At 43.1% G+C, this 576,716-nt stretch overlaps 8 protein-coding genes, 1 long non-coding RNA gene and 1 other non-coding gene across 43 annotated transcripts; 4 read left to right on the forward strand and 6 right to left on the reverse strand.

The window, feature by feature from the left end:
• The first annotated feature begins 11,128 nt into the window (after nucleotides 1-11,128).
• SCOC (short coiled-coil protein) lies at nucleotides 11,129-22,824 on the forward strand. Of its 4 annotated transcripts, none has more exons than XM_053254930.1 (4): nucleotides 11,129-11,281; nucleotides 16,026-16,097; nucleotides 16,183-16,266; nucleotides 20,119-22,824. In XM_053254930.1, exons 2-4 carry the CDS (start codon nucleotides 16,076-16,078, stop codon nucleotides 20,259-20,261), a joined length of 249 nt encoding a protein of 82 aa, XP_053110905.1. In that variant the 5' UTR covers nucleotides 11,129-11,281; nucleotides 16,026-16,075; the 3' UTR covers nucleotides 20,262-22,824. The 4 variants fall into 4 exon arrangements, with proteins under 4 accessions (XP_053110905.1, XP_053110904.1, XP_053110906.1 ...); XM_053254929.1 differs by lacking the exon at nucleotides 11,129-11,281 and adding an exon at nucleotides 14,611-14,757; XM_053254931.1 differs by lacking the exon at nucleotides 11,129-11,281 and adding an exon at nucleotides 14,864-15,061.
• Nucleotides 22,825-26,795: 3,971 nt separating this feature from the next.
• CLGN (calmegin) lies at nucleotides 26,796-81,227 on the reverse strand. 18 transcript variants are annotated; one of them, XM_053254907.1, is made up of 16 exons: nucleotides 81,040-81,151; nucleotides 79,123-79,204; nucleotides 75,936-76,091; nucleotides 73,069-73,142; nucleotides 64,287-64,345; nucleotides 61,745-61,886; nucleotides 61,430-61,544; nucleotides 60,256-60,448; nucleotides 58,081-58,270; nucleotides 57,551-57,664; nucleotides 54,303-54,459; nucleotides 45,176-45,391; nucleotides 43,943-44,062; nucleotides 43,612-43,741; nucleotides 37,376-37,482; nucleotides 26,796-27,654 (listed from the first exon to the last, which is right to left on the reverse strand). In XM_053254907.1, exons 3-16 carry the CDS (start codon nucleotides 76,080-76,082, stop codon nucleotides 27,574-27,576), a joined length of 1,845 nt encoding a protein of 614 aa, XP_053110882.1. In that variant the 5' UTR covers nucleotides 76,083-76,091; nucleotides 79,123-79,204; nucleotides 81,040-81,151; the 3' UTR covers nucleotides 26,796-27,573. The 18 variants fall into 18 exon arrangements, with proteins under 18 accessions (XP_053110882.1, XP_053110881.1, XP_053110879.1 ...); XM_053254906.1 differs by having other exon boundaries at nucleotides 79,123-79,201; nucleotides 81,009-81,129; XM_053254904.1 differs by having other exon boundaries at nucleotides 79,123-79,201; nucleotides 81,040-81,121.
• LOC128326962 (uncharacterized) lies at nucleotides 27,661-37,368 on the reverse strand. The gene is made up of 2 exons (XM_053254923.1): nucleotides 28,572-37,368; nucleotides 27,661-28,533 (listed from the first exon to the last, which is right to left on the reverse strand). Exon 1 carries the CDS (start codon nucleotides 32,129-32,131, stop codon nucleotides 31,115-31,117), a length of 1,017 nt encoding a protein of 338 aa, XP_053110898.1. The 5' UTR covers nucleotides 32,132-37,368; the 3' UTR covers nucleotides 27,661-28,533; nucleotides 28,572-31,114.
• Nucleotides 81,228-91,408: 10,181 nt separating the features above from the next.
• On the reverse strand, nucleotides 91,409-189,890 carry MGAT4D (MGAT4 family member D). 3 transcript variants are annotated; one of them, XM_053254921.1, is made up of 15 exons: nucleotides 188,084-189,890; nucleotides 143,415-143,576; nucleotides 140,715-140,855; nucleotides 136,312-136,445; nucleotides 119,535-119,581; nucleotides 118,554-118,667; nucleotides 117,648-117,723; nucleotides 114,680-114,794; nucleotides 111,626-111,756; nucleotides 108,519-108,626; nucleotides 105,761-105,954; nucleotides 105,241-105,319; nucleotides 102,482-102,560; nucleotides 93,549-93,661; nucleotides 91,409-91,818 (listed from the first exon to the last, which is right to left on the reverse strand). In XM_053254921.1, exons 2-15 carry the CDS (start codon nucleotides 143,560-143,562, stop codon nucleotides 91,798-91,800), a joined length of 1,500 nt encoding a protein of 499 aa, XP_053110896.1. In that variant the 5' UTR covers nucleotides 143,563-143,576; nucleotides 188,084-189,890; the 3' UTR covers nucleotides 91,409-91,797. The 3 variants fall into 3 exon arrangements, with proteins under 3 accessions (XP_053110896.1, XP_053110895.1, XP_053110897.1); XM_053254920.1 differs by lacking the exon at nucleotides 188,084-189,890 and adding an exon at nucleotides 162,778-163,483; XM_053254922.1 differs by lacking the exon at nucleotides 188,084-189,890 and adding an exon at nucleotides 154,630-154,695.
• On the forward strand, nucleotides 94,396-102,611 carry LOC128326965 (uncharacterized). Of its 2 annotated transcripts, XR_008308365.1 has the most exons (4): nucleotides 94,396-95,415; nucleotides 95,699-95,845; nucleotides 95,947-96,036; nucleotides 102,211-102,611. It is a non-coding gene; the product is annotated as an uncharacterized LOC128326965 (long non-coding RNA). The 2 variants fall into 2 exon arrangements; XR_008308364.1 differs by lacking the exon at nucleotides 94,396-95,415 and having other exon boundaries at nucleotides 95,491-95,845.
• ELMOD2 (ELMO domain containing 2) lies at nucleotides 189,451-211,573 on the forward strand. 4 transcript variants are annotated; one of them, XM_053254924.1, is made up of 9 exons: nucleotides 189,451-189,745; nucleotides 191,298-191,445; nucleotides 192,040-192,068; nucleotides 196,384-196,481; nucleotides 199,027-199,156; nucleotides 201,209-201,342; nucleotides 201,526-201,594; nucleotides 205,249-205,382; nucleotides 207,419-211,573. In XM_053254924.1, the coding sequence occupies exons 1-9, from the start codon at nucleotides 189,701-189,703 to the stop codon at nucleotides 207,568-207,570; spliced, it is 939 nt and encodes a 312-aa protein (XP_053110899.1). In that variant the 5' UTR covers nucleotides 189,451-189,700; the 3' UTR covers nucleotides 207,571-211,573. The 4 variants fall into 4 exon arrangements, with proteins under 4 accessions (XP_053110899.1, XP_053110903.1, XP_053110902.1 ...); XM_053254928.1 differs by lacking the exon at nucleotides 189,451-189,745 and adding an exon at nucleotides 189,768-189,899; XM_053254927.1 differs by lacking the exon at nucleotides 189,451-189,745 and adding an exon at nucleotides 189,810-189,953.
• Nucleotides 211,574-213,120: 1,547 nt separating this feature from the next.
• On the reverse strand, nucleotides 213,121-291,531 carry TBC1D9 (TBC1 domain family member 9). 5 transcript variants are annotated; one of them, XM_053256835.1, is made up of 21 exons: nucleotides 290,086-291,531; nucleotides 271,344-271,454; nucleotides 259,513-259,631; nucleotides 257,893-258,121; nucleotides 255,371-255,632; nucleotides 253,101-253,308; nucleotides 250,019-250,225; nucleotides 242,182-242,352; nucleotides 240,331-240,481; nucleotides 239,009-239,223; nucleotides 236,848-236,965; nucleotides 234,844-235,129; nucleotides 232,911-233,040; nucleotides 231,317-231,415; nucleotides 231,156-231,224; nucleotides 222,605-222,845; nucleotides 220,670-220,735; nucleotides 218,751-218,837; nucleotides 217,398-217,472; nucleotides 217,185-217,285; nucleotides 213,121-216,083 (listed from the first exon to the last, which is right to left on the reverse strand). In XM_053256835.1, exons 1-21 carry the CDS (start codon nucleotides 290,210-290,212, stop codon nucleotides 215,382-215,384), a joined length of 3,774 nt encoding a protein of 1,257 aa, XP_053112810.1. In that variant the 5' UTR covers nucleotides 290,213-291,531; the 3' UTR covers nucleotides 213,121-215,381. The 5 variants fall into 5 exon arrangements, with proteins under 5 accessions (XP_053112810.1, XP_053112811.1, XP_053112814.1 ...); XM_053256837.1 differs by having other exon boundaries at nucleotides 215,433-215,673; XM_053256838.1 differs by having other exon boundaries at nucleotides 215,495-215,668.
• A 24,224-nt stretch (nucleotides 291,532-315,755) lies between these two features.
• Nucleotides 315,756-475,355, reverse strand: RNF150 (ring finger protein 150). Of its 3 annotated transcripts, XR_008308274.1 has the most exons (10): nucleotides 474,313-475,355; nucleotides 380,402-380,652; nucleotides 373,506-373,529; nucleotides 372,821-372,892; nucleotides 372,275-372,357; nucleotides 365,261-365,357; nucleotides 361,190-361,400; nucleotides 339,091-339,902; nucleotides 321,904-322,011; nucleotides 315,756-316,500 (listed from the first exon to the last, which is right to left on the reverse strand). XR_008308274.1 is itself a non-coding variant. In XM_053254342.1 (8 exons), the coding sequence occupies exons 1-8, from the start codon at nucleotides 474,764-474,766 to the stop codon at nucleotides 339,784-339,786; spliced, it is 1,311 nt and encodes a 436-aa protein (XP_053110317.1). In that variant the 5' UTR covers nucleotides 474,767-475,355; the 3' UTR covers nucleotides 331,844-339,783. The 3 variants fall into 3 exon arrangements, 2 of the variants coding, with proteins under 2 accessions (XP_053110317.1, XP_053110319.1); XM_053254342.1 differs by lacking the exons at nucleotides 315,756-316,500; nucleotides 321,904-322,011 and having other exon boundaries at nucleotides 331,844-339,902; XM_053254344.1 differs by lacking the exons at nucleotides 315,756-316,500; nucleotides 321,904-322,011; nucleotides 373,506-373,529 and having other exon boundaries at nucleotides 331,844-339,902; nucleotides 474,313-475,354.
• LOC128328582 (U6 spliceosomal RNA) lies at nucleotides 357,303-357,406 on the reverse strand. Its single transcript, XR_008309312.1, has one exon. It is a non-coding gene; the product is annotated as a U6 spliceosomal RNA (small nuclear RNA).
• Nucleotides 475,356-518,915: 43,560 nt separating the features above from the next.
• Nucleotides 518,916-546,237, forward strand: ZNF330 (zinc finger protein 330). Of its 2 annotated transcripts, none has more exons than XM_053258247.1 (10): nucleotides 518,916-519,264; nucleotides 528,202-528,322; nucleotides 534,267-534,286; nucleotides 534,374-534,444; nucleotides 535,819-535,898; nucleotides 537,709-537,835; nucleotides 539,135-539,239; nucleotides 540,514-540,560; nucleotides 544,320-544,437; nucleotides 544,731-546,237. In XM_053258247.1, exons 2-10 carry the CDS (start codon nucleotides 528,203-528,205, stop codon nucleotides 545,009-545,011), a joined length of 969 nt encoding a protein of 322 aa, XP_053114222.1. In that variant the 5' UTR covers nucleotides 518,916-519,264; nucleotide 528,202; the 3' UTR covers nucleotides 545,012-546,237. The 2 variants fall into 2 exon arrangements, with proteins under 2 accessions (XP_053114222.1, XP_053114221.1); XM_053258246.1 differs by having other exon boundaries at nucleotides 518,921-519,202.
• Nucleotides 546,238-576,716: the final 30,479 nt, after the last annotated feature.

The raw sequence follows: 576,716 nt of genomic DNA on the forward strand, positions 1-576,716 counted from the left end.
CTTAGGTTGTCATGTCATAATTGTCATGCAGGACAGCCAGTGTAAAAAATATTATAAAATAATTGCATTGAGTCCCCTACTCTATAAACACTTGTACTCATGACTAAATGTATGTCTGCTAGACATCTCAATGAAATTTCTTTACAAATCAGTGGGCTCAGGAAGCGCTAGAAAATTTCCTATGTCACAGAATAAAATTCTACACATTCCTAAGCACATTTTGGACAGGGCTTCTAATCCTCAGATTCTATTTCTGATTGCTCCATATTCCCTGAGCTATGGTCTGTGTAAGTCGGACTCTTTCATTATCCCCTCATGCAGAAAATACAGAAGCTGACTGAAACAATGGCAATTACTCAGTCATATCTGCATAAGCTGTTGTAACTATTTAACTTTGTAATATAACAGTTTCCGGGACGCAGCTCAGGGTCCAAAAGATCATTCTGTGAACAAGAAGTATGGCGTGGTGAGAACAAGAAGTGTGTCACTATTGATGGGGATGAGATGTGCCGTGTTTAGTGGAGGGATCAGGTTGCCTCTCTTGGGTGGGTGGACTCATGAAAGATTTACGAAGAGGAAAATAGAATGTGCAGCTTTCTGTTTCATGTGCTTCTGACATACAAAACTTGTTGAAACAAAATGGAAGGATCCTTGGAAGAGGAGGACGACAGCTTTACTAATGTTTCCTTGACTGATGACTCAGGTAACAAGACAGAAATGGTTTGCTTTGAAAATATAAGATCTATGGGCTAAAAGTACAATCAGCATTACAAGACGTCATTCTGTCGTCTGAATGTGCCTGAAAATACAGATCTCTTATTCTTCATTAGTAGTTAGGGTGTTTTTCTTGTTTCTTTTTTTAACAAAACCACTTGGAGAAAACTTTGCTGACAGGTTGGTTGTGAACATTTGGGATGCAGTGTAGGCATATGTGATGAGGCATGTTTGAATGTTTCATGGAGAGTGCACCAAAAATAATTTAATACAATAGTGGTGTTTTTTTTAAAGGGCAGGGACGGGGGTGAACTGAAAACTATACTCTCTGTTGTCTGTGAATACATAATAGCATTTTATTTGACACACAGTGTCACAAATTAATTATTAACCAGCATTAATGGGCCCAGGTAAATTACAAAAATCAGTGGCTGACATCCACTGTGTGCAGGCAGCAGTGCAAGTTCAAATCCAAACTACTCCTGTGCTGCCGCTTGAATGTGGGGAGGGTGATTTTCACTGACCTCCCCTTCTTTTGCTTCACCAAAATATGTCCCCGAGGGTCATGCAATGTTAGTCTGGATATTAACCACAGGATTTAATTTATTTATTTCACTTTGTGTCTTGACCTTTCCAAAATGCAACCCAAAGACTTTGAAAGAAGATGGGAACTGAAAGGCTAGAGTCTTGTTTGCTTTAGAACTGAGATCATGGGGCCAAATGCTTGGGATAGTCTACCATTCCACTACCCTTCTTGCTTGTGGTTATGAAATAGACTGAACAGTTTCTCAAAGGGCATCTCTGAAGAAAAAGAGAAGACAGGAAATGCAGAGCTCTTTCAACAGGGAAATGCTCCAATCTAAATAGCAGTGCATCATAGGAGCATCCTTAACAAAAACAAACTATACACTCTTGCCCAGGAAAACGCACTATGCATAAGGGCAGGGAAACAGATGCCTCTTTGTGCTTGCACCATTGCCGAAAAACAATTATATTTATTGGTTTTGAATACAGATAGTGGAAAACTGCCAAAAGTAGATGAACATATTAGAAACAGAAGTTCCAAAAGCACCAGCCTGAGGAAGAGACACTGTACTACTATGAGCCTCTTGAGTGAGGAGCAACACTGAGCAGAACTTCTGTCAATGCCACTGTGCTTTAATTCCCTATATTCAAGCTCTTAAAAAATCTTTGCAAGTACCAATGATACCTTGGACCTACACACTAGGAAGAGTATTGGTATTCTATGGGAAATGCCATAGTTCAGCAGAACTGCATAAATTAATTTCTATTGAAAGTAGTGACAGCCAGTTTTCGGAAAAACTTAATTAGAACTTGGAATATGTGTAAAGATAGATAATTAGTTCTGTGCTGTGAAAACATGCTGTTTCTGTATGTAGAAGATAAAACACATTTTGATACTATGAATACCTGATCTGGCAAAAAGACTCAGAGAAGGTTCAAAAGTGAATTAATAGGAACATTAAATGGATTAGCACTGGTTCTCAGTTACATTTAAGTCAGCTTTGACTTCAGAGTCATTGGGGTCCTGTTCTAAAAAATAAGTTCTCTTTGTAAACTGCATTATGAAAATCCATACAGCACAAATAAATTATCTAATCATATAATGTCTTAACAAACAATAACAAACAATAGAACATTACTGCGTGAAATGTTTATCTCCAGCAACAGAATGTTTAATTTTCTTTAAGCTACACTGAGTATTAGTTTCTTGATTAATTGCTTTACAAAATACTACAGGCAATTTATAGCACATGTGATTAATGTTGTGTTATATGGATTCTCTCTCTCTCTCTCTTTCAGAAGTTATATACTATTAAAGGCACAGGTGCAGGGACTCTAAGAAAAGTGCCAACCTTAGGCGATCTATCTATCTATAGTCTAAGGTTGCCACTTCTTTTACTTGTCCTGCACCTGTGCCTTTAACAGTAATTAATGTTTCTGGATGCTGAGTAAGCTCTTACTCACAACCTCTTTTCAAAATGCTTTTTAATGCTGTCTGGAAACACTTTTGTATGCCAGGAACCTATACTCAAGACAATTTTAAAAAACAAACTAGAGCATATGGAAGAAATTTATGCACATCCCAATACTTTCGGATGATGTTTTCAGGAATAGTATCTGAAGATGTTACAGGAGGATAGATTTAGATTGAACATTAGGAGAAACTGCTTAACAGTAAGAGCAATTCAACAATGGAACCAATTACTGGGGGTGTAGTGAGTTATCTCTTCCTGAAAGTCTTCATCCGGAGGCTGGCCAGCCATTTGTTGGAGATGGTCTTACTCTGGATTCCCTGCATCAAGCAGGATATTGTATTAGATGGCCTACAGACCCCAACTCTTTGGTTCTATGATCAAGATTATTACGGACTAATTGGCCTGTGGTCTAAATCGGCATTTAACTTGCCATTCCTGTGTGTCTTTTTAAGACACTGGAATAAGGTGGCAGTTTCATTTATTCATTTATTTATTTATCTATCATATTTTTATACCGCCTGATATGTACGTCTCTAGGTGGTGTAAAAGAAAATCAGCACAAATTAAAATACATGAAACAATTAAAACAGTAGCATAAAACAGAAATAAAAACAGCAGCAAAAAACAATTATAAAAATTAATTCTAATTAAATGTCTGTGAGAACAGGTGAGTCTTGAGGGTCTTCCTGAAAACAAATGGAGAAGGAGATGCTCTTTTTTCAGTAGGAAGCATATTCCAAAGCCCTGGGGCAGCCACAGTGAAAGTCCGGTTCTGGGTTGCCACCAAACGAGCTGGTGGCAACCGTAACCGGATCTCTCCAGAAGATCGTAACAGGAGGCAGGGTTCATGACAAAGGAGACACTCTCTTAAATACCCTGGACCCAAGTCATTAAGGGCTTTATAGGTAATAAACAGCACTTTTTATTTCACCCAGAAATGTATCAGCAGCCCATGCAGTTCCCTTAAAACTGGTGTTATGTGGTCCCTTCGAGTTGTCCCAGAGACCAATCTGGCTAATGCATCCTGTACCAATTGTAGTTTCTGGATTATGTACAAAGGCAGCCGCATATAGACTGTATTAAAGTAGTCAAGCCTGGAGGTTACCAGCATATGTACCACTGTTTTAAGATCATTTACCTCCACAAATGGACGTAGCTGATGTATCAGCCGAAGCTGATAAAAAGCGCTGCTGTCTCAACCTGGGAAACCAAGGAGAGCTTTGGGTCCAGGAGCACTCCCAAGCTATGTACCTGGTCTTTCAGGGGGAGTGTAACCCCATCCAAAACAGGCAGATCTAAATCATCTCTTGGGTCCCTATGCCCCACAGTCAGTACCTCCTTCTTATTTGGATTCAATTTCAGTTTGTTATCCCTTATCCAGGCCATTACTGCCTCCAAGCAGGCATTTAGAGATGATATGCCATTTCCTGATGAGGTTGATGAGGTTGACATGGAGAAATAGATCTGGGCATCATCAACATATTGATAACACCCAGCACCACATCTCCTGATGATCTCTCCCAGCAGTTTCATGTAGATGTTAAAAAGCACTGGAGACAGTATGGAGCCTTGTGGAACTCCACACTTTAGTTCTCCAAGACACCATCTGGAATCTACCAGAGAAGTAGGAACAGAACCACGGTAGCACCGTGCCACTCAATCCCACCTCCTTCAGGCGGTCCAGAAAGATACCATGGTCGATGGTATCAAAAACCAGAGAGAGATCCAAAAGGATCAGCAGAGTCACACTCCCTCTGTTGATAGCCAGTTGGAGATCACCCATCAGGGAGACCATGGAATTCTCAACCACATAGCCCACATGGAAGCCAGTTTGAAATGGGTCTAGATAATCTGCATTATCCAAAACTGCCTGGAGCTGAGAGGCCACCACTCGCTCAATCACATTGCCCAACCATGGAAGATTGGAAACAGGTCTGTAATTAGCAAACTCTGAGGGATCCAATGTGGGTTTCTTCAAAAGTAGTCTAATAATAGCCTCCTTAAAACAAGGAGGCATCCTGCCCTCCCTCAGAGAAGCATTTATAATTTTTACCAGACCTTCTCTGATAATATAATTATCAGATAATGATAAGCCAAGCTTATCAAGAACAGGTTGTAGGATGCACAGTCTGAAGAAGTTTGACTTCCTGTGCCCTGCTCTGCAAAGGAAAACAAAATTTTAGAGGAGGAATGAGTGCTGGTCTTAGCAGCTTTCCATCTCCACAAACCTAACTGAAAGGCAGCCAGGATTTGCAGGTAAAAGCACTGCTTAATCTAATGATGACACTTTCCAGAGCACAACTCTGGTATAGTGCAGACATACACACATATCGTACCTCTTAGTTTGATGGCCTCTCTGCCTAAAGATATTAAATTGTGCAGAAGGTTGTCAGTAGAAGTGGTCAAACTTGTGACAACTGGTGAATGATCAATGGAGACACACAACCCTTTGGAAACAAAACAGTTGGACTTGTGGCATTCTCTTGTCTTAAGTATAAAAGTTCATCTTTTAAGAGACTTACATTCTTCACCTAAGACTCAATCAGCTCCACCTTCCACCAAAGAAATAAAAGCAACAAAGAAGAAGGAGAGCTCTTTGACCCTTCCAGACAATGGTTTATTCCATTACAAACACGGGGTTATGGGGGATTTTGCACACTGTCCAGATCACATTCCATGCATCCTGTGTGAAATTTGTCTTACTTCCATGAAACTCCAGCTTCTTCCTTTGCTCAGTTATTCTGACTTGATAATATGACCAGAACCACTTACATGATGAGGAAAGTTGTAGATAGACTATAGTGCAACTTGTCTGGTTTTGAGAAGCAGTGGTTTTCTGTGTGAGTGGCGATGTATCAGAGAGTTGGCACCCAAGGTCACGTCTCCCATTCCTGAGTACACATTTGCCACTTTACTTCTGTGTATTGCCATTTGCCTTTTAAAAAATGAGGCCAGTATAATTGCTATTATGATCTTCTGCTCCCCTCTGTTTTTATTTATTTCCTCTTTATTCAGATTTAAATCTAACTGCATGTTCATGGGAATTCCTCCCAAGAAGGAGGGAGAGGAGAATTACCAGTTTAGAAGGCATTGATTTGGATCACTAATCCGATGTGGGTTTTTTTGTGTTTTTTTTAAAGCATTGTTTCATCCCAATAGCAGAGATTTAAATGACAAAAGTCAGACTTCAAAACCTTAAGCTGATATGGTCTCTCTGAGATGACCTAGAGACTATGCTGGCTGCCACATTCAGGACCAACTGCAGTTTCCAGACTACATACAAAGGCAGCCCCACATAGAGTGCATTGCAGTAGGTGACATCTGCTGGAGGTGACCAGCAGATGTACTACTGTTCTGAGGTCATTTATCTCAAGAAATGGATGCAGCTGGCGTATCACTCAAAGCTGATAGAAGGTACTTCTGGCCACTGCCTCAACCTGATTATATAACTTATCCTTCCCACTCCATAAACTAAAAGAGTGCAAGAGAAGCAATGTAACAATTTTTTTAAAAGAAGGAAATAGGTCAACAATACAATATATGCATATTTACTTATGAGAAGAAAGTCTCGTTATATTCAGTGGGACTTACTCCCAGTAAAGTGTGTATAGAATTGCAGACAAGTCAGAAGTTTCCTCAAAGGAGAAGGTTCTATGGGAGGACACTCTTTCAGAAAGTGATTACTGTAATTAATGATCAGCAACAATTTCCAGAGAGCAGGAGACACTTAAAACTGCATCAGAGTTTTTTCTTTTTCTTTTGTTCATTTCTTCCTTTCCAAGCTTCATGGGGAAATGGTGCAGAAAGTTTGATGAATTGGACGTGTTCCCACACTCCAAAGGAGCAAATGCTTTAAGTGTGATGACAGGTGCTTTGTGATCAGGAGCTTTGGGCACCCAAGCCTGCCAATCCGGAAGTGCTCACCATCATACTTACAGTGTTTGGCTCTTCAGACAAACATGGTGTGACCAGCGCAAAAGGGAGAGTGAGAGGAATTATTGACAAGCTGGGCGAATGGGACATCCATTCCTGCTTTGGATGGTGTGTGTAAGTACACTGTTGTTGTTTTTTAAATAACATTCGAAGAAGCCGACTAGTGTGATATACCCTTGGAACAAAATCACATGGATAGGATGGGATTAACAAAATAAATCATACCTGTGGGCTGCTTCTAATGTTATATTTCCCTACTTGTGGTTGTAAAGTAAGTGGCTGACATCAGAGCAAGGATGTGCTGGTGCAGTCAGAGGAGCAGACTATCAGCACTTCCAGACTAACTGCACTGGTGCACCGGGAAAGGAGCCATTTTTTTACAAGATCCCCTCCCCAGGAAGCCCTCTGTGCCATCCAAAAATATGTCCCTACGGGCTGTGCAAAAATTGCCCGTCCCCCAGTACACTGCTGCAGTTACTTGGGATGTGCTGTTAGCCTGCTCCTCTTGCTGCGCGGGTGCTTCCTTGCTCTGGACGTCAGTTCCTATATTTCATTTGGCTGTGCAAACCAATCGTCAAGAGGTTCAAAGGAGATTTCATCTTGTCTGGTCAAATGAACCCCCTGGGTTCATTGAATTGTGGTCCTTATGGAATCCACCTCAGGAAAGAACAGGAATAGGGGAAAAGCAAAGAAAAATGTTTTCCTCATATTCTTGGCTATCTATTACCACCAGCAGCAACATGCTGTTAGAGTTGTGTTTTTCCTGAGCATAGAATTCAGTCAACTGGAAATAGGGGGATGAGCGTGCTCTGACAATATTGTAGAAGCAATGCTACGCCAGAGGCCTAGAACGACCTCTTGGTTGCTAGGTTGGCTTTGCAACTAAGAGAGCAGCATAGGGGGAGATGCAGCTCTCCTTCATTCTAGCAACATTTCTCTAGCCAATCGGAGAGTGTCACTGACAAGTTCCAAAGTCACAGCTACTGTACTGGAGGCCTGTTTGCCGGGATTAAAAAGGATTATATGGGTTTAAAAGGGCCTTTTCTGAAGGCAAACAGCTTGCAGCAGCTCTAATTATATTATCTGTATGACAGAGAGGGTGAGGATCAACTATAAATCCTTTCCTATCCTAAGTTACTTGTTCATTTTTATATATTGTTGGGTGTGGAGTAGAAAATCAAGGTTACTTTTCATGGGCCCAGCTTTTGAGAAGCATCCTATGCAATGCTTTTTTTGTAATATAGTGAACAATATCTTTCTACTAGATAAATACTTAACAGTTTGCCAATAGTATTGTGATCAGTGTTCTCTCTAATTTTTTTCATCTATGTGCAGAATGAGTTTTGTTCTGGGCAGCAATATCAAGGCGGTGCACGCGCACATGCATTCAGAGTGGGGCCTTCCTGATTCAACCTGAGCAGGATCTAAAATGAACTGAGCAGACACTAGAAAATATGTGAGCGTGCGCACACCTTAGAGGGAACAGTGATTGTGGTGCCTTTAGCTACCTTCCCTCATTCAGCGTGAGCCACCCAGCATTACCTGGGGCTGGTGATTGCTTCAAGTCAATATTTCGCTTTACTGAATAGAAGAGGGCAGGTCCTTGCCCTAAAGAGTTTAAATATAAAGTCTGGCACAGGGGAGACACAGAGGAGACAACAAAAGGAAGGAAAGCAAATGGAAGCAGGGTGAAAAAAAGGGAGGATATGAAGAAAGGAAAATATATTATTTCAGTTACATTTTTTTAGACTGAGCTATATAGGGCAGAGTTTCCCAACCTTGGATGCCCAGATGTTGTTGGACTGCTGTGAATGAGGGGAGTGTAATCCAGTAACATCTGGGACTCAAGGATGGGATCTTCAGATGGGAGCAGGAGCAAGCAAGGGTGGAGGAGAGCAAGGCAGGGAGTTTGCTCTCCCATGGAACAGATGGCATTGCTGGGGAGCAGCAAATCTGTCCCCCCGACAACAGGGTGGAGGGTAGGTTTGCCAACTCTCCCTCATATGCAGGATGTCCCTCATTTCAGGGATGAGATGTTGGTCCCTATAGTGACAGCATTTGTCCCTCATTTATTCAGGTGCATATAATTCAATTACATATGCGTCAATGACACTCAGGCTCTTGATTACCACTGCATACACCTCCTGCCTGCCCCTCCCAGCCAGCCCCCCAGACTTGTGTCCCTCATTCTGGCAATGAAATGTTGGCAACCCTAGCGGAGGGCATTGCTGGCTGGCTGCCATGTCAGTGTGCACACAAAAGTAATGGGGATGTATAAACTAATAGACAGACAAAAAACTATGGAGGGAGGGAGTAAAGGTTCATCTGAAACCCTGAAGGGTAAAGAATGAGTCTGGGTCCTAAATTTTTGGGTTCGCTCTAGGATCCAAAGAAAATATCTCCAGGTCTGTTCTAGAAAAATGAGAGGAAGAAAACTGCTGGCAAGCATAGCAGCAGCAAGACCCTAAATGAGATGAGATGCAAATCTTACAAGTGGAGAAAGTTGCAGCTCTTACATCTTATATTAGATTGTCTAAGGACTAGTGCACACAGAATAGGCTCCATTTGGATGTTGATTTAAATTTTCAGCTGCAGGAGTCTGCAATACTAGACAAATTCATCTGAAAGCAAGTTCCTTTAAAGCAGATACAACCCTGCATCCAAGGAATGGCAGGGAATCAAAAAGCTACTCAGATGTGCCCAAGAGATTTGGGACTTTTAATATTTGAAGAGCAGACCATCATGCCATGTTCCAAACTCATCTTAATTTAAAATGTAAATCATCATGGCATTTTTCACACAGCAGGCTTTATCATGAGTTTACTGTGAGGCTTTACTGGGAAGTCATTCGAAGTTGCCCAAAAAACCCGACCCAAAAAGTGGATTTTTAAAATCCTCAGTATAAATCAGGCTACATTCTAACACGCAATGAAAAACCCGAATCGTGTGTGAAGTACTCCCCAATAGCTCACAGGGACTTCAGCGTAAATCTGGCTGATATATGAATGCACACCCTCCATTCCAGAGAAGATGCGAGCTAAAAGTCCTGTGTGAAAAACACCCATGTGGCATAGGGGACTGCTGTTTGAAAACACAATTGTTAAGCTCTCCTGAGCATGTAGAACCAATTTGGTGTGCATTTTTATTTATTTCTTTTAAACTAGTCAGCATATATAGGATGGGGGTGTAAAGCATCATGTTACTACAGAATCGTGGTAACAAATATGTTTGCATACTAGATGGAAAGGAAATTATTTACCAGATAATACATTTGTGCCTATCCTATCTGGCCAGTAGAGGTCTCCCTCATGCTATCCTTTTTTCATCTTTCCTCAGTATACAGTTAAAAACAAAAAACTCTCTCCACCTATGCAGCCAACAAAACATGCAGTGCCTATGGTAAAACAATGTGCCCCCCTTTTAAAGAATAGGGATTTCCTCCATTTTTCATGAATCAGTAATCATGAATATCTGACACGTATTTTGTTTGTGCGTCGGGAATGAAATATTTGCTATGTTGTGGTTTGGGAAGCACATGGTTGAGTGTTGACAAACAGCTGTATTGCTATAAATGGGCAGAGACAGTTATGTTCTGTGACTATAATATGCCATAAATGAAATTTCAGTGTTTAGCCTTATGCTTTAGCATAGCAGGAGGATTTGTTGTGCCTTACAGTGCAGTAAGTCAAAGGCAGGAGGAGGGTTCATCTTCCCAATAAATAAATTTAAAAAATGGACCTACGCCTTTATACATTATTCCATACACACATACATACAAAACAAGAAAATGCTGCCATGACATCCAGTTTAGCTACCTTAAGTGGAGCAGTGGGGAAATGCTTGACTAACAAGCAGAAGGTTGCCAGTTCGACTCCCCACTGAAACACCTATACTGGGCAGCAGTGATATAGGAAAATGCTGAAAGGCATCATCTCATACTGCGCGGGAGGTGGCAATGGTAAACCCCTCCTGTATTCTACCAAAGACAACCACAGGGCTCTGTGGGCGCCAGGAGTCGACACCAATTCGACGGCACACTTTGCCTTTACATCCTTTTGTAATAAAACACCTTTACATACAGTTTGTCAGCCAGAGTGCTCCAAACCAAGTGAAGTGGGGAGGGGAGGAAAGGGCTTGTGCTGCCCCTTCTTCCTCTGAATTCTGGTGCATTGCTTGCCTCCCTTGTATTGTAGCCTTCTGCCATGGGCGGAACTACGATGAGGCAAGGGGAGACAGTTGTCTGGGGGCCCCACTGCCTCGAGAGCCCCCCCGAGACATGTCACATGACTCCCCTTTGCCCACCCACCCAGCCCCAAGGCCCCTCACTCAGCCAGTCCCCCTTGCCCTGTTCACCTTCTCTCCTGCTTACCCTCCTGGCCGGCAATCTAAGCAGCCTGCAAGCTGCTAGAGCTCCTTCTCTCCCTGCCTCTCAGCTGATTGGTGGGTGGGTGAGGCTTCCAGAGAAGTGCAGTGCAGGCCTCAATGCAGGCCTCCCTGAAGCCTGAACTTGAGTGCAGGCCGGCAGGCAGCAAGGAAGGAAGGAAGGAGGCAGGCAGAGTGGGCAGCGCTGGCTGCCTTTACCCACCACATCTCTGAAGACCCTCTGCCCAGGCCAGCCATTGTCAGTAATAGAGGTAAAATGTGGATTTCTTTTTGTGGTTACCTTCCCACCTGGACATATAGGGATCTGCTTGCTTGCTGTGGGGCTTTGATATGGGGCGGGGTGGGTGGGTGGAGAGACTGAGAAGTCTCTGAATATTTAATTTGAAACACATTGAGGAATCTGCCTCTTCTTGGTAAAATTTTAAGATAGGTGAGACATGCCAGGGCTCAAGGAGCTCCTGAAGTTACATCCTCAGTCCTAAAAGTCATTCTCCCTGCTCCGCAGTGTGGAAGTAGGGCTGGTTGTGGTCTCTCACTGTTCTGAGATAAAAACCACTCACTGCAGGTGCTCAGAAGCAGGGTCATCCCTAGTGGGGTGTGGGGGCAAACCAGCATGTGCAGGGCCTCCTTAACATTTCGTATCATTACAGAGATAGAGAGATAGAGAGAGAGAGAGAGAGATATCTCCTGGGTGTGCCTTCGAATGTGTGTCCCGGCAGCCCAGCTGATTGGCTGGGCGGTGAGGCACCTGATTGGCTCAGGCTGGTGCACCCAGCGGCAGCAGCGAGGCCCGGCCCGCGGAGGCAAGGCGGCAGGCCCGGCCGCAGCACTTGGCCTGGTAGCCAGGGCCCGCGCCCACCTGGAGACGAGGACAGAAGGCGGGGGTGGGGGGAAAGAGAGGCCGCCTATCTCTCTGGCCGGCAGCAATGGGCCCGGTGGGCCGTGGAGGCGGCACTTGGAGTGGTGGCAGGCTAGTACTGACTGATGACATACAGTGTAAATAGTGTGAGTGAGGTTTTTGGACATGTCCAACCAGCTTGGCATTTCTAAAGAAAAATAAAATAAAAGCACAACACATGCTTCACAGTTCTCATTCATACTGCTACAGTTCTCATACCCCTGCTAACTGGGCAAAGAGGCACCTTTTACTGTGGTGATTCTCTTTATTTAGCAGGGGGAGAGTAACCGGCCCTATCCCCACCCAGCACAATAGCTCCAGTGACTGTTGCTGGTGTGTGTCTTATGTTTCTTTTTAGAATGTGAGCCCTTTGGGGACAGGGAGCCATCTTATTTGTTATTTCTCTTTGTAAACCGCCCTGAGCCATTTTTGGAAGGGCGGTATAGAAATAGAATAATAATAATAATTATTATTATTATTATTATTCAGACCTTCTGGGTTGCAAACAGCTTGAACATAAGTGCATTTATGAATGAATAAATTAATATAATATTGTTTGTTCCAGAAGTTTTTGTAATTTTCTGCCATGAAACAAGCCACTTATAGGACTTTTTAGATAGTTTTTTTTAAAAGCTGGCAAATTTTCCATTCCCCTCTCCTTTTTCTCTCTCCTGAGGAATGGTGCTAATTCTTGCTCTTTTTTCTATTTCTCCCTACCTATCTTCCTTGCTTCAGTGGGACTTACTGGTCTCCTATAGGGAGCAAAATATGCTGGTAGCACAAATTAGTTTGGTTTGCTTTACATCCCTGAGCATGTGCAATCCTATATGCACTTACCAGGGAAGGATTTCAAACAGTTGAATGCCATGGAGTTTATTTTTAAGTAGACATGCTTTCCTTGCTAGTAAGTCCTTTAGATTTCAACGAAATGTACTTCCAGCTAAATGTGGTTAGATTTGCTGCCTGAGGCTGCAGTTCTCCACACACTTACCTGGGACTTTTACACACAGCAGCTTTACTGCAAGTTTACTGGGAGGCTTTACTGCAAAACTGAAGTTGTCCCAAAGAACCAACACAAAACAGTGTTGTTGTTTTTTACTCTAGATATAAATCAGGCTACACTCTAACAAGCAGTAAAAAACCTGAATTGCATGTGAACTGCTCCCCAATAACTCACAGGGCCTTCAGGGTAAATCTGGCCAACATATGAATGCAGCACCTCCATTCCAGAGGAGATTGTGTTAAAGGGTTTTAAAAGCCTCGTGTGAAAAACCTCCTGGAATCAAACTTTACTGAATTTGTTGAGAATTCTGAGAAAACATACACAGGCTCACACTGCATGGTTGAGTCTCCTTTGCTAATCTGCAGCGAGGGGCCCATTTTAATAATTGGTGTTTCTAGTGTGTTCTAGGCATGAAAAGTAGCACACATACATAGTATTCAGTGTTTATCATTATATATTGTGAAGTATGCATGTGTGTATTCAGTGAAATGTATTTCCAGGCAGCATACTTATTTTGAAATATCAGACTTATAACCTTGGGGGCCTGGGGTGTGCGGAGGCCCTGGACTTTGAGGGGGGGGGGCATTTAAAAATCTCATCTCTGGGCCCAATCCAACCTTGCTACGCCCCTGCCTTCTGCATTCTTTCCCTCCCGGCCTTCTGTTTCTTGCAGCGCCCGTATTTCACTGCAAGTCGTGCCACTGAACTAGGGTTGCCAACATTTCATTGCCAGAATGAAAGACACAAGTTCCAGAATGAGGGACACAAGTTTGGGGGGCTGGTTGGCGGGGGAGGTGGGAGGTGTATGCAGTGGTAATCAAGAGTCTGAGTATCATTGATGTATATGTAACTGAATTATATGCTATTGAATAAATGACAGGCAAATGCTGTCCCTATAGGGACCAACATTTCATCCCTGAAATGAGGAATATCCCTGTGTAATGAGGGACAGTTGGCAACCCTACACTGAACGCAAATGAGTCTTAGGCCCAAGTAACTGTATGTATAGAATTGCAGCCTTGGTCACACAACACTTTTCTGTTCAGTTTCGGAGCATAGCACTTCAAGTTTTCCTAATGGCTCCTTTTCCATGTATGATGCAAAATACTAAGTCATGTTATAATCTTAATTCTATTTCTTCAGATTGCTAAAGAGCGTCAGAATTAAGGCTGCAATTTTTTTAACCAGTTCCAGGGCTTTTAACAGCAGTTTGCTCTGCAAATACAACTAGATGATAATGCTTGTCCCGTGTCATAAGAAGCTTCACATGCTGATTTCTGCAAATCAAGCTGCTGTTAATGGTCCCACAAGCCGGGCCTTTTGCTTTCCCCCCACCTCCTTCTGCCCTAGTGAGAACAGAGCCACTTTCGAAGAAGCACCTTTCTTCCAAACTTCCTAGGCTAGCTGGATTAAGATCTGCTTTACAGTCTGCCTTGCATTAGCCTACACCTCTTGGGGGAAACAGGAACGCCTGGGATTGCAATACCATGTTTACTAACCCTTCCCCGGCCGCTGCAGCGGAAGCAAACCGGCAAAGAGCCCTAACCCCGCAGCCCACAGCCAGTAGAACGACGTCGGCTGATGTTTCCCTTCGTTCAGTGGTTACTTCCCGAAAAGCAGCCGGCCTTCCTTCGCCTTGATTGGTGGCTCTTTCACTCGCCCCTCCTAAGTCCGCCCTTCTTTCCACTCCCTACCAGTTGTTTTCACGGTGCAAGGCGCGTGCGCTCCCGGTGGGGTGAGGAGGAAGCTGCGCAGGCGTAGTGGCTGCCTTTGAACTAGGCTGGGGTCGGGGACGGGGTCCGAGGGTCACCTGTGGAGGTGGGGAGGTGAGTACGCGCGTGCCATAGTGGGGCGGGGAACGGGGAGGCGGAGAGGGTTGGGCGCGCGCTTCCTTTGCCCGTGGATCACCGCAGGAGACGAGAAGATGCCTGCTGGGAGGGGAGGCTGGGTGGCCGGTGTGTGCCGGGAAGGCTTCTTCTTCCTATTCTCTTCATTTGCAGCATGCAAAATCTTACCTTGCTTTGGCAGGGAAAGCTCTTTAGGGATGGGCCCTCCGTCTTTCCAGTAGCAATGGTAGCCACATATTTGGCTAGTAAGGCTTTGTGGGTGGAATAAAAAGGAACATTGCAGGTATGCCGCCTTGCATATTAGGCACCCAACACTCCTATGATCTGTTTCTTGTAGGGTCTTTGTGGACAGTTGTGTTCAAAGAAGGCTTTCTCACTCTGTGTTCCTCTCCATCTGTCAGTTCATAGGGAATGTGTCCCTTCGTGGAAATGCATTAACGTCATGAATAACTTGGAAGAAATGGACTGTGAATTTGAAATATTACATTTAATAATTATAGCGTTGGAATTCTAGGGTGCTGTGCAATGAAGTTAAAACACAATTTAAAACTGGACAAAGCAAATGTATGTTTCATACAGCTAGCCATTTCTTTCTGGGATTAACTGCTGTTGAGTTTAATATTTGTGTACTTCTTCATTTAACAGATGTATATCCTGCCATGCTTGCACAGCTTTTTGGGAGGGGCTAGCAACCATAAAACAATTTAGTTCAATAAATGTATTTAATTCAAATAATAAAATAATACAAGTATTTCAAATACTTAGTAGTAGTACTAGTGAACTGATTTAGAAAAATGTAAACTAATTAATTGAAATTAAGAATATAGTTTGTTCTTAACATGTTCAAAGCTTATAACTGCTTCAAAGATGTTGCCAAAATGCTGAAAGAAGTCGGTGTTAAGTGGGCATCTATGCCCTGTGCAGAAAGTGGCCAGCTAAGATTTGGTGGTGGTTGGGAAAAAGGGTTGGGGGTTATGCAAACTGTGTATCCCTAATTCGTTGTTGTTATGAATACAGTCCCCCCCCCCCTGGAAAATGGCAACATACTCACCGTTCCTTAAAATAGCAGACAGTTAGATCCTCAAAAACAAGACCATCCATCTGCCTTGAGCATTTTAAATGCTTGTTTTGTGTTCTTGTATATTGCTGTTTAGATGATAAACATTATCCATGTAAATAGTTAAGCTAGAAAAATTGGTTTCATATACATTCATATCATTGATACTATTGTTTTCCTTTTTGAGCAGAATACATCTCTGAAGAACAGGATTCAAGAGTGGATAGGATTCACTCAGCGATGATGAATGCGGATATGGATGGTAGAGGGCATTTTTACTACATTTACATTTTCACTCTTAAACATTGTAATATTTAGCTATTCTAAAGTTTTTTGTGTTTTAACAGCTGTTGAGGCTGAAAATCAAGTGGAGTTGGAAGAAAAAACACGACTTATTAATCAGGTTTTGGAACTGCAGCATACACTTGAAGGTTGGTTTCTTCAATCTGGAAGAGTCACTTCTCAACCTGCAGAACAATTTTTTAAGAATAGATTATTTTTACAGATAAGAGAGCAGCCTTAAAACTGCATGATTGCAAATTCTGTTTAATGTGATGGGATGTACATGGGATGTACACACAGGCAAGAGGATTCAGCATTGTTGCTGTAGGTTACAGTCCAGAAAGTGTACTATAATTCCCATGGATGCCATTCAGCCGCGTACATTGCTAGTGACAGATATTGATCATTGTACTAAATCTTGCACTCGGTCACATACCAGAGAGAAACGTTTATAGGCAAGAGGGGTGCCTGTGCTGTTGTGAGACTTTCCATAGTTTGCTGCTGCAGCTGCAAAAGCAGTCTGCTCTTTGCCTATTAGTTGCAATGCTACTTCTCTTCTTCCCAATGGAAGCAGCATCACAACTGTGATTGCACAATGCTTAGTAGGTATGGAGCAGACTGCCTCCACAGCAGTGCTGGCATGCTTTGGAGAGCCTCACAGCTGCACAGGCATGTCTCACTGGTCAGTGTCTCTCAGCGTGGTGTGAGACTAAGGCTAGCCTTGGACATCTTGGCATTCTGGGCAAAATATTGATTAGCACTCTGTATCCTTCACATTTCTGCAGCTCATTATTATTTATTTATATACTAGACATACCTGGTTTTGTGGTTTACTGGCCAAAATTCTATGTGCTTCTGCAAAATTCTATTGCTTCTGCAGTCTATTTTGTTTGTTTCCCCACTTTCAGCGCTGAGGATCAAAAGTCTTCTGATTTAGACAACAGGCTGAGGCTAGCTTATTTTAATACTAAATATTTGTAGTACTAGCAGTAGCTTGAATGATCTAGACTGGTGTTTCTCAACCATCAGTCCATGGGCCGGTGCCAGTCTATGAGGAGTTGAGTGCTGGTTCATGAGAATTAAATCCCCCCACCGCAAAACCAATTTCGAGCTGGTGGGGGCTGCCGTCGCCACCAGAAGCTCTGTGGAGCTCATTTCTAGGCAAGCAGCCTTCGCTGCTGGGACAACATCCATTTCGCTTCCTTGAAATGCATGTAATCCCTGCAGCAAGGGCTGTCTGCCTAGAAATGCGCTTCAGAGAGCTCTCCCGGGCTCTGTGGATTCTGTGCCCTGCCCCCTTGCATGTGACCAATGCCATCATCAATTTCTTAGCCAAGTCTGGGAAGCTGAACTGCAAACTTGGTGTGCCAAAGAAATGCCTTGAGCTTGTAGGAATCTCTTTCTTACTTTCTTTCTCTCTCCTCCCCCCCCCCCCCCCGAGTTTAATTCAAGAAGACAACTAACTAAAGCTGCAGCCACGTTTGTCAGGCAGCAAGCATACTTGCAGAAAGCAGCTTCTACTTGAGGGCAGTCCTACATATATTATTTCATACTAGGGATTCCGTCAACTGAAGGCAGCCTTAAGAATGCAAAAGGGGGGGGGGGGAATTATGAAGCACCCCACCTTGGAGACAGAAACTCTTGAGAGGTTGAGCTGTTTCATACACACACACACACGCACACACACTTACACAAAGTCAGGGGTGCAACTTTAGCCTGGTGCACAGAGATTTGAAACTGGTGCTGATCCCAGGGTTTGAGAAATTCCTTGGCAAAGAAAGAGGCAGAGAGAGGAGCTGCCTTTAAATAGCAACGCTTCTGATCCCACCTGGGCTCTCCCTGAGTATTGCTGCTGAGCTGAAGCCAGCCCTCCACAAGACTCCTGCTGGGGAAGAAGCAGTGCAGCAGTCCCAAGGAGGCGAGGAAGGCCAGGGTGGAGGTGGTTGTTGCTGGATGTCTTCCTTCCTCCTCCGCGTGGTCACAAATGTGGCCCACTAATTCAAACACTGCTCGCTCCTTGTGTGAGACTGCAAGGCGGGAGGGGAAGGGGAGGGAGGACTCTAGCCACAACCTAGGCTGGAGCCGTTGGACAACACCTCTTGGTTAACTTTTCTTGCCCTGGTATGTGTCTTGCACTGCAGATTTTTGCTGTCTTGGACTACAGATTTAACCCAACCCCCCCTTCAGCTGTGTGAAGAAGACCCAGCCCTGAGCTTGCAAAGCTAATTGCATTGGCATGGGTAACACCAAAGATACCAGGACTGCTTTTAAGTATGAAAAAGAAAATGTTTGCCCTCCCATGCAGTTACTGTCCTTCATTAATGGGTACAATGAAAGACATCAGGGCTCACACACCAGCCTGGAAACCCCACAATATCAGTTGCACCCAGGCTTGTAATAAGATTTATAGTTTTAATACTTAATGTTTGCTTTTAATGATTTAATGTTTAAAATCATTAAATGGTTTTAATGTTAATGATTTTATTGCTTATGATAAGATTTTAATTGTCAACCGCCCAGAGATGCAAGTTTTGGGCGGTATAGAAATCTGTTAAATAAACTTACAAACCTAAACTTGAAACCACTTTGCTAAGTGCTGGTCCGGGATACTGCGCATGAAGAATGTACCGGTCCTTGACTCCAAAAAGGTTGAGAAACACTGATCTAGACAACAGAATAGAAACATGCTCACCGAAACTTTAGACTTCCCAAATCTTGTTGACTGGTCAGAAGTGTGATTCAGGTGCTGTTTAAGGATCAGCAGTTTATCATGTTTGTACCATACCTTTCTTTCAAGGATGGTTTATAGGAAATTCATGTTTTATTCTTGCAACAGTCTGTAGGCTAGACTGAGAAAAAAATTGCCCAAAGGCTGAACAGGGACCTAAACCTAAGTTTCCAGGATCCACACACAACATGCTGCTACTACATCACTTTAGCTGTCATTCCTCTTCATTTGTGTACTAAGTATATTATCAGGAGAAAATATAATTTTCTCCTTAACTTTAACATTGCCTGTGAAGCTGCAAACGTATCGTATCTCATACCTACTCTGAGTCCTGAATTTGAGATGGGAAGATACTTGAAATGAATTATAGTAGTATGTAGGCCTGTGCAAATTCAGATTTGAGAATTAGGATTTTTCCCCCTGAAATTGCCCCAAATCAGTAAAATCCAAATCCGATGTGTGTCATGTTTTTTTAAAAAAAATTGGATTGGTAGTTGAAATTAATTCAGAAATATCAAAATTAATTTTGGAAATACTTCAGAATATTGGAATTAGCGAAATGGAATAGGTTTTTTCCTCAGAGGTGAATACAGAAATTGAAAAAAAAAAAAGTAAAAATCACTGGTTGGTCCTAGAGCCTCCTTCCTCAGATTTGCGGCAAGTTCCAAGGCTCTAGGACCAGCTCGTGATTTTTAAAATTTCCCCATTGACCACTATGGCGGAAATCCAAATTTAAGTCAGAATTTGAATTTGATATTGCCAGAGCCCATCGAATCTGAATCCAATATTGTCAAATTTGGATTGGGTCGAATCTCAATTTTCTGAACATGAACAGGCCTAGAAGTATGTGGTATGCATTTAAGTAAATATGCCAGATGAGAGTTGGTCTTGTGGTAGGAAGCATGACTTGTCCCCCTAGCTAAGCAGGGTCTGCCCTGGTTGCATATGAAAGGGAGACTAGAAGTGTGAGCAATGTAAGATATTCCCCTTAGGGGGTGGAGCATCTAGGCTCCCAAGTTCCTTCCTTGGCATCTCCAGGATGGGACTGAGAGGGATTCCTGCTTTGGAGAAGCCACTGCCAGTCTGTGTAGACAATACTGAGCTAGATGGACCTATGGTCTGACTCAGTATATGGACAAACAGATGTACAATATATGTGTTTTCATTTATTTTTATCTTTTTGCTAAATATTTCTAGAATTTTTTTTCTAGAAAAGACAGTACAGTGACTTGTGTAAAACTCAATTGCTAAAGGCTTCTGTTTGTCCTTACAGATCTGTCTGCAAGAGTAGATGCTGTTAAAGAAGAAAACCTGAAACTGAAATCAGAAAATCAAGTTCTTGGACAATATATAGAAAATCTCATGTCTGCTTCTAGTGTTTTTCAGACTACTGACACAAAAAGCAAAAGAAAGTAAGGCATTGATAACCAAAGTATAACATTGTATTGCTGCTGCTTTTTTGTTCTGTTCTAAATTGCATAGGCTACATGACTTAATACTCCAGTTTGTAGCATCATTGAATATTTGAAGATTTTAAAGGCAGTTGTAGACAAATGTTTTTCTGAACAACTGGATAGTGCCTGTCTGTAGTGTAAGCTTTCAGTAATGTGCAAAAGGTGGTGTAGAAGAAATATTATACAGCTGAAGACAAGTGATTTTTGAAATGGAATTCCTGTTTTGTGTTACTCAAAAGTCATACACTGCCAAGTACTTTAAATATCTCAGTTTTTACCGTGGTACTGTTCACTAGTACAGTGGTACTATAGCAAAACAATAAGTGTTGTGCAGAGTGGTGTGAATTTATTTGGAATGGGTTATTTGCATGACTTTTCCCATGACTCTAAAAAGCTTAAAACACCCATTTCCTCCTTCTCTCACCCTACACATTTCCCAGTGCTGTCCCATATTCTTTCAGATTCAGGCAAATAGCTTTGCTTTTTTGTTTATACTTTAAAGCAAGTTAAGGATTTAGTAATATAACATGATTGCTTGCAGGACTGTAAGGGGACAGGGGAATCACTGCCAAAACCTGACAAACTGATTTTGGCTTTTAAATAACCTGCTTCAAAATATATTTTAACAACTTTAAGGAAGCAATGCTCTGATCTTTACAATGCTACACTTCTTGAGTGTCCTCACCAGTTTACCTAATACTTAGTTGCATTTTCCAGTTGTGATGGTCATTAATCGTGCAAGCTTAACAAAAGTAACCTTGTGAAAAAGTAGTTAGATATCCTAAAGAATTTTCACTGAAACAGGTATTTTCTTCTTGTATGGTTTCCATCAATAGCCTTTAGCTGGCACAGATGCCAGTTAGGATAAAGTTAGGATAATCAAAGCACGAGGCATGCCATTGTAAAGTAATACTAACAGTTGCTAGTGGTGGCAGATCTCACCTCATTTAACATTGTTATCTCCATTTTTTAAGCCTTTCTTTGTTGTGTTTAATTGCTCAACAAGGCTTGTGGGGTATGCTAACATAAAGGGGCTCATAAGGGAATTAGTTACCTGCATGTATGCAGCCTTGTGTCTGTGAATAAATTATGTGATGTAGACAAACTTGCTCAAGCTTCATAGTGAATGCAGTACTACATGTGAGTGGAGGCTCTAGTTTGGTTTGGACTTCTGGCAGCTGTTTCCTTAGTACTGGTTTAAGGGATGCAAGTTGGTTTCTGACTATAGCAACAAGTCTCTTGTCTCCTTGTGAGCAGACTGGTAAACTTGTTCTCAGGATTACATGCCCAATAGAAGTCTGTGGGGTCAGCATAATGCAGTATTATGTATTTTCTTCAGTGTTATGAAGCACAAGCCAGTGGTGTCCTCTCATTCCAACTATCAGTATTATAAGCAATGAAACCTGCCTACATATTGTATCTTGAAGGTAAGGAAAACAACCATTTGAGGCACTAGAAGCTGGCTGAAACATTCCTATTGCTGAAAATATTTTTTTTTTAAAATAAAGCCTCTGGCATCATAGGATTCGATGTACTATCACAAAACATTCTTAAAATGAGTGAATGAACTTATTTTATCCAGAGAAAATGCATGAAAATGCATTTAAGCAGGCAAGCGGGATGAGCAATCTTTAGGGAAATGGCTTTCCACATTAATTTGTTTAAGAACCCTTCTACATCTGACATGGAAATCTGCTTGGCAGAAGATTGTGGGGCATCTTTTGAGACGCATACATACTGACGTAGGGGACAGCCAGTCCTACTGTGCCTCCCAGCTTCTGTTGTTTGGCACTATACGGAAACGATGGCAGAGATATGTACACTGACTTTCAGGGAAGTACACATAATCTGAAAATCGATGCTCTGGAATTCTACCACTTGGAGAACTCTGCAGGTGGTGGTACATGCCTGATACCAGTTAGCCTGTCAGGGACTGTGCCAATACTGCTAGTGATGGTGAATTCTGGAAATGGGCTGGGTTAGAAATAAGCTCCTCCAGTGCAGGCACCTCCAAGGCCAGACCTCTTCTAACTGCTATAATGGCTTTGTGATAGCCTGGCTATGTTCCTCCATAAAACATATCAGAGGTTGGTGGGGGGGGGGGGGAGGGATCCAGTAGCATAACCAAGTAGCTATATAGGGACTTGATACTACAGCTTTGAAGAACTCTTGGGGAAAACTAAGGTTTGCGTTTTTACCCCTCCAGTTTTCGAAAGGTGTGTTGCTTGTCTGCTATCCTTGCTAGCCCAACTGGTAGATAGAGTAGTAATAGTCTAAGCAAACAAGTGCTGGGCAAAATCTACCCTCTTCTCGTTCCCACAATTCCAGCTTGACAATAAAACATGCAACTAGCTATGTGGAAAGGTAGCTAGAATGGGTAGATTGTTAAATGTAATATTGAACGTTGGTATCCTAGGTATAGCTATTACTGTAAAGATCCTTGAATCCCACTATGTGGCCTTTCTGTTCAATTAAGAGTTGTGCTGTATTTCAGAAATTAAACTAATAAAAGCTTTCAGATTTCATGTGGACTTCTTTGGTAATTCATAACTATAAGAACTAGGGCACAACAGAACTTAATGTCAACAACTTACATAATGTTCAGTGTTATACATGTATCCACAGGGTTTCTGTTCTCCGCTACAACTGTAGATAGTGGAACTGTAGTAACTGAATCACCTGAGGCAATGGGATTGGCGGGGTTGGGTTCCGGGAGCCTCCAAAAACTCTGGAAAATGGTGAAAAACCGCCCCCAAAACTGGGGAGGGGAAGTGCCATACCATGTTCTCCAGGTTTCCAGCAATGCCCCTCAAAAGTCCCAAATCTGGGTTTTTTCCATGAAAAAAATGGTTCTCCTCAAAATGGTGGCCCTGGAGGTCATTTCTAGTCACCCCAAACCCATGGATATGTGGAATTAACCCTTTGCAAATGGTGTTTTCCCACATATGCCAAGGTTGTCAATTACCTGACCATGGATATATGAAACTGCAGATGCTGGATCTGTGAATGGTTCACCTCTATCTGCTTAACATCCTGCCCCATGGCTGCTGCAAACTCCTAAGTTGCTGTCAAAATGCTATTGTGCAAGTAGTTTTCCCTACTGCAGTGAAGCAAAGATCTTTGCCCCACCAGCATGACTGGCTACCACAAACTTATTTGCTGAACCTGATGTAAATACTGCAGTTGGAAGAGATCACTTTAAAGAATGACTTTGCCATACATTAAAGGGGCATGCCAGTGTTCCTTTAGAAGATAACAAAGCTACGGTTCTGCTATTATAAGCCTCAAATTATATTGCTTATAAATATTACAGCTGTTGAGCTAATAACCTGAAATTTGGTGTGATCTACAAATGAATTTCAAGGAGATCTAATTTTTAAAAATGCTACAGCAGGTTAAAAAGTGCTGAAAATAGATATTTTGGTTTTCCCTGCTCAAACTTTAAAACAGTATAGCATACAACTGAGGTATTCTGACAGGCTTGTGTATGAAGAACTTACTACTAATTACAAAGCTCTATTTATCCCACTGATAGGCCCAGAAGCCTTGCAAAGGATTAGGCCTGACAAGGCCTTTTGTAGATGGAACATTTCAGACAGCTTGCTGAATTCTACAGGAAGAACCACACAAGCTCTTTAGGGACACTAGAACTCTTTGGGGATGGTGAGAGTTGTAGTCCAACAACATCTGGCAATCTTAAGTTTGAAAAGCCCTGTGGTAATGCTCAGATGCTTTATAAGGCAGTACAGCACTAGACACTGTAGGGCATCTTTTACTGCTTTAAATTCAACATTATATGCTACAACTGCTTTAGAAGTATACAATAAAACAGCTTACAGTTTGCAAGTATGCCTCCTGTACCACAAACTCCAGACTCTGTCAGTTTACCAGAGAATGGTCAGTTTGTTTGAACTCTACCTTAACCCATAAATAATTTGGGTTCTCTTTCTTAAACTTCTTAGTGTTGTTAATGTATTGCACCATCTCAGGAAGGAAACAGCATGGTATGGTCAGAATGCTGGACTAGGACTGTGGAGACCTGAGTTCAAATCCCCATTCAGCCATGAGACTTGCTGGGTGACTCTGGGCCAGTCACTTCTCTCTCAGCCTGACCTACTTCACAGGGTTGTTGTGAGGAGAAACCGAAATATGTAGTACACCGCTCTGGGCTCCTTGGAGGAAGAGCGAGATATAAAACGTTAAATAAATAAATAAGAAATTCAGTGGTAATAATCTGCATCCAATTTTCAGATCTCTTTTTAATAGCAATCATGAAAAGCTGTGCATTGCACATGGAACTAGAGCAAGCAAGCAAGCTGTTTCTTACATAGGCTTCATATCTGCAATTTCAATTCTGCTAACACTATTCATTGCCATATTTCTGTGTGGCAAAAATGTGTCATTCACTCACATGCAAACTAGTAACATGGTCAATTATTTCCTGTGTTCTGTTGCATTCTAGATGAAACAAGAGCCAAGATGAAAATGAGTCTCTGTATATATGAGTAGATTTCATTCTCATGCCCTCAGCTCTTGCCTGTGGGCTTCCCAGAAGCATCTGGTGGGCCACTGTGTGAAAGAGGATGCTGGACTAGATGAGCTTTGGGCCTGACCAAGCAGAGCTGTTCTTATGAGTGACTCCACTACCTTCTATGGGAAAGTAATGAGTCAGCTAAGTTGGGTGATGCACAAACAATGCAGAATACCCTACATCTTTATCAGACATAAAATATGATGCAGTTCATACTTGAACAATCAACAGTATTACATTGGGGAGGAGATTATAGTATTAGCAATCCAATGATAAACATTCTTTTCACAAACCATGGAAATTTAATGGTTTTTAAAAAAAACCTGCTGGTTTACAGCCAATTAAGGCCATCTCATTTTGGCTCAAACTCAACAAAGCTGGAAAATTGGAACCTAAGGCTGATGCCTTAACAGGCGTGCCATGTGATCAGGAATGCTGGGAAATGTCAAATTGTCCTTTCTTACAACCTGTCCTCCATGCACCCACATTGTTCCTTGGTCTTTTAAGGCCCAAATCATAAAGGGGAGGATAGAGTGTCTGACACTAGCAAAGACGCCCCATGTGGTCCTGGGTCCTGTACTGCCTTATGAAGCACCTGAGCCTTACTGTATTGCTAGAGGAATTCTCCTGTTAGTAGACCCATGCCTATTTGTTTTACATCATAAGCTTTCACTAGGCCTTCAACAGTTGAAAGGAGGCCCTCTTCTTGCACCCTTCATCATTCTTATCCTGCATCAGCAGCACAAAGGTGCTATAGACACCCCAGTAAGGGTGATAGCACCATTCCAAGCTCAAGGTGAAGACTTTGTGGCATCTTTTCACCAATGGCTTCTTTCTCTACAAGAGACCATAGACTATTGAAGATGCTGAAGTGTAGACTATTTCAATAGACTATTGAAGGCTAGTGTTTTTTTTTTTAAGAGTCCACGGTCTCATAAACTAAGGGGTCTCAACAGGAATCCATGGCATAGACTATAGATAGTGCTAGAGCAGGGCTACTCAACTTTGGCCCTTCTGCAGATGTTGGCCTACAATTCCCATAATCCCTGGTTATTGGCCACTGGCTGGGGATTATGGGAGTTGTAGTTCAAAAACAGTAGGAGAACCTAAGTGGAAAAGACCTGTGCTAGAGTCACTAGCATATTCTATAATCCATAGTGCCTTCTGATTCAGTTTTTAAAGGTTCACCTGAAGCAGAGTACCAGAGAATGCAGTGGTGGGTGAAGGGGGTCACACAATGCCCCAGGAACTAATGCTTGCTCTAACACCCGAAGGGATTGACCACATCACCTAAGGCTTTACGTTCCCCTGCTGAATGACATAACAGTTGAAGTTTGCATCTGGGACTGCAACATAATGGGACTTGCTCTAGCAATACAGTAAAGCTCAGATGCTTCATAAGGCACTACAGGACCAGGACAACAGAGGGTATTTATGCTGGTCTAGGCACTCCATCCTTCCCACCTTGATTTGGGCCTTAAAGACCAAGAAAAAGTATGGAGGACAGTCTGTAAGCAAGCACAATTTGTGACATGGCACATCTGTTAAGGCATCAGCCTTGGGTTCCAATTTCCTGATTTTGTGGTGCTTGAGCCAGATTGAGACAGCCTTAAACCTGGTTGTAAACAGGTTAAAAATCAAAATTAAAAATAACTGGCATAATCTAGCCAATTTCCATTCCTGTTGGCTAGCAGAATTCCATATACAATGAATGTTTATATACCACTTTTCAACAAAAGTTCCTAAAGCAGTTTATGTGGAATTATCTGATAGTTGCTATACAGGATCATCTTTTCTAAAGAGAATTCACTTTTTTCTGACAATTTCTATAAGCAAATAACTGCATGTATGTTTAGAGACAAATCTAGAGATATCATCTGATATGGAGTACCGTGCCTTGATTCCAGATGCTAAGGATATTGTGTTTTAATATCACAGGAATAAATGAGATTAAATTAAAACAGATTATATTAAATATTTTTATTCAGGAGGCAATATACACTTAGCAAATATTTTGTAAACGGGTTATGCCACTCTGGCTTGAAACATGAAACTATAAAAATGTGAAAAAGGCTCCTGTACACAGTTTTACTGGAATGTAGTTAACATTTTTGCATTTAAATGTAAAACATGCAGTTTATAATTAATGACAATGTGGTTCTCTGTAAAACAAAAGAGCAACTGCAACAAATGTCAAACTAACACGTGATAAATGAACTGCAGGTTGACATTACTGTAAAAAAAAAAGTTGATGTACTCAAATGGCCAAATCACAGTTATTGCATGCAGCTCAGCACAGAAAGTTGGCATCATCTGCTCTAAGAGGCATCCTCTAGTGGATGTTACAACTACTGTTTATTCCTTTTAATCTAAAGTGTAAAAACAGTGCATTTGTGCTAACGCTGCAAAAAATATATTCCCATATTTGAGCTTTTTAAAAGGTAGTATGTGAAGCCAAAATAATTTCCAACAATATTATCTAAGTAACTTCAAAGAATATTTACAATAAATCAGTCATATCACCTTTTATTCCATGAACAAACAAGTAACTTCACAGTTTTTTCTCAAATTAGGAAAAAACTTACAAGATTAAGAGGGACTGGGCTGGAAAATGGAAGTGGGCGGCTAAATAATTGAGTTCAGTCTTTATTTTAGTTTAAGACTCAACAACCTGCATGCTGGTAGACAAACCAAAATGCCCATGTTCTGTAGTCAGGAACTGTCAATACTAGCTGGAAATAAGTTAGTCCTTTCGTACTCTTCTTTTGCGCACTGATTTTGTTGGCCCGTCACCGGAACCTGTGCTTTCATCTGCTTCTTTCATCTGAGGAAAAAGGTTTACTCAAAGCAGGTTTTCAAAACACAATATGATTATGTTCTTCACTGAAATTGTGTCTAAATGTTCAGTTTTTTCTCCCCTTCTTTAGCCTTGATGCTTTTGTCATGTTAACTTGAAACCCATTACTTTGTATTTATGAGTAAGGTTTCGTGTCAAAAATTACAGACTTGTATTAATGGGCTCCCGCTATCAGTTAGGTAAGGATATTCCCTGATTTGGGGAGACGTCTTCTACTTAAGTAGAACTGTGATATTGAACAGACTGTATCGACTGCATTGAACATTAACTTTGTACTCTAATGCTGAAATCTGGTCAAGTACTCTAATAAAGATATTGATTGATTGATTTATATTAATCCTAACCTTCCATTTTTGAATGAAGATTATCCATCCATCTGAATACAAATGAATGAGAGAATAAAGAGGCAGTTGAAAGCTGGCATGCTCTAGTCTCAACCCAACAGTTTTCAAACTCTCTACATGGAACACTTTCCACACTGGCCTGGTTCAAACATCACACAAAACCATGTATTAAATACGATGATTGCAAGCCTTCGGCTAGTGTGCTCCCTGTTTTCCTTCCATGTGAAGAGAGAGTACTTTTTAAAACTTCTGTAAGAAGCCAGGGTGCATCATTAAAATCAAATTGAAAAGTCTCAGGTTGTTATAAAAACAGGTTGCTCACCTGCAACTGATGATCTGGTAGTGATCCGTTGATATCCATTAGCAATAGCAATAGCACTTACATTTATATACCGCTCTATAGCCGGAGCTCTCTAAGCGGTTTACAATGATTTAGCATATTGCCCCCAACATTCTGGGTACTCATTTTACTGACCTTGGAAGGATGGAAGGCTGAGTCAACCTTGTGGGTTGGATGGAAGGATGGAAGGCTGAGTCAACCTGTGCAGAAGCCTCTCAGTGTCGAGTTGTACAGCTCCTTTTCAGCACCTGCGCCCCACCCCACGAGGTTATTTAAGGTGGGAGGAAGTGCAGGCACCTCAGTTCCTTAGAGACCGCCAAAGCAGTTGAATAAACAGGTAAGTTCTACTATAGCGAGGTAAGTACTACTGTGGAGGGGAGGTTCGGGAGGGTCTAATGGATATCAACGGATCACTACCAGATCATCAGATACAGGTTAGCAACCTGTTTATCTGGGTCATGATCCACTGAATCCATTAGAATGGGTGTTTAGTTAGCTCCATAAGGAGGAGGGAGCAGTAGAGTTATTGCAAAACCCTTTTGAGGACACCTCTCCCAAAATTCACCTCCACAGCAGACTGCAAGTCTATAGCGAAGTGCCTTACAAATGGTTGTTCAGAAGACCATGTAGCGGCCTTGCAGATGTCTTGAAACGATATGCCAGACAGGTGAGCAGCCGAAGCACCATAAGCTCTCGTGGAATGCACCCTGATGGTTTTTGGCAGCTGAACTTCTTGTAAAGAGTATGCCAGCAGGATGGCTTCGACAATCCAGTGTGAAAGCCTCTGCCTAGACAATGCCTGTCCTATCTTCACTCCCTTATAGGCGGCGAATAGTCTTTTTGAGGAGCGGAAGGGTTTAGTCTTTGAAAGGTAATAGAGAAGCGCTCTGCATACATCCAAGGAGTGCAGGTGCAGGCTTTTCCAATGGCGTAGTCGGTGACTTAAAGAAGGTAGGAAGCACCATGTCTTGATTGATGTGGAAGTCCGTCACAATTTTAGGCAAAAGGGTGATATCCGGCTGGAGGAGAACTTTATCTGGGTAGAACTGGGCATAAGGGACATCCATTCGAAGGGCCGTGAGTTCACTGACCCTGCGAGCAGTGGTGATAGCCATTAAAAAAGCTGTTTTCAGAGATGCCAGCTTCACCATTGCGGAATGCATGGGTTCGAATAGCGGTTCAGTTAGTGCAGAGAGGACCAGCGAGAAGCTCCACTGTTCCAGAGGTTTTTGGATGGGAGGATACAAATTGATGAGGCCTTTCAGGAAGCTCTTGCATTAGCGATGGGAGAATACTGTTTTTCCATCCCATCCTGGGTGGCAAGAAGAAAGTGCAGCCAGGAAGACCTTTATCAAGACATTTGATAGCTTTCCCGATTTTAGAGTGGTCAAATGAAGCAGGACCTCACGGACGGAGACCTCCTTAGGGAGAGAAGCAAGAAGCTAGAGGCCATGGCAAGAAGCATAGATAGCAAACCTCTTCCATTTGTTAGCATAGTTTTTTCTTGTAGATGGCTTATGCTGATTTAGCATGATTCGCTTCAGCAGTCGATCTTCCACGGTGTCAGTTGTACAGTGAGCACTTCCGGATGTAGAAGGCGGCTGTCTTCCTGAATCAGGAGGTCGGGACGGTTCGGGAGTCTATGATAAGTCGCAGCTAGTTTGAGTAGATGTGGAAACCATGCTTGGTGGGGCCACCAAGGTGTGACCAGGATGCACTTCACATGGCCTGCTAGTAGACGCGCCACAACTCTGCTCACAAGAGGCAAAGGGGGGGGGGGACATGCAAGTCCACAGTTCCGACCACTCCATCTGGAAAGCATCTCCCAAAGACTGTGGTTCATGGCCTGCCCTCGAGCAGAACAGCCTGCACTTTGTGTTCTGTGCTGTAGCAAATAAGTCGACCTCCGGGTGACCTCAGAGCAGGAATATTTTGTGCAGGTATGTATCGTTCAGTTCCCACTCGTGTCGGGTTCCCATCGAGAATGAACGACTGAGGCCATCCGCCAGAATGTTGTCTGTGCCCTTGATGTGGATGGCTATTGAGTGATGCTGTTCTTGATACACTAATGCCAAATCTGAATGCCCAGCGCACACAGTGACCTGGAGACTGTCCCGCCCTGCCTGTTCAGGTAGGCGATGGCAGTAGTGTTGTCTAAGTGGAGTTGTACTACCCTCCCTCTTAGCATCGGTAGGAAGGCTTTCATGGCTTGGTAAGCTGCCAGTAACTCTAAGAAGTTTATGTGGAACTGGCGTTGGGAGCGGGTCCAGAGGCCCTGTGCCAATGTGGGATTGCAATGGCCAACCCAACCCTGGAGCGAAGCATCCGTCGTGACCCACACTGACGGGGCCTGTGCTTGAAAGGGCACCCCTCTGAGTAAGTTGGGACTTCCCGTCCACCAAGAGAGGGATTGTAGGATTGGTAGAGGTAGATGTAGTCGTTTTGTTGGGCTGTCTCTGTTTATGCAAGAGGAATGCAGGAACCATAGCTCAAGCTTTCGCATTTTCAACTGGGTGTATCGTACAGTTGACTTGCAGGAGGCCATCAGGCCTAGCAGGTGTTTCTGACGCGCTGTTTGCAATGGATTGTGTTGAAACTCCCAAACCATTAGTGCTATGGTCTGGTAACGTTCCTCTGGCAAGAATGCTCTCCCTGCATCTGCATCTAGTACTGCCCCAATGTAAGATATGGTGCATACTGGAGTCAGGTGAGACTTCTTTCAGTTGATTTGTATTCCTAGGTCTCAGAGAAGGTCCAGCATGTACTGAATCTGTAGAAGCAACTCTTTTTTGTCTCTGGATGTCAGCAGCCAGTCGTCCAAGCAGGGGAAGAGCTTCAGGCCTTTTGTCCTTAAGTGAGCCACTGCGACCGCCATGCATTTTGTAAATACACTTGGGGCAGTGCAGAGACCGAACGGGAGGACTTGATATTGATATATTGATGTTCCTATGGTGAACCTCAGGTACTTTTGGTGGGACAGTCGAATCCCTATATGAAGGTAGGCATCCTTTAAGTCTAACATTACAAGCCACCACTCTCGATGTAGCAGCGGTAGGATGTCCTGCAATGTCGTCAGCTGATACCTTTTCACTTGAACGAACTTGTTGAGATGTCTGAGGTCCATGATTGGTCGTATCCCACCATCTCTTTTCGGGATCTGGAAATAACGGAAGTAAAACCCCTCCCGCCGATTTGCCCATCGCACCGGGACTATCGCCTTCTTGCGCAGGAGTTCCTTCACTTCTAGTAGCAAGGCAGGTGGCGACCTCATAAAGATAAGGCCCCTGAATAGCGGGCATGTCTTGAACTCTATCGCGTAGCCTGATGCGACAATCTTTAGGACCCAGCGGTCTGATGTTATGTGGCACCATGCTTGTGCATGACTTGCTAATCTGATGTTGTTGGCTAGTTGTACCGACTGGTTGATGGTATAGGTCGGGTGGTCGACCTCCTGGATGTTTTGGGAGGGAGAACAAAGGTGATGCAGTGATAGATGTGGATGGTGTGATGGGCTGTCCTGTATCTCAGGGTCACTGTTTGGTGCCCTCACTTGTTTCCCACGTTGTGTAGGGGTATACCTACCTTTTTGTTGCCCAGGGCGTTTAATGAAAGGTTGATAACTCTTACGGAAGTCCCGGCGTTCCTGTGGTCTGTAGGACGTATGGGGACAGTAGTAAGATCTTTGCTTGTTAGAGTACGAAGTTGAAGTTGAAGAAGTGAATGTTTTGGCTGTGAATTTTGATTTCTTCATTTTTTCCATAGTTGCGTCCGCTTCCTCTGAGAAAAGGCCTTTCCCAAAAGGAAGAACTTCTATCTTATTTTTCACATCCTGTTGCAGGGCTGCTCATCGCAGCCAAGCATGACAATGGAGAATAATTGCAGTGGTGATAGATCTAGATTCTGATTCTGTTAAGTGTTTAGCCATGCTCAATTGCTGACACGTGAGATCCCCTGCTTTTTGTCAAGTTTTACAAAAGCGAACTTTAAGTTCTTCTGGAGACAATGAGTCAATGTCCTTCTCGAGATTCTCCCAAATGCAGTAGCTGTATTTGGCCATGCAGGCCAAGTAATTAGCCACCTTGATGGAGAGGCAAGAGGTGGAGTATAATTTTCTCCCCATAACATCTAACTTTCTGCCCTCCTTATCCGCCAGAGTGGTATGCCGGTGACCTGATCTGGATGTGGTCGCACAGTCAATGACCAGTGAGTTTGGGACAGGGTGCTTGAATAAGTAGGTGTTATCCTGTTCCTGAATTCTGTAAAGATCTTCTAACCTCTTAGACATTGGCATGGACGTGTGTGGGACCTGCCAAGTGCACTGAGCGGCATTTGAGATGATGGGCAGCAGAGACAGAGCTACCGGTTGTGCTGACTGGGACCTGGCCATGAAACTCTAGACTGGATCATCAATGGTCTTGACTTGTGAGAATAAATCTAATCCCAAAGCGGTTGCCATTTGCTTCACATGAGCGGTACGCTTTTAATTCCTCCGTTGGTGATACGTGGGCGGGTGTGGCCATATCCGGCGAGGGGTCAGCCTCTACCGTTTCCGTGTCGGACTCAAAGTCGGAGGAGCCATGGTGGCTGTCATCTGACGGAAGTTTGGAAGGAGAGTGGTGTGAAGGCCCACCACCTGGTGACTCTATTGGCCGGGGGGTGGGTAGGCAAGGGCAGGTCCTCTATTTGGACCGCTATGATAGTGACATGCTGAGTAGTTTGTGTCGCTTTCGTAGACATATTCGTCATGGTTTGGGTTGAGGCATTGGAGAGCACCGGTTTCGGGGAAAGAGGGGCTCTCCCTAAAGAGAGTGGACGGAGTGGTAGAGTGGTGGTAACTGGAGGCACAGTGGTCGAAGACGTGGCTCATTGCCAAACTCGATCCTCATTGTAGTTATAGGCCAGTCCTGGTGAAGACGCACCAGGAAATGCTATCTCTTTAGATGGGGATGTTTTGTGACTGAAACCACATGTGTGCCACAGCGTTGAGGTGGAGAGTTGTGCAGCGTTCAGTAATTGTGGATTGGATTGGGGGGGCTCATCCTCTGAGCGCGGAAAGCCCTGGAATGTAGAAGGAGCGTTAGCTGCCGAGTCCAACATTGTAAGAAGAGAATGTGTTGTCCCCGGATCCAAAGCCGTCCCCTCCATATCCGAAAAGTCGGCCTCTTCAACTGCAAATGTCAGGGGAGCTCGGAATTGAGGTGTAACAGCTGTAATGTTCATTGGCGTATTCAACGAATCGAATAGAATTTCTTTATTACGGCCATAGGCCAGCAAGAAAAAACAGAATTAATAATTGGTGATACATCAGAGCTAAACAAACTGCTGTCAGAGGCTAAAAAGCAAAACTTAGCAATGTTATAAGGGGTCTGATACCTTCAGTCTGCTAGGAACAATGTTACATTAAAGTCATCAGAGTGACCCAAACATTCCAGTAAAAAGGGGCAAAGTTAAATTGTGTTACATATCGGGATAAAATCTGCAGTATAAAAGCATGTATGATTGATTCAATTTCTTCCATGTCACAAGGACACAGATGGTATATAATGGGGATTTTACTATATCAGTCCTTAATACATCGTATTCAACATCGAAGGCTGTGCTCCATGTCCCGATGTCGAAGGGGATCGTATCGGGGTTGGTGGCGGTTGTAAATCTCGCAAAGATGGTATCGGCAGTGTCGGCATCAGAGTGGAAGGCATCCCTTCTGGAAGTTGAATTGAGGTTGGTGCCTTCATCGACATCGATACCGACATGATGGCAGGGCTTGATGCCGAGGTCTCTCTCAGTGTTGATCCCGGCTTCAGTGTTGACAGCCCAACTTGTGCTGCTGCCGATGTCGAGGGTTCAGTCTGTTGAGCCGCTGTTGGTGCCGATGGAGTGGTCGACGTCGAGGGTTTCGATATCGACACAAAGACCACTTCCTGAGCTGATTTTGGCGATGGAGTCGAGCTCGATGTTGATAGCTTCCATGTTTTCGCAGTGGGCTCAGCTGCAGCCGCCATTTTATCCCTCGAACTCTTTGAGGACTTCGGGTCTTTATGGTGGGCAACGGGGTTTTAGACTGGGCGGAAGCCAGGGCCCCCGAGCCATGCGCCTGAGGAGATTTTCTTCCCTCAGCAGAAGGTGCAGCCAAAACATCATCATAGATCGCGGCCCTCAAACGAAATTCTGTTTCTCCTCGTTTGTTTAGAAAATGATTGGCAAATCTTACATGAGAAGGTAACATGAGCTTCAACCAAACAGAGCAAACACAAATTATGCGCATCTTGTGAGGGCAATTTTGCTTTGCATTTCTCACAGCATTTGAAGGTCTTTTTACCCTTTTGGGTATTCATAGTTACTCACGAAGACGTAGTCGTTATCAGTCTGAAGTCAAAGCCAGTAGCCGTTCAATCAGTTCGTCAAACAAATACTTTTTTGAGTAGACAGCAATCGTTAAGCAGTCCAGGTTCTAAAGCCAGAAGTCAGTCCGATCAGGTGGTATTTTTATTTATTTTTATTTATTTAATTTATATACCGCCCTTCCAAAATGGCTCAGGGCAATTTACAGTTAAAACAAACCACTAAAAACAGTAAAGAGCTAAAACAAATTAAAAACAATATAACAATTTTAAAACATTTAAAAACAACAATTAAACCATTACAGTAATTAAAACCCCCGAAATCAGGTTTTAAATTTTAAAATAAACCAGATTTTAAAACCCCCAAAATTTAGGATACTGAGTAAGCTTGGGTGAAGAGATGGGTTTTCATGTGTTTTTTGAAAATTACCAGAGATGGGGAAGATCGTATCTCAGCAGGGAGCGCATTCCACAATCTCGGGGCAGCGACCAAGAAGGCCCGTCTCTGTGTAGCCACCAAACGAGTTGGTGGTAACTGGAGACGGATCTCCTCAGATGACCTCAATGGGCGGTGGGGCTTGTAATGAAGAAGACGCTCTCTTAGATACCCAGGGCCTAAACCAAAGCCGTTTAGGGCTATGTAAGTTATAACTAGCACTTTGTATTTCATCCGGAAACCTATTGGCAGCCAGTGTAACTCCATCAGTAAAGGAGTAACATGGTCTCTCCAAGATGACCCAGAGACCAACCTGGCAGCCGCATCCTGAACCAACTGAAGTTTCCGGACTACATACAAAGGCAGCCCCATGTAGAGCACATTACAAAAGTCCAGTCTGGAGATTACCAACAGATGTACCACAGTTTTGAGATCATTGATCTTGAGAAATGGGCGCAGCTGGCGTATCAGCCGGAGCTGATAGAAAGCACCCCTGGCCACCGCCTCAACCTGAGGAACCAGGGAGAGGTGTGAATCCAGAAGTACTCCCAGACCATGAATATTCTGCGGTATAACAGAATCGTCACACAGAGAATCCTTTCCAAAAGCCAGTCCAAGGTCAGAGCCGGAGAATACAAGAATATTAGTAGAACTTTTGAAGAGATTAAAGAACCAGAATGAAGGAGCCGTAGAAACCGAGTGAACCGATCTCCACGGCGGTCGCAAAGGAACTGAGGTGCCTACACTTCCTCCCGCCTTAAATAACCATGTGGTCACGTGAGGCGGGGCACAGGCGCCGAAAAGGAGTTGTACAACTCGACACCGAGAGGCTTCCGCACAGGCACAGAACCCATTCTAATAGATTCAACGGATCACGACCCAGATCCATAGTTTGTGATCAAGCCAGGATATGAAAGAGAATGAAATTGAATTCAATCTCATTTCATACCCTTGTTTGTTTGCAAATCATACTTAGTACAAGCTGGGATTTGCCAGGTTTGGACATCACAAGAATTCTCTGTATATTCTAAAACAACAGAAATAGAGATCTTCCTTCCCCCACATGCAAGGGGAAGTGGGGAGCCTCACTGTTTAATCATTGTCTGCCAAGGAGCTGGTGCACGTCTGCCACAGAATGCCTACACACTGCAGAGATTTGAGAGCACACATGCCGTTCCTTCTGAGGTTGGCTAGGGATGTTGTGCTTCACTGTTGCCTCACATGGACTAATAACTAGGGATGCTCATAGGGATTCAATGAGGTAAAATTATTATACACCAAAGTATCCAAACACTTGAAGAATAGTGACCACACATTAACTCCACTTCTACAAGGGCTAGAGCTTAGCTTTGTGTGTGTGCGCGCGCTTTAAAAAAAATTAAAGCTGGGGATCCACGTTAGGGTTAGGATAGGGAGACATCGAATCCCCAATATTTCCGATGGTAGAAATATACAAAATTAAAAACAAAACAAAATCATTAAAAAGCAATCAAGTGCCCCACTGCCTTCAAATTTGGGTGGTAGGTGGCATCCATGGGGACCGACTCACTACCCAAATCTGGTGCCCCTAGAACCTTTATAAGTGGTCCAAATTGAATCAAATCAAATCGGATTGGGTGATTCAGGGTGGACAGATTCAGATTCAAGACAAATCAGGGGTGAATCAGTTTGTGCACAAATCAAATTGAAAATAAAATAGATTCGTGCACATCCCTACTAAGAACAAGCCCTAATACATATCCCACCTCTCCTTGCAGTTTATTTAAAGGGAAAACTGGCCAAATGTCTCATGGAAGTTTGTCTAGCATTTGAAATTGGCCCCAATGCATCCAAGGAATAATAGAGTTCCCTAACAAACAGTTTGAAACCTAACACAATGTTATATATAGCTGAACCAGCTATAACAAGTAAAAGGACAACAGAATGGTGGCCTCTGAGGAAGAGCAATAGCAAACAGCTTTCATCAAAATTGCTAGAACCTTACAATTACACATTCCAAGAACAAAATTTAGGCTGGTCTAATATAAAGGCAAGTATCTAGCTTCAAGCACAGTAGTGACAGGTACTAATCTCACATCAACAGAAATTTAATACCGGAAGCACCAAGATACACTTTTTAAATTAGTAGTGTGGGAAAGTTGTCATGATGCCCCTTGTTCTACAAGACTGGAACATATACATTTCAACTGGATCAGTTTTATGGACATCTGATTCTAGGAAACCTTACCTCATCTTCTGAGCCAGATTTATTTGATTTATTGCCCTCTTCTTCCTGACTTCCGTCAGCAGTTTCATTTCCTTCTTCATAATCTTCATCTTCACGTTCACCACCTTCTAAGACACAAGCCAGTCATCAGTAGGTTTGGCTAAATAAAGGCTACACCAAGCTGTAGGTGAGCAAGCAACAAATCCAGGATTACTTGTTGAGAGTGGCAGTGGGAGTCTGTGAAGGAGCCAGCTAATGGCGCAGCGGGGAAACGACTTGACTACCAAGCCAGAGATTGCCAGTTTGAATCCCCACTGTTAAGTTTCCCTGACTATGGGAAACACCTATATTGGGCAGCAGCAATATAGGACAATGCTGAAAGGCATCATCTCAAACTGCGTGGGAGGAGGCAATGGTAAACCCCTCCTGTATTCTACCAAAGACAACCAGAGGGCTCTGTGGTCTCCAGGAGTCGAAATCGACTCAACAGCACACTTTACCTTTACTGAATGTGGACAGAGAGAGATCCGGGAAGTTACAGGCCGGTTAGCTTAACGTCTGGTTCCAGACGTTAAATTGATGGAAAGCATCCTCAAGGATAAAATTATAAAGCACATAGAAGAACAGGCCCTGCTGGGAGTGAACCAGCATGGCTTCCGCAAAGGTAAATCTTGCCTCACAATACTTTTGGAGTTCTTTGAGAGTGTCAACAAGTGTGTGGACCAAGGTGATCCTGTTGACATAGTATACCTGGACTTCCAAAAAGCTTTTGACAAAGTTCCTCATCAAAGACTCCTGAGGAAACTTAACAGTAATGGGATAAGGGGACAAGTACATGTGTGGATTGCTAACTGGTTGAAAGACAGGAAACAGAGGATAGGTATAAATAGAGAGTTTTCACAATGGAGGGAAGTAAGAAGTGGGGTCCCCCAGGGATGTGTACTGGGACTGGTGCTCTTTAATTGATTCATAAATGATCTAGAAGTAGGGGTAAGAAGCGAGGTGGCCAAATTTGCAGATGATGCCAAACTCTTTTGGGTAGTGAAATCCAAAACGGATTGTGAGGAGCTCCTAAAGGATCTGTCCAAACTGGGGGAGTGGGCAACAAAGTGGCAAATGCGGTTCAATGTTGGCAAGTGTAAAGTGATGCACATTGGGACAAAGAACCCCAAATTCAAGTATATGCTGATGGGATCAGAGCTGTCTGTGACTGACGAGAAGAGGGATCTTGGGGTTGTGGTGGACAGCTCATTGAAAGTGTCAACTCAATTTGTGGCAGCTATGAAAAAGGCCAATTCCATCCTAAGGATCATTAGGAAGGGGACTGAAAATAAAACGGCTATTATAAGGCCCTTATACAAACTATGGTGCGGCCACACCTGGAGTAATGCGTACAATTCTGGTCACCACATCGAAAAAAGGACATTGTAGAACTGGAAAAGGTGCAGAAGAGGGCAGCCAAGATGATCAGGGGCCTAGAGCACCTTTCTTATGAGGCAAGGCTACAACACCTGGGGCTATTTAGTTTAGAAGAAAGACTACAGGGAGACATGATAGAGGTCTATAAAATCATGCATGGAGTGGAGAAAGTGGATAGAAATTCTTCTCCCTCTCTCATAACGTAAGAACCAGGGGTTATCCCATGAAATTGATTGCCGGGAAATCTAGGACCAACAATTGGAACGACAGGTTGCTTACCTGTAACTTGGGTTCTTTCTAGTGGTCATCTGTGCTCTTACACAAATGGGCTTTGCGCCTGCACAGAGACCTTGTCGGATTTTCCCAAGCTAGATACCAGACTTTTGGCAGTAACCCCGACCCCTCGGTATATAGGTGGCTGCGCGGGCTTCCCTCTCCAGTCTTCTGAGTCTGCAATTCTGAAAGAGACTAGCAGAAAAGACATAAGAAGGGAGGATGGATGTAAGAGCACAGATGACCACTAGAAGAACCCAAGTTATAGGTAAGCAACCTGTTGTTCTTCGACGTGGTCTCTGTGCTTTACACAAATGGGCGCATAGCAAGCTGCACCCGTGCCGTGTTCACCTGTAGGCGGGATCAGGGAAAGATGGATTGTAACACTGCCCTGCCGAATGCTGTCTTTTCTGGCTTGGATGTCTAGGGCGTAGTGTTGAATGAACGAGTGCTTCGAAGCCCACGTAGGCGCTTGACAGATGACCTCCAAAGGGATGGACCTGTCGAAAGCCATAGAAGCTGCAAACGCCCTCATCGAGTGCGCTCGTATCGAGGATGGAGGAGGTTTCTTTGAAATCTGGTATGCAAGGGAGATGGTGCGAACCACCCACCTAGAGATAGTTCGGGATGGAGGAGTGGATGCAAATTCTATGGCGTATCCTATTCTGATAATGGTTAGAACACAAGAGTCTGGTGATGCTCTCCCAGGCGGAAATGTAAGGGGAGAGTCTGGTTCCCCATAGTGGGGGAGGGAGCGTGTCATTGTTGCTTGGATGTGGATTGCAAAGCTCTAGGGTGCTTGGTATTGTTTCGAGGTGACGATCTGGGATCGCTTTCGGTATGGCTGGAATCTGGGAGAACGAAACGATTTGTCCTGGAACTGTTGAGCTCTGGAAAGCTATTGTTGATGCTGTTGCCATTTTTGAGATCTATAGGGTCAAGAGGAGGATTGCTGAAACCCCATAGAACACGCTGTATTGCAGAGTTTTTGAACTTTCTGAAGAGTATCATCCGTTTTCTCTCCAAATACGGAAGAACCACAGAATGGAAGGTCTTCTATTCTGGACCTGGCATCAGGGGTGAAACCTGAAGAGCGGAGCCAGGCATGCCATCGAATAGCAACAGAAGTTGCCATCACCTTGGCAGCGCCTTCAGTGGCGTGGCGGATAGCATGGAGCTCCTGTTTAGAAACCTGTGTGGCCTCACAGAAGAACACCCGTGCCCGGCCTTGTTGCTCTTCTGGCAGGTGATCAAGAAAGGGGGGCAATACGGTCGCACAGAAAAGATTGGTACCCGGCATAGTAGGCTTGATAATTAGTAATTCTTGTTAAAAGGGAGGAAATGGAATGTAGATGCCTTCCAAAGGTGTCTAGTTTCTTGCCCTCTTTGTCAGGGGGAGAAGAGGAAGTATATCCGTGGAACTTGGATAAGGCGGATTCCACCACTATGGAGTTAGTGGAAGGGTGCTGTTTAAGGAAGGAGTCATCCTGATCCGCCAAGGCATGGATCTTGTAGAAGGTGTCAAGTTTCTTAGAGGTCTGAGGGAGGGAAGATGGTTTTTGCCAGGATGCCTTGGCAACCTTCAGAATCAAAGGGTTCAGGAGAAGAGATACTGATGCTCAGGCATCCTCCTCAATTAGTTGAAAAAGAGGATCTGAGTCTGCTTTATCCTCTTGGGAAAATTGAACCCCCAAGGAAGATTCCATTCTAGAGATGAAATCTGCATATATTTTGAATTCTTCTGAAGGCAAGCTGGGTCTGGGTTCCAGAATAAGCGTTGGTGGGGACGAACCCAATGAGATGCGATCTGAAATCGAGGAGTTTGGACCCTCATCATCTGAAGAGGAGTCAGAAGAGTCTCTAGAAATCGGAAAAGGGGGGGTGTGCAACTTGGGTCTGGCAGAAGCAGGTCTTGCATTCGGGGTAACGATGGCAGTTGCCATCTGAATAGGGTAATTTCTAGGCGGAACCCAGGGAGGTAGAAGAGACGTGGTACGAGGTGGTACCGGAGGTGGAAATGTGGATGATCCTGAGCGAGGTTTTGGTATCAACGACATCAATGCCAAAAGAAGGGGAGAAGTGGGTCTGTACTGCACCACTTTGACAGCACTCGCTGTCTGATGCTGGTAGGACATCTCGGTCAACGTAGTAATAGTCCAACTCTTGCTTCAACTGTCTCGCGTAGCGCTCATCCAGAGCCGCTTTGAGTTCCCGACTGGTCCACTGTCTGGGTTGTTCTTGTGGAATCTGCTCTGAATCAGATTCCTGTTCGGATTCGTAGACGGGATCGTGAGGGATTGTGAGAGGCATATTGCACATCGGTATCGAGAATAGTCTTGGTTTGAAGGGTACGAGACCGTCACTCGGTATCGTGAGCCGGTCTTCGTCTCTTTTTTTGGAGGGGCTTCCTCACAAACTCGACGGTCCTTCTTTCTCTTTGGCAGTTGGGCTGACTGTGGTTCAATGAACGCTGCCCTTGAAATCGCCACTGCCACAGAGGTTGTTGGTACCAACGTCAAAGCCTGAGCGCCAGGATGGACAGGCAAATTCGCCTCAGGTGTGGATACCACGATCCCTAGAGGGGAGGAAATGGGCTATAAGCCCTGGGCTGGAGGAGAGCCATTCGTTGACGATTTTATAGTCGGTTTCGATTTTGTGGAGCCCAAAAATTTTAAGGCCTGTTCCCAGAGCCAAGATCGAAGGCGAGAAGCCCAACTTTTCCGTGCCTGTTTAGTAAACGCCACACAATGGGCACAGGAATCAACTTTGTGGGATTCCCCCAAACAAAATAAGCAAAGTTTGTGGCCGTCGGTAGATGGAATCTTTGCCTTGCAGCGACCACACTGCTTAAAGTTTGTAGTCTTGGCTATAGGCCGAAATCAAGAGAAAGTTGTATAGTGCCAGGCCCGGGGGCCACGGTGCAAAGGAAAGGGGAGGGGTACCGGGGGAAAAGAAAAACGCTAATGGAGGGAGATACTGAAATAAAAGTAGGATAAAAACAGTTTGGGAAAGCTGAGACCTTCTCTAGCTATTCCTAACTATGTCGATTTGTCCGCCGACAAAGAAAGACTGGAGAGGGAAGCCAGCGCAGCCACCTATATACCGAGGGGGCTGGGTTACCGCCAAAAGTCTGGTATCTAGCTTGGGAAGCTCCGACAAGGTCTCTACGCAGGCGCAAAGCCCATTCGTGTAAAGCACATAGACCACGTCAAAGAAGTACTTTTTCACACAATGCATAATCAACTTGTGAATTCTCTGCCACAAGATGTGGTGACAGCCAACAACCTGGCTGGCTTCAAGAGGGGTTTGGATAACTTTATGGAGGAGAGGTCTATCAACAGCTACTAGTCATAGGCCACCTGCAGCCTCAAAGGCAGAATGCCTCTGAATACCAGTTGCGGGGAGTAACAGCAGGAGAGAGGGCATGCCCTCAACTCCTGCCTGTGGCTTCCAGCGGCATCTGGTGGGCCACTGTGCGAAACAGGATGCTGGACTAGATGGGCCTTGGGCCTGATCCAGCAGGGCTGTTCTTATGTTCTTGTTAAATACCAGTTGCAGTGGAGCAACAGCAGGAGAGAGGGAAGCCCTCACCCTCTGCCTGTGGGCTTCTCTGAGGCATGTGGTGGGCCACCGTGTGAAATGGGATGCAGGACTAGGTAGGCCTTGAGCCTGATGCAGCAGGGCTGTTCTTGTGTTCTCCCGAGTTTATGTGGTGCCCCCTCTACTTAACCTCCTTGGCTTGTGCTTGTCAACATTCTCATTTAAACCATGACTTCATCAGCAGAGAGTGCTTTAGTTTTAAGGTATCTAGTCTATGATTGAAATCCTCAGCTTTGCTTTTAGTATAAACATTCAAATCTAACAATAACTCGGAGGGAAGCCAATGGCAACTTCGACACATCTGAACAATACAACTGGAAGAAAACAAGACTACCAAAATTTTCTGTTGTACAGCTCATTCCCCCACTCCCAGATGTTGCTTTGAAGAAGTCCCCAGAGCTTGACTATACACCAGTGTTCTCTCTTAACATGGATTCCCAGATGTTGCTGACAACTCACAGCATCCCCAGCTGCAATAGCCTTTGCTTGAGGATTATGGGAGTTGTAGTCAACAACATCTGGGAATTCCTGTTAAGAGAGAACACTGCTGTACACAATGGAAAGAAAACCACAAATCACTCAAATGTTTGCTAATAATGAGCCAAATTATTAGAAGTACATAAGCAAGCATATGAAAGTCATATCCTCCACAAGATCTGTGTCTGCTGCTCTGGAGATCAGGTTGAAGCCACATTTTCCAACCTTCCAAGGAGCTTGGAAAATGAGTGGAAGTTAAGAAAAGTGCTCTCATTTATCATAAAAATGACTACAGAAGTTCTCCATATCCACAGTTCACGGATATTTGTAAGAAAGTGGAGCCCCAACAAGCAGCAAGTGTGAAGAGAATGCAATGTGTAATTCTAGAATATTTAATATTGCTTTTTCCAGCTTATACTGTATATTATAAACATATTAATCTATCCATAGCTAATTAGAGTGCTAAATGTGTAGTCAAAATCCCTTACCAGCTTCACCAGCATTTTCATTTGGTTTTTCTAGTTCTTCATCCTTTCCTTCTGTCTGTTGTTCTAGTTCTCCTTTTGTAATTGGCTTGACCACATCTGTTTTTTTGTAGTCCACATCTTCATCCATTTTCTAAAATTATAAGGACAACTGTTCAAGAAGCTAAACACAATTTTTAAGACAAATAAGGCATGCTTCCCCCCTTCCCTCCAACTGATTTTTAGACTGAAGAAATTTGTAGATAGCATGATTTGAAAAAAATCTGAAAATAAATCAAGCAAAAGTATTCACTCTACATATAAAATGAGGATATCAGAGGAATCCCTCATGTACCTTGGATGGCCAGCAGAACAATATGCCCAGTCCTACAGGTAGTGCTAAAGTCAAGATGTAAAGAACCCAAAGCCAGGGACGTTCTTCTGCAGCAGTCACCAACTGACTAAACATACCAGGCTAAACAGGATTGGAGGGCGAGGCGGGGGGAGGGAGAAGAAGACAACAAACATTTATCCAGCTTACCAAGTTTTGCTACAAAGTATTCTATTTTAACATGCAGTCTTTTCTGGATATTGTACTAAATGTAGTAGTTTGTATTAACACCTGTAGTGTGCCTTTGAATGACAATAAGGCGCACACACACACACACACACACACACACACACACCCCACAACATGAATTTGAGCAAACATCTCAATTTTAAGGATTCTCTAAATAGTCTGACTTGCCACACACTAAAGAGGCCCCCAACTATACCAGGGGTGCACAACTAGAGCAGTGGTTGGACTACAAGTTCCATCATTCCTAACCACAGTGGCCAAAAGTCAGGGGCGATGGGAATCATAGTCAACAGCTAGAAGGCTCAAGTTGTGCAGCCCTGATCTACACAAACCCTTTTAATAATCAAACTAAAACAACTACCATTACAAAGCGTTAGCTGATTAGGTGCCCTGCTCCTGGAGTATATGGACAAGGAGAGGAAGAGAGGTTTTTGGACACAGAGAGCTTTCTAGAAGGATCCATCAGTATGAATAAATTACAGAAAGTGCAGAGACTAGGAAGTATAATAGCAGCAATCTGTTTCAAAAGATTATTGAAAAGACCAGAGGGAGTTATGAAGTATTTTGCATTCAGAATTAAAGAGAAACTAGCTTAACCCACGCAGAGCATCTGCACGCTACTACTTTATTGCCCTGCTCACCTCAGATCTCTTCACCCTCACCTTAACCACACTCCTGCTCCTCCTCCTCCTCCATCCCATTGTTTCCACCCCCTCACCCCTCTTGGTCACTCCTCCATCTCTTTACCCCTCACCTCTCTTGGTTGCAGCTGCAGCGTTGCTGGTACCTGTTAGCCAAGCTGCAGCCCCCTATCCCCAGAGACCTTCCCACCCTCACCCAAGCCCCGCTCCTGCTCCTCCTCATAGGAACAGCAGGGCAGCTTACACAGAGAAATAATAAATATATAAGTACTTAATATAAAATATATATTGAAATAAGTGCTCTTATTTCAAGCTTGGGGACTTCTTGAAACTGCATGTGTTCATGCAAAATACGGGAAATTCTTACCTCATTAGCACTTGCAACCAATTTTTTAAAGCCCCAGCCACCTGCTGCCCATCGATCAGCCACTTCCTTTTCTGAGCAGATAATAAAGTTATCAAAGTAGATATCAGATGTCATAGACCAAAGCTCTAAACCAATAGCACCAACAGGAGTCATCTGAAAAGGATGAGTATCTTCAAAATAATCAGGATTAGGAATTTTTTGAGGACTCCATATCCCCTGTAATAGAAGAAAATTAAAAATATACTGCATGAAATACATTAGGATTAAATATGCCAGCAAGACAAGTTGAATTAGTTATCCTTCATAAGGAGGAAACTATTTTATGTATCACTTCTCTCGCAACCCCCCCTCCAAAAAAAAAACACCCCCCAAAAAAACCACCCTGGAAGATTTTTCAAGTGATATAAGGCACCATCCTGGCTTCCACTCCTACTGGTGATTTCAGCCACTGCCCTATAGTCTGACTGGGTTATAGACTGAATAAGAAGCTTTTAAACTCTCCATCTCCACTTTAAAAAAAAAAAAGAATGTCACAGAATTAGTACACACACCTCCCCAGCAAAAGTAGTAAGAGGAAACAAATGAAAGTTAACACAATTAGTACTTTTGCAAAAGGAACAAGTTCTATTCACTCAGATGTCAGTTTTTTGGGGGGTTTCCTACATTTTATAGCCTGCTCTTCTTCCAAGGAGCCCAGAGCGGCGTACTACATACAAGTTTCTCCTCACAACAACCCTGTGAAGTAGATTAGGCTGAGAGAAAAGTGACTGGCCCAGAGTCACCCAGCAAGTCTCATGGCTGAATGGGGATTTGAACTCGGGTCTCCCTGGTCCTAGAGTTCAGCACTCTAACCACTATACCACGCTTTTGTCAATCCCTCTGCTGCCCCTTCCTCCAAATACTCAGGGACAATTTTTTTAGAGAGCACAGGGGGCTGCAGAGAGAAAGGGTAGAAACCAGTTAAAATCTTTTCCCCCTACCACCATCCCTGCATACACACACACACACACACACACACACACACACACACGAACAGAAAAACAGGTTGCTTACCTGTAACAGATGATCTGGAGGTAATCCGTTGTATTCATAAGGAATGGAGTTCTGTGCCTGCGCAGGGACCTCATGGATCGATTAGCTAGCTCCTCGTGCTGGCCCTAACTGCCAAGCACGTGACCGTGCTTCTATTTTTCCTAGGCAGTTAGGGCATGCTTCAGTCCGTTTCTGGTGGACCGGCAGTTGCCTTCCATGACAAGCATAAATATATCTCATTACCCAGCCTTTCCATTCTTGCGGGGAGGTCGGGCGGGTTTTATGAATACAACGGTTTACCTCCAGATCATCTGTTACAGGTAAGCAACCTTTTATCTGGAATGTAATCCGTTGCATTCATAAGGAATGGGAGACTAGCCAGCTGAGAATCAACCCAGGCGGTGGGTCCATAATTTCTCTAATAATCAAGGTAGGATATGTTTCAGAACTCCACGTCCTAACTCCCCTTCCCTTGTCTGTCTCAAGTCAAGAGCATAGTGTTTAATGAATGGTTGGTCCGACGACCAAGTCGCCGCCTTTCATATCTCTGCCACTGAAATGCCCGCTAAGTTAGCAGCTGAAGAAGCGTATGCCCTTGTAGCATGAGCAGTTATGATCTCTGGCAGGGTTCTCCCCTGCCCTGTATATGCCAATCTGATCATCTGGACAATCCAGTGTGATAGCCTTTGTCTTGTAACTGGTTAGCCCTTAGGCCTTCCTCTGTACATCACAAAAAAATTGTTTGTGGAGTGCACCTGCCTTGTAGCTTGTAAGTAATACACCAGTGCGTGCTGCACATCCAGTACGTGTATAGTTCTTTCCAGCTGTGTCTCAGGATTAAAAAAAGAATGTAGGCAGAACTATATTTGCGTTAATATGAAAATTGGTTGAAATATGTCGGAACCATGGGTCTAACCACATCACAACCTTGTTTGGGAATATCTGTGTGCAGGGTTGATCCACCCTGAGGGCCGCTAGTTCACTAACCCTTCTCGCTGTGGTGATCGCCACCAAGAATACAGTTTTCAATGTTTGTAGACGTAGTGAAGCCTCCGCCATCGGCTCAAATGGTTGCTTCACTAAGGCCTGTAGCACCAATGTCAAATCCCACTGTTGAAGCGGCCGCCACAGCGGCAGTAATAAGTTATTTAGACCTTTTAGATACTTCTTACACTCCAGATGGAAAAACAGCATTGTGTCCCCCCATCCCCTGTGTTCTGATGAGACTGCTGCCCAATGAACTTTCAATGACGTGTTTGCTAGGCAAGCCATTTTGAGTGTTGTCAGGTAAAGCAATATCTGCCTGACTGTGGCCCTCCTAGGGAAGAAACCATGTCTAGCATATAGCTTGAAATGTTGCCACTTGCTAGTATAATTCAGTCTCGTGGACTTCTTCCTATTATTTACCAGGATTCTCTTTAATAATTTATTCGCCATGCAGTTAACTTCAAGTTTCGAGCTGTGGATGCTGAATTGCCCCTTGGCCTTGTGTTAGTAAGTCTGGTCGGCTTGGCAGTTTGCGATAAGTCCCCCTCGACAGGCGCAATAGCACTGGGAACTACTGTTGTCGGGGCCACCATAGTGTGATCAAGATGCCCCTCATGGTATCCCTGAGTAATTGGGATACCACAAGTTATCAGTGGTTGTGGAGGAAACAGATAATATAGTCCCCTTGTCCATTTGTGCTGAAAAGCATCCCCCAGGGAGTGCCTGCCTACTCCTGCACGTGAGCAGTATGTCCGACACTTTGCGTTTGCAGCAGTTGCAAAGAGGTCTATTACTGGCCAACCCCATCTGCTGAATATATTTTTCAGATAGACCATATTGAGTTCCCACTCGTGGTGTTGGTTGTGCAACAATGTTCGACTGAGGCCATCCGCCTGCACATTGTCCTCCCCTTTTATATGCAACGCCATTGGGATTATTGACTGAGCGATACACCACGTCCAAATTCTTTGACTCAACTGACAGAGAGAGCGTGACACAGTCCCCCCTTGTTTGTTCAAATACGCTATTGTTGTGGTGTTGTCCAGATAGACCTGCACTATCTTTCTGTGTAACAGTGGCTGGAACGCCTTCAGCACCAGAAAACAGCATAGAGCTCGACATAGTTTATGTGGCTCTTCCGCTGCTGCGCAGACCATTGCCCTTGTACTTAATGGTGCTGGCAATGTGCACCCCATCCCCAAAGGGAGGCGTCCATTGTCAGCCCGAGCATGGATGTGAGAGGTTAGTATGGAACACCTGCCAGTAGATTGGCAGACATAGTCTACCAGTCCAAGGATTTTAGCACAGGCTTCGGGACCGTATTTTCTGTCTAGATTCGGCCAAAAGTTGCTGAGGTACCACCCTTGAAGCGGCCTCATATGAAGATGGGTATTGCGCACCGTCGTATTTCACGATGCCTTAAATTCTAGTAGGCGCTGAATCAACTCTGCCAGTTGCCGCGGTAAGCGTTGAAACAGAAGAACCAGTTTCTTGATATGCCGATACCTGCTCTCTGGCAGATAAGCCCTTTTCTTCTGCATATCCAGCTCTGCCCTTTTATAACTCACACGCCTCTGTAGTTCTAATTTTGACTTTTTTGGAATCACTGTGATGCCCAAGTCTTCCAGGAGCTGTAGTACATATCGGACTTGCGAACGTAACTCTTCTTTCGTGTCATTCACCAGCAGCCAGTCGTCCAGCTAGGGATAAATAGCCACCCCTTCCGTCCTTAAGAATGCTATTACCGCAGCCATCACCTTTGTGAATACACGTGACGCTGTGGAGAGTCCGAACGCTAGTACTACATATTGGTACGCTGTATCTCCAACTGTGAATCTCAAGTATTTGCAGTGGCTCTCGCGAATTACAACATGAAAATACGCGTCTTTTAGATCTAGAGTTGCCGCCCACTCTTCCTGCACTAGGAGGTGTAGGATTGCTTGTAAGGTTATCATTCTGAACTTCCTGTTGTCCACATAACAATTCAAGTCCCTCAAGTCCATTATCGCACGTATGCCACCATCTTTCTTGGGGATCTGGAAATATCGGGAATAAAATCCCCACATCCTGTCCACCCACTCCACTTACACGATTGCCTGCTTTTCGAACAAACACTTGAACTTCGTCCAAAAGCACCTGGGTCGGTCTGGTGTACTTTATGCCCTGAAAGGGTGGCAAAGCTTTGAACTCTATTGCATAGCCAGACCTTATAATCGTCAGGACCCAGTGATCTGATGTTATGTTGTGCCATGCTTGAGCATGGCTTGCCAACCTGATGTTGACGTTGGCAATCACAAGGCTTGGCAATCACAAGGCTTGGCAATCACAAGGCTTGGCAATCACAAGGCTTGGCAATCACAAGGCTTGGCAATCACAAGGCTTGGCAATCACAAGGCTTGGCAATCACAAGGCTTGGCAATCACAAGGCTTGGCAATCACAAGGCTTGGCAATCACAAGGCTTGGCAATCACAAGGCTTGGCAATCACAAGGCTTGGCAATCACAAGGCTTGGCAATCACAAGGCTTGGGCCTTGGGTGCTGAATCTTGCGTTGTCGTGCATGGTGGAAGCGGATTGATCTGACCATCAAAGAGACTGTTTACTCTGCTCCTTATTGCTTTTGGCCCCTTTGTCGCTGGCCATAGGCTTTATTATGTTGATATGGTTTATACTGCCTCTTATATTCTCTTCTTTTGTTTTTTTGTTTTGGTATTGTTTTGTTTTGCTATTGTTTATTGCCACATGAGCGATTGCGTGGCCCTTGGCCACTTGCTGCGATAGTCATAAAGGTCTTTGCTGTAAACTTAGATTGCTTCCAGGATTGCATTGTTGCATCCGTGGTCTCGGCAAAGAGTCCTTCTCCATCAAATGGCAAGTGCTCCACCCTATCCCGCATATCCTGCTGCAGGCCCGTGAAGCAGAGCCAGGCATGGCGGCGTAAAGTGATAGCAGTGGTCATCGCACGAGACTCCGTCTCTGCGGCATGTTTAAAGGTGCTCAGTAGATGTCTAGTCATCACCGACTCCTTTTCGTACGTTCTCCTGAAGTTCTCTTGGAACTCTTGCAGCGACATGGTATCAGAGTCCTGAAAAAGCACATCCCAAAGGTGGTGCCCATTACTGGCTAAACACACAGAATAGTTAGCACTCTTAATTGCCAAACTGGATGTTGCACAGACTTTACGCCCCAACACATCCAGTTTTCTGCCCTCGTCACTAGGAGTCGAATGGCGCTGACCTCCCTTCGAAGAAGCACATTCAACAACCAACGAATTTGGTTCCGGAAGTTTCATCAGGTATGTGTAGATGCCCTCTAACTTCCGGGAAGTAGCGGTTGATGTCTGCAAAACCACCCATGCCGTCTGTGCAGCCTTTGTAATTGCCGGTAGCATTGGAAGTGACACAGGATGTGCTATCCTGGCCCGAGCCATCATATTGTAAACTGGATCTTTCAAATCCAACTCTGGCTGTTTCAACTCCAAACCTAAGGCTTCAGCCATTTCACGTATCTGTATATGATAGGCCTTCAACTCCTCCGTCTGGGACACCGATGTAACCGGGGGCACATCTGTATGAAGCTTAGGTTCCATTGGTTCTGTTGGGACTGTAGAGTCATCATCCGTCTCAGTTGCAGCAGATGAATCTGCATCTCCTGAATCAAGTGGTAAAGGTAAGTCCGGAATAGACTGCACTCGTATCCTTGGTGGTGGAGGTTGAGAACGTGCAGGCACCACCGCATCGTGTGGTTGCTCTTGCTGAACTGAGTCAGTGATGGTTACCGAAGTCTGGCATGCCATAGAAATAGTTCTCACTGCCTTGGCTGCATCCTGGCTAACGGGGATTTTGTAGTCTGCTTCCCTGTTGTGCTTTCCAAATCTTGTACTCAGCATAGTCTACAGGGTAAACCACTGATGGGGCATGTTGAAAACCGCAGGTATGAGCCATCTGGTTAGCAGCAGAAGACTCCCCAAGCATTGGCGACCTCCACTGTAACGTTGAGTGCTGGACAAATAACGGCAAAGGCCTTGTTAATGTAGCCCAATCTGCAGTTTGGGGACCCAATAAGCCAATAGGGCTTGTGGCTGCAGACACAAGATGTAGTGGTCTCGGTACCGGAATCCTTGGTACCGGTGACATTGAGGGAGTTTTCGGTACCGGCTGTAGCGAATGCCCCATCACCTGTTCCATCTCGACTCCTGAGAAACCATGGAATGTCAAACCTGACGGTGTGGTATCAGTCGAATCCATAATCGCCAACAAATCTGTCCTCATCTTAGGATCAAGCGATACTTGGTCTTGTGCAGCTTCCTCTCCAAGATCTAAAAAGTCGTCCGTCCAGAACTCCCCCCGTGAGGTCAGCACAGGAGACATACGTGGAGTATGGGCGGGTGTAAGCTGCATAGCGCCACAATGCCAAGTCCCAGTCCCTGGCTTTGATCGATCTCCGGGTCATACTCCGTTGATGTTGACATCGACAACGGCACCGTGAGGGCTGTAGTACGCTCAACTATCGGCATCAGATGCTCGACCTCGGCCGTCCTCGATACTGACATCGATGCCGATGCTGTGATGGGATGGTCCCCCTCCAACTCCGACACCCACGGGGAAGGTGTAATCTTCAATGTGGAGTCCCATTCTGAATCAGATTGCAAAGCAGTTAGAGATGGGGTCCCACTACGAATTCTAGTCTTTTTCTTCCGCTTTCTGGGTGGAGAGTTGTCTCTTTCTCCCTCAGAAGATGAGACATGCTTGTGCTTCTTGTGGTGGCGCCGCTTTCCCCCCCACTTCCTCTGGCTGTTTAAAGTCTTGCACAATGGCAGCTTTCGACTGCTGAACAGCAGAGTCCACCAGAGGTGCTACAGGCTTCGAAACCACCACACTCGATGTTGTGCCCCATAACGAGGGTCCCAACGTTGAGGGTCCCAACGTCGAGGTACCCAATGTTGAGGGTCTCAGCGTCGGAGGGCAAAGCACATCATCATAAAGGGCCGCTCTCAAGCGTAACGCCCGATTCTTCAGCGTTTGTTTCGAGAACAAAGAACAAACTTTACAAGTTGTCGTATTATGTTGTTCCCCTAAACACAGCAAGCAAGCATCGTGAGTGTCAAAGGTAATTTTGCACGACACTCAGAGCAACATTTAAAAGTAGTCTTTGGCTTAACAGCGTCAGCCATCACCCCGAGGGGCGGGAAACAATTGTTTTTATGCTTAGTTCAAAGGGTCTTCAGAGACGAGTCCATTTTCCAGTCAAGAGTCCAAGCCCAATCTTTCTTTGTCATCCGGTCCAAGTCGTTTTTCCAAGTTAAAAGAAGTAAATCCAAGGAGCTATATAATCCGAGGTGTAGACGCAACGGCGGTCTAACAGAAACTGACTGAAGCGTGCCCTAACTGCCTAGGTTAAACGGAAGCACGTGCTTGGCAGTTAGGGCCAGCGCAAGGCACTAGCTAATCGATCCGTGAGGTCCCTGCACAGGCGCAGAACCCCATTCCTTACGAATACAACGGATTACACTCCAGATCTTTTGTTTGTGAAGGTAGTAGTTTGGGATACTACCGAGGTGCACTGTTTCTGGTCAAGTACCATAATAAAGATCAATCAACCTACCTACCAACCACTGTATATGGATTCTGTTTCATGCACATAAAATACTAGAGACAAATTGTCAGCATTAAGGGTTTGACTTCAAGTTGCAATACCCAATCGGTTTAAGAAATAAGGTGGCTGAGTGTATTCCTGGATAGAGAAGGAACTCTGTGTGCATGCGCAATTAGATGCTCATACATCATTCTTTGCTCCAAACCACATCATCAATTCAATTTCTATACCGCCATTCCAAAAATGGCTCAGGGCGGAATCCACATCTGGGATTCCCTGAGGTTTTCACTTTTTAAAATGCTCTGCAGGGGAGCCCTAAAACCCATCAAATCAGGCTAATGTGTATAAAATGAAACACAAATCCACTTGTGCAAATAAGTCTTATTTATATACATACAAAGTGCATATATTTTTCAATTTTTAATCAGTCATCTGCTATTTTTCTACTGCAAAGGGACTATTCTTATACAAATGAGAAGCTCTGGTGCTACTCGGATAGGACCCTATAAAATAAGAAGCCAGTCTGGAGAAGCAAAGTAGCATCTAGTATATAACTTAATCTTTGAGCTTCTTTTGATGGCAGGACTGACAAGTTACTCATTCTTAGGAGAGAAGTAACATTTCCTTGCCTGTTCTCAACCCTCCTTACACAGCTAGATATAGCAATGCATGTGTTGCTATATCTACCTACAAGTTAATCCCTGCTAACTTGGCAAAGAGGCACCTTTTAATGTGGTGATTCTCTTTATTTAGCAGGGGGAGAGTAACTGGCCCTATCCACCCCCAGCACAGTACCTCCAGTGACTGTTGCTGGTGTCTATCTTATACTTCTTTTAAGATTGTGAGCCCTTTGGAGACAGGAATCCATCTTATTTATTATTTCTCTGTGTAAACCGCCCCAAGCCATTTCTGGAAGGGCGGTATAGAAATCGAATAAATAAATAAATAAATGCAACAATGGAAGACTGTGAGATGAAAGACTTTGAGAAGAGCTCTCTAAACTCTGTACGGTGCCATTAAGGAGATGGTGGTGTATGTAATATATAAAGTGGCCTATCTGTACCTATATCAAGATATTCTGTTAAAAATGTTATACTCTGGAATTTTATCAACATGAAAAGGCTGGTTTAATGACAAAAGCAGTGATACATCTATAAAAATTGGTATTTTAACTAGAAATGTTTCATTCAAATATTTAAATTAGCCTTCAGATTTTTTGTCTCTCCTGAACAAGATCATCATATACATTACAAGAGGTACAAGATAACACGTATATTTCTTCGCATTCCTTACCTATTTCAGAGACAGCTAACCTCAATCCATACATGTACCTCACTTCTCCACCTCCCAATATTCTAACTTAGACAGTATACCCTACAATGAAATCAAACCACTTTAATGACCTGATTTCCCTCACTTCCACCTACAAAACAAGTTTGATTTGGCAGGGCAATAACTAGTCTGTTGAAACAGCCCAGTTCCAAAGTATCTGGAACTCAATCTGCTGCTATTACCTGATAATTAGGGTTCTCTATCATTGGTGGTTTCCATTTTCCTTTATAGTTTGGATTGCTCATCATAGGGCGGACCCATGTTCCACAGCCAGGTGCAGTCTCACACTTTGGGTTAGGAACTTGTGGAGCTTCCCATTCACCATCCATATCCTCATACCTGTAAAAATGATTGAACAGAGGTTTTAAGTGTCCTCTTGTAAATGGTGTGTGCACATGCACATGTGCAAACATATGTGCACATGCACACGCACACTTTCAGTTTTAGTTCACTTTTCATTCATCTCTCGCACCATACTGTGCTTCCATAAAGCTGTACTCCCACTAGTTTAACCATCTTCTAGATTTCAAGATAAAATATTTCAAGATTTCTAACTTGCTTTTAAATCAAGACTCAAAGGCAGCTTATTAAAAATATGTTGCCATATATATATATGTTATAGAATTTTAAATATACAGTAATACACAGACACGCACAGTTGAAACAAGCTACTTTTTTTTTTTTTTTTTGCAATAAGCAAGTATAGACCAGCAAAATAATTTCCTCCCTATGGGTTCAGAAAAACTGAAGCATAACTCCATTTAGGAAATTTTCACATTAAGAAAGAAGTCACTTCCTAACTGTCAAGAACTTCAACTTTTATCACTAGCATGCATTGTTATTGAATGTGATATTCAACAAAATACTTCAAACAAACATTAGGCACACCTGGGTTACATTCCTAACCTCCAAAATCACTTTGTTTCAGTACAATTCACAGCACATGTAGTAACTTCTATAATTATCTATTTACAGTAGGAATGTGCATGGAACCGCAGAGCTGCGGTCCGGCACTGGTGTGGGGGGCTCTTTAAGGGTGGGGGAGGGTGTACTTACCCCCCCTCCCCACCGCATTTCCCCCACCGGCGCATTCGTTTTGAAAAGCTTTTGGGGCGGCAGGATACCTCCCTGCCGCCCCTTCCCCCCAGTCGTTGGCAAAAGGCTTCAAAAAGCCTTTTGCACATGCGCACGTCACGTCTGTGTCACGCGCGCGTCGCAGAGATGTGATGTGCGCACGCGCAAAAGGCTTTTTAAAGCCTTTTGCCGACAACTGGGGGAAGGGGCAGCAGAGAGGTATCCTGCTGCCCCAAAAGCTTTTCAAAACGAACGCGCCGGTGGGGGAAAGGCAGTGTGGGGGGGTAAGTACACCTTCCCCCATCCTTAAAGAGCCTCTCACACCAGTGCCGGACCACCCTCATGTCTGGACCGGTCTGGAGGCCTTCAGAAGGCTCACCCCTAATTTATAGGACTTAGACCCGGCAGTTATAACAGGCCAGCACCAGAGCGGACAATATCACCTGCTATGGGGGGGAAGAAGAAAGAAGATCAAGTTTTACATTCGTGCTTTCAAGATATAGGTCTCAAAGATGGCAACTTGAATTAGCTAATACTGGAGGCACACAACTCAGTCAAGTCCTCTTAACACAGTGGTTCTCAGCTGGTGGTACATCTACCACCAGTGGGACACAGAAGCAGTCTAGGTGAGATGCAGGGTTTTCATAATAATTATTAAAGCCTCTTTCGGGTGTTATAAAATAGAGGCTGTATTCAAGTGCAACCTCTGAAGAAGAGGCAGAAGTCCCACCCAGTTGTCAATTACTCTCCCTCAAATTTACAGCCTTTGTCTGAAGCAGCAAAGGCTGTAAGTGTGTTGGCGGACAATTGTGGAAGTGGGAAGCTCCTGTGCCCGAACCTCCTGCTCATGGAAGTGCCCACACACTTACAGCCTTTGCAGCTTCAAAGGCTGTAAATGAGAGATGCTCACCTGGCAGGAGAATGATTGGCAGTCGGGTGGAATTCCACCTCTTTTTCAGAGGCTGTACCCAAGTAGGGTTGCCATAGTCAACGTTCCCAAATCCAGGTGGCCTAATTTGCATATTATGCCAATTATGTGGTGGCTAATTTGCATTTTATTTATTTAGACAGATTTGTATACTTTCTCCTCCTCCTCTGCCCTCCTAAATGATCAGATCCACAGTAAAATCTGGGCAGTGCATTCTAAATCCATGTAAATCAGGGTGGAATTCAGCAGCCGGGTGGAGCAACCAAAATCCGGATGCTACCCCAGGGGACATAGCAACCCTATACCCAAGTATAGCCTCTGTTTTTTATAACATCTGAAAGAGACTTAAGAATTCACTCTCCGTCAATCATCATGTCCACCTGTCATTATAGTCTGCCCTATAATAAGAATAAACCAGCAAGAACTAGAAATATTTGGTTTTACCTCTCCAGAAACCAGGGTGGATTTGATTTAAATCAAATCGATTTAGATCACGATTTAAATCACTAGTCAGTAAGACTAGATTTAAGTCATGGTTTTTTTACATAAAGACTCATTCTTGTTGGTATAATCTTAATATTTACAACTAGATGAAGGTTTCATTTTTGGTCCTCTTCTAGATAGAAAAATTGCCCAAAATAATCTTACAGAAACCTCTGGAAGAGCATGACATTGTGCAGGCATCCCCAAACTGCGGCCCTCCAGATGTTGCTGAACTACAACTTCCAGTATACCCAGCCACAAAAAATTGTGTCTAGGGATTGCTGGGAGTTGTAGTTCAGCAACATCTGGAGGGCCGCAGTTCAGGGATGCCTGACATTGTGAATGGATGGAATTCATTTACCAAAAAGTTTAAAAATTGCATATATATAGCCTCATCCTACATAATTAAAAACTAATCCTTATTTCATGATGAATAACCTTTGGACTATAATGTATCTTAAATAGAAAACTATCTTCAGATAGACTTTTCCCTCAAAAAGCATTTTAAATCAAAACCAGCCGATAATTTTATTTTATTATTTAATCGTTGATTTTTAACCACCCTGCCAGAAACTACTAATGGATTATTTTTGTGTTTGTGTGTATTAAAGCCAAAGCAATAAAGCTTATTCCCAACAATGCTACAGGAATTGTTAGTGTCCTTACAACCTTAAATTGTAAATGATAAATATAACAGAATGTCTGTAAATATAAATGTCCATCTTGGGAAAAGTGGGCTTTTTTGTTTGCTCATAATAGGATCCTGGGTTTTTGGTAAAGTAATTGGTGGGATGAAGATATGCAAGGTTGAGGACCACTGTAACACACACTGGCTACAATTAAAACCACTCACAAAACAAGTTAATAAAAATCATAAACATGGACTCTAGTTTGCTACAGAATTCCGTTTGCCTAATGCACTGCCACAACAAAAGACATTCTTACCAATCATCTGGTTTTTCTGCATTGGGATCTGGAATATATTCTGGTTCATCATCAAGCCAACCTTCAGGCTTAACAGCATCAGGATCTTCTATTTTGGGAGGGTCATCTTCATTCCTTTAATTACAGACCAATGTTACTAGGAGATGGACAATATAAGAGCAGGATAGTATAAAGCATAATAAAGTTCTGCTCAACAACAGAAATAAGAGGGCATACTTTTCAGAAAAAGCCTCTTTTGCACTTTTGAAAAATCAAGAATAAAAGATAGTCATAAAAAGGCAGTTAACTATTGCATATTTGTAAAATATTTAAAGATTCCCATTTCTCTTTCCCCTACCCCCATTTTGCCATATTACTTCCATTCAGAACTATACTAGCATCCCAGAGCCAAATCTTTTCAGCTTGAAGCACTCTTCAAAAGGTCAATTCCATAGAGTGAAAATGCAAACCAAAGAAAGTCTGCTTACTATATAACTGGTAGAGGGAGAGGAGGAGTAGGATGGAAGAGAAACAGCGGAGGTTTTCTTTACCAGTCATCTGGCTTGACAGCATTGGGATCAGGAATTTTAGGTCTTTCATCCCAGTCCTCAGGCTTCTTATCATCGGGATCTTCTATTTCTTTTGGAGGATTCACCGGCGGAACCACATCTTCCAGGAGACTTCCTTTACTTACAACTGCTTGGTCAATTAACATTTCAAATGTGTCATCTGGTTTCAGCACTAAGACACAATAAATATATATTTTTTAATTAAAGGAAATATGATAGAAACGGCAAGAGAGAAATTTTTTCTTGCTTTTTGCATTTACATAGTCATCCACCAAGAACAAGCTTAACTTGGAGATTAGATCTTCTTATGATGCTTTGTACAATGCTACTAACCTGAATTTTAATACCATTCCAAACCAATAGGATTGATTATAGCCCAAACATTTATTTGGAAGCAAAGACCAATTGGAAGTGCATTCACATAGCTTTCACGGGCATGAATTATTCTACAAATGCAATTATCTTGTCCAATGCTTTACATTGCACTATTACATGGCACATAGGCTTGTAACTGGAGCATTTTCTGGTTTTGCATCTGTCAGCCAACCAAGAGAAATTTTTTTGGCCAGATTAATAAGACCATGGTTAGTAGGCAACCCTAAACCTTTGCAACTCTGATTACTACTGGTGTGTATGCCTCTTTCCCAAACCTCCATATCTCTATTCCTGATCAGGAAGTCGTGCAGTTATAGGTAGGGATGTGCACGGATGGGATAGTTATAGGTAGGGATGTGTTGGTCCAGAGGCCATTCTAAAGGCCTCTGGACCGGTCCAGATACAGGGCTAGTTTGGTGCTGGTGGGGGGTAGACCTTTAAGGGTGGGGGAGGGTGTACTTACCCCTCCCGCCACTTTCTCCCTGTCAGCGTGTCTGTTTTTTCAAGCATTTGGGGCAGCAGAGTACCTCCCTGCCGCCCCTTCCCGTTTGACAAAAAGCCTCATAAAGCTTGACTGCATGTGCGCACATCATGTCTGCACATCGTGTGCGTATGTCGCGCGCACACGTCTGACGTACGCGACGTGCACATGCACAGTCAGGCTTTATGAAGCTTTTTGCCGAGGAACGGGGGAAGGGGTGGCAGGGAGGTACCCTGCCGCCCCACATGCTTGGAAAAAACAGGTGCACCAGCAGGGGAAAAGCAGTGGGAGGAGTAAGTACACCCTCCCCCACCCTTAAAGAGCCCTGATACCCAGTGCCGGACCACGGAGGTGCGGTTCCGTGCACACCTCTAGTTAAAGGCCATGCAAGCTTAATTATGGAAGAAGGTAGAAGCTCTTTGGAGAGAACTGCAGGACTGGAGAACAAAGAACGGTCATGCCTTGGTTTTTATTTATCTATCAGATTTGTAGATCACCCCAAACTTCTGTCTCTGGGCACTTTTCAATTAAAGGAAGCAATACAGAAAAGATGAAGGTTGCCTCTTGCAAAGGCATTTTTGATACGCTGAAATATTTTACTTGAGTCAAATAAGCACAAGTATGTCTCCTGGCTTGAGAAGCACAGACTGCAGAAAGAAGGGGAGATCTACAAAAATTGTCCCTTCCTCATTGTGCACAAGCAACATTAGTCTGGATGTCAGCCATTATTTTCTATCCTGCACATCTTTTAGTTAAATCACACCAGCATATAATGTTCACCCCACCAAATTTTATTTTCACAACCAATATGTGGAGGTAAGTTAGACTGAGATAGCGAGTAGTTAAAAGGTGAGCTTCACAGCTGAGTGGAAATTTGAACCTAAATCTCCTTGCCCCTAGTTTATATTCTATATTCATTACTTGAATACAATTCTGCATGTGCAGAGGCCAGAACCAAGCCGGCAGCTTGGTAAAGGAGGAGGGAGTGCACTTGTTGAGACTGTACCAGGGAGGGCGAGCAGTAGTGCCAGCAGCCATGCCAGCTGGGGAAGCAACTTTTTACCTCTTCCACTGTCCCCACCCGGCCACTCCTCACTGTGCCGAACCAGTTCACCAGAACCGGGCCTGGTTCGATCACAGACTGAATTGACCCCAGATCCGTGTCTGTGATAGAATTTCTGAACTGGCCCTGGTTTGAGGCAAATTAGTTTGGCACAAACCGTTCATGCACATCCCTAATTTCCATCCCTATCTGTCCACAGATCTTATTTTTTGAAATAGTACATTAAACATTTGAGTACCAAGAGTATATAGATGAGTCTTCCTGTCAGAATAGATTTTTTTAAGGTCTACATCAGGACGCTTGGCATGTTTTTCCTCATAGTCTCCTGTTTTAGGATGTTTATGTCTGAAGATAAAGTGTAGTTTGTAATCTTCTCCACATTTATCTGGTCCAAACATAATTGTGTATGATGTTTTGTCATAGAAGTATTCCTGTAGGATGAAAGTGAGCACATCATTCTATAGTAAAATAAATAAATCACACTCATTCAGTACTGGTTGCAGCCCAATTATCTCCCTACTTTGTGGCAACTTGCAGCAAAGAATGCACAGTATGGTAAAGAATACATAACATGACCAAACATTATAATGTCTAAAATGCAATATCGTGACATTTTACATACACTAAATTAATACTGAAGTCTCCAAATTACAGTATATTATTATATTATATTATATTATATTATATTATATATTACAGTTTTACTTCTATAGTCCTGTTTTATCTAGAGTTTGACATTTTAGTGTTAAGTTACCATTTGAGAGAGCAGAGAAGCTAAAGAACTGCCTCAGGATCCAATACATGGCATACATGTGCACATAACGAAGTTCCAACACCATTATGAAAATCACCATGCATTGGGACCTGGAAGGTGGGCAGGGAGGAAGGCCACAAAGTACAAGTCAGAACAGAAGAAGAGGTGGAAAGGATTAGGGGTCCTCCAAAATGCCCATCTTCCAAAGCTAATTTTCCAAAAAACCAGGAAAGGGCTAAGCATTATTTTTATTTATTATTTTTATTTATTTTATTTTATTTATTTGATTTATATACCGCCCTTCCGAAATGGCTCCGGGCGGTTTACAATTAAAACAGAAAACATTAAAAACAATTCAAACAGAAAGATGAAACATTAGTTTCATCAACTACGTATATTAATATCAGACTTTTCATATTATATAAAAAGTGACAGGAGATGTTGCCCTGCTTGTTCTCTACATTTAATGACAAGATCTCAGTCCCCATTTTCTATATTTGCACAGTGCCCAGAAAGAGACTGCCATTCACAATATCCATAAACATATACTGAGAAAAGAAAAGATTGTTCCATCTGCAGATGCCTGAAAAGCTCATCATTACATATTAAAGTGAACACTATATAACATTACTGGCAAATGGATACTTCCTGTTTTTACCTGAAGTTCCACTGGAACCCCAATACTACATACCAGATTCAAGTCTTCACTTTTGGAAAGAAGTTTAACATATGCACCACCACAATCAATGCCATCTTGAAAATTCACTTCATACCTGCACAACAGAAACACAAGAATACTCTTCTTGAGACAAGTACTATGTACTTTCCCAAACAATAATTTGTTTACTCAGAAGTTTTTCAAAAGCTAAAGAACACATTCCTATGGAGATTTTACACATGGCATAATCCCAGTACAAACATCAATTTTAAAAGTCATTTCAAGTATAATATTTAAGAATGAAAATATACTTACTGAATTATCATTGGCTTACTATCAAAAACAAATGGCTGTGTTAACATAGCTGATATTGCATGATGCTTTGCTACAGATTTCAGTACTAATCCTCTGTCACCAGGCACTGTGTTTTCCTTTAATGGTTCTATTTCCCATCTTCCTAAAATAGAAAATATAGCAAGACAAATGCAAGCAACGAAAATGGTAACAATGGAGTAAAAGCATCTCCTATACTTGCTTTGTCTACATTCTTCTTTCCAAACATACAAAACACTCAGCTCTCGAATTTCAGATTCTCCATCAAAAGACCAAAACCAAAAAAACCACCTGGGGGACACATATACAAACTGCCTTGAGTCACAGTTCACAGCAACGATATATGAACTAAACTTAGGAACATAGGAAGCTACCTTATTCCGAGCCAGACCATCTAGCTAAGTACTGTCCACACTGACTGGAAGTGGCTCTCTGAAGTTTCAGGAAGTCATTCCAAGCCTACCTGGAGACACCAAGGAGTGCACTTGGAACCTTCTATGTGCAAGCAGATACTCTACCAGTGAGAGGCCCCATCTCTTAAGGGGGATACCTTGTAACAGACAGCGGACACATGTAGTGACCCATCCAAATGGAAACCAAAGTGAATCCTGCTTAGCAAAGAAGCAAATTCTGAAAGTCTGACCCTCCACGCCTATATTAAGGTTAGGTCTCTATCATTACTACTCCTTCACACACTACAGCCAGATGCCTAGTAATAAGCGGGGGGTGGGGGGCCCTCTCGCCCTCTCCCATGAGGTGATGACAACTATAGGGCAGAGAAGGTGCAGGTACCCTGCCCTGCCCTCCACTGCAGGCATCACTTACCTGCCCAGCTACTGCCACCCAAGCCTCATCTCTGCTTTGTTCCCCATCCTCCAGGCCCACCCCTCCTGTTCCTGGCCCCACCTACCAGATCAGAAGCCACTGCTGATGCTGTGCTCTTTCCCCACCTTCCAGGCATACAGTTTTGCTAGCCCATCTCTCGCTGTCGCACACTTTCCCCAGCAACAAAGGCTTGTCAGCTTTTTACAAGCTTGATGCAAAGAGGAAGGGTGTGGCAGCAGTGAGACACAGGGGCCAGCCAAAAGCAGAGGCAGCACACTATTGCTACTGCAAGAAATGGCACACACCAGTCCCAGTACAAAGGCACAGTATGTGCTGCTTCTTCCTTACTGCACACGTCCAGATACAGCAAGCAAGTGGCATGCACTCTGCCCTCGTGCTGGTACATGCCTCCTCATATCAGACAGTGTGCACTGCCTCCACTTTTGCTAGTCCCTGTGTCTCACTGCCACTGTGCCTTGGTGTTGGAAGAGAGAGCACAGACAGCCCATGCTGCTATAATAAGAAGCAGTGCCCATCAACACCAGAACAAGGGCAGGGTGAATGCTTCTTGTTCCTTGCTATATTTGCATGCAACAAGGAAAAAACAACATATGTGCCACTCTGTTCCAGGACCAGCATGTGCCACTCCTTGATATAGCAGTGTGGGCTGCCTTGACTTTCAGCAGCTTCTGTGTCTCACTGCCACCATGCTCTCTATTTTAGCACCAAGTCTGTTTGCTTCCAATGCTGGGAAAAGCACACCGTAGCAAGAGATGGGCTAGCACACTCCCAGAAGGTGAGGAGGAAGAGTGGTGGCATCAACTACCACCTAACCTGCGCTGAATCAGCAATGGACTCACCCAGACGGCAGGGCCAATGAAAGGGAACAAAGTGGTTGTGCTGCAGCTCACCTCGAGTCACCTCCAGTAATAAGGTTCTTAGTAGCAGGAAACAAAAACATTTTCTGAAACTATGAATGTAATTCACTGAATAGTACATAAATTTAACCATGTGCTAGTCTCCATGCACATGAATCAGTTCAAAGGAACTCCAGGGAAAGCAACTGAAGAAAAGCAAGTATTTTAGAAATTCCAATTTATTTTCCCAGTCACTAGCATACAGGCCCCCATACTGCTGACTGATTGTCTCAGGTAGGAGAATCACACATCTTCCTACTTCTGTAGTCCTATAAGATTTTAATTAAACTTAAATCTGAGAAGGCGCTATAGATGCATCTCCTTTCATGTGTTTTTTGCTTTTCAATTCAAGCCCATATGAAGATGCTATGTTAATGCTGCTCAAGGAAAATCAAAATTAATTCTACCAAAGCTCAAGACTTAAGACAGATACATGCTTGCTAATAATGCTTGGAGCAATTTGAGTCACACAATTGGTCATAAGATAAAATGTCATTTTTAAGAACAGAGGCCAACAGTATCATGAAATTAAATATCATGAACATCTGACTTGTATATGCCTTCCATTTCAAAATCTAATAATAAAGTCCCAGAGGATTTTGAGGGAAATTGGGAGAAATCAGTGACCTAGGTTATGGTAGCAACAATAATAGAGGGACAGGAGCATATATTTTACTAACAATATCAAATACTACACACTGATATTTCTGAAGGCAGAAATGAGATACACAAGATAGTTTAGAAATATACTCTTACATCAATACATGAAGTTTATGCCTTACCATCATATTTAGCAATATCTTCGTCTGTATCCTCTTTTTTAGTTTGAGAGAGAACCCACCTGTTAAGGTAAGAATGCAGAAGAGGTGTACTTAGTCATTAATTTTAATATTTCAGTTAGATTGCATGTCATATATTGAGTAGGACTGACACTATATTAAAGAGATATTTGGCTTGGTCTAAATATGTGGCAGAACAGTCTATAGCATTCTAGAGTTCAGGAGGGGCTGCCATTTCTCCCCTATGTAACAGATCCATGCAAGCAAATAAAACTTGTCAGAGCCTGGGCTGGGCTAGAAGCTTCCTTTCTGATGTGCTAAAATGGGGATGTCTCCTAAATCTCATATAGCATTTTTAGTACTATTCATCCATTAAGCAGCTCACTATTCAGTAATGTTGCAATTTTTTCATCCTACGTGAATTAGTTTAAAAGCCCTGTTTATAGATTCACATTTCCCCAGCAGTGCAAACACTCTCCCACTGACTGAGGTGATTATGACATCAATGCTATACAGCCTCCCTGCAGCCTTCTGATATGTGTGGGGAAACTGACGGAGTTGTGTGGAATTGTTTTGTGCCAATTACTGAAAATGACTGGGAAAGGATTTGTAAAAGGAAATTCAGGAAATATGCCATTTGTAGATTCCTGCCCAAACACACATTTGTTTTCTGTCAATGAAGATTACACTGGAGTGGAGATGAGGAGAATGAAGATCACAGCCTTCTTATTAAAGCTGGTCCTATAAGATCCCCCCTCCCCAAAATATTACATGGCATGCCAGAATAGGGGAAAATATTTTATTTTTCTGCCCTTTAAAAAAAACAAAAACCCAGGGATTGGCTTTGTAAAGAAAGGGGTGGTGGAGATGGTGAACAGTGCTGTTTTTGTCTTGCACCCTGGTAACAGCCGAGAAGAATGTATGTCAGAGATGGTGAAATCTGCCCCCACAGAATGAAAAATCTCTTGGAAATAGAGGGCAGCCATTATTATGTTTGAATAATAACCTTGGTTGGGAAAGGTAACTGAGCAAATGGTTGCTTCTCAACTCCAGGCAGTTTTGGATGATGCAGATTATCGAGAACCATTCTAAACTGGCTCTCGGGTAGGCTATGGGGTTGAGAATGCCTTGGTTGGTCTGATGGATGATCTCCAATTGGCAGACAGAGCGAATGTGACGTTACTGATCCTTTTGGATCTCTCGGCGGCTTTCAATACCATTCTGCTGGGTCACTTGAAGGAGGTGGGATTGGGTGGCACTGTTCTACAGTGGTTCCATCCCTACCTCTCTGGCAGATTCCAGATGGTGTCACTTGGAGACTGTTATTCTTCAAAGTGTGAAGTTCCACAAGGCTCCATAAACTGTCTCCAATGCTTTTTAACATCTACATAAAACAGCTGGGACAGATTATCAGGAGATTTGGTCTGGGATGCTATCAATATGCTAATGACACCCAGATCTATTTCTCCATACCAACTTCATCAGGAAATGGCATGATCCCCCTAAGTGCCTGCCTGGAGGTGATAATGGGCTGGATTAAAAACAACAGTCAGAAGTTGAATCCAAACAAGATGGAGCTACTGTCTGTAGGGGGTTGGGATCCGATAAGATGGCTTATATCTGCCTGTTCTGGATGGGGTTACATTCCCCCTAAAAGATCAGGTCCATAGTTAGGGAGTGCTCCTGGATCCCAAACTCTCCCTGGTTTCTCAGGTTGAGACTGTAGCCAGGAGTGCTTTTTATCAGCTTTGGCTGCTATGCCAGATACGTCCATTTCTGGAGACAAATGGCCTTAAAACAGTGGTCCATGTGCTGGTGACCTCTAGGCTTGACTACTGTAATGCACTCTATGTGGGCTGCTTCTGTACACAGTTTGGTAACTACAATTGGTACAGAATGCGGCAGCCAGATTGGTCTCTGGGTCTGCCCAAAGGGACTATATAACACCGATTCTAAGAGAACTGCACTGGTTGTCGATATGTTTCCAAGCGAAAAACAAAGTGTTAGTTATTACCTATAAAGCCCTCAACGGCTTGTGTCCAGGGTACTTAAGAGAGCGCCTTCTCTGTCGTGCACCTTGTCGCCTATTAAGATCTGGAGAGGTCTGATTACAGTTTCCGCTGACCTGTTTGGTGGCAACTAGTGACCAGGCCTTCTCTGTGGCTGCCCCGGGGCTTTGGAATACACTCCCTGAAGAAGTAAGAGCATCTCTTTCTCTGTTTGTTTTTAGGAGGATCCTGAAGACAAACCTGTTTTCCCAAGCTTTTAACTGAAACTGAAATTTTAATGTGTTTTTATTTATTGAGAATTTTATCTGTGTTATGAATTTTATATTATGTCTTAACTTGTACACCACCTGGAGATTCCTATATCTCTGGCAATCTTTAAAAAGCACTTGAAAACTCACCTCTTCATTCAAGCTTTTAAAGTTTTAATCTGTTTTTTTATTTTTAGCTTGTCTAAATTGTTTTAAAATCTTTGTCTGTATTTTAACTTTATGTTGTTAACCACCCAGAGATGAAAGTTTGGGGCGGCGTACAAATTTGATAAACAAATAAAATAAAAATAAATATCAGGCTGTATAGACATTTAATAAATAACTCATGTCTCTGAGGTAGTTAGGAAAACAGGCTCAATTGCATAGGCCTTGGCTGTGATAGTGGCCTCTTCCTTCATTCCTTCTATCTGACAGTGGCTATTATACATCAGAACTGCTAGGCCTCAGTGCTCCTATTTGCCTTTTACTACCTTCCAATCTCGTATCTCATAAGAAGGGGCTGCTAAGTTCCTTGTAAGGGCCAGAGGGCCTAGGACTTCTAGACATGACAGGCAGACATCCAACTGGTACAACTTTACCTACCACTGAAGATGGTAAAATGAAACAAAACGAAGAGGCTCCTGTCACACAGAAGAAGCAACATTAATACTGCTAAGTATTTGAGGCCTATGTAATAAAACAGGACGCATTTACCTCAGAGACATGAGTTACATTATTCAAATGTAAGAATGATTGCCCTTTAGTTTCAAGATATCTATACATCTTTCTTGGTGAGGGGCAGATCTCACCAGCTCTGACAGCAATTCTTCATAGCTGTTACTAGGACAAAAAGCAGAACACAGGCACTGTTCACCCCCCTCTCCAGTTGCTTCTCCCACACCCACCCAATTTTAAGGTGAGGAGAGAATTTCCCCTTATATGGCATGCCATACAAGAGGACAATTTTGGGAAAGGAGATTTTTTTTTTAGTTATACAACTAGCTCTAATAACCACCTTGTGGTCTTCACTCCCCTCATCTCCACTCCTATGAAGCTACTCACATACACCCCATCTCCACACAGCTGCTCCCTTTTTTAATAAATAAAAGTACAATATTAGAGATAATAAACATTTTATAACTTATCTGTACTAACACTGAAATGGTCCTGACATACTAACTACACAGATTTCTCACTGAACACCTTTTCTCACTGCACCTACCCAAGCTTTCCATTGCTTTTCTGCACAATTCCCACTCCTCTGGTGTGATTTTTGTTGTACTTTTGCACAACACACTACTTGTACCTTCTGATTTTTCAAAATCACAGTTGGACAGAATACTGCAGGAAACTTCACTCTCCATACACGGAATGACCAGATCTCAATGAATGACAGCAACAATGATGTCACAACAAAGCCAACATGGCTGCTGCCTGTTTTGGGGTGTGTGGCCCAATAGGAATTTCAACCTTTGATTTCAACTGCATATGAGCAGATTTCAGCCAAAACAAAAAAAAGGTGTTTTGAAATCACTTTTTAATGAGAAGTGAACTAATTTTTTCTTAATAAGACATAGGAACATAGCAAGCTGCCATATATTGAGTCAGATCATTGGTCTGTCTAGCTCAGTATCGTCTTCACAGACTGGCAGCGGCTTCTCCGGGGTTGCAGGCAGGAATCTATCTCAGCCCTATCTTGGAGAAGCCAGGGAGGAAACTTGAAAACGTTCTGCTCTTCCCAGAGCAGCTCCATCCCCTGAGGGAATACCTTACAGTGCTCACACTTCTGGTCTCCCATTCATATGCAACCAGGGTGGACCCTGATTAGCTAAGGGGGCAAATCATGCTTGCTACCACAATAGCAGCTCTCCTCTCCTCATACCCATTCCACTTGCAAAGAGCTTCTTATGTGGGGAAACATTCAAAAAAGAACATTGGTACTCACCATGAAGGTTTCTTCTTGCCGGTGTTACAGAGGTCACTCATTGTGGGTAATCCCGCCCACTTGCTCCAGAAGGCAATAAATATTCTCTTGAAGAGACCCTTAACTAGCCCACAAAAGGCAGTCCCTTCCAATCCATTGAAAAGCCTGAGTCTACACACACCATCAAAACAGAAGTAGGACCACACAGCAAATGCAAGTAAATAGAAACAATTGACAACATAGACAACCCTATGTACATGAATGCATAATAAACATACAGAGGAAAACCACCAGAGAGGGTGAAGAAATGATGAGTCTACCCCCTGCCCCCCAGTCCAAAATAGGTGGTACGTTTGGGCCGCAAAAAACCCTGAGTGGGCATGAGTGACCTCTGTAACACCAGCAAGAAACCTTCATGGTGAGTACCAATGTTCCTTTCTCTGCTGGTGTAGGAGGTTACTCACTGCGGGTAATACCACAACTCACACCCATGGGAGGGAACAAGCCTAGACCAAAAACTTACCGCCCTGAGAGGACTTTATGCAGAACTCACCTACCAAATGCCACCCTGGAGGAGGTGTGCCCATCCAATTTATGATGACGTGAGAAGGTAGACAGAACTTTCCATGTAGCTGCCCTGCAAATCTCCTTAAGAGAAGTAGCTTTAGTAGAATGAGTTGCAATCCCCACTGGGGGAGTTGTATGTTGTATCTCATATGCCAATGTGGTACATGATCTAATCCAGTGGCCTACTGTAGCCGGCAAGTCCAGCTGCCCCATTCTCCGGCCCTGGAAACAAAGGAACAAAAGGTCCATCTAGCTAATGCCCTTGGTCCGATCAATATACACCCACAGGGCCCTGCAGACATCTAGCTTAAGCCACTCCTTCTCCAACCTGTGTTGTGGCTTTGGACAAAAAGATGGTAAATAAAGATCCTGAGATCTGTGAAAAACTGAGTTAACTTTTGGAATAAACCAAGGGTCTGGAATCAAACGTACTACATCCTTTGGGGGGGGGGAATACATAACTCATCCTTCACTGACAGTGCACGAAGCGCAGAGATCCATTTGGCTGAAGTAATCACCACCAGAAATGCCACCTTCCACAATAGTGTTCGTAATGAAGTCTTGCATAAAGGTTTGAATGGAATCTGATGCAATTCATGTAAGAAGTCCAACAGGTCCAAAAGAGTACAACTCATCACCTGTAAAGCTCACCTGGCCATTCAACGCAGAAAACTTCTCCAAGTAGTCTAATAGATCCTATTCATCGAGGATCTAAGAGATACCAGGATGGTATCCACCACTGCTGAGGAGAATTCCTTGGAAGTTAACAAGTCCCTTTCAGCTTCTAAGCAGTCAATCTTAGCCAGGCCATGTCCAGATGGAAGACTGGACCCTATGACAAGAGGTCTATCCGAACTGGCAGATGCATGGGGCCCTCCACCATCATGTTCACTACCTCCAAAAACCACAGCCTTTGTGGCCAAAATTGAGCTATGAGAATCATCGAGGCTCAATAGTGACAAAGACAACACAGGCACCTCACTAGTAGCGGAAAAGGAGAAAGCACATAGCAGCAACGGAGGCCACCACATTGACAATGTGTCCACTGCTTCTGCTCCCCGAGTCAGGAATCGTGACACAAACCTGGGCAACTTTGTGTTCTCTGGTGATGCGAACATATCTATCAAAGGATGTTGCAGCTGCTGGGTCACCCAATCGAACACCTGTGGGTGTAGCCTCCACTCTGATGGGTCGAAATCTCTGTGGCAGCCAGTCTGCCTGAACATTTGACACTTCACTGACATGAAGGGCTAGGATCGAGCTGAGGTTGGCCTCCACCCAAAGAATTATCGAGGTTGCTAGAAGAAGGGATTTTGATCTTGTTCCCTTTTGTCTTGATGTGAGCCTTTGTGGAAGTGTTGTCTGTTCAAGTGAGTACATCAGGACTGGCGAAAACATACCAACGGGGACTGGCGAAGGTACTAGGAGGTTCATTAGGGAGTTCGCCCTCTTCAGAGGATGATGAATCCCTGGAAGTAACGGGCCAGGATTGAGAGGCTTCAATGGACACTGAGGGTCATCCAATTCCTCCCACGAAGAATCAGCAGAGTGAAGTGGGTTACATTAACCCTTGGACTTTGCCTTCTTCCCCTTAGACTTCTTCCTCTTTACAGGGGCCTCTTCCAAAGAAGAGAGAGAGGCATGCCTATGGCATTTGCAGTGCCTATGCTGCCCAAGGGCTTCCTGGCTAGCCTCAAATGATTTCTTAATAACAATAGCCACCCATTCATGCCAGGCATAGCCCCCGCTCCCCACCGCCAGTCTGGGTGGTGCATACCAGGTTCAGGTTAGTTGTCTCCCTCAGGGGCGATCCCCCCCCCCCAAATGTCCTCTGTGTTGCCACTAATGGCAGCATCCTCGGTCTCCTCTAGAACCTCTCCCCTTTGCTCTCTGCCAGCAAGAGAGCACGCAGCTCTGTGTCCCTTGAGCCTTTGACTGGCTCCTGCTGCATCTGGAAAGAGGCGTCGGAGTGCTGGCCTGAAGGCAAGCACCAACCCGGAGGCAATGGGGAAGCGAAGAGCACTGGCCTCTAGATACCAATCTCCATTGCACTCCCGCTGCCCAGCAGCTGGCAGGCACACTTCTTTCGTCTTGGAGAAGAACGGCTCCTAATCTTGTGCTTGCTGGCCAGCGATCCATGAGCCTTGTGCTCCTTTCCTTGATCTGAGTGTTCCCTCCAGCTCCTTGGCTGCTGCCGAGGAGAGCAGCTGGGACCCAGTGGCGCCAGCAGAGCTCCCCCTAGAGAGGAAGCCTCCCACTCTAAAAGCGGGAAAAGCCTGGCTTTGGCATGCTGGGCCCAAAAGGCCAGACCCAGTAGCTTCTTGAGTTCCCACGACATGGGCAGAGAAAGAGGAACATTTTTAAAATGTAGAAGTGAAATAGGCACACAACGAGGAGGTAACGACAAGGAATAAAAAATTAATAAAGGTCTTTAAACACACACACACACCCCAGGAGAAGATGCTACCACTTAAGTGGAGATTAGAATCCAGAAACAAAAGATCAGGAAAGTAGAACAACAGGACACAAGAGCAAAAAGCAGAAGGGTAAAGTAGCCTAAGCAGGATAGAGAGCTAAAGCTATCTGACCAACTGGAGCAAAGACAGAAAACAAGACTGGAAGGGACCACCCCTTGTGGGCTCGTTAAGGGTCTCTTCAAAAGCATATTTCCTGCCTTCTGGAATCAGTGGGCAGGATAACCCACAATTAAGGACCTCCTACACCAGCAGAGAACTGTCCTTTTATACCTGCAGTTTCCTGTCCTTCAATCAGTTACTGATCCACACATGAACCTATCCCCTTATCCCATGACTGCTAAATTTTCTCAAGTGTCTTTGATGAGGAACTTTGTCAAAAGCTTTTTGAAAGGCCCAGTATACTGTGTCAACTGAATCACCTTTATCCACACGCCTGCCGACACTCTCAAAGAACTCTAAAAGGTTGGTGAGGCAAGATTTCCCTTTGCAGAAGCCATGCTGGTTCTCCTTCAGCAGGGCCTGTTCTTCTATATGCTTAATAATTTCATTTTTGAGAATGCCATCAATCTGACCAGCAGACATTAAGTTAGCCAGCCTGTGACTGCATGGATCCCCATGGAACCCGGTTTGAAAAACACTGTTTAGCAAACATGGATCCTTGTCTGCTAAACACCCAAAATATTCTACAGATGTTTTATGTAATTCAAGAAACACTAATAGGTTAAAAGTAACTATATGGTAAATATTACAAGACTCTCAAACACCATTTTACAAGGTATTTGAGCATTTTCACACTTCCACCAAATGTGCATATAACATTTCCCTTATGTCAAGGCAAAATAGGCATGTTATATAAAAAGGAAATGTATGTTGTGGATTTTTCATCGAGTTATGTTGCCATTTAAAGAACAGTTCTCTCTTAAATCTGAAGCTGCAAGGGGTAAAGAGTTTTGGATCCAGGAGCACTTCCAAGCTATGTACCTGATCTTTCAGGGAGAGTGTAAACCCATCAAGAACAGGCAGATCTAAACCATCTCGCCAACTCAACCCCACACAATCAGTACCTCCATCTTTATTCCCCCCCTTAAATTTATATACCGCTTTTCATTAAAAACAATCCCCATTGTTTTCTCAGGCTTTTTAATTAAGATTAATTTTAAACTGTTTTAACTGTTTTCATCCTGTAAAATTATTTTAATTGTTTCACTTGGTGAATTATTTTTATTCTATGAAAGCATTTTGTGTTTCTTTTTATATTGTAATTTGGATTATGTACACTGCCTAGAGATGTATATATCAGGCAGTATATAAATATGATAGATAGATAAATAAATTCAAACAAAGAATGATGATCCTCTAAATAAAGTGTCCATACTTCATCCATCACAAGGATAACAATTTAAGTCCTTCTCCCATTTCCACCACTCTTCAAAATGTCATATTTGTCAAAACATAAACAAGAAAAATACAACCAGCTATAAGCAGCTGGGCTCAGTGGTTCTGGCTGTCTGTTAGTCAAACATTCATAGATTTGATGCTCCCCAATAGCATTACACTTACCCAGACAACATTCCATCATCAAAGGTTTCCGCAAAATACACTTCTCCAGAAGGCTTTGGCGTCTTGTACAAAACCTAACAAATATTTACAAAATTACCATTTCTCTTGAAATGACATACTGAAACTTGTAGTCAAGAGTACTGTTTCAAAAGGAAAGGGAACTGCAAGGTTCTTCTGTTGCACAGCTGCAGAAAAAGTTTGACTAAAGCTTTAATCTGCAATGTGAATGTGAGAAGTTAATAGACATGATCTTCTTTAGGCCACTATTCTTGAGTGTTGTGCTTTTATTGAAAGTGGTATAATCCTTTTTTCTAGTCTACCCACCTTTTAAAAAAGTTATTGTAGATTCTGCACATAACAGATTGAAATTTTCCGTTAACATACTTGTTTCAAAATTCAAAAATGGAACCTAGCTTTTAAGTATCTAGGTCCAAACTGATTATGTTAAGGAGGCTGAACTATAGAAGAGAATATAAAACAAAAATTTATGGGCAAAATATACTTTGCCTTTGTATGAGTTTGCAGACACACACCCATAATTAGATATTAATTACCTTACAGCTTAGAATGGTCATTTTAAGTAGCCAATTGAAAACCCTTTAGTAGCCTGAAACACCAACAACTTTTGGGATGGAAAAAGCCAGGATCTGATCAGCAGTTTTTACAATGGTTGCTGCCAAAACATCCGAGGCTGGCTCAAAACACACACACTTTGAGAACAATTCTTTTTCTCCAGTCCCAACACAAAAGACAACATTCAGACTGGTCAGTCTTGCTAAGTACCACTGAAGTCAATGAGACAAGTCAGTTAAGTTAAGCCCCATTAATTTCAATGAAAGTTAGCCATCTATTATATTAATTCTCATAGATGTGCCTCTGTGGGGATGCGTCCCGGCAACCCAGAGGATTGGCTGGGCGTTGGAGGTGCCGGATTGGCTGGGCAGTGGTTGGCCGATTAGGGAAGTGGCCGCTTGGGGAGGAAAGGAAAGCAGGAAGCAGAGAGGAGAACTGAACGGACTGGGGCAGAAGGGAGGGGGGAAACTGAGGGGAGAGAAAGCAGCGGAGCCTGGCTGGGCAGAGACAAACGGCTGGTTGCTTCAGAAGATGCTCTCTAGAGGGAGGGCTGTGCAGGAAGTAGCCGGCTGAACGCTTGGCCGCCCAACACCAGGGACTGGAGGAAGGAGGAGGCGGCCACGGCCAGCAGGGAAAACACAAGCAGGCTAAAAAGCGGAGGCAGGGGTGCACGAATGAGAGAGAAAGAGAGGAAAATGGAGTACGGAGCAAGCTGGGGCAGAAGGCTTGGGGGGAGGGGAGTAGGGCAGAAGGTGGAGGGGAGTGTACTGCCGCACAGATACTCTGTGCAGGATCAGCTAGTTATTAACATAGTTTGGATGTTTCCTACACATTCTGTAAACCACCAGTGCAGTTTCCCACTACATCTGGGCAAACAACATTTGTCCTCACATGAAAAGGTAAACAGAAAGTGCACATTCCCATGCATCACCTCAAACTATTAGTGGCAACCATTACTTTGCTTTGTTTCTCAAACCAGGAAAATAAAAGAACTCTGACTTCTCTTATTTCAGAGAGTAGGCACAACCAAAGCTTCCAGTTGTCTTGTTTTATATCCTTGTATTTGTGACAAATGAATTTTGGTTGCAAACAATACTACACAAGCACCAGTAGCATTGTTTGAATTGATGCTTTAGAGGGAACACTGGTGCACTACTAGTAAACAATAATGTCAGTGTTTTAAGTCCTATTTATTTGAAGTTTCTGAATGGCAAATCAAGCCAATGATTAAAACTAATACCATACTATTAATTCCTAAAGCTCATTATATTTTGAAAACAAGCTGCTATAGTACCTTCAAAATGAATTGATTTCTATTGCATGAGTTTTCATAAGTCATAAAATGCACGAAGCAAACAGGATTGTGCTTGCCGATGTGTTCCTCAAAGTTTAAATTTATGTAAACAATACATCTGACATACACCTGCTTTTGGAAATAACTTGTTTTTTAAAAAAAAAAAATAACAGAAGTGTGTACACACAAATATATGTAGTATTTGAATAACTCTGGAGATTGTACTAAGGAGAAGACAATTTCTCGTTATATATATTTCAGATGGCCCCTTCAATTTTGGATTCTGTGTTTAATCTAATTTTTAAATCTTACAACCAGGACTTATTTGTGAATATAAGAACCAGAAAGACAATGGCAATATTCATCTTGTAAGGTATAGGAAATCTGAGGAAAGCTGGATATTTTTCTGTTGAATTGCAGCACCAGGCACACAATGATGCAAGCCAATGACTATGTCACATCAAATTGATAAACGGTAGCTGAAAGCAGGTAGAATTACCTGTTCCAGCAAACTGTGCTGAAGCAATAGAAGAAATGTCACAAAGTAGATGTGGCTTCTTGAACAAAAATGAGTATGTATGCATTCCACATAAACATGCTGGCATGACAGGCTTCCATTTCAACTTTCCCAATCCCATTGAGTGGTTTATGCTTCTCTTAAAAAAGCAGACAGCAAAAGTGAAATGGATACTCTCTTCTTTAGGCTTCAATCAAGACTACTTTATGGTCAAAGAGGTTTTTTTAAAAAAAATAATTTGCTTATCATAGGAGTTTGCATACACACAGGACAGAAACAGACCCTTCATGTCACTAAATTCTGTAGATTTTATCCACAACCTCCTAAACAATGAATGGCTTAAGAGATCCTAAGAACTAGGAAGGAGCAGACTGGTAGTGTAATATGATTTCTGGAAGTCAGATTAAACCGAATTAGTTACACACGTTCTTGGTTCAAGCTCTAATCAATATTTCAAATGCAGCATATAAACTGAAGCCTCACTTCCAGGGATGATCTGCCTTGGTCAACATTAGTATCTTCTGAATTCTTGTCAAAATCTTCCACTTCGACTTCTGAATCTTCAGATTCAGCACTCACTGAACTTAACAGCATGACACTAAAGCACAGCCAGTCCCACTGGAATCGCATCCTGGTTACCTGTAAAGTAAGATCACAAACATATTCTCACCTTATTACTAGTCAGATATTCACAAATCCCACTATCACTAAATGGAAAACAGGACGAAGACAAAATATATAATTTTTAAAAGTTGGCTTTGTAAGAATCAAAAATAATTCAAAGGAAACCAGGAATCCATTAGATCAGGGCTGTTCGACTTTGTCCCGCCTGCAGACGTTGGCCTACAACTCCCGCCATCCCTACTGGCCACTGAGGCTGGGGATTCAAGGAGCTCTAGTCCAAAGGCTGCTGGAGGGCCACTACTGAATAGCCCTGCATTAGATGCTACGCTGCACTCATGTTTCTAAAGACCTAAAAGTAACATACTAAAGGTCGAGTGTGCCGTTGAGTTGGTGTCGACTCCTGGGAGTTATTTGCACATGGCTTCATGCTGCGGGATAAAGGTTGAGCAAAGCCACTTCGAATCACACTCCCAGAATTGAGGGAAGCAGCCCTTCCCCTCTGCTCTCGGGTTTTATTTTGATGTAAGTTCACATGTTTTCCTTCTAGCCAATGGGGGGGGGAGAGCTCCCTGCAGAGATAGATCTGCATTTGTAAAGAGTATCCTTATGTTAATTATTTTATGTCAGTGCTTCTTCCTGACACTGACGCATTTTCAGGAAAAGTAGCTTAAAACCAACATTTTAAAAATCCGGAAATACGAGATAAGCTAGAATTCACAAGACAAAGCCTGATTTGTGTATGGATTGCGTCCAAGGATCTTGAAGGGTCTTTGGGATAAGTCTGGCTGGTGTGTAAACACACACACCCGAAGGAGATTTGAGGTAGAAGCCCTGTCTGTAAGGCCTCCTGGTGACCACAGAGCCCTGTGGTTATCTTTGGTAGAATACAGGAGGGGTTTACCATTGCCATCTCCCATGCAGAATGAGATGATGCCTTTTGGCATCTTCTGTATGCAGTACTATGTGGTGTTCCACATATCTTTTCAGAAACTTTTTTTGCTATATAAAATGTGGCTGCCGAGACTGCAGTTAGAACAGAAAGACTGGCATGGGAATAAGAGGGGCTTCTTAACCCTCTCCCTGGTGCTGTTTTCTTGCTAAAAATAGCCTGCCCTGTCAATTTGCTTTTACCTCTGCTGAGGAAAGGCATAGGTACATGTATTTTTTCCTCAATTTGGGCAAAAAGATGTTTTAATAAGAAAAAGAAGCACTAAACATAGTGTACTTGTAAAAACAACTTTACCCCTTTTGTTTGTCAAATCTGTATTTCTTCAGTTCAATAACATGATTGCTGTCCCCTCGCAAAATATCCACCTACTTCTGTGTCTTTTGCTATAATAACTGCATATTCTAATATTTTCCATAGCTAAGAAACCATTACTTTTTATTTAAAGCATTATTATCCTTTTATGAAGTGCAAATTTGATGTTATAGCACAAAAAAAGAGAGTTACTTCTGAAGTTTCACATGCTGAAGCATTGAGTACTGTTACTGAGATAGCTGTTTGGGTGTTCCCAAGAGCACTCTTACACCTGGTTTGAAGCTACAGACTTGGCATTTCCATTTTTGCCTCCCTACACTCAAGGGATCATGAGTTCACTATTCGGTTCACATGAGCTAACTAATGGGGCAAGTAACATGGCAAGTAACATGGGAAAGGTGGCTCTAGGTCAAGTTTAACATGCAACTGTAAGAGGACTATCCCACTGCTCGCCTCCCTGATTTCAAATCAGGTGAGGAAGCTGGAGTACACACAAGTTGACTAAGTGCTGTTCTTCTAAAGAACTAGCCAAACTCTCCCCCCTATGTTGGCACATTGGAGAAGTTCAAGCTTATCACCTTCACAGGAAGGGCAGGTAAGAGGTAACAGGCTCATCTCCTCCTCTAAGAGAAGTGTTAATGGCCAGTTCAGGGTGCGGGAAGCTAGTTTTGATAAAATATTCCTAGGCACTCCCAAGGTTCTTCATGACCACATGAGTTAAGCACCCATTTCAGTTCGCCCCACAGGTTTCTCAACCTATTCACCTCTTGTGCTGGCAGAGCACACCCAGCAAAGACTGAAGCAAACACAAAGTCATCTTTTGTCTATCACCATTGTCACTCTTCTAACAAGTCGGTTTTGACTACTGGCAGCCACAGAGCCCTGTGGTTGTCTTTGGTAGAATACAGGAGGGGTTTACCATTGCCATCTCCCACACAGTATGAGATGATGCCTTTCAGCATCTTCCTATATTGCTGATGCCTGATATAGGTGTTTCCCATAGTCTGAGAAACACACCAGCGGGGATTCGAACCAACAGCCTCCTGCTCTCTAGGCAGGTTGCTTTCCCACTGTGCCATTAGCCCCTCAGTAGAAGGTGATAAGTTCAGGCTCTGCTCTTGGCTGTCTGTTCTATTATTATGCATATATCCACATTAACAACAACAAAAATGGTCTGGAATTAGCATATTAATCAGGATATGCAAAACTGAAGCATTGGCAGTACAGATAAAGCTCCCACAGTATTCTGTGTCTTATTCCCTAGTAAGTATAGGAACATAGTCTGGGAAACATACCAGCGGGGATTCAAACCAGCAACCTCTGGCTTGATAATCCAGTCATTTCCCCACTGTGTCATTAGCCACCTATGTTTCCCAGATTATGGGAAACACCTATATCGGGCAGCTAAAAAGCATCTTCTCATACTGCGCAGGAGATGGCAATGGTAAACACCTCCTGTATTCCACCAAAGACAACCACAGGTCTCTGTGGTCACCAGGAGTCGACACCGACTCGACAGTACACTTTACCTTTACTGAGGGGCTACCTGCTGCTTTATTCCAAGCCACTTCTGAATGAACCAGCCATATGGCTAATGCCACTTCCTTAACAAACTAGGTCACATTGTATAGTTTTAGGATACACCCAGCCATTTTCTTTCAGCAGAGGAAAGTCCCCCAAATTGCTGCAAACAAGGTACAGGAACCCTTATCAATGCATGTATTATATGTTTTTATGCAGAGCAACACACACAGAACAGAAAGCTAGACATTAGTAAAATCTTACTTTAAGATAGTATTGTATTCTAACATTTGCCAAGAGAGCTATTTCTGCCAAAAGATCAGCATCAGTTACTTGCCAGCATCTGCTGCAACAAATTAGGAAAACCATTAAAAAGATTTGGGCACAAATATAACAAATAAATAAGTGGGCAAGTCAAATCAAGAACAGTATATCTCTTAAAGGACTGAGCATTTGTGTAGAATATTATTGCACTGCTTAACTACTTAGAAGTGAAATGTGTGAGAAGATAACAAATTTCCATCTAGCAGAACAGAACAACCCCAAGCACACTACCCAGCTATTATTCCCAACTGCTGTAAAGAGTGGCACTAACATAGGTTGAATTTAGGAAAAACCTGACCATTTCATTTGGGTAGAAATCACCCTGGACAGTAGAGAACTGGAGAAATGGGGTAAAAATATTTTAAATAAATAAATATCAGACTCTAAACACAACAATAGCAAGAGTAGCCATGAGTTAGCTGCAGTCATATTTTGGTGTCATTACAGAAGGCAGAGAGGAAGACTGACAGATCTGGTTCATGAGGTATAATCCACTGGGAAGTTATCCTACTCAAGTTCAACTGTAATCAATGGGAGCTGTGTTAAAGGCTCCTGTTCATGTTCAGAGGCTCTTGAACATTTATCAGCATACTTGGGAATATGGAATATAACATACTTGGGATCCGTCCTTTTCTCTCTCTCTCTCTCTCTCTCTCACACACACACACACACACACACACAAAACCCCCTCTACTTCTTTGCAGCCACTAAAATGTGTCATGCCAGCCCTGAACAATACCAACATACAAACCCAATCTTTAGGGATCCCTGATGCTTCTGACAGGAATTACCACATTTGTGCAGCCTCAACCTATAGCTTCACTAAAAGGACACTCAGTGCACCTATGATTTTATTTATTGTATCTTTATCCAATCTGACATTACTTTCTACCCACCCCATTTTATCCCAAGAACCCTATGACATTAGGCTGAGAGAGGCTGGCACAAGGTCACCTACTGAACTTCATGGCTTAATGGCGATCTGCACCTGGGTTTTCCCTGGTAGAGATAGTACCACTACATCACATGGACTCTAAACCCACATCGCACGCCAAGAGGCGATGCAGCTTGATTGATGAAGTGCAGTCAAGTCGGTGTCGACTCTTAGCGACCACACAGATAAGAGTCTCCCCAGGATGGTCTGTCCGGGATGATGCAGCTTACAGGAAACCTATTAAACATCGCCGGCGGTTTTTAAAAGGGAGTCTCACCCCACCCACACCCGCAACGTGAACCTGCCTCCAGCAGCTTTTGTTTAGGATCCATCCGGCCCCATGGCTGCTGCTCGATGATGCCAAACAAACGGGCAGAAATGAGCCGATTAGCTACAATTAGCCGCAACTTCGCCCGCTTCAGGCAACTAATTATCGAGCCCTCTGCTCGCCCTGACTCCGCAGCAGCCGTCGCCGCCTGGAGGGCGTCCCTCTCCTCGGATACGAAGACTTAATTGGTGTTGATCTCTACGCCTCTCCCCTCACCCCGAAGGAAGGACGGCTCCCCACGGAGGTAGCAGTGCCCCCGGGAAAGGCGGGGGAGGGACTGCATGCACCGCCCTAGGGCTGGACGGCCGACTGGGATGCGCCGCGGCCGAGGCGCAGGATGTTTGTTCCCCCGCCCTCGGCGCGGGGCTGGGGAGACCCGGCGCGCGCCACAGTCTGCCGCCAACGGCGGAGTAACGGTTGCGCCCGAAAGCGGGAAGGGGGGGGTGAGAGAGCAGCTGCTTCCGCGCGAGCTAAGGGGCTTGAGGGGTAGAAGTCCTCACACCACCCTTTCTCGTACCACCGCCAACGCCCGCCGAACATCTCCACAGCCAAGGCGCCCCCCACCTCCGACTCCCTGGGAGGCCGCAGCCGTTACCCGTCCACAAACCGCGGTCCAGTCAGCGTCTCCTCCAGCTACGGCTCTCCGGAGCGCATCACCTCTGCCACCTACCACGCATGCCCGAAGCGTCCGGCGCCGAGAAGCAGGTGCCTTGCCATGCAGCAGCAGCCAATCGCCACGCGGCGTGTGTGGCCATAGACCCAATCACAGAGCAGAGTTTTATTCCCTGAAGCTAAGCCGGCCCGGGATCGGTCCGCCGCTTCTAGAGAATCCAGCACGTGTGACCTCGTCCAATCAGACTCAGCTCTTGTTCACGCTCGCGCAAAATATTTGAGCCGTGCGTTGAGACGAAACTGCGATTCAGTATGTAAGAGCGACGGTCATTTTAGCACGATTTGATTCATTGAGTGCTGTCAAGTCGGTGTCGACTTTTAGCGACCCCATAGATTCTCTCCAGGATGAGAAACCTGGAGCATGTTTTAGCATGTTTAAATACATGCTGGTCAGAAAATATGGCTTGCTGGTCCAGTCAACGCTCAGCAGCTTTGTTTATTCCTTTGTAGGATATATTTTTGTAAACCACCCAGGGGCTTGCGATTGGGCGGTATATACATATATGTTAAATAAATAAATACAGTAATTAAATAAAAATATTATCATAGTAACTCAACTCAAGTTGTAAGATCTTGGGGATGATATCGTATTGGAGGGACTGGTCCTCAGAAGAGTTGGATTGTTGTTGGGGCCCAACTGTTAACTATTAGACCAGCTCATTATCATGGTGCAGAAATGTGATATACAACTAATTACTTTGTCATGCTTTGAATTCCATTTTTAGAATGCTTTTAACAATTCCAGTTACGAACGCCTAAGGACCAATGCTCATATTCAGGTTGCTGTTTAGAAACCCTTGCAGTGCTATTTCCTTCCATACAGTCGAAGTAGCACCATTTCATTCTGAATTAAAATGGGCCTCTTTCCAAACAGATACCTTACTTTCACCTAGCCCCAGAAGTATAATGGAAGTTCAGTGAGATTATCCTTTTTTACTTTTAGTTATATATCCTTTATGACCCAAAAGGGAGGGGAAGGCCAGCTGGTGGCCTGGCCATTTTTGTATCTATGTCACTGAGGGCTCAAGCGAGTGTTTTAGCTTCGATAGATAATATATCCTTTATAATATCTCTCTTGGCCTATAAAACTATTAAAACATTATGGTCATTTATGCAGAATCAACAGAGAACAGGCTGAAATAAACTTGAAATGATATAGGAATATGTTATCACTTTGATATCTCATGTCAGAAACAATCGTTGCCAAAATTCTGAGGTAAATTTACTCTGATAATTCTGTAAAGCATGCTTATGACAAAACAATAGGGTTATTTTAGGTCATATTGAATCTGCATGTATTATCTCTATATATCATTCTCTTAGACGTACCTGTCGCTAATCCCATGCGTGGCAGCTCTTGCGAGAGTTCGTGAGCAAGCTGCCGGGAGGGGGAGAGGAAAGCAGCGAAGAAGATCAGGACAACGGGTGGGCAGGGAGAGAAAGTAGCTGGGAGGTGGAGAAAAAGCAGCACCTGGGGAACGGGAGAGGAAAGCGGTGGAGAAGATAAAGCCAACGGGTGGGTGGGAGAGAAAGAGGCCGGGGGATGGAGAAGAAGCAGTGCCCCGGGGAGGGGGGGCAGAAAGTGGTGGAGAAAATAATGGATAAGGCCAGCGGGTGGGGAGCAGAGAAAAAGTGGCAGCCGGGGGAGGAGAAAATGCGGCCAGGGGCTTTTGAACAAGGGAGAACTAGAGGCACAGATGCTCTGTGCCTGGGCCAGCTAGTTTATTAAATATTGGACAATCCTTTGAAAATTGGACAATCCACTGGAAATTATCTGTAATGATTCAATTAATGACAAAAAGAGAGAGAAATTTCCTATTTGAAGATTAACCAAATAATGGTCATTCATTTTGTGTTAAATCGGTTTAATGTTTTGACAAATCAAAACTAAAAACAATTACATAAAATCAGCCCTGTTGGATCAGGCCCAAGGCCTATCTAGTCCAACATCCTGTTTCCCCAGTAGCCCATCAGATGCCACTGGGAAGCCCACTGTGAAGAGATGAAGGCATGCCCTGCTGTTACTCCTGTGCAACTGGTATTCAGAAACATCCTTCCTTTGGGCCTTGAGGTAGCCTCTAGTCATCAAGACTAGTAGCCATTGACAGACCTGCCTTCCATTAATTTATCTAAGCTGCTTTTAAAACCATCCAGGGTGATGACCGTCATCATCACATTCCGTGGCAGAGAATTTCACAGTTGTACACATTTTGAAATCGTTATGTTTTGTGCAGGGGCTTAGCTAGGGGAGAGGGGGCCCGCGTTTGCCCCTGTGGCCCCTTGGAGTGAGAGAGATAATGAAGAAAATAGGGAGGGGTGGAGCTGCAGGGGCCCTCAGGAGCTGGGGGCCCAGGTTCTTTGAACCCATCCGCTCAGTTATAGCTACACCCCTGTGCTGGTGGTTTGCCCCTAATCTTGTAATAGAACAGATGTTAATGAGAAACTGAGGCCAAGTGATAAAGTTGTGCCATCGAGTCGGTGTCGATTCCTGGCAACCACAGAGCTCTGTGGTTTTCTTTGGTAGAATACAGGAGGGGTTTACCATTGCCTCCTTCAGTATGAGATGATGCCTTTCAGCATCTTCCTGTATCACTGCTGCAAGTGGAGCCTTGCCTTATTACAGATGTGTAACAGATATAAACAACTGTATCAGTTTTATCAGTCTGGTGCTGATAAAAGAGGAACAATTATCCCCCAAATAGACTGAGATGAAATATTTCACAAGTGACCATTGTGATGATTGTCAGCAACCAGGAGATGAGAAAAAGTTGAAAACACTTCTGGGCTACTTGTCATTGATTTTCCCATTTGAGAGTAGCCAAGAACTAAAAAAAGAAAACATGATGAATGAAAGAACTGGTTGAGTACATGTTATACTGAAACAGACCATTGGTTCAGCTACATCTGCACTGTCTAACCTGAGTGGCAGCAGCTCTTTCCTAGTATTCCTGAAGATGTCACATATTTAACCAGGAACTTCCTTACATGCAAAGTATGTACTCTACTACAGACCTAGTGCTGCTCTCTAAAGGATCTCAGAAACATGATCATGCTAGTGAAACTAGAGCATCAGTTCTCCAAAATATTGTTGAAAAGCAGGTTAACAGTTATACAATTGGATTAAAAGATCATGCAATACCACTTTCCAGTCAATGAGGAAGTGGTTCACAATGACACATTTTTGCTTTTCAAGTGACCATCAGCCACAACCCTAATTTGGTTGTGATTTGACAGATATATTTCCTTTTGAATAGTGTAAAGTGTGCTGTCAAGTCGATTTCGACTCCTGGCGCCCACAGAGCCCTGTGGTTGTCTTTGGTAGAATACAGAAGGGGTATATCATTGCCTCCTCCCACGCAGTATGATATGATGCCTTTCAGCATCTTCCTGTATCGCTGCTGCTCGGTATAGGTGTTTTCCCATAGTTTGGGAAACATACCAGTGGGAATTCAAATCAGTAACCTTCTGCTTGTTAGTCAAGCATACAAATTACTTTGAGAAGCTGATAAATCTTTGCTGGCATATACCACTTGGAGAGAAACAGATAATATGCAAACAGGACCAGTGGAATGTTTTTGTGTTAATTGATGGTGGGTGACTGTTGCTTAAGCTGCCATGGAGCTGAAATGCTGCATTTGAAGATATTGTGATGTGATATATGCTAGTTTTGTTTCAAGACAAAAATGTTCAGAAGGTTTCTGTCATTTTTGATTGTTATATGATCCACCAACAAAAGATATTGCCATGCAATATCCAAAGAAAGTTCATTTTCAATGCACATATGACACATAATGCTAAATGATTTCTTGCATAATCCAAACAATAAGGAGCAAATTATTAACATGAGTCGCATTAAGTTATCAGAAGCTGCTTGCTGTATCATTCATCCTGCAGAAGAAGCAGACTATCATCTAACTATTCAGAATCTGCTACAGAATGTAAGGTAATGTGTGCCATGGAGTCAATTTCGACTCCTGGTGCCCACAGAGACCTGTGGTTTTCTTTGGTAGAATACAGGAGGGGTTTATCATTGCCTCCTCCTGCGCACTATGAGATGATGCCTTTCAGCATCTTCCTGTATTGCTGCTGCCTGATATACTGTAGTACCAGCGGGGATTTGAACCAGCAACCTTCTGCTTGTTAGTCAAGCATTTCCCCGCTGTGCCACTTAAGGTGGCTGCTACAGAATGTACCACTGTTTTAATTGAAGGATCTTAGTATGCTTATACGTCAGTAGGGAATTGTACTTAAGAACCAAACCTACACTAAAGAGATTTTTAGCTAAAAGACAAAAGACAAGAAATGTTGGGAAATAGAAAGACAGGTAATTTATGCAACCATACATTTGTCCCTGCATTTAGGGCTGCAAAACAACTTGCTTCTGTTGTATTGACTTTAAAATTATTGAGAATAAAGTGAGTATTGTTAACTGTTATGCTTAATGAGACATATCATTAAGCCCCTGGTGGTGCAGTGGTAAAACTGCTGCCCTGTAACCAGAAGGTTACAAGTTCGATCCTGACCAGGGGCTCAAGGTTGACTCAGCCTTCCATCCTTCCGAGGTCGGTAAAATGAGTACCCAGAATGTTGGGGGCAATATGCTAAATCATTGTAAACCGCTTAGAGAGCTTCGGCTATAGAGCGGTATATAAATGTAAGTGCTATTGCTATTGCTACATCAAAATAAGAGTTGGAGAGCTGGATGAACTTCAAATCTGCAGTTCTAGAGGGGTGAGAATTTTGTTGCTCAGCTGATACAGGAGAAGCTAAAAACTGCAACATCATTTGCATCTAGAAAAGCTCCCACTGGTTCTTCAGTATCAGTTTGATAGTGCCTTTGTGGTTAATACACTGAAAAAGATACATATCACCACCAGATAAATGATGCTGGAGGCTTGCAGGGAAAACTAGTAATGATACATAACACCTGAGAATCTTCTGATAGAGATTAATTGCAAAAGCAAAACAGTGTGTGAAATTCATTACTTCAGAAAATGTTTCTTCTGTAACTTGACTTTGAAAAAAAGATATTCAATTGATATTCAAAGGTATCCTGACTACTGATGCATGTGCATAAATAGCACCTCTGAGCATGCAGTGGCACCTCTGAACATCTGAGTAGCTCAACTAGTTCCCTTATACATACATTTTTGTACAATGAAGCCAACAGGCAGTTTTCCCAGTGCACTCTCCTGCACTCTCCAAGCCCTCAGTCACAGCAGAAATATGTTGCTGGCCTACTGCTGTGTCTGGGTAGGCGGAGGCTTTTGCCCCTGGACTTTGGGGCCAAAGTCCAGGGCCTTCACACCCCCTGGTGGCCCCCAAATGCTCTTTAGTCTGTCCTAGGTGGTGTGGTTTGTGTCCTCAAGAACCTACGTGTTAAAAAAACCCGATGCTTAGCTTGCAGGAGTGGGGCCTCCAAAAGCCTTTAGGTCCAGGCTCCAAAATTACCTAGGTGCACCTATGATGGTAGGTGTGTCTGGATAGGGTATTGTAGTCTCCTCCCTGTTCCTATGTGGTAACGTACATCATCCTGATCATTGTGGTATAACAAGAATTTCCCCCCCCTTTTTTTGCAATTTGTTTGTGACTAAGCTGCTTTTTGAGCCTAATTGTCTGGTCTAGAAGATTGATTGATGGATTGATTTTAAATGTTTGTAAAACGTATTTTCTAGACCAATCAGGCTCAAAAAACAGCTTAGCCTCAAACAAACTGCGGGGAAAGAAACAATAATCCTTGTTATACCAAAATGGTCAGGGTGATCTCCAAATTGGTGCAGGCAGGGCCTACATAATAATCTAAAAGGTGATGGCACAAAATTAAAGGAGTTATTACAGTTAAAAATATATTGTATTGCATTTTGGTATTATATTTCCATATTAATTCTTGCATTGTAAGATCTAGAATGTAATGTTTTAAGAACTGGTATTCTAATATGAATTCATGCTGTCATATTCACAGCAGCCCTCAATGCATCCTTCCTCTTTCTTTTCCATAATAAAATGTTAAATTGGGCGGGCTTGGTTATGATAAATGGGTTTCACTATTAGTTTTGCTTAAAATATTATCTGATGTGGTCAGAGATTTGACAAAAGAACCTTAAGTCCCATTGAAACTTTAGCCCTCAGAATACGACAGTTGTCAGTGTTTTGGAGGAATGACAAAGAAACAAAAGCAGTCAAGTGGGGTTTGCCTTTTAATTTTTAGAGGCAGAGAAATCTGTGGGTTGAATGAAACTGAAGCATATTTTGATGCAGATGCTCTCTCTGGGGGGGCCTGTATTATCTGCTTGTAGGGGTCTCCATTATTTGCCTCCATTATGCTCTGTTTTTGTATTTGTAATAAAATAATTTTACTATGGCACTGTAAGTCTCCAGGGATCCCTTTTCTGAAGGAAACTGAATCCTATAGCACTTCCCTGGTACTTCTCACTGTTCAGAAGAATGGAGTGTCTAACAGTATATGCTCCAAATTAGCTTGGAGAGAATGGAATTTTCCCAAGTGGTCAAGTGTATTTAATTTCTCTTTAGCTAGTGCACCTTTCAATTCAAATAGCTAACAGTCAACCCCACCCATATGGCACTACAGAGTAACCATGGAAGAAGTTGCTATGGAGCACTGCTTTCTTGCCACTGTGCAAAGGGAAGGGAATATATCTGTGTAGTTTTTTCATAAGAAGCTTGTTCTCCCCAAATACAAACCACAGACAGCTAGTTTCATGCTCTTCTGTACTTTGCATGTGACATTGGTTAATTGCTAATTGCCTTTAACTGCCTATAGAATTCTGGTTTTAGATTCCCCTCATTTAAAAAAGAACAGCTTTCAGCAATCAAGAGATTTTTTATATATTCTTTGCACATCTAAGCAAGGTTGGTATCTGCAGCTTCATACCGATAAAGAGAGGGAGGAAGGATTTGCAGGGAACTATGCATTCCATTAAAGACCTATCTCTAACAATACTTGGAATGAACCTTACAAGTTGTATGCAAATATCAGGCAATTCACTGTTAACTGTGGATTTCTCAAGATGAATTTGGCACATCAAGCAAAAGGGCAGCAGAACCAGTTTTTGCCAATTCTTGGAGTACTATCATCCAACATACAATCAAGATGTAACTAAAACCTAACCTAGCAACTTTAATGTCTTAGTACCAGTTTGGCACAGAAACACTAATTACTATGTAATTAGGATAAGGAGCAAGTGTGGTGTAGTGGTTAGAGTGCTGGACTAGGACTGGGGAGACCCGAGTTCAAATCCCCATTCAGCCATGATACTAGCTGGGTGACTCTGGGCCAGTCACTTCTCTCTCAGCCTAACCTACTTCACAGGGTTGTTGTGAGGAGAAACTCAAGTATGTAGTACTCTGGGCTCCTTGGACAAGGAGCAGGATATAAATGTAATAATAATAATAATAATAATAATAATATGTAGCTCTAATAGCTCTAGTTGGAATACTAGAAGTATATCACCTTTTTAAAAACAGTTGCCTGTTATCTTCAATGTTATTCTATCCCTCTGTGTCTTATCAATAAAAATAATCAACTGTTCTAGACTGGTATGATGCTTCCCATGTCTAACTGTTCTGGAACATTACTGAGTTTAAGAGGAGTGTGTATAGAGAGGGGTGGAAGGGCTCTGAGTTCTGAAAGGTCCTAGAGACACTGCCTATACCATCCTCAAACACCTTTGCATGGATACCTTCTCCTTTGGGGAAAACTAGAAGGCTAAAGAAGGCTGGTGGCATTATCAGAATGCAGACAATCCTGTTGTAAAAGGTGATACCATGATTGCAGAATGATTTCCCCCGGAATACTTGCCTGGCATCAATTTTATTATCTTTTCAGAGCCAAGGGTAAAGATAGTGTTACATATTTTTCATGGATGATCCTCCTGCCTTCAGTTTCTGTCTGATTTTATTGCTGCGCTTACTGTTGTTTTGATTTGATGAATTTTGTTAATATTTAATTCTTTTAATGTTGAGTAGTTTGTTTTAAACATTCTTTTTGTAGGCTGCCTTAAATACCTTGTTGAAAGAGAGTCCAATAAATGAGAAAAGAAGATGATCCAATTATCTTCCTCACACAGTGAGCTGTTCTGAGATAAGAACTACATACTCACTTGTGGGTATTTAATAAAAATAAGTATCACTTGGGAAATTAATTCTGAACAACACCTTTAAGCATAAATTACTCTCACTGCAGAATTTACAGGTACATGGTTTTACAGATTTCAACTTTTACTCTTATTGTTCATCAGTATGTTTGATTGCAGCTTTCTTTGACATATGATTCAGCACAGACACAACAAGCAAGAGTGAATTACCCGTATCATTTTGCATCCAATAAGAATATTCTCAAGTTCTAGTGAAGCTTAATTTGGAACAAAAATAAAAGGGTTTTTTAAATTAGTAGTACTTTAAAGCTCACATTGCAATGGAAAGATAAGGATGCACTGATGTGGTTTAGTGGCTGGAGTATTGAATTTGGATTAATGGAATTTAGGTTCAAATCCCAATCTGGGCCAAATTACACATGACATAGGGAGATCCATAATCAGATGTTTCTGAAGTGTTTATTTTGAAGGGAAGTGGGATCATTCCGAATTGGTTCATAGCAGCAGCACTGGGCACAAAGTGTTTAAACCTTTCCCACTATATGCCATTTTCCCAATTAAACTCCCCTCCCAAAGTTGCTGTTTGTTACACTGTGGAGAAATATAGCTACAAATATATTGTTTCCCCCTGGGCCTTTTCCAGGTGGCAGGTTTAATTGTGGGATTATGTGACTAATAGTCACATAGAAGCTGCAGTCTGAAGCTGAAATAACAACTCTGGGGGCATTCATATTGGGCTGCTTTGATGCAACATCCCTCCATTCATTTTGAATTTTTCCCATGTACTGTTCATACCGCTTGCCCCCGGGTCTTTCTCGGGTCCCTTGTGACCAATGGCTTTCTAGAGAAGGCAGGATGCTGGACCTCCTTCCTCCCACCCCCTACTGTTCATGTGTGGTGAATTAAAAACATGTATTTTTAAAAAAATAAAGTTTATTTTTAAGGGTCTTCAAGACCACCAAATTGCACCACCACCGAATGGTAATGGCAACACAGAAATCCCCCCTCTCCCCGCCCATAAAAAGCCTCCGTAAAAAATGGCACTCTTCTCCTAGGTCTTTTGAGTCTGAAATTTCCAACACACACACTTGATATTCTGCAAGATTACCCAGCTGGCAACCACCCTCCACCCACTCCCACCTCACCCACCCTCCTGGCAGGAGAGCAGTTGCAGAGGAAGCAGGGAGAGCAAGCCAAGCCAGCCGGGCGGAGAAGCACAGAGGCGAACTGGCAGATCCTTTTTTCTTATTTAAAAAAATGTTTTATCCTCCTGCCCACCACCACAACCAGTGTTGAATTGCGGAAGACCACCAACTCAGCAAAGACAGTGGTCTTGCTGAGGGTTCCACAAGATCACCCAGCAATTTAAAAAATTGCCAAAAAAAACCCCAACAAAACCCGAGTTGCCACTCCATCACTATGGCCCCTCCATATATCTCAGAAGAAACATTGGGGTACTTCAAAGTATCCCTAAAGCTGCCATAGAAAGTGGAACTTTTAACCACGGAGATAATTCGGGCTAAGCTCCAATGTGCAGGGAGAACCCCAAATTGTGTATAGATGCCTTGCAGGGACTTCCAGCTAAATCCCCCTGATGTGTCAACGCACACTCACCACTCCCGGGGTACTTTGAAGTAAATTTGCCATCAGGGAATGGCCCTGGTGAGGCAAACAGCAGCTGCAGGGGTATAATTTAAATAGGAAATACAATATGAAGAAAATGGTTGAACACTTCCTTCCTCAGCACTACTGTGTCAATCCTATTTGGAGGAGCCCTGCACTTCTCCCTCATGGCTGCTTTTAAATAAAAACTTCCGAAGATCCAGTTATGAATCCCCTACAACACACGTAGTTCGTCCCTCAGCCATGAAGCTCAGAGGCAGGGCCTTGGACTGCTCTCTCTCTCTAGCGTATTTATTTATTTATTACATTTTATATCCCACTTTTTCTCCAAGGAGCCCAGAGCCCAGTACTACATAAGTTTCTCCTCACAACAACCCTGTAAAGTAGGTTAGGCTGAGAGAGAAGTGACTGGCCCAGAGTCACCCAGCAAGTATCATGGCTGAATGATACTTATCTCACACCTTTTTTCATAAAGGGTTGAAGACAAAAGAAAGAACTCCAGGTATACCACCTGGGTTACTTAAAGAAAGTGTGTATTCAAATAAGTAATAATGACATCCTCCAATTGTATTGAGACTAAAAGTACTGAACGTGTCTGGATTCTCTCCTATAGTTTTACTATTTTTTAATATTTTAAAAGATGTATTGCTAATCTATTGTACTAGTTAACAATTGACATTTATTTTTTCCATTATTAAAAGTGTTTTTATTTACAAAGGGCTTGTTGGCAATATATTATAACTATTTAAAATATTTCAATTTTAATAAAATTAATATTCTGTGTACAGAATATACAGAGAGTAGTCCCCTCTCCTATTACACAGTATTAGGAAGGAGATTAGATTTCATAGTCGACCATGATGTTGCTGCCACTAGATGGCCTTGTTTGCATGCAGCTTTGAAACTTGCATATTCTTCAGAAAGTCTCTTGTCTGATACTTTTTTCACAATGGCTTTATAAGTATCTGCATAAAAAAGGAGAGAGGTTATTTGTCAACATTAATGAATTTGAGGCAAGTTATTCTGTTTGAGTCTTCATATTGACAGTTTCCTCCCAATCTTTCAGTAAAACGTTTTGGAGATCGTCTTAAAGAATATTTGTAGAACTAGCTGAACCGGCGCACAGCATCTGTGCCGCTAGTCTCTCCTCGCCGCTTCCCCCCTCCCTTCCACCCCAGTCCGCTCTTGTCATTTTTGCCCTCTGGCTGCCTCCTCTGCCAGGGCCTGCTGCCTCCTCCTCACCTGCCATCCGCCTCCTCCACCGCTCTCCCCCCTCCCAGCCCTCATGCCTGCCACAACAGCCCCAGTTGCTGGGCCAGCCTCCGCCTGGCCATTTTCTGGAGCCTGCTGCCACTGCCACCCACCCAGCCGGGCTCCTCTCGGCGGTGCGGCTCAGCCTCCCACCGCCTCCTCTCCTCTCACCACCCTTGCTGGCTGCCCCCAGCCACCGGAGCAGCACCCCCTCATCCTCGGCCTCCCCCTCCGGGCTCCTCTAACTCCCAACCGACGTTTCTCTTAGTCCCAAACTCTCGCAGTGTGTCGCGAGAGTTCCGCCGCCAAATCTTGGGCACGCATGCCGGCTAAGAGAATTAAATATACAGATACTATAATGGACTAATCAGTATTAAGAAGAAATATGTGAAGATGTTAATATCTGAAGTTTCTCAATAATATTAATTAATATCATTAAATTAATATTAGTTAATATTAAATCATTAATACAATTAGTTAGCTACTAATTAATTAATATAGCCAATGGCTTTTAAAGTGTTGCATTCTGCTCTGCTTAATGGTGAATGGAATTAGTGGAAAGGAAAAAGCACAATCTCCTTCCTCTTATCTCCTCTCTCTAAATGTGTCTAGAATAGGGATGTGCTCAAAAGTGCTTTGGCGCCGGCGAGGGTGGTTCTTTAAGGGAGGGTGAGGGTGCACTCACTCCTCCTGCCGCATTTCCCCCACCGGCGCTCCGTTATTTTCAATCCCCTCGGGGCGGCTCTCATTCTTCCCTGCCGCCCCGCTGCCCTCATCAGCTGGAAGTGGCTGGAAGTAACGATCGTGCATGCACCCATCACGTGTGCATATGCGCACAGTAGATAGACGCACGCATGCATGCGACAAGCACACACACAATCAGTACTTCTGGCCAATGAGAGCAATGGGGCAGCAGGGAGGAACGCTGCTTCCCCAAGGGGACTGAAAATAATGGAGCGCCAGCAGGGGAAATGCGGCGGGAGGGGTGAGTGCACCTTCCTCCAACTTTAAAGAACCACCCCCACTGGTGCCAAAATGGCCCCTGGAGCTGAAACATTTCAGAGGCCTTTATAATGGCCTCTGAAACGTTTTGGGCTCAAGCCTAGTCTAGAAGCAAGTCTAGAATGCTACAGATGGAAAGAGCAGAACTCCACCCACCAAAACTGACTCAAAGGCTATTTTTCTATATTTTTCTTTGATTTTGATTTTGTAAGCCGTGAAAAGAGGACTGAGGAGAGGATTGATGGCCCCTGCCATATACTCAGCTGTTGCAAGCAAGCTCATTCTGACAGGTAGGGGAGGGCAACAACTCCTATAGAATTTTCAGCTTTCCTGAGGTTTCCGGCTGATGAAGCTGCAATATCCGTAAGTGTGGCTGAACAGAGGACACAAAGAAGAAAAATGCATTTCTCTTTTGACAATTCTCCTATCCATACATACTTACTTCACTCAGTAGCACCCACATTGGAGAACTGGAGCGGATAGATAAACGAAGAGCTTTTATTTTTCCTAACAATGGGCCGATGGCGCCATCTGCAATTCCATTTTCAAATGCACCTATATGTAAATGAAAATATTATATGCTGGTATTATACACAATTACATTATTTTCCCAATATGATAAACAAGCAGATTATATTACTTCAAGGAAAGACAGAATTAAATAATTGTATAGAAACTGAAAATCACATTGCTTTGATACTAATGAAAGTATTCCATATGAGAATTAACATTCATTTCTTTAGCAAAAGCCATTATATACTGAAGCAGACCATGAAGGCAGTATAGTTTTTCATGTTAGTATTTTATATATTTTAAATCAGATTTGTTTCATATTTTTAGCTTGGTATTTTTAATTGTTCATTTTTATTGTATGTTTTTAACTTTTGTGAACCGCCTTGGGATTGTTTTTAATGAAAGGCGGTATATAAATTTAATAAATAAATAAATAATCCTAAAGAGAAATTATGTCACAGAAAAAGAGAATCAATTAAATACGTCTTGGAATAATGTTTTAAAATCTATATATTTAATTCTCCTGGGTGTGCCTTGGAATGTGCACCCCAGCTGATTGGCTGAGCGGCAGAGGCGCCTGATTGACTGAGGTGCACCCAGGAGGGTTGGTTGTCGCGGCAGCAGCAGGCCCGGCCACGGAGTCCAGAGGTGGCGGGCCCAGCCCGGCTGCGGAGGCAAACAGCAGCAGCAGGCCCGGCCATGGAGGCAAGGCCCGGGGGAGGGGGGAAGAGAGTGGGGGGGGCAGAAGTGGTGGTGGGGAAGAGAGGTGGCTGGGCCCAGCACGGGCCAGCCGTGGTCAGGAAGCAGAGACTGGGGCAGAAGGTGCGGGGGAAGAGGTAACCGCCAGCCCCAAAGAGCGCATAGATGCTCTGTGCGGGGTCAGCTAGTATTTACATAATTCAAATAGGCATCATATACAATTCAAGTGGAAAATACTGGTGCACCTTACAGAGATAAGAGCGTAATATAAACTGTGTGTAATGTAAACCTGTAATATAATGTAATGTGTAATGTAAACTTCTCTTTTCAATTAATAATGCTAGATAATAGTCTGAAATATGAGGATAGTTTTTTGTCTGCCCAGGCAAATGAGCCTTACAGCTGAAACCAGGCAGTCTTCAATGAAGCCACATACTTTATTTTCCAGGTGATATGGTGATGCTACTTACCATCACTACAGCCAAACTAACACAGGCTGACACTCAGAGCAAGGAAGGGCCAGTGCAGCAAGAGAGCAGCCCAACAGAACTTCTAAACTAACTGTACTAAGGAAGCAGCAATTTTTGATGCCCTACCCTTCCCCAATAAGCCCTCTGTGCCACCCCAAAATATGTCCCTGAGGGTTGCACAGCCCTTGGGGGCATATTTTTGGGTAGCATAAAGACCGTCCTGCGTGGTAAAATAGTTCAGGGAGATTCTAAAGCTCTGTGTGATGCTTTAGCCCCGCCCCGAATGTTCGTGCATCCGTTAGGAGGGGCAATTACAGCTAGTGATGTGCATCAACCGGTTCAGCGTTCTATTCCTAGAATGCTGAATCGGTTTGGAAACTGTTGTTCAAACCAGTTCAAACGTGGGGGCTCCTTTAAGGCACAGCGAGGGTGTCCTTACCTCCCCCACCGCGCTTCCCCCTCTGGCCTGCTTCAAAAACTGCTGGTGCGGGGTGGCTGTATACCCTCTTGCCATCCCAGGCAGTGTAATACCAGAAGTGGCTCGCATGCGTTAGTTACAGCATCGCTATCCTTGGTTCCTGGATGACCGCCGAGCTTGAGCGACCATCGTAAGAGGAACTGGATAAGGTAAGTGAGAAAACAGTTAAGTTAAAATACATAGAGGGTGAGTGCCAAGAGCATGTCCTCTAAGGAGCGGGGAGGATGGGTGGAATGTGTGATTACCCAGGATCACTCAAGGATCATCTGTTACAGGTAAGCAACCTGTTTATCCTTGACGTGATCCCAGTGTATTCACACAACTGGGTGATTAGCAAGCTCTCCATTGGAGGTGGGTGCCTTTGGACTTACCTTCATATCATTCAAGAAAGAACTTGCTTGAGAACACTCCTGCCAAATTTTGCATCTTTAGAAGACTGAAGGTCCAGCGCATAATGCTTAACAAAGGGGTGCTCTGAGGACCACGTGGCAGCCCTCCTGATCTCGTCCATCAGATCTCCAGATAGGCTTGACACTGAAGAGGCTACTGCCCTGGTGGAATGGGCTTTAATGTCTACAGGTGGGTCCTTGTCTTGGCACTTGTAAGCTACTATTGCTTGTACAATCCAACAGGACAGACGTTGGTGTGTAATTTTTACTCCCATGTTTCCAACCCTTTAGGATACGAAAAGACCTTGGATCCTTATGGAAGGAGTGAGACCTCTCAAGATAAAAGGCCATTCAAGCGTAGATTGGGGGTCACGGAAAAAGGTGAGTGGGATAATATCTTGATTTATATGAGTTTATTTTAGGAAGAAATTTCAGGTCTGTACACATAGCCACCTTGTCCTTGTGGAAACGTGCGTGTGGCGGGTCAGATCTCAAAACGCAAAGTTCGCTTACTCTATGTGCAGATGTAACCGCTATTAGAAAGGCCATCTTGAGGGACAAATAGTGGAGAGGGACCATTGCCATAGGTTCAGAGGGGCCACGCATAAGGCCAGTCAATACTAGGGATAAATTCCATTGGGTGATGGGAGTCCACAGGAGGATAAAGGTTTTTAAGTCCTTTGAGGAACTCATTGGGGGCGGAAAGAACATTGTGTAAGAATCCAAATCTATGTGACAGCTGGATATTGCCGCTAGATGGACTTTCAGAGATGAATTGGAGAACCCCATGATCTTAAGGCTGGATAGGTACTTCAAGATTTGTACAATGGATGCCCTCGAAGGGGAAAAAGAGTGAACAGCTGCATACAATGAAAAGTGTTGCCACTTGGTTGCGCAAGTCTTACTGGTAGAGGGTTGCCTCTCATGAAAAAGGATATGATCTAGCAGTAGTTCGCTAGGATCGGGGGCATGATCCACCAGGCAGTCAGTTTTAGCATCTTGACATCCAGGTGAAGCACCTGTGCTCTGTGCATGGAAAACAAGTCTGGAACTAGAGGCAGAGGTCCTTTCCTACTGCTAGAGAGACGTAGTACTGTAGGATACCATGCTTGTCGTGGCCAGTCTGGAGTAAGCAAAATGTAATCTGTCCTCTGGAGCATAATCCTGTTCAGTACCTGTGATACGAGTGGAATGGGCGGCTAGATGTAGTACAGGGTCTCATTCCATGGAAGAAGAAATGCGTCCCCTAGTGTCCTGGTGCCTATACCGGCCCTTGAACAAAAGAGGGGGCATTTCGCATTCTCTTCGGATGCAAAGAGATCCACTTGTAGAAACCCCCAAGTACGGAAGATGGGTAGTAGGTGTTTCTTGGAAATGCTTCACTTGTGGGCAGCCAAATGAAAGACTGTGTGACTTAATGTGTCCGCTTCCACATTTTCCACCTCCTTGATATGGATGGTGATGGGGTGGATGTCAGGAATGCACCAGTCCCATAGTTTCAAAGCCTATGTGCTACCCTGGTTGTTCACATAGACTTATCGCCATTGTGTTATCCAGCACAAGTTGTATCACCTTGCCTTGCAGCATTGGTTGGAATGCTTTCAGTCCTAGAAAACAGGCAAGCAGTTACAATACATTTATGTGTTAATCTTTTGGGGTTATTGTCCACGTCCCATTAACACGGTGAGTGAGGCAGCGAGTACCCCAGCCATTGTTGGAGGCATCTGATGTTAGAACAATCTGGTTGGAAAGGGATTCCCTGTTCCAGGTTCGTGTATGGGGACCACCACAAAAGGGAGTTGAACACCTTCTGCGGAATTTGCAGGATTTGGGTCATTGATCTTCGTAGCACGTCGAAATTCCTCAGGAACCAAAGTTGCATGGGGTGTATACGAAGTTTTGCATGAGCGACGGCACAGTTACAGGAGCCCCTCAGGCATAGCAGAACCTGTATCTGATGTGCGGTGTGGAACGGTTAATTCACATGATGACCCAATCGGAGTATCTGTTCGTCCGGCAAAAATACTCTGTTTTCGTCGAGGATAGCCCTGATAAATTGGGTGGACCTCAAGGGGGTCATGTTGGACTTTTTGTGGTTGATATTTATGCCCAGTTCTGATAGGAACTGTATGAGTGTCTGCAGGTCTCTGTCCAATTTGTCCTTTGGGTTGTCAGAAGCCAATCGTCCAAGTATGGGTACTCTTCCATCCCAAGGTGTCGGAGATGCACAATGGCCACTGCCATGACCTTTGTAAAAACCCTTGGGGCTGTGGAAAACCCAAAGGGTATGACCTTGTACTGATAGACATAAAAACATAAGAACATCCCTGCTGGATCAAGCCTGAGGCCTATCTAGTCCAATATCCTGTTTCACACAGTGGCCCACATACCACAGGGAAGAGTTATGTGCATGCCCTTTCTACTGCTGTTGCTGCCCTAGTACTGGTATTGAGAGGCATCATGCCTCTGAGGCTGGAGGTGGCCCATAGCCACCAGACTAGTAGCCATTGATAGACTTGTCCACCATGAATCTGTCTAAGCCCCTTTTAAAGCCAGCCAAGCTGATGGCCATAATTCCATAGATTAATTATGTGCTGTGTGAAAAAGTAGTTCTTCTTGTCCTCCTGAAATTTTCCAACCTTCAGTTTCATTGGATGACCCCTGGTTCCAGTGTGGTGTGTGTGAGAGAAAAATCTCTCTGCCCACCTTCTCCACACCATGCATAATTTTATACATCTTGATCATGCCTCCCCTTAGTCACCTCTTTTCCAAGGTAAAGAGCCCCAGATGCTGTAGCCTAGCCTCATAAGGAAGGTGCTCCAGGCCCCTGATCATCTTGGTTGCCCTCTTCTGCACCTTTTCTATTTCTACAATATCCTTCTTAAGGAATGGTTACCAAAGCTGTATGCAGTACTCCAGATGCAGCCGCACCATAGATGTTTATAAGGGCATTATAATATTAGCATTTTTATTTTCAATCTCCTTCTTAATGACTCCTAGCATGGAATCAGCCTTTTTCACAGCTGCCACACACTGAGTTGATACTTTCAATGAGCTGTCCACCACGACTCCAAGATCTCTTTCCTGGTCAGTCACCAACAGCTCAGATCCCATCAGTGTATATGTGAAGTTGGGGTTTTTTGCCCAAATATGCATCACTTTACACTTGCTTACATTGCACCACATTTGCCATTTTGTCACCCACTCCCCCAGTTTGGAGAGATCTTTTTGCAACTCTTCACAATCTGTTTTGGATTTCACTACCCTAACTAGTTTAGTGTCATCTGCAAATCTGGACAATTTGCTGCTTACTCCAACTTCTAGATCATTTATGAACAAGTTAAAGAGCACTGGTCCCAGTACCAATCCCTGGGGGACCCCACTTCCTACCTACCTACATTGTGAAAACTGTCCCATTTATTTCTACCCTCTGTTTCCTGTCCTTCAACCAGTTACCAATTCATACATGAACCTGTCCCCTTATCCTATGACCGCTAAGTTTGCTCAAGAGCCTTTGGTGGGGAACCTTGTCAAAAGCTGTTTGGAAGTCCAAGTATACTATGTCAACTGGATCACCTTTATTCACATGTCTGTTGACACTCTCAAAGAACTCCAAAAGGTTAGTGAGACAAGACTTGCCCTTGCAGAAGCCATGCTGGTTCCTAGACCTCAGTCTAGGCTGGGCCTGATACCCCCGTCTTTCTTTGGCACTTGGAAAAACCTGGAATAGAACCCGCCCAGGAGACAAGCTTGTGGGATGGGCTCAATTGCATCCACCTCCAAGAGTCTAGCGACTTTTTCTGAAAGAGCAGGGGTCAGGGCCGTAAACTTGATCCCCGTGAAGTGGGGGTAGGTGTGAAACTGAATCATATATCCCAATCGAATGATGGAGAAGACCATCATTTGTCCATCGGGAATCGGGGATAGGAAGACCAGTAGCATCAAAGATTCTGTTTAGAAGTCTCACCTTGTTTAGGGTGTGAGGTGGAGGACTTTGCTCTAGGGTGATATGGTTGAGTAGAAGGTCTTGCTGGTTTCTTGAAATCCTTCTTGTCTACAGCCTTGTACTATGGTTTGTACCTATTATAGGTATTCTGTTTATGGGCATAGTTGGGTTGTGTGGTAAGCACCACAAAGGATTTGGCATTCAGCTAGGACTTCTTCAGCTTTCCAAACGTTTCATCGGTTTTGTTGCTGAAGAGGTCCTCGCCCTCGAAGGGGAGATCTGTCTTTTTCCTTGTCTCGTACTGGAGGGTAGATGATGGTAGCCATGCGTGGTGATGGTGGGCAACCGCTCCAGCCCTGTTTTTTTAAATTAACAATCCATTAGGTGATGGGCTGTGCTGATTTGTTGCCTCAATATATCTGCAGACTTGGTTTAGAGTTCTTTAGCCTTTGCTGGCCTCTGGCTTAGTCTCCTCTAACTCCTCCAATAGGGAGTGCTGATAGAGGGACGTGCATGCCATGTAGTTGGCTATGCGCATAAATAGGGTAGAGACTGAATATAAACGTTTGCCTAGAGTGTCTAGCTTGTGCCCTTCCTTATCCATTGGGGCAGCATATTTCCTATTGGAGTGTGTAGAAGCTGTAGTCCACCACCAAGGAATTTGGGTGTTGGATGTTTGAACAGATATTCACATCCCTCCTCCTGTACCTTGTACATATTCTCTAATTGCCTGAATGTCGGAGCTGTGGAGGATGGCTTCTTTCACACTCGTTTTGAAGCCTGCAGTAAAACTGATAGCATGGGCAGTCAGAAGGTTGTGAAGTCTAGCTGCTTGCAGAAACTTATACACTGGATCTTGTATATCTTCTGTGACTTGTTTCAATTCTAGGCCAAGCACCTTGGTCATATCCATGATGAGAATGTGGTAGTTCCTGTGTTCCTCCTTAGGCGAGTCTGACCACTTCTTCAGGACCTCATCATCTGGGGATAGTTCCGAAGGGGTTCTGGTGGCTTGGAATTCTGCGTCAGAATCAGTGTGAGGATTCTCTGGTTCAGAGGAATGGGGACTCTGAGGTGCAGACTCCACAAGGCTAACTTCGTCTGGGTCTCATTGAGGAGTGGGTGGTGGTGGTTCTTGTGGTTGGGCTGGAACAGCCAATGGTGCTACTGGAAGAGCAGGTATGGTAGGCTTGGGCAGAGAGGTATAAATATCCATCTGGGTAGCCATGGTAGATTGGCTGGTCGACAAGGTAGACGTAGCTGAAGTCATGGTGTGCGTGGCTCATCGAGGGTGAAAAACTGTTTGTAGATGAAGAAAGACATTTTCATCCTTGACTGGTTCGTGGAAGTGCTTCCTGTGTAAAGTTGGAGTGTAGTGGTCATCCTGGAGGAAAACAAAGAAAGAGGAGAGAGAGGCAGGAAAATACGTAGGATATGGGCGCCTCTGATAGTCATAGTCTCCTCCACCTTGAAGACATCACTGGGGTTGTAGAGGACTGTAGATTGTGGAGTGCACACTCCAGGATTTTTCAGTTTTCCAATGTATCAGCTTGTGTCATTCCTCCCCCAAGAGCCTCCTTTGAAGAGCAGGGGATATGGACAGCGTAGTTGGGACCTCAATAATGTCATCATTATCAGCAAGGTCCACAATCCTTTGAGAAGACGATGAAGCAGAGTACAGTCCCCGTGACAGAGCAACACCCATCTCTGATGGAAGGGCTACGAAGTTGCAGGGGGGTATTTCTGAAGTTACTTGTAGAGAGCTGGTGTTTTCAGAGAGCCAAGAATTAAAATATCCAAGCAGCTTTGCTGACTTTGTGTAGTAGGTACGATATTCAGCTTGGGAATGGTAAATATTGAAAGAGATGATATCTTCATGCTTCCCTACATTGAGGATGTCGATATAAGTACTGGCAGTGGGTTAGGTTTGGCGGAGGCAACCTTTGATGTCGACATTGACTGCACTCTCGAGAGGCCTCCCTCCGATGTTGAAGACAACTTCAACACTGAAGATTTCGATGTAGAATGCTTCGAAGCCAAGTCCCCCTTCTTACGCTTCAGGTCACTTGACATTGGGTCGATAGAAGGATGTTTTTTGTCCTCTTTAGGCTTTCCCTGTTTGGCTTATTCCGAAGTTGAAGGGTGTGCCTTTGATGACGCACAGTGAGAATCCAACATCGAAGGTTTTGGCGTCGAAGAGGAGCTGGTATCAGGAATAGGAATCTTGTGTTTGAGCATTGGCACTGATCTGATCTCCTTAGGAGGCTTCACGGTCGGTGTTGAAGGTCCTGACGCTGATTTCGACGTCGAGGCAGAAACAGGGGTCAATATTGGACTCTCTGGTTTTAGCGCTAAATTATACAAAGCGTCCTTCAATCTCAATTCCCTGGTTTTTTGTGTCTGTTTAAAAAACTTTAAGCAAATATTACAGAGTTTTGTCCTGTGCTTCTTCTCTCCTAGGCAGAGAAGAAATAAAGTGTGTTTATCTGAGGAGAGGAGATAACACTTCCCGGTCTTACACTTCCCACACTTCTTAAAAGTTTTTGGCTTGCTCATGAACCAAAGATAACTCAAAATCCAATAATAATTTCTCTCACACACTTTCGTAGGGATTTGAGGTGGCAAACCATCAAACCCCAAGCAGAAGAACCTTCCAATGTGTCCTGTCTCAGTGGCGGATAGAAAGGAACTGAGGATAGCAATGCTGTAACCGCCCCTCCGAACGGATGCACGCACATGCTGGGCGGGGCTAAAGCATCATGTGGAGCTTTAGAATCTTCCCAAATGATCCTACTGTGTAGGCATAATCCCAGTTGTGTGAATACACTGGGATCATGTCAAGGATTTGTATATATCTTAGACTTTTGTTGTTGTTTTTACCTATTTGTAAATATCCATTCTGAGTTTTTAGATTCTTTAAATTCTGTGCATATTTTCCAGCAGATTGAAGGTTTATATCCTGTAATAAAAAGAAAAGGAAGAAAATTACAACTAATTTTTACAAGAGAAAGCTGTGTCTTACCTTATTGATTTTCCTTTGGTAAATCTACCTGGCCAGCTCTCTTACAATGTGAGAGTATCTCTCTCTGGACAACAGGAGGCAGATTAGCAAAACCATGACAGATCATGACTGGGGAGTGCCGCTTCCTATTATCTCCAGTTGATCACATATAGTATTAGACTAGAATCAGATTCACTTTGTACTAGCTGCCACAATTTTCAATCGGTCTGAGGCTGGGTCTACAGCAGAATGATGTGTTAGAACTTATACAACTAAAACTAGATCCCATGCTAACAGAGCAAAGAGGCACTTTTTAGAGAGATTATTCTCTTACATTTAACAGGGGAAGAGCAATTAATTATCCCTATCCAGCCCTAATGCAGCACTTTTCCAGTGGCTGTTGCTGGTGTCTGTTCTGTTTATTTTTAGATTGTAAGCTTTTTCGGGACAGGGAACCATCTATGTCTATGCATTCACACTTAGCGTGAAACTGGAGGTTGGCGAACCTGCCGTTTCAAGTTTAAACTGTAAATCACATCACAGACATTTGTCCTACCACTGTCCGGCAACCTCCGGTTCCAAGAGAGAGGAGCCGCTTCCTGCTGCTCGGCCGCCGAGGCCAATCCCAGCAAGCTCCATGGGGCAAAGCATCAGCACATCAGCAGAACAGCCACAATTGGCCACAATCTTGAAGGGGGTGTGCCAAGCACGATTGTGCATTTTGGGAGCAGTCTGCTTGTTCTCAGCATGGAATTGGCATTTAAATCCCTTTAAATGCCATGCCATGCCATTACTTCTTCTGACAATGATGGCATCGCTGCCTTTCTAAGAGCTCTGCACCAAAATAGTCCCACACAAGCACAATTTGGAGGGACACTATTTCTGTTAGGAAAGGGAATGGGAAATGATGACTTCCCAGGAGAGAATATGTATATGAGGGAGGGCAAATGATCCTGGGGGGTCTGTCCCACCATGACTTAGGATGCTCTTGCAAGGGATCACCCCAGCAAAGCAGTGCATGTGGACTAAGCCACACTCCTGTTCCCCTGGCAGCTTGCTGCCAGTGGGCTATTCCTCTCATGAGAGAGCCAGTCTACTGGGGAGGACCATGGGGTTGTAAACCCTAGGTTTTCCATTGGACTGCGTGCTCACAAGTTGAGCTAACCCAACAAAGGGGCCCCCGCTTGTGGTAAAAGATAGAACATTTTCACTGCAACCCCATTCGCCCCGAGAAGCCTTGCATGCACCCCAAAGAGATTTTGACGTTCCATGTGTCAGAGCCTGGCTACGTTTGCAGATGGAGGGAACACAGGGTGTGGGGATGGATCTTTATTCCCATTCAAAATTCCTGGGTCTGGTCCGGCATTGTGTCGTATGCATATCTGCAGGTGCGATGATTCACGGGAGAGAGGAGCCCTGATTTCCAGCAATCCCAGGAGAGCCAGGTTGCCATTTCAGGGCACAAGCAAAGGTTCACATGTCCACATGGGCTGGCAGGGGGCACACTTTGACAGATACTTGGTGGCAGTTGCTAAGACAGGGAGAGCACTTGCCGGGGTTCCCATCCCCATGGCTTTCCTCCACAGAGCAACCTGGCTCAATATAGAGCCCCAATGGCCAGACACTCTAGTGAGAGAGTATTCCATGGGAGAAAGCGTTGTTTTATCGTCGTGCATTATTGACGACTCTGCCCAGCAACCCTGTCCCACAGACGGTTCTTTTCATGAATTGTGAGGTAGTGTACCCATGGCCTCAAGTGAGAGAGCTGTCCATGGAAGAAGGGGTTGTTTTGTCATCACACATTATTAGATATTGTCGCTGACACTCTTGCCCTGTCCCTACAGACGGTTATAAGTTCTGAGGGGGTGTCCCCATGGCCTGGCATTCTATTGAATGAGCATCCTCCACCCCAGGTTGGCATTCATCATTATAACATATGAAGAACCTTCTCAGTGATGACAATGATGCTGATCCTGCTGCCCAGCCCTTCTCATGAGTAAGCCTAGGGACCAAACAAGTGCCCCCAAGAGGAAGGGGCTGGGTCCCCCTTCCCCAATCTTTTTGTGGGAGAAAAAAGAAATTGGCTGCTCAAGAATCTCTGGTTGAGGTTGCCTTTAAAGCCCGACCCCGGGGACACACACACACATCCCAGCCATATGTTCCAGTCCTGGCTCTGTGATGGGGTGCCCTGCTTATGTTGCCACCTGCAGTGTTTGTGCTCCCGGCAAACCTTACTGCAAACCAAAGGTTCAAACTAGAGTTTGGCGAGGCAAACCACAGGTCGCATTCGGCTTGAAACCATGGTTGCATTAATTTGGACATAATGGAGTTCCAACCTCTGCCCTGTTTAACTCCAGTTTCATGTTATGTCTGAATTCGGCCTATGTAAATCACTTTGTGGACTCTTGGGTTTAAAAGCAGTATATAAATATATACATAATAAAAGATTTTCAAATTACTGTGTATCAACCAAGAATGTGCTGAGAAGGAGTAGAATTCCGCTTTGCAATTCATCATAATTCCTCCCTTGTAATTATTTTCTTTCCCCCTTCAACACACACATACACACAGAACATGTTTCTAATTTTTTTAAAAAAAATGAAATATTTCATATTACTGTGAGAGCGGAAATACTTACATTCTGAAGTAAAACCTCCACAGTAGTATTAAATAGTTTATCTCCAGGATGCTCCATATTTCCACTTCTAAATAAGTACCTGTAAAACACATTATTTCAATACATGTACATGCATGACTAAATTTGTACCTAATATTTACAATGCTTTTTATTATATGCTTTTTATTATAGGTCTATAATTCATTGTTCTCTAAACACATTTTAGGGATAGAAGTGATATAAACAGATTGAGGACAAAACAGGGTGTTATATGGCAGATCCACATAACAATTTCTGGCCTTTAAAAAATTTTAAATGAAAAGCAGCTGTGGGAAACAGCAAATCTGATCAAAGGAGCAACGAAGGGGTGAGGTGCTTATCTTCCAACTGAAGTCACCATCCCAAACTGCCTTTTCCACCCATGGGGGAAATTGAGCAGCTGGGGAAGACAATTGTGATTGGAATAATCTTATCTAAATTAAAATAAAAATTATTTCTAAATTAAGAGAAAGGCTTAGTTTTCCCATCATTTAATGCCTACCTTTCTATTTCCAATGGATGCCAAAAGGAAAATAGGATATAATCTCCAGCCACAGGAGAAATAGCCCAGAAACATTCTTCTCCTTTATAAGCCTTTTCTAAAGTAAAATGCTGGAATACTTTTAGGCTTGTAGTCACTTCTGCAGGAGGGTTGGTATGTGCTTTGAATAATGAGTTTTTTTCAAAATCTTTATCCTGTCAAGAAGTACAACATTATGTCATTCAGATGTAAAGAAACTATAATAGCAACTAATTGCCAAAATGAATGCTATAGAGAAATTGACCTCTTAATGAGTTGTCGCTGTAATACTAAATAGGTCCTCGAACACTCTGTAAATCAAAACAGTGGTAATCACTAATGAGAAAAGATACCGCTCAAGTTCAGGTGATCTGTCCATGCAGATTACTGGGGCACCAGTTGAGTGGCAAAATGCTGCCCTCCTGCCACTGCAACATTCAGAAATCTCGAGAATGAGGGGGGAAGTGGGAGATGTAGTGGACTGGCACTTCCTCTGGGTAGTTATTTTACTAACAGGCAAACAAGCAAGCAATCAAGCATCCCCCTGCCTTTGCTCTTGTTCTGCGACTTTAAGCAAAGCCTCTTGCTAGCTCCCTTATCTTTTTCTTACTCTCTCACTTTTCTTGAGGGCAAAAGAGGGTGGGGGGGATGTTATTGGTTCCAAATAAAACAAGGCATTTTAACTGAAATTATGAATTGGACAACTTCAAACGTATCCCGTTTGTCATTTATGCAGAAATATTTGTCCACTGGAAAATTAGTGAGCTCTCGGTATGGCCAAATACATTGTGGCATTTCTGGGTGGTATGGAATGTGTGTGTGCAGGTGCTACCTGCAGACAGACATGCAAGACTCCAACCCCTCCCGCTTCAGTTGATTTTCTTAGCCTAGTCCTGCATGGAGTGAGAAGGAGAGGACTGAGATTGCAAGGAGGGAGAAGTGGAGGCAATACTGAGAGGAAAATGGATGGAGCTACTGAGGGGTAGGGATGTGCACAAGCCAGTTTGGCGCCTCCTCTGGGAAGCACTGAACTGTTTGATTAGGCGGGGAGCGGCTTCCTTAAAAAGCAGGTAAGGAGCTCCTTACCTACTTGTCCCCACCCCAACGCTTTTCCACTGGTGGCGCCTGCTCTCCAACCAGCTGTGCAGGGCTGCAGCGCTGTTCCCTGCAGCCACTCTGCAGCATTGGCAAACACATGGCCAGCATGTATGTGTGCCGGCCATTTCTGTGATCATCAACACCATGCTGACCACGCAGATGGCCGGTACGTGTGCATGCCGACACCGTGCGTAGGCTGCAGGAAACAGCGCTGCAGCCTCACGTGGCCAGTTGGAGAGCACGCACTGCCAGCAGAAAAGCAGTAGGGCGTGGACAAGCAGGTAAGGAGCTCCTTACCTGCTTTTTTAAGGGAACTGCTCCTTGCCCCGCCGGCGAGTGCACGAACAGGTTGTGCACATCCCTACTGAGGGGAAGAAGAGCCATGGCAACTTTAGAGAGAGAGAGGGCATTGCTACTTTCCACACTGACACCACAATTAACCATGCCAGGCCTCTCAGAGGCCAATTGTGCAGGCGCGGTGGCATCCAAAATGGCCACCACGCCATTTGAAACTGGCCGAATGGGCCAGAGGCAGTGATAACGGAGGCTGACGGAGGGAGGGGGAACCTCTGTGGACCCCCCGCCTCCTCAAGGAACTCCCTCGAAGGGGGTAAGTGACTTAACTTTTTTAAAACCAAAAAAACTCACGAACCCCGCCCCCGGACTGAACTGGGTGTGGGGGTCGAGCAGGTGCCAGACCAAACTGGCCCAGTCAGGTTCAAACTCGAACCGAACTGGGCCAGCCAGTTCCGTGCACATCCCTAGCAGGAGGGGACAGAAATTCCGTTTCACAGGTGGGACATAGAAAGCTGCCATATACCAAGTCAGATGATCGGTCCATTTATCTCAGTATTGTCTACACCAGAGCAGCTCAACTCCAGCCCTCCAGCCGTTTTTGGACCACAACTCCCATAATTCCCAGCCACAGTGGCCAACAGCCAGGGTGATGGGAGCTGTAGGCTAACATCTGCAGGAGGACCAGTTGAGGAGCCCTGGTCTACACAGACTGACAGTAGCTTCTCCACGGTTGCAGGCAGGAATTTCTCTCAGCCCTATCTTGGAATGGCCAGGGAGGGAACTTGGAACCTTCTGCATGCACGCATGCAAATGTTCTTCCCAGAGTGGCTCCATCCACTAAGCAGAATATCTTAGAGTGCTCACATGTAGTATCCCATTCAAATACAAACCAGGGCAGACCCTGCTTAGCAAAGGGGACAAGTCATTTTTGCTACCACTAGACTAGCTGCAAGTGAAACACTGCTCAAAATTTTTTGTATCCATCCCAGGATATAGAAACCAGGAGGGATCATCTATTACTAGGCAAGAGAAAAAGGCGAGGAATAAAGTAAGGAGACAAGAAAAGATGGAGACAAAGATCAGACTAGCAGTATCACTAGGGAACTGCAACTTTTGCTGGCAGAGTAGTGGACTAGGCTTGGCATCTGCTGACCAAATCTTTACATTGACTCTCTGGTGTGTACTAACAGTTGCTGACCAGGGCTCCATTACTTATTTTCTCTTCTCTTTGAACTGAGTGCCAGTCCTACGAGAACTCTAACAAATTTATTTGCTTTCAGTATTCACCTGTACAATTTCAATTCATGGATTGAGAGGAAGAAGCAAATCAAAAGGGAAATCTTACTTTCAAATTCTGTATTTTTCCAGCCAAAGAGGAATGAATTCCTACATGCTGAAAGAGAGATGGCTTATAACGGATGCGCAAATAGGCCTTTTGCTTTTCACAGTGTTGCTGGAAAGGAAACCATTTTGTATTATAATGAGCAGAGATAGCCACAATCAGCTGCATTCAAGTTTCATTAAATATTTATAACATTGTATTGTAAACTAAAGTCAGTCACATGTGAACATACTATTTATGGGATGGTCTGGAAGATATGGGGCCAATTCACACATAACGCCAAACTTCAGGTAGGTGTACTTGAGGTTAAGTGCTGAAAGCTGAAAATGGAGCTGCATACGATCCAATAAGTAAGGTTTCATTGCTTCTGCCTACTGCCTAGAGTCATCCCTCCCTCTTCCTACTCCTCCCAGGCTCAGTCCCACTTGTGGTGCAGCTTGCATGGCCAAATTGCGGGCATGGCATCAGTGTGTCACTCACACAGCAACCATTGGCTATAATGTGAGCAAGGCATGCTCATTGTGCTCAGACTCACTTGTACCTTCTCATCATCAGGCGGCTACCTCTGGAAGGGCAAAGGCAAACTAACCTTTTCCTTTTCTCCCAACCATTACACAGCTCCAAGGCTGAAACTGTTTCCCCCCATGTATGAAGCAAGAAGCTGGCCCATGTATGAAGCCTGGCCAACTATCCTTCAAAATACTGGTTAAAAAGTAGAACCCAGAAAAATATGAAGAAAGCTTCAAATACCCTCATTCTGGCTGGGGGCAGGGGGATTCAATCTCCTGCACTGCGTAATTTCCAACCAGCTCTCCCTCAGTCCCACAACCCCCCACTCCCTCAGAACCCACCCACTTTAAAGGTGCCTCTTTGTCCAGTTAGCAGGGAATATCAAGCAAGCAAGCAGATGAGACCTTTTCACCCTCCCCTGTGTCCTTAAACCCATTTCTGGTTCTGTGACTATAAATGAGGATAATCTAGGAATGCAGCATGCTGCAGTGAAAGGAAGGGTGAGGTGATCAGTCACTGGGCAGCAGAAGGCAGAGCATTCACTCTGAGAAACAGCCAGCAAGAGACGCAGGCTGTGACGGAGGCCTAGAGCTGATGCATTTCAGAGCTGCTCTGAGCCTCCCTCTCTGTGGTTGCAGGAAGAGCTTCAGCATTAATCCAGGTTACAGTGTGCCACATTCAAATGACACAATGTGGCTAGTGAACCTGCAGTTTCATCAGCCTAACCAAATTGAAGCCGGTGGATCAAACTGAGAATTCAATACACTAATGAAACCACAGTTGAGAAGAAATCTCACATTCAAACAGACAGAAATGCTGATCTCGGATACATTTAACTGTGGTTTGGTGTTATGTCCAAATCGGGCCACTATCTGACTCACTGCTTGATCATGAGGCAGCCCCACATATTCACATGGGGCCTGGCAGGCGTGGAAGGAGGCCAGTGGTGGCCCAGGCTCAACCTGCCACCATGGCCCCCTTAGCCCCACCCCCTGCATCAGCGTCTGACATCAAATGCAGGGAGCAGTTAGCCACACACCTAGCATTTGACATTAAATGTGGGGTGTGAGGTGTGGCCCCTGTGTGGCAGTGGCCTGGATCTTTTGAACCTGTTTGCTTAATGGTGGTTCCACCTCTAGGGCCTGAAATGTCGAAACTGCCCAAAGTGCACTGTTTAAATGCTCATGGATGGACAGAACAATGAATGCTCTTCATGTACAAGAAAATCATGTAGTTAGGCAGCCAGTCTGACAGTCTGAACTTGCTCCATATTGCATTGCACTTATGGCACTGAAACCTCTGACACTGATTGGCTGAGCTGGTGTGACAATACAGTGTAGTCAGCCAGATGTGGACTCCAGCCAAGGAGCCTATTCCTGCCACTCTTGGGCCCCTTACTAGGCAGATGGGAAGGCTACCAGCCTGTTCAACAGCAGCAGACAGCCTCGTCCACAGCAGTGTTCTAATATGGCCTGGCTGTTGGAATTGGTCTCCATAGGAAGGGTGGGGCAAGCAGAGAGAGGAAGGCTGCGGATCATGGAAGGGCCTGCCATCATGGTTATGGCATTTCCTTATGCAGATAGACTGTCACTGTAACTGTGAGCAGCAAGGTTGAGGGAGGGAGCGACATGCTGGGACAGGACTTCCAACCCACTACTCCACTGTAACCGTGTAGGCCCTGATTTCTTTAAAAATGTCTGAAAAGGGCTCTAGAATGAACTGGCTAAGTACAAATCAAGCAACTCTAATCCTTGCTAAGTGAGTGAAGATGCATCTTTCAAAGTGCGATGATCTTCTGTTAAGCAGGGGAGAGCAGATGTCCCTGTTCAAACCCAGCACAGCATCTGTCCAGTGACTGTTGCTGGTGTTTCTTGTGTTTCTTTTTAGACAGTGGGCACTTTGGGGAGCCATATTATTATTATTATTATTATTCTATGTAAAGTGCTTTGAGAACATTTCATTGAAAAGCAGTATAACAATAGTATTTACTATTACTATTATTATGAGGTCAAAAGTTCAGAATTCAGATAGTCTTGCAAAGGCCTGACAGTCTTGCAGAGATGTATCTATCATATTTTAGTAATATGAATTGTATAGCACCTTGTACAATATATACTGCAGTTTCTCTCATGAAAGTTATAGAACATTTGAACCCAGAAATGATGGATGGCAAATTCCAGTTGTGTAAATGTAACCTTGGTGTGTGGTCCTCAGGAACATATTCCTGGCAACAAAAAGGTCTTTTGCAAGGAGAGGAGCTAAAACTGCCTTCCCATCCTTCTCCCTGCATGCTGTGCTGTGCTATGAGGCAAACCACACTCGCAGCTAGTTTTTAGGCTCTTTGCAAGGGCGGTGCTCTTGCTCAACCCTCATAAGGTTGTGTGTTGTGTCATCTGATATAAACAGGTATCATGTTCTTAATTGCCCCTGAGTCTACTTCCACTTTAGTTCCCACAGTGTTGACCCTGGTCGAAAAAAGAGGGGATTACATAAGTATCCTACAAAAACGCTTTCTTTTTTCTACCAAAAGTAATCATTTTTAAATGGATTTACTTTCCCCAAAATGCTACTTACTAGCTGTTAATAAATGTAATACTTACTGCGTCTTTTTCTGGATTGCAAACTTTAACCCAAAGTAAGTGATCTAGAAGCCAGTCAATCGGCTTATCTTTGTAGAACATTAAAAAAAATTCTACTATCAATGGTATGTCTCTGCATCGGAATAATTTTCCTGAAAATAATTTTTATTACAGGGGATAAGTCACAACTTTACTTACAGCACAGAGTAAATCACAACACAATTATCAGTTTTACTTAATGAAAACTATATACCTTGCCTAAACTAGGAACAAAAGCCATGATCCTTTACTAGCACTACTAGTGAAGCATGTGCATGAATCCTTCTGCAGTACTTCCCATAGAAGCTGGGGTCAATTTTAGCAGAACAATTTAGATGATAGTGCAGCTGCACTCCGGTGCTTTATTACTTCTGACCTCATTTCCTGTTTCATTATTTGGCATTTCCTCTTCTGCTGCATTATGCATTATGATGCCGAAGGCCTGGCACAGCAGAAGAAGTGCTCTTCGTTTCAGTGGCATCAATAGAAGCTTCCCTCCTAGAGTTAAAATTAGCTTTGTGGGTACAATTTTCATTGGGACTGTAGTGCAGAAAGATTTCCTTCCCTGAATACTGTAGTCCCAATCCTGATAATGCCATGTTGTTCCAGAGGTCCCCCTAACCCTCAAGAAAAGTTTTGCAGGGGTTCCAGGCTGCAGTGGGAAGGAGGCAGCAGGAAAACTGTGCTGTTCAAGCAGAACTTCATTTGCTGTCCTTTGGATCCTGCCCTATATGTTTTCCAGTCATTGTGCTATCGTATTGTTCAGACATACTAACACTGTTTAAAGCAGAACTTCAAATCTGGGATCAGTTTTGTTGAGCATGGTCACAATCCAACACATACTTAGATGCACTTAAGCCCAGTGGACTGAGACCTTTATGGGCTATGCTAGACTAACATTAACAGGCAACGGACCTAATTCAGTTTCTGAATGGCTTTAGCATTGATAAGAGAATAAAGTTTACAGAATTGAAAGTAAGAAACATTAGCAAGCTAATTTCTATTGACCACTTCTAATATTTAATAGATGCAATGCACTCTTGAAAATATGTTGTCATACGTTGACTGACTGACTGATTGATAAAGTTAAGAATATCAGCCACCAAATATAAAATATTTTTAAATGCAACATAGAATGGCCATCCCACTGCATCCCATGATTGATTGATTATTTATTTAGCATATTTATTGACCACCTGACTTCCATAGACTTGAGGCAGTTTACATAAATTAAAACAACAATGAAAACAAGAGGGGGGAAGAGGGAAAACACACACATTAAAAACTAAAAGCCAGGCAAAATAAATAAGTTTTCAAAAGCTTCTTAAAGGACAGAAGGGAGGTGGCATTATGAATCTCAGGAGGCAGAGGGTTCCATAAGGAGTGAGCTGCAATAGAGAAGGCCTTCCCATGAGCCTGGGCCCCACGTACCTCCCCTGGGCCTGGAACTCTGAGAAGGCCCACCTGAGACAACCTCACAGGGCAGGTCAAAGTTGGATGGGAGAGGCGGTCCTGAAGGTACACAGGTGCCAATCTCTGAAGGGTTTTATAGGTGATAACCAGCACTCTGAATGCACATTATTAAAACACTATACACATTTTAAAGTTGAACTTTCTATTCTATGTAAGGAGCCATTTTATTTTTTAAAATATTCACTCTTTGGTTTAAACTATTTTCCAACCAACTATTGCAAGTTGTTTAAGGATTTTATGTCTTTTGTATATAATAGTTCCACTCTATTACACCTACTTTCTTTCATATATTGTACATATTCTGCATCACATTCTAGAGTACACAGTTGCTCCAGCACAGATACTTTACTTACTTACTACATCTGGTTATCTCCCCCACTTCCCACTAGCACTAAATGTCAAGAAACCAGGACTTGCATGGCCAGGGGCCCAGTGACCTGAATGCACAGACAGACAGACAGACAGACAGACAGATAGACAGATAGATAGATAGATAGATAGATAGATAGATAGATAGATAGATAGATAGATAGATAGATAGATAGTATCAATGTTGAAAAGCCTTTGGAGGGAAATCTAAGCTCTTGCCCCTGAAGTTGAAGTCTCCATCTCATGTCATGAACCCTATGATCAGGATATTTCCAAGAAAACTGGGATGGAAATCTTAATATTTCTATACATAAATGTAATCTATCTCTAAATGTATACTAGAAGGAATGCATTAAGATACTTCAGATTCAGGCGCGGCTCGTGAACTCTCCTCCGGTGGGGGGCAGCGGGTGGCGGGCGGCTTCTTTAAGGTAAACAGAGCCGGTGCTCCGTGCTGCCCAGCAGCCCCCGCGGCGGGGAATCGCCTTTGCCACTCACCTGGCCGCTGGCGGGGGCTCGCCTCAGCGGGAGCCAGGTGAGTGGCGGAGGCGATTCCCCGCCGCAGGGGCTGCTGGGTGGCACAGAGCACCGGCTCTGTTTACCTTAAAGAAGCCGTCCGCCCCCCGCCCCCCGAGGCGCGTTCACGAGCTGCACCTGTTCAGATTATGCTGTTTTAAAGAGATGGCGGAATAATAACTGAGGACTGACAGCAAAGCAATCAGCACTGGGAACTGTACCATTCATAGACAGAGGGGTTGTTGACATGAGCAGCCCTACCTAGGGCCACTCATGCGGCGTGCTGGGATGAAGCCCAGTTCTGGCGCTGCTCCTCTGGGTAGCCCAGGATTTTTACCTGGGCTTTTACTGAGGTAAGAGGGGTGGGGGGGTGCACCACACACACAGCATAGTGTACTGTGGGCTTTATGGAAGCCAGGCATCCTCCTCTTGCTGCACAGCTCACTGAAGTGGTGATTGTGTGGCTGCATGGTGTGGTAAGAAGAAAACTAACAGCCGATCATATGGGGAAGGTAAGAACGTGATTGCATTCCCCACCCGACCATGATTATGGTCATTTGAACGATCTTAGAATGTGGCATATACTTTGTCAAACAATGAATTAAAATACATTTATGTAAGCAGTGTAATCTTCTCTCTTGCTTGAACTTGTAGAATCAATACTGCTGCTATTCTTACCAATAAACCCAAGTTGAGAAAATTCAAGAATCATCCATTCCTTTGATTCCTGCTGTACGGCAAAGTTTTTTATATCCTGTACGTATGAAGGCTTGGCTATAATGTCATCTTCTAGCTGGAAAAAAAGTCTTTTTCAGTACATCTATAGCTCACAAAACCCTTAAGAGGCACAAAAGACAGCAAGAAGAAATATAAAATGATAATAGGGCACCAAAATAAAGCCCCTTTTGTTTTCCATAAACAAATTAACAGAAATGAACTCATAGAAGGGACATTAATTATAGTGGGAAATTGACAGAATTACATGAAACCTGGACAGAGAAGCTTAAATAGATGCAATCAAAGGAATATTGTCCATGAGGAGATTCAAATGACATAAAAACCAAAGATTTAAGCATTACTATTTTTCCTCCTTAAGAAGTAGACGCATGCAACTATTATACAGTTCTCTCATTGAAATTGTTTTTATTACCTTTATCAACTTGACTTGACTTGCCCAACACCTCTTGGATGAATGTGAAATTAAAAAATTCATTTCCCTTTCCTCTGCTACCATGTATTGGGGTTTTATTTTTATTTTTTTAAATGCAAGTTAATTGTGTCAAATAAGAACACCATCTTGTGAGGCAGTGTGAGTGCCAAGATAGCTAGTGAAGTGAAACAGGACTCCCAATAAATGTTCCTGACATTTTGGCATGAGTTCTGAATCAAGATGCTAAAAGCTGCTGTAGCTTTTTTTTTTTTTTTTAATGTTTTCATTCCAGCACCCCTGAGTATTGATAAAAAGCAATTTCTAACAACTACTGAAACAGAGCTTCTCAAAGATGCTTTCAGCAATGCATAATTATCTCAGGATGAAACAAGCCTAAATGGACAGAGAGAATAATTACAATTCACCCCAGGTGAAGAGGGATTTGACTGCTTGTTCATATGGCTCCCATATAACACCATTATCTGTTCCCTAGTATGACTAAAAGTCTCTCAAGGGAATGCCATGGACTGAAGAAAACTTGAATGGCTACACTGAAAATATTGACACAACTTTCTCTACACCTCCCTCAGCCTTTTATTAACAAAGACATTGCTCTGTTAAAAAAGAAGAAAGATTTGTAGCTGTCCATAGAAAAGAACAAGAGGCAGACAATAGGGTTAATTTCCTTAAACTGCCATAGACAACTACAAGGAAAGAAGAGCCAGTGTGGTGTAGTGGTTAGAGTGCTGGTCTAGGACCGGGGAGACCCGAGTTCAAATCCCCATTCAGCCATGATACTTGCTGGTTGACTCTGGGCCAGTCACTTCTCTCTCAGCCTAACCTACTTCACAGGGTTGTTGTGAAAGAGAAACTTAAGTATGTAGTACACCGCTTTGGGCTCCTTGGAGGTAGAGCAGGATATAAAATGTAAAAAATAAATTAAATAAAGCAGAAACTAGTTGGCCCGTTTCTGTGCGACCTGTGTAAGGAGGGATTCTCATAGGTGTGAGCTGTCATTTGGCACATGTCACAGATCAAAAGAATGTGTAGCATACAAATTGCACTCCCCTGCCACTTCTTTCCCCAAGACAAACCATACGAAGTGAACTTGTTATATGGGCATCTGTTTACTCACTAATGCAGTCTAGAACAGATGTGTTAACTTATCTTTCATTTTTGCCTGGGCTTTAACAAGTCAGGGATTTGACTGCATATTTATCCGGAACTCCATACTCTCTTGCTCACACACCATTCCTGTCTGTTCATGCCCATTTTTGTCACCATCTTGATTTCATTTGACAGCTGTTGCTTTATTATAGTCCCTATTCATATTTTAGTGTGAAACTTCCTCAACCTTTTAGAGGGAAATGCAACTTTTTTGTTTGCCTGTTGCTAACATTTTGGCTTTTCCTACTGCTTTTTGCTTTAGTCAGGGCCTCTTTTCATGAATCTATTGGCAGATGACAGCCACAGTGATTAGCTAGCCAATGCTGTGTTGCCACATGCTGAGCTAGCATGTGTGAATGCTGATACCATGAGCAGAAGTCAGTAAGGACTGGTATTTGCTTTCCCTCAAAATCATAGCTTTTTGGGTTTGTATGAATTCTAACATCAAGCAATGGGAGTTGAATTTTATAGCAAAGTAATAAATTACAAAGTGATAATTCTCCGGTATACTTTCATAATACAGTCTGGGTAATTTTTTGTCCTGGTTGAAAATCCACTCATATTGCAGTCATCACGTACACTACTTGCATAACTTGAGCAATGTGGTTGGAATTTCCACATGACTGCATGCTACTATGCTGCTCCAGTCATCTTTGCAAATCAGAAACTATGTACAAGGAAATATGATATGGCTACTCCTAGCCCAGCTACCTTCCTTGGACGGCAATGCTACCAACACGGTAACCACATCTTATATCCTTCCCATATGTATTTCCATGGTTCAAATGTTACCAGGACAGTGTGGGATATGACATGGAACCAGCAATTACACTGCTCAGACAGTGCAAGAACCGGCCCTAAATATGTCCCATTATAAGCATGGAACACACATCAAAGGAAATATGTTTAGGATGGAGTTGTAAGAGCCATGATTAGCTTAAGATCTGTGGTCCATTAAACATGCTACTCCATCAAGTATCACATTCCAATGAAAGGTGCATGGCCAAAGACAGATATGTCTATTGGGTTAAAGAGTGATCAGCTTCCTCATTAACTATCTATCTTGCAGTACAATCAGTGGGACACACTTAATTCCACAGTGTGTTTAAGACTAGGGTCTGTCAACAACAAAATAAAACCATTCTGACAAATCAAATAATAGATAATTCTGAGATGTGTATATGAAAGAATACAGAGGTTTAGGCCTACCGATTACAGAAACACAAGACAAGATGTTAGAACAAGTGAGAGAAATTGATATTCTGATTCTAGAGGTAAAAATCAGCACAGTTTGATGAATGTACCTATGTACATAGCAAGTGAACATACCTGTAAATAAAATGTTCCTTTTGGTTTGGCATACAGCATTAAGAAGCTATAATCCAGATTCTGTTTTGTTCTCCACCTAAATACAAGCAGCAAGTTCTGTTTTTTAAAAAGAGTTTATGTTTATACTTTTTATGCTTGTTCTCTAGACAAACCCACTCTTATCTGAACTCATTTCAATAAGGTTTTCAGCTGGGGTTCAAGAAAGAGACCACCTTGATGGCCCTGATGGATTATCTTCATCAGGAGAGAGCAGGTGGGGAACATGTTGATTCTTCTAGATTCAACAGCAGGTTTTAATATTGTCAGCCATGATATCCCTCTGGACTGACTACATGAGAGACACTGATGCAGGTCACGATAAACCATGTTTAGTGCTATGTGAATGAGCCTACGGTTGTCCATGGGCTTCCTTGTATATGAGGAAAGTGAAACCTTCCACTTTAAGAACAAACTGCAGCTCCTGTTACGCACCAACTCGAGAAACAGAGCTGGGCTCCTAGAGAACGTGGCTTGAGAGGGAATCCCTTAATGCACTGTGCTGCTTACGCGCGGTGTATTTTGAGATTCCTGGAGGTCGGGGCTCATTTTCCTGGACTCCAGAGGTCTGCACTGCTCTGAGCAGAGTGGATTGTGTAGGCTTGCAAGCCGCGCTCCTCACTCACAGAACAACCAATCAGCTGGTCGTTAGCTTCCCCACTGCCTCCCCCTGCCCCCCCTCCCCAGAAACAGCTGTGTGCACAATCTTAAGGTTTTGCTGTGGCATTAATTTCTCATTTTATTGTAATGGACGTAACTTTGAGGGCATATTTAGTAAGTGAAATACATATTTTAAATTAAACAAACATTGTAAATTTAAAATGTTTAGTAAAGCGCAATCTGAGAAACTTCTCACATCAGCTGTCCTACCTTACTCTGTTCGCAGAGTCACCAAATGTTTCCCTGAGATTGGAGAACTTGGGATAATAAGAAGCAGGGGGAGAAATGACTTCCAGAACTCCAGAGAGTATATCATTTGGAAAACTAGAGAAAGAAAAACCAAACACAGTATTATTTTAAAGCAAATTTTTGTAAAAAGGCACAGATTGCACACAGGATCAAGAGCTTATTTATACAGAACCTATGTAAAAGTTGTTTTAAAGGTTCCCAACTAACACAGTTCAAACCATTATACTGCAGAAGCAGAAACTTTGTTTCCTCCCCGTAAGAGATCTCTCTCTCTATACACAGTAGAAATATATGTAGATATAGATATTAAAAAGCTTGGTTGCTCTTAACCTGTTTTTCACAAAAGGTGTGTGTGTGTGTGTGTGTGTGTGTGTGTGTAGTGCAACCTAGACCTTAACTGCATTTCATAAGAACAACCTGAACAAAGGCTCAGTCATACTTGAATTCATTCTTTCAAAATCCACTTTTTCCATACTGATTAGCAACAGAAAGAAATGGCTTGCTTTATTACATTAAAGCAGGAGGTTATCAAGAACAAAACAAAAAATTCCCAGTCCCTAAAAGAAGTTAGAACTATTGCTCCAACTAATCAAACAAAAGCATTTAGAAATGTCTAGATATCAGCAAAGATTGCTACTTACTTTAAGGCATTAAGGTAATTAAATGCAGTACTATATGTACACATGCGTTTTTTGGGAAGTAGTCTCAAGTTCAAACTAAGTTACAGATATTCAAAGATTATAAATACAAATTAGAGCCACAAGGAAGTAGGATTTAGCTAAACTTACCAAGACAATTTTCCAGCCTGATTATATATTAATATATAGTTTATTATTATTTAATCCATGTTCATTGATCAGTAAACATTTACTTGCATAACATTTTTAAATTGAATGGTTTGTTTTTAAGTAGTCATACATTATCGCATTATGAGAGACTTACTTGCTTCTAATGCTTTCTGCAATGCTGTTAACATAATCTGTGTCCACCTAAAAAGAGTAATGAAAAAATCAACACTTTTGCTATTTTCTGTATTTGAAAACTGCTGGATGCAAGTTTAGGAATCTGTATGTTAATTCATTTTCTTTGTTTCCTCCCCAACAATTAACACAGCAAAAGTAACTTATTGCCTGTGGGCTTCACAGGGGCATCTGGTGGGCTACTATATGAAACAGGTTGCTGGACCAGATGGGCCTTGGGCCTGATCCAGCAGGATTGTTCCTCTGTTGTTGTTATTATATGAATGTCAAAAATTATATAGAAAGCAACTGCTTCACTTATTTTACATCACAATTATGGATTAATCAGTATACATTTTCCACATACTGCTGCAAGTGGGGTTATCTTTTTAATGAAAGGCGGTATATAAATGCAAAATAAATAAATAAATAAAGTGTAAAAAGTACTGCTTTTGACAAATCTGTCTATAGTTCCTGACAGTAATAAATTACATCCTCCTGATTTGTTTTCTGTAATATGAGGGCATCCAAGTTAATCATAAAAAGTCTCAAACTTTATTTCCCCTCTGACTTACTGGTGAGAAAATTCACCCAAGCAAAGTTTCCTAGCTTCAAGGCATCCATTAAAGAATTTACAACAATTTATTCCCAGTGTTGCAAACTGCTGGTATTTATGTGAACAATTACAACCATGGACTTAGGGCACATTCCCACGATATAGTCACGCAGGGGACATTGATGGCATCACATTCCACTACCAATTTTAAAGCTTGTTGTGATAACATCCCATATCTCTGTTACCATTACACAGTTATGTCAACAGGCATACGCTGATAGTCCGTAATTAAAATGGCAGACCAGTAGTAGTGATAATGTATGACTGCACTCAGCACAAAGCCTGAACTCTCACCTGAATCTTTAGATATTTTAGAGCAGGGTTTCCAACCTTTTTAAACAAGTGGTGTTGATAATGTATGACTGCAGTCAGCACCAGGGCCTGAAATCTTGCCGAAGTTGTAGACCTTTAGAGTAATTGCACAATATGCCCAGAGTAACTTGTGCTGTATATACAGCCATATAACTACTGATGTTTTGGAAATACTATCCTCTAGCTTTGTGATCAAAGATATGACAGAGTATGTCCTGCCTCATAAAATACCAGTTAGTCAGGCTTTGTCTGTGCTCCCAAAAGTGGAATTACTTTATTATGCGAGAAACCTCTGTTTTTCTCCAGCATCCCACCCACTGCACCATATGGTTAAGACCACTGAGCTGAGTTATCTGGAGGCTAAAGAGGTATCACAATTGACCACAGATGCTCCTATAGTTTCTGCTATAATATGACAGGCAGTCAGAGTTCCAGCATCTGACATTGCTTTTCTTTTTTTTAAAGGAACAACTGTACCTCATTAGTTCATTACACTATATCCCCATTGTTATAAAATGAATTAATTCCACAAGTTTCAATAAACTAAAATATTATATAACCTAAGTCTGTAATTTGCCTCAGAGACATTGGTCCTAGAGTCTGAAATGGGAAAAATAAGCCAAATCATTCACAGAGCCTGAGATTTGGCAGAAATGTTGTTCAATGTGTTTGTTTTCAGAAAATAAGGGTTGTCACTTCAAAACTCCAACATGGTGGCTACAAATAAATGTGGTGTGGCAATCATAAAAGGTAAAAAAAAAAAATCTTCTGAACCATTTAAATAGTTATACACATCTGAGATTTGGCAAAAATATTGTCAGATATTTTTGTTTTCAGAGAGTAAGGATGGTCCTTAAGTCTGCCTTGAAATGCCAGTAAACACTACAAAAGAGCACTATACTGTATCTGTGGCAAAATGTATTTCAATTAGCTCTCATGTTACTGATATTTTCTTCTTGTTGTTTTCTATCTTTTTGGTTTACACTCTGTCTGTGCTCTGGAGCTAGTTTTTCCCAACACTAGACTTCAGATTTAGAATTAGAAGACTCATATTCATGTTGGTGACATGATCTCTGCTGGAAGAACAAATGGGAAAACTACTCAGATGTGGTAGACTACCTTTCTTCCACGCATTCACTTGGTGTGATACCATATCATTATTTCGTGGCAAAGGCAAGAAGTCTGTGTGGCATGCATGGAAGGTAACTGATGATGTGTCTAGTCTTTTGGGTTTTTAGGATTCTAGGGTTTCAGTATTTGGGGATTCAGGGATTTGGGGATTTAAAGATTTTAATCACCATTTTAATGTCAGTTTTATGTATGTAATACATATGAAATCCAATGCAATCCAGTGCTGGTCAAGGACTGTAATAAAGACTGGTTTGATTTGATTTGTGTCAAGTGTGTTTACAAAGTGAGTCAGTGCCTGGTAGTGATTGAATACCAAGATTGCCCCATCTTGGAGAGGTTTGTGGAGATCATGTATGGCAGAAGTAGTACAGCTGTGCACATGAATGATATAAGACTCGAACTTTCTGCAAGGAAACAAAAATCCTATTTTGCTATTTCGCTGACCCAGAATGCCCTCTTACTGCACTCAAAGTGGGCTGGGTACCAGGCAGGAATAGTGTGGGGCCAAGCAACTGCTTACAAACCAAACATAGAAAGTCCTGCTGAATGAGGATGGACAAAAGAGCAAGGTGCATGGAAAATCCTTTGGACAACACTTCAACCTGTCACAGAATGCTGCAAGGAGCTTATGAAATGTGTCTCCACAGCTGACTGCAAAGGAAGGTGTAAATATTTCAAAAGTTTTTGTTTCAAAATGTTTCAAAAGCTGCACTGGACTGTGTAGTTGTACATGCTTGGATCAGAAAGCTATGCAATAATGTCTTATTTCATTAATCCATAGATTTGTTTTTACTATTTCAGTACTGTTATAATAGTCACCTTAACTGGTACAGCAGGAAAATGCCTGACTAACAAGCAGAAGGTAGCCAGTTCGAATCCCCACTGGTACTATATCGGGCAGCAACAATATAGGAAGATGCTGAAAGGCATCATCTCATGCTGTGTGGGAGGAGGCAATGGTAAACCCCTCCTGTATTCTACCAAAGAGAACCACAGCGCTCTGTGGGCGCCAGGAGTCAAAGTCGACTTGATGGCACGCTTTACCTTTACTGTTATAATAGTTTAGCTCATAAGACCCAGTTAAACTGAACTTTATACTGTATAATGTGAACAATGTGTTACATATGATTCAGATATATTCGTTCAATTTCATGAGCAATGTGTTGTGTTGCTTGCAAATACCAATGCTGAATTCGATCAAATAAAATATATTCCATACAGTTTGAATGATACTTTTTCAGTTTAATATTGATCTAGGATTACAATGCATTTTTATAGTGTGTGTGTGTGTGTGTGTGTGTGTGTGTGTGTGTGTGTGTGTGTGTACCTCATTATCTGCAGGGGTTCAGTTCCTGCAGATTACCGCAGGTAACGAAACTGCGGATAATAAGGCATTGAGTCTATGGGATGTGGGGGTTAGTTTCTAGACTCTTAAATGTGGTCGAAATGTTTTTTTAAAGGGGAAACAGGCCAAATCAAGTGCCCTACCATGCTCCTCAGATTTCCTGGCATCCAACAATGCCCCCCAAAAGTCCTAAATGGTCCCCAAAAGTTGCAGATTTTTTCCAATTTATTTTTATAAATGAATGAATGAATGAATGAATGAAAATACACACACACACACACACATATTGATAAAATAGATAAAATCTATCTATCTATCTATGGCTTAGATAGCCCATGGCAAACGGTGCATGGCAAGCCCCGCCCACACACAGTGCCTTACCAATCGGAGGTAACAGAGTAGGAGCACCGTGGTGATTGGGCAGTGGGAATTCCATATGCAGATAGGGAAGAGGACCCTGTAATAGTTAAGGCTGGCACTGTGAGAATTAGATGAGGATACAAGATCTGTTAACTCAGGAAAAGAGAGGGAGGGAGGGAGGGAGGGAGGGAGGGAAGGGCAAGTGGAGGAGAAAGAAGGGAGGGGAAAAGAGAAAGAAGGAAGGGCGAAGGATGGGCCTGGGCCTGTCAGCGGGCTGAGGGAAATGAGTGGCCATGGCAGCAGTGGTGGCAGCAAGGAGGGGCCTAGTCAACGAACACTGCTGCTCGAGCTATAGAGTCCATTGGCAGAGGAAGGGAGGGAGGCAAGCTGGCTAGGGATGGGCCCAAACCTGTCAGCATCCTGAGGGGAACGAGCAGCCATGGCGGCGGCAGCAAGCAAGGGCTCGGTCAACTGCTGCTGTGGCTGCTGCTCCTGTGGGGAGGAGCAGGAGTGGGGCTCATATGAGAGCAGGGAGATCTCTGGGGTTACGGGGCTGTGGCTTGGCCAATTGGCGCCGACAACGCTACTATCGTGACCAAGAGGAGTGAAGGGGGTGGAGCAATGGGATGGAGGAGCAACCGTGAGGGGATGAGGGGGATGGAAGCAATGAGATGAAGGACGAGGACCAGGAGTGCAGCTCAGGTGAGGGTGGAGAGAACTCTGAGGTGAGGGGGCTGTGGTGGGAGGAGAGGGGAGCAATCAAGTGGATTGAAATGGAGAGGCGAGCTGGTCTTGTGGTAGCAAGCATGACGTCCCCATAGCTAAGCAGGGTCTGCCCTGGTTGCATATAAATGGGAGACTTGATGTGTGAGCACTGCAAGATATCCCCCTCAGGGGATGAAGCCGATCTGGGAAGAGCAGAAGCAGGAGCGTAGCAAGGTTGGAGTGGGCCCAGAGACAAGATTTTAAAATGCTCCCCCCTCACTGAAGCTCAGCTCATGAAGTAAAGAAATCTTAAATGAGGCTTAATAGTGTGGACAATGCAAGTCATTGAATGGTACTAGAGAAAGACATGCTGTTCTGATAGCTCCAGGTCTTAACACTCACATCAATTTCAGAGGATGAATACAACTGAAGGAAGCCCAGGCGGGTGCATGGCTGGGGGAGTCATTCATGTGACTTGCCTCTGGGGGGCCCCCCAAGGCAGTGGGCCCCCAGACAACTGTCTCCCCTTGCCCTATTATATTTATGCCCTTGAGCAGAAGGTTTCAAGTTCCCTCCCTGGCTTCTCCAAGATAGGGCTGAGAGAAATTCCTGCCTGCATCCTTGGAGAAGCCACTGCCAGTCTGTGAAGACAGTACTGAGCTAGATAGACCAATGGTCTGACTCAGTATATGGCAGTTTCCTATGTTCCCTATGTTCCTAAGTACTAGCATGAAGATGCTCTGTGTGGGTTAAGCTAGTTATATAATATATATGGTATATATAGATATATAGTAAGCATGATATTTGATTTCTACATGCAAACCCTTTTCCTCATTAATATTTATGATTTAGTCAACATGTATGCCTGTTTTAATATTTGTCCATGTCAGAAATGCAGTAATATTGCACAAATTCATTTTTATCAGTGCCATTTTTCAAGACTACATGCCACACTTTTTGAAATATTTATGATTTATACAACATGCCAATTTCCACACATCTATGCAAATGTGAACAATACAGGCTACTACCTGCCCCACTACATGCAAGTACAGCCTACCATGTAACAGGAAAAGGAACATCTTGTCCCTTATAAGTTTATTTTTTAAAAGCTGCCCCACGCTGGCCCAGTTACTTTAACAATTCTCTTTAACGTAGTTCAGGAGTTCCCAGCCTTAAGTCCCCAGAAGTTGTTGGACTACAATTCCTGTCATCCCTAATCACAATGGCCTTTGTGCAACCCTCAGGAACATATTTTAGTGACACACAGTGGGCATCAGAGGTAAGAGGAGATCAGCAAAGACCATCCTTTCCCCTGCTCACGCAAGAGCACAGAGATAGTTTGGAACTTAGCACTGCTGTACTCATGAACACTGCTAGTCTGGATGTTGGTCATTTTGCTTCTTTAGTTTCTGATTTGCAGTAGAACATTGTGTGGTGGAACTGAAAGAGAAAGTAGCTTCTTTTTCTGAAAGCTATTTTTGTTGTGCATTACAAGAATGCCTGTGAAGAATATGAGGCTGTTCTCATGTGCACCCTAACCCAGGCTAGGGAAGCCCAACCTGGGTTAGGCTCTGCATGAGACCTGCCGAGACTGGGTCCGATCTCAGCGGGGCAATGCCACCTAGCTCAGCTTCTGAACCCAGCTTTTAGCCAGGGTTAAAGGCTTGAGCGGCTCGCCCTTAACCCAAACTCCGGGATCGTGTGTTTGCTGGGGCTGTTTTCAGCTCCAGTGGACACAGAGACGGGTGCCTAGAGCACCAGTCTCCTGGGGGAATCCCCCCATGAACCATGCTTGTCACGTGGTACACTGTGAGATATCCAGAGGTGGGGTATGTCATTGGGAGGGACATGTCTGGATACTAGGATGCGATCTGTGCTCCAGCGTCGATAGTCTGGGAGCCTGCACTCTCAGCAATATCCCAGCAATCATCCAACATCCCCTCCTAGCAACATTTCAGCAATCAGGGAAGGTGAGTTCGACCAGCCTTCCCATCCCCACCCCCCCTGGTCATGTAAATAGCCCCTATATGTGCATAATTTGGCAACATACATCATCTACAAGTGGAGGAAAATAAATTAACTACTGCTTATATCATCAGAATAACTTTACAGCTATTATGAGACTGCCCCATATTTACACAGGCATGGGAGTACCTGTGTATTATGGATGCAGAGGTAAAACAGTATTCCATCATTTCACTTGACTCCTCCACACAACCTTCTGTGGCTTCTCAAAGCTTTCTGCACTATTTGTGCTAGAAGAGACATTGTTACACTCCGAAATGCCTTGTCAACAACTGTATCAGGTGTTTTTTTAATTGAATCCATGGGGAAATGGCCAAATTATTATTTTATTATTTATTTTATTTTATTTATTTGATTTCTATACCGCCCTTCCAAAAATGGCTCAGGGAGGGTTACACAGAGAAATAATAAATAAGATAAGATGGAACCCTGTCCCCAAAGAGCTCACAGTCTAAAAAGAAACATAAGATAGACACCAACAACAGTCACTGGAGGTACTATGCTGGGGGTGGATAGGGCCAGTTACTCCCCACCTGCTAAACAAAGAGAATCAGGATGTTAAAAGGTGCCTCTTTGCCAAGTTAGCAGGAGTAAAAGCTGAAAAAGCAGACATGAAACCTCAAGACCATAGTTGGGTCTTTTCCCCACTATCTTTATAATGGGAATCTTTGGATCCAATTTGGGAACCACAGATTGACTTGATTGCTGCAGAAAATGTCTCTTTAGATGGTCTCTCCCCACCACCCCGCATATGACACATTTTCATGGGTTAGCTGTGTGGAGGCTGGAAAACCAGCAGTGTTCTGGACAGCTCCTAGTAACAGACAAGAAGGTCTGGAGGAATTCACTAATTTACAAGCCCAAGTTTAATCACCTCTGTCCCAGTTCTTACCTCCCTATATGTTACATTTTATCCAGAACAGGTGGTGTATCTAGCAACTTGGTAAAGAAGCTTTTGTGCCGTGCTTTCCAGAGATCTTTATTCTAATCTGTAAATAATAAACTTATTCTTGTTTTTCGTTTTATACCTCACTTTTTGTTTCATTTTATATCCTGAACATACATGCCTATTCTGCGCTTGCGAGGCTAAGCAAACAAAGGTGTGGAGTACTGAGAGCAGGGTAACAAGAATTTATATGGTGACAGCGAGGGAAAGTAAAATTTGGATAAATTCCCAGAAACTGGAGACTAAATTGTCACAGAACAATAAAAACAAATCACCTTCTGAGAATTGGGAGGGGCATCAGGGTGGGAGCCTGACAGAGTGGTGGGCAAGAGGTCGGTGGGATTAGAATTCAATAGGATTAATTGGAGTATTTAATGAGATAAAGGTGAACAAGTGAAATCCTGAGGTAAAAATTGTTTGATAGAAGTAAGACACCAGCTGGAAAGCAAGATAACAACAATATAAACACTTTTGTGAGGAGAAAAGTCATAGATATGGCTACTAGATATATATCTATGAACAAAGCAGCTCTGATCAAGGAATGCGAAGAGCTAGGTTTGGAGTATGGTGGTGCAAGTGTGGAAGAGTTGAAAGTGCTCTTAATAACATATCTTAAATGGCTGTTTTGTATTTAATGGTAAATCAAACTGCTGTTATTCTTTTGTTGTTTCTTGTTCTCTTGCTGTATTTTGGGTCTTTTGACTGTAATTAATACTACTACTACTACTACTACTACTACTACTGCCACAAGTCAAGAAAAGGTTGTGGTGGAACCAAGCATATTCAGATCACCAAGTGATAAACACTTGGAATATTTAAAAGAAAAAGCAGCTATGGAACAAGAAAAGCTGGGAGCTGAATTAAGATATAAGGAGGCTCAGAGAGAATTTGAGGAGAAAGATAGAATGGCACAGAGACAGTTTGAGGAAAGGCGGCTTCTATTGGAGGAAGCAAGGCTTCAGCATTGCACAGAAGTGGCTCAATTTAAGGCACATCAGAATTTAAAAATTATTTGTTTGTTTGTTTGTTTGTTTGTTTCATTTATGCACCGCCCCAAACCTTCGTCTCTGGGCGGTTAACAATAATATAAAACAAGTTAAAATATATACAAAAACTTAAAACAATTTAACAAATTAAAAATCAACCATGAATTAAAATCTTAAAATTTTAAAGAACAGAAAAGGCTTGGGTGAAGAGGTGGGTTTTCAAATGCTTTCTAAAAATTGTCAGAGATGGGGAGGATTGTATCTCAGCAGGGAGTGCATTCCACAGTCTCGGGGCAGCAACCGAGAAAGCCCATCCCTGTGTGGCCACCTGCCGAGCTAGCGACAACTGGAGACGGACCTCTCCGGACGACCTCAATGGGTGGTGGGGCTCATAATGAGGAAGACGTTCTCTTAGATACCCAGGGCCTAAGCCATTTAGGGCTTTATAAGTTGTGACAAGCACTTTGTATTTTGCCCGGAAACCTATTGGCAGCCAGTGTAACTCTATCAACAAAGGAGTGCTGTGGTCTCTCCGAGATGACCCAGAGACCAACCTGGCCACCGCGTTCTGTACCAACTGAAGCTTCCAGACTACATACAAAGGCAGCCCCACATAGAGCGCATTGCAGAAGTCAAGTCTGGAGGTTACCAACATATGTACCACTGTTTTGAGGTCATTCATCTCAAGAAACGGACGCAGCTGGCGTATCAGCCAAAGCTGATAGAAAGCACCCCTGGCCACTGCCTCAATCTTAGAAACCAGGGAGAGGTGTGGATCCAGAAGTACTCCCAGACTGCGAACCTGTTCCTTTTGGGAAAGTGTGACCCCATCTAGAACAGGCAGATCAAAATCATCTCTAGAATTCTGACCCCGCACAATAAGTACCTCCATCTTATCTGGATTCAGTTTCAGTTTATTCTCCCTCATCCAGCCCATTACTGCTTCCAGGCAAGCATTTAGGGAAGTTATGTCCTCTCCTGAAGAAGTTGACATGGAGAAGTAGATTTGGGTGTCATCAGCATACTGATAACACCCCGCTCCAAATCCCCTGGTGATCTCTCCCAGCGGTTTCATGTAGATGTTAAAGAGCACTGGAGAAAGTATGGAGCCTTGAGGACACCATACTTAAGCTCAGATTTTGAAGAGCAACTATCTCCAATTGACACCATCTGGAATCTGAGAGGTAGGAGCGGAACCACTGTAAAACAGTGCCCCCCACCCCCAGCACCCTCAGACGTTCCAGAAGGATACTAGGGTCTATAGTATCGAAAGCTGCCAAGAGATCCAAAAGGACCAACAGAGTCACACTTCCTCTGTCAATTGCCAATTGGAGTTCATCCATCAGGCCGACCGAGGCAGTCTCCACCCCATAGCCCACCCGAAAACCAGTTTGAAATGAGTCTAGATAATCTAAAATAATGCCAAAAAGATTTTGTCATGTGTTCTTCAGGGGAAGATCCCTATATATTTCTCTCAGTTGAGGAAGAGATCATGAAATATATACCCAGTCTTGCCAGGGAAGACCTGGCAGAGATCTGTAATGGTTTACCTGAGGAAATGGCAGATTCTTACAAAACCTTTAAACTAACAGTGTATAAGAGTTTCCCTATGGACCAGAATTTTTCAGAAAGAGGTTCAGAACTTTACAACTTAAACCTGGAAAACCCTACATTGAGTTTGCTTCACAATTATTACAGTATATGAGGAAATGGGTTGAACAGGCAAAAGCTCATTCAGTTCAGAAGGTTATAGAGCTGGTGGGTTTAGAGCAGTTCTATTATCAGTTACTACGGGAAATCAAAATTAAAGTGAAAGACTTGGCCCCAAAATTATTATGAAAGCAGCAGAGATTGCTGATCAACTGGTTTTAAATAGAGAAGAGTCCCTTTGTTGGACTAAACCTGAGGTAAATAAAAGACCCAATTATCCAACATACACAAGAAACCAGTGAATAAAAGCAATGAATCTCCTACATGGGTGTGGGGGGGGCGAGTTCAAAAACCATATTATAAAACAACAGAAAGTGAGGTGTTCTGTTATAGCTGTGGGAGGAGAAAACATATCAAGGCTGAATGTCGCTATAGAAACCAGCCACAAGAGAAGAAAGCCGAACCCCATTTGAAAAATCCCCCGAGGAAGGGGATTCAGCTGAGGCAGAAGCCCACAAATGTGGATTCCTGATCACTAATTGTGATGAGATGAATGATTTCATCAGAGAGTCAATATTAGTCAGGCAACAGCAAATTCTTGCAATTCTCGATACAGGCGCCACAATTTCATCAATTCGATCTGATTTAGAAAATTTAAAAAGAATACCTTCCAGACAGATCTCTATTAGTAAAGAGCTTGGGTAGCAAGAAGCTAGTTTCTATGCCCATGACCCAGGTGTCAGACTGGAAAGGTGAAAGGGGGTTGTTTAAAGTTGGAGTCATGGATGATCAGTTTGCACCTTTTATACTTGGAAGAGATATCATGGGACCAGAGATTCAGTTATGCTCTCTGAGTCAAAATGATAAGGTCCAAAATAAAATGGCTAAGGAGACAGAGGAACTCTCTACCACTGCAGTTCACTCTGTGAACCAAATTGATGAAATATATAACATGGTTATGGAGCCAGAGGAACTCCCTGCCACTGTAATTCACTTTGTGAATGTTTTAGAAACAGAAAAGATGAGCAGGAGGAAGATATATTGGAGAGCGAAGAACAAGAACAAGAGTATAACACCACTCTCAGTGAGACAGAAACCCCAAGAGCATTAGCCATTCCAGACATTTGTGACACCATGGAATTTAAAAATGAGCTAAAAGTTGATGAAACCTTAAAAAGAATTAAAGAGCTGGCAAGAGTGGAAAATACTTCAGAAGAATCAGAACTCTCAAGAGAAGATTACTTCTGGGTCAATGAGTTCTTATACAGAAGGTGCTGGCCACAAAATAGGGAGATTAAGTTGGGAAGCAGTAAAACAGCTAATCATTCCATTGAAATATAGGCAAGAGATACTGAGTATTGCACATGATCTACCCTGTGCTGGTCACTTGGGCATCAAATAGATCAAAACCATAAACAAAAAGAAAGAATGACCGTGTAACAAATCTATTATATATTAAACATGCAAATATAATAATACATAAGTATAGAGAGGCAACAAACTCTGAGAGAGTCAAATGAAACTCCCCATAATAATGGTGAGAGTAGATGAAAATATGTGAATCCACTGACTGTTAATAACAAGTAAGGAGTTCTTCCAAACAGAATATATTGATGAATTGTGCCAAAAGTACTGGTAAGTTGTTCCAGCTATCATCCCAAAGATAGTTCATACTTCTTCCCAACACTTGGGTCCTGAGCCAGCTCCCTATGTAAAACGTAGCTCCTTAAGTGAATGATCTTTATCCTGAAGGTATTGAACCTGGATGTTCTCTATCCAGAAGATGTCCAAAAGGTATTGTTCATTTGCTCAACAGGTGTCCTAGGCTATATAAACACTGAGCAAAAGCAATCAGTGGTTCAATATGTGCTTAAAATACAAAAGTTCATGGCAGAGATTATGAAGTTAGTGCAACAGAACTTGTCCAATGCACAACAACAGAAATTCTGGTATGATCGCAATGCCAGACAAAAAGAATTTCAGATTGGCAAAGAAGTTCTGGTGTTCTTACCCCTAAAGACAGACAAGTTAAAGGCTTCCTGGGAATGACCTTATATTGTTCAGGATAGGTGTCATGGCTCAGATCTCTGACTCAAAAGAGTCAGAGGAGGAATGGGAGGATTCGGTTGGGAGTGCAGCATCAGAGGTACAGCAACAGGATTTGGCAGGGAGAACAGACTCTGGAGCTGTGGAATCGGAACAGCTGCCAGATATGAGAGCTGAGGAGGCTGATCAGGAGGAGGCAGGGATTTCACCTGTCTTGAGAAGACGTCTCAAGAGGAAGGCTCAGTGGGAGACACACAGGCGCAGGATATCACAGGAGAGGAAGTAGATGTGCTGACTCAGGAAAGCCTGATTGGCTGCCGGTTATCTTGAGCCCTATATTAAGCAGACTGTTAGTTGCACAGATTGCTGTCAGCAACTTTCACTTACCGCAGACCGTGTTCCTATTTAGAATTCCTAAACCTTTCAGTTCCAGTTTGCCCTTGGTCTGTTCTTTCCTGCTCTATTGTTTCCTGTTCCATTAATTCCTTGTTCTGGTGTCCTTTGTTCTATTCATTCCTTGCTCTGTTGTTTTCTTTTCAGTTATTACTCAGTTATCATAGAGTGGGGTACCTAGTTCAGTTCAGGGGACTTTCTTCATTTACTACCATTTTTCTTTGTGAGTCTTTCATTTTCCTTCATGCAGCTTCACTGCTACTTTCTGTTTAACTCACAGGGGGAGAGCTGAAGGGGTTGTAAATCCTGTTGGGTTAGCCGAGCTAACAGATTTACAACAATAGGTTGGAGGAGTATACCTATGCAGTCAAGTTTAAAAATTCCAACCAAAAGGCCAAAGTAGTGCATGTTAACATGCTGAAGCCATACCTGAGAAGGGATAATATAGTAGTGATAGTAACAATGGAAGTACCAATGCTGAGGGAAGCAGACAGTGATTTCCAGTGGTTGATGGTGGAAGAAGAGGGAAGTATCGATCAAATCCAGCAGGCAGAAGAGCTACAACCTGCGGACAAGGAGAAGCTGCTAGATGTGGTGCTGGAATTCCAAGACACCTTCAGCAACAGACCTGGATGGACGGACCTCTTCAAACACCGAATAGCCACCGGAAGTACAACACCCATCAGGTTGCAACCGTGTAAAGTAAACAGGAAAATTGTGGGAGTCATTCGGGGGGAGGTAAAAGAAATACTAAACTTGGGGGTAATCAAACCATCTTTAAGTCCATGGGCATCACCTGTTGTGCTGGTCAACAAGCATGACAATACTGTTAGGTTTTGTGTAGACTATCATCGTCTGAATAAGATCACACAGCCAGATGCATATCCGATGCCCAGAGTGGAAACTTTGATGGAGACACTGGGAGCTGCAAACATCATCACAATGCTGGACTTACGTGAGGGGTTTTGGCAAATGGAGATGGAGATGGAGAAGGACTCTATTCCAAAAACTGCCTTTGCCACTCCTGATGAATTTTTGGTAATGCCATTCGGTCTGAGGAACTCTCCAGTGTCCTTTCAGAGACTAATTAATTTTTTTATTACAAGGAATGTCTGAATTTGAATGTTCGTACATTGAGGACGTGGGGACATTTAGTAAATCAATAGGGGAACATGTTAAACATTTAAAAACTGTACTACAAGAGATAAAATACATTGGGCTTACTGTAAAGGCAAAAAAGTGCCGAATTGGAATGTCACAGGTAACATTCCTAGGTTATAAGGTTGGTGGTGGAAATATAACACCAATCTTGGATAAAGTGTTAGTTATAAGGAATTGGAAAGTGCCAGAGATGAAGAAGCAGATGAGATCTTTTTTGGGCATGGCTAATTACTATAGATGGTTCGTTCCAGACTTTGGTGCCATAGCCACTCCATTGACTGAGCTCATCAAGAAACAACATCCAAATAAGGTAAAGTGATCTGCAGAGTGTCAGCATGCATTTGATAGTTTAAAGGAAGCCACGTGCTGTGATCCCATCTTAAAGGCTCCGGACTATCAAAAACAGTTTTATGTTGCCACAGATGCTTCTATCACTGGCATTAGGGCAGTCCTGATACAGGAACATAATGAAACCAAGTATCCTGTAATCTATTTAAGCAGAAAGTTAATACCACGGGAACGAAACCTATCAGCAATACAAGAAGAATGCTTGGCAATCGTATGGGCAGTGGAGAAATTCAAACCATATGTATGGGGGCAAGAGTTTACAGTAATAACTGACCACAAGGAGTTAAAATGGTTGCAAACCATGACTAATAGCAACACCAAATTTCAACGTTGGTCATGGATCTTGCAGGAGTTTAGTTTTGTGGAGGAACACATTCCAGGGAAACAAATGTAATTGCCGATGCCTTGTCAAGTGAAAAATTTAATGTAAAGTTTTCAAAATTGGGCAAAGAAAATGTAGTAATGTAAAGTTGTAAAGAATCAAACACCACTTATATGTAACCTCCATAATTGTTGTCAGCTTAAACAGGTCATTCTGATAGGGAATGACACTGCAAAGGAAGAATGGGGGGGGGGGGGCGGTTAATGTGATAAGACGTATTTAGGAGCTGGTGAGTGAATGCGTGAGTGTGTGTGGGTTACCCTAGTAACCAGGCACAGAAAATTCAGAGGGGGGGGGATTTAAGAAAGGCAGTGGAGACAGAGAGGGGACAGAGAGTTTTGGATTTTGTTGTGTGGGAGTAGGAGGTGTTTTAAGCTGGGGGTTGAGAGTTTGAGGTATGTGTTCTGAACAAGAGGGATTGTTCAGGCAGGGTTGTGTGGAACTTGAAGGGTGAATGTGTGGAGGCTGCAGAACCAGCAGTGTTCTTGGCAGCTCCTAGTAACAGACAAGAAGTTCTGGAGGAATTCACTAAGTTTATAAACCCAAGTTTAATTACCTCTGTCTCAGTTATCTCACCTACTTATATGTTACATTTTATCCAGAATAGCTGATGTACCTAGTAACTTGGTAAAGAAGCTTGTGTGCTCTGCTATCCAGAGATCTTTATTATAATCTGTTATTTGTTCTTGTTTTTCATTTTATACCTCATGTTTTGTTTCATTTTATATCCTGAACATATACGCCTATCCTGCGCTCGTAAGGCTACGCAGCCAAAGGTGAAATGAATTCCCAGAACCTGGAGACTAAACTGTCAGAACAATAAAAACAAACTAGCAGACCTGGCGCAGAATGTCTGCGCCCTCTTCCCCCAGGCGTCTCTGATGCCCGCCTGGCCTGCTCCCATCCCCCGGTTTCTGGCCAGCTTTCAAGCCGGCCCAGCCCCTCCCCTTCTGCCACCGCCTCCTCACCCTAGCAGCCGGGCCCACTGCTGCTTCCTCGCTGCTGCTGCCTCCACACCCCGGCCGGGCCCACCGCCACCTCCACGCTGCGGAAAATAAACTAAAAAAAATGGAGGTGGCAATGTTCATTGATTGAACAAAGGCCTTAGGGTTGGGTTTTGTTTTTTTAAAAAAAATTAAATTTAAAAATTAAAATTAAAATTTTAAATTTTGGTTTTTTAAAATTTAAATTTTTTTAAACAAACATGGGAATTCAATTTTAAAAAACAACCTTGGTTTGCAGGATAATTATGGGTGTAGCAGCTCCAACTGACAGTGGCTTCTCCAAGGTTGCGGGCAGGAATCCCTCTCAGCCCTAAAGAGCAAGGAGATTTGATGCCCCATCAAGTTCACATCACAAGGGCATAGGAACATAGGAAGCTGCCATATACTGAGTCAGATCACTGGTCCATCTAGCTCAGTATTGTCTGCACAGACTGGCAGTGGCTTCTCTGAGGTTACAGGCAGGAATGTCTCTTAGCCCTATCCTGGAGATGCCAGGGAGGGAACTTGGAACTTTCTGCTCTTCCCAGAGCGGCTCCATCCCCTAAGAGGATCTTGCAGTGCTCACACATGTAGTCTCCCATTCATATGCAACCAGGGCAGACTTTGCTAAGCTAAGGGGACAAGTCATGCTTGCTACCACAAGACCATATTTGCATGTAACATGAAACCTCTGGTTTTGGGAACTGTATGTCTGAATGCAGGCAACCGGAGTTTGAGAATATGGACCCACGGTTTCCCTCTCCCAAGACTCCAACCTGGACCTTCAGTTCTGAGTGGAGTTTCGCCGCCTTGAACTTCAGTTGTGTTGTGCCAGCAGTACATCTGAACACTGGCACCACAGTTTTCCCAAATGCTTTTGGCTGCCAGGGCTGACCTTCTTTAATGAAGCCCCAGCAGCCAGTTCCCCCTCCTCTCTGCATTCAGCATGACTGCAGAGAGGGTGCTTTCCAGTACATCCAAATGAGGACAAGAGAGCGAGGGAGGGGTGTGCGGAACAGTGGCTCCGTTCGACCCGTGGTTCCGCTTTACATCCAAAAGGTGGCCACTGAATCTTCTTGCTTTTTAGAGCTCAGTTGGAGCTGCCACACCCATAATTATCCTGTAAACCAAAGGGTTTTTGTTGTTGCTCCAGTTCAATTATTAAACAGGATCCCTTAGCAGAATTCAAGTTGGTGGCCGAAGTTTACCTTTCATGGAGAACATGATGGGATTTTCTTGGGCTGACAGATAGATAGATAAATCCTTTCATGAGCTCCTATTAGTAGTACATAGCAGACCTTAGTAAATTTACAAGCACAAATTCCTACCTTTTTGTTAATACACATGAATTATTTCATACTAACATACCTCTGCTACAAAGATAACTATCACACAGTTGTTCTTCTGTTCTGCAGACATGTCATAGAAAAGGGAATTCAGTGTATTCATCAAATAATTTTGTTTTTCTCTCCGGACTGTTGGAATACCCATAACCAGGGACACTGTATACAAAGAAATGATAAGCATTTTGTCAGAGAAATTTTCATCAGTGCAAAATGTATGATTTCATAATCATGACAGAAAAACATTATTTTATATGAAATAAGTTTAATGATGATTATGCAATCGCAATATTCTTAACATGATATTACCACTGCTCCTAGGCACAGAAATTAAGTGAGTTTAAATCAATTATTCAGAAGCAGGAGAAACAGTCTATATTACATATAGGTCATAATTCAACCCCATTTTACACATCTTAAGGCTAATGAAATGTTTCAGTGTGCCTAAATCTGTGCTGCATTGTGGTGATAGTTTTCTAATCAGAATCCTTACTAGTTCTGATTTCCCCCCCTCTCTCATTAGATGCCCCCTTTACATTAACATTTAGGTCCTTTTATTTTGAACTGCCCTTCACTGGGAATAAATTAATCCCTAGATTATTAAGATGTGCCATGTACTTCCTTCTTCTCTCCACTCATATTTCCTCCTGACAATACATTAGCAACAAGGAGCACATTTAACTACATCTGCTAATGTCACTAGGAGGGAGTCTCCTGCTCTCCTCTGCTCATACCAATATTTTAATAAGTTCCACAGTATTCTTTTTCAGTACACAGAACTACTTAGGTAGAATTTTAAAATAGCTTTGTACTAAGTTGCTAGACACAGGCTTCAGACAAAGAATATTTTGTATGAGGGCCTTTTTGGTTGTGGCCCCTCGGCTTTGGAACACTCCCCAAAGAGCCTTTCTGTGCTCCCTCCCTGACTATTAAAAAAAAACAATTGAAAACACATCTTTTAAATTAGGCTTTTTAATGTTCCATCTCTGTTTATATAGGGGAGTGTCTTTAGTTTTTATAATTTCCAGTATTTAGCTTCTTAAATAATATTTAATTTGGAATTTAATGTAATTTTTTAGGTTTTAGCCTGGTTTTAAATTGTATAACTGAAATTAGGTTAATTTTATGAGTCTTATTTTACATTGAGGCGAGTCTCACGATCGGTGAGATCCGCCTTCAGAGGGTTTGCAGGGAGAGTGGGCTTAGCCTGAGAGTGGGCTTAGCCCGCTCTCCCCACAGACGATCCCCAGACAGCCCAAGGTGGCCAGATCGGCCACCCACACGACTGCCAGCTCCGTCATGGAGCCGGCGGGGGCCGCGGGGATTGGAGGCTGTGCGGCCCCCGGAAGTTCCCGGATGCCCGGTGTGAGCGCGTGGGGCATCCTGGAGAGACCCCCAGGGTCGGGAGGCTTGTTTCAGCCTCCTGCCGGGGGTCACCTTGTGTGTTGCTGCAGTGTGGAGCCGTGCCACATCAATACACAATCAAAAAGACGGGGTTAGCGGAGTGCTCGCTCCGCTAACCTCGGCTAAGGGGAGGGGGAATTAGGAGAGTTTGCTGACGGGAGCCGCGCAGCTCCCAGACGATCAGCAAAAAGCGGGCTAGGTTTCCTTAGCCCGCTTTTTGCTGATGGTGAGACTATCCTAATTGTATCTTTTTATTAATTTTGTGAACTGCTCTGAGTAGTAGTGTACTGATGAGGTGGGGTATGTATGTATGTATAAATAAAATAAAATAAGATTTTAGGTGAGGTGTAGTGAAGAGAGTTCTGCATTTGGAAAGAACAGGGTTCAGATCCCTGCCTCGTTCACTAGATGGCCTGGGACAAATCACTGTCTTTCAGCCTCACCAATCTCAAGGGTGATGAGAGAATAACCAGAGGTTCCTGGGAAGCGCATGCTCCGGGTATGAGCCACAGGTTGCAGTCATCTCATTATGTCTGAAGCCACCTATGTTGGGTTGCCAATGTCGGGTTCTCTCTGCCACCCTACGTTCTCCAACCAACTTCAAATCTTAGTTACAAATATCAGGCAGCAGAGGGAACCTGACACTAGAAACTCAACATTGGTGGTCTCCGGTGTCATGAAATGGCTCAACTGGCAGCTTGCCCCAGGAGCATACAATCTCTGGGAATCTCCAATTCCCACGCTATTATGTCTGAAGCTGCCCATAGTTTACTTTTTCTTCAGGGTTTTCATAAAGATAATTCTCAGGTTACAATTCTTTCTGAGGGGCATTCCCAACTCCCCCTTGGAGTTTTGCCCTGGCAAAAGGATACAAATGAAATATCCTCCACCATAATGATGAATACATAACCTCAGAACAGCTAGAAAGGCTACTGTTCTGAGCAAATAATAAATTGCAAGCTGTATATAGTAGTAGTAGTAGTAATAGTAGTAATAAACAATATCAACCTATGTACTAGGCACACAATTTCATAATACTTTTTTGCAGGAATATTTCTAAGAAGAAAAAACCAAAACTACACAAAATGTCAATAATTTTGTTTGCCTTTGTAATTAGATTTTTGTAATTAGATTTTAAACAACAAAAAGATCAAATGTTAGTAATCAGTGTCACATTTTGAAACCAAAAACATTATTTTATTAGTTCACTCCCAGGATTCCTCATTAAGACACTAAGAGCCCTCACAGAAGCAAGGACTTCTCAGTTGACTTCATTGTCAGGGGCAGGGGCATGTGTACATCTCCATACGTGTGTGTGTGTGTGTGTGTGTGTGTGTGTGTGCGCGCACGCATGCGCGTGCATGCACATGAGCATGCAGCAGTGACCCAGCATGGAAGTCAAGGTAATCCCCAGAGGTCCAGAGCAGCAGAATAGCAAAGGACAGGTACAAGGGTAGGTTCAGGTTTGAGGGGGCCCTTAGCAAAGTACCCTCCAGAGGGCTTCCTCCTACATGGCTGGCTCCTCCTAAGGTCCTTTGGATGGCCCTACCTCACAGTGCAGCAGAGATGTTGTCTCCCCGCTTTCAAACTGCTTCAAACTGAAAAGGAGCAGCAGAATTTCAGCAGGTAGCAGCCCCTTGGCAGCGATCATGGCACTGCGTCAGTCAGGGGCAATGTAAGTAGGGGGGTGGGGAACAGAGGCTACTGCAAAAATGTGGTTGGTGCAACTCTTTTTTAGCAATGCCCTGTCATGACCTCAGGTCAGGAAGCCCGCCAGCTGGGGGATTACACAGGCAGTTTGGATAATGAATCACAGTGGGAAGCTGTGTTGGATCTACTCCCTCCATAGGACCAGAGGAGACACCCTTGCCTTCCTCCTTGGACCTGGAGGATCCATTTGAGGACCTGTCTGCCTGGGTGAAAGTTCCCCAGCCTCACTGGAGTCAGCACCTATGGAACAGAGCATTGACCTTTTAAGCTCTGACAGCTTTTGTGGGAGTGCAGGAGAACCTAAAGACAAGAGATGGAGAGCAGAGCTATATGAAGGTTCAGCTGAGAGCAGGTTTATGCAGAAGCAACATCCCCCTTTCCCCTGGTGGTGGATGACCTGCCCACAGCCCTCGGAATTCTCCAAGTCCTGATTCTGCCCTGGGAGCCTTGGGAGGAGAGCTGGTCTTGTGGTAGCAAGCATGACTTCCCCTTAGCTAAGAAGGGTCTGCCCTGGTTACATATGAATGGGGGACTAGAAGTGTGAACACTGCAAGATATTACCCCTCAGGGGATGGAGCCACTCTGGGAAGAGCAGAAGGTTTCAAGTTCCCTCCCTGGCATCTCTAAGACAGGGCTGAGAGGGATTCCTACCTGCAACCTTGGAGAAGCCACTGCCAGTCTGTGCAGACAATACTGAGCTAGATAGACCAATGGTCTGACTCAGTATATGGCAGCTTCCTATGCTCCTATGTCCTGTTTCTCTGTCACTTTCCTGCACAGAACTGGTCTCCTTCCACTGTTGACCTTGGACTCCTGGAACCCAGAAAACGCCTTCCTGGAACAAGATATGTCCTGGATTATACATCCAGGGCATTGCAGGAAAACAAATGGCAGCTGCCAGCCAAATTGCCCCTGGAGCCCAATCCTTCCCAGGTTGGCAAGGGCAGGTTTAGTGGATGGGCTGGCTGGGGTGCTGGGACCCCAAAAGCTGGCCTAAGATGCTGTGTGCTGACACCAAGCCTGCAGATGAAGCTTTGGACTAAAGTCACTCCATGCTATCCAGAGATCCATATGCACTCAGTCATGACACAGATCCCATGTGCTTGCAGGGCTCTGTATTCAGTTTGGCGAAGGGAACTGATGAACAACACAATGGAGTAAGTGTAGGCATAAGTTACTTCCAGTTAATTCAATGGGGAAAGCTGTTCCAGGAAGAAGTGTCTCTAGGATCCTATTAGAGTTCTAATGCCTGGGCCAGAATCGGGGGGCTGTGTGTTAATTTAAAAAACAAAAAACATTAAATGTTATTCTCACCCCCAGTCCTTCCTTGCCCAATTACAACATTTGGGTTAATACCATCTTCATGCTCCTGGAGATGAGGCAGATAGTAGTGGATATTTGTTAGATGTACCGGAAGTCTGTTGGTGAGACTCAACATTTTCCACTTTGCAAAGTCTTAAAAAGAAAGAGAGAAATAAATTAATGCTACAGATCTAATACTGCAGATCTAAACACTTATACTAGAGTACAAGTGCTTATAATGCCAGCATAACATTCCTACAGTTCTAATATAACACCAAATTTGGTAATGTGGTAGCAAATGCAGGGTCCAACTGCATTCATTTGATGGTTCAGCACTAAGCCAGAAGATCCGAAGATGGAGGAGAGCTAGTCTTGTGGTGGCAAGCATGAATTGTCCCCTTTGCTAAGCAGGGTCCACCCTGGTTTACATTTGAATGGGAGACTATATGTGAGCACTGCAAGATATTCCCCATAGGGGATGGGGCCACTCTAGGAAGAGCATCTGCATGCTTGCATGCAGAAGGTCCCAAGTTCTCTCCCTGGCATCTTCAAGATAGGGCTGAGCGAGATCCAAGCTTACAACTTTTGGGGGGCATGGTTTGTTTCCTCAAGTAAACAAAAATTTGAGGGGTTTGTGAGGGTTTGGGGGTGGGGGTTTTTTTGGCTATTTTTTATACACCAGTCATATTATGAAACCAATTATTTAGCAATGTGATAAATGTCTCAAGTTATTTCATGAACAATGTTTTTAAAAAGTTATATCATGAGTTATTTTTCAGCCACTAAAGAATATAATTAATTAAAGACATTTCACACAATAACCAGCAATCTTCTCCCAAGTTCCTTTTTGATTATCCAAAGCCCCTTCTGGTATTATAGCCTGGCTGAGGAAAAAAGCACTCAGAGACAGAAGCTGTAGTAGGGATGTAAATTACAGGCAAAGAGAAGATTTCACACTTCTCACCCTTGGGTCCCTTTTACTGAAAAAATCAGACATACAACACACACCCATCTTTCTATGTGATTTTTGGAAGTTGTGTGTTTAAACATATGAAATTGTCACTGTCGTAGTTTGCCTCTCAGCAGTAATATATGCAAGGCTCAATCCTGTGCATCATCAAGGATGCATATTTGCTCCCCAAGCCACCACTTTCATAGCAGCCACTGGTGCTAATGTTGGAATCTATCCAGTACTCATAGTGCTGAATACATTTTTTCAATTAGAAGACACAAGATTTCAGCCTGCAAGACTAGGTTAAGTTTTTGTTCTAACAGACCTGATATAACAAAAATATGGCTGTACTTTCATCAACAATAAAATGAAAATTAATATTCAGAACAGCATATATCAATTCATGGAGGACAGGTCTATCAATGGCTACTAGTCTGAGGGCTATAGGCCACCTCTAGCCTCAGAGGCAAGATGCCTCTAAACACCAGTTGCAGGGGAGTAGCACTAGTAGAGAGGGCATGCCTTCAGCTCTTGCCTTTGGGCTTCCAAGAGGCATCTGGTCGGCCACTGTGCGAAACAAGATGCTGGACTAGATAGGCCTGATCCAGCAGGGCTTTTCTTATGTTCTTGTATATATTTCCTACCACAGGGGGAGAACCTTGTATCTGCTTTCACTGATCCTGTATTTCTTGTGGTATGCACTACACTACACATAGGACAAATTAGATAAAGGTATAGATCAGCTGGAGAGACTATTTGAAGTAAGAAATAACTGATGTTACATTTCTCTTACATTACTGAATAAATCAACATTATTGAATATCAGTGTTGCATTTGTAGGGAATGATCAAAGTGTGTGTATTGCAGTGATAGTCAAATGTTGCATAGGAAGGAATCTCCTTTTCAGGAACAATTTTGAAAATCTATGAAAACTATGAAAGTGTCCAGGAGTTTGATCTAAGGGTACTTGCATGCAAAAAGTTATTGCATACCATCTGTACTGTCATTTGATGGAGATATGCATTCACATCTATCTTTAAGGAAAGATAGCTATTTGCAGCTAATAGCTATTTGCAGCTGTGTTTTCCAACTAGCTACGTAGCATTCTGCATTGCCCAGTCAACATCTCTGTAAAGTAATGTTGTGCTGTCAAGTCGGTGTCGACTCCTGGAGACCACAGAGCCATGTGGTTTTCTTTTGGTAGAATACAGGAGGGGTTTACCATTGCCATCTCCCGTGCAGTATGAGATGCTGCCTTTCAGCATCTTCCTATATTGCTTCTGCCTATGGGAAACACGTATGTGTTTCCCATAGGTGCTGCTGTCTGATATAGGTGTTTCTAGACTATGTTTCCCATAGTTTGGGAAACATACCAGTGGGGATTCGAACCTCTTGCAACCTCTTGCTCCCTAGGCAAGTTACTTCCCCACTGCACCATTAGGTGGCCCCTTTTTCACTCTAACAGTAGCTTAGTGGCAGAGTATCTGCTTTGCAATTAGAAGGACCCAAGTTCAATCCCTGGTAACTCTAGGTAGAGCTGGGAAATATCCTGAAACCCTAGAGTGTTATTGTCAATCAGAGTAGACAAAACTGATCTAGATGGACCAATGATCTTATACTGGTAATGCAGCTACCTATGTACCTACTACCCAGATTATAATACACAACAACAAATTAATTAGTTCTCCTTACTTTTGAGAAAACAAACATTTCTTTTTTGAGAGTTGCAAATTTGAAGGGAGAAAAAATTGAACACACACCTGTAACATTTGTTGAAGAGTTAGTCCGCTCATTAACAACTCGTTTGATTTCATTCAGGACAGTGTTCAGCTCACGGGATCTTTTTTTGTTTTCTTTTTCAGCATACAAGAGTCTTTGGTGAAGTTCCAGTAACTGTCTTTGGTACATATCTAAACTACTTCCTGCAATTGTAAACGTAAATTATTCTTTTGAGAGGAATTAACTGCAGCATAGAGTTCAGATGGTAAAATGGAACAGCAAAATGGAACAGCAAATCCTCTTAAAATTCTATATTTATATTAAAAAAAATAATATTCTGGATAATGTGTATGATAAATCCTTTAGAATACAGAAGGGTTAATATGCTTCAGACTGAACATTCATTAGAAGAAGGAAATGTAGTATATATACACCCATTTTATAGTCCCATATGCATTTATGGTTTTGTGGATCAATACATTCATTCTTCTAAGTAAACTACAAACATAAGCTAATAACTCAGCTTGATAAACTTTAGTTCAAAAGAGGGGGGAAAGATGACAGACCATAAGTTCCTCACCAACACACAGTTAAATCCAGCTACAGATTGATGACCCTATTTTCATTTATGTTTCCCTAAGGTGCCCTATGAGGAACCAGTTAAACACTCTGCTCTTGCACAGCGAATAACTGAACATCATGTAGCTGAATCTCATGCAGGTTTTGACTTAAGGAAACTCCCATAATTACCAGTGAAACCCTTTCTCGTTTACATTAGTAAAATAGGGTTCAGTATTCAGGATCTGATTTTCAATTGTGCTTGAAGAACAGTATAACTGCACATGTACAAGCAGCCTGTCTTCTAGAGGTGGCTCTTAAATATTGTAAAGCACTTATCAAATCAATGTATAATTAATGTGCTGTATAAGTGTTTAGTGATAGAAGCAGTCTCTGCTCTGTCCATGTCCCCATGGTTACCTGATCCATCCAGACAGTACAAAGTAGTAGGAAGGCATTGCCTGCTGGACACCCAGCACCCAACATGGCTTATTCAGCCCCAATGATGCTATACCCCCTGGCCAGTGCATCATTTTCTCTGGCCTATAGTGATAATAATAACTCTATTTCTTTTTCCAATTCCCTATCCAACCACTGCTAGCTCCCCTGAGTCAACCTAGGATCCATTCCCCAGATGGATAAGGAGCACAGATTATGCTTTCCACCAGTCTGCAATTATCAGATGAGAAGAGAGCACAGGAAAACTGGTAGCAGGCAGGGGGCATTTAGCCCGTGATGACTGAGTCATACATTGTGTTTTAATGAAATTATTTCACTGTATGGAAACTTGCATAACTTAACCATCAGATATCTATACGACAAGTTACTCAGCTCTGACTGATCTGTTTCTGTGTAGGAACACAATCACCTATGTAAATGTCTACTTGCAAATGTTCCACTTCCATAGTCTTGTTCACAAATGTAATTAAGACAGTCAAGCTAGTTACTTTAGCCAAAGCTCAGTACGGAAGAACCATGCCTCTGATTGTTTCCTCATCCAAAGAGAACCTAGAGGTATGCAAAGAGTACAGAAATGGACCTTGATTTGATTATCAAATTTATGTGCTGTGCACAAATCACACTTGGTGAGACCTTTGGACAACAACATCATTAAATGAAGCTATTGCTGCTCTGGGAATATTATTGTTATGTTAATTGTTCCTGTGAACTACCTGGAGGAAAAAAATATCCATGATTTACATATATATTTTGTTTTAAAAGCAATTCTCTGTTGGAGGAGTGTGGTTTTAAGAAAGAACAAAACCAGCCATATTTTGGAAAAACTGTGTTTCATTTTTGGATAATCTTTCTGCACAGTTATATTAAAAAACCCTTTGTGGTTTTAAAAAGCCCAGTTTAGATAACCCTCCCTAGACAAGACATCAGAAGTCAATACGAGATTGTTCAAGAAATCATTCTAAACATTTTGTTCAGTTGCACAAGCCTCAATGACATATTCTAGCAGTGAACAAGGCTTTTGCAGGGGAGATAAACAAAACACCACTTCCCGAACCCCCTCCCCTCACACTGGGCTGCAGTGCAAGCAATGCTGCAACATTAAGAGTCCTGGTTCCCTGGCAGACTACAGAGAATGTGGGCCAATGTTAAGTAAATTTGGCTTGATCCAAAGATACGTTCTTCATTTGGTCATGAGATGGATGTTTCATGCCTCCTACTAGAAAATTAGGAGAGCACTTTGCACTAGAAAAGAAATAAGATCTGAAAGCATGCTTCTGTTTGTACCAGAGGTTGCTAAAGAGATTGTGCAGCCTGTTCCACAAACTGATGCATAAGAAGCACTATAGAAGAACCTGCCTATTATTTCACTGCTGTAATAAGAACAATTTTACAGGTACATTCAGAATAGCACTGGTGACCATTTTCACAGCTCTTTGAATCCAACTCGTCGTTATTACATAGGGTGAGGAGAAAGCATCATATCCTTATGATCTATGCTATTTGTTGGAACAAAGTCTCACGGCCCAACTTAAACATGATAGTGGCAGTCCCATTTCTTTTCATGTGGCTCTGCTCCAATAATGTATACAGTGGAGCCTGCAGGATGTCTATAGTGGCAGCTGCGGGATGTCTCGTTTTATGGGGGGGGAATTGGCTGCATCGATAAGGAGTGCCAAACTCTGCCCTGTATGTAGATTACTTCTTCACAGTCTGTCCCCACTCTCACACACATTCACCAAGGACTTATAGCCCCAGTATTAATTAATTAATTAATTAATTATTGTTGAATTTAGATACCGCCTTTCATTAAAAACAATCTCAAGGCAGTTTAAAAAAATTAAAAAACATACAATAAAATGACAATAAAAATATTAAGCTAAAAATATAAAAACAAACCAAATTAAAAACCTATAAAATACAAGCATAAAAAACTATACACAGGTAAAAACACACAGAAGCAGCAATAAAAACAATCATGTAAAAGCCTGGATAAAAAGCCAAGATTTAACAAGCTTTCTAAAAACTGTGATGGAGTCTGAGGAGCAAATGGCCACTGGGAGAGCATTCCAGAGCTCAGCAAAAGAAAAATGGCATTAGGAGAGCAGATTATGAGAAAGTAAGCTGTAGGTTTAGCACTCATACCTGTGTCTCTTTTGCTATTAAATTGGATTCCCAGCCTCTACCTTATTAGGCTGGGTTCACACAATCACAAGGATCCTGGTTGCTCCTTAACTGGAGTGGTTTGACCAGGATTGCCCTAAAATTCTGGGTTCTCACAATCAGTTCCACAGGGCACACTAAACCTGATTAATCCTAAACCACCCTGAGCCATTTTTGGAAGGGCAATACAGAAATCGAATTGTTGTTGTTGTTGTTTTAAACAGGATCGTTGTGATTGTGTGAACACAGCCATAGTTGGGGCGGACCTTCTTTAAAAAGACAGGTCTATCTCAGGACTCAGTATAAAGCAGCTTTGTGTACACTTTGTGTGTGCTTGTGACTGAGATGTCTAAGGTATTTTTGGGATAAGTTGACTAGCACTTCAAAATATTTGTATTGTTATTTCCAAGACAACTATATCTTGTTTTTTTCCCTGGTCAAAATAAGAATCTAAGAATGAGAGAGAGAAATGGCCAAAAGCCCATTTAACCCCTTTGCTCACTACGCCAGCGTGGTGTAGTGGTTAGAGTGCTGGACTAGGACCGGGGAGACCTGAGTTCAAATCCCCATTCAGCCATAAAACTAGCTAGGTGACTCTGGGCCAGTCACTTCTCTCTCGACCTAACCTACATCACAGGGTTGTTGTGAAAGAGAAACTCAAGTATGTAGTCTGGACTCTCTGGGCTCCTTGGAGGAAGAGTGGGATATAAATGTAAAATAATAATAATAATAATAATATCACCACATTTAAATAGTGCTATGAAGAATAAAGCTTTTCCTGAAGAAGAAAAGTTATGATTTATTTATTTAAAATATTTATACCCCGCCCTTCCAGTAAACTACTGCTCGGTGTGGCTCACAACATTTATAAAATAGTTACAATGTAAAATCATTGTTGCAAATTAAAGCCTTTGTCTCAGAGCTAGCTCACATGAGGGAAAGAAGATGCTGAATCATCCCTGGAGAGCTGCCTGGCTAGGCTTCTCCTAAAACTAATCTATATTTCCAGTAGAATTAAAACGCTGCCACTACCACCCCTCTTATTGAATTCAGCATACATGCGGGGAGAGAATCACCAAGGAAGTCTAAAACAGATATTTTAAATTTCAGAAGAGGAAATGTCTCCAAAATAAGGAGTATGGTGAAAAGAAAGCTGAAAGGGAAAATCAGGAGAGTCACTTCACTCCAGAGTGCATGGAGTTTACTCAAAACCACAATACTAGAAGCCCAGTTAGATTGTATACCCAAAAGGAGGAAAGGTACCACTAAGTCGAGGAGGATGCCAGCATGGCTAACAGGTACCGTCAAGGAGGCCATAAAAGGGAAGAAGACTTCCTTCTGAAATTGGAAGGCCTGTCCAAATGAAGAGAACAGAAAGGAACACAAACTCTGGCAAAAGAAATGCAAGGTGACAATAAGGGAGGCAAAAAGAGAGTTCGAGGAACACTTAGCCAAAAGTATCAAGGGGAATAACAAAAACTTCTTTAAATACATCAGAAGCAGGAAACATACCAGGGAGGCAGTTGGACCATCAGACAATAAGGGAGTGAAAGGGATTATTAAGGAGGATATGAAGGTTGCAGAGAAGCTAAATGAGTTCTTTGCGTCCGTCTTAACAGCAGAGGATACTGAGCATATACCTGTTCCTGAACCAGGCTTTTTAGGGATGGAGGCTAAAGAACTAAGTAAGATAGAAGTGACAAGGGATGCTGTTCTAAACTGTCTGGAAAAACTGAAAGCTAACAAATCACCAGGGCTGGATGGCATCCATCCAAGAGTCCTCAAAGAACTCAAATGTGAAATTGCCAACCTCCTTGCTAAAATATATAACTTATCCCTGCAATCATGCTCTGTACCAGAGGACTGGAGAGTAGCAAATGTAACACCGATTTTCAAAAAGGGATCCAGGGGCGATCTGGGAAATTACAGTCTGGTTAGCTTAACGTCTACTCCAGGCAAATTGATGAAAAGCATCCTCAAGGATAAAATTGTAAAGCACATAGAAGAACAGGCCCTGCTGGGAGTAAACCAGCATGGCTTCCACAAGGGTAAATCTTGCCTCCCGAACTTTTGGGAGTTGTTTGAGAGTGTCAACAAGTGTGTGGATCAAGGTGATTCAGTTGACATAGTATACCTGGACTTCCAAAAAGCTTTTGACAAAGTTCCTCATCAAAGACTCCTGAGGAAACTTAGCGGTCACAGGATAAGGGGACAAGTACATGTGTGGATTGCTAACTGGTTGAAAGACAGGAAACAGAGGGTAGGTATAAATGGAGAGTTTTCACAATGGTGGGAAGAAAGAAGTGGGGTCCCCCAGGGATCTGTACTAGGACTGGTGCTTTTTAATTTATTCATAAATGATCTAGAAGCAGGGGTAAGTAGCGAGGTGGCCAAATTTTCAAATGATACCAAACTCTTTTGGGTAGTGAAATCCAAAATGGATTGTGAGGAGCTCCAAAAAGATCTCTCCAAACTGAGTGAGTGGGCGACAAAGTGGCAAATGTGGTTCAATGTTGGCAAGTGTAAGGTTATGCACATTGGGACGAAACCCCCCAACTTCAAGTATACGCTGATGGGATCTGAGCTGTCGGTGACTGACCAGGACAGGGATCTTGGGGTCATGGTGGACAGCTCATTGAAAGTGTCAACTCAATGTGCGGCAGATGTGAAAAAGGTCAATTCCATGGTAGGGATCATTAGGAAGGGGACTGAAAATAAAATGGCTAATATTGTAATGCCCTTATACAAAACTATGGTGCGACCACACTTGGAGTATTGCGTACAATTCTGGTCACCACATCAGGGGCGTAGCAAGGTTGGAGAGGGCCCAGAGACAAGATTTTAAAATGGGCCCCTCGCTGATATACACACACACAAACACACTTCACAATATATAGTGCATTCACACTCACATCCCCATTATGAATACAGTGAATATCCAGTTCACATTGAATCTAGTTTTTTTACGCTCTGCTCCTGCTGATCTCCAAGAGACTCAACATAATTCATAGGGGGTGCAACATGGGCGGGTGGGGAGTCATGTGATGTGCCTCTGGGGGACCCCTCGAGGCAGTGGGGCCCCCTCGAGGCAGTGGGGCCCCAAGACGACTGCCTCCCCTTGCCTAATGGTAGTTACGCCCCTGCACCACATCTAAAAAAGGACATTGTAGAACTGGAAAAGGTGCAGAAGAGGACAGCCAAGATGATCAGGGGCCTGGAGCACCTTTCTTATGAGGCAAGGCTACAACACCTGGGGCTTTTTAGTTTAGAAAAAAAGATGACTGTGGGGAGACATGATAGAGGTCTATAAAATCATGCATGGTGTGGAGAAAGTGGATAGGGAGAAATTCTTCTCTCTCTCCCATAACACTAGAACCAGGGGTCATCCCATGAAATTGATTGCCGGGAAATCTAGGACCAACAAACAGTACTTTTGTTGTTGTTGTGTACTTTTTCACACAACGCATAATGGCTTTAAGAACCTGGATGGCTTTAAGAAGGGATGGCTTTAAGAAGGGTTTGGATAACTTCATGGAGGAGAGGTCTATCCATGGCTACTAGTCGGAGGGCTCTGGGCCACCACCAGCTTCAAAGGCAGGATGCCTCCGAGTACCAGTTGCAGGGGAGTGACAGCAGGAGAGAGGGCATGCCCTCAACTCCTTCCTGTAGGCTTCCAGCGGCATCTAGTGGGCCACTGTGTGAAACCGGATGCTAGACTAGATGGGCCTTTGGCCTGATCCAGCAGCGCTGTTTTTATGTTCTCCCTGGGTTCGGGATGGAATCCCAGGGAAAACTCTTGTAATTTTGCTATTGGACAAGTACAAACATCTTCCACATGTACACCTACACATGGTGAGAAAACTGATAGCTGCTGAGCTCCTGAGGATGCGTTTGCACCAGAGACATCCCCCCCTGTCAGTTAAAAACCCACAATTAGAGGCTTGACAAAAGATTTTTTTAAAAAAAAAGAAAAAGAAAACTTTTATTCAAAAGGCTACAAAACGGTTGTCTCAAGCTTCAGCAACCACTTTCTAGGTCCCACCCACCTGGTGTACCCTGGAGTTCGCCAGCCTGTCAGTTGAGACAAGAGTTCACTCCCTGTTAACTCTTTAGAGGGAGGGGAGGCTGATCACTACACAGACTAATAAAATTAACCAAATTAAGTTAAAAATCCAAGCTAAAACTACAATCAGGATTACAGTTTTTAAAGTTTCAAATTAAGTTATTTAAAAAGCTAAAAACTAAGAATTATAAAAACTAAAGAACTTACCAGATATAAGTAACAGATGAAACATTAAAAAGTCTCTTTTAAAATATGTGGTTTTAGTTGTTGTTTTTAAAACACTGAAAGAGGGAGCATGGCAAAGCTCTTCAGGGAGGGTGTTCCAAAGCTGAGGGGCCACAACCGAAAAGACCCTGTCTCTAGTCCTTGCCAACCGGATCTCTGTTAGTGGCGGGGCCATGAGGAGGACCTGAGATGATGAGTGGATGGCCTAAGCAGGTTCATATGGGCAAATGCAGTCAAACAGGTACCCTGGCCTCAAGTCATGTAGAGCTTTAAAGGGCAAGACCAGCTCCTTGAATCTATCCCAGAAGTAAATCCAACCCGGAACTCATGAACCAATGAAGCTGCCGCAGGATGGGTGTGATACTCATGAAGCTACTTGTGCCCAGGAGCATCCTCACAGTAGCATTCTGGACCAGCTGAAGCTTCCAAACCATCTTGAAGGGCAGCCCCAGGTAGTCTATTGCACTGCAGTAGTCCAATCTGGATTTTACCAAAGCATGAGTGACTGAGGTCAGGTCTCACTTCTCCAAGTAGGGTCGCAGCTAGCGTACCAGCTACAAGACCCTCACTCCCTCACACTATGGGACCCTCACACTTACCCAAAGACATTTCCCCCATTGTGTGATTCCATGCTGCTCTGGAAATATATGTATAAAGAAACCATGTGGGCTGAGCCAATGAAATGGTTCCTTTTAACACAATCATCACCCAGCCACAAATCCCACAACTGGCATCACCCACATGAATCCTTAATCCACACTGTCCCCAAATGGTATGGGACTGAACCTAGGGTAGTGGTTCCCACATGACCATGGATGAATCAGTCCTTACATAAGGTTCCACCAATTAGGTCAGTTTGGACAATATTCCATCCACTAGCCCAGCTCCATGGGATAAAGATGAGAGTGTGAATGACCTTCTCACACTCCCCTGCACAGGGGTGCCACTGCCATTCATTAAGTATGTGAGGGGCAGTTCATCCAATGCACTCCTCAATATGTGGCCCTAATACTAGATTAAATGAGTATTTGTTTTGGATGTAGAGGAGTGGCCATTGACCCTCCCCCTTACAGTTAGGGAAGGATGCCCCTGTCCTGGGAGGAGAGAAGTGCAAACACACTCGTTATCCACACATGACCTCATCCCATAGAGTTGGGCCAGTAGATGAAGAATCATCCAAAATGTCCATATTCAGCATGAACACAGGTCAGATCGTGAAGAAAATTTTATGATGATGTTAAATAATAACTATCTAAATTACTGTTCAGCTTTCATCATTTTATAGTAGGTGTTTGCAGTAAACAGGAATAGTTAATTGGGTATATCCATGCACACAGTTACTAAATACAGGTTATTCCGAAGACATTTGGAAACACAAACAAGACTAGTTGCTCTAGTTGAAAAACAAAAGTCATGAGAGAGGGAAGATTTTGCATTTACACATGGGGATCTTGTTACAAACGGAAGAACACTACTATATTTAGGAGCCCCTGGTGACGCAGTGGTAAAACTGCCGCCCTGTAACCAGAAGGTTACAAGTTCAATCCTGACCAAGGGCTCAAGGTTGACTCAGCCTTCCATCCTTCCGAGGTCAGTAAAATGAGTACCCAGAATGTTGGGGGCAATGTGCTAAAATCATTGTAAACCGCTTAGAGAACTCCGGCTATAGAGCGGTATATAAATGTAAGTGCTATTGCTATTGCTATTGCTATATTTATACCCCACCCACCCCCCCAAAATGTTTTGTAGACATTACTGTTAGTCCACATTTTAGGCTGAGGCAAAGGCTAAAGTATACAATCCTTGAGCTGGGAGCCTCTCAACATTGAATGTCTTTGGAATGGTTTATTTACTTACTTATGCTTTTACACTTCACCACCTGACCTCAGTTGTTTTTAGAGCAAGCCTTGACAAATGTTCCTTTGCTGTAGTAGCCAGCCCCCCCAAATAGGAGCCAACATCCTTCCACTCCACTGGGGTGGGACAGACTCCCTGCCTTGTTTGCTCACTCCATCTTCTGACTGCCTCCACCTGGCTCAGGCAGGCAACGGAACACACAAGCAGGAGGCAGACAGAGCAACCTGCCCATGCCTTCCTTGCTCACTCCTCCTCCTGATGGCATCCCTCCCTCACCAGGTTCAAGCACCACACTTACATTTCCAGGTGTTCTGGTGAGCTGGTAGCTGAGAATTGTCAAGCCCTGTTTTAGAAGACAAGCTGAAATTGTAACTAAGGGTGCAAGCAAGGAAAAAAAGTAAAAGCTGCCTGAACCCAGCTTTTACTTTCCCCCCCTTACTTGCACCCTTATCTACAATTTCAGCTTGTCTTCTAAAACAGGGCTAAAATAAATGACACTTAAAATAAATGACACTTAAATGATTAACTCTTTGTGCTATGTCCCATGGATTTCAATAGCATTAGGTGTATATAATTTTCTTTGGATTGCACCAGAATCCTCATTTGGAGACAAGTGACATTTTGCAAACTGTCATCTAGAATTTTTCTCAACGTGTGCAGTAGTCTAATGTTTTGGAGGCCGAAAAGGAAGTTCTGACTTGGCAGCTTCTTTGTGGCTGTTTTAGTGCTAACTTTGAAATGGGAGAAAGGTCATCATAGCAAGCTTCAAAGGAGCAAGCTTGCTATCTTTCACACCTTTTCCATACAAACCATCAAAGCATGTTGTAGCTATATTTTAGCTTTTGCACAACTTTCTCACAAATCCCTTTGCATAATATTCCATCTACATGTAATAAAAAGGGGGTAACCCACCTAGGTGTCAGGGAAGTAGTAATTCTCTTGTCTACCTCTCTCTTAAAATGGTTTTTTAAAAATAGCTGGGAGTGCACTGAACCATAAGAAGGATGGAGCACATTACTGTCAAAAATTAAGACAATGAGCATTTCTTCTGCCAGGCATTTCAGAATTTGAGCAGATTTAGTGCATTACAAGATATCAGAATGCAGCTTATGGCTATTTTATTCTTGTTAATATTTTATTGCATTTTATCTTATGTGTCCTACAATTCTAGATTAACTGTAAGCTTCTTCAAGTGTTTTGGCCAGAAGAAAAATTATAAATTCTATAAATAAATGAATAAATCACAAATCGATCTAAGCCCAACCCTGACGTAGGTTTTACGTGTGCAGTCTAGACGTGTAAAAAAGAACACAATAGTACTTGCAGATAAATACTCTATACCTACTTACAAGATCCTATCAGACTAATTCATTACTGTCATAAAAAATTGTCCTGGAACTGAGAATGTTTCAGCTCTGTAGCATTCACTTGTTTGCATTTCTAGGAACTATGAGTATTCTTTTGGAGTGGTGACTTAGAAACAATAGACACATATCAACATTGAATAAAAAGAAACAATTAAAACACATCAGTAAAGAAGCTGTTTGTTCGGCTTTCTTATTTACTCTGAAAGTTAATTTAAAGTAACAGAAAATATCATTCATGCACAAAGTAAATACAATGTAATAACCTTACTTCACTCATTTTCTAACCTGATTAATTGTGTACATCATGTCCAGTTTTTATCAAGCCAACATAGGAAGTTCTTAATTATCAATATTTTCCCCTGCAAATATTTTCCTCCTACTTGTGTGCTCAGGCCCCAGCACAAGCCCATATGCTACCCTGATTCTCAGGCTTGATATAAACATGATGCCAGGAATAAATAAAAATCATAAAAATACAGAGTCCCAAATCCCAGAATCACATCTGAATGATGTAGAATTGTCTGCATGTGCAAGAGCACACCAGAGATTCCTAGCCTAGGCATGTACCTTGCTGACATGCTTAAGGCTTTATGTGCAGAAGCGAGCAACTTGAGATGTAACATTAGATGCATAAGACTCGACAGGGATTTTAATGCATGCCTGGTGCCACATTTCAATCAGCCCCCACGCAACCCAACCAATAGGAGGCAGACTTCCAAACAATAGAATCCAAGCTAAGGATTGGCTCACAAGTTACCCTCCAAATGAGAGGGCAAGTGTAGGCTTCTTCTGCCTCTTTTGGAGAAAGGAACAAACTCTCATATATCAACAGTCTCTACAGGTAGATTCAGTTAAAGGAGATTGCCTGGCCCTGATATATCAGAAAGGAAAAGGTGTATTGAGTTGCGTCCAGATTTAAAAGTCAGAAATGACTTTAGTCATTTGTCATGATTAAGCACCACTGAAATCAATGAGACAAGTTAGTCACTCAACTCCTATTAACTTTAATGGACAGCATCCATACAAAAGCTACCCTTGTGTTAAAACATTTCACTCATGCAACAATTTTGCTGATCCCCCTGAAAATATCCCCCTGAGGGCTGAAGGACCCTCAGGGACATACAACAGGGGCAATAGCAAAAATCATTGCACAAGTGAAACATTCTAACATGAGGGCAGTATTAGTCCAGATGTTGCCCACTAGGACTTAAGTCATGACTAACTTTGTCTGGATTCTACCCACTGTCTTCCTCAAAAGCAGGTACAGATTCTAACTTTGTATAAAGATGAAATACATCACTTACTTGGACAGCTGCTACTTTTACCTGAGAGGCAACAGTTGTCTAATTAAGCTAGCTGAAGCTTTAAATACATCTAGGGATTCAGTTCATACAATGGACTTCTCCAATACACTATCTTTTACTTTCAGGATCCTCTCAAAACATCCTGACAGGGTCAGAAGTAACTGGAATAAAGCAGAATCTTCTCCCAAAATCTTAGCCTAATTTAACAGTCTTAGTGACACAGCCATTCTAATAGCCAGCGTGGTGTAGTGGTTAGAGTGCTGGACTAGGACCGGGGAGACCCGAGTTCAAATCCCCATTCAGCCATGAAATTAGCTGGGCGACTCTGGGCCAGTCACTTCTCTCTCAGGCTAATCTACTTCACAGGGTTGTTGTGAAAGAGAAACTCCAGTATGTAGTACACCGCTTTGGGGTCCTTGGGGGAAGAGCGGGATATAATAATAATAATAAATTCTAACTTTAACTTTTAATTTCAAATAAATTTATAAACTCCATATCTGAACAAAATAGGCAACTTAATCCCCAAAAGCAGGCCTAATACTCAATCGTGCTCTGTTTAAAAATATGTGTTTGTATCCATTTTGGGAATTATTTACAAAATTATTTAGTCCTTTTCTGACTAAATAGTAATGATACCATATTAGAAGAGAGCCTTTCTAGATAATTAGTTCTTCAACATGTGATTTCATTTTGTTTTTTCTCCCAAATCACCCTAATCAGTTTCACATAAGACTCTTAAGATTAGTTTAAGATTATGTTTGTGGGAGATCTACTTTCCTGAGGAGAAAAGCAATAATAAAGCAAGTACTGTGTTTGTTAATGCCTCATTCAGCACTTCTCAATTATTACATGTTTATCTGGGAGACTGATGTATTAGTTAGCTTCCTCACTGGCCCACTGCCATTCTTACTGGAAGTTGATGAACCCTCTGCTCTACCACTGATTGGCAACACCAGCAGAGAGAAGACCACCACACTTCTAAGCATGTATATAAGCAATAAACTAGTATGCCTCCATCTTCTCATCCCGATTTGCTTCAGTGCCTCAGAACAGATTGAAATACTACAAAACGCTACTTGATAGCTGCATACAGGTGGGAGTTCTGTTTCTTAAGAACTTAGAAAGACAAGCAGTAACAAATAAACCAAAGTTTTAAAAAAGTAGAACAAAGAACACACCATCTGTTTCCTATTTGTTTTAAGTCCTTATGTCAACATGACCCACAATGTCACACCTAATTTGACATTTCAGCTAGTGCTCTAAAATAATACAACTATGATTGCTTTTGTATTCATATTTTTCCTTCTTCTCCCTTTCATCTGATATTGCCACTGCCTGCCAGATGCCTACTTTTCAGCCAACTTCATGCTAAGTATGTGTGACAGAGACAGGGAGTTATTATTTCTTATAGATTTTATCTAAACTATGTCCTCCTTCACCCTCTATGCTTTTTGTTCCTTATATGTGAATCATTCTGCCCTTTTTTTAAAAAAGCAGCCCTACAATAAATCTAATATGGACTTTCAGATAAAAAGAACAATCACTCACTTCAATACAATTTGCCAGGAGTTCAGAGGAAACCTGCTTAAGATCAGCACTACCAATTCTTCTTAGGGTCTACCACAGAAAGTGAACCAAACTAGACATTATATGCAAGTTGTGTGTAACTTTCTTCTGTTTTTTAAAATCCAAAATCAGCCTTGAAGGCTTCAAGTTCATGCAAAGGAACAGCAGGTGAAGGGCCTGCTGGGTCTTCCAACTGTTTTGCACAGTTGCTGTGGGAGGGGGAGCAGTTTGGGGGTGGATTTTGAGCAAGAAAGTGACCAGAAGAGGAAGGGTTAACCAGCCCCTTCTCCCTCTCTTGCTGTTCCCCTGTAAAGACCTGCAGCCTCCTGATGCTGCTTTTAATTTTTTTTAAGAGTGGTAGGAAACATTTCATGTTTCAGAAAAGCAAGTCAAGTGATAATTGTACTATTATTGGCAAATTATTGGGATCTTAGAACATTTTAAAATGATAATCTACCTGTTTTGACATATTGATTGTGAAGAAAATAATAGGCAAAGTGATCATTTTCCAATTCTAAACATTTCCATTATTATGGATACACTATTATTATTATTATTATTATTATTATTAATTCAATTTCTATACCGCCCTTCCAAAAATGGCTCAGGACGGTTTACACAGAGAAATAATAAATAAATAAGATGGCTCCCTGTCCCCAAAGGGCTCACATTCTAAAAACAAAAACACAAGATAGACACCAGCAACAGTCACTAGAGGTACTGTGCTGGGGGTGGATAGGGCCAGTTATGTATGTTATATACAATGTAGTGTTTTTTAAAAAAAACACCAATGAGATGTTAATATTGCATATGGTAGGACACAGGTCAGGAAGAAGAAGAGTTATCTTGTAATAATTATATAGAGAGTTAAAAGTATGATTACTAAGCTAGATAAAAGGAAATAACAGTCTACATATATGGAAACAGAAGACACAGTGTGCAAATACCAAACTAAAGGCAGTTTGTATAACACAGAAAACAAACAGGAAAGTTCGACATGAGTGTGATAAATAAAATTAGATAAAGTTTCAACAGTATGCTGAAATGCAGACTCCTCAGGTACTATTTTAACTTTAAAAAGAAAAAAGAAAAATCCATGACACTTTAATTTTTCAGGAACAACTTTTATCTTCTAAAAAGTTAGAGCAAGAATAACAGCAAAATTAAAGGATAAACAAGACTTACAAGTGTTGTGTGTGTGTGCGTGTGCGTGCAATCCTACTGTATTTTCCAAGTTTTTTGATACTAGAAATCAGGAGCTGTCTTAAATTCAGAGTCCAGTTCCTTTTGAGTAAATGCAGGTATAATCTGTATTTAAGCTCCACTTTTTAAGGAGTCATCTTAAATTCAGCATTTTGTTGCCAGAACCTGAGGGGTATACTCATGTGAAATAGGGGCTGTAACCCAGAATTTGGCTTTTAAAAAGCCAAATTTGGCAACTTCTGAGTAAACCGGAGCAGTCCTGGGCACTGTGTGTATAATACAGTGATATAGCAAGACACTCATACTCATATATACACGCATAGGTCCTGCAACAGAACACGGCAGTGCATCCAGCCTGGTGCAGGTGCAGATCTAAAGGCCTTTGGAGCTCCCCACCCCCAATGCAAATTAAGCACCATGATGCGCAGCCAGGCAAAGACACCATGCAGGACTAAAGAGTATTTTAAGTGGACATGAGAGACACATTGTGGAAATATTCCAAATTGTGCACTATATCCACTGGTCAACCTGCACCATCAGATGCCATAAGTTGCATTTTAAATGCAAAGTAATTAGTAAAGGAAGCTAACTGCAACATCAGAAAGACTGTCACACCGCCCATACATCAATGGAATGACAGGATTCCCAACATGGAACTGAAATATTTGTCACCCCTTCACAACAGTGCAATTTCTAGCTAAGGGAAAGGAAGTTATTCTGAAAGCTGACAGAGACAGAGCTCTATCTGGACAGATGGTTTTGACTGCAGAGAGTCATGATGTGTCTATGAAAGACATTGTGGAGCATCCACTTGGACCAGTTCCTTGGTCACTAATAACATGTGATGGTTATTAATTAAGACAATGAAGTCATCTTTAGCTGCTGAGCTGGAGAGGGTAGCATAACCTGCTGAAATTATTCCACACTTTTTTGTTTGTTTACTTGATGGCATTAGCATCATACAAAAACAAAGAGTGGTGATGTAACATTCTATGAACTGTGTGTAGCAGACAATGAATTCAGACAACCTCTAATAGAGGGTCATCAAAGGACTGATTTTGTGTTTGATGTATAGCAGAAATTCTCAGTCCAGATGGCTAGAGATGGGAGATGGCAGAGGTACATATTATTTAGTGGATGACTGGGAAACTGGCACCTGATTCAATTCTTGAACCATTGTCCTGCAGGTGCAACTAGTCTTGTTCATGTGATCATGAAGAATGATTTGACATGCACGGCAATGGCACGTAGAGCAATGTGACAACCAAGCTGATGAGGAAGAGGATGACTTTAAAACAGTCCTTGAGGGAGATGATAATGACTTTTATGATTATCTAAAAAAACTTGACTTGAAAACTTTTCTATTACCTACAAATGTCTGCAGAAATATGATATATGAGTGTCCTCTATTGATTTATGCTTTCAAAATACTAATAAGATAATAAGTACACAAGCTGAACCCGCACAGAGCATCTATGAGCTAGTACTAGTGCACTCAGCCTTCCCACCCCCTCACTTGGCCTTCCCCAGCCCAGAGACTTGAAGGGGCGATGGAAGGCCCCCTCACTCTGCCTCCCCGCCCCCGCTCGGCCTCACACTGGAGACTTCGCTCAGCCTTCTGCCCTCCTGGCATGGCCTTCCCTCGACCCCCTGACTCGGCCTTCCCTCCCCCTCCGACTCGGCCTTCCCTTCCCCCACCCCCGCTCGGCTTTTCCCCTTGCCCCTCCTCGGCTCGGCCTTCCCTCGCCCCAATGCTTGCACTCGACCTTTCCTCACCACCCCCGCTCATCTCTCAAAAGCCCCAGGCCCGCATTCTATTGGTTGCAGCTACAGCAGAGGAAGGGCTTGCCACATATGACCTTAGTGTATTATATATCTATATATTTAATCCTCCTGGGTGTGCCTTTAGAATATGTGTCCCGGCGCCCAGTTGATTGACTGGGCAGTGGAGGCGCCTGATAGGCTGAGGCACACCCAGGAGGATTGGTGGCCATGGTGACAAGGCGGTGGTGGACCCGGCTGCGGAGGCAAGGCGGTGGCGGGATCAGTCACAGAGGTGGTGGGCCCTGCTGGCGGCGGCACTTACAGGCCCATGGTGGTGGTGGAGTGAAGAGGCCGAGGCACAGCTGCAGGACCCGGCAGCTGCGAGGCGGCAGAGAGGCTTCGCCACGCCAGATGGACTCAGCAGTCTGCTGGGGTGAGAGGCGGGCAGCGGAGCTGGGCCGCAGAGCAGGCCCAGGAAGGGGGGGGGGAGAAAGGAGGGGGGCAGAAGTGGTGGTGGGGAGGAGTGGTGGCTGGGCCCGGCACGGGCCGGCCATGGTCAGGAAGTGGAGACTGGGGCAGAAGGTGGGGGCGAAGAGGTAACCGCCGGCCCCAGAGAGCGCACAGATGCTCTGTGTGGGGTCGGCTAGTATAGAAGATTGCCTTGGGAAAGCTTACTTTTTCATTTTTAGCTGTCAGTCTGTTCTTCAGATGGAAAATGTTGGATTAGTAAAGTTGTTTGGCCATCATATGGTCACTGTTGTTTATTAAGCAATTTAAAACTATTTTTTAACAGAATACACTGGTTGGTGGGGGAGTGTGTATGTGAAAGCTACTCACTATTAAAGGCCATCATGGCTAATAATGCAATCCCCCAAACACTACCCTGTTTATTCACTCAAATTGTACTGATCAACCATTCTGGCCCATTGACCAGTGTTCTTCATTGTGCTGCCAGCAGCCCATGCAGACCCTACTGGCGGCCCCTGACTTGCCTCTCCACCCTCACCCCCTACCGATGGGGCATGTTCCCTCTCTGCAACTTCTGCAGCACCTTCTGTGAGTGGCAGCAGCCCACAAGAACAATGGTGGTGGGGAAGACAAGGAAAGTGCCTGGTGAGCACCTTCAGCGCACCCCTCCCCACTCACTGCTGGGTTGTACATCGCTGGAAGGGCCACTGGGCCAAGCACAGGCCTGCAGCAGATAGCAGGGGGCATGCGCCAGTGGACCCCACTACAAAGTGAGCGAAGATCACTGCCATAGAGAATATATAAGTGCACCATAAATGAGGATATAGATACATTTAATCCACACTCTGGACTTCTTCCATGCTGTATAATATTGTGGCTGTTATTGACCACAAAATTATCCTTTAATTTCCGAACGTAATTGGACTTGTTGCAAGAATATTTTTTTCCTTTTCAACCACATCTGCAATAAAATAAAGCAGTGATACACTGGACTTCATTTATCTGCATGTAAGTCAGTTGACTGGAATGCAAAGTAGTTATACTTACTTTCAATTAAATGAGCTTTGAGTATACTGCAAATCAATTGGCCTTTCAATCCTAAGTACGCCAAAGGCATAGCAGCACGAGGGTTTGAATGCATTGAAATAAGTTATCAAAACCCAAGCAATCACAGCAACTATGCTTGTCTCAGTTCTGCTCTCAACTAGACCACGTGATCTCTGCTGACTGGGCAAAGACAGAACTTTTAAGGTAGTGGCTTTCTTATATTCAGCAGGGGGAGAGCAACTGTTCCTATATTCAGCCTAACATCGTGTCCCTCTTAGTGGCTCTCGCTGGCATCTTCCCTGTATTTTCTTTTTGACTGTAAACCCCTTGGAAACACCTTGTCATTCCTTTTGCTATATGGACCACTTTGTGAGCTTTTTTGTTGTCGAAAAGCAGCATATAAATATTCTAAATAACAAAAAACAACATGGCAAGGAATTATTTCCTTGTTCCAAGTGGCAAAGTCCACATACAGTGTTGCACAGCAATCAAAATGATCAGTACCCCTGTTTTAGACTACTATTTTACATACTTAAAACCCTTAAGAGTTCAAGTATGCAAAATATTAATCAGAAGCGGGGGCACTGATCGTTTTGATTGTAACCACCAGAGCAAAGCAGCATGAGTGACTAATTTCGTGTGTGAGGACATGCTCCTGCTCGGAAGTCGGTAGGTCTCAAGTTGCAGACGATTCCGGTTTGAGGTGTAAGGAAACCACACTGAACACATGGAACTTTTGTGCATTTTCCCTGTTTGAGAAGTCGCACGAGTTCCTTCGACAATAGAGATGGGGGCTGGGAGGAATGCCTGCTTCTTCTTTCTTTTCCCCAGTACGTCCTTTCTTTAGCTATCCCTGCCTCTCCCGATACGTTTCGCCCTGCGGCTTTGTTCCCCCTCTCCATGAAGGGAAGGTGCCACCAGCCGCTTTGTCAAGAGATGCAAACGACAAGGCAGCGCCTCGAGCCCAGAGAGCAGCAGCCCCCGACCAATCAGGGCCGACGGGGGACTTGGGTTGTTGTTGGTGAGAAGGGCACGCGAGCGGCTCTCAGTTGTGTGACCTCGGGAGGAGCCGCTGCCTCTGCAGGTGGCGGTTCGCGGGAGTGAGAAGCCGGCCTTACACAGGGACAGTTGCTCTGGGGCTTGTGGTTCCAATGGGAGCTTTCCGGAGCAGCGGAACCACTTCTCCTCTGCGGAGGTTAAGCAAAACAACGCCTATAGAGAAAAAGGCAGCGTTTGAGCTGCTGCAGGTCTCCCCCACCGCCTTTCCATTCCTCCCCGCTGCGGGGAAAAGTTTGCGCCCAGCCGCCCTCCTCGTCTACCCAAGCGCGCGTGAGGAGTGGACTGTTCTCCGCCCGCTTCTCACCTCCTTTGCCGTTCCACGCTGCGTACCAGGTGAAGGAGAAGGTTGCGCTGAGGCACACAAACGTCAGTGCGGAACCCAGCCGGAGCCGCATCTCTCAGCGCCCCGGCAGGGCTGCCCAGCTCCTCAGGTGCCCACCCCGGCGGCGCCTCAAAGCGCTGAGCGGGCGGCTTTCCGCCTTCTTGGCTCTCTTTCCTTTCGTGGTGGCGTCGGGACAAGGGAGCCCAGCCGCTCCTCTCCACGCTCTTCCTTGACGCACGGGGCCGGGCAACGCTTTTCCTCACGCCCCGCGGGGAAGGTGGATGAGCTGGAGAGAGGCGGCTGGCCAGCCCTCCTCGCCAAGCTTGCAGGTGTACGGAGATCAAATTCCGCGCTTATCTCCAGCAATGCACAAGCCGACGCCAGTAGTCCGAGCTGCTCCAACCAGACGTCGCCTCTCCGGCTCTTTCTCGCGCCAGCAGCGCCTTCTTGAACTTCTGCAGAAGCCGCCGACCATCTCACCACCAGACCAAGGACCTGCTTCTGAGTGACGACGCCTCCCCAGTGGGAACGAGTGGAGCAGCCGTCTCCTGTGCGGCCAGGACGTGGGGGACCAATCGGGAAGGAGTCTTCCTCCTGGAGATCAACTTCATCACCCCGCTCCTATCTTTGGGGGGACTTTTTCATAACGTGGGCAGCTATCAACAGGGGTGTGGCTCTGCCCACGTGGATTCTAAACAAAGATGTTAAAAAGCAAACAAACGTACGTTTCTTCGTAGACGCACTTAGCAGAACGTCTGGACGTTCGTGTTCTAATATATGTATCTTCTGCTGCAGTCCATGCAAAACGTCTTACGTCATCGTCAAGCTTACAGTAGCTGTGGCTCTTGCGCTTATCTGGTCCTAGTCATGAAACATGTCCAATTCCTTTTGTTGAATGGCAAGTCTTCGCACAAGTACATGAATATAAGTAGAAAAGTAATAGGGTACACTTCCTATTTATTTACTTTATCAGAGGTACTGTGCCTCTTTCTTTTCAAACGTAACCCTGTTACTTGAATTTGGACGGAGGTGATTATGTCTTCAGCATTTTCGATATTACTTTATTAGTTGAGCAAGTCTTTATTAATGCATAAAGTTTGCTTTGCTTCTGTACAATGGTCTCAAGGAAGTGAAATGCAACTCTACATAGATATGGCATTTAGAAAAATTCCCACATTCAAAACTACCAAGTTCCAATATTATGTTGTTGTTGTTGTTGTTGTTGATTCGATTTCTATACCACCCTTCCAAAAATGGCTTTTTTACACAGAAAAATAATAAATAAAATGGATCCCTGTCCCCAAAAGGCTAGCAATCTAAAAAGAAACATAAGATAGACCCCAGCAACAGTCACTGGAGGTACTGTGCTGGGGGTGGATAGGGCCAGTTACTCTCCCCCTACTAAATAAAGAGAATCACCATGTTAAAAGGTGCCTCTTTGCCAAGTCAGCAGGGGTTAGCATAAGTGAAGAGACTACAGTTCAAAGCCAAGTTCATAAGCAAAACTCCATTTGGAATTTTAAAACTCTATTTCCCTTACAAAATTCAATAAACTTGTGCTTAAGCGCCAATTTATTTGTAAAATATTAATCTGGGGGCATTATATTACATATTAATTTTTCTGATTTTTTGCAAAAAATATATATTGTGGCATTTGCACTTGCAATTTCCAATTCATTTTTAACATTCATTTCAGTTCTAGCTAAGCATATTTTATTTCGAGTTTTGCTAAATACCAACATTAATTGCACTACTGAACCCTTTCAAAAGTTGTGGGTCAATATGCCGTCAATCTCAGGCAGTGGCAAGACTCCAGGGAAATGTACAGAACAGGAAAACTTACAGAGCAGAATGCATAATGTTGGCATTAATGTTATAATCGAGACAACATGCTTGATAGATCTTAGAGACTGTGATAGGATATAGAGGAGGAAGTTGTACCCTAAGGATTCTGGACTTGGGCCAGTGCTATCTTCTGTTACATTTACTTTGTATCAACGGCAGTTTTAAGCTGTACATTAACCTCCTTTACTTGGATTGGTGTGACCTTCATGTATTTAGTATTTTACAAGGACAGGTTTACTGCCACTCCTAATCGTCATTATAAATCATAGATGATTATTATTTGTTTATGGTACCCCTGAGTGCACTAGAGTGTGTAATGAGTATGCTCTTCCTTAACAGGAACATTAAAGACAGCCCTTTCCTATAGTTTACTGTGTGATTTCTGAAATAAGAAAACTGTGGGTAAAGAGAGAATGAGAATATCTACTTAAAGGAATTCTAATCTTCAGTTATTTGATTTTGTTACTGGCATACATTTTGAAACTCATGTGTTTATTATTAATACAACTCTATCATTGCAATCAAAATAGCATTAAGCTGTGTGTTATATACACTGGAACAAAATTGGGATTTTCCCCAACATAAGATTACAGCAGTACACTATCATTATATGTGTATAACTGGGGGGGGGGGATAAAAGGGGTGGGTGGACCAATTTTTAAAAATCCCTTAAATATGACTTCAACATAATATTAATATAATCTGCCAAGGAAAGGAAAAGGGGTGTGTGGTGGGGAGACACCTTCTTCTAAGGATATTTTTTTCCTAAGCATGAACAATTTGAAATTTGACCAAATTGCTGAAAATTCCTCATCTTTGCCTTTCTATCAGGAAAAAACCAGTTCAAATGCTGACATGGAACATGTATCAGTTATTCACAATTGAAATTCAGAAGTAAATTTGTCCTTCCAGTGCTGTATTAGAATCCTTTTTGGCAACCCCACATCCACAAAGAATTCACCGTTCTTGATGTAATAATAGATTCCATATACTGGGGATGTACCCTAAGAAAACATTGACATTATTCACAAGTAATTATTGCTGCAAAATCATGTTAACCATCTTATGAATTTCAAGTCCAAATGGAACAATAACTGGACAGGACCAAACCATATGCATACGTGCTTCATACAAATTACACTTCCAATATCTAGAAGTCTGCAACCAACCCTTATTAAACATTATCTGAGGTGTCCAATAAGCACAAAACAAAGGTTTCTGCTGTACTGGCTTCATTTTTTGGATCAAAGAGGCACATTTCACTGACTTCAACGCTACCACTGTTGGTTTACTAGAATAGGGGTTTAACAGAATAGGGTATTCAAGATCATTATTCCAAATATCTTGGATATAATCAATATTGATCTTATCAATGTCTTTATGCTTCTGATAAAGAATGGTTACAGGTTTAGGTGCATCTGATAGATGTTCCAGGTCTGATAATAGAGGTGAAGTTTCAGAAGCTGTGATCGCATCAGGACCAAAAAGCCATAATAATAGATATTTCAGCTGAATAACTGCCAGCTAGTATTTAGAGATAAATCAAACTCAGCTCTCACGATTTCAAAATATTTAAAAACAGTTTCAGAAGAAATCAACTAATCTAATGTAATGATATTATGAGAGGCCCAGTTGCCCCCCCCCCCCCAAGATTTATGAACAATCTTTAAACAGGGATTCTCCCCTAGCATGAGCTTTTCATGCAAAAAGGTATCAAAACCGAGTCTACAGGCCAACATTCTCCATATATACCTTATGGCTTTAAACACAGGTAATGACATGACCCATGAACAAATTATGAATCCAGCACCTGCCAAGATTTCAGTGGAGTCAGATAATAACTTTTGAGCTGTGCCCAAGGCATAGCCAATACCTTAGACACATTGTTCCACCCTAGGACTGAAGACAGAATAAATACTCAACTAGCTTAACCTGCGCAGAGCATCTGCATGCTAGTATTTGATTGCTCCCCTCACCCCCGACCACAGCCCCCTCACCTCAGAGTTCTCTCCACCCTCACCTGAGCTGTTCACCTCATTGCTTCACTCCCCTCAACCCTCTTGGTTGTGACTGCAGCATTGTCGGTGCCGATTGGCCAAACCGCAGTCCTCTAACCCCAGAGAACTCCTCACCCTCACCTGAGCCCCACTCCTGCTCCTCCCTGCAGGAGCAGCAGCAGCAGTTGACTGGGCCCTTCCTCACTGCCACCGCCATGGTTACTCATTCCTTTCAGGACAATGACGTGCTTGTGCCCGTGCCTTGCCTGCCTGCCTGCCTCCCTCTGCCAATGGTAATGGTAGCTCTGAGCAGCAGCGACAGTTGACCAGGCTCTTCCTTGCTGCCGCCGATGCTGCCATGGCGACTCATACCCCTCAGGCCACTGACATGCCCAGGCCTGTCCTTCGTCCTTCATCTTTCATCCTTCCCTTCTCTCTCTCTCTCTCCTCCACTCGCTCTTCCCCTCTGTCTTTCTTCCCCTACCTTATTTTTCTCTCTCTCTCTCCCTTCCTGAGTTAACAGATCTTGTTCATCTTGTTTCCTCATGTAATTCATACAGTGCCAGCCTCCTTCTCCTGAAGGAGCTCTTCCCTCCCTCACAACCCCAATCTTCACAAACTCCTGCCCACAATCCTTTTATAGATATAGCTTCTTCTTTCCTCTACAATCTTCCCACCAGTAACAGCTGCATTCCAACTGACCTTAACCATCACAGGCTCCTCTTCCTTATCTGCACATGGAATTCCCACTGCCCAATCATCATGGTGCTCCTGCTCTGTTACCTCTGATTGGTAAAGCATTGTGTGGGCAGGGCTTAGAGGGCTTACTACACACCATTTGCCATGGACCACCTAAGCCTTTTCTAGTAAGGATGTGCCCGAAACATTTCAGAGGCCATTATAGAAGCCTCCAAAATGTTTCGACCACCAGGGCTGTTTTGGATTTCAGGTGGGGGAGGGTGCACTTACCTCTCCCGCTGCATTTCCCCTGCCAGCACTCCATTGTATCAAAGCCCCTCGGGGCAGCAGCGTACCTCCTGGCAGACGGGTGCATGCGCGCCTGATACTTCCGGCTGAGGACGGCAACGGGGCAGTAGGGAGGTACGCTGCCTCCCCTGCTGCCTCCGGAATGCTGAGGAGTGGTTACGGGCACATCCCTATTTTCCATATATAGATGATGAGCTTGAAAATGTGGAAAGTTAAACCCATCTTCTTCAATGGGTAGTTGGACTTTACAAAGTGAATATCTAGGCGAGTGTCCTTACCATGAGAAGTCATTAACTAATTTATACACTCGCTTAAATATGATGAAGGTACAAGAATCAGAAGACCTCTTAAAATATATATGAGCCTTGGCATTAGTTTCATCTTAATCACATTTATTTTGCCCCAAATACTCAATGGAATTTTATTTGATTGTTAAATGTTTATACCGCCTTTCATTGAAATAATCTCAAGGAGGTTTACAAAACATTTAACAATAAAAAACCATAAAAACTACACAATAAGAATTAAAATGGAATATAAAAATATGAATATAATTACAAGTTTTTAAAACATGTACAATTTAACCATAAGATACAAAGAAGCAGGAAACAAAACACTCATTTAAAAGCCTGGGTAAAAAGCCAAAATTTTACTTGCTTTCTAAAAACTATGATGGAGACTGGGGAGCGGAGGCCCACCAGGAGAGCATTCCAATGTCTGGGGTCAATTACTGAGAAGGCCCTGTCCCTCATATATGGCAGGTGAGCCTCCCTCATTGTCGGCACATGGAGCAGGGCCCCTCTGATGACCTCATCAAGCTGGCAGACCACTGATCTAAGTCATTTTTTATTTGAACCAAAAATTTGGAAAAATTTAAATTAATGAATAGAGAAAGCTTCCTAGGGATTAATACGCCTATGCCTAAATACACAGGAGATTACTATGCCTAAATACACAGGAGAATCTGGACACCACCTAAAACATCAAACCTAACAACCAGCGAAATCTGTAGCATTTATGAGCATCAAATCCAATTTACTCAGTTTATGGAGTAACCCAATAAATTACCAAACCTTTAAACTAAAGAAATAAGATTAGACGCTGAGACCTCTGGCTATTAATAAAGCATAAGATATCATCTGCATATAAAATCAATGTGCTCAGCACCACCTCATGTAATACCCTTTGAGGCGAGTCTCATGATCAGTGAGACCTGCCTTAAGAGGGTTTGCGGGGAGAGTGGACTTAGTCCGCTCTCCCTGCAGATGATCCTCAGACAGCCGTGGGTGGCCGGATCAGCTGCCTACCCAACTTCCGGCTCCGCCACGGAACCAGCAGGGGCTGCGGGGATCAGGGCGCTGTGCGGCCCCCAGAAGTTCCAGGATGCCCCGCGTGAGCACGCAGGGCATCCTGGAGAGATTCCCGAGTGGGGGTGGCTGCTTACAGCCTCCCGGTCAGGGGTCTCCTCATGTGTTGCCGCAGCGCGGCAATACACGATCAAAACACTGAAGTTAATGGAGCGCTTACTCTGTTACCCTCAGCTTAGGGGAGGGGGAATTAGGAGGATTTGCTGCCGGGAGCCGCACAGCTCCCATGGCAGCACACGACCCTCCAAAAGCAGGCTAGGGTCCCTTACCTGTTTTTGGTGGATCGTGAGAATCTCCTCTCAGAATCTCTAATAGCACAAGCCAGAAGTGGAACATTGTATTGCAATATATTATCCAATTGCATGTTTTTTTTTTTATTTTTTAAACTTTTTTTCCCAAGTTTAGGTTGCAGGGGAGGACAGCTAGACCTGTGGCAGTAAGCATGAATTTGCTAATTTTGCTAACCCTTTGCTAAGCAAGGTCTGCCTTGGTTTGCATTTGGATGTGAGATAACATGTGATGTGAGCACTGTAAGATATTCCCTTTATGGAATGGGGCAATAGCTCAGTGGAAATGCATCTAGGCCCCAAGTTCCCAGTCAGTGTAAACAATACTGAACTAGATGGACCAAGGGTCTAACTCAGTATAAGGCAGCTTCCTATATTCCTAAGGGGGGAAATGTGATTAATATTTGATAACATAAACAGTATTGCAACATATTGTATAAATGCTATGTCTCTTTTTTTCAGTTGAACAAATGCCAGGCAACTTTTGTGTAGATAAAATATTTACTGATCCAACACAAATCAAGTTGAAATTAGAGACTGGAGCTGCTCACCTGAGAATGAAGAAATGTTTACAGTGTGCATTAGTTGCCAAGGATCACAAGAGGGCAAGATGCAAAAAGGTGTCATTATTTCTTATACAGAATATACTGTCAAAGGTCAGGCTCAGGGATTGATCAGTACAAACTGAGTTCTCTTAAAACACTGACACCAGCTCATAATTGAGTAGCTTTGGATAATTAGTAGAGTTTACATGAATAGTATTCTATGTACTAGTTTTAATGCTGAGTGCAAGGCAAGTGACCTATGCCCACTCGGAAGTAAGCGTTATCAAACAAAGTAAATAGACATCGAACCAGGCTGCACATTTCATATGTGACTGTAACAAATGCAAGGAAAACATGGCCACACAAATGTAAAATGGGAAATATTATATTTCAAGAAATAAAATTAGCAGTCTGATCCCACACAATGCTGTGTGCATTTAAGTCAACTTAAATCTATAGATTCAGTTCCATCTAACTGCATAGGATCAAGCTTCAAGGGAGCTTGGTGAGATGGCAATTGAACAGACGAAAAGAAGTACATGTGAACCACAAAAACATTCAACATGCAACAAAAAAGGCACCTTTTAACATGCTGATTTTATTTAGCAGGGGGAGAGTAACTGGCCCTATCCACCCCAGCACAGTACTTCCAGTGACTGTTGCTGGTGTCTATCTTATATTTCTTTTTAGATTGTGAGCCCTTTAGGGACAGGGATCCATCTTATTTATTTATTATTTCTCTGTGTAAACCGGCCTGAGCCATTTTTGGAAGGGTGGTATAGAAATCGAATAAACAAACAAACATTAAAGAAGAAACCTTTCATTGTCATGTGTTTGGTGTGTACAGTCTTCATTACAATTTTTATAGCTTTTAAATGTTGTTATATTCCCACTCTCTTCCCACCAAAAACACATCTTTGTGTCTTGCACCCACTTCCTGTCCTTCAGCTGCATTGCCTCTGGCCCCCACATTAGCTCTTATTCTATTCAGCTTCCTCATCCTCAACCAGCAATTATATCCAGTCCCCTATATCAGTAGCAATAGCAATAGCACTTACATTTATATACCGCTCTATAGCCGGAGCTCTCTAAGCAGTTTACAATGATTTAGCATATTGCCCCCAACATTCTGGGTACTCATTTTACCGACCTCGGAAGGATGGAAGGCTGAGTCAACCTTGAGCCCCTGGTCAGGATTGAACTTGTAACCTTCTGGTTACAGGGCGGCAGTTTTACCACTGCGCCACCAGGGGCTCTTACCACTGTGCCACCAGGGGCTCAGTAGACCCTGAGTGGTGTTTTCCCTAGCCAAACTGAACTTTCATCTGCCTGACAGCACTGTTCTTCAACATTCTGGACTGACTCCTTCACCATCAACTGTAGCTGGAAAAACATAATCACCAGAGGAACTCAAACATGACTGCAGGGAAAGGATTAGGCAACTGACAATTTTAGCCTACGGGTATATACAGTTATAGTCAATCTCTTTATTCTTCATGCTTTCAACACTGTAAGTGGTTAAAAGGATTACAGTTGGTTACAGAGGAATAAGCTAAAGGACACAGCAAAGCACACTTGTTTATATTCAAAATGAGAATAGTAAGAAATGTGGAAACTAGTCTTCAACTTACATTACAGGTAGAAAACCTGCTGTGTTCAGCTAATAATGTTGAACAGAATTCAGGTATGGGCTAGGACCACAAATATTGACTTGGTTCACTGATGCTGACACCAGGGCCATATTGGCCTTCAGACAATGTTGTTGTGGGCTGCTGTGGTGTGGTGGGGCAGCCAATGTCAAGCAGGGGTGTATCTATGGTGGGGCAGGAAGGGCACATGCCCCAGGCACCACTTGAAGGGGGGCGCCACTTTTTAAATTTTGATTTTTTGAAAAAATGGTGGCCAAAAACAAAATGGCCACTGTGCATGCTCAAATGTCCTCTGCGAGGCCCTAGGCCATGCCAGGACTCACAGAGGCCATTTGAGCATGCGTGGCAGCCTCCAAAATGGCCACCATGCTGATCTTTGCTAGCCCAAACAGGCCTGAAAATCAGCCCAGGACGGGCTGCAGCAGTGAATTAAGAGGCCAGCGGGGGGAGTGGGTACCTTTGCAGACCCCCCATGGCCTTTAGGAAGCCCCCCAAAGGGGCTACAGGATTAAAAAAAATTAATTTAATATAATATAAGTCAATGTACACATATTCAGTTTGGCACTATGTACAGAGAATCAGAGTTTGTGAATACTGAGCTGAACGGTGAGTTTGTCTTTTAATCAGTGTGAAATCCTTAGTATTAAGGCCCACTGGAGTTTCTTGATCTCTTTCTCTCATTTTAACTGCCTTTCTGAAATACTATAATATATTCCAAGCAGTGACACAGTTTACTCTGCATATCCTTTAATTATTTTCAGAGTATCTGGGAAAAGTCAAATTCTCCATTTATTTTTAAAACTTATGTAATAGTTATGCTACAATGCAAAGTAGAGAATTAGATAGGCATTTCTGTTTAGTTTTCCAAGTACACCTCCACATAGTATTTGGCTATTTCATGAGCCCAAGCATACTGAAATTTGTAGTTTTCCAGCATTTTTTGGTCTGGCTACATCGACTGCTAAATATTTTTTGAAATATTAAAAGATTAACAAGCTTGACTTGTATTTTTGAGCTGCTATTATGGTAAAGTTATCTGAAAGATGGGTGTCAGATGTTTGGACAGGGGGTGCAATTTCAGTGCTTGCCCTAGGTGCTATTTCCCCTAGACACGCCTTTCACCTAGACACCGACACAAAGGAGATTTCAGAGGAGAAGGAGCCCACCCAGCCTAGATTCCTGTGTCTGATAACCACTCCTCAGTTCCTTTAGATCTGTCACCAACTGGAGCAGGTTGCCCCTCAGAAGAGCATTGGAGCACTGCAGACACAGTGTCCCCCACTGAGGGTCCTGCCACCTCAGAAACCTCCCCCAATGGGTCTACTCAGGAGGAGGGAGCAGTCATCTCAGTATTGCCTCTGGAGCAGGGATACAGAAAGGGGTGGGGCTCTCACTGGCTAAATAAGCCCTCAGTTGGCACCAGCCTTTTGTGGTTCCACCTTTTGTCATTCAGAGCTTGTACTTCCAGCCCAGCTGCCTGGCTCTCTTGCCTGACTTGGGTTTAGACAGTTGTGCTGCTGGCCCCAACATCTTTGCTTACCTCTAATGAAATGCACTTATCCTCACTGTTGCATCACTAGATGCAACAGTGTATTATAGCATTGTATTATATATCAGTGAAAAAGAAGGGTGCCAGCAGTATGGTTGCCAAAGGGTGATCTTGGCCAGCACTGCAAGCAAGGTAACCCCCCAGAAGGGTATGGGAGAGGTTTACCTTTGTGATGGTGAATGATAGTGGCAGCAGCTCAGAACATTTCTTGGTGGCTGCAGTGGCCTTTCTTCACCTGCTCTTTTATAAAAAAAAAATATCCAAGGCAGCATATTAAGTAGACACATTATACAAAGTGATTTATTTTACAGAAAATAGGACGTCAGAAGTTTATTTTTTGCAGAGTGCCTTTAAATTAATTTCACAGGAGATGGCATTTAAATTTAAAGCACAGTCTGGTGAACATATACCGGTGCTTGAAAATGGACAACAAAAATAGCAGGAAGGAATCATTAAAATTAATTAATTTTATCTGTGTTCTAGCCAACTGGGTTAATAATGTTGCGACTTAAAACCCTTTGCAATATTAATTTGAAATTGCTTTTGGAGGCACAGGGCCTGGATACAGAAGGCATGCTGTCCCTTGGGCTATAGAAGGCTAGGTGTAGAGTTCTTTGTTTGTGCAAATGGTGGCTTTGTATCGTATTGTTGGAATCACACTTGTTGGCTGGTTCTTTTTGAATCCCAGTGAAACATACACAGGGCTGGCTTCAGGCTCCAGGAGGCCCTTGGGGGAAATGCCCACCATGAGCCCCCTCCTTCCTGAGTGGCTTCCAAAAGTGTCATCTCTGCCAGCCCAGCACCAGACAAAGACTATGGCCTCGGACTCAAAGATATCCGCATGTAGCCAGGACTGGCTCATCCACTAGGCAGACCTAGGCGGTCACCTAGGGTACCAGTTTTTGGGGTGGTGCATACTGCAGAAATATTCTGAAAAGTAGGAGAATATCGCACCGCCAATTATTCTTTCTCTCCCTCTTGTATTGCACCCCTGAAGTACTGCACAGTGGTGAATAATTTAATATATTATACTCCACCCTGCTCCCCAAAGGGCCTGCACATCCTGCACCCCATAATACACAGTCTTCTTTGCTCATTGCACCTCGGCCCCCCAATAAACATCTAGTCACATAAGCTGCACTCCCTCTCTTGAATATGAATTGCCTTCACATGCATTTCCAACAAGAAATGGTTTCAGACTGGATTTCCAAATTAGCAGCAGCATTTTCCCCCCATCTCTAAAGTGTTAGAGCTTTGCCTCCATGACAAACTGGCAACTCTCTCCCACTGCATCCTCAACCCAGCACCAGTTAGTCATTCACTGGTTACTCATGTGGGCTTGTCATTCGACCCCACAAATGAGTAGTTCAAGACAGGGCTCCAATCTTCTTGGCTGAGGGGGGTGCCCAAATCAAACTTTGCCTAGGGTGCCAAAAACCCTTGGGCTGGCCCTAGATTTAGCACCGGACCCTTGATAGCTGCCCAACCCCTGACCCAGCCCCTGCACACACAGGCAGATACCTGTTTAAATTGTCCTGAGTCACACAGGCTTATTGAAGCACAGTAGCATATAATATTAACAAGCAAAGCACAGAAAGAAACATTCTCACTTTAATCTTATTATGCTCCTCTGTTTCCATGCAGCAATTTCTCCACTCTTTTCACTGGCATGGACAGCAAGGGGTGAGGTGGCCACTGGTGTAGATGGTGTAGTAGAGATCAAAGCAAGTTGCTGTTTGCTGTCCCCCCCACCCCCGTCTGAGTGTGTCCATGCTGACATGAATTCCCTCAACCAGGCTCATTTCTTATAGGAAACTAACAAAGTCTAGTGGAACGTTCTGGGCCATTGGTCAGTGAAAACTTCTCTGTCTCACATCAGGTTTTTGCAAGCAGCTTGTGTACATCTTGCAACTAGCATTTAGGGGCAGGAGCATTTCCAGATGGGGCTTTTAGCTCGCTTCTCTTCCGGAATGGTGGGTGTGCATTTACATATTGGTCACATTTACCCTGAAGTCCCTGTGAGCTATCAGGGAGCATGCACACATGATTCAGGTTTGTTTGTTTTTGTTGCACATTGGCGTGGAGCCCAATTTATGTCCAGGGTTTTAAAAAATCCACTTTTTGTGTTGGGTTTTTTGGGGGGACAAATTCAAACTCACAGTAAAGCCTCGAGGTAAAGCCACGGTAAAACCTGCTGTCTGGAAATGTGTGAAACCTGCTGTCTGGAAATGTGACTCAGGCAACAGGCTAAGGTGTGTGTGTGTTGCTGGGCATTTAGTTAAAGTCAGAAAGCTTCTATGAGAGTACAGGAAACACATATTTTTTAGTTTCCGTATATATTGCATTACTACTATTTATAGATCTGTGCATGCATACTTATTGTCTTATATGACAAGGATAAATCATGCATGCAAGTCATGATTCAAACACATGAGAGAAGATGTAAGCAAAGATAAGACATGAAAAAGTATAACAGATTGAAGGAGCACTGAAGACACTCCTCACCTGAGATGCCATTTACTCTACCTGAATTGTGTGTGATTCTTTCTCAAAGTAGTATAATTTGGTGGGGAGATAAACTTCTGGGAATATAAATTTATGGTCAGCCCGACCTGTTGGAGCTAGGACCTTGGCAGCATCAGGTCTCCACTGCAATGTCTCATAGTGACCACTGGGTTTGGGTCATGGATAAAAGTGCTGGTCTCTTCCACTCTTTTTTGTTCTTCTAGTGTTCGTCTCCATTTTGTCTCTCCAGAGATGGTTGTTTGTTTGGTCTCTCTCTTCAGCCATGAGCTACTGCTGAAATTCAGCTGCAGGCTTTTTCACATTCATTTGTAGCCTTTTCTTTAAACAACTCCTTGTAGTTCTTCAATACTAAAGAACTGTCTCAAGATCTCTTGCTTTGCTGCTTTCTCACCAAACTGGTTTTGCTTTGCTATTTGGGGACTGAACTGCCATTCTTCCCCTACACAACCGCTATTTATTAATCCACTTTTAAAATCCCTCTTTGTTTGATATAACAGGTTTCAAAAATGTAGCACTCTTATCATCCAGGCACCATGCCACACAGGCTGTTTTAACATTTTCCTGCCCTCAGATCATCTGACTTAGTCTTCAGACCAAACTTTAGCTACTTTTTCTGGATTTGGGGGAGCCTGTTCCTACCCCTTGAACGAAGGTGCCTGCCTACTACCATATGCAGTAGTGGCTGCTGACACTTGCATCCAGCTTAGTAGCTGCAGATGAAGGAGTCTCCAGATCAGGGGTGTAGCTATAAGGGAGTGGAGGGCCCCCCAGCTCCCTCCTCCTGAGGGCCTGCCAGATCCACCCCTCCCTATTTTCTTCATTATCTCCCTCACTCCGAGGGGCCACCAGGGAGATGGGTGAACACAGCCCCCCTCTCCCCTAGCTACACCCCTGCTCCATATGTATAAGTTCACACCAAACTACACAACAAGAACAGAGGTCCTTCTGCCCGGCCTCCCAGACCAAAGCACAGGTTTTTCCTGCATTTGTTTCTTTAAAACATTGTTTACTCTCCAGGTCAATACTAACTTAGCAAAGAGACACCTTTTTAAAGCAGTGGTTCTCTTTATAGCAGGGGGAGAGCAACTAGCCCTATCCAGCCCCAGCACAGCATCCCTCCAGTGGCTGTTGCTGGTGTCCATCTTGTGTTTCTTTTTAGATTGCCTGCCATATGGGGACAGGGATCCATCTTTATTTATTTTTCTTTATGTAAACCGCTTTGGAAACTTTTGTTGAAAAGCAGTATATACAGTAAATAATGTTGTTGTCGACATTACTCTGGCTTTCAACCTACAGTTCCTAAATTGGCTTCTAACATCACTAGAAAACCTCTACATACAATGAGGCAGTTCACATGAGCAGCCCTACCGAGGCTTGCGAAGCCCTACTGGGATAGGGCTGCTCATGTGAAGTGCCCGGATCGTGACCAATCCTGGTACTGCCCCACTGTGTAGCCCAGAAATTTTCCCTGGGCTATTACCCATGTTAAAGGGTGCAAGGTTGTTTTTGTTTGATAATGGTTGTGCTTGTGGAGAAAGTGATTGTATACTCCTGGAAATATTTATGCAGAAATCTATTTTGGTTTTGAGTAAAATGGACCTTGAGACAGCTTCCTGAAAAATATGAGCTGCAGCACATCTGTGAGGACTCAAAGATAAAGGCACTTTGTGCTATGAATTATACTTGCATATTCATCTGCAAGGCTGATGAATTGGATCTCCCACAAAGACCCAAACCCTATTTCCTGTATAGACCATAGATGGTGTTTTGGAACTGCTAGGGCAAAATGTAGTTTTCAATGTACATTTTTATCAAAAAATCTAAGACTGAAATTGCATTTTATATAAACCAGATCACTCCTCTAAACCGTTTTGCATGAATATTCCTATTTCCATGTAAATTAATTTGTAAAACCAAATTATGTTTTTAAGTTGTTGTAGAAAGTGGTATACTAGGAGTTGAGAACTTGGAACTAAAAGCTAGAGCTTCTTCTAAATAGGACTTAAAAGGGAATTTGTAGATGGAAATGTGGATCAAATCTGATATTTCTTCTAAGTATGTGCCTTTGAACATCATTGGCCAGAATAGCCAGCTGAAAAATGCTGAGTTCGATGGATTTAAGTTACATGAGATATTATCTAAAAAAGAAAGGCTACCAAACATGCTTGATTACTTTGTAGGCCAATGGTAGAGGAATATCCATGTCCTTGTTTTCAAAAGATATCAGAATGTGACCAAGCCAGTTTAATACTGTTCTACTGGTTGCCACCAACTGTTACATTCAGATTCTACACAGTTAAAAACAAGGTGAAAGTTTTTAATAATAGCTTTAGATATTATCCCTAATTCACAAATAAAAGCATCCTACGTACAATGTAAACATGGATATTACAGCCATGAACACCCTCCCAGTGAAACAAAGTATGCCACATCTAAATAAGAAGAGTTCACATTTATTTCTGACAGCACGTTGGTGATGTTGGTCAAATTCAGATAAAGAAATTACAAAAACATACTTGGAAATTGGTAGCCTATAATCTAAAATTAGTGCAAAGATGCAATAATCTTAAATCATCATGGGAGAAAAATGTGTGTGTGTGTGTGTGTGTGTGTGTGCGCGCGCCTATGAATGTAAACAGAGTGAAGAAACAAGTGGCAAAGAGGAAGAAAAGAAACAATGCAGGGATTCTGTCTAGACCAATCATGATGCAAACATGTATAATTAGAGTGGGAGTTTCTGGCTGTTAAGGAGTATGTGGTAAAGACTATGCCTTTTCTTTACACAAATGTTGAGAATAGGTCATGCAACTCCCAACACCCCTCCCCCCAATAAAACCTCATTCAGTAAGGGCCCTACATGTGTTAGGGACTTGGATCTTAAGGAGATGAGCAATGCAATGCTGATCTTATGTTCTTTAATCCATAGGGTGTTTTTTTAAAAAATTTGAAGGAAACTTTTCTAAGCAATTATACATAGGACTGCACTCTTACTTGGAAATAAATACCACAGATTACTAGGCTTTACTCCCAAGTAAATGTGACCAGGGATGCTTGTCTTGAAAAAGGACTGAGATGTCATATAGCAGCCACATATTATTGGTCAGTGTTCTTCACTGTAGGGCCTGAGGGTCAGTGGCAGCCCTCATCAACCCTAAGTGACTAATTGTTTATTGGGCCTGTGCGAAGCTTCAGCCAAGGTTGAATACTCTTCACAATCCTCCTCGCACCATGAGGAGGTGACCATTCTTGCTGTTCAAAGCTGCGGAGAAATACTTGTGTGAAGGGGGAAACACCAGCCATCATGGTTATGGTACTTCTTCCTTAACACAAACTGCACTGTAACCATGAGTGGTCAGCAGGAAGTGAATGATAGTGCTGGGGCGGGACTTCCTACTTGCGTTCAGTGCTGTAAGGGTGAGCGCAGCTAGAAGAAATAAGATCTGAAGAGGGCTCTACTGTCTCTCCAAGTTGTGCAAATGTCATCTGAAATTCTGGGCTAGCCTGTAGAAGTCAAAGAGAAGAAAAGACTTACCCTGTGAAGGTTCCCCTTTCCCTTGCCACAAATGTTTGTTTGAAGGGGAAGGGGCAGGCATTTGGGATGCCAGCTGCCCAGCCTTTCATCTTGGGGGATTCCCTCAGGCAACAAAGAGGGTGGAGAACCAGGAAAGGTGCTTACAATTTAAAAATAAACCCATGCCTGTTTATCAACACACATAGTTTGTATACCTAAAGCAGCATTTGAGGTATTAAATAGGATCCCAGAGGGAATGGTCACTTAATGTCTCCCTCATAAGAACTTTTCGCCTTCCAAGAAGGGATTCTTGTTGTTACTCTAAATGTTGCACTGGGCATAACATGCTTTCTGGAGGACATAAATATATTTAAAAGCATGATCTTCCGAAGCATGCTTACTATGAAGTAAGACCCACCACTGTGCTCAATAGGCTTTGATTGATCTCAGGGAAGGGTATCTAGGATTGCAACCTTTGAAATGCATTTGTAGAGGTTTGCAGCCTTGCATCCTTGGTTCGATTTGGAAATTGATACTATGATACCCTCATTTGTTTTCTGCTATTCCTATGGCTGCAGCCCTGCAACTTGCAACAGTAACATCATACCTTTGTTAGAACAAATTACAAAGTCACAGTCTGGCTGATCAATCCAATCCATTTCCCCCCTTCATATTAATTAGTTGCTTCTGTTTGCATTTTACTTTTAAAAATGTGACAAAGTTAAAGGAAGTGCTTCCGCTCATAATGTTGTCCAGTTTTTCAGTCAACAAATGCCACTCACACCTTTTTGATTTTTGTCAGTGACCCAGAGCCTGGGTTTATAATAAATCCTTGGGGTATTTGAAAGTGTAGTTTGAGAACCATTATCCTGTCTTATAAATAAAGTTTTGATTGGCTTTCAGCATGTTCTCACAGTTCTTTTGCAGTGAAGACATGCACAAACCTTGCATGATCTTGCCCACTTGTTGAGCCACCCATGAGCGCTGGAAGTCAGTGTCAGTCAGGGCTACTGCTTGGTTCTCCTGGGCAGCAGCAATTACATATGTTTGCTACCTGCTGCCCTGAGCAGGAAGGCGTTGGAGAAAAAGTCCTCTTTAAAAACAATAGATAGCTCCATACGCATAGGCGTAACTATAGGGGGGCGGGGGGGCATGTGCCCCAGGCGCCACTTGGCAGGGGGCGCCAAAAAGTGCCCCCGCTGATTTGATGAAATTTTTTTATTTTATTTATTATTATTATTAATATTGCAAAGCAGTCCCCCTCCCCCAGTCCCGGCAGCCCCCCCCCCATTGGCATTGCTCATCCAGCACTGGGCGCCGCGGCGTCTTCGTAGTCCAAGTCTCTGACTCTCACTCCCCGGCGCACCCCGCCACCCCGCCACCAGTCGCGCATGCGTCGAGAGGAGGACACACACCAGAGCAAACTTCCTGAACAACTCCCTCTTCTGAACAACTTCCTGAACACCTGAACCAGTTCCCCTTTTTGCTCATTCAAGTCCTTCCTCCCCTATAATCTAACCACATTTTAATTGAAAAGGTTCAGGGAGGGGGAGATGGGGGGATGTGGAACCTTGGGTTCCACATCCCCCCATCTCTCCCTTCCTGGACTTTTTCACTATGTAATGCAAGCTAATTTAATTATATGTCATCATCAAAATGGATTAGCTGTTTCAGCCCATCAGGAAAGTCTAAACCTCCACCGATTTAATTAACCAGACTGAAAATCAGATGAACAGAGAATATTTTAATGAAAGGTGGTATATAAATTTAACAATAAGTAAAACTATCATTAGGAGCAATTAGTGATTACTTAAACATTGGTGCTGCCAAGCAATTTGTAAATAAAACTTGAAGCCCTTTGAAAATAAGCTGGAATTAATTGTAGGTTGGGCAGGGGGTGAAAGTATATACTTCTAAACATTTATTGTTAAATTTATATACCACCTTTCATTAAAAACAACCCCAAAGTGGTTTGGTTTTAGTCATGGATTTTAATTTTAATTGCTCTTTTTGTCAATGTGATGAAGATTAGTTAAATCTGAGTGGCCTTAGGCAACCAATGTTGCATCTGAAATGCCATTTCATTTTTTATTGTCATAAATACTCTCCAACCCATTTAAATAGCAAAGGTGTATATTATCGCTTTATTCAATTGTAGGGAATCTCAAAAAAGCAGGATTTGCAACTAAGGCAGTGCATATCTTCTCTAAAATGGCCCTTTTATAGTTTTTCTAACTTTGAAATCGTAACATAAAACAAAGCATAAATGCATAAATGCTTCCCCCTCCATTTGAAACCTTTTCTGGTGTAAATAGCGTGCAGTTTTGGAAAAGGGGAGTCTTTCTTTAACAGCGGGAGAATAAGGAGTCTTTAGCACTATCACCCTAGTCCCTCGAATTACTTTGGAGTCCTTGGTTTTCGTTTTGTTAAAATACAGTCACTCACAAGGGAAAGTCAGGAACAGAAGCAGGGCGTGAGGGAGGGGCATCATAATCATAATCATCATCATTGCATCATAATTCTGATGTTTGAGATACAAGCCAACTTCACAGGGTTGTTGTGAGGAAAAACCTAAGTATGTAGTGCATTTTGAAATTTTTGGTAATTTTTGTAATTTTTTAAATAAAAGTTTTCTGAAACATGTGTGTCAGTCAGATGTATGTTGGGGGGGCAGCGGGGGGGGCGCAATTTCAGTGCTTGCCCCGGGCGCCGTTTTCCCTAGTTACGCCTCTGTCCATACGCACTGCCAAAAAATGGGGGGAGGCCCCATGCTATGTTTAATTCTTGAACACGGGCTCTTTCAGAGCTGGTTATGCCCCTGTTAATAGCTTCCTTGGCCCACATTGGACATGTAGCAACAATATAATGTCTGTTTTCTACTGATTTGATAGACGTTCTGTGACTTCTATCTGTGACCCACGTGCAGACCACACAGTTACTTGCCTGCCTAGTGCAAAGGTAGCATCTAGGTAGGCTATTAGGCAGTGTTGGGGCGGAGTCAGCTGTTGTGGTGCACGTTGGCACCAATGATGTTGGGAAATGCAGTCGGGAGGTCCTGGAAGCCAAATTTAGGCTGCTAGGTAGCATACTGAAGTCCAGGACTCCCAGGGTAGCGTTCTCTGAAGTGCTACCTGTTCCACACACAGGGACAGCAAGACAGGTGGAGCTGAGGGGCCTCAATGCATGGATGCAGGGGCGGACCAGGTTAAGGGACCAAGCACTCCCTTAACCTGGCTGCCGGGCTCATGTGTCTCCTCGGGCTCCATGGAGCCTGAAAAGAAACAGAGAAGGGGGTGGCTAGAGTACCCATTTGATGGGGGATCCCATCAATGCACAGCGCTCATGACACAGTGCACTGTGGGATCCCTGGAGGCCGGGATGCATTGTCCTGGCCTCTGGAGCTCCGTGCTGCATGCATGGCACAGCATGGATCATCAGCATGGTCCACACTCCCAGCAGGCTTCTTGTGATTGTCTGGCAGGAAGGTGAGTTGCAGCAACCTCCCCTCCCCCCCATCACTTGAATGGCCCCGCAATTTTACACTGAGAAAGAAATGAAGTCATTTTCAGTTGCTGAGGTGGAGAAGGTAGCAAAACCTACTGAAATTATTCCACAAATTTCTGCTTGTTTACTTGATGGCATGAGCATCATAAAAAGAGCAATGTGTGACCATGAAACATTCTGCAATGCAGTTGTAGCAGACAATGTATTCAGACAAATTCTAATAGAAAGTCATCAAAGCAAGAGGATTGAAATAAAATAGACTGTATCAGTAAAGAAAGCAGAAGTAGATTAAAGAAGTGGCAAGATGCACCACAGTATGACATAGTAGGAGGCCACGAGATAAAGCAGTGGCAAAGGTTCTCATCATATATATCTAATAACACAAATCTTATAGCCAAAGCCTTGCCTTTCTGTGTAAAGAATGGAAGCAGAAAGAATACAGGGAGAACCTCCACAGTAAAATTTTATTGATTGCATATGAGGACTTGTGCTACAAGATTATGCAAAGTGATGCTGAACTTTGATCAAATTATGAGGAAGCAGACAGAAGACTGTTGCTTCATGCTCGACATGTGGTCAAGGAAGTCTAAAAGACAATAATTATTGTTTGCGAAGACACGGATGTGATGGTTCTAAGTATTGCTCAGTGCCACATGATACCTGCATCTGTTTTAGAAGCATGGATTACAGTTGTCAAGATACACTGACATTAGACAGATTGCTTGTGCTATAAGACATGGTGTATGTAATGGACTTCCAGGATTACATGCTTTTCACTGGCTGTGACACAGTCAGTGCCTTTGCTGGGTGTGATAAACTTTCAACACTTAGTTGCACAGCTGTGTCCAAAGTTTCAGGTGACATGTACCATCAGAACTCTTAACGTCCTGAACATTTCACATATTGTTTGTGTGACTCTATGAAAAGAGCAGACATGAATGAGTTATGCTTCATAATCTTCTGTGCAAAAAAGGGTGTAGCATTATCATATCAACTGTCATCTTATTGGGACTCCTAGCAACAGCATATTTGCCATGCTAATTAACAAAACTCTTATTTGGAAAATCTGTCTGCCAGGACCCGAGTCCTGGGACTGACCCAACCTGGGACTGAGAGATTAGTGTTTAAATATATAGATGTTAAAATAAAAAATATGTTTGTGACCCTTTTGATTTGTTTGAAATCCTTTATTTATTTGTTTGTTTATTTATGATGCGGCCACCACCAAATTAAATCCTGATTTGGGTTTTCCAACACTAACTTCAGTATTGCACCCGAGTGGCAATGTGGGGAGAAGTAAACAGACACATCTTAAACAGTTTTAAAGTTCAAAACCAAATAAAATACTTTTATTATTGTACAATAGCTTCAGTAGTTTCTTATTCACTACAATGCATAATGGTTTCTGAGATAAAGTAACAACCTTAGAACTAACAAGGCTGTACTCCACCTCTTATATTTCAAACTTGTATTCAAACTCAGTGTCATGGCCCAGACCTCTGACTCAGAAGAGTCAGAGGAGGAATGGGAGGACTCGGTTGGGAGTGCAGGCTCAGAGGAACAGCAACAGGATTTGGCAGGGAGAACAGACTCTGGGGCTGTGGAATCAGAACAGCTGCCAGACATGAGGGTTGAGGAGGCTGATCAGGAGGAGGAGGGGATTTTGCCTATCTTGAGAAGACGTCTCAAGAGGAAGGCTCAGTGGGAGACATGCAGGATATCACAGGAGAGGAAGTAGAAGTGCTGACTCAGGAAAGCCTGATTGGCTGCCAGTTATTTTGAGCCCTATATTAAGCAGTTGCACAGACTGTTGTCAGCAACTTTCGCTTACCGCAGACCGTGTTCCTATTTAGAATTCCTCAACCTTTCGAGTTCCAGTTTGCTCTTGTTCTGTTCTATTCCTTGCTCCGTTGTCCCTTGTTCTATTCATTCCTTGCTTTGTTGTTTTCCTTTTAGTTATTACTCAGTTATCGTAGAGGGGGGTACCTAGTTTAGTTCAGGGGACTTTATTTGTTTACTACTATTTTTCTTTGTGAGTCTTTTGTTTTCCTTCATGCAGCTTCGCTGCTACTTTCTGTTTAAGTCACGGGGGAGAGCTGAAGGGGTTGTAAATCCTGTTGAGCTAGCCGAGCTAACAGATGTACAACACTCAGGCACTTATATAAGATTGAGCTGATCCAGACATAACTCAGAACCGAGGGTCCAATAGACTCTCCGTTCCGCTCCCCCCGCCCCACATGCTTACCTGTCTGAATTCAGGCATAAGTGCTGGCCTCCTCCCTGCAGTCTGTAAGACTGCAGAGAAGAGGGGGAAGTGGCTGCTGGGCTTCCTCATTTGTTTGATGGTCAGCTGAGGCAGCAAATCAGAATGGAGAGAGGGAGGACCTTCTTTCTCTCAGCTCGGTCCCAGGGAAGGCTGCCTCTATTACTGAATTTGAAAGTAATTTTTTTTAAAAAAATTATTTATTACATTTATAAACCACCCCATCCAAAGGCTCTGGGCAGTGTAAAACAAATTTTAAAAGACATAAAAACACACACCATTTAAAACACAGTGCTAAGAACAATATGAAACCAATTAAAAAACAATTTGAAAACCATTTAAAACTAATTAAAATGCTTTACAAACAATTTACAAACCTTGAGGCCAGGCCAAACAAGTAAGTTTTTAGGGCTCTCTTAAAGGCCGACAGAGAGCCTAAACTGCAGATATCTGCCAGGAGCGCATTCCATAGGCCAGAAGTAGCTACAGAAAAGGCCCGTTTCTGAGTTGCTACCAGATGTACCGGTGGCAACTGGAGATGGACCTCTCCAGATGACCTCAACGAGTGATGGGGATCATACCGAAGAAGGCGCTCTCTAAGGTAGCCTGGAGCCAAGCTGTTCAGAGCTTTAAAAGTAACAACCAGCACTTTGTATTTTGCCTGGAAACATATCGGCAGCCAATGCAACTGTTTTAAGACAGGCATAATATGGTAATGGAGGCAGCGGCAAACCAGAGGCCAGTGCAGTGAACCTCACATAAAACCATGTTGCCAGATAGCCTGATTTTGGGGTAGCCCAGAGAGTACCCCTCTATCTATATTACTTTGGAGTGCTATACATCCTGAGATTGAGGGATCATAATTCTTCACCTGCCTGGCTTTGGCAGGACCCTCAGCTGGTCGCTCAGCATGAGCAAAGCGTGGGGCAGTGTGCCCCAAAGTCAGAATAGCAAAGACTGAATGGGACACCCCAGCCCCTCTCTTTCACAACAATAAGAAAAACAAATATTTACATACTGCTTTTCAACAGAAGCCTCCAAAGCAGTTTACATAGAGAAATAATAAATAAATAAGATGGAACCCTGTCCCCAAAGGACTCACAGTCTAAAATAAAATGTAAGATAGAAACCAGCAACAGTCACTGGAGGTACTGTGCTGGGGGTGGATACGGCCAATTACTCTCCCCCAGCTAAATAAAGAGAATCACCACTTTAAAAAGGTGCCTCTTTGCCCAGTTAGCAGGGGTTTCAGAGAGAAGGCAGTAGCTAGCGAGCAGAGCCCATTTCAAAAGGAGCATCAATCAGGGAAGGAATCCTCCCTTCCACAAGAGATAATGGTGAAAACCGCCTCTGGGCACGTTTTGAGGTATACCAACCTCTAGCCAAAGCACATGGTTTTGGTTTGGATCACTATTTATTATTTATTTATTCATTCATTCAATTTATAAACTGCCCTTCCAAAATGGCTCAGGGTGGTTTACAACAGAATAAAAACAATTAAAATCAAAACTATACAAACAGAATAAAACCAATTAAGCATTCAAACAGTTAAAAACCCTGGAAAACCAGGACAAACATTTAAAACAGTTGACAACAGTTTATCCTAACAGATTCTCATATTGGCAAGTTGTAGCCCTTCACTCCTCGCTTCTCTGCCTGTTCTTTTCAAAGAGACTTCGGCCAACGTGCAATGAATGCACGAACTCAACTGGGAAAGATAGGTAAACTAACCTCCTGCCACTCTCTAAGCCTCCTCGCCCCCACTTTCTTTTTTCAGCCTCCCCGCTTTCAAGCACTTTCCATGGCAAGTCTTAAGCCAGGCTCTGGTCAAGTTCCTTAGCCAAGCCAATCAATCCATCAAGCTAACTTCACTTCAAGCTAAATTGCTGCTAGCCCTACTCTTGCCTAGATTATCAGCTAAGATTTATTGCCTTGCCTAACTGAACTATTGCATTCCATACCCCCTTATACCCATAATAAAATTTTTGAACTATATTTTTGCTTCCTCTTCTTTTCCAAGACACCAAACTTGCTCAAATCTGATACTGGGACCAAACTGCTCCCTCTAACCAAGCTAATTTGAAGCCAAAAGCACATTCAGAGCATCTAGCCAGTATTCCGGGGCAGTTCTGGTAACAACCGAGGGTTCAAATTGGAGTTTGGTGAGTGATCCCTTGGTTTGAGTTAGGGTCTGAACTGCAATTTCCTGCATTTGGATGTTGAGGTTTGGGGACCTCTGGCTGCTCTGCCTCCAGTTCATTATGTCCGAATCCAGCCATTGTGTCAGTTCCTGGGTCCGCCTTTTAGCCAATCAAACAGACTCAGTGGGAATTCCTTAGAGGAATTTTATTGCTACTGCAGTTTAGCAAGGTATACAATGGGCTATTGCTCTGCATTGAATACAAATAAGTTACAGGTGCATCTTACATTTATACAGACAATCTGAATGATGCTGACACCCTAGACATAGTATACTTGGCAATAAAATGGTGGACTAAGTATCTAGTACGCATGCGAATGATTCATTGTTCATCTGGTGATTACTCCTTATTTGGTTACATCCTGTCCTCTTAACTGTCAGCAAAGAACAGCAAGAATCCTGTGAGAACCAAGTTCCTTAGATACAATTTAGTGGAGAGAGTTAACGACGTTGATCATGAGAGGCTGTGATGTCCCTGAGCTGGGCTGGGGTTACTTTAAGTTAGAATGTGGTATTCTGGGCAAACATGGAGTTTCTTTGGTTTTCTAAACACATCAGTGTCAGTACATCAACGAAGGCTTTACTTCAACAAGGCTTTACTTTCAAGTTACTGAGGTGATTGTTTAGAAATAACAAGCTTCTTTAGACTTTCAACACCTTTACTGGGATACAACCCTCCTGGCTATATATTCTGTGTAATAAACCATACACACCCAGTATTTATATTTATTAGTCAAGCTTGCTCTACAGAGGAAATGCCAGGTGCGTAATACCTACCCAACAACCTGCCAATTCCACCCTCAGTCTTGCTTTAGAGACCCTAAACAGAGATCCTTAACTGTCCCTATCTGAACGTCAGTTAACTCCAACGGAATTGTACAGCCACCTGCTCACTCCATTCCAAAGCCCCTCCCTTAGGAATTATTTCCAGAGGAGGTTCCTAAGTTTAATTCCTCTTGATTGACAGTGGTTACTAGCCAATCACCACACTACCTGATTCAGTTTTCAAAAATTCCCAGTCCAGATGGTTATGGATGGAAGATGGCAGAGCTACTTACTAATCAGTGGATGACTGGGAAACTGGCACCTGACTCATTCCTTGAGCTGTTGTCCTGCAGGTGCAACCAGTCTTACGTTGTGCTCACGTGTATTTGTATGGAGAATGGTTTGAAATGTACATCAATCTGTCAGGTAGAGCAATGTGACAACCAAGCTGATAAAGAAGAGGATGACTCTGAAACAGTCCTTGAGGCAGAGGATGACTTTTATAATTAGCTAAAAGTGGAACACACTTCCTGCTGAGATGAGAACTGCTCCATCCTGTTGGCCTTTAGGAAACAACTAAATACACATCTCTTCAGCCAAGCTTTTTAGCTATTTGGTAGTATTGATATTTCTATATGTTTTGTTAACATTTTCTTAGTTTGTTATATTGCTGTAAACTGCCTAGAGACTTCAGGTGTGGGTGGTATACAAATATGTTAAATAAATACATAAAAATAAGAGAACTTGACTTCAAAAGTTGACTTGAAAAACAATCTCCTACAGAAATATTATGATTCTTGAGTGTTTTCTGTAGACTAATGCTTTCAAAATAAAGTAAGTATTGCCATGGGAAAACTTACTACAGTACAGTATTTCAATTTTAGCTGTCAAGTCTGCTACTTCAGATAGAAAATGTTAGATTAGTAAAGTTGTATTATTTATGTATGTGGCTCAGGACAGTATACATTAAAATAAAAAACACAATTAAAATCAATAAACTTTTAAACCAGATTAAATATCATTAAAATCAAAGTTAAAATGAGATATCATTAGATACCAGCTGTTTGGCCCCTATACCATCTCTGTTGTTTTTTAAAATGCATTTAATAATAAGGTTTTTGGGGGGATGGGGTGGGATAAAAACTACTCTTTATCAAAGGCCATATCATGGCTAATAATTTTACTAGGATCATAAGCAATTTAAAATAAAAACATTACTCTGTTTATTAACCCAGATTGTATTTCTCAACCCTTCTGGCCCATATCCTCTCTCCACCTGTTGTAGGCGATTCCTGACAAGGTGGCAGTTGAAGTGATAATACTACACCCTTTTTTGCATGTAGTTTGTAGTACGACTCATTTATAAGACAATGAATACTCATATACCGCTTTTCAACAAGAGTCATGCGAAATGTTCAAAGCGTTAAAAGAGTTCTGATTAGTACATCTGCTTTTTCTCCAATTTGTGCAAATTTCATCGGAAATTCCGGACTAGGTAGCGCTACAAAGAAGTGCAGAAATGCAGAGCCGGCTTTTATGACGGCCAAGGGGAGCGGTCACCATCACCAAGCAACCCCCTCAGGCCTTTTACAGCCCCGCCTCTCTAGTTTAGGAGACAGCAGCAGCAGCAGCAGCCGCCGCCGCCGCCGCCACCACTCCAGTCTCTGCCAGACAGTTCCTGCTGCCAGAAGCGGTGCTCTACTAGCAGCAGGACAGCTGCGGCTAGACTGATCGCCACGAGCTCATAAGCCGGCGCGCGCGGCTGTTGCCTTGGTGATGGCGGCAGCCCTCCGCCCTTTCGACGCCGGGGCTCGTGCTGTGGCGGCCCCGCCCACCTATTGCTGTCGTTGAACGGACGACCCGGAGGACACACACGCCCCTCGGCTCTCGCGCCAGTTGAGCGACCCGCCATGGAGACTCTTCCCGATGCTTCAACTCGCATCATTTCTGAGGAGGTGGGGAAAAGAAGGAGGAGGGGGAAGCTAAAACGATTCTCCGCGAGGATGGTGGTTACTCTGCTGTCTCCTAGGCCACACCACTCACTTCCGGGTCTGTGGGGAGGCAACTTCCTGCTGTGGTGGGAGGAGGGATCTGCTGGGGAGGTGAAAGGTGACTGTTCCCGGCCCTGCTGTGCATCCGCGGGGATGATGTGACCAGCGTTTGGTACTGTCTAAATTGGGGGCGGGAGCGGGCGGAGAGGTTGTACGCGGGGGGCGGGGAAGCATCCATATTGGCAGCGTGTGGTGGGAAGAGAACCCGAGGCAATGGGCTAGGGAGCGGATAGTGCCCACCACCGAGTCGCTCCCTTGCCAGCGAGCTGCCCAGTAATACTGGCCCAGTATTAGCTTCCGGCATTAGCTGCGGGATCTGGTTGCATACACCAGTGCATGACTCTGATGCATCTTGCAGCGCTCTGTTAAAGCTGACCGTAGTTATTCCCCGAAACATTTGCATTTATTGTGTACTATGAACAAGCATTTCAGATTTCTAGTGCTGCTTTCTGCGGCCAGCAAAATCTGGCACCTCGGTGATGGTGTGTGTCTGAAGTGTTGCAAGGAATAAGAAAGTAGGAGGGCATTCTAACCATGAGTTAACTGGCACATGAAAACTTGATTTTCCTTTTTTAAATTGCTGCCGCTGCTCTTTTTGAGCGTTCTCTAGCTGTTGCCACAGAATGATTAAGTAGTAGTGGGAACTCGGCCCTTTTAGAACAATATTGTAATTCCACCCAAAGTTAAATAGTATTGTAAAGTGTGCTGTTGAGTCGGTGTTGACTCCTGGCAACCACAGAGCCCTGTGGTTGTCTTTGGTAGAATATAGTAGGAGTTTACCATTGCCATCTCCTGCGCAGTATTGGATGATGCCTTTCAGCAGCATCTCCCTATAGTGCTGTTGCCCAATATTTATTTATTTTTATTTATTGTTAAATTTGTATACCTAATTTCATTAAAACAATCCCAAGGTGGTTCACACAAAAATTAAAAACAAGACTATAAAAATGGCACAATTGAAATATTAAGCTAAAATATAAAACAAATCTTATGCTTGTATTTTAAATCTTTTCGGAACTGTACAAAATACAAAGAAGCAGCAGTAGAGACAATCCTATTAAAGCCTGGGTAAAAAGATTTAACACGCTTTCTAAAACAGGTGTTTTTTATACAGGTGTTTCCCATACAGTTTTCCCCACTGCACCATTAGGTGGTTTTAAATAGTATTAAATCCGGTTAATTTCTTGGTGGGGGATTAATCATCTGTTGAAATCTCTACTGCTTGAGATTGAAAATTGATTGTACCCTTAGACTTAGAGTATGTGGTGGATTTTGCTATTGGCTTAAAACTATGGCTAATACTGAGACTTAAGATCTGCAGTCCAAATCCACACTTAACTGGGAGTAAGTTCTGCTGATCTAAGTGAGACATGCTTATGAGTAAGCATTGGAGGGGGGTGAGCTCTTGTGTGTAAATCAGCTCTTCTGATTTAGGGTTTGTTTGTTTTTTAAACAGAAAATGATTGTACACTTATGGAAATACTTGTATAGTCATGTTTTTCGATTTTGGCTGAAATGGATATTGAGACAGCTCACTGGCAAATGTGAACTGCAGCGAATTTGTGAAGGCTCAAGGAGAAATGCATCAAGGACACTAAAAATTGGTAAATATGAAAACGTATATATATATATGACTGAGAAATCTTACAGCTGCATAAAGATTTCCTAGGCCGTAAATGAGTTCTGATTTCCATATTTTTTATTGTTGTTCCCCTGTTCCTCCTTGCCTGCTGCTCTTTCAGGCCTTCTACCTCTTCTATTTCTCCTTTTCTGGTTTTTTGCCCCACTCTAGAATCTGAGAGGTTCTTCTTCCCGCCCACCTCCTGGCCTTGGGCATCTTAGTCAATTGCTCCCACGATTGAATTGCTTATCACATTACAATATAGATGTGGTCTGATTGATTTTGAAATTTTACAAGGTTGGATTTCTTGCATCTTTTAACTTCTGTGAAACAGAAGCTTGCTTATGAATGAGAAATGTTCTTATGCTGGTAATTGGGTGATGCTATGTCACCCCTGGAATGTAATATTCTGAATCTAAATCTGATACAAACAAGTATTTTCTTACCTGTATATTTATGGAAGTGTCTTAGAGACATTTACCAGTGTCTCTGTGTTTTTGATGGTTAACATTGTTAACGGATTCCATGAGGCAGACTGGTGTCACAAGCAAATTCACACATTTTTGTCTTATTTCAGAGCGCTCACTGGAATTGTCAAAGAATAAGGTAAGCTATCTTATGGTGCCAAAGAGAAACCCAAAGGCAAGGATACCTAGTGGGTTTTTTGCCATGTTCATGGTAGCTGCTGTGTGAGAAACACAGCTTCTAAAGCCTGCAGAGCTAACTTTGTTTCTTTGGATTCTGTCCCAAAAAGTTTCTTCTTTTCACAAGGTCATTGTGTTATTGTTTGTATCATGATTTTTATTTTATTTATTTTATTGTTAAATTTATATACCGCCTTTCATTAAAGCAATCCCAAGGCGGTTTTTACAGCAAAATTTTTTTAACACAAGATGGTAAAAAAGACACAATTAAAATATTAAGTGGGGGGAAAAATATTAAACAAATCTGATTTAAAAATTTAAAACAAAAAGCATAAAAGCAATAAAGATTATAAAGAGCAGCAGCAGAGAATCAAATAAATGCCTGGGCAAAAAGCCAAGATTTTACATTTTTTCTGAAAGCTGTGATGGAAACTGAGGAGCGAATAGCCACCGGGAGAGCATTCCAGAGTCTGGGGGCAGCAACAGAGAAGGCCCTGTCCCGTGTACACGACAACTGAGCCTCCCTCATTGTTGGCACCTGGAGCAGAGCCCCCTCAGACGACCTTGTCAAGCGGGCAGCAACCCTTGGGAGCAGGCGGTCCCTCAGGTATCCCGGGCCCAAACCGTTTAGGGCTTTAAAGATCAAAACCAGCACCTTGAATTGGACCCGGAAACAAACTGGTAACCAGTGCAGCTCTTTCAAAATGGGTGTGATGTGCTCCCACTGGGCAGCTACAGATAAAACCCCAACTGCCTCATTTTGCACTAGCTGCAGTTTCCAGATGTTCTTTAAGGGCAGCCCCACGTAGAGCGCGTTACAGTAATCCAGCCTTGACGTGACTAAGGCATGGGTAACTGTGGCCAGATCTGCCTTCTCGAGAAAGGGACGCAGCTGGCGCACTAGCCGAAGCCATGCAAAAGCACCCCTGGCCACCGCCTCCACCTGAGCTTCCAAAAGCAGAGCCGGGTCCAGTAATACCCCCAAGCTGCGTACTTGTTCCTTCAAGGGGAGTGCAACCCCATCCAGAACTGGTAAAATCTCCTCATCCCGATTGGCTTTCCTACTGATCAACATTACCTCCGTCTTGTCTGGATTCAATTTCAGTTTATTAGCCCACATCCAACCCATCACGGCCTCCAGCCCCCGATTCAGGAAATCCACCGCCTCCCTAGGATCAGGTGACAAGGAGAGATAGATCTGAGTGTCATCCGCATATTGCTGACAACTCAGTCCAAGTCCCCAGATGACCTCTCCCTGTGGTTTCATGTAGATGTTAAACAGCATGGGGGACAAGACCGAAACCTGTGGGACCCCACAGGCCAATGGCCACGGAGCCGAGCAGTAGTCCCCCAGCACCACCTTCTGGACTCTCCCTCCAAGAAAGGACTGGAACCACTGCAACACAGTACCTCCGATTCCCATACTCAAGAGGCGGCCCTCTCTTCAGATCTTCAGAACTGAGCTTTGTTCACCTCCTTGCTGAACTGCAACTTGAACTGAACTTTTTTTTTTAAAAAAATGTGCCTAATTAGATTTCACAGACCAATCTTAAATCACCAGCAGAACACTTTCAAGAAATGCCTTTAAGTTGAGGCATGCCAGAAAACTCTTAGTTGCAGTCTTGGAAGTGATTTGCTAACCAAGACTAGTCAATAATTAGAACAAGCCAGATACAAACTAGATCAAGTGCTTGTTTTGTTTTGAAGAAAGTTAACTTGGTTTTCTTCCTCCCCCTTGCCTCCCCTTATAATTCTGTACGACTACTGTATATTTGGGCTGCTGTTACTGAGAATGTGTTTCTGCACTTGTTTGAATGCTCAGTATAACTGATATTGTAGGTGTTTAAATAATCTGTCCCATACTGTGGCTAAAAAAAAAAGTTACTTTGCTATTTTGCTCAGTTATGGATTAAGTCTATGAAGATTACAAAACAAAGTGTGGTGGCTGAATTATTTGATTAGGCAAAAGCACTTCAATTTTTTAGGACAAAATGGGCTGACCATATCTGTAGTGTCTGCATTTTCCTATTTAGACTCCCTGGGATTCATGGATATGTGTATCATCTATAAAGTAAGGTGGCATACTCAGGATCTCTTAACAGTTAAGGTATAACTGATTATGTGATCCTGACCAAAGCTCCTTGATCAGGATCACTGTAACCAGGAATCCTAAGTGTTGTTGACTACAATTCCCAGCTGTAATGGCTTTTGGCTAGGGATGTTGGGAGTTGTAGTCAGCAACATCTGAGGTTCCCTGAAACAGGGAACACTGATTGTGGCTATTGACTCTTGCTTAAGAACTGAAGTGCCTTGCTAGATTAGGTTAGTGTCTACTTAGACCACCTTTCTTTGCAGGAATCTCAGCATCAGCAGGCACTACTTCATGCATAGGGAGTTGGGGAGTAAGCTGCAGGCAGAACACAGTTAGCTTTCCTGTGCTGCTTTAGGGTGAACACCTTTTGGGTTCCAAAATGTGAGGTGTACATTTCCTCCACCTTCATGTGAATGCATCGAGCAAAACAAGAACAGAACAAAACAAAATAACTGGCAGACAGAGCAAAATCGATGAAGGTTGGTTAACAAATTCTCCAAGTTAAGCGGAACTCGAAGCCAAGCTTAGTTTTATTTGGACTGAAAACTCTTCACCATTCCTTACAGAATTACACAGTATTATACAGTGTCTGTTTTGTATAATTCAAGGATTTGAAAAATCTTACAGGGTGTTTATTAAATTACCCCTGACCATTATTTCACAGATTTTCCAGACTAGTCATATACTTGCAAATAGAACTTCTTGAGTAAAGCAGCTTAAGCAAGGTTTGAATGTTATCACAGAGCCTTATTTAACCCATATTGCCTGAAAATATCCAAATTTTGTTTGCTAGACATTGTTACAGCAGACGCTTGAATATTGCAGGGGTAATTTTCCACAAAAGTACTATGGAAGTTAAAACCTCAATATTCAAAGTTTAAACCTAACCTGGAAAATGGGGTTAGGTTCTTAAAAATTCCTGAGAAGTGGCGTGGGCTGCTCATACTTTTAATTTCATGGTGGCTGCTGTGAGAGAAGGACAAGTCTAAAGTCTGCAGAGCTAGCTGTATGGTTCTTTAATTTCTTTAATTAAATGAAGGCAGCAGCACAGAAAAGCTAACTGTGTTCTACTTGAAGCTTACTTGCCAACTCCCAATACATGAAGTACCACATTTGGTACTAGTGGTTGAGAAAACTTAATCTCTTGACATTCTCTGAAGTTGCTAGTAGTGGCTGCTACCAATAGATAGTGGTTCACATGTTGTCACAGTGGTGTAGTGTTGCAAAAAATGGGCAGGGGTGAAAAGCTCTTTGTTTTGTACATGGAAGTAATATGCTGTTCTTGCTATTTCAACAGTTTGTTACATAACTGAATATCGGACTTCAGTTGATTTTATTACCATTCTTCCGGTCTTCTGTTACAAGGTGTATCCTCCATCCTTTGTGGGTGACAATCCCAGCAGTTTTTCTGGGTGAATACCCACGTGAGGATCAAGCTCTGTAGTACGAAACTATTCTTGACTTTTTGTAACAGAATCCCCCAAATTATTTTAGCTATCTAAAATAATGTGTGGCCATTGGGGTGAGCATGGCTATAGGGTGTGTCTGTCAGGGTGGTTGTGGCTATGGGGGCTGTTAGGTAGAGCATGTGCTCTTCTGAATATGTGACTATACCACTGCATATTGTGCAGCATTATGTGGGTATTTTCGATTGGCTGATGCTGCTGTGGGTGTCCAAGGAAGTGCTGGCAGTCTTTTACAAGTGTTCAAATACTAAGGTGTGTGCTGGCACTTTGGGATTACAACTTACATTGTTTCCAATGTAAGTTGTGCTCTCGAAGTGTGGACATGCCATGTTAAGTATATGCACTTTAGCGCAAGACTGCCAGTGCTTCTTTAGATGACCACAGTAACATGAGCCAATGAGAAACATATGCATTACATTTCACGACACTTGAACCACTAATTATTGGTAGCAGCCACTGCTAGAAGCTTTAGAGAATGTCAACATATCATTAAGTTCTCTTCACTGCTAGTACCAAATGGGTAAAATATGAATATTAATTAAGGCATAATTTGGCAATTATTGCCTAATATTCATTAGGCAATATTAAATTAATATTTTTAATTTAACCAATTAAAAGAAATTGTGTGCATCCTGTGGGCCTGTATATTGAGCTTGGTTGAACTTATCAAACGGAATCTTGGTTTGATACTTCTTTTTTTAATACAAAAAATTATACAGGTTTTACAAAAGGCAGTGTATGTTACTGAAGATGAAGTGGAGATATGTGTAAAACAGATAATGAAGGAAAAGAAGATTAATGTACAAAAGGATGCAGGGTATGTTTGCTGTTCTAAAGATATTCATGATTGTAACACTGTCTAAAACTTTGTAGAACATTTTTGTCCATATATTTGTTTGGTAATCCACCATCGTAAATGAATAAAAATTAATATGTGCTTAACAGTGTAAGCACACATTTGGCTTAACAATGTAATTTTAAACATCTATTAATAGAATGTGATCAGTCCAGCTTTATTGAAACTGGCAGTCGGTTTGCTATTGATATGAGAGAATGTGGACTGAATCCTGTTTTGTTTTAGATGAATGGTGATTAATGTGTAGCATTGTAATATATCTGAAGAAGAGAGTACTGCTTTTTAAGATATATTAAAAGGCTTGTCAAGATTTGATAGAGTATTTTCTGCTTTTCATGTTTTTAATGAATCCTGTGAATCTACTTATCTTATGAATCTACCTATCAGTGTTTCAGTTCTCCTGAGCTCAAGATTAATAATCAAACCCAGAGTGGCAATTCTTGTACTTCTGGGGATTAGTCTGTACGGTGGTCAAGGGACCAGTACAGTTCAAACCTGATTATCCAAATGACCTGGAGAAGAGGTCATAGAGAAACAGTAGAGCATCCAGAACATTAGGAAATCAGAAGTTTAGATAAACCCCAGTGCCCTTAACAAAGGGTAACATGAGGAATCAGTGGAAATTTATGATGTTCTTCTGGACCATTAAAACTCTCTCTGCTTTAAAAAAAATAAAATAAATGGGAGCAAAATGAGGGGAAACCCTGGCTCCTTTGTTTCCATTTTAGATCTAAAGACAATTTTCATCTGTAACTTTTCATGGCGGCCTTCGATACTATTGATCATAGTATCTGTCTGGATTGTCTGAGGCAGTTGTGGGTGGGAGGCACTACTTTGCAGTGGTTCCACTCCTACCTCTTGGGGAGATTCCAGATGGTGTCCCTTGGAGACTGTTGCTCTTCAAAATCTGGACTTTTATATGGTGTCCCCCAGGGCTCCATACTTGTCTCCTGTGTTCTTTAACATCTGCATTAAACTGCTGAGATAGATCATCAGGAGACTTGGTGAAGGTTGTTATCAATATGCTGATGACACCCAGATCTATTTCTCCATGCCAACATCATCAGGAGAAGACATAACTTCCCTAAATGCCTATCTGGAGGCAGTGATGGGCTGGATGTAGGATAACAAACTGAGAATTAATCCAGTTAAGATGGAAGTACTTATCATGCAGGGTTGGAACTTGGGAGACTGTTTTGATCACCTGCTCTGGATGGGGTCACACTTCCCCAGAAGGAACAGGTATGCATGCAGTCTGTGATGCTTCTAGATCCATACCTCTCCCTGGTGTCTCAGGTTGAAGCGGTGGCCAGAGGTGCTTTTTATCAGCTCTGATACAACAGCTGCATCCGTTTATTGAGATAAATGACCTCAGAACACTGGTACATATGCTGGTAACCTCCAGACTTGAATATTGCAATGCGGTCTATTAGGGGCTGCCTTTGAACATCATCTGGAAAGTGCAGTTGGTGCAGAATGTGGCAGCCAGGTTGGTCTCTGGGTTATCTCAGAGAAACCATATTATTCCTATACTAAAAGAGCTTCACTGGCTACTGATAAGTTTCCAGGCAAAATACAAGGTGCTGGTATCTAAAGACTTATTTTTTCACCCAAGCTTTTTAACTTCACTGTGGTTTTAAATTGTTGTAAGGTTTTTATTTGTAATCTGTTTTATGTTATAAACCGCCAAGAGACAGAAGTTTGGGGCAGTCTAAATATTTGGAAGGAAATAAATAAATAATGACCAAAGCATGTCTTGGCCTTTGGAACTATACCTTAGTTCAAGACCCTCTACCCATAGCACACGGTATTCTCTCCCTTTTACTGTTTATGTTCCAATTGGGCAAACATAGTTTGCTTCCAAGCCAGAATTTGAATCCATGACTTGAAGTGAATTTCCAGTTCTTGTTTGGAGGGAAACTATGATTCAGGCAAATGATAATCTTCCATTACATTCAAAATGGGCAAAATGTGATTTGCCCAAACAAGAAAATAAGGGAGGAAGAGGAGCATGTGATGGAAGGAGGGAGTGTACAAACCCAAGGATTAGCTGTTGTGTGCAAATTGAGCTATAAATATTCTTCATTATGAGGACAACTAATATGCATATTTTAGACTTGAATAATAAAAAAAAAGATGTGAGCATAACATTTTATTTGTTACTCTAGTGGTGATTGATTTAAGTTTCTCAACATTCTGGAGTATTTTCCAAAACTCTTCGTTGATAAGGTTGCAACTAAAGTAGGCAGCTATATTTGGAGGCAAAAAACCTACAGGAAATTGTACAATTGGCCCTGAATGTGCAGCTTAATCCATTCTACTAAAACCCATTGATACAGTGGATATAGAATAGGCCATACTAAACAATTTTTGTCCTGGTTCTTAGAGAGGCATACTAGCTAGTCTGGGAGGTAAAAGTTGTATAATTGTACTTCACAAACATTACTAGGAGAATTTTATGGCAAAGTAAATCTTTATAATTCTCGATGTGTCACATATATTGCAGGTTTGCCTTGAAATTACAGATATGTTTGCTACAGATATCGGGTTATAAGATATTTTATTTGGCAGTAGAAGATCTGAGAAAATGTCCATATAACTCTGATAATAAAGAACATGAGGAGCAACTAATTGAGGTGAGCGTGATTTCTGGCAGTTTTACTCAAAAGCTCTGTATAGTGTATTTAACAAATTCAAATTTGTGACTTTGAAAAGCAGTTTGTGTTAATTATGATCATTAGTCCTTGCGAAACACCGGGGAGGACTTTTAAAAGGATTTGAAGCCATGGGAAGCCCCAGCGGCATTTTGGAAGGCACGTATCAAGCTGTATAGAGAGTACTGGGAAATGTTGTCCCAGTCAATTGAGGGCTGCCAGTACAGGTAGTCCTCAACTTAAGACATTCTAAGTTAAGACAAGCATCACTTCAGACGTTTGTAAATTGCTACTGTGCCTCAATTTTGCAACACTGATAGCAGGAGAGGAGGTTCCGCTAAGCAGCTGCTTGTGCATGGGCTAGAAAAGGAGAAGGCAACAATGGCAACTCAGGCTCACATTGACATCAAGATGAGTAATCCTGGTGGTAACTGCTGCTGTGTGTGACTGCAGAAGGATTCACTGATTTGCTTGTCCAAGAGTCTCCCCCTGCTGCCACCACTGTTGCTTCTTGGCTCTTTCTCCTCTAACATCGGCTGTTGTGCTGTGACAGTTAGAGGGAGAGAGTCTGGCCGATTCCCAGCTCACCCCCCCCCCTTAACTGTTGTTCAGGGGGAGATGAAGGTGAGCTACCTTGCTGCCTCCCTTCCTTGGAAAAGTGAGAGATTGCTGGGAAGCAAGGATAAGCACTTTTTGATTCTCCACTGCTAGTTTCTCTGCTGCATGTCCATACATTTGACACTGACACACCACCAACCTTGACAGCAACAGGGGGGAAATGGGGTATCCAGCCTTAGTTCAGGAACCAAACCTCCTTCTATAACATTGATTCCTTTGGGGAAAATAAGTTCTGAGTTAAGATGTTTCAATTTAAGGCACAGTTTGCAGGAAACAATTGTGTCGTGAATCTGAGAACTTCCTGTAGAGCTCTATGGGGTAAGTTCTGGGAAGGTCTACTCATCCCAGCACTCCCCATGTGGCTTGTTGCACACCTTCCAAGGCACCACTGGGGCTTCTCATGGTGTTGAATCCCATTAAAGACCTTCCTCAGTTCTGTGCATCGTGATCTGCCACTTCCCTGTGGGGCCAAGGGTGATGTGCAAATTATGCAGCTTGAAAGCTGAATCCTGTATTGCCCAGGCTAATGAAATGAGATTGCCTCTTCATCATCTCTTGCAAACAGTAGAGGTTTATAAAATTGTGAATGATATGGAGAGAGTGAGTAAAGAGACAAATCATTAGCATTGGATCCAGAACAGGCAAAAGGATGTACTGTACACAACATAATTAATTCATGGAATATTGCTACAGGATGTGATGATAGCTAGCTTAGATGGCTTTTAAAACAGTCATGGAGAATAAATTATAAGCAGCTATTATTCAGGGTAGTTAAAAATTAGAACCTCCATATTCAGAAGAGGCAGATTTCTTAATTGTTGGGCCTTGACTGCTATGCCGTGCCCCTGAGATCCCAAAGGCATCTGGCTGGCCACTGCTGGAGATAAAATGCTGGATTAGAAATACTTTGGTTTGAACAAGCACTTGTTTATTGTGGCATAAAAATACCCAGCAGTACACAGCCTGAGTATGAACTTGGCAGAGTTTCATAAGTTGATTGGAAGCTTACATTCCTCAGTCCAAGCTCCATGTACAATCTGGAACTCTCATGGAGCTCCTGGGTGGGCTGCCTGTTCACCTCAATGTACAGATGTGTCTACTCTTTCCACTACAATAAGTTGGGAATTGATGGTGGACATGAGAACTCCATAGCCAGAACAAATGGTCTGATTAGAATAATAGATCTTAATTCATTCAGTTGGACTCAAACAAAAAGAAACACTTTATTTGTTAGTACATTTCTATGAGGCTTTCAAAATGTTTATATAAATATGGTGATATACTGTGCCCCCCACCCCGCCCTAAGTATGACAGTGTGATTGTATCCTTTCCTGGGTTTTTTTGACTGATACTTACTAGTATACAGATTAAGTTGAGGAAATGCTTATTTCTGTTAATGGAAGCATATTTATACAGCTTTGGAATCTGTTGATGCCCCATGAAAAACTGAAGGCTAGAGTCACGAAGCAGTGGTGTGACATTGGTTTCCAAGGTGATGACCCCAAAACAGACTTCAGAGGAATGGGCATGCTGGGATTAGTTAATCTTCTGTAAGTCAAAATACTTTTCCCATTATTTTTTAAAGCATGTTTTTAACAGTGGGTGTGCTTCTGATGTGAGTGGTAAGGAGTACAACAGTTTCAAGATAAATGTTCTGAAATATCGGCATGTTTTAATCACAGCTTGTATATGCAACATCTTATAAATGGAAGTAATTTACTTTATCTTTTCAGATACTTTAGTAAAAATTATACCCGTGAAGCTCGTAAAATCCTTGCTCGTTCAAACCATCCAAAACATGGGTAAGCTACTTTATCAGAATAGTTACTATGGTTGACTTTTAAAGCTGAAGAAAGATCTGTCCATAGACAACTTTTCCGTTTCTAATAAATTATCTCAAAGTACAGTTATCTGGTACAATTATTTTTGAAGACAAAAAAGTGATGTTTTGAGAATGTCAGTATATCCCTGGATCATCAAATATAGAATTGCTTCTTTGCATGTAAGCCTTGTTTGGTTTTTGTGGCATTTTTATACTGCCTTTATGCCTTGACCAAGGCCCCCAAAGCAGTTTACAATATTACAAATTAAAAGCAAGTTACACAAGATTTACAAAGTAGTGTTGTTTCAGGCCATTGATGATCTTTTCATGAACGGAAGGACAAGAATTCCCTGGCCTGGGTGCCTCCTTTCTTGCCTTCCTCTCAGGGCACAGAGAGTACCCCTGAAAAGGTGGGGGATGGGATGCTTATGTTTTGTCTTTTTCTTTTGTCTTTCTTTTTCTTTCTTTTGAGTCGGGCACTCTAGGGACCAGACTATGTATGCTTGGGCTGCGTGCAGCCTGAGAAGACACATGACCCTGGACTTGGGGTAAAGGTTGCACTTGCACCCTTTAACCCAGGTAAAAAACCCTACCTCTCTGGCCTACAACTAGATTGACCTGTGAGTGCACTGGAGTCCCACATGATAGGAATGCTATCTCTTTGCCCTCCCCATCCTGCTCCAGGGGCTGGGTGTCTATGTGTTTATGATATTAATATACTACCTTTCAGTAGAAAACCTCTCCAAATGTTTTACATGAATACGTTAAAAATAAGAATTCCAACTAATAACTAAGAGACTGTATGCACAGTAGTGCTAGTGCAATAGCACCCATGCAAAGTATTTTCCCTGCCACCACCTCTTCTGCAGCCCCTTGAAATATTCATCAACGGCATGATATGTGGCTCAGTGGATTGTAGGGTAGGTGGGCTGGGCGGGGCGGGGGGTGGCGGATCCCTGGAAACCAGATGGAGGCCCCTCCTGCAAGCGAGGATAAGTTTGTATCCCACTCCATCTCAGTAAATAATAGGTAAAGGTAAAGTGTGCGAGTTGACACTCCTGGCGACCACAGAGCCCTGTGGTTGTCTTTAGTAGATTACGGGAGGGGTTTACCATTGCCATCTCCAGCATAGTATGAGTTGATGTATTTCAACATCTTCCTAAACAGTTGCTGCCTGATATAGGTGTTTCCCATAGGAAACATGCCAGTGGGGAGTCAAACTGGCAACCTCTGGCTTGGTAGTCAAGCCATTTCCCTGCTGCGCCATCAGGCAGGTTCAGTAAATAATACCCTTGAATAATAGGGCAACTCAAGTTTGTATCTATTGAGAATAATACACATCTGAAAGGTGGCACTGCTTAATCCTGATGTTTCACTTTGAACAGATTTAAACTAAAGATTTGCACAAATTGAACTATAGTTTAATGTTTTCATGAAACTCTTTGCATATGTTAGGATGTGTCCAGACATCACAGCTGACATGCAGATTATGGAAGCACCAGTGCCTCAAGCAAAGCATTAGTGCTTTGCAGGTGCTGCTGCTATGTTCTGCACCAACATAGTACCCATACTCATGGGGAGAGCAATTTTTGCCAGTCTCTCCTGTCTCCAGAAGTGCTCTGTGCAACCTGGAAGTAAGTCCCTGAGGGCTGCTAAATCCTCTGGGACCTACTTCTGGACTACAGGAAGCACCTTGGTGGCAGGGGAGATTAGTGAACCCTCTCTCCGCCATGCGAACAACAGAGCTTCGCTAGTCTACAGGACAGCAGTACCCGTGCTTCATGAGAAGCACTGGTCCTTCCTTAGATTGTGTGTCAGCCAACAGCAATGAGTCTGCTGTTAAAATATACTCACTGTGTTTTTATTGAGACATAGAATAGTATCTTAAAGATTGTAAGGGTGGTGCGGAATCATTCTTCCTGTTTGTAGCAACAGCCATATGCACAAACTTGGCTCTCTGTGACATAAAAAGCCACTTCCCCTTCCTTTCCGCAGCAGTTTTTCAAATGCATAAATGTGTTTAGGAATGACTTGCCAGCTTCTGCATCCATGTCATTAGAATTTCAAGTGTGGAGGAAGCTGGGCTCACCCTAGTGACTCCTGTTCTTGTAATACCTCTGCTGCAAGCACTTCTGTTTCTCCTCTTTGAATAAAACACACTCACTCACCCAGTTTCTTTCATTTGATGAGGAATAGAAGCAAAGAGAACTGGAGATTGTTGTTCAAAGTGAAGACACCTGCCATTTTATTGCTACATCGCCCCATCTGGAAATCTTCAGAATGACTGAGATTGCACTGTCCAAAATAATTTAGTGTCTTTCATGGAATTGGCAGGATCACTGCTTGATCCTGGATCCAGATCATTTAAGAATAAGTAAATAACATCAGTTCTAACACTGTTATCAAACTTTAAGAGAAGCTTTCCCTATCTGCTAATCTTATTTATCATTTGGTAAGGGATTGTCAAAGCTGTTCAAAAGCTCAGAAATACAAAGAGGCTGTGCACACGAACAGCTCTACCTAGGCTAGGGTGCAGCGCCGGGATTAAGGCCAATCCCGGTGCTACATCCCCTGTAAGCTTGGGTTTTTACCTGGGTTAAAGGGTGCAAGTGCAACCTTTACCCCAAGTCCAGGGTCATGTGTCTTCTCGGGCTGCACGCAGCCCAAGCATACATAGTCTGGTCCCTAGAGTGGCCGACTCACAGGGAATCCCTAAATGCACTGTGCTGCTCACGCGGTGCATCAAGGGATTTGTGGAGGCCAGGACTCATTTTCCCAGCCTCCAGAGATCCACACTGCTGGGAGCACCATGGATCGTGTGGGTATGCAAGCAGTGCCTCCCATACTCCCATGTGTGTTTAACATAATTGATTCTGAAAAGCTGACATTGCAGGACTTCTCTTTGTAGAAGCCACACTGATTCTTTCTTGAAAATACTTATTTACCACCAGCAATCATATGTATGCTTACATAGGGCTAACACATATAGTAAACACTGAATAGACATATATAGTAGGGATGTGCTTGAACCATGATTCATTCACTGATTCGAAGCACAACCCAGGCACTTTTAAAAGTGAGGTGCATGGTGGTCATGTGCATGCTGCCAGTGCGCGAGAGCATCTGGGGCGAGTGCCACCACAGCAGGAAGCTGCTGTGAGTGGTGGAGGTATGGACCTGCTTGCCTCCCTTTTAAAGGTCCCTGGGATGTGCTTTGAATCAGTGAACAAATCACAGTTCATGTACATCCCTAATACATTAGATCAGGCTATATATTAACATATATAGTTATATATAGCTTTATCAAGTCAGACCACTGGGCCATCAAGTACTACTACCACTAGTAGTATTAATACATTTTACTTCAACTGGCAGCTACTTTTCAAGGTAGCAAGCAAAAGTATCTTGCTCCTGGTTCTGAGCTCCACCTGTTGATGTCCTTCTAACCTGAAATGCCACAGGCTGTCAGCAGGTGGGAAACAGGAATTTAAAAACTTTGTAATATTGTGTTAAATATATTTTCTCAAGACTGCTAAAAACACTAGTAAGCTGGCTAGTTCAGTGCAACAATTTTAGATATTAGCACTTAAACTGCAGAAGATAAATTACTGATAGAAATGTATATATATTGCAGGTATTCCTATGCAATAGTTGGAATCAATTTGACAGAGATGGCTTACAGTTTATTAAAGAATGGTGCTTTAAAATCTCACATCTACAACCTGGTTTCTGGAATGCCACTCCTGGAACACTTTCATCAGTTTTATTGTGAGTATTTGCAAGTGTCCTAGACAGAGAAGGCCAATTTCCATATATCTGGGGACTGCTCTTCCTGATCAGTTTTTACTACTATATATTTCAGACAGTTTTTACTACAGTATATTTTAGTTCAGTGGTTGCTGATATTTTGAAAAACATAGTGGAGTATGCTTGCCGGAAAGCATGTCGAAACATTCTGTGCTTGTGGATACTACTCCATCCTAAAAGCTTAGAATGGGCTTTAACATGCTTTCAGGAAACGAGCATACTCATTGTAGTTGATCTTCTGTGAACTGTTCTTCACTTTCTTATCCTCTTGAAGAAGCAACACGTGTAATCAAGCCATTCATCACCTGTTAGTCTCTGTAAGAAGGGATCAGGCTTGTTCCCCCACTCCCACCCCCAGTATAAGTAGTTGGGAAACTTCTTCCAGGATTCCTCACTTCCATTGTGGAGAAAACCCAACTCTGGATTATAATCCTATGCCCTCAGTATAAACCCTCTTCAGCAGCAGCAGTGTGCTTACTCTGGCAGAGGATACTCTTCCTTGAGTGGACAAGTAGGCAGATTTTACCCATCAGCTTTTGAGAAGATGGAGGAGGAGAGTTACCTTGGTGTTGGAAGCAAGAAGATAAAAACTAGCAAAAGCAGGCTCCCTGGCTGCTGCGGCCTCTCCTAGGTATTAGAAGGAAGCCTGCTCCCTTCTGGAAGTTTAATATGGGGATGGGAAGATTGGGGCAGGGGGCTGGTAATTTATTACAGATGTTCCCTCATGAAGAGTGCACTGGTTCTGAACAATTATGAACAAACGTGTGGGAACTGGAACAAAACACTGTTCAGTACTTCCTGTTACTTTTTATAGTGTCACCTGCAGGTTAGCATGCTTTTGTATATGTCCTTTTATTGTTCATTTTATTTAGCGCATTTTTATGCCTCCCCATATAAATCTCAGGGCAGTTTACAACTTAAACAGCAGCTAAACCTTAAACATATAAAACCAATTAAAATTACCATAAATTGAACTTTTAAACCCTAAAACATTATAAACTAAAAGCTGCTTGAAACAGGTGTATCTTCAAAAGTCGTTTAAAAACAGCCAGAGATGGGGAGATTTTAACTTCATTTGGGAGTGTGTTCCAGAGCCTCAGGGCAACTCTAGAGAAAGCCCGGTTTTGGGTCACCATCGAGCAAGCTGGTGGCAGTCACAACCAGATCTCCCCAAATGATCTTAATAAGTGGCGGGGTTTGTGAAGAAGGCGCTCTCTTAAATACGCTGGGCCCAAGCTGTTCAGGGTTTTAAAGGTAATAACCAGCACTTTGTATTTTGCCTGGAAGCTAATTGGCAGCCAGTGTAGTTCTTTTAAAATAGGAGTAATGTGGTCTCTAAGGATGGCCATGGAGACCAACCTGGCTGCTGCGTTCTGCATCAGTTGCAGTTTCTGAACTACGTACAAAGACAGCCCAATGTAGAGCATATTGCAGTAGTCAAGCCTGGGATGTTACCAGCATATGCACCACTGTTTTAAGGTCGTTTGTCTGGAGAAATGGATGTAGTTGGCATATCAGCTAAAGCTGTTAAAAATAAACAAAAAAATAAATAATAAAAGCACTCCTGGCCATTGCCTCAACCTGAGATATCAGGGAGAGGTTTGGGTCCAGATGTACTCCCACGCTCCATACCTGATCTTTCAGGGGAAGTGTATCCCCACCCAGAACAGGCAAATCTAAACCACTTCCTAAGTTTCAGCCTCCCACAACAAGTGCATGCAGATATGTAAACACTTTGTAATTAAAAATATGTACGTATGGAGATAGGACTAGATTTGAAATTGAGGAAATTTTCAGAACTAATTTGTGATATGGCATGAAGATCTGCTCTTCAAACACAAAAAGTAAAAAAAATACTGTTGTGTGGCAACAATAGCTCTTCCTAGCCCAGATATTTAGAGGCAAATTTAAAGCAAAACCTGCCTTGCTTTCTATGGGTAAAGTGTTCTCTCAATAAATGCACATTTAATTTTTTTTATTTATTTTGGTCCTCACAGGTTATTTGGCTTACGAGTTTGACAAATTTTGGTTTGAAGAAGAACCAGAAAGTATTATGTTCTTCAACCAGTACCGAGAGAAATTTCATGAAAAAGTCAAAGGAAGTCTTCTGGATTACAATGTGGTCCTTGCCTTAAAAAATGAAAAATAGGAATGTGTACTTTTTTGGGTTCTGCACATAAAAATTATGCACTTGACTGGAATTCTCATATTTAACCAAAAACTCAATTTAATGATCAAAGTTTTATACATATAATCTTTTTATAAATGGTCAATTGAGAGAGCTTGGACAATCAACACTTATTTAGGATTGTACACTATTTGCTAAAGGTAAGAATTACCAAGATCTTTAATGGATCACAGGACCTTATGACTTCCCAACACTGTGCAGGAAATGAAATAAGTACTTGGGCTGCATCATATTCTCTAGCAATAGCTTCATTTCCAAATTTAACTAGTGATTAGTTTACAGTGAGATGTTGCAATACCTTTTAGATAAATAGTCCTGTTTTTAGACTTGTAGGTTTGGTTCTGTTTCCTTATTTTGTTCTTTTCCAAAATGAGGCACACAATCTTTCACTTTTTAACTTGGAAGAACACATGCGCACAAACAAGGTTAAATTATTTTGGTGTATAAACTTGGATTTAGCTAAGAGTATTGTATAATACTTTTGGTTCAGTTGATATTTTCATGAAAGTAGTAGCTAGAAATGGCCAGATGAAATAAATTTTCTTCTTAGCTAAGTATATTTCCCTGTACTGGAGTATATATTTAAGGCTATGCCTCTGACTTCACATATCGATCACTTGTCTGGTTTTTGTTTTGTCAAATGTATAACTGGCAAAGGAGCTGGAGAAAATTGGAGCTCAAGATGATAAACAACTGGCCAGCTGAATGAATTATTCCTTTCATACACTTCTGTGTATTGTGGAAGGCAGCGCAGATGGCGTCTTCTCAGACAATCCAGGCAATAGGATTTTATACCTATTGAAAATCTACTAAGTCTTGTTTAAAATGTTTCTGGATATGCTTCTTTTGCAGCTTGTATATATTTGTTGGGGATGAGTAAGTTCAAAGCTTTGTCTTTAAAGTGCCTTCTGCTTGTACAATTGAGCCTCATCCCAGAGACTTTGGATCTGTGGCTGTCTCTGCACAGTTCTTAGCATGTAATGGCTTGGCAGCTGTTGTAAGCACTGATACTGCAGCTGAGGAAAATCCATGCTTTATCTTGCAAACTGGTAATTGACTAGATAGTTTATATTATCAGTGAGAAATAAAAATTAAGAGATATTGTAGGAAACTGATTCCTAATTATCATTTGGCAATACTTTAACACTACGGGCAATATCTATGCTGCAAGTATTAACACAACCTGTGACTTCTTACATTTATTGGCCACATGGCATAGCAAAACAAAAAATGAGGAACAATTCTTATTTATTAAACAGAAGTTTAGTGTCTTCACAAAATATACTGTCCCATTGGGTAAGACTGCTAGAAAAAGCGTGGGGGGAGATTTGTTTTCCGTATCTACATCTACTTCTATAGATATTCAATATTTTTGTGCAATAAAATATTCCTACAACACAAATTTTGGTTTATTTTTTGTGCAAAATGAGTTGTGGCTGAGAGCTTTTTGTACAGGGTTAGCCCTGTCTTCTATGACTGGGAAAATAGAGAATTAATAGATGCTGCCTATATGGGCACATGACCCCTGGGAAAGTGCAAGCATGCCATGCAAACCTCTCCAAGTCCAGTTCCCATGCCTTTTGCCCAACATACTCTGCTCATTTGTGACTGGCATTTGAAGTTGAATGGAGAATGTCAGACAGAAGGCTTAGAAACTGGATTTTGGTGAGTTTGCATAACATACCTGCCAGGAGAGGGTGCTCCTAGTTCCTGACATTTTCCATCAGACTTACTGATGGTCATGTAAACCCACCCTCTAGGAGCACAGGAGCTGTTGGTTCATGGTATTATGTATAACCAAATCATTGTTTTCATGCTACAAATGGTAACCTTTCCAACTGCTACAAATGGTAACCTTTCCATTTTTGCAGTGTGGGAGAATGGTGATCATATGTTCAATTCCATTTAACTGTATCCTTTTGAAATAGCTTAACTGAAAATTGCATCAGAAATACTGGAAATGGAAGGTGGCATGGTAAATATAGCAGAGAAAAAATTAGGACAAGTCCCCATGAGAATTTGTCACATACTAGTTCATTGCCTTAGTACTAAACCAGAATTGTAGGAAGCTCTATTTTCTCTTTAAACCTGCACACTTTACCATGTGCACAGCAGCATTCCTATTGTCTCAATGATTTCCCAGTCTGCCTTTTGGACTTGCAGGAAATTGCACTGTTTGGTTGGCTTCTGGGAATTAGATATTCTGAATCAACCCATCTGACCCCTGACAAGCATAACTTGGGTGTCAGCTGGGTCACACAGTCTAGAAAAGTAAAGATCATGGAGTTATCTTTTTCTGACCTGTAGTCAGAAACATAAGGAATACTGCCATCAGATTAGAAATCCCATCAATTTAATGCTAGTGATGGATGGATCCACACCACTCAGAAAATATTTCACAAGAACTAGATTTTTAGATCTTGGTTCTCCTAAAATTCTGGATTGTGTGCTAGAACATGGTGAATTACAAAATGGCCAGTTCAATGTCTAGAACTGCACATATTTTGGCTAGCCTTCATAAGTAACCAAAATATAGTCACCATGAATCTCCTCCTGCCAATTAGGGTTAGGGGCAGGGTATTGTCTCTAACATCCTGGTGACTTTCTTCATTGTTGCAAGTGAATTCAAAGGATGTCTGCTTCAAAGCTCAAAAGAAATGGTGGCAGCGGCGGGAGGGGGGGGTGTCATTGGCATGTTTATGGTAGTGACTGTGGAGCAAATTTGTGTTCCCAAATCTGTTCTTGTGCTTCTGGCAACTTTAGGACCAGATCATAGGATAACTCATTTTTTTAAAAAAACTAGACTAGATTGTGGTAATTTTTAAAGCACAAGATGATTTGGTGCTGCTGGTATTGGTAACGCATCAAGTTTGTCAGTGTTAAGAGTCTTTGAATGGTGCTAACAATCATCCTTGAGAATCCTACAGTCTGACATGTTAGCTGTGTTGTAAATATTTTGAAATCCTTAATGCCAATTGGCAGAACATGTATCTTCACTATTCTACCTCCCCTGTTTAGTTTTTGGTTTGTTTATAAAGCAGCATTGCTTAAAATACAGAGAGCAATGTGGATGTATGTTCAGGTATAATCATTAAAATGGAATGCATTCTACCTTTCTTCCATGCAGTGTGTTCAACAGGCAAATGGCTTGTATATATACTTGCCCATTTTATTTCAAGAATTCATTCCAGATTTGTATTTGAATAACTTAATGGACTAATTTTGTACTGTGAAAAACTGGGGGGAAATGGTGTTAAACATTTTTAAAGTAAACAGGGTTCTTCATTAAATATTGCATTGTGACAATCCCAGGAAAATATACCAGTAGACCTCCATTTTTTAATTTAAAAAGCTTGCTTGAAGAGGTAAAGCTTGGCTTGCATGTGAGTGGCCATTTGTTCCTCCAAACAATAATGATGTCTCTGTAGTGGGTGTCTCTAAGAGTTTACAATAGAATTGACAAGCAAAAGTACAAAAACTATGTATAAACTATAGGTGCTATTTTATTACTGATGCCCGGTCTAGAGTATCTGTTACTGAGCTTATTCCCATGGAGACACTGAAGGATCGTTCAAATAAAGTATTTGAAATGCTAGAGACCATAGGAAGCTAATTGCATTGTCTTTTAAAGCAAGCTTACCTAGCTTTCCAAGAATCAAATTTCAATGTTGTCAATTACAATTGTGCTAGTAACATTTTGAACCACTGTTATTTCTAGTGCTTATCCACTTGTATTAGTTACTTCCGTGAAGCATTTATGTCTTTCAGTTGATACTTAATGTTGTGCCCCTTTCTTTCCACTGTAAGCAGTATTTGTGGAGTCACTTAAATCTTTTTGTGAGAGACCACTGCCCAGTATTAGAGGTGTGTGTGTATCACTTTATGGAAGCAATAATATGTAAATCTTGTTTGGGAGTGGCATGAGAATGTTGACAAATAAAGATCAAGTTGATCAGAAACTGTCCTTTTGATGAGGTGTCACATCACTTAGTTTAAGTTTGCTGTCATCCTTTTTCATGAAGACAAAGGGCAGATTCCTCCACTTGAGAGTGGAAGGGTGGTCTAAGGGGTGAGGCTTCAAATCCAGAAGTTTTGAGTACAGTGTGCCATGAAACAATCCAATTTTATCATTTTTTAGACTTTTCAAAAAATCAAAAATTCATTAAAGATTGAAGGATTAACCAATTTCGGGGGGGGGGGCAGTCCTGCCATCCTGCCCTACATGTATGTCCAATTTCAGAATTCTATGCCCAGCCATTCCAGAAATATAAAGGGTGGGGGTGGGGGGAAGGGTTCTGTTACCCTTTTTTATGAAGGTGAAGGGCAAAGTCCTCCACAGGGGTGGGTGGGATGATAGTCCAAGCTTCAAATCCAGCAGATTTTGTAAAGTTGTGCCATCAAACAAGCCATATTTTGCCATTTTGATTTCTTTTCAAAGATTTTTTAAATCTAAGGATGGGCCAATTTGCTTCAAATTCACTACGTGTCCCTGCCCTACCTGTGTGCCCAATTTCAAAGCTCTAGACCCAGCTATGTTTTTCTTGTTTCCATTTTCCCTGTTGACCTCCGTTTAAAAATCCAATTTTGAGGTGTTTCAAAATGGCTCTTTTCATCATTTCATTTCATGTCATTCACCAGCATTCCAACATCAGGAACCTGATACTGGATCAGAATTTGCCTGAGGTTTTTTGTTTTTTTTAATTTAACGGATTTTAACAATGTCAGATCAATTCTGACATTGCATAGACCTACTATAAGGCAGCTTGATACGTTCTTTCCTGGTCCTAAATGTAGTGATCAGTCCCAAAGCCAAGAGGTAAAATAGGTTTAGCATGGACCTGCAGCCATGCTAAGCATATCTTGAGGTAGCTTTTTATAAGCCAGAGTAACTAATGGTTCACCTAAACTGGAAAGAAAAATTATGCTTTACTAGTAAAACAGATTGAAATTTGCAAGCCTATTAACTTATGTCATTATGACTAGTCTTTTCCTAGCTCTGAGGTCTCATGACCCATGCTGACCAATGGAAGAGTTTTTCTGTGTTTTCTAGGGCATTAATCCATTTTTTCTGGGGGGGGGGGGTTAGATTTTTTTAGATCCTGGGCAATGTCTGGAACTTACCTACAAGAACAGCACGTTTCTGTCTTTTGTGGTTTGGTTTAGGTATTCAGATATTATTATTATTATTATTTTATTACATTTATATCCCACTCTTCCTCCAAGGAGCCCAGAGCAGTGCACTACATACTTGAGTTTCTCTTTCACAACAACCCTGTGAAGTAGGTTGGGCTGAGAGATGCATGACTAGACCAGAGTCACCCAGGTAGTTTCATGGCTGAATGGGGATTTGAAATCGGGTCTCCCTGGTCCTAGTCCAGCACTCTAACCACTACACCATGCTGGCTATGTGTAACTATGATGAGATTCAAGTGTTGAGTCTCAGCATGACATTCTCAGCATGAAAAGGCTTCAGATTCCACTCCCTGTAACAGACTGAAGCATGCACAGAAATTCTATAGCTGTGGTTTATTCTCAATTCCACAAAGATACCTCATTCTGTGATAAGTTTTAAAATTCAGTTGCAGAAATAGTTTTTTCACTGGCAAGTGTGACTTAAAAAAATTAAAAAACCGAGAATGTGTGTCCTGTAGACAGTCATACTAAAGTTATACCATGAAAGATGGCCATAATTTTGTATCTGATAGTAATTTAATGTACTTTAAAAAAAGCTTTGTTCACATTTACCCTACTGTGGTTAAAATCACAGTTTAAATAAGAATTAAACTCTGAACAGAACTGACAGTTTAAACAATTAAAATAGTTTTGCTTAAAAAATTGGAAAAAGTTCATGAAAGTAATATACAAGTATATAAAAAACAAATGGAAATACATCTTTGAAGGCAACAAATAAAGTTCAAGCATGTAAGACTGATGAGCTCGTCATCTGAATTAAAAATCAGTGAACACATTTTGAAAATACTGGATATGATCCAGACCCCTCAATGACAGTACCCATATGTAGAGGTTTCCCATAAGATCAGTAGAGCCCATTCTTCCTCCTCCACTAGCAAACATACAGGAAGTGGGGGGGGGAAAGGATTCTGTTGAGTTCATAGAATCGTTTTTTCACTTCTACCCTGCCTGCCTGCCTGTGGGGAAAGCAGGACAATACTGTGCTTGTAGGAATCCCCAGTTCATTGATAGTGTCTCCAGATTGGGACTGGATCATACCTCTTGAAAGATTCTGAAAAAGAAGCAAGGGTTCAAAGTGCGGGTGCTCCATTTGTCATTCAACATATCATTCAGTAAATTATTACATTGTACATCGAATAAAGTGACAGTGTTTTCATTCATTAAGACTTTCAGACATTCAGTTACATTTTCTTGCAGCCCCTCCCCCCAGATTACATTCCTGCTAATATTGTTTAAATGAAGATTTATGCAATTCAGCTATGAATTCTTAATCTACAATACACTAGATTCATGGTAATGCTTAAAATGTTCATAACACTGAATTACCTATAGCATTTTTTTCTTTTTTAAAAAAACCCTCTCTCTTTAAAAAGGGTTGCTATGAATTGTTTAGGTCAGGATGTTGACAATTGTCAAGGCAGGTCTCTGGCAGTATACCTGAACAATGCAATTTAAAAAGTATTAGGAATTGTTAGCCTCTCTTTTAAAAAATAATACAAAGAGACCTTCACCAGTGATGCTGCACAAAACCTACTTTTGAATCCTAAACAAGTTGACAGCATCCCTTTCCCTCAACCCTTCGTCTTCAAGCTGGCAATCACTTACAGGGGCCCCAGTGTACTCCGGTGCGCTCTGCCTAGAGCAGCTTTGACTTCCCCATTCAGTTCAAGGAAGGGAACAGCCCTTTGTGAACCAAAAGTATTATTTTATTTGACTGCCGCTATCCACCTCTTCTGGTAAACTGAGAATAGGGATGTGCATGGAACCAGTTCAAAGGCCCTTTTACAGACCTCCAAACTGGTTCAAAGGTCCGGCGGTTCTGCAAGCTCAAAGGTGGAGGGGAGATAGCTTTAAGGACTGGGAAGGGTGCGCTTACCCTCTGCAGCATTTCCCCTGTTGGCGCTACATGCAAAATAGGTCCCACAGGGCAGCAGCGTACCTCCTTGCTGCCCCGGAGCATTGTGGACTGGAAGTGGCCGGACTTCTGGTCTGTGACACTGGGGTGGCAAGGAGGTATGCTGCCGCCCCGCGGGACTGATTTTTCACACAGCACAAGCGGGGGAAGCACGGCTGGGGTGGGGAAGAGCACCCTCCTCAGTCCTTAAAGCTACCCCCCTTGAACTGGCAGTCGCTGGTTCCGTGCACATCTCTGAGAAGACTATATTTGAAGGAGCTCCATGCACACACTGCAGCATACATGCTTGTAGCGTTTTGAGTTCTGCCCTTCCGCCCCACTTAGTCTCAAGATTTCAGGCCTGTTTTCAAAACATACACAAATGCTTTTAGAGTTAGAACTAAACTAAATTGTCACCATTATCCATGGATAGCAAGGCTAATAATACACACACCACTGACAAGGATTCCAACCCCTCATATGTTGGATTCGACAAGCATTTTGGTAGTTTCCCACAGAGAAAAAAATGACTATAATTCAAGATAAGTATAGATTTAGACCCTGACATGTTCACATTAGCTAGAACTACTATGTTTTGAAAACACCAGGACCTGTGCCAGGCAGTAATAAATATGTCATAAAAACCTAAAAGATTTTTTTAAAAAACCCTCCCTATCTAGCCCACTTAGCCAGATATAGCAGAGATTTCATAGTCACTTGCTGATGTGATGGGTTTGCCCATCATCCGCACATTCTTAGCATTAGTAATCCTTGCCATCATGCATACTGGCTTGTCAAAATACCGCACGAGGGCTGGTTCAGTCAAGAGGGAAGCCAAAAACTGCTCAAAGGTGATGGCCCAGTCTCTATCAATGCTTGTGCTCCTAGGCAGAGAAGTGGGGTTGCTGCTTCGCACCAAAACGGTGTCCTCTCCTATGTCTTCGCAGTGTAGCTTTTCCTCTTCGTGAGAGCCTGCACTTAGGACAGAATAGGAAGACATGGAGCTGTCATCTTTAGTATCATCATCAGAGATAAGCATGGCAGAACCAGCTCCATTATCCCGAGGAGAAGAATCTTCCAATTTAATGTCCTCCATCTGTGTACCATCACAGATATTCTCTTCATGGTCACCAAGGAAGCCATCTTGGAAAGCATCACGTGGTTCAAGGTGATACTGCTGGCTCCCCTTCTTCTGAAGAAGGGCATTCTGAATGACTTTACTGCTATGCTCAGCCTCTTTTATAGGCTGGATGCTAAATAACTTACCAACCTCACCGATCTCCAGCAGCAAACTTGTCACAGCAGCAGTAGCATGGTACAGATCCTGCTCATTGGGGTCTTCACTGAACATATTATACATTGTCTTGCACAATTCAATAAACTGCCCCTAGACACGACAGAGAAACACACTATTCTGAAATATTTATTCTACTTTATAACCCAGTTTTATATCTCCCACCCTATCAAGTGATCAGGTTCACATCTGCATAATTTTGATCGTGAAAAAGCACCTGGTGCTCCCAGACTAACAAATGGGCTTTGAGAGAAAGGTAATGTTAATGTAAAGGAGAAAAGTTCAATTGTTCATTCTATGGAAACGTTAATATGATTCTAAATCCCAATCTGGGAAATAAAGTGCCTCAAGGGAATGTGTATTCCTGGACAGGTATACATATTAACAGTCGACAACCTACTCTAGTACTTGAGGGGAAAAAAAAATTTAAAAAATAAAATAGTAGGCTTTGAAGTGGGCTGAGTGGTAGATGCCAGTAAAAACAGATTGCAATAAGGCCAGGTATACAAAAATTCCATGGCTAACATCCAGACTAGTGACGCACCGGTGTTTCTGAAGAATTCAACTAACTCAGCTCCACTGTTTTTGCCAGGCGGGAGGGTGGGGTATTTTAACAACCTGAAAGTACTCTGGTAACTCAAGTACTGTACTAACATGTTAAGGCTCAGTTCAGACATAACAACAAACTAGAAATTATTTCTAATGTTGGTTTGCTGGTTCAGACAAAATTGCATACTATAGTTTGTTCAGAAGCAATATGTGCAGGAGGGCATTGGAGTGTTCAATGGGAGGAGAAAGCAGGCGAGTGAGTACAAACTCTAGCATGGTTTGGTATTAGCATCTAAACTGAGCCATATTCTTCATTACATTTGGATATCTGGACCTGGAAATTTATTTTTCAAAATATTGTGAACAAAATAAAGGCATGCATCATGCATTTATTTTTTTCTTGACCTACAACTTCTGAACGGGGATTCTAGAATTCTTGCTTTCCCACCAATCCAGATCATTGTGAGAATGCACCCATGGTTTTGCATATACAGGACCTAGTCCAGAGGGCACTGTTTTTCTTCATGCAGATTACCCTTGCTGGATCAGGATGCATGAGTTTCACCACAAGTACTTAGTGAACGTTTGTTTTGCATTTTATAAGAGCATCCAAACTTTTCTTTACGTGCAAATAACAACATTTACCTGATTGAGCTTGGGCAAATCCTTTGCATTCTTTGCTTTGGATTTGTTTTCTTGGCTCCACAGTCTAAGGTAATTTCTATTTTCTTGAGAATTCTTCTTACCTATATCAATAAATGACCAGAAAACAGGAGAGAGATATTGGTCTAACTTTGCTTGCTTTCTGGAAAGAATACTTTTCTCCCAGTAAGCTAGGAAACCAGACAAATTGTGTACCTTTTTCACTTTTCACGCTCACATTAACAAAGCCCTCATCTGCTCCTTGTTTGTTCCTGCTGTCCACTCCGACAACTAATAATATTAGGAAAACAAAATTAAAGTTATCCGAGAAAATCTGCACTTTCACAATTCAAGCACATGACTAAACACAAGCCTTGGAAAATGAAAATCAGTCAGATTCTTGAGGACAGACACCTCTGGGAGCCACCAAGCATAGAAAATCAAAGAGCCAAATGAGGACTGGCCATATTCCACAGAGAATTCTGACAGAAGATCCTAGGAGAAGATGCTGGGAATACTGAAGTAAAGAATACTGAAGTGCATTAGCTGCAGGAGGGTTGCCAGCTATAGAGAAGACCCCCGTCTCTATTTGTCACTGTGCCAAAATGTTGCTGGTCTGGATAGGCAAATAAGACCGACACTGGATTTTAACACATCTCTGGTTGTGAGAAGTGAAGAAGCCGACACTTTCTAGTGTCAATCAGGCTTGCTATGGGGTAATTTTGACGCATCAAAATTAGTATTTTGATGCATCAGCAGTTAGTATTCATTCCATGCCCCCTTGTCCTAGTTTCCAGTCCTGTAAAGCTGGGAAAGCAAGAGGTCCCACAGTACTTAGGGACAGACAGGTTTCACTATAATAAGGGAAAGGGAAACTTGCTTTTAATTTTAAAAAAATGTATAAAGGACATTTGGATGAAGCGAAGGACCACCTTTGTTTGGTCATATATGTCTGCTTGACAATTTTTATTTAACTGGGAGGTTTACTTTATTCAAATGTACATTGGATGTAGTGCAGGGGAGATGCGCAGGGACAGAGCGCCGGTACTTCTTGGCTCCTCTGGTTGTTGGGATGGGCATGGACACGGAGGCTGTCATGGAGAGCGCCTGCACTTCTGAACTGGCAACTACTTCACTGATGTACATGGAGTCACTATATGGTCAATTGACTGCTGTGAAGATAATCACAATCTAGATTCCCTAATGATCTGTGCGCCTCATCCCTCTCTCTGCCCAAGAAGCAATACTCAGTAATGGTCGAAACAACAACTTTTTAGCTTTACCACAGACTAAACTTTAGAAATGAAAAAAAATTACTTGCTAGGCCATAGCATTTGCTCGTGGCATTTATAAATTTGCATACTGAATTTGTCCCATAGGATTCTAAACATCAAAGAGGATTTCTATTAAAAGCATAGTCTCCTGTATATTAAAAGTGAAAATAGTGACTATGTTTTATTTTGGGGCACAGAACCACCCTATTTTATATTTGATGGGAAAGTTGCCATTTGTAATTAGTTCTTCAACTGTGAAAGAGCAAGATAATAAATTTGAGGTAAAATCATGTACCGTGTGTACACTCTGGTGTGATGTCTTCAAAGAAATATTGAGTTGCTTCAAAAGCAGAATCTGGCTCTTCTTGGTCAGATGACGGGTCTGTGCAAAGAAGAATCCAGAATCAGCATAGTCTGGATAGGCTGGTCAACCCAATTGGATATATTAGAAATATAGTATAACTCATTATTAAACATGCACACCTATATATGTTTGTGTATGTATATATGTGTGTGTATGTACACACACACACACACTTATAAACACAAGGTTATTGATTTTTAAGGCAACCATAAACTATTAATGAATAGGCTAATGAAACAGCATGTGCTACAGGCAAATTCTTCTATATGTGTCTGCTATAGGAGTCTTGGACCTTCTTTTGAAGCACATTGCCATGGCAAGATATGATCTATGCAGCCTGGACTACCATGCCATGTCAATAAAATAAATTATAATAATGACAATGACAATGACAATAACAACAACAACATACTGCTTTTATAGTGCAAAGATCTACAAATTGAAACTGAAAGGATGTGGAAGAAAAAGACCAAAATAATCCCAGTGGTAATTGGCGCCCTAGGTGCAATTCCAAAACAACTTGAAGAGCACCTCAACACCATAGGGGCCACAGAAATCACCACCAGCCAATTACAAAAAACAACTTTACTGGGAACAGCCTATATTCTGCGACGATATCTATAACAGCAACATTGACAATAAAATTCTGGCATCCCAGGTCCTTGGGAAGGACTCGATGTCTGGATAAAACAAACCAGTCAATAACACCTGTCTGACTGTGTAAACAATAATAATAATATACTGCTTTTCAACAAAAAGTTCTCAAAACGGTTCATCTATTTGATTTCTATACTACCCTTCCAAAAATGGCTCAGGGTGGTTTACACAGAGAATTAATAAATAAATAAGATGGATCTCTATTCCCAAAGGGCTTACAATCTAAAAGAAACATAAGATAGACACAAGCAACAGTCACTGGAGGTACTGTGCTGGGGGATAACTATAACAACATGGTTCCCTTTCCCCCAAAGTGCTCATGATCTAAAAAGAAACATAAGGGAATATCTGCAACAGCCATTTGAGGAACACTATAGCCTCATTCAGAAGTTATTAAAACAAGTTGCGCTCGTGCTTACAGTGGCAAAAGTGGGAAGAAGTCCTGCCCTGCTGCTGTCACTCCCTCCCAACAGCTGAGCGCCCATGGTTATGCTGCTCTTTGTCTGGGAAGCACCATGACTGTAATGGCAGGTGTTTTCGTGAGCAACAATCTGAATCCCCTCAAGTTCTTACTCATGAAAGCGCTGGCCCTCACAGTTACGGCGCTTTCCCCTTCACACAAACAGCTCCATAACCATGAATGCCCAGCTAGAGGGCATAAGTGACAGCTCCTGGGTTAGACTCCTTTCCCGCTTTTGCAGCTGTGAGGATGAGTAACATCTGAAGAGGGTTTGTGCTGGGGTTAAATAGGAATAATTGGTCTCCCTAAGCTAAATGTAAAGGTGCTACCACTTGCCCAGGTAGCAGGGGCTGGGGTCAGTTAGGTGAACAAAAGCTAAATAACGGTCCCTGCTGACATAAACAAATCCCCAGAGTACTCACTGGTCTGCATGTCAAGGCAAACACATTTTGCCTTCCCCAAATTGCCCAAAGTTTAATCACCCATATGTGACTAATAAAGAATAACAATAACAATTCTTTAAATATTGAGGACCCATAGTAACTAGGTGCTGTAAAGATTTCTTTGGTTATATGCGTTTGCCCCATCTAGCACTGCTGCACACCTTTCTCGGAATTCATTAACTGGGAACAGAAACCCCGCTATTGGTGACGGGGCAAGGCTAGAGCAAATAACCTACAAAGAGTTGTAGCAGAATTTTTAAAGAATCTGGAATGGCTCTATGCTTACTCACCAGGCAAAACATGCATTTTATACAGCAATTTCAGTTTCTCAGTGAGATCTCCATGGCATGCTGCACCTAAAAAGGGGTTGCATTAACTATGTCAGAATTACTAATTATATTTAAATGTGTGCAACACACAATCTTCCAAACATTTGAAAATTAACCTTCAAATATCAAAAGGTACTACCTTTAATTTATATTGAACTTCCATAAACATGCAGAGTAAAGTGGAAAATCTATCTCATCTTTAGTTGTCATATGTAGAAAAGTAATAGTGAAAGAAGTAATCTACCTTATATATCTTCAAAAATACAATTTCTACTGCATGTCCAAATTAATTAACTCATATTCCAAACTAACTAGCTCAGGAGGCCCAAACAATTAGATGTGGGGTAAGTTTTTACCTTTGAGAATTTTAAAATTGCACTGTTATGCAAATAGTAATGTTTAATCCCTCCCCACCAATTAACACGCACAGTATTATATATTTGAATGATTGCAATCTATTGTTTGTTTGTTTTTAGCCACTTTAGCTTTGATATGAAATTGTAAATTACCTACCTGGAAACTTTCTTAAATAATAAAATAAACAAATTTACTATGCTTTTCTAGTATCCAGAAAAATATTAGTATCTAACTTCTAGATACTTCTTTCTAGTATCTTTCCCAGTATCTAACATTTTGCTCTCACTCAGGTTATCTGTTTGATCCACTATAAGTTTTTTTTTTAAAGGATAATTGACAATAAAGAATCTGCATGTGGGTTTTCTTCCTAATGATAAAGTAAATATCTTCTGCTTACTGTAAAATAATTAGATAAGAGACCTAATTATCTTTTTATATAGATATGATGAATTATTAAAGGCTTTAAGAAGGAAACACTTGGTAAAACTGTATATTTTTATTCCAATCTCAGTCCTTTTGCAAAGCCTCAAGACTTATACTATAAACCCTAGGATAAAATTCACATATCTCCATGTGAGGCACAGAAGGACCATTTTCAGTCACGACCAAGCATTTTGCAAAATGCTTGGGTGAAGGCTGATGAGGGAGAGTGAAGTGGTGGTTGGTGGGTAAGACCTCAGTTTAGTATCTAAGCAGATTCCCTTGATACAAAGCAGTACTTATGAATAGTGATGTATTGCACCAAATGTTTTGAAAATGCAACTAGTGGTGTGTTTACATTGCCATTGATTATGCAGCAGCCTCACAATCCTATTTGTAGAGTTGTTTTCCCTATTTCAAAGCAATGTCGCCTATGTTCAAAACTCTGACCACATGAGAATATCACATGAATTAGATAAAAGTGGGCTTTTGTTAGAGATGCCCCCAGGAAAACCATTTTAGCAGCAAACTTTACTGACACACAAAGTGTCCTTTTTAATCTGTTAACAAGAAGATATTCAGGAACTACAATGCAGAGCTCAATTCAAAGGATACTTGGTTTCGGGGATGAAGAATATTATCAACTTCAACTGTTCCTTAATAGTAGAAATAAGTAATTTCCACTCAATAGAAAACACTTTTTAATGATGAAAACACATCATTGTATTATGCAGTTATTATACAACAAATTTCAATTTGTTACCTTAACTGCAGAATCCAAATCCAAATGACTATCTTTGATTGACAAATACCCACACTAGTCTTCCTCTTCTAGTAAATTCAAAAAGATATAGCCAGTTTGGGGGCAGAATGTTAATCTCCCATCAACCAACCACTGTTGGTTGACACTCATGACTGAAAATGAGTGTCACAGATCTCATCACATCAAAGTTATTAGAAAATGCATGGTTTACAGCCTCTTTAAAATGCAACAGGCTCATAGAAAACTGCATGCCAAACTACTTATTTCACAGTTAATGGAGAAGGCAGAGACAGACAGCTTTCATTAAGCAGTTTTGTGCAGATCATAATGTAGGCTTTGCCATACATTCTCCTTACTTAGTCCAGAGACAAATTCCCGAAAGTTGATTAATGAATCTCCATTTTCATCCAGCAATCTGAATAAGCGTGCAGCCAGAACATCGGAGTGAGTCCCACAGGCCCAGGGAAAGAGGAGAGCAAACATCCCCTTGAACTGCTCAAAGTCAATACGGTACTGTTCTAAATAAGGTAAGCTCGGGTCATGGCGGTCAATGGCATTGCTGGTGCCTCCCCAATAGCAGCTAGTGAGATGCTCTGCCTAAAGAAAAGGGAAAAGAAAAAGATGCTGTTAATATTACCATCTTCATAACTGCTTGAGTCGCAGCATCCACCATTTGCTGCTTTTAAACTAATACCAATATGATAATACATTCTGCCTTGACTAGTACTGGCATTACTACATAAAGAGTTCTTAAAATCACCATAGCATTACTGGTACCAGGATGACCTGTTCATTTAGTGCCACCAATGCACTAACTTCTATACAGAATGCAAAAGTAGCACTCTTTCTACACAGACACATGGCAATTTACATTTTCCAGACATAGTATGTGATGAATCTCTGAGGATGGCAATCTTTAGTCTCATCAGATTTCAACTGAGAGAATCAAGGTGCATGTTACTATGGAAACATGGGCTCACCCTCCCCCACACCACCACCAATTAATGATTAGGGGAAAGAACGTCAATCAAAGAGACAGAAGAGCCCAGGTGAGCCAGCGTGTTGTAGTGATAGGAGTGCAGGACTAGGACTGAGGATACCAGAGTTCAAATCCCCACTCAGCCATGAGACTTGCTGGGTGACTCTGGGCCAGTCACTTCTCTCTCAGCCTAACTTACTTCCACAGGGTTGTTGTGAGGAGAAACTTAAGTATGTAGTGCATCGCTCTGGGCTCCTTGGAGGAAGAGCGGGATATGTAATTGTTGTAGAAGTAGTAGTAGTAATAATAATAATAATTTATTTTTTGTTCTTTATTATTATTGTTATTGTTTATTATTAACAATAATAATAAAGAGCAAAGGCTAGCAGACCAGAGAAGATTCATAACAAGAAATAAAGTATTCACACAAGTTGAGCTGGAAGAACTGCAAAGAGCAACATAGGCTCAAGATATGGAAGAAGAATTATCACCAACTGAAGAAGTTGCTCAGGCGCAGGTGGAGATGGTGTTGGAAATTGAGAATGCCGCTGTTGCTGAACTGTTTCAAAATCAAAACCAGGCAACCTCCCCTTTGCCTTCACCTCAAAAACCCGAATGCCATTTAAGCAACAAGAACTAAAGCAAAAAATAACTGAGCACATGAACCAAACAACCACCAGGGTTCGACTTCCAGCTCTAAAAACAGTTGCCAAAAAACAACTTGCTCAGGCATTAAAAGATGTCAATGCTGCACTTGCAGAAACAACAACCAATAATTTGCAAGAAACAAACCAACTAATGTACAGTACAGCAACAACAACAACACAAAAGCTCGGATATAAGATCAGTGGACCTGTAAAAAAAAGAGAGTAGTACATCACCGAAATGGAAGATTAGATTAGAAAATAAAATCACCTGGCTTAGATCAGATGCTAGTAAATTGAAAGATATGAAAGTCAAGAAGCTGACGAATGAAAACACCAAACAGTATCTGATCCAAAAATACCACCTAGATTCAAGGAAAATTAGAGAAGTCCTGGAAATAATAAAGCAGCAAATAACAGCAGTGTCAAAAAGAAGATTAGCAGATACGAAGCCAGAATTACACAACACAGGCAGAATCTCCAATTCCAGTCAAATCAGAGACGTTTCTACCAAAGCATAGAAGGAGAAACTACAAGAAACCTAGAAAAACCAAACAAAGAAGAAACAGTGCAATTCTGGGGGAAATTATGGGACAACCCAATAGATTATAATTAAAAAACAGGCTGGGTGAAAGAGGTTGAAAAATGTAACCAACAAATGCAAGATCTAATAATAACACCAGAATTAATAAGTGAAAGAGCAAAGAAAATTAAAAATTGGACTGCACTAGGCGACGATGAACTGCATGGCTTTTGACTTAGGCACCTAACAAGCCTTCATAAACAACTATCAAAAGAGTTCAATCACATTTTGCAAGGAGGTGATATTGAACAATGGCTAACAACTGGGAAAACTCATCTCATAATGAAAGACCCAGCAAAAGGTGCAGTTCCAAGTAATTATAGACTAATAACTTGCCTGCCAACCATGTTCAAATTATTAACTGGAATAATAGCAGATGAAGTGATGCAACACTTATTAACTAACAAACAGCTTCCAGTTGAACAGAAAGGAAATTGCCCGAACACCAGATGCACAAAAGACCAGCTGCTGATTGACAAAATGATTTTAGAAAATTGCAGGAGAAGAAAAACAAATCTAAGTGTTGCATGGATTGACTACAAGAAGGCCTTCGACTCATTGCCTCATACGTGGATACTAAAATGTTTAGAAACAACTGGTGTCAGCAAAAACATTCAGATATTTATTTTAAAAAGCAATGAGCATGTGGAGTACACAGTTAACAATCAATGGCGAGACACTTGGACAGGTTAGCATTAGAAGAGGTATTTTCCAAGGGGACTCACTATCCCCTCTGTTGTTTTTAATCACCATGACTCCACTTTCACAAATACTAAACAAAACTGGCCTCGGATACCAAACATCTAAAACATCAAGTAAAATAAACCATCTGTTGTACATGGACGATCTGAAGTTGTACGGAAAGTCCCAGTCAGAAATTGAATCACTGCTAAACACTGTCCGTATATTCAGTCGCGATATAGCAATGGAGTTTGGACTAGACAAGTGTGCTGCATTAATAATGAACAGAGGGAAAATAAGAAAAACAGAAGGAATAGAACTGCCCAATGGAAGCAAGATCAAGAACCTGGAAGAGAAAGAACATTACAAATACTTGGGCATTCTCCAGGTGGATAACATTGCACATGCTGAAGTTAAAAGAAAAATTGGTAGTGAATACATCAGGAGAGTGAGAAAAATCCTAAAGTCCAAACTCAATGGCGGAAACACCATACAAGCCATAAACACCTGGGCTATACCTATTATCAGATACACTGCAGGAATAATAGACTGGACCCAGGCAGAGCTAGAGACGCTAGATCGTAAGACCAGGAAAATCATGACCATCAATCATGCTCTGCACCCCTGCAGTGATGTAGATAGGCTATACCTCCCTCGCAGCTCAGATGGAAGAGGAATGCTGCAAGTCCATCAAACAGTACAGGGGGAGAAAAGAGGCCTTGAAGAATATATAAAGGACAGTGAAGAAGATGCACTTCAAATGGTCAATAATGAGAAACTATTCAACACCAATGAAAGAAAGCAGGCCTACAAGAAAGAACAAGTCAAGAACCGAGTAGGAAAATGGGAAAAGAAGCCACTGCATAGTCAATATTTGCACAATATAACTGGAAAATCAAACATCACCAAGACCTGGCAATGGCTTAAGAATGGCAGCTTGAAGAAAGAAACACAGGGTTTAATACTGGCTGCACAAGAACAGGCACTAAGAACAAATGCAATAAGAGCAAAAGTCAAAAAATCCACAACAAACAGCAAGTGCCGCCTTTGTAAAGAAGCAGATGAAACCGTGGACCACCTAATCAGCTGCTGTAAAAAGATCGCACAGACTGACTACAAACAAAGTCATGACAAAGTAGCAGGGATGATACACTGGAACATCTGCAAAAAATACAAGCTACCTGTAGCCAAAAATTGGTGGGAACATAAAATGGAAAAAGTTGAAGAAAATGAAGATGTAAAAATATTATGGGACTTCCGACTACAAACAGACAAACATCTGCCACACAATACACCAGATAGAACTGTAGTCGAGAAGAAAGAAAAACAAGTCAAAATAATCGACATAGCAATACCAGGGGATAGCAGAATAGAAGAAAAAGAAATAGAAAAAAATCACCAAATACAAAGATCTACAAATTGAAATTGAAATGCTGTGGCAGAAAAAGACCAAAATAATCCCAGTGGTAATTGGCGCCCTGGGTGCAGTTCCAAAAGACCTTGAAGAGCACCTCAACACCATAGGGGCCACAGAAATCACCATCAGCCAATTACAAAAAGCAGCTTTACTGGGAACAGCCTATATTCTGCAACGATATCTATAACAACTGACAATAAAATTCTGGCATCCCAGGTCCTTGGGAAGGACTCGATGTCTGGATAAAACAAACCAGTCAATAACACCTGTCTGTGTGAACAAGATAATAATATATTCTGCGACGATATCTATAACAACAGCAACAACATTGACAATAAAATTCTGGCATCCCAGGTCCTTGGGAAGGACTCGATGTCTGGATAAAACAAACCAGTCAATAACACCTGTCTGACTGTGTAAACAAGAAATAATAATTTCAAGCCCTGCATATATGCGGAAACATTTAACAATCTAAGTGGGCAAAATGATTTTCCAGTTTTTGCAGGAAAAAGCTTAGTAGGAAATTTATTATTAACTATCCTCCTTATCATCATAGAAATAACCACCTACATGGCAATCAAATGGTTACTTTAAAGCAGGGGTGCACAAGTCAAATACTCTGGTGGACCAGAACCAACCATGTCTTGGTATGTCTGGCCTGAGAGATTTTCAGCACTTTAAAATTAATTATTAAAAATATGGATGAAAGCAATTACAGTGGTCCCTCGACTTACGAAGATAATCCGATCCGAACGCACGTTCGTAGGTCGGAATTTTCGTAAGTCGAAAAGCGCATCCACGGAGGTCCGGAACACTCGTAAGTCGAGGAAACCGCATCTAAAAATTCGTAGGTCGAGGAAGCTGCATCTAAACCGGCAACGACTTCCGGTATTTTTTGTCGTTCGTATGTCGAAACATTCGGATGTCGAGTGCTTCGTAAGTCGAGGGACCACTGTATTAGTTTTCCACAGCATGAGAAGGTAAGAGGAGGCTCCTAGCAACCTTTCCTCTTCCCTGTACCCCATGCACTTTCAATGCTTGCAAAGGTCGATTTAGAAAGGGGGCTGACCCCCACAAAGTCCATGGGGCAAGGTGGCATTTTGCACAGCACCTCAGGCACCACAATACTTGGGTCAACCCCTGGGGCCAGCAAAAAGTCCCCACGGGCCAGATCTAGCCCCTGGGCCTTATGTTGTGCAGGCCCACTTTAAAGTCTGGTGGCTTTAAAAGGGCATTGGGTACACTTATAGAGAGGATAGATCTATAAATGGCTATTACAGCTGGCCCTCATTACTTGCGGTCCTGGCACTTGTGATTTCGCGTAGCCACGGTCGGGTCATAGGCACTCAATTTCTTTAGTTGCAGGGCAAAAATAGGGTTATTTTTGCCTATCCGAGGTCCTTGAGTGGCTGGAAATGTCTTTTGTCATCATTTCCTGCCACCATTTTGTAGTGCTTAGCCACTGTGTGGCTCTTTTCTGCAAAAACAAAAACCCAACCCTCAAAAAGGCACAAAAATTGGAGGATTTGGAAGTTTTGGGTAGGGATGATGTTTTGATATTCTGACATCAAAACGTTTTAACTCAAAACTGTCTGTTTCGAGCTTGAAACAAAACACTCTTTAAATAAAGGGCCTGTTTTGAACTTGGAACAAAATAATGCTGTTTTCACATTTTAAGCACCATTTTGGAGGCCTGTTTTTCCCTTGCTGGTTGATTTTTTGGCACTGGCTTCCAAATGGCCTGCAATCTCCTTGCTACTTGGTTGGCCTATCATACAAATCAAGTGTTGTCATGGGCAACTGTGCCCCCATTGGCATTGTGGTTTGTTTTGTTTGTGAGATACTGTTGTGGGGAGAAATGGACAGTGGCAGCTCTGTGTGTTAGTGTAATATTTCTTGGTGATTGCTGTGATGAGCTCTATGTCTGGCCTTGAGACTAACTTGTGCTTCACTCATCACTTTGGTCTGCTCTGCAATCTGCATTGCAAGGTGTTGTACTCAGTCAAAATGTGGCTGAAGTTGCTCTACTTGAGCTTATGGCAATGCTTGCTGCTAAGTAAGGGTGCTGCTGTGGCAGCTGTTGCAATGCTAAGAAGCAAGGAGTCATAATTGTGAGTGAAAGAACAACTTGTGCCAATGATGTTACTGCAGTGCAGGCACTATGGCTGGCAGGAGATTCTAGGTCTGTGATTCTCTTCTGGCCATTTTTGGACTGTATTTAAAATGTGTATTCTGTGTTGGGAGGGACAGATTCCTTACACTGTGTGCTTCTGCAATGTTTTTCAAGGCAGGATTACAAAATGCTTTGCAATGCAGAACTTGTGTGTGCATTCTGTGAGTGCAGCTTGTTCTGGTCATAGGGAACAATGGAGAAACTTGAAACACTCCACAGTTCCCCATGGGTAGCTCCTAGGGACATCAAACCGGGTTGTGTGGTAGGGCATGATGGGTGCTACCTACCACCCAACGCACCAAAGAAATAGGAAAGCGGGCAATTTTAAACAAATTTTTAACCTTATGGCGATTTGGGGGAAAGGTTAAAATCTGTTAAAAATTGCCCACTTATCCATTTCTTTGGTGGGTTGGTTCGTAGGTAGCACCCATCATGCCCTACCACACAACCCACTGGTATCCCTAGAAGCTACCCATGGGGAAGAATTGAGTGTTTCAAGTTTCCTCATTGTTCCCTATGGAAACACTCAAAACATTTCAAGTTTTATTTCGTTGAGACAACGGGTTCAACAAAAGGTTTTGGCTATTTGCGTTTTGTTTCTAGCTCGAAACAAAATGCATAATGCATTTAGTGCATATCCCTAGTTTTGGGGCACTGCTGGATAGGGATGTGCATGGAACTGGCACCTGCCGGTTTGAAGGTGGGGGGCATATCTTTAAGGATGGGGGGAGAATGCTCTTACCCCTCCCATCATGTTTTCCCTGCCAGGGCTGTCTTTTAAAATGGTCCGGCGAGGCGGCAGCGTACCTCCTTGCTTCCCCAGTGCCGCCTCAGAACGGAAGTGGCTGGAAGTGCCTGGTACGTGTGCATGAGCACTGGGCACTACCAGTCTGAGGAGACACTGGGGCAGCAAGGAGGTACACTGCTGCCCCGTGGGACCCTTTTAAAAGACAGCGCTGGCAGGGGAAACGTGGCGGGAGAAGGTAAGAGCACCCTTCCCCATCCTTAAAGATATCCCTACCCCCACCTTTGAACAGCTGAAGAGCAAAGTACTGTCCTCATTTTGGCTTCCTCCTGATTTTTCTTGTGATTTTCAGCACACTTGACTGTGCTTAGGAACCAAACTCCCACCCCCAATCCCCATAGTGTTCAGGTTTCTTTATCTTCAGTTTCATTATCTTCAGAAATTGGGGGGAACGGAAGCCCGGTGAATAACGAGGGCCACCTGTATTCATGATAGCTATTTATAGCCTCCATGTTTATAGGCAATATGCCTCTACGAACATAGGAAGCTGCCACATACTGAGTCAGACCATTGGTCCATCTAGCTCAGTATTGTCTTCATAGACTGGCAGCGGCTTCTCCAAGGTTGCAGGCAGGAATCTCTCTCAGCCCTATCTGGGAGAAGCAAGGGAGGGAACTTGAAACCTTCTGCTCTTCCCAGAGCGGCTTCATCCCCTGAGGGGAATATCTTGCAGTGCTCACACATCAAGTCTCCCATTCATATGCAACCAGGGCAGACCCTGCTTAGCTATGGGGACAAGTCATGCTTGCTACCACAAGACTAGCTCTCCTCTCTGCCTCTAAATAACAATTGTAGAACTTGAGCAGGAGATGATAATTGACTTCAAGCCCTGCTCCCCCCATGTTGGCTATCTGGTTGACCACAATGAAAAACAAGATGTTGGATCTGATGGACCATTGGTCCACTTTAACAGAGCCCTTATCATCTTTTTATTTTACTCACTCTAATTTGGCATCTTGAAATATCACATTCACAATGTCCAACATGTACCGTAACATTATGTGGGTGCAAAGCAAGAGCTGAACTTTCACTGAGAGGATGCTGCCAAGCTCAGCCAAAGGCTTCCAGCACAACCAATTGCAGGCATAAGGGGAGGGAGCAATTTCTGCTGCTCTCTCCTCCCTCTAAAAGTGCATTTGAGCTTCCAAATATGTATCCCTGAAGGATGTACAGCCCCTAGAGACACATTTCTGGAATCCAAGAGTACTTGTGGAGGGAGGGAAGAGCAGCAAAAATTGTTCCCTCTCCCCAATGTGTGCTTGGCAACAGGGCAAGCCTTTGTTGAGCTTTGTAGCAGCCTTTCTGCAAGGGTCCAGCTCTTGTTCCACCCTTGTAATGCTGTGGAAAATGTCAGCCAATATATTTAGTATCAAAGTTGGGGTGAAATTATTGTGTTGGCTTTATAAAGATTCTCTCTGCCCAATCAAACACAATGTTCAATTTGACAATCTTCTCCAAATGAACGTTTTAACAACAAGCTAAAATTCAATTGAAACTTGTAGGAAGAAAAATATATGAGCATACAGATTTCAACCTACCTAGCAAGATCACTGTACAATGTATAAAAATGTTAAATAAATAAAATAAAATAAAAGTTTTAAACTAAATCGCTATTTCAAATTTACCTTGAAAAGGGCATAGAGTTCCTCCAGCTCATCTATCGTAAAAGAGGTCTCAGTCACTATTGTACGTACCTTCAAAATTTAAAAGTAGAAAGAGTTTGGGTACAAGGAAAAAATTTGCTCTTCAAAGTGTAATTGATTGTAGAAGTATTGTAAGAGCCTACCACGTTGCGTTTAGTAGTGTCTTCAAGGGTTTGGATTACCTTCAATCTCTGTTTAAATCTCATTTGTTCAATCAAATCTGCTCGTATGCTTCCAAATTTCTAAAGGAAAAAGTCAACATTCAGTTTTGCTATATAACATAAGATACAGCTGCATTTATGTCACCTATGTTTACTAAGCAGATTTTTATACTAGACAACACCGGTTACAAAGTCTAAAGCCACTGCTTATTACAAGGCATCTACCTCTTATACTCGATAGAATAAATTTGTTCTGATATCCCCAGTGTGAGAGGCATACAGGGTGGTATAAACAATGCAGATTTGGGGTGCAGTACTGAGCAAATCAGATGCATCATAAACCGAGTGAAATTGGCGAAAGTTGAGGGCTTAAATTGCATGCTTAAGTCTGGTTATGTTCAATGGAATTTAGACATATATAACATTGTTGTATTACATCCTGCTAAAAATAAAAAAGATAACTATACATACAGACAACCTAAGGACTAGTTAGACAGTATAACTGTTCATGCAAGTGGGCATTCTGGAGTGGACAACTTGGCCTCCATGAGTAAAAGACATAATAATGTATTTGCTGAGCTACTGAAGTTATTAGCCACTTAATGGAGCAGCAGGAAATGACCTGACTAGCAAGCCAGAGGTTGCCGGTTCGAATCCATGCTGGTATGTTTTCCAGGCTATGGGAAACACCTATATCGGACAGCAACGATATAGGACAATGCTGAAAGGCATCATCTCATACTACGCAGGAGGAGGCAATGGTAAAACCCCTCCTGTATCCTACGAAAGACAACCACAGGGCTCTATGGTCGCCAGGAGATGACACAGACTTGACGGCACACTTTACTGTAGTAATTAAAAGCAGACATTCTTAGAGTTTCAGAGACTACCAGTGTGCTCCCACAACAACAGAAGTTACATGTGAGCCAAGAATTACAATCACTCCTCCACACAGTGCATTACTCATGGCTAACTCACACATGCCTGAAGTGTACATGTCTTAAGCTAGCTTCTGAATGAGAAGAACACAAATGCACTAATGGGAGTCGTCGTTACTACAGCTTCCAGCATGTCTTTTTTCATGGATAAAAAGTGAAGCAAGAAAAATAGAATATATGAAATGTGTCACATCATTTCATATTGCTAAATATATCCCACATATTGCTTAAATATGTTTATACGCAACCTTCTAGAAAGTTCTGTTTTATAGGTTGGTTAATATGTAGGATTTACATCCAGTAGAGCACAGAAATAAATGCAGCCTCACACACCCCACCCACACTACTACAAGTAGGTTGCCATGCAACTTTGTACTTGTACATGTATATCCAAACATTCATATGCCCCACTTGTATGATCCATCCACTCCTTTTTTGTTGTAGACACCCCCTATATAACATATGATGCTCCACAGTTGAGGAAGATCTTATATGAACCCCAAAATTTATTCCCTTCCTCCCATTATGTGCACAGTCTACATACCCAGGGCCTATGCGAACAGACCCTTCAGTAATTTCTTGTTGCTTTTCTTTCCTCAAGCATCAACTCTTAGTTGCTGACACCTTTGTTAAAATACCTCATAAGAAGTTCTGATGAGTCTGAATATATCCACTTCAGAGTAAGGCCCTAGATCATCACTGAGTAGTGAGTGAAGGTGAGGAATTGGTGGCAAAGTGCTGTCCTTATTTGTCACACTATCCAAATACCTACAATGAGAAGAGAAAGCAAACAAAGCACCTTCAGACATACCTCAACATGTCAAATTAATCCATGGCTAGCACTACAAAAGCACTGGATGCTCAATTTCTTCTCAAGTCTTCAATTTAGAGAGGTCATTCATACCATCAAAAACTGTGCTCTACCCAAGTTTCGGAACTGTGTGTGCTTCCAGTTTTTGGTTGTGTGGAAGCAAGGTTAGAGGGAAACCTGGGTGTCAGTGATTGTGTGGAAGCAAGGAAGGAGGAAAAGCTACCCAGACTTTCCTCCTACCTTCCACACAACTACTTCTACTCAGGTCTCCCTCTAACCTTTCTTCCACACAACCAAAAATTGGGAGCACACACAGCTCCCAAACCCAGGCAGAACACAGTTTTTGATTGTGTGAATGACCTCTAAGTGTTTATTAGAAAAGTATTAAGGACTCTTCCTAAGAGCTGAAAACACTTCCTACAAAATCTCCCAGTTATTCTTGCAACTCTGTAAGGTAGAGTAAGACTATTATCCTCATACTAAATATGGGAGTGGAGGCTGGGAGATAATAGCCTGCTTAAGTCCCAAAACTGGCAGAACTTGTGGACAGACTTAAGGGTGTGGTGCACAGTCCAAAAATCAGTAATTCGAACACAGAAGTCACATACAGAACCCTTTCTCATGATGAGTGAGAAGGGCTTGAGGGCAGGCCGCAGGGAAGGCTGAACTCACCTGCCCTGCAGACGACCGCTCCTGTGTCACTGGGCATGCTCAGCGCAGGCCCAGATGATCCTCCACTGCCCCAGGTGCTGCGGAGAGCCAGGACGTGTCATCCCAACCCCTGGAAATCCCATAAAGCACAGCACGAGTGCATGGTGCATTGTGGGGATCCCCGCAGCAAAGGGCGGGTGCCTGTCACTGCTGCAGTGCCGGCTAAAAGCAGTTGGCGCTGCACACGGATCCAGGAAATGCTCGCTCCTTTAACCTCGTTTAAGAGGCTGGCTCCACGAGCAGGTTAGCCACCGGAGCACCGCTGGGATTGGGTGTGATCCCGGTGGTTCTCATGCACAGCCAAGCCCAGGCTCAGCCACCTTTGCCCAATCTTAGCTGCATGTAGGAGCAGCCTCAATGTTTTCTAAAATTATAAAACTGTAGGGTTTGCAGGTACTCGAGAAGTTATTCAGCTCAGCTCTTACAGAATTCACAACATGCTGATGATCAGCTCAGACCTCAGTGTCTCCCACCACGTGCAATTACATTCCTTCCCTGAACAGGGCACATCCTGTGATTAAACACTGAAAAAGATACACGTAGTACAGCCTACAAGGAGAGGCAGAGCAATTGCTCAGTTGAACTGGGCATGCTTCACATGCATGAGCTCCCTGGGCAATTCCTAGCATATCCAGGCAAAAGCCCTCACTTAATAATGCTGCGAAGTAGCTCTCTTTGGATGCTTCAGTGATTCATTGCCATTCAAAGCTGACATTACTTTGCTAGAGGAAGCCTTGGTCTGCCTCAATAGAAGGCATAATGAAATCAGACAGAAGTACCACAGGCAGGGTGGGGTGGGGGGGGGAGGCTAAAGCAAACCTGTTCCAATGCTAGCAGGGGGCCAATTAAGTAAGACAGAATAAGAGGAGTCAAAGTCCTTTATTTAATGACCATGCTTTCCTTTTATTATATGGAAAGGCATTTGGTAATGCAACAGTACTAATTAAAAGAGGAAAAAGTGGTGTTTTGCAAACATATTAATATGCAAGTTGGGTGTTTATCATTGAATGAAGTTTCAAAATATCAAAGCAAGGAGAGGCAAAGCTTACTTTCCAAGCACTGTCATAGCTTCACCATCGTCTTTACAATTCAGCAGCTTGTCCACATTTGCATCTAGCACAGCCAAGGCCAACTGGAATATCACCTTGATGCCTTCATAGAAGAAACAGTCCACAACAACGACCGCACTTTCAAAGGGCATTACACTGAGGAACAGCGTGAGGAACCAGGAAAGAGAGATAGTGGAGATAACCCCCAAGTCCTGCATACAGTCATAGAGTTGTGGAATGTAATCCCGAGCCAACTCTTCAAACACTCCCTGATCCACCAAAGCACCTGCAAGACGTAATTAAGATTTGACCTATGTGAATTAGAGTTGGTGGTATATACATGCCCATCAAGAAGAACAGAGTGAAAGCATTTTCCAAACGTTTATATTACTGTACAGTTTCTATCACTCTGAAAGGATGGGTATTTCATTCATTAATCTGCAATATGTAAAACCAACACATCACTGTAAAAATAAAATAAAAAACCTGCTTTAACCACTATGAGGCTTTTCTCACAACCAGCCTAACCCAGCCCAGGACAGCCCAGCCTGGGTTAGGCTGGTCAAGAGAAGCGGCGGGATCCTTGTGGATCCCTCCACTCCCCATCTGCCTAACCCTCTAAACCAGTGTTTCTCAACCACTGGTCCGTGGACCGGTGCCGATCCATGAGCTGTTGGGTACTGGTCTGTGAGGGTACCGGTCCCTCACATGTAGAGGGGCAGGGCCTGGGATCCATGGAGCCTGGGCAAGTTCTCCAGAGCTCATTTCTAGGCAGGCAGCCCTTGTTGCAGGATAATGTTAACTTAGCTTCCTCAGATGAACATTATTCAGCAACGAGGGCTGCCTGGAAATGAGCTCTGGAAAGCTCCAAGTGGTGGCTCCTACCGGCCCAAAACTGTTTTTAGGGGCCTGGGGATGGGAGATCCCTATACTAACTGCTGGTCCAGGGCTCTAAACAGACCCAGCTGATAGCCGATGTCAAGGGTGCGCTTGCACCCTTAACCCGGCTGCCAGGTATCACATTGAGCTCCTGTTGGACAGGGGAATCCCCCAATGCAACGCATGCTGGAGGCTGGAACAAGTTCCAACCCTGGATTCCTCCACCGTGCTCCATACTTCATGGCTGCCCATGTGGGCTGCCCATGTGGGAGTATGGAGCACGTTCCCACCACCTCCCCCTTGATCGTCTGTGGGGAAGGTATGGTTTACCCTGTCTTCCCCAACCCTGCTCGCCTGAGCACCCTGCGATTGTGAGAATCACCTCATTATTTTCTTTCTTTCCTTTATTTTTTTCTTTTCTGCTCTTCCTCCAAGAAGCCAGAGCAGTGTACATGTATCCTCACAACAACCCTGTGAGGTAGGTTAGGCTTATAGATAAGTGATTGGTCCAGAGTTGTCCAGTGAGTTTCATGGCTGAATGGGGATTTGAACTTGGGTCTCCCAGTCCTAGTCCAACATTCCAACCACTACACCATGCATATAAATGTAAACAAATAATTTTCTTCTTTGACATGAAGATGGTCAAAAGCTCTACCCCACTTCTTTTGGGTTGTATTGCCCTAGGATAATTATGTTCACATCATAATCTAGCATCTTTAGTTAACTGTGCAGTCTACCAAAGACTGTTTACACCAGGGATTCTCAATGCTAGATTCCCAGATATTATTGGACTTCAACCCGCATAATGCCCAGCCAAAGGCCACTGGTGCTGAAGATTATGAGAGTTGAAGTCCAATAACATCTGGGGACCCAAATTTGAGAATCCCTGGCTTACACTATTTTACAGACTGGAAAGAGATGCAGAAATGCTACATTTGGCTTGGATGTGAAGCAAGTAATAAAACACAGTGCCAAAAATACCAGTCACAAGTCTCAACTACTCAGCTGTCATTCAGCATCAATCAGTTCAAGCATCTTCCACAAACAGATCAAACCTCAATTTCTTGCAGCTTAAAAACTAGGTCTGAAATTCCCAGTGAAGAGACTCTTTGTCATCTAACATACCAACAACTCTTGTGTTGTAGTAATCTGGCAGCATACGCTCACACAAAGCCACCAGCAGCCAGAAGGCTTCCTCTTCCTTTGCATATAAAAGCAGCACTGACGTCACAATATTCATGGCCTAGAGGGGAAAATTAAGGTAAAGGAATGGCATATACTTGCTTTTTAAACTTTCTTGATAACAGATTTAATAAAGCAATAGCCTAGTTTTTGCCCTAGATTTAGAAAGCAGCTGTAGATCTCTATGCAGAGAAATATTTTGCTTAAGAAGTGGAATGATGCAGTTTGTCCAACCTCAACATGTTATCACAAACCCTGACCCTCCTCACATGGTTCTACTAATGCAAACTGTGTGGGTAGCTGTTTAAGGGAAACAAAAAACAGAACTGTACTTTTGTAAGTGGTACTTTTGGAAAGCTAAAAGCTTTCATTTCCATTTCCAAGCAGTCATAGCCTCAATAATTATTGCAATATATGAATTAAGCTGGGAGGGGTGGGGGATCCTGGAATAATTGTGTATGATACTACTATATTCACAGCCTTTGGGGAGATTGTTTGAACTTAGCTGATGTTTCATTTTCTTTTGTCTTCCTTGCTGGCCCTAGGAGCTGACGAAAGGCACAGCCTTGTTTCACTCTTGTCAGTTGCAAGTGACCATCAGACCAGACCACACACAAAAAAGTCTGTCACTGTGCCCAGAAGAGTGAACACAATGCAGGTTCCTGTCCTTATTTCACAAAGACTTTGATATACAATTGCTGGTCTCTTAATTTGGTTTGAGGACAGCCAGTCTGAAAATGTAATCTTCCTGGAAATAGTTCTGGGGAAAAGGTTTTACAAAGCAGCTGAAAATGCTGAACCTACAATATGTAACCTTAACTAAGAGTCCTATGGCCACTTAAAGACTAACACATGTATTATAGCACAACCCCTTTCTGCACAACCCAGTTCCTCCATCCGATGCACCTGAAGCTTAGAAGCCGACTCTCATCGTTTTTGTTGCAATAGTCTAATTGCTGCACCTCTGGAAGTCACTGATATGTAGTATGCAACAGGCTCTTGGCAATTTTCATGCACATCATCCAGCCATTAAAATGGGAGAGAAAACAGCAGCATGATACTCACGTTTGCATTTGAATTGGGATTTTCAGGACTCTTTTGGGTTCCATTTGGCCCCAACTTGACCGGTTTTTCCTTGGTGAATCACACTGAGAGGGAATTAGGACTGGGACCTTGTACTGGCAGGGGCCAAAGCTTAAAGGCACCCTTCTGGTCTTGGCAATGCCAAGACTGGTGGGTTCATATGATACGCCCAGTCTCAGTCTCTCCTATCCTACTTATGGCACAGAACCTGACATCTGTCCCTCACTTCAAAACTAAATTACAGGGGTCTGGTTCCCTGTAGCAACTAGGTAGGAAATGTCAAGACTGGTGGGTTTGTGCAACCCAATCTCAACTTATCACAGAGACCAGAAATAGGATTCATGTGTGTTTCTGGGCTGTGGCCATTCACTTGAATCCAAGGTGCTGCATTATGGATGAACATACTGAAAGGCACATATTTCTGCACTTCACCATCCTCTGCAAAGGATCCAGGAGCACACCTCTTGCATTACATGAGATAGCCTCTTGGACCAGCCCAGGTACTTATAGCACTTGCATGTTCAACACCAGTGAGGTTCCTAGCAAGGCTCTGATAAACATATGACGACACTGCATCTTAGCTCACCAACATGCATCAACTGTATACAAAAGCAGTTATAGTGATTATTTTGAACATTTGGCCTCAATAACAACCATTCAATTCAACAATTAAATCCAAAGAAGAGTTAAGCAATTTCTTAAAATGACAGACGGAACAGTGTTTTTTCACTGGTGGCACCATGCCTGTGGAATCCCCTCCCTGGTGAGATCCAACAGGTAGCATCCTGGGCGATATTTAAAAGAAATCTGAAGACTCTGCCCTTCCAAGAAGCCATCAGCCTCTGGCTGAGCTGTTTTAAATCTTTTGTCTAGCTTATAATAGAGCTGATTTAACCAATGTCATTAATGATGCTTGTTTTTATCTTTTTGTAAAAAAAATTCTAAGTTGCCTTGTGGAATACTGCACTTGAAAGCTGGGGAATGCATATATAAGATAGGTAGATAGGTAGATAAAAATTACCTGACAGTATCCAATGTTGGGGTTTCTAAATGCATAAGCAGTTAGTACTCTCCTCAGGGCAGCAATACCCATCTCATTCTGGAATGCAGGATGCTCTGGGAGAGAACGGTGTAAATCCCTCTCAATCTCTTCTGTAGCAAGGTTATATTTCCCCATGGATTTCTCCACCAAGTCTTCATAATAGCCAGCATGGGTGGCCATTTCATTAATAGCTCCTACCAATGGGAGAGAACACACAGGCAGAAGACTAAGTCGGTTTCAGACACAAAGCAGGAATCCAAAGAACTGCACAACTAGTGTTGCATGTGTCAGGGGACTCTGGACTTGGTGTGTGTGTATATGTGTGTCTGTCTGTTTGAAAATAGCAGCCCCTTGTGCCACTTTGCAAACCACTTTTGAAGCTAGGGGTCTTTCATAAGCAGTTTAATGTTCTGCTGTTCAAATAAAGTCAAAAGTCACAGTAAGTATCCTTGGACCTAAGACAATATCTACAAGAAGCAGGTTATGTTCTCCCAAGACCTTTTATCCTCAAGTCAATTGTCATCAGACTTCTGATTTACCACAGTGACTTAACACACCTGCCAACTCTTCTTGGACAAGGTTTACTGGGTCAGAGATAAGGCCATGGTGAAGCAGATTGTGCAAACACAGCCAAGCAGAGCCACACTAACTGGTTCAAATGTAACAGCAAGGCAAAGTTTTTACTTCCGCTGTTGCAACTACTTGTAAATAATCCTGAAGCAACCTGCATTCACTCAATAGTTCTTCCACCCAAAGTAAATTCAATGAAAGTTTAATCTAAGCCATAAATTTCAAAGCTGGCTTCAGGATTCTGAGCTCCCTTGAGCAAGAAGGTGTCCTCAGTTGGCTCCTTAACCTGGAAGAGGATGTGTACTAAGCAAATTCTCACATGGCACTTCTGATCTTGGGTGCTCCATGCAAAGTGAGAATGATAATGCAGTTGGGCCCCGTGAGCCCTGGCAAACACCTGATTTTTTCCATCCTAGAACAAAACCTGAAACTCAGTCCAAAGTTTAAGAAACTTTGCTTAGATTTGGGTTTCAAGCCAGGGGAAGGATGGGAAGATTCATGTCAACTATGCTAGCCTTCATGCTATGCTTTGGGGAACTCACACTTAAGTTATGGGTGGTTTAGTGAGGTATTTCACTAATTCAGTCTCCATTTCTATGCAGCGAACATGCTCATCAACATTTTGACCTCCTGGTTTATGCCAGTGATATAATGAAATCCACAAGAAAAAAGCAACAAATTGGGACCTTTTGACTCAACATTAGATAACAAAATTATCTATTGATACGCACCTGACAGGAGCAGCCAGAGTTCCCCTCTCATGCTTTCAGGAATACCTTTTAGCACAAGGTCTCTTGTTTTCTCTGTACGGTACATACAGATACCTTGGCCATATTCAGCAAAATGGATCTTCCAAGCCTGTTCTTTCAAAAACTCTTTTGCCTTAAGAATAATGGATGGGACAATATAAAATACATAGTAACAAAATCCAGTATGCCCCTGACATCACCAAAGGAGAAACTAATTCAAAACACAGTTGTATTTTTTTTAAATATTGGCCTTTTGACCATTATTTCAATAAGGCTACATCACTATGCTCATTCCAGTATCACAGCTGGTGTTCACACTAGCCCTGTGCAGATGTTATAACTGCATGGAAGGCCAACACATGGAGGGAAACCAGTAGGGTATCAACTAACCATGCCACTTCCAGCACACTAGCTGGCCATGCCCACTGGGACTATGCATCTTCAAGGGCAGCAGTGAAGAGAGAGAGAGTTCCTCCACAAAACCCTGGGGATTCAGGGTTCCACAATGAGTGGAGGAACTCTCTCTGCATTGAGTGCTGTTCCTTGCATATAAGGTTTGGGGATGTGGCCAACAATTGATTAAGTGCCTTAGAGTCGGTGTTGACTCTTAGCGACCATAAAGATAGATTCTATCCAGGATCATCTGTCTTCAACTTGGCCTTTAAGGTCTCTCAGTGGTGCATTCATTGCTGTCGTAATCGAGTCCATCCACCTTGCTGCTGGTCGTCCTCTTCTTCTCTTGCCTTCAACTTTCCCTAGCATTATGGACTTCTCAAGGGATCTGGATCTTCACATAATGTGTCTGAAGTATGATAGTTTGAGCCTGGTTCTTTGTGCCTCGAGTGAAAATTCTGGATTGATTTGTTCTATGATCCATTTGTTTGTTTTCCTGGCTGTCCATGGTATCCTCAAAAGTCTTCTCCAGCACCAAAGTTCAAAAGCATCAATGATTTTTCTATCTTGCTTCTTCAAAGTCCAGCTTTCGCATGCACAGTGTGTCACGGGAAAAACCATTGTCCTAATGATTCTAATCTTTGTAGGTGTAGACACGTCACGTACAAAGATTAGAATCGTTAGGACAATGGTTTTTCCCATGACCCTTTGAAGAATTTTCACTCAAGGCACAAATGACCAGGCTCAAACAATCATACTTCGGACACTTTATGTGAAGATCTAGCTCCCTTGAGAAGTTTTATTTGCCCCTTTCAAACATAACATCTGAATATGGCTACTATAACTTTCTAATGTGTCCTAGAAGTATATGACTATGTGTACATATGGAAAAATTTCCAGTAATTCCACAGTAATCTATGGCTGATTTCTCTAAAAAGTTATAGATGGCAATCTCTTTCAACAGGCAACCTTCCCCACACACCTGTGGCCACATGATGACTTCAACAGTGTTGCAGAGGTGCCAATAAGCTACAACAGTCTCTGCCCTTAATTTGTTGAAAATAGTTACTATAAGGGGAGTGTATGTAAACACATAAATTGGAGGAGAACCAAGGAGACAGCTGATCAGCTGCATAATGCAGTTTTAAATTCCCCAACAGCCGAGAAAAAAATTTCTTAACACTCTTTGTAATAAGCTTTATATATGCTATTATTTCATGCCACACCCTTTGACACAAACTGCACAGGAGTCTTGTCACAAAGCTTGATTTAATTAGGGCAAGATATTTCCCCCAATACCGACTGTGCAGTCAACCAGCAAAAAGGGAAAATTAAGCAACTACATTCTGAATCTAATTTATAATTCATTTCTTTTCAAAATGATGAGTGTAGTGAGCACTTTTGTAATCTATCTGAGAGCAAAAAACCAGCACGACCTACTAATTTAGGGTTGAATTCCTCAGGTGAACGCCGCCGATACATGGTCATTAGTGCCTGTGTTACAGTTGGGATGCTGTTACCATTCAGGTTGAACTGCCGTTCTCCATCTGCTTCAGAACTAAGGCTTCTTTGAGGGCTTGATGAAATGATACTGCTTGCCCTTGAATATACCTGTTGGGGGGGAATATCCACACCATTGACAAGAGCATTCAGGTGTGGGTGGGGAAAAGTGTGGAATCAGCACTCTCATTTTGAGGGGGCCTGTGCTAAGCCCCCTAACCCAGGGGTTCTCAAACTTGATGCTGTTGGACTACAACTCCTATTATTCCCAGCCACAATTATGCTTGGGAATGATGGGAGTTGTAGTCCAACAATATCTGAAGAACCCAATTTGAGAACCCCTGGCCTTTAAGATGCCCCTCCAATGTGAGAGATGAGTCATAGGATGGGGCTTGTGGATTTAATTAAGGATCTCCCATACTTTCCCCTCCATAATTGGAGCACTTGTGTGGAACAGATGGTTTGAAGCGTGCTAGCAGATAGGATATTTGTTATCTCACTGATCTCACAAGGGCTTTTAACAGCGGTGTAGCAGGAAGAAGTTTGGCCTGAGTTGCTTCTCCTGTCACACTGCTCACTCGACGCCCGCCTCCTCTGCCAGCTTTAGTGCTGAGCTTGAGTAATTCAAGCTTCTAAGGGTAAGTGAGGAAAGGGCAGCCAGACTGCAGCACTGCGGGGGTGGGGGGGGGGGAATACACTTTTGCCAGATGTATTCAGCCATGCAGTCTCAAAAGGGAGGAGAGCAACCCCCACACCCCCACCCTGCCCAACCACTTTAAGTCAGGCCTTTGCAACCCTTCAAACCCCTATCATCCAAATTAGGTATCTGTTCAGTGAGTGCTTACAAAGGCGAATGTCCTGCAGAAAAATCTTTAAAAAACAGATAAGCAGCAGTGCGTTTCAAGACTGAGGTTCTGGCAACAGAAATAAGCTTCAAGCAACAATTCTTCTATTGAAGGAACATCTTCTCCTAAAGTAATTTCTAAACATTCTTCTTCAGCCTACTGCACCACAATATCCCCATTTCATTATCAGGATGGAAGTGGAAGCGTTCCAGTGAATAATAGAATACATTTTTTTGAAATTCAAAAATTATGCACCCAGGAGCATTCTAAGAAGCTAATATGGCAGGGCAATACAATTATATTAGTCCTGCTGGGTATTCTGCTCCACTGTGTAATGACAGCAGTTTGCAGAAGAACATTTTTCTTTGGGTTGTTTTTTTTTTTAAAACAACAACAACAACACAGGAATGTTGTATTCATGGAAATGCAACTGATAAAAGTCCTTGCCAAAGCAGATGTGCAGCAACTTTCATATCGGAGGTGCTCTGATAGTAAAGGAATGTATTACTGCAATGGGCCACTTTTACTCCTTTCATAACTATAGCTTCTTGTCAGTAGTCTGTGGCAGCTAAATAGGTGAAGCACCAGGCAGGTTCTGGCCCTGGGTCAATGTGAAGCTGGCCATCTTAATTAAAAAATATGGGGGTCATAGTGGCCCAGGTCATACAGTCTAACAAATCGTGTTGAATCAGGAAGATAAGCTGAGTGAGTGCTGAGCCTGCATGCCCCCTGCTTCCCCTTTCCCCCTCAGCCTGGGGGCAGAGAAATCCTGGCTTGTAAAACTGCAGCTCCACATGCCGTCCAAACCCAGGAGCTGTGATTGAAATGTGTCTTATAAATCAGAATATGAAATTAGGATTTGATCCTTTTCATATCCTAGTTTGTAAAGTCAGTCAAACCACAGTGCCCATTTTTGCACAAGGAACAGGATAGCATGTCAAGAGAAAAGACAAGAGACCTATTCAGACATTATGTTGAACACTCATACAGTAAGGTTCATCGGACACAAGTACAGTTACTCATGTTATATTGAACACAGGTGCAACAGTACACTTCCTATCTGTACCATGCATTTGAGGAACCTGTACCCAGGTTCACTTTTCTAATGAATGCAGGTACAGTCATTCACAAGTGTACAGACATGTGCACAATCATAGAAATGTCTGAATAGGGCTTAGGCCACTATTCAGGCCTAAACGTTCTGACAAACGTCTGACTAGGGCTTAGGCCACAATAACTTAAGATCTGTGGGCTGATTACATAGGAAGCTGCTGTATACCGAGTCAGACCACTGGTCCATCTAGCTCAGTATTGTCTACACAGACTGGCAGCAGCTTCTCCAAAGTGGCAGGCAAAAGTCTCTCTCAGGGTTATCTTGGAGATGCCAAGAAGGGAACTTGGCCCCTTCTGCATGCAAGCATGCAGACACTCTTCCCAGAGCAGCCCCATCTCCTAAGGGGAATATCTTACAGTGCTCACATGTGGTCTCCCATCCAAATGCAAGCCAGGGAGGACCCTGCTTAGCAAAGGGGACAATTCATAGTTGCTACCACAAGTCCAGCTCTCTCCCACTGTGGCATTCTCTATTTGTGGTTGCATAGGTAAACTCCAAATGCCCATGGTTTGCTGCTCTTTCCCACATTTTTGTGGGAACATCTAACCCACCCAAGATAATCAAAAACAGATGTGTGGATAAGACAATGCTTGTATCACAATAGTCCTATTCACACCATTACGTTCAACGCACACCCCATTTGTTTTTAACATAATATTCACACATATTAAAAGCACACACTTTCTATCTGTGATCTGCATTTGAGGAGGGGCCTATACCCAGGTTCACTTTTAAAGTGAACACATGTACATGTACATGGTTTTTGTGTGAATTACTGCACATGTATACATACATCTTTATGCCACACAATGGAATGTCTGAATAGGGCTTATTATTTGTTCCCCATGGATGCAGGGGTGTGTAATGGACTTGGCATGAATTTCTTCAGCCTTGTGAGGCCCCAGACAGCCAAAAACTGTGTGGTCCATTTGTTCCCGAGACTTGCTCACTGTGTAAATTGCTGGGGAAAGGAAGTCTTGCATGCTGTGCAGTCAAACATGAACACAAGTGGAGTTGGAGGTGGGAAACAAAGAAAGAGAGAGAGCAACTGAGGAAAAGGAAGAGGACAGAGTGCAGAGAGAACAGGGGCTCTCAACCAAGAGGACAGAGAGACTTATGAAAAGAACACCATGGGGTAGTAAGTGGGAAAAGAAGAAGATGCTGAGAAATGAGAAAGTAGATAGATCTGTGGATACAGAAACCAAAAGAGAGGATAATAAACTTAGGGTACAGAGAGATCTGTAGGATATGAAAAGAGAGGAAAAACTAGGGTAACAAGAACTGGGGTACATAAAGAAAAAGAGATAAAATGTGAAATAGGGCTGCAGACATGTGTACAGAGAAACAGGAAAAGGAGAAGACAGATGGAAGGATGTGGTAATGAGGCCCGGGTGAGGCAAGAGAGGGCACCATGTGTGTACTATGTGGTGTGCAGACTGCTATGGAATTTTTAAAAAGGCATAAGCAAAGAAAGGGGTTCTGAGAGACAAGTGGTGATACAGAGAGAGTAAAGAGAACTAAGGGGGGATGAAAAAGAAGGTTAACAGGGAATGTGTTAAAAAGAAAACACTAAGTTAAAATGGTATCAAAAATTATTTTCTCTGATTATTTTTCTCAAGGTGGCAATGCAGCCACCTTGAGTTGGTAAAAGATATGAAAGTGATCATTCAAGTGATTAGAGATGTATCCCGGGTAAAGACCAATTCAATTGTTCAGGAAAGAAAAAGACAACTTCATCACATATTGAAGCTCTTCTTACAACTGGTGAGAAGAGCTTCCGACAGGTCTGTGGGGAGAGCAGGCTTAGCCAGCTCTCCCCACAGAATAGCAGCCTCCAAGCCCTGGGCAGCCAGATCGGCCACCCACACGACTGCTGGCTCCATCACGGAGGCTGTGGGGATCAGGGGCTGTGCGGCCCCCCAAAATTCCAGGATGCCCCACACGAGTGTGCAGGGCATCCTGGGGAGACCCCCGGGATCGGAAGGCTTGTTTCTGCCTCTTGGCGGGGATTTCCTTATGTCTTGCTGTGGTGCAGAGCTGTACCACGGTGGGACACGACCAGAAATCTCGGGTTAGTGGAGTGCTAACTAGTGTTAAGGGAAGGGCTTATTTGCCAGAGAAGCATGGGACTTGCCTGCGAGCCCAGTGGTTCTCATGATGGGTGAAAAGTGGGCTGGGCTCCTTTAGACTGGTTTTCCTCCATCGTGAGAATAGCCTCATTTTGTTTCTGTTGACTACCCGCTTTCCAGGGAGGATGGGGCAGCTTTATAGTATGCTTAGGGAGTAAGTAAAGGCAAGTGTAGAATTAATTAGTTCCAAGAGGAATTCATATTAAAAACAGAAGTGACTAATGTTGAGAGTACGGGGCTAGAATTACACTCATTTTAAAAGAAACACATGAACATCCCCTGTGTATTCCAGGGTAGTGGCTGTGTGGCTTACTGGAAGCCAAGACAAGCATGCACATGGAGGAGAAGGGTAAGACACCTGCATGCTCATCCATAAATTGGTCATAAAACATTAGAAGTTTCTGTACATTTGGTTTCACAGTCTTTTTCTGCTCTTGAAAATGCTGGTGAAGAGACTTGATGCAAAATTAGTAGCCAGCATCCTAACTAAATTTACTAGAGGAAGTCTTACTGAAATTTAGTAGTCCTTTAAAGTAACTTCTGAGTAACTTAGGACGTCAGCCACTGTTTTTGTTGAACAAGGACATTTTATTTCAATTGCTATTCCATGGTGCAGAACACCTTCTGGCTGTTCTCCAGCTTTTGTAGTAGCTTCAAGATCTCAAACAAGGTTATTGGTAGCAGATAATGAACAAATGCTTCTGCCTCTTCTCATTTTAACCACATCAGTGCTAAATGGTTGAAACAGCAGGCTTCTTGCTTGGATTAAGAGGGCCCATATAAGGGAACAGGATTAAAGGAGGATCGGAAAGTGGGGGACTTCCAAGTTCCGATCCAATTTGTTTCCACACTAGAAGCTTTTCTAAGAGATTAATTTTAACCAAATACTGCAGTGGGTGTAACAGTCTGCACCCCTTGTGACTTACTAGGTCAAATGCAGCCCAAACAATTATTGTGGGCTGCCAGTTTCATCCCCATTGGCAGTTCCAGGCAGAAGTTTATTGAGCCCCTTATGTGCTGCCAAAAATGGCTGGTGAGCTACATCTGGTTTGGTGGGTCACACATTGTGCCAATTTGTTTGAGCTGAACATGGCCCCACTGAGCCAAAAGCAGACACAGAGGGACCATTAGCAGCTAGCTGACCTTTGGAAGACTGTGAAAGTATTTATATTTTCCATCTTTTGATAAAATCAGTCATGCTCAAAAACAGCACAAGTCAAAAGACAAATAATTCATTTAAGCAAGTCATTTGATTCAGGGGTTTGCTTTGTACTCAGTTTTTAAATGGCCCCCTCCAAAAAAATTTCAAACATTTCTACCTAAAATGCCTAATTGTATTTGGCAAGAAGACAGGGTCTTAAAATATTTGCTTTCTGTAGATAGCTAAGCAAATCAGAATCCATTTGTAAAACAGACAATGACTTTTATAATTAATTATTATAATGTTATGTGCACTCGATCATGCTACTTTCTGCTGGGCTTTATTGCCTTGTATTTCATTTGCAAGTTGGCAAACATTCAACAGTCAATAGCTGGCATTTTGCTGACTCCAGCATCAGGCAGCTTTCCAGACAAGAAGGTGATGTCTTCCAAGACTGGGTAAAATTCTACCCCCACCCGTCACATTTAACCTTAAAAGCAGAGCTCCTTTTAACGGAAGCTTGGATACTGCAACTATGGTTCTGGGACACGGAAATGCAGCTGGTGATGAAAGATACCTTGATTTCCATCATATCTAAGGCTGGACAAAGAGATATTACTTCAGATCATTATGTGCATAAGCTTCAGACTCAGATTTTCTGTCCTCCCTTTGCATGCAGTGATTATTGGCTTGAGACAAGCCATCATTTGATATTTTGTCTGAACTGCCAAGCTATGGTTTGCACTTGTTTGTAAACCAGAATTTAAAATCACCGGATGTGAGGAGACAAAGGAGAGGGATGAAGCTCCTTGAAGGGCAATTCTTACACTACCAAGCCACCATTTATTATTAGGATATCTGAACCAAGCCAAAAAACCACTAGCTCCCTCACAATTTGTACAACATCTCATCCACTCAGTGAGGTGAAAGTGCAGAGGAGACAAGTTCCTCTTTCAGAAGGTGTTTACTTCTGCTGCACTCTTTCTTCTGGACTACAGAACATACCGAAGGCCTTTTTATCTTTTATTTGCCTTTTAATCTTTTATTTGCCTTTTATTTTCTCTGAGACAAAAAGACAATGCCCTGGATCAGATGTAACAGCCAGAATGTGGTTTCCAATTATGTCCAAATCCAGAAAGCTCTAGTTTGCACCAAGGGAAGGAAGAGGCACATATGCACGATGTCGACTCATAATGGCCAAATATGATCTGGCCATTAAGTGTGAACTAGGCCAATGTCATCAGTTAAGCAATCTGTTTTGCTAGGTGTTAAGACATGCCCATACATGTTTCCATATAGCTAATTTGGCCCTTCAGCACCAAACCAGAAGTGCAGGAACAACTCCAACCAAACCTCATATTAATTGAACCCAGGGCTCAGGCCTGAAACCTATTTGAAAACTAAGAACACATGAAATAGCAGGAAAGTGCAGATGGACCTTGTTATCCACGGGGGTTCTGTTCCTGCCAATTTCCACAGATAATCAAACCATGGAAAACGAGGCATTGCGTCAATGGCAATTGAGGGGTTAGGTTCCTGCAGGGCAAAAAACCGGCATACACGGTGGAAATAAGAGAAAGTGCCATATCGTGCTCTCCAGATGTCCAACAATGCCCCCACCCCTCTAATTTTTGAGATTTTCTGTGAAAAAACACGGTTTTTAAAAAATCTTCCAAGGAAGAGCCAGAAAATGGCTCTGCTAAGCAAAATGGTGGCCAGAATTGACCTTGGAGGTAATTTCCGGCCACCTAGGAACTGCAGATTTTAACTCTTTGTTTAACTGCGTACAGGTTGGGTGCTCATGGCCTGACTGTGGATATACGAATCCACAAGTGCTGGGGCCGTGGATGACGAGGTCCACCTGTACCTTTTATTATGCACAAAGTGCTTTTCCTTCATGAGTGAGGGAACCACAACTATTACCCAGTCACCTGATACTTGAAACAAGACTTCTAGGTCAAAGCATAAATCATCAGTCCTGGCACTCTTCCTTCTAGATATGAGTGCTGTCTGACATGTTTTTAAAAGCCAATATAAAACATTCAGGGGGCACATGATACAGAACTCCACATCTCTCTACATCATACATCAAGCCTGCTCAACTTAGCCTCCCCACCAGCGGTTTTTGGACTACAACTTCCATAATCGCCAGCCACAGTGGTAAATAAGCAGGTATTATGGGAGTTGTAGGCCAACATCTACAGGAGGACCAAAGTTGAGCAGCCCTGCTCTACATGCCTGAAGCCTTCCACAACCAGATAAACTTTGACATGGGAGTACTTAAAAACCAAAAACAAACAAAATCCCCCATATGCATTCCAAGGTGGTACAAAGAGCACTTATGCGCCTTTCAAAAGATTTAACTCAACAATTCATTAAGGACAAGAAAGTTCATAACAGCTCATGTCAACAGATCCTGGAGACCACCGGTTTTACAAATATAAGTCTCTGCAGAACATGTCTTACCTGGGATCAGCAACACATAATTAAACAATCAGGTTAAACTGAAAATATTTTTACTGAAGGAAAGATTTGGTTTCCTACCTACCTCATCATCTGAGCTGTTGTAACTTCCAGAAATCTCTTTGTCAAAATACATTTTGGAAGTAGTTTGCTGGAGGAAGTCAGAAATTCTCTGCACAAGGAAATCTCTGTCTTTTAAATTGGCAAACAGAAATGTCATTCGGTTTTTAGTGCTGATGGATAATGGACTGGGTAATACACTAGAGCTGTCTGCCTTTTCTACAATAGTGACCTGAGGGGGAATAGCGGGGGGAAGGGGGGAATAAAATACATGCAATTTATAATATTTATTCAATATTTGACAACAGCACAGTCTATAAAATGCTAAATTTACAGTATATTTGCTAATGATTACCTACAATACTCTCACAGCAATAAAGGTGAATAGTGATGTACTTATGGTATATTCATTTCAACATAGCACTGTAGAATCATGGGGTAGAGCCATAGCTCAGTAGCAGCAGTGGCGGATTACTGGAGAGGCAGAGGAAGCATCTGCCTATGGTGGCAAGATCTGAGTAGCAGCAAATTCTGCCGCTCCTCAAATTTTGCCACCCCTCTCTGGGGACGGCGGCAGCAGCAAGGAGAAAACCCCCATCACCATGGTGTTTTGTTTTTTTTTAAAAAAACACCACTGCGCAGCGGAGGTAGTAGCTGCAAAGAAGGGGGGCAGGAGAGGAGGGTCCCCCTTAACAAATCCTTTACTTTTTACCCAGAGAGGGAGGGCGGGATGGGGCACAGTGCTGGTGGTGGAGGCTGCAGGGAGGGGGGGCGAGGAGCGAGGCGTTCCCCTTTTACTGGGATGGGAGGTGGCGAGCTCCTCCCAGCTGCCCTCTCTCCTCCCAACTGACTGCATGGGCCTCCCAAGTCCCACCTCTCTGCTTCCTCCATGTGGAGGAAGGCTGGAAATGGGCTGCTCAGCAGAGAGGTGAGAGGCCTGTGCAGTCAACTGGGTGATATAGTTCAGGAAATTTTATTACCAAACACTTCACTTCAGATAAAACTGATCAGAACAAAATCAGTCTACAAACTGGTAACTAAATTCTCAAAGCAGGGAGGTAGATTAGCCCATACGGTAGAAGTCCATTGCCCAAAATGGCCAGTTTAGTAATTGGCTCTTTTACAATTAACTGTGTAGAAATGTCTGGGTTACTTATTTCATATACAGTGAATTAGTTAAAAATGAAATAAAGGATGAAAGACCCCTTCTCAAAAGCATGAAGAAAATCTCTTAAGAGCTTTAAACCACTGCTTTCAGACAGTTTATCAGAAGTAATAAAAATTGCATTAGGCACTTTATGTTGGATAATAGAGTTTCAATTTACAGAGGCTTTAGTTTCAGTTTACAGAGGTGTTTTTTAATTTAACGATCTATGGTCAAGCATTAGTATGGGGTTTTAATGTTTCATTAGTTGAAAGGGATAATTTGTTTTTCATTTAACAAATCCTGTTAAGTTGCATACAAAGATCACAAGCTGTGTCTCAGTTCCTTAAATGATATTTCTTCATTCTGTCCAATAAGCTGCTTCTCCCCCACCCTCACTACTATAAATCTGTCAGAAATGCAGGGCAGGGGGCACATTAACAATGCATGTTCCAATTAAACAGGAAAAGCATTAACATTTTCTTTGGTTGCACTCAAGGCTTAACTGGATGTCACATGCCAGGATGACGGCTGCAATTTTTCACCTGCTTCTTTCTTAGTGCAAGATGATGCACACTGACCCTGACCTACACGGTAGCGAAGACTGTTGTGTCACAAAGTGTTATATACTCTGGAACAGGAACCATTTCTTACATCTCTATAGCCACAATGTGCTTAGTGACATGTCAGCACACATGGATATGTAAATCTCTAGGCGGATATGTAAATCTCTAGGATCTACTTCTTAGATCCTAATTACTCTTTATTTATTTTTTCAATTTCGATTTCTAACTGCCTCCTGAAGTGGTCGTTCCACCTGACAGGATGAGGGAGGGGCAAGACAAGAAGCTCTACTCCACTGGCCTGCCCAACTGGGATCCAATGCAATTGGGCTCCTCCTCTCCCAAGACTGGCTGACATTCAGTTTAACCTTCCATAGATGGACTAGTTTCTTCCACTGCATGAGGAGCTATTTCCAGTGATCTCCCCTTCCCCTTTGGAGCTGTGGGTGCCTTTGAAACTATCTCCCTGAGAGCTGTGAGACCCGCACAACTGCAAAGACACACAAAATCTCCAGAGGAGGAGATCACTGAAAATGCAATGGAAAAAAACTAGCACAGCTATGGAAAGTTAGTCTGGATGTCAGCCACGGTCACTCTACATGACTGCTGCATCAGATGTAGAGGTAAGACAAGAGGATCCTCCATACTAGCCTGCTTAGGACCGACTGCAATTTGGCTCCTCCTCTCCCAGAACTGCCTCTTGAAGTGACCATTCCAACTGGTCATTATATAACTTTACAGAAGACACTGGCTGACATGTCCCGCAATTAGGGGTGGTTCAGACTGCCCACTGCGGAGCTCTAAAACAATGCTCACAGTGCTATGCAAAAGGTCTGCTCTAGTACAATTTATGCTTGTGCAATCGCAGGTTCCACACTACCTGCATTAGGAATAATGCAAGTGTTGTGTGACCAATGATTGTGCAAGGGTGAGTTGTTCTAGAACAGCTCTCTTGTGCAGCACCATGGGTGTGTGTGTGTACACGCACACATGTGTGTTAGAGCCCTGAAGCAGCGCATGGTGTTCTCAACCGCCTGTGCGAAGCCACATGGCATGTTAGCCACTATCTGGATTTCTCTTCCCCTACAGTTCCTTTTCCCCACGTGTTACTGCATCTATTCGAATAGAAACCATTATGGCAAGGACACATCTGTTCTACTCTTTGTACAGCAGTTAGGAGTATTTTAAATGCCTAATTAATAATAATACTAGAATTAATAAATCAGAGTAAAAATGCAGGCATCCTCATGATTGAAAAAAAAAAGCTTTCTACAAGTCATACTATTATCATGAAAATTAAAAAATGGAGTTCATTGTTGAGATACAGCCTAGAAGCTAAGAAGAAGAAAAAAGTGAACATATATAGTATTAAATAAAACTTGTCAATACTTTACACACACCTCTCGAAGAGGGATAATGAGGCTGCACAGATTTTCTTCTTTGCTAGTGAAACAGATGTAATTTGTAGACACAAACATCTGACCCAAGATGTGCATTTTGTTAAATGGAGTCCACAAGGTGCAATCAGTATGTCCATCGAGTTTTTCATCCTTAGGGAGCCGGAACAAAGCCCGATACCGTTCACTTTTTGCTCTGGCATCAAGATCCCTGAAGAGAGTAATTCAGAATTTCATTCTACATATCCACATTCACTGCATATTATCTTCCCGCAGATCCATAACTATCCACTGCAAATTTATTTTCTTTTGCACAGAAGTTCAGAAACACGAATAAGATTCGAGCAAGAAGTATTTATGCATGTAGGCATCATTTATATTAAAATGCCTTACAATCTTTAGACTTGCATCTTCATAAGAACTCTGATCATGGTTATTCCTCTTTTATGGAAGGAAGTATTATGGTTGTGAGATAGCAGTCTCTCAAAGTAGGTTTATCAGTGACAGACTGGATCAGAACCCAAATTTATGCCTCAAACTACAATGATAGCATCATGTAGGTTCTTGATATATATGTGTAGCTGGATTGTCTATTGTGTTATGTTGTACTATGCGCAACACACACACACACACACACACACACACACTCTCTCTCTCTCTCTCTCTACCTGCTATCTGCAGTCTTGTCAACAGGGGGCATTTTCTAGCAAGCATTAAAGTAACACTTGCAAACAAATTAAGGAACACCTAATTCCACATCAACCTGCCCATGCACTAATATTTTCAAAGGCTCTCCTCCAGATGCCCCTGCCATCTTAGGTGAGGCAGGCAACAACTGCAGAGAGGGCCCTTCTGGCACCACATTTGTAGAGCTCCCTTGCCAGAAAGGTTTGCCTGGCCCCTATGCTAGTTTGTTTTTGTTCTTTTGTGCCAGGCAAAGACCTTTTAAAAACTTTCTCAGCCTTTTAAAATGTTTCAGTTGTGCTTCCGTTTTAAGATTGCCAAGATGTTTTTATACGTACGTGTGTGTGTGTGTGTGTGTGTGTGTGTGTGTGTGTGTGTGTGTTAGCAGGAAAATAAATTAGAAGGTAAATTTTCCACAATATTTTAAAGTTCAGCAATGTATCAACAGTTGTCATCACAGTTAATACAGGCAACAGGAGAGGCTACATAACTCAAGGGTCTATCCTGCACAGATTATCTATGCATCCAGTTACCTAGAGCCCTTCATTTCTACTTCAATCAGCTTCAGTTGTAACATTCATGCTCAGAATTAAGTTTACTAAAATCAGAGTGACTTGCTTATAAGAGTCAAATTGGTGTGCTTTTATTTGTGTAGGACCATAATTGCACTCAGTGCGTTATACAATAACAAAAGCAAGACAGATCCCAATGCCTAGGACCTTATGTGGAGAGACAATTCCCTTTAGACCTATGATCAATGTTCACTTTGGATTAAATTTCATTTTCTGACAAGTGCCAGCCACACACATGTTGCCCTGTACCTTCCACACCTAACCAGCTAGTAGGGATGAGCCGAAATGTGACTCGGCATCCAAATCGCAGGAACATACCTTTAAAAATGAGGGCTTACACAGCCCCTTTAATGCAGAGGAGAGCAAGTCCATACTGGCTCCTCCGATTGCCATAATCCTGGCGCTTCCCCCAGCTATGCCCAAGTGCCAGTGGGGCATCTCCCAGCTGCCCCTGCACAACACCAACACACACATGGCCTCCACGCACCCTAACCCTACTTGTATCCACTCTGGCTACATGCTATGCAAAAGCACTAGGATTTGCGGGCTGGGTGGGTGGTGTTCCCTTATGTGTTAGGGAAGACATATCGGTATATCTGAATAGTCTTGTGAGTGTTTAGGGGGATTCAGGCTGGCACAGGTGGCTAACCTGCCTGTAAATGGTTGTTGATGGCAGTAAAAACTCTGCTGGGAGTAATCAGGGGTGGAGAAGCTGTAACAACCAGGTTCTTGCATTCTACGTTCTGGAACCTGATGCTTCCACTGAGGGGCACTGAAGGACATTCTACCTTCACTGCTTCATCCTTGTGTTTACAGCAGAGCAGAAATTCCTCTCCCTTCTTGATCGCACTACCATGGCTCCCAGTGGTTTTGACTAGCAAACCATCTTATCTGCCATCTCGCCGCAAAAGCAAATTACATCTACAGATTCATTTCAGTTGAGAATAACACTATGAAGTCAATCAAGTATTGAAATAAAGAGATACACATAAATAATGTGTTGACTTTGAAACCTACCGTTTTAGTGCAGATACTTTTTTAGGAGACTTCTTCTTAAGCCTGGGTAGTGATCTGTCTTGCTCAAATCCTTCATTGTCTAAGAGCTGCCTCATGGCTATGTTGGCAAGTTGTTCCATTAGTTTAAATGTTTCGTTGATATTGAGGAAAACTGAAAAGAAATGCTGACTCGACCTTGTGCTAACTTTGATCACATCAGGTAAGAGCAGAGTAGCATTCTTCTCAAGCTGGGTGATGTCAACCCATCGGATCAGGAGCTTGGCTGAGCAAAAGAAACAAAGTTTCAGCAGAAACAAGATCACTCAATACTTTCAAATCCAAAAAAATCACTGATGGGGGGAAAAGAGACTTAGAATAACAAGACATCAGCCATATAGTTATACCATTATCTTATTTTAGCAGTTTAGTATAATGCTTAACTTTTGGTTCAGTGGGCACTGTAGGGTTTATTTCATCACACAGTGCATAATTATGGAATTTGTTACCATGAAGTATGCTGATGGTCACTAGTTTAGGGGCTTTAAAAAAGGATCAAAGTCATAAGCCCTTTACAGTTACGAATTAGTGTGTGTACAGGAAAGAAGGCTCCACTACCCAACTGTACACATGTTCCTTCATAAGTGTGCAATGTGCCAATTCATGTGAAAGTGTATGTGCATAGGCAGCTTGCAGATGTACCAATAAAAGGATGAACAGTAAGGAAGAGGAATCTGCTGCCATGATGCCTCCCCCATCTTATACATGTATTCACTGAAGATACAGAAGATAGCCATGAGAGTTAACTAGAACATCTAGGTACACAGAAGTAAAATACTTCCGAATACCAACTACTGGGGATGAACAATAGCTGACCATCACCTTCAAGTTTGTGAACTTCCTGGAGACATTTGGCTTGACAACAGAACGTTCTAGATCCGATTATGTTCTTATGCCAGTCTCTTCCCCCACATCTGAACCCATATAACAAAAATTAAATTTTGTTCCTGTTAGACTAAAATGCAATTAACAGAAAAGCAAGTATGAAGCATATGTCAAATATGTACTAAGGCACTGTGTGGTTGGTTGCTTCCTATACTATAAGGAAAGATGCTGAGAGCTGGTTAAGCAACAAAGTGCAATCAATCATATATTTATGCAATTAATAGCTGTACACATCATAGAGCACAAAAATAAAGAATCTAATGACCACACAAATGAAGAATGTCCTGTGCATATCTATATGCATGAGTCAGTGGGGTGGAAACTGCAGTTTATCTACAGAATTATTAAACAAATAAACATTAGCTCTTCTGTTCATATGTGATAGTTTTATCCTGCTTTTGCTAGTTGACTAATAAAGCATTTGGTTTCCAAGTTATCAGATGACTGCTTCTTAAACTTGAGCAGTACTGACTCATTCAAGAGCAAGGGTTATGTGCAGCTTCTTCAATCAGTGACATTCCTTTGACACTGCCCAATTTAAGTAGCATATGTTAATCATTCAAAAACAAAACAAAAGATGGCATATCTTGCTATTGCAGCACCAAAGTTAGCATGATTGTACACAGAGCTGGCATGGGTCACATCTGAAATTAATAGGCATCTCTCACTGGAGGAACAAAATATATTTTACTGGGATCTTGCCTGTACTACATCAAATCCACAGGTGATACTTGTAGGAAGACCTTATGTCAGACTCCCAGGGGACGAGGTGGGCTCCTAGCCCTTCTTGAACTCCAGAATTACTGGAGCAACCCCAAAAAGGTCAGCCTCAGGAACAGCCAGGGGAGGAGGAGGTTAGCTTGTCACCTGAGTCATCCTCCTCCTGGCTTGCTGCATTCAGCCAGTTCCCTCTCCTGGAGAACTCCTGGCTCCTATACTCAGAAACAGCCCCTCATCATCAGCTGCCTTGTCTTTCAATACCCCAGTGCAGAGCTGACAGGGCTTAAAGCCTACTTCCAGCTCCAGCCCCTTTCTGACCTTGCTTCCTGTTTCCTGCCATACCCAACCTAGCTGTCTCCCTGGGGGTGTTTCCTGCAGCTCTCCCTGCCTTGCCCTCTCAACCCCACTAGGATCCGAGCAGCTTGGGCCCTTCTCATCCCTACTGCCCCCTAAAGGGAAGGGAAGCCTCAGAGGAGAGATGCCACGCCCTTCTCCAGACACCACGGGGCCACCCAAGTGACTAGGTAACATGACATCCCAACATCTTATATCAATCAAATCAGATTTTTATCCCACCACTCCTCCAAGTAGCTCAGGAAAGGATACATTATTCTTCCTGTCCCTTGATCCTCACAGTAACTTTGTTAGGTAAATTATGCTGAGACACAATCAGTGACCAGTAAGCTTTGTGGCCGAGTGGGAATATGAACAAAGGTCTTTCCAGTCTAAGACCAACCCTCTAACCACTATCCTGGCTCGCAAGAGAGGTACCTGGAAAGGGTGCTTTTTGTGCACTTTTATATTACCAACTCTAGAACCCGTTCTTCTTCTTTTGCACTGTGATGAAATGGTTAATCAATACAAAAGGCACTGATACATACCTTCCCGCCCCATGAGAAATGAATAAAAACAAAGGTGGTTAATGCTGAGATACATCCAGCCCTGACGTGGAACCTTCCCTTTCCAATAGCTGCAAGAGTAGTAATTCACCAGTTTTTCTTCCTCTGGCAACCCAAACAGCTTGTGGAACTTCACTATTGCTTCCTTAAATTTTTCAGTGTCGTCATCCTCTCTGATACCATTGATTTTGTTATATTCTGCGATGATACCCTGAAGCAGACCACACAAGACTATTTAGCAACCCACAAAAATATAAAACACACATATTTCTTAGTATGGAGAAGAAGGTATACTTCACTGACATGGGGCTAAAAATCAGATCAGCAGAATAAGAGAGCAGCAAACAAAGTGGTAGGACGACATTTGTCTGGGAAAGGTTTACTTTTCCATCTCTTCCTTCCCTGGAGCTTATCAACAACCTTGATGAGGAGATCATGCCCCCTGATGACCTTTCCAGCTTCTGGCTGCTTTGGTAGCTGTTTGCAGAGCAGGGGCTACTTCCTGAAGGCCTAAAACCATGGGTAGAGGGTCTCTCTGATGGGGACAACACTAAAGAACAAGTGTCATTAACATCAGGTTTGGATCCTGGTGAGACGGGCATCTTTTCTGGGTTTGCAGGGTAGGCTCTTGGAATCTTGGGTGTGTTTAAAGAGTTGAAATAGACAATGACAAGAAAATGGCCAGGGGTACTGAGGGTTTTGTCATTTGCTGCACCCACTCTTTGGAACTCCATGCCTTGGGTGAACCACACTTTGTCGTGGTTGCATCAGGCCTTTGGTCTGAATATCAAATTTTGCTGGTTGGTAGGTTAATTTCCTCCACCCCCCTTTCCTTTTGTTACAGCTCAGGTTTTTTGGTTTTGGGGTGGGTTTTTTTTTTTTTTGTAATGTTATCTTCTGCTTGCATCTTATTATATTTTTGCAATTGTGCTTTGAATTTTATGTCATTTGCCTTGAGAATTTTGAGTTCTGAAGCACAAAGGTGGGGAATAATACAGAGTGAATATGTGGATTCTGTTGCCTTAAAGTACTACAGGATAAACATTAAATTATTCTAAATTTGCCAAAACAGTGTTCAGAAGAGCACTGCAAGACAAAACCTAAATGGCTAAATCTAACTGACCTAGAAGGTCACAGAAGATTTTGAGATTGGGAAACTGATATGAACTAGTTGCAGAAGAACCACACAATTAGTCCCTTTTCCCAATAAGTTTTTGGACTGAGTCTTTCTCTAACAGTAGCACTTTAGGCTATATGGCAAACAAAGTTTCGATGGAAATTTAAGAACAAGTTTGTAATATGGCCCAGGTTTGCTGTTAAGATAAATATTCAGAAATCCCAATGGGCTAATGAAAAGCCTGTGGCCATGCCTAAAGCAACTCTTTGAATTTCACCCTATACAAACAATCTGATTATACCAATTTAGCTTGTTTATCCTGGCATTGGCCTTCAGTCTAGACAAACCCACATTGTCACTGGAAACAGTGCTCTCCTAAAAGCAGATGTAAAGAAAATGAGCGGATCAGGTACAAGGAGACATTACATAATAGTTCCTCATATGATCACAAGAATAATTATCTGTGATGAAAAAACATTCACTACCTGTATTTTTCCTCTGACAAATGTGTTTATGTCATTCTCATTTTCAAAGATTGAAAGAGTTTGTAGCAAATTCTGTTCAAGCCATTCCCAGTGCTCAGTTATTTCTTTCCTTGAACAACCTATGACAAGAAAAATTGTTGGATGATGTTTGTAACTTGTTTAGTCACGAAGCACAAAAATATTTAACAACATTGTTCATTGATCAGTTTGGTAAATATGCATGAAAGGTGATCACAAAGAAAGCTGGCTGACATTCAGATAAACAAAACATGAGTACTAGATGAGAAATGTGGGTGCTCCTTAACCTTCAACCAACACTGGCAATTGCACAGTGGGGAGAATTCTGACTTAGCGCTCTGTCATCCAAAAAATATCCCTGAGGGCTGCATGACCCTCAGGGACATATTTGCAGGTGGCATAGAGAAGTGCCACTTTAGGAGAAGTAGAGGTCATCAAAATCGCCCACCCCAATGAGCAACAATGTTGCTTTAGTAGGGAACTCAGCAGTAGCAACGGAGCTTCTCACCTAGCATCCACACTTGCTTAGTCTGGATGCCAACCACTGTATTTGGAAAGTAGTTTTTATCCAACTAAACACCATGTGACCTATTAGGTGATTAGACCACCAAGCTATATTATTTTATTTTATTTTATGTATTTATATACCACCCAAACCTTAAGTCTCTGGGTGGTTTACAATAAAACAATACAAATTACAACAAATAAAAAAGGTTAAAACATCACAATAATTTAAAACTTAACTATTAAAACTAATAGTTTGTTAAAACTATTAAAATTAATAAAACAGTATCTAATTAAAAGCCTGGATGAACAAATGCATCTTGTCTGCCTTTAAAAAACTGTCAGAGATGAGGAGGCTCTTGTTGCAACAGGGAGTGCATTTCCCAGCCTTGGGGGAGCAGCGGAGAAGGCCCGTACTTAAGTAGCCACCAGACAAGCTGGTGGCAACTGCAGACGAACCTTTCCTGATGATCTCAATGGGTGGTGGGGCTCATGGCGAAGAAGATGTTATCTTAAATACCCAGGGCTTAAGCTGCTTAGGGCTTTATAAGTTATAATTAGCACCTTGTATTTTGCCCAGAAACTTATCAGCAGCCAGTGTAGCTCTTTCAAGACAGGAGTTATATGGTCTCTCCAGGATGACCCAGAGACCAACCTGGCTGCCACATTCTGGACCAACTGCAGTTTCCGGACTACGTACAAAGGCAGCCCCACATAGAGCTCATTGCAGTAGTCAAGTCTGGAGGTTACCAGCAGATGTACCGCTGTCCTGAGGACGATGGTACAACTGAGGTACTTTCTTATATGCCTAGATATAAGAAAGTACTAGACTGACAGTTGCTTTTTTGGTATACTGGATTTGCTGATCATTTTTAAACTCTCAGCTGTCACTTGCTAGAGTGGCAACAATGACAGCTGATCATAGCTGAAAATGTAAAAAGCCTATTGCTGCAGTAATTTGGCAGCTATTCTCTGCCATTCTGTCACCCCATGCAAAGGCTCTTTCAAATTCAGGTTGGGAAAAATGGTTATTTTTAAAAGTTTGTGAACATTTTAAAAAATGCCCTGCAACTGTTTCCTGCACTAGGATAGGAGAAATAAGAACATATATTATCATCTCTATAATTCAGATATTGTGTCAGAAGAAGCTGAGGCCAGGAGATAGAGGCTTTAGTCATTCAGTGTTATCTTCACACTACAGATTAAAGAGTGGACTGAAGCAAACGTAAAGTGACTAACGAAAACTCTGCTCCAACATTTGTATGCAGATAGACTGGCAAAAACACATTGCAACATAGATCTATGAAGGTTCCACATAATACTTGTAAAAGGAGGCATGCTTAATCTAGTATTTTTTAAATAGGTGGTTAATTGTAATAAATATGTAATAAATAAATAGATAAATAAATAATTGCTCAGGAGCCAATTTTAATGAAAGTTGAGGCTACTCATGCAAAATCATTTATTAGAAAAGGAAAGATGGATGGGAACAATTTTCTATTAATTGCTCTTTCCAAACCACTAGGACCCAACCCAGGCAAAGTCAAGTTTATGTATGTCCCATTAATTTCAATGAGAGAGTTAAATATGTGCTTAACTTCCTTCTGTTGTAATCAATAGATCTGTAAAGTGCTTAACTTCAGGTGGATTGTACCCATAAGCTAAACTGTATCTTTGAATTAATAAAATATCACAAGCTATATTCCATAAATCACTGAATAGCTTGTTACTAGGAGAGTCAGGAAGGAGTAGGTATATGCAATGTGCAAATCAATTATTTCAATTATTTAATTATAACACTAACACAGTAGAGAAATTATTTCCAGGGAATTGCAAGCATAAGCTTCTCCGACACAGTTCTGCTGATGAGGAATGAAATCGTTTTATGCTAGTTCCAGGGAGGCCTTGCATTTCTGCTCTGTGCTTCGAACACAAATCATTTCTGAGAGCCTACATAATTTAAACAATGGCAGCAAGGCTCATATGTGATTATCATACTGAGCTTTGCTTGAGATTACAGCATGAAAATGCATTGTTATAACTCCAGATGTGGCTTTAAAGAGTAAATGATCCTTCCTGTAGCTTTTACATACCTACAGAGAGCCATAAAACACCACATAGGTAATACTCTTAAATCAAAAATCACTAGGGTGGGGGGAAGATGCCTTTCCTTTTTCTGAGCAATAAACAAGCACAGTCACCATACCATCACTATGGGAACATTCAGACATATTCCCAAACCATATTCTATAAAGCTTTCTTAAGACTAATAATACACGGTATTGTGTTCACCTACAAACCATGGAGTGTGAGAGCCTACCAAATCAGTATCTGGAACCATGGTTTGAAGTTGGTTTGGAAACCACAATTTATGCTAACTCTGGTTTCACAGTAAGGCTATTCACACGATGGAGGAAAACCAGGCTAAGGGAGCCCAGCCTGGTTTTGCTTCATCGTGAGAACCACCGGGCTCCCAGCCTGCCAAAGTAGCCCTCCCCTTAAATGAGGTTAGCAGAGCAAGCGCTCTGCTAACCCCGCTTTTTGATCGCGAGTTGCCATGGTGCAGCTCTGCAGTGACTCATGAGGAAACCCCCAACCAGGAGGCTACAACAAGCCTCCTGGCCTCAGGGGTCTCCCCAGAATGCCCCATGTACTTGTGCGGGGCATTCTAGGACTTGGCTCCCGAGCCCCATAGCTCTAGCCGACTCTGACAGAGATGGTCATTGTGTGGGTGGCTGATCCGGCCACCCAGGGCTCAATTACTGCTCGTGTGTGAGGAGAGTGGGCTTGACCCGCTCTCCTCACCAAACCCCGCCCGGCTCTACACACCAATTGTGTGTAGAGTGTCAGTTACGTCTCTGCATTCAGCCAAGACCTGACCAGATAGAGACAAAAGCTTGAACTTGAGATTTTGAGAATTTCAGCATTTTCAGATAGAAAAATCTGCTTGAAGCCCTCGTGTTGATAAAGATAACCTCAGAAACAGGAACATTATGTCTGGAATCTAAAAGGGGCTTCCACTGACCTCGAAACCATGCTTCAGTGACTTGGCACGACTCCACATCTCCCTCCCATAGTCACTACTTGTTACTCAGAAGGGAACTATGGGCTCCTTTAGACCAGTTCGCCAGTCTTTCTCTTGCTTAGCATTTTCAAACTCTCAGCTGTCACCTGCGCAAGAGTGGCAACAATGACAGCTGATCATAGCAGAAAATGTAAAAAGCCAATACTTTATGGCTGCAGTAATCTGGCAGCCATTCTGTGCCATTCTGTCACCCCATGCAAAGGCTCTTTCAAATCCAGGTCTTCTAGTTTGGGGAAAAGGATTATTTTTTAAAGTTTGTGGTGAACATTTTTAAAAATGCCCTGCAACTGTTTCCTGCATTAGGATAGGAGAAATAAACACATATTATTCTCTCCATAATTCAGATATGGGGGCAGAAGAAGCTGAGGCCATCAGAGAGAGGATTTAGTCATTCAGTATTTAGTCAATGTTAGTCATACAGATGATTTCGTCAATCATCATACTGAGCATTGCTTTAGATTATGGTATGAAAATGCACTGTTGTCACTCTGGACGTGGCTTTAAAGATGGAATGATCTTTCCTGTAGCCCTCTGCCACCACTGTAGCCAACTCTGATTTGAAAGCAGCATGATGCCGAGAAAGCAGATATATTCTCACATTTCTAAAATACAGTTTGATTAGCTTCTGAAACTGGATTGCCCTTTACAATGCAGAAAACTCTCACTAGCCATTTGTATAGCCTCAAAGTCCATTTGTATAGTCACAACACAACATAGCTAGTGAATATCAGTTTGACAAAGGAAGATAAATAGTAAGCCCTTTCTCACAATAGCATGAGAAGGCTTGAGGGCGGGCAGCGGGGAAGGCGGTACTTCTGCTACTACGATGAATATTTGCATACTGCTCTTCAACCAAAGTTCTCAAAGCAGTTTACATTGAAAAACACATAATCCATAAATGAGATGGTCCCCTGTCCCCAAAGGGCTCACAATCTAAAAAGAAGCATAAGGCAAATACCACCCACAGCCACTGGAGAGACGCTGTGTGGGGGTTGCATAGGGCCAGTTGCTCTCCCCCCTGCCAAATATAAGAGCAACATCACTTTAAAAGGTGTGTCTTTGCTCAGTTAAGTTTGCCTTCCCCGCAGACAATCCGGGTGGGGCATCTGGACATACCCGAGCGCCCAGACAGTCTACAGCTGCCACAGGCAGGGCGGAGGTGTCGGGACATGTCATCCCGGCCCCTGGAAATTCCACAATGCACCACACAAGTGGATCTCCTCAGCGATGGGCAGTGCTTCAGTGCCAGCTGAAAGCAGCCGGCGCTCACACTATCAGCTGAACAGGGTTAAGGGAGCACTCATTCCCTTAACTTTGTTTAAGTGCCCAGCTTCTTAGCCAGTCGGCTCCCAGCAGTGCTCACTGGCTGCCAAGCCTGGGCTTGGCTGCCCTAGTCTGGGCTTGGCTGCTTGTGAGAACAGCTTCATTACGAGCTTAGTCTGGCTTCAGAGTCACAAGGACTTCAGGACAGTCCGACACATTAAAACAGAAGGGACAATTTCACACCATTTCCAAGACAATTGCAACAAGTGTGGCTTGAATCTGTGAAACTGCTTCAGAGATCTGCTGTCAAGACATATTATCACATCATGTCAAGCGTGATGAAAGATGGCACACAGTGAGCATTTCAAAATGACACAAGATTTTGAGCAGCTAGCTTTTGAGTTCTTAAGAACCCTTTGTCAGAATAGGTTAGGGGTCTGAAACCTGAGGCTCCTGAGCCACATGCAGCTCTTTGAATTTATATATATATACACCACTTTGGTAATGTGACTTCACAGCAAACAAGAAGTAATCTTGACTTATCCATAACATCAGACATTTGTACTTTATTTACTTCATTATACTTTTAAATTTATGAATGGTCTGAAATGGATTATCTCAAACAAACAAACACACACACACACACACACACCAGGCCAAATTCTATTTGGCATTTAGAGTTGTCTACTGGACACATATAGTCAACTGAAGAAATATGCATTTGGGCAATTCCAAGGGTAACGGAATCAGGCATGTAACCACTTTTTCAATGAACTGTAAGCCATAAGCAAAATTTCAAATTAATAGTATATATACACACTGGCAAGAGAACATCTCCTACTATAAAGACATATTTTTACAAAATCCTTATATATAAGTGTTTGAAATGTGCAAAATATGTCAGTAACAGAATCAGGAACAGTGTCCAAACACTGATTCCATTACCAACGTACGTCATACTAACTATCTATCTATCTATCTAAACAAACATGTTTGTATACCAACCACTACTGAAGTCTCTAGGTAGTTAACAATAAAACGAACCAAGAAATTTTAAAACAATTAAAACATGTAAGAACTTCAAATTAAAATAGCTGCCCATTAAAAATTATCTGATAGCTAAAAGGCTTGACTGAAGACACTTTCAGCCTTAATTTTTTTTTTGTAAAAAATATGGCCTTATAGTAGGATATGATGGAGGAGCTGACCTGGTATGTATCAGAGGCTTGGTTGGGGGAGGCTGGTGGTCCAGTCTGGTCCAGCTTCTCCCTCCAGGGTACTCTGTTAAGGTGCAGGTGAGTGGCTGTGGATGGGGATGTGGAGCAACTGTTGTCTATAAGAACAACATCTCCTTTACCAGGATCCCTGTCGAGGTATCTGGTCACACGGAGTACGTGTACTTAAGTCTGGGGACCAGGGATAGACTGGGATTTCTGTTGGTGAACCGATCACCCAACAGAGTCCCTAATTGAGTTCATGGACTTCGGGGTTGGTGTTGAAGTCCCCCAGACTTATGGGGAGAGGGACTTCAATGTTCACTTTGGGACTGATTTGTCCAAGGGCAGCTCAGGAGTTCCTAACAGCCATGACAGCTATGGGCCTATCACAAGCAGTCTCAAGTCTGATGCATGAAGGAGGCCACACACTCAATTTGGCCTTTTACTCTGATCAGGGTGGTGTTCCGTTGTGGGACTTCTGTGATTTCCCCATTGTCATGGATGTACCACCATCTGGTTAAGGTTGTACTCACAATCATGTCCCACCTCTGCAGGGGTGAGGGGCCTACTAGCATGGTCTGCCCAAGAAGGTTATTGGATCCAATAGGATTCTAAGAAGCCTTGGAGGGATTTAGTGTTGGCTCTGTCAGTGATCCTGTCGATACCCTGGTGGAAAACTGGAACAGTCAACTCACCAGGGCAGTAGATATGATCGCTCCTAAGCGTCCTCTCCAACCCGCTTCGAAATTGGCCCCTTGGTATATGGAAGATCTATGAGAGCTGAAGTGGCAAGGTAGACAACTGGAGCATAAGTGGAGAAAAACTTGACTTGAATCCGACAGATTAAGTCATTGAGCACATTTGATTACCTATGCTCTGACAATGTGTAGGGCAAAGAAGCGATTATTTTCTGCCTGTATTGCATCCGCAAGCTCACATCTGGTGGAATTGTTCAAGGCTGTGAGAGGGTTAATACATGTCCCTCCTTCCCTGAATCAGAATTTGGAACTATCAATTATCTGCTGTGACACTTTTAATGAGTTTTACGTGGACAAAATATCTAGGATTCGGGCCAGCTTAAGACTTGGATCCCACAATGACTGCAGTATCTGATGCGGAGGTGTCCAGCAGCTCCTCTTATGTGGTTAGGCTGGATCAGTTTCAGTTTGTGACTCCTGAGGAAGCAGACAAGCTTCTTAGAGCAGTATGGCCTACTACCTGTTCTCTTGACCCTTGTCCAATATGACTTATATTATCTAGAAGGGAGAGATTTTTTTTATAAGGCCTAGCAGAGATGATAAATGCTTCCCTGAGGGAGCAAAGGTTGACTTCTTGTCTTAAGGAGACAAACATCAGACCTCTTATTAAGAAGCCTGCATTGGATACCTTGGAGCTGAGCAACTAAAGACCTGTCTCTAGCCTTCCATGGCTGTGCAAGATAATTGAGAGGGTGGTGAACTCCCAGCTCCAGGCAGTCTTGAAACTGATAATTTTCAAATAACCAGAAACTGATTATTTAGACTCATTTCAAACTGGTTTTCGGGCGGGCTATGAGGTGGAGACTGCCTTGGTCGATCTCCATCCCCTGTGTGGTCTCCAATTAGGGACTGACAGAGGGAGTGGGACTCTGTTGGTCCTTCTGGTTCTCTTGGCGGCTTTTAATACTATCGATTGTAGTATCCTTCTGGAGCATCTGTGAGGTTTCAAAGTGGGAGGCACTGCTTTGCAGTGGTTCTGCTCCTACCTCTTGGGCAGATCCCCTTGGAGACTGTTGCTCTTCAAAATGTCAACTATTGTATGGCTTCCCTCAGGGCTCCATACTGCCTCCAATGCTTTTTAACATCTACATGAAACCGAAGGGAGAGATCATCTGGAGATTTGGTGAAGGATGTTACCAGTATGCTGATGACACACAAATCTATTTCTCCATGTCAACATCATCAGGAGAAGGCATAACCTCCCTAAATGCCTGCCTGGAGGTGGTAATGGGATGGATGAGGGATAACAAACTGAGACTGAATCCAGAGAAGATGGAGGCACTTATTGTGTGAGGTCAGAACTCGGGAGATGATTTTGATTTTCCTGTTCTGGACGGGGTCACAGTTCCCCAGAAGGAACAGGTACTCTGCATGGGAGTACTCTCCCTGGTGTTCCAGGTTGAAGTGGTAGCCAGAGGTGCTTTCTATCAGCTTCAGCTCATATGCCAGCTGTGTCCATTTCTTCAGATGAACAACCTCAGAACAGTGGTACATATGCTGGTAACCTCAAAATTTGATTACTGCAATACGCTCTATGTAAAGCTGCATGTAGTCCGTAAACTTCAAGTTGGTCGAGAATTCGGCAGCCAGGTTGGTCTCTGGGTCATCCTGGAGAGACCACATCACTACTGTCTTGAAAGAGCTACACTGGCTACCAATAAATTTCCAAGCAAAATACAAGGTGCTGGTTATAACCTATAAAGCCCTAAACAGCTTAGGCCTTGGGTATTTAAGAGAACATCTTCTTCCACACGATCCTAATCGCCCATTGAGATCATCTGGAGAGGACCATCTGCAGTTGCCACCATCTCGACTTGTGGCTACACAGGGATGGGCCTTCTCTGTTGCCGCCCTGTGACTCTAGAATGCACTCCCTGTTGAGATAAGAGCCTCCGTATCTGTCAACTTTTTAAAAGTCCCTGAAGACTTCTCTTTTCACCCAAGCTATTAAACTGTATTTTAAGGTTTTTATTTTTGTGTTTTAACTTCTTTTAAGTTGTTGTAAAGTGCTCAGAGATAAAAGTTTGGGACTGTATACAAATTTGATAAATAAATAAGTGTTTTCTTGCATATATAGCATTAACTTGAAAATCTGCTTACAGCTAGTCATTTAAAGAAGCCACTTAAATGGCACAGCGGGGAAATAACTTGCCTAGGGAGTAAGAGGTTGTTGATTTGAATCTCCACTGGTATGTTTCCCAGACTATGGGGAACATGCATATTGGGCAGCAGAGATAAAGGAAGATGCTGAAAGGCATCATCTCATACTGTGTGGGAGATGGCAATGGTAAACCCCTCCTGTATTCTACCAAAGACAACCACAGGGCTCTGTGGTCACCAGGAGTCGACATCAACTCGATGGCACAACTTTATGTTTACTTTAGTCATTTAAAAACTGGTAACCTGATTCTGTTATCCTTGGAATTGTCCAATTGCTTGATGACTTTGTTATTATCATGAAGGTATTTACAAACGCTTATAATGACGATCAGTTATTTTGTCCTGTTCTTTTTAATTTTTATGATTCACTTTATAAAATTGCACTGCCACTTGTTTTAATTTTATTGTGGCTTGTCTTTGATTGTTTTTATGGTTGGGACTTTAATCTTTGTGGTAAGTCACTCTGACTTTTTATAGTGGAAAGGTGAGGCAGATATTTTTATTTCAATACATTGAGTACATAAATGGACACATGATCACAGCAAACAGAAATATAAAATACAGCAAAGTTCAAAGAATTTTGCAGAAGGTATCTATCTACTAGTGGAATAAAAAACAAATTATTTTCAGTTGTAGGAGCACATGTTCCTTTAGAATTCTAAATTAAATACTGAAAAACACTTTTATATATTGAAAGCCCGGGGGTGGGAAGAGGCAGGACCTGATGCTGACATCCAGACTAATGAACTGCTCACATAGCAAAGGAAGCATGTATGCAACATCCTGCATTCCAGACTAAATCAGCATGGGCATGTGCAGGAGGTAGTGGGAGGAATTTTCACTGATCTCCCCTTCCCTCTGCAGTGCTCTGTGCCACCTAAAAATATATCCCTGAGGGCCTGCAGTCCTCAGAGACATATTTTTGCATGGCACAGAGCACTGCAGAGGAAAGAGTAGGTCAGTGAAAATTGTCCATCCCCCCCCGCAAGTGCCCGCATTGTTTTAGTTTGGACCGCAGCATGCTGCATGTGTGTGTTGTCAGTCTGCTAATGAAGCAAAAGAGCAAAGGCTTCCTGCTAACTGAGCAAAGAGGCATCTTTTAAAGGGGTTCCATCATGTATTTTTCTACATAAAACTGCTTCAGAACCTTTTTGTTGAAATGCAGTATATAAATAATATTTATTCATTCAATTTCTACACTGCCCTTCCAAAAATGGCTCAGGGAGGTTTACAGAGAGGAACAAATAAATAAGATGGATCCCTGTCCCCGAAGGGCTCACAATCTAAAAAGAAACATAAGATAGACACCAGCAACAGTCACTGGAAGTACTGTGCTGGGGCTGGAGAGAGCCAGTTACACTCCTCCTGCTAAATAAAGTGAATCACCAGGTTAAAAAGGTGCCTCTTTGCAAAGTTAGCAGGGTTACTGTAGTCGAGAAGAAAGAAAAACAAGTCAAAATAATTGACATAGCAATACCAAGTGACAGCAGAATAGAAGACAAAGAAACAGAAAAAACAACAAAATACAAAGATCTACAAATCAAAATTGAAAAGCTATGGCAGAAAAAGACCAAAATAATCCCAGTAGTAATTGGCACCCTAGGTGCAATTCCAAAACAACTTGAAGAGCACCTCAACACCATAGGGGCCACAGAAAACACCATCAGCCAACTAAAAAAAAACAACTTTACTGGGAACAGCCTACATTTTGTGGTGATACCTACTACAACAACAAGATTGATAACAAAATTCTGGCATTCCAGATCTGTGGGAAGGACTCGATGTCTGGATAAAACAAACCAGTCAATAACACCTGTTTGACTGTGCAAACAAGAAAATAAAATAATAATAATAATAATAAACCAGGCATCCAGCAATAACCAGGCATTCACAAATCCACTTGTCAGCTCACCAGTGGCGAGTGCCCCCAGCCCTCTAGTGAGCTGGACACTCAGCACCACACAGATCTCCTCACCAGAGGTCTCATTTTGACTGCCATTTGAAAGGTCAGAAACAGCAAAAGGACAAGGAAGCAAAAGGACAAGACAGACAAGCCAGTAGCCACTGGAGAGACACTGTGTTGGACTGGATAGGGACAGTTGCTCTCTTGGTGCTCTATTTCATGCAGACCAATCTGCCACTGATGGACTGTATCCTACGAAAATGAATCCTGACTAAAGACCACTGAAATCAATGGGATTCAGTTAGTTGTGACTAACCTGCCATTGATTTCAGTGGCGCTTCACCAGCATTCACTTTCTCTGGAGACAACCCAAAACACCTGGGGCTTTTTAGCTTAGAAAAAAAGACGACTGTGGGGAGACATGATAGAGGTCTATAAAATCATGCATGGTGTGGAGAAAGTGGAGAGAGAGAAATTCTTCTCCCTCTCCCATAACACTAGAACCAGGGGTCATCCCATGAAATTGATTGCCAGAAAATCTAAGACCAACAAACGGAAGTACTTTTTCACACAATGCGTGATCCACTTGTGGAATTCTCTGCCACGAGATGTGGTGGACTAGATGGGCCTTGGGCCTGATCCAGCAGGGCTGTTCTCATGTTCTCACTGGGTTACAATAGTCTACAATACCATACAGTGATATTACAACACTACAGTGTCATATTGTAAAGAAACGTTTGATGGGACTAAATTACCTTCAGATTCTCTCCAGTCTGATAATTATATAAAACAGGAGAATGACTTTTAAAAAATTAAACTCATAAACTGCCTGCTCTGCTCCAATCTACTGCAATACACAATACTCATGTGAGTCAGATGGACCACTTTATCTTCCATTATCAGATTTTGTATACTGTACTTACCACAGGCAATAGTCCAGTATATCATGGAGTCTGGAGCTTGGTATAGGATTCGATATGGTGCTACCCTTGCACTTGAGTCTAGAACAACATCAAGAGTACCCACAAGGAGACCTGGGGAACAAGAAATCCAGTTCCTGAATAGTGCTGATATCTTGTGGCAGACATAAAACATGCAGCAGAACATAACAATTTTTAAAAGCACCTTGAAATATAAACAAGATACATTTTACATATGAGAGCCAGTATGTACAGTTACTAGCTATTTGTCCTTGGATATGGGTGTTTAGAAACTAAAGTGCTATCCTGAATAAGAGACAGATATCAATTCAGCTTACAAAATATGCCAGTATCAGTTTCGAACAACAAGCTAAAAGGAATGCAAGGCAAGTTATTTAAAGCCCACAATATTTTTCTGAAGAGAACATTGTACATTGTGAAATCTAAGCTGGTGCTGAGAAAATCATTTCCCTGTCCTTCGCAAAGCTCTGTGCCCATGGATGGTGCTATACATACATGCATGCAATTTTAGTTACAGGAGCTGCATCCGAAGTGTCTGCATGGGGAAAAGAGCCTTCCACTCATGGAAGGATTGTTTTTCTCCTTGCACCATACTGCATAGGAAAACTAACTGCATAGGAAAAACTAAATCTAAACATCTCCCAGAGGGATAGCTGGCTTACTCTAATGCAGTAAAAACAATGAAGAGTCTTGTAGGATCTTAAAGACAAACACATTTATTTCAGCACACACTTTCATGGACTAGATGCATCTGGCTGAAGAGAACATGTATCTGAAGAAGTGGACTCTAGACCACGAAAGCATATACCAGAATAAATTTGTTGGGTATTGATGGTATTACAAAATTCTTTGTTAAGAGTTAACACATTCTGCTCTTGTGCAAACAAAAGCTTTAAGAACGACAGCATTTATGATAGCATTGCACAAACTCTTCCACTAATACTTGCAAAAACGTTTCTTAACAGCACTAAAACATCAATCTAAGTTTTTAAACTAAACATAGAGCCCATTCTCACGATGAGAGGGCTTGAGGGTGGCTGCGGGGAAGGCAGCAGAAGCTTGCCTTCCTTGTAGATGAGCAACGAGGAGTTGCTGAGTGTGTGGGTTGCGTGCCCAGACGGTCTGCGGCTGCCACAGACAATGCGGAGGTGTTTGGATCAGGACATGTCATCCTGGCCCCCAGAAATCCCACAATGCACCACACAAGTGTGCGGTGCATTGTGGAGATCCTCCCAGCAATGGGCAACCCCAGCAATGGGCAATCAATCTTTCAGCACCAACTGAAAGCAGCCGGCACTGACAGATGATCAGCTCAACGGGGTTAAGAGGCAGGCTTCCTAGGCAGGCTTGATGCCAAGGCGCTGCCAGGAGTCACTGGGCTTCTGGCAGTTCCCACGGGCAGCCATGCCCATGAGAAAAATCTCATAGGCTTCTTCTCAACCTGTTTCATACCTGGGACAATACCATCCCTCTCTCCATGAACTCATATAGATTCATTCATAAGACATTAAGATATTTTTTTAAAAAAAAAAACAACCATCAGAGTGTAATTTAAAAACAAACAAACAAACCATTGCAGTGAGAGACCAAGACTCCCAGTCTCCATAGAGTTCAAAACTGTCAATCAATATTTGGAGTCCAAAGTTTCAACCAATGGCTAACATTCAGACTAAGTTACTCCTGAACAGTCCTACTGAAATTAAGCAATCCTTAAACTACTCCCTGAGTAGTCCTACTCAATACATTTGTCTGGATGTCAACCAGTATTCCAAATGTCTCCACACTGTTAAAATTAGACTTTTAGTAGGCACTCTGTTGAAATTTCTCTCCTCTGGAAATATATATGTGTTCAAACTTTAGTCAAAGTAAGCAAGCTCTCAGTTTCCTCCCTCCATGCATACCCATTAGGTCTCTTCCACTTGTTTTAGTCTCGGTCAATAGGAGAGAGGCATAGTCTGCATGCCATTAACATATTGAACTACACTCTGCTCATATACAAGCTTTGAGTAATAAATAATTGAACACAATTTGAGACTTTGACCTTGGTTGTGATGTCCCTTCTTCGGCCTTTGTGTGCATGAAGAAAATGCTTCACTGAGCATTTCCCCAACTTTTCCTTGGCAAGTTTCAAATGTGTCGAAGATGTAGCTCTCTGAAATTTCCTATTTGACAAATATTCCCCCTAAGTTCACTTATTGCCAACACCATCAGACACAGCCTTCCTATGGCTGGGCCAAAGCACAAGAGGAGGAACATTTCACAATAGCATCTTTGTGTCTCCAACATAATCTTTTTGTAATCTTTAATGGTCAACCCCTTCAATGAGGTGGGGTGGAGAAAGAAGAGATTTTATATCTGGAGATGGTTCCCCAGCCATACCCTCCCTATATACCACCTGGCTTGGCCAGTAACACTCTGTCCTAGGGGAGGAAATAAAAGTCACATGTGGCCTTTCCATCAGGCAATGAGGTCATCCCTTGGAATGCTAGTTAGTTATTCCTGATTCAGTACATAGTTACTTCATGCCAACAGGTACATTTCCTTGTTTTCCTTCAACTCCCTCTCTTTTAATCTTTACTCCTCTTCGACTTAATCTTTGCTGGTTGTCCTGCATTCCCCTGTCTGTTGTCTCCACATCTAGCTAATTTTATGTGCTTCTCTGTTCCAGTCCTCCACTACCCACCCCAGCACTTTCTCTGAGCAATATGTGAATATTTGACAGGAGAAACTTCCTAAATGTTTAATTCATTGTCAGTGCACTTTTAATGTTTGCGATTAAAAAATTGTTCCTTACATATATTGCATGCAGCACTTTCAAAATGTGAGCAAGTGCCCTATGGAGGAAACACTTTCTGATCTCAGACATCAGATGTGAACATGTGATGATAGGTCAGTCTACATTTTCTAATTCCAACTAGAAAGCTCTAATTTATACTAATAGTACAAGAGCAGTGCTTAAGTAACAGACTTAAGGTTCCGTCCGCAATTTTAGCAAGTGATTGCATGAATAGAATCATTTTCCTCTATTCCCATGGCCCCATAATAAACCAAAAGAGGAAACTAAGAAACTTCACAATTAGATGGAAATTATTGACCTGTAACAATGCCTATGTTACATGGAAGCTTTTAAATTACAAAACCAAACAAGTTGTTTTATAACAGCATTCTTTAAAGTGATTTTCTTTAAAGAGTTTTGCAAATGTTCTTCATTTTGAGAAAATTTCCTATGGTTCCCAAAGATGCATTGTTCCCTCATTATTATTTTTTTACAGTTTAGATTTTAAATAAGGTAATCTACTAAACCAAAACTCTTTTGATACTCAGTGGCAGAATCCTACCACAGTCTGTGCTTCCTGCAAACTTCCTTGTGTGTGTCATCTTTGGATTCCAGCCTGCACAGACTTGCTGATAACAATTCTTAGGATGTCAAGAAAACAAACAGGAAAGAAACTCATATGCTTAACTGTGGATCTCCCAATCTTGGGCTATAACTCATATCGTCCCCAGCCTTTGACCATTATGGCTGGGGATGATGGGGCTATAATCCAGCAATATCTGGGGACTGAGAACCCCTGCTGTAAGAGAACAAAAGCTTGCCAGAGTTGCAGTGTGTCTCAATACTTAGATGATCATATGTTGAATAATAAATTAGCAGAGGGAGAAACACAAAGCACTAATCTGCTATTAAGGAGTCAGAGTTCAAGCCACAATCACCCATCAAAAGCTAATGTTTGGTGCAGACAGTGGTTTAATTTCCCATATTTTTCTTTCTTTATCTCCAAATGTAGTTTATTTTCAATAAAAGCTCCCAGCTCAACAGTGATTGCGCTGAGGAAATGCTCACTTGAAGTAAAAATTGTTCTCCAAACAGAGACTGCACATAGCACATAATATACACAGTAATAACTACACAGGACATCAGCTATAATTCAAAAAGATAATATTTGTTCACCAAGTATTCAATCCTGCGCACACTTACCTGGGAATAAGTTCCACTGAACACTACTACTACAACTATTTATATACCACTTTCAACCAAAGTTTCCAAAGCAGTTTACTTAGAGAAATAATATATAAATAAATAAGATGGATCCCTGTCCCCAAAGGGCTCACAATTTAAAAACACAATGGGACTAGGCTTTAACTATCCCTCCTCTGTGTATAAGAAAATTTTGGAAATGGCGTAACTCACTGGCAGGCAAATTTCAGGTAGTCATGTTGTAGACCAACAAAGCACCAGCTCTGCATTCCAAAGTAGTGCAGCACACATGCACACACAAGGAGTGGGGACAATTTTCATCAACCTTCTCTTCTCCCAGAAGTGCTCTGTGCAGCCCAGAGGTAGGTCCCTGGGAATCACACGGCCCTCAGGGACAGCTTCTGGGAGAAGGAAAGATTGGCAAAAAAACCCTACACACAACAGTGGAACTGAATAAATCCACAGCCCAGCACCAGTGCTTCTCAGTTCGCGTGCCAGCCAGTATCTCCAACAGTGCTTTGAAACCCTGCCCCCTTGCTTATATCTGAAACCACAACACCCCACCCCCACTCCGCTTACAGTGTTTGGGGAAGATCTCTTCATGAGTATAGCAGACGCTCTGAGAATGAGGGGATTTCAGAATGTGTCCGCTTGGGGGTGGAGCTCCAAGCTCACTCTCTGGGGCAGAGGTGCACCTAGGTAATTTTGGTGCCTGGACCTAAAGGCCTTTGGAGGCCACACACCCACCGCAAATTAAGCATCATCATGGTTGGCCAGCAACCACACCACCTGGGACAGACTAAAGAGGATTTGGGGTGGCCCAGGGGCTGTGGAGGCCCTGGACTTTGGCCCCAAAGTCCAGGGGAAGAGCACCTCTGCTCAGGGGGTGTTAAAATGTAAGTCTCTGTCACACACACACACACACACACACACACACACACACACCCCTCACGAACCTGTATTGCTGCTGCAGTTGGAGCTAACTGGGGCGACAGGCACTGAGTTCTCACACAAAGGCACCCTATGAGTGTGTGTGTGTGGTGGGGGGAGCATATGAATAGGGCTTTTATTACTTTTTTTAATCCTGCCCTTCTTCCAAGAAATTCAGGGCAATGTACATGCTTCTCCTTGCTCCAATTTTATCCCTACAACACCCCTGTAAAGCAGGTTAGTCTGTGAGTGTGTGTGGTGGGGGAGGAGGCCCCAAATCATCCAGTGAGTTCGTCATTCAAATTTTGAATCTAGGCCGCCCAAGTCCTAACCGGACACTCCAACCAATACAACATACTGACTCTACACACATAAAATCCTGAGATATTCTTTTTAGCATTCTGCATCGTGTGGTCTGCCAGTGAGCCAAAAGCACCCAGTGCACTTATTTAGTGTCCTGAGAATATCTGATTTCCTTGTAAAAAGAAAATTTCGAGCTCTTGTGGTTGCAATCTGATCTTGGTACATAATGGTGGGGGTGGGGGTGGGGATCAGATGTAATTTGCCATACTTGACAAGCTGCCCACCCTGACTTAGAGGAACGTGCTCCACTTCACTAACAACAGAACTCCAGGGGAAGGCAAAGCAGCACAGTGGGGAACTTGGCTTTCTGCCCAGAATTCTAAAGTCCTAGTGGAGAAGATTTTTTAAAAATGCATCTGAATCAGCAGCAATGGAGGGAGAGGGAGCTGGTTAGGATGAAAGCAGATGATTGCATCAGTGCTTGAGCACTCTTCATCAGGCAGAAAGAGCTCAGCAGACCCCATGGGTGGGCTTTTAGCAAAGCAGCAGCATGCCAAGGGCACTCCAAAGCTTAGCAGTGTGGGTACCACCAGCCTGGAAGCAAAACAGGAAGTACCTCACAGGAGAGACACCTGTTATCCTGAGGGTTTAAAGTTCCCAGCCCTAGGTTTTGCATGATGGCTGCTTTTGCCATTTGAATATTTGGACTAGCAGTAATCAGCATAAGAACTGGCATCTAACTTGTGAGCATTTGGCATATAGGTGGATCTTGCTATTCGTGGTACCGCTATTCACGGTTCGGCGTATCCGCAGTCTGAAAATATGAACCGGACCTCGGCATACGCAGGTACAGAAAGGGTTAATACCTGCATATCCATGGTTCCTAGGTGGCTAGAAATGACTTCCAAGGTCATTTTCAACCACCATTTTATTTAGAGGAACCATTTTGTGGCTCTTCCGTTAAAAAAAGTAAACGTAGTTTGTTTGTTTTTTAGGAAAAACCCCAAAATCTGGAGGTTTGGGTGATATCGTTGGACAGTTGTAGACCTGCAGAGCATGACACTTTTATTGCACCTATTTCTAAAGAGTATGACACTTTTTTGCTCCTATGTCCGACATTTCTTGCTGTTTCGTGCCCTTTTTTTACTTTGCAAGAACCTAACCCCCCAATCCTCAGACTCAATGCCTTATTATCCGCGGTTTCATGATCCACTGAAACCCGCAGATCATGACGTACACCTGTACTGGCATTTAACTATGCCAGTCTCCTGTGAAAAGTTATTAAAATTCAGGAAAGAGCCAATGTTTGGAAAAGGTGATGTAGTAATCAGGTTCAACAGCAATTACAGATGGCTATTAGAAAACCGCCCAGTACTCTTTACCTGTTGATTATGATCTTTGCACCCATAGGGTTGGGTTATATGTATATAAGGAGGAATGTCCTTATACAAGGTTTTTTTTAGGTGGAAGTTATGAATGCATGGAACAAAGGAAGCGAATTAGTCACTTATTGGACTCTAGGACCTTATGCAGTTTTGGAGATTTGGAAACTGGTTAGGGCATCTTGATATTATGTTTATTTATACATTCTTAAGGAGTCTTAAGGTTTTTTTCATGTTCATGCCTGTAAGCAGGAAAGCCAACACCTAGGTAACCAATGAAGTTGCTTCCCCAAAGTTGCAGTCTTGCTTTCAGAACCAGATGACATTTTCAGGATGTTTCCCTGATCTAGAAATCAAAACAACACTTAAATTCCTGATCTTGTTACTGCCACTTGCATATGCATACCTCTTTCAGTTCTATAGGTGACCTTGGATGCATTCAATCAATGATTTAGAGTAAACAGTGGCTCTGTCACTGAAAACTGCAGTTTCTCATGCACTAACATTTGCCCTGCCACAAGAGCCAAGGAGAAAGCCAGGCAAAACCTATCCCTGTAAGTCACAAATTCAGATATGAATTTCTTCCTGGAATCATGCAAAACAGGACAGGAAACTTGATTCAACATCATGGGTTATTTTGGGAGCACACTCATAGCTGCAGGGTTGCATACATCCTGCATATTTTATATGTACATAATTAACTATATTTGCAGAAATACTCTGATGTCTGGTCATGGCTGGTAAACATGTTTTCATTTATTTATTAGTGATGTCTGTAAACATATTTTGATTTCCATTTTTGGTATATATTTTGTTTTCAGAAATTAGTTCCTGTCACATCGTTAAGTTCACCAAATAACTATTCCAGCTAGCTAAAATTATTTATGTATTTATTTATTATTTTTATTTATTCAATTTATGTAACACCTGACTCCAAAGGCTCTAGGCAGTTCACAAAAAGAAACACAACAAAAACAAAATAAGAAACTGTCAAAATACTTTGAAACAATTTAAAACATTCAAAGATTACTACAAGTCTGGCTAAAAAAAATGTGTCTTAAGGGCTTGTAAAGATGTAATCTCATAAACATATTCCACAGCCCAGAAGAGACCACAGAGAAAGCCAGCTCCTGAGTCACTGCCAGATGAGCCAGCAGCATACAGAGACAGACCAGCATTTTGGGCCAACTGAAGTTTCTAAACTACATACAAAGCCAGCCCCACATAGAGTGCATTGCAGCAGTCAAGCCTAGAGGTTACCAGAGTACCACAGTTCTGAGATCATTATCTTCAAGGAGCGGATGAAGCTGTCATATCAACCAAAAGTTGATAGAAGGCACTCCTGGCCATAGCCTCAACCTGAGGAACCAGAGTGAGGCCAGGGTCCAGAAACACTCCCAAGCTATGTACCTGAGTAGTGGGGAGCAGTGTTCTCTCTAATTTTTCTCATCTGTGTGCAGAATGAGATTTATTCTGAGCGGGAGAATCAAGGCAGTGTATGCACACATACATTCAGAATGGGGCCTTCCGGATTCAACCTGAGTGGGATCTAAAATTAACTGAGCGGACATCAAAAAACTTGTGAGCACAGGCATGTGCACACGCCTTAGAGGGAACACTGATGGGGGGGGTGGGGAGAGTGTAAGCCCATCCAGAACAGGAAGATCTATCACATCCTTCAAAGTATACCATGAGTACCTCCATGAGTGTGTGTACTTACCATATGGATTCAGTTCCAATTTATTATCCCTCATCCAATCTATTAATGCCTGTAGGCAGGCTTTGGGGGGGGGGGTGTTATGCCATTTCCTGATGATGGAATGGAGAAATAGATTTGGGTGTTGTCCAGCGGGGGCCCCCACTGGCCTTACCGGCTTCAACGCTCCCTCGGCACTGGCAGTCAAGGCCAGGGAGGTGCCAGGCAAGGCGGGCAGCCAGGCAAAGCAGCCCAATGAGCGGCCAGCTGAGACGCTGCAAGACCAAGGAGCTGGGCTAGAGGGGACGGGGGAAGGGTGGGGGCAATTGAGGGAGGAGGCAGCAGCAGACAGAGGCACAGCTGAGGGGGATGATGAGATCAGCCTGATATGGCAGGGCGGAGGTCCAATTAGCGGGGGCGTGGGATGCATCATGAGGGATTTAAGGTAGGCTCAGCCAGTGATGAGGGGTAGTTGGAGGGCTCCCCTCAAAAACTATGAGGCCCTGCCTGAAGGCGGTGAGAGGGAGAAGCAAAACAATAGAAATGGCCATGGAGAGACCAGTGTTGTGACAAGAGTCATCAGCATATTGATAACACCCTGCTCCAAACCTCCTGATAATCTCACCCAGCGGTTTCATGTAGATGTTAAAAAGCATCGGAGATAAAATGGACCCTGAGGGACACCATACAAAAGCTCTCATTTCAGAGAGCAACTATCTCTTGAGCAACGCCATCTGGAGAGATAGGAGCTACTGCTAAGCAGTACCACCTATTCCCAAATCCCGCAAACGATCCAGGAGGATACTATGGACGATCCGCATACAAAGCGACCGAAAATGACCAAGGATCCATGGGACCTTTGAAGTGACAACAGCTCTTCAAGAATAAACAGGGTGGATTTGATTTAAATCAAACTGATTTAAATCACTAGCAGGGTGGATAAAAATAAAAAAAATCCGATTTAAATCAAAAAAATCCGATTTAAATAAAAAAAATCCGATTTTTTAAATTTAAATCAGATTTTTTGATTTAAATTGATTTTTTTGATTTTTATCCACCCTGCCAGTGATTTAAATCAAATCCACCCTGAGAAAAAATAAATACATACAGTTAGACAGCACCAGGTACATGGCCTTACAGAGTTTCATAGGTGAAAACAGATGTATATTTTGCCCCCAAGGAGCTTGGAATCTAAAACAAGATGGATGTTGAAATTCTGCACCATAATCCTGTCATTACATTTTCAGGTTTCTCACTGTTATTTTTTTTTTAACACATGAAAGCTGAAAACCACAGGATTCTAAAGTCCAAACTAGATGTTACTATAAATTTATAGCTGTATCCAAAATGGAGACTATGTGTCTAGTTCCCCAGTCCCTCTTCATAACATTACAACAATTTGCATTTCTCTTCCCTGCTTCATATTATTGGCTTTCAATTTAGAGATGGCAATGTCATGAGATGATGGAAGTTCTGCTAGGAATTAGGTAGGGGTGTGTGTGAATGTGAGTGTGAGATTAGATACACAGAGGTGTGGGGTTTCTGGAACTATGCTGCTTTTGCAAGTGAACCATGCTGAACACCATGCTGACCATGCAAATGGTGCCCGCACATGTGTGGATGCCATGTGTGTGCTGGCACCAGGCAGGTGTACTTGGGCTGAGTGCCACCCCAGCAGGAAGCTGCATGGTGCAGCAGAGAGCAGATAAGGACCTGCTCTCCTCTTTCTTAAAACTCCCGCTCCCTGATCCCAACTAGGGCTCAAACCGCTGCTCAAACTGCGGTTCAAGCACATTCCTAGAGCAGACCAGAGGAGTGAATGAAGCACAAATTGGTCTCAAGGCTCAGCTCTTCACAACAATCTCCAAGAAATATTACACACACACACCCCCAGAAAGCCACAATACTATTGCCCAAACAAAACAAACCACAACTCAAGGAAGGCAGGCACCCAAGTTCTGTCTTTATCAATCTGAGATCCAGCAATAGCTGGAGATAGCACAGCATATTCAGAGCTGAGAAAAGAAAAGTCACAAAATCAAACCTTCCTTGCTCGTCTCCTGATATATCCTCTTCAAGACAGGCACACTATAAGGGCCCTCCTCTGCCTCCCAGTCTCTTTGAATATATTTTGAAACTCCCTCCTTTTGTGTTCCCCCTCCCCCCGCCAATGGCGTCACAGTTACCCATGACAAAACTTGATTTCTAGGATAACAAACCAGCCAAGAAGCAAGGAGATCACAAGCCAGTGACAGGAAACCAATCAGCAAGGGGAAAACAGGCCTCCAAAATGATGCTCGAAAGGCCAAAACTTCGTCAAAGCAGGGTTGTTTTGTTCCGAGCTCCAAACAGGCCCTTTAATTAGAGCATGTTTTGTTTCGAGCTTGAGACACAAAACAACCCATTTCAAGTTGAGACATTTCACTGTCAAAACATTTTGCACATCCCCAGCATTAGCATAACAAAGGCACTCTTAGTATCAACTACCATCCTCTCTAATAAAAGGCTTGGTGTCCGTCCATGGACAACCAAGCGTGTCCGTGCCTCCCTCGGCTGTTCTGGGCATGCGCGGAGTGCATGCCCAGAACAGGCCAAGGGAGACACGACCACCAGCACCCGGCGGCCATGTTGGGCGGCCAGAAGCGGCCGCCCCGAAGAAGCCGGTGAAGTCCTGCAAAGCTGGGAAAGAGGCGGCGGGGAAAACTGGCCGAGGCGGCTGCAGAGCTGCCGCCTCAGCCATTGCACGCGGCACGGCCGAGGCCTGGCAGCGCCGCCAAGGACGGGCGGCTGGAAGACTTTGGGCCCTTGCCCGGCCCCAAAATTGCCCTTGCCCCAAATGTTTCCCGCCGCGGCCGCAGCCGCCAACCACTCTCCCGCCCTCCCAGCTGCCCAATTTCTCCTTCCCCGCTCCCCCCCCAAATGATTAAGGGCCAAAATGGCCCATGAGAATGCCTCCGCGGCCGCCGCCAACCGCCCTCCCAGCTGCCCGAGCCCTCATTACCCGATCCAGCCCGCAACAGTCGGGCGAAGTAAAAGCATATTTTACGAAGAAGAGAGGAGCTCGTGAACAGAGCTCCTCTCTGTGCTAAGCCTCTTCCCAAACCGGTGCTTTGGGCGCAAATGACGCCTATTGCGTCCTTTGTGTCCATAGCAGCAGTTTGGGCAGTGGCTTAGCACAGAGAGGAGCTCTGTTCACGAGCTCCTCTCTTCTTCGCAAAATATGCTTTTACTTTGCCCGACTGTCGCAGGCTGTATCGGGTAAGGAGGGCTCGGGCAAGAGGGAGGGGGGACAAGGGCAAGGGGCAAGGACAAGGGACAAGTTGCTCGGGCAAGGGGCAGGGGGGGGCAAAGGCGAGAGGGAGTGGGGCAGGGGGGAGAAACTCTCCCCTACTAGCGCCCGTTATTTCAACGGGCCTGAAAACACTAGTTCTTAATATTTACATAATGTTTGTCTTAAGTATTCAAAGCATTGCGCATTGAATATCTCAGTAGCATTTATAACATCCGTGTAAAAGATGCCAGTGTTATTTTCCCCACATTATTGATAGGCAGGGGTTGAAACAGAGAATCATAGTTTGCCTAAGGCTTCTCAGCAAATTAACAATTTGCTAGATTTAGCTAGATTTAGCCTTGGAGCGATCAAGTTCACAACTGGTTTGCTAAGCAACACCAGAAAATGCTTTGTCTACAAGAAACAGATTAACAGGTTACAGTAACATAATTCTGGTTCCTTCCTGTATTATGGCTCATAATTTCCCCTCATTTCACAAGACAGCCCACATGGTTAATGAACTCACTCATACATTTTTTATTATGGGATGAATATGACTTGGCTGATAACAAGTCTACAGTTACATCAGAGCCCAGAGCCTTTGTTCTTTATTTGCAGGAAATCTATCCATTAAAGGACTGAAGCCTTTTTGAGGTCTAAATTTCAAAATCTGTGCATTTAAAAGGCTCAGGAAGTAAGTGGAAAGCCCCACCCACATAGTGCTTTACCAATTAGTGGTAACAGAGCAGAAGCACCATGTTGACTGGGCAGTGGGGATTCCATATGCAGATAGGGAGGAGGAGCCTGTGATGGTTAAGGTCAGAAGATGTGCTTGACTGTAGAGGAGAGAAAAGTCGCTCTCTATACATAAAAGGATAGTGGGCATGGGTCTGCGAAGAGAGAGGTCATGAGGCAGGAAAGAGCCCCTGCAGGAGAAGGAGGCTGCCACTGTGTGAATTAGATGAGGAAACAAGAGACAGGGAGAGAAAGGAAGGGAGGAAAGGCAGAGGGGAAGAACGAGTGGAGAGAAAAAGAAGGGAGGAAAAGAGAGAAAGAAGGAAGGGCGAGGGAAGGGCCCAGGCCTGTCAGCGGCCTGCAGGGAATGAGTGACCATGGTGGCAGCAGCAGGGAGAAAGGGCCCAGTCAACCACCGCTCCATGGAATTACCAAGGCCATTGGCGGAGGGAGGCAGGCCGGCAGGTGAGGGATGTGCCTCGGCCTGTCAGCAGCCCGAGGGAAATGAGTGGCCATGGTGGCAGTGAGGAAGGGCCAGGTCACCCACTGCTGTTGTTCCTGTGGGGAGAGGCAGGAGTGGGGCTCAGGTGAGGGTGGGGAGGTCTCTGGGGTTAGGGAGCTACAGCTTGGCCAATCAGCACTGGCAACATCGCAGCCATGACCAAGAGGGGTGAAGGGGATGGAAGCAACGGGATGGAGGAGGAGGAGCAAGAGTGCGGCTCAGGTGAGGGTCGAGAGATCTCTGAGGTGAGGGGGGCTGTGGCGTGCGGGGAGCAATCAAGTAGTAGCGCACAGATGCTCTGCGCAGGTTAAGCTAGTAAATATTATACACAAATTATAATATATTATCCTGGTCAGAGACAATAATAAAGATACTACTTCATCCCTAATATAGAATAGGAATAGATATCTCCCCTCAATCCTGCTTTTCCTCCCCCCGCCTCGCCAAGCCTGCCCAATTCTCTCTCTCTCTCTAGCCAAACCTGCCTCTCTCAAGCCAAGCCTGCCACATTCTTTCCCCATCTCATTTCTCTCTTTCCCTCTTATAAAAGCCTGTGTGGTGAAAGATCAAAGTGTAATCTTATCAAAAATTAAGAGAAAAACTTCTCTAGTTTTTTCCCCCTTAGAAGTGCTCCATGTTAAGTGTGATGATTTGGCAGAGGTGTAAAGGAAGAACAATGCATTTTATTGTTATGTATTTTGTACAGATTGTATTGTATTAATTTTATTAGAATTTTAATTCAATTTATTTTATTTTAATTTAAATTCATCTTGGCCTGCCAGAACTTCAAAAGTTAAATTTTGATTAGATTCATTTTAATTAATTTCACTTTGATATAATTAATTGATTGATATTAAGTGTTACTTTAATAATCAGCACTCTTAAAATTGACCTCGGCCCCCATGAGCCAAGTCACGGTCAGTTTTGGACCACCAAGTCATTTGAGTTGTGCATGCCTGGACTAAACAAAGAATGAGAGAGAAGCCTCATCAACCCCACAAGGCTAACCTCTGCTCCCAAAGTAATTACAAGGCTGTGTCATCAGCAATGTTCACTCCAGTTTTTCAGTGGAATCTCCCACCACGCCTTCAGCCAAAAGTTCTCCACAAAAATTCCTGCCATTTTTAGTCAAGACAAATTTCAAGGAACAAACCTATAACTGAGTTTTGCATACAGCCACTTGAAGAATTTGGGTCTACAACTTTCACAATGTTTGCCTAATTTGCTCAAGAAGAGATCCACAATATCATGATGAACAGGTAAGGGTCAGGCCAAAAAAAAAAAAAAAAAAGAGAGGGAAAAAAAGCAGAATATTTATGAGGCTTGATATCCCACACTTTTAATCCCAACAGATTCCTCATGACCAAACAAATAATGTAAAATGTATACCAACATGCATAATTGTATTTTAAAGGTTTTGTTTACAGGCAAAATTGCTTATGCTGCCTTTAATTTGGTCCATTTGTTACAGAATATAACACACACACCCAGTTCCCTCATTTAACCTATCAGGTATTGTGGCTGATGAAAGCACATCTGCTCCATATGCTCTAAAGAAAAGCACTTTAAAAAAAATTTAAATAGCCCTTATGATCTATCAAGACCCATCTGGAACATTAGTTGCATCACTCAATTTGTGCCAGTGAGGTAAATTGTTTCCATCAAGTGGTGAAAAAAGATAACTCCCACCTCTGCCCTCAGTTTCTCTGAGCAACTTTACTCCTTCAAAACCTATAGCCATCTGCTTGCCACCTATATAAATGCATTACACATCCCTGCCAACATGTCCCTATTTTCCCATTCACCTGAATGGGAAAATAGGGATATATTGGCAGGTATGATGGTCTTTGGCACCATTACCCAGACTGCTACATGCCCAGGCTGCAATGAACAGCTCCACACCGGTGTGCTCCAGCTGCTACCATAAACGCTCTATTTACCAAACAATTCATCTTATAGAATTGGCTCCTATGAACACACACAGAATGTCTTTCTAACCCTTAGGCTTCTAAACAAAAACCTCCATGAAAAACACACTTTTATGCAGGCAATCTGCTGACTGTACTCGAAAGCAGTTGCAGGATCATAAGCAGAACCAATAAGGCCAAGTATGGATTTGAAACTGAGAACTCAAGTCAAGGCTCCAATGCTAAATTACAGTGATTACAGTGAATCTATTTGAAAGCCAATCAGTATTATCTTATGATTCTGAGAAGGGTGCAGCACATGAAAGAAATCCACAGATTTCTGTGTAGATCACATTTACAGCAGCTGTTCACCAGCTGGGCAGGCACTTATAACATCCAAGTCTTAAAAGCCAATCCTTGCTCATGGAGAAAAGATCCCCTTTAACTTGAGATACAATATCAGAAGTGGTGTGGGTGACCCTATGGTCCTGTTACCCCATGGCATGGGGTGGGACTGAGGACTAAAGGATTTGGTGTATGTAAGCTCTCTCTGATACGCTCTATATCTTTGCAGATGCAATATCATAATGTCACTGCATCTGTGTATGTACATTGTGTATCTCAAGATACACCAGTGTAGGGAGACTTCCATAGTATCTTAAAAGTCTCAGTTAGTGTATTTGGAGTATATGACTGCACCCCGAATTGGGACCTTTAACATGTAAAGCATGTGCCTTTCCACTTGGTTGGCAAATAGATAGGATTGGTTCCTCCCAATCTAATTAAGTGCTTTCACTTGAAGGAATTTACATCTATGGTGCAGCCACCTAATGATGCAGCGGGGAAATGACTTGACAGAGGTTGCAGGTTCGAATCCCCGCTGGTATGTTTCCCAGACTATGGGAAACACCTATATCGGGCAGCAGCGATATAGGAAGATGGTGGAAGGCATGATCTCAGACTCAGACTTTGGAATTCCAAGCTTGAATCATTGCTCAGTAATACATTTTCTAGGAGGCTAAGAGAAGAGTGATTGCTAGTAGTTGAAATACTTCCTTTTGTACAAGTTATGTTTGGATTGGCTTCAGCTTCTTAGATCAAGACAGATTGACATTGACCCATATTAGTTAGACCCAGGTTTATAGCAACCAAATCTTAGGATGAGGCCAAAGGATTTTCCTAATAAGTAATTCCATTGTGTAATTCATTCAAGTATATGCAGATTAAACAGCAATCCAATTCACAAAGAGGTTGAGGGGAGAAGAAAGCAGAAGCTGCAAAAGGATTTATGACTCATGTATGTGCTTTCTATTTTGACAACTACCCATAAGTATAATTGACAATTATACTCTGACCATTTTAAAAAAGCATTTGAAAACCCACTTCTTCACCCAAGCTTTTTCAGCTTTTTAAAGTGTTTAGGTTTTTAATCTGTGTTTGATTTTAAATTGTTTTAAGTTTTTGTGTATGTCTTTAACTTGATTTTATGTTATTGTTAACTGTCCAGAGACGGAGGTTTGAGACAGTATACAAATCTGATAGATAGATAGATAGATAGATAGATAGATATAGCACAATAACGAGTATTATGGGGTGGAGTGGGAGATCAGTTTTTGTAAAAGAAATATAAGATACAAAACACTGGTGACTAAAAGAGGATGCTATTGCAAAAGCTTGATGTGACCCTTGAATAATCGTAAATATATCATTGTAAGCTGCTTTGATGGCCCACAATAGTTAGAAAAGTGGCCTATACATAGTAATGTAGTAAATCAGGGATCTCCAGAAGATATTAGAATACAACTCCCATCATCCCCAGTCACAATGGAGAATGGCCAAAATCCATTGTAGCTGGCAAGTATCTAAGTTGTAGTTCAGCAACATCTGGGGACCCAAGTTTGAGGAGTCCTGTATGAAATGTATAAAAGAACTTTGCACTAGAAAACATACACACATAATAATCTCTTTAAAAAGTTGGAATTAACACCACTCTAATGCCAACAATATTAATATTCCTTCAGATCTTTTGGGGTCAATTCAAACATTACATTTTTGCAGATACTATCAGGCCAGTTTCTAATATTGCAGAATCACTAAAAGATCACACATGCCATATAAGACACAGCCGTGCACATATTTAAACAAAAGAAATCATATTTCCGTGCCTGAATTGAAATCTTGCCTGATTTCCTCACTATTTTCTGAATGTTCAACTCTAGCAGCAAAAGCTATAAACGGCTAATAATAATTGGAGACATGATCACCACCACAGTCAAACATTCTAGGGAAGAGCAACTCATTGGAAGGACCTCCTTCTTGGAATGGTAAAAACAGGATTAAAAACAGATTCAATTTTCAGCTGGCTTTTGGACTGGACAGATGCCTCTAACCTAGATAGGTAGAAATGTGGTAGAAGTGCTCCACCAACACACCTACATGAAAATGTAGTTAAGGAAGTTGTTCTCACTGCACACACTCATTTTACTGGTATAGCCCACATGAATGTTCCCCAAATTTAGGTCTGCGGAATCAGATGCTTCAGCATTGATTTTGTCTCAGTATCAGACAGAAGCAGTGTGTTTCATTTACTTTGGAGACCTGTATTCCTGCTCAGCCCAGAACTCACTTTGTGTCTTAAGGCAGGTCACCATATCATTCCCAATACAGTGACTCTAAAATAGGATGATGGATGATCAACCTTCACGGAATCCTTTTGAGAATAAATGATGAAAGGACTGCAAAGAGCCCAGTGCTATGCATGGTTACTTGGAAATTAGTCCCACTGAGACTAACAAAGCTTACTTCCAAGGATTGCAACCTAAAAGTTCTGTAACTTAAAGCAATAATGCTGAAATAGTGCTTTTTCAGAATTGTCACAGAACTTCATTTTCAGTTCCTAATGGAACACCCTGCCTCCTGAGATTCATAATGCCACCTCCCTTCTGTCCTTTAAGAAGCTTTTGAAAACTTATTTATTTTGCCAGGCTTTTAGTTTATAATGTGTGTGGGGGGAGCTGTCTTCCCCTTTTTTCTCTTGTTTTCATTGTTGTTTTAATTTATGTGAACTGCCTAGAGTCTATGGAAGTCAGGCGGCCAATAAATTTGCTAAATAAATAAATAAATTTTCAGAGATTTTCCTACAAAATGCAAGGATGTGGGAGATAAGACGAAGAGAGCTGGTCTTGTGGTAGCAAGCATGACTTGTCCCCTTAGCTATACAGGGTCTGCCCTGGTTGCATATGAATGGGAAACTAGAAGTGTGAGCACTGTAAGATATTCCCTTCAGGGGATGGAGCCACTCTGGGAAGAGCATCTAGGTTCCAGGTTCCCTCCCTGGCTTCTCCAAGATAGGACAATATATATATATATATATTTAATAGGACAAGATTTTTTTATTGAACCAACAAACTACCAAAACATACAGTACGTTACCAAAGCACAATTATATACAAAGTGGTTGTTTGTACAGCTGAGAGAGATTCCTGCCTGCAACACTGGAGAAGCTGCTGCCAGTCTGTGAAGACAATACTGAGCTAGATAGACCAATAGATCTGACTCAGTATATGGCAGCTTCCTATGTAGGTAACAGTCAGCAGGCAGGCAAGCCTTCTGCCAGCCTCAAAACAGAATGGTCATAACATGGTCATATACATAACACAGCCCAAGCAAAATGGTAAAAAGCACAGAATGAAGGAAAACTAATACCCACGATTTACTGTCTAATTTGCCAAACTAGCAAACAATGCACCAAATTATTTCTAAATGAAATGCCAAGGTGGCAACTGCAGCTTCTGAAGGGAGATATGAGATGCTCCGATGTAAACAAACAAAGACACACACACACATACACAGACCTAGATAAAAAATGGACAGATGCAGTGCACCCCGTTTACTCGGAGGTAAGATACAGGGTTCAGTGAGTCTTTCTCCTCCCTTGAGTGTTTTAGGATTGCAGCGTTAAAATAGCTATGCGCCTTGCCCGACAGAAGGGACTTTCTCCCTTTCTCATATTCACTTACCAGCAAGACCTCCGCTGCCTCCGTCTCCTCCATGCCCCTTTCGTCTCTGCAGGATGAAGTAAGGATTGGCCCTCTCCGTGATCCACAGGGCGTTCGCCAGCAGCACCTCCTCCGGGTTCACCCACATGCTCCCGGTCTAGACAAAGGCAGCCTCACGGTGTTGCCTTCGGAGGTTTATGTTAAATCATGCAGAGCGTAGAGGATGCTCCCAAGATCCGATGCCTGCTAAACGCCTTGCCCAGGCAACGTAAAAGCCGCCAATGCCTCGGCCAGAGCTAGAAACATTGGAGGGGGAAAGGGGAAGAAAGAGGAGCAGCAGCATCACCAGGACTTTCCAGCCTGACGGCAATGAAAGAATGCTGGCTCAAGTCTAGAAAAGCAGCCAAACGCGAAGGCACGATCGGTGAGAGATGCGGAGATGAGCTGAGCCGTGACCTCAGAGAGCAGCATCAGCAGCACCATCGGCGGCTGGGCCCGCCCAGCCTCGCCACCGGCAGCGCCGTCTTCCAGCCGCCGTACTGCATCCAAGCTCCAGGAAGGAGCCGATTAGAGAACGACGCGCCCCCACCCGAAAATCCAAGGTTAAGCGCTACTTTCCTAATTCAGAGCCCGGAAGGACCACTTCGATCTCTTATAGGGGTGGAAGCCCGTCTCTCCTATATTTCTTCCCCTGCTTCCTCGCAATATATCCTACGAAGCCCGTACTCAAAGGTCACACAGACAAACGGGACGCGATCGGCAGAGCCGGTTATGTGCAAGATCCACCTAGCTTCCGAACTGCACTGATCCTTTGGAAACGGCGCGCTTGCCAAGCGCAGCAGAACTAATTAGGGCAACGCACACCCTCTGGAGTGGTGCTGCTGCCTGCTGCCAAGAGCAAGCCAGAGCACTAAGGATCTTTCAAAATCATGCCCCTACCTGCCCTACTATGTCTTCTCCTCGCACAGTGTAAAACACATGTAAACGAATAAGCCTTGCCGATCTCAAACATCGCAGCTCGCGCGCGTGCGCGCACATGTCTACAGCTTGCCCAGGGAGCAAAATGTTCCCATATTCAAGATCGCTATAAAATCCTTCACACGTAGGCGCGCCCCCCCAGCACCAAGGTCTGGCCAGCGTCGGCAGAACGCCTATCTGCAACTCGCTCGGAGCACGCACAAAGAAAACCAATCGAAACCGCCAGCTCTCCCAGCAACTACAGACAGCCTTTTGTCCATTCCTGCCCAGTGAAGGGTGGCGTGGCTATTGCTGTTCCTGTAACAAAAATCATAGCTAGTGCCCCCCTCCCCACACACCCCGACACCCTCGCGTAGTCGTGCGCTATAGGCAGGCGCGCGCGCGCACGTAACCCTATCGCCTGCTAAACTGCTGGCTCGCCAGGTTCTAAGATGGGCGGGGTTAATGCCGGAGCAACCAGCGCAACGCTCTACTGTTGATCTTTCTTACTTCCTCCAATCCCAGGAGCTTGTCACGTGCTCCGCTGCCTTTGCTCCTGAGCAAGTGTTCGTAGGCTCCGCCCTTCTCCGCATTGGAACCGACCCGAGAGCCTCCTGCGAAGCGCTGGCAGTTGCTGTGAGAGAGAACAATTCAGTCTCCCCTGATAAACTTCAAAAGGCACCATTCTTCAGCCAAAAGATTCCAAAGAGAGGCACCAGAACGAAGTTGCTTAATCGGTCTCTATCAGTAAATCCTGTTCAATTTGTACTCAACTGGAATTGTTCACTCCTTTTCTGTTTTAATTGTGACATTAGCATATCATAGCTAGGAGGAGGACAGTATACATTTGAGCATAGAAATATCACAAACTATTTCTGTCTTCCGCATTTTATGGGGGTTTGGCCTCACAGCTTATCATGGTTTGTCTGTACACGAATATGTCAATTAACACTTCAAACATCAGAGAAAGTAGGCTAGTCCATGAAAGTTTATATCACAAAAACCCCTTTTTGTTAAAGAGTGAATGCCTCTACAACATGTGGCAGTCTAATTATGGAATATACTCTATTCCCTTTATTTTGTGTTATTTATTTATTTATTAAATCTTCTTATATACCACCTCTTCCAAAGACTCTAGGCAGTGAACAATAACTAATAATAATAATAATAATAATAATAATAATAATAATAACTAGTTAATCCCGCACAGAGCGTCTGTGTGGCAGTAAACTTCCCCCACCTTCTGCCCCAGTCCCCTCCCCCCAAGCCTTCTGCCCCAGCTTGCTCCCTCCTCCATTTCCCCACCCTCTTTTTCTCTCTCTCTCTCATTCATGCTCTCCCCCACCCCCACACACACCACTTTTTAGCCTGCTTGTGTTTTCCCTGATGGCCATTGCCACCTCCTCCTTTCTCCAGTCCCTGGTGCATCGGGCGGCCAAGCGTTCAGCTGGCTCCTTCCTGGACGGCCCTCCCTCCAGCGAGCATCTTCCAAATCGGCCAGCCATTTGTCTCTGCCCAGCCAGGCTCCACGGCTTTCTCTCCCCACAGCTTCCCCCCTCCCTTCTGCCCCAGTCCGTTCATTTCTCCTCTCTGCTTCCTGCTTTCCTTCCTTTCCTCCTCAAGCGGCCACTTCCCTACGTGGCCAACCGCTGCCCTGCCAATCTACTGGGTTGCCAGGACGCATCCCCACAGAGGCACGTCTACGAGAATTAATATAATAGATAAAAGGGCAAATGCCTGGTGAAACAGGTGGGCCTTAAGAAGGGCCTTAAAAGCAACCAGGGAGAGGGCTGAACAAATCAGGGGGGAGGAGTGTTCCAGAGAAGAGGTGCGGCCACAGAGAAGGCCCTCCTATGGGCGCAGGCACCATGCACTACACCAGGGTCTGGAACACTAAGGAGGGCCAGCTGAGAAGACCTCATAGGTCGAGATACAACTGGCTGAGAGAAGCGATCCCAAAGATATGCAGGTGCTAAGCCCATATACAGGTGCTAAGGATGGCCAGCAGCAAGGTGGATGGACTCGATTACGACAGCAATGAATGCACCACTGAGAGACCTTAAAGGCCAAGTTGAAGACAGATGATCCTGGAGAGAATCTACCTACGTGGTCGCTAAGAGTCAACACTGACTTGACGGCACTTAATCAATCAATCATCAAGCCTTAAGTGTTTTGTAGGTGAACCAGCACCCAGAAGTGAACAGGCAACCAGTGCAGCAACTGTAAAAGAGGTGTGACACTATCAAATCTACGGCCACCCATGAGGAGGCGGGCCACTGCATTCTGGACTAGTTGACACTTCTGAATTGTTTTCAAAGGCAACTCTACGTAGAACGCATTATAGTAATCTAAACAAGAGGTAACAGAGGCATGAGTTACTGTTACCAGGGCCTGCCAGTCGAGAAAAGGCCGTAACTGGTAAACCAGCCAAAGCTGGGCAAAGGCACCCTTGACCATGGCCTCCACCTGCTGTTCAAGCAGGAGCTGCGAATCCAGAAGAACCCCCAAATCACGAACCATCACTCTCTCAAGGGAAGCACAACCGCGTCAAGAGATAAACTCACACACGGCAATTGGCCAGATCGCACACTGAACAAGAGCAACTTGGTCTTGGAGGGATTGAGCCTGAGCTTGTTTTGGCCCATCACATCATTGTGAAGTAATTGACAGTTGCAATGTTCTTTATAGTTTATATATATACTGTATTGTGCTCTACAGCAGTAGTGTTAGGAGTTGGCAGCATTGGGGAATTGCCAAGGGCCCACTCCTGATCCTTGAGACTACTTTTGTGCCTATAGCATTCATGCAGTGGTGGTGGAGCAGCTTCCATTGTCTTCTCCTTCCCCTCCTGTCTGCCAAGGTAAGCTCCACCATGAACTTGGGAGGGGTCCCGAAGGACAGTTTGCCAAAACCACCCTGAATCCTGGAACTGGCCTTTGTATTCTACTTAATAGGGTGGCACGCCCAGGGGTATAAATCTCCTGCTAAGCATTTGAGGAGTCCCCCCCCACTTTTCTAAACTCCCCCTGCCAAATCAAATAACCCAGGGTTTCTTAACCTTGGGCCCCCAGATGTTATTGGACTATAACTCCCATCATCCCCAGACATGGCCTTTGTGGCTGAGGATGATGGGAGTTGTAGCCCAACAACATCTGGGGGCCCAAGGTTAAGAAACCCTGAAATAACCCATATATTCCATTTTTCTCCCTGTCCCTCAAAAAAAGTATTTCCTCTCTTCCCAGAAATGTAAGTGGGCATTGCTCCTCAAGTTCTGCACATCTGCTGTCACTTGCATTACTTGGTATTTTGACCATAAAAACACACACAAAAACACTCTTTTTTAATTCTGTCCACTTACTTGGGGAAATAGGTATATGTGTATAAATAATATTTGCCCACTTTGGTAACCACTTCATTCATCTGACATAGGAACGTAGGACATAGGAAGCTGCCATATACTGAGTCAGACCATTGGTCCATCTAGCTCAGTATTGTCGTCACAGACTGGCAGTGGCTCCAGCTCACAAAAGCTTATCCCATAATAGCTCATCTAGGTATTCAGTAACTGTGTGTAGTGTAAACGATTATGGTGTCAACTGAAGACCCACCCAACGAACTATGTAGCTCTGGCCCCTGTGCCAACTAGAAGAACATTTGTCTGAGACAAATGCCAGAATTCATAACAATGGGAAGCAACAACATTGCTACAGTGTTTATTGTGTACACACTGTACATCCTGGGTACAGTGTTTATTTCTGCAGACAAATCCTCATTGATGCGGACTGTGCACACAGTTACTGAATGCTTGAAAAGAGCTAATGAATGCTAATTCTTTAAAAAGCATCTCAGGGCAAGCTGTTTTACAGAAGCTTGCAGTGTTGCTTATGGCAGCTTACACTGTGCACTTAAATAAGATGTACTTGTACTATGTGGACTGTGGAATGTATTTGTATGAATGTTTCAGGTAGGCTTTCGTACAGACCCCCAAACTACAAAAAAATCTCCACAGACTCCAGAACCACACTTATTGTACATTTTATGGGCTACAGTCCATTTCATTAGATGCTGAAATATATGCTACAGTAAAGCTACGATCCTGTGAGCAGTTACTTCAGAGTAAGCCCCACTGAACATATTGTCTTACTTCTGAGTTAATGTGCATAGATTCCACTGTAAGACTGTTGGCTTTTAAGGTGCCACAAGCCTTGTTGTGTTTGCTGCAAGAGACTAACACAACAATTTCTCTGTAACTTGTTTCCCTGGCCCAAAATGCTCCTATGCTAGTTTCTACATATTAAACTGCCATTAAAGGCATAGGAGCAGTACAGTCAGGTTTTTCAGAACCATTGGCCACTCCATTTACAGGTTCCTAATGGCTTTTTCTTTTTTAAAAAATTCTTGACAAGCAGCACAGCTCTTTCCTCCCGCCTCTTCAACTTGTCCTGTGAACTTGTTCCAGTGTAGTACATAGCCTTTAGTTTTATGCGACAATATTCCACTATGTTGTTTATTACAACATTTTTTGTTTTTAAAAGAACCAAAACTTACGACAATCAGAGTACAAGAGCTTATCGAGATAGAAGACCATGTCTTTAATAGTCATCCTGCGTTAGTTTCAAGATTAGCTTTGGAAAGAGGAAGGTTGTGGAGATTAATGTATTCCCAAAGAAGCAACTGCCTTGTTTCTGTATTTAAAAGGTTTTTTGCTTCCACAGATAAATGAGGAAGGACATCAAATAGGCAACAAACCAATAGCTTAGTCAGATTGCCTCTTTGCTGGTCTTTTGCTGGAAGAGAGCTGGTTTTGTGGTAAAGGTAAAGTGTGCCGTCAAGTCGGTTTCGAGTCCTGGCGACCACAGAGCCCTGTGGTTGTCTATGGTAGAATACAGGAGGGGTTTACCATTGCCTCCTCCCTCACAGTATGAGATAATGCCTTTCAGTATCTTCCTATATCGGTACTGCCCGATATAGGTGTCTCCCATAGTCTGGAAAACATACCAGAGGGGATTTGAACCGGCAACCTAGCAAGCGCGAATCGTCTCCTTTGCTAAGCGGCGTTCAGCCTGATGAATGGGAGACTACATGTGAACACTTAAGGAATGGCGCCACTCTGGAGAGCATCTGCATGCTTGTATGCAGAAGGTTCAATCCAAGTTCCCTCCCTGGCATCTCCAGATAGGGCTGAGAGAGACTCCTGCCTGTAAACTTGGAGAAGCCACTGGCAGTCTGTGTAGAAGACAATACTGAGCTAGATGAATCAATGGTCTGACTCTGCATATGGCAGCTTCCTATGTTCCTGGTGAGGTGAAGTCAAATAGCTTTATAAATAACTATTCAAGATGTCCTCTCTGGATTGTGCTATTGTTTCAGTGCTATTCATAGGTTGAAGTATTCACTACTTGTGAAGAAACAATACTGACATTATAAGGCAATAAAGCAGATGTTTCAGATATGAATTTCTATATGAATGTCATAGTATTTCTAAATTCTAACTGCTAAATATATCAGGTTATGGAAATAGGGTTAATGACAGCATTTTAAAATCACACCATTGATTATATCAAGCTGTCTAATTTCAATTGCAAAGTCTTTTGAACTTATTCCTTTGACACTGAATGACTAATCTCTCAGATGGTTAGTATTTACACTTTCAAGCCAGAAAGATTAAAGAGACTGAACAGTCATTTGAAATTGTTTAATACCGTGCATCGGTACTGAATCTGGGTTTTGGCTATCATCAGTTCCTTCTGATGCACAGATATTATGTGTAGGACACAATACATTTTGTCATAAATGGCTCGATCCTAGCTGTGTTTACATGAAGTTCAGTGGGACTTATTCCCAAGTAACTATGCATGGGATTGTGAACTTTCAAACTCATCCTCTGTGTGCTTACTCAGAAGTAAGCTCCACTGAGTTCACTAGGGCTTGCTCCAATGCAGGGGTGTAGCTATAATTGAGCGGATGGGTTCAAAGAATCCGGGGCCCCCAGCTCCACTCCTTTCTATTTTCTTCATTAACTCCCTCACTCTGAGAGGCTGCTGGGGATGTTTGACATCGAACACGGTCAGTTGGGTGGTTCTATACCGAAACACCCTCGAACCGAACCAGCCCCTGTTCGGCCCGATCATGGACCGAACAACCCCTAGTCTGGGGCTTCGGTTTAATTTAAAAAAAAAAAAAAAACTTTTTTTTTTAACCTCATAAATTCACTGCCTCCTGGTCCAAGGGCTGTTCCACAGCCGAAGAGTGTGTGTGTGTCCAGAGGTCCCCCCTCCCTCCACCAGCCTCCAGTTCCAGCCTGGTTCAGGGGGGGGGAAACCCCAAATTAACATATACACTGATGGAGGTCTGAGCTGTTGGTGACCGACCAGGAGAGAGATCTTGGGATCATGGTGAACAGCTCCTTGAAAGTGTGGACTCAATGTGCGGCAGCTGTGAAAGGGGGATAATTAGCAAGCGGATTGAAAATAAAAACACTAATATTATAATGCCCTTATACAAATCTATGTCACAGCCACATTTCAAGTACTCCATGTAGTTCTGTTCACCATATCTTAAGAAGGACATTGTAAAACTGGAAAAGGTGCAGAAGAGGGCAACCAGGGCCCTGGAACATCTTGCTTACGAGGCAAGGCTACAGCACCTGGGGCTTTTTAGTTTGGAAAAGAGGTGACTACGGGGATACATGACACAGAGGTGTATAAAATTATGCATAGAGCAGGGAGAGTGGACAGAGAAAATGTTTTCTCCTTTTCTCCCTCACTAGAACCAGGGGCCATCCCATGAAACTGAAGGCCAGGAAATTTAGGTCCAACAAAAGGAAGTACTTTCCCACACAGTGCATAATTCATCTATGGAATTCTCTGCCGTGGGATGTAGTGGTGGCCACTAGCTTGGATGGCTTTAAAGGGGGCTTAGACAGATTCATGGAGGACAAGACTTGGCTACTAGTCTGGTAGCTATAGGCTACCTCCAGCCTCAGAGGCAGGATGCCTCTAAATACCAGTTGCAGGGGAGGAACTGCAGGAGAGAGGGCATGCCCTTACTTCATCTTGCCTGTGGGCTCCCCAGAGGCATCTGGTGGGCCACTGTGTGAAACAGGATGCTGAACTAGATAGGCCTTGGGCCTGATCCAGCAGGGCTGTTCTTATGTTCTTATGGCCCCGGAGGGAGAAAGCCCACTGGCTAGATGGCAGTATGGTTTTTGCTCTTCCCCGCATGCCTCTCTGAAAAAGTGGGCAGGGGAGGGACCCATCTTCAGTTGTTTGTCCCAGAGTAGAGGTGTGCATCGAACTGCACCTCCATGGTCCAGCACTGGGGAGGGGGGCTCTTTAAGGGTGGGGGAGGGTGTACTTACCCTTCCCACCACTTTCCCCCCACCAGCGTGCCTGTTTTGTAAAGCATTTGGGGCAGCAGGGTACCTCCCTGCCGCCCCTTCCCCCGTTCCTCGGCAAAAGGCTTCAGAAAGCCTAACAACAGCACATGTGCATGTTGCGTGTGGGCGTCACATCTGCGCATCGTGTGCATGCATACGTCAGACATGCACAATGTATGCACACATGTGATGGCAGACGTGACACATGCATGACATGCGCATGCACAGTCAGGCTTCTGAAGCCTTTTGCTGAGGAACAGGGGAAGGGGCGGCAAGGAGGTACCCTGCCGTCCCAAATGCTTTACAAAACAGGCGTGCCGGTGGGGGAAAAGCGGCGGAAGGAGTAAGTACATCCTCCCCCACCCTTAAAGGTCCACCCCCGGCACCGAATCGCCGAACCATCCCCGTGTCTGGACTGGTCCAGAGGCCTTTAGAATAGCCTCCAGACTGGTCCATGCACATCCCTATCCCAGAGCCTACTCCAGCCTTTCTATGCCCTTGACTGGCAACTGAGGATAATAGGAAAGAGGGACATGAAGCAGCTCTGCAAACTACCGTATTTTACGGACTATAAGACGCTACGGACTATAAGACGCACCTTAATTTTAATCCAGTTTTTCAGAGTTTTAACATATTAAACTGTTAAAACATATAAGACGCACCTGAATTTTGGCGGATATTTTTCGAGGAAAAAAGTGAGTCTTATAGTCCATAAAATACGGTATATCCTAGATTTAGGCTTCAGCCCAACATTTCATTTTCTGAAACACTGAGTCAAAGTGGCAGATAATGCATTGAAACGGGCCAGAAGAACTGATGCTAGGGAAGCCAATATAATTTGCCCCAGTTGTCTCTATTTGCTTACACCTGTCTATGATAAATTACAATCCCTCTTTAGTGCCTATTTTTGCCTTAAATAATCTTTCTAGTGTGCACATGTGCCCTAGCTTCCCTTCTATCTCTCCTCTAATTATTGTCTACTAGGTAGTAGGTGTTGCTGATTACATGGGAGCTAAAATTATACCTAGAATCAGATCTACTGTGCTTTTAAATCAACCCCTTGAACAGGGGTCTCAAACTGCGGCCCTCCTCCAGCTATTGCTGGTCTGCAACTCCCATCATCTCCATTCACAGTGGCCAGTAGCCTGGGATGATGGGAGTTGCCGGCCAAAAACAGTGGGAGGGCTGCAGTGTAACATCCCTGCCCTAGGGGGCCAAAAGAGGGGCAGTAAAGCTACAGCGAAAATTTTGGGTAAGTACCCCAGGAAAGCTGCCTATGAAAGTACCCTGGAAAAGCTTCCTCTGTTCTCAAAGCAAACTGACTCAGATCATTCCTTTTTTGCACTTTTTACTCTGAACTTTCTTCCTAGAAGCTACAGTGTGAAATGAAAACTGTGGTCTGCTTCTCACAGACTGTGGAACGTCCAGTCCATGTTATAACAGAAGGTGGTACTTGTTATGTACGGTCACCCCTCACCAACCGCTAGGGTTCCATTCCATCAAAATCTTGCCGTTGCCAAATTCACTGTTGTGGAAGCATTAAAGTCTATGGGGAACGGGGTTAGGGGAACGGGGTTAGGGGTTAGGGGAACCACGACTGCAAAAAGACCTACAAATAAAGAGAACACACACACACACCAATTACTAAAAAACCACAAAATATCCTGCAATATCGCCAAGCGTCACCAAGAACAATGAGCAGATCGAACCTCTGGTAATGTTTTGAACTCCCCCAAATCACTCAAAGGCAATTTAAATTGGCAAGGGACAGCAAGGTCAGCAAGGGTCACCAAGAGCAGATAGAACCCCTGAACACCCGCACAAATCACTAAAAAACCTCGACAACCGCAGATACTTGGGTCGCGGTTGGCAAGACCTGTCACAATTTCACATACGTATACTCAGAACCGCAGTTGGTAAAACTGTGGTTGGCAAGGGATGACTGTATATTAAAAATGTAAAAAATGAAGTTTGAAAGGGTAGGGAATGGAGTGCAGGTGATTTATTGATACGTTTAATAAATGAGACCTTTGCTTGCTGTGCTTGTGAGTGTTTCAGGTTTTGTTTGTTATAGCAAATAGTGCTATGGAGAAAAGCTTCCCTTTAGACCTTGATCAGAATCTTCATTTTGGGCTTAAGATGCCAGTTTTGGAAAGCATGCTATTACCTTTCCCAATCCCATCTAATCAACTAGATAATGCTTGCCTTTCTGACAAACCATGGAATTATTCCCTTTGTCTTCATATTGCTGTAAAGATTGAGCAATGGCTGAGCTATCTGCCTGAGTTCTGTGTAATTCACAGACATGACAGTAATCTTGTCAGCTAAGAATTTCCCTATCTTCCTCTGAAGTAGCAGATGGCCAGATAAACCAGATTCCTGTTTGATGGGCAATGGAATATGGGCAATGGAATACCTCAGGGGACACACACACACCCCGCCCTGCCCGCCCCAGTCCTCTTCTTGGGAGAAGGGACTGAGAGGCCTCAGTGACAACAGATTATTTCCCTATTCCCTTCCCTCCTGGTTACAGCCATGCTTCTAGGCTTGAAATTCTGAATCCTTCTCTTTGTAACCAAGATAAATACTTCCTGGTCTACTAACCAGGAATTAGATAAGGAAGCACTAATGCTTTTTATACATTTTCTTTTTATCCTGACCTTTATCCGCATTTATTTATTTATTTATTTATTTATTTATTTATTTATTTATTTATTTATTTATTTATATTTTATCCCAACCTTTATTTGCATTCATTTATTTATTTATTTATTTATTTATTTATTTATTACATTTATAAACCACACCATCTAGAGGCTCTGGGAGGTGTACAACAACTTTTAAAAAGACATAAAAACACAGTTCAAAACACAGTACTAAAAACAATATAAAAACAATTAAAACCATTTAAAACCAATTAAAATACTTTTTAAAAACAACAACACTTTACAAGCCTTGGAAGGCCAAGCCAAACAAATAAGTTTTTAGGGCTCTCTTAAAGGCCGACAGCGAGCCTAATGTGGATATCTGCCGGGAGTGCATTCCATAGACCAGGAGCAGCTACAGAAAAGGCACAGTTCCGAGATGCCACCAGACATATTGGTGGTAACTGGAAATGGACCTCTCCAGATGACCTCAAAGAGCGATGTGGATCATACCCTGTTCCTTTATTTTTGTGCAATAAAATAAACTTTTTTACTTTTAAACTATAACTAGCTTAACCCACACAAAGCATCTGCACACTAGTACTTGATTGCTCCCCTCACCCCCTGCCACAGCCTTCCTCACCTCAGAGATCTCTCCACCCTCACCTGAGCCACATTCCTGCTCCTCCTCCATCCCATTGCTTCCACCCCCCTCACCCCTCTTGGTCACTCCTCCATCCCTCTACTCCATCCCTCTCACTCCTCTTGGTCGTGGCTGCAGTATTGCTGGCGCCTATTGGCCAAGCTGCAGCCCCCTATCCCAAGAGACCTCCCGAGTCCTCACCAGAGCCCCGCTCCTGCTCCTCCCCACAGGAGCAGCAGCAGTAGTGATTTACCGGGCCCTTCTTTGCTGCTGCCACCACCACCATGGCAGCTTGTTCCCTTCAAGACGCTGACAGGCCCGGGTCTGTCCCTTGCCTGCCTGCCTCCCTCCGTCAATGGCCTCGGTAGCCCGAAACAGCAGTAGTGGTTGACTGGGCCCTTCCTTGCTGCTGCCATAGCCGCTCCTTCCCCTCAGGCCACTGACAGGCTCAGACCTGTCCCTCGCCCTTCCTTCTTTCTCTCTCCCTTTCTACCCTGTTTCCCCAAAAGTAAGACCTACCCTGAAAGTAAGACCTAGCAGTAATTAATATAAGACACTGTCTTATTTTCGGGGAAACACGGTATCTCTCTCTCTCTTCACCTCTCTCTCTCTCTCTCTTCACCTCTCTCTCTCTCTCTCTCTCTCTCTCCCTGCCTCTCCCTTCTAGCGTTAACATCTTGTTCATCTGGTTTCCTCATCTAATTCACACAAAGGCAGTCTCCTCCTGCTGAAGGGGGAGTACTGCGTACAATTCTGGTCACCACATCTTAAAAAGGACATTGTTGAACTGGAAAAGGTGCAGAAGAGGGCAACCAAGATGATCAGGGGCCTAGAGCACCTTTCTTATGAGGCAAGACTACAACACCTGGGGCTTTTTAGCTTAGAAAAAAGACGTCTGCGGGGAGACCTGATAGAGGTCTATAAAATCATGCATGGTTTGAAGAATTTGGAGAGAGATAAATTCTTTTCCCTCTCACACAACACTAGAACCAGGGGTCACTCCATGAAATTGATTGCCAGGAGGTCTAGGACCAACGAACGGAAGTACTTTTTCACACAATGCATGATCCACTCGTGGAACTCTCTGCCACAGGACGTGGTGACAGCCAACAACCTGGATGGCTTTAAGAGGGTTTTGGATAACTTCATGGAGGAGAGGTCCATCAATGGCTACTAGTTGGAGGGCTGTGGGCCACCTCCAGTCTCAAAAGGCAGGATGGCTCTGAGAACCAGTTGCAGGGGAGTAATGGCAGGAGAGAGGGCACGCCCTCAACTCCTGCCTGTGGCTTCCAGCAGCATCTGGTGGGCCACTGTGAGAAACAGGATGCTGGACTAGATGGGCCTTGGGCCTGATCCAGCAGGGCTGTTCTTATGTTCTTATGTATAGCATGTTCTAGCAGGCACTATGGTGCTGCTTCTAGCGGCAAGGCTTTTCCAGATAGAAGGTTGGTTTGATTGTATTCTTATTATACAATTTCATTATGTACTTTGCACAATTGGTGTTTCATTATTATGTTTATTGATGTACAGACTTTTGGTACTTCTGACGAAGATGTTTTCGAAATGGACTATCACCTAGGGAGTCTGTTAAGTTTCAAGATTCCTGTGCAAGTTTCAAGGTTCCTGTGCAAAGTTTCAAGTTTCAAGGTTCCTGTGCAGAGTGTATTACCTCTGACTTATGAGGATTATAAGTTTCTAGGTTCCTGCGTAAAGCTTCAAGTTTCAAGGTTCTTGTGCAGAGTGTATCACCACTTACTTAAAATTTCTAGTTTCAAGGTTCCTGAGCAAAGTTCCTGAGCAAAGTTTCAAGGTTCCTGTGCAGAGTGTATTACCTCTTATTTATGAAGACTGACTTTCAGCAAACTGGCACCACCAGCATAATATTAGCTATTTCACACAGTTAGCATTCCAGCCACTGTTAAGAATTACATTTCTATGTCTGTGGAGTTTGTATCAGCCCACATGGTTGTATTTTTCTGCTGCTGTTATATAGATGCCTGTGGGAGTTTGTGATTACACGTGGAGTATTGCTTCACCCTGCATTGTGTCTCTGCATTTTTTGCCTTGTCTATTCCTCATGGGTTTTGTTTACATTCCTCCTCCTCCCTATCTGCATATGGAATCTCCACTGCCCAATCACCACTGTGTTTCTGCTTGGGAACTCCCAGGAGAGCTGCCATGCAGGAGATTAGCCATGGATATGCCTTAAAGAATGATATATACATAGTGAGTAGACAGTGCAGTGGAGGTGTTTAAAAGGATGTAATAAATAGCTTAAAGTGATCTGGAAAAATATCTACCCTAAGTTATTATTTTATTTATTTTTGTTTGTTTAGCACATTTTTATACCACTCCATATGCAAATCTCTGGGCAGCTTCCAATCTAAGTTACTCATTACTGTTTTAGAGCACCCACTATTCTCACAATCATAGTGGCTCTTCCCCCACCCACCCCAGCACTTAATGATGGCAAAGGATGAAAATAGAGCCTAGAGGAATAGAAACATTGTTGTCCACACTGCAGTTAGCTGGCCAGCCACCTAGGCTATGCTGAAGGCTGAAGCCAGGGTGCTCTTCAAGCACCCCAGAGTCACACCACTTGCCATATTATTTCTGATTTTTTTCTAAATGAGTGCACAGCAGTATGAAGCCTTTTCAAGATTTCCAAGTAGAGAAATCTACCCACAACCAATAAAATATTCCAATTGCTTTCCACAATTAGTTTCCAATAGCTGAGTCAGTCCTTTACATGGCAACCAATTAAAAGTTTTCCTTGGTTGTCTGACAGGAAGGAAAATGGAAAGAAAACACAGGAACAAGACTAGAGGGAAAGACACTCAAGGAGAAGTTAAGGCACACCCCAAAGTCTTTAATTCCTTTCTGATCAAATACTGCTAGGAGCTGTAATATGGATAAGTTTATTATTCAAGCTGAAATACTTGGTCCAGCATCAAAACCAAGCTTAAACTCCTCTTTTCTTATGAAATAAAAAATATTCCAGTCATTTAATTCCTGGTGTTCTTAATGAATTTTCTGTTAATCTCACTTTTACATAGCCCATTATGTAAGTTAATGCTTTCTTTTCATGGAGGAGGAATGAAGGTTTCTACCTTTCCCTCCCACCTCACATCCTCTGCAGGCTGTTGGGGCGGGGGGGGGGGGAAGGGGAGATAATTTGGCCAGCACTATGAACTGAGGGGGGAAAGGCCCACCTAGAAATGTGGCTGCCCCACTCAGCAAGGAAAGCTGGCTACAGGACTGTATCCAGGATCTTTGTGTGTCTTTTGCTGTGCCTGGGAGGTTTAGGGTTGTCAACATTTCATTGCTAGAATGAGGGACACAAGTTTGGGGGGACTGGGGGGCTGGAAAGGGGAGGCAGGAGGTGTAGGCAATGGTAATCAGGACCCTGAGTGTCAGTGACATATATGTTATTGAATTATATTAATAACTAGCCGGCTCCCACACACAGCATCTGTTCACTCATTGGGGCCGGCTACCTCTCCCCACCACCTGCCCCAGTCTCCGGCCAGGCCCAGGCCGGGCCCACCGCGCCTCGCCTCCACAGCCCGCCACCGCCTCGCATCTGTGGCTGGGCCGGCGCAACCACCGTGGCCGGGCCCACCACTGCCTCGCCTCCGCGCGGCTGCCCAGCTGGCCAATTCTCCTGGGTGCGCCTCAGCCAATCAGGCGCCTCCGCCGCCCAGCTGGGTGCCGGGACGCACATTCCAAGGCACACCCAGGAGAATTAATATAATAATGCTGCTGAATTATACTCAGAGGAGAAAAACATGACTAGGATACTGTGGCTATCTGAGCAAGCTTCTCTCTTACCTGCCACGATCACTGTTTGGCTTGTGGGGGGAGGCAGGAGGGGAGGGAATCGGCTCTTTGCCCTTTTTATACAGGCACCAGAAGAGGGAGGGACCAAGGGACCGGGGAGGGGGGCTCCTCCTCTGCTCCAACTGGACTGTGCACCTGGAGGAAGGAGGGCTGGAAGGAGAGAGGTGCTCAGGTAGAGCAGGAGGTGGCGATGCTGCTCGCTGGCTGCTGGCCAGGCATTGGCAGAAAAACTGCTCCTTCTGGGGCTCCTCCTCCGGCTCACACACACCTGTCCTGGAAGGAGGCAGCGCTGTGCTGGCTGGCAATTGCTGGCTAGGCAGAAACTGCTTCTGCTGCCTGGGGCTCCTCCTCCGACCGGCTCTGCCTCTGAGAGGGACTCCTGCTGCACACTGCTGTCCTGACTCCTGGATGGAAGGTGGGCTGCTGCTGGCGTGAGGAGGAAGGAGCCGGTCGACTCCAGAGGTGGCTGGCAGGGGTACCTCTGCCGGCCGTGCACGCCCAGGTCCCTGGCCTGGAGGAAGGAAGGAGTAGCCAGAGGTGCCCCTCCTGCCACCAGAATGCGGGGGAAGCGTTGTCTCAAATGGGACAAACATTTCCTCCCAAAAATGTGGGGCATCCCGCACTTTCCAGAACTGTTGGCAGTCTTAGCCGGTGGTTAGAGAACTGCTTTATGAACTCTGGTGTGTGGGTTCTAGTCCTGTCTCCTCCATTTCTGACATGACTGATGCTGGGCAGGCATGCACAAGGCGAGTTGGGCCTAGATCAGTGATCTCCACTATTTTTCAAGCAGGAGCCACTTGGGCAATAAAATAAAATAAAATTCCCTTCCATGTGAGAGCCATTTCCCACTGTACTGACCTCTGCACAGTACTACACTCTTCTTAGTGCTGGGAGGGCCTTTAAGAAGGAAGGCACTCCCTCTTAAGAGCTCTATGGGGAAAGCGCTGGGAAGGACTACACTTCCCAGCACTACATCCAGATGGCATCCACCCAAGAGTCCTGAAGGCACTCAAATGCAAAATTGTTGAGCTCTTAGCAAAAATATGTAACTTGCCAGTCAGGCTCGATACCAGAGGAATGTAAAGTAGCTAATGTAACTTTGATATTCAAAAAGGGATGGGGCGGGGTGGGGGGGATCCGGAAAACTACAGGCCAGTCAGCATAACTTCTGTGCTGGGTAAATTGATGGAAAGCATACTTAAGGACAAAATTGTTCAATCTATGGAAGAACAGGCCTTGCTGAAGGAGAATCATCCTGGTTTCTGCAAGGGTAAGTCTTGCCTCACGAACCTTTTGGAGTTCTTTGAGAGTGTCAACAGGCCTGTGGACAAAGGTGATCTGGTTGGCATAGTATACTTGGACTTCCAAAAAGCCTTTGACAAATTTCCTCACCAAAGACTCTTGTGTAAACTTAGCAATCATGGGATAAGGGGGCAGATTCAATTGGGGATTAGTAACTGGTTAAAGGACAGGAAACGGAAGGTAGGAATAAATGGACAGTTCTCAGAGTGGAGGGAAGAAGAGGGGTCCTCCAGTGATCTGTACAGGGACCAGTGCTCTTTAATTTGTTCATAAATGATCTAGAAGTTGGGGTAAGCAGTGAAGTGGCCAAATTTGCAGATGACACTAAACCTTTTAGGTTAGTGAAATCCACAACAGATCGTGAGGAGCTGCAAAAGGATCTCTCCAAAATGGGTGAGTGGGCAACAAAATGGCAAATGCAGTACAATGCCTTATGAAGCAAGGCTACAGCATCTTATGTTCTAACATGCATGTCTTCCAAGATGGTGCAGGGCTCAAGAAGGCTCAGTTTCCCTTAAAGAACTCCCCTCCGCCCTCGCCAGTTCTGGGCAAAGTGCAGCATTGCATGGTGGTAATTGCCCTCTCTGCATAGTGCCAGGGGGATTGTGCAGAGTATTCAACTTCGGCCAGAGCTTCAAAGGCCCAATGGGCAATTAGTCAGGGGGGCTGCCCTTAGGGTTGACTGGGGTTGCCACTGGTTCCTGGGCCTTACAGTGAACACTAGCCTAGATTCTACTGTTGCCCTGGTGGTGCTCAAAACTTCTTCACTTGCATATAGCAAGCTAGCGTGGTGTAGCGGTTAGTGTGCTGGACTAGGACTGGGGAGGCCCGAGTTCAAATCCCCATTCAGCCATGATACTAGCTGGGTGACTCTGGGACAGTCACTTCTCTCTCAACCTAATCTACTTCACAGGGTTGTTAGGAAAAACTTAAGCATGTAGTACACCTGTCTGGGCTCCTTGGAGGAAGAGTGGGGTATAAAATAATAATATATGCAAGTGGAGAATTGTCAAGGAAGTCCAAAACAGAAGCGTTGGACTTCAGAAGAGGAAACTTCACAAAAATGAGCAGACTGGTAAAAAAAAGAAGTTTAAAGGGAAAGTCAGGAGGGACAAACCACTTCAGAAAGCATGGAACTTATTTAAAACCACAGTGCTAGAAGCACCATTGGAATGTATACAAAGAAGGAGGAAAAGTACCACCAAGTTCAGGAAGATGCCAGCGTGGCTAACAAGTAGAGTCAGGGGAGCTATAAAAGGGAAGCAGACTTCCTTCCGAAAATGGAAATCCTGCCCAAATGAAGACAACAGGAAGGAACATAAACTCTGGCAAAATAAATGCAAGGAGACAATAAGGGATGCAAAGAGAGAGTTTAGGGAGCATTTAGTTAGAAGTGTCAAAGGGAATAACAAAAACTTCTTTAAATATATCAGAAGTAGAAAACCTGCCATGACTTGTCCCCATAGCTAAGCAGGGTATGCCCTGGTTGCATATGAATGGGAGACTTGATATGTCAGCACTGCAAGATATTCCCCCTCAGGGGATGAAGCCTCTCTGGGAAGAGCAGAAGGTTTCAATTTCCCTCCCTGGCTTTTCCAAGATAGGACTGAGAGAGATTCCTGCCTGCAGCCTTGGAGAAGCCGCTGCCAGTCTGTGAAGACAATACTGAGCTAGATAGACCAATGGTCTGACTCAGTATATGGCAGTTTCCTATGTTCCTATGACCCTTAGATGATAAGGGCATGAAAGGAATTATTAAAGAGGATAAGGAGATTTCAGAGATGCTGAATGAGTTCTTTGCATCTGTCTTCACAGTGGAGGATACTGAACATATAACCTCTCCAGAATTGAGCTTTTCAGGTTTAGTGGCTGAAGAACTGGGCCAATTTGAGGTGACAAGGGAAGATGTTTTAAACTAAAAATTAACAAATCACCATGTCCAGATGGCATCTATCCAAGAGTTCTGAAGGAACTCAAATGTGAAATTGCCGATCTCTTAGCAAAAATATGTAACTTGTCCTTAAAATCAGGTTCTGTACCAGAGGACTGTTAAGCATATAGAAGAACAGGCCTTGCTGAAGGAGAACCAGCATGGTTTCTGCAAGGGCAAGTCTTGCCTCATTAACCTTTTAGAGTTCTTTGAGAGCGTCAATAGACATGTGGATAAAGGTGATCCGATTGACATAGTATACTTGGACTTACAAACAGCTTTTGACAAAGTTCCCCACCAAAGGCTCTTGAGTAAACTTAGCAGTCATGAGATAAGGGGACAGGTCCATATGTTGATCGTTAACTGGTTGAAGGACAGGAAACAGAGGGTAGGTATAAATAGAGAGTTTTCACAATGGAGGGAAGTGAGAAGTGGGGTTCCCCAGGGATCTGTACTAGATCCGATGCTTTTTAATTTATTCATAAATGATCTAGAAGTAGGATAAGCAGTGAGGTGGCCAGATTTGCAGATGATACCAAACTATGTAGGGTAGTGATATCCAAAACCGATTGTGAGGAGCTTCAAAAGGATCTCTCCAAACTGGGTGAGTGGGCAACAAAATGGCAAATGTGGTTCAGTGTTGGCAAATGTAAAGTGATGCAGACTAGGAAGAAAAACCCCAACTTCAAGTATACGTTGATGGGATCTGAGCTGTTGGTGACTTACCAGGAGAAGGATCTTGGGGTCATGGTGGACAGCTCATTGAAAATGTCGACTCAATGTGCGGCAGCTGTGAAAAAGGCCAATTCCATGCTAGGGATCATTAGAAAGGGAATTGAAAATAAAACTGCTAATATTATAAGGCTCATATACAAAACTATGGTGCAGCCACACCTGGAGTACTGCGTATAATTCTGGTCACCACATCAAGAAGGACATTGTAGAACTGGAAAAGGTGCAGAAGAGGGCAACCAAGATGATCGGGGCTTAGGGTACTTGTCCCCGATGAGGAATTTTGGAGAAAGCTTTTTGGAAGTCCAGGTATAATATGTCAACTGGATGGCCTTGATCCACACACTTGTTGACACTCTCAAACAACTCCAAAAGGTTTGTGAGACAAGATTTACCATTGCGGAAGCCATGCTGCCACCCCAACAGCAGGGCCTGTTTTTCTATGTGCTTTACAATTTTATCCTTGAGGATGCTTTCCATCAATTTGCCTGGAACAGACATTAGGCTAACTAGCCTGTAATTTCCTGGATCGCCCATGGATCCCTTTTTGAAAATCAGTGTTACATTCGCTACTTTCCAGTCCTCCAGTACAGAGCCTGATTGCAGGGATAAGTTATATATTTTAGCAAGGAGGTCGGCGATTTCACATTTGAGGTCTTTGAGTACTCTTGGATGGATGCCATCCGGCCCTGGTGATTTGCTAGTTTTCAGTTTTTCCAGACAGTTTAGAACATCATCTCTTGTCACTTCTATCTGTCTCAGTTCTATAGCCTCCATCCCTAAAAAGCCTAGTTCAGGAACAGGTATATGCTCAGTATCCTCTGCCGTGAAGACAGACACAAAGAACTCATTTAGCTTCTCTGCAACCTCCATATCTTCCTTAATAATCCCTTTCACTCCCTCATTGTCTAATGTTCCAACCACTTCCCTGGCATGTTTCCTGCTTCTGATGTATTTAAAGAAATTTTTGTTATTCCCCTTGATGCTTTTAGCTAGAGAGGAAGTTAGTTAGTTAGTTCTTTAGTTAGAGAGTTCCTCAAACTCTCTTTTTGCCTCCCTTATCGTCACCTTGCATTTCTTTTGCTAGAGTTTGCGTTCCTTTCTGTTCTCTTCATTTGGACAGGCCTTCCAATTTCAGAAGGAAGTCTTCTTCCCTTTTATGGCTTAACACTTAACACTTTCTGGAAACTTCTGATTGCTTACTCTGGGACTGTTAGCACTTTGGCTGGGTTGTGGGCAAAGCTCCATATAGGGCTTTTGGTCTTTTTATTGTTGAGGAGAAGCAATTATTCCTGGGCTGGAGACTGCTCTTTCTTAGTTTTAATTTTCTAATTTAGCAGCAAGACATTCTGATATCTGTATACCATCTCAGGAACTGCCAGTATTCACTGGGTCTTCTCAGGTCAATAGTTCAGAGATGTTCCTTTCAAGATAACAGTTTGAGAATGAGCTGAACGGCAGTCTTGAGCTTTAAACGGCAGTCTTTCCTTGGCCATCTTTGGTTTTGTAAATCTGGATGTTAGGCCCTGTTTGGGCCTAGAAGTCCTCTGGGGGTACAAGCAGACAGGAAAGTGGGTGTTCTTAACAAGTGTAGTATTGGGCATCGTTGGCATGCTGCTCTGTGATTGGTGAGTGTTGGTGGTGTTGCCATGGGTGCTGGGGAAGTAGCTGTCTAGATTGCTGCTTTCTATTACTGTCTGCTGTTTTCATCCCAGCTTTTGCTTGGGGAGTGTCAGTGGTGTATCAGGGGGAAATGGCGCCCAGGGCTGGCCGGCCTTGAAATGGCACCCCCCCCCGCCGCCCCCTCGGCCCCCACATACCTGGCGGTGGCGCGGCGCCCCCCAGGCAGCAGATCGCCGGCGGTGGCAACGATTCGGCGGTGTGCGTGTGGCGGTGTTGGCGATGGCCTGTAGTGGGCCGAGCGGCGGCACGGCGGGTCGCCCACGGCGTTGCCGATGGCCTGTAGCAGGCCGAGCAGCAGCGCGGCGGGTCACCCGCGGTATTGGCGATGGCCTGTATCGGGCCGAGCGGTGGTGCGGCGGATCTCCCGCTGAGGACTACTGCAGAGCGGCGCCGAGCCTGCCTGCTGGCCCAGCGCGCAGTTGGGAAGCGGCGCCAGGCCAGCAGGCAGGCTCGGCGCCGCTCTGCAGTGGTCCTCGGCGGGTGATCCGCTGCGCCGCCGCTCAGCCCGCTACAGGCCATGCCAATGCCACGGGCGACCAGCCACGCTGCCGCTCGGCCCGCTACAGGCCATGCCAACGCCACGGGTGACCCGCTGCGCCGCCGCCTGGCCCGCCACCGCCAAATCACCGCTGTACGCCCGCCGCCACACTCGGTGGGCGATCCAGGGGGGTGCGGGGAGCCACTTTTTGGCACCCCCCACATGACCCGCTGGGGTGGCGCCCGGGGCACGTGCCCCCCTGCCCCCCTATAGTTACGCACCTGGGGAGTGTGTAGGATCCTGACCAAGTTATATAATAGTTATGAGTAAGCTGGCCACTGGCTGATCAGGACCATAGGATTGCCCGGTATGTTTGTATTGTGGACATTTATTTATTGTTCAATTTTTATACCACCTTTCATTAAACATTTCAAGGTCATTTACAAAAGTTCAAATACAATAAAATTTCATAAAAGTTACAATTAAAGCATGTACATCTACATCTACATTTACATCTATGAACATGATGATCATAGAACTTTGTTCCATTAGTAATTACCAAGGGAATGTTACTGATTTGTTGTCTCTTTGATAAATAAAGTCACCTGTCTCCCCATTCTGGTGTTTTGCAATTTAAATATGTAGTTTCATGTCACGTGACTTCCCTAGATGTGTTGGGAATGGGAAGCTTCATTAGTAATCAGCCTATGCCTTTGGCTAAGCTGACGTCTTCCTTGCTATTTTTAGGGAATGACTCAGCCACTCTGCATTACAGCCACCGAGAATCTCTGTGGACTGATACCAAAGCTTTATGTAAAGCTCTGTTAAAGCCCAGCAGAATACTGGAGCACATAGATAAAGCTGAGAAAGAACAAAAGCTTGTGGGCTTGGGTGTTCTTATTTCTAAAAGAAGGAGCTTAAATAGGCAAGGGGAATATCAAAGGAGAATAAAACCCTAATCATAGGGGGAGGCAAAGTAGGTTCTGTGGGATTTCATTAAGGACTCTTTAATACCAATGTCACTATTGTGCAAACAAATGTATATCTGTTCTTTTTAATTACTAAGCAGGTTTATAACATTCCAGATTTCTTTTTAAAAACAGTTTTATGCCTGATGATAAAATTACATTAAAATGGCACAGGCAGAGGGCTAAAAACACTCCTCAGGACTTGCTGACCTTGGGCAGTTCCATCCCCGCTGCTCCTCTAGCCTTGACCTTGTTTTACTTTTATAATTAGCTGGCTTGTTTAGAGCCAGCTCTTATGTTACAGGGGAGGCTTCTCACACCAGCATTGCTTCCTCAGATCTTGCCAGAGCACCTGGGAAGGGAACACTGAAGAAGGAGCAAGCAACGGTGTTTCCTGTTGCATAAGAATTTAGTTCTTACTCAGGTTTATTGCCAGCGTTCGGTATTCCACACACCTTCAAACAGATTTCAAGTGCTAAGAAAAGGTAATAACAATGAGTGTTGTAGCCTAACCATTTGTGCAGAAGTGCTCTATAGCCACAAGAACACCTTTCTTGCATAAATGGTGAGGATATGAAGGCCGGCTTGAACTGGCAACACATACAGTTTCAGTCCCTAATCCATGCAGATGCAGTGTCTCTCTCTCTCATCCATATTGCCTCTACAAGTTGCAACAAAGAGTCCAAGTAGTCCCGGAGACCCTACACTAAAAAGAGCATGAAATCCAACGTTTGTCAATTTGGGATGTGAGGCACGATTGCTGGAAGGGCAATTCCAGATTGCGGCAGGGTCAGAGCTATAACTGGGCAGACCTGTTCAAGGAACATGAACCGCCCAGCATCTGGGAGCCGCCTCGCTCGCCTCCCGCCTCCCCCAGCCACTTCTGCTGCTGCCATCAGTCACTCGCCCACCACCACTTGCCACCTGTGCTGCCGTTGTCTGCCGACTCCTTCCACCCTTCCCCACTTCATCTGGCTGGTTGGCTGGTGCTCCTGTTGCTGCTGGCGCCACCAGCTGCCTCCTCCTGTTGCTTGCCCTGGCTGCTGAGTCTGTCCTGCTTCCTTTGCGTGAGAAGCCTGCTGAGAATGAGGGTGCACTTGTGCCCTGATGGAAAAGGAGGTAAGGATGTGCACGGAACTGCGGCCGGGCGGTCCGGAAGTGGCGGGTTTGGCACTATAAGGGTGGGGGGAGGGCGCACTTACCCCTCCCGCTGCATTTCCCCTGCCGGCATCGTTTATTTCCAAAAACCTTCAGGGCGGCAGCGTACCTCCCTGCTACCCCATTGCCCTCATTGGCCAGAAGCGGCCGGAAGTACCAGGCGCGCATGCGCCTGTTGCGTGCATGCTCCCGTCTGCCATGCATGCACGTGCATGCAACGGAGGCATGTGTGCCTGGTACTTCCGGCCACTTCCAGGCAATGGGGCAGCAGGGAGGTATGCTGCCGCCATGAAGTTTTTTGGAAATAAACGATGCCGGTGGGGAAAATGTGGCAGGGTGGGGGTAAGTGCACCCTCCCCTGCCCTTAAAGTGCCAAGCCTGGGGCCTTCGAACTTTGAACTAGCCCCAGTGTTCGAACCGGTTCGGAGGCCTCTAAAATGGCCTCCGAACCGGTTCGTGCACATGGAGGTGCCCTCATTCCCAGGAGGCACATGGGTGTCCTCATTCCCAGGGGGCTTCTGGACCCATTGGAAACAGGAGGGGGCCTGGGAACAGTGTTCCCTCTAAGGCGTGTGCATGTGTGTGAGCTCACACATTTTTTGATTTCCACTCAGTTAATTTTAGACCCTGTTCAGGTTGAATCAAAAGCGTTGAGTCAGTTGGCAGGAGTCTGTGGGTCCATTTACATTTGATAAGTCAATGATTAGCAACTTGCAAGATGTAAAGACACCCAGGCAATTTGCTCCTGCAAGTTTGCAGAGCAGTTGGGGCTTCTTTTGTGAACTTTGTTGTTTCTTTCACATTACAATATGGACTTCACCCAGACTTCAAAGGGCTCAATGCAAATTATTGTATTTATTTATTTATTTATTTATTCATTCATTCATTCATTCATTCATTCATTCAAATGCATTGAGAGATGAGGGAGAGTCACAGTCTCTGCAAATAATATGGATAAAAAGGAGATTTTTGCCTCAGATATGGGAACTTCCTGTATATGAGACTGTTGGGAATGCTATGGAGAGGTTGTGTGGGTGAGAGGGGGGGTTGTGCATGCCACCGTGGTCTGGGGTGGAGCCACTGCAGGAGAGTCAGCCAGCTTGTGTTCAGTGCTTGAACACAGGGCCATCCTCCTCTCGCTAAGGCAGAAAACAGTCTTGTCAAACCAGATCAGCAAGTGAGCCTGACCTAGATACTTTTTGTAGAGGTCAAAGAGCACTATGTGATCTGTTTCATCCTACTGTTAAAAGGCTTTATTTCATTTATTATTTGTACCCCACGTTTCTGTTCTGAGGATTTATACTCCACCTTTATGTTCTGTTCTCCTTGTTCTGAGTCCAGAGTCCAACAAAGACAATAGAACAGTGTCATAAAATGAGCTAAATAAAAATAGTATTGTGATTAAAAGGAATTTGAGCCTAGAGCATGATTTGAAGAACGGGATCTGACACAACCATACAGCCACTATACTAAAGCTAAGCAGGTCTAGATCTTGTCACTGCCTGGATGGGTGAGGGTGACCACATGGGAACCCCATGTAAGCAGCTCTCAGTTCCACGATGGAAGAAAAGTAGCATAGAAATGTAATAAATAAATGTTGTGAGCAGCACTTACCAAAACATTTTCTTAACTTTTGCAACATTTACTACATGCTTTCTTAATTGTTCCTCTTACTTCCCAACTGCTTGTTGTTAGACAACATTTTGCAAAAGAAAGTTACAATTAGGAAATTACATCATGCTTCTGCAGGACTTGCGTGGTAAAGTACATGAGTAGATTAGTGGGTGAGAACAGGATTCCATGCATGTAAAAAGGTGCTGATCAGGGATAAAACCCCAGTGCCCCAGGGCTGTGCATATTATGAACCTTTTTGAATCCAGTGCCTGCCTATCATCTATCTAGAATGTGATGGTTGAATCCAGGCCACCCTTCCTAATTGCTCATCCTCAAGAGGTGATTGATGGTCGTCAAACCTGATACAAGTATGAATATTTATATACTGTTTTTCAACAAAAGCTCCCAAAGCGGTTTACAGAGCTATGAATAAAATGACACCCTGTCCTCATAGGGCTCACAATAGCTTTACCAAAGGACTCAGTCCTGTGCTGAGAAGGCTTTTTGGAAAGATCTCTGTCAACTGCTGCCAAGGGTTAGGATACTTAGTCCCCACAGAGTCATCCTGTGATTTCTGAGCTCTCTGTAAGAATTTTGGGAACTTGTTTTGGTCTTGTTATGTGAGGAGACAAGAAACTGAGCAGCTGACAGAATCTTCAGATGTGCAGGATGAAGTGCTAGGCTCCAGGCTTGCAGGGACACTCAGCAAACTGCCCTCCATTGGCCACCCTCCGACCTTGGTGGCATCTCTGAGGTTTGTGGTGGAGCTTTCCCTGGCAGATGGAATGGGAGAGAAGGCAAGCACAAAGCAATGTTCCCAAATGAGAGTCTTCATCCAGGTGCCCCCCCCCATCAGCGAGTGTGAGCTCTTCCGCACAGCAAGAGCCCCTGGGGGAAATCTGCCATTTGTGGATGAAATAGGAGGTGATGTATGGAGCACAAAGTTGGTTTCTGGGGACTGGCTGTAAGCCTTTCAGAGGGCCCTGAGTCCTTGGTAGCTGCCCACTGATGCCAGCTCCGCACACTGGGGTCCTTCATTTGCCATTGCATTCTTAAAGCATGATGATACCATCTTGGGAATGAAAGCTGTTTCTTCAGGGATGCCATGCTACAGATACGAATATGAATACGAAGAGTATTTATATACAACTTTCAACCAAAGTTCCCAAATTACATACAGAAATCAATCAATCAATCAATTAAATGGCTGCCTGTCCCCAAAGGGCTCACAGTCTAAGAAACATAAGAAAGACACCAACAACCACCACTGGAGGGATGCTGTGCTGGGGTTGGATAGGGCCAGTTGCTCTCCCCCTGCTAAATAAAGAGAATCACCACTTTAAAAGGTGCCTCTTTGCTCAGTTAGTAGGGGTCTGTTACAGATAAGCAGGCATTTAAAACTGGGATCAAGCCACATTGCCCTTTTCAAAACAGTTACTTTCAAATAATAGCACTCTTGAGTTAAGAAGGGAGTACTTTTGGCAATTGGCTCCACTCTTCCCTAGAGATGAGGGGAAATGGCAGTCATCGGAGACTCATCTCCTTGCTGGGGATTCTAGTTCTCCCAGCTGTGAATCTTTCTTTTCCCTTTGCACAGAATCTCAATTGTGCATGGTAGAATACAAGCTTATTCCATTATGTAATGTTGTTAACTCCTGCTAACTGCAATTTCCAGATCTTGGCCATTAAGGGTCATTTAATTTTCAGTCTTGCTTTGTTTGAGAAAGCCTAGTTTTATTTTGAATTTTACTTCTACTTCTGATTTTTATAGGCTCTTGTAATAGTCTTTCATTATATCGTGCACCCCTAGGCTTTTAATATCTCCTTTTACTTTTAATATGTAATATGTAATCACCTCTTATACTTTATTATGGTCTATGACCATAGTAAAGATTGATTGAGTAATTGTATATAGTGCAAACCATAATGGACTATTTGCTTTCAGGGATGGCACCCAATTTGGGATGGAGGGAGTTCAGAATGAAACTTCCCCAATTTGAAACAGTTGCACCAATTACAAGTCAAGTCAAACACTCCCCAGAATTCAAGTTGGCTTGTAACTTGCTTGCCTTGGCACCTGCTGCCTCCAGTTTCTCTCCTTTTCCAAACTTACTTTGCAAAGGGAGAGAAAGTGGCAGGCATCAAGGCTCTCATGGGAAAGCAGAAGGTTACCTTTGTTTCCACTGTGTTCCCAGAAACACAGGAGAGGCTTCTGGGCATGCCCAGAAGGAATTTGTTATTCACTCCATTTAGCCTGGAAGAATTAAAATGTCAGATCCTGTGCTCAAAAGCAAGGCTGCACAACTGGAGGCCTCCTGCAGATGTTGGACTACTACTTCCATCATCTTGACTGTTGACCACTGCATCTGGAATTAATGGGACCTGAAGCAACCGCTGGAGGTCTGAAGTTGTGCAGCCCTGTTCAAAAGCCTTCATGCTGTTGCCAGGTACACAGCAGGGACTTCATCAAGAGCTTTCCAATGTTCTCAGCCTTCCCTGCCTTTGTCCCCCCTCCCCCTTATTCCTAAGAGAAGCTTTGTAAGGAGAGCTGGTCTTGTGGTAGCAAGCATTACTTGTCCCCTTAGCTAAGCAGGGTCCACCCTTGTTGCATATGAATGGGGGACAATGTGTAAGCACTGTAAGATATTCCCCTCAGGGGATGGAGCCGCTCTGGGAAGAGCAGAAGGTTCCAAGTTCCCTCCCTGACTTCTCCAAGATAGGGCTGAGAGAGATTCCTGCCTGCAACCTTGGAGAAGCCGCTGCCAGTCTGTGAAGACAATACTGACCTAGATAGATCAATGATCTGATTCAATATATGGCAGCTTCCTATGTTCCTATGACAGGGAAGGCTGCAGATGGTGGAGAACTTTCCCAGGTTGGTCTTTCTCAGCTTTCAGAAAGGCCAGAGAACTGTCAGAAAGCCTGAGCTGGAACATGGGAAGTTGCCTTATACTGAATCAGACCATTGGTCTATTAGATTATTATTGTCTACACCAGGCCTGCTCAACTTAGGCCCTCCAGCTGTTTTTGAACTAGAACTCTCATAATTCCCAATCACAGTCAGTGACCAATAGCCAGGGATTATGGGAATTATAGGCCAACATCTGCAGGATGGCCAAAGTTGAACAACCCTAGTACACTGACTGGCAGCAGCTCTCCAAGGTTTCAGGCAGGAGTTTCTCCCAGCAGCCCTACTTGGAGATGCCAGGAAGTGAAGTGAACCTAAGACCTTCTGCATGTAAGCAGATGTGCTACCATTTCCTAAAGGGAATATCTTACAGCAGACAGTGCTCACATGCAGTCACCTTTCTAAATGCAAACCAAGGTGAATCCTGCTTAGCAAAGGTTTCGTGTTCTTAACTGGAATTCTCTAAAAAATTTTGGAAAGACCAGGTCTTTTTAAATTGAGATGAATTCTTACCCAGCTCTCTTTGCTTTCCATACAGGAAAATAGTAGTGGGAAACAGGATGCTGGACTAGATAGGCCTTGGGCCTGGTCCATCCGGGCTGTTCTTACGTAGTGACTATTTCAGGGTCACCACAATTCATAGTCCAGAATAATTCATGAATAAAGAATCATCTGTAGATTCTTAACTATGTAATTGTACATTTCATGACGACAACAGAATCCTAAAATGTAGGTTTTATGACATGTTGTTTTTTTGGTGTTTGATGGTTTTTACTGTTTAACTAATTTTAAGGTTTTAAATGATTTTTATGGGATTTTATTGTATTGTAACTTGTGTAAACCGCCTTGGGATGCTTTACAAAAGGTGATATAGAAATTTATTTATTTATTACATTAATATACTACCCCATCCCAACAGCTCTGGGCGGTGCACAATAATAAAAATAAAACCCACAAATCAATCCTTTTAAAAACAATCATTACAGAACAATTTAAAAACAGCATAACTGTTTATAATTGAAGAAAAATAAATAAATATTCATATACTAACCATTCACAACTACACACCTTTTGTACATTCAGTTTGATTTCTATTCCATATCTGTTTACATATTAACATGCAGGGCTTCCTCCAGGTTTCAGGGAAACTTGGGTCTCTCCTACCTGGGTGGGCCCTGATAGAGTCACACCACCACCACACAAGGTCACAGAGACCAGCTCTGGGCACAGAGGTGACCTCAGAGATCAGTAGTGGGTCCTCCCGAGGGCCCTGGGCAGCTGTTCAACAATGCCAGCCCCTGATGCTCACCCTTCACATCAACCCCTCCTTTTTATTGACCTACTGGACTGCACTTTTGGAGCAAGATTTGATTGTGCAAGTAATAAGGACTAAAAAGTTTGAGCTGTTTTTACAGCTGCACATTTGATACCATGTCAGTTTATTCTGCAGTCCAAAGAACCTTGAACAATTAGAATCCCTTCTTTTAATAATCTTCTCCTACATAGCACAAATAATTTCAGGATTCATTTGCTTTTTTGTACTAAACGTTTATACTGCAGACTATAATCTGCTTTATGATTAAGAAGGGCAGAAGGGCAGCTTTTTAGGATGTAAAGGTTAAGTGTGCCATCAAGTTGATTTCAACTCCTGGTGCCCACAGAGCCCTGTGGTTTTCTTTGGTAGAATACAGGACGGGTTTACCATTGCCTCTTTCCGTGCAGTATGAGATTATGACTTTCAGCTTCTTCCTATATTGCTGCTGCCCAATATTGTACCAGTGGAGATTCGAACCGGCAACCTTCTGCTTGTTAGTCAAGCATTTCTCTGCTGCGCCACTTAAGGATGTACCTGCAGTAAAATACCTTTATGTACTGGTACAAGGAACAAAGCTGTTCTAACTAGCATCAGCCACTAGATGGCATTACTGTATTATAATCACAATATACTGTATTAACCACTGTATTGTATCTATAGTACAGCAACAGCTGGAAGGCCAAGGTTGCCTAACACACACACACACACAGACACACACACACTGCTTTCCCACCATAGCAAACTTTTCTAAACTTACTTAAGTAGTGTAATGCCAAAACAGTGATCTGATGGATGCTTTGAATAACTATGTGGACTGAAAAGACACTTGGCAGGCCCCTGCTTTGCTAGTAGTTTTCATAGATGGTAAACTGTGTATCTTCTTCGGGTGATATCTTTTAAAATTGTGGTCAGAATTGCTGATCAAGGATTGAAGACATATACAAATACGACGAATATTTATATACCGTTTTTCAACCAAAGTTCCCAAAGCGGTTTACATACAGAAATAAATAAATATTATTATTATTTACATTTTATATCCCGCTCTTCCTCCAAGGAGCTCAGAGCGGTGCACTACATACTTAAGTTTCTCGTCACAACAACCCTGTGAAGTAGGTTAGGCTGAGAGAGAAGTGACTGGCCCAGAGTCACCCAGCAAGTATCATGGCTGAATGGGGATTTGAACCCGGGTCTCCCCGGTCCTAGTCCAGCACTCTAACCACTACACCACGCTGGCTCTCTACATATGTTGAAGGGCTCACAGTCTAAAAAGGAAACATAAGAAAGACACCAGCAACAGCCACTGGATGGATGCTGTGCTGGGGTTGGATAGGGCTCTCCCCCTGGTAAATAAAGAGAATCATCACTTTTTAAAGGTGCCTCTTTGCTCAGTTAGCAGTAGTGACCAGGAATTCAAACAGGCATTCTGTACCTTGATAGTACACCCCCCACTAGAGAAGGAGGAATCTTGTTTGCTGTCAGATAGCTGTGCAGGTAGACAGTGCTTCTACCAAGCAAACTCATTTGCTGCTTGAGGCAAGCTGCTGCTTGCAAAGAAAGCAAGTGATACCATGGCTTGAATCAAGCTACTTCATCTCTTTAAGTGGAGGGGGTGAGTGTTTGTCGGCTATTCTCCCCTGGGTGGTCCTGATGCTGACCAGGCAGGAATCATTCTGGATGTTTAGTAATACAGTGAAGGTAGTCTATGGGAACGACGACAGAAATATGCTACATTTGGGATGGTTAGGAATACACAATATTTGTTTCTCCTTTTAATGCCTGTTTTTGCTCATATGTCTTAAAAAGGATTGAAAATATGTGAATATATATATGAGGATAGAAATATACGGATAAGGATAGAAAATATACGGCTATAAATATTTGTAGTAGTACTGGGAAAGGATATCCATGAACCAAATAAACACAGACTCTGTGTTGAGTCTGGAATCTCTGCCATAAGCTCTCCTTCCTGGGGATACATTTTGTGCTGCAGTGGTCACAGTTGCCAGGAATTAACGTCGTAGCCATGCATATTCCTCCTAGCATTTGCTTCTTATTTAACTGCAGTTTGCTTGCTTAACATACATTTCAGGAAAAATTTATTATCTGAAAGGTTCGGGTGCCCCCTACTGGGGACGGTAATTATAATTAAAGGACTGCAAACCAGCTATATAGAAGGTATTTCCACAGTTTCCATTGTTTGTTAGACCATTTAAACATGACACTGGACTTGTAACCAATGTGGTATTCCATCTACCTGCTGTTTAATTTAGATCTGGTCAACTCACCTTTGCATGCAGTCTTAATATTCCATAGACTGTGTTGTGCCAAAGTTGCATGTATAGCATCCAAGGATCAATTGCTGGCAGCATAGAACACTATGCAGTCACATTTTTCTTTAAAAAGAAAAGAAAGTATTTCAGGGCAATAAAACAACATATTCTACATTGTACTAGGACATTTGGGTTCAGAACAGATTTGTTAACAGTTGCAACATAATATTAATTAAGGATCTATTAAATACAGCAAATATTACATGTCATTAAGCTTAAGGTATTCCACTTAAAACTCTACTGATGCAAGAACAGTGAGGAAATACTATTTCCTTATACACACACACACACACACACACACACACACACACACCCCTCATCACCAACATGTCTGTATGAAAAGAAATTGTGTATATGGAGGAGAATCTGCAGGAGGCAGACAGTTTTTCCAGTCGCCACTGGACAAATATGCAGTTCTGCCTTCCCTTCCCTTCTTAGTGAAAGAAGGAAAGTCCAGGTATACAAAGGAAGCTGCTGAACATCAAATTCAGCACTCAGCATGGCGATTCTAATTGACTGTGGCACAGTACACAAAGGAAGGCAAGAATGGTTCAAGAAGGAGGGTGTGGAATATCTAATCTTGTCATGTATTTGATAACCCGGGCCATTCCTACACAGCAATTTTACTCTGCTTCCCCACTGGAAGGGTAGGTGTGCGTTCACACATCAGGTGGCTTTACATTGAAGTCCGTGCGAGATATCAGGGAGCACTCCATACACAGTTCAGGTTTTCCCCTGCGCATTGACGCTTAGCCCGCATTATCTCTGCACTTAAAAAGTTCCACTTTTTACTATGGCTTTTTGGGGTACTTTGATATTTCCAATATACACCACCATTTCTTCTGAGATGTATAGAGGGGCCATGCTGATAGAGCACTTTTTTGTAAAGCCTCACCTTTCTCTCTCTCTTGAACATTGATCTTGTGGACCATCAATCTATGCACCCACACTGGCGTGGGTGCATGGATCGATCTTCTGCAAGATCACCAAGCAAATGCTAATTATTTTTTTTTAAAAAAAACAACAACTAAGAAAAGTGAATGAACCCTGCATGGACATGGCCAGTCGAGAAGTTGCTGGTAGAGCGATAGAGGCCATGCTGGTAGTATGCCTTTTCTTAAAGCCTCATCTTACTCATTTTTGTTGTTGTTGAACATTTGCTTGGTGATCTTGCAAAACATCAATCTATGCATCTGCGAGTGCAAATGTTCGGAGAGAGAGAGAGGTGAACGAACCTTGCACAGACTTGGCCAGTCAAGAAGTCGGCCTTTCACAAAGCTGAAGCAAAAGAAGAAGAGCTGATAAATCCAGAAGGGGTCAGAGGAAGACTTTGAAAAAATTTGGAAGGAACTGAGAAGAACTCTATTAAAGCAGCCTATTTTTAAATTTCTAGTTTCTGTTTTTAACTAATGTTTTACTTTTGTTTTTATCGGGTTGTAAACAGCTCAGAGACGTAAGTTTTGGGCAGTATAGAAATATGTCTAATTAATTAATTAAAATGATATATAACATAACTCACTCAACTTTACCCCACTTAATTCCATGGTTAAGTCTACCATCTGGTAAAGGTCCTGGCTAGCTAACAGGATACTCACAGATACCATATATGGAAAAAAAGTGTGACGGAGACAGCTGACAACTTTTTAGAGGAGGATTCCTGGGTTGAGCACAGCACAGGTGGGTGGCAGGTGGGATCTGAGCAAATCTATCAGCTCTTGGAGGCAGAGAGAAGTTTCTGCCTCTCATGACAGAGGTTCATGACAATGGAAGAGGATTTCCCCATGATCACATGAGCCTTATAACCTGCCTCTAAGACTGGTTTTTATGTTAACAGGGCAAAGTGAGCAACTGGGGAGGAAAGTGTTTTTGAAATCTTGAGTTAATCTTGACAGGAAGGAAGAACTGATTGTGTGCAGCTCTGGAGGAAACTGCTACTGCTCTTGTTAGACATGATGTTTCCTAAGCAGGATTTCTCCTCCTTCTCCTCCTCCTCCTCCTCCTCCAAACCTGGTTGCTATGATGGCAGGCAGGCACTTCAAGTTGAGGGTATCTGCCAAAACAGATCTGGTGAACCAAAGGAAGAGGGATTCTTAAGATAAAGCCAGGGCATTTCTCCATAGGTCACATGATCACTGCAGTTGACCAGCATTATGGGCAAATCTCTCTTATGAGCATATTCACAAGTGAGGTAAGAACATATTCTAGTTTGAAATGTCAGACTTGTTGATTTGTGAAAGTAGGCCCCACAGCAGAATCATTTCTAAACTGAAGTACATTCTTGCTAATGTAAGGGCCAAACTGAATAATATATCTAGTGCATGAATGGGGTGTGTGTGCACTTCATTATTCTAACATAAATGGCATACCCAGATGCCCACAATCTGGATTAGGGCCACAGAGGGCAAAGGTTTGAAGCTCCATCCCCTCCATGCTCTATTTCTCAATGCCCTGCATATGCTGTTTAAATTAAGAGGGTCAACATTGCAGTTGGGCCTGGTCAAGAACAGGTCTGAGGACTGAAGTTTACTCTCAGCCCACACCCCTTTCATTGCACCAGCAATGGCCCAGTCAGCCAACAGAATGACCCTTGCACTGGGCAGGGTTCTTCAGAACCAGGGAATAATCTCACTGGGCAGCTGGAGGAGATGGCAGGTTGATGGTTGCTTCTCCAAGGGTGGAAAGAAGAGGAGTGTTGCTGAAGCTGCCAAAGGTCATGGCAGCAGAGGCAGCTTCTCTGCCTCCCTCCCTTGGAAGAGAGAGAAGAACTTCTGTTGCCTGCTGCCATAGGAGACCCCTGCCAACTGAGCAAAGAGGCACCGTTTAAAGTGTTGATTTTCTTATATTTAGCCAGGGGGGAGAGCAACTGGCCCTATACATCCCCAGCACAGCACAGCACAGTAGCGGCTGGTGGGCTTTGGAGTGGGGGAGGGAAGGGAGAACTTGGTTACAGAGGCAGAAGCCTCTATGCGCGCAGGTGCGTCAGTGACTTCCAGTCATATCCAGAAGACGAGGACAATGGGGTGGCAGGGAGGTATGCGGCCACCCCAATGGGCTGTTAAAAAAACTGACGCCAGTGGGGGGAAAGCAGCAGGAGGGGCAAGTGCAACCTTCCTCCGCTCTTAAAGGACCACCACCACCTTCGAACCACCCTGCCATGGTTCTGTGTACATCTCTAGTGGGGGGAAGAAGATAGATAGATAGATAGATAGATAGAAAGAAAACAGGGCAAAAAACAGGGAGGAGGCAAAAAGCAGAAAGGAAGGGCAAAAGTCAGAAAGAGGGACAGAAAGCAGGGATTGCATGGCCCCTCACACCAAACAAACAAGATAGTGAAAGATCAGACTTACCAGCAGCCAGAGAATCCTCCAGAGCAAGGAAATTCCTCCAGCCCCTGCCAGCCTGCAACTGCCTCTTTTGGTCTTACTGGCTGGAACAGCTGCTACTCTCAAGCTGCTCCAGCCAATCTAATTCCTAGGGGGCTCCTCCTGGCACTGCCCCCAGGAAGAAGGGTGGAATGTATTTAAAAATATACTCCCTGAAGCCACCAGGAAGTGCATTTTAACCCATTATTTTAGTTCTTCCTGGGGGGTAGTTGCAGGAGGAGCCCCCTAGGAAACAGATTGGCTGGAGCAGCTTGAGTAGCAGCTGTTCCAGCCAGTAAGACCAGAACAAGATGTTACAAGCAGGAGAGGATGGACTGGAAGAAGCTCCCTGCTCTGAAGGTTTCCTTGGCTGCTGGTAAGTCTTGATCCATTATTAGTTTGTTTTTGTTGGCGGGCGGGCCACCGGCCCTCCTGCCTTCCTGCCCTTACTGACCAGCCACCACTGGCACAGCATCCCTCCAGTAGTTGTTGCTGGTGTCTACCTTAGGTGTTTGGGTTTAAAATAAAAATAAAGATGGTGAGCCCTTTGGGGACAGGGAGCCATGTTTATATATCTAATATTTTTCTGTGCAAACTGCTTTGAGAACCTGTGTTGATTCACAGTGGAATATAAATAGTAGTCGTCATCGTAGGGTAGGATGGGAAGAAGCTTCTGTATAGGTGGCTTAGAGTTGAGCCTAGGTTAAAGGGAAAGTGGAACAAGGGAAGCAGGAGGTGGGGCCAGTTGGTGAGGCCTGTAAGCTGCTGGCTAAAGAAAGCTTTTCTTAGTATGTCGAAGGACCTGCTGGATTGCTCAATTCCCTGGATTCTATGATGTTTTACTTCAGCCAAAAACCCAGCTTCCATCACCACCTAGGAAGCTGACTGGGGCAGGCAGGTAGGCCCCACACCTTCTCACCCCACAGCCAGTGCAACCTACTACTGGCCCTGTATGTTTAAAAAAAAAAAAAAATCAAACATCAAGGCTCCAATTGTGAAATGGGTCCTATTGTGCCTCTCATGTGCCCTAAGCTTATATTTGAAGGAGGTGCAAGAAGAAGTGCTTAAAATCCATTTTGGAATTGCTAATCAAAACAATGCAACGGAGAACTAGTTTCTGCTTCCTTGGCTATAATTACATTTTAAAACCTTGAACTGTAAGCGAAACTGAGTAAAGGGCCTCATTCTGTGTTTCAGTGAGAGTGCATACATGTATGCCATTGCGTTCTCATCTTGGCCAAATGTGGGTTCCTTGTCTTTCTGATGGAGCCCCCCCCCCTTCTCTTGGAAACAGTTCCAATATGCTTTAAGGAAAAGGCTCTTCCTTGGTGAAGATTTTCAAAGGTCTCCCTACAAAAAGCCCAGGTCAGGGACAAAGCCAAGGGGCATGGTTTGACTGCATGCACATACAATACACCAAATTCTCCATGAAGCTTAGCTCCTATGTATCAGTGCTCTTCAATGAGAGTTGCCATGCCCCCTTAAATTCTGGGTTTCACCTAGATTTTAAGCATCTCACCCAGATTGCTTAGCCCACCCAGATTTGCCCGGATTTCAGCTTTTTTAAAGCTAAGCTCTAGCCAGAAGCGGAGTTATGGAGCAAAACGTACAGTCACTATTCTGCTCAAAAATTATTTTTCAAGCCAATTTACATGATATGCAAATTAGGCACCCAGATTTGGAAAGCCAGAATATGGCAACCCTATCTTCAACCCAATGGCTCTTACTGTATTTGCTTCCCTTTTTTTCCCCAGGCTGGATTCCCAACCCCCAGACAGTGGCACCCATGTGCTTCACCATCTGCAAAGCTTTAGCATTGCAGCTGGCATGAATCAGGGGAAAAAACCTCTCTGGAGCCTTCACCAGTCAGTGACAGCTCTTGAATTGGTTTTAATAGGGTTAGGGTAGACTCTTTCCATCCAAAGTGCCTTTCTCACACCCATATGTACAAAACCTGGAGTGTGCAAAAGTTTCTTCCTTTTAAAAAATGAAAGGCAGGAGAGTGCTATTTTCTCCTTATGTGGAATGGAAGGGGTTTTATAGTAAGCGCCTGGCAGGGTAGTTTGTCTCCAAATATGTGCTTTCATTCTGCCATTGGCAGTTCCATATTTATTTACAGGCACTTATGCCATCCCCCTGGCTTCCAAGTGTACTCCTCTTTGGATATTTGAGACCATCCTCTCCCTTAAGATCTATAATATCAATGACAGCTGTGTTGTGTGTGCAGCTCACATAGCAACTCTGCATGGCTGTCTGCCAAAACCGTTGGCATCGACTACCTTATGACCATATTTTAGACGAGCAAGAACAAAAGGCAATGGAGAAAGATGGTGGGAGGGGAACAAACGAAGACCACAGTGCATGGCTAATAATAACAACCATGTTTTTTTTTAAGCAGACATCTTTGGGTTTATTTTTGTGGTGATGGCTTTTATTCTTGGAACCAGAAGCACAGCAGAGGCATGAGAACCCTTTGTTGCATCACCAACTGGCCCACACATGTAAGAACCTTTAGGATAGTTCCCAGCACTGTTGATAAAAACATATGGAAACATGTGTGGTTTCCTGTTTCTGACTCACTGGTGCTCTTTCATGCCACGTGAGGAGTAAGCAGACTGCCTTATCATCAGGCTGAGGCTAGCCATGAGACTTATCTCTTTCCTGATTGAAAGCAGATGCAAGCTTTTGTACATCTCTGGCATTCTCTCCACTTATGCAAAGACTTCATGGTAGGTAAGGGTTGGTCTAGATGTGACCTGGGAGTTGTGGATTAGAACTCCTGATCAGTGTTTGCTTTTTTAAAAAGTGTGGTGGTGTCCTGATAGGGATTGAAGTCATGGTGGTGGCGTGGAGGGGAACTAATCCCCCCTCTTTTTTTGACCCCCCTACCACAGTTCCAGTTCAGATCACATCCTCACCTGGAATTGCTATCTATCTATCTGAAACATTTAATATACCGCCCACTCCCAGGACTCTTGGTGGTGTACAAAAACATGCAAAGCAAGACAGCATTAAAATTACATTCTAATTTAAAAACTAAAGTAACTTACAAAAAAGAAAAAAAACCAAATAGGTAAACTACAGAGCAAAAGCCTGGTGAAAAAGAAGTCTTCAATAGAGATTTAAAAATCAATAAGGAAGGAGCTAAATGAATCTGAAGGGGAAGGGAGTTCCAGAGAAGTGGGGCAGCAGCCGAAAAGGCCCTTTCACGGGTCCTAGCATCCCGAACCTCTCGGAAATGAGGGACCGACAGAAGGGCCTAGTTGTAGAGGGAAGAAATTTTTCTCTTCAGCAACTAATGACGATGTAGCCATTTAAGCCAGGGAATTGGCACAGGGCAAATAATTAAGCCACTCCATCCCTCATGTCACATTCCCAATTCAAATTGTGGCACCCTGGTTCCGTTTGAGAAAAGAAATGGCACTGAGATATCCAATCTCAGAAACAAGGCTTCATGTAGCCTTGATTCTCCTTTGTGCTGTCCTAGGAAGGAAACACAATGGCTGTGTTCCAGTATGACAGACAACAAGCACAGAAGGGAAATTCATACAACATGGAAGTGAATCTTTTTGTCCTGCTCTGCCTTTGCTTCCTCTTCAGGCTTGAAGAAGGACAGTATCAAAGTGAGCAACTTCCAGAAGGGGAACTATGTTTGTCTGCCTTTCTTTTCCTTGCCTTTTTAAATGTGTCCAAAAATGCAGGTCTATAATATAATGCTTTTTGTTGTTTTGAATCAAAAATTAATTCAGTATATCTCAAGGTATTAGCTTTCAAGTCCCCATTTTATTAGGGAAATCAGCTGAGGGCACACATCACAGCACATGTCAAGTGACCTGACACTTCTTCCCAGTAATCTTTTCCTTCAATAAGGTAATGCCTGACTCCGCACAGAGTGTAGCTGAGCCACCATAGCATGCTGAACTGTGTGGCTAACTTGACCCATCTTAAGATCGAAGACTGATGACAGGTCCTTTGCGTGTTTACTCCACAGTTGAGTCCTACTGTTAATACGATATGATGTGTGAACAAAGAATGCTTCTCTCTTACTTTGTAGACAGTTCAGCAAGGCAGACACATAAACTATAAAGTGGCAGCTCTTGGTTTAAAGGAGAAAATGTATTTTATCTATGCTCAGAGGCTATACTCTCTGTTGTCCCATTAGTACTTTTGCACATGTAGTACTTTTCATGCATCTACAGAAGGAAAACATGAGGAAACCCATAGATGTTTCACTGTTATCTTCAATAGGCCTAAAAATCTGCAGACACCAGTAGTGGTAACCTCTTTGCACCTTATGCCCCATTAGGAGAAGTGAAAAGGGATGCCCAGAGGCTGTACCCTCTGACAGCTTTTAAAAAGTACTAGTTTATAGGAAGTGGGTAAAGACACAGATAACAATAAGTGTGACTCAACATGCCATAATCTTATTAAAACAGCATAAATGTAGCAACCTAAGAGCATCATGGAGGAGATAGCTATAATTGGTTGCTAATGCATTTTTGGCACTGATAGCTAACTATAATGAAGCTGACACCTGTCCTCTGAACCCAATTTATATCTCTTGAATTACTAATCTAGTTCTCATCTGAGCAGAGGAATATATCAATTAGTTTTTAGAATGAACCAAGTATAAAGTGCTTTGATTCTAAATTATGTTGATTCTTTAGCATTGCAGGGCTGATGTAACAATTACTGTACAAATGCTGGTTGAGTGCTTTTCCTCCACTCTAACCTAAGTACCCATTTGCAGATGAGAGAATGGAGTGGGGCTACTGTAATGTTCTTCACATTGTATTTCCCCCCAGAATCGGGTATTGAGATAGTCACTGCCTTTGAAGATGAAGGTTCCATTTAAATAACTTGGCAAAAGGCCGTTGGTGTTCCTTGAATTTGTCTAAACTTGCACGCCTGTTCAACTCAGGCCTCCCAGCTGTTTTTGAGCTACAACTCCCAGAATCCCCAGCCACAGTGGCCAATAGCCAGGGATTATGGGAACTGTAGGCCAACATCTGCAGGAGGGCTGAAGTTGAGCAGCCAAAGGATTAGTTTTAGTTTCCTAATAGACAATGGAATTAACTTCCATTAAGTTGCAGAACACTGTGTTTAACAAGATAACTTATGTGAAGTGTCTTAAACTTTCTAAATTTTGTAAAGGTAAAGCGTGCCATAAAGTCGGTGATGTCTCCTGGCGACCACAAGCCCTGTAGTTGTTTTTGATACAATACAGGAGGGGTTTACCATTGCCATCTTCCGTGCAGTATGAGATGGCTTTCAGTATCTTCCTATATCGCTACTGCCCGATATAGGTGGTACAATTTTGTACACTCACTCAAATTACTCTCATAATGTAATGTCTTTATAAAAAACCCAAATAAATAAATGAATTCCCTTTGGTTTAAGATGATGGTTAAGCCTTTTAGTTTTCACACTTATTCCAAAAAGTGTGGAAATTTCAAGTTAAGGTTAACACCTTAACTTCTTTGCTATCTAAGCAGAAAAGACTTTATACAGTCTTGTATGTTATGCTGAATTTACAAATTAGGCTTTATGTGCCCACTTTACCTTGGTCTTTAGTCACTCAGCTGGGGAAGGGATCCATCCAGGCAGAAATCTAAAAGGTGTAGTTTCTGGAATCATTTACTGAAGAGTTTCTGCCTGGTGTATCTGTACATGACACAGTGCTTCTCCCAAATGCCATGTTATATAGTATGTATAGCAGCCCCAATGTTGAGCTCAAGATCAAGACAAAGTATATGGAGTCTAATTTATGAAACCAGGATATGAGACTATTCAGTTCTTACTGCTTACATGCTGAGCAAGTTAAGGTGACCACCTTAACTTGAAATGTTGACGCTTTTAAAAACATGTGTGAAAAGTACCTTAATTCTCATCTGAAACTGAAAGGTTTTAAAAACATATAAGCATGGTGATAATTCAGGGTGTGCAACCTATGCAGTCTGTTCTTACTTCACTGATGGCTACTGTTTTTACTTCACCTCTCTTATAAACTTAGTCAGTGCCATAACCCAAGCTACTCCGCATTCCCCTCTACAGGCTGATGACACACATTATAATATGCTTAGGCACTGAAGGGCACAGGTGAAGTGGGGTTCCTTGGAGTATAAGAACTCACATAATTCTTATTTTTAAGCTCTTAACCATTTGTTTGTTGTTTACAGAGAGAGAATAAAATGCTGTTGTGTGTCCTAGGATTAAAATACAATTGCAATGAATCTGACCTGAGGATAAATGAAGTAACACTGTAACTGATCTCTCCTATATAATATATCCTGTCATTGTGAAAGGACTCTAGTTTGCAAACAGATTTCTGAAAAAGAGTTTACATCTTGTAGCCTGAGAGAATGGTGATGGTTGTCAAGCGGAAGTGTCTGTAGATGCTGACCCAATGGAGAGAGGGGCTGTAATAGTGCAAATGTAACTCATCAGGGTTGCATCAGCAAGGGTGAGCATCTGCCTGGTGCTCTCAAAAAATGCTGGTTTCTATGTTTGTTAGGAAGAATGTATGACACAAAATCAGATGATTTTTTATTTAAAAAAACTTGCAATAAAATTCCTCAGAATTCACAATCCTTTAACTTTTACAGTTGCAATATTTACTAGTACATAATAACACAGTCTCACATATTTACATTATAGTCCTCTATATAACAAAAATAGCCATGTGGTACTACTGGATGGTGTTCCCCCAATATCAACCTTAGCATCTCTGTATCCTCCCCCCCTCCCCAAGTGAGTCACTCTCTAAGCTGTAAAACATAGCTAGGACACAATAAAGCAAAAATCAATGTATGTGCCTTTCAATTCCAGGCAAATCCCTTTAAAGATGATCATTGTCTGACTCCCACATTTTCCAAGAGATATAAAGTGCATTGGAAGAAAGGGTGGGAGATGTAAGATAAGCTATCAGCAACTTTACTAGAGACTGAAATACATTTAGTTTGCAATACTGTACAGAATGTTTAGGAAAACACATTCTTCACAAACTACTGCAGCATTGAGTAGGCATATCATTCACAGCTGGCAAAAAATACTAAATTGAAAAATTGCCTAAGCAAATGCCTCTGGGTAATCTTGATTAATCCCCCCTCCCGCACCCATAGCTACTTCACTAATCAAGGTGAAATGTGGAGCATGAAGAATAGGCTACCAATTCATAGTGAATGGATTCGATCCACTTTCAAAACAAAGAGAGTGTTTGCAGAAACAGATTTTTTTTTTTAAGGAGCCCTACTCAAAAATGGTCTCCCCTAAGTGGTTTTTGATGGTGAGGAACAAAATAATTGACTCTAGCCTTATGCTTAGTGCCATCAGTGTGCATGGCACTTTACATGAGACAGACCCTCTTCTCTGAGGATCTTACAATCTAAGGATGCAGACAGATATGCCAAAACTCAAGAGTTGCAGTGCATATTTCATCAGTGGGGTAAGCCCCAGCTTTCTCCCACATACTGAATAGGAACATAGGAAGCTGCCATATACCGAGTCAGACCATTGGTCTATCTAGCTCAGTATTGTCTTCACAGACTGGCAGCGGCTTCTCCAAGGTTGAATGCCAATGACAGACCATTGATTCCATTGAGTGCCATCTTGCCTCTCCCCTATGTTTCAGATCAGAGCCGTCTCTAGCTTGTGCTATGCTCAGGGGCAAAAATAGCTCATGGGGCTCCCCATGATGAATCAATGTTGTTCTGGCACTGCTGGAGCTAGAAAAGTCTGTGTTGCTGGGCTGCAGCACAGGGCCCTGGGCAACAGACCCCTAGCCCCAGACAGCCCTGTTTCAGGTGGCCTGTCCACCTTCTCATCTTAAAAAGAACGATACGTAACGTTCATTCAGTTGAACATTAATTCCCTGCCTGGTTTTCTCTCTCAAAAAAAAAAGAACACAACATAATCAACATTTTAAACATTGCAAACCTGTTCCATAGGGCACCACAGGAAGCCAGCCAATCAGCACTGTGCATGGGTGACCTTAGCTGCAAATAGGAAGAATGGGTTTCCCTTGAACATGATCCTTAAGAGAAGTTGTACATATGAACAAAACATGGTGAGTGCACTTCCACAGCAGGCTTATCACTCAGATTATGAATGTCAGGATGCACCCTACATGTAGCAAATAGAAACAGGATAATGAATTGCTTTAAATGTTTTCCATTGTAAAATGCTTCTTTTGTAGAGAAATAATTTCACTATGTAAAAGTTTCTTCTTCTTCTTCAATTTTCTCATTTTTATTGGCATTTGCTGGTATGGTGTGCAGTCCTACGTGATACAGCAGGAGAGAACTTTGGAGCAATTACTGTAAACCAAATACTTTTGGTTTTATTGATGAAGCTCATATCAAATGGATGTTTTTGCTTGTTTTAAAAACTACTTTAAATAAAAATAAATATTTTCAGGAAATGGATGGAATGTATATTTTGAGAAGTACAAAATCATTTTAAAATGCTCACTAGGTACAAGAAACATCTTGCTATAAAAATAACTGCCCTCCCTCCCACCCCGCCCCAGGCTTTACATCTCATTCTATTTATAAAATGTTATATAGCCTCATCAAGTTGCTAACATGGAAACAGGAAGAAAAAAATGAAACTATGTACATGTTACAAAACATTTTTGATATTTCATGTCTGTTAATAACCTTATACATACATTCATGGCAAAGAAGTATGTTTGTATTGAATGACGGCCTTTAAAAAAATTAGGCAAGATTCAAAAAATCAGCAAATAAGAAACACAAACATTCTTTTCTTTTGTCCTTTCTTCCTTGCATTCATCCTTGCAAGATATGCTTTCTACCACACTAATATTTTGAAAACAGTTTACTGAGGATGAAGTGCTTTAATACTAGCCTTGAGGCATTTCCCATTTCACTGTTTTTTAAAATAACTGTGGATGACTTTTTCCTCAGTTGCTAAAGAACCAGCATTTCTATTGATGACAGAAATTCCACTTACTGAAGCAATGGTTGTATTAAAAATGGCCATATGAAGACTTGAATCCAAACAATAGAGGGCGCTGTTCTACCTTACTATATAATACGTCAATAAACACCATCTGGTATGCCAAGACATTCCAGACTAAAAATTCTCTCATGCTCTTACTGTTGCAGAAGTATAAATTAGTTTAGGCAATAGTTTGTCAAAACAAAGGGACTAAACTGTTTTGTTGCAAGTGCTCTAATTAAAAGAAACCCTTGTTAAAGCTCAGCCTTTCTAAAGTAGTCCATTGTTTTGTGTTTTTATACCCTGCTGCCTGCTGTACCCAAGCCCATCCGTACCTAAGCTTTTTTGGCCGCAATTCTATGCATGCATACTTGGCAGTAAGTCCTACTGAGAGCAGTGGGACCTTCTAAGGAAAAATGCAGAGGACTGAGCTGCACACTCGCTAAATACAGACATCTGCAATATCAGACATGTATGCATGTACACTGTAATCCCAGAACTGCAACACTCCCTCCCTCCACTGTCAACAGAAGCAGTCCTGGGACTGAGCAGAAGCAAGGTGCCTCTCTCACCAGCTTCATCAGCATGGGATTATGCACCAGAATGACCCAGGCAGGCTGCCATAGGAGGAGGTGCCCGCTGTCAGCCGGCTGTACTTATCTCTTGGCAAAGGCACACTCTAGGTGACTGATTGTGGCAGTGACACTGCTTCTAATGACAGTTACAACTGATGGCATGATAGAAATACTGGCGGTGAGCTGGGGGCGGAATGCCTAAGAGGAGGCTTCTGTCAAAGATTAGGCAAAACCTCAGATGGTTCACACACTCTTTTCAAATTGTCCAAACTTATGAGGCCACCCAGTCTATATCCCCAGCTCTAGCAACAAGGCAATGGGAAGAGTCTACGTGCTGTGGGAAAGTCACACTTAAACCAGACTCTAGACCTAACACTACTGCTTTCTGCTAGAGCTGAGCACTGATAGGGATGGAGACATGTTTGAATTTAGAGTGGATCTTTTCAGACCATGGTTTTGTTTACATTTGCTAAAATGGCTGAAGATCATATGACTTAAGGAAGGCTTTAGTTCTCATCTAAAAGTCTTTATATGGCGAAATACTACAACAAGCACACACAAATTATACCACTGTTATCACTGCTGCTGCCTCCTTCCAGGTTCCCTGGTGCAGGAATATGACTAGGGGGTGGGGGTGGGGGTGGGGGAGGGAACTGGAGCCCCTGGAGACTGTCTCATGCTCCCATTGCTTTCTCAACTGTCTGTGCTACAGTTGGGTCAAACTAGTTGATAAGTATAGGACACCTTATGGGGCTTTTGCAGTATATACTTCTATAGGCTGAAGAATCTGAAAAACTGCCAGGGGTGAAAGGGATCCCTTAATCGATTTTCTGGGCCATTCTATTGCATTCCATGTCCATGATCAGGCCAAAAGACTGCATTCTGTGAGAGACAAATGACTAGTCAGTAATTTCTAATCACTAATTCTGGAAGCAGCACTTGCAGGAACTTAAGAGAACCCAGTTTCAGTGTTTTCATAACTGTATTTGTGCTTTCTGGGAATTTCACACTTGATAAAAACAAAGGGACTAAAATAAAAACAACAACAACCCAATTCATTTAAATCCAGCACTTGGAAAACCAGAAGTGGATGAATGCGGTGTTAGCATTAGATAGGTTTTAAGAAGTCACTTTGCTATGGTGACAAATAAGGAGACAGGATGAGGAGCAAGGAGCACAGTACCACAAAACATGCTGTTGCGCTTGCATCAAAAGACAATGTTGTGCCAATATGGCCATGTGGGCATCATCAGTACATGCACCACTAAATAGCTTCCACTGCTTGACATAGCCTAGCAGTGGTGCAGAAAGCTCTCATATAGCATAGAAATAGCTCCAGGGGGAGGTGAGAGATAGTGGCAAAGCTAAAGGGGATTCAAACACCATTTTGAAGGCCTTTTGACCATCATGAAGCCAACTTTCATCACCACAAACCTGCGTGCTGGATACCAGGTGACAAGCTGTTATAATAGAACGATAGCAAACAGCACAGCAAGTTGGACATGCTTCTTAGGATCCTGCTGGACTTGCGGTGGTGCATGCTACACAGAAGTGTAGGATCAGAGTGCCAGTTAGCTTCCATGCAGCTGTGAAAGACACTCCTTTGCAAGATGGTTCCACAAGGTTGGGACCAGCCTTTTGCCTCTTTCTAATTAAATATGGTGTTTCTGACATGCCATGGAAACAACTAATTTAAACTGAAGATAGGCTTATTTGAAACATGCTGTTCAAACAGGTCCGAACCTGCTGGAACATTGGGGAAACTGTATTCCAAACCAGAGATGGCCAACTATTCGCTTCTTTAATAGCTGAGCAGATGAATAAGTTCTAGCAATCACAACAGTACAAATCCTTACAGCACTGTGACATGATAAGTTATACTTGGCAAAATCAACTAAAGATACAGAAACCTTGAGCTGAAATATTGGCTCTTCGTAATCAAAATTTTGCATTAATCAGTAGTAACAACAGATCTTTGATTGTTCCAATAATGTCGATTTTGACATACTGTCAATCTAAATGGGACTATATCAGAGTAGGTAGAAGGCTGCAGTTTGTTCTGAAGGTCCTAATATTTCCCATTAGAGATTTCAAAGAGTTGGGGGTGCCTAATCTTTCAAAGTGGTACTCTCATTTAAGCCACACTCAAAATAAGACAGGAGAATGGTTTGAAGATGTTCAAACTGCTGTTTATAATCCTGGTTTGTGTACAAACTATGGTTTGCACAATCCATAACACTGCCTGGTTTGAATATAATGGGAAATTCACTAAGGTCACTTTTACATGGCAACAGAGTTTGGGATATTCAAAGCTTTTGTGCAAGTTTCAAATGAGATCTTACACCACAAACACATGCTGCTCACTCTGCGCCCTAGCACAATCTTATTCTCTTCACAAATGCCAAGCAAGGCCCTCATGCAGTTTTTGCAGCACCACCTGTTGGCCAGTTCTTGTACTCTAAGTCGCCACAAAAGTGGTAATGAAAGAGCGCAGGTTCTTCTTGGAATGCAAGAGTGTCTGGCAGGTAGTGCTGTGAAAATCATGGGAGGTCCTGCTTGCCATGAGTGTAAGATTGCATTAAGAAGTATGAAACCTGAAGAGCATGTATATGGGGAGTAAGACTGTGCTTAGAATGTGAACAAAAGCTTCAACTATCCCACACTTTATTGCTGTATGGAAATGACCTAAATCAGAAAAAGGAAGGAAAGCAAAGCATAAGAAGGCCAGAGGAGGGAGCAAATGAGCTTAGGGCTGATTCATACAGAACCAAACCGTGTTTTGGTGTTATGTCGAAACTGATTAGTGATTCTGTTCAAATGCTGGGAAGGGGGAAAAAAGTGGTTTTGTTTCTATTGAAGTTATAGCATAAGCTGCTGTGTCAAGTCTAGCGACCCACTGTAATTTACATTTCTGTTCTTGTTATCAGAAAGTAATAGCTTACTCTTTTATGACAGCAAGCTGAAAAGTTTTCCTTTACACTTGGACATTTTGACTGAAATATAAAATTGCCCCAAGCATAAACAGCATATTTTCTGAAGTTACAGCATAATGCACGATCACTTGAATTCCAGTAGCAATTGACACCTCCCTGGAATATTTATAATACATGAGGGCAGGGCGAACCCCTGACAGTGAATTCACTTTAGAAAGCGCCGGTGTGCTGTTGTGATTCAAAAAGCAGATACAGTAAGACCCTTTTCTTCATTTCATCATATTCATATCTAAAGTACCCTAGAAGCTGGGGGTGAGGTGACTTCATGCTCCACACTAGGAGCACGAAAAAGCCACTTTCAGAGCATGTGTGTTGGTAAAAGTGCCTTTAAGCCTCTCTCCCACAGTCTGTACACCCTTGTGAATGACTTAATTATGAATTTGAATATTAACCCAGTTTTTTGTTTGACTAAGGGATATGCAGGAAGGCATTTCAGTGCCCATGAACTTTCAGTGGTACATGTGAACAAAAATCCTCTTCCTCAGGGTTTCCCAAGTGTTGATCCCCAGATGTTGGACTACAGCTCCCATCATCCCTAGCCACAGTGGCCAAGATGGGAATTGTAGTCCAATATCTGGGGATTCATGGTTGGGAACTCTTGTTCTACCTAAGCAGATTATTATATCCTCATTCAGTATTATTAGTACAAAATTGTATAAATTCTTCAGGACTAAGTGGAGGGGGGAAGCCGTCTTTTTTTGTACAGACTGAAGGGAACTCTAATGAACCTGTAAATGAGAAAGGAGTTTCATTTGTGAACTAAAGTGGTGATGATGAACTGGGTTAAAAAGTGATTCTCAAGGCATTTTTTGTGTTTGAAACATCCTCAGTCCATTTGCCTATTTTGTCCTATCCCTCAGTTCCTACTGTGAGCAATAATGTCAGAGCCCTTTCCTTCCACTTTTGACTGTTTCTGTTCTCTATTCATCAACCATAAATACTCTCAGTGAACTCCATGCTCAGCACTCTGCTGGCCAGAAGGACATCTGAAAGAAGTACCTGATTTGAAACTAGATCCACTTTTTAAAAAACAAAAATCAATTATAGGGAAGGCCATTAAGGTATGAAAGGTTTGTAATGCTAGAAAATATAGCAAAGGGCGGCAAGGACACGCTGACCTTTAATCCCATTATTAATAATAATTATTATTACTATCCTCCTCCTCCTCTCTCACTTGGTATCGTGCACACAAGTCATAAAGCTTGGAAAAGGAGCCAACGTAACTCAGTGCCAAAGTAGAAAGTCACCAACCTCAGTGAAGCCAGCTTCTCCCCGGTCTGGGAGGTCCTGGAAGCACAGATCTCCAAGCCCCATTAATACCTAAATGTAAAAAGGCTTCAGGCCGGGACACAGCACCGAAGCACCATATTTTCCTGGAACCCAAGCACTGTAAATCCTGGTGACCCATCATAGCATTCAGACCCAAAACCTCTGGGTTCGACTCTTGAGAAAAGCTGGGATCATTGAGAGGAAGAAAGAAAACGTTCATCCATCATGAGCTATAAATAATCACCTTGAGGTGGTTTTTTCCCTGCTCAAAAAAAAGGGGGGGGGCCTGAAGAGAAGTAGAAAACACTCAAGTTGTCATTTCAGTTAGACAGTTAATGAGCCGCCAAGGAGGTGCATAACTGCTCTGGTGCATGTGTTGGAAACACACGCGTTCAACTTCCAATGTGAATGAAACGGGCACACATAAGTTGATGAACTGCATCCAGGCAGATACTTCTGTTGCTATTGCTTTTCACGACCATCCCAGAATGGAGTGTACTGGAGTTCACAAAATGTCCTGGATGTGTGTGAATGGGTACGTGTGTGTATACATGTATGTATGGGTATGCGTGTGTACACAACTGGTCCAAATCTTACAGAGCTGATTCTCCTCCTCCTTCCGCTCCCTGCTACTGCCCTGTAGTTTCATGGAGGGGTCTTTTGGTTTGTTATTTTTCAGGATTTCACCTCTTCGCAGTCTTGGTCAGTGGAAAGCTCCACATCCGAGAGTCCAACCTCCATTGCCATAATCAGTGAAATATCTGAATCGCTACTGACTGCTGGCTCCTGCTCACCTGAAAGAAGAACAAAAGAAGCTTTTACAATAAATTATGCTGGAGATATTAAAGGTTAACCCAACAACGTACATGTTCTTCCCCTTCCCATTTTATCCTCACAGTCACTCTATGAAGGAGGCTGTGCTGAGATACACACAGTGCAACATTGGGCAGGCAGAAGCATACTGCCCATGCTGATGCACGGGTTGGAAAGACAATGTCAACACAGTTGTGCAAGAGCGCTCTCATGAAACTGCCAAAAAAAAATGTGCAGCTGCCAAAAGAGAAGTGCAATCATAGTTGTGCAAATGTGCAGCCATTGGGAATAATGACAACACAGTCGTGCAACTACTTTCATGCAATGTTGTGTTTTTGACCTAGGCCAGTTTCTGACCATCTGCCTAATGCTGTACTATATGTGGGACAGTGATTGGCCCAAGGTCACCCAGTGAGTTTCATGGTTGGGGTGGGGATTTTCCAGGGCTCTAGATTGTGTGGAGATAGTCCTCATGCATGTACATGCAATATAGATGCTCAACTGAACACATTTAACCGAAGTTATGACTGGCCACCATGATTCTCTTCCCCGCTGTATGTTCACTCACCTTGTGAGTGTTGGGAAGATAGGACTACAGTCTTTAATGAAGCAAATATTTTCTGCTGGATTGTTTTGCTTCCTTAATCCAGTTTCCTAAGACTGTTCTTTAGAACTGCTGCACATGCTATAAAACCCTTACAAGGAAAATATTTCCCTTTAGGAATTAATGTGCAATCTGTATATATATTACACATTAATTCCGACATAAAAGTGCACTATGTAAAATTGTCTCATGTTCATATGGTGCATACAACCAATAGCCAACTGCAGCTCTTTAGCCTACACAGACACAGCGAAGAACTCCTCACAAAGTACACACAGGTCACAAGTGTCCTCTGCTAGAGAATTTTTGCTAATGTCTGATGTAGCCCTAAGATGACAGTGCCTTTTGGATGTCTAACCTCTTCCCCCCAACCCCTCATCTCTTACTGTGGCTGGTTGCTTATTCTAGTAGCTACAGCCTTTCTCTGTAGCCTTTGGTGTGAAGAGCTGGTCTTGTGGCTTTCTTCTGTTGAATGGGGCACAGTAGAAAATGGAAAGAGGGTGTCTGATGGAACCATTTCTATTGCGGTTTGTTTTTGTTAAACCAATAAACAATCTTAAGGGGAAAATATTTGCATATTTATACAGTTCTGATCATCCCTGCTTTATCAATTTTGCAACAAACCAGAAGACAATCTAGACTTGAAAATCAAACAAAATAAATCTAAAACTGAAGCTCTGCTAATAAATTCATATTCAACCGTAACCAGGTATGTAACCTTGCAGTAAGCACTCAGAGATAACTATCCCAATTAGAGATTTCAAACCTGTCTGAAATGTTTCTAAAGTTCTCCAGCTTTGTCCTATAATAAAATATCTGTGGTATAAATACCTCTTTGAGATAGTTATGAAACTAGCAATTATGGAACACACAGATAAATCCATCTTTAAAAACACAAAAACCTGTTTCACAAGTACAGGCATTTTGAAATTATCACCTTGTACTGTTACAAAGCACCTAAGTCCTTCTACAATTAGTACATGCACTTTTGGGCTTCTAATATGCCTGCTGTTCCCCACCGCACAAAGAGAGGCCTGAAAAGTGGGATAACAAATCTATTTTTATCAGCACTTCTATGTAAACAGAAGTATGTGGGAAAAAATAGGCATGGTATCCTGCCTGGCACATGTAACTCTATGTATGGTGGCAAACACCAGAGACAAACAAATGTATGAATCCACAACTGGGTGGATATGAATCTGGGCTCACTCATATCCAAACAATGTTCTGAAGATATGAAATGCTTTTTAAATGCCAAGAAGCAAAGCTTTCAGATCATAATTTTACATTCTGAAGTGGAAGCTTTAAGTCTGGAAGCAATGTAACAGCTGGCAAACAGTAAGAAGAATAAAAGAAGAAGAAAGAGGAGGAGAATCCACTGATATTAGCACTAACAGTAACACAGCACTGGCACTTGGGGGATTTCAACAACCTCCCCCTTTCCCATAAGAACTGTGTGTACCCAAAAGGTATCCCTGAGGGATGTGTGACCCTCAGGGACATATTTTCAGGTGGCACAGAATGCTTCCAGAGGAAGGGGAGGTCAAAGAAATCCCCACCTGAACAACTATCAGTGCTGCATTTAATGGAAACCATGAGCAGCACTGGCACTCATGTAGCCCCCCCTGCCCCCCTTTGTTAGTCTAGATGTCAGCCACTGTCCTTTCCTTAAGTACCAAAAGTACTACTGGACAGCACACACTTTTTCATGAGCACAACTTTTAGGAACAGTTGCTACAAATGAAAGAGTGAGAGAGAACTACAGTGGGATACAACTGTGCTTCTATAACCACTTGCCCACTACACATGAAGAGTGCCTCTCCTGTTATAAATGAGTTCCATTGCTACGAAGATAAAGGTCCCCATGGCAGAACATAAAACCTAAATCCTGTTGAGTAACAGTGTCACCATCATACCAAAATAACTTTAGAAAAATTGTTCAAGTAATTTTAAAAGGGCATAATCTAAAATAATGAAAGTGTAACCTTACAAGCATAATACAAAATCAAGGAAGTTCTATAGGATCTAGAATTGAACTTTATTAAGGACTGCAATTGCCTCTTCTGTGTCCTTTTGCATTACCATTATGCTGCCATCAAGGCAGGTGCTTTGAAAACTCATTAAAGGATTTCCAATCCATCTCCAAGACAGGTCAGTGATGGGCACAAGTTCTCAACACCCACCTAATCTCTGAGAATCAAAGCTGGAAGAGAGATGCAATATTAAAGAAAGCGGTGGTGTGGCGGGGGGTGGGGGGTGGGGAGTCAGGCAAGAATTTGAATGGGGCTTTTCTCAGTTGGGATGGCTCACAAGAAGCAAGAAATGATCAGTGTGATGGGAATTTCCTAATCTGTTCTGGCTATAAAGATCTCTCAGGGTAGCTTTGGATGTTGCAAGGAACTGGCAAGAGCAGATGTGCAGGTGGGTTATGTGGAAAGCAGGTGCAGCTTACACAGGCAGAGAGAGCAGTATGCTTCTTCCATCAGGCTACAGGAGCCACAGCTCAGTGGTAAGTGTATGTTGTGCACACAACAGGCTCCATATTCAATCCCTAGCAACTTCGGTGAAAGGGTCAAGTAGCAGGGGCTGGAAAAGATTCCTGCCTGAGACCCTGGATAGCTTCTGCCAATCAGACTTAACGTTACTGGGTTAGATAGACCAATGGCCTAACAGTATAAGCAGCTCAGTATGTTTTTCAAAAAAGACTCTAGAGTAACCTGTACTCTGTGTGTGTGTGTGTGTGTGTGTGTGTGTGTGTGTGTGTGTGTGTGTCTGTGCGTGCGTGCAATGTCCAAAGCCACCCTTTTCTTAGAAAAAGAACTGAAACTGAACATATGTCTTCTGCATGCCTGCCAGAAAGCCTTCTTGCTTAGTAGACCAATTAGTAGCCCAGGTGATTCACAGACACAATCAGAGATGGTGGGCAAAACTAAATGTTGCAAAAGACTGGTAGTCCTTTCTTCCCCTTTAAAACCAAAAGCAACCCAGGAGGCTGTGAGTCTGAGTGAAGGAAGGATGGATTGAGAAGCTGCTCAATCCTCCTCAGAAATCATTTTCCAGCCCCAAACTGTCCTTCCTGTGCTGCTTTCCATTATAGGTGAAAGCAGTTGGAGGTGATTTGGAGCTGGTGATTGGGGAGAAAGGGATGGGTTAAGTAGTCATGGGGGAAGAACTGAGTCTTGTGCTCAGACTTGCTGTCTGCCTAGGCTCGATGATACATGCCAGATCAGCCTGCTCATCTGGGATTTAAAAATAATGCAGAGAAAAGAATCATGGAATATCTTGCAATCAGTAGTTTGACTTTTGTCTAGGAATCCTAGAGTAAGTCAATGACTGGAATGCCAAATTTGGAATGAATTTTACACTGGAAGAAATGGACAATAATAAGGATCTTGCTATTTTTATTTCATTGAAATCTCTAGTGGCTTGTTATTCAATACTGATTTAAGAAAGTAGAGTAATAATGTATGGATAATTCAATTAAAAGGAAAAATACCCCAATTAGATCACTAATTTAACTAATATTTTAGTCTCACATACATTTTAACTGCTTTTCTGAATTCACAATCACGTTTCTTAAAGATTCTTTCCCACTCCTTCTATGTATACTTGAGCACTGAGTAGCAACTACAATCCAGATTATTGATTGTGAATACAGGCAAAGAGCTGCTGTCATCCCCCAAAGCCATCAGGAAATCCATTGCAGCCATTAGCTTCTGAAGGCACACCATCTTAACTGGTCCTCCGGCACTTCAGATGTAAGGAGCCTAGCCTATTAGTTAGTGACTGGACTGTTACAACAGGCTGAGGTTAATATCTTCTACCACCAGTTCACTTATTTCCTGCCCAGTGAAAAAACCCAAGATCAAGATGTTGGTGCAGATCTTAAATGAGGCAAGCCCATGGTTGTAATGGGCTGCCCTTGAGATAGGTGCCTCAGCATGAACCTTACAGTTCCCCAGGCACTATCAGCCTGGACGACTCCAATGCTACCTCTGAAATCACCTCAGAGAGGGAGTCTGCTGGACAGCATGGTGGGTGGTGGAACTGCAGAATTGCAATCTTGTTTTGAGCAACCAATTTCAGGAACAGCCAAAGCCGAGAAACTATTGGACAGGACACTGTGATGGGGGATCATTTTCCAATGGGCAACTCCGCCGCCTCAACTGTGCAGATGGGGCTGAAACCCAGACAAAGATGAGACTGAGTCTCCAGCCATGGCTCAATTATACATGCCAGATCGGCCTGCTCATCTGGGATTAAAATTTGAATGGCTACAGATTTATTATTCACCAACCAGTTTGGAGTAACTGAATTAAGAACATCCACTGATTCAGCGCCATCAGATTGAAAATCTAGGATAAGTAAATGTATTACTAATGACAAATGGCAAAAAGCCAGCCAAACTTTAAAATGAACACAAATTTGTTGATTGCCGGTTACCATTTTAGCAGCAATCTAGGAAAAGTACTCCATTAGGCATCTCCTGGCTTGGCCTTCTGCCACATCAACAAAATAACCTTCATTTTCCAAGGCTTCTTTTTCAAAGCTTTCACAGGCACCTTTTACTTTGTACTGATTTATGTCTTAATTAAAATCTAAATGTTTTTCAATTCTACCTTAGTAATTGCAACACTTTGTTCAGATAATAATGATACCAAAATTGCAAGCTACTTGTAAAGCTATCACACACAAAGCAACTGGGGGAGGCAGAAGGGGATCAAAGAAATGCAGGTAACATCCATAACGTGGGGGGGGGGGAGGGAATGTTTGAGAAATTCTTCAAATCTCTCATACATAAAAGATGTTACAACAGAGCTGGAGAAATCCCCAAGGAGACATTTTGAAAGAAGAAGAATATGACAAGAAAGGTGGCTATAGAGAGTATAATTTTTTTTAATAGAATGTGATCCACCATTAGTAATTCAATCCTGAAACATCACTGAGCGATAGGACAACAGGTATGTGGTTAGTGTGCTAGACGAAGACTGGGAACTTAACTCTGTACACCGCCTAGAGATATATACTGTATAACCAGCGGCATAGAAATATGATAAACAAACAAACCATTGGGTTCAAATCGCAGCCATGAAGCTCACCAGTGCAATTTCCAGTATAATCTGTTCTATCTCTAGCTTCCATTTCTGGTTTTGCAAGGCGGCTAAGCCACCAATGGGGAAGCCCATAGGCTACACTTTTTTTTTTTGCTGGAACAGCCCATTCCAAGCCTTCCAAGTAGATTTTGTCTATTTCTGACTCTAAAATCCATGTCTCTTGCAAACATATTACTTCATAAGCATGGCACAGCTTAGAAAATTCTCCATAACATCTGTGGGAATTCCTGTAATATTTAATAATAATAATAATAATAATAATAATAATAATAATAATAAAAAATAACGATGTCTGTATAAAACAAACCAGTCAATAACACCTGTCTGACTGTGTAAACAAGAAATAATATACTTTACTATGAAAATCGTATTGCTTTCCGGTTGAAGGCTAGTTGGCAGGCTTGAGAGCTTCACTATCTTATTGTTGTCAGGAGCCTGAATCACTCTGTTTGATAAAACTGGGGCTGAATTCTGCTTGGAGCCATCAAGGCGAATGACATTTCTTTCCTCAGGGCTAAAGCACCACATAGGCACACCATTTCTGGTAAGCGGCAACCCCTACTACAATCCTTTGCATCTTTATCAGGTAGACCTTGACCCTGACCTTGGTCAGTCACTTAGGCTGACCTCACAAGCAGCCAAGCCCAGCCAAGCACACTCCTGAGCTATCTCATGGGGTTGTTGTGAGGATAAGATAGACAGAGAAGACCAGAATATGCCAGGTTCACCTGAGATTTACCTTGGGAACACAGGAGGCTGCCATATACTGAATCAGACCATTGGTCTATCTAGCTCAGTATTGTCTTCACAGACTAGCAGTGGCTTATCCAAGGTTGCAGGCAGGAGTCTCTCTCAGCCATATCTTGGAGAAGCATGAAGGGAAACTTGGAACATTCTGCTCTTCCCAGTGCGGCTCCATTGGGGGATTTCTTACAGGGCTCATACTTCTAGTGTCCCATTCATATGAAACCAGGGCAGATCCTGCTTAGCTAAGGGGACAAGTCATGCTTGCTACCACAAGACCTGCTCTCAGATAAAGCATACCCTGCTTTTATTGTTGTAACCATGAACTTCAATGGGTGTATGGATGACCAGTCACTATCCTCCAACCTGTGCTACCTCATGGGGTTATTGCGATGATAATTCTTTATCCCATCCTCAGGGGCGTATCTAGGGGTAGGGCAGGCAGGGCACGTGCCCCGGGCGCCACTTGAAGGGGGGCGCCATTTTTCTAAAATTAAAAAATAAATAAAATGGCTGCTGAAAACAAAATGGCCACTGCGCATGCTCAAATGGCCTCTGTGAGGCCCTAGGCCATGCCAGGCCTCGCAGAGGCCATTTGAGCATGTGCAGTCGCCATCTTGTTTTCAGTGGCCATTTAAATTTTTTTTTTTAAATGGCCACCGCACATGCTGAAATGGTCCCTGTGAGGCCCTAGAGGCCAGAGAGGGGAGGGGAAACCTTTGCAGAGCCCCCCCCCACAGCCTTTAGGAAGCCCCCCGAAGGGGCTACAGGTAATTTTTTAAAATTAATTTTTAAAAAAAATTAAAAAAAAATTAATTTAATTTTTTTTAAAAAAACAATATAAGTCACTGTACACATATTCAGTTTGCACTATGTACAAAGAATCAGATGGGTGTCAGATGTTTGGACAGGGGGCGCAATTTCAGTGCTTGCCCTAGGCACTATTTTCCCTAGATATGCCTCTGCCCATCCTTCCTCCACAGAGGATGAATGAATGAATGAATGACTGAAAGAGGGAGGGAATGAATGAATGAATGAATGAAATGAAATAAGATACAAATGGTTTTGAAAGCTAAGATTGGATAGAAAGGACCCCTTCGAGGGCATATGCAAATAATCTTTTAAAAGTGTCTACAAAGAATGCCTTATCTGGCTGAGGTAAACCTGAACTTGAGAAAGTCAACAGATGGGTCTGGGGAAATCCTACAAAGAGTTGTGTGGGAAGGGATACCCAGCCAAAGGGGAAGAGGCTAATTTGTCTTTCAAGGCCTCTCACAACAAAATGATGAATTGTGGGGGGAATCTTGATACATATTTTTGGTCAACATCTCTCTTACTGAATAAAAGGCATTGGCCAAGGACAAAGGGCCTGATTCCCCCTGTTGATGTATAGCTCTATGCTAGTGCAGTGTGTCCTATTAAACCAAGCAAGTCACACTGCTATAAAAATGATGTAATTCAGCAGAGATCGAAACTTTTTTTTATCCCTGTTGTTACCTTGCAAGACGAAGGACCTGTCTATGTGAAATATTGCTATGGTGCAATTTGCTTATACTCCATAACAGTGTTTGATATGCACAATTGACTCTGTAACAAATTGATTCTTGCAACATGGCAAGCTGCTTTTCTCTACATTTGTTCTGCTTTCTACCCAAGTCTCCACATTTCCTAATGCTGCCACTGGAGGCCTGGGATACTGTTGTGGAGTTCTTTTGCTTCACGTTTGTATGAACTAATGTTAGCCCCCTTTTTCTATTAGACTTCAAAGTGTTTTATAAAATTGTTTGTGTGTGTGTGTGTATTTTTAACGGTTGTAACCCATCTTAACCAACCAAGATGTTTCTAAGAAGGTGAATGAGACATACTACAAAATGAAATATACATATAATATAAATATACCCAACTTAGCACCAATACTGAATATAACAGCAGAATCAAAAGAAGAAACCAAGCAGGAGAACCCAAAAGCATTCTGGAAGAGCGCTGCCTTGACCTGATATAGAGAAGGAAAAAGGCAATTTTAACATATCTTTTGCATACAGGGAACATTTTGTTTGCAGATAGATAGTAGACATGGACTGAAACTAATCCATGTGCTCGCTACTGAACTTACACAATATTGTCTGTTTCACTTGGGAACTGGATTCAACTAGTTTTAAAATTCAGAAGCTGTTGCTGGCTTGAAATTGATTGAGAACTTTAGTGACTCTCAGAATCTAAAAGTCAGGGAGCTCAAGGCCACAGCTCCTGAAGAGACCAATAACATCCTGAGAGAATCTGCTCTTTGATCTGAATCTGTTCCGTTTGTTTTGTTTTAGTATTTTTAAACAATAAAGTGCCTTCAGAACATTGGCTGAAAAAAAGTATATAAATCCAGCATAGGGATGTGAATGACCCGAGGTCTGTGCACAGGTTCGGCACCTCAGGGAGGGGAGCGGGGTCTTTAAAAAAAAACACAGGAGAGCAGGTCCTTACCTACTCTCTGCCACTGTGTGCAGCTTCCTGCTGCTGCGGCGCTTGGCCCAAGAACCCCTGCGAGGCACCCCGTGCGTGTCCACGCATGCACCCCAGGTCGTGCTCATCCCTAATCCAGCAAGAAAAATCTTTAATTTAAAAGCATATTTTAAAAGCATCTGCTGAATAATACATCAGGAACATTCAAATCAGAGAAGATGAGATAGTACTGAGGACCCCAACCATGTTGAGGACTGACCAGGACAAGCTCATGTGACTGGAAATCTTACATGGACATACCTCTGCCTCTATACTACTGGTGCAATAGAAGATCCAGGTCCACCTCTTCTTTGAAAGAATCCAACAATCTGCAGTTGCTACGTGGTCCATCACAAACTGGCCAGCAGTCTACTGGTTTATTGTGATTTGAATTCTGCCCATTTCATTGAGCATGAAATGCTCAGATAGTGAATCTCAAAAAGTTATAGCTTAATAAAAAGAATAAAGCCAAAAAGCTCAATGCTAAACAATACATTAGTTGTGCACAAAAGCTCATCTGATCCATGGAGTATCATCATGAGTACACTGTATATAGGGGTGTGCACAAAACCGGTTGGCCTGGTTCAAGTCTGAGATAGATAGATAGATAGATAGATAGATAGATAGATAGATAGATAGATAGATAGATAGATAGATCTCACTGCTAGATAGATATAAAAACTCACGCTGGTCACATTTTTTCACTGTGCTCCTTGACTTTCATTAGACTGCAGATAATCCACATTCTCAGCTATCAGAGTGGTGTTATCAGCGTAGCATAGGTTACTGATGTTTCTTCCTCCAACTTTAAAACCACGCTCATCTTCTTCCAATCCAGTTTCTCTCAGTATATGTTCAGCATAATTTTTATAAATGAGAAAGTATACACCCTTGTCTTGCTCCTTTGCCAATCTGGAACCAGTCTGTTTCACCGTGTTCTGTCTAGACTGTGGCTTCCTGTCCTGTGTATAGGTTTCTCATGAGAACAATGAGACGCTCTGGGACGCCCATTTTACTAATGTTATTCCACAACTTGACAAGGTCAACACAATCTAGGCTTTTCGTAGTCAATAAAGCACATATTTACTTCTTTTTTGAATTCTTTGGCTTTCTCAATTATCCAGCATGCATCAGCAATGATGTCTCTTGTTTCTTGGCCTTTTCTGAAACCAGCTTGAACATCTAGCATTTCCCTTTCCATGTAGGGCTCTAATCTGTGTTGGATGATCCTCAGCATTATTTTGCTAGCATATTAAGGATATTGTGCGATGGCTTGCACAATCTATTACGTCTCCTTTCTTTGGTATGGGTATGTAGTCTGTTGGCCACTGTGTCATTCTTCAAATTTACTGGCATAGTTTGGTTAGAGCCTTGACTGATTCTTCTTCTGTTGCTTGCCATATTTCTATAGCTATTCCATCAATGCCTGTAGCATTCTGACTTGGTAATTACAGGAGTGCTGATCTAACTTCATCTTCTTGTACTAGAGGTTCTTGCAAGTAGGGAATAACTTCTAGAGTATCTTGGAGTTTGACGTTCCTGCTGTACAGATGTCCCTGCTGTACTATCTGTCCTTTGGCATCCATTAACATGCTAATTTGAGGTTGGAACTTCCTTCTGAGTTCAGAGATCTTCTCTGAGTTCAGAGAAGAAGGCAGCTATTTGAAATTCCAGTGTGCTTTGATGGCTACAACTTTGGGCGGCTTTAAAAGCAAGTAGTAGACAAATTAACTAATCTATCAATGGCAATTAGCCCTGACAGCTCAGAGAACACCCATCTCCTGAGGCAGTGTGACAAGACTTGGGGACAGCTCTCACTGTTGTGTCCTTCTTTTGAGCCAGTGTTGAAAACATAATGCTGCAACAGCTAAGCAAGTTTATCCCCTTCTGGCCTGTGCTAGTTGCACACTTATATCCTCGCTGTGCAGAACAAAACTTTGGCACCAGCAATTAAGGCCAACTATGGTGCAGCTGTGCTGATATGCAGCTCTATTATAAACATGATGCTACTGCATATTGATGCTACTGCATCAATATGAAGCCAGTTCATGCTCTGTTCAGCTTCTCTCATCACAAGACACATTGAGTCTGTTCTCACGAGCAGCCTAGCCTGGACTAGGCTGCTCGTGTGGTGTGCCAGGATTCATGCGGATCCCAGCTCTCCTGCCCTTACCTTTACGCTTGGCTCTCAGTCAAGGTTAAAGGAATGAGGGCACCCAGCTGCCGGGATCGTGTGTCTCCTCAGGCTGCGTGCATACAGATGGGTGCCTAGAGTGCCTGTCTGATGGGGGAATCCCCCAAGGCACCATGCTCAGTGCATAGTGATGACTCCCGGCATCCAGAGCTCCGCACTGCATGGCACAGTGCTGCTCATCTGGGAGTGTGGTCCATGCTCCCAGCAACATCTGAAGGATCATCTGGGGGGAAGGGAAGGTTTCGCAGCTTCCCCCCACCCCCGCCCACCCAAAGGGTTGTGTGAATGGCTCCACTAAGGTCATTTACACAATCACAAACTGTGTTCTACCTGGATTTGGGAGCTGTGTGTGCTGCCAATTTTTGGTTGTGTGGAAGCAAGATAAGAGGGAAACCTGGGTAGAAGTGAATGTGTGGAAGCAAGGTAGGAGGAAAAGCTACCCAGATTTCCCTCCTACCTTGCTTCCACACAATCACTTTTACCCAGGTTTTGACCTTACCTTGTTTGCACACAACCAAAAATTGGTAGCACACACAGCTCCCAAATCTTGGTAGAACAGTTTTTGATTGTGTGAATGACCTCACTTTGTGCCAACTGTTTCTAAAACAGCCTCCCACAAAGCTGCTTGGGACCTCAAAATGATCTAGTTTTCACTTGCAGCTTCCACTGTCAATTTTAAATTAATTTCCTTGCTCTTGGTGCCTTGAGCTATTGAGCCACATGTTTTTACAAGTGTAGCATTAAACTCTGACGTACAAAACTGATTCTGGATTCGCTCCAAAGCATATTGACTGAAACTTTACATGGATCTAAGGCCACGAGTCTAAGCACAATTACTTGGAAATAAATCCCATAAATTCCCAATGTTATTTATTTCCAAATCAATGAATTTAAGGCAGAGGCACAAATAAGCTAGCACAAATAGTTGTAAAAGTGAATGCAAAAAAATGTGCTTAATTGCCCATGTTTTACCATTTTGCAATTCTCATATAAAACCTTTTTACATTAAGAAGATAGGCCTGGCATTTCCCATTTGGAAATTATTTGGAGACAATTCCTTGATAACAGCCAGACACAAATGGCATTTTGGTATGCTCCAATGAATTTATGTAAAGCAAGGATGACCAGCCTTGGGCCTCAGATGTTGTTCTACTATAACTCCCATTATCCCCAGCCACAATGGCTGAATATGAATATGACAAATATATAAATATTCATCTACAATTTGTATACAATGGCTGACGCCACTGTGGCAGGGAATGATGGGAGTTGTAGTCCAACAGCATTCGGGGACCTAAAGCTGGGCATTCCTGTGTTAGAGCATGTAACTAAAACTACTTCCAGGACATAGGGAACTGAGCCAGAAGAGCTTTTAACATGGAAAGAAATGGAATTCCTTTTGACCACAAGAAAAGAACACCAAGCACAAAAGAATACAAACCTGGCAAGGTGGTTTGCCTTTTGAAGCCATTTCAGATGGATGGTAGCATTACTTAGCACTCCAACACACCATGAAGTAAAGAGGCCAAGTTGCTTCCACAGAGGTATCACCTTGCTTCTGTCATATCTCTCATATTCTCTGTGGCCTAAATGGCAACCCAGTCTACACCATACACCAAGGCTGCTCAACTTCGGCCCTCCTGCAGATGTTGGCCAACAACTCCCATAATCCCTGACTATTGGCTACTGTGGCTGGGGATTATGGGAGTTGTTGTCCAAAAACAGATAGGAGGGCCTAAGTTGAGCAGGCCTGCCATCCACAATGGCTGCAAAGGACAAAGTAGAGGTGTGAGAACAACTAATGGATGTAATAGAAGCTACATAGTCCTCCTCAATGGATGCAACTCTACAGTGATATGCTATTACAAGGTGATAGTCATGCCTCAGGTTTTAGGTTCTTATTTACAGGATAACAAATTATTCTCCTTTCAGCAAGATGGCCATCATAAAGCAACAGGTTTCAGAATAATAAACTTAATTCAGACATTAGATTTTGATTGTATTTCACACTGCGAGTAGCTTTCATCATGATTTTGATTGTATTTCACACTGCGAGTAGCTTTCATCATGTGCATTTCAAGGCTCCGGAGGCAAGTAAACAATGCATTGCTATTGTCAGACTGAAGAATTTCTTCCTTCCCTCATAACAGAAAAGAGCTTGTTTTGAATGTAATTTTTCCTTCCTTCTTAAGACATTCAGAGCAGCATATGCTTCTCTGGGCATGGTGCCAGTGATTGTCAAGCCTGGTTTATGGAACTCTCTTAGCAAAAAAATTTGCCCAGAAGGGTAATGTACTGGATTTAAAATACGACTATTAAAAAATCTCTAATGGACGTAATTGAAATGACACTGTGCATGTGATAGGGTGTATATAGCATAGTGTTTTTTTAAAAAGTGCTCATGCATAGCAGTGTAGGATTATTAATAATATTAATTAAAAACATAATCAGCAAAGGGAGGGGGCTGTGGTACATGGGCTTGATTTAAAAAAAGAAAAGAAAAGAAACAGAGGTGGCTTGTTCTCCTGGTGTCTGCTCATAACTGATAATCCTGAAAATAAAGATTCTAACAGAACTCTCCAAAATGAGAAATCTCCTTCACCGGCCAAAACTGACTTGGCTTCCTACTTCTGTAAAGTTTATTAATATTTAGTTACGTGTTTATCCAGTGCTGGGGATGCTGAATTGTTCTAGCTGGACAGGTCTTTTGACGTTTTGCTAAAAAAAAATAATGCAGGATATTTGTTCAAGACAAAAGGCAGGGAGGAGAAGGTGGCCATCTCCACAGTGTAGAGCCAGGAAAAGGAACTTACCATTCAAGAACCTGAAACTTCCTCTAGGACTGGGCGAGGCGGGGGGGGGGATATTCAGGGAGGCACTGCAGCTTTCAGAATAATATGAAACATCTGGAAGGGTATGGCATGCTGTCCTTGTCACTGGCAAAGTGATGCTTTTCAACAGCTGGCACAGTTCACATTGCTTCCTTGCTTTCCTGACGCAGCAGTGGCAATGAGGAGAGGCTGGCAGGTGAAGCCGCTGGTGCTAGATGCAAGCTCCGTCTCTATGCTGATCTGCTCTGTTACGACACCAAGCAGCAGCATCCCCCTGAATGTGAGGCCAGCAAGGGGCAAAGTGAGGCAAGGATAGGGCTGGAGAGAGTGGGGCTGGCAAGGAAGAAAAGCTAAGGAATGGGGCAGTGGTAGGAGGGGGCAGCAGCAGCAGGCAGCTGGGATAGAGCTTGTGGGGAATGAAATAGGATGCCCACACTCACTCACTGCCCTGTGGCACACTCACCATCTGAGGCCATCACCCCATCGACATCACTTGCTTTTAAGGAAAGAGATTAAATCTTTTCAATGATGAAAAGTCTCTCTATTTCAAAGGAAATTCTCTAGGATTATATCTGTTGAAGACTGTAAAGCTATTCTTACAAGCAGCCTAACCCTGGCTAAGGCAGCCCAGCCTGGGTTAGGCTGCTTGTGTACAGTGCCGGGATTGGGGCCGATCCCAGTACTACTACCCTACCGAATCCATTTTGACCCTGGCCTTTAGCCAGGGTTAAGGGTGTGAGTACACCTTTAACTATGATGCTGGGGTTGTGTGTATGCTCAGGCCGGACAGAGCGTACGCAGTATACACAGAGTTGGAAGACTAGAGAGCCTGACTCATGAAGGAACCCCCAAATGCACTGTGCTTCTCACACAGTGAATTATGGGATTCCTGGAGGCTGAGCAATATTTACCCAGCTTCTGAAACAGCACACCACTCGCTGCAGTGGCAATCAGTGGAATGCAGGAAGGATGATTGTGTGGCGGAAGGCAGGTGTACTCTTGCCTTCCCCCAGCCCTCCCTAGCCACCAGGGACTTTGGTCATGTGCACAACCTCTGTCATTTATTAGTTCCCACACAGGAAAACGAATTTCAGTGCACTGGGAAAAGGTCATAGTGGTATGCTTTGTCTTGCAAGGGATACAAATCAAGTAACAGAAATGTCCGGCGAGGCCGGCTGTCCTTACCTCCGAGGACGGAGTGGTGAGGGGGCCCAAGGCGACAGGGACAGGTGGCAGCCAGGGAGAGACGAAGGAAAGACTGCCGAAAGACTGCCAACAGGCAGGAACTCAGCTCCAGTGGAGGAGGATCAGAGCACTGATAAGACCGAAGGGGAGGCATGCGAGGATAACATCAGCAGCATGCCTCCCGAAGGGAGGGGGTCTGAGCAGGAGGAAGGAGAAGGGGGAGAGGCTTGGGCAACAGTTGTAAGAGGTAATCAATTAAAGGTAATAAAGAGAAGCACTGGCCCCGTAATTGGGGGTGGGCGGTGCATAGCCTGTGAGGAGGCATATGAGGAGCTGGCCAGGGATGAGAAGGAGGAGTGGTGGAGAGTGGTGGAGACCCCGGAGAGGGGCAGAAACAAGGAACAAGCAGCCTGGAACAGAGGAGGCAAAGGGTGATGCTCAACCCCCTCCCTGTCCCTGCTCTGAGGCCGGTTTCGATAAACCTAGCCAAGCTGGGAAGAGGAGACAGGGACGTGTAGCCGGACCAGAAGTTACCTGTGTTAATTCTGCAACAGAGCTAATTCCTGCTCTCTTACTAGTTTGGTATGTTCTATTGCAAGTGAGTGAGAAAAACTGGCATTTGTCCACAAAGCAGCTGAACTAAGCTGCTGAAACTTCATGCTGGCAAAAGCATGAATGCATGCTGGCAAAAGCTAGCGCCTTGGTATTGTGCACCTCTAGCGTGCAACAATCTCTAGTGCACAACAGCTGAGGGAAATGGGACAATCATTCCTTAAAGTGGCAGGCAAGCTGGAATGTGTGCAACAGTATCCCCTGACATATTACTTCAGCCACAGAGTACTGGAGCACAAATGACTGAGTACGCAGCAGGCTGCTTTCTTCAGCTACCTCAGAAGTCTGCATATAGCTGCATAGAGCCAGCGTGGTCTAGTGGTTAGAGTGCTGGACTAGGACTGGGGAGACCCAAGTTCAAATCCCCATTCAGCCATCATACTAGCTGGGTGACTCTGGGCCAGTCACTTCTCTCTCAGCCTAACCTACTTCATAGGGTTGTTGTGAGGAGAAACCCAAGTTTGTAGTACACCACTCTGGGCTTCTTGGGAGGAAGAGCGGGATATAAATGTAAATAAATAAATAAAGCGAATAAATTGCTGGGGAGGGGCAATGCTGACAAGCTGCCAATTCATACAAATGGGGATGCAGGTAACCCGCAGGCTACAGATTCTCTAACAGCTTCATATAGCAAAGGGCAATTGATTGCTGCAAAACACATAAGCATGAAGAAATATGTGTGAGATATTATGCTGACACAACGCTAAGTCCACTCACATTGTAGGTAAGGTTTTTTGGAAGCAGAAAAGAATAAAATAAATGCACATACATTCTCTCTCTCACACACGTATGTATGTACATAAATAGTTATAAAAATTAATAATTTTTATTGAAAGGCATTATGTAATTTACAACTTGGTCATCCTCCCCCCACACACCGCCAAGTATCCCCTCCTGCTCTCCCCACTACTCATACTGTCCACCCCATGACAACTCTCCCCACCACAAACCCTCCTTCTCCACCTCCCATGCCAGTTGGTGGAAAGTAGAAAATAGAGGGAAGAAAGAGAAGAAGAATTAGAACTAGAACTAGAAGAATTAGAATCAGAAGATGACAACTTTTGTATCTATGGATATCAGTAAGATTAAAAAAAAAAATTAAAAGGCTCTTATTGAATGTACAGATCAAAGAAGTTATCCCAGACTTCTAACCATTTATCTGATTTGTTTGTCTTGACAAGGGCCCATTTTCTATCTGCTGCTAGCTAATTGAAGCAGATCATGAACTCAGTCCTGGGGAGCTGGATATTTTCCAGTGCCGCAATATTAGTCATTTGGCTACAAATAGGCCTCTCCATAGCCACTGTTTGAAACTCAGGTTTTGAATCCTCAGATATTGAGGATATACCTCAATACTGCACTGAAGTCCTTCAGTTCAAGCGATGCGTTCATCACTAAATTAATCCAATATTAACCTCTTACCAGAAGCCTTGTATGATGGGGCAATCCCCAAACATATCTACTAAGTCTGTGTGACGATTATGGCATCTCCAGCAGTCACAATTTGGGGAAAGCGTTCAAGGTGAAAGGGTTTCCAATAAGCCCTGAAAATGATCTGTTGAGTAAGACGTAATCTAATATCTAATGAACTGCATTTGACAATATAAAATATGGAACTCTTCATGAATTTGTTTGTCATCCTTATGCAGGGGCCATGCGAATATTATCTGTATCATTCAATTTTTAATATATTAATATGTATTTATGGTGGTATCCAAAATCAGTAATGACTAAGCACCACTGAAACCAATGAGACAACTCAGGTATGACTATTTAAGACCCACAAATTTCAATGAAACTTCAACATGACAAACTTTGTATGGATGTGTGGTTGTGCATGTGTGTGCATGTACAAACACATGCACACTCCCCCCACCCACACAAACTGGCTAGAGTTGCATTAGCGTGAGGGTTCCCAACCTGTGGTAATCCAGATGTTGTTGAACTACAACCCCCATCATCCCCAGCCACAATAAACTGCAATCTGCACTAGTGCAACCATAGAAGTTGTGCCCCAGTGGAATAATTTATCTGAGACACAAACAAGGTTTTGCAAAGCATCGTGCAACTTCTCAATGTCTTCTGTTAGTGCAAGAACTATTTTGAAGCGCAGACATGCCTTTATTGGTTCCACATCATTGTGCTATGTCCTTATGCTAGTTCAACAGCATTATGCTAATGCATCACTAGTGTGGATGTAGTAGGCTATTATATAGACAGACATGCATGCACACATATCATTATAATTTCAGGCAGAATGATTTCCTCTCAACAGGTTTCTAACATTTCCATTTGAAGGATGTAATTTTTTTACTATTAAATCATCTTAGGTAGTTCAATATTCAGCACAAGTTAACATTCTATATTAAATTCCACATTAGATTTTATATGAAAAAGATTTATGTTCATTGCATTCTGATCCAGCAACAGGTTTTTCTACAACCACCTACACTGCCATCAATAATAGTCACATATGAGAGCCAGCATAGTGTAGCCAGCACAGAGTGTTAGACTAAGACTGGGAAGACCCAAGTTCGAATCCCCACTCAACCATGAAACTCACTGGGTGACTCTGGGCCAGTCATGTATCTCTCAGCTTAACCTACCTCACAGGGTTGCTGTGAGGATAAAAATTAGCATATATACCACTCTGAGCTCCTCGGAGGAAGAACGGGATATATGTAATAAATAAATAAAATATGTAATAAATAAAAATAAATAAATATTGCATTAGTTATTAAAATGATAAAATCTCAAACACAGAATCAATAAATTAATGCTATAATCCATTAGCAAACACTGGTAATGGTCACCTATTTAATTTTAAGTCAAACACTTAAAAATGCCTCAAAGTTCTTATATTTATTAATTAGTATATATAACTATTATTTCAAAATAAATATGGTCACTATAAAAATAACCATGTTCTTTAAACTAGAGGTAAAAATAAGCTCTATACAGCCAAGAAACAATTTGAGGGCCATCAATCTGAGGGCCAATTACAAGATATATAATTGAACAGTCAAGGTATATGTCTGAATGTTCAGCCAAGAATATTTCCCAGTCATATAGACAGTACCCAAAGAATGTCTGCAAAAAATTAAAAAAAGAATAAATGTCTATGTTTAGCCACAGTTCAAACACACATCTAGAGACAAGCATCGGTGAAATCTTCCCTAACAGTGTTTATTACAATTTCAGCTTGGCTCCTTAAAGCCTGCGAATGCAACCCAGAAGCCTAGATGTTGGAGAGATCAAGACAATCGCTTGACCGAGCTTTGTCAAAGTACGCCAGAACATTTGTTTCTATGGAACGTGGGTAATGTCAAACTTTCCATCCCCGGAGATGATCAGAACTTTTCCAAAGAATAGCTTCAACCAAAATGCAGCTTTAAAATGGTATTTAAATCAAAGCCCAAATACCCTCATAACCCTCAAAACAGAAAACATATAAATATGTTTTTGAAAACAAACTGTGAATAGCTGGAAGCAGCCAAAGCTTATCTATGTCACACTTTTTGGACATCTCAGATTTCTCACCCAGCCATGGAGGATGACAAGTGGATTTTGGAAAGGTTTGCTCTTTTTGTAGTGGCTGCCTAATGCATAATGAACAGCAGCCAAGATCACACCTGTTAGAGAGCTGTTCAGTCTTCACCGTTTCATATGAGGCCGTCAAGAGAACATCGTTTTTGCTCCTGGTGTATTGTAGCATTTCCTCAAGCCAATGAAAGATTACATCTCTCTCAGTTTTCCTCTAATAAAAACATTTTATTTATTTTAAATATTTCTAGACTGGTTTTCTACTGAAACAATATTAAAAAGCAGCTTACAGAGAAAAAAGAACAATAAAAACACAGGGCAAAACAAGCAGCAGATGGTTCAGAGTCACTGGAATGGATAGGTATGGACTGACCAGCAGGGGGAGCCCTGCTAACTAGGCAAAGAGGCGCCTTTTAAAATGGAGGCTCTTTCCTATTTAGCAGGATGAGAATAACTGTTCCTATGTGGCCCCAGCATTGTATCCATCCAGTGACTGTCGCTAGGGTCTACCCTGTGTTTCTTTTTAGACTGTGAGCCGTTTGGGGAAAGGGAATCGTTTTCCTCTTTTAAAAATGTAAACTGTTTTGATAACTTTTTTGTTCAAAAGTGGAATAATGATGATGATGATGATGATGATGATGATGATGATGATGATGGTACGTATGTCGCACAGCGTTGTGCCATTATTTCCAATCAGCTCTGCTGCAATGGGTGATTAAAGAAGTAAGAATGCAAGTGTGCAAATATTTAAAGTTGTGCACCTCGACTTTGGGAGCACAACTTACATTGGAAACAATTTGGATGGGGCTGTAGCTCAGTGGAAGAGCATCTGCTTTGCATGCAGCAGGGCCCAGGTTCACTCCCTGGCCTCTCCAGGTAGGGCTTGGAAAGACACCAGTCTGTAACTTTGGAGAGTTGCCTCCAGTCAGTGTAGACAATATTGAGCTAGGTGGACCAATGGTCCAACTCGGTATAAGGCAGCTTCCTTTATTCCCAAGTGATTTTTTGGAAGCAGAGCTAGTCTTGTGGTAGCAAGCATAACTTGTCCCCTTTCCTAAGCCAGGTCTTTCCTGCTTAGATGTCACTGGCTGCATCTGAATGGGAGACTGCATGTGTGAGCACTGTAAGATTCCCTTAGGGGATGGGGACACTCTGGGAAGAGCAACAGAAGGTTCCAAGTTCCCTCCCTGGTATCTCCAGATAGGGCTGAGAGAGACTCCTGCCTGTAACCGTGGATAAGCCTCTGCCAGTATGTGTAGACCAGGCCTGCTCGAACTAGCCCCCTCCCCAGCTGTTTTTGGATTACACCTCCCATGATGCCCAGCTACAGTGGACAATAGCCAGGAATTATGGGAGTTGTAGGCCAACATCTGCAGGAGGGCCGAAGTTGAGTAGCCCTGGTGTAGACAATACTGAGCTAGATGGACCAATGGTCTGACTCATTATATGGCGGCTTCCTATGTTCCTAAGTTGTGTTCCTGAAGTGCCAGTGCATAACTTTTAAGTATTTGCGCTCTTGTGCAAGGACTGCTGGTGCTTCCTTAGATCCCCAAGCAGTGTGGGCCAATTGGAAACAATGGCGTTTCCACCCTCTGTGGTGCACCTTCAGCAACATTTTCATCTTCATTATCCCATCCAATCAGGGAGCAAGTATTGTCAAAATACCATGCAGCAAATCAGGTTTCGTTTTGAATGGATTCCAGAATGCAATTTATTTTATTATTTTTAGCACATTTTTATACTGCCCCATATATGAATCTCTGGGCAGTTTGAAGAAATTTAATATAATGTGAAATGAGATATCCATTTCTGAACTGTTCCCAAATGGAACTGAGTGGTTCTGTATATTTCTACTGAAAACATTTCAGAACATACAGCCACCAATTTATTTGCAATTACATTGATAACATTCCCTTTGAGCAAGCGATACCAAGAAACAGAGACTTACTGCTTGTGGTGAGGTTACTTTCCCCAACTTGTGGAAGAGGATCTGCATCCTGGATGACTTGTAATACTCCAACAGTCCGGACAGGAGGATCCAGAGCTACAGAGCTTTCATTCACAGTTATGTCACTAGCTCCTGTAATCTGATTGGTTGGTGGCCCTCCTATAGAAGCTTCAAAATCTTGAGGTATGTCATCTATGCAATCTGCATTTGGCTAATTGAAACAAAAGAGAAGAAAGAAATGGGAACAGGAAGAAAGTTTCTGAAAGGAAATGACTGTATTTTAATCACCCAAAGCAGTATTTGCTTTTAAAGCCATATTTATTGCTTTTTGTAATTCTATATATTGCACTGTTATATAGTTCAAGCATATATTTGGGCTTTTAATTAAGTTGAAGTGAAAACATGAATGTTTTGTATTAGAATGCAAATATTTCTGAAAGGATAAGCATTTTGAAAGGATTCTTATCTTAGTTTTTTGTACAAGAGAGCTAAACAACAGTTCCCCCAAAACAGTAATCCTGACTTCAGATTCCCTTCACATACATTTTCATTGAAATTAGTGACACATTTATTTCATTAATTATATACTGCTCTTCAAACATATCTTCCAGAGCAGTTTGCAATAAAGCATCATCATTAGAAAAATAATAATTAAAAACACAATCCATAACAACATTTCTCTGTGGTTACCCCAGGGCTTTGGAATATGCTCCCTGCTGAAATAAGAGCATCTCCTTCTCTGTTTGTTTTCAGGAAAACCCTCAAGACTTTCCTGTTCTCGCAAGCTTTTAATTAGAATTAATAATAATTTTAATAATTTGTTTTATATTGTTTTTATCGTGTTTTATGTATTTTAACCTGTGATTTTAATGTTGGGATTTGTAGACCGCATAGAGATTTATATATCAGGTGGTATAAAAATATGATAAATAAAATAAATAATAAAATAAAACAGTTGCTGCCAGTCAGCGTAGAGAATACTGAGCTAGATGGACCCAGAGTCTGACCTGGCAGCTCCCAACATTCAGCTTCCCACATTCCTTCCTATATTCCTACAATTTAGGCACCAGGTAAGCTTTTCTGGAGAAGCAGTTTCATAATCAGGGTGCTACGACCAAAAAGGTCTCTGAGCAGAGCACATGGGAAAATGTGCCTGTCCATTCCTGGGGACTTGGGATCATCGGGGGTTGGGGGAAGGAAGGAGATCATCAGGGGTATCTAAGAAAGGAGCCCCGCTGAGGCACAATGGATCCACAGTGCTCCAGGGCTCTTCTGAGGGAGCAACAACTCTGGCTGCTTCAGCTTTAGAGGATTTGGACGGTGGTTATTGGGCTCAAGAATAACCAGGCTGGGGTGGGCTCCTCATCCTCTGACAGAATCTCCTTCAAGTTGTTACCCAGATTAACCCTGAAAGCACCCAAATCTTCTTACACAGCTGATAAAGGGGGAGTGGGTCCCTGTTGGTTCTGCTGCGCCTCTAAGTGGCATTCAATATCATCAACCATGGTATTCTTCTGGACCGACTCTTGGGGGAAGGATCCAGAAGGTGATGCTGAGGGACTACTGCTTGGCTCCTTGGCTATTGGCTTGTGGGGTTCTGCAGGGTTCGGTTTTGTCCCCCATTCTGTTCAACATCTACATGAAACCACTGGGGGAGGTCATCCAAGGACTTGGACTGAGTTGTCATCAATATGCAGATGACACTCAGCTCTATCTCTCCTTGTCACCTGATCCTAGAAAGGAGGTGATGACCTGAATTGGGGGCTGGATGTAAACTGAGCTTGAATCCAGAAAAAACGGAGATGCTGTTGGTCAGTCGGAGAGCCATGAAGGGATTTGACTGGTTCTGGATGGGGTTGTACTCCCCTTGGAAAAGCAAGTATGCAGCTTGGGAGTACTGCTGGATCCAGCTCTGCTTTTGGATGCTCAGGTGGAAGTGGTGGCCAAAGGTATTTCTGCAGACCTTCAGCTAGTGTGCCAACTGCATCCTTTTCTTGAGAAGACAGAATTGGCCACAGTTACCCATGCCTTAGCCACGTCATGGCTGGATTACTGTAATCCAGCCCCTCTACATGAGGTTTCCCTTGAACAATATTCACTGCCCTTGAAGAATAAGCTAGTGCAAAATGCACCAGGTAGGATTTTCGCTGCCTGTTGGCAGCACCCATTCTGAAAGAGCTGCTCTGGCTACCAATTTGTTTCCGGGTCCAATTCAAGATGAGGGCTTTGACCTTTAAAACCCTTAATGGTTTGGGCCCTGGATATTGGAAATACTGCCTGCTTCCAAGAGTTTCTGCCATCTTGACAAGATTATCGAAGGAGGCTCTGCTCTGTGTGGTGATGGTGAGAGGCTCGGCTGTCGAGCACGTGGGACAGGGCCTTCACAGGCATTGCCCCCAGACTATGGAATGCTCTCCCAGCTGGCATCCGCTCCTCAGCCTCCATCACATTTTTTAGAAAATGAAGCTCTTCACCCGGGCTTTTATATGAGAGTACAGTTTTTACTGCAACTGCTTTGTGTTTTATATTACCCGTGGCTAATCCCATGTGTGGTAGCTCTTGTGAGAGTTCGCGAGCAACTGCCACATAGCCACGGGTATGCTGCCGCGGGTGGCGAGGGAAAGCGCCCACCGGGCTGGCCGGGGAAGGAAAGTCAGGCCTGCGAGCAGAGAAGAAAAGCGCCGGGCACCAGCCAGGTCAGCAAGTAAGGAGGGAAGGGAAAGCAGACTGGGAGGGAGAAAATGGACTAGGGCTGAAGGGGGGGGCAGAATAATGGACTGGGGCTGAAGGGAGGGAGGAGAGACAGGGAAGACTAGGGGTGCAGACGCTCTGCGCCAGGTCAGCTAGTGTGTGTGTGTGTGTGTGTGTGTGTATTTCTCTAAGGCATACCCATCGCTAATCCCACGTGTGGCAGCTCTCGCAAGAGTTTGTAAGTGAGTTGCTGGCAGGGGGAGAGGAAAGTGGCGGCGCTGGTGGAGAGGCTTCCGGGCAAGGCGGGCAACAAAACAGCATGGACAGGGGAAGAAAACTGTGGCAGGCAGGGAAGAAAAATGTAGTGGGTGGGTAGAGAAACTAGAGGCACAGATGCTCTGTGCCTGGCCCAGATAGTTTGAATGAAATGCATAGGAACATAGGAAACTGTCATATACCGAGTCAGACCATTGGTCTATCTAGCTCAGGATTGTCTTCACAGACTGGCAGCGGATTCTTCAAGGTTGCAGGCAGCAATCTCTCTCAGCTCTATCTTGGAGATGCTGCCAGGGAGGGAACATGAAACCTTCTGCTCTTCCCAGAGCGGCTTCTTCCCCTGATGGGAATATCTTGCAGTGCTCACATATTAAGTCTCCCTTTCATATGCAACCAGGGCAGACCCTGCTTAGCTATGGGGACAAGTCATGCTTGCTACCACAAGACCAGCTCTCCTCAAAGCAGTATAGAATTCAATCAATTAAATGAAATAAATATAATATACATGGTAAGTGTTTTGTGATAAATGACTGTTAACATGGACATTTCTTCCCCACAACACTCCAGGAGTCTTAACCTTTGGTATCTACTAGGTACCATGCCTATTTACAGAGTGTTATATCAACAGCAGTAGATCATATTCATTCTATTTATATATTCTGCAATAAAATTCTCATATTAAGTAGAATCACATGGGTCATGTGAAGAATGCATGGCTTATATTCCCTTAATAGCACTTGTTGGGGGGACCGGCCTTGGAATACTCAAGAGTAAATCTTCAGCATGAGAATATATTGCCCAGCATGAAGATGCTTGCTCTTTCACTATGAATGAGTTGAACCTGGAACAGACAGCGTGGTGTAGTGGTTAGAGTGCTGGACTAGGACCGGGGAGATCAGAGTTCAAATTCCCATTCAGCCATGATACTTGCTGGGTGACTCTGGGCCAGTCACTTATCTCTCAGCCTAACCTACTTCACAGGGTTGTTGTGAGGAGAAACTTAAGCATGAAGTACACCGCTCTGGGCTCCTTGGAGGAAGAGAGGAATATAAATGTAAAAATAAATAACATAAATAAAAGTACCCTATTGCATGAAATGCTTACCGGAATCCCTAGCGCCTTTAAGATGTTCATTTTACACATAGGGCAGGTGCGATGATCTAGCAGCCATGGATCTACACAAGATTTGTGAAAGAGATGCCTGGAAAGGAAAATAATGACATTGAGTTCAAATCTGTCCATATATAAGCTTTGGATGTTCTCTATTTCCCAAAGATAGAGTAGAGATAGTCTACTTTGAAAAGGCTCAAATGTGTCTTGCAGCATAAGGGGCTATTTCTGAGAAGGAAATATTTTTGTCAAGAGAAAAACCTACTGAAAGAAAGTCTATGCTGAAAAATAAAAGTGATATTAACATATTTCAGTTGATAATGCCTGCTTTGTGGTTTAAAATGTGAAGTTAAAGCAATAGCACCTTAGATTAAAACTTGAGGAAACAGAACAATATGAAAGTAATTTTCCTTAATAAAAACTAGAACCTAAAAACCATGTATCTATTGACAGCTGATTTATCACTCTCAGAACGATGTGAATAGTGCCACAGATAAGCAAATTATTCCCTGTCTCCTATGGTTCTCTGACAAAATATTCCAACCGAAGACATAGATAATTCAATTATTTGCCTCAGTAGGCAAAGTATACAGTTCACTGCAGCAAGTATTAGCTTTGTTTCAATATCATCCACTGCTTGTTAATGATTCACAGGAACATACTACAATTAGAGGTCTGAAAACTATGCAGAGGAAGATTCGTTAGGACAACAAATGCACGTTGACAATATACCAACAATTATTCAGTTTAAGAGTACAGATATATTACAACCTGTGCTGGTCTTTGACTGTAATAAAGACTGATTGATTGAGTACAGATATAGGATTCATTGTACTCAACTCTTTATGTATTAAAATGCTCTCAAAATATCGCTAGTCATTTTCTGTGCCTTCTCAATTTCTCATTTGTAATGTCTTCATCCAAATACCTCAAAACTGATATTGGATCCTACGTTGCTGCATCCACAGTACTTGGGTTGACATACCGTTCTACTCTGGGTCCAGAGCATGGTCTAAGGGCACACGATACACAGCCACCTTACTGAAGCTAAGCAGGTTTGACTGTGGTCAGTGCCTGGATGGGAAACTCATGTATGCCACCTTCGGGGACGGGGCTATAGCTCACTGGGAGAGCATCTGTTTTGTGTGCAGAAGGTCCTAGGTTCAATCCCTGGCAGCTCCAGGTAGGGCTGGGAAAGGCTCCTGCCTGCAATCTTGGAGAGGTCTCTGACTCAGCACAAGGCAGCTTCCCAAAGTTCTTCTGCAACACAAGTGATGGGATAATTTTATTGCTTCTCTATGTCCCTATATCTAAAGGGAACAAAAATCCTTAAGAATAAGCTATAGCCAGTCTAACTTGTTAGAAGATGCAGAAATAAATTACACAGTTTTTGCCTTTTTTTTGGGAGGTGGGGGGGGGTAGAACTATGTAATGTTTACTATCCATTAATCAGTCAAACAAAAACTAAGTATGGAAGATCAGGTGTCAGGGCTCATTCAAATTCAATTCACTTTTACATATTTGCCAGGAGAATAATTCTTCATTGGGGACATATGCTGTTAGGGAAATTATAGTCTCTATTCACACTGAGAACATCTTGCCCCAAAGCATGTCTGAAGGTACATATAGCAACTTTGCTGAAGCAAAGTAGGTTTAGGTCTGGTTAATGCCTGGATGGATGCTCTTTTTAATGCCAGTTTTCTGGAGCTGTAGGTTACAGAAATGTCATGAAGCCACGTACCAAATCTGGATTGCCCATTTCTCCCTTGTCTGCAACAGGTGAGGCTGATAATCTTATTTGATGGGGGAAAGGAAGATCACATTCAATAAAAAGATTGTGAACATACTGAACATTGAGGGCAGCAAGTTATCTATCTATCTATCTATCTATCTATCTATCTATCTATCTATCTATCTATCTATCTATCAAAATTGTATTATTGCTTTTTCTGTTAAAGGGCTCAAGGTGATTTACAACAAAAATACAAAATACAAAGCAATCAAAGGAACAGATAAAGAGAATATGGGTGTGCATGGACTGATATTTGCGGTCCGGTCTGAATTTGGACTGAACTGCAGGTCTGCAAACTGGTTTGGTTCGTTCAGCAGTTAAGTTCGAACTGGTTTGGCGGTTCGAGGGCCACTGAGGTTGGCGCGGGGTGGTGGTGAGAGGCACCTTTGAAAGTAAATTGGCAGATCTTTACTGGCAGTGCTGCTGCTCCAGGCAGCTTTCAGGTAGAGCAGTGCTCCCCCCAGCAGCCTGCGTGCTGCCACCATAGCTCCAGCACTTACTGCACATGTGCAGAGGCCAGGTGAGTGCTGGAGCTGTGCAGGCTGCTTGGGAGAGCAGCCGATAAGGACTAATTTACTTTTAAAGGTGCCTCTTGCCTCCACTGCTCCCCGCCCCCCCAGCGCCACCCTCAACAGCCCGCAAACCACCAAACCAAATCAGTTTGGTATGAATTCAGCGGTTTGGTATGAATTCAGACCGGACCACGAACATTGATTTGTGCACATAAGAGACCCCCTACCATGTGTGTGTATGCATATGTGCACATATATACATGACACAGAGGTAGTCATAAGTAAAAATGATACAAATGTAGGCAAATTAAAATGCTTGGGGGGAAGGGTTCTGACAGCATGCCTGAAACTCAGCAAAAGAGGAGTGCTTAGTAGGAACACAGAAGCTGCCTTCTACCAAGAGCAAGTAAGCTGTTCCGCAACAGCTGATGCCACCAACAATGAGGTGCTGCTCTGAACAACAATATTTCTTGCTTCCTGAAAGGTAAGAACTCAGAGCAAGGTCCTCTTAGAAGATCTTGAAAAACAGGAGGCTCATATAGGAGGACACAGTCTTGTGGATTTGGTGAGACCAAGCCATTTAGGGCTCTATATTGTAATAACCAACACTTGAAAATGGGCTCTTTTCACTTGAAGTGAATTGCTCATCTTTTCAGTTAACATGATTTTATTATTAAAAAACGGACAGGTTAGTCAGCCTAAACCAGGCATTTCCAACCTTGGGTCCCCAGATGTTGTTGGATTACAACTCCCAAAGGCCATTCTGGCTGTGGATGATGGGAACTGTCGTCCAAGAACATCTGGGGACTACAATAACTATTATGGAAAATCCTTTTGTGACTTGTCAAGATCAGTATAAGAAAACCCAGATGATACTTTAAACAAGAACACACTCACTCTGTTTCTGATCAGGAATGCATATGCTGTGCAATGTGTGAAATTAGATTAGAAAGTCTTCCTTTGTTTTTAAGTTCAAGCATTGCAAACCTTACCCAGTTGCAGAGCATAATTCAGTATAATGTTTCAGTCAGTGGATGTTTGTATTTCTTACACTTCTCAGCCCTCTTCACCTATTGCAGTGATCTTTGGTTTCAACAAGGCTAGCCATGCTGAGTGAGTCAAACTCAACATCTGTTAGATCATACCCTTCTGCACTTTCAAAAATTAAATTCATTCGATTAAACAATAGGAAAAGTCCTTGCCCACTGAAGCAAGTGAGAGCATTGCCTTCTGAATCAATTGGGTGGTTTGTTTGGACCAGAATAGCTGCACATGCTTTACATGAGATGTGTCCATGCAGCAGCAGCCTTTTACTAACTCAGCCAGGCAGAGGGAAGGAAGAATTGTGCTACTCTTCCCTTCTTCCCAGAAGTGCCTGGTGCCAACTAAAAATATGTCCCTGAGGGTCAATCAGCCCTCTGGGATCTATTTTAAGGTGGTGCAGGACACTTCAAGGGGAAAGAGAGATTGGTGGATTTTACCCTTCTGCATGAGTGCTGGTGCTGCGGTTGTCAGGAAGCCTTCCGTAGCATGGGCACTTCTTCCTGTAGTGTACATGCTTAGTGAGGATTTCAGCCAACATTTCCCCACCTTAAGTATCCATATTATACCTGACCTTGGGTCGCAAATAAAGAACCTACCAGTTTTAGTTCAAACTGATACGATCCTCAGGATGTATTCCTGGCTGACCCTAACTGGGTTATCTGGGTAGACTTCCTAATCTCTTGCAGCTAAGGGCTGCTCACACAATGTATTTGGGTACAATCAGCTCTTGGAAATGGTGTGCCCCTGATTTCTATCTGTTGACTATTAACCTGTATAGTCACATGTAGGGTTGCCAACATTGCATTGGCTCAATTCGGGATAGGGACTGGGGGAGGTGCGAGGGGGCCCGGGGGTGTGGCCACCTAGAGGCGGAACTTATCTGTTTGGAAACCACACACCAGTGAGTGAGGGACCAAGGAGCTCAGCAGCAGCAGCAGCGGCAGGGAGGGACAGAGTCTGTGGAGGAGAGAAGGCAGCCGGCGAAAGACTGCCTTCCTCTGGCCCTGCCTTCCTCCAAATGAGGGAGATGGGCTGATTTTAGGCTTCTGCGCAAGCGCATAATGCGGGACCGTTGGTAATGTTTGTCACATATGAGCATCTTTATGCAGAAGCCATCCCTGTGCACACAGGGCCCCCTGATGGTGCAGATGCAGCCTATGCAAATGTATGCATTATGTGCATAGTCAGGCAGTGTATGGAGGGCAGAGGCAGCAGCCTAAGGCTATGCATGGAGATGATGTTTGATCAGACCTTTGGTGAATAGGGATATGCATTTGCATGTTAATTTGGAAAAAGACAGCAGGTATGCAGATAAAAGGTATGCTCTTTGCAGTGGAGGCTGGTGGTTCCTGGAAAGCGGGGGGGGGGCACTAGACAGGACAGGTGATGATTGGAGTCACAGGTAGTGAGCGGTGGAGCCAACTGTTGGAAGCTGCAGAGGTGCAGCCAGGACTAGGCAGGTGCCTTAGCAATAACTGGCAGAATGTAGATTTGTAGCTATTGAGTGGGATCAAAATACCAACACACAGACAAGCACACAAATCTCAATTGCTCATCACAGAGATACAGAAAAATATGGAAAACATCAGTTGCTTTATAGTGCTTAACAGTTGCATCTAACATGGCTGGATCAAAACACAAGCACACACATACAGACAGGAGAAGGACTGTACAAGCCACAAGTAAAGCACAGACCAACTACAAAAGGCTGCTACTGTGGAGAGTAAATGCATTCTGAAGTCACCAGGGCAGCTCTGTCTGCATGATTATTTCAAAAATGAATACTACTAATTATAAATAACAAGAAGAAAGAACTCTGAGCCAGTGTGGTACAATGGTTAGTGTGCTGGTCTAGACTGGGGAAATCCAAATTCAAACCCCCATTCAGTCATGAAACTTACTGGTTGACTCTGGGACAATCACTTCTCTCTCAGCATAACCTCCTCCTAGGGCTGCTGGGAGGTTAAATGTAACCATGTGTACTACTCTGGGCTTCTTGGAGGAAGCACAGGCTATACAAGTAAAAATAAATCTCTATAAGCCACAGGTAAAAGAGAGACTAGCTACAAATGTGGAGAACATATGCATTCTGAAGTTACAAGGGCAGCTCTGCCTGCCTATTTAAAAATTCTTACATAAATAATAGAAAAACCACAGATTCTTCAATGATGTTTGCTGCAGCTATGAACCATCTCCTCTAACTTAGAAGACAAAATGGGAAACAAAGATGCATGGGGACACCCTCTCCCTACTCCATGCCTACTACACTCTCTGCCTGCCTTGGGTGTCCACCACTTAGTCTGGGTGTGTGTGTGTGTGTGTTTATAGAGACCACTTCCTTAATCCTTACCCAATGAACCATAATCTTCAGTGGACATATTAATGTTACAGATACAGGCCACAACCCAGAAAAAAACCTGGCCCACTCTCTGCATAGCAAATTGATTTTTAAAAGTATTATCCTTCCAACAGAATCTATTCCTTCTCTACCCACACGGAAAGCCACTTCTGTAATTAGCTGAAAAGCAGTTTGGACTCAGAAATCCATGCATATGCCCTAAAAGAACTTTCTGGTTTCTTATGCCAATTTCTAGTCCAGTCTAACAGTTTGCTGCTCCTTCCAATGTTTTATGACATGTCATTTTGGGAATGGGTCATAATTCTTTACATACAGAACAGACCAGAAAGCAGTAGTTGCATTTCTCTCTTCCAAACAAACACAAACAAAGAAGCCAGCAAGATATCAGAACAGCCAGCCAGCCAACCTGCTTTCTAACCAAAATGGTAATTCGATCCTTCTGAGTAGGTAAAAGAAAAAGGCTTCCCCCCATCCTCTGGGCAATCTGATTGGCTGCCTGAGGAGTCAATCAGCCTAGTCCCTCTCTGATTGGTTTATAGGGTGGTCCTGGGTTTGCCCACTTTGCAAAACCAAAAGTGAGCATGGTTATTGGCTCCTCCCTTATTAATATTTTTAAAATATGGGGCTTTTTATTTGTTTGAGGTTGATGCTACCATGGCCCGTCTCACAAATCTTAAAGCAGCAGGAGGCTGCAGGCAAGAGCAGCATGGAACAACAGAGGGAGGCAGCAGGCACCCAAAATGAAGGCAGAGACAACAATGCTGACTGAGAAATTTAAGTTGAACACTGCCCACTTTGCCCATAGATATGATCCGCCCCTGGCCTTTTGTCACGTATGGGGTTGGGGGAGCTGTACAATTAACCTGTTTTCGGGTTCAACTACTGAATTTGGTTTCTCTTTTAGTAATTCAATTACACAAAACAAACACAACAATGACAAAAAGTACAGATTACATTATATTACCTTGGATTTAACAAGGTATTTTTTTCTATAATACTAAGCCACCATGGACACTGGGTTAGCCAAAAAAGCTTGGATATGGCCACACTATCAATGTTACTGAAGAAAATCAGTAAACAAATTGCTTCTATTTTAGGCTTATCCAGAGAGTTAGTAAAAATCCTGATCAGTGAAATTCACTAGCTATCAAATCACAAGCACCGATGGACTGTAAACATTATTTAATTCTTAACAAAAGGAGAATAAAATACTTCCAGTCTGTAAAGACCATCAAGGAATCAATTATCTTATAAAAACCAAGAAAGGTTATATATCCAATTAGATTATTAGAGCAACTTACCGGCAGGGCAAGATCCGGACAACATCATTCGGTTTGTAACCTTCAATACAAACAGCGCAGTTGTCAAAATCAGACTCCGTTTCCTATGAAAATAAGGAAGATAAATCTTGTTAAGGAAATCAAAGTGGGTTGATCATAAATCTTGTTAAGGAAATCAAAGTGGGTTGATCATAAATCTTGTTAAGGAAATCAAAGTGGGTTGATCATTTGTAACATTACAAAATCACCAAACTCTGAGGGCTTGATCTACTCCACTATGGATTCAGTGCCCATGTGCAAATGGAAATTCACGGCATGTAAAAGAACCTGGTTTCACCCCTCACTCTGTGGAAAGTGAGTATGGGCACTCATACATCAGACTGCTATAGGGATTGGAGGGCCTGTGTGTCCCTTCCAGTGTCCTGCCCTTCTCACTCAGTTCAGTCAACGCCTACAAATATATTTTTGTGGCAGCAAATAAGTTTTCACTGGTTTGGTTTCTTCCCGCTTCTCACTGAAAACCTTTTTGGGGAGGGAGGATGAGTTAAGGAAAAACTGAAAAATTACCTTATCTCCTTTCCTTATTGTTCTGACCTGCAATTTGCTGATTGCTTTCTTTGCAGCATCTCCAAGGCGGCGCTGAAAATACAAACGTCACTCTTCACTAAAGAGCATACTTCAGGCAGAACAGGGCTGGCTTCAACTTTCAGGGGGCCCTCGGCAAACTGCCCTCTGTGGTCTCCATCCTACCTGGGAGGGCCCTGGGAGAGTTGTTCCACCACTACCACACAAAGGTTATGGGCACGTGAGTGGTCTCAGGGGTCAGAAGAGGGCCCTTCTAAGCCTGGACCCACAGCAGCTGCCCAGTGAATGCTGGCCTCCGGACACTGGCTCTGATGCAAATGTGCTCATGTGACTCTGTGTAATAGCTGTTTGATAATCCAAAGCTGTTTTCAGTGAAACAGCAAAGTGTATACGCTATGTATATGCAAGCTATTGCATCCAGAGAGGACGCAGCAGAGACAGAGCACCTGATGCAGCATAGATTAAATTACAGTTCAATGAGAATTTAATAAAGTTAAATATGATGAATACTGACGAGAATAAACATTTTGACTAAAAGGATTTCAGTTTCAACTATTTACTGAATATTTAAAATCTTTCCATGCTTTGGAGCTGGAGTTTTTATCTTCTCTCGCTTGTTAGATGTGTATTTTAATTAATGGTGTCATAAATGCATTAATATACGTACATGGGCAACATTTGAGAGATGAGCCTGAAGAGAAAGAAAACAAGCAGATACAGTTGAGTGTTCATGTAAATAACTCCGGGTATAATTAAAACAAGTTTAGGGCCAAAATAAACTGTATGGGAGATCTGTGACTGGATCCTGATTCCTGCTCCCACCCCCCTTATTTCAAAGAAGCTACAGGAAGCTACTAATTTGCGAATTCAATGAAATCTGAACTTGTCAGGATGCCAAACATCAATACTAATGTAGGCATCATCAGAAGCAGCACGATGAAGCAATTTTGCTGAAGCCAAGGAGGTCTGAACCTGGTCATTGCCTGGATGTGAGACTACCTGGGAGACCTGCTGATACTGCCTTGAGTCCCATCAGGGAAGAAATATATGTATATAATATATAATGTGGTCTCTCTTAAATTAAGCAGCGGGAGAGCAACTGTCCTTATCCAACTCCAGCAAAGCGTTTTTCTTGTGGCTTTTGCTGGTGTCTACATTGCGTTTGCAGATTGTGAGTCCTTTTTGGACAGCGATCCATCTTATTTCTTTTTCTATACAAACTGCTTTCTGGACTTTTTTTGTTGAAATGCAGCATATTAATAATCAATACAAGCAGTAATAGAAGTAGTAACAGTAGTAGTCTGCATCTCAATATACTTGCTTATCATATAATATCAGACAGTTCTGCTCATTTTTATTTATTCAGTCATTCATTACATTTGTACACCACCCCAATCTTCCATCTCTGGGTGGTTTACAACAACATAAAACAAATTAAAACAGACATAAAAACCTCAAAATGATTTAAAACCATAAGTATAGTGAAAAAGCCTGGGTGAAAAATGTCTCTTTAAAGACTTCTTAAAAGTGGTCAGAGATGGGGAGGCTCTTATTCCAGCAGGGAGCACTTTCCAAAGCCTCAGGGCAGCAACAGAGAAGGCCCGTCCCTGTGTAGCCACCACACAAGCCGGTGGCAAGGCAACTGCAGACGAACCTCTCCGTATGATCTTAATAGGCAGTGGGGCTCATGGTGAAGAAGACGTGCTCTTAAATACCCAGGGCCTGAGCTGTTTAGGGATTTATAGGTTATAACTAGCACCTTGTATTTGCCTGGAAACTTATTGGAAGCAAGTGTAGTTCTTTCAATACAGGAGTATATAAAATGTATATAAATATAAAAATATGTTAAATAAGTAAGTAAGTAAGTAAGAAATATGGTTTCCTCAAGATGACCAGGAGACTAACCTGGCTGCCGTATTCTGTACAAACTGCAGTTTTCGGATAACATACAAAGGCAACCCCACATTGAGTGCATTGTAGTAGTCAAGTCTGGTGTTCCCAGCATATGTACTACTGTTTTGAGTAGTATATATCAATCAGACCTCCTAATGTGGGCAGGTACAAAATTCAACAAGGTTGAATTCAAAATCAAAACGGTTGCTTTGGAGCTGGAAGATTCCTAAAGCATCAGAATCATCATAATGTCTTCAGGAGCTAGAATGCTCTGAAATAAGTCCAGTTCCAGAAAAAAATCACTGTATCATCCTTGGGGGGGGGGATGGTTAAACCCCTCCCCTTACCTACTTCTATTATTTCTATTTTCTATTATTACAAACCTAGTATTGTAAATAAATAGGATACATGTTACAGACAATTGTTCTACATTATCTAATGGTGTTTTGTTTTGTTTTTTAAAGATCACATTATTCTTTGGTTTTTAATAGTATTTTTTTCTGATTGAATTATTGCAAACTGCCTTGAGGTTTTGTTTTGTTTAAAAGATAGGCAGGACATATGTGGACAAAATAAATGAATATATACTGAATTAACTATCTCTGCATGAGCAAAGTAGTGTACGTTTACCATCTGCCTGAGGAACTGAAGAATTAGGGTAAAAATTATACCACATATTTTTGCATCTGAAGGCTAGAATGTGAATCATTCCTCACCCATCTGTTTCCATTTGCTTTTTTGTTTGTTTGTTTTCTCAGGGCACCATTCCAGTTTCCAGTAAAAGGGGGAACGACGCACAGGATACATTCAGGATTAAGTTGCAAGAAGTACTTTTATTTTAAGAGCACTTGCTGTGGCTTCCTTGCTTCTTATACCACAAAATGGAAGCATAGCTAGCAAGGTTACCAACATAGGTCAAACTGTCATTCACACTACCCATCCTCTTTTTTTTTTTTTTTTTAAACATGGGTGTGGACTGGTCTCTGGAGGGCTCACATGAGCCCTCCGGAGCTCATTCTCAGCCAGCATTTTGAGTCTCCCCCTTTTCTCTTTTACACTTGGGAAAGTTTAACCCCTGAGTTTCTTTTGTTAAACCTCAGTTGGCCAGCTATCTCAGCTGCCCACAACTTTTCAGTTGCTCTGTCTATAAATTCTAGTCCAATGTCTTTAGGATTTTGACAATATATTTGGTTCAGGCCAAGTACCCTCTATGTCAGGGGTTCTCAACGTGTGGGTCCCCAGATGTAATTGGACTTCAACTCCCATCATTCCCAACCAAAGGCCAATGGGGCTGGGGATGATGGGAGTTGAAGTCCAATAACATCTGGGGACCCACACGTTGAGAAACCCTGCTCTATGTGATACTTGTCTTGGCTTCCTGAAACCATTTACACACTAGACCCATTAGCTGTATTTCAAACTGAACCAGTGGTTTCCCTGGCTGAAGTTCTAAGGTTTCAACCTTTTCCCCCAACCACAACTTTTGGTACATATGTTTTTCAGCCATAACATAAGCAACATCCCCTCCTTCTGGCATGTTACCAAAACCCTCTGTCAGCTCCCCGTTAACTAAACCGGGTATACAACCCATATACTTGCCCTCCTGGAGACCCCATTTCTGCGCAGTCTGTTCGAAGGTGACAAGAACCACATGGGGATCCTCTCCTGGGGTGAAATCCTTTGGGGTGAACTTGGCTGGCTGTTGCTACAACTCTCCTGTTAACGTTGCTTTTATTCCTGCTCTGGCTGCCTTTTTTCTTGGCGAAGGCACTTCTCCTCTAGTTGGCGTTCTGCCTCATACTGCTCTCTCATACGCTTGAGCTCTACCTCTTGTTTTCGAAGGTCTGCAACATGTTCGTAGAGCTGTGCCCACTGCAGACAAAGACGGTCTCCCTCTAGACAGCTGCAGGCCTCCAGCTCGGCATGATGCTATTATTGTTGTTGGCATAGTTGCAGCTGTACTTCTAGTGACTCTTTTGCAAGGGGGGGAGAGGTTTCTTTTTTCACAGTGAACATTTCCTATTCCTGCTTCACCAGATCTAGGATCTGGGCCTTCAGAGAGTGAAGGTGCTGTGGTTCCCAGAGACGCCTTTCCTCTGGTTCCCTCTACTTCTGGAGGTATCTAAGTATCTCCTGCTTCTCACAATCACATTTCTCTGGAGCTTGGATGGGTGTTGCAAAACTTCTGATCAGGAGAACTCTCATCTCCACCACAACTTTCCCTTCAAAGGGCAGTCCATAGATTTGACAATTTTCAATTAGAGCTGCCTTTTCCATATGCAGGTACTCTGTCATCTTGCTAACCTATCTGGTCCCTACTCCATAGACCCAATAAAATAAATTAACCCCTTCTGCTCAATTGGGAGGGAAAGAAATTTTATTTTTTTAAATGCCAGTGTCCAATAATCACTTTGCCTCCAGTGAGTTATGTATCCCACTGCTACTACCACATGTGGAGGATCCGCTCTTCTGCTAACACATGACATGGATCTTCTGGACAATTACAAGTTTAACTGCTGCCCCCAAGTAGACTTTTGTGCTTTAGGTTGAGTCTACCACAACAGTTTTTCAACTTCTATTGCAAAAATAAACTGTAAGGCCTATAAGTGTGGGGTTGAGAAACAGAAGCTACAAATTTTCTTTAGAGGTAAACCAGGAATTTTTACTTTGCAAATAGTTCAATTTTAAATCAACACTTGCTTCACAAGTTTAATGGGGGGTGGGGAACCATTTACCAAAAGAGTATAAGGAACAAACAAAATGTGGTCAAAGACACATCCACTAACCTGACTCTCACTGAGCCCTAACTTAAGAGCCCTTGATGATCACTTTTAGCAACTCTGTTTTTTTACTTAATTCAGCCTCAGGTCCTGTTCTTTTCCAGTTCTTAGTGATTCCAGCTCTGCATAGATTATACCACTCTGCCAGTGATTTAACAACATTGCTACAGCTTTGTGCCAGCAATTCTTCAGTTCTGCAGTCTCTTTCAGACTGCCTTTCTTCATGTCTTAAGCTGTGACTGCAAGCTGAACTTGTCTCGGATTCTGCAATGCATTCTTCACCATCTTCGTCTTCTTCCTTTTTCCAGATTCTGACTCCGACTCTTGTCTCAGACTCCAACTCTTACTCTTTCCAACTCCAGCTTCAACTAACTTGTCTTACTGAACTATCTATCTATCTGTACATATTCATTTGCTCCAACAGTTTGTTAAACAACCTAGTCAGTGTAACTCAAAGCTCTCTCTATGTTTAAAAATACAACCAATATAATTAAACCTTCCTTTCTCTCCAAAACCAAACTGTCAAACTATTTCTCTCTCAAAGTGGAACTAGAGACAAGCAGCCATGAACTCTTGACCCTGACAGGTTTTTTCATACACAGGGACTTGCAAGCATATAAAACACACAATCTTATTTACAATAAATAAGAGGTTTTAGGAATATCAGTGCAATAATGCATGGGCTTATTTACAACAAGAAGAGGTTTGGGAATATCAATTCAATTCAATTCATAATACAATTCATTTACAAAACCAAGCAGTCTAGGTCTTGTTCCTCCACAGCTACTTTAATATAAATCAAAGGCGAAGGATGCCACTAGTGTAAAATACAATAGGCATGAAAAACAGTATAAGTTGCTTCTGAAACTGGTTACCATTACAGATGTGCACAGAACCGGGTGTGGGAGGTTCAAAAGCGGTGTGTGTGTCGCACTTTAAGGGTCGGGGAGGGTGCACTTACCCCTCCCTCCACTTCCCCCCCACGGCGCTCCATTATCAAAGGCTCCTTCGGGGAGGCAGCACACCTCCCTGCCACCCCGTCCCCTTTGCCTGGAAGTAGCAGGAAGTACCTGGCACGAGTGTGTGGTAAGTGCACCCTCCCTTGCCCTTAAAGTGCAGTCCCCTCGCCTTCGAACTGGCCGAACAGCCGGTTGTTCGAACCGCCTCTGAACAGGTTTGTACACATCCCTAGTTACCATGCAGCACTTTTTAAAGGATTACTACTGCTAAGTAATCCTTATATGTTAGCTACTAAATGCTCAAGAGAAAATAAAGACAATATGAAAGACCAGCTAAAAGTCTTGGATTGGTTTATTTTCATATTTGTTTTCCTCATTTAAAAATGAAATGTGTTAATTGACCTTACAATACTGTTATTCCTGAAATAAAAAACAGTGTGTGTGGGGGGGACATTGCTCAAGTTTGCACAGCATGTGTGTGTCCCCCCATCCCTTATATAGTAGCCTAGCCATGTACTGCAGCCTGTTTAGGGTTGCAAGGTCCCTGCAAGTTAATGGTTTCCAGGCGATCTCTTATCCAGACACTGAGCAGACCCAGACTAGTTAGCTTCAGCAAGATTCTTACACTGTCAGATTGTAACTTGGGCTCAATTATTTAATTCAGCCATTAACAGTGCTGGCCATTTCAACCTTGAGCTAGCAGTGAAGTGAAACATTTCTTGGGAGGGTGAATGATGAGGGAACTGTTATTCAGGCTACTAATGGAAAGAGGCTGGTTTTTAAAATGTGACCACTAACACTGGAATAAGTCAAAGCTCCTCCCACTAACATTTCCCCTGCATTTAAAAATTCTAAGAACTGTCATGCAATGTAAGCATTTTCCCACTCACACTGAGGCCACTTATCTGCTCTTGGCACAGAGCTGATTCTGTGGCGAAGATTTGTGCAATCAGCTCCCACCCACGTGGTTGTGTTGTTTAAATGTTCTGTCAGCCATACAGAGCCTACTCATGGACTGTGGTTTAGGTGAGAGATTGTAGTTCATGGGAGGACACATGCTTTTCATGAAAAAACCCCACCAGGTTAATCTTCCTTTAACAGTGCTGCCAGTCAGCTTAAATATGGAACTAGATGGACCAATAAAGCAGTGTAAAGCAGCATCAATTGCATTTAGACACAGTATCATGCTAGGGAGAATGCTCAGTATCTCTGATACAGGGGTTCCCAACCAGTGGTACTCCAGATGTTGTTGAACTACAATTTTCATAATCCCCAGCTACAAATTGACAGGACGACAGGAGCTGTAGTTTAGTAACATCTGGATTACCACTGGTTGGGAACCCCTGATGTCATATAATCTCTTCCAAGTTTTATCCCTATTAATTTAAAATCAATAAGACACATAAAACCAATGCATAAAGACACACACACAAAATACATGATAAAATTAAAACAGCAGCTAGAGCAAAGTCACCATCAAAAAGAAGTTTAAAAGTCACAAGCCTGAAAGGTCTTTATAGTATACTTAAAAGTAGAAAGGGTAGGGTTTGACTAATTTTCCTGGTGAGCGAGTTCCAGAGTTGCAGGTACAGCAGCTAGGAGCATATTTTTTCCAAGCTTTGGCTGACCCACCAAAACTATGTGCCTTCCTGGATGAAATGGACTTTACATTTGTACATATGCTTTGGTAACCATCTGACTATACTGCTGTGTGCGCTCTACATACGTCAGTCCATGAAGCTGCAACTCCTTGCAAAAGCCCTTGCAAAACAAGTCCTTGTTTTGAAGTTGCAGTTGGTTCAGAGATGGGGAAGCCATAGGGATCATATAACACAGATCTTGTATGTTTTTCATGCATTTCCCCTTTCCCCCCTTTTACATTGGCTAAATTCAAGGTGCGTGCATTTGCCTTTGTATCCCTCTGCACTCACCTGGTTTCTGTCTCTGGCATTTGCATATCTGAACCTCTGAATATAGTAGAAGACCAGCCATGCCAGGGAGATGATCATCAGAACAATGAAAGAGATGGAGACAAATACCACAGAGGTACGGCTGACAAACTTCTGCAGGTTACGGGTTCCAATAGTTATGTACATCATCACAGTAACATTCCGTTCCAGCAGACTCACTATCTCCTTTCCCTTTGGCTCAGGGATCATTATTGCTACCACATCTTCTACACCTGTCAGATTGGAAAGAACAAAAAAAGAAACATTAGGGGGGTGGGAATCAAGAAAAGTGGCAGCTGTAGTTTTAAGAAAGGAGAGAGGAAAACCCCACACAATTAAAAAGGCAATAAAATAGAAGCATTTCCAACATTCCGTGTGATAATCGTGTCATTTTCTATTGAGGCGGAAACCACAACAGAACCCAAAGAGGACTTTAGTTTCAGCAAGAATAAGTCATCATTCCAGCGTCCTAAAAAGAAGGAGAGATTCAAACTAAGGGCTAATCTACAAGGGACAGGCAGCTGGAGACCTGAGGCTTCAATCTGGCCCCCTGAGGCTTCCCATCTGGCTTCAGCAGCGCTCTCACTCTTTCCTTATGATGCACCTCAGTGGCTTCCTTATGCACAAACTGGGGGGCAGAAGGCACTTTCAGCCTTCCTCCTCCCAGAGGCTCTCTCAGTGCTCTCCTGTTAATAGGCGTCCACTCATTCAGGCACAGGGGAAAAAGAATCTTTAATTCCTCTTCTGCAGCATGAACAACAACAGAGGTCCTGGAAGAGTTCTCCTGTGATGCCGCTCTACGGTCAATTCTCTGAACAAGCCAAAATGCAGGCAAATGAAACTGAGGGGCACTAGGAGAGAACTTGCACGGTCATGATGTAGGGTTAAAGAGCCCTTTGTCTTGTGCAGATGAGAGACAGTGAGGAGGCACAAAGGGCCAGTTTGGATGATAAGTCCATGGCTCACGCGATTAAAGGGGAGACATGCCAAGAACATGCCTGTAATGATGTCTTTTGTGATGTCCCAATGTGCTTCTGGCACAGTCATTTACTATGTGAAGGATTCATCCAAAGGGCCACTCTACACCTGCTCCAAATGCTAGCTTAAACTAACATGCGGAGCTGCCATTCAGATGAACACCCCTTCACATAAGAAAGGGATCAACAAGGAGGGTGTTGATGCTGCAAAAGAGCATCCACCTGGTATGCCCCCCCTCCAATTGCATGGGTTAGGATGGTATTATTTGAACTGGCCCAAAGGTTCTAGCATAGCCGTTCCCCCTTGTATGCTAATTTTCTATGTGCAGACATTCTTTTCTCCATGCAGAAGCAATCATGTGATCCTTACCTGCAGTCTAAAGTCATTTAGTTGCCTAAAGGCAAAGTGGCATATAGCCTTACCCATGCTGATTGCATGAACTAAATCCCAGAGAAACCCTTTAGGGACAGAAAAAGGTACAAATGCATGAGGCCTCTACACTGCATCACAACCACAGTTTTCAAAGTTCTTGAAAGTCTGGAGTCAGACTATCTGTCTCAGAGCATAATTCAAGGAAAAGTACAAGGCCCAAAGGTAAAGTCATGGAAAATATATATAAGATTTGCAAAATCAAAATAAATTGCTGATACCTGTTCAGGGTAAATACCCTGAACAGGGAACAGCAATTCATTTCACTTTGATTGATTGATTTTTTTTTAATTTTTACATTTTATATCCTGCTCTTCCTCCAAAGAGCCCAGAGCGGTGTACTACATACTTAGGTTTCTCATCACAACAACCCTGTGAAGTAGGTTAGGCTGAGAGAGAAGTGACTGGCCCAGAGTCACCCAGCAAGTCTCATGGCTGAATGGGGATTTGAACTCAGGTCTCCCCGGTCCTAGTCCAGCACTCTAACCACACCACCACGCTGGCACCACTGCTGGCTTTGCAGACCACCTGCTCCTGTATGAACCAGCCTGAGACTCGCCACAGGGGTCCTACATCCTGGCCTGCCTTTAATTGGAATATCTTTGCAGATACCTTAGGCAAGGTCTATTTAGTGAAGGCACCACACCCGTGCAATATTCCTCCGAGGGAGTTAAGTTAGGCTCCCACTTTCACTGAATGACATCCTAACTAATGAAGCACGAGTGCAATGGCAGAAGCTCCAGGGTAGCACCAGGGTATCTGAAGAATTCCAGACTAAGGCTGCACCAGTGTGTGTGTGTGTGTGTGTGTGTGTGTGTGTGTGACAGAGAGAGAGAATATGAATATTTCAGGGACACTCCCAAATACATATTCCTGAGGGATTCATAGGGACATATTTTTGGGTGGCACAGAATGCTTCCTAGGGAAGGGAAGGTTGTTGAAATTTCCCCCTACCACTAAGCCAGCAATGTAGCTTAGCTAAACTGTTCAGCAGCAAAGCTGAACTTCTCCTATTGCTGGCATCTATTTTTAACAAGGCAAAAAGCGGGATTTAAATCATAAAAACTAAAAACAAATTGTTCTGGTTTTAGTATGCTATGGCTGGGATATCAAGCCCTTGCCCAGGGTATGCACACTGAATTGTACTTTTGTTCTGCCAAAGGAAAACTCTCTTATTTCTAACCCTTATGGTTACAGCTATTATCAAGTGTGAAGTGTCATGGCACTGACTCAGGAAGAATCACAGCTACTAATCTTCAAAAGCAAGGTTGGCCATAGACATGGGAAATCTCTAATCTGCATAAGCTGGCAATTGTCTCCAGATGAAATAGGAGTACTTTCCTTTAGGTTTTACTTAACAACATTGCCACTCTTCCTTGGCACATATTTGCCTTCACCCATGCCCTAGTTAATTTGTGAGAGTAGAAAAGGCTGTGCAGTGAAGAGTCTTAGCAGACATCAAGAAGGTAGCTGGAGAACAGGGCAGAAGAACCCTGCTAAGAGAGATGAATTGCCTCTCTTTATTATGTCAGCGATTATTATGCTTTCCACAAAATGAGTTTGGCTTTCAGCTTCTCGTCCTTGGACTGCCAGAAATTGAAGAAGAGCTGGATGAAAACTATTGGTTTAACTTAGTCTCATCAGGATACTGAGTTGCTGAAATTCAGAATGTGGAAAGAGAAGTTATATTCCAATAGCAAAAAGGTCTGCAAGGAGACTTGCAAAAGGAAATAACGTGAGATAATTGCTACCTCCCAGATATATCTAAATATGTCTGTCAATAAATATGTCAGATCAAATCCATCCTCAAAATAAGAGCTGCACATCTAGTTAATTACTGCTCTTCCAAAACACCTTCTCTCGCTTTTTAAGTGTGTAAGAGCTAGAGCTTATGGGACATCTCTGAATGGGAATCGAGTACTGCATAGTGGCTCCATCTTGTCATCCTGCTCTCTCTTCGAAGGCTGATTAACTACTTCCCTTTCCTTGGCATAGATGGAACACAGGTAAGTATCCAAAGGACACATGGAACTCGAGAACATATCACAGGAAGAAAACTCTGCACAAAAACTGAGACAAAAAAAGGACAGTGGCACCTTGGAAATGAATTGATTCATTGGGATCTGAACTGAACAGACAACTTTGTTTATTAAAAAACCCCAACACACAACTAATTCTTTTGAGTGTCTTAGCAGAAAGATAACCAATAAACCAAAATGATTTATTATATTACTTGACTATCCTTATTTACATATCATAACTAAAGCTAGGGCAGACCACAAATCCAGAAATCAAGGAGGAGCTGGATTAAAAGCCTCATTTAAAAGCTGGATTTTAAAACGATTGGTTTAATTTTGTCTCATCAGGGTACTGATTTTCTGAAATTCAAAATATGAACAAGAAGTTATATTCCAATGGCAAAATGGTTTTCAAATACCTTTTAAAGTGGTGATTCTCTTATATTTAAGCGGGGATGGGGGGAGCAACTGCCCCTTTCCAACTTCAGCACAGCATCTCTCCAGTGGTTTTTGCTGGTGTCTACCTTTCATTTTAGATTTTGAGCTCTTTTGGGAGACGAAACTATCTTATTTATCATTTTCCTATGTAAACCTCTTTGAGAACTTTTGTCAAAGACTGTATATACATATTATAGTAGTAGCAGTAATGGCTTTCATAGGCATAATTCTTGTTCAGAAGGGGTTTCGGTAACTTAAGCTGAGAAAAAGTGGAGGATAAAGCATATTAAGCTAATTATAATGGGAATTCAGCCACCTACCATATTATCCAAGCTAGCTAGAATGTTATAAACAAGAACACAGCATATAACTCTAAAACAGTTGCTGTAACAACAAATATAAGTAATATTTTTGGGATCGTATGTCTGTCCAAGCTTTACTTGTGAACAGTAAAAACTGAAAGTCAAATAAGATAACAGTGTTCTATTTTTTATTACCCTTCTGCCAAGACACCCAAAAGATTTACATTTTAAAAAAATCAAAGTTGTCTCAAGACAGCTGTCTCTTCAGAAACTGATAGCATAAGCTTCTAGGACTGGTCTGCTTCTTTTTTAGCCTACTTTTCAGTAGGCTTATGAGATCACCTGGCATTGTGTGGGTGTGTGTCCCCCGCCCATCAACTTCGCAATGCCTGGACCAATATGAACCAAATCTGGTACAGTTGTAGGGACAAATAGGGGCACCTCAACAGCGTATTCTGTGATGATGTCATCCACCCCGATCCAAGATGGCGGGTGCATAAACTTCTAAGGCACAAGTGGGCTAGCTTGTGAACTGCCTAACTGATTTGAACCAAATTTACTACAGCTGTAGGGACACATAGGGATGCCCAAATGGCATGGAGTGTGATGATGTCATCCATTCCAATGCAAGATGGCAGCTGCATGAACATCTGAGGAGCAAGCAGGCTAATTTGTGGACTGTCTAACCAATTTAAACCAAATTATGTACAGTTGCAGTGAGTGACACACAGGAACACTTAAATGGCATAGTTTGTGATGATGTTATCCACACCGATTCAAGATGATGGGCGCATAAACTTTTGAGGGTGAACCACCTAACTGATTTGAACCACATTTGCTACAGCTGTAGGGACACATAGGGATGCCCTAATGGCATGGTGTGTGATGATGTCATTCACTCCAATTCAAGATGGCGGTCGTGTGAACATCTGAGGTACAAGCAAGCTAATTTGTGGACTGCCTAACCCATTTGAACCAAATTGGGTACAGGTGCAGTGAGTGACACACAGGGACACCGCAATGGCATAGTTTGTGATGAAGTCATCCACAACAATTCAAGATGGTGGAGTCATAAACTTTTGAGGCACAAGTGGGCCAACCTGTGAACCACTTAACCAATTTGAACCAAAGTAGGGACACCTCAATGGTGTAGTTTGTGTTAATGTCATCTTCCCCAATCCAAGATGGCTGATATGTGAAGGTTTGAGGCACAAGTTGGCTAATTTGTGGACTGTCTAACTGATTTGAACCAAATTAGGTACAGTTGCAGTAAGTGACACACAGGGACACCTCAGTGGTGTAGTTTGTGATGATGTCATCCACCCTGATTCAAGATGGCAGACACGTAAACCTTTGAGGTGCAAATTCACTAACCTTTGAACAGTCTAACCTATCTGAACCAAATTTGATACAGTTGAATGGACACATAAGAATGCTCCAAAGGTGTAGTTTGTGATGATGTCACCCACCCTGATCCAAGATGGTAGATGCATAAACTTTTGAGAGGCAAGTGCACTAACTTGAGGACTGTTTAACCTATTTGAACCAAATTTGGAACAGCTGTAGTGAGTGACACACAGGGACACCTCAGTGGTGCCGTTTGTAATGATTACATCAACCCTGATCCAAGATGGCGGACACATGAACATTTGAGGAGTAAGAGATCTAACTTGTAGACCTCAATTTGCACCAAATTTAGTCCAGATGTAGAGACAGTGAAAGGAAAGGAGGCTGATTAGTTCTTACTAGAACAACTTGTTTTCTTTCCATTGGGGCAATCAGCAGAGACAGAAGCTCAAATTATATAAATTCTAGGAGTGATACTCACAGGAAGATAAATCAATATTTTTTAGTTTGCTTTACAGAAAGGCTCACCAAATAGTAGTGTGATCCAACACCAGAATCCAAATAACATGGACCAATGCTTACATTCCATCTCTTATTAAAATGTTTGCCAGTTTCAAAATTCAATTACCCACAGAAAGGCAGGACTTATGAGAAGCCTATTGGAAGAGGAAGAGGAGGAGGCCGACGACGACTGACTCTCAGCCACCTTACATTCATATTTGACTGCTTATATTTAAAGCCATTTATGATCAAAGGGTATACAGATGCTAAGAGCATACAAATGTCTAAATGCAAATCCTCCCTCACTGGCTATGTCTTCAGTGGTAACAATACAGTCTCTGCTCACTTTATTGCTTTCCTTCTTCTGTTTCTAGATGACATTAATGCAGTATTTGCTATGAATTTTAAAGCAGCTGATAGGATGAATCATACTGGCGCAAGGTGTCAAACTGCAATGAATAGGTAGTCTTCATTTTTTAATGTCACAACACATTTGATCACATTGTGAGCCCTTTGGGGACAGGGAGCCATCTTATTTGTTTGTTATCTCTCTGTGTAAACCACCCTGAGCCATTTTTGGAAGGGCGGTATAGAAATCAAATTAATCATCATCATCATCATCATCATCATCATATTTTTTCTTTATTATTTTTAACAAGAAAACATGATAGGAAGAATTTTCAAAATGGGGAGGGGAGATTGAAACCTGTTAATTTGCCTGAGAGACTTGTATGTGTTTGAGTTCAAAGACCTGTTGAGGTGTGCCAGTGACGTTTCAGTAGCTACTCTGTTGTATAGCAGTAACTATTTTTGGGTCATAGCAATAGCAATAGCAATAGCACTTACATTTATATACCGCTCTATAGCCGGAGCTCTCTAAGCGGTTTACAATGATTTTAGCATATTGCCCCCAACATTCTGGGTACTCATTTCACCGACCTCGGAAGGATGGAAGGCTGAGTCAACCTTGAGCCCCTGGTCAGGATCGAACTTGTAACTTTCTGGTTACAGGGCGGCAGTTTTTTACCACTCCGCCACCAGGGGCTCTTTGCAACAATGTTGCAATCTCTTGCAACAATGTTGATGACAGCACAACGGTAGGTAATCATCAAACCTCCACATCATCTTAATCAGGGCTGCCAAGAAGAGGGTACATAAGAACCTGCTGTTCTGGGCCCCAGGGGCAATGCAATCCTATGGAATAGGGATGTGCCCAAACCGCAGTTCGAGTATTTTGCTTACCTGCTCTCCACCGCTCCTTTGAGCTTCCTGTTGGGACGGTTGACATCCCCAAAAGCCCAGTGCACCATCAGCACGTACATGGTGTCCATGCATGTGCGGGTGCCATTTGCATGGTCAGCAACATCAACACTATACACACACTGAGGCTCTTCACACGATTAGTGTGAAGAACCATAAGGGGGTTTGCGAGGGGAGCAGGTTTGACCCACTCTCCCCGCAGACTATTACTAGCCCGTTGTTGAGTGGGCAGATCACCCACCCAGATGAGCAGCAGCTTCACTCGGGTGCTCCTGCGCCCAGCCGCAGCCCGTCCAGCAGCTCCGGGGGTCGGACAAAGGGAAGTACCACTGCATGGCGCACCGCCCCCTGGAACCGCAGTAATGCACTGCGCGAGTGTGCAGTGCATTCCTGGGGTCCCCTCCTGAGTATGCCCACCAGGGTTGCTAGCAGCCGCGCGCAGACACACAACCAAAAAAATGGAGTTAACAGAGCGCATGCTCCATTAACCTCATTTAAGGGGGAGGGCATTTAGGCGGGCTTGCCAGTGGGAGCCACATGGCTCCCATTGCTGCACATGAGCAGCAGAAACCGGGCTGGGCTCCCTTAGGCTGTTTCTGCTACTCGTGTGAATCGCCTCACTGTGTACTGGCTCCAGAAAATCTTGCTGGCACCCCTGATCTTAACAGTGTTTCTGCCAGATACTGAGGTGATTCACACAGTCAAAAACTGTGTTCTATTTTTAAAAGCTTTAGAAAGAAAAACTGTTATTTCTAAATAAAACTAACTTCAGGAATATCCCTAACATGCAAGTAATTTAATAAAAAATTGATTGATAGGATGTACTCTGCTGTAAACTTGTACATGCTTGGGATGCCTCTTACCCCATTTGTATGTGGATGTGTGACTGGAGGAGCAGCAGCAATAAGTGGGCAGATATGTGCAGAACTGAAAACTGTAGTAATAGCAAGGGACTCTTGCCAGGCATCAACTCATGCCAGTAGCCTGTGCGTGGTGGGCCCAAACCACACACTGTGTACTGGCCCCAGAAAATCCTGTTGGCACCTCTGATCTTAACAGTATTTCTGCCAGATATCGAGGTCATTCACACAATCAAAAACTGTGTTCTGTTAAAATCTTTAGAAAACTGTTAAAATCTTTAGAAATAAAACGTTAAAAATCATACAGAACTAAAAAGTAGGAACAAAATGTGTCTTGGTGAGGTCATTCATGACATCAAAAACTGTGTTCTACTCAGGTTTGGGAACTGTGTATGCTCCCAATTTTTGGTCATGTGGAATCAAGAGGAAAATCTGGGCGGAAGTTAAGGTGTGTAAGCAAAGTAGGAGGAAAATCTGGGTAGCTTTTTTCATCCTGCCTCACTTCCACACAATCACTTCTACCCAGGTTTCCCTCTTATCTTGCTTCTACACAACCAAAATTTGGCAGCACACACAGCTCCCAAAAACGGGTAAAACACAGTTTTTGATGGTGTGAATGATCTCACCAAGATACCATCTTTTCCTACTTTTTAGTTCTGTATGATTTTTAACCTTTTATTTCTAAAGATTTTAATTTTTTTCACAGAATTAAAATAAATCCAATAAAACAAAGCTTAAATATAGGGTGTTAATGAAAATAAAATCATTTAAACCTACACATCAAATAAGCAGGAAACAAAATCTACACCAACAACAAAAAATCAGAGGCTGACATCCAGATTAATGTTTCACTAGTGGGCCCGGGCACAGAGCATCTGTGCCTCAAGCGGGCCCGCTGCCGCTGCCGCCTCTGGCCTCCCCGCGGCAAGGCCGGGCCCGCCGCCGCCTCTGGCCTCCCCGCGGCCGGGCCGGGCCCGCCGCCTCTGGCCTCCCTGCGGCTGGGCCCGCCGCCTCTGGCCTCCCCGCGGCCGGGCCGGGCCCGCCGCTGCCGCCTGGCCCGCCACCTTGCCTCCGTGGCTGGGCCTCTGCGGCCGGGTTGGCCAGCCGCCGGCTCGGCTCTGCCCGGGCCCACCACCTCGGCTCCGCGGCCACCATGGCCGCCCACACTCCTTGCCCGCTGGTTCTCCTGGGTGTGCCGCCAGGACCAATCAGGCGCCCCCGCAGCCCAGCCAATCAGCTGGGCTGCCGGGACGCATTTCTCCTGGGCACACCCAGGAGAAATATATATATAGATGCTTGCAAGGGGAAGGCAATTTTACTATCTCCCCTTCTCTCTGCAGGCTGTTGTGCCCTTTTGAAAATATGTCCCTGGAGGTCTCATAACTCCCCTGTCATAAATATGAACAAAGCAAGTTATGGACCAATGGATAAAAACGTGGTATGGCAAGGCACCGCCTTGAGACTGTTTTCATGAACGGTGGTATACAAATTTAAGAATAATAAAAAAAAATAACAATAAAACCTGTGGTTCTGTATTAACAGTTACTCACTGAGAATTTTAATTTCATTGTTTACAGAAACAGACTCAATCATGTCATCCAATTCCAGTCTTAGAGCATTCTTAGGATTTCCCTTTTCTCTTTATTCGAAAACATAATCTGCGAGGGGTTTTCCCTCCAAATGTTATTTGTTACATTTTCTCACTACAAGGTTTCATCAGGTCAATACTTTGTATTATTCTTATTGACACTACCATGGAAGTGTCCATGGTACCTGCTGCACAATGTTTGGATCAATCCTTTAAACCAAAACACAGCTTGAGTTATGTTAAGTCATATTGAAAGGATCAAGTTAGGCATTACTCACTCAAGTTCCAATAACTTAGATGGTTCAGGGCCTGGATGTGCAAAATGTTTGGTCCCAACAGGGGGTAATATAAAAAAAAAAAGTGAGCTATGACAAACCATTGCAATCAATGAGAAGTTAGCTGTGGGGCTTACAGGTGAAACTCGGAAAATTAGAATATCGTGCAAAAGTCCATTAATTTCAGTAATGCAAATTAAAAGGTGAAACTGATATATGAGACAGACGCATTACATGCAAAGCGAGATAAGTCAAGCCTTAATTTGTTATAATTGTGATGATCATGGCGTACAGCTCATGAAAACCCCAAATCCACAATCTCAGAAAATTAGAATATTACATGGAACCAAGAAGACAAGGATTGAAGAATAGAACAATATCGGACCTCTGAAAAGTATAAGCATGCATATGTATTCAGTACTTGGTTTGGGCCCCTTTTGCAGCAATTACTGCCTCAATGCGGCGTGGCATGGATGCTATCAGCCTGTGGCACTGATGAGGTATTATGGAAGACCAGGATGCTTCATTAGCGGCCTTCAGCAATTCTGCATTGTTTGGTCTCATGTCTCTCATCCTTCTCTTGGCAATGCCCCATAGATTCTCTATGGGGTCAGGTCAGGCGAGTTTGCTGGCCAATCAAGCACAGTACACTGTATACTTTTCAGAGGTCTGATATTGTTCTATTCTTCAATCCTTGTCTTCTTGGTTCCATGTAATATTCTAATTTTCTGAGATTGTGGATTGGGGTTTTCACGAGCTGTACGCCATGATCATCACAATTATAACAAATTAAGGCTTGACTTATCTCGCTTTGCATGTAATGCGTCTGTCTCATATATCAGTTTCACCTTTTAATTTGCATTACTGAAATTAATGGACTTTTGCACGATATTCTAATTTTCCGAGTTTCACCTGTAGTCATGACTAACTTTATTTGGATACAACCCATTGTATATCGGTGTTCCACCTTTAGAATGGTCAAAGCTCCAGTTCAATATTACAAATGCTGCATTAAGTGAAAACTACAATGAAAGCTTCAAAATGCATTGAGTTGAAAATGCTACTTGATGGGCTTCAGGAGGTTTGCAAAGGATCAGGAGCTTGTTTCATTAATGCTCTGTCATTTCTTGGATGAGCTGTGGAGTGAAATGTGCTATTTCTGACATAATGCAGAATGGAACATTTAATTCTTGAAGCTGCCAACTATCTGACACAGTAAGGAAGGGTGATCTAACTGAATTATTTGAAAAGCATGATAGCCTGTTTTAGCTATCCTTATGATTCGACAATAAATGCCTCACAAACAAGGCCAAAAACAGTACTAGCCTACAACCATTTTTGTATACAGTTGTGTGTTAGTCATGTGGTCTACTAACAGCCTAAAAGGCAGACAAAGAAAACTATATTCCGCGCCCCCTCCCTCAGTTTCTGTCCCACTATTCCAGCACATTGGACCTGCCTCAACAACTCAGTTGAAAACACAATATAAAAGAATACAAATCAATACTAGTTTACCATCGCAGGCTACAGAGAATGGGATGGCTGTTTTAAAATCTGTAGTCTCAATGTGACTGGGGAGGGATTGCCAAGATGATCATCATGCCACCACAGAAAAATCTCTGGTAACCACCTGCCTATCTGCGGAAGGTGGGACACCAGGGGCAAGGCCACAGATGATGATATCACAGTTTACAAGAATTTCCAGGCTGGCCATTTGGAGGCAATTCCTATTCATCATGGGCTCTTGGCTGATTAGAAGCCTGAACTGGAGAAGATCATTTAGCAGTGTATTACTGCAGCAAGGGCAGTCAAATGTATCTCGGCATTTCAGGTGAAGCAAATGCTGCCCTGTCCTATGTCCTGGAGGGGGCCAGCCCCCTTTCAAAATAGCATGGATTGGAAGCAGAGGAGGGAAGGTTGCCAGCAGCTGCCTCTTCTCTCCTCGTGCTTCTTGCAAGCTTTGTATGGAATATGAGGAAAAGAGGGCAGTCTTCTCTTTTCTCCCTGTGCTCCTTGCAAAGCTTGCAATGCCATTTTGGTCATAAAGAGCTGCTCCAATGGGTGTGGCAGGGGACATCTTGATGACCTGACAACCCAATAACCCATCACCAGAGGTGACTGATTAAGTTCGCCTCATGAAAGGACTGCCTCTGAATTGCAGGGATAGAAGAATCAGCCAGTCCTCGGTGTGAAAACAAGAATGTAAAAAACATGCCAGAGTGCCTCTATTTTCATTTTTGAAATGTTGGAAAGCATATCTTCTCCTCCCAATTGTTCTTCTTGAACCATTATGTCTTTAATTTTATCATTATTCCTTCCTTCCTTCCTTCCTTCCTTCACCTCCATTTTCAATACTATTCCAACCAACTTTTGATTCTAGCGATCATCTACACAAAGAATCTGTGGTAAGCGGCAATATGTTCATATGAACCATTTTTAAAAGGGAGACAATGTCACATGGAACATATTAATTCAACCTATGGCTATTTCCTTTGGCCAAGAACTGTACTCCACTGTAGAAGCATAACAATCTAATAGGATAATTAAAACCAACTGAGCTTTTTTAAAAACAACAACAACTGTCATTTAATGGCTATCTACAAGAATGAAGCAATTATAATGGGAATATTCCACTTGGATATTAGCTGAATGCTATGGACCGCCACTGAACCTGTTTGAATGCTAATTAGGACTTCTTTCAAAATTCTGACCAGACATAGACAAGATACAGCTATCTGTGATTCTGCCAGTGTTTACTGATGTGTAGAAATGCCAAGAAATTTATTCTCATGTGCTGTAATCAATGTCAGCTATGCCAAGTCCCCAAAGACTCAGAACTCACCATCTTTCTTTAATTGTCCTCACTCACTGCGGCAAATGTAACACATGTTGAAAGTGTACAGTGGAAAACTTATGTTTTCATGTTTGACTCATCCTTCCTCCCCAGCAACAAATTTCAATCTAACAATCAGCAGAGGAGATTAGCTCTAGTAATGAATGATGAGTTGGTAATTTATTTTTGTTAGATTAATAATGTCATAAAATATTTAGGCAGCAATAGCACTATCAAACACCACAATTAAAAGCTTTCCTCTATGCTAGTTCATTGGCCTTCAAAACACTTTCTCTCTCAAGTTTTGGCATATTTTCCTGAGCATTTCATTAGAAACTGCCCCCCTCTTTTTTAAAAAAAAAAAATCTTTGCACAGCTTAAAAAAAATAGCCTTATTGAATTTCACTTAAGGCTTAAACTTGAACACTTTTGGCTTTGATTTTACAAATCCCTATAGAATTCTTCCTCAGAGTTTGCTCTTCAAAATCCTGGGGCAGACTTTTCACAGCCTTAGCCACAGGTTAGCAGAACTGCCATAGAAGCAAGCCCTTAAGAGCACTCTACTCCCTACACTCCATCATCATAGCCCTCGGTGCCACTTCAGACAAAAGGAAGAATGAGGATTAAACCCTGACTTTGTGTGATGCCTTAAAGTATGTAGGGACTGTATGCTCCCTGTGTCCTTTGCATTCAAGTTGGAAGCATTTAATCTTGGGTTCATATCCTGGTTTATTTTGGACCCTATGTGTTTCAGATGTAATGAGCAATACTGCCTTATTCTGAATGAGAACTGAAAGTAGAATTCTTCTGAGTGCTGTGTCCAAAGGAGCAGGGAAAGATGTCACCCAGAGACGGAAGTTTGGGGAGGTCCACAGATAATAAAATAAATATGAAGCCAAAATTAAATCCTGGTTCCATATCATATCTGAGAAGCATCCTGAACCAATTAAGTAGATCTGGCAAGACTTATGACAATTTTGGACAGAATATGCTGACAGTAAAAGACTGGCATGATGTTTGGGTTACTCCACAGCAATCAAAACTCCAGCCTGAAGACCCAATCAACATAGATCTGAGATCTACACAACCTGGGTTGTATACTCATCCAAAAAACTACCTTCAGTATCATTTTACTCATCCTAAAACACTTACTGTGAACAGAAATCTTAGCTGTCAATGGAGAACTGCCTGATATGGATAGCCATTGTGCATATCACTTTATGTAATAAACCTCTGATCAAATGCAGATGAAGCATGTATCCATAAAAGGATCAAGAGGGGGGAAATAGCATTTGAGTTAGAACTTTAAACTCTTCTGTTCAACACACACAACAGAGATATTATGCAGCTTAACTTTTTTACTTGGTCCTTATACAGTAATAAAAGGCTATAATTTTAGCTGGTGGGTGAAATGGGATTTCTAAAAACCCCAAATGGGATTTTCAATACATGTTGCCATCATTAAATATTAGGGTCGTCTATAGCTTTTGGTTCTGTTGGGTGCCTCCCTGGATAATTCAGAGATGTATAAACAGGTAATTCTGTGACCTCAGTTTGAAAGGGGAGAGGAGAACAAAGCTGTCTTTGAAAAAGCAAAGGAGTTGCTGGTTTTGACATGATGTTATGAGTCAATGTACTGTAGTTATACTAGGTCAGAAGAAGAAATTAAAAATATGAAAGTGAAACGTCAAGCCTTTAGTTCTTCAAAAGTTGGTGGGTTTGTGTTTTGTTGACTTTCATACAGAAATACATCCCCGGAAACAAAGTGATTGTTAGGAACTGGAACACAGAAAGAAAAATGATGTTCCTGAGTTTATCAGACTACACTTGAATCTGAGCAACCATCATCTAGAACAGGTGATATACAAGAACAGTAGAGGGGATCAACATTTTCCTTCCCAAAATCTGTCTAACAAATAATGCTCACTGCTGTAATCTTTGAAGATAAGGCGTACATTTTGTGCTGAGCAAACTGTTCTTGCTGCTTATGTCACACTCTGCTCTTTTCTTTGACATTTTCATTTCACACTGTCTTTGCCTGCAGCATTTCTTCCTGCCCCCACCCCAACAATCACCCTCTCTCAATTTAGTCTGTATGCTTAGCAGATTCTAAGGCTGTTCTCACGAGCAGCGCAACCCAGGCTAGGGTAGCCCAGCCTGGTTTGGTCTGCTCATGTGGAGCGCTGGGATGGAGCCTGATCATGGTGCTGCCCTTGTGGGTAGCCCAGCTTTGTATCCCAGCCTTCAGCCGTGTACACAGCCTGAGCACACAGTAGGGCTGCCAGAGCAGCCAGCTGAGGGAGGACTCCTCAATTCACCATGCTCCTGGCACGGTGCACTAAGGGATGCTGGAGGTCTTCTCCTCCGGCTCCCTTATCTGCCGCTTGCAGTGTGGCGGCCATGTGACTGTTGGGAGCAGCACTGCAGCAGCACGTGGCCTTTTGGAAAGTGAGCACCGTGCCTGGAACAGTGGTGGGGTGGCAGAAGAGCAGTTAAGGACCTACTTACCTGTTTTTTTTTTAAGGAACGGATCCCCACCCTGCCTGGGGCTACCAGAACTGGTTTGGGCACATCCCTACCCAATTGTTGGGGTAGGATCTGTGTGAGATTTCCGTCAACCGCATATTTGAGCTGTGTGTGTGTGTGTGCATGCGTGTGCGTGTGTGTAACAGAGAGAGAGAGAGAGAGAGAGAGAGAGAGAGAGAGAGAGAGAGAGAGAGAGAGAGAGAGAGAGATTGAGATGGGTTTCTTTTCTCCCCCCATCCCCACCTGGAAGCCACTCTGTTGGGAGTGGGACTGGCTTAGTTTTAAAACTTTCTTTTTCTTTTTCTTGCTGTGGCTTCCAAATTCTAGCAAAACTGAACTGTTGTATGTTTTCTTTCTGATTTAAAATATAGTTATATACTGCTTTTCAACCATTAAACAGTTACATATCAGCAAAATGTTTAAGACTCTCCCAGGCAGATGCTTGCTGGAGCAGGTAAACCCTCCATTGCCCCCTGCCCCAATTCTGACACAGTCCCATTCAGACCCACTTACCCCCATTTTCCAGGGTGTCATTGTGTTTTCCCAGGTTTTGATATTTGTTTTGGAAGTTTGGGCAAGGTCTGGAACCTACCTGAGAAAAGGTAGGTTCTATCATGTTTCTATCTTTCATAGTCTGGTCTGGGAGTTTCATGTCAATGAGTGAGTGAGTGAGGCCCAAGGCCCAAGCAGCTTTATATTACAGATACAAAAGGCAAACCAGAATGTCTTTACTAATTTTCTCAAAGCATTAATGGAGTAGGCTTGGCAAATCTCTCTTGGGAGGAAATTCCATCATTTAGGTGCCATCATCAAAGACACTGTTTCTGATAACAAATCACTTCAGATGAAGGAGCAGCAGCACCCAAACAACACCTCTGCATCTGATCACAACTTGTGGCATGCATAAAATATGCCTTCTATACATAAGGTATCCTGAACCTAGGGTTTTAATGGTCAAAACTAGCACTGTGAATTTAGCCTGAAAACAAACTGTCGTTTATGCTCACCTAAGCTTGATGCCACACACTCCCAGTGGCTTGTACAGATGTCTTCAAGGGCAGCCCCGCATAAACCAGGTTACAGTAGTCACGTAGTTTGCCTACTTTCCTGGAAGGAGCATAGCTGACATATCAGACAAAGTGGATACCTCATATTCCCAGCCATCACTACCACTTGAGCATTCAAAAGCAATGCTGGGCTGCAGGAGCATTCTAGAGGGGCAAAGCTACTACAGGAGACCTCGTTATCCACAGTTTCATGGATCGCAGTTTCATGTATCTGCGGGTAGGTCTCAGAGACCCAATTCCTTTATTTGCAGCATGCAATATAGGCAATTTTCACATATCCACTTCTGATGTCATTTCCGGCTGCCGTTTTGAAGCACAAAGCCATTTTGTGGCTCTTTTTTGTCTAAAAAATAAGAGAATTTGGGGGGCATGCTGGAGACCTGGAGAACAAGTTACTATGCTTTTCTACCCTTGTCCCCCACCCCCGCTTCCTTTTTAAGCAGTTTTTTCAGAACCTAACCCCTGGGTAAGGTTTCTTTATTCACGGTTTCCATGTTCGCGCTAACTGGTGGGAATGGAAGCCATGAGAATAACAAGGGCAGTGTAACCCCCTTCAGGGTAACCCCCTCTGTGACATCTACATTCATTACCTGCAGAGAAGACTTTAACCTGCCTCATTAGCTGTCCTCAAATCACACACACACACACACACACACACACACACACACACACACACACACACTCTATATAAGCCTGAGATGTGATCCACCACTATTTTAATAATAAAAAGCTGGCAGCTCATGCGGCATGAAGCAAACCCTAAACAAATTCTACTTTGGTTTCATTTTGTTTCTTCAGCGCCTTTGCTGCTCCCCTGTTGCTTGGGGGCAGCAGTTTGTAAAAGCTCAGCCTTGGAGCAGTTTCATCATAATTCATCTGGATCGAAGAATTCAAGTGTGTAATGAGCAACTGTAACACAGCTCTAAGTGCTGCATTCACACCGCAGTGGTTTGTGCTGCCCTTCTCCCCATCCCACAACAGCGAAGTTGGGCCAACTGATCCCTGGGCATAACCTCATGTGGAGACAAGTAATGCTATGGAGAACAGGGATTCCTGTGAATTGTAGCAATAGAAAAAAGTGCTGCCAGTTATTTATTCCATTTCCCCCCCAACTTTCTTCCATGATGAAACTTCAGGATATGCAGGGGATTCTCAAGCAACAGGACTAGCCCTAGGATAAATGGCACCCTGGGTGAAGAGTGCCTTCAGCACCCCCTGCCATGGCTGGGGTGTATGCGTGCATGTGTGTGCGCATGCATGCTGAAACCACTCTTCACTCAGCATACTATTTATCCTACTTTATCAGCGTGACCAAGTTGTCTGGCTTGTGCAGGACTGCAAAACCTAGTAGAGCAGCAGGCTTTCTCAGCTCACAATAATGTGCTGCTTTGCTACCAGTGCTCTCCTGCTCCAGTCCTCTCACAGTAGAGACTTTAGTGAGGAAAAAAGCCAGTCCTGTGGTAGTGTGAATTGTCCCCTTTGCTAAGCAGGGTTTGCATGGGGATGGGTGACTACATGTGAGAGTTGTAACCTATCTTCTTGCAGACAAGACTATATCTGTCACCTGTTGTATTGCCAAATTCTGTGCCACTGCACACAAGATTCATCAAGTAATGGAGAAGGCTCCCCCTATCAGTTTGGTGAGTATGTGTTCCTGGTTTGGGTAAACTCTTCTTTTATCTAAATGTAACCATGACAACTGACAGACTGTACCAACTGTATTGGATGTTAATTGTGTACTAAAATGCTGAAATCTGGTCAAGTACCGCAATAAAGATATCTATATATTTAATTTTCTTAGGCAGCATGCGTGCCCAGGATTTGGAGGCGGAATTCTCATAACACATTGTGAGAGTTCCACCGCCAAAGGGCAAGAATTGTGGGCAAGAAAAAATGGCAGCGGGTGGTAGCGGCGGGCCACAAAACGGCCTGAGGAGGTGGGCTGGGCTGGCCGCTGGGAGGTGGTGGGACGGCCTGGCCAGGTCAGGCCATCCTGGGTAAGGACAAGGAGGCGGCCCAGCCTGGCCTGGCCGCCAGGTGTGGGAGCAGGAAGTGGTGGCAGGACAGCCAGAGGAGGCACCAACGAGAGGGGTTGAAGGCCCCGGCTCCCATTGGAGGCCAGGGTGGGAGGGAAACGGGCAGTGGGACTTCGCCACCCGGGAGAAGGTTCCCTGTTGGCCACCCACTGAAGTAAGATGCACAGTGTGGGGGAGGAGAGGAATGGGAGAGAGGACAAGAGAGAGGGGAACAGGAGGGAGGGGAAGAAGGGCAGGAGGGGAGGGCAGGGAGCAAGAGGGAGGGGGTGGGGGGCAAGAGAGAGTGGGACAGGAGGGGGCAGGGGGAGGGAGGGCAAGAGAGAGTGAGGCAGGATGAAAGGGGAGGGAGGGCAAGAGAGAGTGGGCCAGGAGGGAGGGCAAGAGAGAGTGGGCCAGGAGGGAGAGGGAGGGAGTGCAAGAGAGAGTGGAGGGGGAGGGAGGGCAAGAGTGTGGGGCAGGAGGGAGGGGGAGGGAGGGCAAGACAGTGTGGGGCAGGAGCAAGAAGCAGGCCCCAAAGAGCGCACAGATGCTCTGTGTGGGTAGGCTAGTTCTATTCTATTCTACTTGTGAGAGCTGTCTACTGTAAGATATTCCCCTTAAGAGATGGGGCCATAACTCAGAGGTAGAACATTTCTTTGGCATACAGAAGGTCCCAAGTTCAATTCCTGACATCCTCAAGTAGGGCTGGGAGAGATTACCTTGCCTGAAACCTTAGAGAGTCATTACAGTCAATGTAAACAATACTGAGCCACCTAACAGCACAGCAGGGAAATGACTTGACTAGCAAGCCAGAGGTTGCCAGTTCGGATCCACGCTGGTATGTTTCCCAGACTATGGGAAACTCCTATATTGGGCAGCAGTGATATAGGAACATGCTGAAAGGCATCATCTCATCCTGCATGGGAGACGGCAGTGGTAAACCCCTCCTGTATTCTACCAAAGAGAACCACAGGGCTCTGTGGTTGCCAGGGGTTGACATCAATTCGATGGCACACTTTACTTACTAGACAATACTGAGCTAGTTGGACCCATGGTCTGACTCCATATAAGGCAGTGTCCTGTGAGCTTTTGCAGCTTCTTCTTCAATCATCTTTTCTCCTTCCAGGTTCTTCTCTCCAGACTTTTTCCAAACTCCTCCCTCCCTCCCTGAGCAGTTAGGCAGAAAAAGCTCTTTCATCAGCCCTCCACCCCATCCTAGCTCACTGCCAGGGCTGCTCAACTTCGGCCTTCCTGCAGGTGTTGGTCTACAACTGCCATAACCCCTGGCTACTGGCCACTGTGGCTGGGTATTATGTAATCCAAAGACAGCTGGGTGGTGGGGGGGGGGAGGGAGGAGTTGAGCTAAGTTGAGCAGGCCTGCTGTATACGGTTCACTCAACAAACAGTGAGCTGCCAAGCTCAGCTCAGGGGCCCCTTCAGGCAGGTTCTTTGGGTCACCCACCAGCTAACCCTGCCAGGAACTCTCCTATCCAAGCACTGAATAAGCCCCAAACTCCTTAGTTTCAGCAAGCTTGCTATATTCTGCACCTTCAGGCCGGAGAACAGGTGAGATATTAGCCAGGCAGCATGGGAACCAACCATTCTGAGTCTCATTTTGGAGAGGAAATCTGATTTCAAGAAGAAACAAACCTTGAAACACCCTTTAGGAAAGAAAAGGAAAAGGCTTATATTCTATTGTGAAAATATGTATACCCTTGCTAACTGAGCAAAGAGGCACATTTTCAAGTGGTGATTCTCTTATATTTAGCAGCAGGGGAGCAATTGTCCCTGTCCAAACCCAGCACAGCATATCCCCAAACCCAGCACAGCATAGGTTGTTGCTCGTGTCCGTCTACCTTATGTTTCTTTTTAGATCGAGCCCTTTGGGGATAGGGAAGCATCTTTATTATTGTTTCTATGTAAACCATTTTAAGAACTCATCTGCCTACTTTGCTTTCACTATAATCTTAATTGATAATTACCATCTTCACAGCTCACTTCAGCCTTAAATGTTCACACATCTGCCAACTTGATCTGGGGTGGATGACATCATCACAAACTATGCCATTGGGGTGTCCCTATGTCTCCCTACAACTGTACCCAATAGGATTCATATTGGTCCAGGCACTGGTAAGTTGATGCGGAGGGACACACACACACACGAGAACACACACACACACACACACACACAATGCAGGGTGATCTCATAAGTTTACTTGCCTTACAGAAAAGAAGACAAGCTGTTCTAGTAAGAACTAATCAGCCTACCTTCCTTTCACTTGTTTCTACAAAATTTGGTTCAGATCAAAGCCCACAAGTTAGATCTCTTGCACCTCAAATGTTCAGGCATCTGCCATCTTAGATTGGGGCGGATGACATAATCACAAACTATGTCATTGAGGTGTCCCTGTGTGTCACTCACTGCAACTGCACTCAATTTGGTTCAAATGGGTTAGATAGTCCAGAAATTAGCCTGCTAATGCCTCAGATGTTCATGTGGCTTCCATCTTGAATTGGAGTGGATGGCATAAATCACACATCACGCCAGTAGGGCATCCCTTTGTGTCCCTACAGCTGTAGCAAATTTGGTTCAAATCGGTTAGGCGGTTCACAAGTTAGCCCACTTGTGCCTCAAAAGTTTACCCGTCCACCATCTTGGATCAGACTGAATGCCATCATCACAAACTATGCCACTGAGGTTTCCCTATGTGTTCCTACAACTGTGCCGAGTTAGGTTCATATTGGTCCAGACGCTGTGAAGTTGATGGGGGGCAGACACACAGACGGACGCACATACACACAGAATGCCGGGTGATCTCATAAGCCTACTGGAAAGTAGGCTAAAAAATGATCGCTGCTGAACGTCTGAGGGCGTGCTTGCACCAGAGAACTCTCCCTTCGGTCCTCCCCTTTTCCTGAGTTAAAAACCAACTCGGATAGGCTTGTAAAAAGAAAAGAAATAATTAAAAACCACTTTTATTCATGTACTGCAGACTGCTTCCATCTGAGGCTTTCTAGCTTTCTTACAGTTAAGAATACTTAGTAGATTACAAAAAAAGGTTTTCTTAGACACGTTTGAATGTTTATAGAGTCTTTCGCAATGCCCTAGGTAGGATGGGCATAGGCTAGTGTTTCTTATTTCAATTATGTAGCAGGTAAACTATAACAAAACAGTATCAGGAATATGCAAAACACACCCTCCCCCAAGAAATATAACTTCTAATGCAAGGTCTGACTAAACACACTTTCCCCTAGATTAATCTTCCTGAAGTCAAAGTTCTGGATCCTTGCACTGAACTCACCAAACTCTGGTTGAGAATTCAAGTTTCCTGAACTCCTGTCTTTCAAGGATCTGCAGAGACATTCTCCTGCAGCCATACTCCAAGGCCACATGTCCTTCTCTAACAAAGACCTCTTTTCTTTCTGGCAACATCTCTCTAGGTCCCACCTACCTGGTATGCTGGTTCGCTAAGCCCTGGAGTTGACCAGCCTGTCAATCAAGACAGGGCTCACTTCCAGTTAACTCTTTAGGGGGAGGGGAGTCTGATCACTACAAATATATAATATTTATTTTGACTAATTGTGTATGCACACTTTTTCACATTTTTTCTGTACAATCTCAGAAATTTTGTTCTAGATGTATTTGTGATGATTTTTTTAAAAAAGGGAAAAGATCTTAAAAATAAAACAAAGTCAAGGGAAGTACCTACCAGAATTTCAGTTCTTAACTGTACCAGAAACAAAGTGCAAAAGGTAGATTTTTGACAGTGCATTTTTTGGAAAAAGATCACATTTATTTATGGACAATATTATGTATTTGTTTCCCTAATAATCCAGTGCTGAATTTCAGCAGTAATTTTCTTCAGCTACCCAGATAGATCCCCATTTACAACAACACATATAACTCAGGCCCAATTAATATATTACTTTTTGACAAAAAGTCACATTTTGATGACTTTGACGAAGGTACGCCAAGTGAAAGAACACCCATATGGTCCAGGCAATTTTCAGCCACAGCAGGGAATCCCTCTGAACTAAGAAGCCTTGTCATTTGATTTACTGGAGGCGATGACACCACAGACAAGTTTTGCAGATTCAAATGTGCAGAAAGTACCACAAAAATATGGTTTAAACAGCAGAGGTAACTCTGCTTAAAAACAGATATGGAGATGATGTATCACAGCTCCTCTATGACAAAATACCTTCCCGTATGTAATGTGTCCGGGGAAAAGGCTTCTGGCCTTGTGACCTGGGGGATTTGTGGCCTATTCAAATATGCAATCCCCACTGGTCCATTGAGCCATATGCTTTCCTTGAACATTTTGAGGAATTGTTCTGAAGATACAAGATGTATGAGCTTTCTGAATTCGCCACCCAAAGCCCTCTTTAATATCCGATACAGTATTATGCTGGCACAACACATACCCTACAATAGCCTATGTTTAATATTAAGTAATAGCAGGGTGGGGAAACTCAACTCCATCATCTATTTTCTCCTCTCTATATCATTCAGCAATTTATTCTCCCAATATCACCATTAGAAGGCTTCTTGAAGCTAAGAAAATGAAGAGGCAAAAAAACATACTTAACTATTACAATCAAATAAAAATAATCAAAGGTTACCACTCTCTCTCTCTCTCTTATTTGGCAGATCAAGGAGGCCACGTCAAGAGGGTTGCAATTTAATCACAAAACCATCTTGTCTTCAATAAATGTTTCTGTGAAATCTCCTGTTCCATGCCCTTGAGGGAGGAGAACAAGCACACAAGTCAACAGCCCATTTATTCACAATAAGAGAGAGAAGCCAGGACTGAGATTATTTTTGATGATCCTTAAGAAGGGGATCTGAGTGCAAGCACACATTTTTTTAAAAAGGCAAGCTTTGTCAAGCGTCTCACAGGGAGGTCACATGCAATTATCTCCAAGTCAGCTGCACCAAACTGAGCTTCAGTGCTGAACATATAATCAAGTTTCACAGCTGCTGAAAAGCAACCATAATATCACCAACAACAATGTATCTGTGCCTACTGAAGCAATCTGCTTCCTGGGCCAGACTCTTGTTACAGACATCTGCCTTACACAAGTCCCTCTCGCAGCTGGCTTGATATGACATGATCACTCACCATGGTCAGAAATCAACACCCAGTGGCACATTCACAGTGATCAGGAAGGCTCATTAAGTTTATCACTGGCTACTGGGGCTTCTGGAACTCATCATGGTTGGAGGCTGAAGCCAGCCTGGCAAGGAGTGCCACAAGGCATCTTTCTTTGCAGCTGGGAGATGAAAGAGAAAGCAGCCTGGTGTGTGTTTTTTTTTGGGGGGGGGAGTTGCTAAAATGTTTCTAACAGGTTTGGAGCTGCAGGATGACTGCTGCCTCTTTTTTTTTTAATCCCCAAGGCACAGACACATCCACAAAATATGCTTTGCATTTGGTCAACCAGGTCCACATCAGCAGCAGACAGAAGACATGCTGGAATAAGTTTGCTTTCATTTCAAAGGGATCAGAGCAGCTAACTAGCAAATATTTTTAAGTATTTATTTATTTTGAAATATCTAGACTGCTTTCCCAGCAAAAGGTCCCCAAAGCAGCATAACACACAAACAATTTCAATACAACAATAACATCAAAAATACAGTAGTTCTCAGAAAGGCTAACATACACTGTTATTTTATCTCCTTCCATTCCCAAAACACCTATTTCATACGTGTTCAGTAGATCTCGATTTACATCCACACTCATGTGTGTCAGGAGAAGAAGAGAAGGGAAAAATATCCCTACTTTGTGTGTCAACAGTTGCTCTGAAGCAGACTGCAAAGGTACTGCTGAAGGTCAGGCTTTATCGTCTCTTTTTGATGGAGGGTAACAGAATTAGATGGATTTTGAAGCTGCAAAGCTACCATGGAAGTGCCCACCCACTTGGGGGAAAAGATGGGGACACCAAACTATATTGTTAACATTGTTTCAAACAATGAAATGATGGGAGCATCAAACTATAAAACACACGAAGGTCATTCTCATGACTGCTGTTGGTGGGGCTAGGGAGAAAGCATGATCACACCTACCTTCCCCCCAGACAATCACTGTTCATCTTCATACGTGCTGCTCATGCGCCCACATAATCTGCACTATGAGGAGCAGTGCGACCATCTGGAAGCTGGGGAAACAAAGCCCGGCATCCAGAAATTCCACAATGCACTGCGTGAGGAGGTGCATTGGGGGATTTCCTTGCTGCCAGGAGCTCTAGGTGCAGGCAGACTGCAGCATTCATATGACTGGGAACTGAGATAGAAGGGTGCCCTTGTGTATAAGCCCTCAGTATAAGCCCGGGTAAAAAACCTGGACTACCCTGGCGAGGGGCACAGGGAACAGTTCATTGAGCCATCGCTCAAGGAAGGCAATGGCCAGTTCAACTATATAACAATTGCAAGATGTGAACACTTGTCGACTGGAACAGCAGGCATGCAGGTTCACAAATAAAATCTTCTATCTTCACTTGTCCATGACCCAGCAGGGTGAGGAGGGTCCATGCTAGATAGCAAAGTTGGGATGGGAACTGGGGCTGGGGTCAGAATCAAGGTTGGAGCACAAGACAGGTAATGCCAGGAACAGGGAGAGCAGAGTGAGACCAACAGCAAATCAGAGGGTCTAGGAGAAGTGAGGCTGGAGCGAAGGTCCTGAGAGCACCTTATAAGAAGTGCTCCCAGTGTGGAGTTGTTACTACAGCAAAGGTTACTAGTGACATGTTTAGCTAGGAGCCAGAGACTCTGCCTCTTCCTGGAGCTCGGCTGGGCCCTGAACAAAGTCAAGTGTCCAAGCTGGCTTTTTCTTCCTCTCAGTGTGCCCATTTGGACAGTCAGATGCCACTTCACAGTTGGGGTAGCTGCTGGTTCTGGGGTACTGGGGAAAATAAAGATGGTCCCCAGGATGGAACAGGAGATCCAGATGTGGGAGTTAGATAGGGGCTGCATTTCTGCATTCTTCTGAGGGGCATCTATAGGAGGAGCAAGTTCCAGCTTTCAAGGGCTGACATTCCTAGACCCACTGTGCTGGGAAGCCCAGCTGGGCTCTGCTTCTCCCCACCCTCGAGGACTCTCTTCAGAGAGTCTTCAAATCCAGAAAGATCCTGATGCCACCATACCACAGAAGGTACACAGCTTAAATATTATCAATGAGTTCAGTGAAGTGCATACTGGTCATTTATTGCTGGGGTTTCATAATTACCGCTACTGTTAAACAATAGAGAAATGCCCCTTACCCACAATACTGGATGACTTGGGGGGGGGGACTTATGTACAGAGCAGTAAAAAGCTGGTGCTTCTCTTTAGGGCCAAACCACGATACGTTAAAACACATAGTGAGGTCATTCACACAAGCAAAAACTGTGTTCTACCAAGGTTTGTGAGCTGTGTGAGCTCCTACACAATTTTAGGTTGTGTGGGTGCAAACAACTAGGTAGGAGGAGGGATAAGTGATTGTGTGGAAGCAAGGTAGGAGGAAAAGCTCTCCACGTTTTCCAAATACCTGGCTTCCACACAATCACTTCTTCTTCCTCCTACCTAGTTTTTGCACCCACACACCCCAAAATTGGGAGGAGACAGCTCAAAAACCTGGGTAGAACACAGTTTTCACTTGTGTGAATGACGTCAATTTGTTCCTTGTGCACATTGTTGTTAAAAATCAGATATGGAACAGTGGAACCAATCCAGACTGGGATCATGATGGGAATGGAGAGACACTTTAGCCATATTGAGACATTATATTCAACACATGTACAAGTGTACTGTGTAGACAGATACAAAGCTATACGTAGGTACAGTCATTCACTCAATACACTGAACACAGGTGCAGCAGTAAACTTCCTATGGGCCAGTTCACATGAACACTGACCCAACAGACAAAGAGGGTGGTGAAGCAATGAGAATGCACACTTCCCGATTTCACTGAGAGACATCTCGAGGTCCTTTCAGGGCGCCTTCAATTGTGTCTGTGTGTGAGGGTGGGGGCTCTTCATTCGAATGGCCCCTTAACATGCATTTCAAAACCCAGTATTTTAGATAGTGTGTTTAGGGGCCATTTATATGAACAGCCCCCCACACGACTGAAGGCCCAGCAACACACTAGAACATCTCTCAGTGATGTCAAGAAGGGTGCACACTTGGCAAGTCACCACCCTCTTCGTGTATTTGGCTGGTGGTTCTAGCTGTACCATGCATTTGAGAGGTCTGTACCGAGGTTAATTTTTAAAATGAATGCAGGTATAGTCATTCACACAGACACATGTAAAAGTGTACAGATATCTGCACACGTATACAATGTAATGTCTAAATAGGACTTTCAACATGTTCCGTCTGCTGTGGCCCCCAATATGAACCTACCCATCCCTGTGGTTGCTACTTGCCCCAGGAGGGAAGTTCCCATTGGCGCTAATGAGAGCATATCTCCCAGGAGAAATGCAGATCTAGATCAGGACTGCAATAGAGGGAAAGGGTTAGAAAGCATTAAAGCATCCCCCCATCCCTGCTGGAGTCCTGACCCAGATCAGGCTCCCTGTCCATAAATGTTTAACGAACGCACACAAGAATCCAAGAGCCAAATTACACATTTAATGTAACACATAGTTTCGCCCTTAGTCATGCCATTTTCAAGCGGTCAAACATCAGTATTAATCTTAATGGAATTTAGCACAATGGATGAGACTAAGATGGATATCATGTGTGCTTCCATCCCACTTAATAGAGGCTGGTTATGGACAGAGTTGTTAAGAACCCAAGCAGCAGGAACTACACATTTAGTACAGATATACCATAACAGTGCCACTTCACAATGCAGGTGGTGAAATTGCTTATGCTCCCCCATGTATTGAAAGGCTAGTAAATTAGGGAGAAGGATTCTAGAATGTCTCTTTTTGGATGGAGTATATTTCAGTGATGCCAATGAGAAAGAACGTACCTGAGTCACTGAAAATATTTTGCTGTATGGGATTTACAAGTTTAAAATTCCGGTTTGCACATGAAGAGGTATAAAAACAATCCAAACTGATGCACCAACAAGATTTAAAGGTAAATTTAATATATGAATCAAGAAAAGAGATAATGTCTATAGATTTGAGACAGAAATTATATATAGGATAACCACAGGAAACGCAAGTTACCAGGTAAATTAAACAACATGGTATATGCATATACCAAAACATATACTTAGCCAAATGTGCCTTTCCAAAATGACTTGTGGGTCATAATGCACACAATCAAGGCATCCCAAACAATAATATAATATATACAAGTATGGCTCTGCAACAAAATTACCCCTGCTAACTTGGCAAAGGGGCACCCTTTAACGTGGTGATTCTCTTTATTTAGCAGGGGGAGAGTAACTGGCCCTCTCTACCCCCAGCACAGTACCTCCAGTGACTGTTGTTGGTGTCTATCTTGTGTTTCTTTTTAGATTGTGAACCCTTTGGGGACAGGGGTCCATCTTATTTATTTGTTATTTCTCTGTGTAAACCGCCCTGAGCCATTTTTGGAAGGGTGGCATAGAAATCAAATAAATAAATAATAATAATAAAATGTTGCAGTAGATCCCTGATGTAGGGAAAATGTACACATACAATAATCAGCAGTTTACAGATTCAGTGCACAATTTTACCCCTTGTTCTTCAGGAAAATTTACACACGTACAGTTGTTTTAATGTTATGGGGGGGATTTAATCCTCCACACTGTCAAACCACTTTTAATGAGAAAACTCACGAGTTGAAGATACCTTCCACCCTCAGAAGAAGAAGCAGTCATAACTGTCTTGCAGGAATATTATTCAAGTTGAGAAAATTTTCACTCCTTTTGTTCAAGGCCTCTTTCTCCCCTTTTCTCACCACTGAGTTCCTATAGGTCTGCACATCTGGATATGCATTTAGTGTCCTCTGAGCCTGCAAACTTTTCACTCCATTGAGTTACAGTGGGGAAGGTTGGGGTGTGTGTTTGCCCCCTTATTTGTTTTATTTTATTTAGTACATTTATATTCCGCCCCATACAAAAAAGTCCCTGGGCAGTTCACAACATAAAACCATTAAAATATTAAACATAATTAAAACAATTTAAAATACAATAAAAACTCTAAAACCAAAGCTTTAAAACTATAAACTAAAAGCCTGATTAAACAGGTAGGTTTTTAGGTCCTTCTTAAAAACATTCAGAGAAGGGGAACCCATAATTTTGTTAGGAAGCACATTCCAGAGTCCTGGGGCAACTCTAGGAATGGCCTGTTTTCAAGTTACCACCAACTGAGATGGTGGCAACCGCACCCAGACCTTCCCAGATGATCTTAACAGGCAGTGGGGTTGATGAAGAAGAAGGCACTCTCTTAAATACCTCGGACCCAAGCCGTTTAGGGCTTTATAAGTAATAACCAGCACTTTGTATTTTGCCCAGAAACTTATTGGCAGTCAATGTAGTTCTTTTAAAATGGGTGTAATATATCTTTAGAGAAAAATATTTTACACCCACAATATATATTACACCCGTAAGAGAAAGACATGTTGTTCTGGTGGCTCCAGGTCTTAACACTCACATCAATTTCGGAGGATGAATACAACTGAAGGAAGCCCAGGCAGGTGCATGGCTGGGGGAGTCAGTCATGTGACTTGCCTTTGGGTCCCCCTTCCAAGGCAGTGGGCCACCAGAAAACTGTCTCCCCTTGCCCTATTATAGTTACGCCCCTGACACTGCCTCAACCTGAGAAATCAGGGAGAGGTTTGGGTCCAGAAGTACTCACAGAGTATGTACCTGCTCTTTCTTGGGGAACATAACCCCATCCAGAACAGGCAGATCTAAACCACTTCCTAAGTCTCAACGTCCCACAATATGTACATTGTCTTGCTTGGATTCAACCTCAGTTTGCTCTCCCTCATCTACCCGTTGCCGCCTCCAGACAGGCATTTAGGGAAGTTAGACCATTTCCTGATTAAGTTGACATGGAGAAATAGATTAGAGAGTCATCAGCATACTGATAACAGCCTGAACCAAATCCCCTGATGATCTCTCCCAGCAGTTTCATGTAGATGTTAGAAAGCATTGGAGACAGTACAGAGCCTTGCGGGACTCCATACCGGAGCTCTTGTTCTGAAGAGCAACAGTCTCCAAGTGACACCATCTGGAACCTACATTAGTGGTAGGAATGGAACCACTGAAAAGCCATGGCTCCCACTCCTTCAGGCACCCCAGAAGGATAGCATGGTCAATGGTATTGAAAGCCACTGAGAAATCAAAAAGGACCAGAGTCATACTCCTCCTGTCAATTCCTAATTGGAGATCATCCAACATGCCAACCAAGGCCATCTCAACCCCGTATCCTACCCCAAAACCAGTTTGAAATGGGTCCAGATAATACACTTCCTTCAAGACAGCCTGGAGCTGAGACACCAGCACCCTCTCGATCAGCTTGCCCAACCATTAGAGGTTGGAGACATGCCTTTAATTGCCCAATTCTGAGGGATCCAATGCAGGCCTCTCCAAGAGTGTTCTAATTGCCTCCTTGAGACAAAGAGGTATCCAGCCCTCCCTCAGAGAAGCATTAATGATCTTAACAAGGCCCTCTCCAATAACCTTGCTGCTAGATCGTATAAGCCATGTTGGGCAAGGGTTGAGAGAACAGGTGGTGAGGCGTAGTGTCCCAGGTATCTTGTCCATATCCTCAGGAGCCACAAACTGAAATTAATCCAATTTAACCAGACAAAAGGAGCTGCTGGACACCTCCACAATAAACTCTGCAGTAACTGTGGAGTCTAGTTCAGCTCAAATTGAGAGAATTTGCAAAAAACTCTTTAAAAATGTCACAACGGGTAACAGATGGATCCAAATACTCATTCGGGGAGGAGGGACATGTACTAGCCCTCTCACACCCTAGACAACTCAGCTGGATGTGAGCTTGCAGAAGCAATGCGGGCAGAAAAGAAGTGTTTCTTTGCTGCACAGATTGCCAGAGCATAGGTCTTCAATTGCACTCTGTGTTGTAATCTGTCAGATTCAAATTGAGTCTTTCGCCACTTGTGCTCGAGCCGCCTACCTTGCCACTTCAGCCCCTGTAGTTCTTCCGTATACCAAGGGGCTAATTTAGAAGTGGGTCAGAGTGTACGCTTAGCAGCAATCATGTCTATTGCCCTAGTGAGCTCATTATTCCAAGTCTGAACCAGGGCATCAACAGAATCACTGGCAGAACCAACCTTCAACCTTTCTAAGGCTTCTTGGAATCCTATGGGATCCAATAGCCTTTTGGGGCGGATAATCTTAATAGGTCCTTCACCCCTGCAGAGGAGGGTTGAGGCTCTGAGTCCAACCTTAACCAGATGGTGGTCCATCCATGACAATGGGGAAATCACAGGACTCCCCACCCATGGAACACCTTCCTGATTAGAGCAAAAAACCAAATTGAGAGTGTGACCTGCAATGTGCATTGTCCTGAGACCACCTGGAACAGGCCCATAGTTGTCATGGCCACTATGAACTCCTGATCTGATCCTGACAAACTGGTTCCAAAGAGAACATTAAAGTCTCCCAGAACTACTAGTCTGGGAGACTCCAACAGCAGCTCTGCAAGCAAGTCAGCCAGCTCAGATAGGGACTCTGTTGGGCAGCGGGGTGAATGGTACACCAACAGAAGTCCCTGTCTATCCTTGCTCTCCAGACATAGGTACACACATTCAATATAGGCCAATTCACTTACAGGAACCCTGGTAAGGGAGATGATATTCTTATGTAATAAGACACTCCTCCTCCCCACCCATGTCCTCTCACCTGCTCTAAGACAGAGTATCTTGCTGGGAGAAGCTGGGCCAAAACTGGACCACCAGCCTCCCCCATACAGGTCTCTGTAATACATACCAGGTCACCTCCATCATCCACAAATACTGGATGATTTCTGTTTACTTTGAACCAACCTGGCATTACAGAGAAGCAAGGTAAGGTTCTGTGTGGGTTTTGTACTGCTCCCCAAGGTTAAAGAGCTGGCAAGGAAGCTGGCAGGGTTAACAGCTATTAAGTTTCTGATCTCCCTTCCCCTGTAACAACCTGCTACCCTACCAACGACATAACATCTTCCCCACTACCACTGGAATCACCCCTTAGGGTCCCCTCCCCCAGATTTTTGTGAATCCGATGTATCTGTGGGTTACCCTAAGTCTGCCAATACCTTCTCTCACCTGCAGGTGCTTTGGTTATGTGTAAATAAGAATCAGAACATTTCCAGTTCTTTTAAAAATTTAGAAGTTTGAATCCCCACTGGTATTATATTGGGCAGCAGCGATATAGGAAGATGCTGAAAGGCATCATTTCATACTGTGCGGGAGGAGGCAATGATAAACCCCTCCTGTATTCTACCAAAAAAACCCCACAGGGCTCTGTGGGCACCAGGAGTCAAAATCGGCTCAACAGCACAAAAAAGAAACTAATAAAGCTGAGCTGTGCAATCGATTGATTTTATAAAGCAAATATCAACAAAACTAATGAATGAGGATATCAATATTTTGCCTACTGGTTTTTTGCAATTTTGATTAAAATCTCTCTTGTTTACTAATTGGCATAAAGACAATTACACTAAGGCACCTACATTTAGGCTGGAGAGGAAATTTAGTTTTGCTGACTAAAGCAAGAACAGCTGTGCAAACTCAAGGGAGCAACAAAGGGAAACAAAAGACCATCTTCCATGGAAGCAAATTTAAATAACAAAGCCCCTTCTAGCAGAGATGCAGGAAGCTGTGTAGGCACCAGCTGTTTTGTCATAGCCACTACTGGATGCCATTCAAAGACCTGATTATTGCACACAGACTGTGGTGCAGTGGCCCCAAAATCACATGGAAAGTGCTGCACAAACCATGTGCATGAAGAGGATATTGCCATTCTCAATAAGATTTCTGGAAATTCTTCACATCATTGCAAACTTCAAGAATTATAACAACATTGCTTCAGGCAGTTAAGCTAGCCAAATACTGATTAAGCTGGTCAATACCAATGACTGTGGCATTAAACCCTTCATTGTCTGATAAGCTTAACAAGGAAGTGGACCAGAAACAACCTTTCATATCAACATGCTATCATAGGGGCTTAGTCCAGTCCGAGACTGTAGCATGTGTAAGGAAGAGAGCTGGTCTTGGGGTAGCAACCATGTATTGCCCCCTTGCTAAGCAGGGTCTGCATTGGTTTGCATTTCGATGGATGACTACAGCACATGTGAGCGCTGTAAGATATTCCCGTTAGGGAATGGGGTCATAGCTCAGTGGCAGAACATCTGAACATTTGCAAGCAGAAGGTCTAAGTTCCTGACATTTACAGGTAGGGCTGGGAGAAACTCCTGCCTGAAACTTTTGAGAGCTACTGTCCGTCGACAATACTGAGCAAGATGGACCAATGGTCTGATTCCGTATAAGGCAGCTTCCTATGTTCCTAAATGGCCACTTCTGGCAGCAAATAATTGATCTGAGTGAGACTTTCAGCTGAAACAGTGTAGGAGAAAATATTAATCCCCCTTGTTGTGTGGCACTATCCTGGGTCAGATCGGGTCCTCCCACCCCCACCCCACAAATCAGTTCACTTCCTTGTTAAGTCCATCGATCAGTGAATGGTTTGATGTTTTGTGGAGTTTGGCCCTGAAGTGGATACTAGGCAAACAACTCAATGGTAAGTGAAAACAACATTTAAAAACCCCATTCTTAAAAAGTAGACTTTTGGGGCCACAAGAACTATTACTTTCTGAGATTTCTGATGGCCAAATTTGTATCTGAAACCATAGACTCCAATCACCCTTTGTAGTTGAACACATTCACCGTTACTCACAGTAGATTCACCTAAAGTTTAAGGTGGCATCTTTGCAGAGGCATATTTCAGCTTCTACCAACTTTGACAATAGCTATGGGATAACTAAACAGAAATAAATAATAAGAAGGTAGCTTTTGCAAAGACTAACAGTTGGCTGTGCCACTATGGACACTTTCTTCATGTCTTCCTCTGAGCCAATATTTAAGAAATCTAGTCCTCTGCAGGGACACTAAATTGTGCTGCTTTAACTAATCTTGTATCCTAACGCATGAAGCACTTCCTTTCTATAAATAGCATGCTGCAGTTCTCACTCATCTTAGTGATTGCAACATAAATCACATAATAGCAACATTTAAAAAATAATTTCTACACCATTTTGAAATATTCAGTCATTTACTGATAAAGTTGCAAGCTTTTCCCTGTGTCTGCTTTTGTGCCTTGAACAGCACCAAGCTCAGTGTACTGAGTAGGAGCTGTGTTCAGGGAACACTTCCTCAAGCACACAAAGGGGCGATTTTCAGCCATTCTCCATTCTTATGTAGTCATTTTTGCTTCCCAGGAATATGTCCCTGATGGTTGTGGGACCCTCAGGGACATATTTTTGAGAGGTACAGGAAGCTGTCGAGGGACGGGGAGATGGCCAATATCATATAATGATAGGAAGAATTTCACCTCCTTAATTACTATATGTTAAGACCAGAGGCGCTCTTATCTCTGGACCTTGGGGCTTTGGCCTGTGGCCTCCTAAGTCTGGAGGGCCTCTAAAGGTCCAGGGGGGCCTCCTGCAACCACCCTGCACTGCCCTGCCACACCAGCATGCCTTTAAAAACAAAAACAAAAAACAACTGTCACTGTGCAGTGGCAGCACTAGCTGCAGGAAGGGTGGGGGCAGGCAGGGAGGGGAGAGTCCCCTTTAAAGGAGATGTTTACTGGGAGAGGGTGGGATGGGGCGTGGCAGTGGTGGTTGCAAGGAGGGGGGCCTAGGAGGAGAGATACCCTTGCTACCTTCCATCAGCTCTGGGATGGGAGATGGCAAGCTCCATCCAGCTCCACTCCCTCCTCCCAAGTGGCTTTGGAGGAGGGAGCAGAGCTGAACAGAGCTCGCCGCCTCCCATCCCGGATGGAGGGTAACATTTCCTTAAGAGGAAACTCTCCCCTCCCCACCCTCCCTGCAGCTAGTGCTGCTGTGTTGTTTTTTTTAACAGTGTGCAAAAGTGGGGGACTTTCTCCTAACACCTCACCACCACCATCACGGGGGGGGGGGGGGGCTCCGAAGCCTTTCAGGTCTGGGCTTCCATATGACCTGGGTGTGCCACTGGTCAAGGCTACTGAGACACGGAAGCACAGCAAGAGTTGGCAATCTTCTGTATTGAAATACAGACTAAATAGAAGGGAAAGAGAATAAAGTACCTTGTGTTCATAAAAGCACTTTTGACAAATCCCCTCCCACTACAAATCCACCCTCACCACAAGTCAAATATATTTAGAGTAAAAATACTCAGCAGCCATATTCTGCAAGTTTTTGTCCCCATCAAAAATCCAGTTGCTGGCCTGGAACAAGTATTTTTCACTCAGTGAGTTGCAGCATTAAAAATTTACACAGATTGTACCTCTAGCATCACAGAGCATTCGGACCCCGTGGCTGGCAGCCAGACTAACTTTGCGCATGCTGAAAAACATTCTGAAAAGATATCCTGTGGGACCCTCAGGAGGCATGGGCAGCTGCAGAGCTAAAGGGAGAGCAGCAACAATGTTTCATGTTGTGCGCATGAAACATTTTTTGGCATGTGCAATGTTAGTCTGGATGTCAGCCACTATTTACAATTTTTTTCTTACACACACATTATAGATAGATAGATAGATAGATAGATAGATAGATAGATAGATAGATAGATAGATAGATAGATATCTGCTGAGGATAACACTGTGTATCTGATGAAGTGTATCAGTCAAGTCAAGTCAAGTCATGTTTATTTACGGTCATAGACCAAAATTTACATACATAATAATACACGTAATATAGTAATAATATATACATAATATATTAAGTGTATCAGTCCACAAAAGCTTATGTCACAACAAATGTGTTAGCCTTAAGGTACCACAATATCTTGTTGCCAAGACAAGCATGGCTATGCCTCTGAAATTTATTTTCGTCAGCATCCTCAACCAGAGATAAGACTGATATGGAGCATTAAATTCTGTTTCTTTAATGTAGTGTTCATGAATATTTTCTTTTTAAAAAGAGCAAAAAGAGGGAGATACTTCAAACAGAGAATATCTTTAAAAACGTATTACATTGTTCTGCTTTTAAAAGATGGCTTGCTAAATAGGACATCAAAATACAATAAGAGATTATAGTAAGGCTGAGGTATTGGATATCTAGAATCTCTAAATAATGTCATTCTGCTCCATTCACAATGTACAGAGAACACTGCATAACAAGGGACAAAAAACAGGATACAGGATGAATCACATACTGTTCCAAATCGTGTGTAATTGCCCATAAAAACATAATTACTATAATGTGAATAGAAAAAGATCAATAGGTGCACATTTGTTATGTGTTAATGGTAGGTACTTCAGAAACCTTAAAATATCTCATAGCTGTGATTGAGAAGGGATGCAAACTTCATAATTAATTTGAATGATTTACTCTTTTTAGTTACCCCTGCAAACTGGGCAAAGAGGCACCTTTTTAACGTGGTGATTCTCTTTATTTAGCAGGGGGTGAATAATTGGCCCTATCCACCCCCAGCACAGTACCTCCAGTGACCATTGCTGGTGTCTATCTTACATTTATTTTAGATTGTGAGCCCTTTGGGGACAGGGATCCATCTTACTTATTTATTATCTCTATGTAAACTGCTTTGGAAACTTTTGTTGAAAAGCAGTATATAAATATTTGTTGTTGTTGTTCCAGCTAATATAATTTAGCCATACCCAGCAATGTCAGCTAACAAAAACAGATCTACTGGACTTCTTGGAGAAATGTTGACCAACATTATATTACTATGCTGATCATGACATTGCTATACTTATCAATAAAATAACCCCTGAATATAATACTCCCCCTAAAGCTCTGTGAGGAGTACCTTGGGGTATGTTGGTCTCCTTTATCAATCCTTTATCTTAACACTAATACAAGGAGTGTTTTCTTTGCCAAACATAATTGGATGTACTGGATATATGTGCTATAGTACCAAATAATGGATGTACAATTTCATGTACAATTTTGTATAAAACTTGTTTTAAAAAGTTAGTAAAATGAGAAATCACTTAGTGATTTTTTGTGTTGTTCTATTCTTTCCTTGAAAGTGGATGATTTTACATTTACATATAAACATCCAAGTCATCTTATGTTTGGCAAAGAAGATACTCCTTGTATTAGTGTTAAGATAAAGGACTGGCTGAACACATTTCCAAAATGTTAATCTACATCCATGATCATAATATCTGTGCTTTTAAATGAGCTTGCCTGCTGGTACCTACATAATTGCTGGACCTTTCAATTATAACTTTGAATCTGAACAACCAGCCTAATTATCCTATCTAGCAAAAAATGGGAGGGAAACCCATGGTTCAGGTAAAAGGCTTTGATGTAGGATGAAAGATTATCAAATGGATCAGCCATAATTACATGATAGAGCTACATCTGAAAAGAACAGAAACTGAAATTAAAATTTTTAAGCCTGACATATCCATCTGTGGCCCTAAGAAGAAGCATTGGCCAATATCCTGACAAAATTACTTGATAGAAGTGCGACTGAAATTAAATAATCTTTTAGAGTAACTCCTGAGTAATAATATTGAGTAATTTAGTCTGGATGTCAGCCATTTTGTTTAGTACTTGGTCCTGATGCAATGGCGTGAGGATAAGCCACCAAAATGTCCATATTTAGTAATACTAACTAGAGATGACTTTCTCAAACTATCCTTAATAATTTGAGATACTACAAAAGCCCTCTTCAGATGTTAGGGCTAACAGCACGGCACATGCTTACGCTTGCTGAAAGCAGGTCGGAAGCCCTGCCTTGTCACTCATCGCCTCCTCCTTGCCAGTCATGGATACGCTGGCATCTGTCTGAAGAGGCAAACACCATTTCCATGATGGTGGGCACTTCTGTAATTGGGAGGTTCAGGTGTGGTATATCCGTTAGTGGCTAGAGGAGGCGGTGAGTGATGGGGTGGGACTTCCGACCCATTTTTGGCCCATGTAAGTGTCTGAAGGGGCTAAACGTCTGAAAGGGGTTAAAATATACAGATATTTACACTTACCATCAATGCAGCATCTCTAAAGGAAGAGACATCTATTTCAGAAACAGTGTAGCTGCTACAAGGCCAAGCTGAAGTCCTACCACTCCTGCTTTAGCAACAAATCTGGGCCCCAACCTTTGAATATATTTTGTTGTTGTTGTTGTTGTTGTTGTTGTTGTTAATTCGATTTCTATACCGCCCTTCCAAAAATGGCTCAGGGCGGTTTACAAAGAGAAATAAATGTTGTCCAAATAGACCACCACAGTCCTTAACCTCACAGATTCTGGTGGCTTAGGGGATTTCTATCGGTCCTATCTTGAAGTATAATCTTAGAGATGACACTATCCACAGCAACTGCTCTAAGAAGCATGTAAAATTTAAAGTGCTGGTTCTCACCTACAAAACGCTTATGGGCTTAGCACCTGTATATCTCCGGGATCGCCTCTCTTGGCCAGTTGCATCCCATCCTGTGAGGTCCTCTCAGTTGGCCCTCCTTAGTGTCCCGGGCATGGTGGTTAAGTGTAGTGTTGTGAGTGGTGCCTGGGCCTGGAGGAGGTCCTTCTCTGTGGCCGCCCCTCTTCTTTGGAACCCCCTCTCCCCCAGATACATTCAGCCCCCTCCTTAGTGGCTTTTAAGGCCCTTCGACCTACCTTTTCCGCCAGGCTTTTGCCCTTAAATTTTATTTATTTTTAATTTTTTTTTAAAAAAAATATTGCTGCTGTTATTGTTTACCGCCACAGGGATGGGGAACCTTGGCACTCCTGCAGATGTTGGCCTACAATTCCCATAATCCCTAGCTATTGGCCTCTGTGGCTGGGGATTATGGGAGTTGTAGTCCAAAAACAGCTGGAGTGCCAAGGTTCCCCACCCCTGAGAGGCAGTATACAATAAATTTTTAATATGCACATCTCCAGCATTGGATCAGAAGTACTTCTCTGCTGGTCGTGTTAAGTTTTCAGCAATCAGTTTGGTGCCACCTTAGAGCAACTAGTTTAGAAAAAACCTGCACAAGAAGGAAAGCTGCCAAGATCTTGAAAGCATTCCCCTGCTCAGTGAAGAGACCACCTGTGTGCATGGGCAGGATGAGAAACATTTTTGCTTAGGGTAGCTCTGCTGGATAAACTGTTCCAGATACGAAGCCGTACCTGCTTCCTAGATAATTTTATGTTTCATACATATCTTGTACTGAAAAAGTCAATTATGTAGATGGCTAAAGCCATATAGAATTGTTTATTTCAAGACTTCATAGCACAAGATCAGACAAATATTTCTCTCCTTCTCTCTCTCTCTCTCTCTCTCTCTCTCTCTCTCTCTCTTGTTTCAGGGGCCCATAATAGGATTCCTGTATGTTTCCCCCTCTTCATGCCTAAACTTATCAGCTGTCTTCTTGAATGCAAACTGCTGTTTTATATTTTCTTTTAGAACATTATTAGGTTTTCCTTTGCCCGTCCTTTTGAAATTAAGAATTGATATATCTGTTTCCTCTGCTATATGGCATTTAAGAAATAACTTGATTAGCTTATGCACAACCCACCACACTGCTACTAAGCAACCTCCAGTCATTTCAATGACTCCCACAGAAGCTCCACTGAAATGGCTGGAATTTGTTCAGAAGTAACATAGGCTGAATTCTTCAACACACATTCTTCAAGTGTAGCATTTCAATATCTGCTGCATCCTTTCTGTTAGGGAAACAAGAACATAATTAACGACCCACATAAAATTGATACCAGTTATGAAAGGTGGATGCTAGAAAAAGGTTTTCCTTGAACATTGGCTAGTGGACATAGGAACACTGCGAGGAGCATGTCCTAGGAAGTATTTAAGAACAATCACAGTTCTGGTAAAAGTTCCTTTCTAATATCTCCAGAGCTGCTCTAGAAAAGGTTTTGAGTTTTTGGGGCTCTTCCTTTCCAGCACTGGGACAACAGCTTAAGGAGTCACTGACCTTCACACTTAAGTTCAAGAAGATGAAACTTCAAAATATTCAGAATGTTGCTGAGTGTTCTTATGAAGCAGTGACAGTGATCAATTATTCATGTAACTATGGCCAACTTTAAAGAGAAAAGGAAAGAGTAAATGGAAAGAGGATAGATTCTGATCAGCTAACATGAATCAACAATCAGACATTTATCGGAATGTCAAGGGTCTTTTTGGTCAGATGTGCTGACTGCATAACCTTTGTGCAACTTCTTAACCCGTCATCAAACTTTGTATGCCTCTTCTCAATGACCCAGTAATTCATTTATTTATCTTCCTACTGCTGTTTTGCTTTCTTGCTTTTAAAAAATTCATTCCTGCTGTTTTGTAAAACTAAATAAAAAGAACATTTTAAAAGCAAATGCTCTCCTTTACAAGACAAAGTCTGTTTGCAGCACAGTTCTATCCTAGCCTCCAGGGCTGGAAAAATATTTCAGCTCCTAGGTGCTAGAGTCAAATTTTCCAAGGGCATACCCTTGAGCAGTGATGCAATAAATGTCAAAATTCTTAAGTGCCAGCATCATTAATTTAGATGCATGAGCTTTGTGTGTGTGTGCGCGCGTCTTTGTCTTTGACATGCTAATCCAGCATTCTCCCTCCCCCACCCCCCTATCTAAAATCAAGCACACCAAAAATTACTGGTATTTTAATATCTATATCTATATTATTTTCACTTCCAAATGGCTACAGAGGTTTCCAACCACACCAGGATATAAAACCTTACAGAACAGAAGTTAGGCAAAGCCCTGATGAGTTATATCTACCCAAGAGTCCTCATTAGCAGAGTCAATTAAAGTGCAGAAGCAGAAGTCATATTTGTACACATACACATCAATTACGAAATTATCTTATTGGCAGCCACCAGTTTCTTCCTCTTTCATTTCTGTGTATACACAGATCAGTCTCTGGAGTTTAACCATTTTCTTGATCCTCCTTTGGATCAAAATGAGTTTTTCTCATTTCTCTCTTCAGTATTTTTTTTAACTGTAATTTTGTTTGACAATCTTTAGCAAAACAAATATCTGTTCAGATAAAAAATAAAATATTCCAAGAAAATGCATTTGAATTAATGAGATGGAATGATCACTCTGCTGCTGCCCCAAAGCTTTGGAATGCGCTCCCTGCTGAAATAAGAGCCTCCCCATCTCTGACAACTTTTAAAATGTCTTTAAAGACGCATCTGTTTACCCAGGCTTTTAATTAAATAGTGTTTAAATAGCTTTAAGATTGTTTTAAAAATATTTTAAAATTTTAAATTGTTGTAATGTGTCAATCTTTTCTGTTATCATTTATTCTGTTTTAATCAATGTTTTAACTTTTCTGCCATGTATTCTGTTTTAACTAATGTTTTAACATTTCTGTTGTAAACCGCCCAGAGATGTGAGTTTGGGTGGTATAGAAATATGTTAAATAAAACAATAACAATAACAATAAAAAATCTCTTACAAAGTCCCATGTGCTTTCCTATGTTAGAATATAAAGTAAGCAAGCATATATAATAGTATTGTAAATTATATTGATAAAATAAAGTCAGTCACTTATAAATGGATCTAAACAAAAAAGAAAATCATTTAAACTTCAAAAATGAAGTTAAGCAAGCTAAAGTGTAGAGCTAAAGAGTGCTCCACACTAGACTGGTTCGGTTTCTCAGTTTTTGTTGTTGCTAAACTATGTTCTGTTTCAGTAATGTCCAGCTGGATAATAACTTGTGTAGATCCACCAAAAAGGAAATAAAGGAAGTGTTATAACATCAGTTAAAGCAGGAATGGTCAACCTGAAGCTCTAGAGCTGTTGTTGAAATTCAGCTCCCTTCATGCCCAGTCAAAATGAGCAGGCATTATGGGAGTTGTGGTCCAACAACAGCCAAAGGGCTGTTGGCCAACCTGAGAACAGCAACATACCAGTATTTTATCTGTCAGTTCTAAAATTCAATACTCCTCACTGCTGCCCCAACTTCTTCTCTTTTCTCCCCAGTGTTGAAGCACCCAGTGCTAGCCTGTGCAAATGACTCATTTGCCTTTGGCAAGTGGGGGGAGGGGAAAAGAGATACATATGCAATTTATGTAGAAGTCCACATTCTTGAGAATCTTGGAAGATTCTTCTTGAGAATCTTCTGAATAGGGGATTCATATTCAAGGAACCAAGTTCCCCATCACGAAGAGCTATGCCAGTAAAAGGCTCACCTTCCTTACTATACTCTTTGTAGAGAAGAGCATAAAACTCTTTTTCATAGAAAAGTACATACAGGAGAGGTAGTTAACTGCCTCTCTTTGTGGTGACAACCACCAGCCTGGGGCTTTAAGAAGAGCTTAGATAAATTCATGGAGGACAAGTCTATCAGTGGCTACTAGACTGAGGGCTATAAGCCACCTCCAGCCTAAGAGGCAGGATGCCTCTAAATACCTGCAGGGGAGCAACAACAGGAGACAGGGCATGCCCTCACCTCTTGCCTGTGGGCTTCCCAGAGGCATCTGGTGGACCACTGTGTGAAACAAGATGCTGGACTAGATAGGCCTTGGGCCTGATCCAGCAAGGCTGTTCTTATGTCTTTATAAATCCACAATATACTGGTGGACTCATCTTGGTTCAGAGGCAGGCCTGCATTCTACCAGATACTAAAGAATTCAACAAATGGATATCATAATTATTGCACCCTGCTTTGATATTTGCCCCGGCTCCTGGTTGGTCAGTTTCAGAAGAAAGAATAATGAAGTCGATGGACCACTGATCCCTGACCTTTCTTGTGACCACTGTAGTACAAAAATGGTGAAGAAAACAGATTTTTCTTATTTTTGTCCACTAAGCTGTGCTCAACAGCCCTGCCCCCATAAGATCTCCAAATATTTGGAGATACGAACTAAACAGCAAGTTCACACATGCATGTGGATATCACTTGATTTGCCATCACTTCAAGACTTGCAGCTAAACATGTGAACTGACACTATGGGAAAGCAAAATGTTTGAGACAATATGAAAATTTGGGTGCTGCAGCCATAAAGGGATCATGTGTGAGCCACCCTAAAAAGCAGACAAAGCCAATAACATTATTTTGACTTAACCAAGTATTTATTTCAGTTAATTAGGAAGATGGTTACTCAGGCAGAACAAACACTGAAAAGGAATAGGAATAATACTAACATGCTTGAAAATTTTAATGAGAAGTTTCCGTAACAACCGGGGCTATTCCTACTCAATAGATAATTAATCTCAAATGATCCCATGGTACATGGCCAATCAGATCCCTTCCTTTCTGACTGAGAATCCTATGTTTAAACTATGATGAAGTATACATTATTTTAGCCTAGGAGAACAGAGATGATGGCCAAATTATTCTCGGCTGTTGCCAGAGTTGATCTGGCACATACTCCCCTGCTAAGACTGAAACAAAAAATGGAAAACAAAAAAAGTCACCTTTGTTCATCATGAGTATATTCATTCTGTGGAAGTTACGAAAGACTAAAGAAAATGCAAGCTACTCTGGCAATGCTCCATAAAGTTTCACAGCGAGATCTGTGTACACCAGGGATTGTGCACAAATCTTTCTTCTTAGCAGCAGGTCAACAAGCCACTCAACAAGTGGCTTTTGAAATTCAAGGGAGCTTTAAAGTGGTTTCTGATGCAGAACAAGGAGCTGCTGTTGGGAACACAAATGTAAGAAGTCCAAGCACACGTGTGCAAACCCTTGTTGAAGCAGATATCTGGATTGCAGCCTCTTAAACTCATTGTTGCATTAAAGAACATTCACCATTCTTAGTCACAATTGCAGGAAAACAGGAGAGTAAATCTAAGCGAAGAGCAAGGAACAGCATAAACAGAGAAGGAAAGGGGAAACGATTGACAGGATGGCATAGAGAAAGGACTAGGAACATAGGAAGCTGCTTTATACCAAGTTAAGCCATTGGTCCATCTAGCTCAGAACTGTCTACACCAGGCCTGCTCAACTTTGGCCCCCCAGCTCTTGTTGGGACTATAACTCCCATAATCCCCAGGCATAGTGGCCAATAGCCAGGGGTTATGGGAGTTGTAGGCAAACATCTGCAGGAGGGCCAAAGTTGAGCAGGCCTGGTCTACACTGACTGGTGGCAACTCTCCAAGATTTCAGGTAGGATCTCTCTCAGCCCTACCTGGAGATGCTAGGGAGTGAACCTGGGACCTTCTGCATGAAGATGTTCTTATACTGTGCTATGGCCCACCCACTAAGGGGGTGCTCACATGCAGTGACAATCCAAATGCAAACCAAGGCAGATCCTTTTTAGCACAGGGGACAAATCATGCTCACTGCTACAAGACCAGCTCTCCTACCCTAGTGGGAGAGGGAGATAAATTCTGCAAGGCCCTTTATGGAGACATGCTAGAAAGGCACTTTCCCCACCCTCTCTCCCATCTCTCCAGTGCCTCCAAAAAATTAGTTTGTGGAGTCTCTAATTAATGCTACTACACAGTATATACCCAAGACTGCAATTGGCCACATTTTGTGATGTGTGAAAAAAGCACAATTTTTGCTCTTCACTTATGAATAAATAAAAAGGCAGCTGCCATTCTAAAAGCAATGGTTTTTAAATCTTACCCGTCTCTATTCACCAGGGATGCCATCAAGAGAAAATAAAGTGAACTTACATCCCATTCAAATGAATAGTACAGCTAACATTTCCCTGTGGGACTTCAAACTACACTGAAACTGGCATATACCATTGGTCAGAGCAAAACAAAAAGGAAATACAAATTACAAAATATATAATAAACAAAGGAAAAACAAAACATGAGCCAATCATCCAATAAAATCATCAGATAACTACCTATCTCCAACCGCTATAAAATTAAACAGTCTCCCTGAAATTTGTGCAGATCATTTTTTCTTTTTGTGCTACTAGAACAATAACAATTCTACATACCACAAATTTGTCCAAAAAAGAAATAAGGTAACAATTTTTCATAGACTCCCCCATAGTAGGCATTCCATTGAGCATTTCAGAAATTGCACATACCAGTGGTTCCCAAACTGGGAGCCTCCAGATGTTGCTGAACTACAACTTCCATCAGCCCCAGCTACAATTTATTGGCTCCCAGTTTGGGAACCACTGACATGGACAATAGTTTATAGGACTTGACCTTCTCCTCAAATAAGCAGATGCTCTTGCCTGGAAGGAAAGGATAATAAAAAGCCCTAGACCATTGGTTGATTAAGACCAGGGCCATCTACTCTGACTGACAGCAGTTCTTCAGGGTGAGGTAGGGGTCTTTTTCAGTCCTGCTACCTGAGGTTACTGTGGACTGAGCCTGCGGCATTATGTTGTATGCATTTTTTCTACCATCCCTCCCCAGTATGTCATAGTGGCAGAGTTAGATATTAATATGTTTTAACATGATAATACATGACAACTCACATTGTCAAAGCAGTCCCTTACTTCCTGAGAGCCTCATTCTCTCTAGACTTGATTTGCTTCCTTGCAATCAAGGTAGCATCTTTCAACTCATCAGGGAGTGGATACTGATGGCACAACAAAAGGCATTTTTGTTGTTTTGATTGGTTTTGCCTAGGTCAGGGTTTCTTAACCTTGGGCCCCCAGATGTTGTTGGACTACAACTTCCAGAATCCCCAGACATGGCCTTTGTGTCTGGGGATTCTGGGAGTTGTAGTCCAACGACATCTGGGGGCCCAAGGTTAAGAAACTCTGGCCTAGGTCTTATAGGAACTATCAGCCATTTGATCCAGATAGCACAAACCATGTTCATGTTATTGTGCCTGGGTAGAGCCTCATGTGTGGGAGGGGAGGAGAGGGTGTCAGCTAGCCATGGGCCTGTGCAAATGCATTTGTTCCCCATGCTCTGCACTTGTTTGCTTACAACCTGCTAGACTACTCAATGATGGGGAAAAACTCTTCCTGTGTTCAGCACTCAGTTCTGCACACAAGAACTAAACATGGGGGCATTTGGGGTGCACGGCCAAAGAGCCATCCATGAGGGAAGACATGGCTCCGGTTTCTCCTATCCCCATATTCACCGAACACAGGGATAATAATGTATGAAGAGGACTATACTGGTTTCAGTAACCTAGTTACCTCCATAGATTGCAATTTCAGCCAATAAAAGATTAAGGCACCACGTTCAGAACTTAAAAGAATGACGTCCAACCTCAGTTGTTAGTATGCTCAGTCTTCCCAGATTTGTGTCCTGAGGCAGTGACATTTTAGACTGAATGGTTTAGAAGATACTGTAATTAATAAGGTGTGCATGAAATAATTTGGAAAAAGCTTAACACACCTAAACATGTATGCATGAATAATTAATCAAAGAATGATAAGTCGCAGATATATGACCTGAAGACAACCATGCTACACATTTATTTTGCCACTTGCTCCAAGCCAAGCTATTACTTTTCAATAATCAATTCTCCCTTTACCCGCCCCCCCCCACCACCTTTTATTCCTTACTTCAAAGTGTACTTCCTTCCTCCCCACCTCCACTTAATTGGGAAGAAAATGGCAACAGACTGTAGACTGAAATGATCAATTGCAGGAGAAGAATCCATTCCATTTTAACAGGGCTTCTCAAATTTGGGTCTCCAGAACTGTTGGACTACAAATCTCACCATCCCCAACTACAATGACCTTTGGTTGGGAAAGATGGGAGTTGCAGTCCAACATTTCTGGGGACACAGCTTTAATGGAATAGATTCTTCTCCTGCATCATTTCAGTCATTTGCTATCAACCCGTTGTGGCTGGGGATGATGGGAGTTGTAATCCAAACACATCTGGGGACCCAGGTTTGAGAACTCCTGTATTCAAGGACAGTTCTAGCATAATTATTCTATATTCAAAATACTATGTATTAAAAAACCCAAACAAACAAAAAGCAATCCTCCCCCCACCAGTCTCTGTACTATGTGTACACACTTTAATCCTTTAAGAATGGGAATTAATCTGACGCAAATGCATGTCTTCATTTGCTATCAACTCAAATTGCTCTAATCTGTAGCACTTTATTCTCTCTCTCTCTCTCCCCCCCCCCCCATGGCAAGCTTCCCTCCATTCCAGCAATCAACTAAAGTGAGGAGACAGGATCTTTTTATGGTGAGGAAGTGAGCGCATTGGCATTCCGACAACAGAGCTTAATCTGGAATTAAAGCTTGAGCATCTCTTAAATGCCACTTCCTCTTTTAGTACAGGTTTTTCCTCCTCTAAAGCTTTTTGTTTGAACCAATAGAAGACCACTATTTTGAATAATCTGCCACCATTACACAATTACAGCAGTCAGCTGTTTCAGTTCAGGTTTGTAAGTTGTTGTGCAGAAGTGCTGTGAACATTCTGTTGTCAAACACTTGTGCTCCTAAAATAGCACCAGTCATAGCTTAGAAGGGCAGAAGGGCACCTTTGCAATACTACTAAGGGACTAAAGAACAGCCTTCTGACTCCAGTTCATACACATCTTTACAAGCTGGAAGCATTCGGTCTGGGGCAGGAATCAAAACTAAAATTTAAGACGTCAGAAAGGCCTTTGCATGATCAACTTATATGCAAAGGTAAACTGGAGACATATCAGGCTCATAAAGTTTAAATGCTAATGAAGAAGTTATTATGATATGTCCATATAAGTTCAAGCAAAGAAAACATGGCATTCAGATAACAAAGGCATGGTGATTCCCTATACTGGTTGAACATTTGGCATCCATGTACAGGTGAAACTCGGAAAATTAGAATATCGTGCAAAAGTCCATTAATTTCAGTAATGCAAATTAAAAGGTGAAACTGATATATGAGACAGATGCATTACATGCAAAGCGAGATAAGTCAAGCCTTAATTTGTTATAATTGTGATGATCATGGCATACAGCTCATGAAAACCCCAAATCCACAATCTCAGAAAATTAGAATATTACATGGAACCAAGAAGACAAGGATTGAAGAATAGAACAATATCGGACCTCTGAAAAGTATAAGCATGCATATGTATTCAGTACTTGGTTTGGGCCCCTTTTGCAGCAATTACTGCCTCAATGCGGCGTGGCATGGATGCTATCAGCCTGTGGCACTGATGAGGTATTATGGAAGACCAGGATGCTTCATTAGCGGCCTTCAGCAATTCTGCATTGTTTGGTCTCATGTCTCTCATCCTTCTCTTGGCAATGCCCCATAGATTCTCTATGGGGTCAGGTCAGGCGAGTTTGCTGGCCAATCAAGCACAGTACACTGTATACTTTTCAGAGGTCCGATATTGTTCTATTCTTCAATCCTTGTCTTCTTGGTTCCATGTAATATTCTAATTTTCTGGGATTGTGGATTTGGGGTTTTCATGAGCTGTACACCATGATCATCACAATTATAACAAATTAAGGCTTGACTTATCTCGCTTTGCATGTAATGCGTCTGTCTCATATATCAGTTTCACCTTTTAATTTGCATTACTGAAATTAATGGACTTTTGCACGATATTCTAATTTTCCGAGTTTCACCTGTAAGGTGCTACACAAAAAGCCTTATGCTGTAGTGTGACATTAAAAGAAAGATAGTAGTATTAGGCAAAGTGAAACAGACTAATTTTAATAGGGCACACTTACCTGTCATCTCACACACTCACCCAGAATAGAGTAATTTGAATGGAAACAGAGTATAATTGGAATTCTTGTTTATCCAGAGTGGGGGAGGGGGGAACCCATTCCACAGTATTAAAACTGGACAGTGTGATATTTCAGGGAAGGCTGAATTTTACACCACATTAGAGAGATCATTCCAAAGCATTATATTAATTGGTTGTTATTCTGTGTTGTTGTTTTGCTATTTCTACTAGACATCTTGAGTTCATTCTGCAACGATTAATAAAATGCAGAACTTATTTATGGTTTTTCAAAAACCAATTTTTTCTGCTTCTTTCTATCGCCTTTGATATATCACAAGAGATAGATAGATAGATAGATAGATAGATAGATAGATAGATAGATAGATAGATAGATAGACAGATAGCAAGAGGATTATTAAAAGCCATATAGAAGGTGGACATGCTGAACGGTACCAAGGGAAGGTACTAGAGCAACAGGGAAGAAAGAGAAAATCACCAACTGTTCTCTGCTTGTTCAGACACACACAAAGGAGATTGAAACGTCAAGTAGCAAGATTACAATGCATCTAAATCTGTCTTTAAGGGTAAAGTGTCCCGTTACCAGGGAAACATGAGGTTTCCAACCCTGTGTTTCCTTCATAACGTTAATGCAAAGATGTGGAGATGGGAACTTGCAGGAGATGGGAAATGGGTGGGAAGAGGCCGTAACCTTTTCACCACCCACTAGTTCTCCCTTGCAAATGTCCTTTCTCAGACAGTTTTAATAGACTTCTCTGGCCATGCTCCGACACTGGAAATGAGATTCTTGCAAGAGAAGTGGCCAGGTAGGGGAGACTTACTAGGAAGAAGAATTGGGTGTGGGAACAGTTAAGCACCCTCCCACATGCCAAATCACTAGAAATTCACCCTGACTCTCTCCCGTATTAATGTTGTTACTGCAAATGTGGCTTTGTGAACGCTTACCTCAGCACTTGCCCATACAAAAACCTCATTACCCAGATGGCTATTCCTCAAAATGAACATAGTGGTTTACAATTTGTCTTTTCACTGATCCATATATCTACTCTTAAATGTGAATGAACTTGAAATCATTAGCAGTGGTATCCAAAGTCACAATAGATGTGAGCTTGTTATGAAAGGTAGCAAATTAAATGATTAAGATTGTCAGTGCATAGAATCACAGAGGCAGAAGAAGCTAAAAGTCTCTTTCAGCTTACCGTTGCAAGGCAGGTTCATGCACAAACCCAGCCTTAAGATATCAGTCAGTGCAATCTTGACCACAATTAACCATATCAGGAAGAAGATGTACCACTATCACTCATGACTGAGCACATAGCTCCAGATTACTCAGTCACATCAGCTGAGACACACACACACACACACACACACACACACACACACACACACACGGATCACACGCTAATCTGGCCGGGAAGAAAATGCCTTTTCAGTAGCAAACCAAAGCAGATCAATCAGTGATGCTTCCAGCACAAGCATAACTTATCCACTGAATCACTATAGCAGCCACTATCCAAGAGAAAGTGTATGTGGTCACACCACCTAACACTGTATCTCTAGCTGCAGGTTCCTAATGCACACTCATAATTCAAGGGTGTGTTCTGGCTAGGCCAACCAGGTTGATGAAAGCACTGAAATGGGATGATAGACCATGGGTGGACATTTCATTTATTTCAAACATGCACATCACTTTGGGCAGTAAAAACACCTTTGAGATGGCTAATAAACTTTATTGAACCATTAAACACTATATTACAAACCATAACAACAAAAAGCAACTAGCTGTAGTAAGACAACAAAGGACATCATCTGTTAAAAACTTAGAGGAGAAAACGTTTCTTCACCTGGTACATAAAAGCTAACAGAGGAGCTACCAGCTAATTGTTCTTAGGGAGAGTTTTCTACAGTCAATGCACTACCACTGAAAAGACCATACCTTTGTTTGCCACCTGCCTAGCCCCCAAATATATTCATTGGAGCAGGCTCTCATGTGAAGAGAGTATATAGGTTGCCATGGGAGCAGGCACTCCTTTAAATCCCCAAAATGGACAGAATTTCATATTTCAAGACCAGTCCTTTTACAGAAAGAAACTGGAATGCAGTGAATTGTTGTTAACTGCCAAGATGTGTTATGTGTTCCAAGCAGTCAGTTCCAGTAAATAGCTTGACTGCTATACTCTGAACCAATTAAAATTTCTGAGTAGTCTTCAAGGGCATCCCCAGATACACTGCACTGCAGTTATCAAGTCTGTATGGAATCTTTTCTCCTGTTCCCAAGAGCTAAATCTATAGCTCCGATACAAACTCAGAGAGGAAATCTTGTCCATAATAACCGTTCTATGTAGAGATACAGACTTTCCAATGTGAGCACATGCATACTTTCATCTCCTTCCTGCTCATTTCATCTTCTCCATTCACTAGATAGTTCTGAAGCCCAATGTTTCCTTATCCTCAATCATTTACCAAAATTTGGTAGGGGCAAATCACTATTTATGGACAACCTTCATTTTAAAAAAGAACATTCTGAAAGACTGCTGCATGAAGCAGTAATCCCATAACTCCCTATTCTTCTGCCGTACCAGAATTGAGAGCACAAAGAAGCTTCCTCTGTAGCAACACAGTAATGAAAGAGAACTAGAGACGGCAGCAATATCAGATCCAAGACTTTGGTTCCTGCCAGCATCCCTTTCAACATCATTGTCCCTTCTTTTCTAACTTTAAAAATAAATAAATTCATGACTGTTTCCAGTTGATTGCTTTTATATGCTCTTTTTACTGTCCTCCCCTGACCAACAGCAGCAGTTCCCATTTTAGCCTTTTCTAAAATATTATGTCCTATAGTTTCAGCTGCTTTTCCAACAGTTCGCACTCCCCCCTCCTCCCACTTTCTTGATTGTGCACACCCCATTTGGAGTGAGGAGCAGCGATTTGCACTACATCTCTTTTCATTAGATTACTTTCCTGGCAGAAAAGAGACAAATCAGAAAGTTGCCAAAAAGGACTTTGAAGAGCAGGGGAAACTGTGCGGGGCAGCAGATACTGTTGGCCAAAATGCAAACCTGTTCTCACAGGGAAACCAATTGCTGTTCTGGAGAGGTAGACTTTGATGGTTAGTAGTAGTAGTAACATAGATGTTGCTTTACAGAATTTCAAATACAACCACAAAGAAGTCCTGCCACCAAGGAGTTAGCAATCTAAAATAGATAATAGAGAACAAAACATCTGGTGGGGTGGGGGGAGGGAAAGAGAGAGGAGGTGGGGACAGAGAGAGAACAGTAGCAATGGATGAACATAAGCAAACACGGAAGCTATTCACACAAGCACGCAAAACTGGGTTAAGGGAGCCCAGTCTGGTATTGCATGCATGTGTAAACCGCCAGGATCTCATCCGATCTCAGCAGCACCACAGCAGCAAACCCACTTGTGGAGGCTCCCATCAAAATGCGGTTAGGAAAGTGAGCACTCTCCTAATCCTGTTTTTCTGATCGTGTGTCAGCAGACACAGCTGGCAGATTCGGGGGAGGAGGGGGGGGATCCCAATAATGCACCATGCACTTGGAGCTCCGGGGAGGGGATGCATCCCAGCACCCCAACACTCAGAGTTAGTGGCAGGAGCTGGTGCTCATCTGGGCGGGTGATCTGCTCGCCCAAGGAAGAAGGACGGCTCATCTGCAGGGAAGATATGTCTGACCAGCCTTCCTCACAGCTGCCCTGTAGTCGTTCTCATGACTCATGAGAAGAGGCTCACAGTTACACTCACATAACTAGGTTATGGCTGGGAATGAAGATTAAAGTATTAAGACCAAGAAGAAAAAGATAGGTTGTGCAATGTACATGTTCATGGAGGGAGATCCATGCCTAGACATCATTGAGTACTTTGGTTGAAAAGTGGAATACTGTATAAATATTCAAGGTAGTAGTAGCAGACAACAAGGGAAAGCAGACAGAGCTAAGATGAAGGCCAAGAGACCTGTGAGTGGTAGGAATCAAGGTGCTCAACTGGGATATAATGAGAAACAGGGACCGAATAAGAATAAGGCTAGGTTGGAAAGAGCTCTAAATGGAAGAACAAGCGATATAGAAGGGAACAGGAAGTCAATGAAGGAATTTCTGGTAGGAAATAAAAGTGTTATCTACAGGAATAATACATGATGTTGGTAGTAGACTTTTGGATAGAGATAAAAGGATTTGAAGAACAGTAAGGGCTGGTTGGGTGGAGAGAGAAGGAGATTGCAGTGATCCAGGCAGGAAATTATCAGACACTGAGGAGTGGGGTGGTGAGGGGAAAATAGATGGATGTATTTTTGTATGTATGGAGAGAAGCTATATGACTTGGCAACAGACTGAATGTGGGGAGCAAAGATCACTGATAAAATCCAAGGGTACATGCAGTGTACTGGTGCACTGAGCGAGGGCAGAGGAGACATGTGCTCCTGTGCTCTTCCCTCCCTCATATGTGTGAGTTGGCTGGAGCCACTGTTCCCTCTAAGGCGTGCGCTCGTATGTGCGCTCACATGTTTTTGGATGTCTGCTCAGTTCATTTTCAATCCCGCTCAGGGTGAATCAGGAAGGCCCCATTCTGAATGCACTTGCGCACACTCTGCCTTGATACTGCCGCCCAGAACAAAACTCATTCCAAAAAGAGATGGAAAAAAATTAGAGGGACCACTGGTTGGAGTATCTTCCAAACCAGCCCTTTGTAACATCATTCAAACTAGCCCTAACCTTTGGTGTCAAGCAAAGAAAAATATGCATTGACATATCTATTCACAATGTATCCAGATGTATGTAATCGTCATGTCACTTCTTAGGCCTCATCTAAACATGATGAAGGTCCATGGCTAAAGCATCTACCACTTTGCAATATTTAAGTGCACATATCTTGTGCTCTGACTCATGATTCATATGTATCATTAGTATGCCAGCAATAAGTTACTCAGGTAGGAATGCTGCTAGGATGCTAATGCTACACACAAATGGCCCAGCGTTGTATTTAAACATAATGGAACACATGAAATACTTACACCCATTACTTATAGTCCTATCATGTATAAATTAAGTTTAGGAACCAAACAGAGCCAGCACCATTAGAATTCTATACAAGCCTGCATACAGTTAGGCTGCTTAAATCGCAGGGAAGTCAATGGATTTTTAAGCAACCTCTGCAGAAGACAGAAGCTAAGAGCTTCTGTGAACATGCCAAAAACAATCTAACCCAGCATTACCAGGAGCAGAAGGAAAATAAACTTCTAGCTGAGATTCAGTAACCTTTGGCACTGATTTATTATTATACCAAAAATAATTATTTTTGTCTTAGTTTTCTTTCTGGGATGGTTAATGAATTACCTGTGCAGGAGAATTTAATCACAATATGAAATAAATAAGACAGTTTGCATTATTCTATTTGCAGTAATAGAAATGTTGGCTTTTTGGGGTTTCACAGCAACATTGACAGACCTATGGTAATTTTTCATTGGGAACAGACCTGCTGGACTAAACTTTAAAGATTATCTAAATACTATGCTGTTAACAATAAAACTGAATTTTAAAACACTGTTTTAACAAGAAACATAACAGAAACTTTGAGTAAGAAAAATACAGTGTCCTTTTCTCTTTTCCAAACAGAGATATATGTTATGAGCCAAACTCAGTCTAAAATATTTCCATCATTCTTCAGTGCATATGATCAAGAGAGTGACAAAAATAGATTGTGTTTTTATGCAGTCTGATGCCAAACACAGTGGCTGCACAATTCTCTTCTTTGCTTTTGCCAATTCAAGGGAAATGTATGAAAAAAATGAAGCAAGCTGTAGGCAACTTAGGACAAGCCCAGTAAAGCTTAAAGTCAATTTTTAAAAAATTATTTCATTCCATATAACTGCCTATGTTAATTTCCTACTACCTAGCAGTGAATGGCATAAGAGTGCCCTCGTCCCATTTTTACTAGATATGGTTTAAATATATAGACAATTCTGCTGTTAAGAATTGACATGATACAGACTGAGCACTACATTATGGTTTTGTATTATGTGAATATGCCAAAAGGAGCCTTTTACCTTGTCTCTCTTGCACATACAAGAGAAGAATAAAAAAATTTATTCTCTTGTATCCTATATTATACACAAACTCAGGGAACTGTGGTATGTTAACTAGTTAGAACAAACCAAGATGTCAAATCAGATTGACCCCAGCTTTATATCCTGGTTTGTTCTGCCTCTAATTCGTTAGCCCACAGTTCCCTGAGTTCACATGCAATGTGGAACTGAGGTCTGAAAGCAGAAGTCTTCTTCTTCTCCCAGAGACTGGGAGGATAACAGAGGAAAATTTAAATGGCTAGAAATCAAGCCTCATGACTTTAAAGTATGCCCCAACAGAAACTCTTCAACTTATTTGTTTCAAATCTGAATTATATAATAGCTTCACAAGTATGTGATAATTAGCCCATTAGCAGGAACATCTTCCATGCCTCCCTACTCACAAATATGTTTACAGGTAAAGTGTACCGTCAAGTCAATTTCAACTCCTGGTGCCCACAGAGCCCAGGCCTAAAAACCTAAGTAAGCCATCCATTTTCCTATTGTGCTAGGAAAATAGATCCATATTTACAAAAAAGCAAGTTCCACTAAGTTCAATGGGGCCAATTTCCAGGAATGTGTGCATTGGATCATAGCCAAGTAATTTCAGACAATTGGGCAGAAGAAAAGGGGGAAAATTCTGCCTGATTTCAGGAAGTGATGTACTGTATTAAGAGGGATTGAAATTTATTTCAGTCAAAACCCCATGGGAGCTCCATGCGGGTTTCAAAAGGAATATGTGAGAGGCAGAGGAAGATTCTGAAGAAGTATGTTGGGAGGTCTCTGTGGAAGTTTAGTAAGCCAGACATGCACTTTATTGTGTCAAAATTTTTAAACAAAAAGTAAAATCTGTGCTTCTGCACATGTGCATATTAACCACCTGAGGGGTTGGTGAAAATGGGAGGGGCAGTGTGAATGAGCGGGATCACAACCTGCAATGTCCACTTTGGTGTAGACAGAAAATAGTGCAAGAACTGCTAGATCTGGATCCTCAATGAAAGCTCCTGCAAGCAGTTCTGATGAGAAGCCACCAATCCTACAACAACAACACCAAAAGACTCCATTCTGGAAACACTCATGTAGGTCTGTATCCATCATTTTTGAGACACAAGTTGACTTCTGCAACTCTTCAGGGGTGATTGTGATATGAGCAGGCATTCCACCTGAAGGAATATGTTTACAAAAAACTAGCTTTCTGATAAACTTATATAGAGTTCCTTCAAAAGTCTACCTGGGAGCTAGTTTCCTCAACTCACTTTCCTGGCTTGGCTCATTTGAACAAGTTTTTTGAGCATCAATTCATTCCTAGGAATTAATTTATTATGTGCAGATAAAACCATTACAGCCCCACTACTACTACTACTATTTATATGCCGATTTTCAACAAAACGTTTGCAAAGAGGATCACACAGAAAAGGAATGAGCATAAGTAGATGGTTCCCTGTTTCCAGTAGAGGTTTTTTTAAAAGATAGTTTCCACAAGGAGGCATTCTATACACACAAAAATTAAATGCTGTTTTCCACACAGATCATCCCATCTTAATAATCACTATATGGAGCATTAGTAGCTATTTTCAGCAGCTTCACATACAGACCATAACATATATGTAAAAATCTGTTCACTCTATTATGTCCTTCTGTTCTTCTTGGTTTCCCTCTTCAGTGTCATCTCTCCCTTTTTCAACAACGGGTTTTCATTAACTCCCTTTTATCATCAATTCACGGCTAGAACGTCAACTACTTCTACCCTAGCTTTATCCTAGAGGCTGGGAAGGAGAAGACAGACATCTGTGATGGCAGTAGCCTAACATCCCATGGTAGGACTGCTCTGCTATGAATTATTTAGCAGGATCTGCTTCTCTTCTCGTTATGGCCACATCAAGGGAGCTACATCTTTCAACAAAGTTGCAAAGGAAATTCTACTGAACTTCTGCAGTAGAAAATCTCCACAGAATTCAAGGTCTAGCCCACAAAAAGTTTTCCCCCAGTCCCTATGGAGTTCTAATATAACCTGATTGTTTTGTGCTACAAATTTCTTCATAACTATATAGACTTTATGGGTTCTGATTCCTGCAGTGCATGGAGCATGTTGCAAAAACTCAGACAACATCCATGATCTCAGCTTGGCACCGTAACAAACTGAGATGAAGCCGAGATTGATAACCTTAGTGTTGAACCTGGCTTGATGATCTCAACTTCATTTCAGTTTGGCATGGTGCTAAGCTGAGATGGCTAACATTTTCTGAATTAACACAACATGCTCTGTGAGAGAGCATGTGCTGTTGGAATCTACAGACTCCTGGTAAACCAAGATTGCTTCAGTTAGAACCAGCCCTATGCTTAAAAAAAACATTGATCGAATGACCTCATAAAAGGTAGATTTAACTTGATGTGAAGCAAAACGACAACAAAAAGGGCATCCATTTTCAACTGATTAACATTTGCGGAGAGTTTTCAGTTGCATCTCGGCACGCTGAACAAACCATCCTCCAAGTCTTCTATAAGAGGCATACCTATAGTTTCAAGTCTTATGTTAGTTCTCAAATCTAACTTTATCTGAGTCTATATAGGCAATTTTTCAGTTGCCATCCAGCTTAAAAAATAAAAATGCCCAAGTTTGGTATCTGTACACTGAGCCAGTGGTCAAAATATACTGAGTGTCAGGCCACTCTTCGATGTGGGCTGCTCCCAAACAGTCTGCCTCTTTACTACTATGAACTACTACAAATACTTATATACCACTCTTCAACCAAAGTTCACAAAGTGGTTTACATAGAAATATTAAAAAATACATAAATAAGATGCCCCCCTTTTGTCCAAGCGGGGCTCACAATCATAATCTAAAAAGAAACATAAGGCAGATTCCAGCAGCAGCCACTGGAGAGATGCTGTGTTGGGGTTAGATAGGGTCACTTGCTCCCCTCAGCCCCTGCTAAATATAACAGAATCACCACTTTAAAAGGTGTCTCTTTGCTCAGTTAGCAGAGTATTCAGAAACAGAAAAGGGACGTATTAGCATCAGACTATTCTGTGAAAAAAGGAATAAGCACATTAGAGAGAAACATTGCACAAGCATTGCTCTTTGATAGTGTTACCCCTAGACCACAACACCAGGCATCCTAGAGAGTACCAAGATACCACATAAAATAGGATAACTGAATGGGCAGAATTGTCTCTGCTACCCAGGAGAATACTCATTATGAAAGAAAATGAAAAAATGCTAGCCGGACCCTAGACGTTTTAATCAAAATTACAGTGATGGTTACATTCTGCAAGAGTTCAGCTGATACAGCAATAAGGATTAAGAAGTTAATGTTAACTCTGCAAGAAATATGCTGAGAATCAATATTAGAATTTACAAATTAAAAAAGGACTCTGCATAGTTCTGAAATAAAATACAATATTGTGCCTCTCGACATTTTTATATACTTTCAATCACACGTCTTCTGAAATAGGATCTGAATTAATCAGTTTCAATACAGTCTTGAACTACACATACTTGCTAAGGTCAGATGCTTCTTAATCCTCTCCCCTAACCCTTTCACTCACACACATGCACACAATCTGGTTGTCATTTGCTGAAGATAAATCATTAAGGCTGTTGCTTATGTTGTCCGTACATATTATGCATAGAATCATAGAGATGGATGGATCGTTATAGACCATCTAATCCAATTCCTTGTTCCAGAGTGAAAGCATCCCCAACAGATGGCTGGTCAATCTGTGCTTGAAGACTTCAGGCAAGGGAGAACACACACACACACACACACACTTCCATTGTTAAACTACTCTTACCACTAAAATGTTTCTGCTAATAATAATCTACCTTCCTGTAATCTAAGCCCATCAGATCTAGTCAGAGGTGCACCTAGGTAATTTTGGAGCCTGGACCTAAAGGCTTTTGGAGCCCCCACTCCCACCCAAACAGTATTTTTAACCCATTTTTAGCACAACCACACCACCTGGGATAGACTAAAAAAAAAAGATTTGGGGGGGCCCCCAGGAAGTGTGAAGACCCTGGACTTCAGCCCTTAAGTCCAGGGGTAAGAGCACCTCAGGATCTAGTCCTGATCTCTGGTAGGGAACAAGCCAGTTTGGATGTGCACAAGCTGGTTCAGCGCCTTCTCTGGAAAGTGCCAAATCGGCTCAGGCACTAGCATTTGAGCCAGTTTGATGGGGCAGGGAGCGGTTCCCTTAAGGAACTGGTAAGGCGCTCCTTACCAGCTCCTCCCTGCCCCACCACTTATTTGGGGGTGATGCCTGGTCCCCAACCAGCTGCACGATCCCTGCCCCACAAGGCTGTGAATGAGCTGTCCTTGCACATCTCTACTCTCTGGGAGCAAATATTTGCCCTCCTCCATATGGCAGCCCCTCAGAGATGTGCTATCACATCCTCCCTCAATCTTCTTTTTCCCAAACTAAACATACCCAATTCAGTGTTCCCTCTAAGATGTGCACGTGCACTCACACATTTTTTATGTCCGCTCAGTTTGTTTTAGATCCCGCTCAGGAAAGTCCCTCTCTGAATGCACGTGCACACACATTGCCTTGATACTGCTGCAAAGAACAAAACTCATTCCACACACAGAATAAAAAAACTAGAGAGAACATTGACCCAATTTGTTCAATATTCCCCCACAGGGCTTGTTTTCCATACCTCTGGTGACCTTCACTCTCCTCCTCTGAACCCCTTCCAATGTGTCTACATCCGTTTTAAAGTGAGGCCCCAGAACTGGGCATAGTATTCCAGACAGTATATGAACGACTGAGGGATGTGTGTGCTTAAAAATACCCAGGACTAGTCCTACCATGAAGCAGGTGAAGCAGGCACTTCAAGTGGCAAGTTATGGTCTAGTTCTCAGGGGCACCACAGGAGCCCACCTAAAACCCACCCCAAAGGCATGCAGAGAAAGGAAGGCACACAGAACCATGCTGCTTTTCTTCATCCCCCTCCTTTCTTTTCTATTATACATGGGGAGAGATTTGAAAGGAGGAATGAACCGGGGGCGTGATTTTAACAGAAAGAGAGATGGAAGGGAACACTGTTTGTATTGATTCAGGCAGCAAAATGTCATGGGTGGACACCAAAAATACGTGTTGCACATTGGATCAAGGATGATAACAATAACAATAATAAATCGGTATTTGTATAGTGCTGTTTTGAATCACCTTCATATAATCCTTACAACAAAACTGTAAGCTAAGTATTATTTCCTCCATATTGCAGCTAAGGAGCTGAGGCTAAGAAGAGTGGATTGTCTCCAAGGTTACCTAGTGAGTGTATGGCAGATGTGAGATTTCAACTAGGGAAGTCCTGATTCATAGCTCAGTTTCTTAAGCACTAGAAGAAGCCACAGCAGCAGCTTTGACAGACTTGTGAAAAGGTGCACAATATGAATGCTTTTTTTAAAAAACCAAAAGTAAAAATGGTGTCTCATCACTGAAGCAAAATATTTGCATCTAGGAAGTTCATTCTCTTTCTCTCTGAAGAGAATTTGCTTTTGGGAGTATAAGATTGTTATATGTCCTGTAGGTTTCTTCATGCGATATTTGTTAATATCATGTTTACACTCCCCTGAAGGAACAAGTTCGCAGTCTGGGGGTACCTCTGGACCCAACCCTCTCCCTGATATCTCAGGTGGAGGTGGTGGCCAGGAGTGCTTTTTATCAGCTTCAACTGGTTCACGAACTGCACCCTTTCCTGGAAGTGAGTGACCTTAAGACAGTGGTGCACATTCTGGTAACCTCCAGGTTTGACTATTGCAATGCACTCTACATGGAGCTGCCTTTGTAGACTGCTGCTGCCAGATTGGCTTCTGGTCTCCCATAGAAACCATATTACTCTGATTCTAAAAAGATCTACACTGGTTACGAAAAGGTTTCCAGGCAAATTACTTAGTGCTGATTATTACATATAAAGCCCTTAATGGCTTGGGCCCAGGGTAAACCCAAGGGGTTCATTATGAACCCTACTGCTTATTAAGATCTTTAGGGGAGGTTTGTCTGAGGGTGCTGCCAGCTCGTCTGGTGGCGACTCAGAGGTGTGCCTTCTCTGTAGTTGCCCCAGAACTGTGGAATGCATTTCCTGTTGAAATTAGAGCTGCTCCATCCCTGTTGGCTTTTAGGAAACAACTAAAAGACACATCTCTTTAGCCAAGCTTTTTAGTTAGTTATGGTTTTATGGATATATTAATCTGGTTTTTATAGGTTTTAACTGTTAAATTCTTGGTTTGTTTTAGGCTGTAAACCACCTAGAGACTTCAGTAGTGGGCGGTATACACATTTATTAAATAAATGAATAGTTAATATTATTATGGCCAGAAACACACATCCAACAATATAGAGCTTTTCCATTGCTGGCTATGGAAGATAACGATATACAAAAGATCCTTTCCTTTTCATAGCAACTACCAGGTGGAGCAGTTCTTCAGACCACCTTTGCTGGACAGCAGCCATTCCCAATTGCAAATCAGTTTTGAAAACTGAAGATTAATCTATTAGACAAACATGCATCCAGATGGATGATTTCCTTCTAACAGAAGGAAGCTTTAATCAATTGTTGGGAATGTTGAGATCTCCGAGCTATACTTAAAAACAAAGATATCCAACTAGCAGTTGGCTCCACATATGCAAAGTGAAGCACTGTCAATTTCACTTAAATAATTAAAACATTTACTGATGGCAACATTTTTACCATCCTTCATCTGCTTATTACAAGATGCAACAAGTCTGGCCTAACTATCACTAAAGATAAAAAGCATTCAGATACTGTAATCAACCCAGGGAGGGAGTTGGGACTGATGCAAAATCTTCCAAGTGAAAATTATTTATATATATGAGCCATTTTTGGAAGGGCAGTATAGAAATCAAATTTTATTTATTTTTATATATATATATATATATATATATATATATATATATATATATATATATACATACATACATATATATACATACATACATATATATACACACACACACACACACATACACACACATACACACACACACACACACTCTCTTTATTATTTCATGTTTACACAGTCAGACAGGTGTTATTGACTGGTTTGTTTTATCCAGACATTGAGTCCTTCCCAAGGACCTGGGATGGCTGAATTTTATCATCAATACTGTTGGTTATTATAGATATTGTCGCAAAATATAGGCTGTTCCCAGTAAAGCTGCTTTTTGTAATTGGCTGATGGTGATTTCTGTGGCCCCTATGGTGTTGAGGTGCTCTTCAAGGTCTTTTGGGACTGCACCCAGGGCACCAATTACCACTGGGATTATTTTGGTCTTCTTCTGCCACAGCCTTTAAATTTCAATTTGTAGATCTTTGTATTTGGTGATTTTTTTCCTATTTCTTTTTCTTCTATTCTGCTATCCCCTGGTATTGCTATGTCGATTATTTTCACTTGTTTTTCTTTCTTCTCGACTACAGTTATATCTGGTGTATTGTGTGGCAGATGTTTGTCTGTTTCTAGTCGGAAGTTCCATAATATTTTTAAATCTTCATTTTCTTCAACTTTTTCAATTTTATGGTCCCACCAATTTTTGGCTACAGGTAGCTTGTATTTTTTGCAGATGTTCCAGTGTATCATCCCTGCTACCTTGTCATGCCTTTGTTTGTAGTCAGTCTGTGCGATCTTCTTACAACAGCTGATTAGGTGGTCCACTGTTTCATCTGCTTCTTTACAAAGGCGGCACTTGCTGTTTGTTGTGGATTTTTCGACTTTTGCTCTTATTGCATATGTTCTTAGTGCCTGTTCTTGTGCAGCCAGTATTAAACCCTCTGTTTCTTTCTTCAAGTAACCATTCTTAAGCCATTGCCAGGTCTTGGTGATGTCTGATTTTCCACTTATATTGTGCAAATATTGACCATGTAGGGGCTTATTTCTCCATTTTTCTGCTCGGTTTTTGACTTGTTCTTTCTTGTAGGCCTGCTTTCTTTCATTGGTGTTGAATAGTTTCGCATTATTGACCATTTGAAGCGCATCTTCTTCACTGTCCTTTATATATTCTTCAAGTCCTCTTTTCTCCTCCTCTACTGTTTGATAAACTTGCAGCATTCCTCTTCCACCTGAGCTGTGTGGGAGGTATAGCCTATCTACATCACTGCGGGGGTGCAGAGCATGATTGATGGTCATTATTTTCCTAGTCTTACGATCTAGCGTCTCTAGCTCTGCCTGGGTCCAGTCTATTATTCCTGCAGTGTATCTGATAAAAGGTATAGCCCAGGTGTTTATGGCTTGTATGGTGTTCCCGCCATTGAGTTGGGACTTGAGGATTTTTCTAACTCTCCTGATGTATTCACTTCCAATTTTTCTTTTAACTTCAGTGTGTGCGATGTTATCAGCCTGGAGAATGCCCAAGTATTTGTAACGTTCTTTCTCTTCCAGGTTCTTGATGTTGCTTCCATTGGGCAGTTCTATTCCTTCTATTTTTCTAATTTTTCCTCTGTTCATTATTAATGCAGCACACTTGTCTAGTCCAAACTCCATTGCTATATCGCTACTGAATATACGGACAGTGTTTAGCAGTGATTCGATTTCTGACTGGGACTTTCCATACATCTTCAGATCGTCCATGTACAGAAGATGGTTGATTTTACTTGATGTTTTAGATGTTTGGTATACGAGGCCTGTTTTGTTTAGTATTTGTGAAACTGGGGTCATGGCGATTACAAACAATAGAGGGGATAGTGAGTCCCCTTGGAAAATGCCTCTTCTAATGCTAACCTGTCCAAGTGTCTCGCCATTGATTGTTAACTGTGTACTCCACATGCTCATTGCTTTTTTTTATAAATATCTGAATGTTTTTGCTGACACCAGTTGTTTCTCAACATTTTAGTATCCATGTGTGAGGCAATGAATTGAAGGCTTTCTTGTAGTCAATCCATGCAACACTTAGATTGGTTTTTCTTCTCTTGCAGTTTTCTAAAATCATTTTGTCAATCAGCAGCTGGTCTTTTGTGCCTCTGGTGTTCGGGCCATTTCCTTTCTGTTCAACTGGAACCTGTTTGTTAGTTAATAAGTGTTGCATCACTTCATCGGCTATTATTCCAGTTAATAATTTGAACATGGTTGGCAGGCAGGTTATCAGTCTATAATTACTTGGAACTGCACCTTTTGCTGGGTCTTTCATGATGAGATGAGTTTTCCCAGTTGTTAGCCATTGTTCAATATCACCGCCTTTCATAATGTGATTGAACTGTTTTGATAGTTGTTTATGAAGGCTTGTTAGGTGTTTAAGCCAAAAGCCATGCACTTCATCATCGCCTGGCACAGTCCAATTTTTAATTTTCTTTGCTCTTTCACTTATTAATTCTAGTGTTATTATTAGATCTTGCATTCGTTGGTTACATTTTTTGACCTCTTTCACCCAGCCTGCTTTTTTATTATAATCTATTGGATTGTCCCATAATTTCCCCCAGAATTGCACTGTTTCTTCTTTATTTGGTGTTTCTAGGTTTCTTGCAGTTTCTCCTTCTATGCTTTGGTAGAAACGTCTCTGATTCGACTGGAATTGGAGATTCTGCCTGTGTTGTGTGATTCTGGCTTCATATCTGCTAATCTTCTTTGACACTGCTGTTATTTGCTGCTTGATTATTTCCAGGACTTCTCTAATTTTCCTTGAATCTAGGTGGTATTTTTGGATCAGATACTGTTTGGTGTTTTCATTCTTCAGCTTCTTGTCTTTCATATCTTTCAATTTACTAGCATCTGATCTAAGCTTGGAGATTTTATTTTCTAATCAAATCTTCCATTTAGGTGATGTACTGCTTTCTTTTTTGACAGGTCCACTGATCTTATATCCGAGCTCTTGTGTTGTTATTGTTGCTACACTGTACATTATATGGTTTATTTCTTGCAAATTATTGGTTATTTCTGCAAGTGCAGCATTGACATCTTTTAATGCCTGAGCAAGTTGTTTTTTGGCAACTGTTTTTAGAGCTGGAAGTCGAACCGTGGTGGTTGTTTGGTTCATGTGCTCAGTTATTTTTTGCTTTAGTTCCTGTTGCTTTTCTGTTAAACGGCATTCGGGTTTTTGAGGTGAAGGCAAAGGGGAGGTTGCCTGGTTTTGATTTTGAAACAGTTCAGCAACAGTGGCATCCTCGATTTCCAATACCGCCTCCACCTGCTCCTGAGCAACTTCTTCAATTGGTGATAATTCTTCTATTGGTGATAATTCTTCAGATCTGATATTTATTATTATTATTATTATTACTACTACTACTACTACTACATTTATATCCCGCTCTTCCTCCAAGGAACCCAGAGCGGTGTACTACATACTTGAGTTTCTCTTTTCACAACAACCCTGTGAAGTAGGTTAGGCTGAGAGAGAAGTGACTGGCCCAGAGTCACCCAGCAACTATCATGGCTGAATGGGTATTTGAACTCGGGTCTCCCCAGTCCTAGTCCGCACTCTAACCACTACACCATGCTGGCTCCAACTACACCATGCTGACAAAAGGTTACTATGATCTCAGAAATGCAGAAAAACATGTACAGAATACTTAAAAAAGAAAAAGAAAGAAAGAATGAATGAGAAAGAAAGAATTCCCCATCCAAGCAAATATCAGATCTGATATTTGGGGAGCGCTGAACAACTTCAGAAAAGGAATAGAGAAAAGCCACCTCCCTAGAAAAGGAGGCATCTGGAGGCTGGATGAAAGGAGAAGCAGGAGCTCCAGGTAATACATCTATCCAGCAGCAAGACAGGAAAGGAACTGGGGTCCTGCTTCCAGGACCTGCTGGGAGCGAGGCTGGACTTCCTGCTACCTGATACTATACCTAAAACTAACCTGTTTACTAGGAACAAGTGGAGGAAGATAACCCATGATGCCGATTACCTCCTACACTGTGTGAGCAAAATTGTAAGAGATGATGGGAACTGTAGTCCAACATCTGCAAGAGGACCAAAGCTGTACTCTGTTTAGGATCCAGACGTAGACATGACTCAGCACCACTGAAATAAATAAGGGAAGTCAGTCATGAATCCCATTAACTTCAGTGACTGATATTATCTGAAGCCTTAGGAAGGCGGAGCAAGATGTCTGCCCTTGCAACAAGTGGGTAGACTAGCTGTGCGCAAGGCTTCCCTCCCAGCACAGCGAATGGGGAGGGGAGAACAAGATTTTCATTTCTCTCCTCTGCCTTCAAAAGCCCTATTCTCTTGTAGACTAACTTAGACTGTATTATCCATTGTCACACTAATTTTAATAGACTATTCTGCCTTAGGACAATGGATTGGAATAGGCCTACAAAACTTGTGACCCAGCAAGTGAAATGCCACTCACTAATTATGGCCTGTTTGCTATTTTCTTACCAGTTGCTTAATCAACTTCCTCTGTTTTTCCGATCCCAGGCAGGTAGCCTCCAGTTGGCTGCCATACATGGCTTGCAAACTGCATTCCATTTGTGGGGCCGCAGCCTCACAGTCAATTGCAAGTGTCTCTAGAGATTACACCATCACTCCTAAAGTAGAAGTGCTTTACTAGTTTTAAGTGCCTGCATCAGCTGCTGCATACACTGGCTTCTTGAACCATATTCTGACAACAAAGCAACGCTTATCCTATGCTTCAGAAGAGCTGATGCGCTTCTACATGATCTCTGTGTATTCTGCCTTTCGCCCATGCAAAGCTGAAGCAGTGGAAACCTGCCCAAATGACTTCTGATGTCTAATTAGCAAAAACATTACAGCGTTGTTGAGATATCCTAAAATGGATCTCAACAGAATTAAAGTGGGGAAAGATTAGCTCTTCGTGCATGCCATATTGTCATAGCTAATTATTCCTGTGATGATATCAGAAATGTCTTTGCTTTGGTCTCATAGAACAAAGCACCAAAGGGGAATGAGAGCAACAGTCACCAAGATAGCATCTTTACACAAGCAGCTTGTCTATGAATGGAGGACCAGACTAGTGAAGCTGTTCAAGCCGAGGACATCAAGTGTGTGCTCCACTGCCTCTTTTAAATATCTGTTAATTATTAGTTCAGGCTATTTTGTAGGAGACTCAAAGCATTGCAGGCTAAGAAAATGACAGCCATTCAAATACTTGGCAGCAATACTTTCCAGCCTCCATCAGTATACTGCTATTATGGCCTGTCAGTTTTAATTTATGGCTGACATCACTCATGGCACTAATGAAATTATTAAGCTTGCTTTGTTTTTGCTTGAGCTACTAATTATAAGAAGGAGTCTGCCCTGGCATACTGATATGTTTGGATTTCCACTGAAGTCCTCAATAGATTAAACAATAGTTCAGTGGATTTTAAACAAGAGGGGCAGAAAAGGATATTGGCCATATGTTCCCCATTATCCTCCACAAACAGTATATTTCCTCGTGTATTGTGAAGTTTAGTTTCACTATACACTCAGAAAGGATTTTAATACTTTGTGAAGTGATTTCAGGGCCTAAACACCTGATTCCATGAGTGACTACACTAGTGATGTTGACATGCAGGGGCTTCAGTGCTGGCATCACCTTTGTGCTTACAACAGTCGTCATCAGCAAATGGAGAACACTGGTATCGTGCAAGGCTTGTAACTATGCAGTGCTGGGGCTCGGTACTTTTTGTCCTGCTACATCTTGAATACATTTCAGTTTTTCAAACTGGTCCTTATTCTTACTGGTCCCAGCCTTTCAGAAACTCTCAGAAAAACCAGAAGAGGCAGTAGTTCACTCAGCTCGCTGGGACTCTTCATATCTTTATTTTATTTTTACACTGATATCCTGTTCTTCCTCCAAGGAGCCCAGAGCGGTGTGTACATGGTTATGTTTAGCCTCCCTGTTAGGTAGGTTAGGCTAAGATACATGCCTGGCCCAGAGTCCACCATGAGCAGCATGGCTGAATGGGGATTTGAACTCTGGTCTTCCCAGTCCTAGTCCAACATTCTAACTTATGCTATAGGAACATAAGGCTGCCTTATACCAAGTCAGACCATTGGTCTGTCTTGCTCAGTACTGTCCACACTAAATGGCAATGGCTATCCGAAGTTTCAGACAGGGCTCTTTATCAGCCCTACCTGGAGGTGCCAGGGATTGAACTGAATACCTTTTGCAGGCAGAATGCTCTTCCACTAAGCTATGGTCCCATCCCCTATGGGGAATATCTCACAATATTCACATGTAGTCTCCTTCAAATGCAAATCAAAGTGGACCCTGCTTAGGAAAGGTAAAGTGTGCCATGGAGGCAGAGTCGTCTCCTGGTGACCACAGAGCCCTGTGGTTGTCTTTGGCAGAATACAGGAGGGGTTTACCATTGCCTCCTCCTGTGCAGTATGAGATGATGCCTTTCAGCATCTTCCTATAGTGTTGCTGCCCAATATAGGTGTTTCCCATAGTCTCGGAAACATATCAGCGCAGATTCGAACCAGCAACCTCTGGCTTGCTGGTCAAGTCATTTCCCCCTGCACCATTAGGAAAGGAGAATATTAATGCTTGGTACCATAAGAACCAAGCCACATAATGGCTCAGCAGGGAATTAACTTACCTAGGGAGCAAGACATTGCTGGTTCGAATCCCTGCTGGTATGTTTCTCAGTCTATGGGAAACACCTATATTGGGCAGCAGCGATATAGGAAGATGCTGCAAGGCGTCATCTCATATTGCATGGGAGATGGCAATGGTAAACCCCTCCTGTATTCTACCAAAGACAACCACAGGGCTCTGTGATTGCCAGAAGTCAACACCGACTCGACGGCACACTTTACCTTTATATGGACAGAAAAATTCCAAATATTTGCAAACTGTTCAGCACCATTTTGTTGCCCTGATTGCTCATCTTCACAGTACAATTTTCTTCCTTCTATACCCTTATTATCTGCCAACATTACCATTTTATCCAGCTGACTGATGTTGTCTCATGTGGTTTTGTTTACTGGAATCTGTGATAAGTAGAATATATAACAATGCTACATCTTACAAAAGCTCTGTCTGGATTGCCACAGCCAATTTTATTAAACAGCAGTGAAGGCAAAGGATACGTAGGGAAATAAGGGCAAGAGAAATGATAAAATGGCATGGATAAAAGCATGAAAGCAATGCAAATACATTTACAATGAACATTTTTTAAAATGCCAAAAATGACAAGTGCTCCTAGATATTTGTGAAACAAATACAAAATGAAGAAAACTGGTTCAGTCCTCGAATAAAAAACATAATGAATAAAACCATACTTTTCCCACTGGAAGATGCAATTACGTTTTACAAAATGTGTGATAAACAGCTTTATCCTGGGAAATGTACTTTTAAGGCCCATTAGTGTCAACAGGGAAGTAAAGCACATGCTCTATTCTCCCCCAATGAAATCTAAATGCTTAATTTTGCTGGATCATACCCAAAGTGGTCAGGCATCTGGAAATATAACATTAATCTATGTTTATGATACTAGGGCTATTTCATGACGATGGCAGTATGGAGACATATGGAAGGCTTATTCACATGGATATATTGCATAATGCAGTTCTTCCCCCCACCATTCTTACTTTTTATTTGCTTGCCTAGTCTAAATGTGTCTGTAATAACATGCTGAATGCATCCTCAGCTGTGAACAGAAGGTGACAGTGCAATGAAGCAAGAGTCAAGTGACAGAAGAAGGTATCATGGACAATGAGACAAGAAAGAAGTTGAAGTAAATATGACATATGCATGACAAAGAGATTTTGTGAAAGTCTTTATAGAATCTGCTAGTCCCAAAGATGTGACCACTCTTCTCTGAGACTCCATTTTGGCACATGTACATGTTTCTGGGAATATTATAGGACATATTCTTGATGAATTTCTAAATTCCAGCAGCCTGAAGCAATTGTGATAAAGACAAACAGTTCCTTATCGTCTCCTTTAACACTGCAAATATCACCTCATGTCTCCAATGAACTTGAGGCTTAATGAAGCATAAATTTCAGTCATAGAAGGAAAATGATTCTCATTTCCTCATAGATTAAGTCACATTTAAACATTCAAAAAGTACATTAAGCTAGGCAGTCAGACATCTGGTATTATGGAGTCGGGCACCACCACAAATGACTGACAACAGAGATTCTCAAATACTAGTGTTCCTTCACCAGTCATATTAATGTATGATGTGGGCTTCTACTGAGTCAGACCATTGGTTTATTTGCAACAGTGCCCCTCCAGAGTTTCAAACAGGAGTCTTTTCAGCCTTGCCTGGAGATGACAGGGACTGAGCCCTTCTAAATGCAAAGCAGATGCTCTACCACTGAGTTATGGTCTCACTGCCTAAAAACAATGGCTGACATACTGTGCAGTGCCCCACGGATCCAGGAGCAGGGAATGCACTCTACTTTTGAGGCACTGAGCAGCCTACCCTCACTGTGTGAGAATGTGGGGCTGTTACATGCTTCCTAAGGATTCTGGCATCGCAAAAGCATCGTTACTTCCATTGGGAATAATGGAAGTAGCAACACAGCTACTTCACTATTCTACATCTACACAGCTGGACGACACACTCCTCCAGGGGCACTCCGTAGTATGTCAGCCTAAAATACTAAAATGTGGAAACTCATATGATATTCTCATTTGAAGTACTTCACAGAAAAGAAATGTGCTGAGTGTTATTCTCTTTGCATAAACAGCTGTCGGGAAAGAAAGATTCTAATTTTACATTTTGATGGAATCCCCTGATTGGAGTTAGTCAATTTGAATAAAGGCATACTCTTACAATATATTGAACACTGGCATAAATATTAATGCTGGTCAAAGAACAAAATAAAGATATTGATCGATGAATATTAACGTCACCTTCATCGTAAATTCTTTGCCATCACAGAAAGCAAAAGCAAATCAGATCACACAGATTTCAACAGAGGGGTTTGATAACCTCTAAATGCATGGGGTTTTAAAGGGCTGTACAGAACACTGCTCATGTACTATGTTTTCAATACCGCATTTCAAAACCTTGCATTATTATTTAAACTTGCTCTCTATGTTCTTTTCACTCTTCCTCCCCATCTTTTCCTGCCTTTGCTTGCGCTCATGCCTCTAACTCAGGGGTGGACAAACTTGGCCCTCCAGCTCAATAAATTGTGGCTGGGGGTGATGGGAACTGTAGTTAAACAACAGGTGGAGGCCAAGTTTGCCCACTCCTAGGACTTTAGTGAAGATTACTTTACACACTTTGGACAGTGGCATGTCCTAACCTTCAGCTCACTGAGTGATAGGATGTATGTGCTTCATTGCATTCCTGATGTTTATAAAACAAAGCTCAAAGCATATACTGTTTTGTTTAAGCTTCTGCCTTGTAGGAAATTTCACACTCTTGTCTATACAACTACCATATGGACAATCACAGAAAGTCAAAGACCCACAAAAAAGCTCTGAAATGAAGTTTAAATTTAGCAACACTATATTTAAATATTCATGCACTAGGTTAATTTAAGCCAAGATGATGTAAATAATTGGTTTAACTGATGGTTCAAAATCACCAAGAGTTTAATCAAGTTTCCAATTTTCTAATTAATTTATTTCCTGGAAAAGAATGAAAACTAATTGGTTTCTATAACAAATACAAAATATCTGTTTGCAGCTAAATGGAGTCTTTATACTACCCAGAAGCATAATCCAAAACTTCTGGTCACACGGCCCACAAGTGTTCTGCATGACAATTCATGACCTATTGTGTCATATTTATAACATTTGGGCACCAAAATTCACATATTTTTGCCTCATTCATTCTTTTACACAGAAACACAGGCTTTTACTCAATGTGTCTGGCAGACGGTTATGGATTAAGAGATTATGAGACTCAATTTTAATATGTTTGTATATGGCTATAATCGAAATAGATTTAAGAGCAGTTTCAAAGCACAGTTCCGTTTATTATTTTAGCCACAAACACACACACAACCTGATGAAGTGCCTCTAACTGTTCATGTTGAATAGTAGGTACCCCTGTCCTTTGTCATGTAGACAGGAACTGTTGATTTCCATGGGGAAATTCTGCATTCTGCCTTGTGGAACCACCATTTTGATTCTGCTTTCAGCTGATGCAGAACATCTCAGCAGCATTAAAAGGCCCCAGCAAAGCTGATCCTTCCATGATGCAGGGTGAGGAAGTCACCTCAGGTGCTGGTGCAGAGAGAGTTGTGAGGGGAAGTGTCAGGCCCTCACCTCTATGGATATCACCCTCCCATCAATTTCCATCACCCTTCGTCACCCGCCCCTTTGGAGAATGCTGTTCATTTCCTGCGCTCTGGCTCTTATATGGCCACCATTGGCTTGGCAGCTTGGCCAGAGCATGCTGAGCACCCACCTGCAGGTGCAGGGGGTAGAGGTGTAATATTTTCCTTTGACTTGGTTTGGGCAGCAACATGTCTTGACCCACCCCTGGATCCTAATGTGAAAGCTACCCTTGAAATGACTAAATAACTCAATCATTAACTATTCATTCAATAGCAGTCCAAACAATTCAGAGATGAAATTTAAATACACTCACAATTAAATCCATGCAAATAGTAGCTAAAAATGCTGTTCAAGTATGTTCCAGCGCTGAGTTTTGAATTTGTGCTAAAAAGAAAAGGCCTTTGTGTATTTCTTACAAGCAGATTAACAAAAAGAAAAACTCTATTATCAAAGAGAAAAGAAACTGTGCTGATCTGAAGCCTTTTGATAAAATACCCTGCCTTCTATATTTAATATGAACAAATATGAAGAAAAAAGGATCAGGAATAATTGGGCTAACCATGTATAGTCACTTTTTAATAAATTTTGTTTAATTGCTATACTTGCATCTAAGCTGGCTGTTAACACAAAGTCACAATAGCTGTTAGCAAATACACACACGTGTCAAACAAGTATCTTCCTTGTTCTTGAAAGAGGGTTATTTGTTTTTATTCAAATACATAACCATGTCCAATGGGTTTGGAGATAGTATATAGAAATAATAATAATAATAATATGTAGTATTTGTATACCACAACCACAGACTTTGTGTCTGTGGACCTACTGCCCTGAAAGATCTGCCCCGTTACATCCTGGAATGTCAACCCTACATCAGTATTAGAGGACAATAGCCTAATTCAGACGTTATAAAATTGTACAGCAGGGCAAAGGGGGAGGAAACCCCATCACTCCCCACCTCATCACTCACTGCCTCTCCTCACCACTCATGCTCACAGTGGGGCTTCTCTGAAGTGGGAAAAGCCTTAAGTGTGATGGCAGGCACTTCTGTGACTGAAACTGGATCAATCCAGTCTTGCAGTCATGGAAGGGAAGCCCGCCACAATGCTTAGGGTTCCTCCTTCTTCAGACAAGCCCCACTGTAAGTGTGAGCATTGGGGCATGCCACTGATTGATGCAGTGTGGGCGAGACTCCCTCTGCCCTTCTGTACACACCCACTGCAGGGCAATAATAACACATCTGAATAAGGCTAATAAGACTTTTTAATTGCAGGGAACAAAGCAATATGTGACAGGAAGGGTAGCCTCTTTTGCTGTTAAGGCCTCACAGTTAAGAGAATGTTATTTGGGGTCTTCCAGATTCCATCCAATCCCAATTTGTAGCTGAGATGCTTAGCTATTATGCCACTGTTTCCCAAACTTCCCACCACCAAGGGACACTTCAATTAGGATAAAAAATATCAGGGTGCACTGTCTTCTCAAGGAGCTAATTTGTTTTGCAGCAGGAGACCCACCACATACATAATTATTTCCCACCCTCCTGGTGCATAATAGGACAAGACAGCAGCAAAAGCCACTAAAAAGCAGTACGTATATAATTCAACAAAAGCAGTTGAAAAGCAGTATATAAATATGCATCAAATTTATATATTTGTACATTGTGAAGGGAGCACCTCTTTCTCTGTGCACTATGTGGAAAGTCAGCTCCAGACATGGGGAGTTTAAACTCTTGACTTTTGCAGGTAACTTGCTCCTTTATGCATCAGGAAGGGGGGCACCTCTTTCCTGGTGCCGCATGGGGTAAGCCAGCTGCAAACGTAGGGAACTCCCCGCATTTGCAGCTAACTCAGAGCAAGTCAGTTGAGCACACCAGTGAGTGCCCCATACATAGCACACTAATGTGCTGCAGAGCACTAATTGGGAAATGCTGTACTATGCTACACTAGCACTTTATATGCATATTGCAAATGTTTGCTGTTGAAACCGAAAGCTAAGTCACGGAAGGACAGATAAAAATGATTTTTCTAGGAGGGACCATTAGGGACAAAAGAATTTACAAATTTTAATCCCACCCCAAGCCCTTAAAACTCAAGGACAGGAATCTGTTTTGCTTCTATCCACTATTCTCTCTGGCTACAATCCAGCAAGCTGGATTATGTCCAGCATGATCGGAGCAGTTTCCCCCACGCTGCAAGCAAAACGAAAGGGCACTGCTCCAGTAGTATTTTCAGCACTACTAAACAGCAAGAGGAAATGTACATGAAATTCTATATTCTGATCAACAGCAAAGAATGCCCATGGGTAGAGAGAATCTCTCAACACGTATGAGGGAATGAAACAACAACCAAAGAAAGTGAGGGGGGGGTTTACACAGTTTGGTTGAAGGAACAGGTTAAACCACAACATAATTGTAGTAATTGTCACAGGGATATAAAGAGATAGGTGGCAGCTGCTAGATTAAAAATGAAAATAAAGCCTTTTCTCAAGACAGAGTTACAGAAAAGCAATTGTGGTATTAACCTGACTTTTAACTTGTTTACTCTTATTTGGTTAGTTATATTACTTTTATTGTATATTGCATCTATTTTATTGTTGCGAGTCACCCCAAGGAGTAGTGTTCTGGAGGGGCAGGGTATAAATATTTTAGATAAATAAATGAAAGCAAAGCATACTCAGTTATCACTGCAATTTTAGTCAATGGGCTGCAAAGCTGAGGTGGCAAACCTGAGTGACCTGGAAACACCAGTAAAGTGGGAGTTATCCATATTTCCTTCAGGTCACAGGTGTAACCATTACTTCAACCCTAATCTTCAGTCAGCTCATCTGCCTTTAGTCTCCAGTCCTTCCCAGATACTCTAAGACCCGAAACTGTGGAATAAGGGTCTGATACCCAAAGGAGAGAAAAGATATGTGCGTCACTAGTGTTCAGATAGCATCTCCATTTAATTTTATATGTAAACTAAGGTTCACACTGAACACTACAGTGCATGAGATAAGACACTGAATCACAGACAGGAAACCCACTTCTCCAAACAGCAAAAGAGGGCTGAGGCCCAGAAGCAAGAGACATTTCAAGATTTTTGCATTTTGTTTTGTTTGCGGTACATCTCCCTTCTCCTTGTGAGATGCTTGTGGTACCAGAGAATTATCTGAAAAAAGCAGTTCCCAGGAAGAAATCATGACAGAGTAATTTTGGACATAACAGAGATGGCGGGGCATGGGAGGGAACAGGAAGCATGAATGCCTTTTGCTGCCACACTTCTGCTTTTGAAGAATATTTGCATCTTCTTCCTGATAAGGAGCTGTACAAGTTGCACTTATTTCCAGCAATTCGATGTTTATCTAGCTTGGGAGTTCTTAACCTTGAGTCCCTCTGCTGTTGGGCTACAACTCCCATCATTCCCAGCCACAATGGTCTAAAGATTATGTGAGCTGTAGCCCAACAACATCTAGACATCCAAAGCTGGGAACCCCTGATCTAATTACTATGGTTTCAAGAATGCAATTCCACTTTCACTTGTATGTGAATCCTACTGATTTGATATTTATGTGTTGGTAACTATTGCCAGGATTGCCACTTAAGTTTGCTGTGCGAATGTAACATGAAAATGCCAAATTCTAATCAATTGTCTTAGAAACCCTCTGTCATGATGACATATCCAGGGTGAGCTCAGCATACACACAAGTAATGGGAATCAGGCCCCAGTCTCTGATCTAAGCTTAATCAGTTAAGATCTGTATGGAGTCTAGACACATACAACTGAATGCACATAAATGAGTACCCTGGAAAAGCAGTGTTTAAAAAAGGTCCTACATTCATACAACTGTATGTGTGTAGACGTCATGCTGACATTCAACTGAATTCACATTCAAGTGAGTCCCAGATCTCGGATTCTCTGAAGCAATATGATGAGATTGGTGGGTTCGTACAGCTGACCAATATCAACATATCCTAACCTACAAAAGAAGTATCATGCATGCAAGAATGGGAGGGGGAGCATGCTCCCAGCACGGAGGGAGGTCGCATGAACCTTGAATTCTGCATTGTGTGAGCCTGCCCAACATCTGATCCCTTCTAATTCACTGCTTTGCGGCTTTTAACTGGATTTTCATTCACACACTCATTGGGCAACATTCAGACTAGTTATCCATGATTAAGCACCACTGAAATCAATGGGATAAATTAGTCATCTCTAACTAAAGCCCCATTTATTTCAATGGGACTTAGTCATGACCAATTTTGACTGGATGCTGTACTTTTGGATGGAGGAAAAAGACATGAAAATCATTCCCCCGTCCCCATCTGCACCCAGACCACTGTGCAAAGAAGCCTTCTGTGCAGCCCTCCTTCCATCACTGGAAAGCTGTACATCATGCAAGCCACTATTGCTATTGTAGAGCATTGTAGCCTTGAGCCATTTATGCTCTACAACAAAGACTTGAGTGATCAGAAATGACCTAATCAGCCAGTAATTGTGAAAGCAAAGAGTGGACCCTGCTTGGACACTAAGGGGACAAGTCATGCTTGCCAGCACAAGACCAGCTCTCCTCTCCAACCTTAATTGTAGTGAAGCCTGACAAGGTCCCCACTTCAGGAATCCTTCTTCTTAAGAATTCTGGCCATATCCAGGAGGTAATCTGGTTAATATTAAAGGAGCCTATCGGACATGAGAGAAGAGCAGCACACAGGAGACCTCTTCTAATAATTAATCTATTTATTGCTAACAACTCACTGGGAAAAACTCAGTGAATAAAACTTAAAGACTTAAAACAAAAAGGCAGCACAGCATATCCAATTTACTGACTGACATCCTGACTAAGGAAGCACCCATTTGTCAAGCAGCTACAGACACAGTGAGAGCCCACATGATGCTTCACTGTATTCTGAATGCAACTGTGCAAGAGCACTAGTCATGGACACGTTTCCGCTTCTACAGAGAGCTTCTGGAGTACAGGAGAATGCTCCGAAATACTAGTGCTCTTGTGCAACGGCATTCACAATTCAGAAAGCAGTGGAGCAGCGTCCCTGAATCTTCTTACAGTGTGGACACTTCATTAGTCAGGATGTTAGCCGCTGAGGTCGTGCATACGGCCTCGCCAGAAAGGGCAGGTGGGCTGCAGGGAAGACAGAAGCTCTCCTGCCTTCCCAGCAGATGAGCAGCTGTCATCTTCCCCTCCATCCACCACGTGTCCAGTGGTGCGGTGGAGAGATGCTGAGAGTGGGAGGACTTCCCCCCACCCCATATCCCAGGCTGCCCCATGGCACAAGCGCAGATGCTCCTTCTGCCCAGCTCACTGCTGGAAATGGTGGTGAAAGCTGTTTAAAACCTGGCGGTGACTACCCAGATGATTGCTGGCCAAGATTACGTGAACCACAGGTTCACGTAACCTTGGCTAAACACTGGTTTTGAAAATGGGACTTGGCATACAGGTGCAGAGCCGGGAGTGACCACGCTTCCAGCACTTCACACACTCGGTCTAACCCAGGCTGGTAAGGGTGAATACCCTTACTGTCTCTACTTAACCAGCATGGTGTAGTGGTTAGAGTGCTGGACTAGGACCAAGGAGACCCGAGTTCAAATCCCCTTTCAGCCATGATACTTGCTGTATGACTCTGGGCCAGTCACTTCTCTCTCAGCCTAACCTACTTCACAGGGTTGTTGTGAGAAGAAACTGTGAGAAGAAACTTAAGTATAGTACACTGCTCTGGGCTACTTGGAGGAAGAGCGGGATAGAAATGTAATAAATAAATAAATACAAATCGTTTTCAGTTCATATGCACCAAGAACATACAGGCCCAACCATTCACTAGGCTTCCACTGCAAACACTGAAACTGTTCTCCTAGTTATCTCACACAGCCAATTTCATCGGGAGGCCTTCTGGGCTTGTCTCTTTAAGAGGCAGCACACAACAGGGCAGAAACATATCGAGATCATTCACACAATCAAAAACTGTTTTCTACCCAGATTTGGGAGCTGTATATGTTTGCAGTCTTTGGTTGTGTGGAAGAAGGATAAGAGGAAAACCTGGGTAAAAGTGATTGTGTGGAATCAAGATAGGAGGAAAAGTCACCCAGGTTTTCCTCCTACCTTGCTTCCACACAACCGAAAATTATGAGCGGACACAGCTCCCAAACCTGAGTAGAACACAGCTTTTGATTGTTTGAATGACCTCATCCCTCAGCTAGGACTATTTGCCATAGGGAACAGGAATACACCGTCTCACAGCCTGCTCCCAAACATTTAGCCACAGTTGAAATATTAGGATGCACCAGCCCACCGGAGATTAAAATAAAAGGGGGAAAATGATGACATAATAATAATAATAATAATAATAATAATAATAATAATAATAATAATTCGATTTCTATACCGCCCTTCCAAAAATGGCTCAGGGCGATTTACAAAGAGAAATAACAAACAAATAATGATGAAGAGAATTGTGTTTCGAAAGCCAGAGTTGTTGTCCAGGGGTACAGTGGAGGTGGGACACTCAGGGACGGACTGCCAATACTTCTCGGCTTCTCTGGCTGTTGGGGTGGGCATGGCCATGGGGGCTGTCATGGAGAGCACCTGCACTTCTGAATTTGCAATGACATCACTGTTGTTGTCTACTCTAAAAGAGAGCCCAAGTTTGGTGCTCCTTACCTAGCAGGATGCCAATGGTGCAGGGAAAATCCACATGATCAGCCAGGCCTATGTGTTTACAACACTGCTATAGAATGGACCTATGGAAAAGCAGCCACCACACTGCTGCTACGATATGTACAGGCAATGATGTCTGAAAGCAATTGCTCATTGACCAGTAAGGGACAGCTACGTACTAAACTGGAAAGAAAATGCAACTACCTGGGACTAGTCAAGAAGTTGCTCTGTATTGATCAAGAAACAAGTGCCATCGCACAATATATCAGTATCCCAGCGCATCTCACAGGGGAGTAGCACCTCATGGCAGTATTCGGCATCTAGGGAAGCATGGTTGCATCAGGAAAGAGGAAAACTGCATGTTTGTTGAACTAAGACTGGAAACACCCATGTGCAAATACTTAATAATAATAATAGGAAGAGGAATGCTGCAAGTCCATCAAACAGTAGAGGAGGAGAAAAGAGGCCTTGAACAATATATAAAGGACAGTGAAGAAGATGCACTTCAAATAGTCAATAATGCAAAACTATTCAACACCAATCAAACAAAGCAGGCCTACAAGAAAGAACAAGTCAAGAACCGAGCAGAAAAATGGAAAAATAAGCCCCTGCATGGTCAATACTTGCACAATATAAGTGGAAAATCAGACATCACCAAGATCTGGCAATGGCTTAAGAATGGCAACATGAAGAAAGAAACAGAGGGTTTAATACTGGCTGCACAAGAACAGGCACTAAGAACAAATGTAATAAGAGCAAAAGTAGAAAAGTCAACAACAAACAGCAAGTGCCACCTTTGTAAAGAAGCAGATGAAACTGTGAACCACCTAATCAGCTGTTGTAAGAAGATCGCACAGACTGACTACAAACAAGGACATGACAAGGTAGCAGGGATGATACACTGGAACTTCTGCAAAATATACAAGCTACCTGTAGCTAAAGATTGGTGGGACCATAAAATTGAAAAAGTTGTAGAAAATGAAAATGCAAAAATATTATGGAACTTCCACCTACATCAGATAAACATCTGCCACACAATACACCAGATATAAGTATAGTCGAGAAGAAAGAAAAACAAGTCAAAATAATCGACATAGCAATACCAGGGGATAGCAGAATAAAAGAAAAAGAAATAGAAAAAAAAATCACCAAATACAAAGATCTACAAATTGAAATTGAAAGGCTGTGGCAGAAGAAGACCAAAATAATCCCAGTAGTAACTGGCGCCCAGGGTGCAGTTCCAAAAGACCTTGAAGAGCACCTCAACATCATAGGTGCCACAGAAATCACCATCAGCCAATTACAAAAAGCAACTTTACTGGGAACAGGATATATTCTGCGACGATATCTATAATAATAACAGCAACAACACTGATAATAAGATTCAGCCATCCCAGGTCCTTGGGAAGGACTCAATGTCTGGATAAAACAAACCAGTCAATAACACCTGTCTGACTGTGTAAACAATAAATAATAATAATAAACTTTGTTTGTCAGCTGTCCCCTTAACAAATTGTTCTACCATGAAGTTCGCCGTGCAACCTTGGGCCTGTCTAGTGTTCCCTCTTGCAGGGATTCCCAGATAATGTTGATCAATCAATCAATCAAAGTTTATTACGGTCTATGACCAGCACAAGGGGAAAAAATACAATTAAAATATAAATAACAGTTTAAAAAATAAAAAAATATAAATAACAGTTAAAAAAAATAACATATCAACAAAAAATACAATTAAAATATAAATAACAGTTTAAAAAAATAACATATCAGCAGTCTAACCCACCAACAATATTATAACTAGAAGGTTATAAAGTAGCACTAGAATAATTAATTAAGAACTGACGCGATCTTCGAGCTGCTGCACAAAAGCCCGCCACTTTTCGAGTGATGGCAGGAGTACTGTCCTCAAGCAGGAAAGCCACTCGTTGACTAGGCGAATTTCCTGGAAAACGAGCCAGCAGTGGAGATATTAATTCTAGACGTAAGTCCCTATAAAAGGGGCAATGAAGCAAAAGATAATGTTGATAACAACTCCCATAATCCCCAATTAAAAGCCATTTTATTTGCAGCTGGGGATTCTGCGAGTTGCAGTCAACAGCATCTGGAAATCCCTGTTAGAGGCAACACTGGGCCTGTCACCGAGCCCTTTCTCATGACCAGTAAGAAAGGGCTACACAGTTTGTGGGGAGGAAGCCTGAAAGCGTTTACTGCCCCACAGACGATCCTCACAACATCCCTGGGCAAGCGGATAGCCTGCCAAGATGAGCACCAGCTCCTGCCGCCACTCCAAGGGCTGGGGTGCTGGGACATGCTGCCCCACCCCCAGAGTTCCAATAATGCACCACACGAGTGCGCAGTGCATGATGGAGATCTCCACTAACCTCCCCGAATCTGCCAGCCGCAGCCGATGCACGATCACTCAAACAGGGTTAGGAGAGCACTCACTCTCCTAACCCCATTTTGAGGGAAGGCTTCATAGATGGATTTGCCACTGTGGTCCAGCCAGGATCCGACGCGATCCCAATGGTTCACAGCTGCGCGCAAAACCAAGCTGGGCTCCCATAGCCTGGTTTTGCACACGCGTGTGAATAGCCTCACCATCTCTCAGGGTAACCCACCATACAGTGTTGTTGTGAGGATAAAATTAGAAGGAAGAATCATGTACATCATCCTAAGTCCCTTGAAGTAGGGTCGGATATAAATGTAAGAAGTAAAAGCATAATGCCACAATAGAGGGAACTCTTAGGGATAGACATAAAATAAAGCAACAATAAAAAATGGAACTGAAAGGGAGTGAACTGTCAATTAGATGAGCAACGACTTATTTTCCACCATTTTACAACAGACCTCTTTTTACACAGCCACCAGAGATTAGGAAAATGCTGTTCCAGCTAAGTGAAGTCTGTAAAACAGAAAGAACTTTGATCATGGGGGATTTAATTACTTAGCTATTGAGTGGAATAATGAGACACAGAATCTAAGGAAGAGAATATATTTCTATAAGTGGTCCACTAATTGACTTCAAATGGAAAAGACAACCAGTTTTCTCAATGAGAACAGGAGGTATTTTACAATTCATTTTTGGAACCCATCTAAGCACCAAGTCATGAGGGTCAAGTTCTGTTGTAGAATTTTGCATCTAGTCCTACAGCTCAGAGATGACCAAGTTGGGGTTGGTCATTTTGTGGTATAAAATGTAAAAGCAAAAACACTGGGTTAAGTAGTACAAGGATTTGTTACTAAACTCACAGAGCACAGTATAACCTTGGTACCACAGTTCAAATGTATCATATCTAAGGGTTGTTCCCCATTAAGGACTGATTTAATTTTTTAAACGGTAAAACGCTGTTTTGACTTTGCAGTCTATTAGCTATTGTCTCATTAGGGGCTCCATTTTAATACTGAACGAAATATGCTTTGATGTAAGATTTTTATGCTAATGAGAGCAAAGAGGTCTCCATTGAGGCTAAACGTTTATAACAAAAAAAGGTCTTAATTAATGGTTTCATGAAGAAGAAATCTGGATGAAGAAATTTACCAATTACATTACATTGTGACAGGATAGAGAGAAAAAGAAGAGGAAATTGGTCCATGTTTGTAATTCAGCAAGATTTCTACAAACGTCTGTGACATACAATCTTTTCTTGTTGTTACTGTGGTTTTTTCCTTGAGATGTTTATTTACAAAAATTGTAGCTTTTGATATTTGTTGAATCTAAATGAATGATTTATGATCAGACATTAATTTCTCTGGCAATTCACCAGGATCAGCATTGAGGGAGAACAGCCGCAATGAACTAATCTAAGACTGAGCTGCAATATTTTGGAAAATGTTCTACAAATCTTAGAGCTGGACAGCTGCTCTGGGAATCTAATTGAAGAATGTAACTTATTTTTCTTTCAAAAAAGTAATGTTGAATTCCTGTTTTCTTATAAGACCTAGATAAATATTTCTTTTAAAGACTATCCTTAAATTACACATGGAGCTGGGGATGTGCTGATCAGGAAAAATGCAGGTTTTTCTTCAAGTTGCATCACCTTGCAAAACAATGAATCCTGCTCAGGGGGTTCCCTCAGCTACCAGGAACAGCTTCTAAGGGACATTTCAAGTACTTATATCGACCACCAACATGAAGTGGCTTCTTTAAAAAACTAACTTGCATGAAACTGTCCAAGATATGCCTAATTTTTAAGGTCATCTGGAAATGCTCTATTTTGCATTCTGATTCCAGCTAAAGCACATTTGTTGTGAATGTGGGATAGGGCCTTTTTAGTCGCTACCCCCAAGCTGTGGAAGTCCCTTCCTGAGGAGGTTCATTCATCCACGTCTGGCTTGGTGTTCTAAATTGGTTGAACACCACTTTCATTCAGGCTTTCAGGTATTAATGAAGCCAGCTCTAATCCAGTACATGATCTGCTGTTGTCTTCTTACTCTGCGATTACTAGTGCTAGTTTTACTAACTCTTTCTTGCACTGTGTCAATAGTGCATTGCTTTAAATTGTATTGTTATCTGGTTTTATATTGTTTTAAATAGTTCATGAGAACAGCAACTATCACTCCCCTTCTTGGGTCAAGTAGTGGGTCTGCAATGGGTCCCCTATCAGGGAATGAGAACTGAGTTCAGAACATACACCCTTGGAGGTCAGTTCTGTTCCACCTGGGATCCTTTAGCTGGTGATGAAGAACATCCTTGCTTGTGAAAGGATGCTAACGACAAGAAGCGGGGAGAAGTGGTCCCTATAATTTTTTTAATCTCTGTGTGGAATGAGTTTTGTTCTGGGCAGTAGTATCAAGGCACTGTGTGCACAGATGCATTCAAAGTGTGTGTGCGTGTGGGGGGGCCTTCCTAATTCAACCCGAGGAGGATCTAAAATTAACTGAGCGGATATCAGGAAACTTGTGAGCACACGCACATCTTAGAGGGAACAGTGGCATGGGAGGAGGCTGTGCTTTGAGACTAAATATCTGAGAATGTGTGTCCACCAAAGCTAATACCCCCTACAAGTGGTGAGGGCTAGTTGTCTTGACAGGTTAGAGCAGGGCTGGCCAAATTAGGGCCCTTCAATCATTGTTGGACTAAAGCAAAGTTGTGCCGTCGAGTCGGTGTCGACTCCTGGCACCCACAGAGCCCTGTGGTTGTCTTTGGTAGAACAGAGGAGGGGTTTACCATTGCCATCTCCCATGCAATATGAGATGATGCCTTTCAGCATCTTCCTATATCACTGTCGCCTGATATAGGTGTTTCCCATAGACTGGGAAACACATCAGCGCGGATTTGAACCAGCAACCTCTTGCTCCCTAGGCAGGTTACTTCCCAGCTGCGCCATTAGGAGGCGAGTACAACTCCCATAATCCGTAGTTATTGGTCACTGTGGCTGGGGATGATAGGAGTAGTAGCCCAACAACAGCTACAGACTCTCAGCTTGGCCATCTTGGGTTTAATGTTAATATTAGATGGATATGCAGCCTTTGGCCCCTGATGATGGTGGTTGTGAGGCGAGAAAGGTTTCTTTCAATATTTTCCTGCATAGCTTGGTGCTGCCCCCCCGCCCCCCTTCCCCTGCCTGTTCTGGCTTTTGGCACTTCCTCTGGATAGATACCCATTTTACTAAAAGGAAGAAGTGATAGGCGTGCTTTGAAGTATTACAAAACATATTCTTTATAAACAATGCTCCATTAACAGAGAGATAGGATTACACAACTAAATGGACCCTTTACATATCCAATTTCAATAATTCAATGAATGTATTGTGTCCTTCAGCAGCCAAGTAATCAGCAACCAGATGCAGATGAAAAGGGCAGAAAAACACCTTGTCCAAATTGAATATTGCCTTTGTGCAGCATGACCAGGCAAGAGGCACTGGAATGTGGAGAAGGCTTTGGAGCTTTTCTTTCCTAATGCTGGAAATGTTTCTCAATCTGGCTCACAGTGTAAGATGAAGGGAGAGAGACATCATTCCAAATTCAAGTTTCCTACGTGACAATGGAGAACACAGAAATACCTGTCCCCAAATAATGGGACCCATTCAGCCCTTTCCTTGCTTTTGAAAATCAAGAGCCATTTTTCCCTTGGTGCTTTGGGGAATCCATTTCCTTGCCAGCTTTTAAGCATTCTGCATTCTGGCCATCTCTTTTGAAAGCCTCCTAGAGGCTAAGTGCAAGGCTAAGTGTGATATATTGCAGGGGTTCTCATGGAACTCCATATGCATGAGTCAATGAGCCACAACTGTGTTAACACAATAATGACAGGCTGCACTGGCACAATATCATAATAGCTTGAACTAGCAGACAGCATTTTTGATGCTTAAATACCAATAACATGAGCTAGTAATGCAATTATACCTTGGCATCCAATCTCCAAGTATTTCAAAATGGTAGATAGGGTTAATAATGCAATCGGAACACATGCTAAACGACTTTCACATCAATGGGTGTTCTCATGTCAATCAGAAATCATTTTAGACTGTAAGTGTCCCACATTCCCCAAATATAAATTAGGAAGCATAAATGTTCTATGACTGACATTTGAACACTGCCATCAAACAATGGTTGAGTGGAAAAAATCAGATTTTGAAACCAATCTCTGAACTGGCACTAAAAATAGCCATGTTTGTTGCTTGGATGGGTTGACTGTACAAACCTCCAGAGCCTTATTCAAAGCAAAATGAGAAGGAGTTTTCTAGTTTACAAGCAAATGAAGCTGCCGTATACTGCGTCAAGGCAGTTCATCCATCTATTTTGTTTAGCAATGGCTCTCCAGATCTCCAGCAGGGAGATCTTTTCCAGCCCAGTTGCTCCTTAACTGAAGATGCCAGGGATTGGACAGAACCTAGGACTTCCACATGTAAAGAATGTGCTCCAGCCCCGATACATCACCTCTTTTTATTTATTGCAAACAGCTGTTGATGAGGTATGCAAGACAGAGGAGTTTAGTTTGTGAACGTGCTTATGAAAAATAATGCCTTAGGATCTAGATTCAGACCTAACAAACTGGGAACACAAATTATCCTTCTGCTTGCTTCTTAGCTGTCATCTACTGAGTTAGACTATTGGCCCATCTAGCTCAGTATTGTCTACCTTGACTGGCAGAGGCTCTCCGGGACTTATGGCAGGAATTTTCTCAGCCCTACCTCGAGATGCCAGGGATTAAATCTGGGAGCTTTTGCATGCTAAGAAAATGCTCTACCACTGACTTATGGTCCCAAACTTAGATTGCTCCTGAGGAGTGAACTGTCCTTAGATTCAGACAGTACAAGAGTTCAGGACCAGTTTGGCATCGCTGGTTCTCTCTATTGCTGTCATATGTACAGTGTGCAAATCAATCATTACATGCCAAAGGATTAACTGACTACAGTTTCAGACTGAAAAGTGTGGGGACACAAGGTACAGTACTTCATACTGTCAGATTGCTTTTCCAAATGCTGCTTAGATGAAGGCAGGATATACTCTAAATAGAAAGAAGTGAATGATTAGTCCGTAACAACATGAAACAGATTGTGAAAACCTGAGTAATATAAATTATACAGATGGTCTTTTATGAAATGTTCAGTATTTTTTGGTAATGTTCATATTAGGATACATGGTTCAGAAGAGTAATTGTTACAGAGATGTTGCCGGGGGTGGGGGCTCCCCCCCCCGTGCCAATTTTTCTCTGCACACCGTTGTAAAAAAATAATTTCAGTATGGTAATGTAACAGAGAACAACTAAAATGGTAAAAAACTACTTTGGGGGAGCACTCCCCTCCAAACATTTAGGCTGGCTATGCGCCTGAATTAATACTAGGTATGTTTTTATACTGAAATTGATATTTTTATCTGTTTTTATTGTAAGCAACATTGAGTAAACTGTTGGGAAAGTGGGATTAAACTTATTTATATAATAAATAAATGCTCACCAATCCATCCCTTGTGTACTTGGTAGGCAGCAATAATATTTATGCAAAGTAGTCTACCATACATACATCTAAAGCAGCTATCATTAACCTTTCACTGAACTCCAGTCTTTTCATATCTCTGATGTAGAACAATACCTCTTGGAGGGGTATTGCCGATCTACCTATCTATTCATTGTTAGATTCTATAATGCCTTTCATTAAAACAATCCCAAGGCGATTCACACAAAAGTTCAAACAAGAATGGGGTCATCTGCTCTGCATGCAGAGTGCCCCAGGTTCAATCCGAGGCATCTTCAGGCAGGGCTGGGAAAGTCTCCTGCCTGAAACCTTGGAGTGCTGCTACCAGTCCGTGTAGATGATACTGAGCTAGATGGACCAATGGTCTGACTCAGTATGAGGCAGCTTCCTATGTTCCTTTGTACCTGTAAGGATAGAATAGACCATTCCTGCTACGGGCAAGCTTAATGCAGAAAGCAATCCTAACTTGGCTATGCCTGGTTTGGGGTAACATCAAAGCAAAGGGAAATAGAGAACTGCAAATAGATTCACAATGACAATCTCTCAGTTTGTACAGTCCAGCAAACAACATGTACATCTGCATCAATAATTAAAATGTGTGCATATTGTGTAATATTTATGCATACCGGTAAGTGCATGCAGTAGTGACCATCCTCAAAAGACGTTTGTCACCTACACATGTACACAATTCCATATAAGACTGTTTACAGACAAAAACATAGACACTGCAGCTAATGTTGGTTGCAACTGTGGTACCATACATTACATGGGCTGCAAAAGTTACCACAGAGTAAGTGAAGTTAGAATTAAAACCCTAGCTCTGAATATTTTTAACTTTGCTTAGCCTTTTTGTGGGATTTAATGTATTTCATTCTTTCTTCTTAAAAAGATCAGCTTCTAAAGACCCTTCTATTAGGCCTGAACATTCCAAAGACTTCCTCTACCTTGGTTTTTTCAGAGGGCTTGGGAAAACATCTGGCAAAGAAGGATTTCAAATTATTGTGTCCTCACAAACCAGGCAAGGGGAGTCTGGTCTTGAAGATCCTGGAAATCCTATCCAACCCTGTCATTCTGTGATTCTATGTTCTTACCAATGTACAAATTCAGGAAGATTGAATTTACAAAAACATTTTTTTACAAGGAAGTGTCACCACAAAGGAGGGGGGCAAAATCACTATAATTCTTCTATGATTATGTGTTTTAAAATATATCCCTACATAGTGAAATTAAAAAAACAATGATGTGAAGCTCATCCACTGAAAATTAATGCAGCATTTCCCAGGGATGCCACCACGGAGTGCATCTATTAAAAAAATGTGTAGCCAAACAACATAGGAAGCTGCCTTACACCTAGTCAGACCCTTGGTCTGTCTATCTCAGTATTGTCTACACTGAATAGCAACAGCTTCTCCAAAGTTTCAGGCAGGAATCTTGCCCAGCCTACCTGGAAATGACAGGATTGAACCTGGGACCTTCTGCATGCAAGCAGATGCTCTACCACATCTACAGCCCCATCCCCTAAGGAAAACATCTTACAGCAGACAGTGTTCACATGTCATCACCCATCCTAATGCAAACCAAGGTGAACCCTGCTTAGCAAAGAGAACAATTCATGATCGCTACCATTTAGTTTTGTTTACCGCAAGCATGGCTTTACTTTTAACATGCTAACACTATTGGCAAAGATTAATATAATTAAAATATAGCTATTTCCTTACATATAATGGCCTGGTTCAAGTGTAACACTAATAGTTAATGTACTACATGAATGATTTTAAGGGAGCCATGGCTCACACACTCCTCCCTTCCTTTCCTCTATAGCACATGAGAGGACAGTGAATGCTTTTTCTTTCACTTTAAAACGAACTGCAGTTCCATGTTACATACAAACTTAAGCAACTGTGGTTTAGCTAACTAGAGTTAGGACAAACCAGGATATCAAAACACAGTTTGATTCTGGGTGGATATCCTGGTTTCCCCCGCCTAATGATAGGTTGTTGTTTTTAAACAAAACCAGAGCTCCCAACTTTTTTACATAATGGTGAGCTGCAGTGCATTTTAAAGTGAGAGTAAAAACTTTCACTTTAAAGAGTGTGTGTGTGTGTGCACCCGCGTGCACACCTCTATCTATCTATCCGAATAAGATAAAGAGAGAGAGAGAGAGGTGGGGCGGGGGACCAAACAGGAAGATTCCTAATGTATCAGAGCCTTAATTTCTCTTTCTGTGCAAACCTGCAAAGCTCACTATAATACAAAGACGTGGAGAAACTGCCTGCCTTTGTTAAGAGTTACTAATTTAAAATGCATTTTAAAGTAGTAAGTAAATACATCAGTATTGGCTTCTGGAAGAAAATATCAGAACAAAAGTGCTGTTGCTTCCTAAGACTATTTAGAAAAACAAGAACAAGCATACAAAATCGGAGTTGTTCGTGAACATAACAGAAGCAGCATTGGGCTACACAATTACAGTTAAGAAACTGATCATAATATAATCTTAGAAGCACTAATCCTTTTAGGAAATAGATAACATATGTTGCACCCATGCCAACATATCAATGAAAATTCCTCAAATAAAGGAAATATGAAATGCAGACAATGAAGCCCAGATATACACATATACTATTTAAAACCACTTCAGAACATTGTAGATTTCTAGAACACCTTTCTACCTATATAATATGCTAAGGGTGTACATGGCAAGCCCACACAGCGCTTGACCAATCGGAGTTAACAGAGCAGAAGCACTGTGGTGATTTGACAGTGGGGATTCCATACACAGATAGAGAAGAGGAGTGGGTAGGGGCGGGCAAGCGAGTGAGACTCGAGGCAGGGAAGGGGCGGGCAAGCGAGCGAGAGGCAGGGAAGGGACGGCTGAGAGTGGGTGGCCGACACTGAGCCATATAGCAGGGGCTGTGGAGGGCAACAAAGTCCTAGCACACAGATGCTCTGTGGGGGTTCAGCTAGTCATTCTTATTCACTCATGCCAAACTACTGTTTTACCTCCACCTGAACCCTACCAATATTCCCAAGCTGGGAAGTGTTTGGAGCAACATAATGTGTTATTTTCACTGTCATATCAACAAGTTTTGGAAGGGCTGAAATCCCAGAAATCTCAGCAGAGTATGCAGCACAGGCTCACTGCAAGTTAAGTAGCCTAACAAAGTTTTGAGGATTATGGCCTATGAGAGTTACTGAAGCATGAGCTTTCTTAGTACAGTTGCCACATCTCAGCTCCACAAATCCAGGCACCACGATTTACATATTATGCTAATTACACCTTCATTTATATTCTAAATATGCAAATAGTAAATTAGCATCCCTAATTTATATTATATCCAACAGCAGCTTTCTGTGTCTCTGCACCAGCCATGTATCACAGGCAGTAAATGAAACAATGTTTTCCCATTCTTCAATGTCAAAAAAGCCTGGATTATGCAGGAACATAGGAAACTGCCTTATACCGTGTCAGACCATTGGTCCATTTAGCTCAGTATTGTCTACACTGACTGGCAGAGGCTCTGTCAAGGTTTTCCCCAAGGTTTCAGGCAGGAAGCTTTCCCAGGCCTACCTGGAGATGCCGGAGATTGAACCTGGGACCTTCTGCAAGCAAAGTAATTGCTCCACTACTGACCTATGGCCTCATCCCTGATGGGGATTCTGAGATACTGAGAATCTTTAAGAACACAGAAATACTTGTTGGCGAATGGGCAGGCTTTTTTTTACTCCACTGCCACTACTACTCCATCTGACCTCCTGGTCATTTGATGGCTCCCTTAGTTTTTAAAAAGCTATTTGTCACTCAGAATATAATATAAAATATATTGAGAGGTTCCCAACCTGTAATACTCCAGATGTTGCTGAACTACAACTCCCATCATCCCCAGCTCCAAGGGAAGGTTTTATTCCTGCATACCCCCCAAAAGTGCAGTGGAAACTACTTTGACTGGCAGCCACTATCTATTAATTAATTAATTATTATTATTATTATTATAGGATTTTAGGCAAGAGTCTTTCCCAGTCTTTTTTGGAGAACCAGCCAGGGAACCAGCTGTGCATCACAGTCAGTCATACAGATACAAGATGCATCCATAGCATCTTCTCTATCTCTGAACTACACAGATAGTAGTAGGGATGTGCAAACAGGTTCGGTACCGAATCGGTTCAGTCCAAAGGCTCAGGATTGAGCTGAACCACCCCCGGTTTGGCTTGACCCCAGCCCAATCCCTCACCAGCCCATTTGGGGGGGCTGCGAACCTTTTTTTTTTAAACTTACCCCCTCTGGGCAGGTTCTCCAAGGTGGCAGGTGTGTGTGTGTCCGTGGAGGTTCCCCCTCCCCCTGTCGGCCACCCATCCTTCCAAAACCGGCCCGTTCAGGCCTTTCCCTCCAGTGTGGTGGCCAACTTGGAGGCTGCAGTGCCTGTGCAATGGGTCTCTGCGTGGCCTGGGTCATGTAAGTTTAATTTTAAAAAAAAAGATTTGCGAACCCTCACGGACCAGACCAAACCGGAGGGGGAGGGGTTGAGGGAGTGCTGAACCAAACTGGCCCAGTCCAGTTCAGAACCGAACTGGACTGGACTAGCCAGTTCCATGCACACCCCTAGATAGTAGTTCATCTCCAGATTTTCCCTGTAAGCCAGAGGAAAACAGTGCTCTCTATAGTCCAGAAACTAACTTTTTTTTTTTTTTTAAGTAAGTTACTAGGGCTCATAGATGTGGAGGGAAACAGGAAGGTGAGTGGATCATTTGGTAATACAGCTCCATCCTCTTTCTCTGTTGTAACCCATGGAATAAAAGCCTATGGTACACCAACTAGAAGGTAAGCAGTGAAGAGTTCGTCACTGCTCTATTGGCAAATCAGGGAGAGAGGACAGAACCTTTGGAAGCTTTAAGGAGGTAGCAAGATTACTTATGGCAGCAGTGTACTCTGACTGAAACAGAAATAGTGTACCTTCAGTTACATTCCAGCCTTAGCTTTTATGACTCATACCTTTGTCAAATGGGTCTCAAGTCAGGGGGAAGGACAGTGTGGTGGCTGTGGCAGTGTCGTGGTGTGCAAGAGACAGAGCTATAAACAAGTTACTTTTTAACAAAGGCATCCAGAAATAAAGAGGCAATGTGTTGCTCGAACAGGGCCCCCTTTTTCTCCAGAGCTCTCTATTACCCACTCTATTAAGTTCTGAGTGCCATTTTGGATTCCAAAATGGTGCTCTTCTTCTGGCCTCTGCACATGTGCAGCAGCCATTTGTATTAGTAGTGAATACCATGCAAATGGCCACAGCATGTACATAGAATCCAGAAGAATGCCATTTTTTAATTCTCTGTGCATATGTGGCAGCCAGAGGAGCAGCGTTTCAGATTCCAAAATGGCACTTGGAATGGGTTGGAATGTTCCACCTTGAACAGATTGTTCTGTTTCGAGCTCAAAACAAGCCCCCTTTTAAAGGGTGTCCTGTTTTGAGCTCGGAACACTTGAAGCACTGGAATGATTACTACTTGGCCTTCTGTGGGTATATCCAGCAATATAGTGTTTAAACAGCTTTTAAACACTATATTGCTGGATATACCCACAGAAGGCCAAGCAGTAATAATCCCAGTGCTTAAAACGCAACATCCATCCAAATAAGTTTCAAAGTCTTAAGTGACATTTATGAAGTTGCTCTGTATTGACAAATATAATTACAGCACTTTTTAGAAGCACAGGTAATTGCAAAAACATGTCATTTGTTCCGGGTGTTGAACCTATACATGGTTAATATAGTCCACTACTGCGGGGTTTTCTAGCAAAAATGAATTCACAATAGTGGAACGATAGTTTCCTGTGGATTAAAAAAACAAGCAACTCATTCACTGAACCAGCATTTGAAGTTTTAGAGAAACTTGTCTTGTGTCCTGTCAAAGCAACTGTAGGCTGACATCAATAATACACATATGAATTTAATGATGCTGCATTCCCATCATTCATTCTCTGAAAAACTGAAAGCAGTATTCGAAAGAAATTCCTTTGGAACTTACAAAGAAATGTTAAGAAGATCAAGAGATCTTTGGAAGCCATTAGAACATATCTAAGCAATATATAAGGTTTAAAAATACAACATTTTGTTGCCCCAACCCACCCATTCAGACACATACAATTATCCTTCCAGGAAAATGTAGATCAGAGGTTCCACATGCCAAAAGTTTATGGTGACCACAAGAGCAGCTGTTGCATCGTGCTATCAATGTAGGTAGTTCCGATTATCTTACTGTATACCTTCAACAACCCAATTCCATACACATTTAGTAATGTGCAAAGAGTAACGTGTAAAGAAGTCTGAGACTGTTCAATGGGACAAATTGCTCAGTGATCAACTGTGATTGCAATTCTGTGTACATTTCTTTGCAGTGGCATTTACTTCCAAGCAAACACATCTGTGCCTGTACTGTAGATTGGCATGAAAAGCAGGATCTGATTTGAGGAGCAGGATATGAGTGCAACAGTGAGTGGCATTTGACACTCCGCAGAAAGATCTTTGGAATAAAAACCAAGTCACTCTTGGCAGACTATACCCTGCCCGTAAAGAACAAGTTATCATGCTTACTTGAGCAACAATTCATTAATTTCAAAGAGCAGTATTAAATAAAAATGCAGTGCTTTCATCAGAGAGCCTCTTCTTGCATTGGGGCTACTTTGTGATGTCTTCCTCTCAAATGACAAACTGGATCAGTGCATCTGGTCCATCATGCAACATCAAAACCATGTGTGATACAGCATACAGAGAAGTCTTCACACTGGACAAAAAGATGTGTGTGTATGCGTGTGTGTGTGTGTGTGTGCACACGTGCAAAACCATAACCCATGCCACAAGAACTGCAGACATTATAGAAAGAGGCTACATTTCCTGTGAGAAATCTTCTAGTAATTAACTGTATTACTAGCCTCCTGAATACCTCCTTCTCAATCTGTTTTGTTTACAACCAGAATAACGAATGCCACAGGAACCAACAAAGCCCTTGTAGCATCATCACTCTGTAGAAACCACAAATCCCATATAAGTCATGAAGTGATACAATGTTCCAAACTTTTTGACCATATTGGAGGTTAAGGTTTTCTCAACCAGCTGACTTGCCCTCTGCAGCAGGGCTTGGGAGAAAGAGTTACAAGCTAAGTAACTAAAGAAAGAAACAAGTACTTTAATTGGGCAAAGATGACCAATGGCAGAAAAGGAGAAGGGATTCAAACTGAATTGGTTACTACCTCAATCACTGCAAATGGAGGCAGGAAGAAGCCAAATTCCTGTGCTCTGTTGAATCTGTAGGACCACTGCAAGCAACGGTCACATCTGAAATGCCCACTGAAAAAGAGGAGAGTGAACTAAAGCAAATGAGAAAGGCTTCTATGGGGATACCCTCCTGGCATAGTCCTTCAGCTATGCACACCGGCATTCCTGCATACATGCATCTTGCTATGGACAGAAAAGGGAGTAAGTGTCAAGAATAGAAAGGCGCTGAGCACAGTTGAAGGACTATGCCAGGAGAGCATTGCACAAAATCCTTTCCTTGGATCCCTCCTCCTCCTCCGTTTTATCTTCCTTCTTGCCATTTATCTTCCCAGCCCTCTGTTCGCTGGTGCTTTGAACCTTGCCGTCCTTCTCGGCGTCCCAGCTGCAGCTGCCCGCCTGTTCCTTGATTACTTTCCTGCTGCCTGCATTCATCAGCGTCCTTGCATCTTTTGTCGTTCCGTTTCACTCGACTGGTCAGCTCCCAGAGGCGCCCATCACTTTCACTAACACCCTCCCCGCCCCTCGTTTGTCTCCCTACAACTCGGAGGGGAGGGGAGAGGGGGCGAGAAAGAGAAATAACCCAAACTCGCTTTCGGGAGAGCCAAGCGCGCGCACACGCTGCAAGCAGGATTTCAAGGTACTGACCCTGGACGTAGCTGGGCTATTAATAACATCCTGGGAGATTTGACGGGATCAGAAAGGAGGGTGCGAGGGAGGGACTGTCCGGCTGCAGCAAAAAGGAGATCCTCCAACAGGGGGCTGTAGGAGGGAGGGAGGGACCGAGCGCCTCGCTGGCTGCTACTCACCTGCATGGGTCATGGTGAAAGTCTCGTTGGCATTGCTGGAGCCCACGTTGTAGATGACCACGGCCGAGGCGTTCTGGGAAGCGGCGTTCCGGATCTTATCCTTGTAAGTGCAATTCCCTTTGGGGATGAGCGCGATCCAGCTCTTGCCGGCTCCCGGCACGGCGAACCTGGCGTTGGGGTCGCAGGCTTGCCTGTCGGCGGCCGCCGAGGTCATCACCACCTGCCCCCGGGCATCCTGCTTGGGCGAGTGTTCCCCGTAGCGGCCGCACTCGCTCTTCTCGGTGCGCAGCTCGCCGCCGGCGGGATCCGGGTAGGTGATGTTCACGAAGGCCGTGTACCACTCCTCTTTCTCAGCCACCGTGAAATCCAGGCACAGCAGATGCACGAAACAAAAGGAAAGCAGCCATGTTGAGAGAGCCAGACTGCGGCAGGCTTGGATCACAGACATTGCCATCTTCGCCTGCCGCCGCCGCCGCCGCTCGCTCGCCCCCCCGCGCGCGTGTCTGCATGTGGGGGCGCGCGCGCGTGGATGTACGTGGGGACACGACGCCAGCCCGTACCCAGCAGCTGGAGACGGACCGCCGGGCGGCGGCTCACCTTTGCAGCCCGGCCAGCATTTCAGCAGCTCCTGCTTTCTCTTGTTCGAGGGTTTTCTTCTCTAGCTCCCTTGCACGGCTCCCCCACGCCCTTGCTTGCCTTCCTTCTCTTCTCGCTGCCTTCTGCAGCCGCCTCCTGCTTGGGGGCGGGCGGGCGCCTAGCGCACACGCCAAGCGGGGCTCTCAGTCTCGGCAGGGCTCCTGGAAGAAGCTGGCAAAGGCGGCCTCTCCGCTGGGAAAAGAACCGCTCTGAAGAGCCAGCCTCTCCCTGCTGCTGCTTCTACGGCCTCTGCTCCTCTTCGTGAGCTCCTCCATTCCTCCCCAGCCCTGCCTGGCGAGATGGGCAGCCGGCTCTCGCCAGCAGAAATGTTGTTTGGGGTAGAAGGGGAGGGAGAGGAGTTAAGGCCAGGAGGGAGGCGGGGGGTCGAGCGCAGGAGGAGCTTACCCGTGATGTCAACTTACTCCTGCTGCTCGGCTAAGGGGCCGGTGGGTCGGGAAGGGAAGGGAAGGAAGGACCCCTGCTGGCAGACTGAGAGAAAGCAGGGAATGCACCCAGTGTGGGAAGGAAGTTGTCCGAGGACGGAGAGGTCCTTTGCTGTTGCCAGGGAACAGGGGGCGAGTTCACACGGGCCCACGTTCATCACTGAGGCCTGGTCTACTCATGCGGTGGGATGATGAAGGGATTGACTGGGCTGGACTACTATAGACTGTAGGCGAGGCTCCTTTGGGTATCTCTGAGTGCTTTGCTCAAAATGAGCCATGCACGAAAACTAGCGCAACAGGGATAGGGCTAATCTACAACTTGGCTTGCTGATATGCTAAGATTTCATTTTTGGTTTTGTTTTGTTTTGTTGCAGGGAATTTTTAACATGGGGAAAATTCAGAAATGCCCCCCTGTAGACTGAAGCCATACAGTCCACTTCAGGCTACTTTGTATGTGGTGCAAACCTTCACGTGTATATTGGCAGTGGAGCTATTCTGTCTATTTTTGCTTCCTTTCTCCTGGGACATCTTACTTTTATTTCAGTAACTGTTGGTACAAGTTTTTATTTAGTATTGTCACATTATTTCTGTTCACATTTTCACATTTTGCTGAAATGTGAAGAGTTCTCTCACCCTTAGCAAAAAGCTTTTTTTTTTGCTAAAGTACTTGCATCAGGTGTAATTTTGCTTTTTGCACATAGATATTTCTATTTTTTTTAAGGAGTGTATGTGACAGGTTACACAAACACCCTAAGCCATAAGTTGCAGGTCTATAGCAGCTGCCTTCAGATCAAATGCTACCAATACATAGCTTTCCTATTGCTTGCCTAGTGTTCAAGAGACACATTTCATACATTCAGCTATGAGTCACCAAGTCATGAGTCATCCAGTAATGTTTGTGTGAATTAGCCCTTTGGGAGCATGCTCTTGCACCCAAAGATACATTCTGTCATATGCACAGTATGTCATCTCTGCTGTTAGTCAGGGACTGGAGGAGGCTACACAGCTATGGCTGCTGAACTGATCCACCCTCCAAGTACAGGTTTTAACGTCGTATTATTTCTCTAGCAATAAGATTATCAACACAGTATTAGTAACAAGGCACAGGAACATGTGAGTTCCTGCTCACATGCTGCCTTGTTAATTGGGCAAAGAGGTATCTATTAAAGTGGTAGCTCTCTTAAATACTATATCTAGCAGGGGGAAAGAGCAACTGTTCCTATTCATCCCAGCATAGTATGCCTCCCAGTTAGGGATGTTTGGCACCAAACCAGTTTGACGAGGTCCGTACTGGTCTGGCACCGCAGGGAGGAGAGCGGCGAGCAAGCGGGATCTTTAAAAAAGAGGAGAGCAGGTTCTTACCTGTTCTCCACTGCTGCATGCAGCTTCCTGCTGCGGTGGCGCTTGTCCCAAGAACCTGCACACAGCACTGGCATGCAAACGACATCTGTGCATTCATGGGTGCTATTTGTGTGGTCAGCATGGTGTTGCTGACCACACAAAAGACACCCACGACATGTGTGGATGCCATATGCGTGCCAGCACGGGTTCTTGGGACAAGTGCGACTGCAGGAGGAAACTGCATGCGGTGGCACAGAGTAGGTAAGGACCTGCTCTCCTCTTTTTCAAAGATCTCATTTGCCACTCCCCGCAGTGCCAAACCAGTGCACAAACCTTGGTTCATGCACACCGCTTCTTCCAGTGGCTCTTTCTGAGATTGTTCTCTGGGATAACCTGGAAAGAAAATGTCATGTCTGTTCTTAAACCGTTGCACTGGCTGCTGGTATGTTTCCAGGCAAAATATAAAGTGCTGATTATTAACTTTAAAGTCCTAAATAGCTAGGTGTGGGTTACCTAAGAAAGCGCCTTTCTCTGCAAGATCCTCACCTCTCATTAAGATCAGCAGGAGACAGAGGTCTGTTAGTTCATCTTGTGGGAACTTCTCAATAGTCAACCCTAGGTTGTGGAATGCATTCCCCATGGGTTTAAGAGGTTTCTCATCTTGGAGGCCTTCAAAGAGCCATAAAGACCCACTTCTTCAACTTGGCTTTGAATAAGATTTAAATAGTTTTAATGGTTTTTTAATGAGTTTTATGTTCATAAAACAAATGTTTTAAAATTTGATGATTTTTAACATCAAATTTTTTAATATCAAACATTTGAACATAATGAGTTTTATGTTCATAAAACAAATGTTTTAAAATTTGGATGGACAGTATATGAATGGAATAAAAAATAATAATCTAATCTACTACAGCAAAAAGAGCAGGTTAAAATCCAATAAAGTGACTCCAGCTTCTCTGTCACTAAGTGAATCCTCAATTTCCCTCTTTTTGATCCCTCTTCTGTAAAGGAAAGCTGGAAAAAGAACAGAATGAACTAAATGGAACTTCAGCAAAACAGTTCTTACATGCTGTGTAAAATGGGGGACTGGCCTTGTGGTATAATCATCACCGGCTCTGCCGGTGATCCTGTTGATGCCCTGGTGGACAACTGGAACAGCAAGCTCACCAGGGCAGTAGACATGATCGCACCTAAGCATCCTCTCTGACCCACTTCAAAATTCACCCCTTGGTATACGGAAGAACTACGGGGGCTGAAGCGGCAAGGTAGACGACTGGAGCGCAAGTAGAGGAAGACTTGACTCAAATCCAACAGATTACAACATAGAGCACATTTGAAGATCTATGCTCTGGCTCTACAGGTGGCAAAGAAGCGATTCTTTTCAGCCTGTATTGCATCCGCAAGTTCATGTCCGGCAGAGTTGTTCAGGGTTGTGAAAGGGCTAGTGGGTGCCCCTCCTCCCTTGAATCAGAATTTTGAACCATCTGTTACCCGCTGTTTAATGATTTTTGTGTGGATACAATCCCTCATATTCAGGCTGACTTGGATTTAAACCCCACAGTTACTGCAGTGTCTGAATCGGAGGTGTCCAGTTACTCTTCTTATGTGGTTAGGCTGGATCAGTTTCAGTTTGTGACTCGTGGGGATGTGGATAAGCTGCTTGGAGCGATGCGGCCTACCACCTGTTCTCGTGAACCTTGCCCGACATGGCTAATACTATCTGGCAGGGAGGTTGTTGTAGAAGGCCTAGTAGAGATCATAAACACTTCTCTGAGAGAGGGCAGGATGCCTCCTTGCCTTAAGGAGGCAATTATTAGACCACTTCTGAAGAAGCCTGCCTTGGATTCCTCAGAGTTGAGCAATTATAGACCTGTCTCAAACCTTCCATGGCTGGGCAAGGTAATTGAGAGGGTGGTGGCCTCCCAACTCCAGGCACTCTTGGATGAAACTGATTATCTAGACCCATCTCAGACCCATCTCCAGGCTATGGGGTGGAGACTGCCTTGGTCGGCCTGATGGATGATCTCCAATTGGGAATTGACAGAGGAAGTATGACTCTGTTGGTCCTTTTGGACCTCTCGGCGGCTTTTGATACTATTGGCCATAGTATCCTTCTGGAGCGTCTGAGAGGGTTGGGGGTGGGAGGCACTGCTTTGCAGTAGTTCCACACTTATTTCTCAGGCAGATTCCAGATGGTGTCCCTCAGGGACTGTTGTTCTTCAGAAACTGAACTTCGGTTTGGTGTCCCTCAGGGCTCTGTATTGTCTCCGATGTTGTTTAACATCTACATGAAACCGCTAGGAGATTTGGTGTAGGGTGTTATTAGTATGCTGATGACACCCAAATCTATTTCTCCATGTCAGCATCATCAGAAGAAGGCATAACCTCCCTAAATGCCTGCCTAGAGGCAGTAATGGGCTGGATGAGAGGTAACAAGCTGAGACTGAATCCAGATAAGACAGAGGTACTTATTGTGCGGGGTCGGAACTCGGGAGATTATTTTGATCTGCCTGTTGTGGATGGGGTCACACTTCCCCAGAAGGAACAGGTACGTAGTCTGGGGGTGCTTCTGGACACAAAACTCTGCCTGGTGTCCCAGGTTGAGGCAGTGGCCAGAAGTACCTTTTATCAGCTTCGGCTGATATGCCAGCTGCATCCATTTCTTGAGATAAACGACCTTAGAACAGTAGTACATCTGCTGGTCACCTCCAGACTTTCTGCAATGCGCTCTATGTGAGCCTGCCTTTGATGTAGACCGGAAACTGCAGTTAGTCCAGAATGCGGCAGCCAGATTGGTCTCTGAGTCATCTTGGAGAGACCATATCACTCCCATCTTAAAAGATTTACACTGGCTGCCGATAGGTTTCCAGGCAAAGTACAAGGTTTTGGTTATAACCCATAAAGCCCTAAACAGCTTGGACCCTGGGTATTTTAGAGAACGCCTTTTTTGCTATCGACACACTGCCGATTAAGATCATCTGGAGAGGTTCATCTGCAGTTGCCACCGGCTCGTCTGGTGGCTACTCAGGGACGGGCCTTCTCCATTGCTGCCCCAAGGCTTTGGAACACAATTCCTGCTGAAAGAAGAGCCTCCCCATCTCTTACAACTTTTAAAAGGACAGTCAAGTTGCATTTGTTAACCCAAGATTTTAATTAGATATTGTTTTAACGGTGTTTTAATTGTGTTTTAACAGTTTTAACATTTTAAATTTTAATGTATTAATCTTTTTATTGATTTTTATTGTTTTGTAAAGTGCCCAGGGAAGTTACGTTTTGGGCGGATTGAAAATAAATGAATGAATGAATGAATAAAATAATATATTTACTATCTTTCTGTGTAACTCTGAACATTTGTCATCTATATTCCATTAAATGCATGTTCATTCTGTTTTCTGAATTGTCTTAATACCTGCCTGAAGAAGCAGTGTTCCAAATGGGAAATCATCAGTGATATGATTCTTAACAAGTTTTGTTTTTATTAGTTTATGCATCTCATTTTTGAGATGGGCACAACACCTATTATTAAGCTTCATAAGCAGATGTTGCAAAGAAGAAATTGGGTGGCACAGGTAGTTCCGGCGAGCTGCTAGAGACCCAGAAATGTGCATGTGCACTACTTCTGGTGTTGGGAAGGATATGTTGGGCATGTCATATGAACCCACCAATCTCAGCATATTCTACCATACTTGCAGTATGGAACCTGACATCTGTCCCTCACTTCATCTAAAGGATATATCAAGTTCCATATCGTAAGTAGCATAGAATATGCCAAGTTTTGGCATATCTTTCTTGACACCATAAGTAGGGTATGCGCACATTCCTCAGGCTTTGGTAGCTCATCTGAACTACTGGTTCAATGTGATGTGTGAACAGGGCTGTCCCCGGGGCAGGGGGCAGGGCTGGGGGTGAATCAGCATGTGCGGGGCCTCCCTAAGATTTCATTATAACAAATATTACATGTAAACACACACAAATTTGACCACATTGCTGCTTACTAGCTCATTTATCAATTAACAAGCAGAGGTCCCACTACAGATCACTGGGGTGGGGGGCTCTACTTCTTACTTCTCTCTATTGTGAAAATTGTCTGTTTATTCCTATCCTTTGTTTCCTATCCTCCAGCCAGTTGTCAATGCATAAATGAACCTGCCCCCTTATTCTATGACTGCTAAGTCATAGAATAATATCTGGATTTTTCTTATATATGGGTGGCACTCAACCACCTGAGTTTGTTATTGGACGAAGCAAGTTGGTTCTGTAACAAAATATTGCATCCCCCCAACTTTAATACAATTTCCATGATGCTATAATGTGTTAAAGGCTCAGGCAGGTTAATCCCCAATCCTCACCTTCCAATCTGTTTTAGAAAATTTCTTGCTGGTTTAAAAATACCAAATTTATAAGTTTTATTTCTCTCCCCTCCCCAAAAATAGATTACACTGTACATTACAACATCTTCATATTTCAGTACGAAACTAACAGCTTCAGGTTGTTCAGGAGAGCTGGTCCTGTGGTAGCAAGCATGACTTGACCCCTTACATAAGCAGGGTCTACCCTGGTTGCATATGAATGGGAGACTTGATGTGTGAGCACTGCCAGATATTCTCCTCAGGGGATGGAGCCACTCTGGGAAGAGCAGAAGGTTTCAAGTTCCCTCCCTGGCTTCTCCAAGATAGGGCTGAGAGAGATTCCTGCCTGCAACCTTGGAGAAGCCGCTGCCAGTCTGGGTAGACAAGACTGAGCTAGATGGACCAATGGTTTGACTCAGTTTATGGCAGCTTCCAATGTTCCTATGATATATTTACGGGGAAGTAAGTACTTTAACTAGTTTCAATGGACTTACTTCCAAGTATACATTATCTTTTGGAGGTGCAAGGGGTAGCATACTGTTTGTCTACTCTCTGCCAAAGCATGTCACACTCCCCCCCCCATGATTTTAACATAAATCTGGTCATGAGAAAGCAAGAATGGTTAATGTTAAAAATATATTCTTACATATTGCTTGTGAAATCAAGAGGAGGAGGAGAGGGAAGGGGCTGAAGCTGAAAGAAAGCCAGGGAGCAGCAGCAAAACGACAAGGAGGCAAGTCTCTAGCTTCTGTTTCTCAGGCTTGCTCTGATTGGCTATGTGCCCAGACCCAGTGAGTGGGGCGTACTACAGCCACAGTGGCGTTCTTTCCAAGCTCAGCTACCTGCGGCAGAGGTAGAGCTGTGGGTGGGTGGCTAAGCCTTGTTCTTCTGTGTTTGTTTTTGGCAGTGGGGAATACACACAGAGAGGTTGCCGAGCAGCAGCAGGTACATGCGCAAGTGAGGTGAGCTGAGAGGCAGGCTGCTCAGCCAGTGTGTGCTGCTGCGCACACACAGAGGGAGTGAGCATGCACACATGCATGAGTTGAGGGCGAGGCTGTGAGCAGAGAGGCAGACTGCCTGCTGCTCGGCCAGTGTGCACTGCCGCCTAACGTGGGGGCCTGTCCGGGTGCCGGGCTCAGGACGATCGCCCAAGTTGCCCCGCCCTAAGGATGGGCCTGTGTGTGAAGCCACCCAGTATCATACTTCTCATAACCCTTGCATATAAATGTTACGTTACATGTTTCTTATTAACCTTTTTCCTTGCCTTCTTCCTGTGGAAAATAATAGGAGGGAGTCGGGTCTTGCTATGGCTTAATTTTAGCCAGGACTCTGCCCTGGAATCTGTTTTGAATACCAAGGCTCAGCTCTTGCATGTGTGAAGCAATGATAAAGATGGCATCTCGGAGCACACACTGTGTTTTATTTAAAAGGTGCATATACTGCTTTTCAGTGAAAATGTTCTCAAAGTGGTGTAGCAAGCAAGGAGAAAATGGTTCCCTTTTCCAAAAGAGATAACAACCTAAAAGATATTCTCTTTAGTATTGAACAATCATAGCTAAATCCTACATGTCTAGGACTGGCAATGAAGAATGCAGTCAGCTGCCAAGATCTTCTTATACACCACTGCAAGGAACTCACAAGAGAATCTTTGGCCTGATTCCAGAACTACCAGTATTCCCCTTCCAGCCCCAGCCACATCCTCCCCATTGGCAACAATCACTGTTTTTGAGAGCGCTAATACTGTTCCTGAACATTCAATGTATCTTCCTCTATGGTCTCTTGGAATTTAAGTTCAGCCACCTTTAACTATTCAGCTCTGCCCAAGAATATCAGTGGCAGAGTTCAGACCAGAGATGACTCCAAGGATAGCAATGCTCCCCGCCAATATTTCCTGCTTTCCCATCCACCAGACTAGAATTTGACAACGAAGTGTGAGACAATACAGTCATAGTATATTATGGCCCTATAGCTTGAATTAATTATTTTAATAGACCTCCATTGTTTAAAAAAACCTCATTCATTCACTCTCTACTCTACCCCAGAACAAGCAACACACAAGACCCTGCCAGCCTCCTAGAAGCTAGACCAGCAACTTCTTAGCTTCCTTCCTGGGCTGGACTGGGTGAGAACCTGTGTATTGGAGCGGAGTGCAGAGTCATCTCCCCTGCAGATTGTAGCTGACCTGGGACTGACCCCAGTGTTTCCACTGGGTCTTGCACAAAAGACTCTGGTCTGAACTTTGGGAGAGGAGAGCGGGTCTTGTGGTAGCAAGCATGACTTGTCCCCTTAGCTAAGCAGGGTCCATCCTGGTTGCATATGAAAGGGAGACTAGAAGTGTGAGCACTGTAAGATATGTTGGGAATTCTCTCTGGTAAGAGAAACCCTTTTTCATGACAGCAGAGTGCACAGAGGCACAACACAGCATGCATGTATGCAGAGAGTAAAGTAACTTGGAGCCAGTTCATAGTTTCAAATCAATATAAGGAGTATTTATTAGAGAACTCAATTCTAGATAGGAAAGTGAGGAGTTAGGATCTCTAATCTATCTGTCTAGCTGGATGCAGATAGTTTCTGCATCTTCTCTGCACACATGGTGCAGGGGAGAGGAGCTTGCATGTTGCAAGGTAGAAGGAAAGGAAGAAGAAGGGAAGAGGAAGTGGAAGGAAGGAAGTCCCTGAGATTAGCAGTCTACATATCAAAGGGATAGTGTCAGAGTAGTAGAGAAAGGATGACCAATGTCTTGACCCTCTAGCCCTCTTACTCACTAGTCTGTCCTCCTATGTCATTGAGACAAGAGACGGCGCATAGTCCTTCACTTCCAACACGATATTCCCCTCAGGGGATGGAGCCGCTCTGGGAAGAGCATCTTTAGGTTTCAAGTTCCCTCCCTGGCAGATCCAAGATAGGGCTGAGAGAAATTCCTGCCTGCAACCTGGGAGAAGCTGCTGCCAGTCTGTGAAGACAATACTGAGCTAGATAGACCAATGGTCTGACTCAGTATATGGCAGCTTCCCATGTTCCTAAAAAACTATCCTGGGAAGCAGACTGGAAGTTTGGGCCTAATCCAACACGAGTATTCTGAGTAAGATTGCAAATGTCAAGCAAGCTTCATCAGTAAGGTAAATAAACGAACAACATTGATTACCTTACCTCTAAAAGTATTCAATAGTCATCACTGGTCATTCAATGGCAAAATTCGTAGTCATCTACTAACATCCTTTGTTACTGCTTTGCTCCCCTAACTAGTTGTTCTAGAGTTGCCCCTGCTTAAGCCGCACACACCCCCAACACATACCTTTGTACAGTTGATTAGAAAAAAAAACACTTTCCCTCCACACTTAATTCTGGAACTTACTCCCTGATGATTGGGTTTACAATGTTTATTCCTGAAAAATCATGCATGTTTGTGTGAGGGTCACTCTGCCTCCAGGTATCTCTGCTGCCACCACTCAGACCTGTTTTGGAAAGTTCAGAGACCAAAAGCACACATCTCCTCTGATTTGTTGCTTTGTAGCATAGGGTTTCACTTCTGGTGATGTGGGAAAGAAAACATTATTGCACCTTGTTAAGGTGAAAATAGCTTCCCTCGCACTTTTCTCCACCTGTCTTGTCCCCTTCGGTATTCTAAACAAGGTTTCTCAATCTTTCCTACCAGGGGCTTAGCTAGGGGAAAGGAAGCCTGTGTCCTCTCCCTGCAACCCCTTGGAGTGAGTGAGATAATGGAGAAAATAGGGAGGGGTGGAGCTGGGGGGCCGGGTTCTTTGAACCCATCTGCTCAATTATAGCTACACCTCTGTTTCCTGCAAAGGTCTCACTGCTGCAGATTCTTTCTGTCAATCAATCAAACTTCCTCCTGCACATACTTACACTATATTACATTGCATTTTACATCAATCCATAACAAAAAAACACCATTAACAAACAATACTGTGTTGGGAATTCTCTCTGGTAAGAGTTACCCTTTTATTACAGCAGAGTGCACAGAGGCAAAACACAGTGGAGTCTGCCCATGCATGCATGTTTGCTGAGAGCAAAAGAAACTTGGAGCCAGTTCATAGTTTCAAATCAATATAAGGAGTCTTTATTGGAGAACTCAATTCTAGATAGGAAAGTTGAGAGACAGAATCTCTAATCTAGCTAGCTAGCTGTATGTAGAGAGATGCTGTCTGCATCTCTGCACACATGGTGCAGAGAGAGAGGCAAGCATGTGCGTAGGAGAGAAGAAGAAGGGAGGGAGGGAGGCAGGAGGGAAGAAAGTCCCTGAGAGTAGCAATCTACATATCAAAGGGATAGTGTCAGAGCAGTAGAGAGGAAGAATGACCAATGTCTTGACCCCTCTAGCCCTCTGACTCACTAGTCTGTCCCCCTCTGTCACTGAGGCATGAGGCAGCACAGAATCCTTCACTTCCAACACCCCCTCTCGATGTCTCGTGACTCAGTTTACAAGATTCATTTTCTCTCTCAGTTTTTCAAAGCAGGGTCTTGGTAGTGGCTTAGTGAGTAGATCTGCAAGCATTCCATTTGTTGGAGAGTAGATCAGCTTGATTAGTCCATCCTTTTGCAGATTTCTCACTACATGGTACTTCACATCGATATGCTTGGTACGCCTCTTTACATCTTCTTGTTTGGAGAATTGAATGCAGCCTTGGTTGTCTTCATACACTGGCAAGGGCTATACTCAGCTATACTCAGATCTTTCAGTAGTTGACATAGCCAATGTATCTTGTGACAGCCCTGTGCAGCTGATACATATTTTGCTTCAGTGGTAGATGATGCTGTATGTCTTGCTTGGTGCTTGACCACCTTATGGCTCCATCTCCATAGAAAATTATGTGAGCACTGGTGGATTTCCTTTCTGTTAGGTCTCCACCCCAGTCTGCATCTAAGTACGCTTCTAGTTTTGGTTCAATGCTAGCTGGTAGCTTGAGCTTAAAGTGTGCAGCCCCCTTTAGGTACTTAACAAATGTCTTCCAATCCTTGACTGTTGGTGATACAGTCTTTCTGCAAAGTAAGCTAACTGCTGTACTGATAGTACAGTGAGTAGACTAATGTATAGAAGCTTACCCAATGTTTCATGGTACCTATGGTTGTTGTACTATGGTTGTGGTTCAGTTTGATCTTTTTGCTTTATGTAGTTCACTTCCATTGGAGTTGGTGTAGGATTCACGTCTTCCAGTCTCAGCAGGTTCATCAGTTCTTTAATTTTCTGTTCTTGGTCGATGAGGAAACTTCCATCTCTCTCTCTTTGCACTTGAATTCCCAAGTAGTGTGCAGTGTTGCCGAGTCGCTTGACTTCCACATCCCTGTTCAGATGACGCATTATTTCCTTGCTGTCATCTGGATTCTCATAGGCAAGAATCAAATCATCAACATACACCAAAATGTAAGTCTATTTGCCATCTCTGCATTTGGTGTACAGGCAAGGATCAGCTTTACTTCTTTTGAAGTTTGCTTGAAGCAACATATCATTCAGTTTTGTGTTCTACGTTCTGGCATCCTGTTTCAAACCGTAAATGCTCTTTTGCAGTTTGCTTACAAAGTCCTCTTTGCTGTTCTCTAAGAAACCCAGTGGTTGTTGCATGTAAATGTCCTCTTCCAGTTCGCCATGCAAGAATGCAGTTTTCACATCTAGGTGTTCAACGTGCATTCCTTTGCTAGCAGCAATACTTAACAGAGTCCTTACTGTCGTGTGTTTGACTACTGGTGCAAATGTTTCATCATAGTCTTCTCTATATTTCTGTGAATATCCTCTCGCTCCTAGTCTGGCTTTGTAGCACTGAACCTCACTGTCAGCATCATGTTTGAGTTTGATCTGGATTGGGACCATAACCAGGAGCCCCTGGTGGCGCAGTGGTAAAACTGCCGCCCTGTAACCAGAAGGTTACAAGTTCGATCCTGACCAGGGGTTCAAGGTTGACTCAGCCTTCCATCCTTCCGAGGTCGGTAAAATGAGTACCCAGAATGTTGGGGGCAATATGCTAAATCATTGTAAACCGCTTAGAGAGCTCTGGCTATAAAGCGGTATATAAATGTAAGTGCTATTGCTATTGCTATTGCTATAACACAGGGGAAGGGAACTTTAGTCCTTTGCTTTCTATCTATCTATTTATCTATTTATTTATTTATTTAGGAGCCCAGAGCGGTGTACTACATACTTAAGTTTCTCCTCACAACAACCCTGTGAAGTAGGTTATACTGAGAGAGTAGTGACTGGCCCAGAGTCACCCAGCAACTATCATGGCTGAATGGGGATTTGAACTCCGTTCTCCCTGGTCCTAGTCCAGCACTCTGACCACTACACCACGCTGGCTCTTGCCACATTCCCAGTCTCAAACACACCCCTTAGCAGCAGTTCAGGGAGAAAAAGCCACAGGGATCAGCCTGCTGCTGTTTGGAGAAAATCCACCCCGCTAGGTGAATTGCCTAGTTGAGGCAATCACAGAATAAGCTTCTATATGCTAACAGTGATTGCCTTCAATGCAGGCAAATTCCACATGGTGTGGGTCCTGGCTTGACAATTCTACTATGAGCCAGGTGGGGGCAGAATTCACTAAAGGAAATGGTCGCCTCTGTGACATAAGGAGCCATCTGGTGGTCACAAAATTTTCTTCCATACCTTTTACCACATATCTGCACTTGATGAGTAGTCAAAATCTTCGTAATACTTGCATGATAAATAATACAGATAATCAGACTATCCAGGGTGGGTGAGAAAGAGAGTTCACCTCAGAAATGCTTGGTTGTCTGTATGAGAACTTAGAATGCTGGAAACAATATAGTGTATATGGGCTGCAGAGCAGTTGTATACAAACACTTCAAAACAGTATTCTGGGGGCATTTTCAAGCATGCAATTCTCCACCTGCATTTGGAGGCTTATAAGAAGTCTGTAGTTCTGAAGCAGCTGGTACCACAAAAATTGTGTCCTACAGATTAGCCACGCTGTCCAGCCACTTTGACAATACCTTGCCTTGATCCATGCACCCAACGCTTCTCCTATTTGTTCCACTCTAGCTCTACTTATGGAAGAGCCTCTTGTTAGCCATGCTAGATAAATGGAACCTCCATATTAAGATGCAGTATACTTCTGAATACCAGATGCTGGGTTCAACATGGGGTGATGCTGGACTGGTAGACCTTGGTTTGATCCACATAAACTCTTTTTATGCAACCATCAAACCCAATTACCACTTCTGTGCTTGGCTGAAAATATTTTTAATCTACATATTTCCTTTCCAAATTTCTCCAAAATTCATTTTTTTCTCTTCCACAACTATCATTTGTCATTTGACAATTTCCACAAATACATTCTCTACAACATCAATTTCACCTTCCAAACATACATGATCTTATGTCCTCCACACTTAGTTTCCCACACTCTTTCCACCCAATTTCTCCCCTAAAAGCCAATTTCCCTCCTGCCTCTTCCAAAAGAATAAAATCCACAGGTTTGTCACTCCTGCCTGATCTGTCTGTGCTTAAATTGGACTTTAACCCACATCAGTCCAGTCCTTGATTAAAATGGCTCTCTTCTCCAAGGATCACCTCCAGTTTAAAGAGCTCATGGAACAAATGTGCAAAACCTTTTGGGGTGGCTGGGTTTTTTCTTTCTTCTCCCCCACCCCCCGCCAACCTATTTAGGAGACTCCCTTGGCAGCAGCATAAGCAGTGAGCAGTCAAATTGTTCCCAGGTGCTTCTGATTGGTTCAGCTCCCTCCCTCTGCAGGGTTTGTAACTTCGGCCAAATATCCACTTTGTGCAACTAATAAACCAGCTTATGAAAAGGCATAAAAGTATTTTTAATATAGAATAAAAGCAATCAAGAAATGGAAAGTTCTATTGCAGTACTTATTAGGGCCTTTGGAATAGTTCACAGAAGATAAATTGCAGAAGAGTAGCTGCAATTGTCTATTGTAAGGGATTTTCAGGATCTCATAAAAACAGACCATGCTAAGAAACAAACAAGATGAAATGGTAAAAACAACCTGAAATGCCAAAAGACCATACATTTCTAAGATCAGGAAGCAGAAAGGTAATTATGAAAAGAGATACAGGAACCATGAGATGTATTGCCAGGAAATATTGAATATAAGAAAAACCAAAATCCTTCTTGCTCTAGAGAAACAAAAGGCAAGGCATTATTTATAATGCCTGTCTGTAGCAGTAACATGGAAAGGACAGAACTATTGGCACAAACTCAACAATGAATGAAAGGACTAGGTAAGATCGATTGAGAACAGAACAGTTGAACCGAGAATTCATACCATGTCTTTTCAGTATGGCTTAGTATGTATTCTAAAACAAGACCCATAAAGTGGGATTATATTTTTAGTGTACTGTAGCTGCTTACAGAGTTTCCTGCAGTAATACAGTTCCCAGCAGTCTGTGCAGTAGAGACAGGACGTGGCAGCAGAGATAGGGAGTACCAGCACAAACAGAGACTCATGAGACAGAGACTGGTAGGAAACAAAAGGCTTAGTAAATATTGTTATTAAAGACCATAATATAATTTACAACTCTGGAGCAATGTGTTAAAGATGAAAAAAGAGACGATGAAATTCAAGGGGCCCACCAGAGATTGCAAGAGTACAGGATTATACTCACTTTAAAGCTGCATACTTATTGAAGATTAAACCCATGGAATGTATTCAGTGGAACTAAATAAACATGTAAAAGAATGGGCTGTCAGAAATACATCTCTTATAATGTAACTGTGTGGTTACTTATCCTGAGGCCTTAGGATACAGTCAGCTATTAATATAAAGAACTATGGAAAATAATTTTTTCAGAAGTAGAAAAGGTAATAATTTGGGGGATAGTTGGGGAAGTGGGATACAAGGCCATCACTTTCTTCTAGACTATAAGAGATGAGTGTTATGCCTGGCTGAAAGTTTGATTGATACTGCAAGGGATAAGCTTCCAGTACCAGCAAGTGTTCATTAGTAATAATTATGCAAAATTAAATAAAAGGGCTGAAATCCTTTTCATTAAATAGGACTGGAATGTTTCCTTATAGACTAGTCTTAATGTTAGTTCAGTGGTATAAGAGCAATCCCCTATCTTTGTGCACTGGAGGCCCAGCAGGGTGGAGAAAGTCCATGTAAGGCAGGGGCAGGGGCAGATCCACCATTAAGTGGACGGGTCCAAAGACCCTAGGCCGCCCCTCAGGGGCTGCCCCTTGCACCCCAGACACGCCCCGCCCCCATATCAGATGTGGGGTGTGTGATTAGCTTCCCAATGGGCCACACGACCTTGTTTGGGAGCAAAACCAGCCTTTTGAAGGCAGGGGGAGCCGCTCCTGGCCATACTGGCCGGTTTAACCAGGGGTGTAGCAAGGTTGGAGTGGGCCCAGAGACAAGATTTTAACCCCCCCCCCCCCCCACTGAAGCTCAGCTCATGAAGTAAAGAACTCTTAAATGAGGCTGAATAGTGGTAACAAAAAGCATTTTAAAGGTTTTTAAATTGTGGATGATGCAAGTCATTTAATGGTACTAGAGAAAGACATGCTGTTCTGGTAGCACCAGGTCTTAACACTTACATCAATTTTGGAGGATGAATACAACTGAAGGAAGCCCGGGCGGGTGTGTGGCTGTGGGAGTCAGTCATGTGACTTGCCTTTGTCCCCCCCCCCCAAGGCAGTGGGCCCCCAGACAACTGTCTCCCCTTGCCCTATTATAGTTATGCCCCTGGGTTTAACTCCCAAATGGGGCCATGTGGCCCAGAGTTAAACAACGCCCCTGTGTCTGACATCAGATGTGGGGGCGTGGCTAAATGCTCCCTGCATCTGATGTCAGATGCAGGGGGCAGGGCTAGGGGGCAGCAGTGGCAGAACCCGGGCCGCCACTGGCCTCCCCCCGCCCCTGGGCAGAGTGCACAACTCAAATGCCCCGGTGGGCCAGAGCCAACCATGACCTGGTGTGTGCGGGCTGAGGTTAATTTTCAGTACATTAATTATTGCATTATCATTAACCATTTAAAATATAAATGAAAATGAGGGGGTGGAGGGGTGGAGTTGGAGAAAAACATGGTGGGTGTCAGTAGGGTGGAGTTGGAGAAAAACATGGTGGTGTCAGTAGGGGCCATGTGGTCTCAAGAGGCCAACAGCACGGAGCCATTGCTGCTCATCAGCAGGACAGCCAAGAGCTCTTTGTGGCTCCTGATATTGTTACAGGATATTTCTTCCTGCAAGCTGGCAAAAAGTTCCCTTCAGGCTGAATCCGGCGCCCAGTCCTTAAATTGCATAGAGCTGATGTAAGGAAATGAAGCTTTGACAAGAACAGTAGCTAGAGCAGAAGAGACAGGTGAAGCTAAGAACAGCGAGAGCAAGGCAGGAGCCTTGGGCCAAGCAGAAACCAGAACAGAAGTTAGGCTGGAACTGCAAAGGTTTAGCTGCAACTGCAGTGTTTAAATAGGAGCCAGAGGCTCCGCCTTTTTCTGGAGCTCAACCAAGCCATGATCTAAAGCAGCCACTCCCATCAGAGGGAAGTAAAGGTAAAGGCCAAGTGTGCCGTCGAGTCAGTGTTGACTCATGGCGCAGCAGGGAAATACCAAGCCAGAGGTTGCAGAAGGAAGTACCTGCCATTTTATAAGACTTTTACGACTCTCCTCAATCAGGATACTTCGGGTCTATTAACACTCCGTCAGAAACATTATTTGGTCTCTTGGGCTATTAGCCAGTGATAGGCCTAAGGAAAGAGAATCATAACCCCAAAGAGGAAGCTATAACAGCTCAAAAAGGAAATAAATTGAGTATATTTTCCCCTCATATGTCATCTGTGGATTTGGTTCATGGTTCTTTTGGTCAAGATGTCTTCACTGCTCTTGCTAGGAGCTGAGGAATGCATGAGGGAGCAATGAAGAAAAGGAAAACTGGGCATTTATTGTAAAGCTCTATCTTGCATTTTATCCTTAATCAAGGTAACAATGAAGATAGATTTTTAAAAAATGAATACAGTGTGACACTTAGAATAAGTGCTTTACAATTCCATATTAAGGCTGTAATCCTGTGCTCATTTACATGGGATCAAGTACTTACATTCTCCACAGGGCTAGGACAACATATGGAGACCAGCAGAGATGCAAGAAGACTGAAGCTTAAGTGCTCTCTAGTCTTCCTCTGCAGCACCAGCAGAGGAGGAGGGGGATGCAGCTTTTGCTGTTCTTCCCTTCCTACAAATTGAGTTTTCACATGCAGGAATATGTCCCTGAGAGATGTGGGACCCTCAGGGACAGATTCCTGCACTTCCATTGTCCTAGATGTGTGGAGAATGTAAGCCACTGAATTTAGTATGATTTGTTTCCACATAAACATGCATGGAACTGGGCTCTGTCATTGCCTCTTGAGAGGCAGGTTCTTTTCTTATTATTGGCACGAAATCTGCCATAATCTTTGCTAAATCCAAATAAATACTTGATGGCTACATCTGCGTCTATATACTTATATTAACACCTATATTATCTGCCAATGACTTTATTGCAGCATTATGTCTTGGACTTAAATTGTGTTTATTATTTTTTTATCCCACTGCCTGAATTATATGATTTAACCTTTTATTCAGTGTCTCATCTTGCAGTGTCATTTGCTCAGTGTAAAGTAATGAACTCAGCAGTGCTCTAAATGTTCTCAGCTATATCTTCTTGTACTTGTACCAATCTCTCTAACCCAAGTGTAAATACACAAATCACAGAAGATTCTCAGAGAACATTTAACTAACAATAAAGTTAAAATGTTAATTTTAGAATGATGGAAAGTGCTGAAGAAAACTTAAAATTTGATCTTATATCTTATGTTTACGAAATAAGATTATGACTTGGGACTAATCAAGTTGCGAGGATTATGACTTCACAATAATCTCCTAGAACTTTGAAAATGACAGACATGGGGATATGTGGATTTATGATGCTGATAGTTGGAATTGGCACGAAGAACACTGCCCAATAGGTATCTATGCTGCTCATTTATGTTATTATTTATTTACTTAACATATTTGTATACTGCCCTACTGAAGTCTCCAAGTGGTAGTGTGATGTGTCTCTAGACTGTCTGTGATGTGATTTAGGCACCTCACAGATGGCACTCTAATCATAATGGCCTCACTAGCTGGGAAAAGAATCTTCCTAGCTACAATATTTTGCAGTATGAGTCCGAGACAGTAACATCCTGAAAGAGAAGTGCATTTGTCATATTATAAGCTGATCAGCTGGAAAGACCCAAAATATCATTTTAAAAACACCCAATTCCTACCCACTGGAGAAGCAAGCTAACATAACAGATCAGTCTCTCTGGAACACAACAGAGTATTAACAGAGGTAATTTCCTGCTGTTCCAGGTGACTAGACTCAATTATATTATGCCCATTTTTATCTCAATTTTTTGAATTTGAAAGCAAAATTGATCCACGGTCTGCAGAGTACCCCATTATGGAATAAAGCAACTGTGAAAATGCCTCGAGAGAATGGAATCTTGTTGTGGGGGAAAGAGAACTTTATCCAGGACAATATTCATCTCAAAATGATGACATTTGTACAATCAGTTGGACGCATCAGCCAGTGAAAGAGATGAAAGTACAAGTAGCCATTTGAAGTTACCAGCAACTAGGTCTTGCGGAGGGTAAATCCCACAGAGACAGGTCCTCAGGGAACTGGGGAATGAATGTCAAAGGTTCTTTCACCCTTGGCAGTGAAAAGGAAAATGATTCTTCTTCAAGTTGCAGGTATTAAGGAATAATTCAGATCACCATCTCCAGCTGTTTGATGAAGAGCATTGCATACTCTGAGATCTAATGGTATTGGGTGCTATCTTTATAAGGGGTGTGTGTGTGGGCTCTGTGTGTGTGTGTGTGTGTGTGTGTGTGTGTGTGTAGTGAGCACCTATCAGATCATATCTACCACACACATACACACGTACCACTGTTTTAAAATATATTCATGTATAGGTCCCCGCTCCGTCCCTTTATCCCTATCTGCATTCAAATCTTCTTTTTAAATCTTTCTTTTTAAATCTCAAATTTTCTTTTTAAATCTGTACATTATTATTTTTCAGATAATGTGCAATTTATTTACATTTATTTATTATATTTATATCCTGCTCTTCCTCCAAGGAGCCCATAGCGGTGTACTACATACTTAAGTTTCTCCTCACAACCCGGTGAAATAGGTTAGGCTGAGAGAGAAGTGACTGGCCCAGAGTCACCCAGCAAGTAGCATGATTGAATGGGGATTTGAACTTGGGACTCCCCGGTCCTAGTCCAGCACTCTAACCACTACACCATGCTGGCTCTTCCCAATTCCCTTATGCAGCAGAAAAGTAAAGATTGGGCAGGGGTATGTATGTGATTTTTGTTTTTTTGTTTTTAAGGATCAAGCAAATTACTCTCCTAGCAGCAAGGCTATGCTCTTAAGATTGAAGATGAAGAGACCAGAAGCTGTTCACAAATCAGTTTAGTCAGTTTCATAAATTTATGTGCTTGTATAAGACAAGAAAAAGCAGCTGCAATTATGGAAATGGATCAAACAGCTGTTCTTCCATTATGTATGCAGCTTGTCATAGCGATATGTGAAACCCTTCTGAGAAATTTCATGGGAAATTCCTCTTATCTATTAGCCAGCTGAGGATTTCCACCAAAATTCCAAAGCTGAATTGTGTCCAGTTTCTGCACATATTAATAAAATCGTCTTATCTTGATTATATATATATTTTAAAATCAGATAGGAAATGGAAATTTCTCTTCCAAATGAAATAAAAAGAAATGCAATGATTCGGCAATAAAATAAAGCATACCACAGGGCATAAGACTATGCAGGAGGAAGGAACCACATATTGTACCAACATTATGCTAACCAACAGGATAGTGAAATCAAACATCATTTGCTTTAAACAAACATTGTTTATATACATCCTCTCTTCCTGCACCTATACATCCTTTCATCCTTTTTCAGAATGAGAGCAATGGCAGCGCTTGCTATTGGTGAAATCATGTTGCAGCTAAATCTGATTGTCATCATGCTCAATAGGCAATCTGTGATTAGTTGGGATCACACCATAGCCCTGTTCAGGCATATTTAGTCTGTGGACGTTGTACCCAGGTGGCGTCAACTGGAGCAACCATAAAGTCCCGCCCTGTGTCAATGGGCTTTTAACTTATGCCCCTCCCACTCTCCACTCTCCAGACATACAGCAGAGACAAACCACTGTATGCATGAAGAGCAGGGGAGCACATGGTTAAGAAACATAGGCAACTGCCTTATACTGCAGCATACCAGGGCTCCATTCTGTCACCAATGCTTTTTAATATCTACATGAAACTGCTAGATGAGGTCATCAGGAGATTTGGTGCAGGGTGTTATCAGTATGCTGATGACACCCAAATCTACTTCTCCTTTTCATCTTCAGGAAATGGCACTCATTCTCTAAATGCCTGCCTACTGGCAGTAATGGGCTGGATGAGGGAGAACAAATTGAAGCTGAATCCAAGCAAGATGCTCATTGTGGGGGCTCAGAATCTGAGGGGTGAATTAGATGTTCCTATGCTGGATGGGATTACACTTCCCCAGAAGGATCAGGTACGCAGCTTGGGAGTACTCCTGGACTCAGGCCTCATCCTCATCCTTGAAGAGGATGACCTCAAAACAGTGGTGCATCAGCTGGTAACCTCCAGGCTCAACTACTGCAATGCACTCTACGTGGGGCTGCCCTTGTACGTAGTCCAGAAACTTCCGTTAGTTCAGAATGCAGGAGCCAGATTGGTCTCTGGGGTAACCAGGAGAGACCATATGATGCCTGTTTTGAAACAGTTACACTGGCTGCTGATATGTTTCCGGGCAAAATACAAAGTGCTGGTTATTACCTTTAAAGCCCTGAATGGCGTAGGTCCGAGTTATCTTAGAGAGCGCCTTCTTCTATATGATCTCCACCGCATGTTAAGGTCATCTGAGGAGGTTCATCTCCAGTTGCTAACGGTTTGTCTGGTAGCGACTCAGAGGTGGGCCTTCTCTGTAGCTGCTCCTGGGTTGTGGAATGCACTCCCAGCAGAAATCCGCAATCTTAATTCTTTATTGACCTTCAAGACAGCCCTTAAGATCTATCTATTTGGCCTGGCCTTTCAGGGTTTTTAAATGATTGACAAACTGTTTTAAATTGCTGCCCTGATTTCCAGGTTGTTGTTTTTTTAGCTGTTTGAATTGTTTAATTGGTTTTATTCGGTTTGTATAGTTTGATTTTAACTGTTAACTTGTTTTAATTGTTTTTACCGTGCTATAACCTGCCCTGAGCCATTTTGGAAGGGTGGTATGTAACTCTAATAAATAATACCATTAGTCTATCTAGGTCAATATTATCTATACCAGGGAAGGGCAACTTTGGATTTCCAATGTTATTGTGGCTGAGGATGATAGGAATTGTAGTTCAACAGCAGCCCAAGAGCCAAGGTTATCTCCCCCCAATCTGTACTGATCAGCAGGGGTTCTCCTGGGTTTCACACAGGAAATGTTTCCAGTCTGACCTGAACTGGGGTCCTTCTGTGAGCAAAGCATGTGCTCTGTCACTGAACTAAACCCCTCCTCAAGGGGCTGGGTACACCTGGATACAAAGTGCACCGATCAAGAACACCTGACGGGGCTAGTGAAAAAGCTCTTTCAAGTAAAAACAAAATGGCATTGAAGAGCAGCTCTGGCAGATGATAGATGTGAACCAGTGCAAAAAAAGGGTGAGGGAGTGGCCAGTGGGTCCCTCGCCCCCGCTCTGAATATCTCCTTGGCCCTCAACCACAACTGTCATAAAAATTCAATACAGAACGATGGGATTCCCAATCCTGTGCTTTTCTTAATCCTGTGTTTTTCTTCATTCCCAATGCTGTGTTTTCCTTTGTTTGAGATGGAAAGTCAGGCTCAAGTTGTGCAGTTCACACGCATGGAAGGAAAACAAAAGTTGACAGACATGCGTTCCAAGTAGTTAGAAGAAACAAAGATTTGCATGGGAGAGATGCTTACTTTAAGCTTTCACCTGCCCCGATTCTCCCCTGCTAATGCCACAAGTAAGTATTTTTTTAAAAACATATTTTAAAAAAATTTCTTCCAGGCTTTGAAATTGAAAGTAAGACCAGCTGGTGTAAATAAATAATAAAATAAAACTTCCAGGGAGTTGAGTTTGCTGGAAAGAATTCACAGGTATGGGAAGGCTTAAGCACCCCCTTTTGCTCTCCTATTGATACTCTCCTTCATTCCCCCCACCTCCCACGTCCGCTCCGTGTAGGCCCAAGACATTTTCCTGCCTGGAGCAGAGTTCCACACATGACATCCTTTATTCCCTCCTTTCCCCCCTATTAGAATCATACCACCATGTCTTTTCTTTTTTCAAATATCCCCACTTTCCTTCATTTTCCATTTTCCACCTCCGCTCTTTTATATCTTCTTAAGGGAGCAAATGTTAAATTAAGGATTTCTACTTGTAGGGACATGCAAACAGGTTCGGGGGTTTGAGGTTTGGGGGTTTCGACAGTTCGGGGTTGAACTGAACCCCCCTGAAGTTGTACTCCCCTCAGGGGAGTTCCTAGAGGAAGTGGGGGGGGGTTCTGCAGAGGTTCCCCGTCACCCAGCCGGCCTTCTAAATCAGCCCCTCACCCAGTTTGGGTGCTCTTCGGCCGTTTTTCACCCTTCACTCAGTGGCCATGTTGGGGGCTGGGCACCTGCACAGCCAGGCCATGCAGAGGCCATGTGCGCAGGCTGCCAGGTGAAGGCCGAAAACTGGGAGAAGAGCACTCGAACCAGGCGAGGGGGTGATTTAGAAGGCTGGCGGGGGGGAAGAGGAATCTCTGCAGACACACGCCCTCACCGCCTCCAGGAACTCCCCTGAGGGGACTACAAGTTTAAAAATAATAATAATAATAATTTTCAGTCCGCAAACTCCGGCGGACCGAACTGAACCTGGTGGAGTTTGAGGGGGTGCCAGACTAAACTGGCCCAGTTGGGTTCAAGGCCAGTCCGACCTCGAACCGAACCAAGCGAGCCAGTTCCGTGCACATCCCTATCCACATGGTTCTCACTCTATCACATGTAATGATACTAAGCATGTTTACTTCATAATAAATAAGTGAACAAGTGGGATAAATTTATTATTAATAATATTATTATAAATTTAATTTATATACCACCTGACTCCAAAGGGTCTAGGTGGTTGTCACCAAATTTGTTGACTTTCTCACCCTGCTTCATAGCAGGGCTGGTTCTAACTCCACCTCCCACATTAATGCTATTTCCACAAACATGGGTTTGGGAATTCACCTTTGCCAACCTAAGGTGTAGTTCCACCATCACAGACAGATCAAGGATTTTCAACCTTGGGTCCCTAGATGTTGTTAGACTACAACTCTCATCATTCCCAGCCAGAATGATCTTTTGGCGACCCAAAGTCAAGAACCTGTGCTCATAGACTGCGGATTCCAACATTCTGCAAAGTGAAGTAAATACACCAATAATTATCAGGTACATCCAGGTTAAAAATTTTTAGTGTTTCAAACCTAAAAAGATCGTTTCTGTTAATGTTTACTCAAAACTATGTCCCATTAAATTCACTAGGGCTTGCTCCCAGTGCACAGAATTGCAGACTTTGGCTGAAAACCTAAGCACACTTATCTGGGACTAATATCTGGCCCTCACACAATATCTGACCCCTAAACATGCTGATTCGGCCCCAGCCCTACACCCTCATATGGACAGTCCTGGCTACTACTATCTGGCTCTTGAAGTTGAGGAATGGTGTGAACACTGTAATTGTATCTATGTCCAGTCAGGAAGAAGTCCCATTGTGTTCTATGGGACATCCCTCTGACTGAATGTGCATACAATTACAGTTTCCACACCATGTGTGAGGCCGCTTAATATTTAAACATAATATACATTATCTATAAACATACACACAAATAACTTTTATTTTACATTATACATTCTGAAATCCACCTTCCTTGACTTCCTTGCAGCAAACTCTGCCATCAGAACATGGTAGTCCAATGTTAAAGCTAATTCCTTCTCGAATGAGAAAATGGCCAGCCCATTCAGCCTTTCTTGAGACATGATTGTCTGTAGACAGATTAATTTTGAAAACCTTGCACCCCATGATATACTTCCAGAATGGCTGAGCAGAAAGTTCTCAGATTTTTAATGATTAAAAAAAAAAATCATGCAGAAAATGCAGCAAAACTAAAAAATCCACTCCTTGGATACAATTGACCCCTGCTAACTTGGCAAAGAGGCACCTTTTAACATGGTGATTCTCTTTATTTAGCAGGGGGAGAGTAACTGGCCCTATCTACCCCAAGCACAGTACCTCCAGTGACTGTTGCTGGTGTCTGTCTTATGTTTCTTTTTAGACTGTGAGCCCTTTGGGGACAGGGATCCATCTTATTTATTTGTTATTTCTCTGTGTAAACTGCCCTGAACCATTTTTGGAAGGGTGGTATAGAAATATAGAAATAATAATAATAACAACAACAACAACAATACTTATAATAATAATACCCCCAGTGAGGCACTACCTTGGCATGGTTGTGGGGCTTGTGTGCTCTGAGGAAGGTAAGAGCTATTTCAGAGGTCCAACCATACTGGACAGGTCTCAACAGAGGAGCCAGACAAAGAGTGCCTCTCCCATCAACAATATGGTGAGACGTAACTTTAATAAATCTATACCGGATTGGTCGTTGCCCGGGTCAACAAGGACCCGGTGCTATAGTTCCTGGACATCTGGTGGCAAGTGGGCAACAGGACTCAGAATCTTCAGTTGAGCAACCAGGGCTGAAGACAGCAAAGTTACTGGAAGAAACGTCGCTTAACCGAAAAAAATATACGAAAAATGCCAACAAGGAAATAATGATCTGCTATTACAAGTCTAGTCCAACTAGAAGAGGTTATTTAAAAAGAATGTACCAAATTTGGAAAGAGAAGCATCCAGATACAGAAATAACAGAACAAAGGCTAGCAGACCAGAGAAGATTCATAATAGGAAATAAAGTATTCACAGGAGTAGAGCTGGAAGAACTGCAAAGAGCAACACAGGCTCAAGATATGGAAGAAGAATTACCACCAACTGAAGAAGTTGCTCAGGCGCAGGTGGAGGAGGTGTTGGAAATCAAGGATGCCACTGTTGCTGAACTGTTTCAAAATCAAAACCAGGCAACCTCCCCTTTGCCTTCACCTCAAATACCCAAATGCCGTTAAACAGAAAAGCAACAAGAACTAAAGCAAAAAATAACTGAGCACATGAACCAAACAACCGACTTCCAGCTGTAAAAAGAGTTGCCAAAAACCAACTTGCTCAGGCATTGAAAGATGTCAATGCTGCACTTGCAGAAATATCAACCAATAATTTGCAAGAAACAATCCAACTAATGTACAGTGCAGCAACAATAACAACACAAGAACTCGGATATAAGATCAGTGGACCCATAAAAAAAAGGCAGTACATCCCCTAAATGGAAGATTAGATTAGAAAATAAAATCGCCAGGCTTAGATCAGATGCTAGTAAATTGAAAGATAAGAAAGACAAGAAGCTGAAGAATGAAAACACCAAACAGTATCTGATCCAAAAATACCACCTAGATTCAAGGAAAATTAGAGAAGTCCTGGAAATAATCAAGCAGCAAATAACAGCAGTGTCAAAGAAGATTAGCAGATATGAAGCCAGAATTACACAACACAGGCAGAATTTCCAATTCCAGTTGAATCAGAGACATTTCTACCAAAGTATAGAAGGAGAAACTGCAAGAAACCTAGAAACACCAAATAAAGAAGAAACAGTGCAATTCTGGGGGAAATTATGGGACAATCCAATAGATTACAATAAAAAAGCAGGCTGGGTGAAAGAGGTAAAAAAATGTAACCAACGAATGCAAGATCTAATAATAACACCAGAATTAATAAGTGAAAGAGCAAAGAAAATTAAAAAATGGACTGTGCCAGGCGACGATGAACTGCATGGCTTTTGGCTTAAACACCTAACAAGCCTTCATAAACAACTATCAAAACAGTTCAATCACATTTTGCAAGGCGGTGATGTTGAACAATGGCTAACAACTGGGAAAACTCATCTCATCATGAAAGACCCAGCAAAAGGTGCAGTTCCAAGTAATTATAGACCGATAACCTGCCTGCCAACCATGTTCAAATTATTAACTGGAATAATAGCAGATGAAGTGATGCAACACTTATTAACTAACAAACAGCTTCCAGTTGAATAGAAAGGAAATTGCCCGAACACCAGAGGCACAAAAAACCAGCTGCTGATTGACAAAATGATTTTAGAAAACTGCAAGAGAAGAAAAACAAATCTAAGTGTTGCATGGATTGACTACAAGAAAGCCTTCGATTCATTGCCTCACACATGGATACTAAAATGTTGAGAAACAACTGGTGTCAGCAAAAACATTCAGATATTTATAAAAAAAGCAATGAGCATGTGGAGTACACAGTTAACAATCAATGGCGAGGCACTTGGACAGGTTAGCATTAGAAGAGGCATTTTCCAAGGGGACTCACTATCCCCTCTATTGTTTGTAATCGCCATGACCCCACTTTCACAAATACTAAACAAAACAGGCCTCGGATACCAAACATCTAAAACATCAAGTAAAATCAACTATCTGCTGTACATGGACGATCTGAAGATGTATGGAAAGTCCCAGTCAGAAATTGAATCACTGCTAAACACTGTCCGTATATTCAGTAGCGATATAGCAATGGAGTTTGTACTAGACAAGTGTGCTGCATTAATAATGAACAGAGGAAAAATAAGAAAAACAGAAGGAATAGAACTGCCCAATGGAAGCAAGATCAAGAACCTGGAAGAGAAAGAACATTACAAATACTTGGGCATTCTCCAGGCTGATAACATTGCACACACTGAAGTTAAAAGAAAAATTGGAAGTGAATACATCAGGAGAGTTAGAAAAATCCTCAAGTCCAAACTCAATGGCGGGAACACCATACAAGCCATAAACACCTGGGCTATACCTGTTATCAGATACACTGCAGGAATAATAGACTGGACCCAGGCAGAGCTAGAGATGCTGGATCATAAGACCAGGAAAATCATGACCATCAATCATGCTCTGAACCCCCGCAGTGATGTCGATAGGCTATACCTCCCTCGCAGCTCAGGTAGAAGAGGAATGCTGCAAGTCCATCAAACAGCAGATGAGGAGAAAAGAGGCCTTGAAGAATATATCAATATATATATGACAGTGAAGAAGATGCACTTAAAATGGTCAATAACGCAAAACTATTCAACACCAATGAAAGAAAGCAGGCCTACAAGAAAGAACAAGTCAAGAACCGAGCAGAAAAATGGAAAAATAAGCCCCTGCATGGTCAATATTTGCACAATATAAGTGGAAAATCAGACATCACCAAGACCTGGCAATGGCTTAAGAATGGTTACTTGAAGAAAGAAACAGAGGGTTTAATACTGGCTGCACAAGAACAGGCACTAAGAACAAATGCAATAAGAGCAAAAGTCGAAAAATCCACAACAGCAAGTGCCGCCTTTGTAAAGAAGCAGATGAAACAGTGGACCACCTAATCAGCTGTTGTAAAAAGATCGCACAGACTGACTACAAACAAAGGCATTGACAAGGTAGCAGGGATGATACACTGGAACATCTGCCAAAGATACAAGCTACCTGTAGCCAAAAATTGGTGGGACCATAAAATTGAAAAAGTTGAAGAAAATGAAGATGTAAAAATATTATGGGACTTCTGACTACAAACAGACAAACATCTGCCACACAATACACCAGATATAACTGTAGTCGAGAAGAAAGAAAAACAAGTCAAAATAATCGACATAGCAATACCAGGGGATAGCAGAATAGAAGAAAAAGAAATAGAAAAAAATCACCAAATACAAAGATCTACAAATTGAAATTGAAAGGCTGTGGCAGAAAAAGACCAAAATAATCCCAGTGGTAATTGGCGCCGTGGGTGCAGTTCCAAAAGACCTTGAAGAGCACCTCAACACCATAGGGGCCACAGAAATCACCATCAGCCAATTACAAAAAGCAGCTTTACTTGGAACAGCCTATATTTTGCGACGATATCTATAATAACAGCAACAACGTTGATAATAAAATTCAGCCATCCCAGGTCCTTGGGAAGGACTCGATGCCAGTCCATGGCACCTGTCTGACTGTGTAAACAAGAAATAAAAATAAAGTTTTCTGCCCAGACATTCCAGAATTATTAACTTAGCAAGTTATATATGTTGGAAGTTAAGGACTTTGCGCTGTCTCTTGTCTCAAAAGACAGTGGAGGACAGACTAGTGAGTCAGAGGGCTAGAGGGTCAAGACATTGGTCATCCCTTCTCTACTGCTCTGACACTATCCCCTTGGAATGTAGATTGCTAATCTCCGGGTGACTTCCTTCCTCTCTCTCTTCCCTACCTGTCCTTCTACCTTGCAACATGGCAAGCTCCTCTCCCTGCACCATGTGTGCAGAGAAGATGCAGAATCCATCAGCATCCAGCTAGATAGATAGATTAGAGATCCTAACTCCTCACTTTCCTATCTAGAATGGAGTTCCTTAATAAATGCCTTATATATTGATTTGAAACTATGAATTGGCTCCAGGTTACTTTACTCTCAGCATACACACATGCCTAAGTAAATTCTGCTGTGTTGTGCCTCTGTGCACTCTGCTATAATGAAAAAGGGTTTCTCTCACCAAAGGGAATTCCCAACAATATAGTTATAGCAAGCAGGACTTCTCTCTCTCTCTCTCTCTCTCTCTCTCTCTCTCACACACACACACACACCTCCTACCTCCTTCAGAGGCACACTGACCACGGTTAAGCTTTGGCTGCAGAAGCAAACAAACAAGCAAACTCTCTTGTCACATCCACTACCCTCCCTCCTTACAAGCTGCTGTCTCCATTCTCACCTGGGCCTCTCTCTAAAGTGTTGGAGATGCAGCTCCTGCTGGCATCAGCTCTTAGCACCAGCAAGAGTTGTAAACTGCCCTGAGCCATTTTGGAAGTGTGGTATAAAAATCAAAAACAAACAAAACCCTATTGACCACTAGGGGCATTAGGAGTTGAGATAGCCAAAGGGCATTCCCCTTACTCTACTTCCCCTCTGTTAGACTGATAATCTCAGGTTTCATTCTCTCACCTGAGAGACTTCCTTCTTCTCCCTTCTCCTCTTCCCGTATGTAGCTAGCAACGAGGCATGATTGGCTTGTCTATCTCCCTGATGGATTTCCTAAATAAACGACTTTTATTTGGAACTTTAATTCCCTGTCTCCAGACAATATTAATGATCAGTGCTTGCCTTACCTGTTCACTTCTGCAGTTGCTGGGGAAGATAAAGAAATCTCCCCTCGTGAGTTATCAAACATGAAGTAGCACAAGCAAGCAGCAGGCAGGCTGCCACTGCAGGCAAGGAGGCAGGCTCAGACAGACAGCACAGCAACCAGGAGGAGCAAGCAAAAAAGCAAGGCAAACAAACGCATGGACAGGAGGAGGGAGGGTGGATGGATGGATGATGGAGGGATAGATGGTTGGCAGCAACAAGGAGAAGTAGCAGTAGGGCCAGATCTCAAAAACGGTGCACTGGTGTGACATCAGTGCACACATCAGTGAGCTCCGTCCATGTGTATGTGGGGTGTGTGTGTGTGTGTGGTGACCCTGCTGCTGTCTCCCATCTTCCAATTCTTGGTAAAATACACATGCACATGAATGACACAGCTATCTAAATAAATGGCATACATAGTAAGAATAACAGTAGATAAAATTTGTTGTATCAACGTTTTATGTTCATTTAGTCACATGCATTTAGTTGAATGTTGAACTCTGCAATGAAAGCAAGAAGCTCTTCACATGCATTTCATGGGCTATTGTAAGCAGCTTGGGCTGTAATTACATTTTAGTTTAGTATATTACTCACAGAAAATATAACACTGCTAATATCTGAAAGAAAAATATCCAAATGTTAAGGCAGCCACTGGAGGGCAATCTTGTTCCATAGCAGAGTATTTGTATTTTCTGTCTTGCATTTTTTTAAACCCTTCAGTCAAACTTGCAAACTGTTAAACTCATAGAGAGCACTTGCCTATCCTCAGTTATTATAGTTGATGCCTACTAACCATGTTTGTCTAAAGCATTTTAAAAAAGACATTGACAACCCAATCTGATGCATGTTCACTCAGAAGAAAATCCCACCAAATTCAACAGTGGTGTAGCAAACTTTGAGTGGGCCCTGAGACAAAAGGTGAGAGCAATGAGTCAGCTGTCATCCAGCTGGCAGGCCCTACTGCCTCAGGGGCTCAGGGACACCCCCCACACACACACCTTGTCCAATTGTAGCTACTACAGCCCAAAGTTCAATTAGACTTCATTCCAAGTAAGTGTGCAGAAGACTGTTAGCTCCTGAGCTTGCTGAACTAGCTCTCCAGACATTTGGACTTCTTCCTCTCTTCCCTTCCAGCCAATACGGGGGCATGGCCACACAATTTTTAACCTCTCTCTCTTTGAGAAATCAGGGTTGCTTTGCTTTCTTTCATAAATTTCTCTTCAGTTTTTTCTCCTTCAAAGCAGCCTCTCTTTCTCCCTTTCTGTCTGCAAAATTATCTGGGAATTCAGGTTTTTTGACGTTAAAACCCTTATTCTGTGGATGTAATTTTCTGTGCAAACTGCCATTTAGTGACTGGCTTCACCTCCCTAAGCCACCATTTTGTGACTAGGTAGGTAGGTAGGTAGGTAGGTAGATAGACAGATAGATACCCTTCCTCTGAATCACCTGTATGTAAGGCTGGACAGGATGAGTGGGAAAGAAATAGCACTGAACTGAAGGTATCAGGCAAACTGCCTAGAGCTTTTGGAGTCAGGCGGTATATAAATTTAGTAAATAAAATTAAAATAAATAAAATAAACAATCTTCCTCCTCTCCAATCCAGCTGAAGAAAAACCCGACACCACAAAAGCCCAGGAATAACTGTTTTGATCCAGGATGGTTCACTGCTGGATAAGCATTGGTTTCATTTATTATTTTATTATTTATTATTTTTATTTAACATATTTATATACGTTATAAACATATATTTATGCAGCAGGAGTTTTAATAGTAGATGATTGTGATATGCCCTAGGTCTGCAGGACTCATCTATGTGAGATGACATATGTCTGCAGGACTCCAACTGTTCCTGAGGGGGAAAGCTTGTTTTATCATCCACCGCAACCACCCACAGAACACCATGGTAGCTGGACACAGCTTGGTGTGCTGACAAGCAAACCAGCTTTCAGTATGTTTCCATAAATGCTTCAAATATCCATGGCAGCTTAAATAAGAACAGCCCTGCTGGATCAGGCCCAAGGCCTATCTAGTCCAGCATCCTGTTTCACACAGTGGCCCACAGATGGCTCTGGGAAGCCCACAGGCAAGAGCGTGCCTTCTCTCTTGCTGTTACTCCCCTGCAACTGGTATTCAGAGGCATCATGCCTCTGAGGGTGGAGGTGGCCCATAGATACCAGACTAGTAGACATTGATAGACCTGTCCTCCATGAGTTTGTCTAAAATCCTTTTAAAGCCATCCAGGCTGGTGGCTGTCACCACATCTTATGGCAGATAATTCCATAGATTAACTATGCACTGTGTGAAAAAGTACTTCCCTTTGTCAGTCCTAAATTTTCCTCCTAGAAATTTTCTCTATTCCCCCCACAGATATTTATTTCTAGGGCCGACATTGTGACATATAAAGGTGATGGAAGAACTGTGATGAAATGTTATATACATTTCCATTGTGATGGTCTCCAGTATAGACAAGCTCAACAATTTATTCATGTGTACAGTGAAGTTCAACTGGTTTAAATCTACATAATCTGGCTGAAAGATCATGCTGCAAGTCAGTTGAAAAGAAAGCACATCAGTTGTGAGCAGTGGCTGTAGTTAGGGGCAACAATTGTGTTTTAAGGCTGCAATCCTATGTACTCTGTTTTAGAAATATTACTGAACTCAGGGAACTTGTTCTGAGTAGACATATGTGGGATCGGGCTGCACAGGGGAACTCCCGAGAGCTGTGGAACTCCCTTGCAAGGGAGTTATGTAGTCCTGCAGAAAAACAAGCAATGAAATGAGTCCATTGACACTAACAGCAAGCATAGGAACGTCCATCTAGCTCAGTATTGTCTAACAGACTGGCAGCGGCTTCTCCAAGGTTAAAGGCGGGAGTCTCTCTTAGCCCTATTAGCAAGCATGCCAATGTTCTTCCCAGAGTGCCTCTATCACCTAAGGGGGTTATCAGCAGCGTGGTGTAGTGGTTAGAGTGCTGGACTAGGACTGGGGAGACCCGAGTTCAAATCCCCATTCAGCCATGAGACTTGCTGGGTGACTCTGGGCCAGTCACTTCTCTCTCAGCCTAACCTACTTCACAGGGTTGTTGTGAAAGAGAAACTTAAGTATGTAGTACACCGCTCTGGGCTCCTTGGAGGAAGAGCGGGATATAAATGTAATAATAATAATCTTACAGTGGTCACACGTAGAGCCCTTTCTTACGATCTCATGAGCAGGCTTGAGGGTGGGCGGTGGGGAAGGCTGCTGCAGCTTATATTCCCTGCAGACGATCCAGAAGAGTTGGCACCGAGACAAGGTTTGGTGGTTGGGACACATAATTCCAGCCCCTGGAACTCCCATAATGCATTGTGCAAGTGTGTGGTGCATTGTGGGGATCCCCCCAGCAATCAATGAGAGCCCACTCCTGTGTCAGTGCCAGCTGGGAGCAGTCAATGCTGACACACCAGCAGTTAGCCCAGGTTAAGGGCGCGCTCGCACCTTTAACCTCGGCTAACCAACGGGCTCTCTAGACAGGTTTGCTGCTGAGGTGCCACCAGAATCCATGCAGATCCCAGCGGTTCTCATGGGTAGCCAAGCCTGGGCTTAGCTGCCCTAGCTCGGACTTGGCTGCTTGTGAGAACAGCCTCATAGTCTCCCATTCAAATGCAAACCAGGATGGATCCTGCTCAGCAAGCGGGACGATTCATGCTTGCTACTAGGGATGTGCACGGAACCGTGGTGGGGTGGTTCGGCACGGGGGGGTCTGTAGCTTTAAGGGGGGGTGGTAGTACTTATCCCCCCCCCCGCCGCTCTTCCCCTTCCGGCGCTGGTGGTTTTCCAAACGTTCTTGGGGCGGCAGAGTTCCTCCCTGCCGCCCCTGCCCCTGTCGTCGTCCTTGAGAGCTTAAAAGCAAGAAGAGCTGGTGGCGCGCATGCGCCCTTCGCTGCGCGTGCGCTTGTCTCTGCTGCTGGCGCACGTGTGCAGTGTGATGTATGCGGCACGCGCCAGCGGCGGAGACGAGAGCGCGCGCCGCGAAGGGCGCATGCATGCCACCAGCTCTTCCTGCTTTTAAGCTCTCAAGGACGACGACAGGGGCAGGGGTGGCAGGGAGGAACTCTGCCGCCCCAAGAACGTTTGGAAAACCACCAGCACCGGAGGGGGAAGAGCGGCGGGGGGGGGGATAAGTACTACCACCACCCCTTAAAGCTACACACTCCCCCCCCCGGCCGAACCGAACCCCCGGAATTCCAGACCGGTTCGGAGGCCTTGACAATGGCCTCCGAACCGAACCATGCACACGACTACTTGCTACCACAAGACCAGCTCTCCTCCCACATAAAAGCAGTTACATAGGAACATAGGAAACTGCCATATACTGAGTCAGACGGTCTATCTAGCTCAGTATTGTCTTCACAGACTGGCAGCGGCTTCTTCAGGGTTGCAGGCAGGAATCTCTCTCGGCCCTATCTTGGAGATGCTGCCAGGGAGGGAACTTGAAATCTTCTGCTCTTCCCAGAGCGGCTTCATCCCCTGAGGCGAATATCTTGCAGTGCTCACACATCAAGTCTCCCATTCATATGCAACCAGGGCAGACCCTGCTTAGCTATGGGGTCAAGTCATGCTTGCTACCACAAGACCAGCTCTCCTCTAATTACAATTTTATAAAAGAAGTCTAAGGAATATAACATTACACCTAAACTGCAACAAAATACAATAAAATAGGAATAGGAACCGGATTAATGCTTCAAAATTCTGGAAGACATATACAGTTGTTCCAAAGTTTGTTATTTCAGTACCTTAAGCATATTCTTTTGCCCTTTTGCCCACCTTCAGACATGATATTTGCCAACAGAAAGTATGATAGATTGTCGTGCCATTTTATCAGCCTTTGGGAGCAATAACAGTCCTTATGTGAAGTCCATTGTTTTGAGCTAACCAGCAATATTCTGTTCTTCCTGCAAATCACAGAAAAGAGATCTGGTAACATTTTTCTACACAGATGAGACTGCAATACTGTGCAGACTTACAGGGACTGAGCCCCATTGAGCTTAGTGAGACTACTTTTGAATAAATATGCTTAGAATTGCACCGTGAATGTAGTTGCAAACATTTTAAGACAATTGCAGCTGAATGCAGTTAAATTTATAGGGTCATTTCTTCTTTCATATATTTACTTATGGATTCAGGAATTCAAGATTATCATACATTGTGTAAACTGAAAATAGCACACAAGCATGTCAACTGATGCATGGAAACAGAGAAGCGATTTCTATGCATTTTACTGAGTAAAGTCATGGTTTGAACCCACACATGCAATTCTGATCTAATGCGAGGCCCATATGTTCTGTATTTAGGTATACAGGTGGCCCTTGTTATTCCCGGGGGTTCCATTCCAGGCTACAACCGTGGATAACAAAACCACGACTAATGAGACTGTGAGTTTATGAGAACTTAGGGGTTAGGTTCCTTGAGCCTAAAAAAGTTCCCCAAAGAAGCAGAAATAAAGGGAATAAAGCATAGTACCTTGCTCTCCAGGCCCCCAGCTCTCCAGAAAGCAACCCCCCAACTCTGAAAATCTTCCAAATTTTTGAGACACCCCCCCCCAAAAAAATCCTTGGGAAATATGTATATATATTTAAAAAGAGCCACAAAATGGCTCCATGCTGCAAAATGGTGGCTGGAAATGCCACCAGAAGTCATTTCTGGCCACCCACAAACTGCAGATAGGCAATTTTTGCCTATTTTTTAAACCACAGATAACAAGGTCAGGTTATATTGTTGGAGATGGAGTTCCAGTATATCGACCTTTTGCACCAACTATCCTAATGACCACTAGGGGCATTGGGAGTAGAGATAGTGAGTAAGGGTCTCCATAACTGTTCTACCTGACTCTACTCTATGACCCCTGATCTGTGTTGAGCGCACTTCCTGTGCTGATTCACAATCCTTCCTTTCCTCCTAGAGAGAAGATAGAAAGATCTCTCTCCCTCTTTACTTATTCATTATGTAGTTCTTTAGATTAGGTTTAGGTCTTTCCCATCCAAGTGTACTTAACTAATAAATAGGATCTCCGTGTGTTTTGTCTAATAGTGGCAACAACTAAACCATCCTCTGCTACCTACTCTGTAACTGGAGCGTGTGCTCATTCCTTAATGCTCTGCTGGGGGTAAAAATTAACAACTTCCAATATATATTGCCCAATATATATTGCTTCACCCGGATGCGTGAAGTTGTGGGTGCCAGGACCACAGAAAATGAAAGCCACCTGTATCCATTCTGGAGCATAAAAGCCTTCTTCACATGGTCAGTATATGAGGATACTGAACATGTGGAAGAAAAATGGGGAAAACAGATATTATTCCCACTCCTCACCAGGTGTTCCATATTTCCAGATATCAACTGTGTAAAAAGGGCTAACTTTAGTGATCATCTTTACTTAACTATTACCCTGGGACTTCCGTATGCATACCTGCATGAAAGATCATACCCAGTGTATCCTAATTTGTAAATGTTGCTGTTGGGAGTTACTGGTGTAGGACAAACTCTCTTCCAAGCTAAAAGCTTCTGTTCATCCCAGTTATAAGTGTTTCTTTTTAGAACATGGATTTCCCTTTTTAAAATTTTATTAATGACAAAAAACCCTACATATACAAGACCTGAAAGGTTGAAAATGATTTTTATTTTACTATTAAATTTACTTATGCTGGTCACAGACTGAAATAAAGACTTGAGACTTGAATTTATTAATATTATAAATGAATTAAGTGAAGTAATCATCCTGAAGTATTATATTGGTTTGTTCCTGAGTTGAGTTTCATCTGTTTTTGTTTGTTTGTTTGTTTTTTGGTAATTTGTTTTATGTTGTACATTTCTGCAAAATTTAAAAAGTGCAGACAAAAAAGTGTGTCAAACCCTCTTTGAGGTTTTATGGAGAAATTAACTTCCAGTGACTTTGATGTGGAATGATCTGATCAAAATACAAATGACACCAATAGCAAAATTCAGATATTGCTCAGAGGTGAAATTCAGGAGGAAACGATTTCTCAGTTGTCATCTGCCTAAACTGCATTCAAAATAGATCATCCAGATTCATAAATCTCAGTTTGTGTGGAATGATCTGATCAAAATACAAATGACACCAATAGCAAAATTCAGATATTGCTCAGAGGTGAAATTCAGGAGGAAATGATTTCTCAGTTGTCATCTGCCTAAACTGCCTTCAAAATAGATCATCCAGATTCATAAATCTCAGTTTGCATACAGGTATCCCAGATATCCAGGAATGACATAATAGAAATGTTGGCTTGCACCTCACTAAAACAGAATTCTCTTCTGTTTAAATGGACCAAAACAATGAAGTCTAGATAGAGAATTTCACCAGCATAATCTTCCACCAATACTAGGGAGACAGTGACACCCAAGAGGCACTTAAGGTGAGAGTATCTAGAATTTGGTGGTATGTACATCAAGCTACCGCTTTAAGTGGCGTACCGGGGAAATGCTTGACTATCAAGCAGAAGGTTGCCGGTTTGAATCCCAGCTGGTACTATATTGGGCAGCAGCAATATAGGAAGATGCTGAAAGGCATCATGTCATACAGAGCAGGAGGAGGCAATGGTAAACCCCTCCTGTTTCTACCAAAGAAAACCACAGGGCTCTGTGGGCGCCAGGAACTAAAATCGACTTGACAGCACACTTTACCTTTACCTTACATTATGCAAGGTGCCAATGGAGCTCCTCCCCACACACTCCATTGAATTTGTGCAGTTGCAAAATGCTCAATTGCATAAGTAACATTTTAGGGCATAATCTAGCCAAGGTAAGTTCCTCTGATTTCAGCAAGAAAGTAAAGCACATGCTTAGATGGAACTTGGAAGTATTTCCTTGGGTGGATCATGCTTTTAGTTTTGAAACAAATGTCTGCAAGCATAATATTGAAAACATAGTTGGCAATATCAGCTCTAAACATATGAAGCTTGCTTGGTTTAGCTAGACCATCTGGCCCAGTATTGCCTCCTCTGAGTGGCAGTGGCTACTAGGGGGTGATCTGTCCAGCCCTGCTATGTGAAAGACCAGAGAATGCGCCCAGGACCTTATGCATACAGGACATGTTGCTGTACCACTAAGCTATGGTATCTTGTCCAGTTTTGACAGTGCAGCTAGTGATCTAATTATTAAGCAGGTAATTGGTGCTCTCAAAGTTGGTGATTGGTGCTCTCTTCAGTATCAAACTGTGGGATATTACTCTATATAGCACCCTTTTACATGTACAGGGTCAATCCTGAAGAAGATTTGTAGACAGAAGCTTGTCCTTGCTGCATTGGACTATTGATTCAAGTTGCTATGTAATAAAACATGCTATCAGGATATTTCCTTTCCCAAATGTTTAGAAACCTATAACCTGCAATTCTCTGCTCTATTTGCTTTTGTGTTGTAATAGCTAGACCAAGAGAGATAAATCTCTTGGACAGAGTGAGCTTACATCAAATAAACAGTAAAATAGCTTTTAAGGTCACTTGCTGGAAAGCAATTACATTTGATGTAAGTTGCTTCAAAGGCCAGTTAGTCAGGTACACTTAGCACCTATTTCATTGTATAATTCTCAGGAGGACCCAAACTTACCTGGCTGACATACTGCACAAGGCTATGTCAGCCTAAGAATGGAGTATTTGCACAGTTTCACAAGAGCACTCTTGTGCAAGACTGCATAATTGTACGAATGTATTCATATTGCATTCGTATAATTGTACAGTTCTTATGGCTGACAGAGACTTGAGCAGTATGTCAGCTGCTGAATGCCGAAAGAAAGCTGTTTCATGTGCTCGGACCCATATCCTTAAACATGTGTGTACCTAGTTGTCTGTGGAAAGGAACACCAATGTCAGTTATCTGGGGAAATTACTTTACTGTGAAACTTGGAGGAACTTTTCCCTACTGCAGCCAACTCTACTTGCCGGGGAAGCAGGCAGTTATCCAACTGGCAAAGTGAGTCCAGACTGACTAGCAGCAGACCACCAAGCACAAATAACTTCAGATGAGGTTTGAATAGCGGCAGGGGTGTTCATGTGTGTCAGGGGGGTAGCAAGGCTGGAGTGGGCCCAGAGGCAAGATATTAAAATGCCCCATGCTGACTTGCCTCTGGGGGCCCCTCTAAAGCAGTAGGCCCCCAGACAACTGTCTCCCCTTGCCCTTTTATAATTACGGCCCTGGTGTGTGTCATCTTACAGTATGCCAGATGGGCACACGGGGTCCAGAAGCAACAACTTTTCAAAAGAAATAGATTTTATTGAAAGAGCGCAACACAATGGGGCCATTCACACAACTGGGCGGGCGGTGGGGAGGCTGTGCAAATCTTACCTGCTCTCCATATGATCCATTAAATGTTGCTGGGAGTGCGGTGCCTGCTCCCAGATGATCCGCTGCTGCACCAGGTGGCGCGGTGCTCCGGAGACTGGGACAATGTGTCCCGGCCTCCGGGAATCCCACAATGCAACATGCACGGTGCACTGGAGGATTCCCCCAGGAAGTGAGCGCTCTAGGTGCCTACTTCTGTATCTCTTTGGGTTGAACACAGCCCAAGGAGACTTGTGATCCTGGAGCCTGGGTTAATGGCGTGCTGGCACCATTAACCCAGGCTAAAAAGCCGGGCTAGGTGCCACTGCCCTTGTGGTATCAAGCCTGATCCCAGCAGTTCTCACACACAGTGTGCGGGAGGAGAGCTGGTCTTGTGGTAGCAAGCATGACTTGTCCCCTTAAGCTAAGCAGGGTCCACCCCGGTTGTATATGAAAGGGAAACTAGAAGTGTGCGCACTGGAAGATATTCCCCTCAGGGGATGAAGCTGCTCTGGGAAGAGCAGAAGGTTTCAGGTTCCCTCCCTGGCTTCTCCAAGATAGGGCTGAGAGAGATTCCTGCCTGCAACCTTGGAGAAGCCGCTGCCAGTCTGTGAAGACAATCCTGAGCTAGATAGACCAATGGTCTGACTCAGTATATGGCAGCTTCCTATGTTCCAGAGCTTAACCCGGGCTGTGCTTCCCTAGCCTGGGTTAGGTTGTGCATGAGAACAGCCTCATGAACTAGGTATTGAGTATTGGCTGCAACAACAAGATTTAAGGCTGTTTGAGGATGGGAGGAGGAAGCATGGGATGACATAGTCAATCCACTTGTGAGAAAACTGAAAATGAGAAGTAAGCTGGAGGAGGAGGAGACGGCAGGGGGCGGGGAGCAGTTTATACCTCTCCTGAGCTCTATTCAAATGTTTTAAGAGGGAAGCTGTACTTGCATGCAGCCACCAGAAGCTCACCATAAGTTCTAACCAGTTCACCAGTCACACAAACACCAGCAAGTCACTCACGGTTACAGCAGTTGTCTGAAGAGGCAGACACAGTAAGCGTGATGGTGGGCACTTCCATTATTAGCAGGCTCATTATCTACAGACATGTAATTGGTTTTAACTTGTAGGGATGCAAAAACAGGAATCTGGATGAAATAAATACTTTTGGGGTCAAGTTTTAGTGTAATAGTGAGATGAGCTATAATCAGGGTTGTATGTATTTTATGTCTCCCCATCATCAATATTAAGGTATAAACTTAGAGAAGCTTAGCATTCCCTTTTAAAAATTTACTAAAAGGGTATTTCAGCTCCTGATGGCTGTGAAGAAACTTCATACACATTTGGAGAAGGTTCAGAACAGGAGAAGTATTACAAGATTCCAATGACCCAAGGTTAGATCTTCAATAAGAACTTCAATGGTATGTATGTATCCCTCTCTTGAGATTTCCATTTTCTGTCTCTATTGGCCATGAAGTAATTTCCATTCCGTTGTTTTACTCTGTTCTTTATTTTCTGCCACATAAGTCTTTATAAATAATTGAAGTGCTTTCAAAACCACAGCTTTGAAAACAGAGCAAAGTTATGTATCCAAATTTACTTTGTATTATTCTGGGTGCAGAAGGTTTTTGTTTGTTTGTTTTTGTTTCCATTACATACAACACTGAATATGAACATAGTATTGTTGTGAACCAAGCCTGATCTGTATACTAGATATGCTCCGGAGCTAGCATATGCTACATTGTATTTGTGTACAGGTGTCTGTACACATGTACATGTTTTGGGGTGAATCACTCCATGTGTATTCATTTTAATAGCGAGCCAGAGTTGAAGGCAGCATGCAGATAGGAAGTATACTACAAGCTGTATGTGTGTTGAACATGTGTGAATAAGAACTGCACATGTGTACATTGTACACAGATTGTAAATGCATTGCACATAATCCCCTGGTGAAAGGAGCATATAAAATTGACCCCTATAGAGATCAGCACTGGCCTGTGAGAACTGCCCACTTTCCTAGGAGCACAGTCATCCCTCATCAATCACAAGGGTACTGTTCCAGGAAAACCCTGCAACTGGCAAATTTGCAGTTGGCAAGCAATTGAAAACAATGGGAAACAAGGGGTTAGGGGAAAAGTGATTGCGAATACAGCTAAAAATAAAAGAAAAAATACCAAAAAATCATCTAAAATCTCTAAGAGTCAGCAAGAGGACTGAGCAGATTAAACGTCTGGACACTTTTTTGGAACCCCCCCCCCCCCCAAGTCACTAAAAGTCACTTTACATCGTGAGTAGTCGGCAGGGTCTGCAAGAGGATTGAGGGGATTGAACCTCTGAACCCTCAAAAATCACGAAACACCCCCCCCCATCACCAAAAAATCTCACCAAACTGCAGATACTCAGGTCGTGGTTGGCAAGATGGGTCACAATTTCCCAGTCATGGATACTCAAAACCGGTGAGGGGCAACTATACTGAAAAACCTGTGTGCCCTCAGAGGAAGGCAAGAAAGGAGGACAGGGAGCTCTTGTCCTCAGCTCCTGAAAAGAACATTAATGGGGAACTTGTGGGGCTTGCCTGGGGTAACTCTGCATTCTGCCATTTGAAATCAGATTGGTTGATATATAGATCTAAACTGATGGCAAGTTTGTGCCTTTTCCTTATTCGACACACACTGAGGGTATTCACACGATTGTAGAAAATCGGGTAACCCTCTCACGTATCCCGCCTCTTAAACCAGGTTTGCAGAGCGAGCGCTCTGCAAACCCAGTTTTTGGGATTGTGAGTAGCTGCGGCGTGGCTCTGCGCTGCAGCTACTCACGAGTAGACCCCCGGCAGGAGGCTGAAAGCAGCCTCCAGGCTCGGGGGTCTCTCCAGTATGCCCTGTGCACTCGCGCAGGGTATACCGGAGCTTCCGGGGACTACGCAGCCCCTGAACTTCCCCGCCCCCGCCAACTCCGTCATGGAGCCGGCAGTCGTGTGGGCAGCCGATCCGGCCACCCAGGGCTCCCGCCGTGCTAGTGTGCGGGGAGAGTGGGCTTAGCACGCTCTCCCCACCAAACCGGGTCTCACGGATCGTGAGACCGGCCTCACTATGATTGAATATAGCAGTGGTTCCCAAACTGGGAGCCTCCAGATGTTGCTGAACTACAACTGCCATCAGCCCCAGCTACAATTTATTGTGGCTGGGGATGATGGGGGCTGTAGTTCAGCAACACCTGGAGGTTCATAGTTTCAGAACCACTAGCATATAATGATTATGGTGTTCAGGAATACTATGTAATCTATGTGCTTTTTGCTTCAAAATACAAAAAAAGGTTCATTGAAAGAATCAAACTGTGCTGCTTGCTGCTGTGATAGTGTTTTTTAAAATGCCCATTTGAATTTGTTTTGTGTAAGGTTGGAGGACAGTGCATGTAGCTAAAGGTCAATACAAATATGCATATTTTATTTATGCATATATACATAAAAGTATTTTATTATGGCAATTATATCTTGCTTGTCCTCCAAGGCGCTCATAGTAGTGTACATGGTCCTTCCTCTCCATTTTTATATACTCACAATAATCCTGCAAGGCAGGTTAGGAGCAGAGAGAAAGTGTGTCTGGCCTAAGGTAACAGTTAGCTTCATGGTCAAGTGGGGAAGGATTTGAATCCATGTCTCCTCAATCCTTGTCTTAAAACTCTAACCACTACACCACTCTGGCTCTCAGTTGTGTGGAGTATTATTGATTACAAGAGAAATTTTATGCAGGAGAAAAAGGAAGTTCAAATCCTCATTTTACCTGTGAAGCAAATTAGTGGGGAAGAGAATGTTGGATTCCTTTAGAGAGCATGAAAAGGCTTAATTATCAAAATGGCCGTGGGGGAGCGTGGGTCTGCCCCTGTATCTTTTCTAGCAACACTCCTGCATGTCTGTTTATATTATTCTAATTGCTTTGGAGGAAAGGAGCATGGTGAATACTAGGCTTGAGTTGAGTCAAGAAGCAGCAGAACCACCACAACATCAGCCCTTGTGACCATGGGGGTGTGATCATTGGGGGCATGGCTATGGGGCATGGCTGTCAGGGTGGGTGTGCCTATGGGGCTGTCATGGAGAGTGCCTGTATTTCTGAATTGGTGAATAAATCATTGCCCTTCAACGTCCAGTAATTTTGCCAAGTAATTAAGTCCAGTAATTTCACCAAGTTTCCATTATCTGGCTCCTAGATCTAAAGAAAATGTGTCAAGACCTGGTGTAGGCAAGTAAAAGTGCACAAATAACCACTAATGAATTACCTTTGCAGAGGTGGGCTCTCTAATGATAGCCAATAACAGAACAGCACCATAAGGTAGGGATGTGCATGAATCATGATTTGAAGCACAATTCAAGCATATCCCTACCTAGAGGTGTCATAAGCTTTCTGCTTGGCCAGCGTAAAGGAGGCGAAACAATACACTCTGTGTAAATGCTAGTGAGCCATTTTTGGAAGGGTGGTATAGAAATCAAATAATCAATCAATCAATCAATCGTTAAAACTTGAAAAGTAGCAGGAGCTTCATATAATTGAGGTAGATGCGTCCAAGTCTCTCTACATCTGTCCCACAATCATCAGAAGTTAGGTTGAAATGAGTTACCCTCTCATCTAGGCTAGCTGTTGACATTTTACTTGCACTGCTCATCAAAATAACCCTGGTGTCCTAAAATGAACCATCTACTCTTTTAAAATATTGCAGGCTTTAAAAAAACAAAACAAAAAACACAAAAAACATTGTTCATCGGACCTAGCTGTTCAGAGCAAAAACAGCAAGGCTGCAAATGCAATCCTGCACACACACGCTTTCCTGGAAGTAAGCCGCTCTGAACACACAGTATGGCTTACTTCCGACCCTATGCGCGTTTACTTGGACTGCTTATCCTTCTTGCTGTGATCAAGCTGACTCTGCTGCCTTTGCAAATCTTTAGAGCGTAGCAACCAAACTTTTGCGGTTCCCATCCACTTTGCCATCCAGACAGAGAAGCCTCTTCTCGCGTAGTCATCTGATTCAGCTCGGGACGGGAAGAGAGACCTAGCAGACGCCGGGCTGTTTTGCAAGTAAGGGCGATTGCTATCGTGGGACACAGAGAGCATGCTCAGACCTTGCAAGCTCGGCATCTCTTAGGCAACGCTCTTGCTTTTCCCCAGATTCCCCAAACAATCTAATATTTCGTTCCACGTGCTTTAGCCTCGTTTTGACATACGGTGCCCTATTCAGCTGCTCTTGCCCCTCGTTCTATGACGACAGCCCCCCCTACCAAGTTTTATTCGTAGGGGAAGCCTCTGAGCAACTGAGGGCAAAATGAAGGCAGGAAGCTTCAAGTGCTGCCGCCACAGAGCATGCTCTGATCTTTGGAGCATGCTCAGTTGGAGCAAGGTCTGAGTTTTTGAGGAGTAGGACACGCCACGCCGGTTCCCTAACGCTTATTCCTTCCTGGTGCTGGACAGTGGCTGAGGAAGCAAGCCCAGGTGAGCGAGAGGTGTAGAGAGGAAAGTACCCGCCTCTTGAGTCGGGGATCGGGGCGCCCAAGGTGTGGAGCAGCTTCTCATTTAGCGGGGTGGAATGTGGGGGGGACCCCGATGGGAAGGTTTGGGGATGGGGACAAATAAAGACTTGGGATTCTCCCCTTAGTTCCATTTGGAGAGGCTCCAGCAAGAAAGCTCTTTGCCACTCTGCTGCGGGCGGTGACTATCCTGCGCTGTTACTTAAAAATATTTTTGTTCCACTTTTCAACAACAAACTTCTCACAGCCTAGTCCCCAAAAGACTCACACGATCTAAAAAAGGAAACGGTCCACAGACACCACTGAAGCGACACCATGCTGGGATGACCAGGGAGAACTGCTCCCTCTCCTGCTAAGTACAAGGGAGAGCCACCTTTTTAAAAGGCTTCTCTCTATTAGCAGGAAGGCCTGAGGCGCCTTTAAAGCTCTGGGTTGCCTGGGACTATTGCAACGTGGACAAGGTGTCTCCATGATACTTCGTTAAACTTTTCCCTGTTCCCCTTCTCTTTCACACCTGGAACTTCCAGGGCGTGGATGTTGATCTTTATAGTTTGCACTTGGTTAGACTAGGCCTGTCCAGAAGGCTGTGCCATAACCTCTTAATTTTGTTTTGTTTAATCCCATCTTTTAGAGCAATACTTGTTCTAAGGTGGCTAACAACAACACTAAACAACAATTATGAGATCAACAAAAGTAAAATTAAAAAATAAAACAGACAGCAGCTAGCTAAAATCAGCACGTTAACAAAATGAACTAGAAACCTTGCAAACTAGAAGAGGCTTGATGGCACATGTAAAAGTGAGGGTAGGGGTCTGAAAAACTTCCCAGAAGGGAGTTGCAAAGCTCCAGCATAAAAACAAAATTCCTGTTCCCAACAATCAAATTTGTGTCAAAGATGGGCAAAGAGGAGAAGACCCTTTCAGCCCCTGGGTGACTTTGGACACACATTCAAACACAAACCAAACCAATACTTTGCTTGAAGTTAGATCATTAAGGAAATCCAATGCAAATTTGCAGCTGATGGATGTATGTGATGAGAATGTGGATACTCTCAGAGTGCGCCTATCCTGACATCACTACAAGACTTCCTGACGTAATGCTGGTGTGTCTTGTAATCTCATGAGAGGGCTGTTATCTGAATTGCCCTTGTACACACTGGGGTGTGTGTGAAGAAGGACAGATTGGATGGACACTCCATAATGCAATTAAAGGATGCCCTCACAGCACATTGGGATGTCCTGCAGTGATATCACCTGCTCTCTGCTGCCCCATGCAGCTTCCTGCGGGACGGCACTCATCAGGCACCAGCATGCACATGGCATAGGCACCATTTGTGTGGTCAGCATGGTGTTGCTGACCACCCAAAAGGTGCCTGCGCATGGGCGGATGCCATGTGCGTGCAAGCGCCACATGCGGGTATTTGGGATAAGTGCCGCCCCAGCAGGAAGCTGCATGGATCAGCAGAGAGTAGGTAAGGACCCGCTCTCCTTTTTCTTAAAGCTCCGGCTCTCTGCTCTCCTCCCCATGGTGCTGAACCAGTGCACTAACCTTGGTTAGTGCACATCCTTAACTTAATAGCTTTCCTATCCTAATTTCTGTGATTTAGGAGCACTAGAAATCTATTTCTTATTCCCAGGCTCATTTAATGTAATTTATTTATTTATATATATATTCAGTTTTTATACCATCTTTCATAAGACATCCCAAGGAGGTTTAGAAAAGTTGAAATGCAATAGAATTCCATTAAAAAAAATAACATTAAGAACCTTAAAATGTTAATCAATAAACCAGTTTTATACATAATTCAGATATTAAAACCATTTTGTTTCTTTATTAATCAAGTGCACATTACTAGTACAAATTATAAATTTAAAAAAGTACACTGAGGTTGACTAAATAATGCTATGGCGTACCTGAGATATCACTATAATTATATGTTACTGTGACTTCAGAAAAGCCAGATTCAAAGCAGGCATTGGTCTACACTAGTAGATATAATCCAGTAACTCCTACCCAGAAGAGAATACTGAGAAATTAGTTTTACAGTAATACCTGCAAGAGTTATTGAAAGGCTTTTAGGCCTTTATTGGAATACACTGCTGTTGCTAATCTTCTCTAATAGCACTGTTTAACAATACACAATCAAGTTTGTGTCATTAATCAGTCTGAATGAAGGTGGCCTGTAAGTGTTTTTGAGCTTGACATAAAATGTCAAGGACCAATTCTTACAAAGACAGTTTGAGTATTAGCTGAAACGATTACCATAAATAACCATAAATGGTTACCATAAAACATCCTGAGGAGTATAGTCTTGATTCCTACATTAATGCAGAAAGGTAGGCAACTTTTATCCTTTCTTGATTTAAAAAAGAAGCCTCCTGTGAAGTGGGACAGCCAGTTGCTTTGCCTTGTATTTTTCAGTTCCATGAAATGTCCCCGTCCTCCCACCCCCTCAATTGCAAGACAGTGTTGAAAGTGGTTACTGGTATATTTTGGTTACATCCCCACTATCCGGATGTTGGTTACATCCCTACTAATAGTCAGCCCAGTTACTGGTACTTCTGAAGTGGGTGTGTCTTATCTTCCAAATCCTACTCCTTATGCTAATAGTTTGCTTTGGAAAGTGAACTATTGGGAATCGCTGGCAAGTGGCATATTATATTAATGTAACGGCCTGTCCACATGATGACTTCCTTTCTGGGAAGAGAGTAAAGGTTTGAGCATATAAAGTATGAACGTATAAAGCTGCTTTATAGTGAGTCAGGTCATCAGTAAAGTAAAGTTGTGCCGTCGAGTCGGTGTCGACTCTTGGTGACCATAGAGCCCTGTGGTTGTCTCTGGTAGAGTACAGGAGGGGTTTACCATTGCCATCTCCCGGCACAGTATGAGATGATGCCTTTCAGCATCTTCCTATGTCATTGTTGCCCGATATAGGTGTTTTCCATAGTCTGGGAAACATACCAGCGGGGATTCAAACCATCAGCCTCTTGCTCCCTAGGCAAGTTACTTCCCTGCTGTGCCATTAGGTGGCTCAGGCCATCGGTACGTGTAGCTTAATGTTGGAATACACTGCTGTTGCTCATCTTAAGCGGTGGCTCTCCAGGGTTTCAGACAAAGGCCTTTCCCAGCTCTGCTACAATGAAACCCGGGGCCTTCTGCATTCAAAGCAAGTGCTCTATTATTGAACTACAGCTCAACTTCCTGTAATTCCCAGCCGGGAGTGCGGAAGAGTGTCACAGGGAGGTATTTATTTTATTTTAAGAAATCCTATCTTGCCTTCCCTGCAGTGCCAGCACAGAGTGGATACAGGTCTCCTCTGCTATATCACTCCTCTTCCATATCCTATGTAGGTTCTGCTCTGCTCCCTTGCAGACCCCATCCATCAAGGCTGCAAGGAAATGTTTTATAGGCCTGGGGTTGAGAGAAGAAAGGTAGAGCCAGGCTAGGCTCTGTTAAACAATTAGGAAGTTGTACTATCTCACACAGGACGATTCTGTGAGGCAGCTGTGAATTACATGTACCAATACATTAACCATGCCACAAAGCAGATATTATGGACAGAGGCAATTGAGACCACATGTTTGTAAATCCTTGCCACATCATGAGTTTGATCATAGGAGAGACTTGCTGGAGCTCTTCTGCTATCGCGCCTTGTTTGAAGGAATATTGTACGATGTTCTGTTAACTTCTGTTCTGTTTGATGTGACCTCCCATTTATTCCTGTCATAATACAAAGCTCAGTGCATTTTCTCTAGCAAGCTCTTCACACACATCCTGAGTAATTCTTACAACAACCCTGTAAAGCAGGCATGTAATAGTGCAGATGGGGGATTGGGGCTGAGAAGTAGTGGTGTCCCTGCCTTGTGGGTTGATGGCTGAAGTGAGGTTTCAACTAAGCCATCTGGCTCACAGCTTGTGCTGTTAACCATGGTGCTAAACCTCCTCATGGAAGAATTTTTAGACTCCGTTCCATTTTGATTTATAAGATTAACATTGATAGTAGCTTTTTGCAAACATCTCCAAAGCTTCTTTCAAACTTTTGCATTCAGAGGATAACTTGATTTGGCAGAGATATCCAGGGAAGACTGCTTCACATTTTTGTTGGTTGTATTTAGATTCTCATTGCTTCAGTTGGTTTGCTCTGAAAAAAAATTTCTTTAACTTTTAAAACATTTTTTTACCATCTATACACTTTGAATTCTTTTTTAAGTGCCCAGTTTTTCATAAATTGCCATGGCAGTGCTTCAAGGTATGAAATAAATGACTAGAATTATATTTATAAATACTAAAGATCTAAGTTCTTATTGCTAAATTGACATTAAACAGGAGAAAAACCTAGTTTATAATGTGATACTGGGTATTCAGTGTCAAAAATGTCACTCTACAGAATAATGATAGTTGCCAGCAGGCGTCTCGGTCTGCATCTCTGAATATAAAATATGACTTTTTAATACAATTTAAACACAGTGTGGAAAGCTAAGGAGTAAGCTAACCAATTTATATGGTGAGAGAGAGAGGGAGTGTGCGAGCAAGCTAGTAACAAGAAAAATATATTGTTTTTCTTTAGGGTGTTTATGAATTTCTTCAGAGGAATCCTTTTAAAAAACAACAACTAGTTTAAAATTTATTTAACTAGTCCTGGGTTATTGCCACCCACATCTTTAATTAGATCTGCTAACTTCAGTTATTATGGTTTGTTTGATGGAAGATTTTTCAAGCTGGGAAATGCAACGTCTTTAAATATATGAAGTTAGCTGCAATGCGAAGATTTGTTACAAGAACTGGTATACAAAAGCAAATGCTAGATGGAACTCACCATGGTTCTAGTATTTTAAAATGAAAACATTTTAAAGAACGGAATTAGACCCTCAGTGTCACCTTAGAAAGCTGTACCCTGGGAAGCATCAGTCGTGAATGTCAAATATAAAAGACACTTGGCAAAAGCTTATGTTTTAATTACTATTTCTTCATAGATTGCACAAAAAATTTAAGAGTATGGGGAGAGAAGTTGGGTGGTTGTGATTCCAGAAAGGAAATGCAGTGCTGTCTTTTGAATCCATTAAAAAATTCTTCATCAGATTTTCTGGTAGGGAGATCATGCTGGTATTCCATTGGTAACTGATGAAAGGTTGAAAAGGGTCCTCTACCGTGCAACTTGAGTTCCGAAAATGTGTTGCAGTTCATGTAGATTTAGTACATGAAATAGTTTGTGCAGAACATTTAGACTAATTGCTTATGGTAATTAGGTCTAATTGTGGGTTGTTCTTTGATCATAGATCCCATGTTGTTCCTATTTAATGTTTTATTGAGTATAATTTCATGATGTCTCAGAGAAAAGCTGTTGAGATGTGTGGAAACTGCAGAGATGGAGAAGTCTGAGATGCAATTGATCCTTGTCACACTTGGGAGTCAGTCCTTTTGACACAGTGGCTAACGTCCTAATGAAACATGCATGTTAGTAGGATGTGTGGGGGATTCATCAAGAGTTCTCACGTGGTTCCACCAGTCTTCTTGCATCCATGCTGTTGCTCAACAGCCCTAATACTTGGGAGTCATAAAACCCTATAAACTCTATAAAGCCCTAAATAGCTTAGGCCTTGGGTATTTAAGAGAATGTCTTCTTTGCCATGAGCCCCATTGCCCATTGAGATCATTTGGAGAAGTTTGTCAATGGTTGCCACTGGCTCATCTAGTGGCTACTCAGGGACGGGCCTCCTCCATTGCTGCCCCTGGGCATTAGAATGCGCTTCCTGTCTAAATAAGAGCCTCTCCATCTCTGGCAACTTTCAAAAAGACACATTTGAAGACACATTTGTTCACCCAGACTTTTAATTAGATGTATAGTTTTTAATGGGTTTTTAAATGATTTTAGTTTGTGGTGGTGTTCACCACATAGACACAGGTCTGGGGTGCTATTGAAATGGCAAACAAACAAACAAACAAACAAAACCTCAAAGTGCTTTCCGTGCTCTGGAAGCATCTTGTAAGAACAGAAACGCATCGCTGCTACCAGTGCCGTTTTTCTGGATCCGTACATGGTGCTTCTGGAGTGTGGATAGCACCTGGCAGTATTAGTGCTCTTGAGCAACAGTGCAAGCACAAAAGGACTGCTGGAGGAAGTTACATGAGAACGCCTGCTACATCCGTGTGGACCCTCCCAACATGTTCGCTTCATTATTCGGGACCTTAGCCAGTGTAGTTTACTTCTGCCTAACATGCACAGAATTGGGATCGTACTGTTAGTGTAGCAAAGAAAGAGGGAATTTTGACAACTGAATTTGATGGACAAATGATCATGAGTCATTTTTTAAATACAGCAGCAGCAGCAACAAGTCCTTATATACTGCTTTTCAACAACAGTTTCCAAAGCAGTTTACATAGAGAAATAATAAATAATAGGATGGACTCCTGTCCCCAGAGGGCTTACAATTTAGAAAGAAACATAAGATAGACACCAACAGCAGTCACTGGAGGTAATGTGCTAGGGGTGGATAGAGCCAGTTACTCTCCCCCTGCTCAATAAAAAGAATCACCATGTTGAAAAGATGTCTCTTTGCCCAGTTAGCAGGGGTAACAAAACATTTCATTAAAATTGAAAAAAACCACTGCAACCATGCTTTCTAGTCCTGTTGTTCTTGAGTATATTAGGAAAATCCCCTCGAAGGAAGATGGACTTTTAAATTTGCATTTTTTCATTTCCAGCCTCAGAGGCAGGATTCCTCTGAATACTAGTTGCAGGGGAGTAACAGCAAGAGAGAGGGCATGCCCTCAACTCCTGCCTGTAGGCTCCCAGTGGCATCTTTTGGGCCACTGTGTGAAACAGGATGCTGGACTAGATGGGCATGAGCCTGATCCAGCAGGGCTCTTCTTATGTTAAGCCATTGTATGCTGTGGTCTTGTTTACACACTCATTTATCCTCAGCTGGCAGCTCTTTACACCAGAAGTTGGCAGTGTATAGCCTGCAGGCTAGAGCTGCCATTTTCACACCCGCCCACCTCCAATTTGCGCAAGCCTGTATTGTGTCCGGAGTGGACAGCCCATAGTGTCATCATTTGTGAGAAAATACTTTTCAGGGGGTTGTGGGGAAAGCCTTGAAGGATTAGTTGCAAGTCACAGCCACATGTTGCCTGTTCCTGCATCAACCATCATCCTGATTTGGTTTGGGAAGTGGAGCTGCTTCTTTATTATTATGCAACTGCATGGTTCTCTTCAATACTGGTGCTGAATTTCCATTTCAGTCCCCAAAATTCTATATGCAGCAAACTGTATGCTCATCAGTATGCTGAGATCTCTCAATCTACACCTGTGGAACAGGTGGCTTGTGCTGCGTTGAGGAGGAAACACCCAGAAGTTATGTAAGTTTGGAAGTACAAAACACTTGAGAAATGTTGCTCTAAACTACATTGGTTGACATCACTAGTGCAAGGACGTTGCAATTGCTAGATTCCACAAGTCAGGAGCTTGTTTTCCTGACTAATTTTGCACTAGTGCAAACAAGATGTACTTACACAACCCCGGATATGAAACCTTTTCCTCTGTCCATATATGTTGCAGAGAAAGATGCAAAGCTATCCACTGTCCTTGTTGCACAAATGCAAAACTTGCACATGCGGTCCAAGAGTGCAAGAGACTGAGCAACATTGAGCATCTCCTCACCCATATCCCCAAGCTAACTTGGCAAAGAGGCAACTTTTTAATGTGGTGATTCTCTTTAATTAGCAGGGGTAGAGTAAACTGGCCCTATCCACCCCAGCACAGTACCTCCAGTGACTGTTGCTGGTGTCTATCTTATGTTTCTTTTTAGATTGTGAGCCCTTTGGGGACAGGGATCCATCTTATTTATATATTATTTCTTTGTGTAAACCGCCCTGAGCCATTTTTGGAAGGGCGGTATAGAAATCGAATTAATAATAATAATAATAATAATATATATGGGACTTCCGACTACAAACAGACAAACATCTGCCACACAATACACCAGATATAACTGTAGTCGAGAAGAAAGAAAAACAAGTCAAAATAATCGACATAGCAATACCAGGGGATAGTAGAATAGAAGAAAAAGAAATAGAAAAAATCACCAAATACAAAGATCTACTAATTGAAATTGAAAGGCTGTGGCAGAAGAAGACCAAAATAATCCCATTGGTGATTGGCGCCCTGGGTGCAGTTCCAAAAGACCTTGAAGAGCACCTCAACACCATAGGGGCCACAGAAATCACCATCAGCCAATTACAAAAAGCAGCTTTACTGGGAACAGCCTATATTCTGCAACGATCTCTATAACCATTGACAATAAAATTCTGGCATCCCAGGTCCTTGGGAAGGACTCGATGTCTGGATAAAACAAACCAGTCAATAACACCTGTCTGACTGTGTAAACAAGAAATAATAATATACTGTCTTGCATCTTTGTTCAGTGCATGCAGCATTAGTCTGGATATAAACCATTGTATTTTCAAAACAAACAAACAAAATACCCTAGAAGTTGTTTTACTACTCTTAGTTTGTGCTGTATTCGAGGGCTCCTGGTCCCTGTTTTGTTTTCAGAATGAGTATCTGGATCTGATCACATACTTATCTGAGACCCTCCACCTTCATTAAACTGCCTTCAAAGTAATAAATTAACTTGTTTAACAGCAGCCCGATACCTCCTTGATTGCTCTGCAAGCTACTTCACACCTTTTTATTTTATATTTTAATTTCTCTTCAGGCACTAGTAAATAGCTCGTGTGTGGGGGAGGTCTGAAAAATCAGTTTTCCCACATGAGCATGAATGCATTAAAGAAATATTAAAAGCAGGAAGAATATATGATGGATAAAAATAAGGAAGGGGAATCTTTTAAAAAACAGGGTACTAATTCTATCTAATTGAATCCTTTAGGGAAAATGGTGGGATATGATTTGTTTTTTAATAAATAAATCATTTCTCCTCGTAACGTAAGGAATTTATTGTTTTTCAGAATGCCTAAGAAGAAGACAGGTGCTCGCAAGAAGGCCGAAAGCCGTAAAGAACGTGAAAAACAAATAAGAGCTTCAAAAGGCAACATAGATTTGGCTAAACATCCCTGCAATGCTTCAATGGTAAACCAATAGCATGCATTTCTAATGCTTCTTCAGCATTGTCTACTAAATTTGAAACCAACATTCCTCTCTTTCAGTGAAACTGGTGGGCAGGACAACCACAAAATTTCCAGTTTGAAAACTCTTTATCTGACTAAAATGAATAAAATCAGAATGGAGTTCCAGTGGCCCAGATACTTTGTAAAAGACATCAACATACAAATTAACATTGTGCTAGCAGAAAAGCCTTTTCTGTCATGCAATGGGGGGCAGTTTGGTGATTTCCCCATGCAGCTGCCTGTGGCTCCCAACAATATGCCCCTGAGGGTCCTCCAATCCCCAGAAATGTGGCTGAAGGGAGGTTAGTTATAAATCATCCTTCCTTGTGTGATGGAAAACTCTCTTCTGTCAGCTTGACACTAGTCTGCATGTTGGCTACTATTACCAAATCTATTGAAAGAATAAAATAGCTTCCCTTGCAAGAACAAATTCAGTCAATTTCCTGCTAAGCTGTAGAGATGAGTTCATCTGAAGTAACTTCTTAAATCTAATTCCCGTCCGTCCTTATGGGAGGAAGGCTGCCTGATGTGAAGTCAGCCCTTCAGTGACTGGCAGTGTTAGTCTCCAGCACTTTAGGTAGAGATTGTCCTCCTCAATTCCTGCTTCCTGAGATCCAGGCCTCTACAAATCCACTCCCCAGGTGCAACTGCCATAGGTGTCTCACAAGAGTTGATGATTAACATATCACTGATCCCTCCCCTATGAATCACAGAGAAGTTTGAACACAATTGCCTTGCCTGTACCAAAGAGGGGCAGAAATGGTTCTCTCATACTTAGCTTAGGGGGTAGGTGGCAGCAACAGGAGGAGATACCAGCATAGCAGACCTTTGCCCCAGGGACCAGCTTAGTATGAGACGCTCTCCCTCTTCCAAGTCCTTTGGCACATGTAGAGAACTAGAAGGAAAGGGTCAACACCAGGGAGGGAGCACAGATGACTGACTACTGAGCTAAGTGAGTTTCTGGATCCCTGCTGAGATCGTTTCACTGAAAATGTCAGGGATTGAATCTGGGATTGTATACATACAAGCATGTGTTCTGCCACTGAGCTATGCACCTTCATGATACTTCTGAGCTACATGGAGCCTTATAGAGATGGATGAAGGAGTATTGAACTGTATTAATAGCAAACATACTGGCTCTATTTAGCAAGTGAAACAGCAGTGTGTGAAATAGCATATTCCTCACTGTAAAGTCAGTTCAGATCCCATCAAAATGCAGCAGTGCAAGCAGATGATGTACAGATATTTTGGCATGTCCTATGCTCTTGACACCACAGTAGTATAACAATATTCTTGTCTTCCTCCACGATGCTGTAAACAGTAGGGATATGCATGAATCATTTTTTACTATTCAATTTGCTAGCAAAGCAAATCACAAATGAATCAATTTGTCGAATTGGCCAGCCATAGCCAGCCAGTTCAATGAATCAAATCAGAAATTCACAAAAAAATTCATGAATTGCCCCCATAGGGAACATTACTATACCATCCAACCCACTTTGGTGTCCTTAGGGCCTACCCATAAGGAACAATGGGGTGATTCAAATTCCCCATTGTTTCCTATGGACTAAACAAGCACACATTTTGCAACCCAGCCTTGAAAAACAACACTGCAGAGCAGAGGCAGCACACACAGTCCCTCCCAACACAGAAAAGCACATTGTGCCAAACACACAGTCCAAAAAAGAATCTCTGACCCAGAGTCCACTGCTAGCCATAGTGTCTGCGCTGCAGTAGCATCATTGGCACAAGTTGCTCTCTCACACACAATTATGACTCCATCCTACTTGCAATAGCTGCCACAACAGAGCAGCACCCTTAGCAGCCAGCAAGTATAGCCATAAGCTCAACTACAGCAATGTCTCGTTAGCCACATTTTTGACTGAGTATACCTTGCAATGCAGATTGCAGAGCAGACCAGAGCAGTAGCACAAGTTACTCAAGGCCAGACATGGTGCTCAGCTCACGGCAATCACCAAAAAGATATTACACTGTGGGAGAGAGAGACCAAGCACCTGGTCAGGGGTGACCGCTTTGCCCTTCATCCTTGGGGTGAAGCAGGACAAAACGTGCTCTGCTGATGCACCCAAGGGCATCCTGAGCTGATCCACCACTCCAGTCCTCAGCCGACCTGCCAAGGTGATTGCTTCCTCAGTCTTCAGTGTGTACTGGAGCTCACCCATCATCTTCTCAAGGAGAAAAGCAAAGCCTGACCACACAAGCTGTTCTTGGCAACATAGAATGGCTTGAGTGCCAAGACAACCTCAGAAAGCAGAGCCCAGTCCTGGTTCGATAGGTCACACACCTGCCATGGTGTGGATGGACACTTCTTTCTCCTGCAGGATCTGGAACAAGAGAAAGGTGGAGTTCCACTGGGTTGGAACACCCTGAGCGATCAGGTGTTCAGGTAGGCTAAGCTCAAGCTGCCTCTACCTGAGCATATGCCTACCCTTTTTGCTCCAGTGGTCATAAGCTGCTATGCCAAAGACCAGCTGTGGCAGTAGCAGGATAGCACCCAGTGCATGCAACAGGGATGTCTCGCCTGGCTACAGCCCCAGAAGGTCCAATCACATTTTGCACGACCAGGTTCAGACTGTGCACCATACAACAGATGGACACAAACTGACCCTGCTCGGCTGCCTTTGTGATGCTGGCAGCGTTGTTGGTGACTGTGAACCCTTGGCAAAGGTTGGCTGCCCAGTCAGCCATTCCTCCACCTGGTGATTCATGGCCATTGACAGCTCAGCTGCTGCACGCAGCAGCCCTGACATGGCCTCCCTGCACGCCAAGTACAGGGAGGGCACCACCTGTCTGCTAAAGGTGGTGCATGAGGAGATTTGGTAGTCGGGACAAGCAGTCAGAGCAGCTGGCAGAAGCCGGCGTTTACCACCTGGAACTGCTGGTTATCCAAAGCCATCATCTCCCCAGTGGACCAGGTGATGAGATGAGGCTCTGAGCGACCTGACCGCTTGCTCACCAACTGCATCCATTGCACAGACTTCCCCGCTTGGGAGCATGAACAGGTTGCTGCTAGCTGAGGACACGATAGACCTGTGGCTACCAGCAGGAGCAGGGACCCCAGGTGATTCTGTCACAAATGCTGCAGAATCCCCATCGTCCTTATAGGCTTGGGGACCTTCCACCTGCTGACCTGTGTCCTGCAGTGGGTGCAGAAAGCAGGGTTTGCAAAGCTCAAAATGGTCCCACACCGTGCCGCTCTTGGTCCAGGGCCATTTGGGTGGTGGTGCTGGAGCTGCTGATTTGTTGTTTGGGCCACCATCACCCCTGCCCTCTGGTTCGTTGTTTGGGCCACCATCACCCCTTTGTCTGAGAAGGTACTGGAACAACAGGAATGATTTCCTCCTACTCCTTCTCAGTCTCAGGTGTGTGTGTGTGGGGGGGGGGTGTGTCGTACCACCAATTGGGATTGGGGAGGATGGAGAGCATGATATGGCTGGGCTCACAGCCGATGATACTACCTCCTCTGTCACAGGAACAAGAGCTTCTTCCCTGACGGGAGGACCTCCCCCTAACTTCCACATCAGCCGCCACAGGCAGCTGCACAGCACGGCTAGGCTCCTCCCGATAGGAGAGCTTGCCCGCAACCACATCAGTGGGGCGGACCCGGGGAGTAGGCCCCTCTTGCCATTGACCGCCACAACCAGCAGCATCACCCCTCCCTCTGCCTGCCTCTCTACCCCAGCTCTTCGTTGCACTCTCCCAGACACGTTAGAGGTTTTTAATTTTTAAGCCCCAGCCTTGATATGGGCAGGAGGAGAAGAAGCACCTCTAAGTGGGTGTGGGTCAGGGGTGGTGTGTTTATGCTTTGTGTGCCGCACACAGTACTACCTGCAGCACTGTGGTGTACACAGAGCAGGTTAAAAAATTAAATCCCCCAAAATAAAGCAGCAGGCTTTATTTGTGGGTATGGGCTGTTTTTAGAGGGGGGCGAGCAACTATGGAGGAAAGTGCAAGGGAAAGGAATGCAAAAGAGGGCAGGAGATTACTGTGGCCTCTCTCTAACCCACCCCTCCTCACCTACAGTCCTGCCACCTAATCTCTTCCTTCCCCAAACAATCTGCCGGGGGTGGGGACATGTACTCACCTATCTGGCGTCTTCAGCTGGAGGCTTCCAATGGTGTCTTTGTCTGGAGTCTGCCAGGTATCTCTCTCAGAGGCATTCTTGGGCCAAGCAGAAACCAGTACTTGACAGCTGGGGGGAGGGCAGGTGGGTACCAGTCAGGTACCCACCCACCCACCCAATCAAAACAAAACAAAATCCCTCAAAAAAGGTGCAGAGGGAGCCTGGCAGGCTGGGTACCACACACTAGTTTACAAGAACCAAATAATCCATCAGGCGTAGGCAGTAGACAGACAGTAGCAGCAAAGGTGGCAGCAGGGTTGCTAAATAAACAAGTTGTTCTAGTAAGAATTAATCTGCCTACTTTCCTTTCACTATCCCTACAACTGGACTAAATTTGGTTCAGATCGGTCAGGTGGTCTACAAGTTAGACCTCTTGTACCTCAAACGTTCATTCATCTGCCCTCTTGGATCGGGGTGGATGACATCATCACAGACTATGGCATTGAGGTCTCCCTGTGTGTCAGTTACTACAGTTGTACCTAATTTGGTTCAAATTGTTTAGGAAGTCCATGAGTTAGCCCACTTACACCTCAAACGTTCATGCATCCCCCATATTGGACTGGGGTGGATGCCATCATCAGAAACTGTGCTATTGGGGTATCCCTATGTATCCCTTCAGCTGTAGCAAATTTGGTTCAAATTGGTTAGGTGATTCACAAGTTATCGCATTTGCGCCTCAAAAGTTTCTGCATCTACCATCTTGAATTGGGGTGGATGACATCATCATGGACTGCACCATTGAGGTGTCCCTGTGTGCCACTCACTACAGTTGTTCCTAATTTGGTTCAAATCAGTTGGACAGTCCGCAAGCTAGCCCACTTGCGTCTCAAATGTTCATGTGTCCACCATCTTGAATCAGGGTGGATGACATCATCACAAACTATGCCATTGAGGTGTCCCTGTGAGCCCTACAACTGAATTTGATTTGGTTCATATTGGTCCAGGCATTGAAAAATTGATGCGGCGGTGGGGGTGGGACATATATGCATGGAATGCCGGGTGATCTAATAAGTCTCCTGGAAAGTAGACTAAAAATAACCATGTCACAGTACATCCCAGATGCCAAAATAAACAAGGAATAAAATTCCAAGCAGCATCCAGCTAAAGGCAATGGTACAATTTGAATAAAATTGGGGTGGGAGGAGAATCACACACCTAGTTACTAAAGGGAGGTGACTACAAGCAAAGCAATGAAAGAGAAAAGAATCCACAAGGAAATAAAATCCAAACATAGTACCCAGTTAAGCCACTCGGCTGCTGTTACTATTTAAAAATATTCGGGAGTTGTAGTCAACAACTTCTGGGAATCCCTGTTAGAGGGAGCACTGGTTGGAAGCTTTCTAAAGTGTTCAAAGTGAAGTCCTCTTGCATGTAAGTAGCTTACATATGGCTCAGGCTGCCATGCACATTGTCACACAGTGCATGCACTTGTGTGCATGCAAGTGTGCTTTTGCATACATGCAAAAATCTTGCAACTGCAAAGGTCATCCTGTTCAATGTTTCCAATGGCTGTACTGTTGCACAATTTTTGCTTGTGCACAAGAGCTCATTTGCACAACTGCATGCATGTTGTGTTACAGTGTGCATGGCAGCTTGTGCTGAATGTGGGCCATCATCTTTGCTTGCTTCAGCTTATTTATTAGATCACTGATTGAGTTCTTTCAATTTACAATAGCTGTATGATTAATTCACAAATGTATCAACTCTGAATTGAAAAGGGAAGTACTTATTTGTCTTAAATACCTCTCTTTATCTCTTACAGGAATGTGATAAATGCCAAAGGTAAATATTTGTTCAGTATTTTTCTTAAATGCTACATTTTAATACATATTCTGTTTAATGGTTTGTTTCACTTTTTTATTCTGCTAGACGACAGAAAAACAGAGCTTTTTGCTACTTTTGCAGCTCAGTTCAAAAGTTGCCCATTTGTGCTCAGTGTGGTAAGTGTACACTTCTTTACACTTGAATTGGGAAATACCCTATGTTTTTCATAATCCTCTTTTTTATTATATCTCAAAACAATTCTTATGTTGTGATCTGAACATGCTGACTTGTGCATCTTTTGGTTCTACTGTTTGCTTTTTAGGCAAACAATGAGATACTTGGGTTGCATCCAGTGTTCCCTGTAACAGGGATTCTTCCCAGGTGTGGACTACAACTCCCAGCATCCTCAGCTGCATTGTCCTTTGGCTGGAGATGATGGGAGCTGTAGTCAGCAACATCTGGGAAGAATCCCTGCGACAAGGAATCCTGGTTGTATCCGTGGGGAGTATTTAAAACTTTAATTTTTTAAAAAAATGTTTGAGGGGGACATTTTAGAATTGTGAAATGGCTGTGGTTTGGGGGCGCCGAATCCAAATCATCTGCACCTTGTGTGCAGGCAGCCACGTGTCATGCAGCAGTCTTCGCACAAAACTGTGCACTTCCACTTGGGGTGAGGCAGCCTCCTTTATACAAAGCCGAGCCCTGTACCACCCTGGCAATGGCTGGGATAGCATGCGGGGCACAGTGAGAGGTGTCGGCGGGGAGTGTTGGGAGAGGGGTATTCCTTCCCAGCACTTTCCCCACAGAGATAGAGCTCCACAGAGCTCTCTCTAGGAGAGAGGCAGCATAGCATAGTGGTTAGAGTGTTGGACTAGGACCGGGAAGACCCGAGTTTGAATCTCCATTCAGCCATGGAACTCACTGGGTGACTCTGGTCCAGTCAGGTATCTCTCAGCCTTACTTACCTCACAGGGTTGTTGTGAGCATAAAAATAATCATGTACAGTGTTCTGAGCTCCTTGGAGGAACAGCGGGATATAAATGTAAAAAATAAAAAAATAAAAAAAATAAAGTGCTTTGAGGTACTAATGCTTCCCGTGCACGCTTCCTCCCAGCTCTGCACATTGTCCCAGCAGTTATTGGGGTGTTACAGGGCTCAGTTTCTAATAACATCCCTGCCCCAGACTGGAAGCTCACATTACTGTGTGTAGTGTGGCCTTCTCCACATGCCACCTGTGTAAAGGGGCAGGTAATTCCATTTCAGTGCTGCCAAAGCATAGACCTAATACAGGGTTAAGTACCGTTTCACAGTACCCTTTTTAAAAAGAAAAACCTTCACAGATTTTGAATAAATAAAGCTGCTTTGTTTTATCAGTACCTCCGAGGAATTGTACCATTTCATTAATTCAGGGTAGCTTTTCAGTGGTTTCTGTCTGACATATGAATGTTGACATTTGCTAGGATCTCTTCTTATGCAGAAGCATTATTAGATTGATGCTCTTCTAAGTATTTTTTATTTAATACAAACCATTTCTTTTTCCTCTGTAACAGGAAAGACAAAATGTATGATGAAATCTTCAGACTGTGTCATAAAACATGCCGGTGTGTACAGCACTGGTCTGGCAATGGTGGTATGTATATTAAGGAGACATTGCTCTGTGAATATGTGAAATGGACCAATTGTTTCATGACTTGCTTGTGTTTTTTTTTTTTTAAGGGTGATAACCAGTACATAACATTTTAAAAAGATATTTGAACATTTATGTAGTGGAATTAATAAAGGGTGTACATGTTCAATAAACCAATTCTATCTCTGTCTTGTTTACACCAATGTAGTTTGTTTTTTCTGCCATTTCCACATTTTGTCTAGCTATGCTGCAATAGTTGGTGCTGTTATTTTGTTGCCAATTTGTGGTGTATAGTTTTTTTTTTTTAAATTGATGTCTTCTTATCCCACTGTATTGTAGCAAAATGGAGAAATCATGCTGTGAGCACAGATACAGCTGTACATTTTCAAGACCTCACAATCAATTTAGGCAGAACTATTTATTTTTCAACACTTCTATCCTGCCTTTCTGTAAAAATATACTCAAGGTGGCAAATCAAATAACTGCTAAATTCATATATACATATAACATTTAAAACACAGTGGCTAATATTCAGACTTTTACTCATGAATAATTCCATTGAAATGGGAGAAGTCATGACTAGTTGCATTAATTTTAGTGGGACTACTTATGAGTGTTTTAGTCCAGATGTCAGCCAGTAAAGCAATATAAAACTATCAATTAGAAAAAACAACAACACCCTACAAATGCATGGGTTTGAAGAAAGGTAATGTCATGTTAATTCCATAAAATATTTTTAAATGAGAGCAGCATTTATCCTTAAATCATGGAAGAGTAAACTAAGAGCAACTTAATGTGATAGGCCTCCAGCATTCAATGTAAAAGCACAATAACTGCCTAGTAAACTAGTGTCCTAAAGTGGGGGCGAGGTGGGGCTACAGTTTGTTTATAATCTTGTAATAATTACATAATGACATCTGTTAACTGAAGTCAAGGCATCCAGGCTCATGCTGCCATCATTTTAGAACTTTGCCTGTATGCAACATTTTTTCCTTAGCTACATGCACCCAAAGGCAAAGATCAATTCAATGAAATTATGAGAGGTTTTGATTTTTAGTAAAAATATGTACTACAACACTCTTAACAAGATAATGAAGGGTGTGCACACAAGAAGAAACCCTGAGCAGAATCGACACTAACACTGTACTCTCAATAGAAATCCCAAAATCATCGCATCCCCACACAAATGTGCCCATGGGCTAGATGAGGGGAAATTATGTGCAGGCAACAGTCAATTGAGAGTGTGGTATTAGTCTGGATGTGCACACCCTTCATTATCTTGATAGAGTATTGTAGTACATATCTTTACTAAATATCTAAACCTCTCATAAATATAATTTTATTGAATGGTTCTTTGCCTTTGGGTGCATGTGTGACATGCATGTATATACTCACACACACACACACACACACACACACACACACACACACACACACACACAACATGGATAGACAATCTTGCTTTTTGACATAAAGTACTATTTTTCGAAATAGAACAGTAGCTCTCCTTGATTACAGCTTGACCATGACCTAAAGTCAAGCTTTATATCAAATTAGGTTTTGTCAAAAATCAGTAAAATTCTATGTCACATCATGTTTTTAGGATTGGATTTTAACATTCTTGCAAAAATGAATGCTGAGAATATACAGTATTGGTGATGTTTATGGTGTTGTCTCTGCTGTATGAATTACCTAACCCTGCCTTGATTTCAGCCAGTTTCTGAAATCTGATATATTATTCCTCTTCAGCAAAATGCCTTCCAATAGAGGTCAGCCAAGTCCACAATAATGTGTTTTATCTGCTTTTTCGCAGGGGGCCATTTGTGATTTCTGTGAAGCTTGGGTTTGCCATGGCAGGAAATGTCTCAGCACACATGCTTGTATCTGCCCTCTTGCAGATGCTGAATGCATCGAGTGTGAGAGAGGAGTCTGGGACCATGGTGAGGAGTTGTTGTTTTTAACTGGATAGAGGGTTAGCTAGTTAAGGAGGCGGGTCTCATGATCTGTAAGACCCACTTTGGCCGGGATTGCAGGGAGAGCTGGCTAAGCCTGCTCTCCCCGCAGATGAGCAGGACGGGAGCCCTGGCCGGCCGGATCGGCCGCCCACACGATTGCCGGCTCCATGACGGAGCCGGCTGGGGAGTTTAGGGGCTGCACGGTCCCCGGAAGCTCCAGTATGCCCTGCGCAAGCACGCAGGGCATACTAGAGAGACCCGCGGAGCCGGGAGGCAGCTTTTCGCCTCCCCTCTGGGGGTCTACTTGTGAGTAGCCACTGCACAGAGCCGCGCAGTGGCTACTCACGGTTTTGAAAACCAGGTTTGCAGAGCACTCGCTCCGCAAACCCAGTTTAAGGGGAGGGGTACTTAAATGGGTTAACCGCCTGGGAGCCACTGGGCTCACCTGCGAGCCCAGTGGCTCACACGGTCAGCTGAAATCGGGCTAGGCTCCCCTAGCCCGATTTCGGCTGATCGTCAGAATAGCCTCAAGGTCTATGGGCCCTTTCTCACCATCAGGGACCCGGGTGGGAGGGCACACAGGGAGGTAGGCTACAGAATCTTATCTTCCCTGCAGACAACCGGGTCCCAGGTGCCCCAGGCAGCACTGAGTTGTGGAGACTGGGATGCGAGTGCACAGTGCATTGTGGGTATCCCCCCCAGTGACAGGCGGGCTGTCACTGTCTCAGCACTAGCTAAAAGCAGCCAGCACGGTTACATGGTCAGTTAAACAGGGTTAAGGGAGCACTTGGTCCCTTAACCTCGTTTGACAGCTGGGCTTCATGGCCAGGTCTGCTTTGCCTCCGTGTGGCTCCTGACAGTTCTCACGGGCAGCCACTTGGCTGCCTTAGCCCTGTCTTAGCTGCTTGTGAGAACAGGCTCTCTCTTTCTATATATTTACCTTGCGTTTTTGAAAATTCCACTAATAATCTTCATTGTATCCAACCTCTACTTTTATCAACCTGGCTAGAAGAGTTTTCATATATGATCTTCTAATTCCATGACTGAGCTTCATCATTCTAACTGGGAAAAATGCTTTCAGTGTCGGAAACGTCGTATTTATACATTTGTTGGTATCATTATAACCCATAGTGAACAGTAGCAGGCTGAATTCCTTTTGGATAAGTTGGGATTTATTTGTTTCTAGAATTTTCTGTGATGTCCTCTCACTAGCTGGTGGCAGGCAATAGGGAGACTGAGTTTGGGTTCTGATGCATTTAAACTCTTTCTCACTGACTCTTGTAGGAGGCCGAATATTCAGCTGCTCTTTCTGCCATAATTTCCTCTGTGAAGATGATCAGTTTGAACATCAGGCCAGTTGCCAGGTTCTGGAAGCCGAGACCTTTAAATGTAAGCCATTTCCCTAAAGCCCCTCTTATCAAAGGTGATTGAACTTTTAGCCCTTTCCAGAATGCAGCTTTTAAACCAAGGTTTCCATAACTATTGAAGTGAGTGGCTTATGGGAAGTAGCTGGACTGGACAGACTAGGAACAAGATGTCACTCTGTGGTTTTACAAAGAGGTGAAAAATCCGGGGTCAAAACAAATATATTCGTTTTTCTTTAAACTCGGTTAACTCATTGAAAATATTGTCTACATTATTCAATATACAATTTTTAATATTAAACTTTGACACAATAATAAAAATCAGATATCATTTCCCGAAAGACAGAAAAGTCTAGGTAGGAAACTCTTACCCTGATGTAATAGGTTGATGGTGGGATAGGAGATATGCTGTACAAAGAACATACTCCATGTTACCAAACAGTGATACTCTGTCATTGTCTCTTCTGGGTTCAACAAAGTCACAGTCCCTTAACCACTGGCATGTGCTGACAGGCAGCCAGAGCATTCATCATAAAATTGATATTCCTTGCCTATTGTAAAGCATCTTTCTTGGCCTCTTTCTCCTTAGGCCATTGAATGGGTCCTGGCCATGTTGTCTGGTGTGGGGAGGAATATGGAAGATCTTCCTTTGCATGCCATAGTTCCCCCTTTAAAGGGGGATTAGACAAATTCATGGCAAATGGTCCATCAATGGCTGTCGGTCATGATGGCTTTATGGAATTTTATTAGTATTTTCTTGAATGTTGCTGGGGGAGGGTTGTTGCTTTCATGTTGTGGGCTTCGTGGAGGCATCTGATCAGCCACTATGGGAGGCAAAATGCTGTACTAGCTGGGCCTTTAGTTCAGCAGGGCTCTGCTTTTCAGTGCCAATGCTCCCTTTACTTGGGTGAGATTTGTGTACAGTGTGTGTTCTTGATGCCCTTTGTGTATCTGCCTTATTGTCCACTCATCCTTTTGTTTGATACAGTTTTGTTGCTTGTCTTTGTTGGGCAAATGGATGGTTAGGACTTCTTCTGATGTTAGAAATTGCAGTACAGTATTTGGAGAGGAAGCCTAATGCTGGACCCAAGCTCTGTGGGTTATCATAAAAAAAATCTGTTCATGTTCTTAGATTAAGGTTCAGTGTTCATTTTCCTTGTACTTGGAAGAGGCATAGTCATGGGAAGCCTGAGGCTATCCATTGAACTGAATAGTTGACCTCCGTTTAGAAGGCAAAAGCAAAAAGCAAAGCGATGAAATCTCATTATTCAAGCAAGTCTTTTATATCTTGCCTAATAGGTGTTTCCTGTAATCGACTTGGGCAGCATTCATGTCTCCGTTGTAAGGTAAAAGCTGAAAAACTTTTAAAGTAGATGTATCGAGTTCTCTATTCTCATACTTTAAAGCTGCTGGCAGTTCTTGTCATGTCCTTCTACACAATACATCAAAAATATCTTCTGATTCTTCCAAAGATGCTATCTGTATCCTGTTTCTATCACGCTTTGATTAATGTAACCGCCATGCTGTGCTCCTAGACTCTTGCGTTCCTTCCCTCCAGTTGTTCTAAGCCACAACTGTTAAAATTGCCTTCCTTGCTCATTGTTCCAGCCGCAGCGCTGCTGCTGCCTTCCCTCTCTGCTGTTTTTCTTTTATTCAAAATGCTAAATGTTTCAACTCATCCTGAATTATTTCTGCACCAATCTGCTTCTCCCTCTGCGCCTGAGATAATGGCTAGTTATACTGAGTCTTTCTGATTTTCCTGACATTGTCAGGCACAGGATTCTGGCAAGTGTTTTATATTTGTTCAGTTTATGGTGGTCAACGGACCAGAAGACAAGTGTTTTTACCTCCAGTCTCTGTACTGGAAGCTTTGGAGCACACTCAACCAAATAATATATTGTCCTGATCCTGACCATCTGAGGGCTCTTTCACACGATCAAAAGCTGGCTTGTTTCTGTCATGCAATCCTATTGCCGTGTAGAGTAATGTTGTGTGCCTTGCTGTATGCACTGGAATTGCATGCCGTGACCTGTTCTGCAATGATTGCTTCACTTTCAGAAAATGCTCGGACATTTGCTGTTGTTGCCATGGAGTGAATGCATGTGTCACCGATGTGCTCAAGATTCACTTTGCAGTCCTCAAATGGGGACAGGACTGTGTAGAGAATAGGTCACTTCTGAAGTTATAAATTTGGCTCTGAGGAAAACTGAAACCTCTTCACTGCCTTTACATATTTCCTAATCATTTTGCATCCCATTATGCCACAACCTACATTGGCAAGCTCCAAGGACCAAGAAGGGAATAAATGTTTGCAAACCAGGGGTGGGCAAACTTGGCCCTCCAGCTGTTCTTGAATGACAACTCCCATCATCCCCAGCCACAATTTACAGCAACAGATGTAATATGCTCCAAGTGAACAATTCCAAAGAGAACTCTGGCAGCTGCATTCTGCACCAACTGAAGTTTCCAAATATTCTTCAAGGGCTGCCCCACGTAGAGCACATTGCAGTAATCCAGACACGACATGACTAAGGCAAGGGTAACCACGGCCAGATCTGCCTTCTCGAGAAAAGGCCACAGCTGGCGCACTAGCCGAAGCTGTGCAAAGACAGCCTTGGCCGCCGCCGCCGCCACCACCTGAGCATCCAAAAGCAGAGCTTGGTCCAGTAACACCCCCCAAGCTGTGCACTTACTCTTTCAAGGGGAGTACAACCGCATCCAGAGCTGGTTGAATCACCCTATCCCGATTGACTTTTCTGTTACCAGCAGTACCTTTGTCTTCTCTGGATTTAACCTCAGTTTGCTAGCCCACATCCAGCCCATCACCACCTTCAGCCACTGGTTCTGTCCCTAGGATCTGATGTCAGAGAAAGGTAGAGCGGAGTGTCTTTTGAATACTGATGACACTTCAGTCCAAACCTCCTGATGGCCTCTCCCAGCAGTTTCATGTAGACGTTAAATAGCATGGGGGACAAAACCGAACCCTGCAGGAGTCCACAGGACAATGGCCAAGAAGCTGAGCAATAGTCCCCCAGAACCACCTTCTGGATCCTTCTCCCAAAAAGAGGAGCCACTCCAGTGCACCATCCCTGATCCCTATACCTGAGAGGCAGTCCAGAAGGATAGCATGGTCAATGCCACCGAATGCCACTAAGAGGTCCAGTAGCACCAACAGGGACTCACTCCCCCTGTCTACTTCCCAGCGTAGGTCATCCACCAGAGCAACCAAGGCAGTTTCACCAAGGGTGAAAGCCAGATTGAAAAAGGTCTAGATAATCCATATCATCCAAGACCCTTTGCAGACCCCACACTCTCTATCACCTTCCTTTAAAAAGGAAGATTTGAAATAAGCCAAATAAGTTATCAAGATTGGTGGAATTGAGGGAGGGCTTTTTAAATAGTGGTCTTACCACAGCCTGCTAGAGGTTCAGTGATATCTTGTCCTCCCTTAGTGAAGCATTAATAATTGGCCCCAACCACCTACCTGTTCCTTCCCTGGCAGATTTTATTAGCCATGAAGGGCAAAGTTCCAGAGTGCCTGTTGTTGCCTACACACTTGTCCACTTAGTCAGGCTGCACTAACTGGAAAAAAATAATCCATCACAATCAGATTAGATGGCTGCAATGGCATGTCTCCTGGAACTGCCAAAATCCTAGAATCCAAATCAGCATGGATGCGAGTGACTTTATCTGCAACATGACAAGCAAACTGATCACAGTAGTCTGCTACTGGTTCTTCCCGTCATATGGGGGCCTATGTGAAGCAGTGACTTTGCCACACGAAACAGCTCTGCTGGCCTATACTGGTCAAACACTATGGAGGTGGAGGAGAAAAGTTTCTTCACCGCCTCCATTGCCACAGTCCCTATAATAGGCTCTAGTCTGTGTTCAGTCAGATGTATTATGGGTTTCCTCCAGGGTCACTGTAGCTGTCATCTGAGTTGTTTCATTGCCCGAAGCTCCAAGAAGAACCAAGGAGTGGAATGGGCTCCACCAATCCGGAGAGGACATTTAAGAGCAACCATGACAATAGCCCAAGCTGTCTCTACATTCCAGAGATTAACCAAGGCCTTGAAAGAGTAACCAGTTCTGGACACTGGAAACTCTCTGAGGGCTGTCTGGAAACCAAGCAGATCTATAAACCTTCAGGGGTGGACCATTCTAATTCAGGGGCACCACCACCGCTGCAGAGGTTGGTCGAAGCTGTCAAACTAAACCGCACCAGATGATCATCTGTCCATGACCAAGGAGTTATATCAAACTTCCCCATCTGCAGATCATTCAGTTCCTGGCTTGCAAAAACCAGATCTAGGATATGTCCCACCATGTGAGTAGGACTTGATGTTCGTTGAGATAGGCCCATGGTTGTCATGGTGGCTATGAAGTCCTAAGCCATTCATACTAGGCAGGGTTTGGTGTGGATATTGAAGTCCCCCAAGACAATAAGCCTGAGGGAACCCAATGCCACCTCCAAGGCCACCCCCGCCAGCTCAGGCAGTGAGACTGAGGTGCAGTGGGGTGCATGGTACACAACAGAATCCCTATCCTATCTCCTAGGCCCAGCCTCCGGGACAAACACTCAAAATTCACATATTGCCTAACCAGACATCTGGAGAGGGGAATGGACTCACAATAGATTACCACAACCCCTCCTCTCTGACCCTCAAAGCAGGGCTGCTGTAGGATCATGAGAGCTGGAGGGCAGAGCTGGGAGAGACCCACTCCACTGAGCTCACGCAACTGGGTCTCAGTCACACGTACTAGGTCAGCATGCTCATCCACAATCAAATCATGGATGAAAGATGTTTTTGCATTTACTGGCCTGGCATTCAACAGCAGAACCCTAACCCTTGAGGGAGTATTCCCAGAACTCCCTGGAGCTGCAGGATTGGGAGAAGAGCTGGAAAAAGGAATAGGACTCAGTTGCCTAGACCATTTCTCTCTGCAACGGCCTCCCTCTTCCCAATACTTTAGAAGGAACTTGAGACTCTGAATGAAGTTTGCACAATAGGGTAGAGTCTGTCTCCATGTTTCTGCTTACGAAATAGTATTCTCTTTGGATAAGCATTTTGCATTTCTTTTTTCTGCCATTTATAACCTTGCAGGCTTGTTTCTGTGATGATCACACACGGAGCAAGGTTTTCAAGCAGGAAAAGGGACGAGAGCCTCCCTGCCCCAAGTGCGGACATGAGACACAGGAGACGAAGGACCTGAGCATGTCAAGTAAGTTTGCCCTTGAAAGCCTGCTGCAGCCCATCCCTGGGAAGTTCTTGCTCTTCCATATCTGAAAGGCCGAGCCTGAACATGCGATTGAATTAGTTGGCAGTTGGTTGAAAATGCCCTTCTAAGCTTAAAACAAGAGCTTCCACATGGCCCGGGTCTGAATTAGGAGGCATGTGCGCACCCTCCTACCTTACGTTTAGCCCAAGTTTGAAACCTGGGCTACCTAGGGGACTGCTGATTAATAAAAAAATTTGACAGAATAAGAAACTTCAAACTTCTGCACTTTTCTGCAGCACGCTCTCTAAGGTTTGGCCGACAGACAGGAGGAGAAGAGGCTGATGGGGCTTCTGGCTACGATGCCTTCTGGAAGAACCTCTCCTCTGGAAAAGAGGAGGATGCAGGAGACCATGATGAGGAATATGGTGACTATGAAGCAGAAGACGATGAGGATGAGGATGACAATGAAGAAGGAGGGAAGGATTCCGAAACGGAGACTGCCGAGCTGTTCAGTAACTTGAACTTAGGCAGAACGTATGCTAGTGGCTATGCGCACTATGAGGAAGCTGCTGACTAAGGCTGCCATCCTAAGCACACTTAACAGGAAATAAGTCTCCTTGAAGTTGGTGGCATTTAACATGCTTAGGGTCTGGCTGTGAGCCATGCTTAGGGTGGAACTAGCATTTGAGAGGAACTCTCTGTGTGCTTAGTGAATGTTATGTATGGCACAGAAATAATTCAGCTTGGCTTTCAACTAGCAAATCTTACTAGGAATTAAAGGGAATGGGACATTTGTAGATCAAGAGAGGCGTTTTGAATGGCCTGTTTTATACATAACATGGAGGCAGTATTGAATCCTAGTTTTGCATGACCCCCTTTAGTTTCCGGTGTGCACTCTACCCTTTAATCTGTGCACAAGGGGAGGGGGGATTCTAGTTCCAATGCTTGGAGAGACCAAGCCAGGATCCCTTGTGTCTGAAGCAGAGTATCCTGGCTTATTATAATTAGGGTTCCTAAACCTGGGATCCTGGTTTATTCTGAAACTCTGCTTAGAATAAGCCAGTATTGCCTGGTATGGATATAATGAGAGATTCTGGCTTGTTGTAAGCTAGCATTGGAATTAGAATTCTTCCTCCCTTTTGCATGCCCGAGATTAGGGGACATTGAGTGATATTAGGATTAAATCCTTGTTCAGTGTTATGTCTAAACAGGGCCCCTGGCTAAAGGGATTGGAGCCTTGAAGGGTGAAATGGGTGTGGGTACACATTAGTCCAGAAAACTTGAAGTGGGGGATTTAACTCAATGGTCTCCTTCCTAGTCAGAAGTGTGAGAAGGCTAAGGCAGTTCCTGTTTCCATATGTTCATCAGAAATAAATTATTTTTCTTGAGCCATTTTGATAGTTCTGTTATCATGATTCATAAATTATAACTAGTGGTGGCAATTGACATCTGCTATTTTTATATATATTGGAAGCTGTCTCCTGTGGAAAACTAGATTCCCTCCCACCCCAGCTATTGATCCAGCTTGAGCACTTGGGGGAATGCTTGCTACAAGCTATTGTAGTTGAAATATAAATTGAAATTAAAGTTACTTTGACATTTTTGTATAAGCAAGACCGATCAATATATTCCCTTGCAATGCACTTCTGGAAAATTATCAGTTCCTGTCTTTTTTGAATGCTGTACATTAATTGTAGCGTGCACAGCCACTTGCAATATGGCCTAAATAAACTTTTGATCTTATATTTATCACCAAAAAAAGTCACTGCATTCTCCTTACCCAATAAAGTCCATCATTCTCTATTTTTGTTTGTATCTTTGGGTGTTGTTGCAGTCAGAGTCAATGGGTAGGTATATGTTAGTTAAAAGTATGTGGGAAATTGATTGCCAGGAAATTTAGGACCAACAAATGGAGGTACTTTTTCATACAACTTTTTCATACATACTTTTTCAATCAACTTGTGGAATTCTCTGCCACAAGATGTGGTGACAGCCAATAACCTGGATGGCTTTAAGAGGGGTTTGGAAAACTTCATGGAGGAGAAGACTATCAACAGCTACTAGTCGGAGGGCTAAAGGCCACCTCCAGCCTCAAAGGCAGAATGCCTCTGAATACCAGTTGCAGGGAAGTAACGCAGGAGAGAGGGCATGCCCTCAGCTCCTGCCTGTAGACTTCCAGAGGCATCTGGTGGGCCACTGTGTGAAGCAGGATGCTGGACTAGATGGGCCATGGGCCTGATCCAGCAGGGCTGTTCTTACGTTCTTATGCTATGGGTACAATCGTTCTGAAATGAATGATATGAAACTTAGTTAAATGGGGCAAGAACAGGGTGAGTTTGTTTGTTTGTTTATTAAATTTATACCCTGCCCAAACTTACGTCTCTGGGCAGCTAACAACAAATTAAAACACATATAAAAGTTAACAGTTCAGCAGATAACATATAGAAGTTAAAACAATACAATAATTTAAAACCATAAAATTAAACAAACAGTATTTTTTTAAATTAAAAACCTGAGAAAGCTTGGGTTAAAAAAAAGGGTTTTCAAAGGTTTTTTAAATACAGCCAGAGATGGGGAGGATCAAAACTCAGCAGGGAGCGCATTCCACCATCTCTGGGCAGCAACTGAGAAGGCCCGTCTCTGTGTGACGACCAAACGGGTTGGCGGTAACTGGAGACAGACCTCCTCAGATGACCTCAATGGGCAGTGGGGTTCATAGAGAAGAAGACGCTGTCTTAAATACCCAGGACATAAGCTGTTTAGGGCTTTATAGGTTATAACCACCACTTTGTATTTTGCCCGGAAACAAATCAGCAGCCAGTGTAACTCCATCAGCAAAGGAGTAATGTGGTCTCTCCGAGATGACCCAGAGACCAACCTGGCTGCCACTTTCTGAACTAATTGAAGTTTCTGGACTACGTACAAAGGCAGCCCCACGCAGAGTGCATTACAGAAGTCAAGTCTGGAGGTTACCAACAAATGTTGTGAACTGCCCTGAGCCATTTTGGAAGGGTGGTATATAAATCTAATAAATAAATAATAAATAAATGTACCATTGTTTTGAGGTCATTGATCATGAGAAACGGGCGCAGCTGGCATATCAGCCAGAGCTGATAGAAAGCACCCCTGGCTACCGCCTCAACCTCAGAAACCAAGGAGAGGTGTGGATCCAGGAGAATTGTGGATCCAGAATTTTTCGTTGTCTGTTAAAAATTCATTAGACACATCACAGCGGGTGACTGATGCTTCCAAATTCTGGTTCAAGGGAGGTGGGGCAGATACTAGCCCCCTCACAACCCTGCCCAACTCTGCCAGGCGTGAATTCACAGAAGCAATATGGGCAGAAAAGAATTGCTTCTTTGCCGCACGTATTCCCTGAGCATAGATCTTCAAATGAGCTCTATGTTGTAATCTGTCGGATTCGAGTTGAGTCTTTCTCCACTTCCGCTCCAGTCACCTACCTTGCTACTTCAGCCCCTGTAGATCTTCCGTATACCAAGGGGCCAATTTTGAAGTGGGTCGGAGGGGACGCTTAGGAGCAATTGTGTCTACTGCCCTGGTGAGCAAGCTGTTCCAATTCTCAACCAGGGCATCAACAGGATCACTGGCAAAACCAACATTAAATCCTTCCAAGGCTTCTTGGAATCCTGCTGGATCCAATAATTTCTTTGGGCAGACCATTCTAATAGGCCCCACGCCCCTGCAGAGGTGGGAAGTGGTTGTAATCCCAACCTCAACCAGATGGTGGTCCGTCCATGACAATGGGGAAATCACAGGAGTCCCCACCCATGGAACACTACCCTGATCAGAGTAAAAGACCAAATCAAGCATGTGACCTGCAGTGTGTGTTGGTCCAGAAATCACTTGGGATAGGCTCATAGTTGTCATGGCTGCTATGAACTCCTGAGCTGCCCCAGACAGATTGGTCCCAAAATGAACATTGAAGTTCCCCAGCACCAAAAGTCTTGAGACTCGAATGCAATTCCCACGACCATGTCTGTGAGCTCAGTAATGGACTCAGTTGGGCAGCGGGGTGATTGATACACCAGCAGAAGTCCCAATCTATCCCTGATCCCCAAACTTAAGTACACACATTCAGTATGGTCCGATACCCCAACAGGGACCCTGGTAAGGGAGATATTATCCTTATAGACCACAGCCACTCCACCTCCCCACCCACGTCCCCTCACCTGCTCCTCTACAGAATATCCTGGCGGAAGAAGCTGGGACAAAACTGAACCACTAGCTTCCCCCAACCATGTCTCAGTAATACATACCAGGTCGGCCCCTTCATCCATAATCAACTCTTAGATGAGCTCTGGGTTATTTTGGACCAACCTGACATTGCAGAGGAGTAAGGTGAGGTTTTGTGGGTTGTTGGCAATGCTCCCCGAGGTCAAAGAGCTGGCAGGACAGCCGGAAGGGGAGACAGTTATTAAATTTCTGACTACCCTTCCCCTGGAATGGCCTGCCGACCTGCCAATGTTACTTCTTCTATTCCCCACCACCACTGGAATAGCTGCTCCACATTCAATGAGGGCCCCCCCTGTCTCCCCATCTCCAGGCAGACCCAAGCACATTACCCAATCTCAGTGACAAAGCTGGTACACTTACTGCTGCAACTCCTCAGTCAAATTGAATAGCGTGCAGCCCTACACCAAAGGCTGGCCACCTGCAGGCTGGCTGTGCTGCCTGCTGCAGCCCTTCCCTTAAATAGCTCCCAGAGTCCTTCCTCTCACAAAGGACCCTGGGTAGGGCTGATGTGAGCAGTCAGTGCCTGCAGGTGGTGAAATTTGGCACTTGAGGAAAGGGAGGATCCCAGTTAGGCAGCAGGTCTGTGCTGGGCTCAATTGGTCCGTCCAGCAAATGAAGGGTGGGGAGGAGTAGCTCCAAAGCTCCCAGCTGTCCAACAAAGGAGGCTTGATAGTAAAAAGCCACAGCTCACCTTCTCCAGTCTCCCTCCTTAAAGTGTCTTCGATCCATGGCTCTTCTGCATGCGATACACAACTCTTCCTGATGTCATCACACACACACACACACACATTGTGTGTGTACACATGCAAGAAAAGAGTGCCCATAGTAAATAGAGCATTGGTCTTGTTACAAGCTTGAATTGCCCTCTTTGCAAAGCAGAGTCTGCCCTAGTTTGCATTTGGATGGCAACTACATGTGAATACTGTTTGCTATGATATTCCCCTTAGGGGAATGGGCTGAAGGTAACCGGTAGAGCATTTGGTTGTGTGCAGAAGGTCCCAGGTTCTAATTAATCACTTTTGCACACGGGCTCTCTGATAGCAAGTATGTTTGTTACAAATGTAGGATGTTATTTGTTTGTTTGTTTGTTTCTTTGATTTTTAGACCGCCCTTACAAAATAGCTCAGGGCGGTTCACAAACATCAAAGACCCTTTAAAACAATTTAAGAGCACTGGAAGGCCAGGCCGAACAGGTAGGTCTTTAGGGCTCTCCTAAATTCCAATAAGGAATTCAAATTACGGATGCCTGCAGGGAGCGCATTCCACAGTCCAGGAGTGGCTACAGAGAAGGCCTGCTTCTGGGTCACCACCAGACGAGCTGGTGGCAACTGGAGCCAGACCTCCTCAGATGATCTTAGCATGCGGTGGGGATCAGACCGAAGAAGGCACTCTCTAAGGTAACCTGGACCTAAGCCATTCAGGGCTTTCAAGGTAATAACCAGCACTTTGTATTTTGCTCGGAAACATATCGGCAGCCAGTGCAGCTGTTTCAAAACAAGCATAATATGGTCTCTCTGGGTTGCCCTGGAGACCAGCCTTGCTGCCGCATTTTGAACTAACTGAAGTTTCCAAACTATGTACAAAGGCAGCCCCATGTAGAGCACATTACAGTAGTCAAGCCTGGCTTACACTAAATCTGACCATTGGTCCATCTAGAGCAGAACTCCCTATGTTAACTGGCAGCTACTCTTCAGGGTTTCAGGCCGAGGCTTTTCCTTTTCCTACCTGGGAGTGCCAGGGACTGAACCTGGAATCTTCCACATTTGGCTTACCACATGCCTGCTCCCCTCAGAGCAGTGATATACCACATGTAAAGTACAATATCCCCAGAAATGGGAGACGATCTCCCTCTAATTATTACATTATTTCCTTGATCCATGTTCTATACAAGCAAGCAAAGGCAATCCTATACCATAAAAGCCTTAAGTGTGCGGCCGTGCTGCCCGTGTCTTTTTGGGCCATTCTGGGCATGCGCAGAGCGCATGCCCAGATCGGCCCAAAAAGACATGGCCGCCCAGACTCTGGCGGCCATGTTGGAGCTCGAGAAGCGGTGGCCTAGGAGAAGCGGCCGCTGCCAACGGGAGCAGAATGCTGGCGAGGCGGCGGCAGAGCCGCAGCCTCAGACAGAGGTGACGGTGGCTGCGGCGGGGAGACTGGCCCCGATGGCGGCCACCACCGCCACTGTGACAATGAGTGTGGGTGAGGCAGCGGCGGCCGCGGCGGGCCGACTGGCCCCGATGGCGGTGGCTGCCGCCGCGGAAGTACGGGCGAGGCGGCGGCGCCCTGGCCCCGTCAGGCCCCTTTTCTCTGCACTGCGGAGGGCAGGGGTAAGTGCATGGGCCGATTTGGCCCTTAAACGTGGGGGGGGGGCGCGGTTTGGATGAAAAAGCAGCTGGGAGGGTGCATGGCCGGGCGGCGGCGGCGGGGGGAAATACATGGGCTAGCGCCCGTTATTATAACGGGCTTCAAATTACTAGTTTTAAATAAAGATGCCTTCCACACACACAGTCTTGTATGGGGACAAGCCAAGTGCATTGATCTTGTCTGTATTTTGCCACTGCAAAAGGAGGAGCTTTAATGTGGACTCTCACCTAAAGCTTTTTTTTAAAGTGGGCTAAAGCCTAGTATTCTGCTTCTGCTTTACAGATGTAAAACTAACCAGGAAACTGGACTGGAAAGAAGAATGGGAAACCCAAATGCCTTACTAACTTTTACTAACATGTAACATTTTTGTTACATGTTCACCTACAGGCTCTCAGTTGTATCCATTCCAGCCTTAAAAGTTATAGTGCTCATAAATTCCTGTTGTCTTGATCCCTTTTCCTTGCATTTGTGGGCAAACGGCACACTGAAGATAAGAGAAACAGTCCATGCAGTGCATAGGAAGGAGGGACTCAGATTAAGCAACCCTATGCTATATCGTACCTTCTTGTCCTCACAGTTTGTTTCACTTCAGTGAAAAGGGAACAGAGCTTCTAACATAGGAAGCTGCAGCTCAGATAGGTCTGATCGTAAACTTAGGAAGACTCCTCTTGTTCCTTTACAGGGAAGGCCTCCAGTAATCCTCCTGAGGATTATTCTTCATTAATCCTTCTGAGGATTCTTCATGAAAACCATGATGGAGTCCATGTTTTGGAGTCCACTTTTGTAAACCGCCTTGGGGCTATCTTTTAACAAAAGGCGGTATAAAAATGCAAAAATAAAATAAATAAATAAAATGTTTGTGAAAATGGTCATATAAGGACAGTGTAGAGATGGGAAGGCTTTGAGGGAGGACTAGGGAGGATGGGTCTTTCTTAACAAGGGGGATGCCCCATGAAAATCAAAATAATAATCGAGAGGACTGGGTGGGAACTACACTCACAGCCACTGCCAGCAGAAGAGAAAGCTTTGTTCTGTTTGTTCTGTCCCAGTGCCCTGAGCAAGCAGCTGGCTGAGAAGCTGTTGGGGAATTGGGAAGGCCACGACCTTGGAGGCTGGAGACAGCAGGACGATCCCTGCCTGTGAGTAATAAGATAGGGACCAGTAATGGGCATAGCATCCATTGGACATGCAGAGACAAATGTCCCTGAACCCAGAGGATCAGGGAGCCCCCAATGGGCCCCCAAGCAGGCTGCCCCACTGCCACCCTGCCCCACCCCCCTTCCCTGCTGCTTCTTTTCTTGGCCTCTGGGGGGCTGAGCTGAGTGGGACAGGCCACCCCCTGTGGCAGCAGTGGCAGGGGGCGCTGTGGCTGGCAGGCCTCTGCAGCCAAACTATGCACCTGTGCAGTTCGCCTATGGACGTCACATGCTCATTATATCATGGCCGTACAATGTCCATATTCAAACTGCCCAGTCATGCAGGGCAGACAGAGAGGCCCACCAGCCACAGCGCCCCCCGCCACCGCTGCCACGGGGTGGTGGTGGCCAGCCCCACTTGGCTCACCCCCCAGAGGCCAAGATAAGAAGTGGCATGGCTTAGGGCGCTGGGGTGGGCATGTGCTTCATGCACACAATGGAGGGTCCCCAATGCAGATTTTGTCCCCTGGTTCCCAGGGGTCTCACTACGCCCCTGGGACCAGTTCAGTTAGATATGTGAGGGAAGTTATTTTCCTTTATTGTATTGCTTGAATGTGAATTGCACTGTCTCTCTTACAGTCTGCTTTATGAAGTGATGATTGTTCTTATTGCCTACTCTTATTTTTCTTTTAATATAATTTATTTATTTATTTATTTTATTGTTAGATTTATATACTGCCTTTCATTCAAACAATCCTGACGTAAGAAATCCTTGTTGCTGATGTGTGCCGCTCTTCATTTCAGGTCTGCCTTAGTTGCATGCCTCTGGAGGCCTTGGAGTGCTCAGCCCCTTCTAGGGAGAGTTTTGCCGCTTTATCCCTGCCCCCAATGCCAGGAATCTTATAGAGAGAGTGGGTCTCCCCACATCAAAATAAAGTGGATGGTGGCAGCCTACTGTGAATCCCTTACAGTCAAGCATTCACCCCACTGAACTCTCCCCTCCTTCTCTGACTCTGGTAGGAGCTATGACAATAACAGTAGATTTTATTTATTCATTGTTATTTATTATTATTATTATTATTATTATTATTATTATTATTATTATTAACATTTATATCCCGCTCTTCCTCCAAGGAGCCCAGAGTGGTGTACTACATACTTGAGTTTCTCTTTCACAACAACCCTGTGAAGTAGGTTAGGCTGAGAGAGATGTGACTGGCCCAGAGTCACCCAGCTAGTTTCATGGCTGAATGGGGATTTGAACTCGGGTCTCCCCGGTCCTAGTCCAGCACTCTAACCACTATACCACGCTGGCTCTCATTAAGAAAGAGATAAAGGATGCACAGGCTATTGAATATTTTAATACAAAAGTCCAGTGCCTTGGATTAATTTTGCTTTCAGTTCATGAGGTAAGTATTGTAGTTTGTTTATTTTCAACATGCTTCTCCTGCATTTCTATAAGGAAAAAAAGATTCAAGGCAGCAAACAGAACAAGAAATTAAAACAATATATCAAACATTATGGAATGAATATATTAACCTAAAACAGAAAAAGAAAAAAAAGTCAGCATAAAAAGAACAGTCATTGCAGGGATTAAAAAGCAACACATGAAAAAGCCTGCTGGAACAGGTATACCTTAACTTCTCATTGAAAAGTGTATAGTGATGGGGACAAGGAAATGGGGTGTAGCTAGGAGAGAGTGAACCCGTCTTCACCCCCTCTCTGGCAGCCCCTCAGAGTGAGGGAGATAATGAAGAAAATAGGGAGGGGTAGAGCTCGGGGGCCCGCAGGAGCTCGGGGGCCTGGGTTATTTGAACCCATTCGCTCAATTATAGCTACACCCCTGCAAGGGAACTTTGATCATGCTTGCCATTGACTTGGTGCCATTACAGAAAAAAAGTGTCCCTCATATGCCCTCCACCATTCTTAACGATGGCAGGGAGAACAGGGAGCAGGGCCTCAGTACATGATTGTAAGGGTCCAGCAGATTAATAGACAGCTACCATTCTTCAGATTCTTCACTTGCTTGCAGACACATCTCTGGGCTGCTGCAAATGGGAAGACTCTTACATTTTTTTGTACCTTAACTTGGGAAGTCATATGACACAAAAGCTGCAATGGAGTTTAGTATGATTACTGTTAACACAGCACTGTCAATGGCCCTGACACTTTACAGTTGAAATAAAAGAGACTCGAGGAGAGGAAAAGTTGGGAATAGCTGTTTATTTAAGAGAAGTGTATAAGAGAAGAGTTGCTTGTGTTTTGAAAGGAACGTCCAAGATATATTATGTGTACAGTGTTGCATCAGGGCAGGATAGTGGAAGGAATGACAGATGCAGTGGTGTTATGTGGGGAATCTTTTATCCCCTTGCAGGTCCTTGTATGCATGGTTATAAAACAGGCAGTTTCCCAAGAAATACTTATATTTAAACATGTACAGTTTAAAGATCCAAATATAGGTATGCTTTATTGAATATAAAATAAGAGGCTTGACCTGGATTTTTAATGAGGGGGTTCACAGGTTATGCAGACGTGCAAGGTGTGCACATGTCTGGGCTAATTGCTTTACCTTTCGGAGGGATGCCTGAAAGAATTTGAGTAGAGATGGAAGAAGGAATTTTGGGAAGAGTAGGAGAAACAGCTTCTTTACTATGGAGGGAGAGCCGGCCGCGGGTGGAATTATGCAAATGTTAGGAGGCTGATTGGAACCAGGAGGTAGAGCCTGTGAAGGGGATGGTTCCCTGTGCTGCTGTGAGCTGTGTGCTGTTTCAAAGCTGCTGGGGTTCTGTTGAATGGGAGAGAGGGAAGAAATTGAAGGTGTGTGAACAAGGTCAGCTGAACTGAAAGGGACATTCAGTTGGAAAAATGGGTTAAAAGCTCTCTTTCTGGGACTTTGCTTTTGGCTGTCACGGGAAGCTTACTTTAGAGTGTGCAATCCCAATATGGGTGAATCATGTCTGAGTATAGCTCGTATGGCTAGTCTCCCTGTGTCATTGCTGGCTGCAGTGGTAAGCACTACTCCATTTCTGGATGCTTCTGGGAGCAGGTAGGACCAGACTTTAAACCTCTCGAGGGTGCTGGGAGGAGGATACATGGAGGCCCAATTCTGGACCTCCTAACAGTGGCAGTTCTACTGTTCTGTGTATGGGCAGTCGCAGTGGACTTTTGGTGCACCCGTTGAGTGGCTGGGGACCTGCCTCCCTCTTCTGCCCCTCTACATTTGTTCCTCCTCCTCCTCCTCCTCCTCCTCCTCCCTGTCACTAGTGATGTGCCCAGAGGGGGCTTTTGCAGCATAATACCTAATACCTAAGGAGGTATTGCAGCGGCAGTGGCAGTAATTGGGGCAGCAGGATACCTCCTTGCCGCCCCTTTGCCCGTTTCACTTCTAAAGGCTCCCAGGACCCAGAAGTTTTCTGTGTGCACGCGCGCACGTCACGTAGACATGAAGCATGCGCACAATGTGTGCGCGCGCAGAAGACTTCTGGGTCCTGGGAGCCTTTCGAAGTCAAATGGGTGAAGGGGTGGCAGGGAGGTATCCTGCCGCCCCAATTACTGCCACTGCCACTGCAATACCTTCTTAGGTATTAGGTATTATGCCGCAACCCGCCCCCCGCCTTAGGGGATATTTTTAAAGACGTGAAGCGTGCGCGATGTGTGCGCGCTCAGAAGACGTCTGGGTCCTGGGCTGGGAGCCTTGAGCAGGGAAACGGGGGAAGGGGTGGCAGGGAGGTATCCTGCCATCCCAATTACTAAAGGAACTATGGGTGCCGGAGGGGGAAAGCGGCGGGAGGGGTAAGTAAACCCTCCTCCTGCTCTTAAAGCAACCCCCCACCCCAGTGCTGGACCACAGTTTGGCAGTTCCGTGCATACCCCTGCCTGACACTGTATTTTCCCTTGCCAGTTAAAAAAAAGGGAGGAGAATCAGAATTTCCCCATTTCCTCTTGCACTTTCTCCCCTCTCATTCTCAGTGGGGATGAGCATGTGCCTGTTTGGTGCTTCCTTTTTCAAGCACCGGACCAGTTCGAGTGCCGGCATTTGAGCCGGCTTGACGAGTGTGCAGGGTACCTTTTTAAGATGCCGGTAAGGAGCTCCTTACCTCCTTGCCCCTCCTGCCGGCACTCATTTTAGAAACAGCCGCGCAGGGCTGCAGCACTGCTTCCTGCAGCCCTGTGTGGCATCAGCATGCAGATGGCCAACAGAAAGCAGTGCTGCAGCCCTGCATAGCTGTTTCTGAAGCGGCAGCAGGGTGGGGGGAGTGGCAGGGCTCTTTACCTGCATTTTAAAGGTACCCCTGCCCACCCCACAAGGGAGTGCATGAACAGCTCATGCATAGGGTTGCCATATTCAAGCTTCCCAAATCCAGGTGGCCTAATTTGCATATTAATTTGCATATTATGCAAATTACACAGAAACTAATTTGCATTTTATTCATTCATTCATTTGACTGATTTGTATACTTTCCCCTCCTTCTCTGCCCTCCCATGTGATTGGATCCAGAGTAAAATCTGGGCAATTGGGGCAGCACATTTGAAATCCACGTAAATCTGGGTGGAATTTAGCAGCTGGGTGGAGGAGCCAAAATCTGGGGGGCTTCCTAAATTCCGGGGAATATGGCACATCCTAATTCTTTAATTCTCTAAATCGTGCACATCCCTAATTCTCAGGTCTGTGGTTGTCAAGGGAGGTGGCAGAAGAGGGTACAAGTGCATGCATGTGCTGCATGTTGTGTGCTGTATGTCAGCAGCTATTGCTGCCACAGTGGAAGAAGAGGAGTCAGTTAAGGTGAGTCTGTGTGCATGGACATGAAACCAAGCGGTGGTAGCTATTGCCACTGCTGCTTGGGGAAAAAGGAAGGGAAACAACATTTGGCATCTTGCAAAAGGGAGAAGGGACAGCACTTAGTGCCCTGCCTCTGCTGCAAGGTGATCTTGAGCCACCCCTGGTTCTCTGCCTGGTCTACACTTCAGTTTGATTCCATGGTTATCCCTCACTTTCCCCCCATATTGGAGGCTACTAAACTACACTACTTCCAGGCCACAGGAAAAACAAAGTACATTATAATGTGAAGAATGCGCAGGTTGGAGCAAGATGTCATGTAAATGAGGCTTCATTGATTTAAAGCACTGAAGAACTAACATTTGTGTGGGATGACAAAGCAGATATTGCATTTATTCAGTGGAGACGGTTATTTAACAAATGTTTTCTGATTTAGCAGTTTGCTGGTGTATGCAAATAGGTTACATTTGCATATATTATAGATCAATCTAGAAATTTATCTTTAAATAAAGTGCTAGTCACTAGCATAGCCTGTTAATATTATACAATGCAGTTTCTTCCTAATTCAGCAGAACTAAAACCCACTTTCTATTCTAGACTCAACTTTTCCCATTAGGAAATTCATTTTTGTCATTGCCTATGCCAGGGGCTACTGACATAAAGGAATTAATAATTGTAATAAATGTGAAGGATCATTGCATTTTTCTTGGAGATATTCTTGCACTGATCATCTCTCTGTAGGCTACATTCATTTTCGCTGTTTATTCTTCTAACTTTTGCCTTTGCATTGTAATCTATAAATAAAATGAGCTGAAGCCATAACTCAATCTATCCTATTTATAGGCTGTACCAGGAAGTGAGAGAGTGCAGATTCAAAATGCGTACAGAAGTATCCATCCAAGATGCAACATTTTCTTGCTTTTTGGTTTTGAGCATGAAATAGTGAACATAGAAACAGTAAGAATATTGAAATGGAAGAAACCTATCTTATTCTTTCTTTGAATTGCTTCTATAGTAAGGATTAGAGGATACTTCATCAACAAACAGCAGTATTCACAGAGCCAGAAGAGGCTCTTTGTATCTTGTATATTTTATTAAACAGTGTGACAAACCAAACAGTAAGGAATAGTTTTATTGGGACTGGCCAGTGGTTCATGCAGATTCACATGGATTTGGTTCCAAAGTAATGTGATGGGAAGGGGGGAAAGTGGAAAGCACTCTTTTGTGAATATATCCTCAAGGAGGATCTCATGCATCCTCCATCTTACACAAGAAAGAGTTCACAGAGGGCTGTAATGGGTAGGCTCTGCAGCAGTTCTTTGTGCTATAGGCTGTGAAAGCCAAGCAAGAGAACATTTTTGGATTCCTTGTTTACTTTTTAAACACAGTGTTCTAAAGGGAGGGATAAAACAGCTGTCTCATAAGCAGAAGACAGCTTCTGCATGCAGAAGGGCACCTTTCATTCAAGCCCTCTGACTGGAATTGGATAAGGATGCTTCCAGCAGTTTTAACAGCACAGGATAATTGATAATATTCTTCACTACTATCCACTCCCAGTTCCTGCCTGCTTTAAAGTATTGGAGTAAAACTAATAATTAAGAAAGATGCCTAGATTAACCTACCAACAGCCATTGATGTGCTTCTTTTTCTAGGCCATTGGGGATCAAATTAAGACCAGTCTGAGGGTTTTTGGTGCCCTGAGGTATGATTTTGGGGCTTCCACCCTGCCACCCAACAGACACACACACACACATTCAATATAAAGAAAAATGAGAAGCTTGGAATGAACTTTTACATGTATTTACTAGGCAATTGAAAGGAATTATTTAAAAATAGACAATATGAATTTGCATTCCAAGTTGCAATTGTTCAGTGTTTTTGTGTGAAAAGATGCAGGACTTGCTCACCTCATTCCAGAAGCATAAAATTGCATTTTTAATCCTCCACACACCATTTTACTAGGGGTGTGTATGCAACTGGGAATCCTGATTTGGTTAAAATTGAACTGGACCGGAACCGAATAGGGCCCAGTTTGGTTATGTGCACATTGATCCAGGCTCCAGTTCAGCTTGAGGCTGAACCAGTTTGGGCCCAGTTCGAAGGGGGGTTCTATAAGTTAAAAAAAAAATTTTTTTAAGAAAACTTACTGTTGGTCTGGCGGCCTCCAGGGTGTGTGTGTGCTGCTACAGTCACAGGGGATCTCCAATTGTTCCTGCTCCCTCCGCTGCCCCTACATCTTTTCTGGACCATTTTAGCCTGTTTGGGGGTCTTTTCAGCCATCTTCCTGTTTGTGGTGACCATTTTGAAGGCCGCAGCATGTGCGCACTAGCCATTTTCATGCCAGGATCATGGCAGTGGGGATCAGGAACTGTTGGAGACTCCCCCATGCAGCCGTGTCAGCACCCCACCCCCCCGGAGGCCGCCGGATATGGTGGTAAGTTTTCTTTTTTAAAAATTAAAAAACCTTTAGAACTCCTGAGCCAGCCCTGGGGGATTTGACTCAAGGTTGAGCCAAACTGAACTGGAACTGGTTTGGCTTGAGGGCTAGCCATCGAACTAGCTTGGTTCGATGGTGAACTCACTCAACCTCGACCTTGTTCGCACATCCTTACATTTTACCCATGGGTGTCACGAGCCCACCAAACTGAATTAGCAGATCATGAATCTACGACACAGTAGCTGGTTGTAAATGTGTCATGGAGGAGGGGTGATGAGATTTGGGGCTCTGAGCAGTTCATTGGGGGTCCATGCCCCATGGGCCACCCCCTAATGATGCCCCTGTCTCTAAGGCTTGCTCTTCTTCTGTATTTATTGCATTTCCATCCCATCAGGACACACATCCCTTCCTCTTCTCACCCTTCCCTCCATTAACACCATAAACCACTGCTATTTGCAAACACCCCCACCACCTTGGAAACACTGCCATACCCTGCTTCTATCCTCTTCTTTTCCAATTTCATCATATCCTCTTCTTTTCCAATTTCCTTCTCTGCAGACTGCAGCACATTCATGAGGTACGAGTTGAAGTCCTACTAGCGTGCAAGAAGAACGTGCACCCAGGCAGGATTAGGAAGATCTCAGGCATGTGCAGACAGAAGCCACTCTCCAGGACTTGGAGGGCCGCGGGCCAGGGTGCTTTGCTGATGATTCGTGAGACACGTTGTATCTACCGGGGCAGCTTAGCTTTTTTTCTTTGACTCCCAGCAGCCTCGGTTGAGGCTTGGATCATCAGATTGGCAGCACAGTAGACAGGTGGGAGGGTAAGTGGGCAGTAATTTATTTCAGTGTTGGCGGCCCAAGACTTGGTGCCCTAGGTGATCGCCTAGGTTGCCTTAATGCCTGGGCCAGCTCTAGATCCTATTTGTACTACAGTATATCTCTGAATCCAAGACTATGAACCACCCTGTCCCACCCCACCCCCATTTTTTTAATATTAGAAATCAGGTGGCCAACTTAAATGCAGAGTTCTGTTCCTTTTGAGTACATGCATTTAACCTCTACTTTTAAAGGAGGTCATCTTAAATTCAGGGTCGTCTTTGATTTGGGTAAATATGGTATTTTCCTAGTATACCTAGTAACAGATTCTTGACCTATAGCATTAATGGATTAAGTGGGGGTGGGGGGAAGCATGTATTTTTATTTCATTGAGTTGGACAAAATTACAAAAAAACTTCCTTTCTCCTCCACCTAATTTTTTTTATGTAATTTTTAAAAAATCATCTTATAACCTTTGGTCATATGTCCCACTCTTTTTAGCTTCTCTGCTTATGAAAAACTCCCCACACAGTAAAGGCAGTCATTTTATTTGACTCCCCATGTCTATGCCCAAAATTCTTAATGTCAGCGCTACAGAATGTTTAGGGCTTTGCTTTCCTAGGGAAATGCACCAAACTGCGTGCCTGAAGATGCAGTATTGTTGCAGGTAAAGCTTTGTCATTGTGTTCATTCTAGCTCCATTAAAAGCTGACTGATATGATTGGGACAAGCAAGCATATTCCCTATGGCCACATGTCCCCGTTTCCTAGCATCTTGTTATTTCTATTTTTATATGATATACTTGTAGTGTATCCTGACAATGGAGGCTAGAATTGCCTAGGGAGAAAACTAACTGAAAAAACCAAGTTTATCTGATGCAAAGTTCTTACTACAACTTGCTTCTACAGATTTGCAGTGGAGGATACTGTTCTACAAAGGTTTTGGTAAAACAATGCATTTCAAACTAGTTCTTGTACGTCCGATATTATCGGAGCATGTCTACAGGGCTGCAGAGATATTTCTGTCATGTAGTGTTTGTTGGTAGCTTTTTCTGGAAGTCCTCAACCCTGGGCTATTTTCTCATATCAACCTGGACTGCCCTATCTAAGTACAACAGGAGGCTTTACACACAGGGCTTCTACCCCGAATCTACTTCAGAGGAGAGTGTGTATGTTCACACACCAGCCAAACTTACCCCAAAGTCCCTTCGAGATTCTTGGACTCACTCCACACACAAGTCAGGCTTTGTCTTGCAAGTTCTAGCTTATCTCAAGGTATTTCCGGGTTTTTAAAATGCAGGTTTTAAGCTACTTTTTCTGAAAATGCCAGAGTAAATAGGGAGAGGCATTGACGTGGAATCATTAGCATGATAAGAAGGACACTCTCTTTACAAATGCAAATGTAGCTCTTCAGTACTCTCTTCTCCCCCCCCCACCACCAGCCCATTGGCTAGAAGGAAAACATGTGAACTTGCATCAAAAGCAAACCTGAGAGCAGAGGGGAGAGGCTGCTTCCTTCAATGCTGCAAGTGTACTTCGAAGTGGCTTCGCTCAACATTTACTCATAAGCATGAAGTCATGTGCAAATAACTCCTAGGAGAGAAAACCCCCAGTTGTGTACGCTAAATGTTTATTATGAATATTATTATTATTGCTGTTATTATTATACCAAATATATTTCAAGTGGTTACTTTCCTCAGATAAAGCAAACCAACCTTCTGTAATACTTCATATGATAATTTAATTAATTATTACATCGAGTTAATACATAAGGGTGCTTTTCTCAGTGTCTCTAGGAAGAGTATCCACTTGAAAGAACATTGGATCTTATTTTTAAAAAGAATTCTAGTGCATTTCTGGGGGCTTTCTCTCCTGTTGTTTCTACACTGGTCTCATTCCTGTGTTCCTTTCCTATCACAGTCCTGTGTTCATTTTCCTATCCTGTGTTCCTTTCCTGTGTTCCTTTCCTATCCTACCTAGAGAATGTAGTAGGTTTTCCCCATTTTATGAAGGTGGGATAGGAAGATCTCAAACCTGCTAGCCAATTAAAAAAAATACAAAAAGCTTAATTACAAAAATGTAAAACATCCAAACCAGGACTTTAAAATAACATGCAGTGTTCCAATATAGAACAAATAGAGCCCATTTATCAAATGTATTGATAAGCATTGGCTATTTCATTTCTCCTCTCCATCAAATCAATCAATTTGTCAATTTCAACAATTTCAAGTACTTTCAGTAACTATTCATTTACAAATGACATTACATCATCCTTGCAAAGTCTTCCCAAAACAATCTTGGCAGTGGCTATGAGGTTCCTTAAAAGCTATCTATCATAACTTCTTTAAGATGCTTGCCAATTTTATTTTCTAAGATGCAGGGGCGTAGCAATGTTGGAGTGGGCCCAGAGACAAGATTTTAAAATGGGCCCCTCACTGCCTAAATCAGTAATATACAACACTAACACAACCAACCATTTTAAAAGCCACCCAACATCACAGTTCTAAACTCACATTGAATACTATATATTTGTGCTACTTTTAATACCTAGAACACACTAGAAACACTAGAGGTAAGAGTATTTATGCTGCTTAGATAGATAGATGCTAAGATATCATGAGCTAGATAGATGTAATTCAAACTCACTCATTTCCATCTTCTTGCCTTCAACAGGCAAATTCAGCAGACTGAATTCAGCACACAAATTCAGCACACTGAACTCTACAAGTTCAGCAGTTTGTAATATCTCTGCAAGATTAACCCATAGATAAATCACTATCATGGTCCTGGAATCAATACTGAGTCTTAAAAGTATTTTTAACATGTAGGTTCTTGAGGGCACAAACAGGAACAGCAGCAGCAATATTGCACCCAGACCCAAGGAGACACAGACGCGTATACTTTGGTGAAACTGGCCACTTTTATTAACAATCCAGTTGCAGCAGAGCTGCTAGGCATTCAGCTGGAATTGGCACTCAAACACCCAACAGTGTGGGCACTCGCAGATCGGCCACGCATGTGGCCGTCTAACCCTAAAACCTAGGGCACTGGCACCTTGGCTCGAGGCAACTTGACCGCCCCGAGGCGGGAACGCCCTTCTCAGCTGACCTAATGTCAGGTCCCTGCCGCCAGCACCACCCCTTGGATGCTGTCCAGCCATATGGAAGGATGCCGCCAACAGCGGTGTAGGAGTTGAACTGCATCCCTGATCTGTCAAGCCTCAGGGGATCAGCGCCTCCTAGTTGAAGCCAAACGCTTACCTCAGGTGCCGCACCGATTATTCCCCAGCTTTCCGCCGCACTGTACCTGCCACTGTGGGCGTTAGCCTAGCTTAATGCCCCGCACCCCACAATCCCCTTAACACCATTGCCAATCCCAGCCTCCAGTCATCAATGAGTAGTCTCATCCCCTCAGGTGACAGGTGTACTCCGTCACCCCTAAAGAGCGCAGGCTGCGAGAAAAATATGTCATCGTGTAGTATGCAGCTGCCCCCCTTGGTGGCCAGAAAATGTGCCATTGCTGCGTTGACTCCCCGCCTAGCCCTATCGATCTTATTCTGTTTCTGTGCCCCCCTCCATACCCTCCGCTGCATGATGTCTGACCAGAGTATAATGATATCCGGGCACCATGCCAGCACCTCATCCAGGTCTTGCATGGTCTGCTGAGACAGCAAGAAGCCCGGTTGGCTGACTAGGTCATTGCCCCCGAAATTCAGCAGCAGGATATCCGGCACCGGATTCTCCTCGAGGAATTCACACACCATTGGCAGAAATTGGGCCCACCGCATGCCCCTCCTTCTGCACCACTCCACAGAGGACCATTGCCGCAGGCCCAACTGCGTTCCAGGTTCTGCGCCCTGCGCCCACCTGAACACCCAGAAAATGAAAGAGTGGCCCAGGATGAGGACTCTGGCCCGTTCCACAGGAGAAATCGCCCCTGCACAAGAGAGAGAATGTTAGTAAAAGGTGCTGCAGGTGCCGGGGTGGGGGTGGGAGGTGGGCACTGCCCCAGCTATTACACGTACTTGCGATAGACCCCCGACCGCCATTGGCCTGAGCGTTGGATAGCTGCGTCCGAGAATCCCAGGCGCGCCGCCTCAGAGGCTGCCCCGCTTCTGAAGGAATGGGGGGACAGATGCTGGGTGGATTCCCCCGTGGCCTCGAAGGCCCTCCTCATCACCACCCAGAATTGGTACTGAGAAAGGTGCTTTCCATCCACATGGACAAAGAGGCAGCCCTCTGCTTCGCCCCTCAGGCCAGGTATGCGGCAAGGGCCTGAACCGGACATAGGTGTTGGTTGACTGCCCTGTTGAGGGTGATGACCTGTCCTTTACCCTTCTGATCTGTCTTGGAGAAGCGGAGCCGAAGTTCTGCTGATGAGGGCCCAAGGGTTAGGTCTTGCCTTTGTAGCACCTGCCCTGCCAAACTGCACGCTCCTCTTGGTAATAACTCACCTATTCTGAATGCTCCAAAGAAAGCCACAAGGGCTGCCACTCAGAACAGGGCCTCCTCATGTGATGAAGAGCAGACCCCCCCCCCAGGCGCTGAGATGCAGCCATTAATGCCTCCGGGGTAATTGGCCGACGATGGTCGGGCTGGGCCGGAGCTTCCCTGGCCCTGCCCTCCAACATGTGCCGTACCTGGAAATCGGCTGTATGATCTGCCAGCCCCCTAGCCTTCCCATAGAAGGCCAGCACTGCCAGATGACCCGCCATAGTGCTCACTGCTAATCCGCCCGCGTGGAGCTGTACCAAATATTGCATGAGGTGGTCCGGCGGTGGAGGCCATTCATGTCTGATCCCTACCTGTGCCCTAAACCGCTCAAATTCCCTAACCCTCCTGCAGCAGGCTGCCCGGGTCCTAGGTGCAATCAAGGCCTTGATCACATAGGATGCCACTAGGCTCCAAGGCTCCATAGTCCCTTGGGCATCCGTTCTGGGCATGCAGCCGCTTCTGGGGCCAGTTGACGAAAACGCTACATCTGAAAACGAGACAGGGCATCTGCCACTTGGTTCTGCACCCCAGGGACGTTTTGGGCAGTAAACAGTGTGTTGTGGTGCAAGCAAGTCAGCACCAGGGCCCGTATTAAGGCCATAACCCTCTTGGACTTGGACGTCTGACTGTTAATCACCTGCACCATTGCAAGGTTGTCGCACCAGAAGCACACAACCAAGTTACTGAACCAGTTGGCCCAGATGTGGGCCGCCACCACTATGGGGAACAACTTTAGGAAGGTGAGATCCCCTGTGACGCGCCTTTCTGCCCAGTCTTGTGGCCAGTGTTCCGCACACCACCGCCCCCGCAGGTAGAGGCCAAAACCTAACCCACCAGCTGCATCCAACTGCACCTGGAAGTCAGCCTCTAGCAGTTGCACTGCCCGCCAAAAGGACACACCATTAAAGTGGCTCAGGAAGCTCTGCCAGAGCTTCATGTTCTCCCTCATCTCTGCACAGGGGCATAGCAAAGTTGGAGTGGGCCCAGAGACAAGATTTTAAAATGCCCCCCCTCACTGAAGCTCAGCTTATGAAGTAAAGAAATCTTAAATAGTGGTAACAAAAAGCACAGAACCCCGCCCCCCCCCCATGTGCCACAACAGAACATCATCCTAAATTATTTTTTAAAAGGTTTTGTAAATTGTGGACGATGCAAGTCATTTAATGGTACTAAAGAAAGACATGCTGTTCTGGTAGCTCCAGGTCTTAACACTCACATCAATTTCGGAGGATGAATACAACTGAAGGAAGCCTGGGCGGGTGCATGGCTGGGGGAGTCAGTCAAGTGACTTGCCTCTGGGGGGGCCCCCAAGGCAGTGGGCCCCCAGACAACTGTCTCCCCTTGCCCTGTTATAGTTACGGCCCTGTCTCTGCAGTCATCCTTATCCAGAAGTGCGGTTGAAGTTAGCTGGGCTGTTCAGTGTCGGGTGGGCCACTGCATCAAGGCCTTAGTGGGGCCCCGCCAAGACTGTACAGGCCCTGCCCAATAGGCCTAGAAGGCCCCCACAGCCGCGGCCACCCAAAAAACCGGCAGCGCCGCCTAGCTACTCCGTGAAGTGGGGCCGTAGGAGGCCTGGCAGACACCGCGTGTGCCTCACGGAAGCAGGGCCCAGAAGGGGCCTTATAAAGGGGCCCAACCGCAGGCCCAACCGCAGTTCCACCAGCGCCTGGCCGCAGCGCCTGGCCCAGCCACAGTTTCCCCAGAGCCTGGGTGCCTGGCCAACCAAGAAGTGGGGCCTTAAAAGGCCCGGCAGAAGCCACACATGGCCAGCTGGCTCGCGGTGCCTCCCGAAGGGCTTAAAAGCTCGAGGAGGCCGCGGCAAGGCCGCAGCGCCCGGGTGAGCCGATCCACGCCTACCTTAGGGTTTAAAAGCCTGAGAAGGCCGTGGCGCCTGGGCGAGCTGATCCTCCATGGCCTGGGCCACCGCCGATGGGGCGCGAGGGCTTAAAAGCCCCAATCCCGACACTGTTGTGCCACCCGGGTGAGCCGATCCTCCACGGTGGGCTTTCCCCTGCTGCGGCCATGGCTGCCTGAACTGGGCAGGCAGGCTTAAAAGCCCGGTCCCGCCTCCTAGCCCCCCGGTGCGGCCGAATTATCTCCAGGCCCAGCCACGTGCTTGTAGCCGGCCTGTGAGAACCACCCGCACACGTCCGCTCTCTTCAGCTTCGAGAGCCAGACTGTGCAAGCCTCAGCAAGCAGGCCGGAGGCCTGCTCTGGCCCCGCCCCCGGAAGCTCACCTGACCAATGGGAGATAGCTTCCTGCATCATGTGCTCCTCTGTAGGGGGCTGGGGCAAACAAGCTGCGCTGCCTAGAATGGCAGCGATCGGCTGGCTTCTTACTCACAAGAAAGTAAGAATATAAAAACAAATATATTCATGCAAATATGCATTAGCAGAAACATTTACACACACACAACTTAACATACTCCCATCCAAATATTTCCCCCCTCCCCTCTTCTGGCTCTAAAGGATCCAATATTTAAGCAACTTAATTTGTTATATCTCTGAAATAAGCACATAGATGAAGACAAGAAAACACGTGTGCGTGCACACAAAAACTCATAAAGAAGTAAATTAAAACTAAGAAAAAAGCAGATTGGAACCATTGAGTTTGGATGCATCCTAGCATTAGAACTTCCATAAAGTTCAGGGGGGTTGTTTTTCTGTATTCTGGGACCGCCCACTAAAAAACAAAAACAAAAACTAAGAGACAACTGATCCAGACTTCATAAATGAATGAAGTATGGTGGAGAAAGGAGGTGGATTGGCCTAAAACCTGCACACCAGATCCAATCTGTAATTAGAACCTTTTGTCTAAAGTCTTTTCTAAAGCATTCCATGTCTGTTTAATATTTAACATATGGGGTGGGGGTGAACAGAGTTTTGTTGGTGTGCCAGTTATATTGTAAATGTAAAACTTTATTTCGGTCATAGACCAGCAATACAACAATATTAAAATAATAATGATAATAACAATAATAAGATGATAATATAAAATCAGACTACATTTATACGCATTTGGCATATTATATAACAATATTTGGCCACGATATGAATAACATCCGGATTAGGATTAGTGAGCAAATAGTTTAAATAGAAATCCTCTCCATGACCCGGAAAATTAATCAAAAGTGGGGCAATTTGTTGGTGTCTTATGTCTCTGTAATATTCACAATGCAGTAAAACGTGAGCAGTTGTTTCAACGTTACCAGATCCACAAGGGCATAATCTTGATGCGAATGGTATACCCTGGAATCTTCCATGGAGCACAGCTGTTGGGAGAGCATTTACACGGGCAAGTGTTAGAGCTCGTCTAAATTTTGGAATTAAAATGCTACTTAGATATGTAGCAGGCTTGAGCTCGGTGCACTGACTACCTATGTAAATGCTACTCGGTAACTTTGCATGATCCATCTGCAACTCCGCGTCATGGATACATTGCACAATTTCTCTTCTGGCCTGATCGAAACCTAATCTAATAAAATCATCATGAGAAAATCCATATAATAGAAGTTTTTCTGTAATTGCCAATTTCCAATTGGATTTAAAGGAGTCTTCCAAAATTAAATGCACTAAGCCGACTTTCGTGAAAACCAATTTTAACCAGTAGAGTATGATAGATCTCCAATAATGTGATTCAAATCTAACCAGACCCACCTCCCTTCTAATAACAGTATTTGGGACACAACATGGCAGCTGTAATATAGTTCTTATGAACTTAGTTTGCAGTGTTTCTAAAGGAGCAAAATTACTAAATGGGCCCAATTGTGCACCATACATTATCTGAGGATACACTTTGGCCAATAGTAATTTTATTGCAACAGGGATGTACAAAGCTCCCCGTGAAAAATAAAATGATTTGATCAGATTGATTGATAATTGGGCGCTCTGAATAATATGTTTTTGATGCGCAATACGGGAACCAGATGAGTGGAATACAACACCTAAGTATTTATAAGATTGAACTTGTTCAATTGTGTTCCCATTCATGTGCCAAGTGTATCTCTTTGGCCGTTTAGCATACACCAAAACTTTTGTCTTTTGGTGGTTTACCTCTATCATCTCTCTGTTGCAAAATGAACTTAATTGTGCTAGTGCTCGACGTAGTCCTATGGGCGTCTGGGATAAAAGGATCATATCGTCTGCATACAGCAGGACTGCAATGTGTTTCTGTGCCAGTTTTGGAGGGTGCATAGACATGTCAGATAAACAGCTCACCACTGAGTTGATATAGATGTTAAATAAAGTAGGTGCCAAAATAAAACCCTGCGTTACCCCTTTACTAGTTGGAACATCTGACATTAAATAACCATACTGGTTGCAGCGGACCCGCAATCGAGACTTCTCATATAATTTATAAATTAATAATAGTAATCTCTTATCAATTTCCAAATCTATTAGTTTTTGCCAGAGCCTGTCTCTTGATATGGAATCAAATGCCGAATTCAGATCTATAAATGCAGTATAAAGTGCAGCACCCGACTTAGCTGTATATTTTTCAACAAGATAATGGAGGGTCAGGGCATGTTCTGTAGTAGATCGACCTGTTCGAAAGCCAGCCTGTTCAACTGCAAGAATGTTCTTTTCCTCAATCCAGTCCACCAGCTTAATTGCTAAGTGTTTAGCATAAATTTTACTAATCACACTCAGGAGGCTTATAGGCCTATAATTTGCAGGATCACTCTGTTTACCTTTTTTGTTTATTGGGGCTATTATTGCCACTCCCCACTGTGGTGGAATTTTTGCCGTATTATCAATTTTTGCCAGTTATATTACTATCAGATATTGTTTAGTTAAAGATGCAGAAGAAAAAGAAAGAAAAGGAAAAAGCCAATTTTCTTCTAACATGAAACTTTAAATACGAGGCAAGGGGTTGGGGGGAACGCTTTCCCGCAAAATGATTTCACAGTCTTGCACTCCTAAAGTTGACCATTTCCCCCCTCTCCAAAAAGAGCAATACAGCAGTTGCTTTGCATTGTATGGGGAAATAAAAGGAATAGAGTTCAAACAGCAATTGATCTTTATCTCATGGGGAAAAGAGCGGGGGGGGGAGGATAGTTTTGCAAAGAAAGGGCTGAGTTAAAGTTAGGGAGTGTAGCTGGCAGAAGCAGGAGGAGGGAATGTTGCCTGTCCCTTTAAGGTTGCTGCAGCACTGAGAGAATTGCAGGAATAATACATAGGAAACATAGGAAACTGCTATATACTGAGTCAGACCATTGGTCCATCTAGCTCAGTATTGTCTTCACAGACTGGCAGCGGCTTCTCCAAGGTTGCAGGCAGGAATCTCTCTCAGCCCTATCTTGGAGAAGCCAGAGAGGGAACTTGAAACCTTCTGCTCTTCCCAGAGCAGCTTCATCCCCTGGGGGGAATCTCTTGCAGTGCTCACACATCAAGTCTCCCATTCATATGCAACCAGGGCAGACCCTGCTTAGCTATGGGGACAAGTCATGTTTGCTACCACAGGACCAGCTCTCCTCACCGATTGGGGTGGCAGGATCACTTACTTCTGAAGTTCCAAAACCTGGGGGAGTTGGCTAGGGATTGTTTGTTTCCCTTTGATAATGTCCTGGCAACTTAGTATAAACTCAAGAGGTAAACAAAAAACATCATCTAAAAGCTTCAGTGGCTTTTTAAAAACATCTCTAAAGTGGGAGGGGGGATAATTAAGCCCTCCAACCCATGCTTTATGCCTGTATGTAATGCTGGTGCCGTGGCTAGGTTTACAATACTAAAAACGGGGCCTTCTAATTTAATATGGTTTTCAAACGAGGAAGGTGTTGCAGAAAAGACTCTTATCTCCCTTACAGGACCATTCTCTTGGTTGTTCACTTTGATGTGGACAGTTAAACCCACAGCTCAGTGTTTGTTGGAATAGCCCGGAGGACATTTGGTGCATGGAATGACTGCTTGAAACAGGACCTGAGTTGAAAGAAAGGGAGTGGGTGGGGGGTCAGGAGAAGTGGGGGAGACGCAAACACAACCTGCATAGACCGGATTGTTTACCTGCTTTTCCTCCAGACGGCACAGCAAAGCAAGGCACGGCATGCAACAGCAAGGCATGGCACGGCAGTAGGGAGCCCTTCTTTCCACCACCCACTGGCAGTGGCAATCTCACCCGGCAGTGGCGTCATGATCTCTCTCCCTGGAAGTGAGATCGCTGCTGCCGGGGGGTGGTGGGAGAACATCTCCCCCCCCACACAGTGGCAATCTCACTCCCAGAGGAGGGTCTGCCTGTGCCTGCCCTGCCATTCGGCCTCGTCTCTTCCCAACTGCGAGGCATGCCTGTGCAGTGGAAAGAGCATCGCTGTGACAATCGATCATCACAGCAACACTCTTTCCACTGAGCAGGCGCGCACCTCGCAGTTGGGATGAGACGCGGCTGGGGCCGAAAGGCAGGGCAGGCCCTGCTTTGGGAGTGAGATCAACGCTGCCAGGGGATGGGAGAAGGGAAACAACAAAGAAATACCGGACTGGGCAGACGGGCAGGGGAGACATGTGACATGTCTCTGGGGGGGGGGTCCCTTGAGGTGGCGGGCCCCGAGACAGCTGTCTCTCCTTGCCCAATTGTAGCTACGCCCCTGCTAAGATGTCTTCAGGGGCCGTGTTCAACCAGGAAGGCAACTTAAGAACATAAGAACAGCCCTGCTGGATCAGGCCCACGATCCAATCCATCCTGTTTCACACAGCGTCTAACCAGATAAGAACATAAGAATACATAAGCCCTGCTGGGTCAGTCCCAAGGCTCAAGGGCCATCTAGTCCAGCATCCGGTTTCACACAGTGGCCCATCAAGCTGCTGCTGGGAAGCCCACAGGCAGGAGCTGAGGGCATGCCCTCTCTTCTGTTGTTACTCCCCTGCGGCTGGTATGCAGAGGCATCCTGCTTTTGAGACTGGAGGTGGCCCGTAGCCCTCAGACTAGTAGCTGTTGATAGACCTCTCCTCCACAAAGTTATCCAGGCCCCTTTTAAAACCATCCAGGATGTTGGCTGTTGCCACAGCTTGTGTCAGAGAATTCCAAAGTTGATTATGGGTTATGTGGAAAAGTTCTTCTTCTTCTTCTTCTTCTTCTTCTTCTTCTTCTTCTTCTTCTTCTTCTTCTTCTTCTTCTTCTTCTTCTTCTTCTTCTTCTTCTTCTCCTCCTCCTCACAGTCAGACAGGTGTTATTGACTGGTTTGTTTTATCCAGACATCGAGTCCTTCCCAAGGACCTGGGATGCCAGAATTTTATTGTTAATTGTTATAGATATCGTCGCAGAATATAGGCTGTTCCCAGTAAAGCCCCTGGTAATGAGCCCCTGGTGGCGCAGTGGTAAAACTGCTGCCCTGTAACCAGAAGGTTACAAGTTCAATCCTGACCAGGTGCTCAAGGTTGACTCAGCCTTCCATCCTTCCGAGGTCGGTAAAATGAGTACCCAGAATGTTGGGAGCAATATGCTAAATCATTGTAAACCGCTTAGAGAGCTCCGGCTATAGAGCGGTATATAAATGTAAGTGCTATTGCTATTGCTATTGCTAAAGCTGCTTTTTGTAATTGGCTGATGGTGATTTCTGTGGCCCCTATGGTGTTGAGGTGCTCTTCAAGGTCTTTTGGAACTGCACCCAGGGCGCCAATGACCACTGTGATTATTTGGGTCTTTTTCTGCCACAGCCTTTCAATTTCAATTTGTAGATCTTTGTATTTGGTGATTTTTTCTATTTCTTTTTCTTCTATTCTGCTATCCCCTGGTATTGCTATGTTGATTATTTTGACTTGTTTTTCTTTCTTCTCGACTACAGTTCTATCTGGTGTATTGTGTGGCAGATGTTTGTCTGTTTGTAGTCAGAAGTCCCATAATATTTTTACATCTTCATTTTCTTCAACTTTTTCAATTGTATGGTTCCACCAATGGTTGGCTACAGGTAGCTTGTATTTTTTGCAGATGTTCCAGTGTATCATCCTTGCTACTTTGTCATGCCTTTGTTTGTAGTCAGTCTGTGCAATCTTTTTACAACAGCTGATTAGGTGGTCCGCGTTTTCATCTGCTTCTTTACAAAGGCGGCACTTGCTGTTTGTTGTGGGATTTTTTGATTTTGCTCTTATTGCATTTGTTCTTAGTGCCTGTTCTTGTGCAGCCAGTATTAAACCCTCTGTTTCTTTCTTCAAGTTGCCATTCTTAAGCCATTGCCAGGTCTTTGTGATGTCTGATTTTCCACTTATATTGTGCAAATCTTGACCATGCAGTGGCTTATTTTTCCATTTTTCTGCTCGGTTCTTGACTTCTTCTTCTTCTTCTTCTTCTTCTTCTTATTATTATTATTATTATTATTATTAATTCAATTTCTATACCACCCTTCCAAAAATGACTCAGAGTGGTTTACACAGAGAAATAACAAATAAATAAATAAGATGGATTGATGGATAAATAAATAACTTCCTTTTGCTGGTCCTGAATTTCTTGGCAATCAATTTCATGGGATGACCCCTGGTTGTAGTGTTATACAAGAGGGAGAAAAATGTCTCTCTATCCACTTGCTCCAAACCATGCATGATTTTATAGACTTCTGACATGTCTCTCTGCAGTCTTTTTTTCTCATTTAAAAAGCCCCAGGCATTCTAGCCTTGCCTCATAAGGAAGGGTATTTAGATGGAGGTAAAGAGGCGAGGGATGAAGTATGCTCTGGGACAAACAATTGAATATGGGTCCCTCCCCCTCCCCCTTTCTTCTTCAGAGGCATGCAGGGAAGAGCAAAAAGCATGCTGCCATCCAGCCAGTCGGACGCAACTCTCAGGGGCCATAAGAACATAATAACAGCCCTGCTGGATCAAACCCAAGCCCTATCTTGTCTAGCATCCTGTTTTACACAGTGGCCCACCAGATGCCTGAGAATCCTACAGCAAGAGGTGAGGGCATGCCCTCTCTTGTGCTGTTCCTCCCCTGCAACTGGTATTTAGAAGCATCTGGCCTCTGAGGCTGGAGGTAGCCTATAGCCACCAGACTAGTTGCCATTTATAGATCTGTCCTCCATGAATTTGTCTAAGCCCCTTTTAAAGCCATCCAAGCTAGTGGCCATCACCACATCTCCTGGTAGAGAATTTCATAGATTAATTATGCACTGTGTGAAAAAGTACTTCCTTTTGTTGGTCCTAAATTTCCCAGCCTCCAGTTTCATGGGATGGCCCCTGGTTCTAGTATTGTGAGACAGGGAGAAAAATTTGTCTCTGTCCAATCTCCCTACTCCATGCATAATTTAATACACCTCTATCATGGCTCCCCGTAGTCACCTCTTTTCCAAACTAAAAAGCCCCAGATGCTGTAGCCTTGCCTCATAAGGAAGGTGTTTCAGGCCCCTGGTTGCCCTCTTCTTCATTTTTTCCAGTTCTACAGTTCTACAATGTCCTTCTTAAGATACGGTGAACAGAACTATATGGAGCAATCAAAATATGGACACACCATAGATTGGTATAAGGCCATTATAATATTAGCATTTCTATTTTCAGTCCTCCGCCTAATGATTCCTAGCATGGAATTAGCCTTTTCACAACTGCTGCGCACTGAGTCAACACTTTCAGCGAGCTGTCCCCCACAACCCTTGGTCAGTCACTGACAGCTCAGACCCCATCAGTGTATATGTGAATTTGGGGCTTTTGGCCCCAATATGCATCACTTATACCTGTTCCTGAAACAGGCTTTTTATGGATAGAGGCTAAAGAACTGAGTCAGATAGCAGTGACAAGAGATGATATTCTAAACTGTCTGGAAAAACAGAAAACTAGCAAATTGCCAGGGCTGGACGGCATCCATCCTAGAGTCCTCAAAGAACCCAAATGTGAAATTGCCGGCCTCCTTGCTAAAATATATAACTTATCCCTGCAATCATGCTCTGTACCAGAAAGTAGCAAATGTAACACAATTTTCAGAAAGGGATCCAGGGGGTGATCCAGGAAATTACAGGCCCGGTTAGCTTAATGTCCGTTCCAGGCAAATTGATGGAAAGCATCCTCAAGGATAAAATTGTAAAGCACATAGAAGAACAGGCCCTGCTGGGAGAGAACTAGCATGGCTTCTGCAAAGGTAAATCTTGCCTCATGAACCTTTCGGAGTTCTTCGAGAACATCCTCTCTCTCTCGAAGGAGATGCTGGGAGAGCAATCTGAGCTGTGGCTGTGGTCTTGCTAAGCTTCCCTCCTGGATGCTTATCAGATGTCAGGATGCCTCTGAGAAGACCACTGGCAAGAGGTGAGGGCATGCCCTCTCTCCTGCTGTTTCTCCTCTTCAACTGGTATTTAAAGGCATCTTGCTTCTGAGGCTGGAGGTGGCCTATAGTCATCAACTAGTAGCCATTTGATAGATCTGTCCTTCATGAATTTGTCTAAGTTCCTTTTAAAGCCATCCAATCTAGTGGCCATGATCATATCCTGTGGCAGAGAATTCCATAGATTAATTATGCACTGTGTGAAAAAGTAGTCAATCCAGCAAGAGGAACTCTACCTACCATCTCTGCATTGGTTCCTGATCCAGCAGACATTCATATTCAGAACCCAGCTTCTATATATGCATAACTCTTGCTGGATCCCAGCAAGATAGCAAATGACAGATGGAATGATGGAAGAAAGAAGATATATAATGGTACCTAATTATAAAAGACAGGAAACTGCAGCTGACACATTTCTTAATTGTAATGTTAGATGTTAAGGTAACTAGAGATTACTAATAATGATGACATTTGTTTTAATTAATAGTAAAATACTTGCAAGATATACGTGTTTCTGATTCAGATTTTTTTCAAGCATGCCGTTCAAGAAGCAAAGGAGGGTCACGAGATAAAAGTGACATCTCATTTATTTTCAATAGCTAGCACTTTATATTCTGTAGCACAGCAGTTTGAAGCAGGGATGGCCTAAGGAACTACAGCATCAATATATCAGTGAGCTAATTAATCCTGACCTGCCACCATTGCCTGAGGAAGTGTCAGAACTGGAGCAAGATGAGCAGCACTGGAGATGGTGACATTGGTCCCTTTGTGACATAAATAAGTAATGCTGATGAGTTTGCAAAACCTAAACACTACAATCCAGCACAGAGCAAAGTGTGCTTAAGCCCATTGATTTCCAGTGGCATAAGGACTGCATTGATTTCAGCAGCTTAAGTCTTGGGCAGTGGACAACAGATTGTGTTGCTCAGAAACAAATGTAGGTAATAAGAAACTAAGTCCTGCAAAGGACTAGGCTGGATATAAGGCAACAAAGCACTTTATGATTTGATTTAAAATGTTGGCAAACTTGGAGTTTAACTTCAGTAATTTAGTTTAATTTATTTGAGTTACACCTTCATTTCAAACAAATTACTAAGTGCATAACTGTATTAGGTTAAGCTCAATAATAGCACTGATTTCATCTCACTGAAAAGTATGCCTAGGATGCCCAATCTGGATTAGTACCATAGTGTGAGAGGTGGGAAGATGAGGTTTTAACTCTTTGTCCCATGGTTGCAGGGATTAGGATTGGATGAGGCCCCATTGCAGCTGCTATTGCCCTGGGAAGGAAGCCCCCATTGGCTTGATTTTAATTTTAATTTTAATTTGGCCACAATGGGAGCTTTCCTTCTGGAACAAGTAGTTGCTGGGAGTCACAATCTGGATCAGAACGACGACACTGTGGAAGGGATTTAATCCTTTAAAGCCTCCTGCAATGGTCCTAGTCTAGATCAGGCCTGCCTGCGGCTGCAGTTTGCCCTAGAAGGGATGCTCCCATTAGCACCAAAGGGAGAACAAAGAGCAGTCATGGGGGCACTATGACTATGGAATTCAAGCTGAGACAATAGTGGGGGCAAAGGGTTAAAACCTCCCCCACCATACCACAATCCCAATCTGGATTCAACCCCTACAGCACATACTGAAGCTGGTCTCACAACCAGCTTAACCCTACCTGAGCTGCTCCAGGCAGGGTTAGGCTGGTTGTGAGAAGCAGCGGGATCCTCGCTGATCCCTCTACTCCCCACCCACCTAACCTCCTTAGCAAACTTTTAG

The sequence above is a fragment of the Hemicordylus capensis genome, chromosome 5 (genome assembly GCF_027244095.1).
Source record: "Hemicordylus capensis ecotype Gifberg chromosome 5, rHemCap1.1.pri, whole genome shotgun sequence".
In the NCBI taxonomy this organism is placed as follows: Eukaryota; Metazoa; Chordata; class Lepidosauria; order Squamata; family Cordylidae; genus Hemicordylus; species Hemicordylus capensis.

What these genes read in the sequence shown, in the direction of transcription:
- SCOC (XM_053254930.1), top strand. Translation starts at nt 16,076, where the DNA reads ATGATGAATGCGGATATGGATG. An exon ending in GATGAATGCGGATATGGATG is followed by an intron (nt 16,098 to 16,182) that starts GTAGAGGGCATT and finishes GTGTTTTAACAG; the next exon opens with CTGTTGAGGCTGAAAATCAA. An exon ending in ACTGCAGCATACACTTGAAG is followed by an intron (nt 16,267 to 20,118) that starts GTTGGTTTCTTC and finishes TTGTCCTTACAG; the next exon opens with ATCTGTCTGCAAGAGTAGAT.
- LOC128326962 (XM_053254923.1), bottom strand. Translation starts at nt 32,131, where the DNA reads ATGGAAAAAATGAAGAAATCAAAATTCACAGCCAAAACATTCACTTCT.
- CLGN (XM_053254903.1), bottom strand. Translation starts at nt 80,448, where the DNA reads ATGGATCCTAAACAAAAGCTGCTGGAG. An exon ending in CTAAACAAAAGCTGCTGGAG is followed by an intron (nt 76,092 to 80,421) that starts GCAGGTTCACGT and finishes CTTACTTTACAG; the next exon opens with GTAACCAGGATGCGATTCCA. An exon ending in TGTTCTGCTGGCCATCCAAG is followed by an intron (nt 43,742 to 43,942) that starts GTACATGAGGGA and finishes TTATAATTTTAG; the next exon opens with AAAATGGATGAAGATGTGGA.
- MGAT4D (XM_053254920.1), bottom strand. Translation starts at nt 162,868, where the DNA reads ATGCGGCTCCGGCTGGGTTCCGCACTGACGTTTGTGTGCCTCAGCGCA. An exon ending in TGGGCAAGGAAGGACTGGGG is followed by an intron (nt 136,446 to 140,714) that starts GTGAGAATAACA and finishes CTTTGTATACAG; the next exon opens with TGTCCCTGGTTATGGGTATT. An exon ending in GACTCTGCGAACAGAGTAAG is followed by an intron (nt 117,724 to 118,553) that starts GTAGGACAGCTG and finishes GCTTGTATTTAG; the next exon opens with GTGGAGAACAAAACAGAATC.
- ELMOD2 (XM_053254924.1), top strand. Translation starts at nt 189,701, where the DNA reads ATGGAGACTCTTCCCGATGCTTCAACTCGCATCATTTCTGAGGAG. An exon ending in CTGGGATTAGTTAATCTTCT is followed by an intron (nt 201,343 to 201,525) that starts GTAAGTCAAAAT and finishes TTATCTTTTCAG; the next exon opens with ATACTTTAGTAAAAATTATA. An exon ending in ACACTTTCATCAGTTTTATT is followed by an intron (nt 205,383 to 207,418) that starts GTGAGTATTTGC and finishes TGGTCCTCACAG; the next exon opens with GTTATTTGGCTTACGAGTTT.
- TBC1D9 (XM_053256835.1), bottom strand. Translation starts at nt 290,212, where the DNA reads ATGTGGGTGAACCCGGAGGAGGTGCTGCTGGCGAACGCCCTGTGGATC. An exon ending in GCTATGACAGTGCTTGGAAA is followed by an intron (nt 233,041 to 234,843) that starts GTAAGCTTTGCC and finishes TTCTCATTGTAG; the next exon opens with GTATTTGGATAGTGTGACAA. An exon ending in ACACTACTAAACGCAACGTG is followed by an intron (nt 231,225 to 231,316) that starts GTAGGCTCTTAC and finishes TAAATTTTGAAG; the next exon opens with GTACGTACAATAGTGACTGA.
- RNF150 (XM_053254342.1), bottom strand. Translation starts at nt 474,766, where the DNA reads ATGGCAATGTCTGTGATCCAAGCCTGCCGCAGTCTGGCTCTCTCAACA. An exon ending in ATCTCTCAAATGTTGCCCAT is followed by an intron (nt 372,893 to 373,505) that starts GTACGTATATTA and finishes TTGTATTTTCAG; the next exon opens with CGCCGCCTTGGAGATGCTGC. An exon ending in AAGTAACCTCACCACAAGCA is followed by an intron (nt 339,903 to 361,189) that starts GTAAGTCTCTGT and finishes TTCTTCTTTCAG; the next exon opens with GTGAGCAGGAGCCAGCAGTC.
- ZNF330 (XM_053258247.1), top strand. Translation starts at nt 528,203, where the DNA reads ATGCCTAAGAAGAAGACAGGTGCTCGCAAGAAGGCCGAAAGCCGTAAA. An exon ending in GCACTGGTCTGGCAATGGTG is followed by an intron (nt 535,899 to 537,708) that starts GTATGTATATTA and finishes GCTTTTTCGCAG; the next exon opens with GGGGCCATTTGTGATTTCTG. An exon ending in GAAGGACCTGAGCATGTCAA is followed by an intron (nt 544,438 to 544,730) that starts GTAAGTTTGCCC and finishes ACTTTTCTGCAG; the next exon opens with CACGCTCTCTAAGGTTTGGC.